The sequence below is a fragment of the Giraffa tippelskirchi genome, chromosome 3 (assembly GCF_054371585.1).
Source record: "Giraffa tippelskirchi isolate mGirTip1 chromosome 3, T2T-mGirTip1v1.2.pri, whole genome shotgun sequence".
Taxonomy (NCBI): Eukaryota; Metazoa; Chordata; class Mammalia; order Artiodactyla; family Giraffidae; genus Giraffa; species Giraffa tippelskirchi.
The window spans coordinates 27,763,968-28,233,718 of NC_137277.1; the positions used below are offsets into that span (position 1 = coordinate 27,763,968).

The 469,751-nt window shown below is 57.1% G+C and overlaps 13 protein-coding genes and 6 long non-coding RNA genes across 77 annotated transcripts; 10 read left to right on the forward strand and 9 right to left on the reverse strand.

The window, feature by feature from the left end:
- Positions 1-16,312: 16,312 nt before the first annotated feature.
- Positions 16,313-52,261, forward strand: LOC145543088 (uncharacterized). Of its 2 annotated transcripts, XM_081583484.1 has the most exons (6): positions 16,313-16,469; positions 44,721-47,509; positions 48,223-48,391; positions 49,485-49,559; positions 49,935-50,081; positions 50,194-52,261. In XM_081583484.1, exons 2-6 carry the CDS (start codon positions 47,400-47,402, stop codon positions 50,302-50,304), a joined length of 612 nt encoding a protein of 203 aa, XP_081439610.1. In that variant the 5' UTR covers positions 16,313-16,469; positions 44,721-47,399; the 3' UTR covers positions 50,305-52,261. The 2 variants fall into 2 exon arrangements, with proteins under 2 accessions (XP_081439610.1, XP_081439611.1); XM_081583485.1 differs by lacking the exons at positions 16,313-16,469; positions 44,721-47,509 and having other exon boundaries at positions 48,239-48,391; positions 49,938-50,081; positions 50,162-52,261.
- Positions 52,262-54,569: 2,308 nt separating this feature from the next.
- MED9 (mediator complex subunit 9) lies at positions 54,570-72,282 on the forward strand. Of its 2 annotated transcripts, XR_014080430.1 has the most exons (4): positions 54,570-54,819; positions 58,553-58,836; positions 65,809-65,990; positions 69,410-72,282. XR_014080430.1 is itself a non-coding variant. In XM_081583487.1 (2 exons), exons 1-2 carry the CDS (start codon positions 54,599-54,601, stop codon positions 58,767-58,769), a joined length of 438 nt encoding a protein of 145 aa, XP_081439613.1. In that variant the 5' UTR covers positions 54,570-54,598; the 3' UTR covers positions 58,770-59,635. The 2 variants fall into 2 exon arrangements, 1 of the variants encoding a protein (XP_081439613.1); XM_081583487.1 differs by lacking the exons at positions 65,809-65,990; positions 69,410-72,282 and having other exon boundaries at positions 58,553-59,635.
- Positions 61,437-63,179, reverse strand: RASD1 (ras related dexamethasone induced 1). 2 transcript variants are annotated; one of them, XM_081583473.1, is made up of 2 exons: positions 62,760-63,179; positions 61,437-62,458 (listed from the first exon to the last, which is right to left on the reverse strand). In XM_081583473.1, the coding sequence occupies exons 1-2, from the start codon at positions 63,043-63,045 to the stop codon at positions 61,722-61,724; spliced, it is 1,023 nt and encodes a 340-aa protein (XP_081439599.1). In that variant the 5' UTR covers positions 63,046-63,179; the 3' UTR covers positions 61,437-61,721. The 2 variants fall into 2 exon arrangements, with proteins under 2 accessions (XP_081439599.1, XP_081439600.1); XM_081583474.1 differs by having other exon boundaries at positions 61,437-62,532.
- On the reverse strand, positions 66,458-101,544 carry PEMT (phosphatidylethanolamine N-methyltransferase). Of its 8 annotated transcripts, none has more exons than XM_081583478.1 (9): positions 101,273-101,523; positions 91,553-91,660; positions 76,438-76,539; positions 75,345-75,465; positions 73,814-73,929; positions 71,034-71,179; positions 69,570-69,681; positions 67,008-67,082; positions 66,458-66,716 (listed from the first exon to the last, which is right to left on the reverse strand). In XM_081583478.1, exons 2-9 carry the CDS (start codon positions 91,555-91,557, stop codon positions 66,659-66,661), a joined length of 735 nt encoding a protein of 244 aa, XP_081439604.1. In that variant the 5' UTR covers positions 91,558-91,660; positions 101,273-101,523; the 3' UTR covers positions 66,458-66,658. The 8 variants fall into 8 exon arrangements, with proteins under 8 accessions (XP_081439604.1, XP_081439609.1, XP_081439603.1 ...); XM_081583483.1 differs by lacking the exon at positions 101,273-101,523 and adding an exon at positions 100,856-101,068 and having other exon boundaries at positions 91,553-91,656; XM_081583477.1 differs by lacking the exon at positions 101,273-101,523 and adding an exon at positions 100,856-101,068.
- Positions 101,545-122,677: 21,133 nt separating this feature from the next.
- On the reverse strand, positions 122,678-128,862 carry LOC145543090 (uncharacterized). Its single transcript, XR_014080431.1, has 6 exons — positions 128,668-128,862; positions 128,049-128,202; positions 127,602-127,967; positions 127,153-127,232; positions 126,214-126,263; positions 122,678-124,199 (listed from the first exon to the last, which is right to left on the reverse strand). It is a non-coding gene; the product is annotated as an uncharacterized LOC145543090 (long non-coding RNA).
- A 55-nt stretch (positions 128,863-128,917) lies between these two features.
- On the forward strand, positions 128,918-233,122 carry RAI1 (retinoic acid induced 1). Of its 2 annotated transcripts, none has more exons than XM_081583488.1 (6): positions 128,918-129,354; positions 163,692-163,825; positions 220,775-226,304; positions 230,129-230,222; positions 231,669-231,718; positions 232,019-233,122. In XM_081583488.1, the coding sequence occupies exons 3-6, from the start codon at positions 220,791-220,793 to the stop codon at positions 232,031-232,033; spliced, it is 5,673 nt and encodes a 1,890-aa protein (XP_081439614.1). In that variant the 5' UTR covers positions 128,918-129,354; positions 163,692-163,825; positions 220,775-220,790; the 3' UTR covers positions 232,034-233,122. The 2 variants fall into 2 exon arrangements, with proteins under 2 accessions (XP_081439614.1, XP_081439615.1); XM_081583489.1 differs by lacking the exon at positions 128,918-129,354 and adding an exon at positions 133,177-133,214.
- On the reverse strand, positions 206,834-210,606 carry LOC145543094 (uncharacterized). Its single transcript, XR_014080434.1, has 2 exons — positions 210,461-210,606; positions 206,834-209,073 (listed from the first exon to the last, which is right to left on the reverse strand). It is a non-coding gene; the product is annotated as an uncharacterized LOC145543094 (long non-coding RNA).
- LOC145543093 (uncharacterized) lies at positions 216,163-231,941 on the reverse strand. Its single transcript, XR_014080432.1, has 7 exons — positions 231,564-231,941; positions 230,726-230,847; positions 230,105-230,235; positions 229,161-229,735; positions 226,248-226,374; positions 216,970-217,192; positions 216,163-216,811 (listed from the first exon to the last, which is right to left on the reverse strand). It is a non-coding gene; the product is annotated as an uncharacterized LOC145543093 (long non-coding RNA).
- Positions 233,123-233,853: 731 nt separating the features above from the next.
- SREBF1 (sterol regulatory element binding transcription factor 1) lies at positions 233,854-249,945 on the reverse strand. Of its 13 annotated transcripts, XM_081583494.1 has the most exons (20): positions 249,741-249,945; positions 241,255-241,686; positions 240,707-240,894; positions 240,485-240,622; positions 240,186-240,404; positions 239,453-239,567; positions 239,045-239,279; positions 238,921-238,936; positions 238,632-238,833; positions 238,341-238,519; positions 237,837-238,098; positions 237,592-237,758; positions 237,286-237,454; positions 236,693-236,801; positions 236,319-236,428; positions 236,079-236,211; positions 235,764-235,929; positions 235,122-235,322; positions 234,913-235,021; positions 233,854-234,609 (listed from the first exon to the last, which is right to left on the reverse strand). In XM_081583494.1, the coding sequence occupies exons 1-20, from the start codon at positions 249,829-249,831 to the stop codon at positions 234,380-234,382; spliced, it is 3,471 nt and encodes a 1,156-aa protein (XP_081439620.1). In that variant the 5' UTR covers positions 249,832-249,945; the 3' UTR covers positions 233,854-234,379. The 13 variants fall into 13 exon arrangements, with proteins under 13 accessions (XP_081439620.1, XP_081439619.1, XP_081439622.1 ...); XM_081583493.1 differs by lacking the exon at positions 238,921-238,936 and having other exon boundaries at positions 239,059-239,279; positions 240,713-240,894; XM_081583496.1 differs by lacking the exon at positions 238,921-238,936 and having other exon boundaries at positions 239,059-239,279; positions 240,204-240,404.
- A 4,680-nt stretch (positions 249,946-254,625) lies between these two features.
- Positions 254,626-328,171, reverse strand: TOM1L2 (target of myb1 like 2 membrane trafficking protein). 18 transcript variants are annotated; one of them, XR_014080436.1, is made up of 16 exons: positions 328,040-328,171; positions 286,510-286,594; positions 282,412-282,490; positions 279,104-279,253; positions 277,242-277,376; positions 276,203-276,337; positions 275,352-275,468; positions 270,403-270,536; positions 268,534-268,582; positions 268,191-268,314; positions 267,471-267,588; positions 266,391-266,568; positions 264,338-264,403; positions 260,027-260,086; positions 258,502-258,538; positions 254,626-257,942 (listed from the first exon to the last, which is right to left on the reverse strand). XR_014080436.1 is itself a non-coding variant. In XM_081583504.1 (16 exons), exons 1-16 carry the CDS (start codon positions 328,089-328,091, stop codon positions 257,794-257,796), a joined length of 1,587 nt encoding a protein of 528 aa, XP_081439630.1. In that variant the 5' UTR covers positions 328,092-328,171; the 3' UTR covers positions 254,626-257,793. The 18 variants fall into 18 exon arrangements, 16 of the variants coding, with proteins under 16 accessions (XP_081439630.1, XP_081439632.1, XP_081439633.1 ...); XM_081583504.1 differs by having other exon boundaries at positions 264,338-264,427; positions 266,394-266,466; XM_081583506.1 differs by having other exon boundaries at positions 264,338-264,400; positions 266,391-266,466.
- On the forward strand, positions 257,775-264,853 carry LOC145543096 (uncharacterized). Its single transcript, XR_014080437.1, has 3 exons — positions 257,775-259,043; positions 261,438-261,642; positions 262,806-264,853. It is a non-coding gene; the product is annotated as an uncharacterized LOC145543096 (long non-coding RNA).
- Positions 314,324-324,458, forward strand: LOC145543097 (uncharacterized). Its single transcript, XR_014080438.1, has 2 exons — positions 314,324-322,592; positions 324,139-324,458. It is a non-coding gene; the product is annotated as an uncharacterized LOC145543097 (long non-coding RNA).
- A 501-nt stretch (positions 328,172-328,672) lies between the features above and the next one.
- On the forward strand, positions 328,673-347,825 carry DRC3 (dynein regulatory complex subunit 3). 11 transcript variants are annotated; one of them, XM_081583532.1, is made up of 14 exons: positions 328,673-328,906; positions 329,220-329,350; positions 331,954-332,111; positions 332,873-332,989; positions 334,273-334,439; positions 337,645-337,791; positions 339,229-339,348; positions 339,912-340,024; positions 340,672-340,846; positions 342,929-343,060; positions 345,169-345,239; positions 346,411-346,534; positions 347,391-347,522; positions 347,646-347,825. In XM_081583532.1, exons 3-14 carry the CDS (start codon positions 331,955-331,957, stop codon positions 347,757-347,759), a joined length of 1,569 nt encoding a protein of 522 aa, XP_081439658.1. In that variant the 5' UTR covers positions 328,673-328,906; positions 329,220-329,350; position 331,954; the 3' UTR covers positions 347,760-347,825. The 11 variants fall into 11 exon arrangements, 10 of the variants coding, with proteins under 10 accessions (XP_081439658.1, XP_081439655.1, XP_081439652.1 ...); XM_081583529.1 differs by having other exon boundaries at positions 329,220-329,346; positions 331,950-332,111; XM_081583526.1 differs by having other exon boundaries at positions 329,236-329,350; positions 331,950-332,111; positions 332,852-332,989.
- Positions 347,826-348,327: 502 nt separating this feature from the next.
- ATPAF2 (ATP synthase mitochondrial F1 complex assembly factor 2) lies at positions 348,328-362,824 on the reverse strand. Of its 5 annotated transcripts, XM_081583540.1 has the most exons (9): positions 361,544-362,824; positions 361,330-361,413; positions 354,357-354,401; positions 353,982-354,127; positions 353,169-353,266; positions 351,735-351,815; positions 349,944-350,056; positions 349,458-349,573; positions 348,328-348,746 (listed from the first exon to the last, which is right to left on the reverse strand). In XM_081583540.1, the coding sequence occupies exons 2-9, from the start codon at positions 361,340-361,342 to the stop codon at positions 348,609-348,611; spliced, it is 750 nt and encodes a 249-aa protein (XP_081439666.1). In that variant the 5' UTR covers positions 361,343-361,413; positions 361,544-362,824; the 3' UTR covers positions 348,328-348,608. The 5 variants fall into 5 exon arrangements, with proteins under 5 accessions (XP_081439666.1, XP_081439665.1, XP_081439664.1 ...); XM_081583539.1 differs by having other exon boundaries at positions 361,330-362,679; XM_081583538.1 differs by lacking the exons at positions 361,330-361,413; positions 361,544-362,824 and adding an exon at positions 360,094-360,476.
- Positions 359,465-373,784, forward strand: GID4 (GID complex subunit 4 homolog). 2 transcript variants are annotated; one of them, XM_081583534.1, is made up of 6 exons: positions 359,465-359,870; positions 364,323-364,382; positions 368,090-368,197; positions 368,273-368,374; positions 369,043-369,173; positions 371,062-373,784. In XM_081583534.1, the coding sequence occupies exons 1-6, from the start codon at positions 359,682-359,684 to the stop codon at positions 371,123-371,125; spliced, it is 654 nt and encodes a 217-aa protein (XP_081439660.1). In that variant the 5' UTR covers positions 359,465-359,681; the 3' UTR covers positions 371,126-373,784. The 2 variants fall into 2 exon arrangements, with proteins under 2 accessions (XP_081439660.1, XP_081439661.1); XM_081583535.1 differs by having other exon boundaries at positions 368,297-368,374.
- Positions 373,785-377,244: 3,460 nt separating this feature from the next.
- DRG2 (developmentally regulated GTP binding protein 2) lies at positions 377,245-386,066 on the forward strand. Of its 4 annotated transcripts, none has more exons than XM_081583541.1 (13): positions 377,245-377,406; positions 378,103-378,263; positions 379,825-379,914; positions 380,412-380,472; positions 380,748-380,838; positions 381,353-381,425; positions 381,539-381,629; positions 381,761-381,858; positions 382,110-382,186; positions 383,170-383,261; positions 383,841-383,899; positions 384,961-385,014; positions 385,317-386,066. In XM_081583541.1, exons 1-13 carry the CDS (start codon positions 377,343-377,345, stop codon positions 385,401-385,403), a joined length of 1,098 nt encoding a protein of 365 aa, XP_081439667.1. In that variant the 5' UTR covers positions 377,245-377,342; the 3' UTR covers positions 385,404-386,066. The 4 variants fall into 4 exon arrangements, with proteins under 4 accessions (XP_081439667.1, XP_081439670.1, XP_081439669.1 ...); XM_081583544.1 differs by having other exon boundaries at positions 384,961-384,998; XM_081583543.1 differs by having other exon boundaries at positions 383,173-383,261.
- Positions 386,067-392,101: 6,035 nt separating this feature from the next.
- On the forward strand, positions 392,102-438,797 carry MYO15A (myosin XVA). The gene is made up of 65 exons (XM_081583546.1): positions 392,102-395,656; positions 397,581-397,663; positions 398,203-398,266; positions 398,859-398,968; positions 399,278-399,352; positions 399,480-399,570; positions 401,734-401,739; positions 401,910-402,013; positions 402,100-402,163; positions 403,117-403,230; positions 403,735-403,896; positions 404,867-404,980; positions 405,517-405,575; positions 405,649-405,772; positions 406,682-406,777; positions 407,205-407,336; positions 407,847-407,972; positions 408,671-408,748; positions 409,226-409,374; positions 409,473-409,518; positions 409,686-409,810; positions 410,287-410,404; positions 410,704-410,879; positions 411,316-411,400; positions 412,231-412,284; positions 412,383-412,464; positions 412,540-412,670; positions 413,091-413,186; positions 414,308-414,543; positions 415,820-415,983; positions 416,221-416,293; positions 416,483-416,671; positions 416,840-416,985; positions 417,081-417,190; positions 417,375-417,495; positions 417,686-417,753; positions 417,840-417,917; positions 418,073-418,253; positions 418,338-418,470; positions 418,785-418,890; positions 418,992-419,064; positions 420,105-420,226; positions 420,340-420,399; positions 420,822-420,897; positions 421,178-421,293; positions 421,394-421,512; positions 422,847-422,988; positions 423,444-423,555; positions 423,644-423,718; positions 424,118-424,296; positions 424,829-424,944; positions 425,180-425,252; positions 425,530-425,602; positions 425,823-425,896; positions 426,110-426,192; positions 427,861-427,991; positions 428,989-429,083; positions 429,223-429,300; positions 429,611-429,707; positions 431,322-431,482; positions 432,463-432,596; positions 434,324-434,457; positions 434,742-434,875; positions 436,021-436,161; positions 438,225-438,797. The coding sequence occupies exons 1-65, from the start codon at positions 392,102-392,104 to the stop codon at positions 438,324-438,326; spliced, it is 10,524 nt and encodes a 3,507-aa protein (XP_081439672.1). The 3' UTR covers positions 438,327-438,797.
- Positions 431,781-436,932, reverse strand: LOC145543104 (uncharacterized). Its single transcript, XR_014080441.1, has 5 exons — positions 436,293-436,932; positions 435,770-435,950; positions 434,987-435,661; positions 433,213-433,324; positions 431,781-433,004 (listed from the first exon to the last, which is right to left on the reverse strand). It is a non-coding gene; the product is annotated as an uncharacterized LOC145543104 (long non-coding RNA).
- Positions 438,798-443,949: 5,152 nt separating the features above from the next.
- Positions 443,950-461,892, forward strand: ALKBH5 (alkB homolog 5, RNA demethylase). The gene is made up of 4 exons (XM_081583547.1): positions 443,950-445,094; positions 452,433-452,513; positions 459,110-459,265; positions 460,286-461,892. Exons 1-4 carry the CDS (start codon positions 444,325-444,327, stop codon positions 460,461-460,463), a joined length of 1,185 nt encoding a protein of 394 aa, XP_081439673.1. The 5' UTR covers positions 443,950-444,324; the 3' UTR covers positions 460,464-461,892.
- Positions 461,893-469,751: the final 7,859 nt, after the last annotated feature.

Here is a 469,751-nt window from a genome sequence, read left to right on the forward strand (position 1 = left end):
AAAGAAAGAGGGGGGTGGTGGAGGAGCGAAGAGAGGTGGGGGGGGGGGGTTGGAGAAAGAAAGACCTCCTGCCAGGCCTGTTGCCAGGAGCCGGCTAGGCAGCCAGAATCAGCCCTGCTCTTTTCACAGTTGCCTTTAAGCAAGAAGAGAGAGCCCTGTCCATAAAGGGGGACATGTGTTGCTGGGTGTGTAAGGCTAGCCTCTGCAGTTAGGGGAGCCCCCCAGCCCCACCCCCGCTGCTGCCTAGAGAGAGCCTCTCTCGCCCCCAGCCCTGCCCCCCGCTCCTGAGGGTTATGGATGAACGAGACTGGGCTACAGAGCAATGGAAAAGGATTCGGGAAGGCGGTGGCCCTGGCCACCAAAATGCTGCAACCACCTCTGGGGTGAAACTCACCAGCTGGGGCCCCAGAAAGTTATCAGAGCCGGCAGGGTTGGGATGGGGGAGGCTGGGGGGAATCTAACAAAGCAGGTCATAGTATTCTCTTGGCTCAGGGTGGGCCAAGCAGTGCCTGGAGGTGTCCAGGTGTCCAGGAAACCTCAACAGGGGACTTAGAAGGGTGGGGTGGGGGGCTGACAACTCTCCCACCCTTCACTTTGCCCCCCTGGTCCCTGTCCCATGGTGGGAACAGCTGTTCCAGAAGGATGAGATGGTTGGATGGCATCACCTACTCAGCAAACTCCGGGAGATAGTGGAGGACAGAGGAGACTGGCAGGCTACAGTTCATGGGGTTCCAAAGAGTTGGACATGACTTACCGACTGAACAAAAACAGCAGGCTGTGCTTTGGTACTTGGGGACAGTGTCTTTGCAGCCTGGTTAGTCAGTGACTGTCTCTATTTCAGTGAGGGGTCCACCACGGAGCCCTGGGGATAGATGCAGGGTGAGGACTTTTGGTAACACAAGGACTCCTGTGTCCCTGGCCCCGGCTGTCAATAGACGGATGTCAACCGTGCGGGTTGTGCACGGTGCACTCAGCGGAAGGGCTGTCAGTAAAGGAGACCAGGGCATCCACTGCCAGGTGTGCCTGGCAGCTGGGCTGGAACCCTGACCACTCCTATTGGACTTGACTGTGAGCTCCCTGGTATAAAGGCTCCTTCAACATTGTGTTCTTCTGATCCGCTGAAAACAGGCTGCCATATCTGTTGTTTCATGTAGCAGTCAGATTAGAGAAAGAGCAGTTTCTTTTGCTCCTCTGGCAGCCTTTAAGGTCTGAGTTCTAGTCCTGCGAGCATTTCCAACCTGCTTCAAAGCTTCAAAGTGTTAGTGCTGGAAAGATGCAGCCAGCCAGCTCACCCCAACTTCATCTGGGAAGTTCTGTTTGAACTTCAGGGGCACTGCTGGAGCTTCCCCTGGGCTCACACACCTGTTTCCTGCCCTGGGCAGTGGGCGACCTGCATCCCTACTGCCCCCACCCCGGGCTGGCCTTAGTTGCTCAGTTGTGTCCGACTCTTTGTGATCCCATGGACTGCAGCCGGCCAGGCTCCTCTGTCCATGGGATTCTTCAGGCAAGAATACTGGAGAGGGTTGCCATTCCCTTCTCCAGGGGATCTTGCCGATCCAGGGGTCGATCCCAGGTCTTCTGCGTTGCAGGCAGACTCTTTACTGACTGAGCTACCAGGGAAGCCTGGCCTGGGGAGTGAAAGAGGGAGTGAAATAGCTCAGCAGAGGCCATTTCTGGACAAAATGGAGAAGTCATCGCATCTTCTAAGAAATCTCTTACTCTGCATACATGTGTGCACTGAGATGTTTCCCATGCAAGCTGGTGTCCAGGAAAAGAGGACTCCTGGAGGAAGCAGGTGGGGGAGGCTGTCTGTCCAGGGCTCCTGTTGGGAAGGCTTGTTTTTCCTCCGACTTCTTTTGCATCTTGTTTCTGCTGAAGTATATGTTTTAACTAGTTCTGGCTTTTCTTTTCCTTTTTAAAAAATTTTTTTTGGTATGTGAGATCTTAGATCCCCAATCAGGGATCAAACTCCTGCCTTGCAAGTGAGGAATCCTAACCATTGGACCACCAGGGAAATCCCACTAGTTCTGTTCTTTCCTGGCCCTATCCATCTGAGGCCAGGCCCCACCCCAGGGGTCAAGACTTGCTTCCAGAAGGGCCAAATCCCCATGAGGTGATAACCAAAAGGGCAAACTTGCCAACTCTCAGGGAGGGGAATGAGGTGTGGGTGTGAGTAGGAGGTGAGGGTGTCAGGACAGTGGCTGGAGGGGTGGGTGGCTGCCTGAGGCCCTCTGGGGGTGGGCAGGCTGGCTGGGCAGGGAGGCAGCACGGCTCTGTCAGAGGTGGAGAGCTGGACTGTTAGGGAACTGAAAAGTTCTGCCAGGCCCTCAGAGGTCTTTTGGGGTTTTCTGTTTTGTTTTTAAATACTTATCTATTTATTTGGCTGTGCCAGGTCTTTCTGAGTTGGGGCACACTGGATCTGGGATCTTTAGCTGCAGCACATGAACTCTTAGTGATGGCATGTGGGATCTAGTTCCCTGACCAGGGATTGAACCCAGGGTCTCCTGCATTGGGAGCTTGGAGCCTTAGCTGCTGGACGACCAGGGAAGTCCCTTGTTTTCGGTTTTACAGTAGGAAGTGTTGAGGGTCTTTCATAAAAAAGCCCATCTCTCTGGCTTGTCGCTGACTTTCCATCCCAGGGAAGGCCATGGCTCAAAGAAGCAGACACAGCTGGTGGCTCAGCGTTGTTCTCAAGGCTGGGCACAGGTTTAGTCCTGCCTCCTGCCAACCCAGCCTGTCACACCCCTCCCTCATTCAGAGGCCCCAACTTTTAGCCTGGAAGGAAAGTCTCCCTCTCCCCTTTCACAACCAGGCATGCTGTTTTCCCCTTACAACTCCTGGCCAGCTCCTCCCATCCTCTCACACTCTCTTACTCTGTGACTCCCGCTTCTTTGACTTGTTGGGGGAGAGTCCCTGGAAGCCCACCCTGACCCCAGAAACATCTCCCCAAGTGGTCGCTGATGAACTCACATCAGCACTGAGACAGTACCAAAGCCCCTAGATTGGCCCCTCAGCCTCCTTGTTCTCAATGTGGGGCAGAACCATGAATTAATCTCTTGGGTGCACACTCACCTCCTCCAGGAAGCCTCCCTGACTTACAGCCCTCTTTGTGCCTTGTGGCTCCTCATCAATGTAGTGATTTCTGACCCTGAGTGGCCCTCAGCAGCCATAAAGATTTGTCCCCAAAGCTCGGGGCTGGTGGTCAGGTGGGTTGAAAGAGAGTGGGGGTGGGGGTCGGTGACTCTCTACTAACGCAATGGAAGAAGAAGTCCAGCTGGGTTGGAAGGAAGGGAGGAGGGTCTAGATTCCCTCGGTTCCCTTCATTCTCCACTGTCTGCACGCCCAGCCCCTTGACCATGAGGTTGAACCTTCACTGAAGCACAGTCCTTCCCTAGAATGGTCCTGGGAGAGACCGAAGCAGAGACAAGGCCCTTCTCTCTGGGACAAGACCCTCCCTGTGGGACTCCTTAGAGGCGAGGTCCCACTTCTGAGAGCCTCTAGGCCACAAACGTGTTGTGTGCAGGAACCCAGGACAGGGGCTTGTGAGGATGGTCAGGGTCACAGTGACACCTGCTGGGACTTCTAGGAACAGCAGCTGGGGAGTCTCAGACAATGAATGTTGGTGGGGGGTGGGGTGGTTTAGGGCAATTAGTAACATCTCACTGCAGGCCTGGAGAAGGCAATGGAGCCCCACTCCAGTACTCTTGCCTGGAAAATCCCATGGACGCAGGAGCCTGGTAGGCTACAGTCCATGGGGTCGCTAAGAGTCGGACACGACTGAGTGACTTCACTTTCACTTTTCCCTTTCATGCACTGGAGAAGGAAATGGCAACCCACTCCAGTATTCTTGCCTGGAGAATCCCAGGGACGGCGGAGCCTGGTGGGCTGCTGTCTTTGGGGTCGCACAGAGTCGGACACGACTGAAGTGACTCAGCAGCAGCAGCACTGCGGGCCTTGAAATTAGCGTCAGATTGTTAAACCCTCATCTCCTTTTCAGGAACGAAGCACAAGAAGACGCACAAGCAACGGGGCCATTGGAATTCCACCTAGGGCTCCTAGGGACATGAGCTGTATTTCTCGAAAGGGTGGTATTTTTTGAACTTCATTCACAGGGTCTGCTCTCTAGGGAAGAAACCAGAGGAAGTCTGAGATTGTTCTTTGCATTTCTCTGTGGGATGGAGTTTTAAGGGCAAAGCGAGACATGCCTTGTACATTTCTATGTTGTATCGCCTCCATAAGAGGAAGAAAAGTATGTAATACTGCCGATGTCAATAAGTAAAAACAGTCCAGGTGATCACTGTAATGTCAATTTCTGAAGAAACTGGGAGGAATAAATAATATAGTGAAATGAATTAGCACAGTGCCTGATACCTGATAAACACTCAATATGTTAGGGCGATTCCTTGATAAAAGGAAACCCACAGTGGAGGGTCATCAGCCTCCCTGGTGAGCCAGGCTGGAGGGGTGCAGAGGTGCCCAGGGCACAGGGCAATGTCTTGGTTGGAAGCCCTCCACTGACCTGCCTCCTAATGCACAGGGTTCAGTAACTTCCTCCAAATAAATGAAAAGCCAGATATGCAAATAAAGAAATCCAAGGGTGGACTTCCCTAGTGGCACAGTGGATGAGAATCTGCCTGCCAATGCAGAAGACATGGATTTGATCCTTGCTCTGGGAAGATCCCATATGCCTCAGAGCAACTAAGGCCGTGCACTGCAACTGCTGAGTCGGCAGACCCTAGAGCCAGCAAGTCACAACTACTGAGCCCGCGTGCTGCAACCACTGAAACCTATGTGCCCAGAGCCCACGCTCTGCAACAAGAGAAGCCACTGCAATAAGAAGCCCGTGCAACACAAATAGAGAGTAGCCCCATGCCCTGCAACTAGAGAAAGCCCTCCTGCAGCAATGAAGACCCAGTACAGCCAGAGGTAAATAAATAAAATAAATAATAAATAAATAAATAAAAAGAAATCCAGGGGTAAGGATTTCACTTTGCAAAATAACCCTTCACTTTCAGAAAGAACCCAGTCAAGGACTCTTGCAAGTATTTCACATATTGTCTGTTTTATCCTTACCCTCCTTAACTTGGATAATCAGACTCCACCGGCGATGACGGGGCTACAGAGAAAACCTACCCATGTAGCTAGGTGCTGATGTTCCTTCCTTGGGCAGAGTTTGGAGTATAAATTGGGATTTCCCAATGGGAAAATTGGGGGGATGGGACTGATGTTAGGGGCTCAGCAGGCCAGACCCTGGTCTTGGTGGGTTTCATTTGCTTTCCCATCTAATCCTTAATAAAGCCCCACATGAGAGCTGGCACTGCTCTCACTTCACAAGGACACAGCCCTAGTAAGTGTGGGAACTGGGATATGCATCCAGGCCCACCTCACTCTGAAGCTAGGGAGTGAGGGGTAACCCCAAAGGGCTGGGGCTGGGTACATGGAAAGGTGGTGGTGTCCCCACTGGGAATGGACGTGGAGGAAGATTTTGGTGGGGGGACAGACAGCTAATGGTCATCAAGACTCAGTTTACCACTCACAGGGTGGAGGATGCCTGGGTATACACCATTAGGACTGCCATGTACAGCTGCTCAGGTTATGCACTGCAAAAGGTTACTCTCTCCCCCCACCCCCCACCTAAGAGGGCCCCATCTGCATCACAGGCATATCTGCACATTTTCTGACAGTTAGAAGTGAAATGCCTAGAGAAGGAGATAGTTGTTTTTAAATCATTCAGAGGGGCTTCATGGTGGGTAGGCAGTGCCCTGCCAGCCTTTTCCACATGTATTTGCATCATCTTCCTTGAGACCTCCACCCAAGGCAGTGAGCAGGTATTGGGAGTGGAGGAGCATTTCCTGCCCCATCTCGTTTCTCCCAGCAGTCATCAGAGGGGCAACAGGGAGCAAAGCCTTCACAGTCCCCCTGTCCTCCTGTTTCCTCTCAGAGGTCCCTGGCTAAAGGTTCAGGCTTTTGCTCTCCTTGCTGGGGCAGGATGTCTAGCTGGGGGTGGGGGGAGGAGGAGGGGAGCTAAGGAGAAAGAGGAGAGAAAGAGTCTGGAGTCCCATGGGTGAGCTGAAGGAAAGATACAGAGCAGGGGCTGAGTTTTTTTTTTTCTCCACATCACAAATTCATTTTTAAAATAACATCAAAGGTCATTCAGGAAAGGGGAAAGTCCTTCTCTCAATGGCCTCAGTCAAGTTTGGGGAACCTGGAACGGTTTCCTGGAGCAGTATTTGCTGTAACAAGCAAATGAGTATATCAAGCTTCAGGCTGATGCAGTCCATAAAAATTTGGGCATGCACAACAGATCATGTCAGGAGGTCTGTGCAGTAGAGGGGATTATCCACCACAGAGAACAGCTCACAAGAGGTTGTTTCCTTTATAATGAATTTCAAATGAATTTTCATCAGTTTCTATTGTAGTTATTATTAATAATACCAGTGTTTATTGAATATTTATTCTATTAAACATGGAACTATGTTTGTGGCCATGCTTGTAGCAGATACCCTGTCCCTATGATCACAGCCATTTAGACTAGGTAGACCTGGTCTAATTAGACCAATTAGACCCGACCCTTGGGCAGTCAGTTCACAACTGGCCACAGCCTTTGACAGGTCCCAGAAGTGCCAGTGTGGGGTCCCCTTCTCCCCTTCAGACTCATGTTAGGATACACCGCAGATGCCACTGGGCCCCAGAGCTGAATGGCCGTGGCACCATGAGGGTGTCACGGCAGCCACGATGGGCCATGTGCAGGCTATACCTTCTGAGAGAAGCAGGAACCAGGAGTTAATAGAAGCAGAAAGACCTGTCTAGAAAGCGGGCAGGGGGAGGAAGCCAGCACAAGGAGGGGAATGCGAGAGGCAGACCCCAGCACCTGAGAGCATCAGCCTGGCGGTGTGATTTGATTAGCCCTCATTACGGAGCCTTTTCTGTCTTCCAACAGCATCCTCCTTTTCTGTGATCCTTCCATAGCCACTGTGAGGGTGGTGGGGAGGTTTAGGCTTCGAAGGTTCGCATCTGGGAAAGAGGGTGCCCAATGGAAGGGTGAGGTCAGAGAGACCAGCCTAAGGCTCCCTGGAAGTCTGAATAATCGAGCTCGCCAATTATTGAGCACCTACAATGTTCCAGGCACAGTTTACATGTTATCTCATTTAATCCTCACATCCTGCTGGAAGAATAGCTTTATCGCTGATTTTACAGTTGGGAAAATGAGAGCTCTGAGAGATTTTAAGTGACCTAACCAAGGTTACCGGCTCCAAAGGAGAGGTCCAATGTGGGCAGACATCCTGGCTGTCTAGGGCCACAGACACTGCTGGACTGCTTTGCAGTGGAAAGAAGGAAAAAAAACCCAATATTCATCACTCAGCGAGGTGAGCCCTACACCAGGCACCTCCGGGTGGGGAGCGGCTGGAGAATTCCAAAGGAAAGGAGCCTCATCTGTGGTTCCCATGGGCTGACAAAGCCATGTCTCCGAATTGAAAGTCATTTAAACTCGCGATCCTGGAGATAACACGGCTTTGGCGAAGAGAGATCTCTGGGGTTGCAGTCCGGGAGGGTTCCTGGAGGAGATGGACTTGTGGAAAGGGTAGGGACTAGAGAAGAGGAATAGGGGCTAACCAGGCGCAGTGCATTGAGGAAGGGGCCCTCTGGGCTCAGGAAGCTGGAGCAGGACGGGAGGGGAGATGGACGTGTCTGGGTATCAGGCGGGGCGTCTAATAAGAGACCCGCATCCTGCTGGCTCGCCGAGAGGCCTTGAGCAAGTCACTTCTACTCTGAGCTTTGCATTTGCTATGTGCAAAGTGAGGAGGTGGGGGCTCCCCTGGGCCCTCCCTGCTCTACTCTGGGGAGAAAAAACAGCCAGAGCTGAGCAGCCTCTTGCACCCGTAGCCTCCGCGACCGGCGGCACCGGTGACCAGCAGGGGACGCTCCTGCAGAAGGCTGGCCGCAGCGGCCGCCCTCTGCTCGGTCACCCTGGTCTTCCTTTTCTGTCCTTCCCAGACAGCCCGGGTCACTCCTCTTCCTGCACTGCCCTTTCCCACCCCACTTTCTGGGATGAGCTGGTGGAGGAGGTTCCTGGAATCCAGATTTGGGGGCAGGCCACTTCCCTTCTCTGTGCCTCCGTTTTCCGGGTTATGTGAGGGAGAGATGAGTTACTGGGTGGGAGAGGTTTCCAACCATAGTTAGGTGTCCAGGATGAGTCCTGCCATTTCACACCCGGTTATCTTTCCCAGGACAGGGGATGTGGCTTTTCCTGACCACCAGGGAGAGCCAGAGCCTCCTCGCTCGTCATCGGGGTTACAGTTTGCTTCAAACTTTTACTCAAAGTCCTTTTGTACAAAGGTAGAAATGACTTCTGGGTGCTGTGTGGCGCCTGGCACAATGAGTGATGCTTGACAGGTAGTTGTGGAATGATTGGGGTTTTGAAATCATCTAGACAGGAGCTGTGGGTCTTTCTGGTAGTCACGTACGGGTGTGAGAGTGGGACCATAAAGGAGGCTGAGTGCTGAAGAATTGATGCTTTTGAATTGTGATGCTGGAAAAGACTCTTGAGAGTCCCTTGGACAGCAAGGAGATCAAACCAGTCAATATAAAGGAAATCAACCCTGAATATTCATTGGAAAGACTGATGCTGAAGCTGAAGCTCCAATACTTTGGCCACCTGATGTGAAGAGCTGACTTATCGGAAAAGACCCTAATGCTGGGAAAGACTGATGGCAGGAGGAGAAGAGGGCAGAAGGAGAAGGGGATGAGATGGTTGGATGGCATCATCGACTCGATGGACATGGGTTTGAGCAAACTCCGGGAGATGGTGAAGAACAGGGAAGCCTGGTGTGCTGCCGTCCATGGGGTTGTAAAGAGTCAGACACGACTTAGTGACTAAACAACAGACAAGAGCTGTGAGACAGTGACAGGAGCTGCCTCTTCTGCCATATTCATCTTCACCCTCACATTTCTAACCACTGTTGTGTGAGGAAGACAGACAAGAAGTGGTATATTTCTTTTATGGATGAGGAAACCAAGGTCACAGAGGAAACCAAGGACAAGGTTAACTTAGGACCCAGGGATCTCTCCCTTCAACTACAGTTGTCCCATCCCTTTGCTGTCAGCAACCCCCTGTTGGAGACATGTGGTATTACATGCAGGTCCAAGTAGACACCAAGCCTGGTCAAGAGGAGAAATGCAGGCACAACCCGGGTGCGAAATCCAAGAGGGAGAGGTGGAGATAGACCATCACATCGGAACTGGAGGCTAAAAATGAGATTCCAGAGTCAATAACATAGAGCAGCAAGGTTCAGCAAGTCTCAAAAGCATTTCCTATTCTAAAGCACCCAACACCCTGTCAACCTACTTCCCACTCCAAAGGTGAGCTCAGTATAGCAGAGGGATGCTCCACGGGCTCATCTGTTAGAATTATACCAACAAACAGTGGTAACACTTGACTCCTTCTCAAACATTTATGTGGTAAATTAGGATGAATTGTGCCATTTGGGAATGTGAAGAAAGATGGATTGAAAAGAGTCACTCTGCAAAATCCAACTCAAATATCACTGCATCTCAGTATTGCCCCAGACATACCTTCCCTGGAACAGTGAATGGATTGTCCTCTCGTGTGAATCTTAGTTCCCCAACCAGTTATTGAACCCAGGCCCTCAGCAGTGACATCACAGAGTCTTAACCCCTGGAAAACTAAAGAATGCCCAGCACTTTCTTCTCTTTACTGCAGCTCAGTGATGAAACACATACCTGCTCCTTGGGTTCTAATCCCAAGTTTACTAGCTGAGTAGTTACTTACCCTCTCTGTGCCTTCGTTTCTTCATCTATAAAATGATATGAGGATGAAATGACTTAATATTCCTCTAGGACTTAGAACAATGCTTGGCATGTAGTAAGTACTCAATATCCAGTTTGTACTTATATGGAAAAGTCAAAATGGTATATGTATTCATGTACATGTCTTTCCCAACAAACTCTGTGCTTCTCAAGAACAGGACTTATCATCATCTCTTTCTCCCAGATGCTCAAAGTTTGTTAAATTGAATAGTATATAATCATGCTTTCTATGAAAAGGAAATTTTGTAGTAAAATTGAATTAGTCATTGTGTGTGTGTGTGTGTGTGTGTGTGTGTGTGTGTGTTTAGTTAAGCCTGAGCTTACTGTTTCCCAGAGGTAGACTAAGATTTGAGTCTCTCCCCAGTTTAAGGAAAGACATCTTTCTGGGCCACTGAACTACATACCGACTTTAGGAAAACATGCTATGGTCCAGCTATCTCCTAGTCAAGACTTTGTTAATGAGCACCTCCTACTTGTGCCTATAATTATGCAAATGTGACCAGGAGGAAGTGGGCACCATCTAGAACTAGGCAAGGGACTGCATTCTTCCAGGCACCAGCTGAATATTCTGCACTTCAAAATGGGGACCCTTTCCTCTTACCCTTGCCTTTCTGAAGCAAGAAGTTACTCAGATGGAAACATGCGAACAATACGCAAAGTGTGCCTCTGTTCAGAATCCAATCTTTAGAATGTTATTGATAGTCAATTCTAGATGATTTTTCCATTTCCTAAGGAAGTTATTCTTCTTGCCTTTCTCCTACTTTTCCTTCTTTATTTCCTTTCTGTTGAACTGGACTAGTAGCTGTGGCTTGTCCGGAACACCTTTCTGTTATAATACACCCAAAAGTAGAGTCTGTCATTATTGCTTTGCCAGTGGGGTGGCTCTAGAGGGGGGTACTTAATAGTCAAAGGCAGAAAGCATGCTGCTCAGTGCTACTTGCCCGGTCATCTCACTGTGTTTTAATGTTTTTAGAAGTGGGAACCCAGAGGGTGGGTGTGTATACTCATGGTGACCCCACTGCCCAGGCAGCCCACAGGCATATGTGTCACCTGACAATTCTGAGTTGATTTGTGTGGACAGTGGAGCAGGCTCTTTGAAACTAGGATTGTCTCTCCACATTGCCATTTCTCTACCTACCTCTGCATTCAGCCTCTCTTGGCTAAGCTCAAACACCTTTGGGCTGGAGAAGGGCCTGAGGCGGGCAAGGGATAAGGAAGGGATAAGGAAGAATCATATCACCTTCCGCACAGCACAGCCTTCACCCAGAGCATTGTTCAGGAGCAGAGAAGGCAAGAAAGGGAGGGAGGAGCAGAGACAAGATTTCGAACTGGAATTGCCGTGGATGGGTGTGCTCTGCCAGCTGTAGGGGGAGCTCCCCATAGAGGACTGGGGTCCTTCCTATAGAAAAATAGGTGGATGGATGACATAGGAAATGTCCAGGAATACATTCCTCATTCTCTCCCAAATATCTTTCCTGCCAAGGCTTAAAGTTTTACCATTAGAGATTTTTTGTGTCCTGTTGCCTCTCCCTTTGAAGAAAAATTTTTTTCATTATAAATGTTAAATTAGAAGATTCAAAGAAGATTTTTAACACAACCTCCAAAGCACTCCACTTTTTAAAATCATAATCATGACCTTTATTTTGGACTGAATGGTCCAAGGCACCCACTTTTTCTTTTTGGCTGTGCTGGGTCTTCACTGCTGCACAGGCTTTTCTCTAGTTGCCACCAGTAGGGGCTTACTGTCTAGTTGCAGCAGGCTTCTCAATGTGGTGGCTTCTCTTGTTGTGGAGCTGGGTTTTAGGGCACACAGGCTTCAGTAGTTGTGGCACGTGGGCTCAGTAGCTGAGGTTCCTGGACTCTAGAGCATAGCCTCAGTCGTCGTGCTGCAAACAGACTTGGTTGCTCCACGGCACGTGGGATCGTCCTGGACCAAGTATTGAACCCACATCTCCTGCACCGGCAGGCGAATTCTTTACCACTGAGCCACCAGAGACGCCTGCAAAGCACTCACTTTTTCATACATATTTTGATATGTTTCTCTCCCATCTTTTCTATTGTTTTCACGCATAGCTGTAAGTCCCCCCTGTGTGAGATTCTGTGACCCACTTTCCCCAGTTAGCTTCAGTCCTAGTTCGGTCTGATGCTCTGAAAAGGTCAAGTATATATCACCAAGTACCAGTGAATACCATGACGTTGAGGAAATTACTTACCTTTCTAAACTTCAGTGTCCTTCCTGTGGAGTGGGGACAGTGATGCCCAACGCGATAACTCACGGCACCCTGGAGCCAAATCAGAGAGAGAGGGAGAGTTAAGGCCAGTTCAGAAGAGTAGGGATAGGACGGATGGGAGTGGTCAGAACAGAACTATTTACAATGAGACCATAGCCAAGAAGGCTGGGTCACAGGGAGTGGGGGAGGCCCAGGCAGAGGGACAGGGAGCACTCCCACACCAGTCCTGTTGGGTCCTCCCTGGGACCAGCTCTCCTGAGCAGCCATGTCTCATGCCTCAAGCTTGGTCTGGGCACAGGTGCCTTCCCTTGGAGCCCGCTGGCATCACCCGCCCCACTTCCTGTTGGGTTGAGGCCATTTCCAGTGCAGCCCTGAGGGTGATCAGAGGGAGATGGCCAGCCTGGAATTCCTTATTTCCACTTGCTCACAGCCAGGTGGTGAACTCAGAGGATTGTGTGAGTGCTGGCCTCTGCCTGGGGCCCTGGGCTTGACTTGGGAGCCCTAGGGACCTGGGGCCAGACAAGGGTGAATGGCTCCTGGGGATTTGCTTCAGGCAGGGTGGCCTGGTCTGGGGGCAGGGTTGGGGGGAGGATGAAGAGATGTGAAGCTGGATTGGATACAGCCTTCGCAAGTTGTTTGGATCACTCGTTTGTGATCGCCACAGTGTGTGCGCATGTGCGCGTGCATGTGCAGGGGGGACCAGGAGAACTGCACCCTAAGCCGTGGCTGCCTTGGGCTGGTTCATAGAGACAGGTAGCTGCACGTGGATGTCTAAGAATGCTCCTCTTGCATCCCTGTGTGAACGTGCAGGTCCGGGAGCAGCTGTGGGTCTGCCTAGGAATTTAGACAGCCATGGGGGAGGTGTGGGGGGAGTCTATGTGTCACTGAATGCCTGGACTTGAGTTGTAGAGTGTCAAGGGGTGTGTGTGTGTGCGTGCGCATGCGCACACACGTGCGATGGGGCATGTGTCTGGGTATGGGAGGGGGTGTGTCTGTGAGCATGCATTGTGTCAAAATAACACAATCTAGTATTTCTATCTCTGCAGCCCCATAAAAAGGCCAACAGACCCGAGTTACAAGCTGGCAACAACACATATTACCTGAGCACCTACTATGTGCTGGGCCCTATTCCAGGCCCTGGAGATACAGAAAGAAATAAAACTCAGGGCCTCCGCCTGCTCCCCGTCTTGAGGAGCTCCCAGGGCAGAGGGTGAGGTGGGAGGAACAAATCATTATGGTCAAGGCTCTAAGTCCCGAGGGCTGCCCCTTGTGTCCTTCCTCAGGGGTCCCACAATATCCCAACTGTGGAGATGATCTGTTTTCACTGCCATCTCCTCCTCCAGACTAGAGCCCCGTAATACTCTGTAAGGATGAATTATGCCAAGGCCCCTGTGAGTTGGGGTGTCTGGGTTGCCCTCAGCCAGCTGTGACCAATCATGAGCCGCAACCAGTGCGACAGTCCCACTAGGCTGGGCTTAACTCTTGCTTCCACTACTTACAGCTGGGTCACATGCACCAGCTACTTAAGTTTCCTGAGCCTCAGTTAACTCATCTGTGCAATGGATATAATGATGGCTCACTAACCTCACAGGAGGCCTGAGACTTCAGTGAGACATGTGCTGGGCCCAAGGATGGCATCCCAAACACTGGCTGGTGGAGTAGAGGCTCAAGAACTTCCTTCTGAGTCTGGGATTAGCAGATGCAAACTATTACATACAGAATGGATAAACAAGGTCCTACTGTCTAGTACAGATGGGCTTCCCAGATGGCACTAGTGGTAAAGGACTCACCTGCCAATGAGACAGGAGACAGGAGACTCGGTTTTGATCCCTGAGTTGGGAAGATCCCTTGGAGAAGGAAATGGCAACCCACTCCCACTCCAATATTTTTGCCTGGAGAATCTCATAGACAGAGGAGCCTGGCAGTCTACAGTCCATAGGGCTGCAAAGAATCAGACACGACTGAAGTGACTTAGCATGCACGTATAGTACAGGGAACTATATTCAGTATCCTGTGATAAACCATCATGGAAAGAATATAAAAAAGAATGTACATGTATCTAGAACTGAATTACTTTGCTCTACAGTAGAAATTAATACAACATTGTAAATTAACTATACTTCAATAAAACGTCTTAAAAAAAGAGAGAACTTCCTTCTGGATATTTCCATGTGTATCTCAGCATCCAGTCACTGATGTCCTTGGTGAATCTTTAGTGTTTTCTCCAATTTCCCTGCCTTACAGCCTTAACCGTCAACAGGTAAACTTTCCTGAAACATTGAAAATGTGTCACTTTGGGAGAGTGTGCCTCACCCCGCCCTTGCTCCAGGCACACGCATGCTTGTTTGTGCTTGTGTATATATGGCGGGGGCCCACGGGCATAAGGACTGGAGGGGCAGCTGGGACAGCTCCCTCCTCATCTGCCTGAATTCAGGTGCCCACTGGGGTGGTTGGGGCCTGGTGGGGGTCCTTCTTCCTCTCTGACTCACACTGGTCCAGCTTGAGCTTCGTTGAGCCTGGTTCAAGGTCTTACCAGTGGTATGCTGGAGCCGGTTCCAACTGGTTTGCAGAACCACCTGAGCAAATCTCTTCCTAACTCCTTAGATCAAGGGTGATGCCACATCAGTAACTTGAAATCACCCACGGTGGCAATATTTGCAGCAGGGAATTGGCAAATGCTATTAGCCCGATTCCCACCCACCCGGCAAAGCAGCACACCCCTGTCTGCAGTTTTAACAACCCCTGATTTGAGTGCCAGCACCTGTTAGGCATTTGGCATCATTTTTTTTATTTTGCTTTTTTGGCCACGCCACGCTGCTTGCAGAATCTTAGTTCCCCCACCAGGGATTGAAGCTGCGCTCTTGGCAGTCAAAGTGGGAAATCCTAATCACTGGGCCTTCAGGGAATTCCCATGGCATCACTCTTATTTGCACAAAAATCCTGAGAGCTATTTATTATCGTCCCCATTTCATATCTGAGGTTTATAATTTCCATGATTTGAATTCAGGTCTCTGCCCACCACACTGGACTATATGCCTCAATACACAGAACCGTGAGATGTGATATCGCTGGCAGAGTTGTTAAAGATTGTTGGTTAACCGCTACCCTTATTGGACAGGAAAACTGAGCTCAGAGAGGCTCACTATAGCTGGGGCTTCCTCTGTTAACATGGCAGCTCCCATCTTCCCCCAGTCTCCCAGAGCCTTTGTGTCCACAAAGCCAAGGTCGCTGTCACCTGATGTTCTGCATACATGGTTGATTTTTTGGAAACTTTACATTCAGATCTTGACATTCAGTGTGAGTTATGTTTTGTTTTGCTCGATTTGACCCAGTATTCAATACTCTCAAAAACATATTAAACATTGATGGGGTGATTTGTTGTGTGTCTCCCTCCCAGCTGGGAGCCACCTATTGCCTTGGTCACTGCATTTTCACTGCAGGAATTGGGATTAGACTTAAAAAAAAAAAAAAAGAAAAGAATAAGCAAGGCAGAGCTATATGGCCCCAAACTGAACATATTCATTCTGTCTGACAGAAGTTCTGGGGTCTATGCACTTTGGAAAGTAAGTTCCTTCCCCACCCCGTCCCAGGCTCTGCCTGCCCCACTGACCAGAGAACCTGGATTTTTGTTCCATGAACATCAACTAATGCTCAGTGAGGCCTCCTCCCCGACAGTCTCTAGTTTAGAAACTGGGCTCCCTCACCCCGCTTCCACGCTGACCATGGGAACCCCCGTCCGAGGACACCCTTAGCATTTTTCCTGTGTCCACAGCCGGCCCTCCTTCAGTGTCACGGAGCTGGGCCAGAGGGACCCGCACCGACCCGACCCGGCTGGAGAGTGGATGAGACACGACTTCCCAGGCTCCAGGCGCCTCTCTCCTTTTACGCCCCGACCCCTTGTTCCTTGGGGGAGGGTATCCTGCGGGTACCTCCACCCCGCCCGGAGAGGCAAAAGCTCCCTGGTCCCCGCATCGTACCCCCATCCTTGCCTCTCCAATCCCCGGGGCCTTCAGCCGCCCAGTCCCCCGACCCGCACTACATCAGGTGAGCGCTCACCTGGGGAGGGTGGGCAGGGGGCCGAGAGGCGGGGTGGGGGCGGACCTGGAGAGGTGGCCCCACCCTCAGAGGGGCGGGGAAAGTCGGCAGGGCCAATGAGGCGGGGGGCTCGCCGCTCGGGGGTGGGTGCCTCCAGCGCCGCTCCCTCCCCCACTCCCCGCTCCGCCCCGCTTGGGTTTCAAGCCCCGCGGGCGGCTGGTGGCGGCGCTGCGAGCGCTGCGCGGCGCGAGGAGATGCGACTGGGCTCCGCGCCGCCGGCATCATGCGCCCCCCGCCCGCGCTGGCCCTGGCCGCGCTCTGCCTGCTGGCGCTGCCCGCCGCCGCCGCCGCCGCCGCCGCCGCCGCCTACTTCGGGTCAGTGCCCGCCGCGCCCCGGCCCGCCTGCCTCCCCCTCCTCCCGCTGCAGCAAAGCCAACTTTTCCCTTCCGCTGGCCCCAGCGAGATCTCGAACTCAGACCTTAGTACCCAACCCCATCTCGGGGTTGGGAGTTAGTGCCCAGAACTCCTCTGGCTTCCCGGATTGCGTCCGGATCGCACCTTCCAGCGTCCGAACTCTGGTCCCCTTCACCTCCGCTTTTCTCACCCAGTCCTGTCCGAGACCTCATCCCGCCCACTAAGCCTGGTCTCGGATCCCGGCTCAAGCTCCGGGACTCTGCAGGCGTCTCGGACCTGGTGCCTGTGCGCCCCGGCGCGCCCTGCCCCTGCCCGTCCAAGGAGTCCCTCCCACGCTCGGACGTCCTCTCCGATCCTCACTTGTGCCCTGTCCGTCCCCATCCTGGGCTCTGTCCAGCCACCAATCCTTGCCTGGGGCTCCCTTCACACCTTCTGCCTTAGACCTGCGGAGCTGAGACCCGGAGGGCTGGCTGGATGGGTGGAGTGGGTTGTTACCGAGGTCGGGGGAGGGGATCGCGCTGATCCAAAAGGGATGGAGGAACTTTCGTCGGACCGTGGGGAGAGGAGGAGGGAGCCGTCTGTGGGGGAAACCCAACCAAATCTCAGACCTGGCGTCGGGTGAATTCTCAGGAGAATGACGAAGAGAGTAAGGGGGAGATGGTGTACAGGATTGGAAAAGGAAGCTCCGAGTTGAGGGTGACTCTGGGAAGAGAAAGGGTGGGGCCGGGCAGTGTTTGGAGAGCAAGTTACAGGGTAACTGACCCTCCTTCTCTGAACCTGAATTGCAAGGATTTGGTATAGGAGTCGGGGTCGTGGGTGTGAAGGGACTTTCCTGACCTCCCCTCAAAGCCTGCTCTAAATATATACAGTGTGTTTCTTTAAATCATGGCACTTTTTGTGATCCTCACCCAAATCAAGGTGAGGCTTACAGTCTGACCCAAGCAAAGGCAAAAGCAAGCAAGCCAGCAAAACCTAAGAAACATAAACCACCAAGCAAGTGACCTGCCAGAGACTGCTCTTATGGACCTGGCAGGGAGGAGCAAATAAGGGTCAGAGAAGGTCTGAGAGGTCCCGCACAGGAATAGGGCTGTGGGCTAATTTCCAGGTCATGACCCCTGGTTAAAACATGCCTTGGCTGTGGGCAATAGCCTCTCTTGAAACATATAGGGGGTAGGGTGGGAGTGATGTCAGCCCAGACCCTACGGCTCTGGGCTCAGCTTGCTGGGAAGACCGCTTAGTCTCTGGCCTCAGTGTCCTCTTTTGTACAAAGAAGGGGCTGAACTTGGTGTGACTGAGCTCCTCTATCTGCTCTCTGTCAAGAGCAGCGTACATTCATGTTGTTTCCCAATGATTTCAGGCTTGGAAAGGCACTGTTGCTGCCTCAGCAGGCAGGATAAAATGGTCAGGCACAGTCTGTGGGTTCAATCCCCAATCCATCTACTTGCTAACTGTGTGAGTTTGGCTAAATCACTTAACCTCTCTGTACCTCAGTTTCTTATCTGTAAAATGAGGAGAATAGTGCTTATTTCATATGAGTATCATGTGAGTGGGGCTTCCCTGGGGGCTCAGTGGCAACCCACTCCAGTATTCTTGCTTGGTAAATCCACAGACAGAGGAGCCTGGCGGGTCATAGTCCATAGAGTCACAAAGCAGTCGGACACAACTTAGCGACTAAACAACAGTACATCGTGTGTTATACACATAAAGCACTTAGAACAAGGTCTTTGTGGTTGTTTAGACCCTGACCCAGGGTCTCCTGCGTTGCAGGCAGATTCCTTTGCCACCAGGGAAGCCTGAACAGGGTATAGCATATAGTAAATGCACAATTAATGCTACTAATTATTAAGGAGATGAGGTAGAGTGTCTTGATATTTCAATTCTGACAGGGGTTTCTGAGCTGGAATGGAGTGGAGTGGTGGGCAAATGATACCTGCAGCCTCTTGGATATAAGCTCATTTTCACAATCCTTTTGTTTGCTTGGGCTCAAGGGTTAAAGATGGGGCAAGGGCCGGGTGAGATGGGAGGAGAGGGGCTCTAGGAAGCTGAGACCACCCAGGCTGGTGTGGTTGGAAGGGAAAGGAGTTTGTGGCAGTGCCCAGGGTTAGAATTTGAGGGCTGTAAGCAACAGGGCAGTCTTGGAAATGAAAAGGGAAATCATAGATCGAGCATGAATTGGGGCTGAGATGGATCATATGAATGTGAGCCCCTCTTCCAAGTTGTGAGCGCCACTGGACACAGCTGGCAGAATGCACTCAAGCCACCATCACCCCAGTCTGGGGAGGAGGACACATTCTCAGAGATTAAGATAAAACTGGGGCTTCATGCTGTTATGTGTTTGGTCTGAGAGAACGGACAGGAATGAGCCTAAATTCTCCCTGAGGAAGCCCTGTTATGACTCAGTCAGGCCAGGTTTTCCATCCTACTATTTGAATTTGCTCTCTGGAAGGAATCTGTATCAGTCATTCACACTGTAGTAAGAATAAGAGGTGCTTCTCCCTTCTCTAGAAGGATGTCCCTTCTCTGCATTTGAAATCTCATTTCTGACTATAAGATCAAGTGTTTTGTCATCCTGATAAAATAAAATTCAAACATCAGGAGAACAGGTAAGGCCAATCTTCTTGGGGTTTTTTAAATCATAGAATCAGACTTAAGAGTTGGAAGTGACCCCAAAGTTTCTCTGGTCTAACTCCCTGCTTCAAGCAGGTCATGTATTATTCCTGTTTTTCAGATGAAGGGACCATCATCCCCAAGTCAGTGATCCAGCAACTGCTTCTGGTGTTTTTCCATGAGTCTAGCACCTAATTCTGGTGATGCTGATAGTATTAGTACCATTAGTATTACAGTTTACAAATAATCTTCTTATTCAGCCCCTCTGTCATCTGATCCTCAGACCCATTCTTGAGATATACAGGATGGATGTAAATAGTTTTCAAAAGGAAACAGAGGGTGAGAAAGTTTCAATGACTCACTCTGTGTCACACAGCAAGCTAGTGGGAGAGGCAGCATAGAAATCACATCCTGCTGCCAGTCTGGGCTCTTCGTCTGACAGAGAGCATTAGCTACCAGAGCTAATACCATGTGGTCATCCAGGAGAGCCACAGCTGCCAAGGAGCTGCGGAGGGTGAAGTGGCTAGAGGGTTGCCCCCCTCTCCTACTTGGTTAACTCTGTTAGACACTCTTGGCTGTTGTGGGTTGGGTGGGGCCCCAACATTCTCCTCTGTCCTCAACAGTGAGATAGGATGCTATGAACTCTGCTCAGGTATCAGGTAGGCTCCCATAGTTGGCATGATGACAGTGGGATGGGAGGTAGAAAGGTTCGTCCTAACTCGGACCACTCTCTGTGCTGTCCATGGTCAAGTCACTTGCCTCCAAGGTCTTTAGCATCTGGAGGGCCTAAGGTTCCCTAACCAGACAGCTCTGGCTTGGAAGTCTAGGATTGCTCAAGAGTTCATGTTTTGGCTCAGTTGGCTTGGGAATTCTGAAAATATTAACTTCTGCGGTGTTTTATAAATGAATACTCACTGTATTATGTGGTGAGCTGAGAATACGATAAGCCTTGTCATCCAATTCAGTCTTTAAGTCATGGATTTTGTGCCCAGAAATAGTTAACGTGGATGCAATTGTTAAAACTGTAGTTGACTCTGCTGGTGCTTTGTATATGTGTGGCCTCCGCACTGTTTGTGTTTCTTTCCTGTCTAAGGATAGTATAGATAGGTTTAGGAAAGCGCAATCTTAAGTAGTAGCTCAGATGGTAAAGAATCCACTTGCAGTGCAGGAGACCTGGGTTCGATTCCTGGCTCAGGAAGATCCCTTGGAGAAGGGAATGGCAACCCCCTCCAGTATTCTTGCCTGGAGAATCCTATGGACAGAGGATCCTGGGTGGCTATAGTCCACGGAGTGAAAAAGAGTCGAACATGACTGAGCAACTAACACTGATCACTGATCTTTGCCTCTTGCCAGCTGTGTGACCTCAGGTACATGTCTTCACCTTTCTGAGCTTTGGGTGATGATAATTCCCATCCTAAAGGCTTAAAGGTGTGAGGCTTGAGACAATGAATGAAAGGGCCTGACAGGGTGCCTGGCACGTACTAAGTGCTCAGTATGGGCTCACTCTTGGTGGCTCCTGGTATTCTCATTATCTTCTTGGGTTGTAGAGGTGTCATCATTGCGAAGAAGCAAGATACAACCTTAATTTTTTTTCTCAAAACCAACATCACACACAATGAAATGCATACATTCTAAGTGCTTGATTTGGGTTTTAATGAATGTATGCCTCCGTGTAAGCACCACCTCAATTACTATATGGAACTGCACCATCATCTCAAAGGACTCCTCGTGTTCGTTTGCAGTCAACACTCCCCCACCAGCCCCAGGTCACCACTTCCCTGCTTTCTGTCACTTGAGATAGTTTTGCCCATTGTAGAATTTCATATAAATGGAATCATAGGGTATATAGCCTTTTGAGTCTGAATTCTTTTGTGCAAAATAATGTTTTTGAGATTATCCACATGGTGGAATGTATCAGTAGCACTTTCCTTTTTTTCTTGCTGAGTAGTATCCTATTGTTTGGATGTACCACAATTTGTTTATTCATTCACCAGTTGATGGACATGTGGATTGTTTCCAGTTTGGGGCTCTTCCAAACAAACATTCACGTACATCCCTTTTAGTGGACAGATGTTTTTATTTCTCTTGGATATGTATCTAGGACTGGATTTCTGGATCATATGGTATATATATGTTTAACTTTATAAGAAATGGTTGAATAGTATTCCAAAGTGTTTGTACCACTTCACACAGTAATGTATGAGAGTTTTAGTTGCTCCATATTCTTTTCTGCTGTCAGTCTTAATTTTGGCCATTTTAGTGGGTATGCATTAGTGTCTCATTGAGATTTTAATTTGCATTTTTCCACTGATGAATACGGTGCTGAACATTTTTTTATGTGTACATTTGTCATTTGAATATCCTTTTCATTGAATTGTCTTCTTATTATTGAGTTGTAAGAGTTCTTTACATATTTTGGATTTAAGTCCTTTATCAGAAATTATTGGCAATATTTTATCCCTGTCTGTAGCTTGCCTCTTCGTTTTTCCTATTGTTACCTTGCAAAGAACAAAGTTTTTTTAAAAACTCTTTCTAGACAGAGGAATTTTATTTACTTATTTTTTGGCCACACCATGCAGCATGTGGGATCTTCCCTGACTAGTGGCTGAACCTGTGCCCCCTACATTGGGAGCACAGGGTTTTAACCACTGGACCACCAGGGAAATCCCAGAACAGAAGTTTTTAATTGCGATGAAGTACAATTTTTGAACTTTTTCTTGTATGGTTTGTGCTTTTTGTTTCTCTCATTCAAGAAATTTCTGTCCATTAGAGGTTGCAAAGATTTTGTCCTATGTTTTCTTCTAGAAACTTCACAGTTTTAGCACTTAACACTTAGGTCTATGATTTTTGGGGGGTTAACTTATATGGATAGTGTGAGGTAAGAATTGAAGTTTACTGTTTTCCGCGTAGATATCAACTCGTTACAGCACCATTTGTCAAAAAGGTGATCCTTTCTTTATCGTCATTTTTATTGCAAATCAATTGACCCAATATATGAGGGCTTATTTCTGGACTCTCTATTCTATTCGGTAACTTATGGACATGAACTTGAGGAAACTCCAGGAGATAGTGGAGGACAGGGAAGCCTGGCCTGCTCCAGTCCATAGGGTTGCAAAGAGTCAGACATGACTTTGCCACTGAACAACAACAACAAAGCTTATCTTTCGGCCAGTACCACAGTCTTGATTACTGTAGCTGTGTGGTAAGTCTTGAAACCAAGTACTATACATTCTGTCCTTCTTTTTCAAGATTGTTTTGGCCATTCTAGATCCTTTATGTTTCCACATAAATTCTGGTATCGACTTATTGATATCTGTAGGAAGGCCTGCTAGGATTTTGCTTGGGATTGCACTGAATCTATAAGTCAATTTGCCTTCTGACAATATTGAATCTATTGGTTTATAAACTGGTCATATCTCTCTTAGGGGGGCTTTTAAAATTTCTTTCAGCAATGTTTTGTAATTTTCAGTGTACAGGTCTTACAAACATTTAAGAAATGATTCCTAAGTTTTTTATGTATTTGGATTTTTTTGGAACAGTGCTAGGAATTGACTGGGTCCTGAGAAAAACAGGGCAGAGAGAAGAAAGGAAGACATTTTACTGCTTTAGGGTGGTAGACTGCAAGCCACACATCACTGATAAGAATCATTGAATTTGGGAAAGGAATTTAGACTAGAGACAAGCTCAACTCTAACCCTTGAGAAGCTGGGCTTTAGAGTTGAGGTCAAACCAGCCTCCTCCATGGATGGTGGTAAAGTTTCTGAGGCTGATGGAGAGAAACAGAGGAAAGGGGTGGGGAGGGACTCCTGGGCTGGAAACTCCTAAGGAAGAGAGGTCCCAGTGCCTATAGGCTTGTGTGCTCAGGTAGAAGTTGGGCTCAGGAGGAGGTGGGCCAGGTGCTGTAAGGGTTACCCTCACTTTGGTATCAGCCTAAGCAGGATGGGACACAGCCCAAGGCCCTGCTATAGTGTAAGGAGCACTAGACTTGGAGTCACACGGATAGAGTGCAAATCCTCCCGCCAACCACTTATTAACGGTGAGCCAGGGCAAGTCAGTTAGCTGCTCTGACCTCAGTTTTCCCATCTATAAAATGGCTAATCCTTACCTCATAGGGTTGTTATGAGGGTTTTGTGTATATAAAAGTGCTGAAATGCTATCCTCATATATGGAGTCCAAGAAATCTAGTGGTCTGTCTTAGAGAAGCCCACGTGGAGGAGCATCTTTTTGACATTTGTTGCTTCCTCTCTTCCTCTTTCATCCCAGTCATCGTATAATTTGAATCCTTCCTATGCTGTTTATGTGCATAATCTCATTTAACCAAATGACATTCCAGGAGGTAGGTGATGGTGGAATTCTCTTCCTTTAGAGGTGAATAGGGGGGAAAAGCTCAGACAGGCCAAGTGCCTTGCCCAAAGTCACAGAGCTACTGACTGGCAGCACCTAGACTTGAATTCTAGTCTGTTAGAATCCAGAGCTAACTTCTTCATCCCTCTCTCCTGCTGATGCCCAGCTGAGACCTGGGCAGCTCTGACCCTCTGAGTCCTCCACTCTGTAGCCTCTTTCACTTGGCATATGTCATGGTATCTTTGGCACCACATGTCTTCAACTCTAGGTATGTTACCTAATTTTTCATGTGCTCATGTCTCAGATTCATACATAGCACCCTTTAAGCAGAAGTCTTGGGACTCCGTTGTTGGTCAGCTCCCCCCACAATCCTTAGCATAGCCTCCTGGTCCATAGTAGGGGTCAGGGTAGGCAGTCTCCTTTCCTTTCTGCTGACCCTTCCTTGCCCCCTAAACCTCCCCCTCTGCCCTGTCTGTTGGCTATTTCTGCATGGCCCTCTCAGCACATGCTGCCTGGCCATGACCTGGCCTCTGTCTGGACCAGAACAGGAAGCAAAGCGGCGAGACCCCATCAGACTCTGGAAGTCAGCCACACCTGACCTTCCGTGGGAATCCTGGAGGCAGCAGAGATGAGCTGGGGTGGGGGCCAGACATTTCAGGCCCAGACTCTCTGACTGGGAGACTTTCAAGGAGCCAAGAGAAAATCAAACCACCATATTCAGTCAGTCCTGGAAATTCCAAAGAGTCTAGTTTAAGGGTAAGAGCAGAGAAGTTCCGCTTTCCCCATAGTGACCATCCCTTTGAGGGCAGATGTGTATTATATTATTTTTATATTAAAGATAATATGTATACCATGTATCACATAACATCCTTAGCAAGGTGGAGGGCAGCACCCAGTAATCAGACAGGATTATTTTTGCAGAAAAACATCTACGCATTGAGATAAAGACCATAAGTATTCTCACTTTGGTTTAGGTCAAGTCTTGCGGCCACATGAGTTCACCAGAACCATACCAAAAAAAACTGTAGTTGTCCGAGCTTTCTGGAGTCCTGAATCATGGGAGAAATTCCATGAACCTGCAGTAAACTTCCAGAACATCATCATGAGAGGAGGTGCACGTTGAGCTTTAATGAAAGACCTGGGCCAAGTTCTCACTGCATATCAAAAGAGGCTCTGGCTGACCAAGCACAGCTTGTCCCCAGAAACAGGTTCAGAGGGAAGTAGCCTGGTTCTCCCTGTCCTCATAGGGGCTGAGCTGGTCGGAGGAGTCGGGGTCTGACTGACTGAGGCCAGACTGCCCAGAGATCTGGTACTGGTGAGAGCGCACTCCAGATCCCAGTCTGATGGCAGGGGAGGGTGTAGCCAGAGGCCAGCTCCTTCAGAGCCCCGCCCTCCTGGAGCCACGCCCATCCGGAGCCACGCCCTTCCGGGGCCATGCCCTTTCAGAGCAGGGCTTGAGCTTGGGAAGATTTGGTGGTGGGATTGGGGGTCACTCGGTGACCCCTGCAGCCTGGGACTGAGACAGCAGGGAGGCCAGTGATTTGGGCCTGGAGGGCTGGGAAGAAGCTGAGGAAGAGCCTGGACCTGTACTTTCTGCTTGTCATTAACATCTGAGGGATGTATGCAGTCAGCAGGTGTTGGGCTGGGGAAGGTCCAGGGATGAGAAACCAGGACCTCTGCCAAGGGGGTTACAGGCTACTTGGAGAGACTTTCTCTACAGCCCTGAGGAAGAAGGAAAAAAAAGTGTGAACCATGCAGAACTAATGGTGCTATAATCCCAAAAAACTGGGAGAAGTCAGAGAAATTGGATGGTTAGAGTGGGATGGGGCTGGCAAGTAAGGGGACTTCTGGAAGAGGCAGACAAGCATCTTAGCCTAGAGCTGGATGAGGCCTCAGGATCACCTTTCCCATTCCCTGCATTTTTGAGTCAAGTGTTGAAACAGGCTGTGGTTATAAGAGTCCTGGGGATCCATGAGGGCTTTTTGGACTGGGAAAGGCAACCTAGGTAGTGGTTATATCATGAAGAAAGGCATGGAGGTTGGATTACTTTAGCCAAGGCAGGAGGACAAGGAAGAGCCTGGCCTGAGAGGAGGGGCCCTTTGCTACAGCCCTGGTTGGCTCTGCATCCAGGACAGTCCAAGGTGGGAACTTGCTCTGGTCCTGCTCTGGAAGACCCTGCTCTCTTCCCAAGGAAGCCCCTTATAACTCCATCCATCCCCCGGGGCTGTCCTGACCACTCTGGCCCTCACCAGGCCTATTCAGGGAGGGGTTTCTTGAAGAGGTGGAAGTTCCTGCCATCTTTAGAGGGGAGGGGTGTGGAGGGGCGTGGGCCATCCCTGGGTCCTCCCAGCAGACGAATGGAAGCTGCATGGCACCTGCAGCCTGGGACATCTCCTCCTGGAGCATCTGCAAACAATGGAATTGTCCTCATCACAGGTGGTCGCACGTGGGGCATTCACCAGGGGCCAAGCCCTCAGGGCCCACAGCCCCGCCTGAGCCTGCCTGTCCTCATTGAGGAGGGTGACCACCCAAGAGCCTGCCAAGCTGGTTAGTTGGTCAGCTTACCAGGGTTAAAAAAACTTGGCACAAGTCACCCAGCCCATGAGCCGAGTCCCATGGTTGGGGCAGAGCTGGTGGGGGTGTAACTTGCCCCATGATGATACAGCCTCAACGACTACTTGCTTTCCTCTGCCGTTGGCACACTGTGTCCTCCAAACTATTAATACTCCTCCGCTGGCTCAGGGCTGGGCCTGTGAACCCAAGAAGTTGGGAGAGTTTATCTTAAGCCTTCCAGCCCCTCTTTCCCTTCCCCTACCCTTCCTCACCCCAGGGTTCCCCTTTCTCTCTTCTCTTCATGATCCCAGACTCTCTCCTTTCAGCTTCCCTTGTCTAGCAAAGTGCATTCTCAGGCATTAGCCTTATTATATCAGATTCTCACACTTTAGTATGAATTGGCAGCCCACTTCTCTAAGCTTTATTTCTGACTCTTGGCTGAAAAGAAACTCAGTTTTAGACCAGGGTCCTTCTCTCCCTTTAACTGCCCAGGGGGCCCAAGGAGGAGACCTGACCAGGCTTCCATTCCTTCAATCCTAGCCATCTTGTGTTCCTATCACCCTGGGCATTTACTATGATGATGGCTGATTCTGTTTCCCTGAAATATTACATTAAAATGGAAAGCAGAAACCATCAGTCTTGATAGAAGCAATCAGGAGAACCGGGGTGCAGACCCAGGCCTGCCATTAACTCAGAGTCATCTGAGACAAAAAAAAAAACCCTTAGATGAACCTCCAGGGCACCAGAGAAGTCAAAACAGAGACCTGCCTACTTGGCAAACTTCTGGCCCTCCTGCCTGCCCTCAGAAGGTTCTGGGGTAGCTTCCAGGAGGCATTAGGACAAAACTTCTGGACTGGGTGATCCTGAAGGCTTTCCCCAGTCCTAGAATGTACTGATTCAAATGATGTACATTTGGACACGGCCAGGGAACTGGGGGAGATGTTTATCACCCCAGACTTGTGGGGGGTGGGGAGGCCACCCCTCCATAGCCACCATGCCACCTGATCTGTACAGTACATGCCAGGGACAAAGACCCCCTCCTCATTTCCAGCCCGAGCCTGAGTGGAGTGGGAGGGAGACAGGAGGAGGAAGCGGGAAGCATTTCCTCCACAGATGTTGCACCAGCCACGCTCTAAATACCCGAGATTGTTGAGATGCAAAACAAGCTGGTTGGGCGGGCTGCTTGCTGCCCACTTAGCTCCTGAGGACATAGTCCATGATGCCATCCTCCGCAGGCAGCCCCTGGAAAACAGCAAGTGGAGCGGTTCTTGGAGAGACAAAGCCCACAGCTGGGTCAGGCTCTTTTCTCTCTGAGCCAAGGGTGGGCTGGGGGACGAGGCTCTGGGGTGGGCTCCAGGGTGGGGCGGGGGGAGGTGTACTGATTCAGTCCTCGAGGTTCTGAGGCAGAGAGCTGGGGAGGGAAGGAAGGCTGGGACCCAGACAGGGATGTAGTGAGCAGTCTGGTGGCTTTTGGTTTTCTTTGGCCTGAAGCTGATGCTCAATATTGAAATTTAAATAAATGAGTGAGTGAAAGGAGTGGGGAGAAGGACTTGGAATAAAGGTGGGAAACAGTACCTGCCAAATTTGCCATTAAGGCTCCTCACTAAGGACATCTTCTTGGAGGAGGTATGAGGTGACAGTGAGTCTTGTCAAGGAGAGAGGAATGTGAAGAATGGAGGGAGGGAGGTGCTTCTCAGGAGCATAGACCTTGGGGCCCCTCAGATGATGGGAGGAGAGAGGAGCCAGGGGTGTTGAGGGTCCCCCCCCCAACACTGCTCTGAAAAAGGACTGCCTGGAGCTGTGTGCCCTCTTCCTGGGCCAGACACTGCCCTCACTAACTCTCCCCTTCTGGGAAGAGGTGGGGAGTGGAGAGCGCGGGTTAGGGTGGGGAGTGTGTGTGTGTGTGTGTGTGTGTGTGTGTGTTTAGCGGGGCAGGAGAGGTGGGCTGAGATATTTGAGATGAAAGCACAAAAGGCCCACTTACCATGCAAATGGCCCTGCATCGGAAACCTGTTATCAGGAGGATCTAATAGGGTTTTGCAGGGTCAAGGCCAATGCTCCAGGCAGGGCAAGGCTTTCCTGGTTCCCAGGTAACTGCCTGCAGTTGGCACGGGCCCGGGTACCAGGCACACCTCCTGGTCCCTCCAGCTAAGGGTCCAGACAGGTTGGCCTTACCCAGCGCCCTGGGAACCGCCAGTCTTGTCCTGTGCCACCTACCTGCTCACTCACCCACATCCTGGGGGTGGCCTCCTCTGGAACCATCAGACCCTCTCAAGCAGAAACAAGGATGGGGTTGGGGGTTGGAAGAACAGAGCCAGGCACCCCCAGTGATGGGAAATGCTCTCCCTCTGCGCTACCTTCTCCAGCGAGCTCCTGAGAGCTTCCACCTGCCCCTCCCCGCCCCAGGCCTCCCACTACAGGCAGGAGGAGCCTGGCTGAGGTCAGGTTTTTACCCTGATGGTGTTAGGAGATCTGATCCGGTCCCTGAGCAGCTACTGATGGTTCCCCCAGGAGCTGGGCTTGTTCAAAGCCTTCTCCTTCCCCTACCCCTTGGGGTCTGGAGAGAGTCTGCAGTGCTTCTGGGTCCAGCCAGGGTCCCTCACAAACTTGAGGTTGTGAGAGCGTGTCCCAGCACCCAGCACAGCACCTGGGACATAGCAAATGCTTAAGAATAACACTTATGGGACTTCCCTGGTGGTCAGTGGCTGAGACTTGGAGCTCCCAATGCAGGGGGTGCGGGTTTAATCCCTGGTCAGGGAACTAGATCCCGCATGCCACAACAAAGGTTGAAGATCCTGTGTGCTGCAACTAAGACCCAGAACAGCCAAACACATAATTTTTTTTTTTCAGAAAGAAGAAGAATGACACTTCTTGTAAGCTCCAATGACCTGGAGCTTTCTGTGTGCCAGGCACTGTTCTAAGAGCTTTACAGATGTTAATTCATTTAATCTTCATAATATGCTTAGTTGCTCAGTCCTATCTGACACTTTGTGACCCCATGGACTGTAGCCTGCCAGGCTCCTCTGTCCATGGGATTCTCCAAGCAAGAGTACTGGAGTGGGTAGCCATGCCCTCCTCCAGTGGCTCTTCCTGACACAGGTATGGAACCTGGATCTCCTGCATTGCAGGTGGATTCTTTACTGTCTGAGCCACCAGGGAAGCCCAGTCTTCACAACAACCATGTGAAAGGTCCTGTGATGTCTGCGTGTCACAGGTGAGGCACAGAGAGGTGAAGTGCCTTGGCCAGGGTGGCATAGCTAGTAAGAGGTGGAGGTGGGATTTGAGCCAAGGCAGTCTGGCTCTGGTCTGGCTGTCCTGCTAGACAAGGTGTATATGTTGTATAGAATGAGCTTGGGGCTGAGAGGACATCTCTGGGGTCACCAATGAGTGAGGGCAGACCTGGGACCAGACTCCCCAGGGCTAAACAGCCTTGTGGGTCCTTGGGTCCCCACAGTCTAGGAGATTGTGAGTGGTCATTCCAGGGAGAACTTCTAGTTCTGCTCATGGGTTTGGTGGTCCCTGGGGTCCTGTTGATGCTAGGCCGATGTTTCCCCAAAGCCTAGGAGAACCTGCTTTTGCTTCCTTCAAGGTCATCCCAGATGGAGCAGCTTTAAAAAACAAAAAACAATTATGTATTTATTTATTTGCCTGTGTCGGGTATTAGCTGCTGTGTGTGGGCTTCTCTTCAGTTGCAGCATGTGGACTCCAGAGCATGGGCTCAGTAGTTGTGGCATATGGACTTGGTCGCTCCACGGCATGTGGGATCCTAGTTCCCTGACCAGGGATTGAACCCGCATCCCCTGCATTGGAAGGTGGATTCTTAACCACTCACTGGACCCCCAGGGAAATGCCCTAGATGGAGCAATTTTAGCCAAAACTATGGATGGGGTAAGACTTGGACAAGGCAAAATGAGGCAGGGGTGGGAAAGGCCAGGTGATTGCAAGGGGGTTTGGGGAGGTGGGATGTGAGATGAAGTCCTGAGGGGCACCCTTGACTTTTTCCCACTTTGGAGGGAGACAAGGTAGCCTGGGAAGTGACTAGAGAGTCTCTGGGGTCAAAGCCAATGGCATCTCATTGTGTGTGAATGGAGACTTCTGGTCTTATCATCCTGAGCACCAAGGGCCATTGGCTAAGTGTGCAGAGGGCAGAGGGGTACAGGCTGGGGACAAAGAGGAGAGGAGAATGGAGCTGGTCACATGGGGTCGTTGCTTTCCTAATGGGACGTGAGAGGCTGAAAGTCAGCCTGAGGAGCCCAACAGGAAACAAGAATGGGGGAGACAGACCAGCTGGGCCAAAGCAGGTACAACCGATGAAGGTGGGGTTGTCCTCAGTGGCTCAGGGGCACTTGAGTCAGGCAGGGGCCTGAAGGCACTGTTGTTCCTCAGTCTGGAAGGGCAATTGGCAAGTTCACAGATTATCCGTCCTCTGCACTTCAGTTCTGAACACTGGTCACTTGCTTGGTTGATAGCATCTGACCTGACCAGGGGGCAGTGCCTTCATTACAACCCCAGGTTTTGTCTTGATGCTTACTTATCTCTGATTGTTCATCTGAACCTCACAGAGCTCAACTAACACGTGGGGGATGGAGATTTTTGCAGAAGAGCCTGGTGGGTGGGGTTCTCAGGCCTGGAGTGCCAGAAAGGATGGTTTTTAAAGGATGGTTTTAAAGGGGAACTGATCATGCCCACGGAGCCTGGAACAGACTGGAACCTGCAACACCTATAATTCTCCTGAGGTCCAAGAAGAAACCATCTCTAGCAGAACTGTCCCTGGTTCGGATAAACCCAGCTTCTCTGGTGTCCTCTGCTGGCCAACAGACAGACAGACCGACCAGCCCTGAAGATTACGTCTTGATTCCCCGAATTACCTTTCTCAACAATCATGAACTTCGAATGCTTTATGTCTCAGCACGTTTGAGAACCACAGTGGGAGCCATCACATATCAACCACCCGTTCTGTTCATCCAGGCAGTCAATGGTGGTTTAGGGAGCTCCCACTGAGTGCCAGGCACCAGCCAGGGTGCTGGGGTGTAGCAGGGAAGGAGATGAAGTCCCTGCCTCATGGGGCTGCCCCTCCAGTGGGAGAGAGAGACAGTAAACCAATAAATCACATGTCAGCTCTTGGTACCTATTTTGTCTCGCTTTATAGCAATGATCTTGTGTGTTGGACATGACCACCGCCATCTCATGGTCAAGGTAACAGAGGCTGTGAGGGGTGAAGGCTCCTAATGACAAGCAATGGTGTCAGGATTAGAACACAGAGTGCATGAACACCAAAGGATGAGTTCTTTTTTAAAAAACTTTTACTTTGTATTGAGGCATAGCCAATTAACAATGTTGTGATAGTTTCAGGTAAACAGCAAAAGGACTCAGACACACATATGTGTGCAAAGTATGACTTCTTGCCTCTGCACTGTTGCCTCCCCTTGGAAGGAGGGAGCACAGAGATGGATCGTCCCATTTTATGGACCCTGGGTCAGCCGAGGCCCAGAGGAAGGAGGTGACCCACCAAAGATTATACACCAAGTAGGACCAGGCCAGAGCCCAGGTGCCCTCCTGGAGATGACAAGTATTTCTAGTGCCCACAGCCTGTGGTCAGCCATGCAGGGTGGGGTGGGGGCAAGTTAAGGCAGAGCAGGAGCCTTCAGGGACTTGTGGTCCCATGGAAGACATGAGACACAAGGCCGTGCAATGGTTTCAGTCACTTACACGTAGGCCTCAAGTCCCTCCCTGGCCACTGCCTTCCCAGCATGCTTTGGGATGTGCAAATGTGTGTCTTCCACCAGCTGCTCCTGGAGGTCTGATGGGAGAGGAGGCCCCTTTCAGAACAAAGGGCAGCAGAGAAGGCTTGGCCCTGCCTGCTCTGGCTCTTCAGCCTTCTGGGATCCACACGGGGTCTCTGGGGAGGGAGGCAGAGCGAGGTCCACCCCCTGCCTGTCTTAACGTGTTCCCGCCCCTTGTGTTCTTGGGCTCAGAGCAGTGACAGGCGTGTCCGCACCCACAGCAGCAGGCTCCAGCCCACCGAAGGATTTCTCACCTGTTTCCTCACTTGAGCCTCATGAGGCAGGCGCTTTTCTTCCCTTTTTACAGAGAGGGAATCTGAGGCACAAAATGGTTAAGTGACTTACTGCAGACCCAGATCTTAGCCTCTAAACCCTGTCTTCTTTCTACCCTATACCGCCTTCAGCCTCTTCCCACTCATATCTGAGTCTTGCACTTCTCCAGCCCCCAAACCAGCTCCCAAACAGGCCCTTGGGCCCCTCCACCCTTAGCTGCTCAGGGCCACTACTTTCCCTGGAGATCAGGACTTGCCCAGTCAATCACCAGCTGGGTACTTCATCTGTGCCAGACCCCCTTTTAAAAGCATTTAGCCATATTTTCTCTCTCTCTAGTTAAATACATGTATAAATAAATATGTAAATACATGTATATTTATTTTGTTGATCCATATGTGAGAACACTGTAGACACCAAGGCATTTAAATACTTTATCACACGTTCTCCAAAAGAACGACAAGTCCATAATCACATCAGAGAGATTTAACATTGACACAATATTGTCTAATACACAGTCCCCATTCAAATTTCTCCAGTTGCCCCTCGAAATATCCTTCATAGCTTTTTTTTTCCTGATCCAAGATCCGCTCAAGAATTGGGCATTGAATTTTGTTGTCATGTCTCTCTAGCCCCCTCTCTTCTAGAATAATCTCCTTGCTTTCTTTGCTTTCACAATATTGATATCTTGAAGAGTTCAGTCTGGATGTCTTGAAGAATGTCTCTCAACTGAGATCTGTCTGATTGTTTCCTTATAACTAGATTCTGGTTAAACGTTTTGGCAAGAGCTCAGCTTGGTGGTGTGTGCCCTTCTCTGTGGGTGCTGTCAGGAGCCGCGGTTTGTCAGCATTACCAGTGATGCTCAATTTCATCACTTGGTTAAGGTGGTTTCCTCCAGCTCTCTCCCATATAAAGTTACCTTTTCCCTTTGTGGTTCATGACTCATCTGTGGGAGTTAATACTTGAAGATTCTGAGACGATCTTGTTTCCCAGCAACATTTTACCCAATAGTTTCAGCATCCATTGGTGATGATCCTTGCCCAAATCAATTGCAAGTGGATATTTGTTTAATTCCATCATCCCTTATGTATTTTTTAGTTGGCATTCTTCATAAAGTAGAGCTTCTCTGCTCTGCATGGTAAGAAGTGCTACCTCCATTTTACAGATGAGGAACTGAGGTTGGGGAGCTCAAAACATTCACTGCGTGAGTTGCAGAGCTGGCGTTCAAACTCAGGCCTTTGACATGCTCTGAGCGCATACCCATTGCCTTCTATAACCTTCTCCAGTCCTGGATTTCTTCTCTGATGACTTAGCTCTGAGCACACGGTGAGAAGCCATGCCTTCTCCCGGTGGAATTCCTGTAGCAAGTGGCGAAGATGTTTAGAGCAGTGCTGGTGGGGGGTCAGGGAGGGAGATTTCCTCTCCTGAAATCATGAGACAGCCTTGCTCCAGCTTCCCCAACCTGCTTCTCACCTTAGAGCCTCTGGAGTGCCTCAGCCTCCCTCTTTGCTGCCCCTGAGGGCCCCTCACCCCTGCCAACCCCATTCCATCCTTGCTGGGTCCCCAGAGCTGTGGAACATGACTGTGGTGGCCCCAAGCCCAGGAGGTGACCCCCTCAGATAGGCCCAAGGTCGATGACTCTGCCGCATGACTCCTAAAGACAGGTAGAATGATCCCCTAGGTCCGATTTCCATTGGGGAAATAGGGTCACTATCTGGCCAGCAAGCACATCATGCCTACACCTTGCTCTAGAAAGATCAGAGGGATGACCTATGATCGGAGTGCGGGCATTCTGGAGGGAGAGTGGCAGCGGGGTCCCCTGCCCACCCGGACCCTTCCCTTCATTTCCCGCTCTTTACTTACACACCTCGCACCTGGTCCATTCACGAACCACTTGCTCAGCAAACACTGACTGGCTGCCTACAGTGTACCAGACATGTGCTGAGGCGCTGCTGGGCCAAGACTCACTCCCAGCCTTCAGGGAGCTGCAGATAAGGAGACAGACAAGGAAAAAGATCCTTGGGGATTAAGCATTGTGAGACGTGCCTGATTGCACCGAAACTCTAGTGTCGTCTCCGCAGATCATCTCATTTAACTGATATGGCAACCCTAGGGGTGCATACAACAGTGATCTCATTTTATTTTTATTTATTGGATTGTGTTGGGTCTTAGTTGCGGCACGTGGAATGTTGGTTGCGTCATGCAGGATCTTTTGTTGCAGCCCACAGACTCTCTAGTTGTGTTGCATGGACTCAGCAATTGTGCTGTGCAGGCTTGGTTGCTTCAAGGCAGGTGGGGTCTTAGTTCTCTGACCAGGGATCAAACCTGAGTCCCCTGTATTGGAAGGCATATTCTTAACCACTGGACTACCAGGGAAGTCCCCATGAGCTCATTTTATAGAGGAGGAAACCAAAGCTCAGAGAGGCTCCCCATCATGCTCAAAGCCTTACAGTAAATAGCAGGGCTGGAAATGAAACAGCTTCATCATGTGTATTTTCCCAGAGTGTAGGGCATGACTTGTGCAAAGGCCTGGGCACCAGGGAGAAGGCGGCATTGGGGAATTGTCAGGATCCAGCATGCCTGGTGGCATCTTCCTCCCTCTCCCTTGGGCCTCCTGTCTTTCATGTTCCTCTCCTTCCCTCTCCCTCTCTCTCCTCCCTGCATACCTGCAGAGCAGAGGCTCACTGCCTCTTGGGTGTCTTAGCCCCTCTACTCCCATCCGTCGTCCTCAAGTCCCCAGGGGCTGTGGGGCCCACATTCCTCTCTGGCTCTCTCGGGCCCATTAGTGTGTTTACGCTGGAGCGGGTCCCAGGGGAGCTGAGCCTGGACTCTCCCGCCCCGCCCCCACCACAGAGGAGAGTGGACACTTTCGAGGCTGTAGCTGGTCACAGCCACGCAGGAGAACGGACCCAGGGTCCGAATTCCTGCCCCCCTGTCCGAACAAGTCCAGCGCGGCCACCGGTAGCCCCTGGGGTCCCCGCACCCCTTCCCGCACAGCCCCTCCTCTGGCTGACAGGCCCTAATCTCAGCTGTCTTCGTGCAGCCAAGGTGCACGAAGACCCTCCAAGCCCAGGGTCACCTGACGCCGACACATTTTAATTCAGAAGCTGATTTCTGCTTGTTGGCAACATGTCATTTCTGAAATTGCTTTCTCTGCACAGAGGCAGGAGATGTCAGAGCTGCGCAGGTGTTACAGCGGTGCCGCCCCCACCAAGCACCCAACCCCTCAAGTTCAGGAAGGATTAAGGGGCGGGGTGGGGGGGCACACATTAGATCCTCAAGCTATGCTTCTCATATTTCCCCAAGGGCTGTGGAGGGATGGGGGGGCCCGGGATGGGGGACGATGGGAACAGCCTCTGCTTTCCTCTCTGCCCAAAGACAGAGGCCCAGATGTGGGAGAATGAAGTTGATGTGACTGCTGAAACTGACTCTACATCAACAGTGGATCATTTTGAGCGTGTGGGCCTGAGAGGTGATGAATTCTTAGCTTTCCTTAGCTTTCGGCTCAACGCCCTGCAGAAAGGGACTAGCCCGGCTTGCTCTGCCTCTGGAATGACCACGACAATCTGCCCCCAGCACTCACTGGTAGCCATGTATACTCTCTGGCTTTCATCTGTAGAGGCAAAATAAACAAGTTTGGGGAAAACAAACAGGAATGTGCGGGGCAGGATGAGTGCTGACCCAACGCTTGATTCACTGCTCGGCAGGAGGCCACTTGGAACCAAAACCCTCGCCCAGCACTTTTCTTGCCCGGCCCTGAAATCACAAACAACCCCTTGGCCAGAGTCCTACCGGGCTACTGATGAGCACAGCCTGCTCTTCTGACACAGAAAACACGATTAGACATGCACAGGTGCCTGGAAAGTGCCCGGCCGGGTGCTGGACACTTGGCTCCCCAAGAATCCCAACTGAGCTTTCTCAGGACAACGAGGCTTGGGCGGTGAGGGTGATGGTGGCCAAGAGCAGGGAGAGAACACTGTGTTTTGGTGTCGAGCCCTTTGCCAGGGCCAGACCACCAGACAGCGAGAGAGAAGAAGAAAGTGCAAGGATGTTTCAGGACCAAAGAACTGAGTGAAACACGACAGTGTTGGTGCTGAATCACTCCAGAAGCTGGTGACTTTGGGAAAGTGACTAACCCTGGGGCTTGGGTCTGGTCACCTGTAACACTAGGCTAATAATAGAAACCGCCTCCCCTGGCTTGGTGACTGAATGAGATACTGGAGGTAAAGCATTTGGCCTGATGCCCGGTGTGGAGTTCAGGACTCATTCAACTCTCGTTGTCATTAAAAGAACAAGCTTTACGTGTTTTAGACCATCTGAGAAGCCGTTTTTAAATACTGGTTGGTAACGTCCGTGCAGAAGCTGGCTGTGAAAACAGGAAGCACTGACTCTGAGGGCAGCTGGAACTGGAGACCTATCCTGGGCGGGGCCAGCTTGCTGCAGAGCATTTGGCACAAACTGTAGTCCGTCCACCCCTTCTCATTTCTGTTAGCTTCTTCCCTTGGGTGGTGGAGGAAGGGCTGTTTTAGAGGCTGCAGAGAGGAACGTGGGAATCCTTGGTCCTTGTCAGGCTGTAATAAAGACATGAAATCTGCTGCATTTGCTCGTTTTTGCTGCAAACCCCATTATTTTCTAGTTGTGATGATGGAATATCACCTCACGTGAACTTAAGCAAAAGTAAACGTTGGAGATCCCCAGGTGGCAATGGTGGTAAAGAACCTGCCTGCCAGTGCAGGAGATGTAAAGAGATGTGGGTTTGAGCCCTGGGTTGGGAAGAGCCCTTGGGGGAGGAAATGGTAACCCGCTCCAGTGTTTCTTGCCTGGGAAATGCCATGGACAGAGGAACCTGGTGGGCTACAGTCCATAGGGTCACAGAGACGGACACAACTCAAGTGACTTAGCACAAACAAACAATCCTCTCAAAAAGGGATTTACTGCCCCACATCATAGGCAAGAACAAGAATGGACCGCAACAGCTTCAGGCACAGCTAGATCCAGGTGCTCAAGTCTCCATGTGCCCTGGCTCTCCAAGCCTCCTGGTCACAGCTTAACTCTCATTTCCTAATGAGTTTCCCTCACCCTCCTACACCCCTGCCATCACCGAGGAGCCCACATCGGCCTCGCAAAGAGCCACGAGAGGGCACATCCCCCATCCTGTGGCAGCACCTATGTTTCCTTCTCTTTCTGGATGGTCCAAACGTTCTCACCCACTATGAGCACTGCCAGGAAACTCTAAAGTGCTCCATCTTCCTTCTCTCTCATCGCTGACCCACAATCTTCAAAAGAAATGCCACACAATTTAGTACTTGCTCAGGGTTCTAGCCAGGACCCTGCAAGACAGAAACCTCAACTCACACAGGTCTCGTGCCCGCTGGCTCCAAGCTCCACCGTGTCCATAGGACTCCCTCCATCTCTGGTTACTTCCAGGAGCTTGGCTGTGAGCAGGGCAGCTCCCAGGCCTGGTGGGTGGTGGGCGGGGAGAGGAAACAGAGCTGCTAGGAGACTCATTTGAAAAGAGTAATAATAGTCCACTTCCATCCCCATACTCAAATCCATCTCTGTTTGCATACCTTCTCTGATGGGGAACTCACCACTTCCAGGAGTGACTCCCTCTATGGACTTGGTCTCCTGTTGGTGCCTGTCCCCCACTGGGCCAGTCCGGCCTCATACCAGGATAGCTAACCATCACCCCCGTCCTCTCCCCACTTCCCTCCTTCTGCCTGAAACTCACTGGAGGATGGGCTGGATGCACGGGACCATTGTCCAGGGAGCCACATAGCGCTGAGTTGATCTCAAAGGGACAGTCCTGCCATCTCATTTCCCTGCCCCAAATAGCTACTTCCTTGCTGGAGGAGGCAGGGTGCTGAGGAGCAGGAAAGGGCCAGGGTAAGCCATCCACAGATGCCTGGTTTCCGGGCCTTCCTGGAAGGTCACTATTGACATCAGCCAAGCAGCAGTCAGGCCCTTCCGGGGCCCATTGTAAACAGAGAGATGGGGAAGGTCAAGGCCGGGGTGGTGAACCACAAATAAGCATCCCGTCCACAGAGCGTGACCTTCTCCCAGAGGAATTCGCCTTGTTTGCAGATCATATCGGTGCCCGGCCCGCCCATCTCACGTCAGATTGAGGGGAGAGATGGCTGCACACAGTGGGGGTCAAGTTAAAGTGTGTCTGAGGCTCTTTTAATTGTTTCCCTCTCATGCTTGCATGAGCGACCTCGAGCTCAAAGACACACGGGGCACAGTTCTGAGGTGTCTCGTGGCCTGGTCAGTCCAGGGGGGGACACGTATGCGCTGGCTGTGGGGCTGCCACTTGCTGAATGAGGGGAGGGTGGTGTCGTCACTGAGCCCTGTTCAGCTCACCCTTCTCCCAGCTCCTCCTTGGCCCAGGGGGTGGACGGAAGCAGGAGCCTCCTTCCCGGGACCACAGCATCACTGACACCCATGCCGCCCGCCAGGAAGGACACATGTACTGGCCGCAGGCCGAGGTGCTCACCTCACACAGCGGAGGAAGCACGTGGTTTTCTGGAGCCACGTCAGATCTCCGGCCTCTTCCCATTCTCCTTGCTGTCCCCGTATCTGTCACCTTGCTGCACCCAGGCTGGCGGGAGGGAGGGGTACCCTGTGGGTCCCACAGGTGGGTGAGGGGGCAGCGGGCAGGCTGGGTCTGGCCTGAGTACAGGACTGTGGATTCGTCGGAGGGCAGGAGAAGGGGGACGAGTGGGAAGAGCACAGATTTTCCAGGGAAGTTGTGGGCTCCTCTGGAATTCCTGATGGTGGAACCAGAGCCTTGCTCCTGGGCCTGGGGTGGGGGCTTCTGGACCAGGTTCTCAGAACGAGACAGAGGCTGCCGGCAAGCACCGTCCTGGATGAGGGCTAGGTGGGTGGTAGGGGTGGGGGGACCTGGTGTTTCTCCTACTCACCAGAGGCCTGCTTCTCATTGTGGACCTTGGACCAGCAGAGGCCTGGGAGCTCCTTAGAAGTGCAGACAGGTCAAGCCTCACCCCAGGCCCACTAGTTGGAATCTGCATTTTACATAACTTTAAATAATTACTCCCCCACCCCCAACTGTTGCATTTTATCCGTGGAGAAGGAGAAGCAGAGATTGAGAGTCACAGCCCCTGCTCAGCCGAGGCCCTTTGGAGCTGATGTTTTTACCCAAATCTGGAATCCAGAGCTGGGTCAAAGCATGCCTTTGGGTTCAGAACCCTGAACCTGTGCGGGCTCCACATAGAAACACACTTTGAACAAACGCGGCAGCAGGTCCCCAAGGTGTGTCTCATCACCGAGCCTGGGATGGCGACTTTACTTGGAAACGAGGTTTTTGCAGATGACAAGGGATCTCGAGGTGTGATCCCATAGATTCCTTGGGTGGCTCCTAAATGCACTGATGTGTGCAAGTCAGAGACAGCAGAGGCACGGAGGCACACACCAGGCCGAGGGCAGCTGCCAGGGGCTCTCAGAGGGCACGCAGCCCCAGGACCATCTTGATTTCAGATGCAGAATAAATCTGGGTCCTTGGAAGCCCCCAGTTTGTAGTCATTTGTTGTGGCAGCTGCAGGAAGCTGTGGCCATGCAGGCGCCTTCCCAGACAGGGAAAGAAAAACAGTCAAGAGTGATCCAAGAAGAAACAGTAACCTGGCCGGTCCCCAGTTCCAGTGACCTCAGCTCTGTTCCTCCTAGTTTCCTTGTTTCCTTTCTTAAATTTTTTTTAATATTTATCTTTTATTTATTTATCCAGCTGTACCTGGTCTTAGCTGTGACACGTGGGATCTAGTTCCCTGACCAGGAATAGAATCCAGGTTCCCTGAACTGAGAGCACAGAGTCCCAGCCACTGGACCACCAGGGCAGTCCCCTCGTTGTTTCTTTTTAATGCTCCTGAAGCCAAAGTACAGTCCAGACTGCAGGCACTGGTCCTGCGTGGTCGACTGGTCACCAGACCGTCAGAACCAGCCAGGCGTTCAAATGTACCGTGTGGTTTGTTCCTTCCCATCTTGTTGGGAGATTCTTTACAGCAATCATGATGCAGTGGACTGAGTCAGATTTTAACTGCTTACATGCCCCTCAAAAGTGGACCTGTTAAACAAGGCCTTTGGCCGAGCCTGCTCAGCCTCGAGGACTGTATTTTGGTTGCTCTAAAGCCGGCGTGGCAGCCCTGAATTTGGACAGAAACTCTGCAGGCTCTGGGACTGTTAGAGCATTTCAACACTTCCCTCTAAAAAGTTTCCAGGATTCAAACACAAAGATTCAGGGCAGTAGTTTTCAACCTCAACTCACCTTGGAGACACTTGGGAAACTTAAAAAGTAACAGCGGCAGTGTTTGGGCCTCCCACCAGATCAGACTCTCTAGAGGAACCTGGGCAACCACCTGCCTTGTGGAGTAGAGCTACCTCGAGGGGCTCCACGGAAGTCTCCTGTGTCGACATCCTTTCCATGTGTATTTATTTTATGTACTTGTTTGGCTGCACCGTGTCTTAGTTGCAGCCTTCAGGATCAAGTTCCCCGACCAGGGGTTGAACCTGGATCCCTGCATTGTGAGCATAGTCTTAGCCACTGGACCATGAGAGACGTCCCTCAGTATCCTCTTTGGAAATGCCTTTCTGCTTAAATTAGCAGCTAATCAACTTTCTGTTGCCCACAGTAAGCACCTGGATCAATGCAGGGTATAGACCATGGTAACCCCCATTTCATAGAAGTAGGAACCTGAGGCTCAGAGAGGTGTGGCCCTTGCCCAAGGTCATACAGGTAAAGAGCTACAGAGCCTGCCCTCTTAGTCGTGGGGTCAGGGATACGCATTGTCCCCACTGGCCTCTTGGTAAAGCCTTTGGCAGTGAACAATCGCTCCCTTGATGATGCTGGAGCAGCTGGGGAGGGACGGGGTTCATGGTGTCAGCTGGTGCCCAGACCCCCTCACACAAGAGGTGGACTCTGCCGACCAGTGGAGAAGGGGCGACCTGACCTCAAAAGGACTCTTGGGTACAGGAGACTTTCCAAGTACAGGGGCGTGTGTCCAAAGTGCGCCTCTACCCTGCTCACTGTCGAGGAGCCCTAGGTCGGGGCCGGCTCCCCTTTGGCCATTGCAGGCAGTAGGACGACACATGTCAGCACTATTCACGTGGGTGGTCCCCACCCCCAGGTTGAGTTTTGGTTTTTGGTTTGGGGTTTTGGGGCTTTAGGGGCCTTTGGGGGTATGTTACATCCACATCTGTGTTTGTATCAGGCAGAAGGGGGGCCTGGAAGGTGGTGCTCACTGCCAAGCAACCTGAGCTGCCCCATAACTCATCAGAGCAGAGGCCACTTCCCCACAGGTAAGGAGTGGGCAGAGGTCACCCTAGGGATGGTCTCCAAGCCTCCCATCGCAGCCCTCTGCACTCGGTGTCTAAATTAGGCTCACTCCTCCAGAAATCAGGGGTAAGGGCCCCAGAGGCCCAGGAGAGGCACAGAGGTGAGAGGTCACAGGATGCTGCCCCTGGGGGTGCAATCTGGACCTCTCTTGTGTCCTTTCTGGGAGGCTGCATGGCATTGGTGCTTATATGGGCTGTAGTTATAGTACAGTCTCTGACCAGCAGCAGTGTATGAGGGTTTGTACAAATGAACATTTCTGAGTTCCTACTGAATCAGAAGTTCTGCCCGTGGGGCTCAGTGCTCTGTGCTTTAATGACCTCCGGGTAACTCTGCTGCACCTCAGGTCAGAAAGCCACTGGCTTGTGCAGCCCTGTGAAGTAGGTACTACAACGTATTCTGCTTTATTGCCGAGGTAAAGGAACCTCAGAAGGCTTGAGCCAGTTGCTCAAAATTACACAGTTATTAAGAGGGAATGAATTAGTTAAGATGACTAAATTAGTTCAGATTAACTTCAGCTGTGAATAACAGAAATAAAACCCCAAAGACTCACAGATAGTTTATCAAACTAGCTTATTTTTTTCTTCATGGTCCAAACCACATGCTGGAGCTCCAACCACAATCCAGGAAGCCAAAAGGAGGAAAGGGAGGAAGGTCATGCCCTTCGCCTTTACATATGACTTCAGCTTACATCCCATTGGCCACAAATTAGTCAGTTGCTTCACCAGCATAAGAGAGGCCCTGGGAAATGAAGTCTCTATTTCAAGTTACCACGCACACAGGGGAAGCCTGGGGTTCTACTGCTGTGGGAGAACATAGTTGTTGGGGACAACCCAAGGGTGCAGCTGGAAATCAAAGCTGATAGTTTCACCATCTGATGCTATTTCATTACACAATGCCTCTCTCCTCCCCTTTCGGAAATTATGCAAAGACCAAGACTTCTTGAGCATCTTCCTGCTGCTTGCTGTACCCCTTGCACCTAGAACAATGCATGGCTAGAAGCAGATTTTTCACTGAGTGTAGATATTTCCAGGGGGTCGCCATGGCGGGTCTTAATTGTGGCATGTGAGATCTATTTCCCTGACTAGGGATCAAACCTGGGTCCCTTGCAATGGGAGCGCAGAGTCTTAGCCACTAGACCACCAGGGAAGTTCCCTGAATGTAAATTTTTACGAAGATTAAATTAAAGATCATGTATCTAGAAGATCTGTCTGCCTAGAGGTTTAGAATGTGGCTACTTGTTTAGCACCGAGCGTCTTGGTCAAGCCCAGAGGCCCTGCCAAGTGATATCTCAGACCCGAGTTCTGGCTGTGACCCCTCCCTCGATGCAAGGACTTGCAGCATCAGGGTTCCTGACCCAGCCGTCAGTGCTATTGATCAGGCCCGGTGAACCCTCCAGCCACAGTCCGAGGCGGGGTGTGGGGACTGGATAGGTGGAGACCCGTTCACGCCTGAAACCCTGGGACAAAGGCTGTGGCGGGGGTGCATCCCTGTGGTGGGGGCAGTGTGTCAGCTGTACCCTTTCCCATTTGGGTTTCCTTTGCAGGCGCAGGTTCTGGGGACCCCGGCGACCCTCCTTCGGCCCACGGGGTGCCCCAAGTTCCCTGTGGGGTCGTTCCTGGTCCTGTGCTGCTAACTGGGTCAGGCTGGGGGACAGAGAGCCGTCTGCACAGCCGCCTTCCCCATCCCACTCACGCAGCCTCAGAAACCCAATTTCTCCTGAATCCCGACCCGGGGGCCAGACAGACGGGCCTCATTCAAACACAAGCTGGGAGCAGAGGGCAGGCAGTGCTGTGCTGTTCCATTGTGACTGCCCCAATTACAGAAAAACACTAATTTCATGGCGTTTTTCAAAGCAAAGCAAATCTTTAGAAGGAATTGTCCTCATTTTTTCTCCACAGACAGGAAGCCTACAAGGGCTGTTTTATTTATTAGTCATGTAGATTCAGGTCAATTCCCAAATCTCCTTTGTCCAGCTGCCTCCTCCCACGGCTGCAGAGGGAGAGACAAATGCGAGGTGTTTGTGGGGTGTCTGGGGGGTCCTCTGTGAGCAGAAAGTGACCCAGCACCAAAGGGTCACTGTGTGGCCTGTACCCACTCCCCCGAGAGCCACTGCTGCACAACCCAAGCCTGGTGGAAGCGGGGAGGGTGGGCTCCAGGAGCCGGAACCCCATCTTTGTTCACAGTGTCCTCCCCTCATCTACAGCAGTGTTGGGCACTTAGTGCAGATAGTTATATGCTGGGGAATTTGGGAGAAAGTGACTGCCTACCATATTGACTCACAAGTTCAGCATCACTGAAGTACCTGGAGCAGGTGTTGTGGAGGAACCCCTGGAGCCCCTAGAGGGCCAGGGACCTGCAGCAGGAGGTGCCAGAGCCCGGGAAGCTCACAGGCCAGCAGGAGGAGTGGCCAGTTTGCAGTAGCCTCACAGTGGCCCTGACACACAGGGTCCAGCTGGACAGGGGAGTGTCCAAGGGGTGAGGGTAGATGGGCTGCCTGGTGGCACAGCTCCGCCCAGCTTTCTACCTGTCAGGTCCACTCCTGGGCCTTTAGTGGAGGCCCCTCTCCTAGCAGGGCCTCTGCCTGGGCCTCAGGGTGGACTGGGCCTGCCTCCCTGGCCAACTCCGAGCTCTGCTGGGTGCAGCTCGGGCGGTGGCTTGACCGCCAGGATTGTGCCTTCATTTCAGGAGCCTTAAAATACTCCTGACATTTTCCCGGAGATTTTCTCTCTCTCACTCTCAACAATGTAATTCTCATCACAGCCCCGCATGAAACTGGCTCCCAGGTGTCACCTAGCTCAGGAAGCCTTGGGTATTTGTTTCAAGGAAGCTCTGAAGAGCAAATGGGAAAACCTGCCCAGTCAAAGCCAACAGGTGCATATTAAATCTATTTACATTGAGACCTTTTTTTCTGCAAACCTCCTTTATTAGAAAAAAAATTTGCATTTAGAGAAGGAAGAAAATGTCTCGCAGGACGGGTGACAACTGTACTTTGTCTACAATGTTCTGCTCATTCCTGGAAGGCAGACTCGAGCTCGGTCTGAGGAGGGTCCAAACAGGAATTGGGATGCTTTGGGGGGTTTTTAAAAACTCCCTCCAGAGATGTCACTGGTTGTCCAGTGAGACTCTGTGCTTCCAATGCAGGGGGCGTGGGTTCCATTCCTGGTCAGGGAACTAAGATTCCACATTGAGGCGTGGCCAAAAAATATAAATAAAATGAATAAAATGAGCAAATGGCTTAAAACTATTAAAAAGACACATACACACACACACAAACCTCTCTCCAAAAGCAGAAACCGACTCTCTCTCTCTCAGGGAACCACCCTGGGCCTGGCCCCGTCAGCAGGATGATCCCTGAGGAGCAGATAGAGAAGAAAAGGACTTTTTAAATGACAGCAGCAACAACCTCCCCATGAGTGTCCTCGCAAGGCTGGACGTCAGAAGCCAGAGCACATTCCAACGTGGCCAGAAATGGAGAAAGAAGACTGAGGGGCGGTAAGGGCCATCACGGGGTTGTGGCCGTAGCCTCTTGCCCTTGGCTCCGTCCTCAGGCAAGGTAACAAAACCACCCTAGCTTTGCAGAGTCCCCATGAGAACCAAGGGTAGAGCGCAGACCACGGCCATCACCCAAGGTTCCAGGAGACACCTTGCTGGTAAGGAGGGTGGATGCGGAAGGTCTGCCGTGTGACGGGAACCTGTGAAGTGCATGGCCCTGCAGCAGATGGGGTGGGGCCTTCTGGGAGTCAGCCTGCTAGGTCACCAGGTGTCCGGGGAGGTGGTGCTTTGTCCACAAAGATACAGACAAGGTCTGCTCTCTAGAGAAACACAGAGGCCCGTGGGTCACTGTTCTGTACATTCGTAGCCCAGAGCACAGGTGGCCAGGCCCAACCAGGACATCGCAGCTAAGTTTAACATCTGCAAGGCCACAAGCCATCCCAGAAAGCAGGTCTGGCTGTCACTGTGTGGCCTGAGTGAGCCACAAAATCTAACCTCAGACTGGAAGAGGGGAGCCCAGGGCCCTGCTGACATGTCCTGCTGCTGATACCTTGGGTTGATTCTCTGGATAATAAAAGATTTCACAGAAGACCCCCAGGAACAGGCCTTAGAGACCGATTAGAAATAGGCCCCCAGGTGTTAATAGCAGTCACCCTCCTTGCTGTAAAGTGAGTGCCTGGACAATAAGCTTTTGATTGCCAATTCAGAGACATCCATCTCGAATAAACATACTGCCAGCTGTGTGACACAGTTACCAGCTACACAAGCAGATGAAGAGCCAGGCCACCTCACTCATCAAGTTCTCCTGTTAGAAAGCCCTGGATGACCCAGATAACTGCCTGTTTGAGGGACCCCGTTTTTCCTTTCTGACACACCAACTCTTGTTCTTATGTTTTAAATTCATCAACAAAGAGTAAACCTACAAAATTCTAGGTACCCCACTCTGCACCCTAGTAAAGGTAGAACCCCAGATCTGTGCCCCCCCCTTCTTGCTGGGTGGCCCTGGGTGTGCCATGTACCTTCCAGGACTTGTCAGTAATAAACCTTGTTTTTACAAATTTCCCTGATGGTTATTGCTGAGGTGTGTCTTGTACTTAGTAGCAAGTAGCAAGACCGGGAGCCGCCAGGGCCTTCAGGTAGGGAGGGAATGCAGCATCAGGGTCTTTTCCAATAAGTCGGCTCTCACATCAGGTGGCCAAACTATTGGGGCTTCAGCTTTATCATCAGTTACTCAATGACTATTTGGGACTAATTTCCTTTACGATTGACTGGTTTGATTTCCTTGCAGTCCAAGAGTCTTCTCCAGCACCACAGTTTGAAAGCATCAATTCTTCGGCGCTCAGCCTTCTTTATGGTCCAACTCTCACATCTATGCATGACTACTGGAAAAACCATAGCTTTGACTATACAGACCTTTGTTGGCTGAGTAATATCAACTGCTTTTTAATACAGCAATGTATACAATGTAATATAATGTCTCTGCTTTTTAATATGCTGTTTAGGTTTGTCATAACTTTCCTTCTAAGGAGCTAGCCTCTCGTAATTTCATTGCTGCAGTCACCGTCTGCAGTGATTTTGGAGTCCAAGAAAATAGTCTCTCATGGTGTCTGCTTTTTCCCCTTCTATCTGCCATGAAGTGATGGAACCAGATGCCATGACCTTAGTTTTTTGAATGCTGAGTTTCTAGTTTTTTTCCCTAGGTTGTTTTCTGTTTGTTTGTTTTTTTTTTTTTTTAATAGTAGCTATCCTAGTGGGTGTTTTGATTTGATTTCTCTAATAATTATTGACGTTGAACATCTTTACATGGGCTTGTTGATCACTTGTTTATCATCGCTGTACAAATGTCTATTCAAGCCCTTTGCCCATTTTTTAATCAGGTTATTTTATTTTTTTGTTGAGTTTATTGCTGTGTCTCAGCACCTGGACACACGGGAACAGCTTGTCACTTCACACTGAACCATGTGCAAGCCAGCTCACTGCTCACACAAACTCTGTCTGCCTGCTGGACCACATTCTCACATTTCAAAACTTAGTTTTATCTGGTAACCCTGGTAACTGACCTCCTGATGGCCTATTCGGGAATCCCAATGTCCTGTTCTCTAATTCCCAAATGAAAACAAAACAAAACAACTCTGTCCTTGAGCGTAATTTCTAATCTTTTCTTGCTGATGTGGGTGTGTGTTTAGATGACAAACTCACCTGGTAGAGCTGAGTTACGTTTCTGTTTTGTGAAACAAACGAAGGTGTGACACGATGTCCTTCAAAGCCCTCCTAGGTCTCACTGAGCCCACAGAGGGAGGCTGTGTGTTGCTGCTTAAAAGCCGGAGCTTCACAGGGGTGCCCTTTGGGGTGAAGTCAGAGCAGGTATAGCTCTAGCCAGGCAGGGGACGGGGGGCCTGTGTCCCTCTCCAGTGACTTTTTAAGGCAACACTGTGTTGTCTCCTGGTTGTTGAGACCTTGATGAACCATATGTGGAGGGAAAATCATTAAAGCAAGGACATGTCTACTCATGACTCAGTTGAAACAGCCGTCGTCAGGCAGAGGCCACAGGCCAGACCAGCACAGAGCACACTTGCTGGGCACCTGCTCCCAGCTGTGGAGAGCCATAGGTGAGTGTACAGATACATGTCACTTTTAAGATCCAACGCCTAGGCCCTTCGACAGAAAGAGATGACAGGAAACTGATAAAAACCAATTTTCCTTTTAAAAATGTTTAAGAGACTGAAATTAGATTCCAAGATAACGTAAAAGAAAAATAGAAATCTCAGAGGAAGTGAAAATTGCTTCATTTCAATAAAAATGGTCCCCAGAGCTTCCCTGCCATCACTATGATTTCCCAAACTCTGCAAGGCTTCTCAGGGAGCCCAGTTCCTCATAGAATCTTGGCTATTATTGCCCCTTTTAAGGAATTTGTGTTTTTCTCTCCTTGGTTTAGTTTAGGGTTTTTTGGGTGTTTTTTTTGCATGTATCCTTTTATTGAAAACCAGGTTGTAGGTAAATATTAGCTTCTATGGGAAGCTATTCATGGCAAATTGTTGAGGGAAAAAACAGATTACAAAACAACATGATGTCAAATTTGCTTTTAAAATATATATATATATATATATATATATTTAAAATGTAGGCGAAGACAGACAACAGAATGTTAAGCATGGATATCTAAGTTTTGGAAGACAGCATTTTTCTTCTTTTGTGTGCTTTTTTGCACTTCCCCAAAATTCTTTCATCGAATATTTTTTGTTACCAGACTTTAAAATAGGGAATATTATTTTTAGAGTTAAAAAAAAAATCCTTAAAAGTCCTCTTTTTCCCACCTAATAAGCCTGGAAGTTTGCCTGTGCTGCTGTCAAATGAGGCCATCAGAGACCCAAGAAGAGACCCCAACTACTCACCCGTTCCCCCCACCACCGCCACCCAGGAGCAGTGATCACATCTCATTCACCAAAAGCACACCTGGCAGGTTCTGGGGGTGGTTGCTGCACAGGAGCTGGGTATGTGAAGGCCGGCCAGCCATGCCACCCCTCTCCCATCTTCCCACCAAGGCCACCTGAAGAGAGCTTGCCATTTCCGTCTCCCTGCCCCCTGAGCTGGCGGGGCCCATTGTTCAGACCAGGCACAGTGGCATCTGCCCTTGATATGTGGGGATGGAGGGTCAGCAAGTATTGCCTCTGGGGAAATCAATTATGGGCCAATGCCAGACGGCCCTGTGCCTTGGGTCATGCTCTGTTCCCCCCCACCCCAACACACACAAGACAAATCACTTCCTGAGTCACACCCAGTGCTCTCAGCCTCCCCTCGCCACTCTTGGCCAGGCTCCATCAGTGCTGACTAACCCCTCACCTCCCGCCCCCAGCACTGCATCACACGATGATGAAATTGTGAGCCTGGCTGCACATGACGCTGAAACCAGAGCTGAAATGCAGAAAGAGCAGGAAAGAAGATGCAGTGACGATTCTATTTGCTCTGATGCCCGCCTTGCTTTTCCTGCACCGCTGGCTAATTGGACACCACGTGTGGACAGCTTCCCAGATGTGTAGCCACAGACCAGGAAGAACAAACAGGAAATTGTCTTTTAAGCCCATTCCCTGGGCCCGAGGCCCAGACACTATGCCTCACCCTGGACGGGGTGGTCTCTCACTGCCCCCATGCCTGGGTGGGCAGGGATGGGTACCACTGAGATGCCCGTGTACTGGTGGTGGAATCTCTTGCCTGAGGGCACAGAGCTGGTGGCACCTGTCACATGTGGGGTTGGAGCCTTTTCTCCAGGCCTGTCCCCAGGGCACACTGTCCCCTACAGCCTGAGGTCACATGGGGAGGGGCTCCTGTCACTGCTTCAGGTTAACTCTGCACCTTGTTCCTTCCCCTCGATTCTCATTGCATGAAAACCCAGCTGTCACCCAGGAAACCCACTGGCATCCACTGGGGTCCACTTGGAGGGCAGTGCTAGCCCCTGGGGCCCTCCATCCAAGCCTGGTTTTTCTGTAACTTGGACGCTGAAGACTTTTCAAAAGTGGGCAGGGAGCTCCTAGGACCCCCAGTTAGGGGGAAGGTATTCCACGCTGTCTCCTCTCCTTGCATCCACAGCAGCCACTGGTCAGACTGACAAAAACCGCCTTCTTGTCAACTGTCACCGAGGCCACCGGAAAAATCACGACTCAGGTAAGCCAGCGATGCTCCCAGAGGTGTGACACCCACTCCCCCTTTGCTCTGGGCCCCTAAGCACTCTCCTTACTGCCAGCCCTGAGCTCTTCCAACAACAAGCACTTCCTGTGGGTTTCTACCCAGTGAAGATGCTGTGGAGGAAGCACATGTGGACCAGAAATGCCGTCGTCCCTGAATATCCCCTCCCAATTTTAATTTTGTCCTTGAGTCAGCATCGCAGGCTCCTCCCAGTTCCCCCACCGACAGACGACTCCTTCCACCTCCCTGGGCCCTGCTTCCTAGTCTACGAGATGAGGGTGCCACGGGGACAAGCTGGGACCCCCAGGCCTGTTCTCTACGACTGGGCCTGGGATCTCCTTCCTCCCTGTCCAGCAGGTCTTGGTACAGACCAGAGGCCAGGACACGGCATGTGGACTGGCAGGCGGGTCTTCTGATGACTCTTCGGATCACACCGTGTGGCTGAGCCAAAGACTGGCAGGACATGTTCAGCGCTCACAGGGCCACCTTTCCAGAGATGTGGTGAGCAGAGATGGACAGAGGCTGCTGGTCCATCTTGACACCACTTCCAGGGTTCAGCTTGGATCCTGTTGTCCTTACAGGCTGGGGACATTCTGAATGTCTGCTATTACAGGCACCTCCTCTCATCCCAAGAGGTCAGAAACCCAGCCACGGGACCAGGGTCACTGGACCAGCTCACAGGCAGCGTACCTGGTCATCTCCAGCAGCACCGCCAGCTACATAGTAATTTTTAGCTGTAGTTTTGCAACTGCAATTAGTAATCCAAAGTCAAAAGTCTTACAGTAAATCCAATAAGAGAAACAAAGTAACTATCAGAAAAGGGAGGAATTCAAGTGAGGAAAAGGGTTAACAGGACCAGCTCAGGCTGAGCCTGTTGATACAGAAAAGCTTGGCTCACATATTCTCTGAGTGAAAATGACTGAGTGAGGAGGTCAGCCAGTGTAAGGCATCAGGACGTAACGAACTATTTTAGACCAAACCGCTTCCTGGAAGGGATTGCCTCTCATTTTTATTACATCCAAAGTGGATGGAGGCCTGGCAAAAAAAAGAAGAAGAAGGAATAAAGACTTAAGGTTTTATGGAGAAAATTCTGAGTCTGAAAGAAACTTAGTCAAATTTGTGTGCTGAAATGAGTGCTTCTGAGGAATGAAACACTAAGATAAGCGAGTGGAGAAACTGGTCATCACGGAGGAGGTTAGAATAAGAAGAGGGTGCTTGAAAGGAATAAAAAGAAGAAGATGAAATAATATTTGGAGAGGAAAAAGGCCATCCTCAGGGTGGGTTGAGGTAAGGCCTGAGCAGTGAGTCGTGGCTGTGATTAGCTGATTCCAGGTATCCATAGCACTGTGCTGGCCTGAACTGTGATCAATGCCTTTTTTTTTTTTTTACTTGCAAAAATCAAAGTATCATGTAGCTTTTCCAACTCGCCTGAGGTTCCAGTTAATGAAAGAAAAGGATGAATCAGATGTTAGATAGAGCTTTGAAGAAAAAGCCTGATCATTCAATGACAAGATCAGTTTAACAATCCCCATGATGTTTGTCTGACAGAGGGATGACTATTTTTGGACTTGACGTAGCAGAGATATATCACGAGCCTATTTACAGCTATTTGTGGTGTACGTCCGCTGAGAGAATCAGAGAGCTCAGGGCTTTGATGTAGCCTGGTTCTCAAGTGTGTTCTTGTAGTAACAGTTTGTTTCAGGAATAATCATGAGGGGTTTTTGAGACATTTATTAGAACAGTAGCAGTAGTAGCTAAAGCTTCAGTGGTGGCTCCTACATGTCAGAGACCATTTGGAGTCCTCTCCACAGGGTAACTCCTGTAACCCATTCAGGAGTAACCTCTTGTGTAACCTCCCATTAGGAGCCATTATGATCCCATTTTTCAGATGAGGAATCTGAGGCACAGGAAGGCTTGTCCGAGGTTACACAGCCGGAAAGAGCACAGCCTGGGTTCCTCGGTACCCACTCCCACACTTGGCACTTGTTCACAGTTTTCCTTATAATCTATAAAAGAAATTTGACACCACACAGAAAGGTGCAGGGCCTGTTATACAACTTCACCTGCCCTGTGACCATGAGGGGCACCCTTCAGTTCTTTAAAAACATTTTGACATGTATATTTTGTATCTATGGATCATACACATTGTTATTTTTCATGTTGCAAACGTATGTATAAGTAGCAATATACTCTATTTGCTTTGTATGACTTGCTAGTTTTTTTCCTCTCAGGGTTAGGATTGAGATCTGTCCAGATAAATATGTCTCACCCAGGTCCATGGACACTGGCCACACCTGGCTCCTGGGCATTTGAAACGTGGCTATTCCAGCTGAGAAGTGCTATGCATGTAAAGTACGGAGTAGATTTCAAAGAGTGCTTAGTCTCTCAGTTGTGTCCAACTCTTTGTGACTCCATGGACTGTAGTCCACCAGGCTCCTCTGTCCATGGGATTTTTCAGGCAAGAATACTGGAGTGGGTTGCTATTGCCTTCTCCAGGGGATCTTTCCAACCCAGGGATAAAATCTGTGTCTCCTGCATTGGCAGGTGGATTCTTTACCCGCTGAGCCATCAAGGAAGCCCAGATTTCAAATACCTCTTTGATAATTTTTTAGTACTGATCACATGTGGAAATGATAATATTTTGGATACATGAGTTAAGTAAAATACATCACCAAAATCAATTTCACCTGTTTATTTTGATTCTTTGTGTGTGGCTACCAGAAAACTGAAAACGACACAAGTGGCTTGCCTTCTGTCTCTGTTGAGGGCGCTTATGCAGCTCACACCTCTTAAATGCCCTAAGTCTGGGAGAAAGTCTCAATAGTCAGAAGTGACCATTACTGCTCCCAGGGACTTTTCTAGGTGATGTGTGTGGAATAACCCATTCAGTCTTCCTGGGAGGTTATGCAGAGTCTGAAGCTACGAGCCTCAGATGGGCCGAGCAGGGCCTGGCCTGGCCACCAGCAGCCTACAGGGGCCTGAGAAGCAGGGAGAGCTGCCCAAGGACTCAGCGAGCTTTACTCTGGGCATCAATGCCACATGGTTGTTTCTGGGGATTTCTGCCTTTCTTTTTTTTTTTTTTTTACTTTCAACAGAGAAGTTCTGAGCAGACACACACTTGTGTTAATTTCAGCTTTAACGAAGCCAGCACAGGCAGTGTTTGCTTGACATCTGCCTGAAATGTTATGAGGTCAGCTCCACTCTTCGCTACTAATTATATTAACTATTTTTAGGGCAAACTGTCAAGGCACCTACTCCATTCCTGCTTCCTACAGTTTTCAATTCATTTTCTTTACCCATATCTATTTATATCTGAAGTGTTTTTATTTTAAAGAGATACCCTCATCATTCTACCAATGATAAAGTTGGGGCTGTTAATGAAGTTATAAACACGCCAGGGGGGAAAGATGACGTGCGATTTCTACAGGGAGATTATTGATGAACGTGGGATTCTTTTCCGATTTTGAATAAAAACCTCACATTAACATTTTGAACCACAAAGTCACAGGGCTGGTAGGGACCTGAGGTCTCCTCTGTGTTGATTAAGACCAGAGTCTTGCTGTCTGACAGCTGTGTGACCTGGGTCAGATTCTTCACCATCTATAAAACAGAGACGCTAACATCTACCTTCCAGAGTTTTTTGTGGATTACATGAGATGATTGTGCTCTGTCCCTGTACCTACTTTCAATTCACAGTAGTTGTGGTAATTACTATTATTATTATTACACCACCCTTATGTCCCCAGGCAATTCCAAGGGTGTACAGTCTCTTCAAGCCCGTCTGGTCCTGTCCCAGGAGGACCTTCTTCCTCCTTCTCCACCAGAACCCTGAACTTTCCCCCAGGGGGAGAGGCCCTCAGTCAGCAGCCCCCCACCTCCCCGTGCTCACCCGTGGGGTGCAGTTTTTATAAGAAAGCTGTGCTGAGGCTATTACCAAAGTGCCCTCTGGCACACCGTCCACCCTCCCCACTTCCTTCCACAGTCTCCTCCCCTGGGACTTGCCTCCACAGACTCCTCCAAGATGCCTCTGAAATACCAACACTGATGCTTCCTTGGCATCGGCCACCTTGCTCTTCAGTGTTGCTGCTCATCTTGCCACTGACTGTGGACTCCTCACCTCTCTAAAGCCTGGGGGGGGGGGGTGGGTGGGACTTCCCAGCCAAGCTAGGATGCCAGTCCCCATCACACAGCCCTCACACTGTGGCTCGGGAGGGCTTGTTTTGAGGAATATACCCATAAACCCACCAGGAATCCCCTACTTTGACCTAAGATCCCAGGGCTCATGCAAAGGACACCTTCAGAGGTCAGCCATGTGTCTGAAGTTGGAAAGTGGTTTGGGCTCTGCCATGACCCTGAACTAAATATTTTAGTGGTGAGCACACAGAGACCGGGGGCTTCAGGAGCTGGCCCACAGGTACGGAGAGTACCTGACATTTTCTGCCTCGGATACAGTATTTATTTCTGGCACTAATCACCTTCGGCCATCTCTGCTCGGAGGAAGTTAAGACAGCCTCCCCACCCTTCCCCCACAGTTAGCACAGCGTGTGTCACCCAGAAGATGCATATTAACTGTTCGGTTTATTTCTGGGTCCACAGGGTAGGCGCAAGGCCTCGTCCTTGGAGGCTTCTGCGCGGGTGGGAGCCGTGGGTCCTTCCCCTCGGATCCTCCACGTCCGCGGGCCCAGGGCCTGACACACGCAGGTGCGGGAGGTGCTGTCCACTCTTCCTGAGGCCTCATTTATCTTCCCGTACTGGTTGCTTTTGGACTCTCTTTGTAACGTGAATAGAAATAAGATGTTATTCCTGAAGTATACCTTCTATTTCTGACTATTGAAAAATTTAGCTGTGTCTGTGTGCCACCAAATCCAAGCCACCCAGGACCAGCCGCCTGTCGCCTAGTAACGACGGCCAGGCCCGGCCCCGCCTCCGCGGCGCACGGTGGTGACGCCATAATCCGCAACACTTCCGGCGCGCTGAGCCGCCTGCCCCGCTGATCCGCTGCTGCTGTCCCGGGCACCATGGCTTCTGTGGGGGTTGCTGCCGGCCGGCAGGCTGAGGACACGCTGCCGCCGCCCGCCGAGCCTCAGCTGCCGGAGATGAAGCCGCTGCCGCCGCCACAACCGCCGCCGTCTGTCTCTGCGCAGCAGCCGCAGCCCGCGCCGAAGCCTCCATCCCCTGCCGGCGTGAAGGCGGAGGAGAACTGCTCCTTCCTTCCCTTGGTTCACAGCATCATCAAATGGTAAGGGCCCGGGGGGATCAGCCCGCACGCCCCCCGCTGCCCGTCACGTGTCCGATCTCCGGGGCGCCCCGCGGTACCAAGGGGGAGACACACCCGTAGGGGAGCGGCCACGCCGAGACCACAGAGAGCAGTCCCAAGTGTTCAGCAGTCGATCCTGGGAGTTGCCAGGCCCCGTGCTGGCAGGCAGAGTTCTTAAAATGAAGCCAGTGTAGACAGCAAATGCACAGACGCTGCGGGCAGACCACTCGGGTGCAGCTTGGTGAGCCTGTTTTCCCACAGATCCGACAGATACGGGTCGTCTTCCATGTGTGGCACACTCCCAAGTGCTGTGGCGTGTACACGTGGAGGGGCCGACTTTTCATTCCCAACTTGCTCACCAGTTAGAAGGGGAAACTCATGAGCGGAATAACCCATAATGCAAAGAGATTATAGGGGTGATGATGGGAACTTTACAGGAGTAGGGCGTTGTCAGCACTCTGGTGCCCCATCATGGCGACACAGGGGTGATTGTCTTCTTTTGGCCAGTCTTCAGATCACCTGAGTTTTCAAACTGATCCTTAGAAGGAACACACACACACACACACACACACACTCACACACACACAGAGCCAAAATTTCCCCATCCCCACATTTGCCCAAATTACTTTTTACTGTTATTTATGTCCACATGATAGCAAAGTTTAAACCCCTGGGCTTAATTTTTTTATTCAGCCGTTAAAAAATCAAAGCAAAGTGGATTACAACAAAGTTGCTTTTACAGTAACATTCAAGTGAACATCAGCATGCTCTTGGATGTTTTGCTGAAATGGAATCAATACTCAAAACACAGAAGTATTGCTGATGGCCCAGCTGATTTAGAGTTGAACAGGATTAGATTCACTTGCCCTGGGATGACCTGATGCTTCCACTGCTTTTCAGACGACTGTGAAGACTTTGTTCTCACAGTAGTTACAGTAGACCTTGACTTCATCTGGCTTCACTTGGTGTGAACATAGTGTTTATCGGGCAAGGCAGACTGTTCTGTTCCCAGGAACCTGTAATCAGGTAGCACTTCTAGGCAGAGTGACCAAGCAAACAAACACAGAAGCAGACCTGGAGTCCCAGGTGTTATTCAGTATCAACCCAAATGTGCTTACTCAGGTTTTAGAAAAAATACAGAAAAATGAAAACACACAGTGTACACATTCTTAGAGTCTATTTTTGACCCTGATAGAGCAGTTGGGTTGGGCTGGCCTTAAAGATAGAGCTGTATCGTCCATGAGATACAGCATGGGCTTTGAAGTCAGATCTTCTTGAGTTCAGATCTGCATGTTGATACTTGCTTGTGTTGGAATCTTAGTTAAGTGCATAGCCTTTCTAGGCCTTGATTTTCTTATCTCTAATATATGAGTAATAATTGTTGTTGTTCGTTGTTCAGTCGTATCTGACTCTTTGTAACCCCATGGACTGCAGCACACCAGACTTCCCCGTCCTTCACTATCTCCCAGAGTCTACTCAATCTCATGTCCATTGAATAGGTGTTGCCATCCAAAAATGAACCGCAAATGATAGCTCTATAAGGTACCGGCTGAATGACCTCGGTCAGACAGCTTAAAGGCTTGTACTTTCCCAAGATTTGTTTTTAGGAAAGAGTCAGCCACAGAGTGTCTGGACTGGGGAACACTAGGCACATTGTGGGAGCTGGGGGATGGGAGCTGTACTGAGAATAGGAGCTTGAGAGCAAGTCCATAGACTGGTCATTGAAACCCAGCCCCGCCCTTCACCCATACCTTCCCTTTCCTGTCCCCAACTTTTCAACTGGCAGCCAAAGAAAATAGACTCTCTTGGGTGTCCGACCCCAGAGACACTGAACCTGGGAGTTGAGGAGTCATCTGAAGTTTTTGAGCTAGTGCTTGGGTTTTGTGACGGTAGATGGGACAGAGGGCTTTAGGAGGAGGAGGGGACTGGGGTTCACAGGAAGCTGAGGAGTAGGAGGAGGAGCGGGGATGAACCGAGGGTGGTGGCAGCCAGAGCCGCAGAACTGACTGAGGGGATGGTGGGTGCCCAGTACACACAGGTGCAGGTGTGGGATGGTCATCCCCATTCAGACCACAGGTGATCAGTTACAAACATCCACATACCCGTAACAGCCAGGTCATCTAGCCATCCAAGGTTCATTTCAGGTGAGAAAAGCAAGAATCAGAACCATATGTGTAGTGTGGTTACATTTTTGTCAAAACAAATTGAAAAGTGATTCAGTTACACATATGTGGACATTCTTTTTAAAAATATTCTTTTCCATTATGGTTTATCATAGGCTATTAAGTATAGTTCTCTGTGCTATATGGTAGGACCTTATTGTCTAGAAATTTTTTATTTTTTTTGTTTGTTTTTACCTTGTCCTTTCAGACTTATGTGTTGTGAATCAGTTTTCTTAAAACTATAATTTAATTTCAAAATTGCCTTGGGACTTAAATTCATAACAATGTGTTAGCACATATGTCATCCAAGTGGAATGATTTCAGAAGTCCAGATGGTGTCTGTCAAGAGTTGTAGATCACAGCTGAGACATGAAGGAAACAGAATATAAAACGCTTCCTTGAGGCTGGGGTGAGGTGCACCAGAGTTGGTGTGTGTGAATTGAGGGCCTCAGAAGACAACAGGAAATGTCTTTATTCGTTCCCCAGAATAAACTATTGACTCTCCAGGTCTTGCTTCCGAGTTCGAGTTATTGATAAATAGTGAGCAGGCCCCAGTGCAACTCATCTGTCAGGAATGAGCTCTAACTAGCGGATCACCAGGAAAGATGGCTATTCTGTCTGCGTAAGCAGAGAAATGATTAATAATAAACATGAATTAGCACCATCTGGGTTGAAATTGCCCAATAGAGATGAACGTTTATTGAAAGAAATAAATGATCCTTGACAGCTTTCCCCTCTTGTGCCTCAGTGGGTGACTTTTAAAACAGCCTGTGCATCGGCTTTTAGATTTTAGTCTCAACCGCCTGTTTTCAAAGGCTCATCCCGCCATTTCCTAACTTTTAAAAAATGTACAGGAGCAACTGATGGGCTGTTTCTTTGTTCTTAGGTGAAGGGTTTTGTTCTTGCTTGCTTTTAATTTTGCTGTGACAGAGAACATGGGTCTCCGGGCAGCCGACAATAGCTACAAGTGAAGATATGATCCCACCTTTAAAGTGAGCGGGACTAGAAGGCCAAGTTTACCCGAGTTGGTGGGAGAGGTGGGAGAGAGCGAGTAACTGCTGAAAGTTTTCCAGTAGCTGTGACTAATGTAAAATTTATCAATAGCTCTGTGGAAATCAGACTGCGTGTTAACAGGTTCAGGCATCAGAACATCAGCTAAAATTAGCTCTTGCTCATTGATCCTCTCTTGAATGGCCTGCAGTGTCTCACGTTAGAAGGAATGTGGTACTTCATTAGGTTTTACTTGCCGCTTGTTGCCTGATGTTGGTGATGGTTTTTCATTCATTCAGCAGATATGTAGGAACTTATCTGTGTTCACTCTTTCAGCAAATGTTACTTTGGTGCCCGCAGGCTGGGCTGGGGAGGCAGCCCTGGAAGAAGGCTCTGCTTCCCGTGTGCACCTGCTGCGGGGAAGGGGGTGGGGGTGCCTGCCCATCCCCCAGTGCACAGCTCAATGGGGGACACAGGCGACAGGCATTCTAATGCAGGGTTGGGGGGAATGAGGAGGGAGCTCTCAGGTTGCTCGTGCTTACGCCTGCCCTCTGCCCCCGCAGCATGGACAAGGACAGTCCTGACGTACACCAGGACCTGAACACCCTGAAGACCAAGTTCCAGGAGATGCGCAAGGTGGTCAGCACCATGCCTGGCATCCACCTGAGCCCCGAGCAGCAGCAGCAGCAGCTGCAGCACCTCCGAGAGCAGGTCCGGACCAAGAACGAACTGCTGCAGAAGTACAAGAGCCTGTGCATGTTTGAGATCCCCAAGGAGTGACGAGCCGACCCCAGGAGGAGTGCTGGGGCACCGGCTTCCTGTCTCCCAGCCCTGTGGAACGGCTCTGGTACTGCCTACTTAGCTGAACTTTACCCCTGACTGCAGAGCCAGTGCCCGAGCTGGTTCCCTGGGCATCCTCATGTACTGTCCCCCATCCAGATGCACAGTAACTGCCTGCTGAAGGAGGAAGGCTTCCTGAGGCTGGGAGGTAGGGCCTCCTCTTGCCTCTGGGGAGGGACACAGCAGGAAGGGAGGAGGCTTCCCTCTGTCCCTCCCTGCCCACCCCAGATGGTGGGTGTACCAGGAACCCGGTGTCCAATGAGCAGCAGTGTGTGTGGACAGTTAGGCCTGCACACGCATGGAGAAAGGCCTTGAGAGAAATGCATGGTTTCAGACACTGTGGGGTGGCCTTTTGCCCTGGAATAATTGTTTGTTTGAGGCATGGGTGTTACTGTTCATTGTGTATCAACCAGGAGCCCACCAGGTACCCCCATCCCAGGTTCTCTGCCACCCATGTCCTTGTTACTTGTAGCTCTTGCTCCTTTGTCCCCTGTCACCTTCAATCAGCTCGTTTAGCCATTTACTGCCCAAGAATGGCCAGACCACCTCAGACCATGTGGTCTCATCAGCTGTGGTCTGATGAGATGAACAGACGCCCTCTTCAGCTTTCCCAAGTCCTTTCCCTGGTTCACCGATGACTTCTGCTCTGGCCTTCTCACTGCGTGTACTCGGGGGTCACATGGAAAAGGACAGCTCTGGACCATGATTCTGATGGCCCCTTGGGGTGGGGGAAGCTGGCCCTGGCAATCATGCGGCCCAGGCCTGGTACATAGATGTTTATAAATACCCTTGTTTCTCCAGGCAAACATTGCATTTGTGTGACCAGCCTGAGTTGAAAGCCTCTGAAACATGTGGGGACAAGTGGCGAGTATCACTCAGATCTAGAGTGGGCTCATCCCTGTGCCAGCCGTGTCAGGGCTGACGGGCGCCTGCCAGTTGGCAGGAATGTAGACTAAGGGCGTTCCAAGCAGGGGTTCTGTCTGAATCTGCTGGCAGCCACCTGTCAGGTGTCCAGGGGAGGGGTGAGGTTTCAGCGGCCTCATCCAGAGGAGCAGGCTCTGAATTTAAGCGGGTGTCACCTGAGGCCAGCTCTGCCGCATAGCTGTTATAAGCTGCTAAGTCACTTCAGTCGTGTCCGACTCTGTGCGACCCCATAAATGGCAGCCCACCAGGCTCCCCTGTCCCTGGGATTCTCCAGGCAAGAACACTGGAGTGGGTTGCCATTTCCTTCTCCAATGCGTGAAAGTGAAAAGTGAAAGTGAAGTCTCTCAGTCGTGTCCGACCCTTAGCGACCCCATGGACCCCCTACCAGGCTCTCCATCCATGGGATTTTCCAGGCAAGAGTACTGGAGTGGGTTGCCATTGCCTTCTCCGTGGCTGAATCAGTTATTTTTTTGAAGTTTCAAGAGTACAGTACTGTTTGGGCCAATTTTAAGGCTCCAACCAAATAACCATGGAATGTGAAGCTCAGAAATACCAGGCAGCCGGGCCTTGCTGCAAAACTGCAGTGGACATGGGCTCCTCGTGGGTCTCCTCTGTGTTCCAGTGTTGTGACCTGTGACACTTTTCAAGAGTGTGATTGAAAGAACTTGTGCTCTGCTGTCAGGATGTCTTGGGTCTGTACTGAGACATTCACATTAGGACATCCCCGTGATAGTTGAGAGGAAAACCTCCCCTTTACTCGGAGGAGACTGAGCAACTGGGAGCATCTCCACTCCGTGCCCGGTCCCCAGCCCCAGGACATGGCCACACCAGATACACCAGCATGGGCATGGGGTGACCCTTCTGGGAGTTGCATCCGACCCCAGGGTACAGGTGGCCCGGAGGGTCGTCCTGCCTGTGGTCAGCCGCTGGGCCGTCCATCCCTCCTTGTGGTCGGGTCCTGACAGAGAACAGCCCACCAAAGCAGAGTTGGGACACCTGGACTCCTCACTTGGATTCCTGGGCTGTGGGTGCCATGCGGAGACATTGCCCATGGCCCTCAGAGCAGCCCCCAGCAGAAGCGTCTGCTCTCTGTGTTTCATAGGCTTTCCAGGTGTCCCTTGCCCCGGGCTTGTACAGTCTCATGTGGTGGAGGGAGCTGGGTCCCCAGGTGGGAGCAGGTGCCCTCAGCTGCAGACAGGGTGCTGGACCCCCCTGAGGAGGGAGGAGGGGCTAGAGGGGCCAGGGCCACAATCGTGACTAGGTCCAGGTGGCTCGGTGGCAGAGCTTGCAGCCGACTCAGGACAAGGGTCCTGCACAAAGGAGGGCTTGAGTGACCCCTCGAACCGTTGATGGTTCCAGGTTTGGTGATATTTCGTTGCCCTGGGCCTGTGCTGAGCATAGGACGTGCTGGTCAGTCCTGGAGGCCCTTGGTGGAGGGGGGAGCAGCCGAGTAGGTGGTGTATGACTGAACCCTGAAGTCCTTTATTTGTGTCCTGGCTTTCTCAGGAATGGCTCCCAAACAGAAGGGCTTCCAGCTGTTGGGAGCTTTTCTGGGGCCTTCTCTCCCGGGAGCTGTTTTCAAGCCAGGGTTAATTTCCAGCTCTGGGGAAAGCCAGTCCAGTTCCACAGAAGTAGAGACCTGCCCTCCCTCCTCCCCCATTTCTAAAGCCAGAGGAAGCATGGTTTTCCATTTTAAATTACTTTATTTTATAGTAAAAAAACCAGTAACAATAACTTTTAAAGACTCACACACAGCACAAACATCTAGGTAAGATCTTGTTCATGTCCAGGGTGACACCAGAACTCTATTATAAAGTGCAAGTTTTATGTTTTGCTTTGTGCAATTGCACACACATGTAAACAAGTCACTCCCTATGATCTGACCCCACCCTCGGTTTCAGGCCAGCTGTCATGGCAACCCCCAATCACACAGATAATGCCCCCGCCCCTCCTTCCGGCAGGACAAGCTCAACCTCCACCCCCGCCCCAATTTTTAGGGCTTTGCGAGAAACGGAGTGGTGGGCACCAATGGGCGTCGGAAGTGGAGGGAGTCGGGCCTTGGCCAGTTCTCATTCCTTCCCGAGCAGATGACGGTCCCTTCTCTATTCGCCGAGTCTCCCCGGTGCACGGGCTGGGGCGCCGGGAAGGCAGACGCCCGCGGTTCCAGGCACAAGGCCCCGACACTCGAACTACAGGGCCTCCTGAGGCTCTGCGGCCGCGCGGGGTGGGGGCTCCTAGCTGATGACGCAGCGCTCCTTGTCCTTGGCCTGGCCGCCGCCGCTGGCCTTCTCGCGAATGTACATGAGGTCGCTGTGCACGCTCGGCCTGCGCGCCCAGGGCGCCAGGATGCCCAAGGCGTCGTCTCGGTCGCCGCCTGCTCGCCGCAGCCTCTTGCCCTGCAGCGCCTTCTGGTGCAGCGCCTCGCAGTGCTGCGCCGACACGCGGCGGTGCAGGTCCGGGCTCATCTCGCGCGGCAGGTTGGCCATGGCGAAGAGCGCGTGGAACATCTGGTCCAGGCTGCTGTTCCTCTTGGCCGAGATCTCGAAGTAGGCGCAGCGCCGGGGGTCGGCGCCCACCAGCTGCTGAATCTCGCGCGGCTCGACCTGGCGGTGGAAGTCGCGGTCCTCCTTGTTGCCACAAATGACCAGGGGCACGTCCACGTCCTCCTTGGTCTTGTTCTTGAGGCACGACTTGGTGTCGAGAATCTGCCGCTTGAGCCTCCGGACCTCCTCGAAGGAGTCCCGGTTGTCCAGGCTGAACACCAGGATGAACACGTCTCCTGCGGGGGACAGAGCGGAAGAGGAGAGGGTGAGGGCGGCTACCAGGGAACAGCTGAGACAGGCTGACTTCGAGGGCTCCGGCCGCCACGAGGGGCGCGCTGACCTCTCCTGCGCCCATCGTGGCGCGCGGACCGCGCCTCCAGCCCGCGCGCCCCGGGACGAGGGGTCCCCGGCACCGCGGCGGCGCGCTCCCTCCCCACGCCCGCTGCCGTTCGCCCCGGCTCACCGGTGAGGATGGAGAGGCGCCGCATGGCGGGGAACGGGTGGTTGCCGGACGTGTCGAGGATGTCCAGCTGGTAGATCTCGCCACGGATGCAGTAGAACTTGCGGTGGAAGTCCTCGATGGTGGGCGTGTAGGCGTCCTCGAAGCGGCCCGTCAGGAAGCGCGACACGATGGCCGTCTTGCCCACCTTGGACGAGCCGAGGACCACCATGCGGTAGCAGTTCTTGGCCGGGATCCTCAGCTCTGAGTCGCTTGGGCACATCTTCTTGATCATCGCGGACAGTTTCATTGAGCAGAGGGACCGCGGGGGCCGGGCGCGGGGCCGTGAGACGAGCAGATGGTGGTTGGGGGCGCAGGGCAGAGCTCGGCTTGGCCGGCTCGGGCTTGGGCTCAGCGGGGCTCTGGATCCAGGACAAAAGCTCCGGCTCTGCGCGTCCAGCGCCGCCCTTATATGCAGCCCACGTGGCCGCCCCGCCCCGCCCCGCCTTGCGCGTCACGGTGCGCAAGCCCGCGGTCCCCACTGCGCCCTTCGTCCACCTCCAATGGCCGCTGCCCTCTCCCGCCGGCGGGACTTGGGAAGAGCAGCCCAGGGTCTGCCTCTAGCTGCGGGCGCGCGGACCCTGCGCTTCTGCGCTGCTTCAGCGGCCGCAAGGGCGTCGGGGACGCAGTCCTGGCTGTGCTTCCGACCCCATGCAAGGACCCCGCACCACCTCCCCACCCCCGACCCCTTCCCCACCGCAAGACTCACACGCGCACACTTTCTTTGGGACGCATTTTCTCCGGAGAAGAACAACACTGGGCAGCCTGACGGCAGGTGTGTGCCAGGTGCCAAGCACCGCGCCCAGGTCCCTGCGCATCTTCCCTCCAGCTCTGAGAACTGGGCCGGCCCACCCCACTGGCGTCCCGGGCGGCGGTGTCAGTGGGAGGTGGGCGCGAGGCGCTCCCGCCGCCAGAGGGCAGCCGAGGCCCCGCCGGCGGAGCCGGGATCCCGGAGCTCGGCGCTCGGGGCTGGAATCCGCGAAGCCGGAGCTTCCGGACCCCGCGCACCACCGCAGGCATCAGCTCCTTTCTTCCAACCAGAGAGGCGCTGGTTCCTAGCAGGAGTTTCAGCCAGAGGCTGCCCCTGCCGTCTTCCTGCTGGAGCCTGGAAGGACCAGAGGCTTGCCTTTCGGTAGTCAGGTCGATGTCCCCTCCCTCCCTCCCCCATAGCATCTTGCACCTTGGGAGTCCCATGGGCCAGAATTCCCATTTTCTAGTTGGGCGAGCTGGTCTGGAAGCCAGGATGAGCCTGAATGCTGCGTGGGCATCACAGCAGTCGTGACCTTCTCCGGACTTGGTATTCCTCTCCTGGAAGATGGAGCTTTGGCTCTGATTGGTTGGGAATTGCAAACAGTGTAGGGCCATGGTAATAACAACAATAGTAAATGACCCACGAGGCTGCAGAACAAACCAGGGGGCAGCAGGCTGATCAGTAACCAGGAGTGGGCTGCTGCTGAAAGGCCTGGGAAGAGGCTGCCAGAGCTGGCCAGCTCCAGCCTGGAACTGGTGGAAAGGCCATTGCTCCCCATGGCGACAGGCGAGACTGGGCTGTGCTCAGCTTCTGATTTGGGAGAGAGCCAGGGCTATCACCTGGTGCCACCCACCCATCCACACAGACCAAGCTCTGGGCAGTACTAGGGTGCCAGTCCTCACACAGGTTTGCACAGAGCCTCTGGACTCTCATGGGCTTCTCAGGCAGCCCTGTGTGACTGGGATTCCAGGAGAATCTCCTGCCCTTTGCAGGGGAGCCAGGAAAATGTTGGTTCCCATTTATCCCATGCCAGGCACAGTCCTTGGGCTTCCCTAAATAGCTCAGGTGGTAAAGAATCCGCCTGCAATGCAGGAGACCCCAGTTTGATTCCTGGGTCGGGAAGATCTGCTGGAGAAGGGTTAGGCTACCCAGTCCAGTATTCTGGCTGGGAGAATTCCATGGACTGTATAGTCATGGGTTCACAAAGAGTTGGACATGACTGAGGGAGTTTCATTTTCAGGCACAGTCCTTAAGTCCTTCCTCGTGGCAGCCTTGAGGGGTGGAAACTATTACTATCTCCATTTTACAGATGGAGAAACTGAGGCAGGGGAATGACTTGCTCAGAGCCCACAGCTGCAGGGTCCAGCTCTCCCTAGTGAGGCCAGTGGGCCAGGACCCAGCCCAGAGTCAGAGCCTTCCTCTCCCCCACCCCAGGTCAGATGTCAGGACTGGGATGACCTCACTCCCCTGGCCCCTTCCAGCTGGTGACGGTGGCAGGTACTGAGCCCGGCCTGGGTTCTCAACCTCAATCCCAGGCACCTGGGCATGACCCTGCCCACAGATGCCAGATTCTAGGACTTGTCCCTCAGGTCAGCTAAGTTCATTAGGCTCTGAGCCCACCTGCCGTTCTTTCCCCAGAGTGTGCCCCCTCCCTCCAGCCATTGCGTTAATTCTAGGTTGCCCAAGTTTATGATGATACCGATGGTCTTGCTTTCTAGGCCTGGGCACCTGCCTGATGATTTCTTTGCAATGCAGCAAATTTCTGGCTCAGAGTGGAATGGGAAACTTTTAAACCATTTGGTAAAATATCGGGGGTGGGCTGGAAGCAGACAGCTGGCCCCCAAAGCAGGAAGTGTCTACCATGGCCTGGTCTGCTAGTAAAGAGTGGTTTAGGAGGCTCCTGAAAGTTGTGTTGAGGTGTGCTGACTGCTGGCCTGCCGCCAGACTGCCCCCAGCAGCTCTTTGCACAGAGGGTCCTGTGTCACCCCAGCCCACAGCCACAGCCTGATGAAGAGGACACAGCTAACCAGAGCTGCTTTTCCCTCTGACCTTGCCTCTGCAGCCGAGGTCACAGCTGTCCAGCAGTTTCCTCCTCAGGTGTAGGCTGTTCCCATCACAGCAGACCCTCCTTGCCCCAGGCCTGACTCCCACAGCTGTGTGACCCAGGAGTCACGCAGTCCTGCTCTGACAGAGAGACAGCTCAGGCCACGGGGGCCAGGATGTCAGAGGTGCCCATAGAGAGTGAGCTTCCTGTCCTTGCAGGTATGCAAGCAGAGGCACTGGTAAGACCTGCCTCCATGCCTCCTTCAGCTCCTCGAATCCTGAGACCTCTGAATCCCAGAGACCAGAGGGCAGCCTTGAGGAGCTCCATGGCAGGGCCACCTGGCACTGCCCGCAGTGCCCAGGGGCCCAGGGTGAGCACGGCTACAGGGGCCACTTCACAGGTGAGGATGCTGAGGCTAGGGGCCCAGGTGCACAGGTGGAGCCCCCTGTCTCCCATCCCAAAGGGAGTAAAATAGGTTCTGTGCCCTTGGAGGGCCAGGGGCTGTGCAGGTGAGGCTGGGCCTGGACAAGGGCCCTGCCCTGTGCCCACAGCTCTGCGGTCAGGCCTGACCACAGGCCCGGTGGCCCCATGGCTGCTCCTTGTGGCCACGTGAGATCCATGGGTCATTAAGAGAAATGTCAGAGTAACCAGAGATGCCGGGGGAGGGGCTCAGTGCTTCCCTCCCAGGAAGCTGAGGCTGGGCTGTCCCCCGGAAGGGCAGAAGTGGGGCGAGGTGGGGGGCACAGGAGGCCCAAAGGCCTGGACAGTCCCCCCCACTGTCCAGCGTGGATGACGGCACCCCTCCCAGCTCAGGGACCCTCTCCCAGACCGCCCCTCCCTGACCTGGACAGATGGAGACCAAAGGGGGATGGGTCAGGCACCTTTTATTAGTCAGGACAAGGTGGGCGGCAGGGCAAGGGGTTCTGGGGCCACAAGGTGCCTGTCCAGAGCCCTCAAGCCATATTTCCAAGGTACTGGACCGTCCTCACCAAGCACCGCTCTCCCCCTCGAGGGGCCTGTGCTCAGGGCAGGCCTGAGGTGGGAACTCTCATGGAGTGGCCACGGCCGTCAGCTCCTCTTGCAGGCCTGGGAGGCTTTCTGCTGATAGATTTTGGCAGTGAAGGGCCTGCAGGGGTGAGAGAGGCTCGGTCAGCTGGTGTTGAGGTTGACACTGCCACCCATGCTCCCCACCCAGGGTGGACAGGGTGAGGGGTCCGTGTGTGACCAGAAAGAGCCAGCACTGCCAGCCCGGCTCCCAGGCCTGTCCTGTACCCGCTTAGTTGCCCATCTGCCGCTCTGACAGTGACCTGGCCATGGCCAGCCGCCAGGGTCATGGGGAGGCCCTGGAGGGAGAGGAAGGCCCGGTGCGGGTCCCATGGGCACACGGCGTCCCCAGCCCGCGACAGCGCCTACTCACTCCTCATACAGGATGGCGACCATGTAGATGAGTGCCACCACCGCGGTCAGCAGCAGGCCAGTGGGGCTGGCGTGCCTGCGGGGAAACACTGGGTCAGGGGCAGGCCCAGGGCCAGCCTTCTCTTGGACGAGGGTCCACCTCACCACTGCCCGTCCAGGCCTGGGCCTCAGGCCTCCAGCTGCTGCTGGAAACTCAGGACAGAGTGGGCTGACCGCAGGGAGAAACGAACGACTGGCCTCCCTGAATCACCCGAGCGGTCAGCGTGTTCTTTTCCGCAGAGGAGTTCGTGGGGCCTCTGCCCACCAGAAGCCATGTTCTCAGGCTGTTTTCTAGAAATGGGGCCAGGGCACCCAAAGCTAGGTGGAGTGTCCAGTGAGCCCCTTCATGGGCTCTCTGCTGGTGACCGCTTCTGGGGCTGGGCCCCCACATCCAGACAGTCGAAGAGATGAGGGGAGCTGGCTCGTGGAGCCCAGGAGTTGGAGGGGAGCATGAGGCCCAGGCTGGGGGGCTCAAGGCAGATGGGCACCCCCTGGAGACCCTCTGCCTGCCCACCCCCACTCCCCAGAACCTCACACTGTCTCTCTGGGGGCTTCAGGGACAGTGAAGGCCAAGTGTCCCCTATGACACCCCCACCTTCCATTCTGTGGACTTCATTCAAATCGACCTTGAGGGTGAGCTGGGCCACCTGGTCCTCGGCACTGCCACGTGGACATGCCAAGGGCACAGATGCTTTGGGGCTGAAACGAGATCTGCCCTCCTGAGGCCCTGCTCACGGCCCTGGTGCCGCTTCCTGTAGTGGGCAGAGCCTCGCCCCAGCCCCCGACCCGCTGGGGGACCTCAGGGCCAGGGTTCCGTGGCCACAGTATCCCTAAGGCGGCCGGTCCCTGCCTGGGGAGCTGGCCCCTTGTCAGCTGGGCACAGACCCTGGATGGGAGCCAAGCGCCCTTCTCTGTTCTGTGTGAACTTTCCCACCTTGAAAGCACTGTCACTGAACAACAATGTACAGGTTATCGTCCCACACTACAGATGAGGAAACTGAGGCCCACGGGGACCCACATGCCAGAGCCCAGATCCTGGGGCGGGTTGGGGGGTCCCAGGGACCCAGCTGTGCACCTTGCGGAGGGGGCATCTCACTCAGGCTGACGGGCTGGTGCCCTAGGAATCCCAGTGCCTCGGGCCTTCTGGGGCTCCCACACACCTGGTTGCTTGGGCCAATGGGAAGCCCTGTCTGTGGGGCCTCAAATCAGGGACAGATGGGCTGGGAAGGCCTGGGAGCAGCCCTGCTGGGTCAGCGTCTGGTAGCCCCGGGTAATGGAGTATGTCTAATGAGCTCTCAGATGAAGAGCTCCCTCCCCTGCACAGCTGAGGCCCCTCCTCATCACCACACGGCTGGTGCCCTCCTGAGGGGCCTGTGGGAGCCTGGGCCCCTAGGGTTCCTCATATGTTCTTGAGAGCCTTGGCCTAACAGCCCTGTAGAGGGTGCAACGTCTCACTCCTGGAGACAGAGAAGACCCACTCTGTGACTTTGCCCTGGGAGGCCCCGTCTAAGCACAGAGGAAGAATCTGTGTGTGTGTGTGTGTATTGTGGGAGGACAGGGAGGACTTCCTAGAGGAGGGAACACCTCAAGTTGGGTTTGGAAAAATTGACTGGGAGTGGAAGTGAGAGGGAACAATGGGTATGCTGGCAGGGAAGTTTGTAGGAGGACCTGTGTGGGGTTCGCCCTGCCAGTCTCAGGTGGGAGATACTATGGGGAGTGGGTAAGCCTGTGGGGGGAGCCTGCCTCCCTGGATCCCACTGCCCCAGTCCAGGAGAGAGGGGCCAGGCTGAAGGCAGGTGGATGGGGGGCTGCCTGGTCTGAAGTGGGGCACAGGTGGGGAGTCCCAGCAGACCTATAAGTGCCCCTCCAGCTCCTTGTCACTCAAAGCCCAGAACTTGGATCCCACGTACCCTACCTCCCAAAGGTGGGGCTGGTGGGGGAATGTCCACTATCAAGGTTTGTTCCTTTAATAGCCCTGTCATCCTTCTGGACTCTGGGGGCACCTGTGACCTTCCTGGCAAGTTGTTTTCTAGTGTTCAGTAAAAAGCAAGATTCTTTCTACAAAGAAAACCTTTCTATGGAAGAAGTCCTAATCCAGAAAATGGACAGACGGGAGATGCCCTGGGGGGCATGTGTGCCAGGTTCCTGGACTGTGGGTTGCTGGCCGGAGGGGCCCTGGTCTGTGGGGCACGGATCCTGCAGGCTGGCTGCGGGCAGGGGGCCTCCCTGCCTGGTTCCAGCACTGGGTTGGCAGCCTGTGGTCCCCAGACCAAGAACAGCTTTTATATTTGTAACTGTTTAAGAAAATCAAAAGAATATTTTGTGACTTGTGTAAATGACGTGAAATTCAAATTTTGCAACCAGGGCCACTCCGTCACCTGCTGCCCAGGAGCCTCCTGCTCTTTTAAGAGGAAGTCTGCCAACCTCGTTCTAGGATGTTCTCTGCTCCCACCAGTGAGGAACTCCCCAGGAAAGGAGCTCTGACCAGTGCCCTGGGCTCCATGGGGCATGAAAGCTGACTCACATGATGGCCCAGCCCAGGTAGATGGCCGTGCTGCCCCAGTACATGGGGTTGTCCAGGACGCTGAATGGGAACATGGTCACTCTGGCCTCCTTGAGGATCCCGAAGTAGTCGCCTGAAAACAGGGCGGGCAGGAAGGAGGGTCACAGTCTGGCTGCCCCGTCCAGAGGGAGGTGTGCAGGCACTGGCGGGGGGGGGTGGTCCCCAGGGGCTGCACCCCCACCTGCTCTTGCCTCTGTGCCTTTGCACGTGCTGTCCCCTCTGCTTGGGGACTTTCCCCGCTCTCCAGACACCTCTCCTCCTTAGCCATCTCCTCAGCTCATGGCGCCTCCTGTAGACCTTCCCTTCAACTGCCCCCCCCCACTGTCTAAAGCAGGCCTACCCCTACTCACTATCTCTGCTCTACCTCCCCCTCCTCCCTCAGCTGGGCCGCCCTGACCTGGGCCGCCAGCCTGGAGGTCAGCTCTCTCCCTGCAGCCAGCCCAGAGCTTCTCCCAGGGGAGAGTGTGGCGGTCTGAGAGGCAGGGGACACAGACCCGGTGTCCAGCGCGGTCCGGCCTGGCCCAGGCATGGTCCGCAGGGTGCAGTGATGCTCACCAGGGCCCCCTGGTCCCAGTGTCCCTCGCGCTCCAAGCACAGGTGGGCCCGGAGGAGTAGCAGTTGCGTCACCGCTCTCGGGACAGAGGGCTCACAGCTGGGGAGTCTTTCTTCCCGGTGGCACAGAAGTCCGCTTCAGGATGGCTCATGGAGGGGACTCAGCCACTCTGACCTACATCCCTGAGCCTGAGGGCCCCATGTTCCAGGCCGTTTCTCCTGGGGGCCCCGAGGCAGCTGGTATTCCAGGCCCATCCCCCTCCCTCCTCCAGACCCTGGCTGCCCCTTCCCCCACCCCTGCTGTGGGGCTGCTAACCCCTGGTCTCCTGACCTCGGCTGGACAGCACCACCCCTCCCTCCCCTGGCTCCCTCCTCCACCCCAGCCCTGTGAGGCCCACACCATGATCCCCACCTGCTCCTTGGCCCCCAGAGGACCTCCCCTGTGGGACCTTCCTCCTGGGAGGATGCCCCAGTCCCCTGCATGGCCCTCAGGGACTCGAGTAATGTGATCCCTGGCTGGCCTTCCATTCTGGCCCCACTGACCCCCGCATGTCAGTCGCCCTGCTCTCGCCCCCCAGAATCCCAGACTGGGAGTTGCTGTCTGTAGGACGTCCAGCCCTGCCAGCACTGGGCTCTCAGCCCCAAAGCTCCGGAGCCATGGGCAAGCAGAGGGGCCAGCGCCCCCACCTGTCGCCAGCCCCAGACCTGCACCAGCCCAGATCAGACCTCAACACAGCAACAGAAGCCCAGACCATCCTGGAGGCCAAGCAGCTGGCTGGGGCTTGAGAACCCAGCCCCCCATGCTGAGCAGGGCAGGATGAGGCCTGGAGTTGGGGGGAGCAGGGCCCCAGCCCCCCGCACTCAGAGTCTTACCTAGGAAGGTCCCGGTGAAGCCCAGCGCCAGGAAACTGGAAAGGACAAACACGCCACCCACTCCCAGGAGTGCCAGGCCCACGTGGTAGGCCGCGGGGTTGTCCAGGCTCTGCATCCGGGGCTGGCTCAGCATGGCCTGCATGAAGCTGTGGGCAGGGTGGGGAGGTCACCGCTGCGCAGAGGGGCCGCCCACCCTGCTCCCAGGCCCCCAGAGTAGCCTGTCCAGGGGTCTACAGGCGGGTGCCGAGGGTGAGTCAAGTGGCCTGCTGAAGGGCCGCCACAGAAGAAGTGACCGGAATTGGGGGCTGGCGCCTGCTTCCAGAGAAGCCAGAAATCCTGACTTGTCTGTAACACATAGTAGTTTTTAGAAACGGATTATGAATGACAACATTTTAGACTCTGCAGGACAGCAGGGTGTTCAGACTGAGGGTGACTGGCACTGCAGAGGGAAGGAGACTCAGGACTCATGCCTCCACCCAACTCTCCCTCCGTCATGAGGACGCCCACTCACCCTCCGTCCTCCCTTCCTCCCTCTCTCTCTTTCCTTCTTTTGGCCACACCCCACTGCTTGTGGGATCTTAGTTCCCTGACCAGGGATTGAACTTGGCACCCTTGGCAGTGAAAGCAGGAGTCCTAACCGCTGGACCACCCTGCCAAGCTCTTTCCAGCAGAGCAAGTTCCATCTCCATTTGTCTACTCCATTAGCCGGATGTCTCAAACTCTCCTGAGGTTGAGCTAAAGCCCGCCTCCCTACAACTCTCTCCTTGGACGATGGTCAGCTCTTGGAGAACAGAAGCTTCCCCCCCTGAGCACCTCCCTGGCACCGGCCCATGCCAGGCAGAAGGGGTCATAGTCTGTGCTCATCAACCAGGAAAAGCAGCCCCCTGCCCCTCCCCTCAAAGTGAAGGAAGGGGAACAGGGAGGCGGGAGAAGCATTTGTTTGAACAGCAAACAGGACACCACGGGCAGAGGCCTGCATGGTGACCTGTCAAACAGCAGCACATGTGTCAGGGCACACCTGGCCCCTGGTCACACTGCCCACACCCCCTGCTCTCCACCCACCTCCCCTGCTGCTGGGCTCAGGGTCACCCCACAGCTCCAGGCTGAGCTGCTGGGATTGGCTCAGAGCCGCACACCCCGTGTGGTGCCAGGTGGGCACGCCCATGCTCCACCCCTGCACCCTCCCTGGGCTCTAATAAACCTGCAGTTCTGAGAGCTGGCAGTTCAGGCCACAGCTCAGCCCCCCCCACCTCTCTACCTCTCCTGTATGTAGAGCAAGTGGGCTGGACACAGCCCTGTGAGCTGACTGAGACACCACTCCCAGGGAGAGGTCCTAAATGTCACAAAACTATACCTCAAGGTGGCTGAAATGGTCAATTTTAGTAACGTGTCTTTTACCACACACACCCACACCCACACACAGGCACAGAAAACCCACAGGCAGGAACCACATAAAGCGACAGGTGAAGGTGCTGGGGAGCAGGGGGTGGGGGGCAGGATTCCCACAAGCCCTGCCCCTGAACCCCACCCAGACCTATTAGCAGGGGGCAAACAGGAGGAGGACCATAGAGGGGAGAAGGGAAAACAGGCCTGCTTGGGGTGGAGGGGTCCTTTCTCTGCCCCCAAATTCCCTGGGTGGTTAGTTCATCCGGGAGGAAAGCCATAGCCAAAAGGTAGACATAGGCTAGGCTGACACGGGGAGAGGGACACAAAGGCCTAGACACTGGGAGAGGGGCTGGGCCTGGGGTCACTCCCCCGCCAGGCCTCTCAAGGGCCCAGGATGTGACACGTCCTGCCAGCGCCAGCCTTGTGGTAGGACGGGAGGGACAGCAGCTTGCCTATAGACCCACCTCTGCTGGCCAACGGAGGTTCGAGTCGGGGCCACATGGAAGACCCCGTCAGCCCTCCGGACAGACAGGCTCTCCATCACCTTGCCCTCCGCCCCTCCACTCCCCCATGCCTACCTGGCTGCCCACCTTGGTGCAGCCCACCTGCAGGGTAGGAGGGACCACCGGACTCCACCCCATAGGAACAGTGGTGGGGCTGGGCCTGGGGTCCTGGGTTTTTTTTCCCTTCATGGTGGACTCAGGAAGCCAAGAATACACAAGAACTAGAAATAGCACATTGTTGAAGGGAAACAGGCAGCAGGTCCTGTCTCCTGAGACGCGGATGTTTCAGGAGCTTTAAATGCCCCCTCGGTGACAGCCAGGGAGAAGGGGCCATGGGGGATGCTCTGTGCTCACTCATTCATTCATCACTCGTTCAGAAGGGCCAGAGTGCCTGCAAAGGCTCCTTAGGGAAGAATGCAGGAAAACAGCCAATGGAGCTGAAGGGTAGCACCTGCATTGGGCTGCCCACCAGGTGGGGCTGTTTGGGTCTACTCCCCGCCCCCCCAAGCTGAGTTTTCAGAGTAACTGGGGGAGGAAGGGGGTGTGCAGTAGCCAACCCCATTGTGGAGGGGTTCCACCGAGCTGGCCTGGCTGCCCTCCCTCCCCACTCAGGTCACTGCTCGCTGTGTGGGGCCACCTCTCCAGGTGGAGGCCAAGTGGGGGTTTCTCTGAGCTAGCAGAGCCGGTGGGGAAGGTGGGCTCAGAGCAGCCCCCGCCTAGTCCCTCCCCGCCCCGCCCCGCCCCGCCCCGCCCCTGTCCCTCGCGGTGGCTCCAGGCGCCTCTGCCTCCCACCTCCCGCCTCTTCCCAGGTGGGGGTGGGGGTGGGGCGGAGGAGGGGGCTCCCCCAGGGGCCTGGGGTGGGAGGTAGCGGGAGAGGGGAGGGGTCCTTACCATAGGGACCGCAGGACGTTCAGGAGCAGGATGGCCCCACCTAGGGTGTAGCAGGCCAGGCGAGGGGACCCGAAGGCCTTGCTCAGCTTTCGGGTCTTGTGCTCCCATCTCGCGACCTACGTGCAGAGAGAGCAGCTGAGACCCAAGGGGCCCTTGCGGGGGGGTCAGGGGGGGGTCACATGGCGGGGGTCATGCAGGGGCAGGGTACAGGGAGGGGTCTCGGCCCACCTCCGCGGCGGGGGACTACCTGTGCAAACAGAACACAAAGTCCTTCTGGAAGCAGGTGAACACTGAAGCAGGAGGAGGCCAGGAGACCCGCGGGCAGCCCTGAGCAGCTCGGCTCCCCACCCGGGGTCCGAAAACCACTCGGAATCACACACTCCATGGTCGTGGGGTCACAGACAGTGGAGGGGAGGGAGCCTAGGAGGAGCCCAGCACCACCCCCTCCCACTGGACACGCCCACTGTCCCAGACCCTTGGCCCTACACGCCCAGAGCTTTCACTTTTTAGCCACAAAAACCTTCTTTTATTTTTCCAAATTCACCAGGCCCAGACTCTCAACCTTCAGCAGCTAATGGTGGAGCAAAGTGGGAGGGGGCTCCCCAGGGCCCCTCCTGTCTCTACTGTCCCCAATCCCCTTGCCTGTCGCTTTGGCATGAAAACCAGCTGGCCAACTCACTCTCAGTCATGAGGGCATCTGGATGGTCGGTTTTCGGGACAGGAACCTGCCCATGGTTCCTTCTGGGGGCCTGGGGGACCATCCCCCTCCAGAGTAGCTGGACCAAGGCGGGGCCGACAAAAGGGTGAAGAGAGGTCCTCATAGGGTAAAGTGTCCTCGGCCAGGGGAAGCAGCCTGTGTTCACACATGGACCCCAGGCTCAAGCCACAAGGACGGATAGGACGTCCACGCTTCCAAGAACCCAAGGATGTCAAGATTCCAACAGTAAAAATCACACCAACATCAACTCAGCACCTGACAATTTTAAGTGTTTTCACCTGAGCTCACTTAACACTCAAAACCAGCCTGGGGTGGGTGGGGTGAGATCCATTTATATGTGGGGAAGCCAGGGCTCCTCAGGAGAGACCAGAAGGGCCACCCCAGCCGTAAGAGGAGAATCTGAGTGGCTCCTCAGCTCCTAGCCTAGCACCCTTTCTGTCTGAGGGGCTCAGCTGTTCTTCAAAAATGCTGTCTTTGGCACAAAACCTTGTTCCTGGTGTGGGATGTCAAGATGCAGATTTAAAGGCCATTGATTTTTTTTCCCTCCCTGTTGACGAGGTAATGCTTTCAAAATCAGCCACGGAGTCACGTCCTCACCCCTCCTGCTGGCCAGTGGGAGGAGCACAGACCCAGGCCACCACTTGTCCCTCACACTCGGGGACCACCAGGTGCAGTGGGAGCAGGCATGTTCCTTGCTCTGCTTCTCAGAGGCCCCCCCACCGCCACTGAAAGGGACTCTTGGACAGAGTGGGGTGCATCATCACAAAGAGGTAATCACCCAAACCCAGACACCCTACTAGACAAGTGACTCACTGTCCTCCCCGAGTAGATGACATGGAAGAAAGTGAGGGGCTCGGGAGTCATGTCCACCAAGTGCAATGCCCACTGAGTGCAACGTGCAGACTTCATTTGGATCCTGATGCATACACACCAACTGGAACAAGATAGTTTTGACATAATCGAGAAGAACTGAACACGGACTGAGTATTGAATGACATTTATTATTGCTGTCCTTTCTACTTCTAGCCAAGAAGGATGGCATTTACCCACTTGCCTGAAACACACACACACAAAACAGACAAATATACAAGGGCTTTCCAAACACTGGACATGAAGGAGTGAAGGATGCTGATTTAAGCCTCACCCCATCAATAATGACATTAAATGCTTATGGCCAAACATCTCAATTAAAAGGCAGAGATTGTCAGACTGGATAAAAAATGATCCAATTGCATGCTGGCTACATGAAATACACTTTACTTATAAAGATGCAAACCAGCTAACCACAACAGGCTGGCACGACAGTCACCCTACTAACACTGGTGGAAAGGAGGCTGAGTGGTTGTAGAAATTTTAGACAAAGTAGATTTCAGAGCAAACATTATTACCAAGATAGAGAAGATTGTTTCACAGTTAACCAAGAAGACATAACATCCTAAACATTCATGCACCTGATGCCAGAGCTTACAGTCCATGAAGTAAAACTGATAAATCTGCAAAACAGAAATAGTTATTTCAATATCCCTCTCTCAGTACTGATAGAACAGGTAAGGATAAAGATTTGAATACTATCAACCAACTCGGTCTACTGACGTTTATAAAAGACCTCACTCAACAACAACAGGAAAGAAACTCATTTCAAGTGCACACAGGACGTTTACTAAGATAGATCACATTCTGGGGAGTAAAACAAGTCATGGTCAGAGTTCCCCATCACACAACCTGTGTTTTCTGAGCACAATGGAGTTAATCAGAAATTAATAACAGAAAAAGCTCTCTGAAAAAATCCCCAAACATCTAGAAACTAAGTAACACACTTCCCAAAAATCCAACTCCTGGTGAAAGAAAAAATGGAAAAGGAAACAGGAAGGATTTTGAATTGAGTGAAAATGAAAGCACAACATACCAACATTTGTGGGATGCTGCAGCTTGGGAGGGTTTATGGCACTGAACACCCACAGGAGAGAGAAGGAAGGTCTCAGTCACTGGTCTCAGCTCCCACAAGAAACTAGAGAAAGGAGAGAAAACGAAACCCATGTAAGTAGGAGAAAGCGTGGAGTGGATATCGATGATAGAAAATAGAAAAACACTAGAGAAAAATCAATGAAACCAAGAGCTGGTTCTCTAAAACCTCTACTCAGACTGAGCAAGAAAAAAAAAGACACAGATTCTCAATATCAAGACTAGAGTCTACAGACATTAAAAGGGCAAAAAAGGATACACGAAAAACTTGACACCAGTGAACGTGATCAAAGCTTGTGCAGGAAAAGAGGTAGAGGGTTCGACTAGCACACACTATATCCCCATCCACATATTCTGACATAGAGTCAAAAATCTTCACAAAAGAAAGTTCCAGGTCCAGATGGCTTCACTGGTGAATCCTACCAAACATTTAAGGAAGAAATAATCCCAATTATGTACAAACTGTTCCCAAAAATTGAAAAGGAAGGAACACTTCCCAACTTACTCCATGAAGCCAGCATTACCTGATACCAAAACGTCACAAGAAAACTAAAGAAAAAGACCCTTCCTGTACAAAATGCAAAAATTCTAGACAAAACATTAACAAATCAGCCAATGGAATCGACAATATACTAAAAGGATAATACATCAGCACAACCAAGTGAGGTTTATACCAGGAGTGAAAAGTTGGTTTAACATTTGAAAACCAATCAATGTAATTCACCATATAAACAAACTACATAAGAAGAAAACAGTATGATCGCCTTAAGAGACACAAAAGAACATTTGACAAAAATCCAACATACCTTCCTGACAGAAAGTCAGCGCGGAAGGTGTAATAGGGAACACCTTTGTCCTAACGCAAGGCATCTGTGAAAACCCTGTCGCTGACATCACCCCAGATGCTCCCATAGACCAGGAAGAAGACCTCATGTCCAGTGAAACACGCACGACTCGCAAACACCTACACAAACTGATGAAATTGACAGACAGTGCAGGATGCGCACCCCGAAAACTGAAGCTTCGCTAAGAATTTGAGAAAAGACCTCAATAAACGGAGAGGGACTTCCCTGGTGGCCCAGCAGTGGTTAAGACTTCTCCTTTCAATGCAAGGGATGTGGGTTTGATCCCCAGTCAGGGAGCTAAGACCACACAAGCTTCGAGACCAAAAAAACAAAACATAAAACAGAAGCAATACTGTTACAAATTCAATAAAGACTTTATAAATGGTCCACATCAAAAAAAATCTTAAAAAAATAAAATAAACAGAGTGTCCGTGGGTCTGGAAGCTTAACATTAGTAAGAAGTCTATTCTCCTTGATCAGTCTATAGATTCAACTTGACCCCAATCAAAATCCTAACAGGCTTTTTGCTGCAAATTGACAGACTGGTTCTAAAATTCTCACAGAAATGCAAAGCGCTCAGAATAGCCAAAACAAATGAAAAAGAAGAACAGAGGGGGGCCAACTCGGCAGATTTTGAGCCATGTTATAAAGCGACCGGGATCAGGACTGTGGTGCTAGTGCAAAGGCAGACACATATTGACCATCAGAACAGAACAGGGAGTCCTGAAGTAGGACCACGTGTGTCAGGTTGACTGATCTGTGACCAAGTGCGAGGGCGATTAGTTCAGAGGACACAGGGTAATGGTGCTGGGTGTCACACGCAGAACCCGTAACTCAGACCACACACAAAAATGAACACCAGCGGGTTAGAAGGCTGAATATGAAACCTGAAACTACAAAACTTCTAGAGGAAAACGTACTAGAAAATCTGTAGACCCTGAGTTATGTAGCGATGTCTCAGACATACCTGACTTGCAGAGGAGGAGGTGTGATGAACAAACCTCAGGGTGCGGCCGGGGCTGCCATCACTCTACCCCACCCCAGGAGACAGCGAGCTGCCCTTCACCTCCCACTGCAGGGTCTGGGCTAGGGTGGCCTGGAGGCTCTCAACTGGCAAACTCCTCAGAGGACGGCTCAGCTGTGAGGCCCCACCAGCAGCCCACCCTGTCTGACCCACCCTCCCTGGGCCCACGACGGGGCCAGTGCTGGAGACACCCCAACTATGCCCACCTGGAGGCAGCTGGAAAGCCCCCCAGCACCCCCACAAGAAAGCTAGTCACACCCTCAGTAGGCCACGTGGCAGCTGCATGGCCTAAGAGCCCCAGGCCCAGCAGGGCCAGGCATCCCAACAACGTGGTCTTTGCTTAAGCGACCCAAGTGCCCGTTTTTAAGTTTTACATAATCAATACACTAAACAGACAGGGAGACTTCTTACTGAGAGAGGTCCTCAGGGATTCACCTAAATGTGCAGGTTTTCCTCCTGCACTTACAGTGTTTGAATGACCCAGCATTTTAGGATCTCTTTAAAATTTTAAATGAAACAAGGCCCACTGGTATGAAGCCACTGGGAAAACAGCCAAGGAGCGAGTGGCTCTTCAACTATTAACCAAACACAGCAAAACCCAGGCTTCCCTCTCTGATCAATATTTACATGGACTTCAGCCCCAGCAAGGAAATTTGGCTGTGTTGGTGACAGCTGGGTGGCTGTGTGGGTACGTGGGTTTGATAAGTGGCTGGGCCTCCCCCGGCATCGGCAGGCTGGGCGGGACACACCACCGACACCATCACTAACACCAACATCAGTGTCAGCCCAGCATGAGCACCTACGGCCAGGAGGCTTCTTTCTTTTTTTTTTTTCTGAGATAAGAGTAGTTTAGAAGAAGAGACTCTTTCAGGGCAGATTTAGAGGTAAAATAAAATTCATTGAGACAGAGGACACTTCCATCGTCCTGGAAAGTTCCCCTCAACCTCCCCTCGCCCCTGCCCACCAGCCTCTTGCTCCGGTTTCTGCCCCGTCCAGCCTTCTCCAGTGCCTGTCCATATGGAAGCGCGCCTTCTGCAGCCACCCTCCTTCAGCCACCAGGCCATCCCGGGTGCTGTGCGTGGATGGACCTCAGCTGGCTCCACACCCCCCGCCAGCGCCCTACAGCACACATGGCTGCGGGGCTGGGGGGAAGCCAGGCTTCAGTGCCCTGGGCGCCTGTGCCCGCCCACCCCCCCCCCCTGCTGTGCAACCCCCAGGAGGGTGGACAGGAGACCCTCAGGGGGCGCTTCCCACAGTCCACAGCCTGAGGCTCAGAGTAGGTGGGGGCAGGACTCCTGCCAACAGACAGGGAGGAGCTGAGGCCTGGGGCACGGAGATCCCCTCCCCAGATTGGAGAGCGACACAGAAAGGAAAGGGGTGAGGGGTCCAGGGCAGAGGTAGCCAGTGGGGCCACAAGCAGGGTGCAGGAGACTTCCGGGGAGGGTGTGGGGGAGCGGGGAGAAGGCCCCAGAGATCAACAGCTAAGCGTCCATGTTCCAGGTGAAACCTCAGTGTTCAGAGATAGGAGGGACAGAGCGGGGCTGTGGCCAGGGCTACAGAGAGGCCTGCTTGTGAGCCCCGTGCCCAGAGAGGATGGGCCAGGGCCCAGAGCCGCCTAGGAGAAGGTGCTGTGGGGCCAGCGAAGCCCCCCGGGGAATATCAGAACATCATCGCTGAGCCCGAGGGTGCAGCTAATCCTCTTAGCCCCCAGGGGCAAGCGCTGCACTGAGCAAAGTGCTTTGCCTAATTGTGCTTCTCACAATTAATCCAGGAGAGAGGCAGGTCTCCATGGACTGAGGTGACACAGCCTGAGGAGGCCTGGCTCGGAGGGAGGGAGGCGGCCAGCTCAGGCCACCAAGGGCGCTCACCCGGCCGGGGCCCTCATCCCGGCTCACGTCCAGGACGTACCTGGCCAGGCGTTGGGCTAGGAAGGGCCTGTCTCTTGGCCACCACTGGCCTCCCCGAGTGAGCTGGCCAAGGCAGGGCCTCGCATTTGGTGGGACTGTTTTTCCAGGAAGAAAGGCGGGAGCACGGCCTGAACCTTTCAGCCAGGATGACAGCCCCTCTGGCACCGGGTGTGAGCGGGACGAGGGCCTGGAGCCCTCCCGGCCTGAGGTTATCAGCGGCACAGGTTCCTGTCCGTCAGGAACGCAGCCCCCTCTGGGGGTCCTGATGCCAGGAGGGCTTGGGGACAGGGTGCTGCTCCTCCTGGCTGCCTCCCCTCTGAGGCTGGCCTCCCGCTGCCTCTAAGTGGGTTCCTCAAACCCAGCGTGGTCCCCAGAACAGCGGGGTGGCCACCGAGTCAGAGTCTGCACTTCCACCAGACTCCTGGGGTTGTGGAGAAGCGCTGTGCTGTTCCAGGACAGGTGGGGGCCCGGAAGTCGTTGGCCCCTGACTCAGCTCCTCCATTGCCAGCCCTGGGCCCCTTGGGGTACACTCACCACCCTGCTGAAACTCGACTCCTCGGGCCCTAGCTGGTGTGTGAGCTCTCTCCACCCATGGGATGACCCCTGAAGGTTGCTGTCCTAGAAGCAGTCATGGCATCGCACACCCCTGGGGCCGGCTGGGGTTGGAGAATGGCTGGAGGCAGACAGCAAAACCAAGCTCCTGCTTTCCTCAACCCCTGAGCTTGACCATGCACAGCACTCTCCAGGGGACCCTAGCAGCAGTCAGACACTTGCATCAACAAGCTCGAAGACAGAGTTCCCCCTTTGAGGGGTCCCAAGAGTGCCTTCCCGGGAGAAGTCAGCACCTCTCACAGAACACAACACCAGCTGGGAGCAGCACCTGCCGGGGACCATCTCAGTCCCTGCCACTGCCCACCAGAAAAGCGTCTCAGTCTACACGCAAGGGAGCAGAGGCACAGAGAGGTTAAGTGACCCACCCAAAGCCACACAGCTGGGAAGTGGGAAAGTCCACCCTTGAACACAGAGCCTGTTTCTAACCACTAAGTCCCTGGGCCTCCTGGCTATCCCTTCCCCAGGCATTCCCCACCCCTGATTTGCTGGCACTGAGCCCCACTTCCTGGGGGGCAGGTTGGGGGCCCAACGGCCTTCTCCCATTAGACCAGGAATTTGCCTGTGTGAAGCCAGGGAAGGGGGGGGTGGGGACGCATCCCACTGCTCTGCAGAAGCCTTCAGTGTTTCCATCACGGGAGCTAGAAATGCTGGTAGGACCGAGAACAGGTGCACTGGTGGTGGAGGTGACAACTCTGAGCTCCTTCCTGAGCCATCCTGGCCCCAGGGCCTCGGCCCCACTGGACATTTCCCAGTCATGAGGGCCACGGCACGCCAGCTTCCTGAGGGCAGCCCATCGCCAGGTCCCTGAACAGCCTCACCCTGCAGAGCTGGACTAGTCCTGGATACTTCGGGCAGGCCAGACAGAACCACCAAGACAGAGCCCAGCCACGTGGGTCAACCCCAGGCCCCTCAGCCCATGCAAGAGGCCGCAGGCCCTGTGTCCCTGACATCCATCTGCCCAGACACCACGGCTTCCTGCCCATTTCTGCCACCTGGAGGGGCTGCCCCCGCCCTTTGCATGCTGTCGGCCACAAGGGAGGCTCTCCTCCGGCGGCCTCTCTGCCTCGTCCTGTGACCTGGGCCCCGCCCTCACCACATGCAGACTCCCCACCGCAGGGTCTGGACGGCCTCTCCTGTCCCCCTGTCTCCGGGGTGAGCTGTGACTCAGCTACTCGTTCCAGAACACAGAACAAGCCCTGCTTTTGCTTCCAAACTTTGCTCATGATGTTCCCTCTCCTGATAATGAGGCCGTGCTGAGGCAGGAGACGTCCTCAGCTTTGGAGACGTGGGGACAGCAACCGTGCAAGGTGTCCTGGGACCCGGGTGACGCGGGCTGCTCTCTGTTCCGAGGATGTAAATTTTGCCAATTAAAAGCAATGTTCTTTCTGCCTCCCGTCCTCAGGAGTCTCTGCCCTGTCCCCTCCATCCTCGGGCCCACATGGTGCACCTTGCTCCCTACTGTGGCATCTTCTGAACCCCGGAGTCTTTCCAGAGGCACCCCCACCCCCGCAAGCAGCCTGGGAGCCACAAGGAGCTGCTTCGGCCTCCCTGAGCCTCCTGGGCATCCTGTGTGTGGACACAGGCTGAATCCCCAACCCGCTAAAAGCCCACATCCGTGGCTGCCTCTACGTGTGCGGGCGCCCAGTCGGAGCCATGAGGGGGATGGAGAGCAGTGACGGTGTTGGCGAGAGTGTGTCACTCAGCCCGGTCATGGCAGGAGCCTGCAGGGCCCGTGCTGCTCAGCAGCCTGGAACCCACCAACTCACTGAGCACTCGTTCAAATAAGCTGGGGCCCTGGCAGGTGCAGCGGGACTTTCTCAGCAGAAGAAAGTGAGGCTGTGTGCACATGGCCAGGCTGGGGACGGTGGGTGTGACAGACTGTCATACACAGTCCCACTGGCCACCAGCCTCTGGCCGAGGACCAGCACAAAGATGCTGGGAACCAAGTGAGCCCAGGGAGGGGGACCCCACTGTTCACCCTGGGTGGGGTGGGAATCAATACCACCTTGGTCACCTCTGGGGTTCAGCTGGTAACAAGGGAAGAGGGGCTGCCATCCCAGGGGAGGGCTGTAGCCCATGGCTTATGACCCGAGGCCTCCACCAAGTCCCAGAGCTCCTGAAAACTGCTGGGCTCCTGTACTGACAGGCGTACCCGGGCTCTCTCAGCTGCTGCAGTGCTGAGCTGGGGTCGTGCCCTCTGCCACATGCCTAGCCGGCCACTGGGTGCTGTGTTCTTTCTTCTCCTTTTAAAGGACAGAAACGAGGTGGCCGGCGGCTGGGCCTCTGCACAAGTCTACGTGATCTTCAGGGCTGAGCCTGGTGGCCCCCTGAGACTGGGGGAGCCCACGGTTCCTCAAGGGCCAGAGCTGAGCACCCCTCCTGTTGCAGGTGCTGACAGCGGGGCCCGGCCTCCTTGGGGCAGAGACTCGGGACAGTTAATCCAGCACCCACGGGCACCAGAGGGAAGTGTTTACAGAGCAGCCCAGGCCGGGCCAGGCTCCCCTCACTGCAGCCCAGGCTCCCAGCAGCTGCTGGGCATTGAGGAGACCAGGGCAGCATGGTCTCTGCCCTCGAGGCCTCCAGTGTGGGCCAGGCACGCCAAGGATGTGATCACCAGAGAACAGGTGCTGGGAGGAAGGATAATTTGGCATGGGGGGCATAGGGAGGCCTCCCTGGCAGATGACCCTCACTGGAGGCCTAAGGGCTGAAAAGGAGGCCCACACAGTGCAGAGAAAAGGGTCCTGCAGCAGGAGCAGGTAGCCTGCCACGCTCCGGGGCACTGTCCTGCCCAGACCAGCGAGCCCTATCCAGCTGGCCAGGCCGCGTGCCGGCATCAGTGCAGGGTGGACAGAGTGGGCCGGGGTTCCGCTCTACACCTCGGACATGGTATTTGGCAGGTAAGGTATCTTTATCAGGGAGACCCAGAGGTGCTAGCAGGGACAGGCAGTCTCAGCAACAAGGGACATCACACATCCAGAGGAGACAGCAGAGCTGAGGAGCCAGAGACAGAGGGAAATTCCTACCCCAGATCCAGCAGGTCAGAAGGGCAAACACAGGGGCCAAGCCAGGGAACCCATGACGGCCAGGCCCATCGGCACCACCCCACCAGCACCACCCCACCTCACAGGGACTGCGGCTGATCAGGACCTACCATCCACAGACCAGACTCAGGAGCTGCCTGTATCCAGTGGGGAGCAGGTACAAGCCTGGGAGCTTAGGCGGGAGGGGGACCCATGGTGGAAGATTCAAGAGGCATTGAGAAGGACGAGGAGTCATCATGCTCGTGGCCCACAGACCCCATGGTCAGTGGCCAAAGGTGTGGACACAGGCATCGAAGACGGGCAGAAGGCCCATCAGGCAGTGGACGTAGAGGTGGCACTGGCTACACACATGCCCAATCTATGACGTGTCCAGAGGTCTCCCTGACCCGGCACTGGGTCCAGCTCTGCAGTGACCGCAGCCTAGCCTTTTACTTTGGACCTGAGTAAGTTTCTGTTAAAGTGGCAGAGACAGAATGGGGGTCCCCGTGTCCGGCTACTGCCCCCCTCCCCACGAGGCTGTCACCCCCCAGACCTGCTGCCCACTTGTTACAACTGCAGCTGAGAAAATCCACCCCTTCCTTGGGCAGAAGCTGTGCTTTCCCACTGGGCCTGAGCGCTGCAAGGCGGTACGTCCTGGTCATGGCCACGGACCACCTGGGCCTGAGTCCTTCCAGAGGCTGTGGAGACGCAGCAGCGGCTCCCCCCGCCCACCCCACCCCCAGCAGAGAGGCACAGAGAGGCTTCATCCTGATGGAAACCCAATCCCCTTCACAGAGCCGTGCGACTGGGGACAGTCTCTCCTCGCTGGGTACAGCCTGGGTCAAAGTACCGTGTTCTGGGCTAATCTTCCCCCTCCAGCAGGGCAGGAACATGCCTGGGACCTTGGCGAGAGGCAGTGATCACGGCTCTGTGTCCCCGAGGATGCACAAGACAGAATACAGAACAGTGCGGTCCCGCCCGCAGCGCGCTATCTCCAGGAAGAGCCTGCATGGCCTCCCGAGGGGCTCAGGGACTCCTGTGGCACCTGGGGGTCAAGGATCATGCACGAGCCACCTGGCTGGTCGGGCTCCATTCGGCCTCGGGACACAGGGCCTGGACCCCCGGCCACCTCCCCCATCAGAGCCTCACTGCCCCGGGACCTGGAGCTGCCAGGTCCCGAAGTGGATCCTGGACGTAGGCAGATAAGCAGGACGAGCACATTTGCTCTAGAGCTGTTTATGGGCCAAGTCTGAGGCCAGGCGCTTGTCCACCGGCAGAGCCCAGTGAGCTGAGGACAGCACATCCCCACGAGGGGCTGAGAGAGCTAAGAGGCCTCTGGAGGCCAAAGTCCCCACGGAGGGGTCATGGGAACAGGGCCCAACACTTAGGAAACCCCAACACAGGCCGGTTCCCACAACTGCTCTGAGGTCAGCGTTCCCCAGTTTTCTGAAGGAGAGGATGAAGGGCCTACTGGGCCTGCCATGGGAGCAGGAGGCATGTCAGTGCACCTGAGCCTCGACGCAGAGCACGCCCAGGGTTGGGGGCAGGGGACAGACAGCCATTCTCACCATCCACCATCTGCAGACCGTGGGCCGTGGGCCATGCACATGAGTGGCCAACATTTAAACTTTCAACATATTAAATTCAGAGAGACCAAAAAAAGAGACCCTCCTCCCCCCGGGGGAGGGGCAGACAGCAGAGACCCCAGGGGAGTTGGAGCCGACAGATCCTACATCTTCAAAGCCAAGGAGATGGGGGGTCGTGTGCTTTTTCAGGGTGAGCCCGGCCCCCACCAGGGAACAATGACTATTGCTTCCAGTGGACATGGCTGCACTTCACACACGATTCTAAGGAGCCCCAGACAGCAGGTGAGGCAGGCCAGGAGGGAACAGCAGGTGAGAGGCAGGCCAGGAGGGAGATGCGGGCAGCAGACATGTCAGTAGGTGAGGGGTCAGAACCACTGGATGAGCACCGGGCCTGCCTCCCAGCCTGGCCCCCCCTACCTCCGCTGTGCCCCAGCCTCTTGAGCCCTTGGGCTCCCAAGGAGAGCAGGGCCGGGGCGACCTAAGTGTTTCCCTGACCAGTTCAGGCAAGTATTGCCCGAAGCAGGTTCCTCCCAGAGGTGCTGGACAAACCTGCCTCGTCCACCCAGTGACTTGCCCTCCAGCAATGGAGGCCATGGCCCACCCGCTGGCCAGTCCCTCTCTGTGTCTCCACTGAGCTCCGCCTGGGAGCGGCCCCGAAAGAGCAGCTCTGTTCCTGTCCACTCCCCCGCCTCTGAGGCCACCGGTGGTGCCTCCCCCACCCCAGGGAACGTGCTGGCTTCACAGCTAACAAGGGGTGAGGCCGGGTTGTCCTTGTTCCCTCTCTAATTCTCCTGCTGTTCTGACATGCACACCCAAGGTCTAAAATTAGGCCATTGGATCTCACACCTGACTTTCCGAGCTCCTGGGGAAGGGGGGTCAGCGCTGACCCAGGAAGGTGTCAAATCTGCATCAGGAACAATGTCTTCTGGACACGCTGCTCCGTCCACCGGGTGGTGGGCCGCCTGCCTGTATGCCACGGCCCTCGGGGTCCCAGCCCCCCAGTCACCATTTGCACAATTTCAAACATGAGGGCGCCTGGCAGGAAGGAGGATAAAAAGGCTGTGAGGTCCCCGCCGTGTCCTCGGACTGAGCGCTGAGACCCCCTGCAGGCCATGCTCAGACCTGGGACAGAGAACCAGGGTCAGGGCTCCAACTGCCCCCAGATGGGAAGACCTAGCCAGTGCGCTCTGCCCGAAACCTGGCCGCCAGGCTGCCGTCGGGGCTCAGCTATGGGAGGGCTGAGCCTGCGCTGGAACGCCCTCCCACTGCTATCGGGGTTCGTTTTGGAGGAACCCGGAGGTGCTCCCAGCAGGGCCCTGCCCCTGCCTGTTGCATCCATGGGGCCACCTCAGGGAGGTCACGGTCCTGCCAGCTGAGCAACCTGGTGCTTTTGACCACATCTCCCCTCTCCCCTGCCTGCTTCTCAGGAAGCAGCTCCTGCAGCAGCTCTGGCTGTCAGTAGAAGGAGACAGCTTCAGGCGGCCAAGACCCTTCACCTCTGCCACCAGCAAACCTGTGAGACCTGGCCGCTCCCTTGGCAGCAGCCTCACAGTCAGGGCTGACCCTTTCACGCTTCCTGCCCCTCCTCCAAGCCACCTGCTACAGGCTCCAGAGACACCGATGTGGCATCCAAGTGTGGCTGACAATGGAGCAAGCTAAGCCGCAAGTGGAGCCCTGTCACTGCAGGATGGCACCATTGCCCAGGCAGCCCGGCCACAAAGAGTGACCAGGAGAGGCCACTGGAGAGTGCCAGGTGGCCGGAGAGGAGGAGGGGTGGTAGCTGCCAGCCAGCTGCAAGCGAGCTTCTAGTCCAACCTTGAGACGCTGATGACTGTGCCTGTTTTACAGATGAGAAAACCAAAATTTGTCTCAGAGAAGCCAAAATTCCCACCCAGGTCCAGGTCAGGAGGCCTCAGCAACAGGACAGGCCAGTGTGCTTAGAGGCCCATGCCCCTCCCCAGGCTGGAGAGATAAGCCGGGAGGACTTAGGGGGCAGGGGCACAGCTGCACTTGGCTTCTGGGGCCAAGCAGCCAAGGATGGGCCCAAGGTCACCAGAGCCTTCCTCCCCCTGGCACCCCTCCCAGGTGGCTGCTTCTCAAGGCCACCCCACAGAAAGCCCACACACTGTCGGGGGGGGTGCACACCAGCCCGGCAGGCATACCCTAGGCTGCAGGGGGCAGGGCCACAAGGCTGGACCCCCAGCAGGTACCAGGAGGGCCTCTCCTGCCAGCAGGGCCCCTGGTCCTGCCCCAGCTGGGTCAGCCAGCCTGCCACTTAGGGCTGTGTCTGCACTGGGCAGGCCCTCCTGGAGGGGGGCCAGGGAAGAAGGGGGGCCCTGGGGAGGAGGAGGCCAGGGAAGAGGGGGTAACGCACAGGAGCAGGAGCCCCGGCTACCAGGCTTGGCTCTGCTCTCACAGCTCTGTGACCTGGGCAGGTCAAGTGACCTCTCTGGTCCTTAGCTGCCACTTCTGAAAAAACGTGGGGTGGACCCGCCCATCCCCCCCAGGAGTCTGCACATCAAATCCATTTGGGGAGGTGGTGACAACAATGCTTAGTCCCAGGATGCCCATCAGTGAGTATACCTGCCCCCAGCACCCCCAGTCTCAGGGCTGTCCTGCCCCCCTCGCTGCGGTGCAGCCCCCTGGTCCCCCACCCAAGGCTGGTGGGGACATTGAGAGCAGCTGGCTGACCCCCACCCGCCACCTCGCCCAGGACCTGCAGGCCAAGGCTGGACTCTACAGAGCTGAGAGCAGAGGGACTGGGCAGGGGAACTCTGTCTGCACCCCTTCCTCCCATGCTCCCCAACGCTAAGCAGTGCTTATGCCTGACACCCTGAGAGAGGACAGGGAAAGCTGAGGGCGGGCAGATTCACTTCCATCCCCGCTGGGCACAAAGGTGGGTCTGCCCTGAGGGGGATGGGTCCCAGAGGCAGTGAGGACAGGCCCAGCCCCGGGGTGACCCCCCCAGCTCATCATCTCCCAAGGCAGCCCTGCTCCCTGCAGACTGGTCGTGGGCACAGGGACTGCCCTCCAAGACTGGTCAGAGCCTCAGACAACAAGCATGGGATTTGGACAAGTTTAGTCTAGTGACCTTTGCAGCCCCACTCCCCACCTTCCCCTGGTTCCCCAGACTCATCAGGTGGCCTGGTTCTCCATCACGCTCTGCCCAGGACTCTGGGTCCGGCCCCTCCTCTCTCATGACTTCTGTCCCCTGGAGCCCACACTCCAAGGCTGACACCTCTTTGGAGAAACTACAGGGATCTCAGGTCCAGAAACACTGTGTGCCCAGAGGCCTTCCCTGAGGTGCCCTGGGCATCTAGTCCCAGGATCTTCGGGCTAGTCCTTGACCACCTCCCACCCTGGCCCCCTTGAAGCTCAGGGAGCCAGGGCAGGGCCAGGAGGCAGGATCAGAGGAAACGAGGCAGGAATGGGCTCTCACGGCTGCTCCTCCTGGCCAAGTGTGGCCCAGGCTTCCAGACCCTTCACACCCATTCCCCTCCCCCTGCCGCCTGGCAGCCACCCCTGGAGGTGAGCTGGACAAAGGCCACCCCTTGCCCCCAAACCCCCCAGACTCAGATGAGACAGCTGAGGCCCAGGCCAGAGCAAGCGGGCAGTAAATAGAGACAAACCCCACGCTTTGGACATTTTCCCTGAATCTCAGACGGCCTCAAAGGAGGACCAGGGAATGGGGCAAAGCTGACGACACAGCCAGGCTGGCACTGTGAGGTCAGCGGGAGGACCTACTACTCGCCCCCAATGGAGAAACTGCCTGGCCTCTGGCCCCCCAGGCCACTCAGGGCTAACCCACAATAACTTACTGGGCCAGGCCCTGCCCTCAGCTCCCCAGAGCCCTTGGTCTAAGGGAGGGAGTGAAACACAGACTCACAAGGATCAGGGCCCATAGACGTCTGCTGGGGCCAAGGCTCGAGGAGGGCTGGTGGGAGAGAGGAGGCCCTTCTCGGAGGGAGCAGACCCTGCAAAGGCAGGGGGTGTAGGTGGCACGCGAGGAGACCCGGGGGTTGTGTGTCATCAAACTGCCCCTCCGTGCAGCAGGGACCCCAGAGATAACCCACCAGCTCCCCACACCTGTCCTACCAAATCAACACAAGCTCGGATGCAAATGCCACCCCACTGCCCGCCACGACCTCCAGTGGTGAAGCACCCTAGGGGAGGCGGTTCGTCTACCCCCACACCCCGGCAGGACTGAGAGGAAACTCAGGCTGTACCCCCGGAGCGTCAGGACCCAGGAGGAGAAGCAGCCCAATCAGGTGGGGTCTCGCTGGGACTCCCTCCTCTCTCCCTCGCCTGCCACACGGTCTGGGCACCTGGCGAGCTACCTGGTACCATACGTACCAGTCACCATGTATGCTTAACCGCCGCCCTGCTCAGACCCTAGACTCTAAAGTTACCCGGCCGCTGCCTGCTGCCCCGCATGGCTCTCCCTTCAGGGCTCAGGCTATGGGGCAGGAAGGGCTGCTTGCATCTGAGGACACATGTCCATGTCCTAAGAAGCACACGCACACACATGCCATGGCACATCCAGGCCAGAGGAGAGAGCGTGGGTCCTGGTGACACTGGGCTGACTGTCCCCACTAGGAGCCGAGGCCAGAAACCCCACAGCTCTGCAAAAATCCAGCTTGGCGTGGAGCCCAGTGGGTGCACAGCCGTGCCCTCGGAGTCAGACACTGAGCCAGACAGGAGCAAGGGTGTCAGACAGCCTGTCCATGCCCAGCCCAGCTCCCCATGCTCACATGTGCACACGCATGGACAGCCACGTGTGTACCTCTCACACACATCTCGCCACTGCCTGAGCACACAACCAGGGTGCAGGCCAGCACTCAGGGTCCTCTCTCGGGACTGCCAGCCTGTCCACCTCCCCACCCACCCCTGCCTGGCTCCTCCCGAAGCTCAGTCCAGCCAAGGAGCCCTGACCCTGCTGGCCACCTGCCTCCAGGACAACTCCAGACGCCAGCTTCTGTGTAACTGCTCACTGGTTTCAGGCTTTTGGCCCCTAGAGCTGGGGGAGAGTGTCCCTGCTGTTCTGGACTACCCAGCCTGTGGTCACGTGTCACAGAAACTAGAGGGGCATGTGGAAAAGGGCACAAGTCCTTCCCCTCAAGGAGACCAGTCTGTCAGGATGGAGGGATGATACGTTGACCAGGGCGTGTCCCTCCCCTCAAGGAGACCATTCTGTTTGTCGGGAGGGATGGCACATTGACCCTGGCCTCTTTGTGATGAGCAGCCCCGCCCCCACCCTGCTCCCACTAGATGAAGAGAAGACCTAACTCGTCAACCAAATGCAAATATGTCCTGTTCTGCCCCGGGGACCGAGCGGCCACCTGAGATGAAGAAAGCCTGGAACAGCGTGTGCCGACGCCCTGAAGGTGAGCATAAGGCGTCCACAGCTCTGCCAGCCAGTGCCTCAGGGGGTGGCCTCTCCCCCGCCCCCAAGATGATGCTGCAGACAGCAGACTAGAGGCCCCAAAAGCTTCCCCTCATCCTGCCGGGGAGGGGCGTCTCCCAGAAGGGCTGGCAGAGGGGTGGCCCAGAGCCCACTGCCTTCCGTCCACCTCTCACCCCACCCCCGCGAGGCCCTGCACCCACAGATGACCTGGCGTGGGTCTGCCACCCAGTTCACTTGCTGTGGGTTCCTTCCTGCTCCCCAGTGCCCTTCAGCCCAGGGGCTACAGACCACTCTGAGGGAAGCTTCATTTGGGAAAAGTGACCATGGCTATGGAGTACATCTGGTGCTGCGGTGGGAGATTCACAAAAAGATGGCTTTGTTGTGCACGTAGCAGGAGGGGAGCAAACCCCAGCCAAGACCTTCCAACTCACTCACCGGAAGAGCGTGGCCCCACAGGGCACACAGGGCAGCCCTGGGCTGTCTGCTAAAGCCAAGATGTGGCAGGACCCCAAGGGGAGGGGTGTCCTCCCCAGGTGCCGACCTTGGCGGGGAAGCAAGAGGATGCTCCCATGCTGACCAGAGGCAGATGGGGAGGGAAGAGCCGCTAGTCTATCCATCCGTCCACTTGTCCGTCCATGCAGCCCGCCCTGGGTGCACTTACCACATTCCAGAAGAGCGGATTGAAGACAATGGCAAGGACGGCAGCCACAAAGTGGGGTTCCGAGAGGTCCACGTAGCCGAGCAGCTGGGTCATAATGCAGGGGTCTGCCTGAAGGGACAGAGTGGCGTCAGTGGGAGACCAGCCTGCCCCACCCGGCCCTGCCTGGCCAACATGGGAGAGAAGACAAGCCCAGAGCTCAGAAACAAAGTTACCCTCCGGGAACAGGCCAGTAGGCTCGGGTGCGTCCAAGTCTGGCAAAAGTTACTACAGTGTAATCTCATAAATCTGAAGATAAAAAGCAAAACCCAGCCAGCCGTGTTGTGCCTGTTGGAGGGCGGTTGGGCCACAGCGGAAGCCAGGGAGGAAATCGGCGACTCTGAAGGTGAGTGTCCAGCACCTGGTGGGGCAGCGACCCCACTGGGGTAACCAGGACCCTGCAGAGGTGTTTAGAGCAACCCAAGGGGCCCACACCCATGTGAGGATGCTCAGCATCTGACAACCAGATGAAAAGAGCAGCAGTGGCTTTTCCCACCTGCTGGACTGCGCTCCTGAGTGTTGGTGGGGGGTCCCCAACTCCAGGCACCGGCCCTGGGAACATACACGTGTGCACGGCTGCTCCTACTGGCACACATGGAACATATGTGCATCACAGGAGCTTGGGAAAACCAGATGCACCATTCCCAAAGCAACTAGAGAATTTAAACAGACCAGATCTGTGCCAACTTGCCTTGTTTTCAAATACATGTCAAATGGACAAGGAAGCTGCAGCGCCACAGAGCCCTTGTACATTTTCAGATCTACCACCACACAGCTGAGTACCCCTCCTGTGCCTGGGCCGGTCTCCCCCACCTCCTCCCTGTCCACCCTCTGGCCACTCACTCTTTGTGGCCCCCACCCACTCCATGCTGGTAGCCCTCTGCAGTTGTGACAACCAAAAACGGCTCCAGACACGGCCCAGACAACCCTGGGGACAGAACTGAAACCCGCCCCCACCCCACCCCCTGACTCTGGGGACAAGGAGGAGACAGCCAGATGCTTCCAGCACTGAGTTCTTTCTTTAAAAAGGCTGAGACACCACTGACATTCTGAGTGCTGAGTCACTGCATCATTCTGTTTTTTCTTTTTAGAGATCCATGGTACCTCTCCACGTGCAGTTCTGTTCAGTTCAGTCGCTCAGTTGTGTCCGACTCTTTGTGACCCCAAGCACACCAGGCTTCACTGTCCATCACCAACTCCTGGAGCTTACTCAAACTCATGTCCATCACGTCAGTGATACCATCCAACCATCTCATCCTCTGTCGTCCCCTTCTCCTCCCGTCTTCAATCTTTCCCAGCATCAGGGTCTTTTCCAATGAGTCGGTTCTTCACATCAAGTGGCCAAAGTATTGGAGTTTCAGCTTCAGCATCAGTCCTTGCAATGAATATTCAGGACTGATTTCCTTTAGGACGGACTGGTTGGATCTCCTTGCAGTCCAAGGGATTCTCAAGAGTCTTCTCCAACAGCACAGTTCAAAAGCATCAATTCTTTGGCGCTCAGCTTTCTTTATACTTGAACTCTCTATGACTGCATCATTCTGCATCAGTAGTACATGACTACTGGAAAAACAATAGCCTCAACTAGACAGAGCTTGTTGGCAAAGTAATGTCTCTGCTTTTTAATATGCTGTCTAGGTTGGTCATAGCTTTTCTTCCAGGGAGCAAGTGTCTTTTAATACCATGGCTGCAGTCACCATCTGCAGTGATTTTGGAACCCAAGAAAATAAAGTCTGTCACTGTTTCCATTGTTTCACCATCTATTTTCCATGAAGTGATGGGACCGGATGCCATGATCTTAGTTTTTTGAATGTTGAGTTTCAAGCCAACTTTTTCCCTCTCCTCTTTCACTCTCATAAAGAGGCTCTTTAGTTCACATACAATTCACAATAAAAATAAGCCTCAACTGGGAAGAAAGTCAGGACCATGGGGGCTCTGGTCTTTCCCATAATATCCCCTGCAATGGTGTTTGCACTTCATTTCTCTCGGAGACACAGTTCATTCTTTCAGAAAGAGTTTATCTGAGGCCACCCAGCCCTGCAGACACTCCACAGGTGACCACTTCCAGCACGGCCCAGGCCAAGGCCACGGAGGCACAGGTGCAGGATAGACAGAGGGCAGCCAAGACCCCTCAGCAACCATGGGGACCAAGGCTGGACACAGGGCCCCGCCTAGATGGACCACAGCAGGGCACCCTGTACGCTGCCACCTTTTCAACTAGCTCCCCCTGAACTAGGTGGCACCTGCCAAGGTGTGGAAGCCCCCAGGAAGGACAGGCTTCAGCCTGAGGGAGACCCCACCAGCCCCAAAGCCTTGAGGAATGGCTGAACCAGAGGACGTTTCTTAAGCACCTCTCGCTGTGAGGCTCCGTCCACTGAGAGGCTGTATGTGTGTGTGTGGGGGGGTGGTGGATGGACCAGAGTCCTGCTTGGGTCCTGCTCAGCCATCGATGGAACGGGCTGAGGTCCACACCAGCCCCCTCCGTGAAAGCAGACCCTTGCAGCCAGGGGGCCTTGCTGGCCGCTGTGCTCCTCCTCCTCACCCTGCCTCATTGCCAGCTCCCTCCTCTCACAGCAAGTCCACTCTGGTGGTGCCCCCATCACCCCCCTGCTCAAAACTCTGCCAAGTGTCCCAGTGCCCCCAGGAAGGGGCTGGCTCCCAAGCCTCACTTCCCACCACACCAGCACCCATGCCTCCCCATCCAGCCCAACATCCCTGATGGATTCCCCTCCACCAGTCTTACCTGCCATTCTTCCTGCCACCCCCACCCACAAACAGCATGTTCTGAACCCTTTCAAACGCCTTCTAAAATACCCTCTGTCCCTCAAACTCCTATTCATCCCGCAAGACCCAGTGAGAGCATGTCCGGTACCCTCGCCCATGGCCCCTTCCTGTATCTTCAGTATGTACCCCATCACAAGTATTTGGCCATCTGTCCCTGTTTGGTCATTGTTCCTCTGGATGAGGGGCCATTTCCTCCCCATATCTGTATCATCTGCCTGGCACAGAGCGTTTGTTGGGTGAATGGTGGCCCTTGTTTCATCATCAGTAAACACAGGGTAGTAAGGGAACATCTTGGCCGCCTGTGCTCCAGGGACTTCAAACCCTCCCTCTGACTTCAGAGCGAGACAGGAAGCAGCCCAGGTAGCGTGAGCGGGCCCTGCAGGGAGCGGCCCTGAGCCTGCAGACCCCTCTGCTTCTGAGGCCAGAGATTCGCCAGCTGCCCAGACGCTGTGCTTCCTAAGTATGTATTTTTCTGGTGACTTTTAAGCTGAGAAATCAAGCAATGTTCTCAAGCCTTGACCAGGGGTGCGGGTGCAGTCCTCAGTTTCTTAGAAACCCAGGGGTGGAACACACTCAAGGCTGGTCAGTCTCCTGTCCCCAGGGGGCGGAGCTGGGGGCGGGGCACAGCCACGTGCAATGAAGAGCCCAGGGACGTACTGGGAGTCTGAGCTCTGACCTGTGCCAAATTCGATCGCATTTATCAACTCTGTGAACCACACTTCCCGCTAATGGCCCCCAGCCCCGGCCTGCCCTCTGAATCACCACGTCCAGCTTAGGGCCAGCACACAAAACGTGCTTCTCAACATGTTTATGACAGCGACAACTCCCACGGGAGCTTCTGTGGCATTTCTGCAGACAAGGGTGTCATGTCAGCAGATGCCATTTTAAGGAGTTCCTCTGAACCGGAAGAATCCGGAGCCTCCAGCTTGGAGACTGTGTCCATGGGGAGACCAACGCCCCCAACTGCCAGGGCCTGCAGGTGGCGGTGGACTGTTCCTGCTCAGCAGAGGGGAGTCAAAAACCCTTCCCTGCAGCCATGCCACCAACCCTGGGACTCAACATGTCCACCTTGACATCCATCACATTTTATCGGGAAGTGCACAGAGGTTGCCAGCGGGTCAGATCCCAGGCCCTGCCGCTCACACAGCCTTGGCCCCCATTACTTTTTACTACCAGCCAGCAGACACCTTTACAAGGATGGGAAACCCCACAGTCCCATAGAAGCCCTGTGTCCTCAGGCTGTGCCTCCTGCCCACAAGTGACCCTGGGCTGGCAGGGCCAGAAGGAGAGAGGGCAAAGGGTCAAGCGTGAGGCCTGCCCACGTGGGGAGCAGGTGCAGATGGTGGCCAGGGGCTCGAGGTCACCCAGGCTCTGCCCGGTGAGCAGGAGGGAGCCGGCACGCGGTCCAGTGGCTGCCTGGAGGGCGAAGAGGGGTCTTTTGGGGTGATGGAGCCTGGGTGGTCAGGGGTACATGAGAACTCTCCATCTGGGCAGACATCACTACATGAATTACACCTCAGGAAAGAAAGTCAGCAGGGGAATTGGGAACGGGCCCCCTTTCCCCAAAGGGCCCAGGGAGAGATGCGGTCCTCCTGCCAGGCTTCAGGTATTTACCTTCAGCAGACACGGAGCACCCCCAGGAGGCACCACACTGGGGGGACTCTGCCAGCTAAGTCCCTACAGCAAGACCAACATGCATCTACTGACGAGTAAGTGCTCACGCCTCACCTCAGGCAGTCACTCAGCAGCACCAGCCCTGTTTGTCATGCCTGCTCGGAGACAAGCAAGCCAGGGGCTCGCAGAGGCCAGGTCAACCAGCCCTTCCAGATTCCAGATTCCAGGTTCAGGCACTGGGGCAAAGATAAGTCCTGAACATTCCCTAGGGGGCCAGGCAAGTGAGCAGAATAAAGACACTGGCTGAGGCCACCAGAAGCCGATATCCAGCCGGGTCCCCCACATACCCCCATTAGGGCCATGGCCCCTACCCAGGTCCCAGGGCCCTCATCACCTGGGAAGCATCTGGTCACCTTGAAGGGGGATTTGCATTGCCCAGAGAGGGGTGTGCAGAGCAGAGAAGAATGACGAACATGCTAGGTGGCAGCAGAGGGCCCCTCCTGGCTTCAGGCTCTGAGGCCGACAGATCCCTTTCGGGCTGCTATCATTCCCAAGACCCAAGGTGGCCCTCCCTCCAAAACCCTGTCAGACAGGAGCAGAGCAGGCGGGTCCCTGAGGCTGCCCCCAGAACCCTGCACCCTCCCCAGGCCACCTCAGCTATGGGGAAGGTCCCCCCACCTTATTAAAGCAGCGGAAGTCCTGGCCCTCTGCTCCTGGTAACTCTAATGATGCACCCCCTGTGGCTCCAAGGTCACGGGCTACAGGGTCCTGGCGCTGGAACGGAGAGGAGGTGCTCCGCCTACTGCACCCTGGCAGCGCTCCGTGAGGGGCTCAGAGGCTGGACCATACTGCTTGCCATGCGAGGGGTACGCAGACGTGGCGGGTCAAGAGCACCCGGGTCACATTGTGACATCCAAACAAACAGCAGGGGCCCAGGAGTCAAAGTCACATCGACCGCAAGTGGGACCCACGTACCGCTCGGCACAGAGGGCAGGGGACAGGCTAGGGGCAGTGTGTCGGCCTCTAGCAGGACCCTCCATCTCAGGGCCTCCCAGCAACTCAGGAGACATTTACTAGGAAACCAGTGCTGTGAGCCCCACAGCAGCACAGACACACGAAGGAGGGCCACGAAGTTCTGTACTAAGGCAGCCATGACCTCGATTGGGGTACCAGGCATAGAAGGTCTCCAAGCAGCAGACAATCCGGGCTGGGGGCTCCCTCCCACCCTCCAGAAGGACCACAGGGGGCCTCTGTGACCACCTCCCCTGGTGGATAAGAGGGGAAAACAGGTGCAACCTGTCTTTTCTAATGAGTCAGTTCTTCGCATCAGGTGGCCAAAGTATTGGAGCTTCAGCTTCAGCATCAGTCCTTCCAATGAACACCCAGGACTGATCTCCTTTAGGATGGACTGGCTGGATCTCCTTGAAGTCCAAGGGACTCTCAAGAGTCTTCTCCAACACCACAGTTCAAAAGCATCAATTCTTTGGCACTCAGCTTTCTTTATGGTCCAACTCTCACATCCATACATGACTACTGGAAAAACCAAAGCTTTGACTAGACGGACCTTTGTCGGCAAAGTGATGAATTCTACCACACATTTAAGGAACAAAGAACCACAATTCCGCACAGTCTCTCCCAGAACACTTCCCAGCTCCCACTAAGAGGCCTGCATTCCTTTAATGCTATAACCGGACAAAGACACTACAAGAAAACTAGAAACCATACTCCTCATGAACACAGCCCTCCAAAACCCTGAACAAAATGATGGAAACTCAAAGCCAGCAATGTACATAAGGAGAACAGATCAGGACCAAGTTGGGGGTCACCTCAGGAATGTGGGGCTGGTGAGACAACCAACATCCGCACAGACAGACAGAGGAGGAAAAGCTATACGGCCATCTCAACAGAGGCAGGAGAAACCAACGCTCTGTACATTGACATGACTTGCCAAAGGTCTGGACTCTTACCCCAAAACACTGAAGACAAAAATTACGTCCCTGAGAACTTCACAGAATAAGTTGTCCAAAGAAATGGCCTGATGTTTATTCTGACCAATGTGATAATGCCAGGAGAGTTTGAAAAACAATTCTTGTGTAGTAGGCAAACATCTCACCCTGGAAGGCAGCTCCAACATGCCCTGCACCCCCTGGGATTTGCCTCCCAAATGGTCACAGCGGAGTCACATATGGGGACTGTGCAGCCTAAGGGGCCCAGCCCCCAAGCATGGCCTGGACGCAGCCTGAACCTTGCCTTCTGAAGACCACCCACCCTCATTGTGGTCACCCGAACTTCACAGCTGCCAGAGCTCTCATCTTACAGAGCAGGTAACTGAAGGGCCCCTTTGGACACCTACACCACCCACGCTCACAAGGGACAAGGGCTGGGGAACCATTTGGAAATGGGCATGAGCAGAGTCCCCGACTGTACCCTGGCAGCCCAGGCTCCCCAAGAGGCTGGCACCGTGAGGCCCCATCAGAGGCCTTCTGTCCAGCTCCATCGCCCACCAGCCAGCGGGCTTCATGCGGCTGCTGAGCCAAGGAGGAGCTAAGCCAAGTTCAGGGTAGAGAAGGCCTTGGCCAATGAGGCTGCAGCAGGGATGGGGTGGGGGGTACTTTCTAAGCTAAAAACAAAGCCCTGATTCTGAACCCACTGGAGCAGGCCCAGGAGCTACTGGTCAAGGGCACTGTGCCCACCCACGTCAGCAGGCGTGTGGCTGCTGGGGTCGTGCGGTGGTGCATAACGGAATGACATTTTTTATGTATTGGGTCAAATATATTATTAAAAGTAACTTCACCGATTTCTTCTTACTTGTTAAACTGTGGCTACTAGAGGAGTTTGGATTTTCACCATGACTGTGTTACCCCCACCACCACCTCCGCCCCGGACATCGGACGGGGCTGGGTCAGCTCGCTGCCAGCATGCAGCTCAGATGGGTTGGATGCAGAGAAACCATCCCGGGGACAATATCTCTCCAACCAGAGATTCTGACAGAGGAGGGAGGAGGGCTGCCAAGCAGCACAAATAGACAATGTGGAATGTTGTTGGCAACAGGCAGCTTAGCTGTACCAACAAGGGCAGCGGTGAAAACGGAATGTTAGCCAGTGAGGGTCACCCTGACCCATGTTCCGAAAGCTCCCAGGTCGATCCCACGGCACAGCCCCAGAGGGAAGGGATAAATAGCAGAAGAGACCTGCCTGCACACACCCAGGAAGTCTCCTCCTCCCCCCGCTGCCAGGCCTTGTTCAGACCTTAACCTTGCAGGGGCTCCACTGCCCAAAGCCCTGAAGGTCTCCCCATCTCTAGTCAACAGTTCCCATCCTTCCACCCGGAGTTCTCATCCATGAAGCAGCCACCCCAGGCTGGGCAATCCCAAGGGTCCCCTCTGGCATTCCAAGTGCCTTTCTCGTCTAAGATCTGTTAGGATAGAAAGCACGGCACACCATGGACCTCATGGGTCTCGAGACCTCTAATGCCATCAGCAATCTAGGATTCAAAGGATGCCGTCAGATACATTTGTCCTCCCAGAGCAGCTGGTGACATTCACCTGGATCTGGGCGCCTGTTACACCAGAGAGCTCGCTCTGAACCGCCCAAGTCAGGCAGAGTGACCCAGTACTTCATGGAAAGTTCTCTGAAATAATAAGTCTTCCTCCCCTCCTCTGCTTTCCTCCTATCCCCTTGGGCTGTCTGGCACTTCCTGGGGACAGACGTGAGGCTTCTCTTTGTTCCAGAACAAATCCACCTCCTCACGGCTTTGGTTCTGCCAGCCCTCCACCAGAGCACCTGACCCCCTGGCTTATCTCTCAGGGCTCAGATCAGAGGTCAGCTCCTCAGGTAGGGGACCAGCTATCTCGGGATCGCAGTCCCCCTCCCCACCAGCCAGTCTCTAAAACATTGACCAGTTTTATCTCTGGGAGAGAATTTTAGGTTTCCAGGCTCACTAGAGTGAAAAGTCAGTGAGAACTAACAAAGAATGTCACCTGCCGTTCCAGTAAGCAACAAAAGTTGCCCCCATCAGGCCATAGGCCACTGTTGCCAACCCAGGTGCGCCCTGAGGGGGTTTAGGAGGGAGAAAAAACAGGAGATTGGCCCCAGACAGGATGAGATCTAAGGAATAATTTCAAGGAGCCCAGACTCTTGCATCTTCCCAGATCCAGAAATGCACTAAAATCATGAAAGAGATGTCTGTTTCTTGTGTGTGTGTGTGAGATTAGCAGTAATCTTTTGATGTTCCATGACATGTTTTGGGGTTTTGTTTTTCCAGCAAAAGCTTCTATATATCCTGGTTCCTCCCTAACCTCTCTGGAACAGTCTCTCAGAGCTACTGAGAGGCTCTTTCCCGGGCTCCAGTCCGCAGGAAGACCCTCAACTGAACATAACTCGCAACCCTCAGGTTGTGCGTTTTTCTTCGATGGATACCTGCTCTCGATCAGGACCAGCGGTACCAACGAATGGACCACAAAAGGTGGCCTCGAGCAGAGATCTATTTGGGGCTCCACCAGGAGTGGCAGACTCCGGAAACGTGTATGTCTTGTCTCAGAGGCAGCTCCGAGGGAGGGGGCCGAGGGCCGAGGGCCGGAGGGTCTCCAGCACCGGGTCCGCCCAGTCCATCCCGGTCTGTCCCGCGCGGGGCTCCGCAGGCCGCGAACTCCCCGCCAGTCTACCGGGGAGGAGGCCAGTCCTCCGGCCTCGGCTCAGGGCGCCGCCCTCCCGGAGCCTCGAAATCCCCGTGGTGCACAGGTGTAAGCGCCCACGCGCGGTGCCCTCTACACCGTCCGGGCGCCCCGCCCCCGTTGCCTGGTAACGGTGGTCCCGCCCCCCGGCGTGGGAAGAGGCCCCGCCCGCGACACCCTTCCCGCCCCGCGCCTGGTACCTTCCTGAAGTCGAGGTTGCCGAGGCCTCCGCAGCAGTCCGGCGCAGCCACCGAGCTGCGCACGGGCCCCGCCCGGCTCGGATCCGTTAGCCGCGGGCTGCCTTGCAGGGATCGCGCTCGGGCCTCGAGGAAGCCCCCAACACCCAGAACCGGCCCCATCGGGCCCGAGAAGCGCCGCCGGCCGGGGTCCTTTCGCCGTGACCCTGCTTCCCCAGCCTTCTGGGAAATGTAGTCCCCGTCCCCGCGCAGCGCCGAGCTCCCAGCCTCGCGTTAGCCTCTCGCGGAGCCGAGAACTACAAGTCCCAGAGCCGTGCGCGGCGGCGCTGGCCAGTCCCGAGGCTGCCACGCAGCCGCGGGGCCCTTGCTTGCCGGCCCCCCGCCCCCGGCCCCCGGCCCCAACTCGGCCAGCCAACTGACCTGGCGTTCCTGTTCTTGGCCGTCGTCTGGCTGGAGGCCGCCAGCGGAGGGTCGTAGGTTTAACTAGCGTATTGCCTAGCCCCTGAGGACCTGGACTTTGGCCGACTCAGCCCCTAGTCCCTCCTGGGGGCCGACTGTGGCGCGGAGGGGGAGTGTTGAGGGGTGGGCACGCCCCTCACCTCCCGCTTCCAGTCGGCGACCCTCCTCCACTGGCCCTTGAGCACTCACCGAGGCTGCCCTCACTGTCCCCTGGGGTATGAGAGCCGAGCAGCAATAAATGGTTGCAAGCTGGGATGGCAAAACGGGGCGGGGGGGGGTGCTGAGGGGGCACTGCCCTGGAATGCTCAGGGAAGGACCCGGAGGGAGGCCTGAGCGCTGGAGAAGGTGCCAGACATGCAGATTTCTTCGGGAACAGGAAGGGGCTCACCTGTGCAGGTGTTAGGAGACAGGAAGGGTCCTTCAGAAATCCCGGAAAGGCTGGAGTAGTGGGGGCAGGGGGACAGTGGGAGGGAACAGGCTTTGAAAAGTAGGTGGGTTACTGGCTGGTTGGGTCCCAAGAGAGCCCTCTTTGTAGCTAGTTGCCACATACCTGGGAGCCTGGCAAGCCATCTGATTCCAGCACACGCCTCTCTCCCTTGCTCCCCCTCCACCCTGCACCTGCCAGCCCAGGGCATTTGTGAGCTGCCACCATGTGCCCAATCGCGTGCAACCTCCACAACACCCCTGAGATGGGGCAGAGGCAGGCCCACCGTGATACAGGAAGGACGCTGGCATTGGTGCACACACCAGCTCCGTGGTAGTGGGCAGCTGTCAGTTCCTCAGAAGCACAAGTGAGGTACCTGTTTGTAAAACTCACAGCACAGGACCTGACTCCTGGAAAGTGCTTGAGACCCACTGGCCACCACTGGGCTGGGTGCACAAGTAGGTGCTGAAGGGCTGGTTTGCCCACTGACCACCTCATGCAGGGTGTCCAGGCGGGGCCTGCCAGAACCAGAGCCCATTCTGTGGAGCTCACCAAGGGGGAGGGCCCCCAGGGAGCACTCCCTACCCACCACAGTCCATTTCACCTGAGCTCCAGTTTTCTCTCCACCTGGCCAATCCTTCCCCCTGCCCCCACCTCGTTCTTTTATTAAGCCAGGAAAATTAGTTTTTGTGTGCTTGGTTTATGTGGGAACATAGACAATGTCAGAGGTCACACCACAGCTGATGCAACTAGCGGAATCCACTCCTCCACCCCAACCCACCCTGGCCACTTTCCCTCCTAGAAAGGAACACACCAAAACTCAGAAACTGGACTCAGCTTCCAGTGTGGTCGATGGATTGGAACTGTTCAGGTCAAGAACCTCCTGCTGAAGATATCTGGGGCCAGAAGTCCAGCCTGGCCCTTTGAAACACCCCAGTCTGAGCTTGCAGGGAAGCCACCCAGGCCAACTTCTCTCATGGGCTGTGCCTCCTCCCGCATCCCTGGCAAACAGAGAAGTCACTTCTGAGGCAGTGTGCTTCTCTGTTGGACAAAATGTTTGTTCCAGATTCCGACCCCAAGTCCCTGTTTCTGGAGCTTTAACAAATAGCTCCTTTCTCCGCCCCCCCACCGCCCACCCCCCACCCCACCCCACCCCGGGGTTATCTGTCTTTACCCCTAGATAGCTCTCCACATATCTGGAGCTGTTTATCGTGAGCAGCTACCGTCACAGGCTCCAGGGCAAACGTCTCCAGGTGACCTCTCTGGCCGGGAGTTTGACCTTTGCTGGGAGATGATCAAAGCTAAAGGCCATTTCTTCCAACTGTCCCCTCCCCCAGGGGCCCTGCATCTGAGCACCTGGCTCCTTTTATTACTAAAGCTAACATTTGCTTAACGGGTGGCCTTGGGTAAAGCCTAAACCATTCCCTGCTCTTAAGTCTCCTTTCTGTTCATGGAATCAGTCTGATTGAGAGCAAGAGAAGGGGAAGACAGAGGATGAGATGGTAGAATGGCATCACCAACTTAATGGATGTTCTGCTTAACCGCTCAGTCGTGTCTGACTTTTTGTGACCCCATTGGACTGCAGCCCACCAGGCTCCTCTGTCCATGGGGATTCTCCAGGCAAGAATACTGGAGTGGGTTGCCATGTCCTCCTCCAGGGGATCTTCCCAACCCAGGGACTGAACTCAGGTCTCCCGCATTGCATGTGGATTCTTTACTGTCTGAGCCACCAGGGAAGCCCAATGGACATTAGTTTGAGCAACCTCCAAGAGATAGTGGAGGACAGGAAAGCCTAGTGCGCTGCAGTCCATGGGGTTGCAAAGAGTTGGACTTAGTTTACTTATTTACTTGGTTTACTTATTTATTCTGTGTAGTGTCAGTCCCCCCTACCCCAACCCAGGAGAAGATGAGCTTCCGGAGGGCAGGGTTTTTGTCTGTTCCTACACAGCTCTCCCTGGCACCTGGTTCGTTCCTAGTTCCATGCACAAAGCAGGCACTCAGTAAACAATGAGTGAATGAGTCATTCAGCCACTTCCAAGCCTGGGGCGTCCTTGAAAACAATCTCCCTGGGCCTCACAGACCGCATATGTGGAATGGGGAGGGTGAAGGATCCTGTCTGTGTTCAGTTCAGTTCAGTCGCTCAGTCGTGTCCAACTCCTTGCGACCTCATGAATTGCAGCACGCCAGGCCTCCCTGTCCACCACCAACTCCCCGAGTCTACCCAAACCCATGTCCATCGAGTCGGTGATGCCATCCAACCATCTCATCCTCTGTCGTCCCCTTCTCCTCCCGCCCCCAATCCTACCCAGCATTAGGATCTTTTCCAATGAGTCAACCCTTGGCATGAGGTGGCCAAAGTATTGGAGTTTCAGCTTCAACATCAGACCTTCCAATGAACACCCAGGATTGATCTCTTTTAGGATGGATTGATTGGATCTCCTTGCAGTCCAAGGGACTCTCAAGAGTCTCCTCCAACACCACAGTTCAAAAGCATCAATTCTTCAGCGCTCAGCTTTCTTCACCGTCCAGCTCTCACATCCATACATGACCACTGACTGATCGACCTTCTCTGACTCTCAGAAGAAGAGGAAATCTAACTGTAAAGACCAGAGCTAAGAAGTCTGAGCTCTTGCAAAGCTGCAGGCCCAGAGCCCAGTACCGTTTTCTCTGAGCTGAAGAATAGGAGGGAGGGGAAGAGAGAGGGAGGGGAAGTGGACTCACGTGGGAGGTGCCATAATCACACAGCTGAGTGGCGGGCTTGGAACCTGCCAGCCTAGAACAGATGACACAGGAAGCCCGGTCTGGGACCCCCTGCTAGAGCCAGCACTGGTTTGGATACTCAGTGCTCAAACCCATCTTGTTTCTGCTCTCTTCTTGGTTCCTTTTCACACATGCCACTGCCCCCATCATGGGCCAGTTAAAGCTGTGTCTTCTCCGAGAAGCCTTACTGCTCCTGTAAGAATGAGGGCAGAGCGTGATCCTCGCTCCGAGGTCCCGTGTGGCTCGGGCACAGCCACTTTGCAGCCCTTCTCGCTCCCTGTGCTCCATGCACACGCGTCCTCCTCTTCTTGGAGAGCAAGGGCATGTCCTGCACCTGCTACACGCTCAGCACCAGTCAGCTCTCATCAAAGACACAAGTGAATGATGATGGTCAAAGCTGCATTTCAGTCCAGGGAAGTTATCCCTCAAAAATGGAGGCAAAGAAAAGGTGTTTTCAGACAAAAGAAGGAAAAGGATCCCAGCTGGGAGCCTGGGGATGCAGGAAGGAGTGAAGAGCACAAGAAAGTAAATCTGATATTAGATGTTTGTAACAATAATATCTTGTGGGGGTTAAAATATTTACCTTGGTAACTGAGCATAAAGGTCAGGGAAAGCTCCATAGGATTTGGTCCCCACAGAGCCTCCTCCCATCAGCAGAAGAACATGCGATCTTATCAAGGTCACTCAGAGCATTTCCCCAAATCGACCAAGCACTGGAACATAAAGCAAATCTCACCAGAATTGGAAGGACTGTGATCACACGGTTTATTCTCCCAAACAGTGGGATTAAGCCAGAAAACAGGAAGACAACTATCAGCTTCCCTGATAGCTCAGTGGGTAAAGAATCCACCTGCAGTGCTGGAGACCTGGGTTTGATCCCTGGGTTGGGAAGATCCCCTGGAGAATGGAACAGCTACCCACTCCAGTATTCTGGCCTGGAGAATTCCATGGACTATACAGTCCATGGGGTCACAAAGAGTTGGACCCTTTGTGAAAGTGACTTTCACTTTCACATCCCAACATTTGGAAACTAACCAAAACATTTTACTTAAATCCCAATGATGAGTTCCAGTTACTTCTACCTAGGCCAGGTGTCCAGGGACCAACAAGAACTTTACCTGGAGTGATTCGGGGGGGGGAGGGGGCAGCAAGGAGACTCTACGAAAAGCTGCTTTTTCTGTTTAACTCCAGGTTCCAGGAGCGAGGAGAGGGGCTGGGGAAGAGCACTGGGTGCTCTGAGGGCTGCGGGATTCCAAGGGGCTGATCAGGTACGGGAACCCACAGTCCTGGCCCAGAGCTCAGGACGACTGGCACGCCAGCAGGTCTTCAGGCTGAAGACCCTGCCACCCGCCCCGAGGGCACATGCATAGGAAGGAGGCAGAGCAGGGGCTAGAAGCCCTGGTCAGAGCCAAGGCTCGGCAGGGCCTGTGCGCAGGGTTGGCTCCAAGTGTGGGATCTGGCTTAGGGCCGTCTCCTTAGCAGGGACCCCAGGAGCTAAGAGGATGCAGTCAGTCGAGCCACATCCACAGGCCTGTGCCTGGCTCTCTCGCCAGCATGGACTCTTAGTATTCCAAACACACTTACGTTAATTTAGTAGTTGAATAATTATAGCTTATTTAACTTGTTTTTTCCCCCATTATTTGTGATGCTGGCCATTTTCCCTTGGGCTTTTCTTTTGATCAGAATAGTGTTTAATTTGCAGTATTTAGCAGTGCATCTCCTGGGCCTTCTTTCCAAAAGACCCATGAGCTTCAATCTCAGCAAATACTTGAACTTTTTAATTAAATGAATTGGGCCTTTGTAATTTTTGAGTGATTAAAGTTTGTTTTTACCTTGCAAATTTTCCAACCCACAAAAAATTTGCAAAAATTATGAAATAAGCACCTCCATATCCTTCACTTGGATTAACCCCTTATCATTCCCTGGCATTTTTTTTTTTTTTTGGCCGTGCTGCTCAGCATGTGAATCTCGACCAGGGATCACACCTGTGTCCCCTGCAGTGGAAGCATGGCATCTTAACCTCTGGACCACCAGGGAAGTCCCTTCATAAAGTTATTTTTATATGAACTATCTGAGCGTATGTAGCAGACTCTTCACCCCTAAACCCTTCCCTGAATATCTCCTAAGAACAAAGACATTCTGCTAGGAAACCTTGATACAATGATGTCAGAATCAGGAGGTTTATGGTTGATCCAGAGCACGGCTAACACCGAGGCCCTGTCAGCATTCCACCCACTGTCCTGCTATGTAGACCGGCCCTCAAGTGGGTTTTGTCTGGTGGTGTTGGGGCCAGAGTGCCTTCTCAGTGCTGTGGCCTCCGAGCCTGCGTCCAGCTGCCGTTCCCGTTGCTCGAGCTTGACCTCTGGGCACGGGCATTGCCTCCGCAGAGATGTGAGGGTTCAGAGCACTGCTGTCGGGTCAGGCCGGGAGCTGACCCGACAGCAGCACTCTCCTGCCCCATGGGGACCAGGCACATGAGGGGTCCCTCCCGGCTCTGCACTCACCTGATGACTGATCCCAGGAGGATGCCCTGGTTTCCCCAGGCCCCCAGGTCCTCATGAGCTTGTCATGAGAGTCAAAGGCAGCAGCCCTTTACTTTCTCCAGGCAGATGACTTCTGCTGAACCATAGGAAGCTCAGGAAGAAGACAGGGTGAGCTGGGGCACTGGGGAGGCACCTCCAGCCTTGATGACCCTGAGTGGACGGGCAGTATCCCGGCACCCGGAGGCCTTCAGGTGGCACTGTGGGGCACAGAGCCACAGGAGTGCACCCTGCTCATGGCCACTTCATGTTCCGTTCTGCTTTTTTAAACAGACTTTATTTTTCAGAGTCCTTTGAGGTTTGGAGAAGATTTGAGCAGAAGGTACAGACAGTTCCCATATACTTAAAAAATGGTTTTGTACTGATATAAAAGCAGTCATTTCAACCATGTTAAAGTGTGCATGTGACTCTGAACTTCCAAACGTGCTTTCGATCCCTGGTCGGGAAATAGGATCCCACAAGCCATGTGGCACGGCCAAAAAATTCTAAAAATGAATAAAATAAAATAACACTACTTCCAGATGCAAACTATTAACAGTATGTATAGGATGGATAAACAACAAGGTCCTACTATATAGCACAGGAACTATATTTGATATCCTGTGACAAACCATAATGGAATAGAAATATATATAAAAAAACCAAAGTGTACAGTTAAGTGGCTCTAGCACCTTCATGGTGTCGTGTGACCGTCATCACCTCTCTTTCCAGAACATCCCTGGCATCCTTGTGGAAGCGGGAAGCCATTGGCAGTCACTCCCCGTCCTGCTTCCACTCCTGCAACCTCTGATCTATATTCTGTCCCCAGGGGTTTGCCTGTCCTGGAAGTTTCATACGAACAGCACCAGGCAACAGGTGACCTTTTATGTCTGGCTTCTTCCACTGAGCACAATGTTTGTGAGGTTCACACACATGGTGGCAGGTGTCTGTACTCCAGTCCTTTTCACAGCTGAATGACAGACATCCCACCGTGCGGCTGGACACACATTTCTGATCACCTGCTGATGGATACCAGGGCCACTTCTACCTTCTGGGGAATGTGAGCAGGGCTGCTGTGGACATTCAGGCACAGGCGTTTCTCTAATAGACACTTTTTATTTCCCCTGGATGTTCTCCAGCAAGGAAATTGCTGAGTCACGTGGCAACTCTGCATTTAGCTCTTTGAGGGACTTTCAGACCATTTTCTGCAGCAGCTGAACCACTTCACGTTCCCACCCGCAGCACTCAAGGGTTCCAGTTTCTCCACGTCTTCCATGCCGACTCCCTGGTTTTGTGATGACTGCCATTCTCACAGAGGTGAGGCAGTGCCTCAGTGTGGTTTTGGTTTGTGTTTCCCTGATGTCTGAAGCTCTGAGCATCTTTTCCTGCCCTACTGGCCGTCTGTACATTTCCTCTGCAGACACGTCTGTTCAGCTCCTTTGCCCATTTTTAACTGAGTTATTTGCCTTCCTATTATTGAGTTCCAAGGTAAGGGGTAATCACACATTGGAGTCTTTAAAACGGAAGGCGGGACATCTCAGCTTCCATCGCCGGACACGAGCCCCTGCTGTGCAGGCTGCCCCCTCCCACATATCCAGGGAGGACAGAGCACGGCTTCCCCTGGGAGGTTCAGTTCAGTTCAGTTCAGTTCAGTTGCTCAGTTGTGTCCAATTCTTTGCGACCCCATGGACTGCAGCACACCAGGCTTCCCTGTCCATCACCAACTCTTGGAGCTTGCTCAAACTCATGTCCATCGAGTCGGTGATGCTATCCAACCATCTCATCCTCTGTCGTCCCCTTCTCCTCCTGCCTGCAAACTTTCCCAGCATCAGAGTCTTTTCCAATGAGTCAGTTCTTCACATCAGGTGGCCAAAGCATTGGAGTTTCAGCTCCAGCATCAGTCCTTCCCCTGGGAGGTTGCTTCCAGGAAAACCCAAGGTCTTCCACCCGATCTGGGGATCTGGAAAGTGTTTCCCAGCCAAGAGCTGCCCTTCCTCTAAGCATCAGTGCCGCTGCCGCTTCCTATGAACACAGAAATAGCTACAGTGGCTTCTTAAAATAGAACTACATACATGCTTTTTTCTGCCAGTCACTACACATGACTGACTCCTGATTTTCCATTTCTCATTAGATTTCTCTTCCAGACTCCTTCCACCTGCTGAGCTCCTCACCTGGGGTGGAGTGGTATTTTCCGGCACCTCGCCCCCAGCCCTCTCTGCTCCCTGGTCCCCTACCCAGCGACCCTGTTTCTTCCTCTCCCCTCACACACCACCACAAGGAATCAGTCCTCACCTCCTGTAACTGTTCCTCTGGGGCTCAGGTCTCATCACCTCCCACCTGCACAATGGAGGCAGCTGGCCTCCAAGCCTCCCTCCCCCATTTCCAAAGCATCCTCTGCTCACAGCAGGTGGCCCTTGTTCAGAGCCCTGCAGTGGCTCCCGACTGCTCAGACAGAAACCCAGGCCTCATAGGGCAGCACAGGAGACCCGCCATGAGTGGGCTCCTTCATTCACTGGTTCATTCACTCGTTTATTCAGTTTTCTGAGCACCTACTGTATGCGAGGGCCTGGGACACAGTGGACAAAGGACCAGGCTTTGAGGGTAAGCGGGCTTCACAGAGTGGACCTGGGGGAGACAGCGGAGACAGAGAGGAGGAGACCAGACCCAGGGAGCAGGGGGCTTCCTGGAGGGGTGGCTCCCTAGTACCCATGCTGGCTCCACCCACACCAAATCACCTCCAGCTCCCAGAATGCACCTGCTGTCCCTGCAAAACCATGGAAGTCCCCCCTCCCCCTCAAACTCCCCAGCCTTCAGACCTAGCTGAAGTCTCCCCCAGGAGCTGAGCCCTTGGCCCTACCTTTGAGACACCTCCAGCCCTTCGGAGACCCCATCATAATGCTGATCTCATCCAGTTACAATGTTATCTATGACTTTCTGGGAAATGAACTGCCATCCTGGTGTTCCTTCTCCTGCTGTAGGCGCAGGGAGAGTACCCCAGCCCTGAGCCCCCCCACCAGGGAAGAGGAGGCAGCTGCCTTCTCTCTCTTCAGTTCCACCCTCTGCAAGTCCAGGCTTCTCAGTCAGGGGACACTGGGCACCGTCTGGAGACATCCGTGGTTGCCACAGCTGGGAGGTGCCGTGGACACCAGTGAGGCTGGGACGCGGCTCAGCCTCGTACAATGCGGGGTCCGGACCCAGAGCCAGGAGGTCGAGGAAGCATCCAATGCGGGCAGATGTCCAGGTGTGCGTAGGACGAGGGCAGTCCTGGGTCCCGTGGGCGCTCGCTGGGAGACACAGGTGTGTCCAAGGCCCAGGGGCACAGGGGCGGGGGTACGTGATCGCCTCCCAGCAGAGGAGCAAGAGGAGGTGGTACCCCGCTTGCCTCCTGTCTGGCCCACGCAGCCCCACCCAGGGTGACCCTGTGCGGCTTCCCGCTCTCCACTCCCGTCCACGCAGGGAGCCCTTGAGACACTGGTGTAAACCAGGCTCAGACCCAGACCTGGATGTTCACTGGATCTGCACAGGCCTCACATGTGCAGGGCCAGGTCCCTGGGCTTTTTCAGCTGAAGCTTTAGGGCCCTGCTTTGACCCTGAGAACCCCACCCCCATCACACTCTTGGGCAGGTCTTCCAACCCTGGCACGTGAGCATGAAGGTAGAGTTAAATCTGATTTCCAAAAGAAAAGAGATTTCCAGCACCCTGAGATCTTGGAACAGTTCAGATCAGTTACACAACTTGTTGCCTCTTTTGGTGGCCCATGAAGCCCTGAAGGGTGGGTCTGGGTGGGTCTGAATCACCCCACCTCACCAAAGTCCAGGAGAGGCCTCAGCACAGGGCCATTCCAGGAGCTGTTTGTGGACCTCTGAGCACGGATGGGCCTCACAGCTGCCCACTTGGCCTTCATGTCTGTATCAGTTAGGAGGAACACGTTTAAGTGCAAAACACCAAATTCCAACCAACAGAGGCAAACAAATGGATAGGAAGTTCTTTTATCCCCATAACACCACTAGAAACAGGCAGTTGCTAACATAGGAACCCTGACTCCACCATCCCTAATATAATTGACCTCTCAGCCTTATGCTTTGACCTCATAGTCACAAGATGGCTGCCATAACTCTAGTCATCACACTTGGGTTCCAGGCAAGCCAAGAGTAAAGGAAAGGTTAAGGGCTTCAGTAGCTGCACCTTTTTTCATCAAGTAAGCAAACACTATCCCAGAAATGTCTCCAGCATACTGTCACTTTAGGACTGATGGGCCAGAACTGGGTCACATGACCACCATGAAAAACTGGGAAATTTGATGACAAAATGATCACGACTGGCTTAGAGCATTGTATCAAAAACTAATCAAGGTTTTGTGAGCACAAAAGGAATAGGTGTTAGGAATGAGACCAACGGTGTCTGCCTCAATTTCCAGTCCTATAGCTGGGGCTACTACTAAAAAGTCTGCTTCTCCCTCATGCCTGGTCCTTCCAGGCCTGAGGCTCTGTGGGGATAGTCAGGGGAGAGTCCATGGCTCCTTTGCCTACCCTCCCCTGTCCGCCTGCAGCTCCATCCTGTGCATCTTCCCAGGAAGCCTTCAGTGTATCCTTGACACCTGTCCAGGAGGCCTCTCCCAGCAGAGATCATCTGGTCACTCGGCAAAGCTGCACTGTATCTCCAGGAGAAGGAAGGATGGTCCGTGAGTCGCTGCCCAGCAAAGGCTGGGTCAGTAGATTCTGCAGAATAAACACAGCATTCCCAGTTACTCCATCTGAGCAGCTGTCACATCTCCCCATAAATAACTGTGGGGCTAACATGTAGAATCCAGAATTCTAAAGAAACGGACCTAAAAATAGCCAGAGGCAGGAAGGCATGCTCCCAGACAGACCACATTTAGACAAATATGGGAAGCAGAGAGAGGGGTTGGGGACGAGGCCAGGGTAACGACAGCAGCCGGGGGCAGGCCACCTACTGTGTGCCAGGTGCTGACCTAGGCTCATCCAGGCACCAGGGCCTCACTGGGCCCTCCAGCCAGCTCGGGAAGCTCTGTCATCTCCCTGATCCACAGACAGGACACCAGGGCTGTCGGGGTGAAGACATGAGCTCTGTGGTCCCCCAGCTTGTCGTTCCCTGGCTGTATGTGAGCCCTGTGCCTCAGTATCCTCATCTACACAATGGGATGATAGCACTACCTACCTCCCAGGCTCACTGGGAAAACTATGTATTAATATCAACACATGTAAAGTGCTCAGAACAGGGTTGGCAGGAAGTGAGCCCTCGAGCTGTGTGACCGGAGCCAATCCCCCTAAATCTTGGTTTTCCGAGGATTTCCCTCCTTGTGTGATTGTTGAGATAGTGGTCCAGGTGACATGTGAGCACAACACCCAGTGGCTGGTTTATGAACCTGACCAGCGACCACCCATCATGCTGTTATCACCCACTCCACAGCTGACCCCTCCAAACCACCCTGATGATAAGCTCCAGCTCTGGGCTGACCTCACAGAAACAAAAGAAGTGTTTAAACACACCTCTATGGCTGGGAGGAGAAGGACACGCACAATGATCACTGGGAGGTGGGCCGTCCACTTCCAGGTCCTTTCAGTGGGATGTGTATTGACTCCTAGGTAAGCATATCTGCTCACTCACACCTGGGGGTGGCCCAGGTGGGAATCTGGGGGCCAGGTTTGCAGCAGGCAGAGGGGCAGCCCTGGTTATCTCACAGGCAGGAGGTGCCGAGAGGATCACGCCCTAGGGTCCTTGCACTACCACCATTGGCCCCCTTGGCTGTGACCAGAGACTGCCCCAGCAGGTGAGCCCTCGGGCCGTGTCCACTTCTGTCCCCAGATCAACACCAGGTGCTCGTCCTGCAGCTACTGCAGCCTCACCCCTCCATCCCCCTACCCCCCCACCGGGCCACGTTGCAATTGCTCTGGCCCACATGGGGCTCAGGGTGGGTCTCCTCGGAAGCAGACTTCAAGGTGAGGGCTCCAGAGCAGTGACTTCTGTGGGAGGTGGCCCCTGCCCCCAGAAGCACTGGAGGCAAGCTGAGGCGGGTGGGATATGCTGGACAGGCGCTCAGCATCGGAGCCTGAGTCCCAGGCGGCGCCAAAGCTCAGCGTCCAGGCGGGCGGGCCCAGTTCCCGACTCTGCAGCCTCCTGGCGGCTCACCCTGGGCTGGTTGCCGAGCCTCCTCCGCTAGAAGGTGAGCTCGGCCTGGGAGAGCAGACGTGAAGGCTGCAGGTGGAACCCGGGCGTCAACAGAGCTTTGGAAAGTGAGGGAGGGAGTCATCGCCAGGGGAGCAGCGCCACCTGGTGGACAGAGGCACTGGCCGCCGGGTGGCGGTGGCGGGTTGAGGGGACGGTTCCCGGTGCCCTCGCCTCGCCCTGATCACCAACACTGTTTGGTTGGTTCCTCTTTACCTTCTTCCTGACGGGGCTTCCTGGGGTTCTGCCCCTCGCGGACACCACCCAAGGTCCCAGTCTGGGTAGGCCCTTCAAGCTCCGGGTGCCTCTGACCGATGGGCCCCATGCAGCCCCCTCCCCACCTCAGTGCTGACGACCAGCAGGCGTGTCACTGACGGGATACGGAGGCAGACACGTGTCTTCTTTCCCTGGCCAGCCGGGTGATGCCCGGGGTCCTTCCCGCTTTCCCTCCCGGAGGCCCGGTATGGAGAATCAGTCACAGGCAGGTCAGCAAACCTGTAAGTGGCCAGCAAGTAGATACGGCATCTCCGGGACTGCTGGGCCCGTGTCGTAGTCCTTAACCCTCAATCTTGGCTTGGTTCCGTTCCCCTTCAGGAATTCCCAGGCCCGGGAAGCCAGGATGCCGGAAGAAGTCTTCAGTGTCCCCTCAGTCCTGTCATGCAGGCCGGTGGCCCCCGTTCCCCGGGGTCACTGACTGACTGTGACCGGCAGTGATGGTGACCACAGCCTTCCAAGCGTCTCTGTATCCCTTCTTCCCCTTCTGAGGACCCCAGTCATTGAATTCACGCCTAAATCCACGGTGATTTCACCTTGAGATCCTTACCTAATTACAGCTGCAAAGACCCTGTTTCCACAGGAGGTCACATCTGGGCGACCAGGGGGACATGAATTTGGGGGAGTGGGCACTGCTCAACCTCCACAGCCAGGACCGTCCCCCAAACCCCCACCTCTTCCCAGTTTCCCTCTCTCTCCAGAGCCGACCCTCAGCCTGCCCTTCCTCTTGGCTCCCTCTTACTTTTGCCCCCTGCCCACTCAGGCTTTTCTTCCCTCTCACCAGTCACCCCCAGCCTCATTCTCTGCCTCTTCTGTTGGCAGAGGTACCCTCCTCCCTATCCCCACAGTGGACCAGAGTCAAGGGGCCCTTGGCACCATTCCCACCTCCTTCTCTGCCTCCCAAGACAGAGGCAGGAAGCTGAGACCCTGCTCCTGATCCCGTGCAGCTAGGTTCCAGATTAGAAATTGCCCCGACCATACAATGCGCTGACCCCCGAGACCAGGAAGGATAGTGAGGGAGGGGCTCCTTCCTGCCTTAGGGTGGGGTTGTTTGCTGCTGCTGCTACTGCCACCCGGTCTCCAGGGTCCAGCCTTGTGAGTGTTGGGGGCTGCTGTAGTGGCAAGAGGGTCCCTGGTTCCCCACTGTCTGGGACATAGCAGAGCTAGACGGTCCATTCTGGAGCCTGACTCTGTAGGCCAGGTGACAATTTGACAATTCAGTTCTAATTGCTGTGTTAGTTAGGACAGGTGAGGCTGTGCTCTGATAGCAGGCAGCCCCGAGATCTCAGTGACTTTTAGGCCTTAAAAGAACAAAGATTGAGCAATGACTTTTTTTTTTTTTGCTGCACTGTGAGGCACGTAGGATCTTCGTTTCCCGACCAGGGATCGAACCCTCACCTCTTGCAATGAAAGCATGGAATCTTAACCACTGGACTGCTGGGAAAGTCCTGAGCAATGACTTTTTAAATACATCACCAAGTCACGGTCCATCAGAGAAAGAATCGATGAGTTGGGCCTCATTGAAATTTAAAACCTCTGCTCTGTGAAAGGCACTGTCAAGAGGATGAGACAGGCAGAAAGGAGGAAAAGGAGATGACTTCTCACTCAGGCTGCATGTCTGACCCGAGGGGCTGGGAGACACCATTCATCAGAGTCACCCCGGGGCCCAGGCTGATGAGGCTCTGTCCTGGTGAGGATGGGCAGCTCTGGGCAGAGGGAGAGAAGAAAACTGCAATCCTGCTCTTGAAGCTGCTTCCTGGAGGTGGCATACTCACTTCTGGTCACGTTTCATTGGCCAGAGCCAGTCTCCTGCCACCCTGACATCAAAGCAAGCGGGGCATCCATACCACTTTGCCTGGTGCTGGGAGTGAGCTGGAGCCCCTGTTATGGCCACACGCCACAGTCTGCAAGTCCACATGGAACACTGCCTCATGCACACTCATGCACTCACACACACACAGACAATACACACACAACTCCTCGGCACGCCCAACTTGCTTGATTGGTTGATCAGCTGATCCTCAGGTGTTGAGAGCAAGGACCCTCCGTTTGAGGAGGGAATCATTCCCTAAGCAGTTGATCAAACATTTACTGAGAAATGGCTCTGCTTGTGAAGCCAGATTGAGGACTCGGCGGCCAAGCTTGTGTCTCTGGACCTCCCTGTGGCTCTAGCAGATGGTAGGAAGTGGTCAGCATCAGCCTTTGTGACCAGATCCGTACAGTGTAATGACATACAGTTAAATTCACCAGTTTTTAGTCTATGTGTCTATGTTATGTGCTGTGCTTAGTTGCTAAGTTGTGTCTGACTCTGCAACCCCATGGACTGTAGCCCACCAGGCTCCTCTGACCATGGGGATTCCCCAACCAAGAATACTGGAGTGGGTTGCCATGCCCTCCTCTGGGGGATCTTCCCAACCCAGGGATCGAACCTGGGTCTCCTGCATTACAGATCGGCCTTCCCCCACACCCAGGCCCTGTCCCTTTCTCTGTCCCTGCCACCTCCATGCTCCCAGAACATCATGTAAACAGAATCACACAGTCTCCAGCCTCGAGATCTGGCTCCTTCCACCCGGCATAGTGCATTCCAGGCTCACGGACATCTCTGTCTACACCGCAGTTCATTCCTTTTTATTGCTGAATAATATTTCATTGTATGGATGTGTCATGTTTGGCATATCCATTCACCAGTTGACGAACATTTGGGTTGTTTTCAGTTTGGGGCAATTATGAGTAAAACTGCCACGAGCATATGTGCGGACATATGTTTTCATTTCTCTCGGGTAAACACCTAGGAGTGGAAAGGCTGGATCGTATGGGGAGTGTATATTTAACTGTATAAGGAGCTGCCAGACTGTTCTCCAGAGTGACTGCACATTTCACGTTCCCGCAGCCACGTGCGAGCGCCCCCGCCATCCGAGCCCTGGATCCTCACCGGAACTTGGTGTTACCCGTTTTCCCTCGTGGCCGTGCTGGCAGCTGTGGTAGGCCTGGTTCCCACTGAACCTCTTCTTTGAGAAGCCATCTACTCAGACCTTTGCTTGTCTCTGCTGGGTTATTTGTCTTCTCACCGAGTTGGGAGGGTTCTGACTTCGTCTAGGAGAACAGAGCGTGCACAGGGGTCAGAGCAGAGTCACTCTGGGCAGGAGGGGAGGAGAGCTGTCTGCCACCAACACCTTTTGTCACTCACCTCTTGCCCATACCCCCTTACCGGTTCATCTTCCACACCAGTCCCCAGGCTCACTGGGGCTTTCCAACGTGAAGAGCTGCCCAGGCTTCTTTAGCCTTGACTAAACCCCTTCTCCTGGCCTGGCATCCAAGCCCTGGCCTGCCCAGTCCTGTGGACAGCTCTGGCCGCTCTCCCCGCTCCCATCACCACCTGTGACCTAACAGCCCCTCGGGCTGCAGCCCGTGATGCTCCAGCACAGCAGGCCTGCCTCAGGGCCTTTGCACTTGTTGTTCCCTCTGCTTGCCTGTTCCTCCTTCCTCGGGCCACTGCTGGCAGCCCTGCCCCCACCACCCCCATCATGCTGGGCCCTCATTAGTTGACTTGGTCTGTCCACCTCTCGTTGGACTGGAGATGCCCAGGAGAGGACCTGGGATCGCTGAGTCCCCAGGGCCTGATGCAGAGTCAGCCCTCAATACACATGTGCTGAATGAATATGTGAAATAGCAGGTGAGATTGCCTTTCACAACGTGCTATGTCCAGAGAGGAAACTGTGGCTCAGAAGGGGAGGGGTGACCATGACGGCCGCGTTCAGACACCTGGGCTGCCACCTGTCCATACCGTCTCTGGCCAGGGACCTAGAGACACACAATGCACACCTGCTGCCCACATGTCACAACGGGTACATACTCACAGCCTCATGCAGACATTCCATTCACACACCCATACACATGAGCACACAAACCACGCATGTCCGCCTCCCAAGCACAGGCCCGGGTGACTGACAGCCCAGGACTACACGGGCTTCCATCACCATGACGACGGACAGCGCCAGCTTGGGTGTGAACAGCAGCGAGGAAAGACTTGAGCAGTGCATGTCAGGGTTGTGGCAATGGTCCCAGGCTCCCCACAGACCCCTGGTGCCAGCCCTTCCTGGGAACAATGCGGCCTCTCAGACATGTGGAAACTGTACTTGTTCATCCACTTCCAGGGCAAGACACCCATCCCCCAGGGTCTGTGCCAGGTGCAGCGTGGACCCAGCACTTCACACGTGTGCTCTCCATGACTCACTGTCCTCCAGATGAGCACTGCCAGGGAGTCCATGCCACAGGTGATGAGTTGAGGCTCAGAGAAGGACAGTCTGTTGCTCAGGGTCACACAGCAGCTAGCCAGCAGAGCTGAAAGCTGGACCACTACCCTGGGCTTCATCTCAGCCAGCACGGATTCTCCAGCAGTAAGCAGCCTGGCCACACTTTGCAAGGTAGTGAGACCCCCATTATGAGTGGTGTTCAAACAGAAGTTGTCAGATCTGCTATGGAAAAGGATCAGCACTGGGGACAAGGGGTTGGATGAGACGGCCTCACATTAGTCTTTGAGTTGCGAGATGACAAAATTATTTGGTGAGCATAACTGGCAAGAAACCAGCTTCAGGAATAGCTGGATCCATCTCTCCAACTTCAAGGAGCTTTCTGGGTTTCCCTCTCTGTTGTTTACTTTATTCTCAGACCAGCTTTCCCTGATCTGGGTGGTCCTTAGAGCTCAAGATTTATATCATACAAACTTAGCAGTCCCAAGAGCAAACTCAGTAAACATTTGTCAAGTGAATGCTAAAGCACGGACAGGGTAGGGGGTTGAGTCCCAGAGAGTCCCAGCCTGGCCTCTGGGAGAGAAGCCCAGGCACCCATGGCCACTTGGACATGGCACAAGGCCTGTTCTCTGCGCGGGAATAACAGCGACTCTGAAATGTCAGGTGGTGGACTGGTGTTGACTGTGCCCCAAGCTCTGTCCTGAGCACTTCACATATATAAACCTATGGAAATCTCACAGCAGCCTTGGGAGGCTGTCATAGTCTCCATCACCTGGAAGGGAAACTGAGCCACCAAGAAGTGAGGTGCCGAGCCTGAGGCAAGGCTGGAGCCTCAGGGCCCCTCAGCCGGGCCACCCTGGGGATACTTCAGATGGAGCCTTGGGGAGCTGAAGGTCCCAGTGGCTGGGAGCTGTGTGTGGTCTCAACTTTCCCATTTGTAGAATGGGCAGGTCACTCCATTCACTAGTGTGGCTCCTGTGTTGTGCTGGACTGCAGTAGCCTAAACCTGAGCTGTGGCTGTTGTGACCAGGAACCACAGAAAACATTTTTTATCTCCTCTAATTAGTGGCTGCTGACACTGCTCTGAGCAGCAGCTTCCAGGGCTCCAGACGTCAGACTCACATTCTCCTCCTAGTTCTGTCTGCACTTTATCCACCCCTCCCCTACTCTCCCAGGCAGGCTGATGGGCATTTCCTTCCCCAGGCAGTTTTACTGGTGTCTCTGCTGGCCAGGAAGAGGTGGTCACCTGTGCTGGCCCGCAGGCCCGCCAGGCAAGGTAGCCGCAATCAGAGTGGCCTCGACACCTTCTCCTCCCTGGAGGGGACACCTGCTGAGATCCAGTTTCCTGCCAGGCAGCTGGAGGCAGGCTCAGCACAAGACTGAAGTCAGTTTAAGGACAGGAAGGAAGCAGGCTGTTTCTGGCACACCTGGGTTTCCCTCAAGGTCTGTACCAGGTGCACACACCTGCTCTGCACGGGAGTGCTACACACCTGTGCCCCACACCCCAGCATGCGCACACACACGCACACACGTGGATGGACTTGGCCCTGCACGGGGGGCTTCCCCCTCCTCCAGAGCCCCCAGCAGGCATCAGGGTGTCAAGGTCCTGTGGCCTCTGGTCCAAGGCCAGGGGGCAGCCAGCCGCCTCCTCCAGGATGACCTCGGTGGAGCGCAAAAAGCCGCAGACACAGGTGGACAGTCCCGGAGACGGCACAGGTGGACAGCTCCATGGTCCATCACATGACGAGGCCCTGGCCCCTCCCCTTCCACCACAACCGAAGAAGGGAGGCAGGCCACCCAGGTGTGGGGGCTCCGTTGGGCGAGAGGGGAGACTGGGGCCCAGCAGGTGGCTCCCCACCCAGTCCACCCTGCTGGCTTGGTCACCTCCCTACCCAAGCATCCAGGCTGTGCCTCCGCCCTGCACACTCCCAGCAGCCAGGCCTCCAGTCTTCACCGGAAGAGCTTATCACCGATGACTTTCCAGACAGAAATCGATAGAAAACGTTTTATCTCCTTCCCCGGGGCAGGCCGGCCTGAGAGCAGAGCCGGCTCCAGTTACTATGGTGACCCTCCTGGCCCCTGGCCTCACTTCCCACTCCCTTCCCCCCTCCCTGCCCCCTCTTCCGCTTCCTCCCCTGATGCCCCCAGTCCCCCTGTCCCCTTCCCACAGAGCTGGCCCTGCTGCCTGGTGGCTGCACAGAGCCTGGTGGCTGCAGCATTGCCATTCTGTGGGCTTGAGAGGGAGTGGCCCTCGGGTCCTTGGGTCCAGCCACCCTTGACCTTGGGGCCCTCTGCTTCCACACCAAAGTGCAGCTCTTGAGGCCAGCCTGGCCCCATCCCTGTGCCAGGCACTGGCCTCCGTGTCTGTGACACTTCTCTGATCACCAATCTGTTTCCCCTCTGCACAATCAGACGGGGGAAAGTGTGTCCCTACAGGGTACTGTGGGCACCCTGGAGCCTGGTCATGTAAGGCAGGGAGCACAGGCGTGGTCAAGAAACACCAACCACGGCAGACAGGCCTCAATCTGCACACCCATAGAATGGGTACACGAGAGATCATGGTTGTGAGGTCTAAGTGGGAGATGGGGGAAACCATCGGGCCCTCTGCCCGACATGTTCTAAACAGTGCATCCTCTGGAAGGACCATCGTCCAGGCCCTGCTGACCACCAGGTGTGGGGCAGGAGGAGGTGGGAGGGATATAAGTGTGCCCCACCCCCTGAGAGGGCTCCCCAGTCACCGCCTCCGTGTGGCCCACCCTGGACAGTGATGCCCCACCGGGTCCATGTAACTGGTGACCCCCCTCCACCCACAGGGCCACATGGGTTTTCTTCCTACCTGCAGGCCAGGGGCTTACTTCCTCCTTCCTCCTGGACTACCCAGACCCGTGCTGTCAGCCAGGCCACAAACCTTCAGGACAGGAGGCGATATATACAGACCAGAGACTGGAGCCAGACCGGGCAGGTGGTGGGGGGCGGTGTCTCAGCTCCGCCGCCCAGGGGCTCTCCTGTGGCCTCTGGATAATGGCCCCAAAGATATCCACACTCCAGCCCCAAACCTGTGCGTGTGATGGCAGAGGGCAGAAGAGACCCTCCAGGTGTGACCAAGGGAAGGTCCTCAGATGCGGGAGGGTCCTGCCTTAGCTGGGTGGGCCTTGAATGTCGTCACAAGTGTCCTTTCAGAAAGAAGCTGGGGAGAACCGATACAGGGAGGAGGAGGGACAATGATGGAGGCAGGGAGGTGGGGGTGGGGGCACGAGCCAAGGGAGGCAGGCGGTCCCAGAACCTGATGAGAGACACAGCCATCCCTTGCAGCTGCAGGAGCTGGCAACCTGACGTCAGCCTGGCGATGCTGAGCTGGACTGCTGACCTCCAGGCCCGCGGGAGCCAATCTACGAAGTCCTAGGGCAGCAGGTCAGTGGCCATGGGTCATGCCAGCCACAGGAGAGGCACACAGCCGCCTGGGGCCCCTGCATTTACCTGAACCAACACACTCCTCCACCCTCCCTGCGCTCCTGGGAGGCTTACATGAGCTGGTAGGTGCAAAGAGCTTAAAAAACAAGAAGTATTGTTTTTAAAAGGATTGTGCAAAAAATGGTCTGCCCAGCCCTAAGAAGGACAGCAGTCCTGCCCTCAAGTAACTCATCACCTGGAGCCAGAGAGACTCGCAAAGGGTAGTGATCACCAGGAAGGTCACAGGACAACTGAGGGGGCCGGCAGGGGTCTGGGAGGGCTTCCTGGAGGAGCCCACTCTTGATCTGAGCCTGGAAGGGTGTGGAGGGAGCAGCCAGACAGGACAAAGAGGGAAGGGCATCTCTGGCAGTGGTAACAGCACAGGGGACGCTCGGAAAATAGGGAGATGAGGCCATGGAGGGACCTATAAGGCATCTAGGAGGAACGAGTAGGGAAGGATGTGAACAGGTCAGCCCTGGGGGGTGGGGGGCCTTGCAAGCCAGGGACGGACACAAGGAACAAGGCCACTGTGAGGAGGGTGGACGGGGTGTTGAAACAGGACACAAGTTACAGAGGCTGTGAGCCTGGGGTGAGCAGTGGGTGGAACTGACAGGATTTCATGACCACCTGGACAAGGCAGGTGAGCAGGAAGGGGTCGGGGGAGCTTGGGGCAACTTGCCCGGATGACCGTCATTACCTCTAATGCCAGAGCCAAGCCCACACCATACACACACTCAGGGATGTGCCAAGGGGTGGGGGTGGGGGGATCATCTCTGTCTCAGTCCTTACAGCCCTGACACTGTGATTGTCCACACCATGCAGTGGGGTGGGGAGGGGAGACGGAGCCCAGACACGGAGCAGGGGTGCGAGGGGGCCAGGGCCTGGGGGGTGGAATAGCTTTTATGTAAACTAGATAAAAAAGGGTTTGGGGACTGTTTTTGTAATAGTTTTTTATTGCCAGAAAGAAAGGAGGAAGGGAGAGAGGGAGGGAGGAAGAAAGAAAGAAGGACTCCCTGGTGGTCCAGTGGTTAAGAGTCCACCTTCCAGCAATGAGAAATGGGTTCGATCCCTGGTCGAGGAACGAAGATCCCTCATGCCCGAGCACTGCAACTACTGAGTCTATGCACTCTAGAGCCCAGGCTCTGCAATGAGAGACACCCACATACCACAACTAGAGAAGCCAGCATGCCTCAGTGAAGACCCAGTGCAGCCAAAATTAAATAAATAAATAAAACCATCTTTAAAAAAAGAAGGAAGGGAGGGAGGGAGAGAAGGGGGAAGAAGGAAGGAAGAAAGGAAAATACCTGTTCTATTAGCAGCTAAGCACGAAGACCCTGATGCTGGGAAAGACTGAAGGGAAATGGAGAACAGGACAGCAGACGACGAGATGGTCGGATGGCATCACCAATTCAATGGACATGAATCTGAGCAAACTCTGGGAGATGGTGAAGGACAGGGAAGCCTGGTGTGCTGCAGTCATGGGATTGCAAAGAGTTGGATAAGATTTAGCGAGTGAACAACAACAGGCACTTTTATTTTCACCACTGTTAATAAACAAAAAATCTGCAGAGCCTGAAAGTAGGACGATTCTGACTCTCTGTTTAGGAAAGACCTGTGGGCTCATCACCCTTAGGACGGCGCACGCAGTGAGAGCTTCCAGCTGGAGGCGGCTCCGTGACCAGCTCAGCTTCACTGGTGAGGTTTTATTTCTCGAGCTGACAATGGCGGATGCTGCGGTGATCACTGAACACTTCTTGGTCCTTCTTGACAATCCTAAACATTTTTACAGTTTAGCACGGGAGTCACTGATGCTCCGCAGCTGTTCACTAAAGTGGGTCTGAGGTCCCAGGCCGTACTCATCCGATGACAGGACCCCAGTCCTTGCAGTCAGCCTGAGTCCCTTTCACCACATGCTCCTTGTCTGCACAGCCCTGAGGAGGGGGGCTCCCTCCCTCCTGAGCCAGTGCACAGTCCTCTTGGAACAGTTCTCATTGTGGGAAGGTCCTACCTTGTGAAGAGTCCTTCCACCCACTGGAAATCAGTGTGCATATGAGTACAGACAGCCAGGGAAGCCCTTCAGGTCTTTGAGGACGTCAGGCCCCTGCCTTCCTCACCCCAATTTTTTTTTCTCCAGGCAAACCAGCCTCAGTTCTCTCAGAGACAAGTGACAGAAGAGAAACTTAGGCTGGTTTATGCAGACAGGTAAACTATATTGGCTTCAGGTGTATCACAAGCTTCAGGCATAGCTGGATCCAGGTGCCCAGCTGGTGTCTCTGTGTGTGTTTCAACACTGCTTTCCTACATGTTGGCTTTATCCTCAGGCCCATAACCAGCCAGCTTCACAACCCCTGGAGATTCCACCGAGGCTTGATGCTCCCTGAAAAACTGCCAGCAGGCTTGGATTATGTGGCCATCCCTGAACCAGCCACTGTGGCCAGGAGAACAGAGCACTCTGATTGGTTAAACCCTCATCACAGGAGCATCAGTGCATCCTAGAGGTAGTGTCAGCACCGGCTGAACCACATGGGCATAAAGGAATGCTCCCCCCAGGAAATCAAGGTGTTATTACTACCAAGAGACAAGGTGTGTGAGTTAAGACCAAGGTTCTGTCACAGAGATCCACAGTGGCTGAGCCAAGGTGGAACTTTATCTTCCCTGATGTTCCTTAGATGCGATCAGTCTTGGGCTGATACAACTCATTCTGACAGCGGGCCCCAGCAGCTGAGTATTATCTGCGGTGGGTGTAAAAGCTGTGAAAACATGACCACGTTTGCTGCTGCTGTCCTGGCCACTTATAAACTCAGTTCCCACTCAAACATCCGCCCTGCTCAGCAGGTCTCCTCGCCTCTGCCCTCAGGATCTTTTCTGTCCAAGTTACATTTGCAAGCTGATGACAAAGGAAGTCTTCACATCTCGCTGAAGCTGTAGAATGTCCTGAACTTGCTGGGAGTCGATGCTGGAGAACTCAGGGATCCCGCAGACAGTTGCTGACAAGCCGAGGCTCTTTCTGGCTCCACCAGCCCCGTCTGAAGAATGAGAACACCCAGCATGAAGGACAACACGGTGCTCCAGAGAGTGAGTTGAATGTCACAGAACTCAGCACGAGGTGCATGGGGCACTTTGAGTAGTTAGTGCTCGAAGGGCTGAGGAAAGACCACTGGGCATTTCTGTGGGAAAACCATTCCTCCTCCAATGAACTTTTCCGCATTCTGAGAATTAGTACATTAATCTAAGAATTAGCAAATTAACCTAAATTTTGTTTGCTGGAAGATAAAATGTAGGTATTTTCATAGCTTCAACTTCATTTTTTTCAAAATAAAATCCCAACTGAACGGTTTTCTCCTGTTGCTAAGAAATGCTCATTCCCAGTGGCAGAGGGTTTGCGGTCAAAGTGGTTTTTTTCTTGGGCTCATGAGGCCCGCAGCACGGGTCCAGGCTCTGGGTGCCCTGAGGGTGGGGCCCACATTGGGTCATTCCGGGAGAGGAGTCTGGAGTGGGCGTGGCTCCATGCCTGTGCATTGAGTGGGTGAGTGAAAGGGCGGGTGATGGGGCCCAGGGAGTCCTGGGCACTGGCAGAGCCTCCCAACCCTGCAGAGCCGAGCAGGGCTGTCACCTCCTCCTCACTTCTCTGCTGGAGGTGGGAGGCCCAAGGGTCTCTCCTGCCCTGCTCGCCATCAAAGCCCCCAGGCAGAGGGGTGCCTCACCCCCTCCAGCCTTCCTCGTGGGGGTGGTGGAGCCTCATGGGCCTGACTCACCGGGTGGGGAGGAGCCCCAGAGCGAAGTCTCCCAAGGCCACGCCCCTTGAAGAAATGAGGGGCTCAGGGAGGCTGTGCTGTGGGTGCGGGGCAGCGCTGGGCCAGTCCCGTCTCCCTTCCACCTTGCTCCTCGGTGACTGAGGGTTTCCTGCCCTCTCCAGGCCTCTGTTTCCTCCTCGACTTCACAGACCCCAGTGCACAGGGCCTGGCACGCAGATGCCGGCTCTGTCCTCACCGAGGGCGCCCCGCCCCCGCACAGGTGGAGACAATGCCAGTGTAGGCACGCTGCAGCCCTGGAGCTCGTCCTCCCTGGGGAGGTGGCTGGCTGTGCACCGAGCTCAGGCGGGGCCCTCGGACACACCTGCAGCCGCTTCGCTCTGCATGCCCCGTGCCAGGTGCTGCCCCTCCCTGTGCTCCTCTCCTGAACCGTGGATGACCCCACCGGCGGAGGTGGAAGTGGAGGCAGGCCACTGACAGGCCAGTCCCTCGCGGTCTGGGCCTCTGTCTGGAGGTGGATCCCCCTTCCCTGTCTCCTAGCCCTTGGGGACCTCTCTCCCCTGAGACAGGAGTCACTGTCTACTTCTGACCAAGGAGAAAACCCAGGGGAAATTAGAGTCCAAGGCCACAGCTGCAGAACTGAGTCTTAAGACCCCTGGGGAGAGGGGAGGGTTTCTCAAATCCAGTGCCTTGGGAGACAGTTTGTGATTTAAATGTAGGTGTGGGTGGTGGTTAGACTCCTTAAAGTTATTTCAACTCCGAATCTTTAGACACTGCTCTACATTCCAATTAAAACAAGCCGGCAGCCTGGATCCCACCTCAGAGCTGCAAGTTCAACACCTTAGTACTAACACTGTCTTTACTGTGTGTCTGTGTTGGGTCCACTCCAGTCTTACCTCCCACCCGCAACCCGTGAAGGATGATGAGCAGCTTTTCAGCAGAAATCTCCCCGGGGGCTGGCTCTGCTGACTGACCCGTAATGGTGCCCACAGCAGACTAAGCCCTCCCCTGCTCAGAAGCCTCCCCTCTCTAAATTAGGCTGCCTAGCCTTCTGAAGAGACCTAAGGAACACTCTCCAGATCTCAGCTGACAGGTCACCTCCTCCAGGAAGCCATCCCTGAATTCCTCAATTAGGCCTTCCCTGAATTCCTCAGTTCATGACACTTCGTACTTGGGCTCCAGAGCACATGTTTCACAGGTGGCTATTACTTGGCAACCCAGAACCTAACCTAGTGTCTGACCCACAGTGGGCACTCAATTAACATCCACGGGAGAGGTGAACACTCACCTGCTATTGACCTTGGATGAGGGATTTACCTCTCTGAGCAATTCTTTGACCTGTAAAATGAGTTGTAATGAGGAAGCATTGAGAGGATGCATGAAGTGTGAGGCTGAGCATCAGCTCACAAAGATATCTGGGTCCCAATACCTGGAACCTGTGTGGCAAAAAGGGGGTGGGGTGGAGGGTCCTTATGCGTGTATGCTAAGCCACTGCACTTGTGTCTGACTCTTTGCGATCCCAGGGGCTGTAGACTGCCAGGCTCCTCTGTCCATGGGATTCTCCAGGCAAGAATACTGGAGTGGCTTGCCATGTCCTCCTCCAGGGAATCTTCCTGACCCAGGGATTGAACCCGCATCTTCTGTGTCTCCTGCATTGCGGGCAGATTCTTTACCCACTGAGCCACCAGGGAAGCCCTGGAGGGTCCTTGTAGATGTGATTAAATTAAGGATGCGATTAAATCCAGGATGGAAGAGTCTCCTGGATTTTCCAGAGGGCCCACTGGAATCTCAAGGTTGAGTAAAAGGAGACAAGAAGGTCAGGGGAGGAAGCAGGAGACGTAGCAACAGGAGCAATGACTTCCGTGTGTTCTGGCTCCTGGAGGGCAGGCGCCGAGGGGCCAGGACAAGCAGGTGGCCTCCAGAAGCCAGAAGAGGCAAGGGAGAATAGCATTGAAACATGTATATTATCATATGTGAAACAGATCGCCAGTCCAGGTTTGATGCATGAGACTGGGTACTCAGGGCTGGTGCACTAGGATGACCCTGAGGGACGAGATGGGAAGGGAGGTGGGAGGGGGGTTCAGGATGGGGAACACATGTACACCCATGGCTGATTCATGTCAGTGTATGGCAAAAACCACTACAATATTGTAAAGTAATTAGCCTCCAATTAAAATTAGTAAATTAATTGAAAAAAAAAAAAAAGAAGAGGCAAGGGATGTTCCACCTGGAGCCTCCAGGGTGAATCCCTTCTGACACCTTGCCTTCAGCCCGCTGATGCTGATTCTGGACATCTGCCCTCCAGAGCTGTAAAGAATAAATCAGGGTTGTCTTAAGCCACTATATGTGTGGTCATTTGTCACAGCAGCCCAAGGAAACAGCCACAGAAGGCACCTGGCGCACGACAGGTGCTCTCAGAATGGCAGCAGTTAGTGCCCGGACTGCGCCATCCCCTCCTCCCACCGGGACACCCCTCTTCTCACCTTCCTCCGAGGTCCCTACTACCAGGCCCTCCCTGGGTTCTCCCTGGGCAGGTGAGGGCAGGGAAGGCAGGGGCTAGGAGCCCCTGGATATACGGAAGCCCTGTCCCCATGCCCCCCCCCAGCTTGTGACAGAAAGCACTTCTAACAGAATTCACAGCCTCAAGGCTCCAGGCTTGATGCTCCACACACCTACCTCCTTTAGTCCTCAGGAACCCCAGGAAGTAGGCGCTACTGTTGCCCGCATTTTACAGATGAGGAAACTGACACTCAGCAAGTTAACTTGTTTTTCCAAACCCTCCCAGCTGGGCGCAGAGCAACCAGACTTAGAAATCGGGTCTGTCTCCCCCAGAACCCGTGCTGAAAACCGGGGTGTCCATCGTCTGATCCTGATTCTGTCCGGCTCCTACCCTCATCCTGGGCGGTGGGTGGCTGAGCTAGTGGGAAGGGCTCTGGATGCAGGTCTTGCCTGTAACTTAGCTTGAGACCCTGGACAGATGAACTCACTGCTCTGTGCCTCAGCTTCCTGTAAACAAAAGGGGTGGGTCTGCCCCCCGGGGGGCTGCCAGGATCAGATGACAGGACATGCAGACAGGGGGACAGTCCACAGCATAAGGGCACCCTCCCCACCATGCATTCTTACCTACAGGTGAGGAGGCTGAGTCCCTGGGAGCCTGAGGCCTTGATGGCCCTCCTTCACCCACAGGACCAACAGACCCCAGAGGCTGGATGGGGGCCGCAGACCTTCTGCCTGACCTATGGTGAGTGGAGGCCTGGGGTGGGAACTGCCAGGGGGTCTGTAGGGTCACAATAGGTTCACTCACCCATTCATTCAACATCCCTCTGCCCTGGCTCTGCCAATGGCACAGGATTGCATCCGAATTCCCCACTAGGCTCAGGTAGCCCTGAACACCCTGGTCTTCCCCAAGGCTCTGCCTTCTGCTGCCCACTGCCTGTCCTCCTCCCCCACCCCACCCCCCGTCCCTCCTGCCTCAGGGCCTTTGCACTTGCTCCTGAGGCTCCGCATGGCGGGCTCCTTCCACTCACAGCCAGCTAAGCAGCCCCTGCCTCCCGCTTCACCAAGTAGCCCTCACTGCTCCCGGGAACGGTCTTTCTCACATGTGCTCTGTCTCTGCCCACCAGGCCGCCAGCCCCAGGACGGCAGGGACCATTTGTCTCTGCTGACTCTGAGCCCACCGAGGTGCCAGTGAGTGAAGAGAGCTCTGTGCGACGGCCTCCTAGCTTAGAGGTCAGAACCTTACCCAGACGGGGAAGAGGAGGTCACAGGGAGGACCGTAGTGGGTGAAGGCGGGGGCCTGGCCCCGGGACCCGGCTGGAGCTCGGAGCACCCGAGCGCCGGTGCCAGTGCTCGTCCTCCGCCCGAGGTTCCGGTCCCGGCCCCCGCGTCCTTGAGGGCCCCTGGGGTCCCCCCGGCCAAACCCCCGCCCCAGGCCCGCAGAGGGCGCGGGCCGCCAGGGGGCGCTGTCGGGGCGCACGGCCCACCTGGCGCCCGGGCGGCTAGCGAGCGCGGCCAGGCGGCCGGGAACTTTTCTCCTCGCGCTCTCGCCGCCTTCTCCCCCCGCGCGCCGCCCGCCGCCCGCTCTTCCTGCGCGGAGGGGACCGCATTTCCCCGCGGCCCTGCGACGCCAGCAGGTCCGGAGGTGCGCGGCCAGGGCCTGGTCCCTGCGCCTCGGGCGCCGCCCCCGCCCGCGGCTGCGCTCGGAAGGCGAGGCGCGGAGCGAGGCGCGGCCGGGCGAGAGCGCGCCGAGCAGGCCGCCCAGTCCGCCGCCCGAGCGCTGGCGCGAGGAGGGGGCGCCGCGGCCCACCCTCCTTCCTGCCTGGCCGCGGGCCGGCTGGGCCGCTGCGCCCCGACCCCTATGGCCGCCCGGGCCTCCGGGCCGCGAAGTCGCAGCGCCAGACCCCGGGCCCCCGAGTGAGCGCGCGCCGAGGTGAGCACCGAGCGCCGGGGCGAGGGCGCGGGGGCCGCGGGGAAGTCGCTTTGTGTGCCGGGGGCGCGAGGTCACCGGATGGCAGTCTGGGGAGCTGCGGCGGGGTGGGGGCGCCCCGCGCCGCGGGACAAGGGCCGGTGCCGGTGCGAGGCGGGGGCGCGAGGACCGAGGGTCGCGCGTGCGAGGGCTGTGCGCGTGCTTGTCGCCGGGGGTCCCCCGAGCGCGGGGTGGGGACCGGGGCATTCGCGCCGCGCCGGGGCCGGAGGCGAGCTTTGTGAGTGCGTCCGGGTGGGGGGCGGGGAGCCGACTTCTCCGGGGGACTCTGGGCCTATCGGGGCCCTGGCGTGGGAGCCGGGGCAGCGAGGGCCGTGATGGGGAGGGCCGGCGCGTGAGGCTCTCGGCGGAGCCCCCATCCGTGCCCCGACACAGGCAGGGGCGCTCAGGCCTGTGCGCAGGCCGCGCGACCGAGCAGGAAGCGGCCCGGGAGGCCGGGGAGCTCTGTCGCGGCCAGGCCCGGGGCGCAGGGGCCTTTCGGGGTGACGTCACGGTGGGGGCTCCGGCCACGCGAGTCTCTGGACGGACGGCGGCGCACCACCGGTCAGGTCCATGGGCCGGCGCCTGGGAGACAGGAGACCCGGAGGAGGACGCGAGGGCCGGGCACAAGGCGGCGTCGCCAAGCGCGGCGGGGGCGAGGGGGTGGCAGGACGCGGGGATGACTTTGGAGTCTTGGTTGCTGGGGGCCGCCCAGGAGGGGCGGAGGGGAAGCGAAATACCAGGCAGGCCCGGGGCCGTGGCGGCCCCAGCTTCCAGGGGCGCCCGTTTTCCCAGCGAGCGATTTCCCCTCCTGGGCTCTCGGTCGTCCTCAAATCCACGCCCGGGGCCGGAGCGCGGCCCGAGTCGTGCCCTGGTCCGGGCAGCCCCCGACGGGGGCGGCGCTGGGGCTCTGGCCCTGAATGGAGACGCTACCCAGAGTAACAATGCGCTTCTGGGGGGCTGGGGGAGGGGAAGCAGCACGCCTGAATGGCGACCCGGGCCTGGGCTTCCCAGGGTTTCCGTAGGCTCTGATCCCGGACCCACGCGGGACCCGCACGGTTCCCTCCGCCCGCTCCCCCGGCCTCTCATTTGTCTTCCAACGCAGTGGAGTGTGGAGGATTCAAGGGCATTACATCTGGTTGCAATCCAGTTTCATGCCGCTGCTGGGCTGTTAAGACCTCGAGCTGACGTCAAAGCAGGGGAATTACTTCTTTTTATTTTATCTTTTTTTAGTTGTCTGCTGCCCTGGGAAGGGAGGCGGGGTGAGTTAGGCGAGCTCTGATGTGGAGGCGCCAGCGCCCTGGGAGCCTCGGGCTGGGGGCTCTGCTTCTCTGCCCACACCAGATCCTCCATGCAGACCGACTCTGCCTGCGGTCAGGCCCACCCTGGGTGGGAGCAGCCCTCGCTGCAGACTCAGTGGAGGCCCCTCCCGACTGACCACACGGCTGCGTTTCCAGAGGCTTCCCTGGGACGTGGCCTCGCATCTGGAAACTGGAAAGGAATATTTAGTTTCCCACCCCGCCCCCTCACAGGAGCATCCAGGAGGGAGTCCTTAGGAGCAGTGGCCTTTTGGGTGACCCGGAGGGAGTGGACACAGACATTGTGGTTTGGGAGAGCCCCTCACAGAAGCCTTGGTTCCAGGATTGTGTGTCTGTGGGTGATCCAGAGTGGGCTGAGTGTGACCTTTCCAACAGCCAGGCGCCCCAGCAGCTTCCTAAACACAGGGAGGTCACCCACTCTGCCACTTTGGACCAGGAGGCCTGTGCGGCAGGGCCCGCGCTGATTCCTCAGGCTCTTGGGTCTGGACTGCAGGTTCCAAGCCCTCACCTGTGACCTACAGTAAGAAACACATTTCAGGTCCCAGCTTCATTCACGCCCACCATGTGTAACTGAAACGAAAGTTGAGTGAAATAGCTCTTTCCTCTGTTCCGTGCCCTGGTCTGATATTTTCTGTTCTAGTCTATTTGATTTTTTTAAATTGCGTTCTGTGACCCCTGAATTGATGTCACGATCCGCTAATGGGTCATGCCCAGAGTTTGAAAAAACAGGCCTAGAAAATGAGTCTGCTTTCTAGTCATTCAACAAATGTGAATTGAGGCCCTGACAGTGTCTCTCTTTTTGAATTACTCAGGTGACACATGGATTTGTTCTCATTGTGAAAAATGCAAATAACCCAGAGGTATATAGGGTAGAAGTGCCCCCAGTAACCCCAGTTAACACTTTGAATGTGGTTTGCTGTTCACTTGTGCATACACATCTCACACACACAAACACAGAGCTTCCTCTTACCCCAATCTGGACCACGCCTTGTGCTCTTCTTCTCAGCTCCCCTTTCCCTTCCTGGGGTCATGCCGGGGTCATGGGGGGGTGCTCCAGGGCAAGGTGTTGGGTGATTCCTGGCTTCACCACGTATTGAATGGGTTATTTATTTCTGTACCTCAGTGTCCCCATCTGTACAATGGAGCTAATAACAGTACCGGCCTCACTGGATTATGGTGAAGCTTTGATGAGTCCACGCAACCCCATGAATCTGAGAACAGTGTTTGTCCCGATAAATGCCAGCTGGCCCTGACACCGTTATTGTCACCACTGCCTTTCCGTGGCCATCCATGTTTGTACCTCATGCTTTAATAGTCACATGTGGCTGTGCGTGGATGTCTCCCCCGCCCCCAACATGTGGTTCAGCAGGCAGGACCAGGTAGAGCCCTGCAGGTTGGCCAGTGTTCCCATGGGAGAGGCACCTGGGCTCGCGGGCCCACCAGGTATTTCCCAGGGCCCACTATCCCGAAGTCCTGTGCTTAATACACCTGCCTGCAAGGTCACAGCCCAGGGGTGATACCCAAAAGGACAAGTGGGAGCTCGTGCCAGGTCTTGGCGAGAAGCAGGGCCTCCCGTGGAAGAGCTGGCAGGTGTTCTGGGGACGATGAGGGAAGGAGCGTCTTTGGCGGGACTTGTTCCTGCGAGGAGGGGCAGATGGGGACCACATGAGTCAGTTTCAGGATGGGGGACGGGTAGCCTGAGCATGAAGTCCAGAGGTGAGCGTGTCTTCACTTGGCCAGAGGTGGGGGGCTTTGTGGAGGTGAAGCTTCCTGGCCAAGGGGACTTGGAGCTCAGGTAGGTGGGGAGAGGGGCGATCCTGGCAGCAGGAGCACACCAGTGGTTCTTTGACAGCTGCAGCAGGCGGAGCCTGTGTCCTGTGGCCAAGAGGGAGGCCTTGGTTCAGAAAGGCCATGGCAGGAGAGGCTAGCTTTTGCCCGGCCTCTTCATGGGCTTCCCTGCCTCCATCCTGCTCCCTCCCATGTGGGCCCCACTACAGGGTGACCTTTCTCCACCATAGCAGTGTCTCCCTGGGGTTCCTGTTGCCTCTGAATAAAGGTCTGCTCAGGAGCCCTTCCCTGGTGGGGCCTCTCCCGTCCTTCGCCTGCTCTGCTCCAACTCAAGCCCCTTCCCCTCCTGCTGCAGCAGATCCCCGCTCCCCGGAATCAGCCCTGACATTGCTGCCTCTGTGCTGCGTTGGCCCCAGCTGTTCCTTCCACCTGGGCTGCCCTGTACCTTTCTCCCTGCCTCCCGGGACCAAAACAGACGTCCTGTCTCCTGCTCTGACCTCCGCGGCAGAACTGAGTCATCCCCCTTTGTCTACAGCTAAAGCATAGCGTTCATCACGGAATTAGCGGTAATTCTGTTGGTGTCTGTCTTCCCCAGGAGGCTGGGGCATCGAGGCCCAGGGCTTGGCCACCTCCTCTCTGCGGCCCCATCAGCTCCATGGGCAAGGCAGGGGAGCACAGAGCACTCAGAAGCCTTCCCAGCAGGAAGGGGTGGGCGAGAAGGTGAGCTGGGGGGGGCGCAGTGTTGTTTTGGGGGGTCCCATTGGGATCTTGGGGATTCTCAGGGTGCTGGTCAGAGGATTCTGTTTGTCAGACCATAGAGGAGACAAGTGAGGGGCCCCACTGCTCCCCAGGAAGGGGGACGGGGCGGGTGGGAAGAACTGGCTCGTCCTGTTTCCCTGGGGACTGAGGCAGAGCGTGCCCTGTGCCTGGGTGGGTCACCGGGATCCGAGACTGGAATGTGACACCAGGGTGGGTGCCAGCGGCCGGCCGGAGGCGAAGACGGGCTCGGCTGCCAGAGGAGAGCTTTTGCTCTGCTGGTTCTCGAATCCGTGTGAAGAGTGTGTGTGTGATGGGGGGGCGGGGGGGTGGGGGGAGGAAAGAGCAACGTGGGAAAGGGCACTTGGTCAGGAGGGACAGGAGGACGGGCCAGGAGCACCAGGGCTCCCGTGGGACCAGCCGATCATCACTCACCCAGCAGACACCCCCTCCCCGCCAAGTCCCCCCCTCTTGGCCCTGGGCTTGCAGGGCTCAGAGCTGAGAGGCTCCAGGCCGGTGAATAGCAGTCATCCAGTTTCCACATGGTGACTGGGCTCAGGAAGGGGGCCCAGGGAGCAGGGAGGGGGGCAGATGCAGTGGGGCATGGCAGGGGTGGGGGGAGGCAGGGGTTCAGTGGGGGCTGGGGCCGGGATGGGCCCCAGACAGGGGTCCCACGTGAGTTGTACAGACTCTGACACACTTGGTTCCCTCCCTGGAGACCATGCCTCGGTTTGGTCTGCAGCACGGCTGAGCAGTGGCACGGCCCTGGGTTTGGAGTCAGGACAGGGTTTGAGTTCCAGCTGCTGCTATAGGAAAGTCACCCCCAACCCCCAGCACATTTCCCTTCCTGTCCAAACTCTGCATGCAGCGTGTTCTGTCGTCTGGAAAGCCCGGGGTCAAGTCCAGGCGTGGCCGTCCTGCCCACCTTCACATGGGCGCAGTCCCCGGCCCTGGGAGCCTGCTATGCGGAGACTCAAGTCGGTATTCCTCCCACCGAAGGACTTTGTGGGAAGAAGTCGCGGTGACTGCTCCAGTCCTGCTGTGATGTGGGCCGAAACTGAGAGTTTGGTGCCTTTTCCTTCCCCAGGCAGGTGGAGGTGGATGGATCGCGTGGGTCTTGGTCACCTGGTGGGGCAGGTGAGAATTAGTTTTCCGGCCAGAGTTTCTGCTTGCAAAGGGGCTTTGCCCTGCTGCTGTGGGGGGACTCAGGTGGCAGCATAACCACAGACTCATTCATTTCTTCGTGCATTTGTTCCTAAATCACATAGTGAGTACCTCACTCAGACCAGAGTGCGGGGAACACAACTATCAACACAAGACACCTCTAATACAGCAGCGCGGATAAGTACCCGCCTTTCGGAGTTCAGCATCCCGGGTTCGCATCGTGGCTCTGCTGCTTACTGTTTCTTTGCTCATCGGTGAAATGGGGTGGGGGTGGGGTGGGGGGAATGTCAGCACTCACCTCATAGGGTTGTTGGGAGAATTAGTGAGTAATGCAGGTAAAATTCTTCAGACAGAGCCTGTTTTAATGCATAGAAATACACAGAAGGTGCTAGAAGACGGTTTGTTTTTATTCTTGCTCCAAAGAATCTTGGCACCCGCTCCCTGCTGAGGGGGGGCAGGCCAGCCAGGGCTTTCCTGAGAGGCCTGACACCCAGGAAGCGGGTGGTGGCCCCCCGAGCTCCCGTCCTCAAGCCCCTACCCCGGCAAGCCACAGCCTCCGGGGTTGAACCTTCCAAGGAGCCCTGGGGACGAGTGTCTCCTGCAGGAGTCCAGTGGGTGAGGCCTGTCCGCCTGGGAAGGTGTAACCCTGCCTGGCACCACGCGGGCTTCAGACTTTAAAAAGTAACTTCAGTATCAAGGATTGAAGCTGAGGGACTTCCCTGGTGGCCCAGTGGTGAAGAGCCACCTTGCCATGCAGGGAACTCAGGTTGGATCCCTGGTCGGGGAATGGAACTCCCACACGCTTTGGAGTAACTAAGCCGCCTGCCCCAATGAAAGATCCCACGTGACACAAGGGAGACCCCCCACGAGCTGCAGACTCAACGCAGGCAAGTCAATTAACTTTAAAAAGAGAACTGAAGCTGAATGAATTTTCCGATTGACACCCTCAATTGCCGGAGGCCACCAGACCACCTCTGGGTGTTCTTAGGCAGGTTCCTCCAGCTCTCTGAGCCTCTCTTTCCTCATTTATCAGGTAACAGAAATGACAGTACCAACTTCATAGTTTGTTTTCTAAGAGGACTGAATGAGAGGAGGCTTGCAAAGCATTTGGCTGCGGTTGGCACATAGCAAAATGCTTAATAAATGTTGCCTATTAGTGATAATAGTTCTCAGAATATGTCAATTAAAAACCACCCGAGGACCTTATCTGGTGGTCCAGTGGCTGGGGCTCTGAGCTTCCGATGCAGGGGGCCTGGGTTCGATCCCTGGTTGGGGAGCTAGATCCCACATGCCACAAATGAAGATCCCGTACGCTGTCATGAAGAGTGGAGATACCACGTGCTGCAGCCAAGACCCAGCACAGCCAAATAAATAAATAAATATTAAAAAAAAAAAAACCACTTGAAAGAATTCTTCTTGGGGGCCACAGCTCCTTAGAGATGTGAAGTTGTAAGCCTCTCACTAGCATGGGACATAGAATTGTTACAATGAGGCAGAGACTCTGAGGCCCAGACATGCTTAGCTGCTGAAGCACAAACAGGAGCCCAGGGCAGGGTGCCGAAGTGGGAACAGGGTTGGCTTTTACTCAGGTGCTCTTTGATGCTTTGAGAGTTATTCCTGCAGCAAATGGTAACCGTGGATCAGCACTGATACACAGCTGAGGTCAAGTGGGCCTGTCTTCTGGAAGCTTCTGATATGGGAAATGAAATTTGCATGTGATGATGCTAAGAGGTTGGAGAAGGACATGGCAACTCACTCCAGTATTCCTGCCTGGAGAATCCCATAGACAGAGGAGCTGGCGGACTACAGTCCGTGGAATCGCAAAGACTGAAGTGACTTAGCATGCATGCGTGCATAATAAGAGGTAAAATAAAAATCACCTGTTCTGTTGAGGGGGCAGGGAGAGTTGTGTATTTGCTAATTTGAGGGGCAGAGGTTGGGGCGCAGGCCTTGGAGCAGTGGTTCTCAACTGGGAGTGATTTCGTCCTTCTGGGGGCCTGGGGCCCTGTCTGTAGATGTTTTTGGTTGTCTCCACTGGGGGGGGGGGTGCTGGCATCTAGTGGGTTGAGGCCCGGGACACTGCTTAACATCCTGGGATGCACAGGACACCCCCCCACAAGTTAGCTGGCCCCAAATGTCAGCATTGCTGAGGGGCTTGGGCAGCCTTGTCCTGGAGCCACATGACGACATGGCTGTGCCCCTGCCCTTGTGAAGCCCTCAGTCTGGTAGGTGAGCAGACCTCAAAGACTTGACTGTGTGGATGTGGGTTCGTTCACCTGTGACCCTGCTGCAGCTGAGAAGGCGCCCCTTGCAGGGGAGGTCTTGGGGGAGGGCATCCAGGTGGAGGTAGAGGTGGAGGGTGCAGCCCCAGAAAAAGCTCAGAAACAGAAAGGCAGAGGTGTGTGGTGGAAGGGGCAGATGCCTGGTGTGTCTGGGGCGACAGCAGGCAATGACCCACCCTCAAGGCCAAGGACCTCTCTGCTTTGCCTGGTTTGAGGCAACTGCATCTCCCAGCATGCTGTGTACTGGGGTAGGGGGGTGCCCTGCGGAGGCCTGGTGGGGTGGTGGGAAGGAACTGCTGCCCTCTGGAGAGGTCCCAGCTCTGCCCCTTCCCTCATTTGCATCTGTCTGATAGGTGGGAAAGAGAACTAGGAAAAAAAAGAAGAGGAAGAACATATTTTCATTTCAAACACAGGGATGAGGGAGGTGGGAAGGAATCTGGTTTAGGACACCTCTGAGAGGAGCACAGAAAATCCCCACCGTGGCCTGAAATAGCTCGAAAAACAGACGTTTGGCCAAATCACACTTAATTGAGTGGCTCTCTTTTCTCGAGTCCAGCAGGATGTGTACGGTGCTGGCTTTGTTCTCTTGGGGTAACAGGGACCCCCAGGGCCACTGCCCTGGCTATTTAAACAGAGGCCCTGGTCTCCCAGGCAGGACAGGAGCCCGGGGAGCTCAGCCTGAGCATTGCAGAGAGCCAGATATGGTGACTGGGGAGATGCCCGGCAGTGGGGCCAGGTGGGTGAAAGCAGAGGTGGGAGAGACCTGGTTCCTCTAATAAGTGGATGCCTGGCTCTTTGGCTCCTGAGAGGGATCATGGAGAAAAGCCATCATTTAATGAGTGCCTGCTATTGTGCTCAGCACTGGGTAGTCCTCTCTAAGCCTTATTAACCAACCCGTATAGATCAAGGAAACGAAAGCTCAGAGAGGTTAAGTGACGTGCATGAGGTCACACAGCGACCAAGTGCAGACCTAAGATTGGAAACCACAATCTATTGGGCTCCAAAGCCAGGCCCTGCCTGCTCCTCGTTCATCTCCTGGTGGTCACTTATCCGTTCAGGAAATAATCTCTGTGAAATAATACTGTGACCTGGTGGGATTTTTTTTTAGGGCTCGAAGTCAGAAGTGGGCTTGAATTCTGACTAGAGCAGTTTCAGTCTGTAACTTTCTCAATCAGAGCCTGCTTTCATCTGTCAAGTGGGCACAACCACACCTTTGTCCTGGAGTTGCTTTTAAGGGTTAAACTGCATGGAAGGGGACAGGAAGGGGAAGAGAGAGGCCCAGGGAGGTTAGGACCTGCCCTGGGCCACCCAGCATGACAGGGTGCAGTGAAAGAACCCTGGGTAGAAGGAACCAGGCGAGATTGTGGTATCTCTGTGCAGTATCAGTGTTGGGTTTCATTATTTGAATGAGGAGAGAGGGCAGCCCTCACTCTGCAGGTAGAGAAGGTGGTGTGGAATGCGGGTGTTTATTTTTCTGTGTCAGTGAAAGCCCTGTTTCAGCTCAGGCTGATAGGGTGTCCCAAGACACTGCAGAGAGTGCCTGCCATGCAGACAGATCTGCCCAGGTGCTTGCCTAGCGTGGGCACTGAGAGGGTACCTCCCAAGCCAGGCTCCCAGTGCAGCCTGTAAGCCTTCATCCTAGAGCCTGGGTACCCTCAGAAAGAGCAAGGGTGGGTGATGGCCTTGAACTTGGGGTGTCCCTCCGCCTCCTTGAATTTGGCCGTCCTGGCCCCATTCATCTCCTTATCTTCTGGCAGCCCCCTTGAGTTGCTGGGAGGGAAGTCAGGGGCAGCCTTCCTGATTCACAAAACAAGCCTTGCTCACAAAAGAAGGGAGGTTGGCAGAACTGCTCTGGCTCCCCTCGCCCGTCCCAGCCCCTGGCTGCAGGCATCTCTCCTGCTTTGCCTAGGAGGCACCCAAAATTCTGAGAGACAGTGAGGGGGCTGCAAAGCCATCAGACCGCTCTGGCTGGGTATCTCCAGCACCAAGAACGTGGATTCTAGGGAGGATGACCGGCCCCTCCTTCCTTTCAGGAGTCTGGGAAGGAGTTCTGAAGAGGAAGCCAGGCCGGCAGGTAGCAGAGAAAGACATCGGATCCAGGGGGAGCAGCAGAGAAAGCAAACAAACAGGGCTTTGTGTGGTTGCAGATTGGCGGCTCAGAAGGGAAGCCGGCTGGTGGGAGGGGAAGGAGGAGTGGGGAGGAGGCGACTGCAGGCCAGGCCAGTGCTCTGAGCAGAGAGAGGCGGCTGGACCAGCCCAGGCTGGGCGGCCAGGGAGCAGGGAGTGCCACTGTGTGTGGACAGGCTTCTGGAGTCAGCCTGGCTGTGTCCCAGCCCTGCCACTTCACTCCTTAACAGATCTGGGCTTGTTTGCCCACCTACTGGGGCAGAGTCACTCACACAGGTCTGGGGAGATAGTCATCCGGCCCGACAGGCCTGGCCTGTCGTGTGAACCCCCACCTTACAGGGATACAGGCCAAGAAGGGATCAGGGTCTGCCTGGGGGGCTGCCAGCTTGGCTGGGTCTCCTGAGAGGGCACTGAGGGGGCCTGGAGGGCAGCCGAGCAAAGACGTTCGCACTGCTCAGTAGCAGATGCCTGGCATATGGGTGGACAGAGGCTGGCATCTCGGGTCCTAGGCCCTGGCGCCCAGCATCCCCTGCACTGGTGGAGGGGCCATCTCGGGGGCAAATCCTGGATCCTAACAGGGCAGCCCGGGCTGGCTCTCCGGTCCAGGCGCGCGCAGCCCCGCCTCGGGGAGGGCTTGGTAGGAGCCGTCAGGCCAGACACTGAGGCAGCTGCATTACTGCCTCGGGGGCCATTTCCTCTCCTCCTCGACCTCGGGAGGGCAAACGTCCGCGCTTCCTGGCTTCCCCTCGCTCCCAGCGGCGCCCTCAAAGCGGCCACGCTGGGGCCTCGGCACATCGGGCCGGACGAGCCCAGCCAGGGCCGCGACCGCAACTCCGGAGGCCAGGGTGCGGGGAGAGGCGGGGTGGCCGCTGCGTCGCCATGGCAGCGCCCATCCCGGCGTGCCCCGCGCGGTCGAGGGGTGGGGATTCCAGGCCCCGCCCCTCGCCTCGCCAGACCGCGACTTCCGGGAACTGGGTCTGTGGGCGGGGCTCAGGTCCCGTCCCTCACGGCCCCTGGCTTCCGGGAACCGGGGCGCGGGGCGGGGCTTCCGGACGGGCTGGCGTCCCCTGGGTTCTCCTCCCGGCCCGGGTCGGTTGCTTTGCGTCCCGCACTACCCTACGGGCCTGGCCCTGGCTCCGCCCTTCCCTCGCCAGCCGCCTCCCTTGGTTGATTCCCTTTCGGGCCTCGCGCCCCCGGTGTCCCGCCGGTCTCTCCCGGGCCTCCCACCCTCGTCTCTTCCCGGGCACGTGGCTGACCTCTGCTCGCCCGCACCTGGCCTGGGCAGGCCGCTGAATGTGGTGCAGCCTTGGGCTTTGGAAGAGGTGTCCTGGGCGAGGGCAGCTGTCCTTGGCCTTTCGAGGGCTTGCACTGGGAGGATGAGCCTGGGCTTCAGCGGCCGCGGGAGGGACATCATGTGGAAAAGAACTTATCAGGCCTGAGCACTTTTTTTTTTAAAATAAAATCAGGTTATAAAGGGCTTCCCTGGTGGCTCAGACTGTTAAGAATTTGCCTGCAACGAGGGAGACCCGGATTCGATCCCTGGGTTGGGAAGATCCCCTGGAGAAGGAAATAGCAACCCATTCCAATATTTTTGCCTGGAGAATTCCATGGACAGAAAAGCCTAGCAGGCTACAGTCCATGAGGTCACAAAGAGTCGGACAGGAATGAGCAACTAACACTTTCACCAGGTTATAAACATGTTGATTTTAGAAAAACCTAAAAATGCCAGATGACAAGAAAAAACCTCTTATAATTCCACCCCCAGAACATAATCATTGTCAGCATTTTTTCTCTAGACATATGGTAAACAACATGATAGATGTAATAAATATAAAATATGGAGTCATGCTGTGTATTTGATTTTGTAAGGCCCTTGTGTTTTAATAGTTTTCTCCCCCACTACAGAAAGAGGACGGGCTGATTATAGACTTCTGGAAAATAAGGCAAATGTCAAGGAAAGCAGTTCACCCAAACTCCCAGGCCCCAAAGGCAGCCTCATTGACTCTTCTCTGCCCTGTTCTGGGGTCTTTTGTTAAAGGGTGCCGCCTTCTTCCTCTGTGAGCCATCTGATGTCCTGCTTCTCTCCCTTCCTATGTGGAACCTGCTCCTTTTCCCTGAGTCTGTGAATCTGGAGAGAACTGGAACCGGATCTCAGGAGCTTCAGAGAGGAGTTGGACTGGGTGGCTGCTTCCTGACTTGGTTGGACCTCTCCCCATCTGCCAACCCCAGGAACCCTTCCCCTGGCTCCTCAATCGGCAGTCTGGGCAGGGGCCACCGAGCCCAGCCAGTGCCACCCAGCCTGTGCAGAGCTGTTGGAAGACTTGTGGCCCCTGAGGAGACCAGGCTCCAGCAGCAAGGCCGCACCAAGGTCCCAGACTTCAGTCACATCAGGGTCCCCCTTGCCCAGCCACGTGCAGACTTAGCCCGTGGTTGGCCCTGTGTCCCCCTTCTGCTCCCACTCTATGTCCTAGGAGCAGGCTTCTGCTGCCCTGGGCTGCTTGGCCTCCCCTTAGGGGCCTGTGGGCCTGGCACCAGGCACAGCCTCCCTCAGCTCAGCTACCTCTTGAGCTCCAAGTTGCCCTGGCCCTACCCATCCCTGCTGCCAGGCCTTCTCTCTCCATTCTTAAGCAGTTCAGTTCTGACACATCCCAGCCCTGCATGAAACAGACCTTGGAAAATCAGAGCTGCCGAGGATGGATCGGCATTTAAAAGACATCGAAGGCTTGAGGGGAAGGCAGAAGAGGGGAGAGAGCGCAGGACCCTGTCCCTGGGCAGCAGCTGGATTTAGTGGATGGAAAATCACAGTACGCACGCTTCCCTGGGAAGAGCATCCCAGGAAGAGGGGGGCAGGTGGGGTACCAGGCCGCACGCCCCACTGGCCACCACCCGCAGTCACCGCCACGTGCTCCCTAAGTGGAAAGATGTGTGAGGGCTGTTGGGAGCCTGCAGCCGGCAGCCTTGTAAATTGTGTTCTCTTAGCAGGTTTATTCATTTATGAAATATTGAAGCCCCATTTCACTTTACCTGTAGCAGGGAGGCAGCCAGGTTGGGGCTGAGATTGATGCTCTGAACATGACTTATTTATCTGGAGCCGCTCTTCTGGGCTGGGCGCTGCCTGCCATGTGGAATGTAACCAAGCGCCAAGATGAGTGTGTCTGTGTGTGTTCCTGGGCTTGGGGGGCTGTGTGTCTGTCCATCTTTGAGGGGTTTCTGTACTGGAGGTTGATGGTTCTCGCATGCTTGCTGTGTCCAGGCGTGTATATGAGCCTGTGTTTATAAGATTGCTAAGAGTGTGCCTGTGTGTACAGTGTGGTGTCTGTGTGTGTCGGGGGGAGGGGTTGGGGAATGAGTTGAGGGGGTGTGGGTTTTGTGAGCAGATTTTGGGTGCTCATATCTGTGGTTGTGTCCGCAACGTGGGATTAGAGTTGGGGACAGATGCTCCTCTGTGTGTGTGTCTGCATTTGTGGGTGGGGCCCCACGTGTGCCGAGTGTGTGTCTGTTGTGTGTGAGCCCATTTCTGTGCGCACGTGGCGTGGTGCAGGACTTTTGTGTCAAAGGCAGTCAGTGGCACCGTCTGGGTTGTGGGCTGTCTGCTGCCCCAGCCCTGGCCTGGGAGGAATTGATGCCTGATGCACTTGTGTTCTATGACCCTTGTGTGGCAGGTCTTCAGGCTCCTGGAAAGACTGGCATTGTGGACTGAAGAGACACTGGCAGCCCCTGGCGCTCGTCCAGCAGAACTGAGCCTTCCTTGCCTTGTGACTCAGAGACCAGAAGGAACTCTGGGATCAGGGTGGTCCGGGCCCACATCTCATGGATGGGGACAGCCAAGGCCCAAGAGCACACAGCCTGTGATGACCTCGGCAGCCTGATGCTGGGCAGGGCTCTGGCTGCAGTGCTCTGCTCAGGGCACCCCCGACACCCCTGTCGCCTCATCTTCCTCTTCCGTGCCTGGGGGTGGGTTCCCAAACATCCTCCCGGCAAGTTGAGTCCTGCCCAGAGGTAGGCAGCAAGGTCAGCCAGGGATGTTGGGGGCACTCGGCTTGGGGCCCGAGTCCCAGCAGGGAGTCCCAGCTCTGGGGGCAGCATGGCGCCAGGGCGTCACCTCTGTCCTTTAGCGGCTACAGCCCCTCACCCAGATGCAGCCCAGATGTGGCCCGTGGCATTTGGTTTTTCTCAGCCCATGACAGCCCTCGGCTCCCCCCACCTCGGCAGCTAATGCGTCTGTCACTACTTTCCTAATGAGGATGCCCAGGGCTCCCCTGGGAGCCATACCTTTGCAGGCCAGCTGGCAGCTGTGGGGGTGGGCCGGCCTCGGGGTCAGGCTGGGGAGGGGGGTGAGCCCCTCTTGTTTGCAGCCCCCAGCCACGGGGGCCTCGAGGTCTGTCCAGGTCCGGCCAGGCCCTGAGCCTGCTGTGTGGAGGTGGGAGGTCCTGGGGGGCTTGGGGAGGCAGGAGCCCACCCCAGCACACATTTTTTTCCTTTGGCTCTGCGACTGTTTGTAATCACAGACCTTATTTGGCCTACAGATGTTTGCAGGCCTACTGTGTGTGCTACCAGAATCCTCTGAGATCTGGGTGTTTCTGCACCATACCCTCATGGCACTGCCAAAAGCAGCAAAGACAGTAATCATATCAGCTGTTTGCGTCATTATGTGACCTGTACAGGAATGGGAATGAGCGTTCATCAGCAGCCGAGACAGACCTGGAGCAGTCTTGCAGAGTTCCTCAAACTGACCGAGGGCAGGGGTCCTGTGTGAGGGGGGCTGCTTGCCTCACCTGAAAGGCTCAGCCAGGACTTGAGGGGTCAGGAGACTCACACTCGTGCTGTGCGCCCCAGGCCACTGCCCACCTCTGGGCTCCATCACCTCTGGAACTCAGATGGCAGGTCTCTCCTCTCCCAGTGCTCTTTGCCCTCCCCACCAGGGCCCTCAGGATATCTCAGCAGCAGCCTTGACTTTGGAATGCCAGAGGCACTGCCCCATGGGGCCCGGGAGGCCCACCTCTCCTTTCTTTGCTCTCACAGAGGCCACTGGGCGGGGGGAGGTGGAGCGGGTGGGGGGAACAGCAGGAGACTGGGAAGAGGTGAAACCGGAGCATCAGGTCCCTCCCCGGCGGAGGGAGGTGTCTGTTCACTCTTCCCCTGCCTGCGACTGTGTCCTGGACACCTCTAATTGCCAGGCTCCCTGCTGTGCATTAGACCAGGTGCCACACTGCATGTCATCCTGGCCCCCAGGCCCACTTTGAAGGCTCACCAGTGTTTAGGGGGGAAAAAAGCAAATGAGTTGCCAGGGAGCAATCCTGGGAGATTTCACCCCAATTCCAGTTTACAGCTCACCTGGACCATTGCCATCTGCCTCCCTCAAGGCCACACCTGATGGTGTGGCCCACAGCCCAAGGCCCAGGCCTCCTCCTGGCCACAGTCTGCACACCTCCCCGGTGGCCCAGCCGTCTCACCCATGGTGGTGTGGCTTCCTGCTTGTGAGCCCAGCCTCAGGAGCCAGAGCACCTGGTGAATCAAGTCCCTGTCCAGGCCTCAGTTTTCTCCTCTGTTAAATGGGGGTCACAGGGGACTTCCCTGGTATCCAGTGGCTATAACTCCGTGCTCTCAGTGCAGGGGGCCCAGGTTCAATCCCCAGTCAGGGAACTAGATCCCACATGTTACAACTGAAGATCCTGTGTGCCTCAACTAAGACCTGGCACAGCCAAATAAATAAATAAATATATATGTATATTTTAAATGGGGACCACAACAGGAAGTACCCACAAGCTCCTAGAGTCACAGGAGGAATTAAGTGAGAGAATTTTTAAGTGCTTAGAACTGGCTTAAGTGTCGGCTGCTGCTCTTGTGTTGAATCAATAAGCTGCCTGTCGGCTGAGGCCTGGGTTCGTCTCCACTGCCCGGGACCCTGTGTGTCACACGCACCTCCAGGCCCATTTACCTAGCTGTTTCTTTGAGAGAGAGACACTTGTTGGACCTTGTCTCTCGCCATCCAGAGACCTAGTCTCAGGACCTGGACTGAAGCCCTTGTGAATGGGGCTCCTTTGGGTGGAGTCCCCCGCTCTGGGCTGACCTGACTTGGGTCCCGACAGCCCCGGGGGCCCACGGCCCTCAGAGCGTCCTCTTGTTTGTCTGCTAATGAGCTGCGTGGATGCTTCATGGCCTTGAGCACGGGTTTAATTGCACTTACCAACTGCCAACCCTTTGGCCTTCATTACCCGGAAAGGGCATCAGGTGGGGGGAGGCTGGATGGACTGAGGTAGGGCTGGCCTGGAGGTTAGAATAATTGGTTTGCTGCCCGGCCATCTCCGGCTTGATGTTCAAGGCCCTGCTGCCCATGATCCAGCCTCACCCTCTCACACCCGCAGTGACAATGTGCCAGACTCTTGGGGTCAGGCTCTACATCCCCTCTCCAAGGCCGACCACCTCCTTCTTGGCCTCACCTTCCTTGTCTTTCAGAGGCCAGTCTGCAGCCTGAACAGAGGCTCTCTCCGTCGTCCCTGAGATCCAGCCCTGCCCCTCTGAGCCTCTGTGTCCTGGGCAGTGCAGTCTGGTCCCTATGCTAGGGGTAGGGCAGCCCAGGCTGCCTGGTCTGACTGCCCTGCCCCCACACGCCCCCCAGTAGGCACAAGGGTGGGTTGCTGTGGGGCTGCCCTGTACCCTCTGCCCGGGCTGGGGTCCCTGAGGTCGTAGGGAGCGATGAGGACCTTTGGGAGCATTGAGGCTTAAGGTGCTCCCTGTGGGACCAGCTCTGCTCCTCCTCATCCCCCTGTGAGCCGCTGGCGGGACCTCAGGCCAGGGCAGCCCATGGCCCCTTCTCTCGCTGAGTTTCTCCCTCCCACCCTGTCCTCTCTCTTGGGGAAGGGGAGAAGGGAAGGGGGCACAGGAGGACTGGTCAGTGGTTTCCTCAAGATGCCCTTCTTCACCCTGCCCTTTCCCCTTCCCCTGGCACCCCAGCCCCCTTCCCTCTGGCCTGCACCCCCTTGTCATCCTGAGCAGCTCCTGCTCCGTGCCACCTCGGAAGCAGACTCCGACTTGGGCCCTGTCAGATTCCTTGGGGCTCTGCCTGCTGAGGACCGCTGCTGGATCCCTGCGCTCCAGTGAGAGAAGGAACAATTCGGAGGAAGCAGGGAGCGTCTCTGAGCCCAGCCTGGGAAGGTCAGGAGAGGGCATGAGCTCCTCAGAGTGGCTGGCACTGCCTTCCAGGCAGCGGGGAGTTGGAGCAAAGGCCTGGGAGGTGGAGAGGAGGGACAACTGCATGAACTCACAGACGGATGGAAGTGGGGGCAGAGGTCCATTGGCCAGCCCACACTCTGCAGTGGCTCCTTGCCTCCTGGAGGCTGGATTCGTCCCTCTGAACTCTGACCCGAGAGTGAAAAAGCTGGTTTAAAACTCAGCATTCAAAACACTAAGATCACGGCATCCGGTCCCATCACTTCATGGCAAATAGATGGGGAAACAATGGAAACAGTGACAGACTTTATTTTCTTGGGCTTCAAAATGACTGCAGATGGTGACTGCAGCCATGAAATTAAAAAGATGCTTGCTCCTTGGAAGAAAAGCTATGACCAACCTAGAGAGCTTATTAAAAAGCAGAGACATTACTTTGCTGACAAAGGTCTGTCTAGTCAAAGTTATGGTTTTTCAGTAGTCATGTATGGATGTGAGAGTTGGACCATAAAGAAAGCTAAGCACTGAAAAATTGATGCTTTTGAACTGTGGTGTTGGAGAAGACTCATGAGAATTCCTTGGACTGCGAGGAGATCCAACCAGTCCATCCTAAAGGAAATCAGTCCTGAATATTCATTGGAAGGACTGATGCTGAAGCTGAAGTTCCAAAACTTTGGCCACATGATGCGAAAAATGGACTCATTGGGAAAGACCCTGATGCTGAGAAAGATTGAAGGCGGGAGGAGAAAGGGATGACAGAGGATGAGATGGTTGAATAGCATCACTGACTTGATGGACATGAGTTTGAGCAGGCTCTGGGAGTTAGTGAGGGACGGGAAGTCCTGGTGTGCTATAGTTCATGGGGTCGCAAAGAGTCGGACATGACTGAGCGACTGAACTGAAGTGAATGGAACCCTGACCGTCTCATCTCAGGACACAGCCTGGCCTCAGCCTGCTCTCCAGCAGCACAGCCCTCAGTGTGTACTGTGGGCGGCCATGTGCGGGCAGGTGGGGGTAAGGGGTCAGCAGTGACCTCGTGGGGCTCAGTGGCAATTGGGCCTGCTGGGCGGGCCTCTGCTGGTTGCCTGGGGTCCTGGCATGCCTGGCCTGCAGCCCACCCTCTCCAGCCCAGACGTCCTTGCAGACAGGATGGAGGTGAGCGGGCAGACTGCCCAGGGTGTCAGGTGGTAGCCCAGCTGGAAGGACAGTCCCCTTCAGTTAATGAGGTGGCGGGAAGCTGGGGGGTGGTCTCCAGGCTCTGCTCTGGCCCGTCTGGGGGAGTGAGGCTCACGTGGTTCAGCACCTGCTGTGTGCCAGGCTCTGTGGGAAGCCCTTAGCGCCACCCACAAGGGGGACCCTGCCCTGTCTCATGGTGCAGATGGAGGCGCCGAGGCTTGCGGGGTGATGCAGCGGCTGGAGTCTCTCACCTGGGGGTGGGTTGTTCCCCTTCAAGCCTGTGTATGTTCCCACGGGCCTGGGGAGGGGGCCGTGCAGTTTGCAGTTCTCTCTCTAGGTGGATGCACGTAGCAGATGCTGCACGGATGCTGAGGCCCAGGACAGGGGGCGAGTATAAGCTTCCCAGGCAGTGAAAGGTTCTGCCTCCCACCTCTCCCCCGCCCCCACCCCAGCAACTGAGGGTTGGGGGTGGTTAGTGGGTCAGGGTACTCGGAAACTCCAGTCTTGAGGAGGACAGCCGTCCTTGCCCTCGCCCTCGGAGGCTGGGCTGAGGAGCACTGCTTGCGGGGCAGTGGGGGGAGGCAAGTCTTTCTGCTCCTGGGCATGGAAACTTTGGGAGAGAGCAGGTGACAGGAGGGCATTCTCCTGGCAGCCACAGTGAGAGTCTGCAACCATAAGCTTCCTGGGTGGGGCCCTAAAGCCCGGGAAGAGGATGAATTGTGAGCTGGGGCTCAGGTTGGTGGGGGGAGGGGGCAAAACCAGTAAGAGCCCAGAGTTGGTGTCAAGTGTCATTCACACCCCATTTATAGATGAGGAGACAGAGGCTCGGGGTGGGGGTGGGGTCTGGCTCCAGGTGGATCTGCTCTCAACCCCACCGCCCCCTTTTCTCCTGTTAGTCACTACTCTACACAGACCTCCCTGCAGTGTGGCTTCTCTGAAGGCCCCCCAACCTTGTTTTCAGAAGTCCTGGGAGGTGGCATCACCCTCCATCCCTTTCTGGCCTCCCCGATGGGACTGTCTCTGGGAACAGGTGCCAGCCGCTCAACCCAGCTCCTCAGAGCATGGCCCAGGTGATCAGGGCCACAGGCTCGCTGGCCTGCGACTGGGGACACTCCCTCAGTGGACCTGCCGGCAGGAAGGTGGAGTGTATGTCACCACCATCACTTCTGGGGGTCCCTGGCTGACGCTGTGGGTGCTGAGGCATTGGGACAGTCAGGTTGTGGTGGACAGGGACTTGTGGCCTCGTCTTGGCCATGTGGAGCCCCACAGAGTGACCTTGGCCTGCCCGCCCCTCCCTCACGGGCTCTTTTCCTTGTGAGATTTGGGGCCCGCGTCAGGGGTGTCTGTGGCTGGGATGTGGCAGGGTGAGGAGGCTCTCTGTGCTGGGGACGGTCATCGAATCAGGGCAGTCCTTGCCCCTGACCGGCCTCGACAGACAAAGCTGAGGCCTGTGACTGGTGGAGGGGCCTCAGTGGGGTTTGTGAGGGCCCAGAATCACGGAAGTGAGTTCTGACCTCAGGGTCTGCATGTCCAAGCCATGTGATCTCAGAGGGTCACTTCACTCTCCGGGCTTCCGTCATCTCGCCTCATCTGGAAAAGGGGCTGTTCACCGCGCCCGCTTCAGAATAGCACTATGAGCATCAAGGGAACTTGCGCTTCAGGCCTCGGCCCAGCATCCAGGGCACAGGAAGTCCTCTGCTGTTCGTGTTGATGGTGGTGTCATCAGAGGTGTCATTCCAGCTTTGGCCTTAAATCCTGGTTTCCCATCCTCCAGAGTCCACAGTAGGATGAGCTTGCGGCTGGACGTCTTGTAGTTGGGTTGGGGGGTCACGTGACCGGTTCTGACTCGTCCGTCCTTCTGTGCCCGGGTGTATCACTGCCAGGGCCACCTACCAGGCCTCTTTCTTGGTCCAGAGGTGACGCCTTGGGGAGCAGGAGCCTCCCTGCCACCCTGCCGGACTTGTGGTGTGAACGAGAAATAAACCTTTGTTGTTTTGGGCCCTTGAGGTCTGGGGGCTTTGTTACAGCAGCATAGCCTAGCCTCCTGGACTGCTGCACTGTGAGCGTTGTCACTATCGTGTTCAGGTCTGATCCCCGCCAGGTCCCTGCAGGAGACCATGAGCCGTGGAGGAGACCTGGCAGAGAGAAGAATGTTGTCGCTGACCTGTTCCTGGAGTCTGTCCACTCACAGCCTCATCTGTTCACCTTCTCACTAGTCATTTCAGTCATCCATTCATTCAGCAGTGTCCCTTGAGCACCTGTCCACTGGCTCAAGGGAGCCCACAGGACGCTGGGGAGCTGGAGATTGTTGTGTGGAGCGACAGTGAGGGGTGGGCGGAGCAGGGACCCTGAAAGGGTGGTGGGCACCAGACTCTCAGAGTCGGGCAGCGGGTTCTGCTCCAGCAAAGGCTGAGAGGTGGCAAGAGACCTGGGCAGTTGGGTGTGGCCAGCAGGGCTGGGGCCAGGTCACGGCCAGGCTGGAGGAGACTTTGGCCTTTGGCTGAAGGACGAGACTGAATCATGGGTGAAACAGAAGACCAGCTCTTGGAGAGGGAGACCAGGTAGGAGGCTGGGTGGAGGACCCAGGTGGGCAGGGGCCAGACGGGGTCTGAAGAAGAAAGGCAGGCAGAGCCAGGGGGGTGGCCAGTGGGTCCTGGGGACGCAGAGGATGGGTGGGACACCCTGCACAGGGACAGGGAAGGTTGGGGGACCAGTGTGGTCAGTGCCTGAGCAACATCCAAGGGTGACATCCAGGATGCAGGTTCGTCAGTGGACTGAAGGGAAAGGGCGACCACCCTTCCTGACCATTGGTTTGGGGATGGGCCTGGGCTGGGAAGGCAGCACATGTCTTCCCTGGGCCGTCTCAAGAGAAAACTGATTGGTCCTCCCGCAGGGGGAGGGGAGTGTTACAAAGATTTCTCCTTTGGAGCGGAGGCTTTCCTCTCCCAGAGAGCAGGTGTTCTACCTGTTCCCATGTGTTTCCTGGGGCTTCCTTTGTGGCTCAGATAGAAAGAATCCACCTGCAATGCGGGAGACCTGGGTTTGATCCCTGGGTTGGGAAGATCCCCTGGAGGAGGGAAAGGCAAACCACTCCAGTATTCTTGCCTAGAGAATCCCCATGGACAGAGGAGCCTGGCGGGCCACAGTCCGTGGGGTGGCAAAGAGTCGGACATGACTGAGCGGCTGAGCACAGCAGAGCACATGTGTTTCCTGAGCCCTGCCCTGTGCCAGGTGCCACTCTGGGTGCACGCTGGGAAACAGAGTGGGGGGTCCTGCCCTGCTGGAAAGTCTGTTCTAGAGGGAGATGGTACCACAGAGGATGTCAGAAGGTGATAGATGTAGTGAGGAAAAAAACAGTGCAGGGAAGGGGCTCAGGACTGGAGAGATGTTTGCAGTTTTAAATTCAGGCATCAAGAAAGGTCTCACTGAAAAGGTCACTCGAGGGAGGTCGGTGGGCCTGGGGAGATGTCTAGGGGAATGGCCAAGCAAAGGCCCTGAGGCAGGAACGTATTTCATATGTTGCACAAACAAAGGGGCCAGTGTGACTGGGGTGGAGTGTGAGGGCGGGGGGCCTGGACTTGGGAACGGCCTCCAGGCCCTGGCTGGACTTTGGCTTTCACCCCAAGAGCTGCCCTGGGCCGATTTAGGAGCTCACAGGCTCTCTGGGAACTGGAGGGGTCAGCAGAGCCCAGAGAGCAAGAGAAGGTTTCTGAAGCCCTCAGGCCCTGCAGCCACCCCATCCCCCAGCAGGGACCCTGCCCTCCCAGGCCTCACCCCCCCCACCTTGCCCACCTCCAGCTTCCCTGCACTCTCCTCTCTTCTCCCTTTGACCCCAGGGCCGCTCAGCCTGTGGGTCTGCATCCTCTCCAAATGTGCCTGAGGCAGCAGGGGTGGGGCCGGCCCCTCCGGGAGGAGACCCCTTGATGAATATGAGGACTCATAGCCCAGATCGCAGGGCTGGGCTCCCGCGTCCTCCTGCCTGCCTCTCTGGCCGCTCTCCCTCCCCAGTGAGGCTGCAGATCAGGCGGAACCGAGATCTCAGCGCTCCTGGGTGGGTCTGTGGAGGAGGGGGTGGTCATGGTCTCCCACGTCCTGCACACCTGCTGTGACGTTCCCAGCAGATCATTGTTGTCACGCTTGAGACTCAGAGAGGTTCTGTGTCCCCGTGTCCCTGTCTTTCAGGGGTGGCTGTCTCTACCACACTCTCTTCTAAGGACCAGGGATTCCAGACATGGTGAGGGACACAGGGCTATGGCCCAGAGCCTGGAAACCGGGCCCCTGCCCCGGGCCGGGTGCCAGCTCACTCACCCGAGCCTGTGCTGTCTCAAATCCTTTGGCCCTGGCAGAAGCGCCCACAGTGTCCCAACCTTGCAACTGCGGGGGGTGGGGGTGGGCCCTGGGCCCCTGCCCCCAGCTCCAGGCACAGGGGGAGCACTCCGGGCTGGGTTGGGCTGGGCTGCCCCTTTTATAGGAGGGGAGATAGGTCCAGGGAGAAGGGGCTTGCAGCAGGGGTAGGGCTGCAACCTGGAGTCTCTCTCCCCTGTGCTCCGGCAGCAGCCTGGGGACTTCACAGTGCCTGCCCCTGGCCTCCACCTGAGGATGGTCCCGTCTCAGTCTTGGGGGAGCAGAGCTGGGAGCACCCCCCCCGCCCCTCTCAGTGCCTCTGCTTCAGCCTCTCCCACTCCCTCAGAAATGCCCCTTCTCCACCCCCAGCCACCGTGACCCCCACTTCCTCCTCCAGCCAGCCTCTTGGCCTCCGGCTCTGGTTACCTCTGTTCCACCGCACCTGTAAGCTGACCCTCTGCCTCATGGCTGCTCCTCGTCCCAGCCTGGAGCAGCGGCCGAGCACCATGGCTGCCCCCTAGTCTCCATCCTGTGCAGCCCTGGGTGTGCACCGTCCTCCATGCCCTTGCAGACCCTGACCTCCCCACTCTGGACCAGGCTGTGGCCTCCAGGCCTGACTGAGGACCAGCTGGACTTTGGGAAGGCAGGTCCCTGCTCTGGCTCCTTGAACCCTGGTACCAGGTCCAGAGTGGCATGTCCGTGAGCTGCTCAGACACACAGCCTGCAGCTTTGCTCTGAGTCTCAGGGGCCCCCGGGTACCAGCCCTGGGCCTGGGGCATGTGTGTGGCTGCAGCTCCTGGAGAGGGGATCTGCTTATCCTGGAGCCAGAGGGTGGGAGCCCCAAGAGGCAGTTCCAAGACTTGGTGTTTCAGGAGAAAGCCCTCCAGCCTGCACTCCCCTGGACACCAGCTGCCCCCTGCCACTGGTCAAGCTCATGAGTACTCACATCCCTCCCACACCCTGCAAGGCCTTGTGTACAGACATGCAGCTGGCCTTAGTCACACAACCATGCGCACACTCGCTGGGCTCTGTGGCCCCTAGAGCCCATACAGACAAACAGACAAGGGCGTCGGGCTACTGCACGTGCTCCAGTCAGGCCTGGTGGTCGCAGTGAAAATGGCTCAAGCCAGCTGGTCACTGAGAAGCAGCCCTTGGCTTCTGCGGGTGCTTCTCTGCCCACAAACATGTGTGCACACATACGTACAGCCAGAGGCTTGCTCCTTGCCGCTGCTGTGGGGATTCTTCCTCCTGGCTTTGGCCGTGTCTCGTTACCCCCTCCCCAGAGCTGGGCTGTGCCGGGAGACCCCCTCACGCCTGGCCCATGGGGAAGACCTGCCCAGCAGCCTTGGTGCAGGAGATGGGCTTTTTGCTGGAGGCCCCGCTGGCCCCATGTCTGGCGCGACAGGCCTAGGCCCTGTGACTGGCATGGGCTGCTCCGCCCTCACCTTGGCACTGCCCAGCAGCACCTGTGCCTACCGAGGACTTGCCCCCCCCTCACCTCGGAGGTGGGAGGCAGACAAGGAAGTGGGGAGAGGCTGCTTCAGGGAGCTAGGCACACCTCCCCCACATACCGCCTCCTTTGAGACAGCCCCCTAGGAAGCCTGTGCATTTTGAGATGGGGACCCTCAGGGCCATTTTCTCCAACTGCCCAGAGAAGGCAAGTGTCTTGCCGAAGGTCACACAGCAAGTCCATGGCACAGCTGACCAGACTTACATCAGAGCTCTGGGGGCCCCACGTGTGCATGGCAGGGGTGTGGAGGGGCAGCAGGCAGGAGGGAAGAGGTGGGGCTGGATTCCCTACGAGCCTCCCCTCCCCTCCCCTCCCCTTCCCCCTTTTCCCCTCCCCTCCCCTCCCCTCCCCTCCCCTCCCCTCCCCTCCCCTCCGCTGCTCTCCCTTCTCTCCCTCACACGGTTTGTTTGGAGAATGACTCACAGGAATGCAGCAAAATCCTGATGGATGAGGAGGCAGGGCTGCAGTACCGGAAACCTCTCCAGGATGGGGAGGCGAAACCTCTCCAGGATGGGGAGGCGGACTGAGCTGGGGGGCCAGGGAGGCTGGCAGTCAGGGGGGCCCTGTGTGCAGGTGGGGAGACCAAGGCCCTGGGGGAGCTCTAGGCACTGCCCACCGTGGAGCCTGCTGTCATGCGTGTGAACATGCACATGCGCACACACTGGCACATACATGAGCAGGCACACGCACACACTGGCACATATACACCGGCACATGCACGCGCGCACACACATACAAGCACACACACACAGGCACACACACACACACACAGGCACACGCATGCATGCACACACACGTGTGGGCCCAACTGTAGCAGCACCTCTGAGCTCCAGCCCTCCCACCTCTTCTCTAGATCTGACCCCCCCACCCCCCGGGCTCCAACCCCGCTGTGCCTCCCACCGGCACACAGTAGGTGGTTGACAAGTGTGGGTGCTGAGCGTGACCCCAACCGGACCCTTCTCGCCCACACGTCATAGCAGAACCCTCGGGGCAGGAAGCCTGCCTCCTAACGAGCCCTACTGTGATGGGCGTGGCCGAGGCCAGGTGGACAGGGTGCCCCCAGCTCTGTCAGAAGAGGGTGTGGGGGGACCCCTTAGCAGGGCTGCAAGAGCAGGCACACGGCACAGCAGCCACCAACGTGGTGGGGGCTCGGGGGGCCTGGGAAGGGACCAGGCTCCACGTCCGGAGGCCCCACGGCCCGAGCAACCAGATCCAAGGTGTCAGGAGAACCCCCGGCACGATTAGGAGGGGCACTGCGTGGTTTGTACTGAGCGTGCCCACCAACAGAGACATTGCCAGTTCACCCAACTGCCCTGTGGGCGTGTGGGCTTAGCATGTGCCTGTTTTACAGGAAACAACCCAAATATTCACTGACCTCTGACTCCGTGCTAGGTGCGAGCTGCCATTTTAGTTGAGAAGGTGGGACAGAAGGAATGTCGGGCAATATGTCCTGGTCAAGGAGAGGAGGCAGAGGCAGAGCTATGGGGAGAGGTGGGGAAAGCGGAGACCGGGAGACGCAGGTTCTAGGTGGGACCTTGTCGACAGAGGCCAGTGTGGCTAAGGCAGAGGAAGCCGGATCGCACAGGACTGGGAGCCACTGATGGTTCTGAGGGAGGGTGGGATGGGATCTGACTTGAGTCTCAGCCGATGGCTTGGCTGATGAAGGGCTGGAGGGGGCGGGGTGGGCACTGGGAGGCCGGGAAGAGGAGACGCCCTGGCCCCTAAAGATGGAGAGCAGATGAGTGGCTGTCAGGGGCTGTGGTGCTGGGGAGAAAGGGGTGACTGCTGGGTGGGGGGCTGCTTTCCTTCTGATGAAAATGTTCTGGAAATGGTGGTGATGGTTGCAAGACTGTGTGCAGACACCAAAAACTCCTTTGACAGGGTGAATTTTACAGTATGTGGATTCTACCTCAAGTTTTAAAACTTTAGAACCCATCAGGAATTCTAAGCAAAACTGACTTAGTGGTAATTGTCCCAGGACGAGGGGAACCCTGGATTTTTTTCCTTTCTACTTTCATATACCTTACAACTTCTAAAATTAAAACTAGGAATTTCCCTCTGAAAACTAAGTGCTCGGTGATGGGGGTAGGCTGCCGGGTGCCTTTCTCTGGCCCATTGGGCGCCGTCTGTAGTTCTGCGGGCTTTCACACAGCTGCTCTGGGCTTCTGGAATTCCATGCCTGCTCACGTGGCCTTGGTCGAGTCACAGGACTGGAGATGCCCGCGGCCCTCCCCTAGCCTGTGTGGTGTCCCCGCCTGGAGACCCCCTTCTGCTCGCACGCCGTCAGCCGCAGGCAGCTCCCCACCTCCCGAGGCGGCCCGTTCCGTTCCTGGGCAGCTCTGCCTGTGAACAGACTCTTCCTTATATGGAGGGGACGCTGTCCTCCTGTTGCTTCTCCTCCCCCTCAGCTCCCTCTCTGAGCCCCTGTTTCTGGGTCTGTGACGTGGGGGCCCCCAGCCCCTCCCTGCCCCTACTGTGCTGCCGGGGGCCGTGCGGTTCTGGGGTGAAGCGGGGCTGAGGGGCGTCTGCCCCAGCAGGTAGCTGAGTAGGGTGTGCAAATGCAGCATTTGACCATCGCTGTGAAAGTGGACTTTGATCCTCATCCCAGAAACTGAAAACTCAGCTCTCTCCATTGACCAGAAGGGGTAACCATCCCCAGAGATCAAGCAGGCAGATCCCCCGGCGATTTCCACACGCTCATTTCCATTAGCTGGCACAGCCGGGCCCTGCTACTCTCCCTTTCGAGAGGTGAAAACACTGAGGCTAAGAAATGTGAGGGGAAGCAGCCGATGGTCTCTTGCCACATGTCCTGGGGGTGTGTGGGACCATGTGGGAGGCTGAGCAGCACTTGGCCTCCACTGTGGCTGCTTCGATTCTCTGGGCTCCATCAGCCCGTGGGAGGGGCCGGTCCTTACATCTGCTGCAGCTACTGCCTGGTCCCGCCACGGGGTTGGGGACGATTGTCCGGGTCACAGACTGTGAGCTTTGTGCTCAGTTGAGGGAGAAAAGTATTAGCCTGCTGTCCAGCCAGTGTCCTGCCCCCCCATTCCACCACTGCCACCTACGAGCAGGAGCATCACCCCTCTTTCTCAGCTGTGGAAACCGGGCTCAGAGAGGGTGTGGGGCTGCCCAGGGACACACAGCCAGCATGCGGCAGAGCTGGACTTGCTCCCGGGGGCCGGCAGGGGCGGTGCTATTCCTGGTTCAGGGTATGTGGAAGGGTGCGACCTCAGCCCCCAGTAAGGATGTGCCACCCCCGGCCTGGTCCAGGTGGGCACGGACAGGAGGGCTCAAGAGGGAGAGCAGAGGCCCCAGGAGCCCTGAGCTGAGCTAGGAAGGGGCTGCAGGGGTCACATGAGCCACCAGAGGTAGAGACACCTGTGCACGTGGGGTCGGGGACGGGTGAGTCAGGCGGGTGTGGGAGTGTGTGCGCGTGTTGCCTGCACAGAGAGGAGGCTCTGCGTGTCCTTGCTCTGTGCCCCTTGCACGTGTGTACATGCTTTGTGTGCGTCTGATGAGGGGAGTGTGTGTGTATGCAGGTCTCAATGGCCAGGATCTACTGTGTGATGTGGGCAGTTTCTCTCCTAGAAGTGGGGGGTCTAAGGGAGATTGTGATGCTCGCCTTCTTGCTGGGCTCCCACCCCAGCAGGTAGAGGAAGCCGCTGGGGCCCAAGGAGGGGCCATGAGAAAGTGGGGGCTGTCTGGGGAACCCCCAGGCCTGGGCAAGAGTGCTGTGTGGCCCAGTGAGAGGGGCGGGGGTCAGGGACAGTCTGTGTACACACGTCTGTGTGCTGGTACCCGTGTGTGTTTTTGCATGTCTGTTGGACTGTGTTGGGGCTGTGCCCCAGGCCTGGTTACGTGTGTCCAGCCTGCACTCACTGGCCTGGGCAGGTTTGGGGCCTTAGTAGGGGGCCACTCGAGTTGATGGTGCTTCTTAACTGGGGGGTGAGTGGCCCTGAAGTGGGCCTTTGCCCTTCTTCCCACATAGTCCCTGGAGGAATGTGTCCACAGGATGGTCACTGTGGTTTGCCTCTGCCAGTATCAGGGTTCAGGCTGGGGTGGGGTGAGAGGTCAGTCTGTGGCTTGAGACTGTGGCTGGAGTCAGAAGTCCATCCATGGTCGGTCTGTGGCTGGGGTTGGGTGGGGGTGCTGGCACTGTGATGGGGGTCAGGGATCAGTCTTTCTGGGGCCAGGACTCCGTTTGCACTGGTGCAGAGGACTGGAGAGGCCTCGGCCACACCGCTGCCCCTGCCTCTCGCTGGGCCCCGCTGGGCACCAGGCAGGCATGAGGCTGCAAGGAGCTGCTCCCAGGACCAAGTCGGGACCCCAGCCAGGCCAGAAGCACTGGGGGCAGGTGACCATGGTCATGGTCAGGAGCCAAGAGTGCCGTCTCTAGAGAATACAGAGCGGGAGGGGCTGGAGACCCCTGCTCACCCTCTCCTCCAGCCTCCCTTCTCCCCATCCATGCTTCCCAAATGTCTGTCTGTATTCCCTCTTTCCTATTCATTCTCCCACTGAGCCCTGTCTGCAACCACCAGCCACTGCCCTCAGAAGGCAGGGCCATGTGGTCTCCAAGCTCAGCCAGATGGTCCAGCATCTTAGGTGCTCTGGACGCTGAGAGAGGATGGTGGGGGAGGGGTGCTTCAGGTGTGCTGGCCGGGACCCCCCAGCAGAGGGAGGCTGGGGGTCTACCAGTAGGGGTGTGTGTGTGAGAGAGAGGCCGGGGGCCTCCCGGTCGGGTCCTATGCCCAGGGAACAGGGTCTGCAGCAGGTGGGTCTGCCCTGTCTGAGTCAGAAGCTATACAACCTCATCTGGTGGGCTCTAGTCTAGGAAGGAAGGATGGCCAAACAGATGGCAGAGAAAGCCCCAGCCAGCAGCGATCAAAGGTTGTACAGAACAAAGTGAAAGTGAAAGTCACTCAGTCCTGTCTGACTCTTTGTGACCCCATGGGCTATACAGTCCTGGAATTCTCCAGGCCAGAATACTAGAGTGGGTAGCCTTTCCCTTCTCTAGGGGATCTTCTTAACCCAGGATCGAACCCAGGTCTCCTGCATTGCAGATGGATTTTTTATCAGCTGAGCCACAGGGGAAACCCAAGAATACTGGAGTGGGTAGCCTATCCCTTCTCCAGTGGATCTTCCCGACCCAGGAATCGAACCAGGGTCATCCTGCATTGCAGGCAGATTCTTTTACCAGCTGAGCTATGAGGAAAGCCCTTATAGATAAAGGCGGGGGAGAAAGAACTGGTCTTTGGCCTGACGTTCAGCAAACAAGGTGAGCAGACCCCAGCCCAGCCAGCCCCCAGGGCTGTGGGCCTGCCCACAGATGCATGAAAGGGGGAAACTGAGGCTCAGCGTGGATGCCACTTGGCAGATCAGGCAGGCTTCCAGCACACCCACTAAAAGTGAGGCTGGCTAAGCTGACAGATGGGCAGGAGGGTCACTGACAGTCACAGGGGTAGGAGAATGGTCCGCCCACGGGAGAGCCCACTCCTCGTGCCCACCTGGCTGCCCACAATAGCTAATGCTGTCAGCCCTTCCTCCAAAATAAACCCAGAACTGGATGCCCTGTCGGCTCTCTGAGCCCCGACCCTGGCCAGGCCTCACCCTGTGAGGCGCCACCCCTGTGAGGCCTGCTCCAGAGATACTTCATCTGTTGCCTCATGAGACCCGGGGGCCTCACAGATATGCACAAGGGCCTGTGGGTGGCTCCTGTCACTTCTGTGTCCCCGCCTCCTCCCACGTGCCCCTTGGCTCCTGCACTCCAACCTTGGCGGTTCCATGAGGGTTCTCGCCCTGCCTCAGCCTCTGGGCCTCCGCCTGTGCTATCCCCTCCATCTGGGCAGCTCTGCCCCCAGGTAGCTGCCTGCCTCCTGCCTTCATCTTTCAGGTCTGTTCTCACCTGTTTCAAGTGCCAGTTCCTGGCCATCGATTGGAAAACAGCTCCCCCACCCCCATATTTCCAGCCCCATGCTCATGCTTAGTCGCTTGGTTGTGTCTGACTCTCTTCAACCCCCTGGACTGTGCCCACCAGACTCCTCTGTCCATGGGATTCTCCAGGCAGGAATACTGGAGTGGGTTGCCACGTCTTCCTCCAGGGGATCTTCCCGACTCAGAGATCAAACCTGAATCTCTTATGTCTCCTGCACTGGCAGGCAGGTTCTTTACCACTGTGCAACCTGGGAAGCTCTCCTTTATTTATTTGTCACAGCACACCTCATCTAAGTGTCATGGACGACACTGTGTCCCAACAAGGAAGAAGGGGAGCTCTGTCTTGCTCCTTGCTCTGACTCCTCACATGTAGAACGGTTACTGGAACATAGGAGGTGCTCCGTAAATACTGCCCAAGTGGTTGGGTGCTGGGGGCCAGTCAGCCGTGTGGCCCTCAGAGACCCGACTCTGAAATGGGGAGGGTGGCTGAGCTGAGGACAAGATGGAAACTTGAAATTGCTGGCACACCTCTGACCCAAGGCCTGCACACCTGCAGACCAGGCGTCCGGTGCTGCGTCCTTTCCTCGGCGAGCCATAGCCCTCCAAGCCCAGTAGGCCTGGGGGTCACCGCACCAGGGCTGAGCTTGAACGAGACATGTGGGTCTTGGTAGCATCACTGGGCCTGATGGCTGGAGTCTGTGTCCTTCTCTGCCTCTCGTGCCCACAAGGGTGGGCCCTGGCTCACTCCTTCCCTGGTGGCCTGTCAGTGAGCCCAGCATCTGGCAGTCCCCCTGACTGCATGGTCTGCCTGGGCCACCCCTCCTCGGCCCCTATTTATTACTTCACTCTGAACAGAACCTGGACACAGGGTCTGCAGGAAGGTGGCTCTTCAGACAGTGCTGGGCAAGCAAACAGGCACCATCCTGGCCCAGGCTCTCTGGATGTGACCACGTCCCCCCCAGGAAACAGCCTGCCCCCACTGAGACTGTGAATGTTCACCCTGGCCCATGGGACTCTCCTGCCAGCCAAGTGTGGGGTTCCCTCTCCCTGCCAACCCTGGAGCAGGACTCACATGGCAGGGCATGGACTCAGACCCCTGGCTGGAGCAGGGAGCCAACCAGCCAGGCAGCTTCCCCTCAGCATGAATGAACAGAAGACCTGCCGTGTGGTGGGCCCGGCCGCCACCATCCTGCGAATCCCACTGGGAGGGGCTGATGGAACAAGCAAGGGGTCCAGGGCTGTGCACACCTCAGTCTGAATCTTGGTTCTGTTGCTTCATTCATTGCTTTGCTAAGGGCATCCTGAGTGCCTGCTCTGGGCCTGGCACTGAGCCAGGGTCTGGAAATTTACAGTCAGGTGGGGATCAGTTGTCCTGCTGTGTGTTCTTGACAAGCCCTCTGATGGCTCTGAGGCTGGCTTCAATCAGAGACGAGCAGAGCCCTGCTGTGACAGCACTGGTGGAAGGGCCTTGGCCAGGTGGGGGCGTCTCTGGCCTCTGCCTGGGAAAGGGCTCCGTTCTCCTTTGGGATAAGCAGCAGCTCCACCATCTCCTTTCTCCCAACCCCTTGGACACGTGCTTGGAATCCAGAATCCACGAAGGGCCCTCGAGTGACCTTGGATGAGTCATACCACCTGTCCTTGCCCCACTGTTCTTCATCCCCTCCCATTGTTCTCCAGAGGGGCCCTGGGTTCAGAGAAGAGGAAGCGCCGTCTGGATCAGGCTTGCTCTTCAGTCACCAGATACTTATTGAATGTGTGCCAGGCACCCTCCCAGGGACGGAGGAGGCGCCAGTGAGCAGACAAACAAAAGCGCCTACAAAATACGTACATTACATGTGGTACATTAGAAGGTGGGGAAGAGCATTCCAGGCACAGGGATCAGCAAGTGCAAAGGCCCCGAGGTGAGAATGAGACAGTGGTGTAGGGCGCAGAGGAGTGAGTGTGTGTGGAGCCTGTGCTTGTCCCTAGGGCAAGGGGGCATCCACCACCACCCTTTCTCCCACCTGCCGCCTGGCCTGTGGGGGGCTGCCTGGAGGAGATGGCTGACTCAGGATGTGACAGAGACAGGGTGAGGGTCAGGCGGCACTGAGGCTGTGTCGGGGGTCCCAGGAAGAACTGGGACTTTTTGTTTAATGGTGCACGCAGTGGGTCTAGGACTGAGTAACCCTGGTTCCCAGGCCAGATAATAGAAGACAGAGATTAAGCATCTGCATATTAGAGGTGGGTGGCGCTAGAGCCCGGAGAGGAGGGGGTGCTCAGGGCCAGCTGGGGATCTGGCACCTGCAGGTTTTGCTGCATCCTCACCAGGTAAGCCTGGAGTCAGCAGAGGGTCCGTCTCTGGGGGTGGTCTGCCCTTGGCACCAGGCAGCCACCCTCGGGACTGGGCAGGCTGGAAGCTGTTCCTGGCCAGTGCATCCCACGCTTGACTGCCAGATGCTGATTCCCAGGCAGAAGGCGGGGCTCTGGCCACTTGGATGAGGTCTGGGCTAGAGACCAGGAATTTGTTTTCTTCCTCCTCAGTTGACAACCTACCAATGGCAGGTTTGGGGTGACTGTTCCAGCCACCGGGGTCCTAACGACCCCTGGGCGACTAGGACCTGCAAGGCCTTCTGCCCAGGACCTGGAGGCACAGCAGTCCTTCATAAAACCCCTTCTGGATGCACCCCGGTCACCCCCACCCCCACTTCACCGCCCCTTCTCCCCACCGGCCGGCCCACAGGGGCCGGGCTGAGGAGGCGCTCCAGCAGTGGTGTGATATTGTGTTGGCCCCTGCCCTCCAGGGAGTCACCAGGTCTCTGCGAAGGCCCGGCAGGGCGGGGAGAAGCCCTTATGTACAAAGCCCTTAGTTGAGGGGCGGTTAGTAGATGGGGACAGGGGTCTGGCCATCACTGAAGAGCAAAGACCGAGTGACAGAGGTCGTGGGGTGCGCTCCTCCCTCCTGCCAGACAGGGGCCTGGGGGGACGCGAGGTGGGGGCCGAGAAGAGTGGCACAGCGGGCAGGGAAAGAGGAGAGAGCCAGCGCTGACGCGTCAGTGTGATCCCTGGCGCGATAATCGGGTGGACGGACGACAGGCCAGACACGTGTTTGGGTAGAAGGTGGGTGGATGGAGAGAGGACGGATGAATGAATGAATGGCTGCGTGGGCGGTGAGCAGCCCGGCGAGGGGCGGGCCGCTAGGCGCTCAATCACAGCCCCGGGGCGCGGCGCCCGCCGGCTACGCGCAACCCCCGCTCGCCCCGCACCTTGGCCCCGCCCGGGGCGCGTAATTCCGCGTCCCTGGGGCTCTGGGGCCAGGAGGGCCCGCCCCTCGGCCGCGGGAGAACCGGAGGTACGGTCCCGCCTCGAGGCCCCAGCCCCGCTCTTCTTTGTCTCGGCCAGGTCCTCCACCGTCTCCGGACCAACACCCGCCTCAGCGGGCAGTCCTCGCCACGCGCTTCTGGGCTGCTCGCGGATCTCCAAGCCTCGGTCCCCGCTGCCCCCAGCCCTTAGGCGTCTCCCCGGCCCGGTCGAGTCCTCCAAACCCGGTGCCTCTAGGACCGCGGGTCCGGCCAGTGCCAGGATCTCTAAACTGCGTCTCTGGAGCGGGCGGCGGAGGGGGGGCGGGATGCGGGTCCCCGGGTCTTCGCCTTCTCTCCTCCGCCACCACTCGCCGCGCTGTGCTGGGACCCCTGAACGGCCTGTTCGTGCCTTGCGGCGGTGCGGTCCCCGACGCCATGCGGACCCCCCCTCTCCAGCCAGGCCTCGGCCCTGTACGCAGAACACTCCCCCCTAGCCCCACGCAAGACCGCGTGCGGGCGCACCCCAACCCCTCGCTGGTCCCCCGCCCCTACAACCGCAGCTCCACGCAAACAAGCCCCCACGGAGACACGACATCCCTCAAGACACACTCGGGCCCACGCAGACACAATCCCATACGCGCACAACCTCACGCAGACACGGCCCACACAGGCGCAGTCCCGCAGCCCTTGATAAACAATCGCACACAAACAACCCCACGCAGGCACCGCATCACTCCGTCCCCCCCAAGACCCAGAAGCACATTCACAAGCTCGGAGCAGGCCCCCACGCCCCATGACATTCACACGGAGAGCAGACCAGAAATACACAGCCACACTGATACACACACGGACCCGAGCGCGCAGCCAGGAGCTCACCCACGGGCTCGTAAGTCACTGGGAAAATATTAAAGCGTCCCCTCCCTCCCCTTCCACCTCTGACGCGCGCGCGCGCGCACGAAGACACTTACCACCCCCTCAACCCCCGCCCGCCTCGGGTCCCTAAGCGCCTCGGAGCTTCCTAGCCAGTGACCCCGAGCCCCGCGGTGAGAGCCGCCGGAGCGTCTCCCCGGCGCCCCCTCCTCCCGCTCCCTTCACCAGCTCTTAGTTCTCCCCCGCCCCCTCCCTCCTGCCCCCTCAGCCTCCACCCCTCCCCCGCGTCTGGGGCGCGGGCTGCGCGCAGCCAAGCCCCTCATCGCGCGCCCCTCCCCGCGCGCGCCCCGCGCCCGCATCGCGCTCGCCGAGTGGATGCGGCCATGGGGCGGTCTCTACCTCCTGTCCCCCGGTGGCCCGTGAATAATGGCTACTGAGGGCGCTCGCAGGGGCTGCTGAGAAGGAAACACGGGGCGCGAGAGGCGCGGCGCGCGCGGGAGCGCGAGGGAGAAAAAAGCGAGCCCCCGGCCGCCGCGAGCGGCGGGCGGAGAGAAAGGAATCGTGCGAGCGCTCACATTTTTTTCTCCCAAAGATCTCATCCGGCCGCCGCGTTCTGGAAGAGACGAGGGGACAGCGCGCGCGAGCAGAGGAGGAGAGGCGGCGCGGGGAAGGGAGGCGGCGAGACGCGCAGCGCCCGCGCCCGGGAGACCCAGGAGGAGCCCGCAGGTATTGTTGGCGGCGGAGCTTTGTGTCTTGGTGGGTGGGGGGACGATCCGGGCGCGAGGGCTCCCGAGGCTGCCGACCGGGGTCTCCGCCCGCCCCCGGCACCCCTCCTGCCGCGCCGCGGTCTTGGCTGGAGTTGCAGACCTGCCTGTTTGGGGTTTTCCACACCCGTTGAGGGAATCGGTCTCAGAAGGAATTTCTTTTTTTTTTTGGCCGCAGTTTGGTTGTGGCGGGGATTTCCCCCTCCCCTTCTCTTCACCACACACTGGTGAGAGGTCTTGGCGACCGTGGCACCGGCCGACGGCTGAGGGCTGAGATGGCGGGGCTGGTGGCCGCGGACCGGAGGGGAGGGACGCGGGGAGGAAGGAGTTTTGCTCAAGTTCGCAGTCTGCGCCCTGGAGCTGGTCAGGCGGGGAGGGTCGGCTGCGCGCCCCGTCCTGCTCCGGGCCACCGGTGGGAAACTTCCCTAGAGCGCAGCCTCCCCGGGGACTCGGCGCCCCCGACGCCTCGGGCGCTCACTCCGGCCGCCTGGGCCCCGCCTCGCCGCCCGCGAGCACCGAGGTCGCGCTCTCCCCGCCCCCGCCTTCCTCCTCCCCCGGCGGCTTCCGGATCTGGACCGGGCAGGAGGAGCGGCTCCGAACACTTCCCCCGGAGACCCCTCCCCACTGGCCGCGATAGTCCCCTGCCCTGGCACCCCAGCCTCGCGCGCGCCCCAGTGGCCAGGCTGACAATGAAACCTCGCGCCTGTGCGGTTGTGGGGAGAGGTCGGAGCTTGGTCTCTCGGGGGGCTACTAACCCCAGGAAACCGGAGGGGGGAATTCCTTGGGGGTGGGGCTTGTTTGGGTTAGAGACCTTGACATCGGGTGGGTCGGGCGGGGTGGAGTGCGCGGTGGCGGCCCGAGGCTCGGGTTCAGGGAACAGGGTCGTGGGTTCCAGCCTCTCTTGGGCTTGGTGATTGGCTGGTGAGTGCAGGCACGTCGAGCCCCCCTCCCCCCATCAGCCACTTCCCACCCCCCCCACCCCCTTCCCGTACAATGCAGGCTTCAGAGGTGATCCTGAGGGTGGTGTGTGTGTGTGTGTGTGTGTGTGTGTCTGTGTGTGTGTGTCTGTGTGTGTGTGTGTTTGTGTGTGTGTGTGTGTCTGTGTGTGTGTGTGTGTCTGTGTGTGTGTGTGTGTGTGTGTGTGTGTGTGTGACGGGGTGTTTGTCTCCTGCGGTCCACAGCAGGCGCTGCTCCTTGACCCGGAGATCCGACCCTCGCCCCTCCCCTAGGGGCTGGGGCGGGGAGAAGGGGGTGGGACCTTCTCCTTTCCCGCCTGGGCACTGCGAAGCGAGTGCTGCCCCAGAGAATTTCTGGGGACCACAGGCCTGGGGGGCTCAATGCAGAGTGGGGCCGCGGGGTCACAGAGCGCTCCATCCCTCTGCGCCTTGCGGGGAGGGGCGGGGTGGAAAGGGCCATGGCTAGTTGGAGTGGGAGTGGAGGCAGAGAGCCCGTGGAAATCTGCCTTGATTACGTTCCAGGAAGCGGGCCCCCCTTTTCTTCCTGGGGTAGGGAGCAGGCCTAGGGATGGGACTGCCAGCCCTGGCAGGTGAAGGAAATCCTTCTACTCAAAGAGGGGCTCCTGGCGGGGGTGGGGTGGGGAGCGGCGCCGGGAGGCTGTTCTGTGGCTCCATCCTGGCGTGGAGAGAGTTAATCCTCCCTGGACCCTGTCAGCCCCCACTCAGGAGGCTGCAGTGGGGACCTTTTGAGCTCACAGCATGTTCCAGCCCTGTATTCCCACCAGGTGGAGGGGTGCCTTCTCAGGACCCCCCTCTGAGCCCAGAGGAGGTGCTGCAGTGGGAGAGCCTGGGAAAGCTGGTGCAGCTGGAGCCTATGGCCTCATGGGGGGACTCTCCCCACTCTGCAGCCCCACTGTGAAGGTGGGTTTCTGACTGGAAGGCTAGACCCTGAGGTCCTCACAGCTGAGGGCCGGCCTGGGAGGCCGCAGGGAGGCAGGACTGATTTCTGCTCACCAGAGCCCCTGTAGGGTTCAGGCCCGTGGGTGCATTCCTGAGGGGGGAGGTCCTCTTCCTCCTCCACTGGTTCCCTTTCCTGCAGGTGAGAGCCGGACCTGGCCACAGTGGACACTGGGCTTTGGCTGGACAGACACAGGGATGAATGAACCAGTAATGAATGAATGAATAAATGAATGGAAAGGGAAAGTTTCTCAATTGGAGGTGTTCAGTCATTTTTTTTAAGTGATTTTTTCAATATATATGTTTTAAAATATGATTAATGGGAAAATCTGAAAAATAGGGAAAAATAAAAAAGGTTATGGACAGTCTCGGTGGGCTGTGACAGTGTTAGTATTTTGATGTCGTTTTCTGCAGTCTTTTCGGCTTGGTGGCTGGGTTGTTTTTTAGCGACTTGTCGGCACTCTCTCTGTTCAGACGTATATCCTGCTCTCTTCGTTGGCGCTCATGGGAGCCTTTTCCTGTTTTGTAACCAACTCTTCATAAACACCGCGGTTCATGTCTTCAGGCTTTTCCAATCGGGTGGATGCGCCACCATTTACTTAATATTCCCCTTTTGTTCCATGTTCTGGTTGCCCCTGATGAACAAGGTAGTGGATTTCTTCGTGTGGAGAGCTTTTTTTTTTTTGATATTTAAGACGATTTTCTCAAAATGACGCTGCTCATGCCTGCAGTGGGAGAAACAGGCTCCTCATTTTTCCCCTGGTAAGTGGGACACTGTTACACTTCCTCCCCACGATCCAGAACCTTCTTTCAGAACTGAAAGAGCCTCAGCAGTGAATCACCTGTCTGAACCCCCTCCTTTGAGGAGGAGGAGGAACGGGAGCCCAGAGAAGGAAGTGAATTCCAAGGTCACATAGCAGCTAAGAACAGGCTGCTGATTCGCCCTTTGGTTTCCAAATTCAGGAAAAGGGGTTCCTGTAGGCTGGCCTTGCCCATTTCACAGACGGGGTCACTGAGACCCCAGGAGAGGAGGAGCACCCACTCGCCTCTGATGTTGACATCTGGAGTACCAGGCAGGCTCCTTAGCCCTTGTGTCTCACACATTGGTTGTGGCCACGATGTCCATGGTGCCTGGGGCCACCCAAGGTGCCAGCCTCTGATTGGCCAGCAGTGGATTCCCTGATGCCCCCCACCACGGCTCCCCCTTCCTCTCATTTTCCAGGAGGAAAAGCTGAGGATCCAAAGCAGATGCAGAGAAAGTGGGACTGCAGATATCAGAGGACCCCCTTGGTCATGCCCCTGCCCTGGCCTTCAGTCCTAGTAGTTCTGGGTCTTTTCTGGGGCTGGCTGGGGCGGGTGTTGGCACAGACCCTGCAGTGGGAAAGAGGGGAAAGACCAGTGACATCTCAGCCACTCCCTCTGACTCAGCCTGACCCCAGGAAGTCCCTGGGGAGGAAGGGAAAGGGAAGAAAGAGGAGAGGAAAGGAAGGCTGGGAGCAGAGATGCTTGGAGAGAAAGAAAAGAATTAGAATGGTGGGGGAGAAAATGGGGAAGGAAGGGATCTGGTTAAAGCGAAAGGAGACAGGAGGCCCCCGCCCCCCAGGCCCATTGGGCACCCATGGGAGCAACTGGGGGCAGGGCTCCCAGTGGGGGAGCTAGGGCTGCTCAGAGCTGCGTGGCTTGGGTCAAGGTGGGGTGGAACAGCTCTTTAAGGGGTTCAGGAGGATCCAGACCAGGTGGGTGGCAGGGAGGTGGCAGCTCCTCTGGTCACGGGTTCCGGTGGGGCAGGTGGTGGGGCACCCCAGTTCAGAGGCCAGGGCCAGGGGTGCGCATGAGGTGAGGCGATTGTGGCTCTGACTTCCCATCGCCAGGACAAGGGCCTTGTGTCCCCGCTGGAAGCAGCCCTTCCTTGAATGTGGGTATTTGGGTCTTTCTGTGGTGTCTCGACTTGGACGCCTTCCCGTGTGCCTGCGTGTGCATATGTCTGTGTGTCTGATCCTGTTTGTGTATTCTTGGGGGTCGGCATGCCTGCCAGCCTGGGTGTGTACGCCTGTGTATTCTGTGTGCCTCGGGCCCTGTTTTTATATTCTCCGGCACATATGCATGCACGCATACCTGTGTGTGTGTGAATCTGCGTGTGTCCCTGTGTGTACGTGTCTGTGGGTCTCTGATCCCGTGTGCATTTCCGGGGGACAGCGTGCCCTCAAGCTTGGGCACGTGTGTGTCTATCTGTGTGCAGGCACACACTGCTCCTCCTAATGGCCCCAAGAGGGATGCAGGCACCAGGCTTCTATGCTGCTTTCAAGGTTGCAGCTGGGTGGGTGAAGTGGGGGGCAGCCTTCGACTGGGAGGGGTGTGGGGGGAGGCAAAGAAATTCTTAAAAGACCGTCTTCCCTCTGGTCTCCAAGGAGATCAGCCTGTGAAATGATCCGCACGTTAATTAAAAACGATTATATCCTGATTGAGCCATTCCTGCTCACATCCCCCAGCCGAGGAGAGGCCGGGGCTATGGCCAGAGAGGCAGGACGCAGCAGGGTCCCTGGGTCCCTGGGTCCCTGGGTCCCACTGCGGCAGGGCTGGCTCGGGACCTGGCCCCTGGAGGGGAGCGGCCCTGGGGGGCAGGTGGTGAGGCACTGGGGGTATGTGCCCACAGCCGATTTGAGGTTTGAATTTTGAAGACACCCATCCCCTGGTGTGTCCTCTGAGGTCCGTGGAGCTCCTGCCAAGAGGTTGCAGTTAAAGAGCCGTCTTCCCGTGAGTGTGGACATTTGGGCATTTTTGTGCTGTGTGGTTTGTGCTGCGTGTGTGCACACCTATTTGTGCCTCTGTGTGTGTCTGGGTGTCGGGATGGCACCACCAGCCCTGTGGATCCCTACTCCTCTGTGCCGGGCGCTGGGCCTGTTTGCCCAGATCCTGCGAGTCAGCATTTGCGGTTCCGGGTTTTTAGAGAAGTGGCATGCTTGAGGTCACGGAGCCAGAGGTTGGGGACCAAGTCCTCTGATCCCAAGACCCAGAACCCCTTCTAGCTCCCAGCTGCTCCCAGACTCCCATGATGAGGGGTGTTCCCCCTGCATGACCCCTGGGAAGCTGGGGTGCCCAAGGGTAGGCCTTGTCATCCTCACAGCACTCCTGACATTGTTCAGTCTAAGGTCCGAGCTGCATGGGGTGCAGGGCTGTGGTGTCCAGGCATGTGGCATGCAGATGACTGGCCAGCTGGAGGGGGCTGTAGTCCCCTCCCTCCCACGGCCATCCACTCTGGCTGATGACCAGGGCAGACCAGCTACAGGTGCCCCGTGGGACTGCTGGCCACCAGGTACCCACACTTCTGGGTCCATGCTGCTGAGACCTTTCTGGAAAGGTCTGGATCGGGTCCCACTGCCTGGCCTGGTTGTCTGGCCCCCAGTAAGCCCTTCAGTCATGGAACAAGTAGTCATAGGAAGAAGAAGGCAGGAGACCCCTCAGCCTGCACCCCAGAATCAGGTGCAGAGGGAGGCACTTGGGTAAACCAGGACGCTTGGTGTTTGTGTCCAGAAGGTGGCCTGCCACCCTGCCCCTTCCACTCCACGCAGTGGGCACCAGCCTGTGTGCCCAGGAGCCGTGAGCACACGAGCCAGGGCCTCTCATGCTTCCTCGAGCCTCAGTTTCCCCTTTGTGCAGTGGGAGCATAGCTCTTTCCTGACCAGACTGTCAGAAAGGTAAGAAAAACCAGGTCATGACCCATCCCACAGAAGGGAGTGGACCGGAGAGGACTTGGCTGCATCCAGACGCACAGAGAGGCGTGTCTGTCCATCCAAGGCACCGGTGTGTCACCTCGGCAGGGGCCCTGGGTCTGGTGGCCTCTGGGAGGGAGAGGCCCTGTTACTCCGTCAGGGTTTCTGGGAGGCCGACTGGGGTTGAGGTGGCTATCGTCTTATTAGTGCCTTCGGGGGACTCAGATGTTCGCTGGACTCAGCCGAAGCTCCATTACCAAAGGCAGAGAGTCTGGAAAAGGGGAAGCCATTCCTGCTGGGTCAGGTCCCACAGTCTGAGGGAAGCTTGACTGAGGGAGGGTTCTGGGGCCAGAAACGGTGTCATGAGGAGTTAGAGGCACGGATGGGACCAGAAAGGTTCACTGTTTTTTCTCAAGGGTAGTGCTCAGGGAGACAGAGAGAGGCAGATGTTGGCTCCTCCCAGGAAAAGCCCTTCGTACCGAAGCTGGAGGAGACCCTGCCTGCCTAGGTGTCCCTGCGGGGTGCCGTCCCCCAAGCACCTATACCCATGTGGTATCAGCCTTCTCGCCTCTTCCAGGGCCAGAGGTGCGTCTTGTCTCCTCCGTCACTCGCGCCGAGGCCCTGCTTACCTGCAGGCGTGTCACCCCGGGGGAATGACCAAGGATGGGCTTGGGTCTGCACAGCTCCAGGGTCTCCACCCTCCAGGCCCCATGGGGCCTGTGCGCAGAGCTACTGAGGGCGGGGACCACAGCTCAGCTCTGCCATGTGGCCTTTGGGGATGCAGCCCAGGAGCTGTTCCCCACCTTCTTAGGAACTGGAACTCAGATATTCACATGATGTCTGGTTTGGGTGTGCTGTCACCTAGTCTGGCAACTCACCTGTGGCCAGATTCAGAGCGCAGGCCCCGTTTGCAGCCTCCAGGTTTCACTGCTGTCACCCAGGGGTCACTGTCACTGCCCCCTGTTCAGCCTTGGACCTCAGTCTGCAGGCCCCCGAGAATGGTGCCAGCCTCATGCACGTGCGCCCTGCTCCCACGTAGAGTGAGGGTTTGCAAATGGAGGGCACACCCGGGGCCTCTGGGACCGGACCAAGCGCCCACCTGCCCTGTTCTCCTGCACACACAGCTGGGGTCCCAGCTGCTCCCACAGCGGGGCTGGGCGGGCATCTGATGGGTGCTGGGGTCACGGGTCGGGCTCATTTCCTTCCTCGGGCCCTGCCCCCAAGGAGTCAGGATGGTCTCCAGGAGGAAGAAGCACACCTTTCACCCGGCCTGGAGGCGGGAGAGGGCCTAGAGTGGAGGGCTCTGGACTCGAGACCTGGGAGCAGGAGAGCTGGAGGTCGGGGTGGAGGCTGAAAGGAGTCTGGGCCCAGCGGGGGGTCCCGCTGGAGCAGAGTGAGGACCAGAGTGACCTGCCAGGGCCTGAGTGTGCTTCCTGAGAACGCCGCCTCCCCAGTCCTTGCTGGTGGCACGTGGACTGGAGGGAACTTCCTCCTCCTGCGGCCTCCTGCCCCCAGAGCTGGGAGCTGCTGTGCAGACCTGGGGGGCCGTTCCCCAGGGAGGCGGGGGCCTGCAACTGAGCCCTTGCCCTAGCCAGAGGGATTACAGAGTCTCGGCTGAGGGAGGTGGTGGGCCTCCGGGACCAGTAATTAAAGCCCAGCAGATGATAATTCCCTAAAAGAAAGCTCAGCAGGAAGAGGGAGGAGGGGCCCAGAGGGCAGGAGGAGGCAGGGTGGTTAGGGCAGTGGGAGTGGACAGAGGACTGGTACCTGGAATCCTGTTTAGAGCATCCTCTCTGTGAGCCCTCCCTCTGCTGGGCCCCAGCACTTAGCTGTTTCCTGTCTTCAAACTCCCTGTGAAGGAAGATTTCCTGTTGTCTGCATCTTACAGAGGAAGAAACCAAGGCCCAGAGAAGGCCCCTGTGGGACAGGGTCCTCCGGGCCAGTAAGAGTCTTGGCAGGGATGACCAGGATGACGTCCAGGCCGGGCAGATCTTCCCACCCCTCCCTCTGTCTGGGGAGGGGCAGAGGTCCTGGCATTACGGCTCATAGTGTGGTGGCTGGAGGGCATCAGCCACCTGGCATCACCTGCCATGCGACTCGGCAGGATCGCCCCTCTGTGGAGGTCTACATACCTGTCTGGGGCTGTGATTGTCCTGGGGTTTCCTGTAGCCTGGACAGTGGGGGTGGCCAACAGGGCAGACCCTGTGGTGAGGGGGCTGTGACCTCTGGGACTTCCTCTCCCCCCACTCATCCTGCAGGTCCCTCTGAGCCTCTCATGCTACAGGGGGGCTTGACTGTCACCCCATCTGACAGAAGAGTATCCCGAGCCATCTCCTAGAAGTGAAAAGCTTTCTGCTGTCCTGCCCTCCCCATCCCTCACTTCATACCCCGCCACACACTCATCTGAGCAGACTGCCCGCCCCAGAGGGGCCAGAAACTCAGGCTGAAGACCACAGACCAGACCAGAGCTTTTCCCTGGTGACACCTTCAGGTGCGCACTATGTGGCTTGCACAGAGCTTAAAAAATAATACCGGGCTTCACATAAAAATCCCACTTTCCGCTCCTCTTACAATTGGAAATCATAGAGCTGCAGACAGAGTTGAGACAGGGCTGCCCACCCCTTGGGCCTCTGCAGACCCCTCCCAATCTAGTTAACCTCCACCCACCCCCACCCCACCAGGTTTGCCCCTCACCCCATTTACATTTGGGGCTTCCCTGGTGGCTCAGTTGGTAGAGTCTGCCATGCAGGAGACCTGGGTTCCATCCCTGGGTTGGGAAGATTCCTGGAGAAGGAAATGGCAACCCACTCCAGTATTCTTGTCTGCAGAATCCCATGGACCGAGGAGCCTGGTGGGCTACAGTCCACAGGGGGTCACAAAAGAGTCGTATACGACTGAGCGACTAACACACAAACACACACACACACCACTGAACACCTGGGCTCCCATCCCGGCACCTCATCTTTCGCTTATCTTGGATAGATTACATCTTCAAGCTCCTCTGTAAAATGTCCAGTGAAAGTGTCTCCAGAAATTCTCCAGGTGAAAGTAAGTACAATAAAAGGAAGGGAGTGCCAGGTGGGGGCTGCCAGAGAAGAGCGGAGGTGGGAGGGGGCCTGAGGAGCATCACTGAGCTCTCCCTGCCCTCACATGCCTGCTGGGCAGCACCTGGACACCGCCCTGCCAGGCTCTGCTGGCTCCACATGTGACCGTGACCCTCGGTGTAGCCTCGAATCTGCCCCCGCCCCGCCCCAGGGCCTCTCTGATGGAGGGAGGAGGGCTGCAGAGAGGTGGGGGCGCTCCGACAGCACCCTATTCTTGACTCCCAGTCCAGCACCCGTTCTCATCTCAGATACTGTAATGTTGGCCGCTTGTTCATGTGCATTTAAAAAGAACACTCGTAGTTAATATGCGGGAAGGATTTTGATGTTCTTGCACATAACCTTTTGCTGAAGTGACAACGTGTGGTGAAAGAGTCCCGGGAGAGTTGGTGTAATTTGGGCTGTGAGGGGCAGAGAATACCAATACAGAGGCCTCTCCAGAAAGCCCAGAACCAGGAGCCCCGGGGACCCCCACCTGTCGTCCCACCCGAGGCCTTGTCCCCTACTCTCCATCCTGGCCCCAGGGACCACAGTTCTTTCAGATTCATTCATATTTGGGCTTGGCTGTTGGGCTTTTCCCTCTCATGTCTCTGGTCTCTGAGTGGGATGAATTCCGGGCGGGGGGGGGGGTCCTCCGTGGAGAGAGAGGGACGGAGCTCAGTGGGGAACAGATGGGGAAGCCCTGTTCTGAGCAGGAGCTGGCCAGTGGGGGTGGCAGACAACCAGGCCCTCGCTGCGGGAAATCGAAGGGCACGCTGAAGGTCTGTTGTGTCTGCCCTTGGCCCCAAAGGATCAGAACAGGGGGCTTGGGAGGTTCCAGTTAATTGAGGCTGAGTCTAAATCGGAAGGCTTAGTAAATGGTAATTATCCTCCCTTGGGAGCGGCCCGGAGCTCACTGATGCTACCGGCAGTGGAGATGGGTCGGACCCCTTCCCCTCCCGCCCACCTAGAGGCTCTGAGAACTGCCGTCCAAGGTCTCAGGGACAGACCTGGTATGGATGGGCCACCTCCTTCCTCCCTGGGGCGGGCTCAGGGCCTGGAGGTGTCTGGCGTGCCCACCTTCCACCCAGCTGTCTCTAGTACCCTCCCATTGGCTGGGGATGGGTGTCTCCACATGGAGCCTCAGCGGGACACAGACTCTGGGATTCCGGCGAGCAGCACCCGGCCATGTGGACAGAGGTGACTGCGAGGACTTTCATTCGCACCCCGAGAGGAACTTTCTGTCATTTAAAGTGGCCCAGAAGCATCCAGGGCTGCTCCATAGCGTCTGTGAACAGATGCAGAGTGTGCCTTCCTCTCTCGTGCGGTCCTTCCTGAGCTCAGAGGCCTGGGCTGTGGGCTTTTCTGGGTGACCACACACAGCAGTTAACTGAGGCCACCCTGTCTGGTTGGAGGACCCGGCCATGGCCTCCTGCCCCTCGGGGTCCCCAGACCTGCCCAGAGAGGCAGGGAGTGTGGGTGAGGGTGGGAGGGTGTCCGTGTGCCCAGCAGGGTGGGGCTGAGACGATGTGATGCTGCGTGGGTGTGTGGCTCCTAGGGCTGGGAGGGGGGCGGCTGTGAGTGTGGGCACCTGGGCCAGTGGACACATCTGTGCCGAGAGGAGGGGTATGCCAAGGCCCTGCCCACCCTTCCTGGTCCAGACCTTCCCACCCAGGCCCCTCACTGCTCCTGCCTCCAGGTCAGACCAGGGAGGCTCCCAGTGTCCCCAAACACTGACCAGCCATTCTCTCCTCTCCCAGGGACCTCTACACCTGCCAGCCCGGCTCTTACTTTATCCTTATTCCCAGGACGAGAGCAGGTCCTGTGGGTGGCCAGGAGGTCCCAGGGGACCATGGGGACAAGGAGGGGGAAGGAGGAGGCCACTTGATCACTGCTGAACTCCCCCTCTCCCCCAACCAGGAGAGCCTGAAGGAAGTGGTTCCTGGGTTTTCATAGCATCTGGGCCAGATGGGGAGGCCTCTGTGGATGCACCGTGAGCGTTTGCAGACGCAGATGGAGCATGTCCAGAGATGGGGTGTTTTTAGAAATGAGACATGGCGTGTCTGGGCCAGGCTGAGGGTGTTTCTAGAGATGACATGAAGTTTTCTGGAGGAGGGGCATGCAGCTGGAAGGTGAGACGGGGCCACTTGGGGAATAGAAGGCATTTTCTAGGGTGAGGATGAGGCCTTTCTGGATTCCAGACATTGTCAGGGCTGAAACATTTCTGGAAAGGGACTGTTTCTAGAGACAGACTGTAGTACTTCTGGAAGCGGGGTGTTTTGAGGGTGATGCTGGAGTATTTCTGGACGTAAACTAGGGCACTTCTGGATCTGAGGTATTTTGGGAGCTGAAGTGGAACGTCTCTGGAGAAGGGATGTGATATTTCTGGAAACGGAGTGTGTCTGGAGCTGAGAGGAGCCTTGATGGAGAGCACTGCCATTTCTGGAGACAGAACATTCTGGATCAGACAGAGGATTTCTGGAGAGGACGTGGGCCACCCTCAAAGTGGGGGCTGGGGCGCTTCTGGAGGCGGAGTTCCTGGAGGTGACGGTGGCTCAGTTAGGGCGGCTGTGGATGCCTCTTGAGGAGTGGGTGGGGTAGCCTCGGAGCCCAGAGGGCCTGGCCTGTGACCCTGGTGTTGTGGGATGGGCTCCTGCCCAGGCCCACCCTTCCTCGAGCCTCCGGCCCTGCTTGTGGGGCCCAAGCCCTGTCCTGTGGGCCCTGGCAGTGTCCAGGCTCACTGTAGGCACAGGCTGCAGCTGAATGGTTAATCTCACTTTACTCAGCTTCCTGGGAGCCACCTGGGCTCGATCCCCAGCCCTCCGCCAGGGCCCCCCCCTACTTTTGAGCAGTCCTGAGGTTGGCCTTGTTTCAGCAGAGGGGTCACGGGGTACGAGGCCTAAAGGGGGGCAGGCCAAGTCCCTGCTGGGCCCAGGGTGACCTCGGGGTCCCAGCCACCTCCCCCCTACTCCAGGGGCCTGGATTTTGAGGACTGTCACCACTTGAGCTGGCCCGGAGCTCTGGAGTAATTATTTCTCTTCCTTAATTGAAATTTCAGCCTCAGTGATCCCGCCTTGGGAGCCCAGGGTGGGAAAGGGAAAGGAGCCCCTGCCCAGAAAGAGGGAGCCAGTGCTGGCCTGGGGGCCACCCCACGCCTCAGATGCCAGACATGGTCATGGGTGGAGAAGCTGCAGTTTAGGGAGACGGGGTTTCAGGTGGTTGTGGGAAATTGCAGTTAAGAGGCTGAGCCTTCACCCTGACAGTCTGAGGGAGAGCTGCAGGGGGCCTGACCCATGCAGGTGTGGGTCTGAGGTGGCCTGTGTTGGGGCCCTGATCCAGGGTAGCAGGAGGGGCTAGGCTACTGGGAGAACCATCTGCTAGGGCCTGGGGGTGGGCCAGGGGTCTGGCTCATGCTGAGGCAAGGAAGGCAGGGGACCAGGTAGTGCCTGCTTCAGGGCTTGGTGAGGTGCTGGCTGCATGGGGTGGGCTGTAGCTGGGGGAGGGGCGCCAGGGAGCCTGTTTTCCCAGCTGTGGTCAGCTGGGCGGACACACACACACACACACATACACTCACTCACTCACTCTCTCGCTGTCTCCACCTGGGTGGTCCCTGCCTCCTCATGGGGCCTGTGGGCCTGTCTGCTGGAGGGGACAGCCGGTCCCAGGGCCAGCAGGAAATGGGGAGAAGGGCGGGCTCCCAGGGGGAGAGGGGGAGAGGGCCTTCTGAGGTTCCAGGACGCAGGCGGGCCTGGCCCGGTTCTTGTGGGCCCTGGGGGTCTCAGTTTTCCCCATCTGGGAAGTGGGGTTTGTGGGCATTCTTGGGTGGGGTTGCCCTCCTCGTTGCTGGTGTTAACGTGCTGGGTCAGTGCTGGGGGTGTTTTCCTGGCACCCATTAATGCTTGGGCAAGGGCTCCCCCACCCCCAACCCCCAGACAGGCTATGACAAGGGACAATGGGGCCACTTGGAGTGAGGACGGAGGAAAGACTATTAGGATGAGAACCACGCTCAGCAAGGTTGCCTGAGCCCTGGCTCTAGAAGGACACAGCCGCCTTCGGTGTGAGACACCTGGGCTGGGCTGCCCTCCAAGGGTAGGGGCCAGAGATGGATGGGAAGGGACATGCCAGCCCTGGGAGCTGGGGAAGTGAAGAGGGGGGTGCTTTCTGAGGGGGAAGAGGGTGCAGGCAGGGGCTGGGGCTGTGGCTGTGGAGCCAGGGCTGTGGCCCCTCCACCTGCTGCCCTGTCTCAGCCCCGGACTATCCTGCTCCAGCGCCCTCCCCCTAACCCCCAACTGCCCCCACTGGCCTCCCCTTGCTTGGGGATTTTGAGGCTTTACGCCACCACCCGCCCTGAGCGGAGTCCTGTCCTCCCTAGGGTGGGGGGCCTGGAGCCCCAGAGGCTGCCTGGGGTGAGTTCCTGGTGCCTGCGCCGCCGGCCAGTCAGCTTCTGAGCTGACCCCCTCACCTTGGGCCAGACAGGGCAGCCCCTCCCCCAGGCACAGAGAGCTCAGTCACCTCACCACCAAGGGGGCGGGGGCCCACCTGATGCTGCAGCTCCCCAGGGATTCAGATGCCAGGTGAACCCCTTCCAGGTGGATGGCCAGGGGCCCAGGCGTCAGTGCTCCAGAGGGCATGGGGACTGCTCACCACCGGGGCTCGGACTTGATGTCCACCAGAGACTTGGAAGACCCTCCGGGGCCTCCACCCGGTGGGGGGCACATGCACTCATGGGACGCCGACCTTTGGCACCTGGGCCAGGGCCCCTGCCCACCCCTCGCTGTTCCATGGCCTCCTTTTGGGAGGACCCTGGCCAGAGGTCCCAGCTCCTTCTCTACCCAGAGAAGCTCTGGGTCCCCAGCTCAGGGACCTCCCCTCTTCTTCTGAAACCTCCCAGAGGCTGTGAATCCTGCGCAGTTGCCTCTGGGGAGCTGGTGTCACTGCCCCCCATGGAAAAGTGGCCCCTCCACTGTCAGCCCGGGAGATGGCCGGGGGCTGGGGGTGGAGAGACCTGACACAGTGCCGGGGCTTCCTACAGGTGAGGCCAGCAAGTTGGGCAGAGAGCGAAAGAATTTGCCCCAGGCCACGGGGCCCCCCACCGTGGTCCCCAGGCAGGGATGCGACTGGACTGCAGACACCGGTGCCCTTGTGGTGGTACCTCCCGGGCCCAGACGTCCCAGGAGAGAGGTCGAGGCAGCGCAGGCCTGTGGGCCACATTCTGTGTGTGTCTCTGACCCCTAGGCTGTGGCCCGTCCGCAGGCCAGGGACCGGCCCCTGTCTTGGCTTCCCCAGAACAAAGCGAGATGAGCCACAGTGGAGGCTGCATCTGAGCAGGTGGAAGGGGCTCCATCTGCCTTTTGTTACCCGAGGAAGGAGGGCCCCTTGGATGTGCCCTTGAACAGGGAGCGGAGGAGTGGGGAGGGCTGGGGCCGTGGGGAGGGGGCCAGGGCAGACACACCTGAGACAGACGCCGCCCCTGCCCTCACCCCCATTAGCACATTGAGAGCGTGGTCACCATCTTAGCATTCAGCACACATGCACGCTCACACACATGCCCCTGTGCGCACACACACACACATGCTCACACATGCCCCCCGTGTGTGTGCGCGCGAGCGCACACACACACACCCCTTCAAGCACATCACTCCCAGCTTCCTACACCCTCCCCTGAGGTTCCCTGTAAACCAGGAAGGTAGCCTCTGACCAGCAGAGAAAAAGAAAGAAAAGAGGAAAGGGGCTTCGGAGGAGAACGCGGTCCTGGAGTTCCCTTAGTTCCAGCTCCAGTGACTCGTGGGGCGGGCTGGGCCACCTTCCTGCTCAAGAGGACCCTCCCCCCGGCCCCTCCATCACCCCATTAACAAGATGGGGCCCTTGTTCCTGAGTTCTGCCGCAGAAAGGGAAGAATCAAGGACTCTTCAATAAGAGAGAGCTCCCTGGGTGGCTCTGAATAGTTGCTTTTTGTGTGGCGGCGAGGGACTGTCCTCTGCTCGGTGCGCTCTGCCCTGGCTGCCTCCTCCTGTCGGCAGCTGCCACTCCTGGGTCTCCAGGTGGCCGAGCTGGTTCCTCGGGAGCCCGGTCCTTCATTGTTCCTCCCTTTCCCTCCAGATACCCTCTAGCCTAGCCAAGGCCACGGGTGCCTCTGTATCTCAGGAAGGCAAGAGAAACACCGAGGTGATTGTCAGAAGGCTGAGACCTGGGGAGCGAGGCTCCTGCCTTGTGCCAGAGGCTCCCCGCGTCTGGGTGCTGGGCCGGCCACCTCTGCCAAGCCCAGGGCCAGGCTCGGTGCCCATGGAAGGGGCTGGACTGGAGGGAGGGCTGGCCCCGGTGGGGTGACAGTGGGAAAGGAGGCAGACAAGCAAATCCGTTTCATCAGACGCTGCATATCTTAGGAAAGCACATTTCAGCTCTTTTGGCTTTTGGCAAGCTGGTCCCAGCCTTTAATTTTCTAATAAAAAGGAATTACGTTTGCTGAAAAGACAGTAACCAGCTCATGCCAGTGTCTCTCCCAGAGATGGTAGTTCTATCTTGGGTGCCTGCTGGGCCTGTCGGATTGGGGGTAGATGGTGGGCTTTTGTGGCCACAGGGGTCGCTGGGGAACATTGTAGGGGCAGGCAGGACCCGTGCATCCCAGGCTGCAGCACCAACCCTACCCAGAGGCACAGAGACCCACGGCAGTTGTTTAGTCGACCAGGCATGTGCAACTCTTCGCAACCCTATGGACTGCAGCATGCCAGTCCTCTCTGTCCCTCACCAAGTCCCAAAGTTTGCCCAAGCTCATGTCCGTTGCATCGGTGATGCCATCCAGCCATCTCATCCTCTGACGCCCTCTTCTCCTTCTGCCCTCAGTCTTTCCCACGGCAGACAGGAATAAATAACTTGTGAATGAACCCTCACTACTGAGGTCTGGGCTGCTGGGTCAGACCTTTGCCCGGTGAGTCACTGCACGTGTACACATGCACTCCCCAGAGTCTGAGGTCACCTATCTGGAAGGACTTGCCAGCCCCGCACCCCCCCAAGCCCCTGGCACCGATTCATTGGAAGCTTTGCCAAAAATCATATCCTTTAAAAAAAAAAAAATAACAGCATGCATTCATTGTTTGGAAAAAAAAAAAAAGACAAAATAGAAGTGTGTGAACTTGGAAATTTATGTTCCCACAGCTCAAGGCCCAAGCTCCCCAGGGGGATGGGGGTCCACCCTCCTGTCACTAGAAATTCTGTTTCTCAGTCCTCACTGGGGTTTCACTCCATGCAACCCTGAGGACCCCTCCACTGTCCCCTGCCCACCACGTGGATGACTTTTCTGCTGTTAAAAATACCTTCATTCCTGTCCCAGTTTTATTATTTAAAAAACCTTTTTTGGATTCTTTATTTATTGGCTGCGCAGCGTAGCTTGCGGGATCTCAGTTCCCCACCCAGGGACTGAACCCAGGCCACTGCATTGAAAGAGCCGAGTACTAACCACTGGACCACCTGGGAGGTCCTCAAGTCCCGGTTTTAAAGGAGCCCAGGTAGGGAGCTGCTGCTGCTGCTGCTAAGTCGCCTCAGTCGTGTCCGACTCTGTGCGACCCCATAGACGGCAGCCCACCAGGCTCCACCGTCCCTGGGATTCTCCAGGCAAGAATACTGGAGTGGGTTGCCGTTTCCTTCACGTGATAAATGTAGGCTTTGTGATTCGGAAGGACTCTGTACTCAGTTCCGTGCCCTAGACATTTCCTGTGCCCTTCTGTGTGCCAGGCCCCCGGCCCGGGACCCCATGGTTCCAGAGGGGTGAGGAGGCCCCTGAGCAACATCCAGGGGCCCAGTGTCCCTGCCCCTAGTGTGGAGGTGGCCCCGCTGCCCGCATCCGCTCCAGGCACCAGGCTGCTGCGCTTCAGCCGGCCGCCTTGGGAGCAGCCTCGGGCTCATCTGGTCAGGCCCTTGGGCCAAGAGGCACGGGAACCCCAGCACACCATCCCTGTCCTCGGCCTGCCTGAACCACAGTCCCCAGAGCGGCCTTCAGGTGCTGCTGCCAGCCAGGGCCCCATCTGCTCAGCAGCACCCTGGCGGGGCACTGGGGCCCATGGGCTTGGGGGGTGGAGGGGAGATGCAAGTGGGAATGGCAGTGGGACCAGTCACCTGTGCCCCCTGCACAGCCCTGGCACACGGTGCCTAAGAAGCAGCTCACTCATGTCGTGATGGCGCGGGTGGTCCCACGTGCTGCCAGGACCCACCCCTGCCCCTCACTGCCACCAACTTGACCAGGGGAGACCCAGGCCTGTCAGGGTCACAGGGGGTTGGGACCCGCCTGCCTACACCTGGCCTCTGAGCCAAGCTGCCCCATTCACCTAAGATGGCCTGAGGGCAGGGTGCAGTGTGGTTTTCATTCACGATTTTTTTCAATTTTCAAAGGAATGGTAGCTCTAACTAGAAAAAGAAAAAGCAATAGAGGTGCATCAGATAATAGGTAAGGTCTGCCCCAGGTTTCCCCAGAAGTCGTTCCTTTCAGTTTAACGTGGCCCTTTGGATTCTTTTTTTTTGGTGGATTTGCACACACACACACACACACACCCCTTCACTGAGCACCTACTGTTTGTGGAACCCTGAGATCTAGGGTTGACATTGGCCTGGGCCCTGCCTTTATGGGGTGCCCTTGTCCTGCTGGGAGTAACGGGGGATAAGGGTCTCAAGGAAGGGTCTGCTGGGAGACTGGGCGGCAGGAGGAGCATCAGGAAGGGCCTACCGGTCTTCAGGAGGGGAGGAGGAACACCTGACCTGGGAGCCAGTTTGGGACTCTAAACCTGGGTGTCAGCCCCTTTGCACAGACCGGGGGGAACTTGGCAGCAGGGCATGGGGAGGGCAGGGGGCTGGCCTGGCCTTCATCCTGGGTGGGATGCCCTCTGTCAACACCCATCACCTGGTTGGCAGACCAGTGGGTGAGGACGGAGTGCCAGGTGCCTCGCTGGTGCCACAGCCCCCACCCGCCACCCTTTGCTGCTCCCCAGACAGACAGACCTTGGCACAAAGTTGGGGCGGGGGGACGCGCCTCCACAACACAGCCCATCTGGGAGCCAATGTTATTTTCCGATTCAAGGAAACATCTGTTCCTGCCTCTCCGTTCAGAGCAGGCAGGCAGCAGACCCAGGGCCCAGAGCCCCGCCCACCTGCACTGGGCAGGGAGTGGGGATGGAGGCCAAGCCAGGAGCCCCGTTCTCTGTCAGACTCCCACCTGCCACTGCCACCTCCAGGGACTCTGGGCCAGGTGCAACCGAGTCCCCCCCTCCGCCCCCACCAAGATGCCTGAGGCTGTCACTGCCTCCCCCCACCAGGTACAGGGGCTCCTGGGGCAAACACGCAGCTGCCCCTGGAGTTGCACGTGTGTTTATTGAGGGACCCCCTCTGCTATTTCTCACACACAGGAGCCGTGTTTTTGAAAGATATGGCTGCCAAACAAGCTGCATTTATTACATAATGATTAATTCATTGCCCCCATTTCTTATTAATCAAAGACATCCATAACTGCCTCCTGGGTTTTGGGTGGGGCGAGATGGCCATTGGGGCCCTGAGCTGACAGCCTTCTGGCCCAGAGCAGGGCCCTGCTGGATTTGTGTCAGCCTGGCTGTGTTTGGGGTAAATGCACAGCATCCTTGAGGTTTCTAGAAGAAATGGAGACAGCTCGCAGACTCCCACCAGTTGCCTCCCTCGGCTCCTGGGGCCACCTAGGATATTTTATCGCCACCTCTCCAGCCAGCCCTGAGCTTGGGTTGGCTGCTTGGCACTTGGCCACCGCTGACCGGCAGCTTAGTGGAGGGTGAGGGGGTAGAGTGGACTGGCCCCCCTCCGTGGAAGCCGCCATTAATGCAGCTTAGCGGGATGAGTGAGGGCCTGGGCCGAGGTCAGGACTGCTCTGGGCAGGGGACTGCCTGGCAGGCTGGTCCGAGCATGGAGGCTGAGAATCCTGGGGTCCTGGGGTCCTGGGGCACTTGAGAGGCCTGTCCTCTCACCTTCCAGGGTAAGACAGAGGAGGCTGCTGTTGGGCCTGTGCCATACAACGCTTCTTTCAACTTCTTTGTCTGACACTGACTGAGGGGCCTGGCACCCGCTGGGGAAGAGACAGCCTACTGGGGCTGGGGCAGAAGCCAGAGAAGTCATTGCCATCCCGTGGGGTGTCAGGCCAGGGGATGCCCAAGGAGTGAGGGATCAGCAAAAAGGCTTAGGCCAATCCAGGAGGTGTGGGCAGGGAAGGCTTCCTGGAAGAGGTGCTGCTGCAAGAAGTTGGTTGTTTTTTTGCAAGGGGTGGGAAATTTTTAAAATAATAATTGCGTTGGCCAAGAAGTTTATTCGGGGTTGCCCAGGGAAACCAAATGAACTTTCTGGCCAACCCAGTACTTGGTGCGGTTTGCTGTCAGGTGCTTTTCACATCGGAGAAGGCAATGGCAGCCCACTCCAGTACTCTTGCCTGGAAAATCCCATGGACGGAGGAGCCTAGTAGGCTGCAGTCTATGGGGTCGCTAGGGGTCGGACACGACTGAGCGGCTTCACTTTCACTTTTCACTTTCATGCATTGGAGAAGGAAATGGCAGCCCACTCCAGTATTCTTGCCTGGAGAATCCCAGGGATGGGGGAGCCCGGTGGGCTGCCGTCTATGGGGTCGCACAGAGTCGGACACGACTGAAGCGACTTAGCAGCAGCAGCAGCTTTTCACATACGTTGTCGTGTTTAATTTTCACCAACACCAACAACCCTGTGAGGTAAGAAATAGTGTCCACATGTTCTCAGTGAGTAAGCCATGGCTTGGAGGGGAAGTTGCTCAGCCAGCTTGCTCAGCCAGGTTTTGAACTCCGAGTGGCTCTTAGAAAGATGATAGGAAAGGTGGAAAGGGATGGGAGGTGAGCCTGGCATGCCTGGCAGAAGAAACAGTGAGTGCAGAAGCATGGCAAGGGAGCAGCTGTGGCACAGAGGCAGGCTGGGGTCCTGGGAGCCTGGGTGCTGGCAGCAGAGAGCTGGGGAGCCCAGGCAGGTATGTGAGGGTGGGAGGCTCTGGTTGGACCTCCCCGCCTGCCTGGCAGCAAGCATACCTCCCAGACATGCCGTGTCCTTCTTGCCTATGATCTCAGGAGACAGCAACCAGGCTGGCGTGGGGCAGCGAGGACGTGCCTGAGACATCAGCCCCCTGGGACCTCCCAGACCTCCCCCTAGACTCTCTGCTGCCCATCCCCTGTCCACAAGGAGGCTGAATGGCGGCCAGCATCTGCCCATCAGCAGAGTTCCCGCTCTCAGCACCAGTTCCCCTAGCTGCCTCCAGGGATGGTCTCACCCGCCTCCCTAGAGAGCCAGCACTTCCGCTACTGCCTGATAGCTCTAGTGGCTGGAGACACTCCTTGACGTTTAGCCCGCGTGGCAGGAGCCTTAATAGCAGCAGCCGGGCCCCCTTGACCAGCCCCGCCTACCTCCTGAGCCCATGTCCCTGCACTGTGCAGCCGCAGGCATCCTCCTGCTCTGGGTGATGTCGGGATGAAAGGGCATCCGGGGACATTGCAAGTGGCCTTCTCTCCCCCGAGATTCAGAGATTCCCTCTAAGACCATGTTATTAGCACCATGTCCATTTTAGAGATGAGAAAACTAGGGCTCAGAATCCGGAGGTGATGGGAGTCAAACCACTTTGGCCGCTTCTTTCCCCACCTGGGTTCCTGGAAGTGGATCATGTTCCTCAGGCGGAAGGGCTCCCACCCCTGCAGGCTCTCCCTTTCGCTCCCCTCTCCTTGAGACCCCATCTCAGGGAAGTCTTCCTGCCCCCAGCTCCCTGCCCTAAGCACTTGCTGAGGACAGCCTTTGTTGACTAGGGAGCTCCACAACAGTGTCCCCAAAGACCCTCGTGCTATTTATTGAAGAGGAAATGGGTAAGTGGATCCCCAAGCTAGTTAGCGTAAGGCTGGTTGTAGCAACATACAAGCCCAAACATTTCCAGGAGTCCAAGAGTTTCTGGTCAGCAGGTGGTGACGTGGCCCCGCCTTTCCCTGTGGCCTGGGCTTGGTCCCCCACCTGGACAGGGCACCTCTCCAGTGCTCACACGCCATTGGCTGGAACTCAGTCCTGTGCCCATCCCTCATTGCAGGAGAAGCCAGGAGATGCAGTCCAGCTATGGCTCCAGGGAGAAGACACAGGGTTTGTTGACTTCCATCAGTGTGGTTTTCACAGTGTTACTATCAACCGTGTTAACACACCAGGAGCCTGAAGCTCTCATGACCTGTTAGGGCCAGAGCCGGCTCGAGGGCCCGTATTGTCAAGTGCTGCCCTGCCCTGCTTTGTCCTAAAGGCCACCTGTCCAAAGGGTCCGGCTGACGCTCTCACCCCGAGTCTTGACACACCAGACACATGGCCATTTAAGGAGGCAGCCATGTGCAGCCTGGGCTGTAGGTGCTGGCTTCCCCTTTTCTTCATCTTGTGAGGGTTTGTTCTCGCCTGGGGCGGGGGGGCAGGGGACATTTTAGCTGTGTGTGTTTGGACGGCTTCTGTTTGTTCCTGAGTCACCAGCTCTGGGCCCGTGGGGGGCTCCTGTGCGTGGAGGCTAGGGCAGAACCCACCCTTCCACACCGGGGAAGGTGCACATGTGCTACTAACCATCGGCCATCAACTTCAAGGTCTGTCTTCCCCGCCCGTTATGACTTCAAGTGCTTTCTGCTAGCCTTTCTGCCGCTTGGCAGCCACCCCCTGCCTGCCAGCCATGCAGAGAAAGGACAGAGGACCCACGGGAACTCTGAGGGAGGGTGTCGGTCAGGGTCCAAGAGGGTCTGTATGGGGGGTAGCTCCTGGGCTTCCTGGAGGAGGTGACATTTGGTCAGGCCTTGAGGGCTAAGGCTGGAGTCCGTCAGATTGATAGCTGGGAAGGGCATTTCAGGCAGAGGGAACAGCTTATGCAGAGGCTGACAGAACCCCAGAGCCAGGTCTGCTGCCCAGACCAGTGACCCAGGTCTTTTCAACCTGAGCTGAGGGAGTGTCTCCTGGTCCTGGAGGGAAGAGAAACAGAAGGACAGCAGGAAAGGAAGGAGGGGAAGGAGTGGGCACTGGCTGACGGAGCACCTATGCGGGCCTGTGCTGGCACCTCTTGGCTGGCCCCTCTCCTCCCTGTTCTCAGCTACACACGCGGGGCCTCCTTGCTCTCTGGCCGGCTGGTGACGCTTAGGGCCTTCGGGCCGGCTGCCCCTCTCTCCACCGCCACAGGGCCGATTGCTCCCCCGAGCCTTCCCTCAAGTGTTACCCCGTGTAGGACTGCGGGCCCTGACAGTCCCCATTCTAATTACTCCTATCTGTTTTCCCCAAAGCGGCGCTTAGTCACCTGGTCTTGTAATTTACTTATGTCTTTGCTCATTGGCTGCCTCCCTTCCGCACTCTCTTCCGATTTTAAGTCTGGCCTGTTCAGTGGCGATCTCTAGCCTCTGAACATAGTAGGCGCTCAATAAATGTTGACTTAATGAGCGAATTCAGCCCTGGGCAAAACGTGACGCTGTGACTCAGTCACAACCGCAGAGGGCTGAGCGGGCCGCGGGCGGGACTCCTACCGGCCCCGGGCTCGCGGGCGCGTCCCCGGCTGCGCGCGGGGTGGCGCGAGGGCGCCGGTAGTCATGGTTACAGCGCCCGGGCCTGTGTGGGTTTCTGGCCTTTTGTGTTCGCACAGGCCCCGCCCCCATCTGGTCGCCACCCCTGATTGGCCGGCATGATGCGGAGGGGCGGGAGTATCCCGGGCCCGGAAGTGGGCGGGGCGCTCTGCCCCTCTGGCGCGCGCGCGGCTGGGATGGGCGTGGCTTCCGGAAAGGCTGCAGGGGGTTGTGGGGGCGGGGGCCGTGTTGATAGAAGTAGTGAGCGTGGGCCGAGATCCGAACAAAGGCAGCCTCGGCCCGGCTCCGACTCTGGTCGTTTTTTCTCGTCCTGGGGGTCTGGCAGTGAGAGGGCCGACTCCTTATCCTGGTATGTGCACTTGATGGTCCGCACGCCGACCCGGCCCCCTTCCTGCCACAGGGCCTTTGCACGTGCGCTGTCTGTTCCAGGATTCTAAGTCCTTTTTCCTGGCCACCCCTCACCCCTCCTGGGCAAGCTTTCCACACAGATCACGTGTCTGCTCTGCTTAGGCCATGTCTCTCGTGCGGTTGTACCTTTAATTGTGCGTCTCCCTCCCATACCCAGCTGCCATCCAGGCAGGGCCTACCAGTGACCTGGCACACAGTAGGTGCTCAATTTATACTTATGAATGAATCCATTCATCTGGCTGCCCCCAGGGCTTCCTTGGCAGGCCAAGTGCTGGACGCTGGGACTCAAGAAGAGAGACAGATGCCCCTTGACTCCCAGACACAGAAGGGTTTATGTCCAAGGCCAGACTGCAGGGTGAGTGTCTGGCCGGACCCTGGGCTGGAGAGGCCTGGTTTGGTGTGTATCCGCTGTCAATGGTCCCCTGTTCTGGCCACATGGGGAGCCGTAGGGCAGCCCTGCCTCAAGAGGTAAGCGTGGTACAGAAATGGGCTGGTGAGGGCTACTCAGAGGACACCTTGGGGACAGAGACCCTGGGAGGCCTAGAGTCCATTCACTTTGCCTGCAGTTGGGGTGAGAGAACTCCATAGCCCCTGCCCCCGGCACTCCCACTGCTCTACACACTGCCATGAACACACTGCTCTGCACACACTGCTCTGCACACATTGCTGTACACAGATCCACCTTTTGGGGTTTGGATGTGTCGACATTGTTCCCCACCAACACCAAAAGAAAAAGTACCATGCCCTGCAAAGCCAGTAGTAGTGGAATATTAAATCCGAGCTTCTGGAGCATTGGTTTGATCCAAACCTCGGAGTTTATACCACAACGGATTCCTGGGCTCAGGCCACCCCTAAACCACAGATCTTAAGGGAAGCAACCGAGAATCTGCCCCTTTTCAAGCCTGTGTGGTTTTGATACTCAGAATCTTAAGTCCAGTGTTTGAAAAACAGAATGTCAAATGTTTGTGTCCCCAGGCTCTACTGAGACCCCTGTGTGACACTCCATCCCAGACCCTGGGCCCAGTCCAGGTCTTGACTACAGGGCCTCTGTATGCTATAGGACTTGGAAAAAACTCTTGTTCTCCTTAGAAAAATGTGCTTGTGCGTGCACAGACACACACAGTTTGCATTTGATTTCAGGCAGTTCTCACACCTGGGCTGAGTGGTCTGAAAGGCTGGGGAGACCTGTTTGGGAAAAGGTCTCCAGGCTGCACTCACCTGAACGTAGGGCCAAAGTGTACAGTTGTATAGTTTGTATACTGCACAAAAGTGCCTGGCAGAAATCCAGCCTCCATTCCAATGGACAAGCTGTGCAGCCTGGCCCCTAGAGTGTCTTCTCTTCTCTTGTGTGTACATAGCATATGGCCTGCCCCCAACTCCTATCCTTGCCCTCCTGCCTCTCATGATAACTCAGGTTAGGAGCACCAACCAAGTGACAGAAATTATGCTTGTTATCGCTGATTAGCTGGCCTTTGTAAATTCCATCACTAAAGGCATGACAAATGACCTGGCAGCCCTCACATGCTGACGCTTGGTTCCTGGTACTCCCAGAGTCCTGGGCTTGTGCTGTGTAGTGGTTGGGGCTGCCCACAGGCCTCACTTGGGGTAGGAAGATGGTCCATGAAGTTGACCTCTCAGAGAGTCGGGGAGAAGATGAGTAAATATTTCTTCAGTTAACACGAGTGATTCATTGGGTCCATTTTATGGGTCAGGAAAACTGAGGCTCAGGGAGCTAATCGTTTGAAGTGGAGAAGCCCCACTTCTCTGGGGAGACTTGATGAACAGAAGCTTTGCAGTAAGACAGGGAGGAGGTCAAGGACAGGGAGAGGAAGTAGACAAAGCCACACCCCACAGCACCTCACATCATGCAGCTGACCAGTCTAAGTGACGCCACCTCCTGGAAGCCTCCCCGATCTTTGGGCTGGCTAGAGGCCTCTGGGCTCACACAGCCTGGGCTTTTCCATCACAGTGCTGTCACCCTGGTTTGGTGGCCTGTTTATGCAGCATGTCCCCACAGCCTGGCAGCACCCAGTTCTGGGCCATCAGCCCTAGACACGGGGCCGGGCACACCGTGTGAATGATTATGAATGATCAGTGGCCAGTTAAGTGGGCTCTCGGCTCCTCACAGCTTTGCTCCTAGCCCACCACAGGCCCTAACCTGAAGTGGGGTCAGAGAGGCTGGGAGGCCTGGGTGTTGGCAGCTGGTGCAGAGAGGAGGGTTGTAGGCTTGGAGTAGACCAGGGGAGTGAGCACTTGAGCCCACTCAAGGGTGAGCTGGAATTTCCTGTTTGCCAAGGCCCAGCCTGTAGGCCACCCTTGCTGCCCTGCCCTCCAGCTCAGCCTGGCCGGAGGGCAGCCGGCAAAGCCCAGCAGTGAATCTCCAGAGAACAGAGGCTGCTGGACACTGAAGCAGAGGTTCCCATGCAGGGATCTCTCTCTACTGAAGATCCTCGGGCCCTCAGAGGAGCGATGCCCTTCCCAGCCACAGGCTGGACAGAGCCCCCCCCAGGCCCCTGGACCTGCCTCTTGGTGTCTGGTCCCTGCACCCTCAGGTGTGGCTGAGCCACTGTGGCCCCTGAAGCCCCGCAGACCTGCTCCCCACACTCTTGTGTAGATAATACTTAGTGGGTCTCCTGGGGCCCCCAGGTGGGGACCAGGTCAGACTCCCACGTGTCCCCAGCTTGTCCCCGACAGGGCCTGCTCATAGTGGGGCCTTAGGGAGTATCTGGTGACTGACAGCTGAGTGAAGGAGGGGCTGCTGCTCCTGGGTCCTGCGGGGCTGACCTGGAAGAACACCTCCCCATCTCACTGCAGCAGAACTTCCTCCCACTGGGCAGACCCCCCAGAGACCTCCTTGTTGCTATAAGTGCCCTTCTTGATGCAAGTGCCTGGCAAGACAGGCAGGGGCTCTGCAGGACCCAGGGGAGCAGCCCTCTATCTAGGGTACTGGGGGTATTCAAGCCCTGCAGCTGGGTCTGTGTGTCCCGGCCCTGGGGGTGCCCGGCTCCAGCCTGGTGGAGACCCAGTTGGTAGTGAAGCAGGTGAGCAGCGGGCCGGGTGGGGGTCCTCCCAAGGCCACGGTCTTCTTGCCTGCTCACGGAGTGATGTGCCCACCGGGTGAAGATGGTCTTCTGGTGGTGACTTTTGTGTCATCGCTTTTAGCAGGGTGCTTGCAGCCCCAAAAGGTGTTGGTGGCAGGGCGGTGCTGGGGGTCCTCCACACTTCACCTGATCTTCGAACTGGGAAAGGGGGGCCAGAGTGGGCGGGGTTCTCCCATGTTCTTGGAGCAAGGGTCTGCCAGGACTTTGAGCCTGAGGAGGGAGGCAGGAGGACCCTCGTTTGAAAGTGGGAGATGATGTCACTTTGGGGGACAGCTGTCGAAGTGAGGGGTCACAGTCTGGGTGTGGGGGTGTCTGGCCCAGGGCCTCATTTCTTTGGCCCAAAGACTGGGGTCTTGAGAATCCAGAGAGGATGAGACCTGTCTGAAGACCTCCTGGCTTGGACAGAGAGGCCGTGGAGGGTTGGATGAGGCCGGGCTAGGAGGTTGGGGAAGCACCCTCCTGAAGACCAGCACTGAGTCGCCTCAGTGGGGGGCAGCCTGGCCCAGGGGAGGCCTCTCCTGCTCCTCCTCCAGCCCCTCGGGTGGGGCGGTGGACCCAGCCAGCAGCCCTGCTTCCTGCCCGCAAGGCCCACTCCCCTCGGAAGACTGTCCGCTGCTGGCAGGAGAAGGGAAGTTGGGGCTTGGATTTGCCTCTGTGGAGCTGGTAACCGACAGCCCCTGCCACCGGCACCATCAGCACAGCTTCCGGAGCCTACTCAAGACACACCTGCTCGCGCTAAAAGGAGAAGCAGAAATCCATCAAAACAACCCAGGGCGCAGGAGGGGCCCTGACCTCGGCTCCCCTCTCAAAGTCGGGGCTGCAGGCATCTGCAGGCCCCTGACGTCCCCACCGCTGGGCCTTGGTTTCCTTGTCTGGCCAGGGTGGCCGGGATACACTCCCAGCTTGCGCCTCTGGGCCTCCTCCCTTGCCCCCACCCTCATCCCTCCCTTTCCAGAGACATTATAAATCAAACGGCTTAGAACGTAAGGCATCAAAAATTCTGAAACCTTCATCTATTATTAACGCTGACAGTAAATCCCCCCTCCGAGCGTTTTACATAGCAACTGTTACCAAGACTCGCTGGTGGGGCTGCGGCTCCAGCCCGCCGCATCCCACGGCTCTGGGCGGGATAGCAGCTGAGGCTGGACCGGCCAGGCCGCTGCCTGGGCTCCCGCCTGCCCTCCCCAGGAGTGGGGGGGACATTCTGGCAGGGGATGGCTTCCTGCTGAAAACAGGGGGAGGGGTCCAAGCTGCTCCTGGTGAGTCTGCTAGAGGCTCCCAGTGAAGCTCAGCTCCTGCCCAGGCAGAAAGGAGGGGCCCAGGGCCCCTAGGAGGCGGTGCCCATGTTCAGGGCTGGGGTCTGGGGCCTTTGCTCCCTGCTGCCCTGGTAGAGGAGCCCAGGAGACACAGGATGGGAAAAGGCTTCGTAAACTGTTAAGGGCTGTGCAGATGTTGTTTACCGACCCACCCACCTGTCAGCTAGACATTCCTGAGTGCCTGTTTGTCTGCAGGTAGTATCTGGGCACCAGGGATTTAAAACAAAGACAAAAGGCCTGGGCCCTGTCGCGTCCAGTTTGGAAGGAGACAGACGTGCCAGCCTCTAATTGCATTGAGTGCAATGATCAATGTGTGTACAAGATGGACTCAGGAGGGGCGGGGACAGGAGGCCTCTTCCCAGGGTTTTGATCAGAAGGATGAGCAGGGGCCAGTCTGCCTGCTCTGGACAGAGGGACTGGCATGTGCAAAGGCCTAGGGGCATGAGGCAGCCCGGGTGGCAGGTGTGCTCTAGGTCGACCCGTTTTGGTAGAGGAGGGGACCTGAAGGAGGGAACAGGTGTCAGAAAGTGCAAGACTGTGGGTACAGAGCTGAGGGAGGTGATTTGGGGACACTGAGGGGCTGTGGAAGGTTTTAAACTGGGGAGGAACAGAGTTGGATTTGGTTTACGAGGAGCCACAGACGTCATCTCTGGTCACAGTGTTTCGGGGCCCCAGGCAGGGGGATGGCATCACCCTGGAGAGGCGAGACCGCCTGCGCGGGTGGGAGGCAGGGGAGGCAGCCACTCTCTGCAAGCTGTCATTATGCACTTGCTGTATGCCCAACCCCATGTCACGCCTGTGATCCCTGCCCTGGGGACTTTGCCATACAATGGGGGCCTGACCAGCACAGACCCCACAGGAACAGCATGGACAGGTTAAGAGGCCTCAGCTCCTGGGGCCACCGAGGGCCCAGGAGGGGGTCTGGAGAAGCGAGCGGATCACAGGGCCCACGCGCGAGGAGTGGTGTCCCTGGTTGTCTGCCGCTGGAAAGCGGGACAGAAACCAGGACAGACCTGGGCCTGGCCAAGTGGGAGCATCAGTGGGCAGACTGTCCCCCGCTGGTGACTAATAATATACGTTCATTGTGGGAAACTCAGCAAATAGGCAGCGACCCTGAGAAGACGAGGCCTCCCCCCAGGATCTCACCACCCATGGACACCCCGGCTGCATCGTGGGGGGTATTGTTACTCCGGAGCCAGGCACAGTCACATGTTTTTTAAAAGCAAGTGACGTCCTTCCCTCCTGTACCCTTGGGTGACTAGCTGTACCCTTGGGTGTTCCTGCTGAGCCTGCTGGGAACAGCTCCTGTCTCCCCACGTGTCCGGGGGTTTGTCGAGGGCACAGCTCCCCAGAGGGGCCCGACCAGACTAGAATGTCCAGCTATTCTCTGGGGGCCAGAGGCCAGGGCTGTCCTGCTGTAGCATCAAGTGGCCAACACAGAGGTTGATGCCCTGTAGGTGCTCACTCTTCTAGCTGTGGGGAGTGAGCCATCTGTCCCCAAAAGTAAGTGAGCAGAGGTTGAGTGGAGCCCACAGGGATGCCATGAACTGGATCTGGCATTAAGTGGAGGTTTGGGGTGAGATCTGTGCTTTAAGGGTGTGCAGTGGCCAAGGTAGAGGGAGCAGGGTGTTCAGAGAGGGCTTCCTGTAGGAGGTGAGCCATGGGATATTACAGAAGGGCAGACATGCATAACGGCCTCTCCTGTGTGGACAGGGCTGGGGACTCAGTCAGGGTTCTGGCCTCACGGGGCTGCCAGGCTTGGGAGAGACAGACAAGTGCCTGGGACGTGTGGTATGTGTACAGTGCTATGATGGTGGAGAGGTGGACTGCAAGGGCCCAGTGATTCAGGGCAGGCTCAGCATCCGAGCCAAAGGCACCCAGACTGTAACCAAAAGTTTCACTCAGTCTCGTGTCCCTTGGTCCAGGGGCTCCCAGATGCTGACAGCTGATGGCAGCTTAGTTGGTGCCTTGGCCCCACGTTCACTGCTTTGCAGAGTAGCCCTGAGCACAGGGCCCACACCCAGAATCCCACCCCAAGGTGGTCCCCCAGCCCTCAGCCAGCAGCCACCCATGGAGCTTCTTGGAGCAGAGGTGGGAACCGCCTGGGGATGTCCCCCAACCTGGCTGAGCCTGGGTTGCCTCAGCTGTCCATGGTGACACAGCCCACTGGGTCCACCCTGCATGGCCCAGGCTGCCTGAGCCAGGCTGGGACAGGCTTCTGAGGGGCCCCTACCTCCCTGTCAAAGAATTTGGGGATGGACTGAGGGAGGAGCCATCTGGCAACAAGGTGGGGCCTTAGAGAGCAACATAGGGCAGTTTGGGAGGGACGCCTGGCAGACAGCCCCTCTCTGCAGCCTTCCAGAGCCTCCTGGAATGGCCAGCTTCAGGGCTCACAGCTCCTCATGACTGAAGAGCATGTGTTTGGAAGTCAAACAGACCTGGGTTCACGTCCCAGCTCCTCTGCTTCCTGGCTGTGTGACCTTGGGCTAGTTTTTTGTCCTATCTGTCCTCAGCATCCTCACCTCTACTTTGAGGATAATAACAGCACTGGTGTTGACTTGGGGCTGGAAGAGTTAATCCACGTGTGAACGCCTGGCATACAGCAAGCGGATGAAAGTGGCTGCTGTCACCCTGGTGCCCAGGGGACCCATTACAGAGTCCTCGCTGGTCTCTTAGAGGCTCGTGTTCATCCTTCAGCTCCGGCCTCTGGAATCACAAGGCCCTGGTCCACTCACCAGCTCACATTACTCGCTTTCTCGGAGCACCTACTATGGGCAGGGTGCTGGGGCACTCTGGGAGGCAAACGGTTGTCAATCCTGGTGGGCAGACTGCTGGCACGGTGGACAATGGGTCCAGGGAGGGAAGTCACACAGGAGTGGAGAGGAGGTGACCCTGAGCATTTGTTAAGATGATTGAGCCCATTGAGTGCAAAGTGGGGGTTGGGGATGAGAGCTGGTGGGTGCAGGTAGTGCCCTGTGGTTTAGTGCTGCTGGTGAGGTTTGGGAGTTGAGAAGGTGGGCAGGGGGCACCCCTGAAATCAGGCTGGAGAGGCGAGCCAGGAGGGGTCTGAGGATGGGGCAGGGCTGGGAGTGAGGGAGTGGGCTCGGAAGGAAGGCAAGCAGGGGGAGGGTAGGGAGTGCTATCGGCAGCCAGGAGCCTGTGGGCTGTGAGGGTGGCCAAGAAGCTGGAAGCAGCTGGAACCTGGTCTTTCAGCATGACAGGCGGGACCCTATGCTCACACCTCACCATCCATGGGGACTCACCATTCACGAGGGACTCACTATCCACGGGGGCTCACCATCCATGGGGGGCTCACATCCACAGGACTCATCATCCACAGGGGACTCACCATCTACGGAGGCTCACCATCCACGAGACTCATCATCCATGGGGGGCCCACATCCACAGGACTCACCATCCACAGGGGATTCACCATCCATGGGGGCTCACCACCCACAGGACTCACCATCCATGGGGGGCTCACATCCACAGGACTCATCATCCACAGGGGACTCACCATCTATGGAGGCTCACCATCCACGAGACTCACCATCCATGGGGGGCTCACATCCACGGGACTCACCATCCATAGGGGCTCACCACCCACAGGACTCACCATCCATGGGGGGCTTACATCCACAGGACTCACCATCCATGGGGGGCTCACATCCACAGGACTCATCACCCATGGGGGACTCACCATCCACGAGACTCACCATCCACGGGGACTCACCATTCATGGGGGGTTCACCATCCACGGAGAATTCACCATCCGCAAGACTCACCATCCACGGGGACTCACCATTCACGGGGGATTCACCATCCACGGAGAACTCACCATTCACGGGGGGCTCACCATCCACGGAGAACTCACCATCTACGGGGACTCACCATCCATAGGGCCGACAGAAGGGAGTCAACAAGTACAGGAGGGAGGTAATTGCTGAGAGTAGTGAGGGCCATGGGGACAGGGGCTCCTATGGCTATTGGGCAATCACAGAGGGCCTCCAGGAGCAGGTGGCTTTGGGCAATGAGAAGATTCAGGGGACTGGTGATCCAGACAGAGCGCACAGTGTGTGCAAAGGCCCAGAGATGCCTGCTGCCCCCTCATCGCCCTGCCAGCCTGTGCAGGGAGGGCAGGGTGGGAAATCACACAGGAGAGCAGTGCCCCCATGTGGGCTGTGCAGGCCCAGCTCAGGGACTCAGTCTGAACAGAGGGGGTGGGTCTGCCTGCTGGCAGTGAGGGGACCCGCCCACCAGGCAGGAGAGCAAGCCCTCAGCTGTTGCTTCCCTGTGTGACCTTGAGCACGTCGCCCACCTTCTCTGAGCTCCCGAGTTCTGTGCGGTGCTCAGAGGCAAGGAGAGCCCCTTCTGCTGTGGCTACTGCCATCACCTTTGTGCCCACTGACCCTGCTCTGGGTGGCAGACTTGGAGGGGCAAGTGGGACGACTTAATGGAACCAAGAGCCCCCTGGACAGGAGGTCCACAGGGCCTGTTCTTTTGGCAGCGGGTTCGCTCTTTGACGCACCCAGAGTCCTGCCCACGCTGCCCCGCCTTGGTCCTTCTGTCACCATGACTGGAGACTCAGTTGAGGCCCAGGGTGGACCCCAGTGGTGGCCGCTCTGAAACCCCGCTGCTTCGGGTGGGTCCCCAGCCACTACTGGGTGTTTGCAGCTGAGATGAAGTCATTTCTCTCTTGGCCTCAAACAGAGTCTTCTCTGGAAAAGAGGTTCTTTCCCTAGAACTGTAACCTGCATCAGCCAAAATAAGCTACTTGGTGGTGCTGTCTCCCCTGAGTGCCCCCAGATCCTTCTTGCACCCTAACTTTCCCAATAAGAGGCCCTTGAGGTCGTAGCCATCCTTAGACACCAGAGGAAGGAGGGTGGATTTAAGAGCATGCCCACTGGCTCTGCAGGTCTGGGAGGGGTCCCAGAGCTCGGCTGAGGCGTCCACAGCCTCCCGGGCCACCCCTGGCTTTGCAGTCGAGACCAAGCCTGTGTGCCTTTACCCCCTGCTGGGGGAGACAATGGGTGCCTGACCGCATGCCTCCCCATGACAGAGCCCCTGAGAGGAGCAGGAGAGGGTGATACGGGCTGGGGCTGTGGTGTCCAGAGGGAGCAGCTGGCTCTGCCCGAGTGCCAGGGCTGCAGGTGTCAGTCCTCTCAGGCAGGGCAGGCCAGGGAGATGGGTGCTGGGTGGAGGCACGAAGGCCTAGGACAGGAAGGACCTGGCTGCGTCTGAACTGCTGAGATCACAGTGTGCCTGGAGGAGAGGCCCTGTGGGGTTCATGGCCAGAGCGTTTCTGTTTCTTGGAGCCAAAGAACTTGTCAGGGACCAGACCACAGAGGGACTGGGAAGCCTGGTGTATGAGTGAGGGCCAGAGGGCTCCCGCATAGTGAGCATCCCCAAAGGTCAGCCCCTGGAGACAGGGTTCCACTCCCTGGAGCTGTGTGTTGCAATTGGATGGCAGAGGGATGGCTCTCTGTGGTCACTAAGGGGCCTACCAACCACAGAAGCCTTGTGAGGGCTGCACTGCCCAGAGGGAGGGAGACACTTGGGCTCACGGAGCTTCTTATAGTGACATGTCACTTTCAGTCCAATTCCCCTGACTAAGGCGGGCCTGTGGCCACCCTGCCTCCTTGGTGGGGTGGAGACATGCAGGCTACTGCTGACCGAGGAGAGCAGGGAGTATTTGGAGGTGAGCTGACCTTGATGCCCGGGCTGAGGAGGGTCCCATACTTCAAGTAAAGCGAGGCACCTCTGGAGGCCTTGCGTAGAGGCTGAGGTCTCATTGGTTTTATTTTTAACTGTTTATTGATCCCATGCAGAAAAGGGCATGTATCCTGAGTGGCCAGCTAATGAATTGCTACAGACTGGACACACCAGTGTCTAACCAGCACACACATCAGGAGGGGGCATTGCCAGCCCCATGTCCCCCCAGGCCTGGCCTACCTGGGATCCAAGTGTCAGCTTGTGAACTTTGTCCGTGTGGTCTTATGGGTCCAGTTGTCTGACACGCCCAGGCTGCATGCAGCCGACGTGGTTATTTTCTCCTGCGTAGTGTTCAGGCCGGAGAAGGCAATGGCACCCCACTCCAGTACTCTTGCCTGGAAAATCCTATGGACGGAGGAGCCTGGTGGGCTGCCGTCTATGGGGTCGCACAGAGTCGGACACGACTGAAGCGACTTAGCAGCAGCAGCAGCAGCAGTGTTCAGGCACGCTGTGTGGCACCCCAGGAAAGTCCGGGCAGTTTACAGCCTATGACTAAGCCTGCCAGGAACGTCCGGGAACACTGGGAACACGGGGTCTGGGGGCGGTGCATGGCACTCGTGTTGCTGTGTTTCTGGAGGTGGGATTGCCCTGATCTCGGGGTTAAGAAGGTGCCCCCTGGATTCAGGAGGAGAGGAGACCAAGGGAGTGACCCAGACCAGGAGAGGGAGGGCCGGAGGGTGGGTTGGGCCCTCGGCCTGCTTGGCCTCAGAATGGAGAGATGTCCCCAGTGTAGTCTCTTCTTCTGTGGGATTGGAAGGTGAAGATCACACGTGGTCAGGAGGTCACACGTGGTCAGTGCCCCCCAGAGTCCCAAGAAGCAAGGCCTGGACATGAGTTGCACGTTCAGCACCCCCACCACCCATGGTGATCCACAGGCCTTCCAGTGACAGTGTGCGCTCGAGGGTGGCAGGGAGGTCGTGCATCTTAGTGCCTGGAACTCTCCTGCGCCAGTGCACATGTGGGGAGCACCCGAGCCTGTCTGACACTCGGGGAGACTGCGGCCGGCCAGGAGGTCAGTGTCCCATGCACTACCTGACCCTGGGTGCGTGGGACAAAGGTCTGGGGTCATGGCTCACAGGGTCACCTCTCCAGATGGCATTTCTTAAAGCGGCCGAGAGAGGGTGATTCTTTGCCCAAATTGAAGCCAGGAGCACAGATGGTTAGGCCCTGGCCTGTCTGGGACCCTCACCTGGAGCCACCCCAGCCGTGAGAGCAGACACTGCAGCGGGGGCTGCGTAGTGAGCCGGGGGTGGTGGTGGGGAGCAGGGTCTGGCTCCCAGGCTGGGTCTGCAGCGTGGGGAGGTGACTCGCTCGGTGGGGCCACTGTGTTCTGCCAGCCCCCAACCTGCCCCCCCATCCAGCTGTCCGAGGCCAGAGCAAGGCTTCACTGAGAATCCTCGGACCCCTGGGCCCGAGCCCTTCAGGGTCGGTTGGTTTCAGTCTTTGTTTTAACAGACACAGTGTGCCTGTTCCTTTGAATGGCCTCCCCTGGCCCCATGTCCGGGTGACCTCAGCACAGGGTGCTCCCTGAAACCTGCACTCTCAGGGAAGCGCGCCAGGCGTCGGGGGGGCATCTGGGGAGGCTGGGGCCACGGCCAGTCATGAGAAGAAGCGTCTTTGTCGCAGACGCATGTGGGGCTCTCTATGAAACCGTCTCAGTGCCGCACAGGAAGAAGAAAAATGGGGCTTTGATGTGGGCTGCCTCTCGCTGGCCGCCGCAATGTCACTCAGGCGCGTCTGTGGCGGCTTTTATTAAGGAGCTGTCAGCTCTTCTCTGCCCAAGGCCCAGGGGCTCTCAGGGCAGGAGGCTGCCCAGAGCTGTCTGCAGGAGGCCTGGCATCCACATGGGTGGGCGGGGCCCCAGCCCAGCCCCGCCTCCTAGGGGCAGGCAGGGCCCAGGTGGATCCCTGGGCACCGCTCTGGGCCAGGTGGGGTGGCAGGGGTGACCTGCTTTGGTGCGGTCCTGATCCCGCTGTGCAGCCACCGCGTGGCAGGGAACTGGGCACGGCCCCTGCTCCAGGCTGGGGGTCAGGTGCAGAGGAGGGGCTTCAGAGGACTGGAGGCAGCATCCAGCACCAGACAATGAGGCCAGAAAGGGTGGCCAGGGCTAGAGGGGAGCCTGGTCTTGTGCGTATTGGGGTGGCGAGGATCCACTGGGCTGTGAGCAGGAGGGCAGGGTACTGCGTGTTCGGGGGGGCCTCACGAATGTGGGGGGCACCCTCAGGGGAAGGTTGGGACCAGTGAGGCCTGGAGTAGGGGTCCAGCCAGACAGTAGTCCGGTGGATACCAGCCCTGCTTCCTGACCAGCCAAGGGGATGCCAAGACCTGCTGTGAGCACCCTCCTCAGGGCCCATGGCTTCCTGAGCACTCGGGTGTCCCCAGAGAACCAGGCGGGGTCGTCCCAGGGGCAGCCTGGGCCCCCCAAGCTTTCATGAGCCCTCTAAACCCTCAGTGATGAAGGGAAGGAGGCCCAGACACCAGGGGCCTGAAAGCTTTGGGCCTTAGGAAGCAAGTAATCCCCATTCTGTATCCACAGCATCTCCATTAACAGGACTCGGTTCCACAAATCTCCGTTCCTGGTTCATTCCAAAAACTGTGAGCTGTTGATCGTTTCAAAAATCTCAGCTTGCTGGAGAAAATACAGAAAATAACCAAGAGCGTAGATAGGAGAACAAACATCACCGCCCGGCCCTCCGGTGCGGCATCTTTGTGTGTCGCCCCTCGCTTTCGCGTCCCGCCCGGTTCCTTACGCACCAGGCCACGAGTGTCTGCCTGAGTCTTTGGAAACAGGGCTGCTGAGGCTGGGATCTGGGGTCGTGCCGTGCTGTGTGACCTTGCAGGAGCTGGACACCCTCTTGGAGCCTTCGCTTGCGCATCTCTGCATGTAGGGAGAGGTTATGGTGGTTTCTTGGGCTCCACTCACAGCTGACATGGGGGGTCTTAGTGGTTCATCGGCACAGGTTCACTTGGGAGCCTCCTCAGAGCAGGGTTCATCGTGCCTCTGGAGAGGGGTCCTGGGCAGATCACACCTCCCTGAACCCCCGTGAGCCGTGGAGTCTGGTGGTCTGTTGACTTAACATGTTCATTGCTCTCAGCACAAAGCAAGTGCACAGTCGATAGGAGCCATCCTTACTGGCGTGACCAGCGGGTCAGACCCTGGTCTTCCTGCTGTGGGAGAGGCGGCTGGCCAGCTCACCGCCTCAGGCTGGCTCTGGCTTTGTGGGCTTGTGTTCAGAACACCCTGAGCTTGGTCTTGTGTGGCTCTGTTGCTTTTTGAGCTGGAACCGGATTTTTCATCTTGCACCGGGCCCCTCAAATTATGAAGCTTGCCCTGCTTTTAACAATAGGATTGCAGGGAGCGGAGCATAGGATGGCCTAGGCCAGCACCCCGCGCTGTGCTCCAGGGCTGTGTGTGAGGGAGAGGCAGGCCAGGGGCTGCCCGCATTTCCGTGGAACCTGCCAAGGGCAGGAAGTCTTGGTGGGAGGTGGGACGTGGGAGGTGGGTGGGGTGGGGGGACCTGCCGAGCTGTGGCCAGACACCCCAGGGGATGCAGGACAACAAGGTCAGAATCGACTGAAACCGAGCCGAGCACCTGTGAAGAGGTGGACAGGCTGCAACGCCGGCACCCACGCCCCGGGGGTGCGAGTCCCCCGCTTCGGGATGCAGGCTGAAACGTCCCGTAGCACCCACACGGGGAGGGGCGGTGCCTCAGCCACTCGCGGGTGCAGGGAAGGGGCAGGTTGGGCAGGAGGCCTCTGGTTGCAAAGGCAATTCAGCTGAAAGGAAAGTGGAAGTTAGAGGGCTGAGGAGGAGTGGCTCTACCTCAGGAGGCAGGCAGGGCCCTGGAGGGCCACCCTTTCCTCTCCGTCACTCCTGGAGGGCAGGAGAAGGGGGTCTGGGAGTCTCTGCTTTCCAGCATCCCGAGTTGGCCTCTTTGAGGAGACCTGGCCTTGTGTGGGCCCTGGGGCACTGCCCCCACAGTGGTGGGGAAGCAGGCTCTTGAGTGGCACCTGCCTGCCCCGGGCACTCGGGAGGCAGGCGTCCAAGCTGGAGCAACCAGGGACTCCATGACCCACAGGGGCCACATGAGGGCATTGTGGGCACCCACAGGCAAGGAAAGGGCTGCTTCCTGCGGAGGAAGTCCTTCCGCCTTGGGTTTGGCCTGTGGAAGTGGGGGTGGATGCCCTGGGAGGGGTGAGCAGGCCTGGCTAGGGGTAGCGCCTGCTGATCTCAGTGCAGGAGGCCAGGGCAGTGGGAGCAACACACTGAGGATGGGGACTAAGTAATGGGGAGCCAGTGAAAGTTGTAGAGCAAGGGAGTGCCTTGGGCCAAGCTTGTGAGAGGCCATGTGGTGGGGAGGCTGGGAACTGGGAATCCAGTCTGACCCGTGGCCAGACCTGGGCTGTGGTTGTGGGGACAGGAGGAGGGCCCTGAGGACTTTGAGGAGCCTCCTCAGAGATGGACCACGGGAAGACGGGGGCAGAGGACGAGGTGTGTATGGAGGGGTCCTCGGGGTGCCATGGGTGCACTGAATCTGGGGATCTGGAGCTGCAGAGGGGTGTGGGGCAGGGGGCTTTGCCCTCAGGAGCAGCCAAGGCTGGGGGAGGAACAGAGCCCACCCAGGAAAAGAAGCCAGAGTCTGAGGGAGAGTGGGCCTCACCAGGCTCCTTGGCACCCTGGTGTCCTGTGTCCCTGGGGACGGGCGGGACGAGCCCTGTGATGAGAAGCCACGGGACTGGAGTGGGGGTGTCCTGAGTGAGCACTCGGCCCCCCGTCCACCTGCTGGGGGAGGGCAGCCCTTCTCCCACAGGGTGGTGGGGCAGCCAGGCCTCAAGGACAAAGGCAGGCGGGGGCAGGGTAAGGAGCTTGTGGTTGGGAGCTTAATGGCCCCGAAAAAAAAAAAACATAAAACTGGAGAATTATGGGGAGACATAAACAGAGCTGTCAGGCATTAGCTGCAGGGCGACGGCTCAGCCCGGGAAGAGATGCTGGCGGCTGAGCTGGGTTCTTGCGTATGCACGGAAAGACAGAAGTTATCAAAGGAGAGAGATTAGGGAGATGCTGCCTGCACACTCAGCTCCCTGGCCCAGCTTTTCTCACGCTCTGGCTAAGGCCCCGGCCACACGCTGACCCTGGGGGCTGGGCCGGGGCGGCGGTTGGGGGGGCAGGCAGGCGCGCGGGACTCAGGCCCAAGGACAGAGGCGGGCGCCGGCCCCACAATTTATGGTGCTTGCACACCCTGCCATCTTCATTCTCACTATCGCTGCTGATGTCATTAGCCAGGCACTAATGGGCTTAAATTTCACCTTAAACCGTCCCCGTGTCCCTGTGGATGACAAGCATCCTGCTCTCCCCAGCTCTGCAGAGCTGCTGGGGGGGCTCAGCAGGCATTCAGCCCTCCTCCTCACCTGCCCTCTGGGTCCCCAGCAAGAGGTCCCCAGGGACCCTGGGCACACTTATGGGTCAGGGGGACGCTGGGAGCCCCAAGCGCAGGGGCAGGGCCCAGGAAAGGGGGCTTCTCGATGAGCTCTGGAGGCCCTGGGATGACCCACACAGCGAGGTGCAGCTGGGGTCCAGCACCCCTCCTCTGGCTCCTCCATTTCTGGGCCCAGGTGTCATGATGGGGATGGTTGCAGGGGGTCCCTGGGACCCTGGAAATTGCCCACCATGTTCTTTTTCTTGACTGAACCTGGTCTTAGTTGTGGCATGTGGGATCTTCCTGGATGAGGGATAGAACCCGTGTCCCCTGCATTGGCAGGCGAATTCTTAACCACTGGACCACGAAGGAAGTCCCTGCCTGCCATGTTCTTTAAAGCCTTGAGAAAGTCTTATTTTGCTCAGGCTAAAAAAAAGGTAGCAGTGGCATTGCTTGGGGTTGGAATTCCACCCATTGCCTATCTGTTCACCCACCCATCCATCCATTCACTCACTCAGTCATTCCACAAACACAAGGCCCATGACCCCTGGCTTGCTCATGTCCATCAAAGGCCTAATTAGCTTTCCTTTTGCACTTGTGAGAGGGAACACACTGTGATCTTTAAATACAGGGTGTTTGAAAGACAAAACCTTCCTCACACTGGCTCTGCAGGTGGAGGGAACTGCTGGGAGCTCTGGGGCTGTGGGGGAGTTGTGTGGACCTGTGGGCCTGTCCAGTTCACTAGGATCAAGTTTGCCTGAGGAGCCAGCTGGGGCTTATCCACCATCAAAACCGGCCTGCAGGGGCCTCTGTTGGAGCCAGTCCTTTCCCATGGGAATCTCAGGCCCTTCCACGTCTCCAGGGGCCTGTCCTCGCTGTGCTGGAAGCTTCATCCATCCATACCGAGATAGCAATGCCAAGGAGGTCTTGACCAGAGGGAGACCACCACCTCCTCGGTGTCACACGGTCCCTGCAGTGGGACAGGGAGGGGGACGAGGCTGTGCAGGCCTGTGGGCATGAGGAAGGAGGCCAGAGATGGGGGGCAGGGGGAGCGGTTCCGAGCCCCCGTGCTGTGTGGACCCCTGCCCTTGCTGGGCCTCAGACGTGCAATCTGTCACACCAGGGTGTTGACCCTGCAGCCACTGGGGGTGAGCTGGTGGATGCGCTGGAGGCGGTGTTGCCTGGTGGGTTGGGAGCGTGGGCTCTGGGGAACCCTGAAGCTGTCCCTGCTTCTCCCCATCAGTGTTTGGAACCTGCTGCTGAGTCGGTGCTCCTGCCTGACACTTTCAGACCCTCACCACGGCCCCCAAGGCCTCCTGCCACGTGGACCCAGGGAGACCTCCGGGAAGCCTCCTCTGAGCCTGAGTTCCCACTCAGGTGTGATTAGGACCCTTCTGCCCCACCCGCCCTCCCGGACTGGCCAAAGCTGCCTGGGGAAGTGTGCAGCCTGGCCATCCTTGGCCCAACCCACAGCCTTGAACTATAATAAAATCAGGCCTCACAGCACTTTGCTATCATGGTGCTTCTGGTCCTCACAAGCTGGGCAACTCTGGACAAGTGTCCTAACCTCTCTGAGCCTCTGTCACCTCATTGGTAAGAGGAGTTAAAATATGTAGACTGCTTCTTAGAGCAGGGCTTTGCACACGTAAGCATCGTGTGAGAAGCAGCTACGAGGGTGACGATGACAAAGCACTTTTCTGTCCGTGTTCTCATTGGCTCTTGCTCAACCCCGTGAGGTGGGCCCAGTCTCCTGGGTGAGGACATGGAGGCCCAGAGAGGTGGGGGGGTGCTCACCCGAGGTCACACGGCGAGTCAGTAGCAGCCCTTGGGTACTCGATGCTCTTTCCAAAGACACAGGAGGCTCTGGTCTGGAAAAGAGCAGCCCAGATCCAGGCGGACAGTGGGGCCTTTCTGAGTCCTCTTTCCACGGCCCTGGGCCTGCAGAGGCCTCCAGCCAGCCAGCCAAGTCTCTTTCACCCAGTGTGCCAGCTTGAGAACTCAGACAGCCAGGCCCCACTCTGGCCACTGCCTGTCGAGACAGCATGGCCGCCCACCCAGGCAGGCACCAGCTGCTCCTGAGGCCAGAGCCGGGTTCCTGTCACCCTAGACAGCTCCCAGCTTCCTGGCCCCCCTCCTCAGCCAGCACTAGGACTGATCAAGGATTTTCCTGAACTTGCCCTGTTATAAAAAATTATACAAATGTTTTCCTCTTAGAAATAACAACTTGCTTATTGGGCCCTGCTCTGCCAGGCACTGTCCCTAGACACACTGCCCTCCAGGGACTTACTCCCATGCCTGCTCATGACTGAGGTACCGAGGCCCAGACCCAAGGCTTGCGGGCGGCCCAGCTGGGACTCAGCCCAGCATTCCCAGACGGTCAGCCGCACCCTCACAGCCCCTGGGAGCCAGAGACGCCTCTGTCCTTAAGTTATCACGAGTGTTGCCTTTGTTTTGACGATTGGAGGGGAGCAGAGTGCTCGTAGAAACGAAGTGAGAAGTTCAGTGTCCCATAGACGGGGAGCTGTCCCTGTGAGCCCCAGGCCCCATTTATCAAGGGCCCTGGCTGTGGCAGCTGCCCCCAAGGCAGTGCACCCAGAAGCGAGGTCATGGCCTCTGTGGGGGTTCAGGCCTCAGTTTTCTCATCTGTAAGATGATGCATGATCACCGTGCTGCCTGTTGCAGGACTCAGCAAGGCTGCCTCCTCTTGGCAGCTGGGCTTGTCCCTCCTGCTAATGGCCACGGCCTGCTGTAGCCTGGCAACTGGAAAACCGCCGGGCCAGACGGGAGCCTGGCACTGGGCGCACTCTCCAGCCATCTTCAGAGCCAGCCTGGAGGGTAGGTTATTTATCCACAGCGTAAGCTTAAAATCTTAAGTGGGTATCATAGGCTCATGATAAAAAGAGAAAAATCGAGTATCCCTCCTCTTTTATATGCTGCCTCTCTGCGCAAACTGTGAGCAAAACTATGGTTTGCTCACCAACCTAAAGGCTGCACCCCATCCACACATGAAGCCCGTATCCACTGTACAGACCTCCGCACATGTGTGTCCCTCAGCCCCTCACGGGGACACATATAGGATCTCCGGGCTTTGGCTTCTGCACACAACACTGCGGTTCATGTGGTACAGACCACTCTGGGCCTGGCTGGGCCAGGTCAGAGGCACAGCTGGTTCCTATTTACCAAAGACCTCTCTCAGCTACTGCACCGGCTTACCCCCACCTCTGTAACTCGACCGGGGCCCGCTGCCGGCCAGGGAGAGACAGGCACCACATCCACACCAGCACTGGAGGGGCCAAAACGAGTGGTTTCCCCAGAGGAATCCTTGGTGGTCAGGCACGCCTAGGGGCTGGGCCGGGCCGGGGAGAACCCAGGTCCGGCCCCGGCCCCTCCTCTGGGGTGTGGCCTCGGGCGTCAGGTCTCCCGGCTCAGCGCTGTCATCTGTGAAACAAGGGTGGTCATGGGACCCACCCGCGGGACTGGCATGAAGATTAAGTTTGTTGTGAAAGTGCTTACTAGGGCAGCGCTGGGCACGTGAGGTGGTGAGGATGGTCTGGGTGAGCCCTGTACCCACCCCAGGTCTGCAGCTCCTGGGGTCCGTGCTGGGGTCTGGATCTGTTGCCCCTTGGAAGGGGTCAGGGAAGGGGAGAGGGTTTGGAACCATCAACAGAAAGGGGGGATGAGTTTAACCCAGGTTCCCACTGTCCTGACAGGGACACTGAGGCCCAGGAGGCCTGGACTTGAAGTGACCGTGGGTTCAGTAGCATGAGCTGCCCTTCAGTGCCGCCAGGAAGCAGGGCTGGATGCAGAGTCTGGGGGGCGGGGGGCAGAGCTGCAGGACCCCGGCTCTGAGACAGATGGCTCGGGAGCACGGAGCCACAGGCTAGCGCCAGGTCCTGGGCAGCCCTCCTTGGACAGGACAGGACTCGGAGCCTCTCGCCAAGCCCAGCCTCCTCCAGGGGCTGAGAGCTTGCTGTCTTCTGCAGCCCCCAGGCCAGCAGGCAGCCTCACCTGGGAGCTCGTTAAGAGTCACAGAAACCCAGACTCTGCCCTCCACCTAGCTCACACACAACAGCAGCGCTCCAGCCGGGAGGATGGCTCATCTGCCGTGGGGATCGGGACACGTCTGAGCACAGACCTTAACCCTGGGTCCCAGCCCCTGGCCCTGGCCCGTTCCTGAGAACCTGCTCTGTCCCACCTTTAGCTCCCTGGGAGGCAGAGGCAGTGCAAGGTCTGGCTCTCACCCCGTGGGCAGCGCTGGAAGCCTCCACCAGTCTCACAGACCCGTGTCGGGGTATGAGCAGGCTTCAGCTGGGGAGCGTGAGGCTCAGAGAGGTGAAGTGAGCTGCCCAAGGTCACCCAGCATGGTGTGCAGAGCTGTGTGGCATCAGAGCCCAGGTCTTTACAGATGGGGACCGAGTTGGGCCAGGTGACAACTCCCAGTGATCCAGAGCCACCAGCGAGCCCCCACAACTGGCGGGTGTGACTGATATCTCTGGAGCCCCCATCTGGGGAGAAGACTGCCCTCTCCCTGTGGTCAGCGCAGAGCTGGCCAGCAAAGATTCTCCCGCAACTTTCCAGAACAGGCTCCCTGGGGTCGGGCTGAGTTCACTGCGAACAGCTGAGAGAGGCGCTTCCCCCAGACGCCTAGTGACCGGAAGCTGGGGCGGGCCAGGAGATCTGGTTTATTGGAGTGGAGGCCCGAGAGGGCTGGGCCTGAGGAGAGAGAAACACGCCTTCAGCTACAAGTTCAGAGAATGGGCAGAAAGTATCCTGTCTATCCTGGGAGAGAAACAGAGTGCTGTTCAGAACGGCTGGACGCTGGACTCAGACAGCTGCCCTACCCTCGGTTATGCCCCCCAGCACCTCCACGTCTCATGGCTGCGTGGAGCAGAGGAAAGTCAGCCAGGACAAAGCAGCAGCTGAAAACCAAAGGCAAATATTTTCCGTCCTGAGGAGAGCGGTCCCAGGCTGCCTCCGGATTTGAGCTGGTGGTTTGCTTTCCCCAAAAGCCAGTGCTTCTGGTCACCAGGCGACGTGTTTAGGGGGGTTGCTCAGGATCCACCTGGTTTTGGGGAGAGTCAGGAGTGGGGAGCAGAGGGGGCAGCAGGGCATCCATCCAAGCCTTGCCTGGAAATGGAAGCTCCCTTCCCAGCAGAGGGGCAGCAGGGGAGCCCAGAGCACAGGGTGGCCCCAGCTGTTCATCTGGCAGAGTACCCCCAGTCCAGAATCCAGCCTTGAGATGGAGATTCCCTCTCATATCAAAATAGGAGCTGCCTGTTGTTTCAGTGACGCAAAGCTGCCAGGCCCTATGTGAAGTTGTGGTTTTCGTAACACAGCCACACACATGTGAAGAGCTTGTGACATTCATATCTGGGCTGCACATGAGGTTCCTCCTGGGACCCTCAGTAAGACCCCCATCCCCGGGGTGGCTGGGTCTGAAGGGGTTGGGAGGGGCTTGGGGGGAGGAGGAGATGAGGGGGTAGTTGGTGGACAGTGTGATTTCTCTCCAGCTCTTTACCACACCAGGCCCCTGCCCTTTTTTTCTCCCAAGAAAAAGTTTTCTGAAATTTCCAAAGGAGCGAACCAGGGCCTCCCTGTCATCCTTGGCCCCAGAATGGGAGGAGGACTCTTATAAGCTGGGGTGGGAGGAGCTAGGAGCCCTCTCCCCACCCCCTTCCCCCACTCCAGGGCTCAGTTTCCCCATCTGTGAAATGAGAGGTTACATCACCTTCCAGATGGCAGCTTGAGGGTCAGCGGTATGATCTGCCAAGGCCCTAGGAGGGGACGGACACGCTGTCCCGCTGTTATACCTGCTTTAGTGGTCTGAGGGTTACCGAGAATTTTCAAGACCTGGGGTAGGCCCCAGGCTCTGTATCCAGGCTGGTTGAGGGGAGAAGCCCCGTGACAACCCCCCTTTGCCCTGCCAGGCTGTGTGTGTGCCCAGGGGATCCCTGCTCTGTCCTCAAACCTCCTCCTGTCCAGGCCAGGCTGGGCCTCCCAGATGGCCCAAGGGTGTCAGCAGACCAGCTGTTCTCACATCTGTATTCCACCCTGGCTCCAACTGGCCAGGCTTCTTACTTCTGCAGTAATTTTGGCCACAGGCTGCTACCCTGGGGTGGGAGCTGCGCCTGCTTGCTCCCCACCACCCTCACCCCCATTCCGCTAGTCCTGGGAGAGAAATCTGGCCCCAGTTCCCAAATATGCCCTGTTCTTTGCTGCTACTGGGCCAGCACTCCCCGCGGGAAGGCCCTTTCCCTCTTCCCAGCAAGCCAGACCTCCAGTCTATCCCCCACCCCTGATGGCTCTGCAGCGGTTTTCTCTCGCCGCCCCCCCTCCCTTCAGGAGGGAGGTGGTCAGGGGGTCGATGCCTGAGCAGTCTGGAAAATGTCAAGTGACTGATCCAGTCGAAGCCCCCAGGGATTTCTGGGTCCGGCCCTATCCTCAGCCGCCCCCTCCTTTGGGGCGAAGGACAGGCTGGGGTTTGGGTGGGTGGCCTTTTGGAGAGCAGGGTAATGGGAGTGGACGTGAACTTCCTGTGCCTCAGGCCTCTGAGGAAGGGGGGCGGGGGTCTGGGCTGCTGGGCCTGCTGGAGAAGGGGCCAGGAGGAGGGGGCAGGCTGGGGGAGGGGCGCCCCCCCCGCCCCCGCGCCCCAGGCCCGGCCTGGCGGTCCGCCTTGAAGTCGCCGGTGTGCAAGGCCGCGGCTGTGTAAATGGTGTGTGTGTGTTTGGAGCGGCTTAGGGAGGAGGCTGGAGATGGGGGAGGCAGCGCCCCACTTGGCGCCGCCGCTGCCGGAGGGTCCGCGTGTTAGAAGCTCCAGCTTCGTCGATGATTGAAGAAGGGTGGGCGTTGAGGAGAGAAGGACGAAATCCAGAGGGGGTCTCGGCGCCCTGACTTGGCCGCCCCGCGTCTGCAAAGGGAGAGCTGAGCGAGCGCGGAGGGAGGCGAGGGGACGAGCGCGCCGGGCTCCCCGCCCCCAGCCCAGCCGGTTCCAATATTTCGCAGAAAGGCACGCGGCTCCTAATCGGTCCTTTCCAGGCTGAGATTTAGCCGCGCGATGCCCGTGCAGGGGCGGGGGCCGCGGGCCGGGGGAGGCGCTCGGAGTCCGGAGCCGCTGAGCGAGGTGAGGAGCCTGCGTCCTCGGCTGCTGGGGGGGGGGGGGCGGACGGGCGCGCAAACCCGAGAGGCTGGGAAGGAAAGGGGGGCAGGTTAAAAATAACCCTCTCCGGCTGGGAAGCTCGCGCGCGCTCTCGCCTCGTTCGGTGCCAGAGGACTCCAGGGGAGGTGGCGTTGGGGAGGGCAGAGCGGGATTCCCCCTCCTCGGCTGGCGGGGTGCGCGCCGCGGCTGCACGTGGGCTGGGCCGTGCACCCCGGCCCCCGCGCCCGGGCAGGGCGCCCCCTCCCCGGGACCGGGCGCAGCTGGCGGCAGAGGGAAGCTTCGCTCCATTATTCATTATTTACGAGCGTTAATAGGTTTGAGGCGATGGCGAGGGCACGGTGGGGACCGAGGCACTCGGGCCCAGGATGCGGGGGGAGGGCCGTGCCGCCGCGAGGAGGGGGTCTCTGCGTAGGCCCGGGTGTTGGGGGCGCTCCTCTCTGCCCGCATCGAGGCGGCGCGGAGCGCCGAGAGGGGATTGCGGGCGTTTGACTGCGTCCTCGCCCTTCCCGGGGCGCTGGGAGGGGGTGCGGGCTGTACGCCCCGCCCTGCGCGCCCCTCGCGGCGGCCGCCGCCGCCGCGTTCCCGACGCAGCCCGGGCCTCATTTATCATCATCTTTGGTCAAGTGGAGTGTGCAAGGAACAGCTGCTTCACTCGGCTGACTTCCGAGGGCGGCTACAGCGGGAATCAGGGAGATGAATGATGGGGGCCGGGGGGGCGAAGCCCCCGGGGTCCCAGCGCGGGCCCGAGGGAGGCGCGCGGCGTCTCCGCGGCCTCCTCCTCGTGGCGAGAAAAGCGCCCTTTCCTCGCTCCCGGCGCCTGCGATCGCGGGACTGCGGCCGGGGGCGCCCCGGGAGGGGCCCGCGCGCGGCGTCTCCGCGGCCTCCTCCTCGTGGCGAGAAAAGCGCCCTTTCCTCGCTCCCGGCGCCTGCGATCGCGGGACTGCGGCCGGGGGCGCCCCAGGAGGGGCCCGCGCGCGGCTGGCGGAGCCCGAGGTCGCCGCGACCTTGCTGGGGTCAGCGGGTTGGGCGGCGGAGACGGCGGCGCGGCGTCTTTGGCGGCGCTTTCCGGATTGGCGCAGAGGCCGGGAAATCGGGCGGGGGCGGGCGGGGGGAATACAAATAGAAGGTGAAATTTTACCTGCCCCTGAGGGAGTCCTGCGGATTTTCTCCGGCAGCGGCAGGCGCTCTGCCTTTGTCTTACACGCCTGAAACATCTGTTGCGGGGGGGTGGGGGCGCGAGGCCGCAAGCGCCCCCGCACGCCCCCCATCCTCGCCCCATCCCCCGCTCGGCCTGCGCCGCGTTAACCCTGCCGGCGCTGGGGCGTTCGCCCGCCGCCCCCAGGAGTGCGTGGGAGCCGGGGGCGGGGGCGGAAGGGTTAACGGCCTAGTCGCAGACCCTAATTGTCAGACCCGGGCCCCGCTTCGTTTCAATTACCCTAAGTAGAGACTGAATGCGCAATTAACGAAGTCAGCTTGCCAACTGGAAAGCCGGGCCGCGTTCACGTTGAGAATACTCCACCAGCTGACTTGGACTAAGCAATTTCCTCCTCTCGCTCCCTTTCTCTCTCTCTCTCTCTCCCCCCACCCCCTCCCTCTTTTTCTCTCTCCTTAATAATAAAATTATACCAAGCAGTTTGCGGTGTGGCAGGCGGCCAGAAAAGCGTTTCTTTAAACGCCGCCGTCTCACAATTAGGCAGCAAGAGGATTTGACACGCCGCGGCGGCCTGACAGGCGGCTTCCTCCCTTGGGGCTGAGGGAGGGAGGGGCGCCACTTCCCGGCTCCCCCAGGTGGAACCGCTCCGGGAGGGGCTGTCAGGATGCCGCGGAGAGGGGGTGTCAGGCAAGGAAGGGAGGAGAGGTTCCTGCCCAGGCCAGGGAAAAGAGGGGGCGTTTTCGGACCCCTGGGATACTGAGTGTCCAAAAGAAGAGTCTGGACCCCCACTTCTGGCCTCCAGCTCCGAGTTGGTTCACAGATCTGTAGAGGGCTGTCAGCCCTGCGGGACCTCCTGGACAAGTCACAGCCCCTGTCTGGGCTTCCACTAACCCTCTGCAAAACGAGGAGGTGGCTTGACCTCGAAGGCTTCTGGTGGCTCACTGCTCACAGCGGCTGGCCTTGCTGGCGGGGCAGTGGAGGGGAACGCTGGTACCCCGGTCAGAAATAAGTCGGGAGACCCCACTCCAGCTTTGGCTGTAGACCAGTGGGCCCCACAGAGTGGGGAGAGTGGCCCTTCCCTGGGAGCAGTGAGCAGGCAGCAGCTACAAATGGCGGGTGACTGTGCAGGACTTCAGGGGGGCAGGGGAGGTGGTACCAGGTGGACAGTGGGCATCTGACTCCCCATCTGGGAGGGGTGGTAACTGGGACGACCCACCTGCTCAGTCGTACCTCCCATCGGCGGGGCCCCTCCTTCCAGCTGGCCCTGACCACCTCCTTTCCCCACCCCCAGAGCCCCTCGTGGGTGTCACACCCTCACAGTCATCTGTCTGATTGCCTTAGGAGGGCAGAAGCCACTGCTTTTTCTTCTGGATCCTCAGCACCCAGCTCTGCCCCTGTGCAGCCCGTAAGAGAGGGGCTTGATGAGCAAGTGGGTGCGGGCACTGAGGGCTGTGACCCAGGGGCTGTGGAGGGCAGAGCAGAAGCTCTGTCATCCCTTCCTGGTTGGCTGCTGCACACATCCTGGCCTCCAGGCCTGTCGTCCTCTGTTAGGGCTGTGGTGAGGGTTAGGTAACGTACTCTTGCCCCTCTGTCCAGGCAGCATTTAATAGGCATATACTGGGACTTCCTGATAGTCCAGTGGCTAAGACTCTGCACTCAATGCAGAGGGCCCTGGTTCAATCCCTGGTCAGGGAGCTAGATCCTGCATGCCACAACTAAAGATGCTGCCTGTTGCAACAAAGACCCAGCACAGGGAAATAAAATATTTTTTTAAAAAGGCACCTACTTGGAGCAGTTTCTAGGCTTAGAGCCTAGGACGCAACAGATAAAGCCCTTGCCCTCCTTAGGCTACTTTTCAGCATGGCAGACACAGGTGAAGTGGCTCATTAGACCATTAATTATGTAATCACCACTGTGATGATGCCACCAGGGAGCCCTGCAGGGACCCAGCAGCGTTGTGGGGCGGGGGGAGACAGCAGGGCCTCCCTCATCGGTGCTAGGGTGGGGCTCCGAGGAGGGTTACGAGCACCTCTGTGGTCTTGGGCCTCCTACCACCCGCCTTTGCAGCCCCCAGAGCTCTGGTCCCACGGGGCCCCCGCCGCTCAGTGCTGCCCTCCACCCGGCCCCCAGTGCTCCACTCCACAGTTTAAGTGGATCGTGCTGGTCTCAGGGCTTCTCCCAGAGTCCAGGGAGTGTTCTGGGGGCTCCTGTTCCCACCTCTTCACATCAGGCACCCCCCAGGTGCCCAGCATTGCTCGGGCCAAGTGCTGCCTTTGTCTGACACCAGGGAGCTTGTGAGCAAATACAGCCTGAAGACTGGTTCTCTTGGATCTCTGGGGTGTTAAACTTTTTTACTGGGTTGATAACATTTTATTAAATTTTATGTAAGTCTAGTTGATTTATAATGTGTTGATTTCTGTTTTACAGTAAAGTGATTCAGTTATATCTATTTTTCAGATTCTTTTTCATTCTGGTTTTCACAAGATATTGAATACAGTTCCCTGTGCTCTACAGGAGGACCTTTGTTTATCCACCCTATATGTGATAGTTTGTATCAGCTAATCCCAAACTCCCCATCCATTCCACCCTTACCTTTTGGCAACCACAAGTCTGTTCTCTGTGAATCTCTGTTCTATAGATATGTTCATTTTTGTCATATTTTAGATTCCACATATAAGTAATATCACGTGGTATTTATCTTTCTCTTATCTTTACATGATAAGTAATATCTTGTGGTACTTACTTCACTTAGAATGATAATCTTGAGGTCCATCCATATTGCTGCAGATGGCATTAATTAATTCTTTTTTATGACTGAATAGTATTCAGTCATATATATGTACCACACCATCTTTGTATATATGTACCACACCATCTTTATCCATTCATCTGCCGATGGACATCTAGGTTGTTTCCATGTCTTGACTGTTGTGAATATGCTGCTATGATCATAGATAGGGGTGCACGTATCTTTTTAAATTAGAGTTTCCATCTTTTCCAGATATATACCCAGGAGTGGGATTGCTGGATCGTATGGTAATTCTGTTTTTAGTTTCTTAAGCAGCCTCCATACTATTCTCCACAGTGGCTGCACCAATTTACATTCCCACCGACAGTGTAGGAGGGTTCCCTTTTCTCCACATCCTCTCCAGCATTTGTTATTTGTAGACTTCTTAAATGACAGCCATTCTGACGAGTATGAGGTAGTATTATACCTCATTGTCGTTTTGATTTGCATTTTTCTAATAATTAGCAATGATGAGTCTCTTTCCATGTGCCTGTTGGCCATCTGTAGGTCTTCTTTGGAGAAATGTCTGTAGCTTTTCTGCCCAGATAACATTTTTTTAAAATGAGAGATTCTTCTTTCTATGAAACACTCAGAGGCTCTGGCACCTTGGGTCCTGCATCCCACAGGCAGCAGTCAGCTGGAACAGCTTCCCTCCCTCCTCACCTGCACCCTTCACAGGTGTGCTTTCTGCCAGCCCCGGGGGAGATCTCTGTCAAATGAGTGAGGAGGTACGGCCACGAGCCCCTCATCCCCACCCAAGTGTGCTCTGCACCTGTACTCAGCCTTGGTCTGGATAGTTTCATACGGTGACATTTTATGTATTTATTTTTAAACAATTAGACACTGGATTTTGTTTTATTAACTGGCAGCATCTGAGATCTTAGTTCCCCTACCAGATATCAACCCTGTGCCCCCTGCAGTGGAATGGTGGAGTCTTAACCACTGGACCAGCAGGAAAGTCCCATGTGACATTTTAAACAATATACATTCAACAATTATTGTTCAGTTGGGTCCGACTCTTTGTAGCCCCGTGGACTGTAGCCCACCAGGCTCCTCTGCCCATGGGATTCTCCAGGCAAGGATACTGGAGTGGGTTGTCATTTCCTTCTTCAGGGGATCTTCCCGACCCAGGGATGGAACCCACATCTCTTGTGTCTCCTGCATTGGCAGGTGGGTTCTTCAGCACTAATGCCATCTGCGAAGCCCTTACATGGGATATGGGTGCGAACAAAACAGGCAAAATCCCTGCTCTCATGGAACTTCCTTTCTAAAGAGGAGAGGCAGTAATGGAGCCAGCCGGTCGTGTGGCTAGTTACCTTAGAGAAGTAGGGGTGGTGTAGGGGGGATGGAGTGTGAGTTTCAAACACAGTGGTGAGGGTCAGCCACGTGAGGTCACATGAGCAAAGGCTTGCAGCCTGGGAGCCAGAGGAGCCATGGAGATCCCTGAACATGGTCTTCCCAGCAGAGGAAAGGCTGTGCAAAGGCCCTGAGGCCTGGGGAGATGCTGGACTGACTGCCAGTTTGGCCCTTTGGTACTTGCTCTTCCTCAGGAGGTCACGGAGGGTGGGGCACACAGGGTGAGAGGACAAGACTGGGGTGAGAGATGAAGCTCTCTCCTTGCCTTCTCTGGCTCCCCTGAAAGTCAGCGGACAGACGGATCCTCTGGCATCCGTAGCGCGCAGCCACCTGCAAGACCAGCAGGGCACGGGGAAGCTGGGGAGCCCCTGATGCCAGCCTCTGGACCAGCTCCTTGTACTTGAGTGTGTGGGTGATTGACCCCGGCCCTCTTAGCTGTCTGCATCCCAGCACCACTCCCTGTTTTCTTTTCCTCATTTTGACAGAGTTGGGAAAGGGGGTTGCTTTTTGTTGAGTGGTGGATAAAAGGATGCAAAAGCAGCTGCTGTCTACAGCAGACCGTGGAGCTTCCCCTCGACAACTGCCTCCTCCCCCCAGAGGGCTCCAGGAAGCCAGCAGCACGGGCGGCAGAGAACCCTTCCTGCTGCACCACACCTCACGGCGGGGAGGGGGCTGGCTGCCTGGCCATCTACCTCTCACCCCTGGACCATGGGCCCCTCCAGCCCAGCTGACCCAGGTCTCTGGACTTACTGGCCCTCACATCCCAGAAGCTGCACCGGGGGTGGGGGCAGCAGGCATAGCTTTAGAAGTCAGGGAATGGAGCTGAGAGCTTAGCTTTGCTGCCTGTGGGCTGTGCTGTGGGAATTCAGCAGGTTACTCCTGAAAGTGGGGTCGTGGCTCCCTTCTTGGGCAGGGTGCCTTAGGGAACTAACAGAGCAGCAGGCCCACAGGCAGTGCCCAGGATAGTGGAGTGCTCGGACGGGGCACCACATCCTCCTGGTGGGTGGACCCCAAGCGGAGGCTCTGGTCTGGTGGCTTAGTAGTTCTTGGCTGCTCTACCGGGGGGTCCTTGGAGGAGGCAGCTTGGTGGGCTTCAGGAAGCACTTTCCAAACATCTGCAGAGTCCGGAAGTCCCGCCCCTGATTCCAACATCCTCCAAAGAGCCCCCTCCCCTGGGACCTCAGCCTCAGCAAAGGGGCCTGGCTGTCTGCCTGCCTCTCTCAGGCCTGTAGAGTGGTGTGTCGGACCTGAGGGGTTCTCCCTTGGGTGCTGGCAAGCGAGGAGGGCCGCACAGCGTTTATGGGGGTGTTGCCAACACACAGGGGGTGGGGGGCTGCCTTGTTCTCTGTGATTCCTTTTGCTCCTGGATGGGCCCCTCTGCCCCAAGCAGACCTCTCCCAGCGACTGACCCAAGGGACCTCCCTGTCCCAGAGGCCTGGGGGCACTGGGCTGTATTGTCTTGGGGCCTCCTTGGAAACTCATCCCCCCCCCATTCAAGCCAAGCCCTTGGGACTCAAAATAGACCCCACAGAATAGCCATAAGTTTGACTAGCGACCGATGGTTTTAATCAAGGTGTCCTGTTCCCAGTGTTCATCACCTACAACTCGGAGGCCCAAGGTAGTTCACCCGGCTCTGATCCTCTTGGGACACCCCTACCCCCAGCCTCCTGGTTCCCAGGTCTTGAGGGGGTTGGGTTTTAAAGCTTTTCCCCTGCAGCTGCAACTCAGAAAACCAGGTCACAAAACCACCCTGGGTTAGCAGGTGGGATGCGCCTGCAGCCCCAGAGCCAGCTGGGGTACAGAAGCTCCCTTCTCGCCCCCTCCCTCCCTCCCCAGCCCCAGCGGAGCTGCAGTAAGCTCCTGCCCACGCTGTCAGGCCTATCTCCGTGACCTGAAGCCTGACCCTGGGGGCTGAAGAGGCGGTGGACCCAGTGAGTTCTCTCTGAGGCTGCTCAGGGCACAACAGGCAGCCAGGAGTGGACTCCCTACGGTGGGGTGGGCCCGAGCCGGCTTCTGGGGCCTCAGAGGTTGCAGAGGGGATGTGGGAACCCCCTTTCCTCATCGTGCTCCAGGGGGCCTTCCTCTAAAGTGGGAATTCTCAGTGAGGGCCATCCACGCTGCTGCAGCGTCCATCTGGAAGAACTTCTGTGAGTGGCTCACAGGCAGGTCCTGGCTTTTGAGTCTCCCATTCTCTGTAACAGGGCAGGAGGGTCAAAGCAGTGAGTATGCAGAAGCGGGGAGCAGGCCCCATGGCCAAGGCCACCCCTGCCCCCCGGGCCCCACAGTGCCTGCAGGGGGACCACAGAGACTTCTGCTCTTTGCCAGAAAGAAGGGCTGAGCCCTGGCTCACCTGCTACCAAACACCTTTGGAGGCTGCTGGTCTTGTGCCTGGGGTGGGCTCTGGGGCTCATTGCATTCCCTTGCAGGGCGGGGAGACCCGTCACTGAGGTAGAGAAGCCCTGGGGCATGGGGTGGGCAGGCCAGCTTGCAGGAGTCACCATCGGAGGTGATCTGGAGCTCAGGACTGACTTTCTCCCTCCCTCCTTTTCCCCTCTTCTTTGCTTCCTGTTGGGCTAGAATTTCAGAGATGTGCCTTGACCTACTGTCTGGGAGAAGGGGGAGGGGAAGCAGGGATGGGGAGGCTGGGCTGGACCAGGAGTTGTCCCTCCCTGAAGGAGTGTTGGTAGGCACTCCCCTGACCCCCAGCCAGTGCCCTCCTGCCCCCTCCTTCCCTCCCAGGTTCAGAGGTCACCATCTACCTCCTGATGCTGCCCACCGCAGCTCTCTGCCTGCCTCTTTTCCTCCTATCCTTTGCTGGTGCTCTTGAAAAGTAATCATAATCACAATAATTAATAACAACAGAGCCCGTGGCGGCCCAAAGCGGCTCTTAAAGAGGCCGAGCCCCACTTTCTCCCAGTGGTGCTGGCGGGACGGGGCCTGGCGGCAGTCTTTGTTCCCGCACTGGTTAGAGGGGGGGGCCGCCCCCGCCAGGCTGGGGGCGGTTCTGGGGGGCGGTGCTGGGGTGAGCATTCTGCTGCCTTCTCCATCAGGCGCGGGGCTTCTCGTATTTTAATTGAACTGTCTTTTCTTTGAGATAGATGCTCTCACTGCGTCCAGCTGCTCCTGTGTATCGGAAAACCTGCTGTAACACAGCTCGGCAACATTAAAAGATGCGGCAGCTGGACTGATTAAACAGGGAGGGGGCGCTGGTCAGAGCACGCTCTCTTTTTAAATAATGTTTCTGGTAATGCATTTTGGGGGAATGTGAAAAAAGTATATTAAAAAAAGCTGTAGAAATGTTAATGATATCCACAGGACACTCAGCGGGAAATGAGCGCGATCTGGGACTAATAAAAGCCGGGATGTAATTTGTGCAGATAGACGAGGCAAAGCCTCCCGAGCCAGCCTGGGTGTGTGAGTTCCGGGCTCATAACGTGGCCGGGGAGGGTGGGGCAGGACCCAGGGGCCCAGCTGACCCTGCCTGCCCGCGGGGGCACCCTCAGCAGAGGCGCCTCCACCTGCCTCTGGCAGCCTGGGCAGCGGGAGCCGCCTACCAGTGCTGCCCGAGGGTGGCGGGGGCGCCCGCCTGGGAGCCCGGTGTGGGGGCCCTGGGGCTGCCCACCTGCAGAAGCTGCCCGTTAGAACCAGCACTGCCTCCAGCTTTGGGTCACAGCAGGCACTCCTGTCATGTTTGATCCAAGCTGCGAGATGGGCTGAAGTGGGTCAGAGGGGGGGCCTCCACATCAGGGTGCCTGTGATGAGCCAGGGAGAGGCCCTGGAGTGGGCTGTGGGGCCCTGCGGTGGGCTTCGTTCGGGCCCTGGGGCTGAACCAGCCAACCGCCAAGGGCAGGGAGGGGCCTGGGCTGGGCTGATGGGGCTCTTTGGGGCCATCCGGCTGCCCTGGGCTGGACCTGCTCAACTCGGGCCCTTCCCAGGTCAGCTGCCCCCCTGACCCTCACAACTACATGAGGAGGTAGGAGCTGGGTGAAGAAGGGGTGACCGAGACCCCCGGGAGGAATGCCTCTTCCCTTTCACATCTGCGTGTCTGCCCCGCTTCTCTGTGCCCCCTTATTTTCCATGCCTCACACAGCCCTGGAGGCTCGGAGCACACGCCAGGCCACCCCTTCCTTTTGGGTTTGGAACGGGCCCTGAAAAGTCCCCTGTGCCCTCCTGGGCCCTGCAGGTGAGCGAGGTGTGGGTAGACTCAGCGGCCGGGACGCAGGTTGCCACCAGCCCTCGCTGTGTCTCCCCCTGAGCCAGGGGTGTCCTTACCCCTTCCTCCTTCCTCAAAGGGTCTTGGGGGAGGGGAGGGGGGCCACTAGCCTGGACGCTACAGCCAGCCTGTTATGTGACCCCATGGTTCTGCCCTGGAGGGCCCCCCCAGCCCCACTCTGGGGTCATTTCCTGACCCAGGATCTTGCTTTGGGGCAGGCTGGACCCCTTGTGTGCCCGGCCCCAAAAATCATAAACAGATGGGCTCTCGGCCTGGCCCTGACTCGGTGCAGGCGGGCGGGGCTGACCAGAAGGCCCGGGTGCCTCAGGCAGAGGGACTGCAGCTCTGCCCCATCGCTGCCTTGTCAGGGCTGTGCAGCCTGTTTACGCGCCTGTGACACCAACACAGGAGGCAGGGCCACTGCCTGCACTCCTGGGAGGGACAGGTTATACCCACAGTGGCTCGGCGGCCCCTCATCAGTGTCTGCCAGAAGGAACAGACAGCTTCCAGAGGGCATAGCAGTGATGGAGAAGGGGAGTGTTGTGTGTGTGTGTGCGTGTGCGCGTGTAATAGGCAAGGGGAGTGTGTGTGTGCAGTGATGAAAGTGTATATGTGTGCGTGCAATGATGGAGAAGGTGTGTGTGTGTGATGACAAGGGGAGTATGTGTGTGCAGTGATGAAGGTGTGTCTGTGTGCAGTGATGAAGAAGGTGTGTGTGTGTGTGTAAGGATAGACAAGGGGAGTATGTGTGTGCAGTGATGGAGAATGTGTGTGTGTGTATATAATAATAGACAAGGGGAGAGTGTGTGCAGTGATGGAGAAGGGGTGTGTAGTGATGAAGGTGTGTCTGTGTGCAGTGATGAAGAATGTGTGTGCAGTGATGGAGAAGGTGTGTGTGTGTGTGTAATGATAGACAAGGGGAGTGTGTGTGCAGTGATGGAGGTGTGTGTGTGTAATGATAGACAAGGGGACTGTGTGGGTGCAGTGATGGAGAAGTGATATGTGTGTGTGTGTAATGATAGACAAGGGGAGTGTGTGTGGGCAGTGATGGAGAAGGGGTGTGTGTGTAATGATACACAATGGGAGTGTGTGTAGGCAGTGATGGAGAAGGTGTGTGTGTGTAATGACAGACAAGGGTAGTGTGTGTGTGTGTGAGATAATAGACAAGGGGAGTGTGTGCAGTGATGGAGAAGGAGTGTGTGTGTGTGTGTGTAATGATAGACAAGGGAAGTGTTTATATGCAGTGATGGAGAAGGGGAGTGTGTGTATGTGTGTGTATAATGATAGACAAGGGGAGTGTGTGTGTGATGAAGGTGTGTGTGTGTAATAGACAAGGGAAGTGTGTGTGTATGCAGTGATGGAGAAGCTGTGTGTGTGTGTGCAGTCATGGAGAAGGGGTGTGTGTGCCAGTGATGGAGGTGTGTGTTAGTGATGGAGAAGGGTATGTGTGTGTGTGTGCATGCGTGTGCTTATGTGCATAGACTCCAGGCCTCAGTGAGTGGTTTCTGGGGCAGGGCAAGCCATCCCCCGTCCACACACACACATACACACATGCACGAGCTGGGTCACTCCTGAACACTGCTGCGCTGGGGCTAGATTACCGGATCCAGCAGCCCCAGGGGACAGGGGAGCGGGAATGGCTAAATGATTCTGAGCTGGCGGGGAGGGGGAGGGGGAACTGGTGGCAGGAGGCGGGGCAGCTCCCCAGTGACCTGGCGCTGGGCAGCCGGGCTGCACCTCCCTGTCCCCGTCAGAGCGGGAATTACAGAGCAGGCGGCCCTGACACAGAAGTTGTCAATATGTGCACAGCTGGTGGGGCGGCTGCAGGAGGGGGCAGGGCGGGAGGGGGCTGGCTTTCCAAGGGAACGAAATGGCCTGTCTGAACCCCTCCCGCTCTGCCCTCCTCTCCCCGCCCTCCCTCTCGCCCTTTCTCTTTTCACAGATAACCAACCCAAGTCATGCAGTCTTTTCGAGAAAGGTGTGGTTTCCATGGCAAACAGCAGACCTACCAGCAGACCTCACAGGAGACGTCGCGTCTGGAGAACTACAGGCAGCCAAGCCAGGCCGGGCTGAGCTGCGACCGGCAGCGTCTGCTGACCAAGGACTACTATGGCCCGCAGCCCTTCCCCGGCTACGAGGGCGGCGCGGGCACGCCCGCCACAGCGCGCGCCGGCAAAGGCCTGTCCTCACCGCAGGCCCCTCCGGGGAGGCCGGCCTTCGCGGGCTACACCGTCCAGGACGGCAGTCCCTACCCAGGCCGCTACTCGGGCGAGGAGGGCCTGCAGGCCTGGGGGGGCCCCCAGCCACCCCCTCCTCAGGCGCAGCCCCTGCCAGGCGGGGTGGGCAAATATGACGAGAACCTGATGAAAAAGACGGTGGTGCCCCCCAGCCGGCAGTACCCAGAGCAGGGTGCCCAGCTGCCCTTCCGGACTCATGCCCTCCACGTCCAGCAGCAGCTGCCGCAGCCCCCGCCATCCCTGGCATACCCCAAGCTCCAGAGGCAGAAACCCCAGAGTGACCTTGCCTCCCCCTTGCCCTTCCCCCAGGGCAGCCACTTCCCCCAGCAGTCCCAGTCCTTCCCCGCCTCTTCTACCTACTCCTCCAGCAGCCAGGCCGGCGGGCAGGGGGCCCACTCCTACAAGAGCTGCACAGCCCCCTCCGCCCAGCCCCATGACAGGCCGCTGACCGCCAACGCCAGCCTGGCCCCCGGCCAGCGGGTCCCAAACCTTCACGCCTACCAGTCCAGCCGCCTCAGCTATGACCCACAGAAGCAGCAGCAGCAGCAGCAGCAGGCCCTCCAGAGCCGTCACCATGCCCAGGAAAGCCTGCACTACCAAAACCTCGCCAAGTACCAACACTACGGGCAGCAAGGCCCAGGCTACTGTCAGCCGGATGCGACCGTCAGGACCCCAGAGCAGTACTACCAGACCTTCAGCCCTGGCTCCGGCCACTCGCCCGCCCGCTCCGTGGGCCGCTCACCCTCCTACAGCTCCACCCCGTCGCCACTGATGCCCAACCTGGAGAACTTTCCCTACAACCAGCAGCCACTCGGCCCTGGCGCCTTCCCTGCTGGCCTCACCGACCACAGCCACTTCATGCCCCTGCTCAACCCCTCCCCGACGGATGCTGCCGGCTCTGTGGACACCCAGGCCGCCAACTGCAAGGCCCTGCAGAAGGACAAGCTTCCTGAGAGCCTGCTGTCGGACCTCAGCCTGCATAGCCTCACAGCCCTGACCTCCCAGGTGGAGAACATCTCCAACACCGTGCAGCAGCTGCTGCTGTCCAAGGCCGCTGGGCCTCAGAAGAAGGGCCTCAAGAGCCTGGTGGCCCGGACCCCGGAGCAGCACAAAAGCCAGCACTGCAGCCCCGAGGGCAGCGGCTACTCGGCCGAGCCGGTGGGCACACCACTATCGGAGCCGCTGAGCAGCACACCGCAGTCCACGCACGCTGAGCCGCCCGAGGCCGACTACCTGAGTGGCTCTGAGGACCCGCTGGAGCGCAGCTTCCTCTACTGCAGCCAGGCCCGCGGCAGCCCCGCCAGGGTCCACGGCGGCTCCAAGGCCAAGCCCGAGTCCGTGTCCACCTGCTCCGTGACCTCACCAGATGACATGTCCACCAAGTCCGACGACTCCTTCCAGAGCCTGCACAGCAGCCTGCCCCTTGACAGCTTCTCCAAGCTTGTGGCCAGCGAGCGGGACTGCCCGCGGCTGCTGCTTAGTGCCCTGGCACAGGAGGACTTGGCCTCCGAGATCCTGGGGCTGCAGGAGGCCATCAGCGAGAAGGCTGACAAGGCCTGGGCCGAGGCGCCAGGCCTGGCCAAAGACGCCGGCAAGCCGCCCTTCTCTCTGGAGAACCACAGCGCCTGCCTGGACCCTGTGGCCAAGGGTGCATGGCCACGGCCAGGGGAGCCAGAGGCCCTGCCCGAGGCCCTGCAGCTGGACAAGGGCAGCAGCACCAAGGACTTCAGTCCAGGGCTATTTGAAGATCCCTCTGTGGGCTTCGCCACCCCTGACCCCAAGAAGACAGCCGGTCCCCTCTCCTTCGGCGCCAAGCCCACCCTGGGGGCCGCGGCCTCAGACCCTACCGTAGCTTTTGACTGCTTCCCAGACACAACCTCTGCCGGCTCGGCGGATGGTGCCCACCCCTTTGCCTGGCCCGAGGAGAACCTGGGGGATGCCTGTCCTCGGTGGGGGCTGCACCCCAGCGAGCTGACCAAGGGTCTGGAGCAGGGTGGAAAGGTTACTGACAGTGCCGGCCAGGAGGACACCCGAGAGGCTTCGGCCTGCCTGGGCTTCCAGGAGGAGGCACCCCCTGGGGAGAAGGCTGCGGTGCCCCGGGACTCCCAGCAGGAGGCGGCGGGCGGGGTGAAGGAGGAGGCAGGTGGGCTGCTGCAGTGCCCCGAGGTGGGCAAGGCTGACCGCTGGCTGGAGGACAGCCGGCACTGCTGCTCGGCTGCCGACTTCGGGGACCTCCCATTGCTGCCGGCGCCGGGCCGGAAGGAGGACCTGGAGGCCGAGGAATACTCGTCCCTGTGCGAGCTCCTGGGCAGCCCCGAGCAGAGGCCGGGCCTGCAGGATGCGCTGTCGCCCAAGGCCCCGCTGCTGTGTGGCAAGGAGGAGGTGGAGGAGGTGCTGGACCCCAAGGCCGGCTGGGGCTCCCCGTGCCCCCTCTCCGGGGACTCAGTCATCTTACTGGGCCCCACCGTGGGCGCCGAGTCCAAGGTCCAGAGCTGGTTTGAGTCCTCCCTGTCCCATATGAAGCCAGAAGAAGAGGGGCCTGAGGGGGTGCTGGCCCCAGGGGATTCCACCGCCGTGACCCCGGAGGCCTCCCTGGCACAGAAGCCGAACAAGCCTGCTGTGCCCGAGGCCCCCATCGCCAAGAAAGAGCCCGTGCCTCGCGGCAAAAGCTTGCGGAGCCGGCGGGTGCACCGGGGGCTGCCTGAGGCCGAGGACTCCCCGTGCAGGGCACCGGCGCTGCCCAAAGACCTGTTGCTCCCAGAATCGTGCACAGGCCCCCCCCAGGGACAGATGGAGGGGGCGGGGGCCCCGGGCCGGGGGATCTCAGAAGGACTTCCCAGGATGTGTACCCGCTCCTTCACGGCCTTGAGTGAGCCCCGCACACCTGGACCCCCAGGCCTGCCCACCACCCCTGCCCCCCCAGACAAGCTGGGGGGCAAGCAGCGAGCCGCCTTCAAGTCAGGCAAGCGGGTGGGGAAGCCCTCCCCAAAGGCCGCATCCAGCCCCAGCAACCCGGCCGCCCTGCCCGTGGCCTCTGACAGTAGCCCCATGGGCTCCAAGACCAAGGAGACGGACTCGCTGGATGCACCAGGCAAAGACCAGCGGTCCATGATCCTCCGGTCCCGCAGCAGGGCCCAGGAGGCCTTCCACTCCAAGCGCAGGCGGCCCTCGGAGAGCCGACTGCCAAACTGCCGCACCACCAAGAAGCTCCTTGCCAACAACCACCTGCCTGCCACATTCAAGGTCACTGGCAGTCCCCAGAAGGAGGGGAGGGCGGGCCAACGGGCGAGGGTCCCCAAGCCTGGTGCCAGCGGCAAGCTCTCAGATCGACCCCTCCACGCCCTCAAAAGGAAGTCAGCCTTCATGGCTCCCATCCCCACCAAGAAGCGCAACCTGGTCTTACGCAGTGGCGGCCTCGGGGGAGACGTGAAGGAGGAGGGGGCCGAGGGCTCCCCCACCCTCTTCAAGAGGATGACGTCTCCCAAGAAGGCGAAACCCACCAAGGGCAATGGCGAGCCCACGGCGAAGCCACCACCCCTGGAGACGCCTGACACTGGCCTGAAGCTGGCCTCACGGGCGTCCTTCCAGGGGGCCATGAAGACCAAGGTGCTGCCACCCCGGAAAGGCCGGGGCTTGAAGCTAGAGGCCATTGTGCAGAAGATCACCTCACCCAGCCTGAAGAAGTTCGCGTGCAGAGCACCAGGGGCCCCTCCCGGGAATCCTGTGAGCCCATCCCTCCCTGAGAAGGAACGTGGACTTAAGAGCGCTGGGGGCAGCCTTCTGGGGGCAGAGGAAGGTCTCTTAAATGTGAGCCCTGGGCAGAAGTTCCCGGCAGCTCTGGGGGCCGAGCCATTGTGCAGAAATCCGACCAATAGATCCTTAAAAGGCAAACTCGTGAACAGTAAGAAACTGTCCTTGACCGATGGTTTCAAAACAGAGGCCTTCACGTCCCCAGAGGCCCTGCTGCCCGGGGGCACTTCCCTGGCGCCTAAGAAGAGAAGCCGGAAAGGCAGAGCTGGGGCCCTTGGACTCCCCAAAGGCTCCCTGGAGAAAAGACCACACCTCGGCCCAGCTCTGCTGCTGACTCCTAGAGACAGGGCAAATGGCACGCAGGGGGGCAGCGAGGACAGCTCTGGCGTAGGAGGCAAGAAGCCAAAGACGGAGGAGCTGGGCCTGGCCGCCCAGCCCCCAGAGGGCCGGCCCTGCCAGCCCCAGACAAGGGCACAGAAGCAGCCGGGCCATGCCAACTACAGCAGCTATTCCAAGCGGAAGCGCCTCACACGGGGCCGGGCCAAGAGCACCACCTCCTCACCCTGTAAGGGGCGTGCTAAGCGGCGGCGGCAGCAGCAGGTGCTGCCCCTGGATCCCGCTGAGCCTGAAATCCGCCTCAAGTACATTTCCTCCTGCAAGCGGCTGCGGGCAGACAGCCGCACCCCCGCCTTCTCACCCTTCGTGCGAGTAGAGAAACGGGGTGCGTTCACCACCGTGTGCACTGTTGTCAACTCCCCTGGAGAGGAGCCCCAGCCCCAGAGGAAGCCGCCTTCCTCCTCCTCCTCTTCATCCTGCTCCTTCTCCTTGGACGCAGCTGGGGCCTCCCTAGCCACGCTCCCTGGAGGCTCCGTCCCACAGCCTCGGCCCTCCCTGCCCCTCTCCTCCACCATGCACCTGGGGCCCGTGGTTTCCAAGGCCCTGAGTACCTCTTGCCTTGTTTGCTGCCTCTGCCAAAACCCGGCCAACTTCAAGGACCTCGGGGACCTCTGTGGGCCCTATTACCCTGAACACTGCCTCCCCAAAAAGAAGCCAAAACTCAAGGAGAAGGTGCGGCTGGAAGGCACCTGTGAGGAGGCCTCGCTGCCTCTTGAGAGGACACTCAAAGGCCTCGAGTGCCCAGCTGTTGCGTCTGCTGCTGCCACCACCACCACCGGGAAGCCCCCCAGGCCTGATGGCCCAGCTGATCCGGCCAAGCAGGGCTCTCTGCGCACCAGTGCCCGGGGCCTGTCCCGGCGGCTGCAGAGTTGCTACTGCTGTGATGGTCGAGGGGATGGCAGTGAGGAGGCAGCCCCAGCCGACAAGAGCCGCAAGCACGAGTGCAGCAAGGAGCCGCCGGCTGAGCCTGGCGGGGACACCCAGGAGCACTGGGTGCATGAGGCCTGCGCCGTGTGGACAGGCGGGGTCTACCTGGTGGCCGGGAAGCTCTTTGGGCTGCAAGAGGCCATGAAGGTGGCCCTGGACATGGTAAGAGGCCAGTCCCGCCAGGTGGGGTCCTCAGGTTCTGTAGGCAGTCAGTCAGGCCTTCTTTCCAGAGCTGCAGTGTGGGCCAAACAGACCAAGTCACAAATGAGTCCAGGGGGCTTAGCCAGAGAGTGGAGGCATCCCCGGGCCAAGGCAGGACACACTTGCCCACCCTGTCCTAGACCTCCCTGCTGCCTGCTCAGCCCATACCCACCACACACTCAACTGACCCCTTCCAGCTGCAGCCCCCGTGCCCTCCTGACACCCGTCTCCAGTAATCAGCTGAGACGCTGAGTCCCCAGATGACAAGGGGCCTCAGAACTGCCTGCCTGTTATGATCCGAGGTGGATCAGGGCCTTGGAGAAAGAGCCCCTCCAACAACAGGTGGCTGGATGGTCCGTCCTTGTCGGTAGGGTGGTTCAGGAGTCTTTCTTGCAAGGCCCTGAGACATCCCAGAGGAACTGCAGTCACTGTGTGCTTCTAGGCACGTAGCCTAACCTCTCTGTGCCTCCGTTTGCTCATCTCTAAAGTGGGCATAACAGTCCCATCAAGCTGTGTGCTTCTAGGCACGTAGCCTAACCTCTCTGTGCCTCCGTTTCCTCATCTCTAAAGTGGGCATAACAGTCCCATCAAGCTGTCACAGCTGTGCCTGGTCTACCCACGAGCCCATGACTTATCTGCTGGGACCGTGACAGTGGCAGCTTTCCGACGACACTAGCATGTCACGTCCCAGCAGTGACTGTCACTCTGGTTACTGCAGCTCTCTCGCTCCACGAGCTCCCTGCTGTGGACCATGCCCCTGTCCCCTCGCCACACTGCTGTCCAGTGTCTCCTGGGCAGGCACCCAGCATGCCGCCCTCCAGCTCACTGCCCTGCACCCTCCCTGCCTGCCCACCTGCTCCCTCTTGGTCCCCGCTCCCCCAGCCCCGACGAGCAGCCCTGTGCTGGCCGTCACCAGAGAGACGACTTTGCTGTCCACATCTCCCTGTTTCCTGATCCTCTGCTACCAGGATGTGGTCCGGGACCTCTCCGTGCCGGGGCAACCCTCCACCAGCCTCCACCCTGATGGAGGAAGGCCCTCCCGGCCTGACAGCCCGGGGTCCCTGCGCTTCCCTGCTCAGTTCTCCTTTCTTCCCCTCCTGTGTTTTTGCTTCTCTCTCATCACTGTCTCGTTCCCAGCTTCCTTGAAATAGGTTCAGGTGTTCCCCTCCATTGAACGATAATGCCCACACTCAGATCCCCTCCAGAAAGTGCCAGGTGGCCTACCCCCGAGGTGCACATCCTCGCAGCCCCGACCCGGCTGTGCTGCTTCTGCACCTTGTCTGAGCTTGGGTGGGGGCTGACCCCAGTCCTTCCTCAGTTGCCTGTTCCGGGCGCTTTGGTCTGACCTCACCAATGTCACCAGCCTCCCGCTGGACTGAGGCAGACGCGGGGGGTCTGAGTGGCCTTGTGCTTTCCTGGTGTCACATGGCTGTTAAGTACTGGTGCACCTGGCCTGGTGGTCCCATCTCTGCCCGCTGTGCCATCCTCCATAACGGGTCCCACGGCCTCCCACCCTGGGAGCAGCCCTGGAAGGTTGGAACTGGCGGGGAGGGATGTTCACTGGTCATTGGCAACAGTGCCCGCTCCAGTCACTCAAGGATCAGAAGAGCTTCCCTGCTAGAGAGGTGGTCCTGGGCTGGGCTGGGCTGGGCTGGGCTGGGCTGGCTGGGACTAGCAGCCAGGCAAGCCTCCAGGGGCTCATGGGAGCAGCACCCCACCCGGAGGACACCCTGGGAAGACAGGCGGTGTCTGGCGCTCCCCAGGTCGTGGTTCGTCCCCCTCCCCTCTGACAGCCCAGGCCTCCGAGGGCCACCTGCCCCCCTGAAACCCTTTCTGCCTCGGAGCTTGGTGGCTGAAGGTGGTCTTGGAGTCGTGTGGACCCCAGTCCCAGCTCTACAGGGAGCCAGTTCCATGACCCCAGCAATTCACTGTCCACTGTGAGTCTCGGTGCCGAGCCCATCAGCAGGGTGTGGCCATGTGGATGGCCAGATATCCCCCGCACCCACACAGTAGAGGCCCTTGCTCCCACCTTCGCATCCATCAGCTCTCTGCTGGATCCGAACTCCTGTGCAGGTCTCCAGGGGCACGCCTTTCTGTGTCCCCTGCTGCAGCCCCCACACCACCTGTCAGCCCTGAGCCACACCATGCCCACCGCCTGGGAGTCTGCCTCTCCCTGGAACTGCTGGGGCCCTTGGCTGCCCCCAGGGGGACAGGTCAGAATGCGTGTGCTGGTTTCAGGAGGGCCTGAGGTCTTGCTCTGCTTCCACATCTAGAGGCCTGTCTCCAGGGTTTGAGGGGCCTCTGTGCAGACGGGGTGTGAGAAGCCATCAGCCAGAGGAGCCCACTGTCACTCTTCAGCCATCAGAACATCCAAGGGCCACCGTGGGTGGAACACTTGGGCCGGGTCTGGGGTCCTGTTCCTGCCTCATCAGCCCTTTGTGACCCAAGAAATGGGGGGCCTGGAGACTTGGCCCTGATCAGAAAGACACCACCATCCAGAAGCAGCATATGAACACTCGTGTTCCCCCAGCTTCCCACCCTGGCGCTCCCCACCCCAGCTGGGCACCAGAGGGAGCATTCCCAGGCATGAATTAGGCCCAGGAACGGTGGAGACCATCCCTGGCTTCTCCCTCCTGGGGGGAGTGGGTTCCCCCCAGTCCTGGGAAGGAGCCCACCTGCCCCCGCCCCAGCAGCACGGCACCAAGATGGCCAGCCTGTGCCCCAGCTCCATTGCTGGGCTCAAAGCCCTGTCCAGCTCCTCCTGAGCTATGTGCCCTCAGGCAACTCACTGGGCTTCTCTGAGCTCTCATCACTCACCTGGGTAAAATGAACGATGATGCCAGCGCCATCAGGTCGTTACAAGGAGGCAGCCTCCACATGGACCTGGTGCATCAAACTGCAGTTGCTGGTTTCTGTGGCTCAGCCTCCTGGTGTGGGCCTGCTCCTTTCTCTGCTCCTCTCCCCCATCTCAGGCCTTTGCTGCAGTGGGGGCCCGGGGTCTGAGGGATCTGGGATCTGTCCTTCCCCAGGTCTCGAGTTTAGCTTTTGCTCTTCCAAGGGCCTTCTTGGCATCTCCATCCTCTCCCAGTTGGTCGCTCTGCAGGCAGCTCTCAAGCTCAGCAGACCCATGTCTGAGACCCAGAGTGGCCCGGCTGCCCTGCTGGCTGGCCTGGGGTTCACGTGCACCCCGCATCCGGGCACCAGCTGTGTTACCCCCTCCCAAGTCCTGGCAGGGGGTGGTGAATAGCCCCTCAGGGTGGGGCCTCTGACTTGGTTCAGTGCTGCTTCTGCCACCAGAAAGGGCGAGAAACAATGTTCACCACCTTTCCTGGAGTGGGCGGGAGCCCCAACTTCACTGTAGAGTAGGCCCATGAAAGCAGCCTACCTGGAGGCTGTGAGGAGGAGTTGGCGGGTGAGGGCACGGCTGGGTGGTGACTGGCCTCGTGAGTTCCTGTCACCCGCTAGGCCCCCAGAGTCACTCCTACAGTCTTTGAGACCATCCCGTAAGGCAGGAGCTGTCCCCACTGTACACACCAGGTGGGAAGAGCCGTGGTGCTCGGCTGACGTCACACAGTACATGGTGGCCAAGCCGTCACTCGCCCACACGCAGAGACCCCTATGGTTATGCACGAGGTCTCCCACCCAGAGAGCTCCCCATCCAAGGTGCTGATGACCATCCTGAGCCCCCCCACAGCTGCCTTTCGAGGGCCTGTTCAGAGAAAGGGGTGGGGGCCTCCCGGGCCCCTCAGCTGCAGACTCACCTGTCTTCCCTCTCTCCTCGCCAGACTTGTTCCAGCTGCCAAGAAGCGGGGGCCACCATAGGGTGCTGCCACAAAGGATGCCTCCACACCTACCATTACCCGTGTGCCAGCGACGCGGGTAAGAGTCAGCCCTAGTGGACAGGAGGTCGGGGGATGCGGGCACAGCTGCTTGAACCAGCCCCACTCAACCCCCACCCCCCAGGTTCCCTCTTCTGCCCCAGCAGTTTTTTGTCTTCTGGTGTCTCTCAGCCAGGCCCTCTGCTGGGCAATGCTGGCGAGACACGTCAGTCCCCAGCCACCTGCTGGAGAAGCATAGACTACAAGGTTGAAAGCTGTATGTGAGCTGCTGTCACCAAGGGGTGCCTAGAGCTGGGGAGGATCTCAGGCCTCAAAGAGCAGGGCTACCGGGCTGGTCCTTTGAAGTCTGAATAGGAGTTCACTGGGTTGGGGAAAAAAGGGGAGAGATACAGTTCAGTGACAAAAACTGAGTGGGATGGAAGGAGAGGAGATTCAAAACAAGCTGTGGAAGGGGGAAGCAGGGCCATGCCAGGGTCCCTGCATCTTCCCTGTTCTCTCTGTTCACTCACTCGTCTGTTCTGTGGGAATTTATCGAGTACCTACCATTGCCAGGCACGCAGAGCACAGACTGCCTGGGCCAGAGAGCCTGGAGCCCTTGATCCTGGTGGCATCCTTCATGCGTGGCCTGGGTGCGTCCCTCCACGTCTCTGCAGTCGGGCCCCCATCTGTGAAGCAGAGGGAAGAGTCATTTCTTTCTGCAGCTCTCTAGGGCGGGCACCGAGGTCATGCACACGACCCAGAGAGGGCAGCACTGGTTCAGTTTGGGGAGGACCCAGGACCTCTGTCCCCCGCCCCCTGCTGCCCTGGAAGGGAGTGAGGGTATGACAACCCTGCCACACAATGACAGAGCAGAAGCCTCCCCTGCTAGGACCCTCCCCGCTCCCACCACCCTGGGAGCCCCAGAGGCTTTGGCACAGGAAGCAGGGGCTGCTGCACCGGGAGGATGGCGAAGAAGGAGGTGGCCAATGTCCCCAGGCAGGGAGCAGGCCTGAGGCAGGGCAGGCTGTGCCGCTGCTATATTAGCTGCATTACTAAGTCTCACGAAGGCGCATAGGGGTTGGAAGGCACATAGGGGTTGGCGGGCAGAGCCCACCCAGGTGGCTGTGGTCAGCTAGCAGCTCAGCTGAGGCTACTGGACCCAGACGAGGTCTGGAGCCTTCCCAGCTCTGCTCCCGCCCAGTCTGCCTTCAGCAGGGCCACCCCCAGTGCCGGCCAGGGCGGGGCAGAAGGGATGTGCTGTTGGACTGGCTTGGCTGTTTGCAGGGGGACAGGCTGAAGAGTTAGGGGAGGCCTCCCTATGACGAGAGGGGGTTCCAGGGGGAGGGGAGAGTAAAGGACAGGCAAGCCAGCAGGGCTGGAGGGCAGGCAGAGCTTGGCTTACTCTTTGAAAAAAACCCACAACCGGGGGCGTCCGGGGCGGTGGGTGCCCCACTCCCGGCCACACACGACGCTGGTTCTGACCACACGAACTTCTGTTTGCTCATAGGTTGTATATTCATTGAAGAGAACTTTTCTTTGAAATGCCCCAAACATAAGGTGAGTGACCGTAAGCCCCCCTTGGAGGGGGCCCAGGCTGGAGAGCATACCCCGCCGCGGGCCCATCGGCTCCAGGCAGACCTGGCGGTGGCGGGTGCGCACGAGAGGGCCCCGGGCCACTTAAACTCCCGCGTGCGCCGGGGGCGGGCCCAGCCCGGGGGCGGGGCGCGGAGGCCAGCCTCCAGGCCGAGCCGCCCGCGGGGCTTCGTTCTCACCGCGGGTCCGGGGCAGGTCCGGAGGGGTTGACCCCTCGCCACGTGCACCGCCATAGGCAGCGCACCTCGTGTCTCTTTCCCGCAGAGGCTGCCGTTGTAATCCACTCCCGGCCAGAGGAGCCGCCGGAGCCAGCCCGCCCCCCGCCCCGAGGAGAGGAGCCTCCGCCGAGGAAAGGAGCCGCAGGCGTAGCCCCCGGGCCTTTGGGCCTTTGCGTGCTGCTTCCGGCGCGGGTACTGAGCGGATCCCTGATCCGTAACCCGAACCCGAATCTTGGATCTGGCCGCCTTGGGCGGAAGCTAGTGGTCCCCAGTTGGGTAGAAAACACGCTCCGGATCCGTCTGCTCCTGGCACCGAATGGCACAGGGCCTTCTCGCCCCCATCCCCCGGCCAGGCTTGGAGAGGGATTAGCCCGCGGAGCGGGCTTGGGACACCCAGACTCTGGCGGGGCTGGGAGGCCTGTAGCCTGGGGACACACTTCTCCCCTCAAAGTTCCAGGATGACGTGGTACACATTCCACGTGGGTTGGTCGTGGCCCGCAGCTGGACACCCTGGGGGTGGGGTTAGGGGATTGGCGAGTCCTTACCCGCACAGGAGGGGCTGGAGGCTGTGTACCCTAACTGCCCAGCCTCGGCCAAAACCTGCGTGAAGGTCTGGAGGGCCAAGCATCTGAGGCCTGTGCTCCAGGGATGCGACCTTCCTGGGCGTGGGCAGACTTGCCCCCGCTGGCTTCTGCTCGTCCCCCTTCCAGCCCACCCTATCCCTGGAGCCCAGCCTGGGAGCGCAGAAGGAGTCTCGATCCCCAGCAGACGCGTGACCAACCCTCCGCACGACCACTGTCTCCAGGGGCCGCAGCGCCACTCGCACGGGAGCGGAGACAGCGCTAGATCCATGTACACACCTGTGTGCCCCTCTATATATATGTCACATAGAATGTATATATGTTGGGAACATGCTCGCTTCTCCGTGTGTCGCCACTGTGCGTCGTGCGCCCCTTAGCACAGGGCCATTGCTGGGAAGGTGGCTCCAGTGCTGCCCCCTTCCCCATGCAGCCACCACCGCCCCGGGCCAGTGCCCACCAGTTCGTCCGCCTGTCTGTCCGTGTCCTCAGCTCTGTCCACGCTTCGATAGGCCTGACGCAGCCCCAGCCTGGGGCCGCCCTAGCAACTTCCTGTACATATGACTGTAAAATGGTGAACGTGTGTATTATATCCAGCCTCGTTATATAGTGTATATATATGTATACATATACATATATATAATATATATGAAGACTGTAAATGTTAAGACGACTAGTGTTCTTATTAGTATATTGCTTCACACTGAAGATTGTGTGTATCGAGCTGTTTCTAAAAGATGTTTATTTTCCTTAAGAGTTAAAAAAAAAAAAAACAGTCATTGCATTCAGAAAAAAAAAGTCAATAAAGATACAACGATTGTTTTGGAATTCTGCAGCCTGTGGATTCTGACCAGATTCTGCTGGGAGAGGGTCCAGGCTTTAGGGGAGGGCTCCGGGACAGGAATGAGCAGTCAGGGAGAGAAGCCCCTGCTGCCCTGCCACAGCTGCGTGGCCTCAGATGAGGGGACAGGGGTCAGGCAGGTGACACACCCAGACACATAGGGAGACCCAGGTTGAAGTTCCTCCCGTCACCACAGATCCCCAAGGACATGTCCTTCTGGGACCTGAAGGGGGCAGAAGCTGGGAGGGGAAGCAAGAAGGAAAAGCTGAGACCACAAGGGCCCTAAGGGTTAGGAGATGAGAGAGAGAGTGCCAGGGCCCAGGTCAGCTGCAGGGAATAAAGCCAGGCCTCCCAAACACAGAAGGGCAGGTGGGAACGGGAAGCCTTTGCCTGGGTGCTGGGGGACAGAAGGCCCAAAGAATCCCCTCTGGTTAGCCTCTCCCCAAAGGAGCAAAACCCAGATTATAAATAATTTCATTCTTTATTCTCTGTACAAAACTTCGCAACCTATGAAAATAAAGTCTGCAAAAGGCAAAGTAACGCTTGAGCCTTGGAGGCCAGGAGGCTGGTGCACTCCGATCTACACTATGCACAGCTCTCCCCAGATGGGAGGGAGGCGCCGGGGATAGGGTCCCTGGGCTCGGTGAAATGCACCCCTCTCCTCTCTGGAGGAAGGGGGAAAGCTGCAGACTGGGGGCCAGTAACACCCAGGAGCGGGTGTCACTGGGAGCACGTGACATCCGGCGGCGGCGGCAGGCCCCGGCAGTCCCCCAGCCGGCCACCAGGGGCCAGCACTATCCCAGCCACCGCGCGCCGAGCGCGGGAGCGGGCTGGGGAGGCCCGCAGGTCAGGAGCAGACGTCTCCGAGGGTCTCCAGCCCCCCAGGGGCCGTGCAGTCCGTGGACTGGGCGTGAGCCCAGGATCTTCGGCGCTGCCCTCGGCCGCTGAGACGGAGACCGGGCTCTGGGGCAGGCCCACCGGCAGCAGTCTAGCTGGAGGTCACAGTGGTCCCGCCGCCCAGGCGCATGAGCATCTGCTGACAGTCGTGCAGCAGCCGGCGGTCACCGAGCTTCTCGAGCGTGCGCGCCGCCTCAGCCAGCATGCCCACGCGCTGCCCAGGCGCCGACAGGAAGCCGGGCGGCAGGTAGCAGGAGGCCAGCAGTAAAGCCTCGGCCTGCTCCCGCCTCGTGGGCCGCGACTCCAGCTCCGCCGCAGCGCCTGCGCACGTGCACAGGAGCGCATCAGGGGCAGGCCACACCGGGGGTGGGGCTCGGACCCCGGCCCCGCCCCTGCCGCCCGCTCCTGCGTGCGCCCCCACGCCTTTGATCTTGGGCTGCCGTGCAGCTGGTCCCTTCCGCGCCTGCCCCTCGCTCCACAAAGGCCATTGTCCCCCGAGCCTCAGATTAGGGCTCCCATCGGGGGCCACCTCGAAGTCCCGAGGCTCCTGTGTGTCTCACGGTCTCCTTCTGCAGCCTTCACCTGGCCTGTGACCCTTCCCACCTGGCCAGCCGGCCTTCTCACCTCCTTTGCAGGGGCCAACCCTCCTCCTCAGGCTGCGATCCAGGAGCTGGTGTGTCCGCGCCGGGCTGGCCCCTGCCATCAGTCGGGCAGTGGCTTCATGTAGGAACACCTGGGCAGGAGGGGCCAGGAGAGGTTCAGGTCAGGACCCCACTCCCTTCAGACACCTCATGTCTCTCCCCATCGCAAGTCAGGGCCCTGTGGGCACTCACCCTCCACATGGTAGGCCGGACATTCTGTGCCAGACGCCTCAGGCCACTCAGGTCCCTCTGGAAACCACGAAGCTCAAGGGCAGAGGCCTGGGCCCCGCCTCCAGGGCCCTGCGAGGCCTGGGTGGGTGCTGGCAGCTTCTGCCGTTGCCAGAGGCTGGTGCGCGCCACAAGGAGCAGGTCACACAGGAGCAGCTGCATGGCCTGGGGATGGTGGGTAAGGCAGGGCAGGGGTCAGGTCCTCTGGCTGTGGGAGAGAAGGCTGGGGGCCCGCGGTGCCAGGGGCCGGCTCCGGGCTGCACTGCCGAGGCACTGCACCTGCCTCACACATGCAATGCAACAGCAATGCACCGCGGGGCCGCCCGCTCTCCAGGCCCCCATGCCCCCACCGGCCTGTGGGGCAGCCTCCAAGGAGGGCCCTGCCACATGTTCACCCCACCCTCCTCCTGGGGGACGACACTGAGGCCAGAGGGAGCAGTCATTCTTCCCTGGACCCAAGCCTTAGCCAGAGGCGAGGCCGGCTGGGTCCCCAGTCTGGTGCTGTTGGGCTGACCCTGCAGTCTTCTGCAGCCCAAGGGGGACCATCCAGGGAGTGGAAAGGCCAAGGCCCCTGAGATGGGCCAGGCCCCCGGCCCCAGCCCTTACCTTGTCAATGGAGCTGTCGGCTGGTGTGGTGGCTAGGCTGTCCTGCAGGTACCCACTGGCCTTCTCACACATTGCCAGGCTGGCTGGGCCAGACTCAGCCTTCCCGCGGCCTAGGATGGCCCGGGCAGCCTTGAAGGAGTGCAGAGCTGCCCTGGGCAGGGGTTTCCTGTTGGGGCCAAGGCAGAGGTGTCATGGTCGGACCTCCCTCTGCCCTGGTTCTAGCTTCATGGGAAGAGCATGGCGGGACCCCAAGGACACAGAACAAAGCTGGGGGCAGGGTTGGGGGTGGGGCACGAGCATGTAGCCTGTGCTCACTCAGACTCCTGCAGGGCACGGGGCAGGTGCTCCACCAGCGGGTACAGCCTCTCGGCTGCCTCCTCATCCCGCCGAAACCAGTGTGTCACCACGGCTGTCAGAGAGGCCCACCACTTGGCCACCGGGTCTGTGCCTGCAGAAGGGGCACAGGTGGTAGAAACTCAGCCACGTTGCACCCAAGGCTGAGCTGCTTGGCGCTGGGGCTGAGGGCATCACAGGTGGGGAGGCCAGGGGGCTCACCAGGGGTGGCAGCCATGCTGGAGCTGATGGAGAAGCTGCAGGCAGGAGCCCCGGCCACGTCCGAACAGCTGTTCAGCAGCTGCAGGTACCCCAAGGCATCTGAGAACTCCCTGTGGCAGGAGAGGACAGGCGGTCAGGATGGCTGGCAGGGGTCCTCACCTCCGCACACAGCACAGCCTGGCCTCCTGGCTCCTCCAAGAGCCTCCGTCCCTTCCTGCCGGGCTGGTGGGAAACTGAGGCCCAGAGAGGAACCGAAATGCACCTAAGGCCACAGTGGCCCGGCTCTGGCCACCCACAGGGTCCCTGGACACAGCCTCTCCCAGACTCCACCAGGCAGGGGGCTCTGGCCTGCTGAGGTGCATGGAGACACTCACTTGTCCCCCTCGGCTGATCCAGGGCTGGGGCTGGGCTGGGCCACGCAATTCAGTGCTCGCTCCAAGAGATGTTCGCGGAACAGCTGAGTCACCTGGGCCAGGGGATCCACTGTGGAGAAGAGTGGGAGAGTGGAGGGGCGAGAATGGCCCCACCCCTCCTGTGCACATGCACCTCCCTGCACTAGGGATCTTTTCTGGGCATGGGTGGGCCTGGCTCTGAGACAAGTGAAAGCTTGTGGATAAACACTCCACCCACCCGTGGACAGGATAACCCACCTGGGATGCACGCCCTTTCCCGACCTCCTCTGCATGATGTCTGGAGCACCTCCCGAATCAGCCCCCTGCCCCCCGTCTTCCTGTTTGCCTCTGAAGAGCCCCAGCTGAGATAGAGCCAGGCTGGCCTCCCCATCTGCACATCCCCATGGCCACATCAGATGGCGGGGCAGCAGGCCAGGGTGGGCAGGGACAGCAGAGAGGCAGGGGACAAGAGACTGACTAGGGATAGGCATGAGGAAAGAGAACGGGGGACGGAAGAGGCGGTCAGCTGTGGGGAAAGGGGTGGGCACAGGGACGGGCCCAGGGTGAGAAGGCACCTGGGTTCCCAGCCACGCTGTACAAGCTGTCCCTCGGGGCACTGCGCAGGGCCCAGTTGCCATCCACGAAGAAACGGTGGCCCACAGGGTGGCAGAGCCACTGCATGGCAAGGGGCACTGAGCCGCTCTGTGCCAGGCAGGCCTGGCGGGCACTGCTCAGGAAGAAGCGCTGTTGAGGAGGGAACGGGCCGTCACACTGAACCCTGGCCGAGACCCCAGCAGGCCCGCAGCCGCCCCCATAACCACGTGCCTTTCTGTGCAGCCCTCACCCACCCACAGAGCCCTCACTGGCCACCACCTACTCACTGTCAGAAAATGCAAGGCCCGGGGCAGACTGGCCTTGACCCTGAGCGCGGCAGCCACGTAAATCTCAGCCAGCGTGGCCACGGACACGGCGTCTCCCGCGCACTCAGCCAGGTTCAGGGCACTCAGCGCCAGATTGGCAGCAGCAAGGTGCCCACCTGAGTACTTCCCTGGAAGATAAGAGGGCGTGAGGCCAAGGCTGGTGTGGAGGCAGCAGAACCCTGGGGGCCCAGCCCTCACCCGCATACCCATGGTGTGCAGCTGGTGCAGCTTGTGGTAGACGAGGGCCGCGTCGCGGGCACTGGTGCGAGTGTCTGCCTGTAGGGCCCTGTCCCTCCGTAGGCCCCCTGCCCAGCTGGCCAGCCAGCGGCCCACCCAGAGACGCTGTAGCAGGTGGCGGATGAGGCTCCAGAGCAAGCTGCAGGCCAGGTCCAGGTGGGAGGTGGGCAGAGGCCGGCCCAAGGCCCGCAGGGCCAGCCACAGCTGCTGGGCAGCCTGGGCAAAGTCCCCCTGGGGGTGAGGGGTTTTCAGGTGAGAAACATGGGGCTGCGCTACTCCTCCACCTTGGGCCCCCCGCGAGGACCACACCATCCCCAGCAGCATAGGCTGGGCCCCCAGGGGTCTGCAGGAGTTGGAGGAGTAGACAGGAGTGAGGAGAACAGGGGAGGTCCACAGTATGCCTAGCACCTTCCCAGGCACTGCTCAGAGTCCCGGCCCTGCCTGCTTCCATCCCCCAGGGTCCGGCCGCTTACCCGGGCCAAGTCCAGATCGGCCTGCTTGCGATGCCTCCAGAAGTGCACAGCGGGGTGCGAGTGAGGCCGGGTGACTGGTTCTCCGTAGACAAAGAGAAGCGCCAAGGAGAAGAGCACCAGCAGCCCATTCATCAGCCAGACCAGTGGGGGCAGCAGCCACGGGGCCCAGCCAGGGCCATCTGGGGGCAGAGAGAGGCTGGGGACACAGAGGCTGGGCACCCAGGAAATCCAGAGCCCCAAGCCCACAGGACGGGATCCACGTCCGCAAGAGCCCCCCTCCTACCACCTTACCTCTGCCCTCGGCACCCAGCACGGTGCGCCCGGGATGGTGGTTGATGCTGGTGGTGTCAGAGGGGCCAGCAGGACCCCGGCTGCCCAGCAGGGAGGCCAAGGGGTTGCAGGAGAGACAGAGGAAGACGAGCGCGCACAGGGCCAGGCGAGAGCGATCCAGCATGCCCTGGCTGTGGGGGGCGGGCAGAGGCTCTGGTTTCACCTGGGGGGGCGGGCAGGGCAGTGAGAATGGGGCGGTGTGACCCAGAGAGCATGGCTGCAGGAAGCAGGGGTCAGCACTGCCCCCTACCTTATTGTGGGAACCCCTCAGCCTTGCCTTTAGTCTGTCTATAAAAGGGGAGGTGGGATATGTGAGGAGCATGACCCAGTCCTGGGGCTTGGAGGAAGCTGCTAGGTGACAAGAAGGGAACAACACTGCAGGCCCCACCTGGCCATCCTCAAAGACCGGGCTGTCAGGCTCCGAGTCACTGCCACTTCCACCGCTGCTACTGCCCCTGCTGCCAAGGGACAAGGGGCTGCTCTGGGAGGGCGAGCCGGCATCTGAGGGGGGCGGGCTCAGGGTGTCCACCACCTCTGGCTTCATGCCCTCCATGGGCACATCTGTGCCACCTCCACTGCCGCAGGCCAACACCAGGTCCTTCAGCGATTCTGTGGCCCAGAGAGGAGCAGGTTGGAGTGACAGCTCCATAGCCCACCTCACCCCAAATTGGAGCTCAGGACCTGGGGGAGCTGTGGGCCAGGGAAAGCCAAAGAAAGGGTGAAGGGCCCTTGCAGGGCAAGAACTTCAAGCGAGGCCAGGCGTGTAGGAGACCAGCACTCACTGCTTTTGTGGACAGCAGTGCGTAGACTCAGGTTCTCCTGCTTGAGCTTCTGGTTGCTGTGCTGAAGGAAGCGGATGTAGTCGATGGCCTTGCGCAAGACGGCAGATTTATTCAACTGCAGGGGTGGGAGGGAGATGGCACAAGTGGTCAGGCCAGAGAGCTGGGCACTGAAGCGAGGGGGCAGGGCTGCTTCACAACACAACCGCCTCAGGACATTTGCGTCTGTCTGCTGTTACTACTCCCTGGAACGTTCCTCCCCTAGCACCTGCCGCCCAGGTAAGTAAGATACAGATAAGAGCACCTTGCTGACTGCTGTCAACATCATTCCACCTTTATGCCTCACCCCCTCACCTCCTCCAGGTTTCTGTTCACACATCGCATCACCTTTGTGAGGTCTTCCCTGACCACCCAATTCAGGTTTGCAACTTCCCCCATCCTTCTTCTCTTTAGCACAGCACTCATGCCACCTGGCACACCCCAACCCAGATCTGTTGGCGCCCCCACACCCTGCTAGAACGTCAGCTACTCAACAGCAGGATCTCTGTCTGTCCTCTGCTGAATCCCCAGCAACTGGAAGAGCCTGTGCCACCCGGGGCTTCCCTGAAGCTCAGCTGAACAGAGCTGCCAGGCCCAAGGACGCTGGGGCCCCAGGACTGTCTGCCCAGCTCCATCCTCCTCTTCCTCCCAGGTGCCTCCTTCCCCAGAGCTGCCCTGTTAGGGCCTCAGCCCACACCTTGGCCTCAGTGCCCACCACCAGGTCCTTGAGCTCAATGATCTTGTCGTTGATGGAAGAGCGGTAGCGTTTCTCGATGGCGTTGTGGGCTGTACGCTTCTCACCGCGGCTCTGCGCCGAGCCTGGAGCCTTGCCACCGGCAAGTCGGTTGATGGGCAGCTTGTCAGTGTCCACTACCAGCGGCACCGTGGCCAGGATGGCTCCGCCACTCACCAGGGTCTGTAGGGCCAGGCACAGTTAGCAGGTGGACATGCATGTGAGCAAACCCCACCCCTCCCCACCCCACCCAAGCCCCCCACCTGCAAGGGCGCTGCCTGCACAGCAGTGCCAGGGCCCAGGGAGCGGATGCCCGCCGCTTTCAAGGGGGTTCCCACATCTGTTTTCACGGTCGTCAGGAGCAACGAGTCTGCCTTGATGAAGTGGGGCTGCAGTAGGACCTAAGGACAGGAGGGGCCTCAGCCGTGGGCTATGGGTCTGGGCCCAGGGCCACCACCTCCCTGATGCCAGCCAGACCGCCTCACCGGGACCTGCTGTATCTGGGAGGTCACAGCAGTTGCTCCAGGGGCCGCCGTTGGGGTGGCTGTGGCTGTCAACAGCTGATGGGGGGCCACGCTCTGAACCTGGCTATGCAAGGAGACGGGCGGGACCCCTGGCAGGGAAGCCAGTGGCAGGCCAGGCAGAGACTGTGAGCTGCTCCCCGGAGGGGTGCCTACAGAGATGAAGGCTGGGGCTGAGGACACGGGCTGTCGCAACCCACTTCCAACCCGTCCCCCAGGTCCTCATCACCATGTGACCCAGGATGAGTCACTACCCCTATGGCCATGGGTTCCTATCTGGATGGCTCTGCCCAGGGCTCTGATGCAAGTATGCCAGCCTCCCACTCAAGAACCACTCTGTGGAAGGGCAGCTGGTGTGGACCCCAGGCAATGCAGGCAGTGCTTCGTCCACAGGAGCCCAAGAACTGCTGGTGAGCAGGCACCTCCAGCCACAGAGCGGGGGTCTGACTGCTAAAGCCTGCAAACTCCTCTACCAAGAGCACCTGACCCCAACCTCCACACGCCCTCCTTACCTGTAGAGAAGCCTCCTGGAGGGCTGGGGTAGCCCACAACGGGGGCAGAGCTGAACTGCGGTGGGGTGGTGGCCACAATGCTCTGTGGCAGGAGAGCCCCGGGCAGGGGCTGGGGGGCAGTCGGCTGGAGGACAGTCAGGGGTGCTGGCTCCTCCTTGACCCCAGGCCCCGGGGAGAAGGCAGACACAGATGGGTACATCTTCAGGGGGGTGGGTGCAGGCTGGGGAGGGGACAAGGGTGGTGGTGTTGCCTTGGTCGCCCCCAGGAAGCCTTCAAGTGAGGAGTTCATTGTGGAAGGAGGTGGGGACAGGCTGCCTGGGGAGCTGGCATCTGGACTGGCGGGGTCTGTGGTCCCTGCTCCACCCCCAGCGTAGGGCAGGTCGAACAGGCCTGGGAAGTCGCTGTCTTGGTTGTTGATGAGCTGAAGCATGTCTGCAGGGAAGAGGAAAAGCTGTGAGCAGCCGTGGAGCAGCTGTCATGTGTCTTCACGCCCCTCACCCACACAGTGTACACGTGGGAGCAACACCACAGAAACAAAAAGCCACCCCCAAGAGCCCACGCTCACAGACACTTGGGACATCTGGAGCTTTGCCCAGTGCATCAAACAGCCTTGTGACACTGGACAATCCCAGTGGCCCCCGAAGCAGAGGCCCACGGCGCTCAACTCAGAGCTGCCTTCACCAACCCATTTCTCCGTGCAATAGATCAAGACTTGGGGCAGAGTCAACTGCTGGCCATATGTGTGCCAACCAGTGTGTCCCTGAATGTTCTGGGCACAAGCTCAGGCCCTGTTTGCAGCCAAGCAGCCTTGGGACTGGCCATTCAGGCTTCAGGCTTCCCTCAATGAAAGCCAACGCCGTCTGTCCTGACTCTCCTCCTCATACAGACTGGACACACGGCCCGCGGCGGCCCAACCTGGCCGCAAGCCCTCTCCCCCAGCTGGCAACCAGCAGCCTGGCTGGGTCAGTCCAGGGCCCTCTAACCCACTGAGGGAGTCATCCACTGGGTCAAAGTGCTCTGCAGGACCTGTGAGCAAACCCTGGGAGCCCCAGGTGTCCCCCAGACCCCCAGCCTGGGCTTCTGGTGAAAGTGTCCTCTCACTGGGCCTTAGTCTCCACATCTGTACAGGACAGACGAAACACTTCGTAACAGGACAGCTGCACGGAGGGGGGCCTCAAGGTCACCTGAGTCCCTCCTACTGACAGGTGCCAGGCAGGAAAGTGACTGCAGGGGACGACCCAGGCTGTCAGGAGAGCACAGTGGAGGATGTGGTGGGGGTGGGGGGTGCCAGGCTCAGCCCTCCTGTCCTCAAACACAAACACTTGGCAGGCCCTTCAGGTCTGCACAGGTCATAGTGCACAGAGTGCTTCCTCCCGCAGGACCCCCTACCCCAGGCTTCACCAACCCCTTTGATAGTTGGGGAAACTGAGGCCGAGAGGAAACTGGCTGAACCTAGGGCTCCCATTGTCTGTCAAGCCCAAGGTGCCCCCCAAAAGGGAGCCCCAGGAGACAGAAGGAAAAGCGGTCCTCTTCCCTGCGGAGCAGATGTGGGAAAGCCACCCCCTTACTCCAGACATGGGGTGGGGTGCCTACTCCTCTTAGAGCAGGGAGCGTGTACACCTCCCCTCAGAGCACAGAGGATGGAACCTCGCTGAGGAGATGAAAGCTCTATAATAAAGGGGTGGCGTCCTCCAAAAAATACCTTCGAACGTGCAGTCCATGGTTCCGCGGCCCGGGCCCGTCGCCCCTCGGGGCGTCCAGGCAGCTGGCCTGCCGTTCTCCGAAAACAGACTTCACCTGCCGGGCCGGCGCACTTTAAAGCCGCCGAGCGACAGAGCTATCCACCGGCCCCGCCCCCGCCTCCGGCCCCGCCCCGCCCCGCTGGCCAGCCCCGCCCCGCGTATCCGCGGGCCGGGCATGGGGTGAGCGCGCGCGCCCAATCAGCGGCCGCGCCACCGCCTCCTGGGGCCCCGCCCCACCCCCACGGCGCGCGGCTCGGGTTGCGCCCTGTGGTGCCGCATGGGGGCCGGGGTTACTAGCGGACGCAGGCCCTTAACCCACTAGGCGCCGACGTCTGCAGGGGTTACTGGCGGTCAAGTCAGAGAAAAGCAGTGGAACGAGGGGCTGGCCAGGGGTGTCCCAACTCCGCAGCTAAGTCTCTGGCTCTCTGATACCCTGAGCCCGTCTCGACCACGCTCAGCCTCAGTTCGCTCTTGGAAAATGGGACGAGCACGATTCCGACGGGGACAAGTAAAGGTGTTACTGGCAGCAGTGCTTAAGTGAGGCCAAGGGCTGCCTGGCAGTGGGTGTGGGGACCTCCCTTTCCTGGGCCGCCCCAGCATGGGCCACACCCCACCGCACGGACCCCTGGCAACAGTCACTTACCAGGGAAACCGAAGAAGGGAACCCATACCCCGAAGTGATCACCAGTAACACGTGAGCCCGAGCTGAAGCCCCACACAGACATCCCTTTGCAGAGGGGCCTGGATCTGGGACGGGGTCAGTGACACCCCCACCCCCAGCAGTCTCGGGGTGAACCTGACTCACTTATTCACTGCAGGGTCCGGGGAGGCCAACAGGCACCCCAGTCCCTCAGACAGAAGGTAAGGAAGTCCTGGGGTGACAGGCTCTGGGGGTCTCTGGAGGGGTGCTCAGGCCCTCTCCCCTTCTGCGTAAGGTTCGAGTTCTACACAGATGAACAGAGCCTGGCCAGCAGCTCAGGTTGCCAGCTCCAGCTTTTGTGGCTAAGTGGACCCCCCAGGCTCAGGCCAGCCTCCAACTGCAGCCAAGCCCACCCACAACCCTTTCTTGGTGTCTGCAGCCTCATAGGGTGTTGAGGGCAGAGACCCCCTGGCCCTGATGGTTCTCACTCTCCAGGAGGCTCCTCTCCCTCACATATCCACCCTTCTTTGTCCGGGTCCTTCCATGGCCTTGCAGCAGGTGCCAAGGGCAACTGAATTCTCCACATCCCTCCCTCCTCAGCTGGTGGGTGCTTACACCCTCCCTCACCCCCCCAAATCAAGACATTGGTGTTGGCAAGGCTCCTACCTCACCTGAGTACCTTGAGACTGGGAGACACTGAGGCCTGAATTCCAGGGCTGATCCACACCTGAGCCTCTGCAGGGCCAGGGCCATCCAGCGTCAAGCCTACCTGCTCCTGACCTTCCCTCTGCCCGTCTCATGCTCTCTCGCCCCCTTTGTTTCCCATTTCTCATGTCTTGGCTCTGTCCCATCCAGACCAAGGACGTAGAAGGGAGAGGCCCATGGTCGATAGGGTCAGGAACAGCTGCCAAGAGGAGGGCTGGCCTCGGGGACGCGATCTAACGAAGACGCAGTGAAAAGCAGGTGTCTGGTGGTGTGTCGAGGGGCCACCACCCCCTGAACTCATGGTCTGACTGGGCCCCTCTCTCTCTCCTAAAGCCAGATCTGGGTGCCAAAACTTCCCTTCACCCTTCACTTGCTGTGCAGTCCCAGGCAAGTCACTCTCCTTCTCTGAGCCTTCACCTCTGGCCTTGGAGCAGGGGATTCTAGGAGGCAAGAGAAGCCCCCCCAGGGTGCACAGTTTAAGAAAGTTCCCTCCAGTCTAGTGGGGCTGAAAGGCTGGCCAGGGCTCCCACAGTGGGGCCCCTCCGCCGGTGAAGTAAGCACTCGCATGACCTAAGACTTGAGGCCCGGGTGGCTCCTGCACTGACTCTATGGGGAGAGGGGAGGTATGGGCTCAGCCTCAGGGGGCTCACTTGCCCCTCCCCAAGCCTGGCTTGTTTTTTCCTCTCCTGCCCTGATTCTATCAGCACCTAACAGGAAACCTGAAACCCTCTCCCCACTCCCTGGCTCTACCTTCAAACCTCCTCTGAAGGCAGATGTGGGCCTTTTATTCTCGGGCCTGTTTATCCTGTGAGGCCATGACAAATCCTTGGGGGACCCCCATAACGCCCCCCCACAGGAGCCCAGCTCTGACTATCACAGGAGCCTATGACCCATCCAGCTGACACAAGGCCTTGCACCCCAAACTCTTCTTGCATGCCTCCTGGGACAGGGAGCTCACCACCTCTCCCATATGGCCTGGCCCATGAAGCTCAGATCTGTTTCTCTCACAATATCTACTGCCTTCTCCTAAATGTCAGGCCAGTGCCAGGTGCTGGGGGTGTAGGAACAGAATGTGAAGACCTCCCAGTGGAGCTTCTGTTCCAGTGAGGGAGGCCAACCATCTACTCATCTGTGGAGGAAGGGGGTGCAGGTGATGAGCATTGTGAAGAAACAAAGGGAGTCAGGGCAGGCCTCTCTGTGGAAGGGGCATCTGAGTAGAGGCCTGAATGAAAGGAGGCAGTGGGCCAGGAGGAAGGAAGGATTTCACGGGCAGGAGGAGCAGCAAGTGCAAAGGCCCTGAGGTGGGAGCAAGCTTGGTGCTCTGTCAAGACAAAGAAGAGGCTGGTGTGACTGCAGAAGAGGGGGTCAAGAGGGAAGGGGGTCAAGGAGACAGCCCAAAGCTGGAATTCCAACCCACGTTTGTCTGTCACCTGAGCTAAGAACACCAGTTCTCAGGGAATGGGCAGGAAAGGGATTTGTGAGCAGGTCACAAAGTCTGTGGCAGACAGCACAAAGCAACAGCGCTGCTCCACTTCTGGCCACGTGAGGGAGGGCACAGGGCAGCCGTAGGGAGCGGGCTTGCACCCTGCCAGCCAGCCCTGCTGCTCCCACCAGCATCTTCTGGAACCTCCCGAGAAGCACAGTTGGCAGGTTCGCATGTCCTCAGCCGATCATATGTGCAGCAGGGGCACAGGCTGCCTTTGTGTGTGGGGGGCTGCCCGGGGACATGGCAGGTGCCCACTCTTCCTGGAATGGGATGGCCCCGGGGCCAGAGCCCCAGGGAAACCTGAATATGAGCCTTCTAGCCAGATGAGGCCACTAAGGCTCAGAGGGAGGCCACGTGCCCCAGGTCCTCCGACTGCCAAGTGAAGAACCTCAGACCTACACCCAGGCCTGCCAACCCCCCGAACCCACAGCCCCCAGCCCCGCCTGCCAGGGGCAGGAGTGAGCCCTGAGGCCAGCCTGGCTCTGTCCCAACTTGTTGCCACCACTCATCCCAGGTCAGGATGTGCATGCAGAGGGCTATGCGGAGGGGAGGCAGTGTGAAGCTCCAAGGCTCAGCCCTGGCACTGCCCCCTCTGAAGTGTGTGTATTGGCACACTGCTTCTGAGCTGCCAGGCTGCTCTCTGGAACAATAAACCTCCTTACACTCTCCCTTGCAATATGTCACATTTAATCAGAGCATGACCAGCACTGGGTTTTATCGTTTTTACCTACTTTGGGGTGCTTTCCTTAGTCCTCACAACTGTGTGACTGGAACCTTGAAGGTGCTTTAATTTGCATCTCTGAGGCTGCCCTGAGGTGGTTGTGCAGCAAACCATCAACTATGGTCAGAGACCCAGAAACACCTGCTGGGCTTGGGCCTTCCTCTGCTAGCTAGAGATGGATTTACTGCAACATGTTCTTGGCCTGGGAGGCAATCCCCACTGGGCCTGGCCTTCCTGCTGCTCCCCACACCTCAGCTGGGCAGCTGGGGGCAGTGGACATGTCCACCCCCAGTCTGTATATCAGTGAGGGGATGATCGTGGCATTTCTGAGGCTCTCCTCTCCCCTATCACGGGTGCAGGTGTGCACGCCCAGTAGGTCCCAGGGTCAAAGGGCACATCCACGGGGCCTGTGGCTGGCAAGACACAGGACAGGGGCACTTGCTCTGACCAGGAGTCATTGCCACCTGGCCTGCCCCTATCAGCTGGGCGAAGTCCAGACCCCAGGCCTCTGCCCAGTGGTGACCCCACCTGGGGCTGGGCAGGTCACCTAGGAAGTTTGCATCCAGTGAGGTGACCACCGGGCAGAAGGTAGCATCCAATTGCCAGCCCGCCCACCTCCCTGGACTGCCCCCAGCACTTTTCTCCCCATCCCCCTCAGAGGTGCGAGGGCTGGAACTCACAGGGGCTCATGGGCAGCCACCTATGACCTCACCCCAGCTTTCCAGGGCAGCTGCTGCAGCCTGGAGAGAGCGCATGGCCACACCAGGAGGGCCTCTGCTTCCTGCCACCCGGGTCAGATGGGCCAGGCACCCAAGGCAGGAGAGGGATGGAGAGGGGCCATGTCCAAGGGGAGAGGCCTCTCCCAGGCTCTGCCCTCAGGACCTCTGGACGTGGGCCACCATGTAGGGGTAGAGTGTGCCCAGGGCATGGGGAGGGCCTGGAGGGAGGGACAGGACTCATCACGGGAGGGTAGGCCTGGCCCACCTGACAGGTCTCAAACACCACGCTGAGACAAGGGACTGCATCTTGGGGCTCTGGGGAGCCATGGTGGTTAGGGAGCTGAGCAGGTATGTACTGTGGCCAGAGCAGGGCTGTAAGCCATCTTGAGCTTGTTTTCTAAGGCGGGCCCATGTTTGGCAGCACCAGGGAGAAAACTGGGCATGAGAGACTGTGGGGAGAGGCCTGGGTTGGGGGGCAGGTTGGCTTCCATGTGCCTCTTTCAGTAGGCTGGCCTGGAGCCCAGGAAGCCAAGTCCCTGTGGTTGATTTAGGGACTGGGCCGAAGGCAGACACCTGAAGTTCGAAGACAGAGTGAACTGGGGAGCCCAGGCAGACGTGACTTCCAGCTATGCACCGGAGGCCCAGGCCACCCCTCGACCAGGCCCACCCCACCAGCAGCCTCCTCCAATCGCCTCTTCATCACTGAGCAGCATAGTGCAGTGAATGAACCAGCAGGAGGTGAGGCCCTCCAAGGCATCAACACAACCCCAGCACTCATGCAGGGTGGCTCCCACATACCCTCTCTCATGGCCACAAAGGACCCCAAAACAAGAACAGGAAAAGGAGGCTGGGAGCAGGCGGATCCACCCAGAGTCGTCGTGCGCTGCAGCCAGGGCCCAGCCTGCAGCACAGGACCTGGGGCTCCTGGTGAGGGTGCCAGTCACATGACAGAGTATGGCCGAGGCACATGCCCAGGGTGGGTGGGGCTCAGGGCCATGGGCGGAATCCCTGATGCCAGTCCTCCGTCTCATGAGTCAAAGGCTCTGCGCTAGGATGGGGAGGTGGCCGTGTGACCTATGACCCCGTTTCGATCCACTCCCAGGCCCCCAGCAAACCTCCATATAGAGCAGCATCCTGAGTCCCCTGCTCTACGGTGTCACACACACACACACTCACAATAGAAGACCAGCATTTAAGAGCGTGGGCTCTGGAGCTCCCACCCTGGGTTTGAATTCTGGCTCTACCATGCTCTGCTGTGACCTAGACAACTCACTTAACATCCCACTGCCTCTGGGATCCAGTTCGGCTCTCACCTCCAAGTCAACGCTGCCTGGCCCTCCTCTCAACTCCCCTCCGGGGGACCTGGCAACTCTTGGGCCCTACCAGCTGGGTTCTCAGCAAGCCATCCAGAGTGGTTGGCTCAGATGTGTCCATTTTGCTAACCCTAGGGCGGCCATAGGCTCCATGGATGAGTCCATCCAGGCTGTGGGAGGTTTGGGTCCTGTGCTCAGGGCTTGTTTTCCCCATCAACCAAATGCAAGGTAGCCAATGTGGCTGAAACTGCATAGGAACCTCGGAGGCAACTTGCGGAGGCTGGAATGTACTCTGTGCACCGTGGGCAACAGCCTCCTGACTGGCCTGGCTGCAGCTTCGCCCCCAACACCCTCTTTGTAGAACAACCAGAGCAGTGTTTCCAGGTGTGTAAGAGCCCGCGCTGCTGCTCCCACCTTTCCCTGCCAAGTCCTTTTCCACCCACCTGCCCAGTCTCACCTGTGCCCCTCCAACTCCTCGCCGTGCCCTCTGCGGGGAAGACATTCTTCTCAGGGCTGAGCTCAGGTCCCACCCCACCGCCCTACCCGAAGCATTCGCCCTGCCCCAGCTCCACCACAAGGTGTAAATATCTGTTTATGGGTTTCCTTAGAGTGGGTTTGTGCTTCCAAGAAAAGGGGGAGCCCAGGTCTGTGAACCCCTGGTGCCTAGGACCGGGCCTGGTATTCAGCAGACGCTCGATAAACGTGTGCCGAACCGATACCGGGAGCCAGCTAGGAGAACCGGGCCCTGGTCTTTCAGGGTCCGCGGGACCGCGGCGCGCGTGCACAGGAGCGCGGGCGCCAAGCTGAACTCTCGGGCCGGAGGGAACGACCGAGAGTAACCTCCCGCTGACGTCAAGCCCGGGGCGGGGCGGGGCCTCGGCGATGCCGGCTCCCCGGTTCTCGCCAACGCCGCCTCGCGACTGAGGACTCGCTGGCCGCGGGGTGCGGGCCGGGGCGCCCAGAGGCGCACGTGCTCAGCGCCGAGCTTCCTACAGGACCCGGCGGGCACGGGCGGCTCCGCGGGGACAGGACCGCGAGGCCCGCAGGGCTCGGCGAAGAGACGCGGGGCGCCCCGCACAGAGGCGCGGGCCGCGCCCCGACCCGCTCCGCGCCCCCCGCCCGGCGCCGCCCGCGCGCGGAGCCCAGTGGCCCTGACGCACCTTCTATGTCGGTCAGCAGCGCCGCGTCCAGCTCGCACGGCTCGGCCAGCGCCAGCTCCAAGGCCGCTTCGCTGAAGGGTGACTCATCCATGGCGCAGTCGCCTCCTCCCGGAGGTCCGCCGGGCCCGCCGCAGCCGCTCCGCGCGTTCGCGTCCCGCCCCGAACTCGGTAGTGCCCGGCGCCCGCGAAAAGTTCCTCGGAAACTGGGTTCCCGGCGGCGGTTCTGCGGGGCAGGCGGGGCTGGGCGGAGCCTTGCAGGAGCCCCGCCCCCGGGTGGACGGTCCCGCCCAACCTGAGGAACTCCAGGCGGCTTCAGTCTGGCCTGCGCACCCGCCCCCTGGCCGTTCCATCCCCGCGCAGACTGCTGCGGGGCTCCGGCAGGCCCCGGCCTCTCCCGCCCTGAGCAAGGGGGCTGAGTGGAAGCCCCGGGTTGGGTCCGTCCCAGATGTCTCTGAACTTGGGGCCGGAAGTGACCCGACAAACCTCATTCCGAGATTTGGGTCTTTAGAAGACAAACTAGTCCAAGACCTACTGTGTGCCCTCTGGCCAGTTACCTCACCACACTGTACCTCAGTTTCCTCAGCTGTAACGGGGCTTGATGGTGTCTCGCATAGGCTGACCGGGACATTAGTGACGGTGGCCGGCTGGGCCTGTGAGATGAGCCTGCCCCTCCTTCTTTAGATCTTCTGAAGAGCCTGAAAGAGGCTAGAATTTCCCACTCTAACTTACTCTGGTTTCCTCCCAGATCCAGCTGTGAGACTGACAGAAGGGCTGGGGGTTAGTGGGCCCAGTTCGGCTGCTGAAGGTGGGCTGGCCTCTGCACCCAGAGTTCAGGAGCTCACCAGCACAACCTCACACAGCCACCCGGAGCTGTACGAGGACTTGGCCCTGTCCCCAGAGCAGCTGGGATGAAGTAGGGACAGTCTGTGCTTTGGGCCTGGGCCCCCTTGCCCTGGATCAGGACAGGCCCGGGCAGGTCAGAGGAGACAGCTAGGCTGGGGAGAGGGCTGGACCAGGACCCTGGGTCCTGTGGATTAGGGGCAGAGCTAGGTGCCAAGGGAGGGTCCTAATGAAGTGGACTGAGATACTAACATGCAGGTGCTGGAAGCGTGGAAGCAGTGAGCAGAGGTACCCTTGGTAGGGGGCAGCCAAGGAGCCTTATCAGAGGTCTGGACCCCCACCTCCACCTCCCACTCCTCAGTGAATCCAGCCATCCTGAGTACTGCTTTGCTCAGATTCCAGATATAGCCTGTCTGACCACACCCTCTGACAGAGTGACATTTGTGGTGCACTTTGGAAGGGGGGGTGTTGCCCAGGCCAAGAGAGGCCTTGGAGGCCCAAGTCCCTGGGGCTCAGCCTGAACACGTAGGGCTCTTTGTTCCCCTCCCGGAAGTGGCTGCGGTGGAAAATTACCCAGAACAGGGATGGCCAGGCCCCGGGGGAACCTCCAAACCACATCTGTTTCCCAAGTGGCCCTGCTCAGGGACCCTTGGGGCTTGGCCCTCCAGATGAACTTCTGTGGGGGAACAGCCCCCTGCATCCTGATGCCCAGGCCCCACCCCCCCCAAGTAGGAGCCAAGCACCCAGAAGGCCTTGGGAATCTGGGGAGTTCCCTGAAATTTCCAATAGCCCTTCCCAGGGAGGGGAGGGGGTGCTGTGTGAAGCCTGAAGACCAGTTTCTTAGAGTCAGGAAACAGGTCTGGGTTTTCACCTGTTTGCTGTGTACTTGGAACGTCTTACTTCACCTTTCTGGTGTCTGTGAGAACACTCCTTCCTGCTGTAACCCTGCAGAGTCTGTTGGAGTCAAGGTCAAGACAGACGTGCCTGCTTGTCTTGTAGCCGCCTATTACCGCATATGTAAAGAGCAAGCTCAGTCAATATGCACGCATAACTGCAGCAGTTCAGGAGAGAGGGTGATGAAGCAGGGCCCATGGAGACCTGCAGCCAGCTGAAGTGAAGGCTGGCTGAAGCCCCCTGTAGGGCCCAGTCGTGGGAGCGGGGAGGACTCTGCCACCAAAGAGGAATCTGCCACCAAAGAGGTCACTGCTTCACTGGGCAGCCTGAGACCAGCCGGGCAAGGCAGGCGTCCAGGGGAGGGTGGGGAAAGCCGGCTGGGGCTGCGGCTCTTCGGGGAACACGGTCCTCTGAGCGCTCCTCCCCTGGCCCTCTCAGGGGCTCTGCTGCCGTGCCGCACCCGCACTGGGCGCCGGAGCTGCGCGCGTCCGCTTTAACCCTTTTCTTCCCGGAGGACGACATCCCATTTCACAGGTGAGCAGAGCGAGGCGGCGGGGACGCGCGCTGGGAGCCGCGGGGGCGCCGGCCGGACGAGACCCGCCCCGGCCCGAGGCGCAGCCAATGGGCGCGGGGCCCTGGGTGGGGTGACGCGGCGTCAACGCCCGGCTCCCGGCGGCTGTGTCACGTGCGCCGCCCGACCGACCCGGCGCCCCGCCCGCGCCGCCCCGCCCAGAGCCGGCGTTCGGCCGGGTCCCACCTGAGAGGCCGGACTCGTCTCTGCTCCTTGCTGCTGTGGGCGTCTGAGAGGTGCAGGGGGATCTTCTGTGGGTTCAGAGCCGTTGGGGCAGGTGTCCAGCGCAGGCAGGACCGAGCCATGTCCTTGGTGCCGGAACTCAGGGGCAGGTGGCGGGGCAAGCTCGAGAGCTGCCAGGGCTGCCGGCACTGGGCATTGCCTCACAGGCTACGCAGACCCCTCCCCACTGCTGCAGCCTCCCTGCCCCTGGCCTGCCCGTTCGTGCTTCATTCTGCAGTAGCTGAGCTGGGACCTCCCCAGCTTGTGGCCGAGGCAGCAGAGAGCCTGCAGGGAGCACTGGGTTCCTCCCAGCTTCCCATCTGATCATAATGGAACCAGGTGGCCATTGACATGTCTGGTTCTGGTCTTGGATGACCCTGTGTTCTCATGCCAGTTTGGCTTATGCTGTGTACTGGACAAGTCATTTGAAGCCCTTTCTGAGCCGCTCTGGGGATACACCAGCCAGGGAACAGCCTCAGGAACTCAGTGAGGGCTGGGGCTTACAGACTTACAGGAAAAGTGAGGCAGCAACTGACACTACATCCAAGTACATGCGGGTTCTGATTCTGAGTTCATTGTCAAGTGTACATTTCACTGAAGGCTGCATTCCTGGCTTTTCTTGAAAAATGGGAGTTGAGCAACAGCGGGCTACAGCAGCCTGTGAGCTTCCCTGGTCCCCTCTGTCCCTGGAATCCACCCAGGCAGGGCCCTGGAGGCATGGGTTAACTGCGTTTGACCCCATTTCTCACATCACGGGACACCCTGCCTGCAGCTCCGGGCAGGGTTGGGGAGGGACTGGCCCATCCCATGGACTCCGTGGTGCTGAGGGCCTGGAGCCCCTGCACAGACCCTCCGAAGGCCACCCAGCAAGAGCTGGCAGAGGTTCCACTACAGCAAACTTCTGGGTGAGTCCTGCATGTTCAAGGCCTATTGTCTGTCCATGCCCACCTCTTCAGGGCCCCAGAGACCTTTTCCTTGGAAGAGAGGGGGGCTATAGAAGGACTTCTCCTCAGATGCCTCAGTGGGGGACTGGTGGGCAGTGGGCCATGAGCAGACCCACAGGGCTCCCCACACTGCCCCCTCTTCTGGCTGCTCCCCAAGACCTCCCTGCCCTGCAGGCCCTGGAAGAGGGCTCCAGGGCTTCCTGGCTGCAAAGTGTCCTTAATTCTGAGAACTGGACTGGAGCTGCCCCTCCCCTCCTGGCCAATCTGGCACCCCACAGGCTCGCCATGGGATCCTGGCACATCCACGGTGATATCTCAGGGTCACCCCACTTTGCACCCCACTCAGGGACACACGACAATAACCTCAGATACACAGATGACACCACCCTTAGGCAGAAAGCGAAGAAGAACTAAAGAGCCTCTTGATGAAAGTGAAAGAGGAGAGTGAAAATGTTGGCTTAAAACTCAACATTCGGAAAACTAAGATCATCGCATCTAGTACCATCACTTTATGGCAAATAGATGGGGAAACAATGGCAACAGTGACAGACTTTATTTTGGGGGGCTCCAAAATCACTGCAGATGGTGACTGCAGCCATGAAATTAAAAGACGCTTGCTCCTTGGAAGAAAAGCTATGACCCACCTAGACAGCATATTAAAAAGCAGACATTACTTTGTCAACAAAGGTCTGTCTAGTCAAAGGTATGGTTTTTCCAGTAGTCATGTATGGATGTGAGAGTTGGACTATAAAGAAAGCTGAGTGCCGAAGAACTGATGCTTTTGAACTGTGGTGTTGAAGACTCTTGAGAGTCAGTTGGACTGCAAGGAGATCAAACCAGTCCATCCTAAAGGAAATCAGTCCTGAATATTCATTGGTAGGACTGATGCTGAAGCTGAAGCTCCAATACTTTGGCCACCTGATGCAAAGAACTGACTCATTGGAAAAGACCCTGACGCTGGGAAAGATTGAAGGCGGGAGGAGAAGAGGATGACAGAGGATGAGATGGTTGGATGGCATCACTGACTTGATGGACATGAGTTTGAGTAAGCTCCGGGAGTTGGTGATGGACAGGGAGGCCTGGCGTTCTGCAGTCCATGGGGTCACAAAGAGTCGGACATGACTGAGTGACTGAACTGAACTGAACAGGGACACAGAGCAGGCCTCTTTCGGGGCCCACAGCACCTTTCACAGGGGGACACGCCTTCCGTCCACAGAGCCTGGGGCCCCCACACTCTGGAGGCTGCTCCCAGACTCCCCTGGCATGGGGCCTTGGTCTCATTCTGACTGCCACCCCCAAGCAGAGGGAGCGGGGTGAGCTTCCCTGGCAGCACGGAGGCCCACACTGCCTCTGCTTAGACAAAGCCAGAGGTCAGCTCTGGCAGGCCGGGTGGAACAGAGATCGCACAGCAGCAGTCTGTTTGTTTGTTTATTGTGGAGTATTTTACATGCAAGATCCCAAACTAGACAGACGTATCTAGGAGAGTTCGTGGGTAGACGGATGCTCTGGTGTCATTGACCCACCCTCCAGTCCTGCTCTGCCGGCAGAGACAGACAGTGACAGACCACCAGGCTGGGGGACGCCGACAACAAACCTGAGAACCCTCACAAATCAAGTGCAAACTCGAGGGAATAAATATTCACCCCCTTTCCTCCAGGAGCACCTGAAGAGATGCCATGAGCCTTCTGAGTTGACAGCCGTTCTCAGGGAGCCCCAGGGACAGGAAGGGCTGAAGTTGGGCATGGGAGAGGTGGGGGCCTTGGGGCATCTTCTGGGTGGTGAAGCTGGCTATGCCCATGTCGGGGACAGGGGAGGGGGCCCAGGCCTGGGGGCTGCCAGTACAAAAGGCTCAACTGTCCTCCATGGGGTTTCTTCCTCACTGGCCCACAGGCCCCTGAACCCTCCGGAAGGCTGGGTTGGACTGAGTTAGAAGCGTGCAGAGGCCAAGTGGGCTGTGGTGGCAGGAAGGAACAGGAGAAGCTGGAGTCTGGGCACCTGCTGCCCCGGATCCTCACCTGCCCCACCTCCCCAGGCTCCCTTCTCTGGACCTTGGGAAGGAGGGGAAGGGCAGGACGCCAAGGCAGGATCCAGGGCAGACAGCACGGTTGATCACTCTGAGGGGCTGACAGACAGACAGGAGGACGGACAGCAGACGGCCACCTTGCCCTCTGGCCTGGCCAGTGAAGAGCCATTGCAGCTCTGAGGCCCTTGTCCTTATGCACACAGATAAGCCAATCGGTCACATTCCCCCGGGCGTCCCGGGCAGGGGCTGCTCTGGGGCAGGCTGGCCAAAAGCCCACCAGTGCCCAGTCACACGAACTCAGTGCTATTTGCTGCTGCCCACTGGTCAGAGAGGCAGTAGGAAGGGGTTAGTTTTCACATCTCAGCACACAACACAGAAAAGGTTAAACACATCCCCAAGAAAATATTTTGACAAAATAAATATTTTAACCTATAATCAGGTATAATTAGTGCTTATAAGGAATCCCAGCAATAATTTAGTGTAATTACATACTGGATCTGCGGTCTCTAACACTGGCGGAGGCTGGTGGCTCGGAGGGTCTCACTCTGCTGGGCAGAAGGCTCTGGCCAGGGTTCCCTCCCGGGAGAGCGGCCCGAGGGCCAAGCCTCCCAGACAGAAGGGAACCAGTGAGATGGGCCCGGGCACCTGGGGCCTCAGGACAGGAAGGGCGAGCAGCACCTGTCGCGGGCACCTGCTTCCTGGGCGTGGTGGGGGCAGGTGGGGCAGGCTGCTGCAACCTGATGGGCGAGCGGAGGAGCAGCTCCAGCCAGGACGGCTGATGAGGCCGCCACCACTCACCACCCTAGTGGCTTGGCCTCTCTAGACCGGGCCTGGCTGAGCAGCTGGAGCTGGGGGACGGCTTTGTGGGGTCTCCCCGGGGCAGGCACCTGCCCCTGCCACACCGTCCACCCGGGGACCCCTGGGAGGCCGGCTCCTCCCTCAGCAGATGCTGGGCCCGGCTGCTGTGACTCCCAAAGGACTGACTGACCACCGGAGGCCCACTGTCCTCCCTGGGCTGGCAGGGCAGGCTCCACCCCACAGAGACACACCCCCAGGCTACACTAGAGGCCTGGGGATACCAGCTGGAGTGGCCAGGCACAAGCAGGCCACCTGCCCTGCAGCTCATCAGCTGGCTTCGGATGGTTCAGCATCCAAGGCTAACTGAGGGTGGGACCAGGCAGGGGGGAGGGGCAGTGTGGGGGCCCGGCTGGGCAGGGTGCAGCAGGCTGACCCAGCTACACAGAGGGGCGTCCTCCGAGGTGCTGGGGTGTGAGGTGCCAGCAGGACCCCAGGCCTCCCCTGTGGAGGGAGCTGCGGGGGGCCAGGCCAGGTGTGGGTCCCCCAACGGCGCCTCGGTGTCCACCACGCCTGCTGGTGCCCCTCACAGCCCCCAACCCCGCCCTGAGTGCTCCCAGGAGACCCCAGCTTTGCTCTGATGCTGGGGAGCACCTGCTAGAGCTCTGAGCAGGCTAGGATTCCTGGGCTGGCGAGGAGCTGCAGGCGTACCCCGTGTGATCTTCTGGGCACAGGGCAGCTCAGGTTAGACCAAGCTGGGGCTGAGTGAGGACCCAGGACGGAGTGGGGCTCGCCAGCCACCCCCGCTGCCAAGGTCGGCTGCGAGGTCAGGCTTCAGGATAGTCTGTGGGGGAGGCTGAGGCCCCACCCAGGAGGAGCACAGGGGCCTTGGAGCTGCACTGGCCGCTGGGTCACTGGGATCTCACTCAGGGTCAAAACCGCTTGCTGCTGTGGGCCCTGGAGGTGGAGGCAGAGGCTACCCTGGGCCGGGCTGAACGAAGCACATTCCGAAAGGCGCCTAGCTCTCCCGGGCCGGCCAGAGCCAGCCCTCACCGTTCAGGCCCCTCCACAGACGGGGCGGCATGCAGAGTGGTGCATGGGGGCAGCGAGGCTACCACGTTACCTCTGCAGGCTCTGCCCACACCGGAGCCACGGGCCTGCGGCAGACCCCTTGGTCCCAGCTCGGCAGTGGGCCTGGGCTAGCAGCGGAGAGTGAAGAGGGTCAAGCAGGTGGTAGATGAGAGATGCCACCCCTGGGCACCACAGAGCCTACTGCAGTGCCGATGCTCGTCAGGGAGCGGCAGTGGGGAGCGAGACCAAGCCCACGGCTGCAGACCTGCCCTTTCTGGGACCAAGGGGGACACAGGAGGGCAGGAGAGGCCTGCTGAGCTGGGCATGGGGCTGGGGTCTGAGCCCCTTCTCTGTGGGCAAGTGACCAGAGGAACTGCTCGGGAACAGCCCCAAAGGGCTGGCCCTGCCTGGGGCTGGGCCAGCCACCAGCTCATCCTAGAGAAACAGGCAGAGGGAGCAGGAGGGCAGAGGCTGAGGGGCTGCAGTTGCAGCAACACTGTCCCACCTCCCAAAGAGAAGGTGGCTAAAGCTGGGCCCAGCGAGTGGGAGGCCTGGGAGCAAACACAGTGGTGTTTCCATGGAGACAGCAGCGCCGGACCAAGTGGGGGCGGGGGATGGGAGGAGTAGCCAGAACCTGCTGTGGACCGGGGGCGAGAGGGGACCTGCCATGGAGGGGCCCAACCATAGGACAGCTCACAGGGCAAAGAGGGCATCCTCTGACCGCTCCGGCTTCTTCCGGCCTGAGGGATTCGAGGGTGGGGCCAGAGCGTCCGCTGGGGGAGAGGGGAGGTTGGGAACCATTTCAGCAGCTTTGGCCCTTTCTTCAAGGAACTTATCGAACTCTGCAACACAGAACAAGGCCCGGCAGGGATGGGTAGGGGCTCAGCTGCCATGCCCAATCCCACAGGCGAGGGTCCCTTTCCTCCTCTGACACCACCAGGGCAGGCGTGAAGCCCGGCCACAAACCAGGGGGCATGAGGGAAGCGGGCAGCTATGACTCCTGCCCCACGACTGACTTGGTGCTTTTCCATCGTCCAGATCTGCATTGGTGGCAAGACAGGGAGAGCTGGAGGGGCAACTTCCTCCTTGACCTTGGCAGGGACCCCCACCCCAGCAGGGCTCAGGGCCTACAGAGGGCCCCAGACTGGCATCCCCTGTGCTGACTGCATGGCATGTGTCTTGTCTTGGCTGCAATGACCATTCGGGAGTGAGGGGCAGACCAGTCAGGAGTGCCAGTCTGGGGTCCTATGGACCTGGGATGGCCGATTGTGCCTACTGGCACCTCCCACATCAGCACGTGACCTGGATGGACAGAGCCCAGGAGCGGGGAGGCGCCAGGGGGCAAGGAGGCTCTCAGAGCCTGGGAAGGGCACAGCCACAGTGGATCGGAGGCAAGCCTACCTTCGCTCGTGACGCCCTCCTCCAAGTCATCGCCCTTCTGTGGGAGAGCAGAGAGAGGGCATTAGTGCTGTCCCGTGGCCACTCCCGCCTGCGGCCCACCCCCAGAGCAACACCCCGTAATACTTCCTACTTCCCATCCTGAGTTCTGCAAGAGCAGAATACTGCTCTCATCTTATTGGAGAAACAGAAACTTTGTTTTAAAAAGTAAAAACAAAAAGCTGAGGAGGCTCTAGATCCTCCAGAAAGGTCAGAAAGAAAAAACTGAACTGTGCAGGTCCTTCCCTGCTGAAACTCGGAGCAGGACCGCAGAAGAGCAGGGAGAGGCCGGGCTCTGGGCACCCCTCCACTCCGCGGACCCTCGCGGGCAGCGCATGGCGCTGGGTGTTCAAGGCCACACTAGCAGCTGGAACCGCTTGAGGCCTGGAGACATGGGGGCCTGACCCCAAGGCGCCCCTGCAGGGGGTCGGCTGGGCCCCGGCCTCCTAGGAGCGGCACCAGTCTCTTTCCGTGCCCCGATTCGGACACTGAGGACGCTCTGGAAGGTCAGTTCTGTTTGGGGGATGTAGGGGCCACTGGGCCCTGCACAGAGAGTGACGGGTGGTGGACATGGCCCCGGCCTCTTTCCTGCCTCCGTCCCTGATCTGTCCTCGAGTGCGGGTCCCCCCTTGTGATGTGGGGGGCCAGGTGTGCCCGCCTGCTCTGTGACAGCAGCTATTTCTCTCCAGGCATTCTCTTGGGAAGAACCTAATGGGCACCTCTTCCTCCCCTGGCACGGGCCCCAGGCAGCGGCTTGCAGGGCAGTGAGTGTCTCTGGAAAGCCTGCCTTTGGGGCTGGGTGGGTGGTGTGCTGGCCTGGAGTGGCAGGAGGTCCTCCTGAGGTCTGCCGTCCTAGTGGGGGGCCTGACGGGAGGTGACAAGAAACAGGAAATGAGGTGTCCCCAGGTCAGGGTGACGGTCCCGTCAGCCATGACATGGGCAAGCACCCTTTTCCAGGGTGCATTTCTTCAACAGCCCCACCAACAGCCCCCCAGGGGGTGACAGTGCTTGGCGGGGGGCCGGCATGGGGCCGGGGCGGGGGGACCGGCCAGCGCAGTCTCCCCTCTCAGAACCTGCTGCCATGGGGAGACGCATGACGTCCTAACCTCCATGCCTGGCTCTGGGGATAAAGACAGTGGCCTCTGGGGCCAGTAAAGCCAAGATGCCAGGCTACGCTGGGGAAGGGTGATGACAGTGATGGAAAAATAAACACCCACTCACAACTGTGAAAATTTCACAATTAAAAGAAAAAAAAGAAAAAAATGAAAACCAAAAAAAATGAAAAAACACACAAAAACCAAAAGAACCCAAGAGCACACACCTGGAATCGCAGAGTGACTGGGAAAAGTCAGGGTGCGTCCTGGAGGCGCCTGCCCAGCCTCCCTCCTCCACTCCCCAGGGAGCAGCCCCTCGGGCCCCCAGGCCAGCCCCAAGGGGCCCCGGACTGGGCCTCGCCTCTCCCCACCAAGACAGAAACGTGGAGTCTCACCAGGTCGGTCCTGAGCCACACCTCAATGTCGTCCATGACCGAGGGCTGCACCACGGGAATCTGCGGAGGCGGCAGGCAGTGGCCAGGCAGCCCCCAGCCAGGCAGGGAGACAGAACAGCGGACACGTCAGTGCAGGCAGCCCAAGGCAACCAAAGGGGCACAGAGCAGGACACGCTGGGCAGGCGGGCAGCAGCCGAGGGAGGCGGCGGGGAGGGAAGCAGCAGCTCTAAGAAGCGGGGCGGCGGCCGGGCGGGCGCGGGGAGGAGGCGCAGTACGCGTTCTTCAGTGGATAACTTTTTGACTAGTGTGTCCGCCCTTGGTCCCAGGGCCCCAGCAGCACGGGGAGGCTGCGCGGCCATGGCCCAGGGCGGCGCAGGGCGCGGGGTTGGCAGGGGTCCGGGCTCTGCTCACTGAAAGGATCCTGAAATGCATCCTGGGGCATTTCCGGGTGGGGAGGGCACCCAGGCCTAGGGCTGGCCTGGCCCACAGCAGCCCAGCAAATTCCTCCACCAGCAGACAGAGGCAAAAGCAAGCACTCTGATGACCAGAGGGGCCATGGGCTGAGGTCATGTGTGTGTCTCTTTAGTGGGAAAACCGCGAAGCAGCCTGAATGCAGCAGCCTCCTCTCGCCCCATCCTCCCCTCTCAGCTTTCAGCACTGCCTGTGCCACCCCTCCTCTGCCCCCGTCAAAGGGAAAAGGGCACCTGAGAGCAGGGGAGGGGGCAGGGGAGCCAGGGAGGGGGCCGGGATCCTGAGAAAAGGAGGGCGCCCAACCATCGCCTGGGCCTTGTCCACACCGGGGCTGCCTGTGCCAAGGGCCCGAAAAATCTATCTGGCTGAAAATAGTGAAGCTGCTGTCAGATGTCATAAGATAGTAATGTGATAAGAAGTAAGAGTAACCTTTAACCCCCCCGAAGTCACGCTAATGAAATACTGGCTCCCTGCCTAGAGAAATGGGTGGACGGCCCTTGATTGAAGTGACCTGTGTCCTCACCTAGGTTGGCCCACAAAGTACCTCTTGGGATTCACTCGCAAGCCCACTGTTTCTAGAAAACTCTCCAGCACTGTGTCTGCAGCTGGGTTCACCCCAGGGCCACACACTCAGGCCAGCAGACCCCATATCAGGCTTCCACAGGCGTTTCAGAGAGGTGCAGCCCAACCTCCACCAGATTGTTTGTATTTATTTGACCTACTGGGTCCTTACAAATGCTGGAATGAAAAACCACCCTGAAAATGACCATGGGGCTGAGGGACACGTGGTCCTTGCTCTGCAGGGTGGGCCGCCATGGGCACTGGCAGCACCTGAGGCCCCTTCCCTCCTGAGTGAGTGGGAGCAGCGGGCACCTGGGGCATGAGCTGCCCAGGTTCACACTTGCCTGCAGGGTTTCCACCCGACACGTTCTCATGACAGGAGATGCCAGTTTTCGTTACTGTGATTCTTCTAAGCCGGGATGCCGGCCTCGGGGAGGGCGCCTGCTACCTGCCAAGTTCCCAGAACCCGGCACGGAGAGTCAGCATGTCTCCAGGGAGAAACCAGCAACTCCAGCTGCCGGAGCAGGGGGTCCCTGACGCCCACCAGCCTCAGCCTGCCCAGGACGAGCAGAGAGACTCCTCAGGTAGCACAGCTTGAAAAAAGCCGCTAAAGGGGTCATGGGCTTTAAGCCTTCATTACTGTTCAGAATTGATCCCCTGGGGTCAGGGATCATGCCCCCATTTTCCCCTCTGGACCGATCTTGAGAGCCAGCACGCTCAGAAGATAAACACTGACCTGTGAGAAGCTCCTCAACCCTCGAGCTGGTGGAGGCAGAGCTCCCCTCCCCTGGGTGGACTTGCCCCTCTCCAAGAGCTCCCTGCCTGTGGGCCCCAGCCTCATCTGTGAAATGGGGCGACGGCTTCCACCACTCACCACCCTGGAGCCCTTCACTTCTGGGCTGCTCGTTCTGTTTCTAACTCAGAAACCCAGGGCTCGGAGCCCTGGGCCTGACCCCTGATTGAGAGGTGTGGAGTAGGTCGAGTGTGGATGACAGGACAGCTCATAAGACCTTGGGATGGGCCGCGCTGCCTGGCTGGATGCAGTGCCTGGGCTCACGAGCCACCCGCCACGTGGTCGATGTGGGAGCACTGAGCCAGGGCAAAGTTTCTGTGACAACCAGGCGCATCAGACACGCTGGACACTCAGCTGCCCTGTGAACAGCCCTGGCTGCAGGCACATCCCCAGGCCCAAGGAATCTCAGTGTTCTCACCCTGAGCGACCTGGCCTCTGACGTGGTCTGCGGGGAGCACCTCCTGGGCAAGGGGGCTGCGGAGCGTGAGGTGGGGGAAAGAGATGGAAAGGAGAGAGAAACAAAGGCACCTCTCATGTGGGGATCCCGATGAGGACCTGCATCCGGACTCCCTCACCCAGGATAGCTAGATGGGCTGTCCTCAGCCCTGATCTGCACTGGCTGCAGGCGGGCGGCTAGCTCGCCGGCCGGCTCACTTACCGGCCCAGGAGGGAGGGGGCTGCCACCAGCTCAGCCATTGCCAGGTACCCTCAGCTGTGTCTGGGGGCTGCGGATCTGCACAGGGAGCCCTGCCCCCGCCCCAAACCTGGAGCAGACTCTCTGCTGACCTACCGCAGTTTCTTCTGTGCTTCCCTGGCTCCCCCCCGCCTCACCGTGTGCCCTCTGACCGAAGCCCGGAGAGGCAGGAGGACCCTGAAGCCAGATGGGGCACCTACACTGCTCCCCTACCCTGGCAAGCTGCACCAGAAGATTCTCAGGGCCTCTCCTCCCCACAGGGAAACCTGCGCTGTTTCCAATGAGGCTGGAGCCAGCGGTGGACTCAAGGGTGATATCCAGGGGCTGTGGACCCTCCTGACAGCCCGCCCTCCACCTCCTCACCACTGTCAACAAGCCCTTGGTCTCACTCAATAGTACAAAAAGTTTCCAAGCAAAGAATTTGTACTCTGGCAGTTTGGAAAGACTTGGGTTTCTACACTATGGGAAATAAGGCAAAGCAATTAATATACACTGTTTTTTAAAAAAAGAACAAACACACTGCAATCAGGCAGGTGAGATGCGGGGTTAGTTGTTAGCTGGGCTTATTTCTGAAGTCGGAGCCTGGAGCTCTAGGTGGGGCCGGGCAGGAGCGGCGCCACCACCGGCTGCCAAGCCACACCGTGCGTTGTGGGCAGTATCCTTTTTTGCAGGATTAACAGGTCAAAGGACACACGATGGATCCTCCCAATTTGGACAATGGAGGGAACATGCTCTAAGGAGTCCTGCTGTAAGGCCACTCACACGTGTGGGGTGGAGCCCCAGCCTGCACCAAAGAAGCAGACAAGGGCCTGGCTAGCATGTGTCTCTAAGGTTGGCCCTGGGCCTGGGGCAGCAAGCAGGGCTGTGGAGGAGTGGGCGATGACCCCGAGTGTGGCTGGGCCCAGTTACCGGCTCCGAACTGGATAGGCAGACACCCTGGCCAGGGCTGTGGTGGCCCTGCCATACCTGGCTCTGCCAGGAGACCTTGTGCCACTCACAGGCCCAGGCATGCTGGCCCAGCCTGAACAGCCATCCACTGGCCCATCCTGGCCCGGGTCCCAGGAGTCAGTCCTGCTTCCTCCTGGAGTGTCCAGCATCTCCCACTCTGGCCCCATGACACACAGACCTCTGGTTTCCGCGGCAGAGGCAGGTAACCAGGTGGTGGCTCCGAGAGAGGTGACCTGGTCTCTGCCCGGGAGGCAGGCTAGAGCGGGCGACCCCTCTGTGCAGACTCGGGTCACTTGATCACGAGGCAGGAGGGACCCTCCCAGGCTTTGGCCTCGGACACCCTACTTCCCAGGACTGACTGCCTGTGTGATCCCAGTGCCCCCGCCCCGGACTCCTCTCATTCTGTTCCTGTTGTCTGTGTTTCTTCAGGGGTCGCAGACCCTTCTGGGGGACATGGTGAGCACAGACCCCACGGGCCGAGGATGGCCACGTTCACTGCTGGGGGCTTCCCGCCTGTCCTCTAGCGACATTCCGGCCCCCCGGCCCCAGGCAGAGGCCACAGGACTTGTGCTCATCCTGCAAAGTGAATACTGCCCAGAGCTCCAGGGACAGTGAAGGGGGAAGGGCCCTCCTCTCACTCCTGCAAACGCCCGAGCTCAGCAGAAAACCAGAGCTGTGTTTCTGGGGCTGGAAGTCTGTGGCTTAAGGAGACAGACAGGAGGGGGAGACTGGGCACCCACCGGGGTGGGGGGTGGCCCTGGACTGTCCGACTCACAGGGGCTCAGCAGGCGACAGAGGGAAGTGCTGGGGGGACAGGGGGTCAGCGCGGTTGCTGACCGCTCACCATTCCTTGGGCTATGAGCCAGCTGTCTATGGGCTCCAGGGCGGAGTCCCCACCTTTACCTCTCTTCTGGGTCGAGAACAGAAACGTCCCAGAAAGGAAAGTCACAGCGAGACCCGTGGTAAAGAAGGCAAGAGCCGGTGTCATGGAAACAGAGAAGCTAAGTCACCGAGGAGCTGGACCCAGCACCCCACCCCCTCCCAAATACCCCTCGACTCCTGCATAAAAGAAGGAGTTAAGTACGGGGGATCCCAACAGGGCAGGGAACGCTCAAGCCCTGTCCCCACCCTGGGAAACCTCTTGAGGCCCTCGGGGATGCCCTCCCGCCTGGGACTCTTGGGGTCACCGACAGGTGACGTCACAGAAGCAGCTGTGGTATAATCATTTCTATTTCTTCTCATTTCTGCTTTTTTCCTCTTTTCCCCTTTCAGTTACCTGTGTGTTCCTTTTGCAATTCTTAATGTGAATGCTGAATTTGTGGACATTACCTTCTTACATAGTAAAAGTATTTAAAGTTAAGACTCCTGATTTGGATGTACTGTGGAGGTGCGGTTATGTAATTTTCCCCCTTTTATTGTGTTCTTAATTTCACCCTTGGCCCAGTTTTCATTTCCAGGTCAGCACTATTTAGGATATGAACAACAAAACCTGAAGTACAGGCCTGAAGACGCATGTAAGTGTGTGTGTGCACGGACACACCCATGGACACAGACATACAGACACACAGAGACAGGGATACGCACACACAGACACACAAACTCACAGACACACAGATATGGACATGCACAGACAGCCATATGCCCCCCACAGGAGCACACACACACACACTGCCCACAGGAACCCTGCTCCCTCATCCCCCACTGAGCAGGACACATGGGGAGCAGCCTGTCTCCCGCAGGTGGAGATGCTGACAAGAGGGAGGCGGCCAGGCCAGGCACCCGCCACCCAGGGTGAAGGGTGAGAAGCTGACCACGTTCCTGAGCTTGAGCCTCGGGCACTGGCATTGGGGCACACCTGGGCCAGGTGAGGCAGGCTTGAAGGCAGAGAGGGAAGCTGACCAGGCTAGCTTGGCTGGGGGGGCCAGGGGAGGGGCCTCACCGGCCCCCTGGTGTCCTGAGTTAGGGGGAGGGGTCCTCTGCAACAGGAGCCACTGGACCATGACCACCAGAGCCCGGAGCAGAGCCGGCCTCAGGGGTCTGAGGGGGCGGGGCGCTGAGAGCCACAGCTGAGCTGGCTCTCTGGTGCCCCCTAGTGGCTGGTGAGGAGAGATGCACGACTCTAACCAAGCTGCCTAAACCAGAAGGGACCAGGGGAGCAGCTTTCCTGCAGACAGCAGGCCACAGCACTGCCGCCTGCTCGGGCCACCTGGACAGGGGCTGCAGGAGGCCATGGGCTGATGCTGAGGAAGGGCTGCCCCTTGCTAGCCCAGGACAGGCGTGGGTAGCTGTTCTGGGGCTACGGTCTGCCCCACATGCATTTGTTCACTCACAGCCACACGTTTCTCAGTTAGGCAGAAAGAGCCATCGCGGCATCTGGGGCCCCAACAACCCAACCTCCACTCTCAGTGCTGCCCCTCCCCCTGCAGCCCAGCTCCCCAGCCAGCCCAGAACATCAACCCCCTTCTGATGGAACAGGCGGGTGGGCCTGCGGGACTCCCTTCTGTGAAGGTCTCACCTGTCGGGGTGCTGCCCAGCCCAGGGCACTGCAACCTCTGGGGACAGACCTTTCCTGACCACAGGAGCCCAGAGAGCCCAAAGCCACCTCAGGGGGCACAGCGGAGCTCCCAGACAGACCTCTTGAGGTGCAGCCCTGCCCATTGCCGATTCTTGGGCTGGCCTCGCAGTCTCCCCTTCTCGGGGCCTGTGTCCTCCTGGAAAAGCTGATACTGGGGTCTCCCACAAGGTGGGGGGACTCAGCAAGCTGACGTGGCTCACCCAGGTCTGCCCCTCAGGTCTGCCCCCACTACCATCAGCTCTCCCTAACTCTCTAGCCACCTTCACCAACCACCCCCACCCCGGCCTTCCCTCCAGGCAGAAAAACAGGTTTCCAGACCTACCACTTCGGAGCTCTGTTTCCGACCATCAGCTGCAGAAGCAGGTACTCCAACGGCCTGGGGGTCCTCAAAGGTGGGCCTGGGGAGAAAGGACCACAAATGGGGTAATCATGGGGATGGATGGGGGTGGACTGGTCATCCCCTCTGGCCTCCAACGGCCTGGGGGTCCTCAAAGGTGGGCCTGGGGAGAAAGGACCACAAATGGGGTAATCATGGGGATGGATGGGGGTGGACTGGTCATCCCCTCTGGCCACAGTACATTCCTCACGAGTGCTTGGCAGCCTCGGCATTTAGGCCAGGGTCTGAAGGCAACTGAAGCCAGGAGGTCCAGCTGCTCACTCCTGCACCTCAGTGCCCCCCTTTCAACAATATGAGGCGTCTCCAAGTAACAATATGAGGCATCTCTAAGGCTCAAGGACAGGGTCCTGCGAGGTAGCAGCCATACGAAGCAGAGCAGTGGCCTTGGAGGCATCTGACAAGTGAGGGGGTCTCCTGTTCTAGGGTCAGGGTCTATCACTCATTGTGGGGCTGTCTCTTCTACTTCCTGACTTCTTGTGCTGAAGGGGGGCCTTGGGCCCTGCTCAACCTGCTGAGCCCTGAGCACAGACCCAGAGATCTGGATGCATCAAGATGCTGGGCCCTGGGAGGTGGGTCGAGGTTGAACAGAAGGCTCCCAGCAGCAGATACAGGGGGCTGTGTGTTTTGGAATCACCTCCCACAATTCCACCTGGCTCATCGTGGCCAGAGTCGCTGTCAGGGAGGCCACTGCACACACCCCTGGGGCGAGGAACCAACTTGCTGCCTGCCCGCCATACCTTCTTGCCCCCCTCGCACCCGCCCCCTCACAGGCGGTTCCTGCAACCACAGTGCCGAGCAGGGGGAGCAGCAGAGCCCCGACTTGGACAGACTGACATGGCCGGGATGCATGCCTCATGCAGCATCGGTGTCTCCAGCCAGGCCGCAGCAGCCAGAGTGTGAAGTCCTGGTCTAGGCGAATTAAAGGCCCCACTATGCTGGCCATGGGGCCAGGCTAGGGTCAGCCCCCCTAGTGTCCCCAGAGCCACCAGAAGGGCCCCCACGTACGGGTTGCGCTGCTCAGCCGAGGCACTCCCTCTGGTCTGGGCGAACACGTCGAAGCTATCCCGGGGCTGGCAGTGCTGCAGCGAGCTCAGGGTGCCGCTGACACTCTCCGTACCCAGGTCTGCACACAGAACACAGCACAGGTGACCACAGATGTGGGCCTGATCTCAGGAAGGGCCCCCCCCTCCACAGTGGGCTGCCCCTAGTGGGTGGAAGTCCTGGGAGGAAGAAGGGTAGAGAACAGCCTCAGCCCCCCAAGCAGCTCCCAGACGAGGGCAAGCAGTGAACAGGTGGGCCCTGCAGGGAGCGCCGGGAGCCAGTCACAGTGGCCATGGACCAGGGTCCCTTATGTGACAAATATTACATAGGTGCCTACATGCCACCAGTCAGCCGCCGACCCTTCCAGGCCTGGATGGCCTCAGCAGCCTTCGGGGCTGCAGGTCCAGCACCTGAGGAGCTGACACCGGTTTGCCACCCTGGCCTGGCTGACGCTGAGAAGGAGATCACTTGGGCCACACAGGACATCCACGTGCGACACAGCAGCCACCTGTCCTCAGGACCAAACAGCCTCTAGCCTCCAGCCACCACCCCCTCACTCCAGGTTTCCAACAGGTTCAAACTTTAAGCTTAGGGAGAAGCCTTGAGCTGAAGCTGGCACAGCAGGACCTGCCCCATGGACCGCCCCCCAAGGCCAGGAGGTAGGGGGAGGCCAGGGACACTCACCCAAGCCGGCGAGCTGGGAGGAGAGAGAAGATGGGGGTGCTGTGCTCCCCACAGTCGGGCTCACCACGGCTGGAGACCCCGGGCCCAGGTCTATGAGGTTGTCCTCTGTCACTTCGCTCAGCACCTGCCAGGCAGGAGACGTGCTGGGCCAGAGGGGAAAGCCCGCGAGGTCCCGGGGTTTCCCTGCGCCCACCCAACAGGGATGTGCCCCCAGCCTCCCCCTCAGAGCTTGCTCTCCCATCACCCTAATATTTCAACCACAGTTAAGAAAACCAGAGGTAAGGTCAAATCCAGGCCAGTCTCCTGGCCCCCAGGCAGGCGAGAACTCCGAAGGAACACTCACCCCATTAGTGGCATTTTGAGCGGATCGGCCTGACCTGTATCGTTCGAACCTAAAGGGGAAGGGAAAGCGGAGTAAGGAGGGTGCGGGGAGCTGGAGCCATGGTGCTTGCGGGCCCGGAGGCCAGTAGAGACCCAGGCTCATTTGGGGGCCAGAGAGCAGACACCCCGTACACACACAACTTTGCCGTGCTTGCCTCTGCATGGGGCGACTGGGGTGGGGGTCAGCCTCCCCACGGGCACTGCAGGAGAGGGAGGAGAGGCTGGCTGGCACGTCCAGGAGGCATCAAAGCACACCCTGGGCTCCTCTGCCTCAACTCTCACTCACTGAGCTCCTGCGGCCCCCCAGACCACAGGCGCCTCTGGGCCCTGCAGGGGCACTGGGTCAGCCACCTTCCCTGGGGGCATCTCATATCCAGGCAAGAACTGCCACCCTCCCTGTCGGGGAATGAGGAGCCGAGGTGCTAGAGGAAAGGGTGGGGCCCACGGGCTGGCATCAGAGGAGGAAGGCGGGCTCAGGCCCCAGCAGCTGTGTGGGGGTCAGTCACCAGAGAGAGGACCTAGCCTGGCCAAGGACAGACTCTCCTCTCCTGCACTCAAGGCATTCTGTCCCAGGCAGGGACCAGTATGGCAGCCCAGACACTGTAGTCTAAGACCTCTTACAGCTGGGGCTTTGCTGGGGTTCCTGCCCCTCAGTGGTCCCCGCCACGTGCTGCAGTCATGCCTGGTGAGCAGGGATCCCGAGGACAAGCTGGGATGTGGTTTGTACTCAGTCTACACGGACAGGAATTCTAACCCGCCTGCAGTTAGTGTGCTGGAGCACCCCCCCCATGCCCTCACTGACAGTCAGTCCTGTCAGAGGCTCTCTGGCCGGAAGGTCTGCCAGCCCCAGGCTCTGCCTGTGTATCACCGTTACCCTATTCCTGAGATGGGTTTACCAGGTTAGAAGCTCAGACTGTCAAGACTGGAGACACAGGAGATGCAGGGCAGGGCCCAGAGCTCTGGGGCCAGGAGTTGAGCTCCCCCCGACCTGGCTCTACTCCTGTGCCCCCTGGCACTCGGGGCCCTGGATGGCCCTACATTCCTACTGTGGTTGGCCCGTCACCCAATCGGCAGACACAGGGCCACCCACTGCTGCCACCAACAGTCGAAGAAGAAACGGCCCAGAGTTGTGGCACCCACAGCAAAACCAGCCTGAGGCCCAGATGCCCATTGGTCACGTGGACGTTCTGTGACTCCAGGTCATCAGGCCAGGGTCTGCAGCCCGGAGGCCACTTCATCCTGTGGGCAAAACGCTGGCCTGGCCAAGGTGCTTCCTAGGGCAGCCCCCTCCAGAGCCAGGGTGGGAACCCGTTCACTGCCACCTGCCTGCTTAACACTGCCTGGATCCCACACTTCTTCCCGAGGGAAGGCTCTGGGAAGGAAGAGAATATGCAGGTTTGCTACCTTGAACCCCAAACTGACTTGTCTGCAGGAGGAGAGAGAGAGAGAGAGTGTCCGTGGCAGCAGCGGCCGTCGGCACTCACACCCCTCGCCTCAGAGCCTCCAGACATTGACGTTGCAAAGGAGAGGACAGTCTCTCTTTTTAAATATGGGAAAGAGGAAATCTTCCCTGGTAGAGATTCCCCCCCTTAATTTTTTGCAGATTCAGGGTCTCCTCCAAGGAGCAGGTGCAGGAGCCAGGGGTTCCCGGCCGTTCTCCCTCCTGGGCGGCGGACACGGTACCAGCCTGAGGCTCACAGAGGGCAGCGCCTGCCTCCACGCCCCCGGCCCCGCCCCGCCCCGCCCCGGGCCCCGCCCCCGCCCCGGGCCCCGCCCCTGCCACAGACCTCCCCCACCCCGCCCCGGGCCCCGCCCCCGCCCACCCCACCACCTCTCGTAGCGCAGGAAGACGTTGTTGAGGTCGTCGTTGACATGCAGCAGCTCCTCCGTGACCTCCTCGTTGCACACGCGGGAGATGAGCTCCACCACGCGCTGCTGCATGGCACGGCAGGTCCGGTGCAGCTCCTGCGGACACACGGCCCGGCTACCGCGGGCTCGCTTCGGAGCGGCGCGTGCCGACTCTAGAAGCCACCCCAGGGCCCGTGCTCTAGAAGCCACCACACGGCCGGCCGTGTGCGCGAGGCCCGGCGGAGCCCCCCTCCTCCGCTCCCCCAGTTGAAGAACAGGCGTCCTAGGGTGCGCTCTGCTGTGTGCAGAGAACAACTTCGCACAGACCGCTTACTTCGCACAGACCGCTTGTAAAACCTGAGAACACGATTCCCTGCAGTTGCTTCCTCTCTTCAACAGAACGTGCCAGACGCCACCCCATCACTTGGGACAGGCTGCCCCATCCTCTGTATCCCCAAGCATCTCAACGCTTTCCGGGCACCCGCCAAGACTACTTGTGCGCTGTGAACACATCCCGACTCAGCGCCTCCAGCACGCCCCCAGCCTCCCCACCCCCCACTGCTAGTTAGCAAAGCCGGGTTCCCACCCACCCCAGTGGAGGCGCCACCAGCTCAAGGAGAACAAGCCCCTCCGCAGACCGCAGGCGGCAGCTCCAGCACCGGGCACACCTGCCCGAAGAAGGGACAGCACCCGCCTGGAGAAGGCGGGACTGCAGTCAGTCTCCCCCGGAGCCCAACCCCTGCGGCGTGTCAGGGCTACAGCAAGCAGTCCTGACCCTCAGCTGTCCGGGGCAGAAAGGGGGTGGGAGAAGAGGTGAAGCTCTGCCCAGAGCCCTCCCACGCCCAAGGAGCTGCCCCCGCCCCCAACCCAGGGTTCTGGCCCCTGCCACGACAGCCAGGGTGCCTCATCTGCTTTCACCTGTTTGATATGCTAGGGGTCTCTGTAGAGTTTTACTCCTGGAGGAAGGGTTCCCTTACCCTACAGAGCATTTAGGAAGCACTAGATGATTTCTGAAGGAGGAGACGCAAAGCTGGGCACTAGTGCCTGGCTCCTGTGGCCTTCAGCTGAAGCGAGGGCGAGACAGCCCCCAACCCACCGGCACGGCCTTGGGTGCGCCACACCTGGGCCAGCACCCAGGGGCCCCTCATGGAGCTTCACCTACACATGGACCCAGATCAGGGGCCTTCTGGAGTCTCTGCAGAGAGAAAGTTTTACCTTCTCCTTGCTTCAAACTTTTATTATCTTAAAAAATTATAAAGGACAAAAAAAATAAAAGAGAGAGAGAGATTGTATAAGTGAGAAAGACAAGAGCTTAAAGATTTGTGCCACCACGGACACCTGCCGGCCCCCTCGGGGCCTCCAAGCAATCATCCACAGCCAGACACAGAGGCTCCAGGCAGACCTTCCTGCCTCCCTCCAGCTCCATGCCACCCAGACAGGCACCTTCCGGTCCTGAGCTGAGACAAGGCAACCAGAACCTGCCACCAGCCCCAGCTGAGACAGGAACATCCTCACCACGGACAGTCTCGGTCTGGCCTCCTGGGTCTGGTTCTCAACAGCGGGGTGAGAAGCTGGTCACCGCTCTTAGTGCAAACGCCCTCCATCCATCAGAGCACCTGGCAAAATATCCTTTTCCTGTCTAATTAATCCCCACACCTTCATCTTTTCTTCAAGGGACACTCTCATCCCCACCTTGCAGAACGATCTTTTAATCATCTTTCTGGGTTTCCAGGAGCAGGGAATGGGCTCCTGCAGATCTGTGCTCTGCAGCTGCAGAGGAGACGGAGGGAGAGAAAGTCTTTGTTGACGACAAGAGGGGAATAATGAAGCTGAACACATAGTCAACTAAATTTCTCTGGAGAAAACGGTCCTGGCCATCTCAGTTTCTATTGAAGCGAGACGCAAGTAGCAAGAGGGTATAAACCATCTGCTATTTGAAGAGACAACGTGGAGCAGGGCTTCTTCCAGGAGCCTTCCAGGAGCTGGGGGACAGCTGTGAAGGAATGCCTGTTTTGGGCACCACTGGATCAATTAAATGTTATCGCTAACTGCAGACAAAGCTGCAGAGGCTGGTCTGGGGGCAGCGGGGGTGTGGCCGTTGGCACCGGAATCCCAAGGATTCCAAAGTCTAGACTCCCGTGTGCAACCAAAGGCTGAGCTCCAGCAGACAGAGGCAGAGCCTCAGGTTTCAGGCCCAGACCTGGAGCCCACCCGCAGCTGGGAGACATGGCTGGAGAGCTCTCAAGGGAGATGGAGGTTCCCCAGCACTGCCTCCTGCTGAGAAACACCAGCGAGGGAGGGCGGCCGACCACAGCACTGAAGGACCTGCCACACAGGAGATGAATTTGTGTTGCTCAGCTGGTGGGGCCACAGGCAGGGGCTGGACATGGACAGACAAGCATGCACAGCCCCAGTGGCTCTGACAAGTTGCGCCTGGCCCTATGCTGGTGACTCTTCAGCTGCTTCCCAGTCCTTTGCCAGGGCAGCAATTACTGCAGGCTCCGAGTCACCAGCTCCTGGAAGGGGACCTGGGCACCCCTCAGCTGCGGCTCTTCTGCTCTGTCGAGCTGCTTCCCAAAGTCTATCCGAATCCTGTGTTTGGAGGAGGAGGTACTTCCCAGGCCTGTCATTGAGGATGTTCAGGAACAAGTGTGCTAGGTAAGCTGCCGTCAGGCGACAGCATGGGGCAGGGCTGGACCAGCTGCCCGCAGGTCTCTCCAGCCCAGAGAGAGGCCTCTGTGCTACCCAGGGCCCTGGCCTCACCATCCCAGGGGGACTCGGCCTCGCCTCGCCTGCCTTGCTCCAGTCCCTGCCGCTCCACAGATCCTTCGTGAAATGCAGGAAGCCTTTGGTCACCCTTCCAGATGCTGGTCGCGGCCATGGTGTGCCTCACCGACACCTCCTGCTTCCCTCTTCCCATGTCCTCCACCTCCTACCCAGCAATTTACACTCAAATCCGCAGCAGCTTCTGCTGGCGTGAACATTTGGGTTGATGACAAGCGCATTTATTCCCATCGTGAGCTCTGGATAGCTCTGCCCTGAGCAGTCTGGCTGTCCTCCAGCCTGACCCTTTGCCAGCAGACTGTGGCACTTTCCCACGTGGAGCCTTGCTGTCCAGTGCAGCCCTGACCCCCGGGAGACCCCACCTGTCTGGCTCCTGGCTGCGGGGGAGGAGAGAAGGGGGGCGTTGGGGACAGCTTGAGAGGCACAGCTAGCAGCCAGCAGACCCTGTCTGCTCATAGCGCTGCCGGCTTGTGAGTCTCTCATGCCAAGAGGACAGCCTCCCACTGGCACCCAGGGCCATCCTTACTGTTTGGTTCATAAGACAGCAGCGAGCCGGCAGGCTTGGAATCAGAGCAGAACAGAGGGGAAGGAAACGTCATGGGAAGCAACCTATTTTTGAAAACTGTGAGCTGATGCCAAGAGATCAGGTTCTGTGTGTCTTGGCTGACGGGCTTGTTTGAACACACACACATACATGCACACACACGCAGAGTACATGCTGTCTGGTCGGCCCTGGCTCTCTTGTTTGAACACACACACACACACATACACGCAGAGTGCATGCTGTCTGGTCAGCCCTGGCTGTCTTGTTTGAACACACACATACACACACACACACACACACACACACACACACGCAGAGTGCATGCTGTCTGCTCAGCCCTAGCTGTCTTGTTTGAACACACACACATACACGCAGCGTGCATGCTCTCTGCTTGGGGTTGGCTTTGTTCTACTATGCCCGCTGCCAGGACCTCTGTTCTGCCCACTGCACACAGGTCAGCAGGAACTTGGTGCTGACACAGCACAACACTGCCTAAGGAGGCCCTCTCAGTTCCTGTGCCTCGGGTAACACCTGGAAGATCCCCTCAGGCCGCGGGTGGAGGCCGCCGCCTGGCTGGCACGTGGGCGAGCTGGGAGGCCCTCCACTCTGTGTCCAGAGCAGCCGGTGGGCCCGGGCCCAGAGAGATGGGCTGCCCATGGTTGAGTGCCTCCAGGGCAGGGACCACAGCCCAAACACCTCTAGGTTGGCTTCTCCACCCCCTCCTCAGGGGCTGGAAGGGGCACGACCAGCACCACTCAGGCCCAGACCACTGGTGTGGGCTGTGCACCCTCCTGAAAGATAGCAGCAGCGTGCCCATGGCAGGTGCGGTGTGGCCCTCAGACACCAAGACCGGCTGCCCTGAGTGGAAGGTGTGGGAGGTGCTCCCGCGGGCCACGCCGTCAGCTCTGCCCTGTGGCCCAGGCATCTGCTCCTGTGGGAGACCCTCCCTCACACCACGTTCTCCCCACCTCCAGAGGGGCTGCCCCTGAGGGCTGAGCCGCTGCCACTTCCCAGATGCCAGAGCCTCTGAGATAGTGTGGGCAGGGCTGGGTCCCAGCTCTGGGCTCTGTGGACATGGGGCAGGAGCCCTGTGGGCCAGCCATACTCCTAGACCCCTTTCTGCCAGGCTCCTGGACCTGCAGGTAGCCAGTGGGCAAGGACATGAGCCACCCTGGCCCAAGAACCTCAGTGTCACCCCAGATGTCTCACAAGGAGCCCCTAGGAACAGGAAGAGTTGACAGTTCCCGCATGTTTGTGACAACATTGGGTGAACAAAACAAAATGTAAAATTATACACGTACTATCATCTCATATGGAATAAACACAGAAAAAATGTCTGAAAGAAAATTCACCAAAACCAACAGTGCTTATATGTGGATGCTGGGATTAAAGGAAATCATTTTCTCCTTTGTACTTCCTTTCTTTTTTGATGGGTATATAGTCTACAACTGGCATTTTGTAACCAGGAAAACACGTTTTTAAGAAGAATAAAGAAGAAAGCACCAGGGACTGGGGGCCAACACGGGCCTCCTCAACTCGGTCCCTCTCGAGGATGGGCCCAAACCCTGAGCTGCCTCCTGTGACCCCGGTCCGAATGCCCTCACCTGCAGCAGCTCCAGATCGGATGAGTCCTCCTGCCCAGGGACCATCTCAGTTAGCATCTCGGACATGACTTTTGTGTTTCCTCGAACAACATCCAGTTCACTCCGCAGCCTGGCAATCTGTGGGGCCGGGGGACGGTGGGGGATCAGGGAGTGGTCAGCGAGCTGGACGTGGCCTCACTCTTCTGCCTGCGTGGGGGTGCTGGCAGCTGGGGCCCCCGGGGGCAGTGCCTGGACGGGGCAAGGGGGCCGAGCAGGGCCTGCAGGGAACACGAGCCTCTCAGGCCCGTTTCTGCTCCTTCACATGCTAGTGAACGTGGCGCCCAAGGTCCCTGCAGGGCTGGGGGCCTTGTCTAGGAACCTCACAGATGCAGACTCTGGCCTGAGAATCAAGGTCTAACCACAGCAGCCAGCATGAGCCACGCCTTCCCCACCAGCCCCCACCCGGGGAGGGAGCAGATCCAACGCCAGCCCCCCAGCACAGACAGCCCATCAGGGGACGGTCTCGGTGGCCGTCCACCTGCAAACGTGTCCACCTTCCCTTTTCCCAGGGCAGGGAGGCCAGGTGCCAGCCATGGTGGGGTCCCTCCCACCTCTGCCTCCACAGCGGGTGGCCTTCTCACTGGGTAGATCTGAGGCTCTGTGGGCCACGCATGGTCATGACCGTTCACAGCTCAGCTCCTGCCAGATTCCTGCCCACCCTGCCCCAGCCCTGTGCTTCCACTTCCATCCCCTCTACCCCCTCCTACTTCCCCAACCCTGCCTCCAGCTCCATCCAGGGAGGCCTGGTCTGTCTCCTGGGAGGGGACCGCAGACAGCTGGCAGGTTGCCCATGGCCCCAAGTGTGCGAGTACCTGCTCAGAATTGGCAGTGATGGGGCCCGCAGTGCTCAGAGCCGGGGCCTGTGGGGCCGAGTAGGAGCCGCTGTTCGTCCTCGGCTGCGACTGGGACTTGGGCGTGGTCGCGGCAGGGTCCACCTCCGGGACGCTCTGGCAGGGCAACCACAAAGCCTTCCGTCATCCCAGGCCACCTATGCGGCCGGCCTGGCACCGACCCCCAACACTGCCCCCACCCCGGGATTGCACGTCGGCCTGACCCCCTCGCCCCACACCTCTCCTTCCCCCACTAACCTCACAGGCACCCCATGCAACCCAGAGAGGCAGACCCCGCAGCCTGAGGGCTCTGGCTCCCCTCCCTCTGTCAGGACCACCACGAGGTCTGAGCAGAGGGCCCACTGCTATGGAGGAGCCCCTCAGGAGCCGTTATATGGTACCAGAAGTTGACTTTTTGGCCTTTGCAAGTAGACTAATATAAATAGTAATCATGCAATTTACTGACTGTCCTCTGTAATCATATGAACAATACCGTTCTGTTATTACTTGAAAAATAAAACACGTCTGTTTACCCCACAAAGCACAGCCAAGGGCATGGAGGATCCACACGAGAAACGCTGGAAAGTCCAGGTCCCCGTGCTTCCCTCCGAGCCCCTGATGGCCTCTTAACCTGAGTTGAAAAGCCTGAAAGCTGTTCGTTGCCCCGTGACCAGCGAGGCCATCAGCCCCTCGGCATCAGCAATGTGGAAGTGGAGCCGGAGAGGCTTGGGCCCCCAGGGAGATGCGGTCCCCACACCAGATGCCCTGCTTGGAGAGCAGGCACCTGACCCTCCCAGGGTGGAGCAGCCACCTCCTGACAGCATCCTCACTGGTCCCTGGGGTCACAGCCCCCATGATGGGGTGAAAACTGGGGGACACTGCTGCCACTGAGCCCCCACAGCCAGCTGTCTCCCTCTGGCACAGCTTTATTGTCAACAAGAGATGCCCTGGAGCCCTAAGGAAGCTGCTGACAAGCTGAACAACCCAGAGAATATCTGCAATGGGCTCCTGGGAGGCTCACCCGCTGCGGCGTGTGGATGGGGGACAGCGCGTCCAGGTCGGCCATGGGGAACTCCACACCCTTCCTCTTCAGCTCCTCATAGGCGTGCACAACCCCCGTGAGGTCAGGGCTGCTCCGGAAGGCATCGGCCCATGCCTGGAGGGGAGAACGGACCTGTTAGTGGTGCCGGACACTTAGGGCCACAGCCCAGCCATGCTGCTCCTCCTGCCAGCATTGCCAGGCTAAGTGCAGATGGAAACAAAGCACAAAACTAAGTCCAACATGGGGCGCCTCCTAGAGCAGAGACAAGAAACCATCCCACCCCCCCCAGGGCCTGGGACTGAGCCCAGGTGATGCACCTGACCACGACCAGCTGCAAGCTGTGTGGGACAGGAGTGTGGCCTCCTCACTCTGCACGGGGCGGTCCAGGCTGACCTCAGGCTTCCCCAGTAGGTCAGGGAGCCCAGAGCCCATGCTGTTTAAATGGCCACCCGTCTGACAGGCAGGTGCCTGCACCCAGGGCAGGAAAGCAGGAGCTTCCCACAGCATCGGGGGACATGTGCCCTCATGGGAGAGTCCACAGGGAGGCTCATCCACCAGGTTCTGTTAGATCAGACACAACCCGGAGGGGGAAGGACACACACTTCAATAGACTGCCACTCATCACTGGTTCATGAACTGTTAAATTTTTTTTTTGATTCTGTTCTTCAGAAGTTACAGAATATATCAAAAAAAGAAGTACCTCCAGAGGGCACCCCCCAAAAAGGCCCAAAACAGGAGGCAGAGCTGCTCCGTTGCCAACTGTGTCACTGGCACAGGGCACAGCTGCCTCCCTGACTCCAGAAAGGTTCCAGCCGACCCGAGGTCAGAGACCCATCCCTCACCAGCTGACCACAGAAGCCACGAGATCAGTTTCCAAAGAGACTCACTCACTTTGGCTGTTGTGTCTCATGGACCACAGACCCTGCCAAGAGCCCGGCCTCTGGGGTCTGCTTGTCCCGTCTGCACCTGCAGAGACTTCATGCCCACGTCAGGACGGCCCACAGTGGCCACATTGCTGTGTGGCCTGGACACTGGCGGGCGGCAGGGCCGCAGAGGCAGCACCGGCAGGAAAGCAGGAGCGCCCGGAGCCCTCGCCTCCACCAGCTGCCCCGGTTGCACCACCTGATTCAAACCCAGCTCAGTCCTGCGACTCCACCTTCAAAACGGGCCAGCTCTTGGTCTCAGACCTAAACTTTAGGGTCTCAGAACGTCCCACAGCCTCAAGGGAGGTCGGGGAGAAACAGGGGTGTGGCGGCTACTTCCGGCACGGCCTCCGCCGTTACTTCTGCAGGAGGGCGACAGCTCCAGGAGCTCCCCCCACAGAAGTGACATTGAAGACCTCAACCGTCCCTTCCTCGACTCCTCGGGGCACCTGCCCAACAGCCATCAACAGGCCCCTGAGGGCACTGGAGGGCAATGTGTGCCCAGCTGCTGGGTCAGGTCCTCTCTCCACAGAGCCTGGCCGGGCCCGGGGAGGCTGGGCTGCTCTCTGGGGAGACACGGGCCTTAGGAGATGGCCACAAGCCAGCGGGACTGGGAGGGAAGGCTGAGGACCCCGTTCATTCTCCGTCTTTCCACCTGCTCTCCTCTATGCAGGGTGGCTGTGAGCCCAGGACAAAGTTGTTCAGCGGGGACTGAGTCTGGAGGGGGTCAGACTTCCCAAACAAGCCACCAGGGCCACCTGCAAGTGCCCGCACCTAAGGCTCAGTCCAGGGCTGAGCAGGTCACCCAACCAGCAGGGGCTTTTCAGAACGTGGTGGGAGTCTCAGACTTGCAGTAGGGAGGCAGGGACCAGGCGCCCTTACAGAGGAGGTGGGAGAGGCCCAGGGCCACCAACCCACCTGGATGAGAGCGAGCACCTTGTCCTGCACAATGGTGGGGGGGCTGTTCTTGGGGGAGATGACCTTGACCAGGACGCTGTCAATGAAGTCCCGGTTGGCCACGAGCACATGGAAGCGGTGGCCGCAGTTCTTCACACACGTCTCCAGCACCTGACGTAGGCAGGAAGAGAGGTCACCACCGAAGCTGAGGGGCAGCAGATACCCACCTCCTGCCTGGACTGTCCTGCCAACTGGTTCCTCCAGAGTCAAACCCGAGTCACAGGTGACCCCTTGCTGGCCGGGGTCCCCGGGCTGCACAGCAGTCAGAAGGCACCAGCTCTTGCACAAGGAGGATGCTGGGGTTTCAGTGCGATCAATGACTGAGCGTCCCCAGAAACGAGCCTCTGAGTGGACACTGATGGCTAGTGGACATGGGCCCTCATGGGAGGAGGCCACCGGGATGGCCTGCAGCCTCCTCTGAGCCCCCATCTCTGCCCGCCCTGAGGCATGGGCCACCCTCCTCCAAGATCGGCAAGCTCCTCAGGTGACAGGCAACCTCTGCCAGGGTCTTGTTCCCTCATCTGGTCCTTAGAGTGCCCTGGACAGAGGCAGCGGGGCCCCAGAGCCTAGCAGAGCAGGAGCTGCAGAAGGAAGGGGCCCTGGCTGGCATGGCCCACTGCAGGCTGCTCTGCCAAAGAAGTGAAACCCTCCCCATGGCCTGAGGGCCCAAAACACGTGGGAAGTTTCCAGAATGCAGCCAAGGCCCACGAGCAGGCAAAAAAAAAAAAAAAAACTCAGCAAAATAAAATCTGACAGGGTGTTAATATCCAAAAGTATATAAGGAACTCATGCCACTCAACAGCAAAAAAACAAACCGTCCTATTTAAAAATGGGCAAAGGACTTAAGTATTTCTCCAAAGAAGCATACAGATGACCAACAGGCACCTGAAAAGAAGCTCCACATCACTGCTCATTAGGAAAACGCAACTCAGAACCACAATGATGAAGAAGAAAATGACAACCCGCTCCAGTGTTCCTGCCTGGGACATCCCATGGACAGAGAAGCCTGAAGGGCCACAGTCCATGGGGTTGCAAAGAGTCGGACACGACTTAGTGACTGAACAACAACAAACACAATCAGACAGATGGTGATTTGGGGAAATACCTCTTCATGAAAAGGTGGCATAAAATGGAGAGTGGAGTGACTGAGCAAGATGGAATGTAGAGTTTTGTAAGAAACTTGTGTATAGAATATTAGCTGCAAATATTCAAATAATAAAGTCCGTGGCTAAAGCGGAAAAAAACCACAATGAGCTATCACCTCACACCTTACCTGTTGCCTATCTAATTAAAAAAATATATTTATTTATTTGACTGCACCGGGTCTTAGTTGTGGCACGAGGGATCTAGTTCCCTGAACAGGGATCGAACCCAGGGCCCCCTGCATTGGGAGTGTGGAGTCTTAGCCACTGGACCACCAGCGAAGTCTCTATCTAATTTTTCAAGTTGTGAGTTTATTAAGTGGTTCTTAACATTGCATTTTTTTGTTGTTTGTTTTATTTGAAAAGAGTTTAAGAAAAATCTAAATTCTATTAAATCATCTGAGGAACGTTGAGGACAAAAGAGGTACATGTTGGTGAGGGTGTGGAGACAAGGGAACCCTTGTGCACTGCTTGTGGGAATGTAAACTGGTGCCACCACTACAGAGAGCAGAAAGGAGGTTCCTAGGAAACTAAAAATAGAGCTACCATGTGTTCAGCAATCCCGCTCCTGGGTGGACATCCAAATGAAATGCTATCAGGTTACCAGAGAGACACACGCACCCCGACGCTCACAGCTGCCTCGTTCACAACAGCCAAGACATGGAGACAACCTAAGTGTCCACTGATGGGTGAATGCATGCAGAAAATCAAATGGGACACGGACACACACACACACACACACACACAGAGGAATATTTATTCAGCCATAAAAAGAAGAGAATCCTGCCCTTTGCAACAACAGGGATGATTCTCAAGGGTATTAGGCTAAGTGAAATAAATCAGACACAAATAATGTACGATATGACTTATATGTGGAATCTAAAAACTCCAAACTCAGAGCAGAAAGTTAGGACAGTGGACACCAGGGGCTGGGGGTGGAGGAGACGGGGTGAGGCTGGTGAAGGGTATGTCTCAGTAGTGAGGTGGGTGAGTTCTTGGGTCCAGAGAACGTGGTGACTATAACCTATAGTACTGCGGTGCACACTCAGAAGCTATTTATGTATTTATTTTGGCTGCTCTGGGTCTCCGTTGCTGTGCACAGGCTCTCTAGTTGCAGGGAGCAGGCTTCTCTCGCTGTGGAGCACAGGCTCTTGGTGCTTGAGCTTCAGCAGTTGCGGCTCATAGGCTCAGGAGTGGTGGTGCACGGGCTTAGCTGCCCTGTGGCATGTGGGATCTTCCAGGACCAGGGACAGGACCCGTGTTCCCTGCATTGGCATGCAGGTTTTTAGCCACATTTGAAAAAATGTTAGGTTTCAAGATAGAAATAACACTGGAAGCCATCCCTTTTAATTTTCTGACATCTTGTGTGCATGCTAAGTTGCTTCAGTGGTATCTGACTCATTGCAACCCTATGGACTATAGCCTACCAGGTTCCTCTATGCATGGGATTCTCCAAGCAGGAATACTGGAGTGGGTTGCCATTTCCTTCTCCAGGGGATCTTCCCAATCCAGGAATCGAACTTGTGTCTCTTATGTCTCCTGCATTGGCAGTGGGGTTCTTTACCACTAGCGCCACCTGGGAAGCCCCCTGACATCTCAAAGACAGGCAAAAATCTGTTCTGTTCTTTCCTGAAAGGAGTCGCTTGCTGATTTTCCCAAGACCCTCTGCAGCAATGTTTAGTTTTTACCCCTTAATCCAGTCGGCACCTCACTACCTGTGAGGTCTGGGAAAACCTTGGGCCTCTCTGAGCCTGTTTCCTCATCCGTAAAAGCAGATGAGGAAACCTACTTGGGAAGGTTTCTGGAAGCAAGTGTATAACATCTGGGCAGGTGCTCAGGGGAGCCAGCACTCTCACAGGGAGGGAGCTGACCCCAGAGGAGCAGCTGGACCTCAGTGTCCCAGGGCAGACTGGTGAACAACAGGGACCTATGCCCAGGCCTGGGGCTTCTCTGTTTGGGGCTTCTACTGGACAGTGCTGTCCACGCCTCGTCCCTGCTAGCACGTCATCAGACTCGGGCTCATGCATCTCAGAGGACAAGACACTGGGGCAGCAGCAGGAGGCACTGCTGTCTGGGCTGAGGCTCCTGGCCACGCTCCCACCGTGGGAAAGGGGTAGGGGCACTCACAGTCAGCGCCAGCATCACCTCCCGGTAGTTCCGGTTCCCGTTGAGCCGCTTCTTCAGCGCCCGAATGGCATCCTTCGGCCTGGAGAAGAGACAAGTGCAGACCCTGCCAATTCTGCCTGGGCACCGCCCTGCAGAGTCAGGGCCATGGTGTCAACAGCGTGTACATGACCTTATTTGCCACTGCCCGTTTATAAATGAGAAAGACTGCAGACAAATGAAATGCCCATCAATGTCAATCAGGTTAAATTAAACCATGCTTCTCTATACAATGGAGTACCATGCAGCTGCACTGAAGAACACAGAAGCTCCTCACACCGGTCCAAAGATATGGACCGGCGTTGTTTGCAGAGCTGTGCAGAAGGGATGCTACCACGTGAGCTTGGAAGGACAAGGAGCACGCGGCACACAGGTCCGATGTCCACAGGGAGGGGACCCTGGAGGGATCTGCCTCTGGGAAGGGCATGGGGCTGAGGAGCAGGGACTGTTCCTGGGGTCACACACAGGCTCCGGCCCCCTCGAATTCTGCATCACATGCAAGTGTGGTTCTCCCAGAAGAATGACCAGCCGGCTGGCATGTGGGCTCAAAAAGGGAACCTGGCCAAGTCCCTGCACAGGCCTGGATGTCCAGCCTCTGGCTCTGGGGAGCGCCTTTCTCCCTGAGAAAACTGAAGTAAGTCTGCTCAAAAGTCCAGGAGTTGTGGGTTTGAGGCTCCAGATCTGACCAGGCTTCCTAGGGCAGAACTGCAGGGCCTCCAGCTGACACGGCTGTGACACACACTGACCGTCCAGGACACACTCTTCCTGACACCTCGGACATGGCCAGGAGGTAGGTCCCCAGCCTGCCCAGGAGGGCATCTACTGGGCACAGCCCTGTGTCTAACACATTGTGTAATTTATTCTCAGCCAGGATTCAACAAAGCCGTGGTGCCAGGAGTGACCTGGGCGTGAAATCCCCACCCCCAGCACCACATCACCTTCTCTCAAGGAGCCCCTGCCCTCTGCCGTCGGAACTGGGCTTCCACCCACAGGTCAGCATAATCTAGGTCTAAACTGGGGCCCTCCTATTCTGATAGTTCAGAAATATTTGTTACCTACTTGCCAAACAAAAATGTCCTTTGGAAAAAAAAAAAAAAAAATGTCCTTTGAAGGTGTGTGAGAAAGCTGGGGGAGGGGAGGGAGCAGCTCTGCCAATTAGCCCAGTTAGAAAGCAGAGGCTTCCAGAAGGAACAACAGACGCCAGCCTGCAGTCAGGCTGCCCACAGGAGTCCTCTGCTCCTGCGGAAGGGCCCTGCCGGAGGTGTGTGTGTGTTCTGTGTGTGCTCGTGTGTGCAGTGTCTGTATGTGTGCAGTGTGTGCGCACAGCGTGTGTGCCCTGTGTGTGTGTGCTATGTGTGCCCTGTGTGTATGTGTGCCCTGTGTGTGCAGCGTATGTGTATGTGTGTAGTGTGCGCACAGTGTGTGTGCCCTGTGTGTGCTTTTGTGTGTGTGTGCGCCCTGTGTGTGTGCTCTTGTACGTGTGCATTGTGTATGCATGTGTGCTCTTGTGTGTGTGTGCTGTGTGTGTCCTGTGTGTGCTGTGTGTGCTCTTGTGTGTGGGGGCTGTGTGTGCAGTGTGTGCCCTGTGTGTGCTCGTATGTGCTGTGTGTGCTCGTGTGTGTGCTGTGTGTGCTCATGTGTGTGCTGTGTGTGCAGTGTGTGTGCTGTGTGTGCTTGTGTGTGTGCTCTTGTGTGTGCCCCATGTGTGCTCATATGTATGTGCTCTGTGTGCTGTGTGTGTGCTCATGTGTGTGCAGTGTGTATGTGTGCAGTGTGCGTCCTGTGTGTGTGCTCTTGTGTATGTGTGTGCTCTTGTGTGTGTGTGTCCTGTATGTGCTGTGTGTGTGTTCTTGTGTGTCTGTGTATTGTGTGTGTGTGCTGTGTCTGTGTGTGGCTGCAGCAACACTGCCCTGGGGAGAGGCCCTGCTGGAGGTGTGTGCAGTGTGGCAGCAGTTCCTACAAGGGGTGCTGATTTCTGCAAAAAGGGACTTGACAAATTCTTGCTTTTGAGGACTTTGTGGACCTGAGCTGGTGGAGCTCCACTGCCTCCGGCCAGGAGCATGATTGATTTCTCCTGTCTCAAAGGCTCCATCAAGTAGGGTCTCATCCCCTCCCCTTGAATTTCCACAGAGCAATAAACGGGCAGAGCCACCCAGGGCTGCACTCACTTGTGGCTCAGGGAGCACAGCACCCAGGCTCCCTATGGGGGATGCATGGAGAGCAATCAGAGATGCTGTAGCTCCCAACTTAGAGGGAAAGTGCTGCCTGAGAGGGAGCACAAAGGCAAGTATTATTTACCCTTCTCCCAGGAAGAAGCCTGGAGATAGGATCCAAGTCCTGTCAGGGGCCCCACACAGCTCCCTGCAGCAGCAGATCAGCCATGAGCCAGGAGCAGGGGAGTGGGGACCCAGAGGCTGAGAGCAGGAAGGGGATACCACACCCAGCAGCTTCTGGGGGAGAGATCGGGGCCGCAGGAGCTGGCCTCCCCAGAGTCTCCATGGACCCCACACTCCTCCAGTCATCCTGAAGCCACCTGGTCCTTCAGTACCAGGACTGCCGCTTCTGAGCTGTTTCCTCCCTGTCCCCAGGAGGGCGAGGCTGCACCCCCTTCATACCCTGGACGCCCCCACTCCCTTCCTGTCGTCCCTCCTAGCTGTTCCCGTGCTCCACTGCAGTTATTGGGCTCCTCCAGCATAGAGGCTGGGCACAAGGACTCTGAGCTGGGGAAGGTCCGAGATGGTCATGAAAACGACCGTGATCCTTACCAGAGCCACCGTGAGACTCTCCTGGGAGCGTTCATCAAACCCAGATGCCTGCACCTGACTAGTAGTCCAGGGATGCCTGGGAAACAGGATCTAAGACATCCGGGTTGGGGGGTATTATTCTGCCAGGCACTGCTGCTTAGTGACCAAGGGCCCAGGGCACCAGGGGTGGCCACACAAGGCCCCAGGCTGGAGGTTACCTTAGGCCAGGCGTCAGGGCAAGCCCAGCAAGGGGCCTGTGGAAGAGTGCATCAAACCTGTGCCCACCAGGACCCCAACCTGCCAGGTGAGCTTTGAATAAATGAAGGAAGCATACCCAGAGTTTTTGGGCTGGAGGCGGTCAGCAGGGCTTGTGTCCTGCATCTGCGCTTCCGAACTGTGCTGACCTTGGACGAGGGCCAATCAGGGCAAGCTTCAGCTTCCTCAACAGTCAAAGGGGCTGGCCCTGTCACACAGGCTGGAGGAATCAGGGCTGGACACAGGGTGGGGGCCCAGGGCAGGGGCAGCTCCTCGCCCCCATTGCCTCCCAGCCTCCTTGGCGACTGTGCACAAGTGGTCACTGCCCTCTCCTCCCCAGCTCAGCTCTGCAGTTGAGTCACCAGCTGACCAGGGTGTCTTGTTCACGGTTTGCCTCCCTGCTCTGGAATGTCAGCCCTGAGCGAGGGAGTCTGTTTATCCCCTGGGGCTGAGTATGAGGCAGTCACTCAGGAAATATTTGTTGAGTGAAATCAGGAGGTTGGTCCCCAGCCTCCACATGGCAAGGCCAGTAAGGACGGAGCTCAGGGCAAGGCCAGAGCTGCCCAGGTCTGGAGGTGGTTTATGAGGGTGCTACCTCCGTAAATTCCATTTTTATGGTGCAGATGGAGGGTCAAATACCAACTAATTTGGAAGAAGTGCATGCAGAATGCAGCTGTGATGCAGAAGATGATGTAAACACAGCAGCAGACCAGACCTGGTGTTGCAGGGGCCTGGGACTCGCAGGTCTTCCCTGCTCCACTGCCCACTACACACCCTGAGGGCTCTCTCCTTCATGGGGCTCCATCCAGTCCAGCAAAACAGGACAGAGACAGCCCAGGGCTGCAGAGGGTGAGAGGAGGGGATGATTGGCTGCAGGGGACTCAGTAACCAGGCAACTTCATTTTCACTTGTGATTAAAAGCAGGTTATTAAAGAGGGGGTCACAGCTCTGACTCCAGCAGCACCTTTGGGGGCGCCAGCGGGAGGGCGGAGCATCTGAGCATTGCTTGGTCAGACACCACAGTCGACAGGCTGCCTGCCCAGGGGGCAGAGGGGACACGTACCCTTCCTCCGTTTCATTGATGATGTCGCAGATCTCCATGTTCAATGTCCAGTCCTCGCTCTGCAGGGAGCCATCTGTTGCTTTTTCTGCAAATTCAGAAAGAAAACTGCTTTACATTTCTCCTGGAATAAGGGGCCTGGCAGGAAAGAGTGGGGACCGGATGCACCCCACTGCCCCCACAAGCAGATGGGCTGAGCCAACAGCAGCTCTAGTGCTGTTCCTGAGAGAACACCTGGGACAGGGGGTCAAGGAGTGACCCCCAATACTATCCTTCAGTCACTAAACTCCCAGGAGTTGGAACTCTTAGAAGCAGGGGGAGGGCTTCATGATGTTGGTGTGTGGGTGCTAAGTCGCTTCAGTAACCTCCGACTCTCTGCGACCCCATGGACTATAGCCTGCCAGGCTCCTCTGTCCGTGGGATTCTCCAGGCAAGAATACTGGAGTGGGTTGCCATGCCCTCTTCCAGGGGATCTTCCCGACCCAGGGATCAAACCCTCATCTCTTACATCACCTGAATTGGCAGGTGGCTTCTTCACCACCTGGGAAGCCCTCATAATATTGTATGTGGCAATAATTTCATTCATGGATATGAGACCAAAAGCACGGGCAACAGAAGAAAAAACAGATAAACTGGACTGCATAAAAATGTAAACATTTCTGTGCATTAAAGGACACAATCAACAGAATAAAAACAGAGTAACCTATGTTCAGAATGTTGGAAAATATTTGCAAAGCTGATAAGGAGTTAATATTTTTTAGGATAAACAAAGAACTCTTAAAACTCAAACACAACAAAAAACCCAATTTAAAAATGGCCAAAGGCATCCAGTCCCATCACTTCATGACAATTAGAAGGGGGAAAAGTGGAAGCAGTGACAGATTTTATTTTCTTAGGCTCCAAAACCACTGGGAATGGTGACTGCAGCCATGAAATTAAAAGACGCTTGCTCCTTGCAAGGAAAGCTATGACAAACCTAAACAATGTTTTAAAAAGCAGAGACATCACTTTGCTGACAAAGGTCTGTATAGTAAAAGCCATGGTTTTCCTGCTAGTCATGTATGAATGTGAGAGTTGGACCATAAAGAAGGCTGACGGTCAAAGAAGTGATGCTTTTGAACTGTGGTTGGAGAAGACTCTTGAGAGTCCCTTGGACAGCAAGGAGATCAAACCAGTCAATCCTAAAGGAAATCAGTCCTGAACATTCACTGGAAGGACTGATGCTGAAGCTGAAGCTCCAGTACTTTGGCCACCTGATGCAAAGAGCCGACTCATTGGAAAAGACTCTGATGCTGGGAAAGACTGAAGGCAAAAGGAGAAGAGGGCAGCAGACAATGAGATGGTTGGATGGCATCACCAACTCAATGGACATTAATTTGAGCACACTCTAGGAGATAGTGAAGGACAGAGAAGCCTGGTGGGCTGCAGTTCATGGAGTTGCCAAGAATCGGACACAACTTAGTGACCGAACAACAGCAAAAGGACCTGAACAGACATTTCTCAAAAAAAAAAAAAAAACCTAAAAAAAAAAAAAAAAACCTATACACAGGGACTTCCCTGGTGTTCCAGAGGTTAAGAATCTGCCTTGCAATTTAAAGGATGCAGGTTGAATCCTGGTCCAGGAACTAAGCCCACATGCCACGACAAAAGATTCTGAGTGTCACGACTAAGCCCCACCACAGCCAAGTTAATTAATTAATTTTTAAAAAGATATACAATTGGCCAACATGTCCCTGAAAAAAAATGCTAAATATCACTAATCATTCAGTTCAGTTCAGTCGCTCAGTCGTGTCCGACTCTCTGCGACCCCATGAATTGCAGCACGCCAGGCCTCTCTGTCCATCACCAACTCCCGGAGTCTACCCAAACCCATGTTCATCGAGTCGGTGATGCCATCCAACCATCTCATCCTCTGTCGTCCCCTTCTCCTCCCGCCCCCAATCCTACCCAGCATTAGGGTCTTTTCCAATGAGTCAACTCTTCGCATGAGGTGGCCAAAGTATTGGAGCTTCAGCTTCAACATCAGACCTTCCAACGAACACTCAGGATTGATCTCTTTTAGGATGGATTGATTGGATCTCCTTGCAGTCCAAGGGACTCTCAAGAGTCTTCTCCAACACCACAGTTCAAAAGCATCAATTCTGCGGCGCTCAGCTTTCTTCACCGTCCAACTCTCACATCCATACTTGACCACTGGAAAAACCATAGCCTTGACTAGACAGACTTTTGTTGGCAAAGTAATGTCTCTGCCTTTAAACATGCTATCTAGGTTGGCCATAACCTTCCTTCCAAGGAGTAAGCGTCTTTTAATTTCATGGCTGCAGTCACCATCAGCAGTGATTCTGGAGCCCAAAAAAGTAAAGTCTGACACTGTTTCCACTGTTTCCCCATCTATTTCCCATGGAGTGATGGGACCAGATGCCATGATCTTAGTTTTCTGAACGTTGAGCTTTAAGCCAACTTTTTCACTCTCCTCCTTCACCTTCATCAAGAGGCTCTTTAGTTCTTCTTCACTTTCTGCCATAAGGGTGGTGTCATCCGCATATCTGAGGTTATTGATATTTCTCCCGGCAATCTTGATTCCAGCTTGTGTTTCTTCCAGCCCAGCGTTTCTCATGATGTACTCTGCATATAAGTTAAATAAGCAGGGTGACAATATACAGCCTTGACGTACTCCTTTTCCTATTTGGAACCAGTCTGTTGTTCCATGTCCAGTTCTAACTGTTGCTTCCTGACCTGCATACAGGTTTCTCAAGAGACAGGTCAGATGGTCTGGTATTCCCATCTCTTTCAGAATTTTCCACAGTTTATTGTGATCCACACAGTCAAAGGCTTTGGCATAGTCAATAAAGCAGAAATAGATGTTTTTCTGGAATTCTCTTGCTTTTTCGATGATCCAGCAGATATTGGCAATTTGATCTCTGGTTCCTCTGCCTTTTCTAAAACCAGTTTGAACATCTGGAAGTTCACGGTTCACGTATTGCTGAAGCCTGGCTTGGAGAATTTTGAGCATTACTTTACTAGCATGTGAGATGAGTGCAATTGTGCGGTAGTTTGAGCATTCTTTGGCATTGCCTTTCTTTGGGATTGGAATGAAAACTGACCTTTTCCAGTCCTGTGGCCACTGCTGAGTTTTCCAAATTTGCTGGCATATCGAGTGCAGCACTTTCACAGCATCACCTTTGAGGATTTGAAATAGCTCAACTGGAATTCCATCACCTCCACTAGCTTTGTTCGTAGTGATGCTTTCTAAGGCCCACTTGACTTCACATTCCAGGATGTCTGGTCTAGGTGAGTGATCACACCATCTTGATTATCTGGGTCGTGAAGATCTTTTTTGTACAGTTCTTCTGTGTATTCTTGCCACCTCTTCTTAATATCTTCTGCTTCTGTTAGGTCCATACCATTTCTGTCCTTTATCGAGCCTATCTTTGCATGAAATGTTCCTTTGGTATCTCTAATTTTCTTGAAGAGGTCTCTAGTCTTTCCCAATCTGTTGTTTTCCTCTATTTGTTTGCACTGATCGCTGAGGAAGGCTTTCTTATCTCTCCTGGCTATTCTTTGGAACTCTGCATTCAGATGAGAATATCTTTCCTTTTCTCTAGGGAAATGCAAATCAAACCCACAGTGAGATATCACTTCACACTCTCTAGGATGACTGCTATCAAAAAAAAAGAGAAATGGAACATAAGCAGTGCTGGTGAGAATGTGGAGAGACTGGAACCCTCGTGCACTATTGGTGTGGATGGAAAATGACAAGCTGTCCCTGTGGGAAATGTGGCAGGTTCTCAGAAAACTGAAAACAGAACTACCGTATGATCCAGCAATTCCACTTCAGGTCCACACCCAGTAGAGCTGAGAGCAGGACCTCAAAGAGATATTTCCACACTTGTGTTCACAACAGCATTATTCCTAACAGCCAGGGAGCAACCCAGGTATCCAGACACAGACGACAGATGAACAGAATGTGCAGATTCACACAGAGGAATATTACTCAGTCTTAAAAAGGAAGGAAATTCTGACACGTGCTCCAAGATGAGTGGACCTCCAGGGCATTATGCTGAGTGAAATAAGCCAGACACAAAAAGACAAATACTGCATGATTCCCCTTATGGGAGGTTCCTAAAGCAATCAAATTCATAGACAGAAAGTAGAATGGTGGGTGCTAGGGGCAGGGGGAGGGAGTGGGGAGTTACTACTGAACTGAGAACAGAGCTGATGATAAAGATCCAGAGAGTGGGTGCACGACCACATGAATGTGTTTAATACTTAAGAGTGGTAGAATGGCACATTTTATTATATCTATTTTAACACATTTTTTAAAATCCTAAGGCAGGCATATTCTCTCCCACATTTAGAGGAAGGGACGCTGGCCAGAATCACACAGCTGAATAGGCACTGACATCTGGTCTTGGGTCTGTCTAACGCCTGGACACTTGCTGATGTGGCCCCAGCTGTCAGCACCGTGAGTTTGGACCCGATGCTGCCCTGTCCAAACTGTTTAGTTATCCAGAGAGACAGTCAGCAGCCTCTTTAACTAACAAAAGCTTCATACAACGTGCACGTCCACTGACAGCATGAACCCCACAACCTCTGTACACACTGGAAGTGGCTGGTTCCACTGGACGCAGCTGCAGGGAAGGCACGCTCGTTTTGCACATGCAGCCCAGAGCTCACGCTCCATCGACAGCGGTCCTTCCCAGTGGTTACCACACTCCAGGAACCTGGCCGCGGCTCCGGACATCAGTGCGCTAGCCCGCGGTCTGCGTGGACGACCCTCACTGCTTCAGTCTTTACCAAAACGCAAGTATCCTCAACCTCTTCACCCTCTTTACTCGTCACCCTTGACACCCAAAGACTCTCCACCCCACAAAAGGAGCAAGCCTGCCCCAGGGGTGAGAGTGGCTGGATGAGCCCCAGTATGCGGGGCGCTGGGTGGGGGCTGGGGGCCCTTCACTAGGGCTCATGGTGTCACTTGGCTGAAGCAGAGGCAGCATTTGATGAATCCCCCTCCTCTGGGGGGCCTTCCCTGGTGGCTCAGCAGTAAAGAATCCACCTGCAATGCAGGAGACACAGGAGATGTGGGTTCCAACCCTGAGTTGGAAAGATCCCCTGCAGGAAGGAAATGGCAACCCATCCCAGTATTTTTGCCTGGGAAATCCCGCAGACAGAGGAGCCTGGTGGGCTACAGTCTGTGGGGTCACAGAGAGTCTGACACGACTGAGCGCCTGAGCACGCACGCAGGCACCTCCTTGGGGGAGGAAAGCACGGAGGGAGGGAGGAAGGGAGGAGGAGCCAGGGGCCTGTGCAGAGAGGCAGAGTTCAGGATGGAGGAGAGGCCACACCACCCAGCCACAGGCAGCACCACTGGGCCCTCAGGGAACATCAGCATGGGGGTGGGGCTGGGGCAGGCACCCAGGCGAACGGCCAAAGCACTATCCAGTCTGGAGCCGGGAAGACTGGACACAGAGGCTGTGTGAGGCCAGGGCAGCGCGAGGCAGCATCTGGAGGGGTCCGCAATGAGACCCTTGCCCCCTGCTCACTCTGCCACTCGGATCTCTGAAGGGCCCATCCCCAGAGGAAGGGACCCCCCTACTTGGGGTCACACACAGCAAGGCCTCTGCAGCCTCCTAGTAAAGCCGCTCGCCTGCAACCCTTCGGAGCCAGTGAGGGGACAGGCCAGCTGGCCAAAGGGCCGCCATCCGCCTGTGGTCTATCTCATCTCAGCATGGGTCACACACAGACTCAGGAAGAGAGAACAGGGGACACCGGCAGGGCCAGGGGACACTGTCTTGGAGGCCTGACAGAGGAAACTTCCATCAGTGAACCTCCCCATCCCTCCTCCCCACCACCGGGAAGGGGGTCAGAGGCGTGAGAACCTCTCCTCGGGGTCAGCACCCTCTATTCAATCACTGGGCTCTGAGTTTCCAGCAAAAGATAGAGGCTCCTTTTGATTATAAAGAACAGACCCCAGAAGAATGCCTCTTTATTTTCATTTTGCTGGAAATGCCACAGACATACAACTGTGGGTATTTGGCTTGGCTGAGACAGAAGAAGGAGGGAAGGCTGACAAAGGAGCTCAAATCGCTTCTCAGTTTCCTTTCTTCATAAAAGAATTCCCGCCATGGGACCAAGCTGGATCTGATTGCCCTCCAACTGTGGCCACTCCCATGGGCTCCCTCCGCAGGCCAGAAGATGCCAAGTTCAGGCTCATTTCTGTTACCACGTAAATTGTCAAAACCGAAGATAAATAAATCCTGGTGCAACGGCAGAAACACAATGCTCCAGAGGTCACGGGGCAAGTCATTCCCGCCAGCCAGCCCTCCGGATGGAGACAGATCAAAGCGCCAGTGACCCGGGCAGCAAAGGGCTGACCTTCCAGAGGTCTCCAGTGATATGCTAACGGCCAGGGGCAAGGCAGAGCTGGACAGGGCTGTGCAGGGCTGGGTGGAGCAGGGGCAGACACAGCGCCCATTAAACCTTCAGAGCCTGTCATCCTGATGCTGTTGCCATGGCGTTTTCTCCATTCAGAAAAGGCTGCCCCCTGCCTGGTGTGGGCTGGGGGCCAGGGTGCCTTGAGTGTCAACCCTGGGACTTCCTTGGCTTCCACTGCACGGGGCGCAGGTTCCATCCCTGGTCGGGGTGTCCAGACCCTGATGGCAAAGTTCTTTTCCAGCAGCAGCCCACCCCCCACCACAATGTCCCTCCCACATGCTCTGAAGTTCAGGGCAGTGATGCTAGGAGGACACTCCAGTCCAGGGGCTTGGTTTCTTGGCTGCTGATTTCTACACTTTGATGTGAAATACAGCGACTGACGACTGACGTCAGAAGCAGCCAGCACCAGAAGGCTAAAGAGGGCTGGGTTAGCATTTTTGCATTCAGCAGCAGCCTCTTGGTGAGCCTGGAGGGAAAACAGCCTGAATCTTCCGCCTCCTCCACAGTCAAGAGGGTGGGAAGGAGCCCAGAGGGGCTGGGCTGCTTCCTGTCGGGGGTGGAGAGGAGAAAAGAGGTCTGCAAGGGCAGGACTCATCTGACAACATGCCCCATCAACTTGAGATCAGCCTTCTGGGCTCTGGATGGGTTCAGGCCAGTGAGGCAGGTGGGGTGGACCAGCCAGGTGGAAAGGAACTCAGTCCCAACACCGTACTCACAGCCGTGGACGCCTCTGCTCTGGGTCCCTGACCTGGTGGATGTTAATGGCAGCTGCTCCCCTTTCACTAGAGACTCCCCCTGTTTCATGGGGTGTTCTTTTCTACAACAGGGGGCCCATTCCTCCCTCACCCTCTTAAAAGGCAGATGAAGGGCCAGAAGAAGGTGCACAAAGTATAACCTGACCAGCCCACAGACTCCAGAGGCAGCTTCCTCTGTAACTTTGAGGCAAAATAAAACACCGTGGTCCCCAGACCATGTATACAGATTGGCAGCCTGGGAACCCAATCCCCAGGAGCCCTGGTGCCATGAGGCCAGGAGGAAGTGAGAGAGACTTCCTTGACAACACACACACACACACACACACACACACTGTGACAGACCACAGCAGGCCCCTGCAAGCAGGGCACACAGGACCAGACAAGCCAGGAGGAACCAGCCAGAGCTGATGTAAAGTTCTTAGGGGCTGGGGAAGCCCCTGTCCCCCTCCCTGCAGCTAGAGAGGGCAAGGGCGGGGGCCTGATGGAGAACGTGCTCCAGACCTTGGCTGCAGGTGAGGCAGCCCTGCCTGGTCCCACCCTGAGCCTTCCCATCAGAGCCTTGGGGCAGAAGGCAGACGCAGACATGCTCCCGGGGGTGGGGATCGGGGCAGTCCGTAGACAGGGCCATCCAGCTGATGACTGCCGAGGGTCGGGCACCACCAGGCAGCGGCAGGCAGGCAGACCTTGTCCCTGCCCTGCCATCCGTGGACTGGGCTCAGTCCTGCTCTGCTACGTCACCCCTGGGCTCTGGACCTGGCCTTCTCTGCCTCTTCCTCTGAGTGCTGTTTCCATCAAATGAGGTAGCAGGTCTGGTGATCTCTGACCCCTTCAGTCCCCCACTCTGTCTGACAGCACACTGGCCTACGGACACTTTTTCTTCTTTTCTTGGTGATTTTTTTTTTTTTTTTTTTTACTGTGGTAAAATATATGTGGGCTTCTCTAATAACTCAGTTGGTAAAGAATCCGCCTGCAACACAGGAGACCCTGCTTCGATTCCTGGGTCAGAAAGATCCGCTGGAGAAGGAACAGACTACCCACTCCAGTATTCTTGGGCTTCCCTTGTGGCTCAGCTGGTAAAGAATCTGCCTGCAATGCCAGAGACCTGGGTTCGATTCCTGGGTTGGGAAGATCCCCTGGAGAAGGAAAAGGCTACCCACTCCAGTATTCTGGCCTGGAGAATTCCATGGACTGTATAGTCCATGGGGTCGCAACGAGTTGGACATGACTGAGCGACTTTCACTTTCACAATATACGTAACATAAAATTTACCACCATACCTGCTTCTCGGTGCACAGCTCAGGGCCATTAAGTGCAAGCACATGTAACCCTCCCCACCACCATCTCCAGAAAGGACGCATCTTCCCAAACTGAAGCTCAGTCCCCTGAGACCCTCACTCCTCACCCCTCCCCCAGCTGCTGGCACCCACCCTTCTACCTTCTGTCTCTGAACTTGACTCCTCTAGGAACCTCACAGAAGTGGGTATTAATCCTTTATCAGATACATGCTTTGCAAGAATCTTCTCCCACTCTGCACTGCTAAATCCAGTGTCATGAAGCTTTCTCTCTGTTTTCTCCTAAAACATTTATAGTTTTATTACTAGCTCATGTTTAGCTATTAACTGATTCATCATTGAGTTTTCTAGATGGTATAAGGTAAGGTTCCAACTCCAATCTTGTGCGTGTGGACACCCAGTTTTCCCAGCTCCATCTGTTGGGGAGACTGTCTTTCTCCCACTGGCTGGTCTTGGCACGTGTGTCAGACATCAGCTGACCGTCCATGGGAAGATTTGCCTCCGGGCTCCCTGTTTCATCCCGCGGTCTCCGTCTCTCCCTGTGCCAAGGCCACGCTGCTCTGATGATGGTGAGTTCTGAAATCAGGAAGTGTTAGTCCTTCTACGCTACCCCTCTTTCTTTTAGTATGTTTATTTTTATTTATTTTTTAAAGAAATATTTATTTGGCTGTACATGGATCTTCAGTCTTTCAGCTGCGGCATGAGGGATCTAGTCTCCTGACCAGAAATGGAACGCAGGCCCCCAGCATTGGGACTTGGAGTCTTAGCCACCAGACCACCAGAGAAGTCCCAACTTTGTCCTTTGTCAAGGTTGCTTTGGCTATTTGGAGTCCCTTGAGATGCCGTATGAATTTTAGGATGGAGTTTTCTATTTCTGCAAAAAAAAAAAAAGCTGGTGGGATTTTGAATGAGATTGCATTGAATCTGCAGATCACTTTGGGTTAGTACTGTCAGCTTCAAAGTATGAAATCTTCAGTCCATGAATATGGGATGTCCTTCCATTCATTTATCTTCTCTCATTTCTTTTGGGCTTCCCAGGTGGCTTAGTCAGCCTGCCAGTGCAGGAGATACAAGAAATGCAGGTTCAATCCCTGGTTCGGGAAGATCTCCTGGAGGAGGACACGGCAACCCACTCTGGTATTCTTGCCTGGAAAACCCCGTGGACAGAGGAGCCTGGTGGGTTATAGTCTGTGAAACCAGGAAGAGTCAAACACGACTGAGTGACTGAGCAACAACAAAAACATTTCTCTCAGCAATGTTTTGCAGTTTTCAGTGTATAAGTCTTTTACCTCCTGGTTAATTCCTAGGGATTTTATTCGTTTGGATGTCATCATAAATAAAACTGCTTTCTTAATTTCCTTTTCGGATTGTTCGCTGTGTAGAGAAACAGCTGAGTGTTGACTCATATCCTGCAGCTTTGCTGAATCTATTTATTCATTCTAACAGGTTTTTTTTCTTTTTTCATGAAACCTTCAGGGTTTCCTACATACAAAGTCACATCATCTGTGAATAGAGATGGTTTTACTTCTTTCGTTCCCACTTGAATGCCCTTCATTTTCTTTTCTCCTGTAACTACTCTGGTTAGGACTCCCAAGACTATGTTGAACAGAAGTGGTGAAGTCAGTGTCCTGGGCCTGACGTATGGCTTTACCAAACCTGACTATCACTGAGAGGAAACACAGGGACGAGAAGACCTAGTGGAGCCGAGCTCTCACCTCAGGGAAAGGTAGATCATCTGCCCGAGTGTGAGCGCTGGAACCCCAGCAGGGGCTTGAGGACTCTGCCCGCCAAGGGGTCTCATATCTGCGTATAGCTCTGAGGAGGTCACTGGGACTTCTCTGGACTGGAAAGCCGTGCCCCGCAAGCCTGTCCATGCCTAGCGCCACCCCACGGCCTCCCCGTGCCTCCTGCCATAGGATCCCAAGAGGCGCTTCTCACGGGTGGTCCACGTGAGAGCCAAGTTCTGAAGGCCATCCCGAAGCTGTTCTGGGAGCTTCTTCTGATCTGACGGCTGTCTAAACTTGTGGGTGAGCAAAGGGCCTGTGCTACTGAGCAGTGGTGACCGCACATCCTCTGGGGCCCTAGGCGGCCTGGGGAGATCGGAGCCAGGCTCCAGCTCTCCCCAGCGTCTCCCTCTGGGCTCAGAAGCCGGAGAATCGGGCGTCATAGTGGAGTCTGAGCAGGGAGTTGAAACCCAGGCTTTGGCAGGTTCAAACTTCAGCCAATTACTGTGTGACCCCAGGAATGTGACCTCTTCAAGGCTTTCTGTTGTCTGTAAGATGTGATAATCACAGCAGTCTTCTCACAGGGCTGCTGGGAGGTGAACTCAACACGAAACAGGAAGCCCTGCGGAGCCCCCGACACAGGTACACAGAGGATGGAACCCCCATCCCCCCACCCCCACCCCCGCCTCCCCAGGGTGTCCCTTGCTTTCCCGTGTCACCACTGCCACCTACAGGTAAACAGCAGTCCACGAGCCATCCTGGTCACTCGATGCCCTGGGAACCTGCAAACACCCAGCTTTATGATTTGGGGCTTCTGCACCACAAGGGTCTCCCTCAGAGGGAAGCCCCACAATGGCCTGGCCCACATGCAGGGCAGAGGCACCGCTTCCTCGGGGATCCAAACACTGAAGCTCCCAGGTCTCAGAGCCCAGCTATAAGGTTCCCCACGAGTCACTCACGGTGGATGTCATGTTTCCCAACTCTGGACGTGGGCCCTGGGGCAGGGGGCCCAGAGCACTGCCTGCGCCCCACTAGCCACACCGCTGACCCCAAATCCCCCAGCTGCTGAAGTCACTCCTCCCAAACGGGGGTTTAGAGAGCACACCGTGGCCTCTTCACAGACACCGTCTTATGCGCCACCCCCCTCCGAGGCAGCCCTTGTTGGAGCGGAGAAAAGGGAAGCCGAGGGGTGAACAGCCCAACTGCACACAGCCGGCAGGGAGCACCAACCAAGGTCATCCTGGAGCACGAGGCCTTGGACCCTGACACTCCGGGCAAGGCTGGGCCTTGAGCATACCTGGGCCCCCAGCCCCAGACACAGCCGCACACCCACCCCCCCCAATCTCACAGGTGAGCTCAGAAGAGCTGGCTGAGAAGCGTGCAGAGAGTAGGGTGAGGGGTCAAGTGCAGTCAGGTGCTCCCCTTGTTGTTGTTTGTTTTTAAATTAATAAACTGTCAATACTGGAATAATTTCAGATTTACTGAGAAGCTACCAAGATAGTACAAGGATCACCAAGGGCTTGTCTCCCATTTTCTGCTCACGTTAACATCCTTCAGGGCCACCGTTCATGTGTCAAAACTGAGACACTAACAGCAGCTCAGGACTACTCACTCCTATTCAGAGTTTTCCAGTTTTTCCACTAAGATGCCCACTTCTGTCCAGGATCCAGTCCAGACCAGCACGCTGCATTTAGGTTTCTCCTCACTTTAAATGTCTACTTTCTTTAAAGACTGGCACATTCATAAAATCCTGAGCTCAGTCTCCCACCCGGAGAGCTCAGTTCCGAAGGGCAGCGCCCTGCCAGCCGATCCCACACCCCATCCCGGCTGAATGAGGACACCACGTCCTCCCAGACCCCGACAAAGGAGCCCTTCAGGCCAGCCCAGCAGCAGAGAACAGAGGCTGGTCATCCATGCAGGCCTGGGCTGCTGGTCCAAGTTCTTTCTAACTGGAATTCCCCTGAAAGGCTCAGGGTGGTGGCGGGGGGAGCAGTCTATAGCTTTAAATACATGTTCTCTAGAGGCAGAGCCTGGAAAATCCCATGGAGAGAGGAGCCTGGCAGGCTACAGTCTATGGGGTCACAGAGAGTCGTACATGACTGAGTGACTTCACTTTCTTTTCTAGAGGCAGAGCCACTGGGGTCTGGATGGGGAATTTCCCCAGGTCTTGTAAACAAAGGTGTGGAGAGGAGCTGGGGGAGACACGGACCTAGGGCTGGGGGACAGCAGGGGACCCAGGAAGAAGGCTGGGCGGGGGAGGGAGTCTCCGGCCATTATCCACTGGGCCAGTTGACAGGAAAAGGTCTCTTAGGGGGCCAGGGCTCAGATTAGGGCTGTGGGAAACGGCGCGGGTGTGCAGCCCAGTTGCACCTTGAGGGCAGGGGCAGGGGAAAGGGCTGGGCATCGAGGGCTTCCAGTTCAACCCCAACCTGACTGTGAGGCGTCCTCCTATGGCTCACTGACAACAACCAACACACACACACACTCACGGGAGAGATCATCCAGAGGGTCTATCTTCTTAAATGTTTGAATTTTCCCAACATTAATAATAAGTAAAACTTCAGTAAGAAAGGCACAGACTGCTCCTCCCTGTGGCCCAGCCAGACAAGCCCTGAGGAAATGCTGAGCGGGAGGGGAGCTGATTCGGCAAAGGTGCCTAACTGAGGAAACCTCTGCTGTTCCCACAGACGAGAGGACGGCCACTTGACAAGGTCCATCCATCTACAAGGTGCAAATGTACATGCCTTTTAAAAATGATAAATGCCTCGGCCTCGCCACCAAGTGGAAATCAGTGCAGGAATGCTAAGTGAACATCCAGAGTCAAAGTGCCCCGTGCAGACTGATCTCCGCCAGGCAGAAATGCGTGCTCGTGGGCAAAAACACATAGCCGGTCCACTCTGTGCTGAATGACCCTGCTTCCCTCCCTCTCTGGTCCCCCCACAGCCCCGGGGCCGTGTGGGGGCCCCTTTCAGAGCCCAGGGACTCCGTGGCACAGATGTCCCCCAAGCAAAACAATCTAAACGGCCACAGTCCAGTCCAAGGTTCAGTCTAGTTTGTTCTGTGGAGCCATTCCCACCTGCAGGGACCATTTGGGAAAGGCGTCCAGCTCAGGAGGAGTGCAGACAAAACCAAACCACCCTGGGCCAGGTGAAGCCGCGCTGTGCCCCTGCCAGCCAGCCCTGGGTTTCCGTGCCCAGTTCCCAACGCTCGCGCCCCAGGCACAGCCACCTGAGGCCAGGCTGGGGGACAAACACTGCCCTCCATGCGACGTCCCAGTGCTGACTCTGTGTCCCTCAAGGCCTGGGTGGCCCCCTCTGAGCAGCAGGCTTTGGGGGACATGCTTTGATACAGATATTCAAGAGAGAAGAGAGTAAGAAAGAAACCCAGAGAAGGCCATTTTTCAGGGCAGTGGTTCTCAGCTCTTTCTGGATGGAATGTTAAAAGAAGAGTAATTCCCTGTGAGCATCTGGGAAGATCTTTCCAGAAAAGTGTGCAAGTACTTAACTCAGCACACACTCTGGACGGGCTCCCCAAGAGCCCCACCCAGGTCGGAGAACACCCTGACTGGGACCATCTCGAGCGCCTCTGCTGCCCTGTTCATAAGAACACCTGCAAAGCGGAACGTGAATGTCCAGGGCAGCCAGGCGGCCACAGCGCTTCCAGGAGGGCCCCTCCAGGCAGGCGGGCAGACTCTCCACTGGTGGGTCTCAGCCACTGGACCAGGCGCAGCGGGTCTGTGGGACTGGGGTGCTGATGCTCACTGTGCCGTCGTCTCCCCGGGGGCTTCCTTAAGTGCCCCGGCAGCCGGGAGCTGCCCCCACACAGCCTTAGTCTGTTCTCCTGGGAAGAGCTGGTTCCAGGGTTCCAGGGAACGAGTGAGTCACCAATGACTGTGACGACGCCTCCCCCATCCCCCCACATACTCGGAGACTCCAGGATTCCTAGAGACCTGCTCATCCATTTCCTGGTACAGGACTCGTGGTCCCGGGAGCCTGTGGCTCACAGTCCATCAGCACCAGAAGGCCCAACCATCGCTGCCCTATCCTCCTGGCCCTTTGCAGCCACTCCTTGCGACTGTGCAAGGAAGTCAGTCCAAGTTTCTTCTCACCAAGTGTTGGAACACACGTAAAGGCCTGCTTCCAAAAGGAACTTATGGTCATTTTTGTAATAATTTATACTCAAGGTAAATGAAATGAAGACTGGTAACCATGTGGAATAAAAGAGGAAATGAGTTATGACAACTCCTGGCACCCCAGGTAAAGGGTACAGACAAGGAGCCTTGGTCCTCACTGTCTGACTGAGGGCAGAGTAAGCCACACGCCACCAGGAGGGCGGCCGTCTTTTCCTGATGTTGAGGGACTTGGAGGTGAACGTACCACCATCACTCCCATATTAAGGAATAATGAGCAGGGTCATATGAAACGTCTTGAAGACAGCATCATATAAAACGCAAAACGTTCTCCCTCCGCCTTCCTGGCGCCCATGCCCTCCCCAACTCACCCCCACCACCTCCCCAGCCTCCCCAGGCCCCCCGGGGACGGCATGGCTCCCCTCACCCGGGCTCCTCCAGGTTCCCAGAACCACTGTGACCTTCCCCAGCTCACCCGCACTCACTCTAGATCCTGCCTCTTCAAAGATCTCCCCGACTCCCAGTACAGAGGCCTCCCCCAGCACATCGCTGCGCCCCCACCGCCGCCCAGCACCAGCACCACAGAGGAGGCAGGTCACATGGCCTCGCGACGCCTGTGGTCAGGCCTAACTGAGTCCCAGTCTAACTCTGGTGGTTATCAGCTGTGTGACCTTGAGCAAGTAACTAGATTTCTCTGAGCCTCAGTGTCTACATCTACGGATTGGGAACAGTAACATCCATACCTTTCGAAGCTTCTGTGAGAACTAAGGCTGACCCAGAGCCGCATGCAGAAGTAGGGCAGGCATGGCTGTGACCATGGTTGGTCTGTGCTCCAGTTACTCAGTCGTGTCTGACTCTTTGTGACCTTGTGGACTGTAGCCCACCAGGCTCCTCTGTTCATGGGATTCTCCAGGCAAGAATACTGGAGTGGGATGCCGTGCCTTCCTCCAGGGGATCGTCCCAACCCAGGGATCGAACCCAGGTCTCCTGCATTGCAGGCATATTCTTTACCACTGCCCACCTGGGAAGCCCAATACTGTGGAGAGCCCCAGTGAAGGTGGTCCCTGAGGGCACCTAGAGGAGCATCTCCAGGATGCCCTGCACTGGGGAGCTCAGGAACACGGTTGTCTGAAAGTCTGACCATGTGGAATCAGAGACCCAACACATGGTGGACTCATGCTGGGCCCAGGTCTGGAACACGGAGCTCCTGACCCCAGGCCACGCTTGGTCCATGGGACACTGTCAGAACAGCCCCTACCCCAGGGGATCAAGGGCACTGACCTCCTGCTTCTCAAGGCAAAGACCCTCGTCCCCGTGAAAAGATCACTCTCATCACACAGGTCTCAATCCTCACGCAGATCACGCTATTACAACCTGGGGCGACCACCTCACCCGGAGAGCCCCTCTAGGGGAATGAGAGTGCACTTAATTGTTACGAATGTACACTGCTGACCAGAGCCTCGGTGAACTGCAGATACAATCTATCAGCTCTCGATGGCTAATTTGGTAGAACATGAATCTTGCGAGTTCTAATAATTCACAGGAGACTCCTGGAGCACTTACACGCTATATGTCTTCCACACTCATAAAACAACCATAATTACCTTTCACGGGTGAGATGGTCTAGTAATTCTTAAGTGATTTAACCTGAGAAAGTCTACAGAAAAAACTAATTTCAAAGAATTTTTGTCTCAAAAGAGGAAGATGAGACCAAGAACTGACGAGTCTGTTTTTTAACCTACTTGGCTTCATCCCCTGGGGACATGTGCATTGCAAGGACTCAGCCCAGGACAGCCGTGCAAAATTGTGTCCAAAATAGGTCTGAATTTTCTGTTTGGGAAGCTCCCTTCAGAAGTCCCATGACTGTGAGGGGAAGCCAGGACTCCCAGGGGCAGGCAGGCAGGGGCAGGGCGTGGGCACTCTTTGGAACCAGACAGTCCTGGATGCAAGTCCCACTTAAACACACTGGGGAAATAACCTAAACGGGAGAATAATTTGAAAAAGAACAGATATGTGTATATGACTGAATCACTTTGCTGTACACTTGAAAGTAACATAACGTTGTTAATCAACTATGTGTGCTTAGTCGCTTAGTCGCTCAGTCGTGTCTGACGCTTTGTGACCCTGTGGACTGTAGCTTGCCAGGCTCCTTTGTTCATGGAACCCTCTAGGCATAAAAAGTGGGAAAACAAACAAACAAACAAACAAACAAACAGGAGGGACTATCCCTGATGGTCCAGTGGCTAAGACTCCATGCTTGCAATGCAGGGGGTCTGGGTTCAATCCCTGGCTGGGGAACTCAATCCACATGTTGCAACGAAGATCCTATGTGCCACAACTAAGACCTGGTGCAGTCAAACTAAAAGAAAACACTGGTGAAACCGATTGATGTCGTTTCCAGGGCTCAGGAGAGCTCCAGGACCATAGTCCTTTATGTCTCAGTGCAGAGAATTCAGCAAGAGCAAAGTGGTAGATAAGAAGGGATTTATTAGGGGACTTCCCTGGTGGTCCAGTGGCTAAGACTCCATGCTCTCAGTGCAGGAGGCTGGAGTTCGATCTCTGGTCAGGGAACTAGATTCCACGTGCTGCAACTAAGAAGCTGCATGCCACAACAAAGACCTGTTGTAACCAAGGATATAAATAAAAAAAATTTTTTTAAGTAATCTATTAGAACAGGACACTTGTAAGGTTTACTAGCAGGCAGGCGAGAAAAGGCCAAACCCTGAGAACTTAGTGAGCTACAATTTTCTAATCAAAGGCAAAGTGGGGAAGGGAGAAGAACCTCTTTGTCTCTCTCCAGGAGACATCACGTTTCCATCATCAGTTCCTCCCCTAGTCAGGACAAGGAAGCTTACTTGTTGGTCAGGCCAGGACTGTCATAACGCTTTGGAAAAGTATTGTCAGGTCGCAGTACAAAATGAGGGTCTTTCATTTTGAAAAGTCACCTTCCTGTAAATGATTGCTTTTTGTGTGCACAGAGCCTGTTTTGGGGGTCATTAACTTGATGACACCATGGGGCAGGTGTCAGAAATGACTCCTGGCATTTCTCGCCTGCCCTTATTCTCTACTACTGTTTTATCGTTTTGGGGGCGTTGTGCAAAGAACATGTCTTAGGGGCCAGAGAACATGTTTTGGGGGTTACTAACTCACGGAGCTCACTGGGCAGGACACGGGCCTCATGCCACCATTCTTTTGTTGTTTGGGGGCATGTCTCCTGTTTCTGTTGTACTGTTTTGTTGCTAAGCAAACCTGCTTTCTTGAGTTATCATTAACTTACAAGGGTCTCCCATATTTTTCTATTTACAATCCCCTAGGGGGACTAACTACTTAATCACCTATTTTGTCCCTTCATTCTGTCCCTACCACTGGGATGTTTTTTAACCTCCTTCCTCAGTGTTCTCCTATATAAAATGGGGACAATATTAATGAATATGGAAATGATTTACTGTACATCAGATCATTTGGGGAGTTTTAAAAATACAGATTTGTGAGTCCCATCCCTAAAGATTCTGTTTCAGTGAGTCTGATGTGGGCCTGGAAATCTGTGGGGATTTAAATTATTTTTCATTTTTAATTACACAATATGTAAATACATTTCCCCCTTGTAAAATATTAAAACATTACCTTATCAGTTATGATTGCATTCAGCTGCAAGCAATTAAAAAACTTAACAGTTGCTTAAGCAGATGGGGGTTACTTTTCTCACAGAATAAGAACCTGGAAGCAGGCAGTGCAGACGGGAGCAGCCCCATCAGGCCCCCAGGCATGATGGGATCCGTTTGTCTTCCTGCTCCGCCAGCGCTGACCGGTGGCTTCCGTCCCTGGACCCATGAGGCGGCCACCGCCCAAGCAGACAGAGTCCTTGAAACAGGCAGGAAGAAAGCACAAGGGCCAAAGGGCTTTGCCATTTACTGCTGAAGAGGGCTGTTCCTCTCAGAGGCCAGAACTGTGCCCTATGCCATGCAAAGCCATAAGGGAAACCAGGTAAGAGAATGTTCCAGCTGGGCCCAGAGCCCCGCCCCAGTCAGGGGGAAATGAGGAGTGTCCAGCACAGCCACTGTGAGGGTTGCATCCTCTGACCCTCCTCCCCAGGCCTCGTCCATCCCGGCCTCATGGGCGTTTTTTTACCAAGTCCCCTGGGGTCTGAGCATGGCCGCCGTGCTCACGAAGCTCTCGCCAGTTCAGAGCTGGGTGGCCAAGCGCCCCAGGGGCCTGGGGACGTGTCCTCTCACCTCTCCCCTCACCTGCAGGTTAGCCAGGAAGCCTGCTCTCCCCCACTGCAGCCACATCTCAGGTTCAGTAATCTGAAACATCTGAAGAATGTGACGGGGGGCTCCAAACCTGGCTGAAGCCATGAGGCCCTGACTGAGATGACAGAGTGTCCCCTGAGGGGACCGAGGCCTGGGGAGGCCTGCCTGCACTCCTGGACCCACGTGGCTGCTGGGTAAGTGGTGATCATGCCCAGTGGGAGAAGGTCAAGGTAAAAATTGTACACACAGTTTTATGTTAAACACTGTGCTCCCATGGACGGAGAAAGGCCTGGAGCGCCAGCCCAGGTTGTAACCAGGCAGACACCACAGGGTGAGAGCAGCCATGTCCAAGACTGCTTTGATATTAAAAAAAAAAAAATTATTGGTTTTTGGCTGTGCTGGGTCTTTGTTGCTGTGAGGGATCTTCTCTGGTTGTGGTGATCCAGGGCTACTCCCTAGCTGCAGTGCAGAGGCTTCTCTTATTGTGGAGCACAGGCTCTAGGGAGCACAGGCCCAGGCGCTCTGCAGCTTGTGGGATCTTCCCGGGTCAGGGACTGAACCTGTGTCTCCTGCACTGGCAGGCGTATTCTTTACCACTGAGCCACCAGGGAAGGCCCCGCTTTGTTTCTCAGGGAAGAATTTTTCTATAAAAATGTGTACTTCCCTTGTAACCAGGTTTAGGTCATCAGGAATCATCAGGAATCTGGAACAGTTTGGGGAGGGCTCTGGTGGGTCAGGCTTGCCAGGTGGTTCAGTGGTAAAGAATCCATCTGCCAATGCAGCAGACGCAAGAGACTGGGCTTCGGTCCCTGGGTCAGGAGGATCCCCTGAAGTAGGAAATGGCAACCCACTCCAGTATTCTTGCCTGGGAAATCCCACAGACAGAGGAGCCTGGTGGGCTACAGTCCATGGAGCTGTAAAGAGTCTGATATGACTGAGCAGCTAAGCACTGGTGGGTCAGCTCTCCCAGTTCTGTTCTTCATGTAAAATTAAATGTCAAAGAGGGGGGACTCTAGCCTCAGCAAAGGCACAACCAAGACAGGGCCCAGCCATGATGGTGGCCTTGCAATACCCTGACACTGTTCAGATTTCACAGGGAAAGGGCTCAAGGCCCCTGCGGTTCCAATCCAGAAGCTGCAAAGACAGTGCGGGTCATTACTCAGCCACCACACTGCCTGCACCCCGACTCAGCAACCCAGCTGCACACAGCTAGCCAGCTCCCTCTGGGTGAGGGTGGGCAATGCAGGGGACCCTGTGCAAAGAGGCAGCCAGCTAGGAGGTAGCATTTTCCAAGAAGGGTGCATTCTTGACCAGCAGCCCCCATTTTCTCAGGAGGCTTCCAGGGCATCAGAAAAGCCTGCAATAAACCCCTTCATAGACAAGGCAGGCAGACCATGAGCAGGGCTGAAAAGAAACCTTGTCCCCAAGGCCTGGTCTCACTCAGCTTCTCTGCTCCAGCCAGTGCCCATGGCCTGCAGGCAAGACCAGCCTGGACAGGCTTCTCCTCAACAAAGCTGACTCGGCCACTGGGGACCCCTGACCCAGCTGAGTCTACTGCATCCTGAACCTCTTCATCAAATGTGACGGCAGAGAAGCGACCTCCATGGCCACTCATTCTGCTGTCTCGGTCAGCAGACCCTGAGTGTGCCCTGGTTATAGGGCAGCTCGAGAGGCCTGGGCCCCACCTCCCTCGCCGGGTCTCCCAGGGCTCCTATGCAAAGCTGAGCCACGAGTCTGGCCTCGCCACCCGCAATGTCTGCAGTGACAGGGCTCTGGGACCCACCAGGTCAAGTCACAAATAAAGAAACACAGTTGGAAAATCAACATAAAAATATCCAACCTCAGCAGGAATTAAAGAAATGTGAATTTAAGTGAAAGGCACTATCTCCTGCCAACTTAGCCAAGTCTGTGAGGAACTCTCTCTCGTATAAAGGGCTTAACTGGCTCCGTCCTGTCCACCCTCCGCCCAGCAGCCAGGTGACCCAGCACACAGGCTCCTCAGTCACTGCCCCGCTTGGAGCTCCTCCCTGGTTTCTCTGTCCATTTCAGCCAAGTCTAGGCTCTGTCCCCAGACCTTAGTTGCTCCCCTCACCCCTGCCCCGTCCCCTCCCATTCCCCCACCCACCTCCTCTGGCCTCAGCTCCCCCAGGTCCATACCCACCGGCAGCTCTGGTCTCCCCCACCCCACCATATATCTCCACCCTCGGTCACGATCAGAGTGTGCCTTCTGAGCCCTCTCCCAGGAAGCCTTCCCAGCCCCATGCACACCTGAACCCATGCCAGGTCCCCAAAATGCTGAGAAAAGAAAAGGCAGCGAAGCTTCCAGGGAGAGAGACCCTTAGAAAGGAGCTACCTGTCTCACAGGGTGATTTTGGGGAACAGGGGTTCACTATCACAACCTGAAATGCAGACAAAGACTGAAGCTCTCCCAGGGTTTGCTGCTGCATTAATTGCAACAGCCAGGAAAAAAATAAAGGCAACAACCTGAATGCCCAGCACTGCTGCTGCTGCTGCTAAGTCGCTTCAGTCGTGTCCGACTCTGTGCGACCCCATAGACGGCAGCCCACCAAGCTCCGCCATCCCTGGGATTCTCCAGGCAAGAATACTGGAGTGGGTTGCCATTTCCTTCTCCAGTGCATGAAAAGGAAAAGTGAAAGTGAAGTCGCTCAGTCGTGTCCGACTCTCAGCGACCCCATGGACTGTAGCCTACCAGGCTCCTCCGTCCATGGGATTTTCCAGGCAAGAGTACTGGAGTGGGGTGCCATTGCCTTCTCCAATGCCCAGCACTAAGGTACAGTAAATCACAATACAGCCACATGATGGAACATGGCGTCATCATTTAATACCTGGCCAGGGGAGGTCTCCTGTGCCCCCGTCTACACGCCCGGGGCAACGCTCCAACCTGCAGGACAGCGGGGATCAGCTCTGGCCTCTGAGCCCAAGAGTAGGTGGCACAATGCAGCTCCCAGGGTGGGGTGACAGTGATGCCGTGAAGGACCCTGACAGGCAGACTTCCTCTGAAGAACTTGTCTTCCCCCATAATCGAGGCTCTTGCAGCTGGTCTGACTTCTCCCAGGCTGCAGAGTGAGGCCAACCTCTCCTCCCACATGCTGCTCGCGGTGGGCTCTCAGAGCTGAGAGGAGCTGGAGCCCTCACCCGGGGCCACCCGGCCGGCCACCACAGTGCTCTTCCTGTCTGCCGCCTAGCGCCCTCCCATGCAGGGGGCTGAAGGAAAACACACAAGGGCCGAGCCCAGGCCAGGGCCTCCAAGTCAAAGCGACCATGTCACTCTTCTCCCGGGGAGACCAGTCAGTGAGCAAGGACGTCAAGGAGAGGCCGGAGGGACATAAGACTGGCACCAAGTCTTATGAAGCCTTCTGTGTGCCCTGCCCTGGGACAGGCCCTTGAGGGAATAGAACCCAGTTTGGAAACCATTCACAACCTGTAAAGAAGCAGGGGATCCAGGACCTGATCAGTAGTGGTCATGAATGTCACAGGATGACAGCAGAGGCCCCTGCCTCCTTGGGAAATTCAACCTGAACTTGGTCAGATGGAGGTTTACAGGAAACACAGGAACATGTGGCCACATTAGACGACACCACGAGATGCAATCAGCACAATCCAGGCCGTGGGAAACTCAATAGGGCCAGTGACCTGGTTTCTTCGACATACCAACTGCAGTGAAGTAAACAGGGAGGAGGAGCCTACAGACTAAGAGACAGAAGAGACACATCACCCACCTGCAATGCGGAGCTTATCAGGGCCTGTTGAAACAGACTTTAACACAACGTGTGACACGACATCAGAAGACAACTAGAAACATGACTGCCCTGGTGGCTCAGATGGTAAAGAGTCTGCAGGAGACCTGGGTTCAATCCCTGGGTCGGGAAGATCCCCCGGAGGAGGGCATGGCAACCCACCCCAGTATTCTTGCCTGGAGAATCCCCATGGACAGGGGAGCCTGGTGGGCTACAGTCCACAGGCTTGCAAAGAGTCAGACACAACTGAGCGACTAAGCACAGCACAGAAACGTTAATGCCGACTGAATAAGCAATACTGGGGAATTACTGTTAATTCCTGAAGTACAATGGTATTATGGTTGTTTTTAAAAGAGTTCATTTTCTTTCAGAGACACACATTGAAATATATGGCTGAAATAATATGATTTGGGGGATTTACTTCAAAATAATATAGTCCAGGAGAGTGAGGAGATTGGCATGTTGACAAAACAGGCCATGAGTTGATCACTGCTGAAGTTACACAAAGGGTTGAATGGAGTTTCATTATAGTATTCTCTTTTTAAAAATGTTTAAAATTCTCCGTAACTCATTTTAAAAAGTAAACCCAGGTTTGAAGAAAAGATTGACATATTGAATGTTATCAGAGAAAAGTCAAAGTAAAAACTAGAGGGCAGGGGGAATTCTCTAGCAGTCCAGTGCTTAGGACTCTGGGCCTCCACTGCAGGGGGCACAGGTTCAATCCCTGGTTGGGGAACTTAAGATTTTGCAAGCTGTGCAGTGTGGCCAAAAAAACAAAAACAAAGAAAACAACTAGAGGGCAGAGATGGTAAATGTAACGGACGTTTCGGTGTGAGAGATACTCAGACTCAATAAACATCCACTGAGTGCCTGCCTTGTGCCTGCCTCTGCAGTGTGCACCTCACTAACCAGCCGCCTGATCCCGGCCCCTCAGCCTCCTCACCTGTGAAGCGGGACATTAAGGACTCCGCCTCACCTGCAGGTTACTAAGACGAGATGGAGATGTGCTTACAGGTATTGAGCACTTAAGAGTAGCACGTGGCGTGCAGCAAAGGCTCTCAAGACCAGCTGTACCCAACTTCACAAGACAAACGCTCATGGCCTCATTTGGAGCTCAGGCTCCAGAAGCAGCCCCCAGCTCGCGAGGGCAGGGGACCAGGGCTGCTAGGAGCATACGGAATGGTCATCTGGGAAGAAGCTAGCTCTGACCCTGGATGGAGACCGGGACTGAGACGAGGCTGGAAGAAGCTGGGAAGAAAAACACCGGAGGCCTCAGAAATGCCACTCTGATGACTTTCAGGGCAAATTCTTCTCCTAATTAAAGACTGGCCTCCACAGCTGTCACTGGGGCGACCTTGCTAATTCAAATAAACAACCACGGGGTTTCAGAGGAACAATTTTAACCCCACTTTCCCATAATAAGCATTCTGGATTTCAGCCCAAAGCTTTAGCTGGTTACGTGTGGGGGTCATTCTAACAAATTGTTTTTCTGGCTGGGTCCCAAGAGAGCCAGGCTGTCATTCCAGCAATGAGGTAACTGGTTTTGCTTTCCTATCCAAAGCGGGGGCTTCTCCACAGGGCTTGTGAGTCTTACCTGTAAAGTCTATCCCGCTGGGGCTCTCCACCTTCCCCTAAAATCTGTTCTGGGGCTTGGTTTGGGGAAACTACACTGGTGAAGGTGGCTATCTAGATGTGACACACCAGGACACCACCCCCCCCAGAGAACACTTCTCCAGGGAAAAGCCATCCTTGCCTATCCCCCTGGGGTGGCTGAGCACCCGGGGGGGAGCCCCAACCCCTGGCAATCCTGCTTCTCAGTGATGGAGGTCCAGAGGCCTTGGTGGACGTGCAGGAAGAGGACTGGACGTGGCCTAAATGTGCCGTTCAAGTCCTTGCCTTGCCCTCCAAGGGCCACAGACAACTGGCTTGTCTGCTCAGCTTCCTCGTTTGGTAATGGAGAACCTCTCTGAACAGGTGCACAGAGCCAGACAGGAAGCCCAGACCTTCCAGAAGAGGGTTCCGGGTCAGTGGGTCCCCTGCCCGCAGCACTCCTTGCCTGATCTGGGGTGTTTGTGTGTCCAGACCAAGGCACCGGGGAGCAATGGGACTGGATGAGCCTGGGTCTGATGTCCAGTTCGGCAACATCAACCTCACACATTCTGTTCCCAGCAACTTTACAGTTGGAACATCTGCCCCTCACTATCCTGACTGGAAAACAAGCCTCCACAGGTGACCAGTGACCCTCCTGAGCCTCAGAGCTTGCCTCTTCCCACTAGGACTGAGCAGAGTAGGGCTGCTGCGCCCGTGTTTGACCTGCCCACCCAGTTTCTCTCCACTGCAAGGCTGAGACCGTGGGAGGAATGGGAAGGAGGTGGGGGATGCAGACAGGGGTCTGCGGAGACCCCACACGTGGCCATCAGCTTCCAGAAATCAGCACTGGCTGGAATGCCAGACAGAGGCAGGACCAGTGAACTTAGTCGCTGACCCACAACCAGCTCCTTCTCTTCTCGAGGCCGCAAAGCTCGGGTCAATGATTAGCCATCATGAAGGTGGGGGCTGGTGGGTAGTTACACCTGGGCTCAGACCCCTGGCTCTGTAATTCATTTGCCCCAGGAGCTCAGGCATGCTACCTAACCTTGGTTTTAAACCTCTGTCATTTCATTTGTAAAATGGGGATAGTAGCTAATACTCTGCAAGATGTATTACTGAAAGGATGTTCATGATAAAATCTACCGAGTGCTGAGTGACATGTATGGACACACCCGGTCTCATCTAAATCTTAAAACCGGCCTATAAGGGAGCTCTGCCCCCGTTTCTATTTTTGCTATTATTTAAAAAAAATATTTATTTGGCTGTGCTGGGTCCTAGTTTTGGCCCATGTGGGATCTAGTTCCCTGACCAGGGATGGAACCTAGACCCCCTGCTTTGAGAGCTCAGAGTCATAACCATTAGACCACCAGAGAAGTCCCTGCCCCTGGTTTTATTTTTTTCTTAGATAGGAAGAGATTTTATTGATTTCAAGTCAGATTCGGTGGGGTCTGATCATTCAGTGATCTTCCTTCCTCTTTTTAAAGTTGAGGGCCCCAAGTCCCAGCCTAAGCCGCTGCCTCAAGGACAGTGCTGAGTGTCCAGCCCATAGGGCCCTGGGCTCACCTGCCCCAGGCCGTGTGGTCAGAGCCACCTCGGTGCCGGGTGTGTGGTAGGTAGCAGAGGAGAGGGAGCTGTGAGGTTCTCAAAAAGGCCTCTCCAAGAGCCCTGCTCACAGCAGCCCTGGGCATAGAGCTTCCTCCCCGACCAGACTGGCGAGATGGCTGGGGCTCATGGGGCCCAACGGGAAGCCCTGACCTTCAGAGACGCGCACATCACCGTTACGTGAGGCCTGGAACCAGCTTCCAGACCCTGAGGTGGGAAGCGTCCAGGAGACAGAGTGGAACTGGCCAGCTGTTGAGAACTGTTGAAGCCCAGTCATGGAGCATAGAAGCTCATTACACTGGTTTCCCTGTTTATGTTTCAAATTCTCCACTGCTGCTGCTGCTACGTCAGGAAAAACTAAAAACACAGCCTTCTCTCCTGGAGAATGTGTAAGGTGGAGGAGGGTCTCAAAGTGCGTCCCCTGGGATCTGCTGGATGATGGCTCTGAAGACCGGTCCCTCTCCTGCTCCGCACAGGGCCCAGCCTCCAGGGGACCCACATGAAGTCTGGAGCAAGGTGGTCTCCACTGAGGGCCCTGTGGTGCCAGGTACTCCAGCTTGCTGTGGGGGCGGGGAAAGGGTGAGCCCCTGCCCCGGGGTCCCAGGAGGTGTCAGAAGGGGAGCAGACTGGGTGGGGTGCAGAGGCTCTGGGCAGCAGGGAGGATGGAGGAACAGGGTGGGGTGGTGAGAGCTGGAGCAGGGTGGAGGCCCGCCTCGGCCCCTCAGGATGGGATGCTGCTGCCCCTCTCTGGCAGGCCCCCCACATGCTCCTCCCCTAAGAGATGCCCGACCGCATGAGCACCACCCCCACACACACACATTTAAGACTGCCCCAGCTTCCCCCACCTTTTAATAAATTTTATTGGATTTACAATGTTATGTTGGTTTCAGAAGTACTACAAAATGAATGAGTTATACATACACATATACCTGCTCTTTTTTAGCTTCTTTTCCCATATAGGTCACTACAGAGCATTGAGTAGAGTTCCCTGTGCTGTCCAGTAGGTCCTTGGCAGTTACCTAGTTTGTATATGGTAGTGTGTTTATGTCAATTCAAATCTCCCAGTTTATCCATCTCCCACCTTATCCCTGCTAACCATAAGTTTGCTTTCTACATCTGTGACTCTGCTTCTGTTTTGTAAATAAGTTCATTTGCCAAGTGTTCCCCTTGACTCCAGACAAGGTTCAAGCCAGGGTGACTGTCCTTGCTGCCCTCTGCTCCAGGTCCCCCCAAGACACCCAGAACTGTGTCCTCTCCCAGCCTGCCTCCTCCCTGTAAACCTATGAGGGGTCCAGCTCCGAGCACCTCCTCACTGGGCCCCACACAGCCTGCACTGCTCTTGTTTCTGGCCGGGGCAGGGAGAGGCCCCCATCAGTACAACGAGCAATGGAGACCACATGACCATCATGACCTTTAGTGACTTTTAAGAATGCGGCTCCTGGGGAGGCGGTGGGGGTGGGGGTGGGGGATGAGTCTTGGTGCCCGGCTGCTGGGAGGGGCTGCCTGGCGAGCAGAAAGGTGAGGACGGCGCGACATGGAGCAGAAGGCTCCCTGACCTCGGCTGAGGCTGCCGGGCTGTGGTGCCCTTCATGCGTCCGTAAAACCTGAGGCCGCAGCAGGCATGCGCAGCGCCTCAACTGCTGTAATGGTTTCCTTCCAAGGGTTCCAACAAATGGAAAATGATAGCGACAGCTTGCTGCTCCCATTAGCTCCGTGCCTGCAAACCTAAAGAATATTTATGATCCGTGGGATCAGAGATTTGGTGTCTTAGCAGCAAAGAAAGGTCACGAAATGAACTGACACAGGCCATCTGCTCTGAGTGGGTTCAGAGACGCCCAATGCACAGCACCTGCTTCTCCCACACCAGGCACCAAAGGATGCTCTTTATTTAACTTAGAATAAAGCCGACGACCCCCACGAGAGGCAAACACTGAACAAAAACAAGCCAGTGCAAGGGCAGGGCAAGGCCCCTCAGGACGTGGCACTGGTGCCCCTGCCCCCAGCCCCTGTACCAGATGCTGGGTGACAAGGCTTAACGGAGGAGAACAAATGCTCTCGGAGATGTCCCTGTGGTTGTGAGGGAGAGGCACTTCCCTGCTCCTGCATTTTTCATGTGCCTGCTGCCCCTGCGTCCCAGTGCCCGCTTCTGACATTACAGCAGATGCCATGGCTGCCGCAGTCATCCTTCATCCTCAGGGGCCAATGGGAACGTACGCTTCCCCGTCCATCAGGGCTGCGGACGCCAGAACAGCTCATCTGACCTTTGCAAATACCAAAGGGTGGGTTTAAGGCAGAAAAAGGTAACGCACGAGTCTTTGGCTTTCCTTTCGAAGATGATTTTATGTCATTAGCCAAGAAACGGGGCCTATAGCAGGAACACGGTTAAAAATTGGGTAGAAAGAGTCAAATGGGAAGTGAGGTGGCCGCCGACATGTCGGCACACACACGTTTCTTGATGAATTATTTAACATATATTAAAAATATATATGACTCAGAAATCTCTGGGCCTGGGATTGAAAACATTGTCAAGCTGGGAATGAACAGCTCTCTCAAAGGACATACACACACGCATGCACACACACACACACACACACACACACAGAAACACGCGGATTCTGATGCCCAGCACCAGCTGGACTGCATCAGACAACAACAAGCTAATCCTGCTGCAAACCACAGATCTGTGTGGAGGTGGGACAAGGAGACAACCCACGTCACAGTGGGGCAAGTTCATTATCAAGCTGCAGCACATACACACCCAGTTTCCTCTCTATTTTAAGCCTGCAAATCTTAGTCAATGTTGATATTTTAGGAGCAAAAGTGACCCCTTAATATTCCAGGGAGATTTTCTTTGCCTGGCTCTGACTCAGCACCACACAAAACTAGATTCCAAGTAATCTGCATGATTCTGGGTTTTTCCACTTGAAAAAAAAAAAAATTATAGAGAACCCTGAGGACAGAGGAGAGAAGGAAAGCCACTCACATTAGCATGCCACCACCCCAGTTCAATGTTTTTATAATGGTTTTACAGAGACAGAACTCAGGTGCCATAAAGTTCACTCTTTGGAATTATACAGTTCAGAGGACTTCAGTACATTCCCAGACCACTGCAGCCACCACCACCAAACTCCAGGATACTTCCGCCACCCCAAAAGGACCCCTGGCCCCTGGCCCCCACACCCACTCACCTGCCCTCTCTGCAGGTCTGTGGTCTATCCTGGACATGCATGGAAGTGGAATCACACCACACGTGGCCTTTGCTGTCTGGCTTGTTTGTCACAGCATCATGTTTTCACCTAACTCAAGTTTTTAAAATATTTTAAAAATTTTATTTTTATTATTTATTTGGCCACCCTGGGTCTTAGTTGTGACATGCAGTATCTTTGATCCTTGTTGTGGCATGCGAACTCCTGGTGTAGCCTGTGGAATCTAGTTCCCCAACCAGGGATTGAACCTGGGCCCCCTGCAGTGGGAGTGCAGAGTCTTGGCCACTGGACCCAGCAGGAAAGTCCCCACCTAACTCAGTTTTCATTAGGGTTTTGCTAGTCTCCCTTCCCATCTGAATTCCTACATATTTAAAGTGTAATCCTCTGCTAACTTGGTAAAGTTGAGTAACAACATGTTACTGACCCTCAGTTGGGACGAGCAGTCCAGAAGCTAAAGGCTTCGGTCTGGTCCTCCAAGTGTGAGCCTATCACATTGGTTTAATTGTAACAGAGGGAACCTGGGGGTTAGGAAGACACTGCACAGCCTGCCAGCCACAGGGCAACCAGCACCACACGCAGTTTGCCCAAGAACAGAACCCAGAACCCCGAGCTGAACAGGAGGGCAAGCCACCATGGAACACTGTGAAAATGTCAGGGGTAAACTGTATGCCCCTAAATTCATACACTGAGTCTGGCTGCACCTGGAGGGGGCTCTTTGCAGAAGCGAAGAAGGTACAAGGAGGCCCTGAGGGAGTAGGCCCTGATGCAACCTGCCCGGTGTCCTCCTAAGAGGAAGTTGGACACACAGGGAGACATCAGGGACACTGCACACAGACGAGATCAGGAGAGGGCACAGCGAGAAGATGGCCGTCTGCATGTCAAGAGGAGGCCTCAAGAGAAACCAACCCTGCTGACACCTTGACCTTGGACATTCAGCCTCCAGTTTCTCCACATCCTTGCCTGCACTTGTTTTGCCCTGGGGTTTTGTCAGTAGCCATCCTCGAGGGTGTGAGGAGGCTGCACACTTTTGGGTGTGTCACTGAGCACCACAGAGATTCAGGGCAGGACGCGCACAGGGATGAAGGCGGAGCTCCAGGAAGGGTCCCGGGTAAGTGTGTGCATTTCTCGGTGGCTCCTGTTTGCTGAGCGATGATGCCGCATGGTTGGTGCTGTCACAAAATTGCTTTCTGGGAGGGAGGGTGGCCACCGGGCCTTAGGGATTTAGGGGCAGTAATGAAACACAGGGACTTAGGGTGGCTTGCGGCTGAGTGACAGAGCAGAAACCACAGCCCTCAGCTGGGCAGGTGGGCAGCAGCATTCTGGGCCTTCATGAGCAGATATCCTCCGGGGTTGGAGGGCTCTCGAGAGGCACCAGGAACCTGGCTGTGAGGATAGGTAGGAGCTGGCCAGAAAGAGAGAAAGGAGTTGGCAGAAGGAGCCTTTCAGCTTGAACTTCATCAAATGCCCACATGAGGAACCATCCTGAGGGGTCTTCAGTTTCACACCTTCAGAAGCTTAGGGAGAGGGCGTGAATGGTACCCGTCTCAGAGCCCCCGAGGATGGGACAGGGCAGGTCAAAGGGGGGGCAGGCTCTGGGGTCTGGCCTCCACGACACCCTGGCAGCCCCACCTTGGTGGTCAGGGAATGCCTCTGAGGGAGCAGCAGGGTCCTCCTGGTGCCTCGTGTGTGGGGTGGAGGGTCTCCCCGCAGCAGAGCCACATCCACAGCCTTGCTCATGAGACAAGAGGTCTGTATAAAGTGAAATAATATGTGTGCATCCTTGTTTAAAAATCAGACAACACGGACAGGACACAAGTCCCCTTGTGTAAAGTGCGAGGTCCCCTGCCCCGTGGCCCCATCAGCTGCTGAGTGTGGGTCTTGCTCTGTGAAGCTCATGGTGTAATGGGATCCGACCCCAGGTCTCACTTTACACCCACGTGTGAACCTGGCTGTGTGCCTGCCCCTGGGGGGCATGCACCGTCCTCCTTGGGGAGATGGGGTTCTGTTCTCAGAAAACTGCTGTGGTCGCATGTGCGTCCACCTGACATTTCTGTGGATCAGCTCCCTAGAAGGCAAGCCTGGGTCAGGTCGTAGAGCATCTGAAACTCCGTCAGTGATGTCGGTTCCCCTCCAGAAAGGTGTAGTACTGGACACCCTCTCTGGCCACGCTCCCATGAGCCAGCCCCTCAGGACCAGGATGGAGGGCTGGGTGTGGGTGAACAGAATAGTCCGTCCCTCAGGCTCCCAGTGGAGTCTGGACGAAGAGCCCCTTCCCTCAGCTCAGAGGCCCCCTCCACACTCAGATCTGTGCCAGGATGGACACGTGAAGACAGTTCCCGGGGAGTGACTGGGGCACCTGAGTGGCTTTGTGAGAAGTGCACACACCACCCGGGACCCTGGTGCTCCGCCTTCCTCCAGACACATGTTCTGCATTGAGTTCTGGACAGCATTGAGTCTCTGGGGGCTCAATCACACCGCAGAAGTGTGCACCCTCCTCACACCGTTGAGGATGGCTCCCATCAGAACACCAGGACATAACAAGTGCAGGCGAGGATGAGAGACTGGAGCCCCTTGTGCACGGCTGGTGGGGGTGGAAAATGGTACAGCCACTATGGAAACGGTATGGAGGCTCCTAGGAAAAAAAACAGAAACAGAACTACCACATGGGCATGTTACACAGCAAGTCTACTGCCGGGTACGTACTCCAAAGAACTGAAAGCAGGGTCTTGAAGAGAAATCTGCACACCACGTTCACAGCGGCAGAAGGTGCGGGCAACCCATGTTCAAAAACAGATGGATGGATGCACAACACGGCCTACACATTCAATGGAGCATTGTGTGTATTCAGTTGCTCCGTTGTGTCTCATTCTTTACGACTCCATGGACTGTGCCCTGCCAGGCTCCTCTGTCCATGGGATTCTCCAGGCAAGAACACTGGAATGGGTAGCCATTCCCAGTCACAAAGAGACATACTGTTTGATTCCATGTATATGAGGTCCCTGGAGTCGTCACATTCATAGAGACAAAAAGTGGAAGGGTGAGTATCAGGGGCTTGGGGGGAGGGGATAATAAGAGTTACTGTTTAATGGGGACAGAGTTTCAGTTTTGCAAGAAGAAGGGTTCTGGATGTGGATGTTCTTAATGCCACTGAGATGTTCACTGAAAAACGATGAAGATGGTGAGTTTTGTGTCATGTAATTTTTGCCCTATTTTTAAAATATTTATTTATTTTTATTTATTTGGCTGTGATGGGTCTTAGTTGTGGCACACGGGATCTTCGCTCTTCATTGCGGCGTGTGGGATCTAGCTCCCTGACCAGGGATAGAACCTGAACTTCTGCATTGAGCATACAGAGTCTTAGTCACTGGACCACCAGGGGAAGTCCCAGCACAACTTTCTTTTTTTTAAGTTTGCAGAGCATTGTTCAGTGCCCATGAAAGTGAATCATGGAGGCTAAAAGTCTGAAGAAAACTAAAAGCTCCTTTGATTCAGGCCTTAAGCTTCAGATGTAGAAATGAACTTGTTTGACTTGCCCTTGTTACAGGAGTAAACGGGCTGGAGGTGACCCTTCTAGAGTCACATGGCAAATCAGTGCAGGACTCCGGCCAGCCCTGGACTGCCTGCATCCTGCCTGGGGGCAGCCCCTCTGTTCTGGACGGGAACCAGAAAAAGCAGGTAAAACAGAAGAGCAAAGGGGAGTTTATGAACTAACTTTTTCAACCAAACCTGAAACTAACCAGTCCCATGTGATTAGACTAAACATGATTAACTAAACATGATTCAAACAAAGCAAAAGTTATCTTCTTTTTTTTTTTTTTGGCCACATCGATCAGAATGCAGAATCTTAGCTTCCCATCCAGGGATTAAACCCGGACACCCTGTAGTGGAGCAAGTGAGGAGCCTTAACCACTGGACCACCAGGAAAGGCCCAGAAAGTTCATCTTCATGAGTCAGAGTCCTTGACGACGTGATGGATGATGAACTCCCAACCTCCCTCACCCCCCTGTGGACACAAACACCCAGGTGACTGGCAGGGCCCAAGGTCAGGAGAAGCCACCGGGCCCTTCCCCAGTGGCACCAGGCCTCACCAGTCAAGGGCTCTCCTGGGACACAACGAGACACATGCATTTGACCTTTGGCTCAGTTCCCAGCCCATGGCTCCTGACACCCTCAGACCCTCCAGAGCCTAGAGTACCCAGTGGTGCCCAGCCCGGGGTAGCTGCATGATGGAGCTGGATGCCAGAGAGACTGCCAGCAAAGGAAGGTGTTTCCTGCATCTTGTGAGCCATGCTGGCAAATCCTCAAACCTGGGTAGGGGCTCACAGGAACCCCCATCCACAGCCAGTTGGTCAGAAGTGCTGGCATCAAGCCGGAGTGGTCGGTGAGGCTGAGCCCTTACCTAAGGGCCTGTGACAACCACGGGCAGGCAGGTCAGAGTACATTGAACTGGACTGGATTGAGGATGCCAGCTGGTGTCAGAATTGACTGCTGTCGGGAAAACCCCACACGTCTGGAGTCAGAAGTGTTGTCTGTGTAAGAACAGCACAGACCCGCCTCTTTGGGCCTCCGTGTCCTCCCTTGTAAGGGCGAGGTGTTTGGGCGAAAGGTCACGAAGGCCCTTCCAGCGAGTTCAGTGACCCTCGAAACTGCTGGCTAAAGGGTTTCCAGAGTTAGCAGGGAGGAAACTCCCTCTCTGGAGGCTGACACCAGGCTCGTCCCTCCCCAGGCTGCATCTCCTGCCTCGAGCTGGAGTTCACGCGTGTCTCTCTTGGGAGCAGCAGAGACCTCCATGGCGTTGACCCCAGGCCCAGGTATGTCCCAGCTCCCAGAGGCGTGGGGCCCAATCCCCTGAGATGAGGAACCAGCCTCCCTCCTTACTCTCCACTCTAAACCAAAACCCCAGACAGAATTCTGAATGTGCCTCCCAGAAGACAAGGCCTGTGCTTCATTCCCAATTAAAGCAGCAGCTGGTGAGCCTGGAAAGAAAGCTGACCACACGGAGAACTCGTGTGTGTCCGCCCCTCTTCCTCCTCCCGACACTGCGGATCCAAAGCACATCTGAGGAGAATGGAACCCCAGGAAGACCTGGGTGTGCAGTGAGAAAGCACTGCTTCTCACCAAACTCCCCAGAAACTGGGAGGACGAGGATGTGTTGCCCCAAGTCACCCTGGAAACGGGTGACTAGCAAGTGACACTCAGGTAGGTCGGAACTTGAGACGATCAGTTTCACACTTTGAGCTGCAAGCACATTCACTCGACTCCACAGACAACCCCGGTTGAGGGGTGGGGACTCATATACTGGGTGCAAGTCCCTGCTCTGCCACTGGCCATCACAGGCCCCTGGGAGAGACCTGCCTGCTGAGCCTTGGCCTCCTCTTCCACCACACACTGTGAGCAACAGTGCTGCCTTGAGGGGCTGCTGCCTGTGGGGCTCTCAGCCAGCACCTGATGAGGAGTCAGGCTGACCAGCCCCACCAGTATCACCCTGCCTGTCCTCAGGGCACATGCCAGACCCTCTGAGAACAAGGGCAAGAAACCAAAGGCACAGGCAGCCACAGAGAAACAGACATACCATGCTTCACCAAGAGACCTGAACAGCTGAGTAAAAAGGCAAATCTAGTATCTAATAAGGGACTACTATCCAAAATATGGAGAGAACTCCTAAAACTCCCCAACGAAAGAAGTAACCTGCTTTTAAAAATGTGCAAAGGTTCCGAATAGACATTTCTCCGGAGATTTACAAACGGACAATCACCACATGAAAAGGTGCTTAATATCAACTGAAAACTATGGTGAGGGACTTCCGTGGTGGTCCAGTGGCTTAGACTCCGTGCTCCTACTGCAAGGGGCCCGATGTGATCCCTGGCTACAGGGGAGATCCTGCACGCCACCCAGCATAGTGAAAAAAATAAATAAAAACAAAAAACTGCAGTGAAATACCACTTCACACCCATTTGGATGGCTACTATAAAAAAATAAATGACAACTGTTGGCGAGAAAGTGGGGAAACTAGAACCCTACACATAGCTAGCAGGAAAGTAGAATGGTACAGTCACAGTGAAGGGGCACAGGACACAGCCATCCCACTTCCGGGTTTGTATCCAAAACAACTGAAAGCAGGGACACAAACACGGAATACCTGCTCACCCATATTCGCAGCAGCACTATTCACATCGGCCCAAAAGTGGAAGCAACCCGAGTGCCCACTGATGGACAAGTGAACACACAAAATGAGGTCTATACACACAACGGAGGAGTATTTGGTCTTAAAAAGGAAGGAGATTCTGACACAGGCTCCTCCAACATGAGTGAATCTTGAAAACACTGCGGAGTGAACAAGCCAGTCACAAGAGGACACTTCAGAATCCTTCACAGGAGGTGCCTGGAGTGGTCAGGTTCAGAGAAAGTAGAAGGGTGGGGGCCAGGGCCTGGGGAGGAGCAGCGAGTTAGGGGTGGGGGACAGAGTTCAGTCTGGGAAGACAAGAAAGTTCTGAGGACGATGGTGGGGACGGCCGCACAACAATGTGGGTATACTTAATGCCACTGAACGTTGTAAAATGGTCAGAACGGTAAATGTGTGCTATGCCTGTTTTTCTACAATTTTTAAGAAGTAAATAAATAGGAACAAATAAAAAACGAGTGCCGTCATGGAGCATGAGTCTGAATGATGCCTGGCAAGAATGGTAATGTGATGACATATTTCACTAAGAAGAAGTGGCAGGGCAGCCTGCTTGTCACACACATCCCTTCCCTGGATCCGGTCAGTGGATCCACACGTGGGCAGTCGCACACAGAGCTGAGACAGGACTGACTCTGACCCCAAACACAAGGTGCCCGTGTCAGAAGAGAACAAGCAGGCATAGGGCACCCAGGAGGCTCTGGAACACACAATGGGTCAGCGAAGGCCCCTTCTTGTCTACAGGGACCTGGCCAGGCTCATGGGCCACAGAGCTGCAGCACCGAGCTCTGGAGCTCTGCCCTGGGCGTGGCCCTCAGCTCCTCTAGGCCTCCAGATGCTCAACATGACACCACTGACTAACTGGAGTTTCCCCGAGAAAAAGTGTTACATGAGATACTGTGTGGATGGCACTTCGCAGGGTGCCCTACTTTCCCGGGCAGGGCCAGAAAATGATGGCCATTATTTTTAGCTTTGATAGATGCTGAAAACAAGCCTGAGAGAGAGGAACCTTTGGAGTGAGTAATGTACAGAGCAGACTCTACTGCATGCTGTGAAGATCATGGGGAAACAGAAGGTATCCATCCTGCCCTGAGGAAGATAAGGCCATAAACAGGACGGGACTCGCGGCAAACAACAGGAAACAGCACGGCAGGAGGAAGCGGCAGCGTGCAAACTGTGCTGGGCACCCACTCACATTCCCTCCGCTGATCTTCAGGAACCCTGGAAGGCGAGGCCAAGTGCATGAGCCAGACAACACACGCGGGCGTTCAGAGGAGACATGGCACCACAGACAGGTTGGTCTCGGAAGGCTGCTTGGAGGAGGTGGTGAGTTCTGACAGCCAGAGACTTGATGTTTAAATGGAGGAGATCAGAGACTCAGGGGGGTTCGGGGGAGCACTGAAATAGGCACCAAGGCCAAGGCTGGTTTTTAACAGGCCTCTCCTCAGGCTACAACGAGCAGGGTCAGCATGCTATTTTCTGTCCTTGCAGACTAGTAGGTTAACCTGAAAATTCTGAGTGACGTATCTCCTAGGTCAAGAGCAACAATGCTTAACCGATGCCCCTCTGGGCATTTATACCCACTCCCTTACCTGACACCCACTCGCCCAAAAAGCAGGCATATTATACAGAAATGACTTCCCTGGTGGCTCAGATGGTAAAGAGTTCACCTGCAATGTGGGAGACCTGGGTTCGATCCCTGGGTTGGGAAGATCCCCTGGAGGAGGAAATGGCAACCCACTCCAGTATTCTTGCCTGGAGAATCCCATGGATAGAGAAGCCTGGCGGGCTACAGTCCATGGGGTTGCAAAGAGTCGGACACAACTGAGTGACTGAGCACAGCACAGCATGTCATACAGAAATAGGCTAAGAGCACTCACACAACGCTGCCTCTCCAAGGCCTGAGAAAACAGAAGATGAAGCACACAGCCCTCTACTTACTCCACTCACTCTGTGAGATGAGGAGAATCTCAAAGGGTTTGTAAGAAAGCACATTATGGTGATTTTTCCCCCTTTCCATAAGTGTATGTTTTCAAGTTTTCTGCAGATGTCTGCACTGTGTCTTTAAAGCACATTTCCATGGGAACCGCTCATAGCCCCATCACATCCTCTAAGCAGGGCAGGCCCCCAGCCAAGTCCTGGGAGCCTCTCAGCTCGGGTCTGAGTGTCCGAGCTTGGAAAGCAGGGGGACATGAGCAGGCTGGTTACCCTACAACCATCCCAGCAGTTAAGGACGGGTGCTCTCAGAACCCCAGACTCCCTCCTGTGCCCTGCCCACCCGCCTGAGCGGGTGCCCTCTTGTCTCTCTGGGGGCTCCCTGGAAGGGCCCAACCCCAGACCTCGGGGAGCTGGCACTGTGTGCGCTGACTCCCCCGTCAGACCCCACTCTGCACAGTGGAGGCTTTCACAGTAAGACAGAGGTGGCCTTTCGGCAGCTGCCAAGGGGACCCTCCCTGCCTCTGTAATGACAGCCGTGCCACTCCCCTCCCTAGAAATCAGCCATGGCTACTCAGTGCCGTCAACAGAAGGGTCCAAACCATGTGGCCGACACTGGAAGCCTCGTCAATCAGGCCTGACACCTGTCTGCCTGGCCTCTCCCTGCTCTCCCGGCTGGTCTTACCCCCACCCCTCCACAACCAGCCTTTGCTCAGCGTGCCCTCCAAGCCTCCTTCTCCTCTCCGATAGGAGACAAATCCCACCCCCTGAGCGCCAGGTTCCTCCAGCCCCAGGATGCCCCTCCTCATCACCACCATCCTCCAGGACGGCAGCTGCAGAGTCAGGTCCCGTCTGCAAAGCAGAGAGAGTAGCACGCTCACAGCGGTGTTGTAAGAACTAAAGCAGCACAAGATACACAGCGCACCTACTGTGGTCTCTGGCACACAGTAAGCCAACACTCATCCTAAAACAGCAAAACCGTTAACCATTATTACTGCTGCTGGAGATGATCCCTCCTGTCCTCTATTTCCTTACTTCGTTTATATCTCCAATCTGCTGCCAACATTTGCCATCTTAACTGATTTAGGTCCCTGTCTCAGCTCCCTTACTAGGCTGAACATCCTAGCAAGTGTTTAGCGTGGTGCATACAGAGAGGTGACAGAACCACCAAATGCATGAATGATTCTAAATAATCAACCTTATAGTCTGTCCACAAGAAAACTCACATTTACTGTTTGAAGAAATATTAAGAAGCGATTAAAGGAGCAGAACGTTTCATCAAAAGCAACAGTTCTCAAAGTGTGGTCTCTGGACCCAGTGTCAGCATCCTCAGACCTTGACAGCCCATCCCAACCAACCCCGCCACCAGCTTCAACCAGCTCTCCGGGGATTCTGACAACCCTGACTCATGGGGTCTGCAGAGCAAGAAGCAACATGGAAGCACAGAATGAAGCCCAGATCAGGATTGGTTTCTCCACCAGACTCTGGCCCTGACCTGGCAGAAGTCTCTTAACCTCCAGGAGCTCCAGTTTTTTAGAAGCGATACAGGGATGATCATCACACTCAGGATTCAGGGAGATCCCATGTGCAGTTCACACCAAGTAGGTGCTTAAAAACTGTAAGTTCCTTCCCATTCTGGTCTTGTTTATCTCACAGGGTTGAGAAGACTAAATAAAACCCCCTCGCCGCCCCCTTGCACTGGGTAACTAACTCCTCTCGTAACAAACACCTCGGCTAGTCAAGCTCACAGCCATCTCGGGAGATGGGGAGGCTCCCGCAGCAGTCAAGACCCCACATCACCCAGGCCCCGGACACTGACCCTGCAGCGAGTGGGAGGGAGCTGGTCCTCCAACACTTGGGTCGGGATTAACTAACTCCTCACTGATCTCACCTAAATGAATCCAAACTTTACTTCTGGAAAAGGATGATCTGAAAACGTTTTCCAGCCAACACAGGAGAGCTGTGGACCTGCCGAGCGCCCTGGACTTGGCTTGGGGCTCCCAGACACAACAATCGTTAACACAGGACCCTCTGAAACCCGATTCAGAAGAGAGCATCAGGCGGCACAAGGAAGCACGCAGTCTTCCTGGGCACTTCTCGGCCGCTTACACCATAGCGCCTCCGGGCTCAGAGCCGTGGCCTCTACTCAGGAGCCACCTCCTAGGACAACGGGCAGCATGGAGACCAAGAAGCCCCAGAAACCATGTCAGACATCAGCTGGGGCATGGCTGCCAGCTCTCCGTATGTCTGACCCAACAGTGCCCGGGAAGCATAAGGTAGGCCAGGCCCGAGGCAGGGCCAATCCACCAACCCCCAGGCGGTGAGCCCAAGGCTCTGCAGCTCAGGACACCTGGGCGGGTGCCTGCTACAGAAGGCCCCGTAGAGCAGCTTTCTAACATCTCTATCCCGGGGCCTGGCAACCAGCACCCTCTCAACATGCCTGCTGAATTAGATGGATGGGGTGAGTTAGGTACAAGCCCCAGCAGCTGTTGAGGGAGGAAAACGAGGTCCAGAGAGACTGAGAGTTGAGGTCAGTAAAGAATGTGACCTCGATGTCACCCACCTAGGACAGGGCTCCATCCTGGGCCCAAACCCAACGTGCCCCCGTCCCCCGCAGCCACCTCTGCTCCACTCGGACAGGGGACCACAGAGGGGGCCACACCGCCACCCGCCTCCTCCACCTGTCCCCGGCACAGGGGCCTCTTCTCTGTGAGTGTGGTTCCTCCCACTTCCTCTCCAACGGCCCAGGCCCAGCACCTCTCCATGTGCCGGCCTCCTGACAGCTCTCCCGTCCCCACAAGGCGACTCAGCACTGGCTACTGTGGCCTTCCATTGGTCACCACTGTCCCCCAAGTCTCTGTTCCCTCTGGTGACCCCATCAACCCTTTGAGCACTGAGATAGCTCTGTAGGCCGTCCTTCTGCCCCACTAAGCCTCAGTTTCCTCATCCTGAAGTGAGAAGGATAATAAAACTCACCATGCAGAACAGCTTCAGGAGAAAGTCATGGTGGTCAAATTGCTTCATGTGAGGTAAATCTGCTGTTCCTACTAGCCAGCTTTGTTGCTGGGGTTTCACTCCTGCGTCTCCCTCCCTTCTACCAACTCCTGGCACATATACCTCTCAAGAACACTAACAGCACTAAATGTCATGAGGGTCACTTGTACACTTTGTCCCAACAGCACAGAACACACATTGGAACGTATTCTGGCCTCTAATCACGCATCTGAACTGAGCTGCGAAATTCCCAAGGCCTCACCTGCTGGCTCACTGGCTGGCGACGAAGGGGCCCCATTCTCTTCACAGTCAAGTGTCCTAAGGGACAGTGGACTTGGGGCCTGGTCACAGATGGGCCTGCGGTCCCCCATCTCCTCTCCAAAGTGGAAATGAGTCAATCTCCCCGTCCCCCACCAGAGCAAACTAAAAAGCTCAGGAGGGCTGCACCGTTTTCCGGGGCCCCACAGCTGAAAGGGGCAAAGCGACATTCACCCCAGGTCCTCCTGAGAGAAGCATCATGCTCTTTTCATTGCTACCCACCCGTACATCCCTTATGTTTGTACATTTTAAAATCTCCTTTAACTTAATACCCCTCATCAGCTACCTTGGTGTTTCAAAGGTAGTAACAGAGCCTCCTATTATAAAAGAGACAGAAAAGGAAAAAAAAATCCCCCCAAGTTTACTGGCTCCCTCCCACAACTGCCTGGAATTCAATACCAGAAATGAGTTTCTGGAATACGGATGCTGTGAAAGAGCACCTGAGGAAGAAGAAAGGGGGGTGGGAACCTCCAGAAAGGCGGGAAAAGACCCTCCAGGGCCCAGTGTCCATCACCCCTTATCAGAGACCATATACCAGAGAGCAAAGGAAGGCTCCCAGGTGCCAGTCAGCCAATGGGAGAGGCTTCAATAATTTTACAGGCCCACTAAAGGCTGAAAAGTAAGCTGGAAATTTACAAAGCAGGAAATAGGCAAATCACTCCAGCCTAATCCAGCCAGGCCCATAAGGACACCAAAGGTCCCTGCTCATAGAAGGCGTTTTACCAGTCCTTCCACCAACCAGGAGGAACCCAGTTTTAAAAGAAACCAATCCACATTCTTGACGGATCACGCCTGGCGTAAGCTCCCGCCTTGGGTGAAAAGGCACGTTGCTTGTCAGTCAGGAAATTCCACGGGGCGGGCCTCTGGTGGTCCTTCACCTCCACCTCGGGCTTCCTCACCGGGATGCTGGTCATCCCGGTGCCCAGAGCCCCCAGAGGGTTTGCATTGCCGAGTACCCCCTCTCTACCTGCCCCCAGAAGGCCGGCGTCGCCAGACTTGAGGACGCTAGGAAGCGACAGCCACCAGGCAGACAGTGGCCCCAGGCACATGAGGACCGCCTCTGACAGACGGAACTTCAGATCTGACAGGGCAGCGACTCTCACAAGGTCACGGGGAGAGTCGGCGGCAAGGATCCCCGGCCCAGGCTCTGGTCGTCAGCCGGCACGGCCGCACCCGCACCCGCCAGCCTTCCCAGGGGCGCGCCGGCCTCCCGCTCCCCGCCGCCGAGAGCGGCTCGGCCCGGCGGGCCCGGGGCAGGGAGCCAGCTGGGACCGCGGCGGCCGGGCTGGGGCGCGGGGCTGGGCCCCGCCGCGCAGGAAAGCGCGGAGCACCGCCCAGGCCTCGGGACGCCGCGGTGGGGGCCTTACCGAGGCACTGCCCCACCGGCGTGCTGAACGGGTTCCCCAGGAGGAACTCCATCTTGGGCGGACAGCTCGGCAGCGGACCGCGCGCGTCAGCCGCCGGGTCTCCGCGTCCCCTGCCGCGCTCCCGGCCTGACTGACACTTGCCCCCGCCCCACCCTCTGGAACGCCGGTGCCCGCCGCTGGCCCCGCCCCACATGTCCCTATTGAGCGAAAACTGTCTTGCCCTCTTCCGATTGGTAACCACACCACCCTCCGTGAAGTCGCGCCCACCCCGCGGCGTCCGATTGGGCGGGGTGGCTAGTTAAGTCACAGGAATTTCCGTCACCTCCCCTGGCCCGCCTCCCGACGAGAGTCTGTGTATTTTGATTCACTTCTGTATTGGTCAATCGAGTGAATCCTTACTGTTACTGGACAAGAATTAAATCATTCACTCAAAAAGCGGGCAGGGGAGGGCGGGGCTAGTAAGTTCCCCGCCCAAAGAGAGTGTTGATTGGACAAGCATTTGTTTTCTGTAAGGCTGGTTGGTGCTGGGTGACATTCCCCCGCCCAGAAATATGATCACGTGGCCGTCAACTTTCACCCAGGATGTCTACTCCCTGACTTCCCCCTAGCAACGGAGTGCGGCGTTTGGTCCTCCTAGCAACCCAGCTCCGCTACCAGGAGCAGGTGGAGGACTGTGCCGGAGACGCTGAGAGCCCGGAGACGAGAGGCTGCTGAAGGATTTGACCTTTTCACGGAGGAGCCTGCTGCCCCCACTCCGGTCAGGGCCTTCAGGCCTCCTGGGGAGAGAAGCTCGGGAAGCGTTTCCTATGGGCGCAGGCCCCAACGAGACCTTTAAGGTCCCATCCCCGGCCTCCGGGACAGAGAGAGGTACCCGGCTCACTGATCCCTCTTCAGGAGGACATCACTGACCGTCTGCCCAACCTCTCAACTGTCGCTACCTTGTTCCTCTTTCTTAGAGCTAGCCTTCCTCTTAGTGAAGGGTTTTGGCTTGGAACGTGGATGCCCCGTCAGCAGCTCCCTTTCCGGGCCTCAGTTTCCCCGTCTGGACAGTCAGGGCAATAGGGCTCCCTTCTCTGCTGGCTCCCAGACCAGACCTGTAATTTGATCATGAACGTTACTCCAGAGCGTGGTGAGCACTCAGAAGAGGGTGGGTTTTCTCTTATCAATTCACAGCCAATAGGGGCTCCATTTTCCAGGTCCAGTTGATCCCAAGTCCTTGTTTCACTGGACGGTTCAGGATCTGGTTCTCTGTGAGGAGGTGTAAGGCTCTTGGCTGTTCTCCCCGCCCACAACACCACTACTGTCAGGCAAGTCAACAGCAGCCCCTGCTGGGTGGGGAAGTACTGATAAACCCCCCGGGGGAGGACTGTCCTGGTTTTGGGCCAAACCTGGAACAGTTATGAGAAACAGTGTGAAGTATGACAATGACCCACAGCATGGGGGTGCAGTTGAGTCTGATTAAGAGCCTGAGCTCTGCATGCCTGACCTCCTGCTTCTGCATGCACGGGATGTGTCTGTCAGCAGGGTGTCACTTGACCTCCTTAACCAGCTTCCGTTTTCTTACCTGAAAACTGCAGAATCAGTCCCTTACATAAACTACGTTCCTAGAGATCTCTCAAACCCACTTCTTACCTGCATCCATCACCTCTTGACTCTTGACATTCTCAGTGCAACAAGCCAGAATGAGCTTCTTCAAATTAAACTCTGATCACATCACTGTCCTCATCATGCCTCGGAGCTTCCTAGGGATCCTGGGATGATCACAACACCCCTGGAGGCCTCGCCACTTTGGGCATCCTGGTGGGACCTGCCTCCTCCTCTCCCAGCTCAGGACCCTCTCCCCACAGACCCCTCCTCCTTCTCTTCTGCACATTCTCCAAGTCTCAGCCCAGGTCTCCACAAGTATGTTGTCACAGTTCCCTACACCCACAGACTTGTCACCATTTATAACTAAAGGTTTGTATGATCGTCTGAGTTGGGTCTGAAACAGAGGTAAGGAGGTCTATGAATCACAATACTCCTAAACCCACTAACCAAGTCTTATCCACACATGGAGTGGCTATCCGTTGTCCATTTGTGGACTAAATAAATGATCTTAAACAAATGTTGGAGGGAGGAGTTACCCGTCTTTTACAGATGGGAGCTTGAAGGCTTGGAAGGCAAAGTCGGTTACCCAAGGGTGCTAAACCAGCTCTTGTGTGTGTAACAAACACACCTGTTCCACACCGCGTGATGACTGTTGGGCCTGACTGGAAGCAGACTCGACCTGGCTCAGGGACCAGGCCCTGGTGCAGCAGGAGTGATGAGAAGTCAGCCAAAGTTTTGAAATCAGAGTATGAATCATTTCCCAAAGCACAGCACTTGTCTGTAAAGGAAAAAAAGAGAAAAAAAGCACAAACACTTTCAAGGAGCATCTGCCAAATACAGCACATTAAAATTTCCCCAGAGACAAGCTGGTGTCAAGTTATGGGAAATTTTAGAAAAATTGTCTCCAAAGAATGCGGAGATAGAGAGAGATGGAGGACTAGAAACGTCTTTGAGGGGTTGAGTCAATCAGTTAAAGGAGATGAAAGAGTGTGGAGGGACCGGGAAGAGGGGAGACTCAGAGGAGAAGGGGATGCAGGAAGAAGGAGGCTAGGGAGAGGCAGCCAGGCAGGGGGTCTCTGAGACCAGGTGCAGGATTGCCAGGCCTGCCCCGCTATGCCCAACACCAGGAGTCTCCCCAGCAGCGCTCACTGAAATAAAAAGCCAAGTGTGGGGCTGCGTCATCAGGGACCAACAGGGCAGGGACGCCTGGCGTGGGCACGCAAGGGCCAAGGTGGGAGGTGAAGCCAGCAGGCAGGTGAGAACAGGGTGGAGAGTAGAGGGAAGACTGAGCATCCAGAGTGTTCTGAGGCAGAATCAGAACATGTGCCTGTAGCATGTGCCTTCCCACGGGGTCCAGCCCTTCTGGGTGTGCTAGGACAGCTGGTAACGATGGACTGCAGTTAGGCTGCCCAGGACCGTGGCTCTGTCCAACCAAGAACAGCAGAGCGGGTTCGTCTGTGACCCATCCCACTATGCCTCAGCCAAATCCCTTTGGACCAGTAGCAACAGATACCTCCTGGGTTAGTATAGGGAAATGAGGATTTAACTTGTGAAGTCAGGGGCCTGGGGTCAGGGCAGGAAGGGCTGGGAAGCCAGCGAGGGGAAGGCAGCCTCTGTCTGTCCTTTTGTCTTTTTTCCTGGATCAAGTTCCCATCTTGCTTCTCTCTGTCCATCTTCTGCAGGCCCTGTTACTCTCTTACTCACCATGTCCCTGACCAGCCCTTAGCCCCCAGTGCCTTCCCAACTCAAGTAGCCAGCGCAGACAGGTGCTTTGTCCTGTGGCCACAGTTCACATCTCTCTGGGGAGGGTCACAAACGGCCAGCTTGAGTCTGTGTGCACCAGTGGCTACACCCTGGGCACCTGTGGTTGGAGGTGCTTACAGACATGGTCACCTTCAGGGGGTGAGGCTCTCAGGGAAGGGAGGCCGGGCCTGGCAGGCCTGGCTGGGGCCACCAAGGACTGTGATCAGTGGTTGGTGCTGAGAAACCTGACAAGGGTGGGTACAGAAAGCCAGAGGCCTGAGATGGCAACGGCTTTGCAGGCAGCTGAGCTCCAGAGGCTAAAGGGACCAGTATGGATATCGGGGCCGGGTAGGGGTCATAGCCTGGTTGTGGAGCCAAGGGGTACACCATTGTTGGTGGGCACCAGGCCGGCAGGGGTCTGGGGAGGCCCAGGTGCAGTAGCCAAGGGTGGGAAGGGCCTGCCTTCAGAGTGTCATGGCTGCCGCGCTACCCAACAATGCAGTGAAAGGATATTGGCCAAGCCCTGCCCTCAAAGGGAGGCAGGAGAGGCGGCCTCAGCAAGGGTATTGGTGTTTTCCAGGAAGGATGAACCGGCTGTATGACTTGGAGCCCAGAGTGATGGATGATGAGATGCTCAAGTTGGCCGTGGGGGAGCAGGGCCCACAGGAAGAGGCCGGGCAGCTGGCCAAGCAGGAGGGCATTCTCTTCAAGGACGTCCTGTCCCTGCAGTTGGACTTCCAGAGTGCGTGTCCCAGGTGGGGCCAGGCAGGGTGGGCGCGGGCAGCCCCCAGTTCCACGCACGGTCCACATTCTATGGTCCTTGGTCGCATTTGGGCCATCTGGGTTGAAAGGCACAAGACCAGCATGCGTGGTTTTTAGACTTGATACCGAGTGAGGGTGGCACTCTTGGTGGCTGTGACAGAGGATCTGCCTGCCTCAGGGGCAGTCGGCCGCATAACAGGGAGCTGGTCTTCAGAGTACTCAGCATCAGAGGCGTGAGGAGCCCGCCTCTGTGTGGGCAGTTCTTTCCCTCATAGTATATGGACATTCGGGGCCCATTTCTCTGCCCCTTGTGGTCCCCCATCTTTGGGCACACACACAGCGTGCAATTCCAGGTAGAGACATGCAGGGTCCTTGTGGCCAGAGCACCCCCCAAACTGCTCAGCTGGCCGTCCATGTAGCCTTGACTCCCTTTGTCACCCGGGGGGCCCTGCTGTGCCCTCTGACTGAGCCCAGGCATTTCGAGGGGGAGCCATGTGAGTCCCTGCCCTGGAGGGCCTGCCCACCTCCACCTTGCAGTGTGGCCCCTGGTGACCCTGGCACCAGCACTAACAGGGACTCTGAGTTCTGCGGAGCTGGGCCCACACCTCCAGGGTCCCTGGCACCCCAGGGAAGGCAACGAGGTTTCTGGGGCCCCTCCCATGGTCAGCATCCATCATCCAGCCCCCATGACACTGGTACTAAACCCTGACCCCAACCTAGGCGCACCCGCCATTGTTTCAGACATCCTCCGCATCGACAACCTCTGGCAGTTTGAGAGCCTGCAGAAGCTGCAGCTAGACAACAACATCATTGAGAAGATCGAGGGCCTGGAGAACCTCACGCACCTGGTCTGGCTGGGTAAGGCCCTGCACGGCCCTGCTTCCCTGCTGGCCTGGCGCTGGCCTCCTCCAGCAGGTGCTCCATCTGCTGGAAGCAGGAAAGCCTCTGTCCAGCGATGGTCACCCAGGGATGCAGCCACAGCCGGGAGGAGCTGGGCCCTGGGATGCAGGGGTGTGGGGTGAAGCAAGGGTGTCTGATGGTTCAGTGCACCCACAGCCCCCCCTGAAACCATAGCCGCTCCCTACCTGCACCTACAGCCCCCTGCCTGCACCCATGGCCCCCTTCCTGCAACGATGGTCCCCAACTGTACCCTTGGCCTCCCTGTACCCACGGCCCCCCCATTGCACCCATGGCCCCCACCTGTACCCACAGCCCGCCCCCCGCCCAACATGCATAGACCCTGCTGGTGGCCAGTCAGCTGTCCCAGTGCTGAGAGTAAGCTGGAGCCAGCTAGTCCTGCTGCCCACATCTTGTCCCAACTCTACACTCAGGGATGCCCTGTTGGTAGCCTGACACTGGCAGTAGGAGTATTTACACCACAGCAATCTGCAGGTGCTACAAATCCAAGCTGCTTCCCCACCCCTTTGTTAAACATCTACCAGCTCATCTGCAAAGAACAGAGCCTAGCAGGAAAGGAAGTGGGGGAACCCAGTCAGACCCCGCTCTGCCAAGCTGCTAACGAATTCTGGATACGTGAGCTCAGCTCCCGCACCTCATTTTCCTTATGTGTTGTTGACCTTGGGGACCTGGCACCCTTGAATCTCAGCTCCCTCATCCCTAAGACATGGCGATGACACCTCTGCTGTGAGGGTGAAACAAGGAAAGGCACGGGGCGGTCCTGGCATAGGGAAAGTATCCCAGGACAGTGTCCCCTGAGGGGCCGGGGAGGCTAAACGACTTCCGGAGCCCCTTAAACGTGAGGGCTTTAGCTGAAAGCTCATGAAAAGGTCCCACTTTGGGCCTTGGGGCCATCCATGTTCCAGGACAGTGTTGCAGCCCTGACCCCCTCAAACCCCAACCCTGCGGTGGAAAAAAGCAGTTTGATTCCCAAATATGAGAAACCTGGAGTAGAGGGGGTCCTCAGGTCAGCTGGGGTTGGGCCTAGAGTGTGGGGTGGCCCAGCTTCAAAGGTGTCCCCCTCCCCAAGATGCGCTGACCCCACCCGCAGTGAGTTTCTGTCCCAGATCGCAGGCCGCAGAGATGGGAGCCTTTGTCCGCCTCTGGGACTGGGAAGGAGACAGTAGAGCCGAGGTGGGGGGTCAGCTCCAGGACAGTCCCCCTAAGCCAGGCCTGACTTCCAGACCTGTCTTTCAACAACATCGAGGCCATCGAGGGGCTGGACACACTGGTCAACCTGGAGGACCTGAGCCTGTTCAACAACCGCATCAGCAAGATCGACTCACTGGATGCGCTGGTCAAGCTGCAGGTGTTGTCACTGGGCAACAATCATATTGGCAATATGATGAATGTGAGTGTGGGCACCAGCAGGGGTGGGGCAGACTGTGGGGGGAGCTCCCACCGCCCCCCACCCCATCCTAGAAAAGCTGGAAATCCAGATTCAAGGACATTCAGATACCAGCTTAGCCTGTGGGGCGTCTGGCCTGTGCCCAGTGGGGACAGAGACCAACAGCAGCCCCAGGTCGCTGGCAGGGCCGGGAGAGGGTACAGGGCAGTGCCCCAGGCGGAGCAGCTAGAGCAACAGGTCAGGGAGCCCGAGGGGAGGGCCCTGTGCCTGTGTGCCCTGGGCAGGCCTGCCTCTCTGAAGGAACCCCTCCTCTGGCTCCATGTGGGTGAGTGAAGCAGGAGGAACCTTGCCTGCAGAACAGAGGATCCCCCACCCACTGTGGGCTGGCAGTAGGGCTGGGGCAAGGCCCTAGGTGCCACGGGGTGACCTGAGGAAGTGCTGTGCCACTGGGCAGGCATCCGGAGGTGAACACCTGAGGCTGGAGCCCAAGGCACCACCCCCAGTCCTGTCCCCCATGGCTGAGCACGCCCCAGCACAAATTCTCTCTGGCTGCACTGGGGCGGGGGGCGGCTCAGAGACCCAGGCAGAGAGCAGGATGAGATGGACACAGCAGCCCCGTCCGTCCATCACAGCTGCTGAGGCCGGGGCAGGGACCGTGTGGAGGGGAGCTGATCGCCTCTCGACTTGGCCTCCTCAGCGTCTCCCAGGGCTGACGCTCCTTGTGGCTGTGGTCCTGCAGTCCAGGCCGCAGGCTTCCTCGTCCACACCTAGGAGGGCAGAGTGCAGGAGAGGCCTCCCCACGGTGCCCCTCAGTGTGCTGGGCTCACACCCACCTTGACCCCGACCAGAGGAGTGGTCCTGGGAGGCTGTTCTGGGAGGTTCACCCTGCACTCTCCTGGGAGGCTGTGAACCCAACCCGCTTCCTTCCAGGATTTAAGACCAGACTGCTCAGCTGTCCTCTGCCTTGTGGGCCCGGGCTGAGGAAAGTATGAGTGGAGAGCCCTGGGCCAGGGACTCAGCATCCAGGGCTCAGTGCCTGTCTGTTCTTGAGGAAGGACAGCAGTCCCTCCCACAGGCCGTCATGAGGGTCAAGTCTGTTCATGTAGGGCAGCTGTGGCAGGAGAGGGCACAGAGGGGCTATGGAGGAAATGGTGCTTATTCAGGAATTTTCAGTTAAAGGTAAACCCCAAATAGCCCTAAATCGTGCTTGTGGGAAACTTTCTGAGTGTTTAGAGCTGCTGCTGCCTGGGTAGGTCCAGCACCTGGGAGCCTGTATGTGAGTGGACTGCCTCTGACTTGTCATCCTCAGACACTGGCCCTGACCCTGAGCAGGTCCAGGCCTGGGCAGGGAGGGGACACCGACTCAGGCCGTGCCCCACCCTGCTGTGGACGCCCCCCTCCCTCCCTGGCCTGGGCTGTTCTCTTGTCCCCATTTCCCCAGGGGGTGCTGGGTGCCAGGCACGCACCCCCGACCCCATGAAGACAGGAGAAGCACGTGCAGCTGGTCCCCAGAGAGACAGGCAGGGGGCGCTGGCTTCACAGCCAACAAGCCCAGAGCATCTCTGGTTTCAGTCCTTACCTGCTCTGAGTTTCTGACATTTGATTATAGACTTTCCTGTTATGTATTTATTAGGCTTGTTTTCATTTTGTTCATTGCATTAAAACCAAATGGCTGACTCAGCAGAACTCAGGGCACGCATAGCAAAGCCCCTCGCTCCTGACCTCAGCCCCTGTGTCCCTCAGCCCCTGTGTCCCCTGCCAGAGGCCACAACTGCTCCTAAATCGCACATGTGTCTTTCCGGGCATCTTACTGTCTAAACGTTTCACACGATTGTCACTCCTGTCCAGCTACTCTCCAGAGCCTGCCTTGGGTCGTCCCCACCCCCCCAAGTCATCGGTGCCCTCTACACACCACAGGCCATTCCATTGCCTAGATTCTGCAGGACGGAGTTCTCCAGCCCCCATGGGTGGATGCTGAGGTGTTCTCCAACCTCACGCTGTCACACACAGGCTGTCAGGGATGTCTTTGATCGGGGCTGACTGTGCACCTGGATGAGCCCCTGTGGGAGATGAATTCCTCCAGGTGGAGTTGCTGGGTCCGAGGACATTTTCTCATTGTGATGGGTCTTGCTGCGTGCCCATCTACAGAAGTGGAACCACTTACAGACCCAGCAGTGATGACGAGAAGTCCTGTCCCTCTAACACCCACAGCACACTTTGCTCCCAGACCTTTCTTGTTTTGATGACCCCAAAGATGAAAACTGGAATCCCACTGGGAGAGCTCTTAAAATGAAATCAGGTGCTGACTCCCCGCCCCACCCCACATACCCTGAAAACTCCCAACATCTCCCATTTCCCTAGGACAGCTTTCAAACTCCTGACTGCCGCCCACCAGGTCTCAGGTGAATCAGCGCTGGCCTTGTTCTCAGTCTTATCTCAGACCTCCCGGCCCCTCCCTGCTTCCTGGCACCGGCCACGCTGTTTCCCATGGCGCGGCCTTCGCTTGTGCTGGTTTTGCTCCTGGGAGTACACTCACCACTGCTCTTCCTGCTGCTTCCTCAGAGTTCAGAGGCTCAAATCCTAACAGAACCCCACCCCTGTCATTGTCCCTAAGGCTCCCTCCCTACCTCCCCCGCTCGAGTTCTTCGAGCACTTATGACCAACAGCAATGACTCTGACTTTCAAAAAACATTTATTTTTGGCTGTTCTGGGTCTTTACTGCTTTCCTCAGGCTGCCTCCAGTTGAGACAGAGGGGGGCCCGCTCTCCATATGCGGCGTGCTGGCTTCTTCTTGTCCTGGCTTATCTTGTTGCAGAGCACGAGCTCTAGGCGCGTGGGCCCAGTGGCTGTGGTGCACGGGGGCTCAGCTGCTCAGTGGGATCTTCCGGGGCCAGGGATGGAACCTGTGTCCCCTGCATTGGCAGGCGGATTCTTATCTGTGATGCCACTAGGGAAGGCGGAGGGTGGTGGGACAGTGGGTGCTTGAGGAACAGGTGCTGGCCCTCTCCTTGGCGCTCCTTGAAGCATTGGGTCCTCTCAACACCTGCGCGTGACACCCCTGTGGCCCCTTCACAGACGAGGAGACTGGGCTCCCAGTGAGCGTGGGACCCCGTCCACTGGCCCTGGCAAAGACCACAGCTCCTCCTCCTTGTGGCTTCCTGGCATGGGCAGAGAGCAGAGAAAAGACACAGGCCCGCTCTCCCCTTAGATCATCTACTTGCGGCGGTTCAAGGCCCTGCGCACGCTCAGCCTGTCCGGGAACCCGGTGGCCGAGGATGAGGACTACAAGATGTTCATCTGTGCCTACCTCCCCGACCTCGTGTACCTGGACTTCCGGCGCCTCGACGACCACATGGTAGCATCTCCCTTGGACATCGGCTCCGCGGGTCAGCGTCCAGGCCCCGGGCATCTGGAGAGGGCCACGTCCATGGGAGGAGAGGAAAGTGGCCCCTCCTGGAGGCTCCTGACCCTAACGGCCCCCATCACTGTGGTGCACACTCTCGGTCGGGCCCTGTCCTGGGCCTCCTCCTGCCTCCTCGCTGCCGTCCTGCTCTGTCTGCTTCTCCGTGAACAAGTCTGGGAGACTAAGTGCGAGTCAGCCCTCAGTGGGCTCAGCAGCTCGGTGCAGAGTCAGAATTCTGACTTGAATTCTGACAGGCGACCCCAGGAGTGACACTGACAGGTCATGGTAGCACCCCAAAGTGCCAACCTCACTGACTCCAGAGAGATCCCCCCAGGACCCCACAGCCGAGGTGGCCAGTGGAGAGCTGGGCCCAGCTGGTCTGCAGCAGAGCCAGGGTCTCGGGCCTGCGCGAGCCTCAACTCGGGAGGAAGGCCCCCCCATCCCCTGCCTGGCCTGGCCACCACCATCTCTGTCCCATACCCCTGCTGGGAGCTTCTTACCCTTTGCCCTGTGACTAGTTTGTGGGTGCTTTGCCCCTGGGGAGAAAGACCCCTGCCCGACAGGGAAGGCCTCTGGCAGCAGGATGGGATGAAAGCAGGGTGTGAGGAAGTGGGTGACTTCCCCCCCCATCAGAAGCTGCTGCCTTTCCTGGGAGGAAGGAGCCTGTGTCTGGTGGGGGGAAGGCCCTCAGGTGACGTGGGGGCACCGGGAGAGCTGGCTGGTCCCCGGGTCTCCATGCTGACCCTGCCAGCCTGGCTGCTGTGCTGCCCCCTCCAAGTGTGGAGCCCTCCGCTCTCAGGAAACTTCCTGGGGGATCCATAGAGACCAGTGGGGATTCACAAAGATCCAGGGGGTCCACAGAGGTCGAGGGGGTCCACAGAGACTGGGGGTCCACAGATACCAGGGGGTCAGAGAGTTGCCCCTCCTTCCCCAACCGTGCCCTTCTCTTGTCCAGGAACAGGACAGGATGTGGAATTTTGAAGTTCAAGACTCTCAAGTCTTATTTTTTGCATTTAGGCAATACTTTGAAGGGCAGCAGGGGCTCAAATGCTGAGAATGAGCCGAGAGCGTTGTGCCCAAGCCTGTGGCTCGGACCCCTCACTGCAGCTCTCCCCTTGTGCACCCCTAAAAGAGGGCCAGAGCCAAGCCAGGGAGGTTGTGGGAGCCCGCGGGTCTGTGAGGGGCCTCCACCCCAGGGACGGCCCACATCCTTGTTCAGCCCGGCCTTGTGGCTCCCACACTGATTTACCCGAGGCTCAGAATACTTGGGAAGGGCAGGGGAGGGAAGACAAGCCGCTCCTGTCCAGGCCCCGCCCATGCAGGGAAGGCCAGTGGTCCGAGGGACCCCTGGTCCCCGGGTAACGATGCCTCATCCCGCTCCTCCGACAGAAAGAGCTGGCGGAGATGAAGCACCAGTACAGCATCGACGAGCTGAAGCACCGGGAGAACCTGATGCAGGCGCGGCTGGAAGATGAGCAGGCCCGGCGGGAGGAACTGGAGGAGCACAAGGTGCACGGCTGCTCGCTGGGGACCCTCAGCCCCGCCCTTCCCTACCCTGCCCGTCCTCCCCACCCCGCCGCACCTCTCCCCGTCCCACCTCACCCCCACCCCGTCCCCTCCGCCCCGTCCCGCCAGTCTCGGGCCGGTTCCTGAAGGTCGGCAGGGCCCAGGCCCCAAAAACCTGTCATTTGATTGAAGACAGCTGGTACCCAGTGTCTCTGGGTGGCTGGAGCCTCAGTCAGGACAGTCACGCTGACCTGGTGCCCCTGTCCCCGACTCTATGCCACGGCCCCCAGGCCCCACTCTAGCCTGAGGGCCAGGGAATCTGTGCCAAGCCATTTCTCGGAGCAGTCCCTGGTCCTTAGGCCCCCGGGAATCTTCATTTTCCCAGGGTCCCCCCGCTCAGCAGGACCGAGCTGAGGGCACCCTTCAGTTTTTTGCCTCTGTAGCTCTGGCCTCACCCAGCCCTTCGCCTGCCCATCCCTGCCTGCCTTCCCAAGGGCCAGGCACCCACGGCCCCGGTGCCCAGCATAGGGTCCTGCCCAGTGAGCCCGCTGTGTCTCTGACCACAGGCGGCCTTCGTGGAGCAGATGAACGGCACCTTCCTGTTCGACAGCATGTACGCTGAGGACGTGGAGGGCAGCAAGCTGTCCCATCTGCCCGGCGTGGGCGAGCTCCTGGAGACATATCCTTCCGGGTCAGGGCCACCCCACAGGGCCTGGGCATGGGAGTCCAGGGGGAGTCCCCTTCTCCTCTGGGCCCCAGGGCGGTGCGCCCAGGGCAGCGAGGACCAGGTCAGAACACACGGGGTGTCTGGTCAGCAGGGCCCAGGCTGCTGGGGATGTGGCCTAGCTGTTCACGGGTTCCTGCTGTGTGATTTGCACCCAGAGTTTACAACTGTGTCACCACCCACGGGGTGGGTGCTGTCCCAGACCTCGGCTTGCAGTTGGGGAGGCCGAGCTTGCAGAGGGAGACATGTTGCATGGTTAGGGGCTGCAGGCTGGGCCTGATCCCTTCCCCCAGAGGATGTGATTGATGGGCACTTGTCACCATAGCCACCCACCGAGGACCCTTCCTGAATTCTCAGGCTGAGGGTGGAGACACCCAATCACCACCTTATACTCCATCCCAAGTGTGGCTCTGCCTCTAGGCCCACGTGCCACCCCGACCTGGCAGTGCCCCCAGGCAGACCCCCGCCCCCCAGGCAGACCCCAGTCCCCCAGGCAGCTCACCCCCCAGGCAGTCCACCCCCAGGCAGCCCACCCCCCAAGCAGTCCAACCCAGGCAGTCCACCCTCCAGGGCAGCTGTAGGCTTCCTTAATGGCCGTTCACCTACAAGGACAAGTTTGTCATCATCTGTCTGAACATCTTCGAGTACGGCCTGAAGCAGCAGGAGAAGCGGAAGGCAGAGCTAGACACCTTCATGGAGTGTGTGCAGGAGGCCATCCAGGAAAACCAGGAGCAGGGCAAGCTCAAGATTGCCAAGTTCGAGGAGAAGCACTTGCTGGTGGGTCCCGTCCCCCTCCCCACCTCCCGCTGCAGGTGCCCACCTGCCAGAGGCCCAGCCCCTCCCCTCTGACGACCCAAGCCCCTTGGTCATTGTCTCTGTTCACCAGTTCACCAGCTCAGGCTTCTACCTGCCCCACCCACTGCGGCTCCTCCACTGCCCCAGGCTCACGGTGAGGTCTCCACAACCTTATGCCTCTGTGGTGTCATTACCCCGGTGGTCACAGCAAAGAGGATGACCACTGCGCGTTAGTGCCAGCCTGGGAAGTCACCCCCAGCCAGGCCTCTTCCTCTCCTAGGGGTCAGTGCTGCTCCGGGCAACTCTCCTGGGGCTGCAGCAGGGTGGGTAGCAGACTGGGCAGAGGGGCTGCACCACAAGCAGGGCCGTGTTTACCTGGCAGAGCGGTTTCAGTTAACATTGCTTTTGTAGATGGGATTACTGACCTGCTCCAAAGCTATGGACTTTCCTTTTCTCCGAAAATCGCTGGCACAGCAAGCCCTTGAGTGCCACAGCATCCAGGCTAAAGGAGTGAGAAGCTGGTTGAGGACTTAGTTTAAAGCAGAGGAAACACCCACCCCCCCACCCCCGGTGACATGGGTCAGGCTGACAGGGCTCCCAGCGTTCCCACTAACGAGAGCCGCTTTCAGCCAGAGCTTCAGACCTCAGGGCAGGAGCTCGTTTGTTCACACATGTGTTGCGTTTGGCCTGCAGAGGGTTTTAAACTGTTTTGAATATCCTTCTGACATTAAAAATGGGAGGATTTCACAGAACTGTGGTTGCCAACGTCCCTAGTGGCGGCTGCCCCTGGGCCAGCCGAGTCTCCCAGTCCCCGTACCTATCACGTTGGGTCCCTGTAGCCACTGGGCTTGGGATGTCCAAAAGTCCTCCAGCCGGTGCTCCTGGAGCCCCGGGAGGACTGGTTGACCTAGCTCCCAGGTCTGGGGCATGTCTCCAGGGCGGGCTGATGCCCCCACCATGGCGATGCTCAAACGTCGCCTCAGACCAGGCAGCTGACCTGAACCTTCTCTTCCAGGGCTCTTATAATATGCCCTCACCCATTTGGTTTTTGATCTCTTTATCTCTGTCTCTTTTTTTTTGTTTAAAGATTACTTTGTAGCAACTCTTTATAGATTGAGAAATTAGCCCCTTGTCAGTGAAATGAGTTGCAAATATTTTCCTGTTTGTCTTGCCATTATGTCTATGGCGCTTCTGACATTCGGAATTTTTAAAAAATTAATGTAGTAGAAATTATCAATCTTTTTTTGCAGTCACACCTAGAAAGGATTTCTCCACTCTGAGATTATTTATTAAAGGCCCCCCCCCATTTCTTTCTTGAGGTACTTTTATGGCTTTATTTTTCACATGTTAATCTTCGCTCTGTCGGGATTTGCTTTCATGTCAGGCTTGAGCTAGGGAAGAAACCTGACCTTCCTCCAGATGGGGCGGCCATGACCACAAGCACCCTTCACCCCCAGTCTCGCTGGGTCTCTCCACTGACGTTGCAACCAGCAGCCAAACCCCCAGGCCCCTCATTAGTGAACGGCCGGTACTGGATGCAGCTCCAACTACCCATGCTGTCCAGCCCACTAGCACCTCTCTTCACAGACAGACCTGCGTCTGCTTACCACTGGCAGCTACGTGCTCACGGGGCACTGTGGGGGTCCAACCTTGTGTTGTAACCCTTTTCACTGCCCCTCTGGTCATGGACCCCTTCCTGATCAGAGCCCCGCTGAGCCAAAACCTCAGAGATGCCACCCCATCCCCAGCTTTGTGATGCTCAGGCTCTCTGCCCCTGCACCCAAGGAGATGGGAGTCACTCGAGGTCACACAGTGACCCAGCCTGGTCCTGATTCAGGTCCAGGTGACTCTGAAGTCATTGTCACCGCCACCCCCAATAACTCCCCGGCTGGTGGAGCCTCTGCTCTGACCACCTCTGTCCTGCATGGAGGGGGCGGAGCTGACACTTGAATGTGGGCCGACCCCAGAATCCAGGTTCCGACCCACAAAACCAAACCACCGCCTGTCATTTCAGGAATTACACTTCATTGCAGATTTCTATCTAAAGCACGGTTTTGCTTGCAGAGTTTAAACGCCATCCGAGACGAGTGTGAACTGAGTAACATCGAAACAAAGATAGTGGAGTACAGCGAGAACATCACGGAGCTGTTCAACGTGCTCATGATGCTGGAGATGCAGCTGGTGGAGCAGCTGGAGGTGAGGCGGGCCTGGGTGCAGCTCCAGTGCAGGAACCAGAGGAGGGGCCGGCATGGCTGTGAGTGTGAGCCACAGCTGCAGTGAAGGAACCCGCCGCAGAACCCGCCGAGGCCACACCTCCTGGGGGCCAGAACCCTCTAGTGAGAATCGGCGGCCCACACGGGAGCTTTCTGTGCCTCCAGTACTTTCCAGTCACTGAGATGCCCAGTGGTCCTTGTGCAGCACAAGAGTTGAGCTCGTCTCTCTGGATCGCTCGACCCAGGAAGAACCTGGAGCCCTGGCAGGGAGAGTCTTTGCTTAGACCCACGGAGGTGTCAAAAAACAAAGTGGACCCCCACTTTCCACCCACCCCACCCCTGATCTGGAGATCTGGGATGCAGCCAAGGCTGCCGGCACTGCCACTTGTAGTTACTGTATCTCAGGGCAGAGCAGGGAGCCTAACTAAGCGCTGCTGCCTGATCTGGGGCAGCCAGACTGACCTGTGCATTTAGCAGGCAGCCAGCGGCAAAGGCTGGGCCCTGAGCAGTGATAAACGGAACGGGCTGGGCAGAGACAGTGACCCACCAGACTGGGAGAGGGTCCCGCCGTGTCTCAGAAAAGAGCTCGCTTCCCATGGGGGCTCTGACACTGCTGAAAACAGCCTGCCGGAATCAGGGCTCAGGCAGTAACTCCCAACCTTCCCAAGCAGGGAGACCCCCTTTCTATCACCCCCTAGTCCTCCAGAACTTGTGCTTGTCTTACTAATGGCCAAAAAGCTATCAAGTAGAGCCCTGCTTTTCAGTGCTGTTGTTGTTCAGTCGCTAAGTTGTGTCCAAGTCTTTTCAACCCCATAGACTGCAGCCCGCCAGGCTCCTCTGTCCTCCACTATCTCCTGGAGCTTGCTCAAACTCATGTGCACTGAGTCAGTGATGCCATCCAACCATCTCATCCTCTTCTTGCCCCCTTCTGCCCCTGACCTCAATCTTTCCCAGCAACAAGGTCTTTTCCAATGAGTCGGCTCTTCACATCAGGTGGCCAAAGCTTCAGCTTCAGCATCAGTCCTTCCTATGAGTATTCAGGGTTGGTTTCTTTTAGGTCCTCATCAATGATTCTATTTTCATTTATTACAAGAGTGTTAACACACATTTGAAAGATGTATACTTAGCTCGGCTTCTGCAGTCCTCAGACTCAACCTGCACTCCCTGTGCTCTCAGCCCACCCTGTGGCCCCTGGAGTCTAGGGCAGGTCAGGGGCATGACCACCCTGAGACTCAGGGGCAGCAGCCCTCCCCATGGCACCTGGGTGAGGCCGGGTGCCTTGACAAGCACTGGATGCAGCTGTGTGGGGCCACCCTCACAGGGGAAGGTAGGAGCCTTGAAAGCAAGAGGCCTGGGGAGCAGCCAGCACTCCCAAGGGTATCCTCTCTGCCAGGCATCTCCCAAAGCATTTTGTGTGAAGAAACCCATTCCTGCTTCACCACAACCTATGTGGAAGAAATCCATTTTACAGAAGAGGAAGCTGAGGCCCAGGGACGTTAATGACTTTCCCTGAGTTGCAGACGGTGGTGGAGCTGGCAGGCAGCCTAGCTCCTAGCAACTCCTTCATTTTGTTTCTGTGGAGGTGATAGAGGCAGGGGCTTCCCTGGTGGCTCAGACAGTAAAGAATTTGCCTACAATGCAGGAAACTTGGGTTTGATCCCTAGGTGGGGAAGATTCCCCTGGAGAAGGAAATGACAACCCATTCTAGTATTCCTGCCTAGAGAATTTCACGGACAGGGGGGCCTGATGGGCTACAGTCCATGGAGCCAGATGCCACTGGGAAGCCCCAGGGAGGCGGAGAGCTCTGTATGTGCATACTTGTGGGGGGTGGGGGAGGCTAGCAGAGAGACAGCACAGGCTAAGGCCTGGAGAAGGCATCCACTGAAGCCCTGAGGCTGAGGGGTGAGCAAGAGAACAGGCTAGAGGGTGACAGCTGAGGGAAGGTGGTCACCACCCACTGAGAGGCCAGGCGGTTGGTCTTTACCCTCAAGGTCTTGGGTTACCATCCGGTAAGCGGTAAGCAGCACTGTGGCTCTGGCGTGAAGTCAGTGGAGTTCACGTCTAACCACACGTGTTCTTTATCATTTCCAGGAGACTATAAACATGTTTGAAAGGAACATCATTGACCTGGTGGGACTCTTTGTGGAGAACGTCCAGAGCCTATATCCTTTCCTTGAGGACCCTCCGGGGAGGCACTGTGGGCCAGGGGCTCCTGCCTGCAACATGGTCCCCGCCACCAGACCCACAGGGAAGCGCCCACATTCTAAACCAAAGACACCGAGGGTAGAGCTTCTGCACTGCTACGAAAGATGAAAATAAGTGGGGTCTCTTCCAGGTGGCCCCCTGTGGGTTCCCATGCCTGCCCCCTCCCACTGCCACCAGAGCCCTAGACACACTGGCAGAGTAAAAATCCGGAGCTTTATAATCAGACTTCACATTTTACCAGAACTGCCTATGCCCCGTTTGACTTACAGGAAGATCTGTGTCTCCACCAAGGTGAGATTAAACAGGACTCTGTTTAGTGGGCATCTCCAACTTTGAAACTGGGGTTGTAAAACCTCCCATTCTCACCAAGGAAGGAAGCCCACCTTCAAGAGGCAGAGGTTTGCCAGCCCTCTGGGACGTTTAAGGAGTGTTTCCTGACCCCCAGCACAAAGGCACCTTGTTAGAGCAGAAGTCCAGATAGCGGGTTGCTCCACAGGCTGCTGCCTGCAGCACGAGTCCCGGCCTTTTGTTCTCTCACGAGTGACCTCACCTGGAGACCACACCCCAGAATCCTCCCCCCGTACCAGCCCATGCTGCAGGTGCTGGGCCCAGGGGTAAGCAACCTCTATGCTGATGCCACTGATAAGTCACCTGTAAGCAGATCAATGTCAGGTTAGGGGCTGACATGTGGGGCATGCCCGGCCTTTTGTCACCTGAACTCAGGGCCCTGTAGTTCACCCCGTCCTCCTGGGCCCAGTCCTGCTGTCAGAGAGATGGCAGCAGCCGAGAGGAGGCCGGGACCCTCCCTGAGGGAGAGTCCACTAAGTGAGGACCGGAAGGTGGGCCAGAGGGACCCGCTGGAGAGGTGGGGAGGATGTTTCCGGCTCAGGAGGCAGCAGAGGATGGGGAGAAGTGGTTCTGAGAGGAGGCCTTCAGGATACAACAGAGAGTGAGAGCTGCGAGCTGCGGGGACAAAGGGCTGGCGGGGGAGGGGACCAGAAGAGACCCCAGAGGGTGTGGAGGGAGCTGGAGGACTCGGAGGGCCCGTAAGGGGTGGACAAGCTGGGCCAGCGCAGGGGAGGGTGCCCCAGCCTGTTTGGCCTGGCCTTGGCTTAACTCTGGCTGCACGATGGCACAGTGCCGGGACCTGGAGAACCACCACCACGAGAAGCTCCTGGAGATCGCCATCAACATCCTGGAGAAGATAGTCAAGGGTGAGATGGACGAGGACCTGCCGGACGACGTGCGCTCGGTGATTGCGGGGGGCGGGGCCGGAGTCCAGTGGGCGGAGCCTGAGCCCGGTGGGCGGGGCTCGTGGCGGGCGGTGACGTCGTGGGGCCCACCCCCGGAAAGCTTGAAACCCTCTGGGAAAGTTAATTTCGCACCTGCAGAAGGGGAAATAGGCAGGTGACAGGCTAACAAGTAAAGCACGCAGAGCAGCCCCACTAAAGAGGAGCTCCTGACCACTAAGTGGTTTCAACTGACAGGTTGGTTGAAACTTTCTGGGTTTGGGACAGGCTGCTTTCCCAAAGTGGGGGTTCTGGCACTTTCTAAGACACAGTGACTACAAGGGAGGTTAAGGTCTGAGATCCCCTCTATCTACTCGAGAAGCACTGCGGGGGTCTGTCTGCCTGCTCCGGGGGGCCTCCAGCCAGGCCTGGGGTGGGGGTGGGGGCACCAACCCACAGTGTCATCCACAGTGGGGACCCGGGTGGGAATATGAAGGCAGGAGCTCAGGCCGACTGGGTTGACATGAGAGGGGCAGAGACCTATTGGTGTATGGGGTCTTCTGTCCTTAGAGCAGCCCCGAGGCCCCCGGCTGGCCTCACACTTCCCACCTGATGGCAGGTTTCAGGCAAGTTGGACTTGAGAACCTTGGTGAAGTCACAGGGCTGGTCCTGTCTTCTTCAGGGGAAGGGCATGCTCCCCATGGGGACTGCCCTGCTGTCCAGGGGCCCTGGCCCCGTCACTGGCACTGCTGGGCCAACAGCAAGGAAGTGGGGACACAGAGCGGGCACTGCCTCTGCCCCCAGGGACCTCAGCCCCTCTCCCCACCGGCTCTGCACTCAGGGTGGATCCAGGCCCCTCACCCACTCTTTCCTTCCCAGCTCTTCGTTGATAAAGACACGATAGTTAATGCAGTTGGGGCCTCGCATGACATCCACCTCCTGAAGATCGACAATCGCGAGGATGAGCTGGTGACCAGGGTCAACTCCTGGTGCACACACCTGCTAGACAAGGTGAGCAGATGTGTGGCGAGGGCAGGTGGCAGGACCTCACCCTGGAGGCCAGGGGTGGAGTCACATGTGGGTGGAGGTGGGGCAGACTCAGGCAGACAGGCTCAAGATCCGTCTGGCCCTCAGATGCACAAGGATGAGATCATGAGGAACCGCAAGCGTGTGAAGGAGATCAACCAGTACATCGACCACGTGCAGAGCGAGCTGGACAGCCTGGAGTGTGGGGACCTCCTGGACTAGGGCTGTCCCCACCCCCCCACAACCTTCACAGGTAGAGAAATAAAACACTTCTGTCAGCTTTCTCCATCCTCTGTGTCTGCATCTGAGCAGCTGGTGACTGCTTAGAGTGGCTCCTAGGCTCTTGGCTGCCCCTTCTTGTCCAGGCCAGGCCCTTCCCCAGGGGCCCAGTCGGCTTTCCAAGGTGGAGGCTGTGAAGACCCAAGGACCCTCCGGAGCTTAGAGCATAGTTGGTGTTACCCATGAGGTGGGGAGGTAACAAGCACCTCCTCCAAGCACACTCAGGGTGTGGGGACGGTGCTGGGGAGGCAGCGCCCGGAGGGGAGAGGGGTAAGGCCGGGTGGCTCTGGAGCCTTTGTGCCCGAATCTCGAGGACTCCTCCCGCTCCCTCACCTGGGCCCAGGCACCCAAGACTCCTCTGCGTCAGGGCCCTACTGTGGCTCCTTGAACAGGATGTGTGTGCGTCAGGTGACCTTGCCCAGGCTTTTAACCCAGAAACAACAAAGATTGTTTTCTATTTTCAAAAGTAAATCACTTTGCAAAAACAGTAGGAACAAAAAGAAACAGACAGTTTCACTTTAAAAGTTTGATTAAAAACCAGGAGAAAAAAAAGGTTGAGGGTCACCGAGACCTCCCAGACAAGAAAGTCCTGCTGGGCAATAAGTGTCCTGCAGGTCAGCAGGGTGGCCTCCGGGACCCAGACATGACAGTAGGAACAAGACGAGTGGCAGCTCCTCTCACTTCCAGGCAGAGAAATGTTCGGTATAACCAGTCACTGGTACCTGCACCCTGGCTCAGCCCAAACTGGCCTCCACTGGCCACAGCATCTCCATCTCAGGCCGAGGGCTGGCATCACCCCTGCAGCAGCTTGTGCTTGATGGCCATGCTCTCGGAGCAGAGGTGCACGAAGAGGGTGCCGGCGGCTGTGCGCGCCCGCAGCTCCTGCAGCTCGTAGTCATGGGCCCACTCGATGTTGCCCCACTTCTGGATCTGAGAAGAGGACAGGACAGGCTGCAGAGCCACGACCCCCCCACGGCTGAGGGGAGGAGGCGTGCAAGGGAGCGGCAGGTGAGAACGGAGGCCTGGACTGCCCACCCTGACACTCGGGATCTGCCTGCATTCCGGGTGTCCAGAACATCTGAAGAGCGTTTTATACTCAGAGAACTGTTTGTGTTGGGGAGAAAGTGAGGTTCAAGGAAGGACGGCCCCGCTTGGGTCCTGCAGCCAAGGACAGAGCCCAAACCAGAAGCCAGGTTTCCTGCTCCTGCTGCCTGCCCCAACCCCCACCCCCACCCAGCCGGCTCTGACACCAGAGTCGCCAGCTCTCTCGTGACACAAACCAGCTTCTCCCCCTGGCATTTTTCCAAGCAGATAACTAGACCAACTTGGGAAAAACTGTTACAAAAGGCTTTTCATCATGTTAGGAGTTGATTTGTAATAGCAATTAACCTTCTGAGGCTGGAGCAGTAACAAGGGGACTGCAGAGAACATGGTGATTCTGAGTTAAAAAAATGCCAACAGTAGAGCAGCCAAGCCTTGTTCATTGAGCCACTCCACTAGACATGGACTCGCAGCAGCCTCGGTGACCAGTGTGCCTGTCTGCGTGTACAGGCCTAGCCTCCGTGAGCACACAGGTGGCCCCAGGGCATCTGGGGGACCACCCTGAACCCCCACAGCAGTGGGGCTTCAGCTCCGCCTCACCTGGTACTCCTCCTCCAGGCGCGACAACAGCACAGCTTGCTCCACTGTCAGGCGCAGGTCCGTCAGGCCCAAGGTCAGCAACAGGGACTTGAGCTGGGTCACCACAAACTCAATCCCTACAGGGACACAGCCAGGTTGGCCCCGGGGTCCTGCTGTGTGCAGGGAGCCGCCAGGTGGGGTGCCAGCCCCTCTACATTCTCAGGAGCCTCTGCTCTCCTCAGGGGTCCCTCCTCTGCCCCTGCCTGGGTAGGCACCAGACCCAGCTCTACCCATCAGAGCGAGCACTCCACCCCCATGACTAGAGCTGGGCCAGGGGGACTGGAATAGAGGCTCCTTAAGAGGAGACAGCCACATCCACCTGGGAGGGGTGAGCCTGCCAGTCCGTGAACCAGGTGACAGCGTCTCCCCCACCAACCCAGTGCTCCGGTGATGCTGGGCTCTGCACGCCATGCCCACCCTCCACGGCCCACAGGAAGCACCACGCACCCTGCAGGGCCCACATGTTGTAAGAGGCCAGGTGGCTGACCAGCACCTCCCGAGTCCGGGCGGGGATGCTGGGCCCCATGATGCTGGTGGAAGATCCGATCTCCACACCGTATCTGGAAGGAAGAGGCCTCACGTGAGTCTGTCTGGCTGCACAGCCCAGCTTCCACCCAGAAGCAAAGCCCCAGCCTGCCCAGCACACACAGGCCCCACTGGGGGTCCTGGGAGCCACTGCCGTCAGGCCTCCTGACCTATAACGTTATGTCCCTTAGAAGCAGAGGACAGAGCAGGTATGCATGAAGCTAAGGTTGGCAAGTCAGGAATCAGGGGCCACAGGCAGCTCGTGAAACTCGAACTGATTCGCATGAAGGTCCATAAGAGCTGTGGGCTGCCTGCTTTTCAGAAGGAAGTCTTCACATGTGAACCACAAAAGGCTTCTTTCAAATATTGTTTTCCTTACAATGGTATTTGTATATATCCTGTGGTTTAGTCACTAAATCGTGTCTGATTCTTGCAACCCCATGGACTGTACCCTGACAGATTTCTCTGTCCATGTCCATGGGATGCTCCAGGCAAGAATGCTGTTTCTCCTCCAGGGGATCTTCCCCACCCAGGGATCAAACTTGCGTCTCTTGCATTGTAGGCAGATCCTTTACTGACTAAGCCACAATCCTGTTATCAATCACTTTTTCACACATTCATTAATAAGCCTCCATCACACACACAAGGCACTGTCCCAGAGAGCATGAGCTGGCTTCAAAAACAAAACATTTCCAAGAACAATCACAGCTATGTAAAATGCAGGAAAAACGTAATGAAATGAAAGCAATTTTTGTAATTTCCTTTCATATATCACTGATCTTTCTCATTGGTTGAGAAACATTGTTTCTGAAGTTTCTAACAGTACAACTGAAACACAGGAAGGGGCCACATTTTCCTGTAATCTATTAATATTATGGGTAAGAAATCTTAACTGCCACCAAAAGCGGACAACTCATACCACAGCAAAGACCTGCAGGCACTGAGCTCACGTCTCGTGTCACTGAACTCCCCAATGGCATCGCATCCTCATAGTTCTCTCATGGCGTCCAGTTGTCAGGTTTTACCTGATCCTTCAGTGCACTGGCTCCGCCTCTTACTACAAAACCAGAGGATGCCGCCCTATGGTGGGTGCTCAGGAAATGTGTACAGATGAAAAATGCTGTGTTCAAACTACTCCAAGTGCGCAAGCTTACAGAACACCAAGGTTGGGTAACCCAGGCTAGGAGCCCTTCCCAACAACCCTGGGATGAAATAAACCTGACCTAACCCTGCTCACATCACTGGTCTGTCCACTCTGCACAAGTGTCCTCCTGGGAAGGAAACCACTGAGCATCACCAGTCCCTGGACTGTCCCTCCACAAGTCCCTGCCCAGACTGTCCTCCATGTGTGTCCAGGTCACACAGCTGCTCTGTGACTCAGCCGCAGAGCAACTGTGACAACGAGCAAGATGGGAGCGGCCAGTGTGGGCACAACCGTGTGCCCAGCAGCGTGCAGCACTCTGTGTACTCCTCACAACACCCAGGGAGGCAGGGGTCACGAGCCCCACGCACAGAAAGGGAAGCTCAGAGGAATCAGGTCACCAGCCCAAAGTCACACAGCCAATGGGGCAGAAGCACTTAGCTGCATCTACCCTCAAGGGGGCCTGTCCTGTCCGAGTCCCCTGGTACCCTGAACTTAGAACGTTGACCAGCTCAGGGCCCTAGCTGTCCAGCGTGGCCCAGACCCCAGCTGCCAGGTGCAGGGCATCTCACCTCCTCTCGGCCCAGCTGATGACTGGGTCCCATTCATTCCTCTGCAGCTCCACCAGCGTCTCTGGTTCTTCCACTCTGTAGCTAATTCAGTGCCAAAGTGCCTCCATTAATAAAAAAGTACAATTCTCTCATCCAGTGACAGATACAAAAACATGAAAGGCAACAGCAGAAAACCTCTCCACCACCATCCCTCCGCCCCTGCTCTCCCCCTAAATTAGCAGGGCTCTTAAAAGGGCAGCCCAGGGCTCATCCAGGACCTGCTGGAAACCCACACCCTCACAGGGTGTAGACCAGGAGCCTGCAGCTTCATAAGCCCTCCAGGGATTCCTTGGACTCTTGACTTTGAGACCCACTGTCCCAAACGTCCCCGGTTATTGACCAGTCAGGCCCCAGAGCGCTGCACAGTGCTGCTCGTAACACTACACTGTCCTCAGACTCACACCCCTGGTCCTAGGATTCTGCGCCAGCTCATCACTGCATCCCGCCGTCCCCTCCTCTCCCAAGAGGCGGCAAGACTCAGCCACCTGTGCACCCCTTGTGAGCCTGCCTCCCTTCAATTACAGATGTGGCCGCTGGTGGCCCTGTCTGACGCCACCTGAGGCCAGACCACTGTTCCAACCAAGAGACAGGGCTGGGGTCAGATGAGTTCAAGGGTGCTGGGGACAGGAACCCGATGAGGGGGCTCAGGCAGGCCAAGGCTGGTGTGAGCACAAGTGGAAGAGAGGCAATGGGGGTGCAGGGGGATGGAGGGGGTGCTGCCCAGTGGGGAGGAGTGGCCCCAGGGCAGAGGGAGGCTCCCATGGCTCTGTTCTCTGAGCCGGGATGCTCTCAAGAAGACCCTCTCCCTGAGCTGGACTGGAAGGGCACCCTTCCTGTAACCAAACTGTCCCCAAGACAGACAGCACAGACATTCCAACAGCAGCACCACGGCCTCTGCAGGGGCCCGCCCTGCCCCTCGCCCCAGAGCAGACCTCAAGTGCCACCTGGGCGGTAACCCAGAGCATCTGGGGGGCTCAATTGTTCCTTCCACATCCAGTCAACACCCTAAGAACCTGGGTGCGAAAACGCAGCCAAGGAGGAGACCAGCTGCTGGATGCCAAGGAGAGACCATCTGCATCCCAGCTGACAAGCAATGACCATGCTTGTGAGAACATGCTAGTGGTCAGAAGGGACCCCCTGGGTCATGGAGCCTGCGACAGCCACAGAGGCTAACAGCCCCCTGCATCCTGGGTTCGGGGACAACTGCTGGGCTACGAGAGAGGAGGCCTGGTCCTGACACTGGTGCAGCTGGCATGTTCTCTCTCCCGAGGCCTGCAGAGCAGTCCAGCGCTGAGGAGTCAAAGGGCCCACTGCCTCCTCCATGGAAACCACTCTGAGCAAACAGCCTGAGGGACTTGCTGGGGCCCTGGGGAAGGCCACCCACACATCCATTACCAGATGGTGTCGGTGTCCAAGAACTTCACGGCCGCCCGGATGAGCTGGTCCTTGTCCCTCTGGGTGGGGTTGTCCAGAGACGTGTTGCACAGTGTGGTCTGGATCAAAGGCACAGAGACAAAACCCGTCAGCATCCTGAGGGCCCTGCCCAGGCCCTGGGAGGAATGAACTCCCCCAAGGTCTCAGGCTTTGTACCACCAGGCCCTGCAGTATTTACCAGGAGGTGCTACCACTGTGACAGCAGTGACATTTAAGAGCCATGGACACCAAGGCCCAGGGAGACCAGAGTCAGGAGACGTGAATGCACTGCTGGATCCGGGCGAGTTGCTCACCACCCGGCTCCCCGAGCCTCAGACGGCGGGGGACAGAGCTGCCAGGCCAGGACAGCTTCTCCGGATCCTCCCTGTCGACTGCAGGCTGCAGAGCCACTCTAAGGCTCCATCTGCAGCCGTCACCCCTGCTTCCCCACAGTCCAGGAGAGGCTGGCTCACAGGCCTGAGGCTGAGGAGCCTGCCTGGGGCCTGGGTCGATGTGCCAGGAAACATGGACTCTCCACACATCATCTCTTCCTGACCCAGACCACCACAGAGCACAAAAGCCAACCAAACAAAGCGTGGCTGCTGCAGTGGAAAAGTGGCCAGGGAAGGACTTGTGTCCCAGGACCCTGGAGGAACCAGGCCCTGGGCTGGGGGTGGGGTGGACTGTCTGCCGGGGGCCTCCCAGAGCCTTACTGGAATCAGGACAGGACCCCTACTTCTGCCCAGGGCCCCAGAAAGCCTGTGGTGGCCACAGGGGTGGGCTGTGACCTGTTACCAGGTGCATGGTGTACATCTTGATGGTGTCCTGCTGGGAGTCCCACTCGGTGGCCACAGCAATGGCCAGGGCCTCGCTGGGGACGGTGAAGAGCTTGCCTTGGGGTGTCCTCAGCTTCCTGTGGTCCAGGTTGATCTCGAAGCCACCTTGAAAAAGCAAATGGAAACCTCTCAGGTTGATGGGCAGAGTGGAGTGATCACCCCTATATTTAGCTACTTAACAAGTCCCTTCGTGGGGAGCGGCTTATAGAAACACACCCAACAAGAGCACTGGGACAAGCTCACTAAGGAGCTGGCTGGAAGTGAAAAGTGTCCCTCACCTCCCATTCACAGAAATAAACAAAAACAAGAGGCAGTGAAAATTCCAGACACTCACCTTCACCCTGTGAGATGTTGACATTCTGATAGAACCTCTTCCTTTCTGTAGGAAAGATTTTTCAAAAAGGGCAATTAAAGGAGGAGTGGAGGTGCTCATGACCTCACTGCTGACACTGACTGACCCCCAGACTTCCATGGCAGCACCTGGTCTCCTCACTCCACATGGTCAATAGCTACTGGGTAAAGCAGGGGAGGAGGAGCTGCAGCCCCACCAGCTCCCAAGGACAGTGGCCGTGTCACGAAGCTGCAGCTTGCCTGACCCCAAGACTTCTCCAACACCCCTCCACTCCACCGCACAACACACTAGAATCTACAGATGGTGTGACCACCAACACAATGAAGTATTATGATGACAAAATTTACCCCTTTGTCTGAAATCACAATAGTAATTCTCTCATACCTTTGACCCAAAATAGGAAGTTCCCACTGCCCACTGCTTTATGTGCCAGCTTGGTCTCACTCAGACAGCAGGCAAGACCGAGTCCAGAGGCCCACATATCTGTTGGGAGACCTGGGTCGAGGCGTCCAGACTATGTCCAGCATGTTTTCCAGTGCCTGGCGGGGCAGCAAGTCCAAGGCCAGATCCGGCAGGAAGCGGAGGGCTGGGGTGGAGGGGTCTGAAGACTCTGACTCACCTCTGGGGGAGAGGCCCACCCACCAGTAGGAAGTGCCAGCAGAGCATTCTACACATGCCAACAGCTGGAGATGGGTCGAGAGACCTGGGGGGGGGGGGGGGTTGAGGGGCAGCAGGGGGTGGGGGTGGGGGTTGGAGGCAGGGACAGACAACAGAGCCTGAACCTCACAAAGCTGCCAGGATAGTGGGGTCTCCCTTGAGGGAGTCTTTGTCTTCTGCCCACCTCCTCTGCCCTGGCCAGGCCACTTCTGCACCTGATCAGAGATGCCAGCCAGTGGGCTCAGGGCTCTGCTGGGGGGAGGAACAAACTTGCTGAGGACCAGCCCCCTCCCAGGGCAGGCCTCAAAAGCCACCCTGTTCGTGAAGTGCGCCCTGTCTCATGGGAAGACGGACACTAATCCAGCCTAACAACAAAGCAACTGTGGACGCCAGAGGACCAGACAAGCTGCAAATACGCACCGGGAAGGCTCGTCTCGCCTGGGCTAGAGGAAGACCTCTTCACAGCCAGATGGCACCCAAGATCCGCAGGAGCGTGGGCAGGCCCACCTGCACTGGTGGCTTTCCGGGCGTGGGGGGTGGGGAGTTTCCAGGAGAAGGAACAGCTCACAGGAAGGTGCTGGGCCTCAGAGAGTACATTTCGGAGCTAGGAAGGTGGTGGGCAGGGCAAGCCTGCAGTCATGGGGCAGAGGATGGCTGGAGAGGCCCAGATCTGGGGAGGAGCCTGGAAGGTCACCGCAAGGAGGGCTGATGGAGTAGGGAGTCACATTGGGGTTCACACAGGTGCTGAGAATAGGATCCGGAAAACTCAATTGGTAGAATCCACACTCCCCAATTTCAAAAGATGGAGGTTTTCTGCCTGGACCCTCCCAGGTCCTGGGTCTCATGAGACAAGTCATGAGACCAGGAGCCCGTGAAGCACCCACATGTTCAGTGATGAGACGGTGAGCTGACAGCAATGGAAACCCCATCCTTGGAGATGGGAGAGACAGGCTAGTCACACTGTGACTAGCGCGGTGCTAGTCACACCATCCTCCTTATTTTGAGCACAAATCACTCCCTTTACAGAATATCTGTTTCTATGACAAAACCACATTTGGTGCCTTTTAAATGGCAATTTTAAGGACTATGTAGATACAAAGAAATGCGAATGCAGAGAAGCACTGAATTTTAAAAGCCAGGCAACAGAAAACTGGCTGTATAGACAGAGAACATTAACAAGCTGATCCTGTGAAGAGAGTGTAAGTGGAAATGGATGTCCACGGGGCCCCTTTTTCCTGCGAGGTTGCTCCAATCCATATAAAGAAACAGGCGATTTTCTGTGTCACCTCCTCCGACACTCCTCGTCCTGTCCCAGGCTCCCTGGGCCAGCCACTCCTCGTCCTGTCCCAGGCTCCCTGGGCCAGCGAGTGCTTTTTCCATCAGCCTCAATTTCCGGGCAGGCCTTTGCTCGGGACAGAACCGCAACCCCCACAATGCACGCGCCTCCTCCGAGCGGTGTGACAGCCGTCTCTTTCTAAACAGCGCCACCTGGCGGGCCTTACGCCTCACAGCTAGATTTTGACTGCCCTCAATCCTGGGGCAGCTCTGGGCGAACTGCGGGGGGTAAGTATATAAACAACCCTCTCAACTCAATAATAAACAGACAAGTAACCCAATTTAGAAATGGTCAAAGCATCTGAATGGACACTTCTCCAAAGAAAATGCACAAGAGTCCAAAATGCACCTAAAAAGATGTTCTTCAACATCATTCACCCTCAGGGAAATTCAAATCACAGTCCTTCACACCAGCTAGGAAGGCTATAGTCAGACCGACAGAGATTGGAAAGGGGGCAGAGAAACTGGGATCCTCACACACTGCTGGGGAAATGTAAAATGGCGTGACCACCTTGGAAAGTGGGGTGGCCAATCCTCAGAAAGTTAGTTACCTACTGGTCTACTCTTGTGTGCGTGGTAAGTTGCTTTAGTTGTGTCTGACTCTTTGTGACCCTATGGACTGCAGTCCACCAGGCTCTTCTGTCCATGGGATTCTCTAGCCAAGAATACTGGAGTGGGTTGCCATTCCCTTCTCCAGGGGATCTTCCTGACCCATGGATCAAAGCCAGGTCTCCCGCCTTGCAGGCGAATTCTGAGCCACTGAGCCACTGGGGATGCCCTGTCTGTTGTTAGGTACCTCCTATGAGAAATGAAAACACATTCTCACACAAAAACCTGTATTCAAATGTTTACAAAGACATTCAGAACAGTCAAATGATGGAAACTACCCAAATATTCATCAATGAATGATTGGGTAAATAAGACATGGTGTGTCCCCAAAACTGAATATTACCAGTTATGAAAAAGAATGAAATACTGACACGTGCCTACCCTAGGATGAACCTTGAAAATACACTAAATGGAGAAAAACCAGTCAAAAAAGACCACATTCCATTTATATGAAATGTCCAAAATAGGGAAATCTATAGATACAGAGAGTGAAGTAGTGGTTGCCTAGGGCTGGAGGGATGGGGGGGGCGGTACTCAGAGTGTGGCAGCTAAAAGGTACAGGGATCCTTTGGGGTCATAAGAAGGTTCTAGAACTGATGGCTGCAGAACTCTGAGTATACTGTGTTTAGTCGGTCAGTATGTCCGACTCTGCAAACCCATGGACTGTAACCCGCTAGGTTCCTCTGTCCACGGGGATTCTCCAGGCAAGAATACTGGGGTGGGTAGCCACGCCTTCGGAGATCTTCCCAACCCAGGGACTGAATCCAGGTCTCCCGCAACGCAGGTGGATTCTTTACCATCTGAGCCACCAGGGGCCATTAAACTGTACACTCTAAGTGAGTGAATTCTAAGTCCATCATCTCAGTAAAGCTGTTTAAAAATTCTTCAGGGCAAATGTATCTACCACAGCAATTACTATAAACAGGCTAGATGACTAAACACTTTTCCCCCAAACCGCTCTAGCATCCACAGCATGGTTGGCAAATTTTTCTGTAAAAAGCCAAAGTGTTTTAAGCTTTGCAGGCCATCCGGTGTCTGGCACAACCAGCCAACTCTGCACCATAGTGAAAACAGCCTTAGGTGTGTGTCAGTGAATGGGCGGGGCTGGGCTCCAGGAAAACTATTTACAAAAACAGGTGGCAGGCTGGCCTCCCTATCTACAGCATCTCCCTCAACCCAGCACAAGCAGCCTCTGAAGACAAGGCAGACACTGAGAAGCTAAACCACTTGTGCAGATGACAGACAACTTGTAAGCAGAGACCCTCAGCTTAGACTTCACCGGTGTACTCCTCAGCTGGACAGGCAGGCTCTCTGAAGACCTTTTTCCTCTAAGCAGCTGATGGCTGGGACAGTTGGTAGGGGGCTGGAGGCCACACGAGCGTCCTCGGAACAGCTCCAACACCGCAGTGACCTTCTCCTTACCCCCGCCTTCAGCACAGTACTAACTGGCTGTCTTCACTCAAAGTCAGTCCCACTCTTATCCCAAAATCTCTCCCAAGGAGTAACGAAAGATCCGCTACAGAAAGCCTCATTCGGGTCGGAAGTGCAGGAAGAAGGCATGGGATGTCAACTCCTTTGAAGAGGTGGCAGGTGTTCTGGGAGGGCAGTAGGAATCAGGGCCAGGACAGCTGCGGAGCAAGCGGCCGGGATGGAAGACTTAAAGCTCGAGCTTCAGGCCCCTTCAGTGCCGGTCGCGGGGACACAGAAAGCAGCCTAGCAGACTGGCCTTTGCCCCGCAAACCTCTCAGTCTGCTTTGCGCCCCTGGCGGAATCCCGACCCAGAAATCGAATTTCCCCGCCTGAAGACAAGGATAACCTCTGCTTCCCCAGTGAAAGAGAGAAAAATCACACCTGCCCAAAGGAAACGACGCGCGTGTGCCCTGGAGCGGTCCCTGCCCTCGCGGGGAACTTCCCTCTCGACGTGTGACCCTGCAAGGCTGACCCCTCAGCCTGCTCCGCCCTGGCCTTCCTCACCTGCCGGGGGCACGTAGGCCCGGATGGGGGTAGGGGGCTTTGGCCCCAGCCCCTCGGAGGCGGTGAGGCCACTTCGGGGCCGGTTCAGGAGGCGACACCCCCCGTCCCGCAGCCGAAGGCAGTTCCTCCACATCGCGCGGGGGCCTCAGAGAACGATCGCTCGAGAACAGAGCGCGAGGAACACAGAGCGGAGGGACCACACGCCGCGTGCTCGGACTCCACAAACCTTCTCACCGGTCACCGGCGCCCTCACCCTCTCTGGGCGCCGCCATGTTGCGCACGCCACTCGCAGCGCGCTGTCGCCGCGCGCCTCAGCGCACGCCACAGCCAATCAGCATCACAAATGCCCCGGCCCCGCCCCCGCGCCGCGCCTAGGGAAAAAGACTACAAGTCCCAGAGGGCCTCGGCGCCCGCCACATGCTGTCCCCGCTCGCCAATGGGCGGAAGCGTCGAGCCAGCCTGCTCCCGCCCCCCAGCGCGCTCGAGCCAATCGGAAGGGGCGTGTGTGCGAGCGCAGGCGGGGAGGGGGTCCGCACAGGACCCGGAGGCCCTGCTCGCAGGTCCCGGGGTCCCGGTGGTGGCCGGAGCGCTCAGTCCGCTTGCGGCCGGCGGGTGGACCCCTCCCGCCCTACGCGCGCGCCGGCCTCCCCTCCGTCTGCCTTCCTCGGCTTCCGCGCGGCGGCGGCGGCGGTTCCTCCCCTTCCCCCAGCCCTGGCTCCGGGGGACCCCGCGATGCCGGTCCGCACCGAGTGTCCCCCGCCGGCCGGTGCCTCGGCCGCCTCCGCCGCCTCGCTCATCCCGCCGCCGCCTATCAACACGCAGCAGCCCGGCGTGGCCACCAGCCTGCTCTACAGCGGCTCCAAGTTCCGCGGCCACCAGAAGAGCAAGGGGAACTCGTACGACGTGGAGGTAGTGCTGCAGGTGAGCCGGCGGCCCGGTCTCTCGAGACGTCCACGGACCGGGCCGCGCCGCCGCCCCCTCGGGCCCGCAGCCACGGACGGGCCTGCTGCCCGGGGCTGCCGGGGGCCCTCCGGCGCACCCCAACCCTGCGGGCCTGAGCCGGGGACCAGCCGCCTCAGTTTCGGCCCTGCCTCCCCGTGGCCTGGTGCCCCAGCAACAGTCCTTCTTCCAGTCCCTCTCGGACGTCGTCCGGGAAACTCTCCAGGGATTCCCTCTGACTCTGGACGCTCCCAGGCCCGAGACGTGCCTGCTGCCTCCCACGTTTTCCTCGGTCCCATGAAGCCGAGGCCCTGGGGCCCGCCTCCTCCTCTTGGGGTTTCCTCCTCGGCAGAGCTTCATCTGCCCCCTCCCTCCATCAGCCTCGGGACCCCCATCCCACCCCGACTCCTGCCCCATTCCCTAGCCTGGGCCCTCACATCCTAGGTGGGCTCCTCACAGTCTGTTAGAAGCTGGTCTCCTAGCCCTCCAACCCATAGTCTCTTCCTGGCCCAGACTCCTGACACTCCCTACTCCCCACCCTCTAGCCACTTCCAGTTCACTGCTGTTCTCTCCATGTCTGTCCAGACCTCCCCATCCCCCTGTTCTCCTCCTTCCTGGCTCTAGGGGACCCTCTTACTGTATTTTTAACTTTGATCCACAGGTCAGGGCTTCCTCCTTAGTCTCTGATACTTGTGTTGGGAAATGTAACTCACCCACTTTTATTTCTCATATGGTGTTTCCTCTCCATGTCCTCCCACTTCCCCCCATTTGACCTGGATTTCTGAGAACCTGCTGCCAGCTCCTAATGGCTTTGGAACTTTAGCTTTACCTGTCCCGGCCCCTTCCTGCACTTCACTCCTCTCATGCAGATGGGAGCACACTTGACATTTCCTCCTGGCCCAAGGAGATCGGCAGTGGTTAATCCTCTTTCTTCTCTGCCTTCCTGGAAAACCGTTCCTCCTGTCTAGCTGCCCAGGCCTGCAGCAGGACCCACTTCCTCTTCCCTTCGCCCCTTCGTCTTCAGTCTGATACCTCACCTCCTAAGCTGTGCCCAAAAGCCCCTTCAAACACTGTCCCCTCAAAGGTCTTCCAGAAGCTTCGATGTTTTGTGTGAGGACAGAATGTAGGATGTAGATGTAGAACGTAGGTCCTGTGAGAGGACAGAATTTTTCTCCTGCCCTTTGCTCTTTACTAATTTTAAATCTCAAACAGCCTCTCTTCTCAGCCTCTCTTCTCCCACCTTAAAGACAACGGGGATATGTTTTGTCTCCACCAACTGCCGATCATTCATCTGCCTCTTTTTATCTTACTGCTTTGTGAGAGTAAATCGTTTACTTTTGATCAAGAGAACTCCATCTCTGTTAATTGTGTCTCTGGTCTGCAAACTGAAATTTCTAATATGAGCTATGATATTTATCGTAATTGAAAAGATGGGCATTACCTGGTGGTCTCATGGTTAGGATTTGGCGCTTTCACTACTGTGGCCCAGGTCCAGTCCTTACTCAGGGAACTGAGATCCTGCGAGCTGTGAGACAAGGCCAGGAAAAGAAAAGGGTCGTGGCTGAGTTATTTCAGCTCTCACCATTAGACGACCACTGTGGCAATCTCCCTTCTCTTCTGCTCCAAATGTGAGAATTGAGTAGGAAGATACAGACTCTTTTACATTTTGCAGCTCATCATAAAATTCTAGAAGTGAGATGCTTGCTGTGAGTCGTGTTTGAAATGATCTTGAGTTGGGCCCCTTGTTGAGTTTGATGGTGTCTAATGGGGTTGCAGACCAGTAGCGGGGCAGCCTGGTGTCACAGACAAGTCTTGGTTCCTGCGGCAGCTCCCTCCCTGTCCTCAGTGTGTTGTTTCTGAATTCTTGCTGGTGTCAATTCCCTTGTGAATTGGTGGGAGTAGGGATTGAGTTGGTGCACGACTGGCAGGTCCCAGGGTGGCCAGAGCAACCTGGCCGGTGGCTGGAGGCCACTTGGAATTGGCCACCTGCTGGCGGGGGCGGCAGTCACACCCAGGAACGCTGCCCTGCACCTGGATGGGTGAGTGTCTTACTGTCGTGGAGGCAGTCTGGCCTGTGAATTGCCCCATCAGCTGGTTTTTCAGTCACAACTGGGTTCTTGGGCTCTGTCGTCTTAGAAACTTCTGACTTTTGTAACTCCATCCCTTTCCTGCTTTCTTTCTATTTTTCATAGGAGCTTTATTGAGGTATGATTCACCTGTCACACAAGTCACACATGTAAGGTATACAATTCAGTAGTTTTTGTTGTGGTCCCAAAACTGTGTGACTGGCACTGCAGTCTAATTTTAGGACATCTTCATTATCCCCAGAAAGAATCCTTAGCTGCCACACCTCTCCAACACTTTTGTTGTTATTCAGTTGCTAAGTCATATTCGACTCTCTGTGACCTCGTGGACTGCAGCACGCCAGGCTCCTCTGTCCTTCACTATCTCCCGGAGTTTGCTCAAACTCATGTCCATTGAGTCAGTGATATTATCTAACCATCTCATCCTCTGCCGCCCCTTTCTTCTTCTGCCCTCAATCTTTCGCAGCATCAGGGTCTTTTCCAACGAGTCGGCTGTTGGCATCAGGTGGCCAAAGTATCGGAGCTTCAGCTTCAGCATCAGTCCTTCCAATGAATAGTCAGGGTTGATTTCCTTTAGGATTGACTGATTTGATCTCCATGCAGTCCAAGGACTCCAGCCCTAGGCAACCCCTAATTTTTCCTCCCCTAAGATTTGCTTATTGTGGACTTTTCACGTAAAGTGAATCATACAGTAACTTTTTGTGTCTAGCTTGTCCCACTGAGCACAGTATTTTGAGGTTCATCCACATCACAGCAGGTGCCAGTGCTCCCTCCCTTTGTATTGTTGTGTCATAGTCCCCTAGTGGCTCTGCAGCATTCTGTTCCTCTGTTGATGCATTGATGGGTGTTTGTGGGTGTTTCCACTCTGCGGCTGTCATGAACACGCCACTGTGCGCATTCACGCACAAGTTGTTATGTGGACATTGTCTGCATTTCTCCTGGGTGTCTCCCTACCAGTGGAATACTGGGTTGTATGGTGACTGTTTGTTTAACATTTGAGGAGCTGCCAGGCTGATTTCCAAAGTGGCTGCACCATTTTCCATCTCCACCAGCAGTGTCAGAGGCTCCAGTTTCTCCACATCCCTGTCAAACTTGTCACGGTCCCTCTTTTTGACTGTAGTCATCCCAGTGAGGGTGAGGTGGCATCTCTTGTGGTTCTGATTGAACTTCTCTGATGACTAACGATGGGCCTCTCTTCATGTGCTTCTGGAGTGCTTTCTTTTCCCCTAAAATTCCAATTTAAAGAGTTCCTCAAATCTTTGTAAGGTTCTGACCCGGTGTTTTTTTTTTTTTTTTTAATGTTTTTTTTTAAATGTTACTGTGACTACTCTCTTTCTCCTCTGCCATCCAAGAAGCCAAGAGTGAAGTGAGGGCCAGGTCATTCTAGGAGGAATATTAGGAAGAGCAGCTGCTGGATACAGCTGTGCTTCGAGCACCTTCTTGCTGAGCCTTCGCCTTGTTCTCTCACTGAGATGCTGGCTGGTTGCTGGGTCGACACTCTCTGGGTTCAAAAAGATCACTTTGGGCAGAGAGGGAGAGACACATGGTTGGATGGAGGCCAAACTGAAATTCTGATTCTCAAGCATGTGATAATCCATGCAAAATGTTAGCCAATTTAATTGAGTTTTTAATCTTATTAGCGAGTATCCTTGTCACCTGATACCCTTTCCGGCAGCTGTGAAACCCAAACTGTATCTATATTGAATTTGGTGAGAATCGCACCCTTGAAACAAGGCTTTGGGTTCAAGCTGTGGGTCCTTGAACATAGCTCCCTTGCTGACCCCTGTAAGTTCAGGTGAGGACGTTTGCAGGGCTGCGGTGGTTTTCAGGTGTGGACCTTTGTCCACTGCACTGGACGATGGGACCGTTCCAGCTTTGTGAAGCCGTGTGCTTTGGTGCTGACCCCGTCGGGCTGGTGTTTGGCTCATGGTGCATTGGAAGTTATCCGGTCCTCAGATCTGAGGAATGCAACAAATGTTCCTAGTTTTTTTCTTTTTTTAATATGTATCTATTTATGTGGCTACACCTGGTCTTACTTGCTGGCATGCAGATCTTTAGTTGCAGCATGTGGGATCTAGTTCCCCTACCAGGGATTGAACTTGGGCCCCCTGCATGGGGAGCGTGGAGCCTTGGTCACTGGACCACCAGGGGAGTCCCCCTAGTTTCTTAACACGAGGCCTCACTCAGCATTAAACACTCAGCTTGCTGCAGGACCGAGGAGACCCAGCTGTACCAGCCTCCAGGCTCCCTCACTCCCCGGCCTCCAAGGGGCCTCTGCGTGCTGGACATGCTTCTGCTGTCCCCGGTGGACCCTGCGTTTATAACAAGGTTGTGTGTCCTGTCTTTTCAGCACGTGGACACGGGGAACTCCTACCTTTGTGGGTATCTGAAGATCAAAGGCCTTACTGAGGTAAGTGCTCTTCCCGCAGGTGGGGGCCTGGTGGAGACAGCACGTTGGGACCCTGGGTGTGAAGGGCCAGCGAGCTCAACTCTGCAGGCCTGACTCAGGAGCCCCATATCTTGAGGGCCGTTATTGTAAGGGAGTAGGAGCAGGCAGTGTGGATGTGTGCATTCACAGACATTAAAGTTTATAAACAGGTCACCGTGTGACCAACACTACTGATTTTACTTTAATCCTTTTGGAGGAAAACAAAAATATAATCAGAGCATCACTGCCACCATCGTGGTCAGTTTCAGTTTCTGGAATGAGCAGCACCCTTCCGAGACCATGGTCCTGGAGGTTCCTCCGGCAGAAGGACCTGCTCCCTCCCTCAAGGCCAGCTTTTCAACCTTCAGAACTCAGGAATGTCACAGGCAAGAGAGAGCACCCTCTTTGTTCCCACTGGCGAGCAGGAGGAGGGCCTGGCCACGCTGCTCAGAGTAGTGAGGGGCTGGCGGACGCCCTCACCGCCTCCTGCCGCACAACCTTCACCTGTTGGTATCAGCTGGCTTACCTGTGAGGTAAGGGCTCTGGGTGCCCGCTTCAGGTCCCAAAGGGACGCGGCGTCAGTGAGCAGGCAGCTCTGGGAGCTGCTGACCCCCAGGCTGGGCCCCCTGCAGTCGGGAAGCACTGGTTTCCGTCTCCTTGTCCCCCTGGTTCTCCCGCTTTCCTGTCAGATGTCTGAGAGTCTCCTGAGAATTCGGTTTTTGAGACAGACCTCTGGAAGCATATCATGTCAAGTCAGGGCAGCAAGTGACAGCATGAGGAAGGACTCTCACCTGGATCTGTGCTGTAGAAGACCCAGCAACAGAACATGCTCAACTTGCAGGCGGCCATACGTGTGTGTTGAGTGCAGAACAAAAATGTTGAACTTCATAAGGAAACCAGCAGAGTCTGTAGTGTGGAATGGGGACCTGATTTCAAATGGTCACAGCGAGCTGCACACAGATGTTGGGCAGGACTAAAAACCCACCGACGGAAAGGCTGCGGATGGCCCCGTGGGGGCAGGTGGCCTGAATGCAGGGTAGTGCCCCAAGCCACCCAACAGCCTCGTTCCCAAGGCGGGGGCGGGTCGCTGCCAGCTCTTCCCACCCGGAGCCACCTTCGTCAGAGGGGGCTATGCTTCCTGAGGGTCTGTCGTCCTGCCCGAGTCTTCCAAGTCTTTGAATTCACCTTTTTTAAAACTCTTTTTAACTGAAATATAGTTCTGATAGCACAGAATTCACCCATTTAAGATGTACAACCTGAGACTTCCCTGGCAGTCCAGTGGTTAGGACACCACGCTTCCACTGCTGGGGCTTGGGTTCTGTCCCTGATCAGGGAATTGAGATCCCACGTGCCGCACGGTGTGGCAAAAAAAAACAAACAGCTATTTCTGTTTGCTTTTCCATTTACAGTTGTGGAAATAGCAGATATCTGACTTATTTTAACGTGACTAATCAGCCATGATCTTCCTCATGTGTACAGAAATAGGGAAAACTAACTATATAATTGGAGATGACTGGCCTCCTACCTGCCTTGAGTCACAAACACACAGTTTGGGAAGTTTGTTTGCCTTGTGGAAACTGAATCCCAGAATTGTGAAGAATGGGTGTCAAGTGATACTCTCTTTGCAGTCCCAGCCAGCCACCTGTAGGGAGAGGGGTGTCTTTGGGGAGACCAATGTAGGTGGCTGGGAGCCCAGCCAGGGGGTGTCAGGCTCACCACACACTCCGCAGACAGTGCTGGGCACTCCTGAGGCTGTGCTGGGTTTACTTGGAACACAGGTGGTCACGCCACCAGACCCACAGACTGACTTACTGGTCAATCAAACATTGATCTTCCAGAAGGTGGGTCTTCACGGAAAGCTGGACTCACCTCCAGGCAGGTGAGCCTGGAGCCAGTGAGGGGAGAGGGGCCCAGCACAGTGGGCCCACGCCTGGGGATGCTAGCCATGCCTGCCCTCCCTTTGTGACCCCCCTCCTCCTGGCTGTAGTCAGAGCTTGAATGTCCTTGCTTGCCCTGCGAGGGGTTTTATCTTTTGGGTTCTTTCTGTTCCTTCCTTCTTTCATTCATTAGATATTTATTTTATTTAATTCTCAGAGTTTGTGGGTACCTAGTGGTCACCCTGGTAGACTGCCTGGAACATTTTAGAGAGAGGTCGGTGCAGAATCACTTTTAGGAAAACTCGTGACTTGAACATAAGCTTGTTCTTTGTTATTACATAGTAGGACCACTTGATCATTCATCCTTCTCTCTCTTTGTGGACATCTTGATAAAATACGAAGATTCAAAACTCAGGAAGTCAGTATACTGTATAGCCATTAATTTAACGTCTCAAGTCAGCTGCCAGCTTACAAAGCATTTTTTCCCTTAGCAGGCCTTTCTAAAATGGATTGCTATAATTTGTTTTATACCTTTAAAAATCAGGTTTCCACTTAGGCAGTTTTGTCCTCTTTAATTTTTCTGCTCTGTCTGTGTCAGTGTGTGTTTGAGGAACACAGCACCAGCGTTGGGGTGAATGTTTCAGCTTTAGGGGGATGGCAGATCTGTAATGTTTCAAGTTCACTGCTACAAGGGCAGGCTACCTCGGCGTGTGCAGTAAAGTGGTCGTGGCCTTCCTGGAAGCCCCAGGCCAGCGAGGCCGCAGTACCTGTTGGGGGCGCCGAGCCACCTGGCAGGCAAGCCGGGAGAAGTGGCAAAGCCTTGGGAATGGATTTAATCTGGTAGATGTTTAATGCTGAGCGAGAGGGGCTGATGTGGGGTGTGAGGAAGAGAGCAGGTCCTCCGTGGTCTCAGGACATCAGGATGGTGACCTATGCTCTGCCGGGTGGGGGCGTCACTGCATCCCCAGGAATGACCCAGGCTGGCGGGCAGCACTGAGGGGCTGCCTGGTGACACTGAGGGTTTGCCTGGTGGGTGGGTTTTTACAAATGCAGAGAAATGGTAAACTTTTTACAGTGGTTACTTGTTCTTCCATTAACTTGTTCCGAATCTTTTGTGCCTTTGTATGAGCAGAGGGACAAACAGCAGGGTTATTGGGAATATTAGTATTTCAGGCACCCAGTCAGGATGACCACTCGTTTGCTTTTCTGGTGGTTATGGTTTCCCGGGGCAGACATGGTCATCAGTGTTTCCCGTCATGTAAGTTGTCTTAGCTCACATGATAGAATTACATGAGTGCCTCACACATCAGGGTATCCTACAGCCCCTTCCTTGCCCCTCGAACCTGAAGAGCTGGCGCACCAAGGACAAACTGAGCCAGTCTGAGAAGCGATGACTAGGCTGAGGCATGAAGACGGGGCTGTGATTTCGTAGTCTCTCTGGGTGTTTTCCGTGGAAAGTAAAACCTATCAAGTTACCATCTGCTCTGTATGCTAGAATATTCAGAAGTAACTTGTCCAAGTTCTTTTCTGAGCCATCAACACATCACAAGCGCGCCAAAGAAGGGTTCTCTGCTTCTGGCAAAGTCCCCAGAATCCAGGAGACACCCCACCCCCACCGCAGACCCCTCAAGTCAGGCTCCCTCCTCAGCCGTGGGTGTTGCTGCACCTGGCTCTGGTCTGGGTGGTCGCCCATCAGTGTGGTCTTCTTTTCAATGTTCTAGGGAGAAATTAAAACAAGGTTGGTTGGTTTGTTCCATTGTGAAAAGTTAGAACTGTTGGACATCTTGTTTGATATTTGCATTTTTGCCACAGGAGTACCCGACCCTCACGACCTTCTTTGAAGGAGAGATAATCAGCAGGAAGCACCCTTTCTTAACCCGCAAGTGGGACGCTGATGAGGACGTGGACCGGAAGCACTGGGTGAGTGTCGCGGCCCCGCCCCCGAGCCCGCGGCCCCACCCAGCCCTCATCCTATGCTCTGCTTTTGGCTTTCAGGGCAAGTTTCTGGCTTTTTATCAGTACGCAAAATCGTTTAACTCAGACGACTTTGATTACGAAGAGCTGAAGAGTGGGGACTATGTCTTCATGAGGTGGAAGGTAAGGGGGCCCGGTCTCACCCTCTCTGCTCTGTGACCCCTCCCCCTGCTCTGTGACCCCCTCTCTCTGGCTTCACCTTCCACTCTTCAGGCTGGGTCATCCCAAGGGTCCCCTGGACTTGGGAGACCCCTCTTCTCAGTGCCTAAGTGAAGTGACCTCCCCGGCCACCCTCCCACCCAGGCTGCGGGCCATCACAGTGCCCCTGGTCCCTCCAGCTCAGGGAATGGGGGTGGGTTTCCCTTCTAGCTCCTGAGGAGTCTGTCGGGTGGGCTCCCTCTGGTACTTCCTTCGCTAGAGCCATGCGTACCAAGCTCAGGAGGCGAGTTTGTGAACCTCCACCCACCTCCAACCCCAGGCCCCCAGCCTGTGGGAAAAAGCTGTTTTATTGTGAAATCTCGCCAGTGTTTGTACAGACGAAGCCTGTAGCATCCTTCTTCCCAGGCTCTGTGCTGAGAACTGGGGCCAGGGCTTGGCCCATACCTGAGTCCCACCCCATAGCCTACTCCTGGCTCTGACCCTAGCAACCTTGAGATGTGGGGGCCGTGCTTGGTCTAGAACACACAGGTGGCACACGGTTCACGGTCGCCCAGTGAGCCCGAGAGCCAGCTGCAAGGGGCAGGGAGGTCTGGGGACTGGAGCGGCGACACTGACCCTCTGTGCGCATGCAGGAGCAGTTCCTAGTTCCAGACCACACGATCAAGGACATCAGCGGTGCTTCCTTTGCCGGCTTCTACTACATTTGCTTCCAGAAGTCAGCGGCCTCCATAGAGGGCTACTACTACCACAGGAGCTCAGAGTGGTAAGGACTGAGAGCTTGGCCACACTTCCCAAAGTGCTCACACGGGGCTCGTTCGCCTCCCCAGAGCGGTGTAAATGGGTGCAAAGGTGGTAAATGGGTACAGGGATTCACTGCTGAATGCTTTCAAGAAGCCCTATTTTCAGCTACGTTTATCTCAGGCTTGTGGATCCTGTCTTCATTCCTCCCAGACTCAGTAGTTAGAGTGTGAGATCCCATGTGAACTCTGCTGTCAGCGGCCTTTCTGATTTTGTGCTCACCTTCCTGCTGGAAGTCGGCTGGTAACCAGGGCCGTGGGCCTTATGGGCCTGCCTTCTGCCAAGGTGATGGCCACATGCTCCCGGGTGTGGCCTTTGCCGCTGTTGTGGGGCCTCTCATGGCTTTTTGAGCTTCTGTAGGTGCTCCGTCCACCTGAAGGGTGGCCGTGTCCTCAAACACCTGATTTCTTCTGCATGTTGAAGCTCTATTTCCTGTCAACTCTCGCATACTTCAAAGGTTCATGAAGGACGCTGCCCAGGGCCGACCAGCTGTGGCCAAGGGCCCAGGGGCTCCGTGCTACCCTGGCTTCTCTGAGAACAGACATTGTTGGGGTTTCAACACCTGTTCAGTTTTCAAAGGAGTATTTTAAAATCAGCTTTATTGAGAAGCAGCTCACGTGCCTACAAGCCCCTCATTGAAAGTGTAGAGTCCAGGGGGCCTTCGTGTCAGCACAGTTTTGTCAGTCGATTTCAGAATGTTTCCATTGGCAGAGAGGAAACCCTGTGCCCCTAGGAGCCATCACCCAGCTCCCCGCCCCTACCAGCTGCAGGCACCACTAATCTGCTCTGAGTATAGGTTTGCCTGTTCTGAGCGCTTCACGAATGTGGGCTTATGCACCGTTTGCCCTCTGGGTCTAGTCATTGTGTTTTGAAGACCCCATATTGCGTGTTGAGTGCATGTCAGTCCTTCGTCTTTATTACTGAGCGATTTCCTGTCATGTGGATGGGCCATGTTATCTTCATCTGTTCATCGGTGGATGGACCTGTGGCTCATCCCCACCTTCTGGCTGCTGTGGACGTGGATGTGCCCAAGCCTGTCTGCGTCCTGCTTTCAGTTCCTCGGGGCATGCAGCTGGGGCAGGTTGTCAGGTCATGGGTGAGTCTGCGGTCACTTAGTAGGGAACTGTTTCCCACGGCAGCTGCAGCTTCGCATTCCTGCCAGGGATGCACACGGTTCTGCTTCTCCTGCGTCCCCACATGCCCCCAGCACTCAGATGTCTTTGTGATGCCAGCCCCCCGGGTGGGGAGGGCTCTGTTCTGACAGCTGACATGACGTCCTTCCTTGAGGTGTTTGGGGGAGAGATGAGCCACTTTTCCTGTGTTGCACCTTGTCTGTGGACAAGTGAGGGAGCCGACACCCACACCATCCATGCTGGGTGTCCCCAAGAGGAGGCTGTCCCCGCCTGTTACTCCGTACCCTGTTTGGCTCCTGACAGTACCCGTCACAGGGTCATACTCCCTGGAGAGCCCCTGATGCTCTGGAGTCTCACAGCCATGTCCGGGGAGGAAGAAGATGGAGTCGCTGAAGTTGAGGGGGCTGTGATATCATCATTCCAAGCCCTCCAGATTCCAGGCAGATCAGGGCATGCCTGGGTCCCCTGGGAGCTCTGAGGGTGACACGACTTCAGAGAGAAGCAGGGCGGAGGGGCGGGCAGAGGGCCTGGTCTGCATCCTCCCCCAGAGGACCAGCCTCTCCTTGCCTAAGATAGGCTGTCGCTGGTTCAGTTCCCCTGAGGAAGCTGAGATGAGCTTGTGTTTCATCTGGGCATGGGGTTTGCCGGCACCCACAGGGTGAGTTCCACACCCTGCGTGGTTTTCAGGATGCTCTAATGCCTCCGCCTCTCCTTCTGCAGGTATCAGTCGCTAAATCTCACTCATGTTCCAGAACACAGTGCCCCCATCTACGAATTCCGGTGACAGCGGCTCGGAACAGTAACCAAACAAACTGAACTTGGCAAAAAAGAACTTTGCCAGGAAAACCGTGTACCTGCCAGAACCGGGAGAACGTGTGTTCCTGTTTCTTCATGAGCAGACTCGCATCGAAAGCATGAATGTCAGCCCGCAGCATCCGAGGAGCGGCCAGCCCGCAGGGCAGGTGGAGGGCGACCTCAGCTCCTCCTCCCTCCCTGTGAGGTTTGGTCATGAGCTGTTTCTAGGCTGCCGTCAATGCACTTTTCCTTCCTGCACAGCTAACTTCTGTATCCCTGAGATGCACAGCCCTTGCTCCACCCCTGCCTCGAGCTACATAGGTCAGCCCCAGCCCCGCTGGGCCTCGGTGCTCAGTGGTTCCCACCCAGGCCCCCCACCCCCGGCTGCTTAGTCTGGTAAGTCAAGAGAAGGCAGAGCCCAGCTCCCACGTGCCCCTGGAGTTCCATGCGGGGCGCAAGCCAAGTGCTCAGCGAGGGTGATCAAGCCAAGCTAGCCTGTGGCCAGTGGGTCCCCTGGGCCTGCCGTTGGGACCACAGGGTTTGAGGCTTCCGGGTCCCTGGCAGGAACAGACTCCAGTCCTGCTCACTCAGCACGTTTGCTCCAAACTTTTGAACTTGAGGGCAATACTAAACTTTAAGAAAAAGAAAAGTTTTTTTATTACAAAATTATTTTTATGGTTCCTTTAGCAAGGACCCTATGGCAAATGCACAATTATTCAGAATTACATTTTATCGTTTTCACATTGAAAACAGCAAATGTTGACTTAGTAATTTTTATATCTATATGTAAATGTATATTTAATCAGCCAGCAGTTTGAAACTGGTCACCTGGTGAGACGTTCTGCAGCATTGCATCCATTCTAGTGCTAAACGTGAGGACCATTCTAGGGGCCAGTTTAGCACTTGTTCCTCCTCCTTTCGCTACTCAGAACAACAGCGCTTCCTGGCGACCTCTCCCATCAGGCAGAAGGGGCCGCTGCAGTCCTAGACCCGCAGCTCAGCAGTGCCGGGGCACAGGAGGGGCCGAGCTTGAACACGCTCAAGTAACCTGAGGCTCACGTGCCAAAGTGTGTGTGTGTGTGCACAAGTGTGCGCGGCTGTTTTGTTTTCATTTAAACATTTAGAGAGCTTCATGTGGCATCCGCTATAGCCCCCATATGCAGCAAGGCCTGGGGGGGTTGGCGACTTTTGGTGATTTATAGACTCACTTGGAACCCAGGAGGGAAAGCTTTAACCGAGAGGTAGTGTTGTCATAACCCACAGGAGCAGAACCGGTGCGAGGGACAGGTCCAGGGCTGAGGGAGAAGGCACAAAGCCCTCCAGTCTAGGTGAGCGGTGGGGCGGGTCTCTTAGTCTCAGAATCCTTTATCGAAGTACGTGCTGTATGTTGCTGAGATTGCATGTCAGGAGAAGCCTTAAGGAGAAGTGTGGGGAAGATGGCTGCAGCAGAAGGATGGCTCACGTCTGTCTCCAGAGATAAGTCAGAAACATCCTCTTGATTTTAGAGCCGGCTGGCAGCACGGGGGCTGGGTGGTGCGGGCTCCCTCTCCCTGACCCCAAGCTCTCAGCGAGTAACCAGCGCCTGCATTTTGCCAGCTCCTTGAAGGGTTCAGGTACCCCTGAGGGGTACCACTGGAGCTGGTCGGGGCCTATGTTTGTGGCCGTAAGTGGGCAGCCGGTGGGCTGGACAGGGTGTCGGCATGTCGCTGCTGCTCGATGGCCTGGGTGGGCTGGGCTCTGCTGTGGGCTGAATTCCTTGCTGAGCCAGGGGTCAAATGCAGTGCTGTTTGGGGATGAAGATGTGGTACGTTTGCCAGCTCTTTGGGACACAACCTGTGATGAAGGTTGGTTCTCATAAAATCTCGACTGTCAGGGGTGCAGAAGCAGGGGTTTCCGTATCCCCCGAGGAACCCCCAGACCCTCCGCCCTGACTTAGTTCCCAGGGGAGCTTGGACTGTCACCCCCAGCTGTGGTCACTCTTTCCCGAGCCTCTTCGGTAATCCACCCACCTCTGATTCTACGTGCAATGCTTCTGGTGGACACTCTCGTTCATCACTGAGAAACCAGTGCGGGTGCAGGCTCCCCGCCGCCTCCCCTCCCCACTCAGGACCCAGCTCCTGCTCCTCTGCTCCGCTCCGCACGCCCAGCCCGCCCCTGCCCGGAGCCACCCCTCCCATCCATCGCCCTCTCCAGCTCCACGTGTCTCACCTGTGGACAGACGGACTGAGCGGCGCCTCCCGTGCAGTGCTGCTTCCGTGGGTGACGTGCACAGCAGACTCCAGGGGGCAGAGGGGCTTTTCAATGTCTTTTGCTTTCAGAAACAGGGAATTTATATTCTAAGGCCTTGAAATGATTTTGTTTTTCCTCATAAAATAGTCAGATAAGCTAATTTTTAAAAAAGAAATGCCATTGAGTATGTGCATTGTGGTTTAAAATTACTAACAAGTTCTGGAAAAGAAATGTAATATTTGATTTTGAATCTTACATGTTTTTAAAAATTAGATTTGAATGGGCAAAAGGATGAGTATTTTGTTTCTTTGGGGAGGATATGTGGAAAAGGTGTGAGGGTTTGGGATGGGAGAAGTATTTTGCAGAGCTATCAATGTCCAAATAATTTTTAAAAAGTAATAAAGGTATTTAAGCTTCGAGTCTGCCCTATTTCTAAATCAAGACAGTTCTGGTGGATTTTCCACCTTCCAGTTCAGGAAAGTGCAGGTTCCATCTCTGGTCAGGAACCAGATGCCTCGGGGCAACTAAGCCTGGGTGCCACAACCACTGAGCCACAACAAGAAGCCTGGGTGCTGAAGCTAAGACTCAACACAGCCAAAAATAAAATTTTAAAAATAAAAATGGTCCACGTCAAAAAATTCTTTAAAAATTGACCATTTTAGCCAATTTGAAGTGTACAGTTCAGTGATGTTAAGCACATTCATAGTGTACAAGCTTCACCACCATCATCTCTTGAACCTTCCCTGCTTCCCAGAGTAGAGCTCAGTCCCCTTTAAACACCAGCTCCTCACCCCCAGCCACTGACAGCCACCACTCTACTTTCTGTCTCTATGGATCTGACCACTCCAGGGACTTTGTGTAAGTGGAATCACCAGTATTTGCCCTTTTGTGACTGGCCTGTTTCACTTAACGTGTCTGAGAACTTCCTTTTTAAGGCTGAAGAACAGACCCCTGTATAGACCACTTTCGTTTATCTGCTCATCTGTCAGTGAACACTTGCGTTATACTCCCACTTCGGGGGCGTTGCAAATAATGAACATGGGTGTACAAATTCCTCTTCAAGTCTCTGCTTTCACTTTTGGATATATACTCAGAAGTGGAATTGCTAGATCAGATGGTAGGTCTATTTTTAATTTTTGAGGAACCTCCATACTGTTTTCCACAGTTGGCTGCACCATTTTACATTCCTACCAACAGTGCTGGAGAAGGAAATGGCAGCCCGCTCTGGTATTCCTGCTGGAGAATCCCATGCACAGAAGAGCCTAGTGGGCTACAATCCATGGGGTCGCAAAGAGTCAGACATGACTGAGCGACTAACACACACCAACAGTGCATGAGAGTTCCAATTTCTCCACGTTCTCACTAGCACTTGTTACATGTACATACATTACACATACATACATCACACACATCCTAATGGATGTGCGGTGTTATCTCACTGGTTTTGACATGGATTTCCCTAATGGCTAGTGGTGTGGAGCACCTTTTAACATGTTGTTGGCCATATTAATATGTCTTTTTTGGAGAAATGTCTATTCAAGTCTTTTCTACGTTTTAAAAATCAGGTTGTTGTGTTGCTGTTGGTCAGTGACTTCTTTATATATTCCGGATATTAACCTCTTATCAGGTACCCGGCTGGCAGATATTTTCCCCCAACTCCTTGGGTTTACTTTTCACTCTGTTGATATGGTATCCTTTGATGCACAAGTTGAATATTCTCAGAGATCCAGCAGCAGCCTCTCTAGAAGTTTGTCAACTCTCAAAGGTAACTCAGGCGAGGGACTTCCCTAGTGGTTCAGTGGTTGAGAACTCACCGCAGTGCAGAGAATGCAGGTTTGATCCCTGGTTGGGGAGCTAAGATCCCACATGCTGCACAGCAACTAAGTCCAAGAGGCACAACTAGAGAGTCCGTGTGCTGCAACAAAGGATCCCACATGACTCAGCTGAGACCCAACATAGCCAAATAAATACTAAAAAAAAAAAAAAGATTCCTCGGGTGATGTGAACACATGAGGTTCCTAGTTGGCTTCCCAGGCTTGGATCTGGAGGACCCAGACCTTCCAAGCAGGAAAGGCTGGTTTGATCTTCAGGTTATCTCTCTTGATCCTGGGAGTGGCCTGATTCCACATTATTTATGAAGAAAGAGACTCTTCAGAGATTGCGAGTGAAGCAGACACAACAGCAGAGGTCCCAGGGTTCTTGGAAGGTGAGTCACGTTTCAGGACATTTCTGTGTCCCTGAGTGTAAACTGATAGCACACCTCTGTGGGCACAAGTGTGGTGGCAGTAAGAGCTGGGAGCTGCATCTGGGGTCAGAGACCCCCTCTCCATGGGCCAGGGCTCCACACCTGCTTGTACCTCCCAGTTCCCAAAGGCTCTCCCCTCCCATCCCCTGTGAACCTCACGGAGCCAAACGTGTAGGTGTTCTCCCCGCAGTCTACCTGTTACCCTGCAGTCACTGGACTTCACATATCAGCCCCGCTGTTAACAGCTTGAGCTGCTGGGTCAGGCACTTTGCAGGGCTTGTATCGTGGCTTTGTCAGCAGTGGAGGAGAAGAGCAAGCTGGTCTTATAACACCCCTCTTCAGCCCAGAGCCTGGGCATAACAGCGTTGGCAAACATAGGCTGAATCTGGGGAAGATGCAACACCATGGAAGAGACTCAACTGACAGTGGCTCTGGCATTCAAGGAGGACTTAACAGCAAGCAAATTATTATTTCACTTTTACAACAACCATGTTATCCGTGTTTTCAGCGTGTAGAAGAGGTTAAGAAATTTAACAAAGCCCACAGTTATGAACCTTGAATTTGAACACAGCATGATTTCCAATATCCTGCTCCCCACTCCCAACCTTGTACTAAAAACACACAGAAGGGAATTTCCTGGTGGTTCGGTGGTTAAGACTCTGCACTTCCATTGCATAGAGCCCAGGTTCAATCCCTGGCTGGAGAACTAAGATCCTGCATGCCTGGAGGCCTGGCACACACACAAAAAATAAGCATCCTCAGAGAGCTGTGTCTCTGTCTCCCTCCTTTGTCCCTGTGCAGACTCCCGGAAGAAAGGCCATGTAAGGACAGGGCAAGAAGGCAGCGGTCTGTAAGGCAGGAACAGGGCCCTCACCAGAACCCAGCCATGTTGGCACTCCGACCTTGGACTTCCAGCCATGGGGTCGCAAAGAGCCAGACACAACTGAACGACTGAACAACAACTGTAATATCTAATATTCTATCCAAAGTCAAAATTTCCCCAATTGTCCTCAGAATGTCTTCTCATAACTCCTTTTAAAAATTTCAACCAGAATCCAGGCAAGGTTCACACATTATATTTAACATCTTTTAATCTGGTACAATCCTTACCCCATCCCATCCACCTATATCACTGACAATTTTGAAGGCAGACCACTTGTCCTATAAAACGTACCACTTTCTAGTTTGTCTGATGTTTCCTCAAGTCTAAACTCAGATACAGCATTTTCAGGTAAGGATTGCACTTAGGAGATGCTGTCTCCACTGCATCCTATGAGGAGGCATCTGATTGGCAGGTAGGAAGGCGAAGTTGGGGACACACGTTTAACCTCGACGCAAAAGAAGCCACTAGGCTTTCAGCTCGGCGCCTTTTCTTTACACCAGCAAAGCCGGCTGAGCTGGGGACCCGCAATGCGGAGTCCGTCATCGGACGGTCCCTCCCTACCTCCCACGTCCTATTCCTGCCCACTTCCGCCTGTCCCCGCCCCGCCGGCCGGGCCCCGCCCCGGTCCGGCCCATCACACTTCCCCAGCTCCCGCCAACTCAGCGGGCGGAACCAATATCGCTCCCCTTGACGTCTCCCGCCCGGACTCTGAATCCCCGAGCGCCAGGCGCACGGGGACGCCGTTCTCCGTGGGCTTCCGGCGCACGCTGGTCGGCCGCAGCCGACTGTGCCGGAGTTCGGGAGTCAGCTGCCGTCTCTCCGGCCGGTGCACCCGGTTCAGCTGTCGCCATGGGGATCCTGGAGAAGATCTCCGAGATCGAGAAGGAGATCGCCCGCACGCAGAAGAATAAGGGTGAGGGCCGGCCCTTCGGGGCCTCTTCGGTCGGGGCTGCGGGTGGCAGGCGGGAGCCGTCGGGGCCGGGCGGGATCAGGGCCGGACCACCGGGCCGAGTGGAGAACCTCAGCTCTCGGAGCAGCGTCCGACCTGGATAGGCAGGGTCGGGATTCGAACCTGGGTCTCCTGGCGGCTGGGCCTGGGGAGTGGGCGCTCCGCCGTTTAGTGGGGGGGCGTCCAGGAGGAGACCCAACAGGTACAGCCTTGCCAGCAGCCTGGAGCCGCTAGGTGGAGGCGATCGGGACTTGAGTCTGGGTTTGGGCCCGGTCTCCAAGCTTGGGAAGTCACGTAGTTCTTGGCTCTGCTGCATTTACACCTTGTAGGGCAGCTGGCTTCCTCGGCCGCTGCCTGATGAGTACTGAAGGACTCCATCGTCCCAGCCACAGCAGAAAACGCCCCCAGAATGCCCCCAGGAATGGTACCGCCCCGACTGAGAACCGCTGACAGTGGGTCTCCAGGTCTCAGTAAGGAGCTTTTGTCCTAAGTGAAGTGAAAAGCCAAGGGCATTTTAATCTGAGCGGTGGTTTTCTTTTTCTCTGATCTTGACAACCATTGCTGCCTGGCTCTGAGGCCCTCTGGCCAGCATTCAGAGCATATGGGTCCCTCCCAGCCCGCCCTGGACACGTACCTCCTGTCTTGTGCTGTGTCTTCCAGCCACCGAGTACCACCTTGGTCTGCTGAAGGCCAAACTTGCCAAGTATCGGGCCCAGCTCCTGGAGCCATCCAAATCGTCCTCATCCAAAGGAGAGGGCTTTGATGTCATGAAGTCGGGCGATGCCCGTGTGGCACTGATTGGATTTCCCTCTGTGGGTAAGGTCAGTGATGGGCAGCGTGGGCCTCAGGAGGAAGGCGGCTTGTCTCCACTCCCACCCGGGTGCACCTCCTCCCTCCCTCTGAGTCAACTCCACAGACGGAGGAGAGCCAGCCTCTCTGGTGTTAGGCCGAACCCCTTTGTCAGCCCCGCAGGGATGTTGTCATCTCCCAGTCAGAGAGGCTCTGCTGGCCTAGGCCTCGGCCTCGTTTACTGAGTGTGCACCACATGCCAGGCACGCTCTGCCCCTGCTCCCTCGGAGCTCCCGAGTTGGGAGGTGGGGGGGCAGGAGAGCGGGAAGGGCAGGTTCAAGAGCCGGGGCAGCTGCTCTGTGAGCAGGTGTTTGAGCCCTGAGGAGTGGACCTTGAGGCGGAAGGAACAGTAAGCTCACAGGCCCAGGTGGGGCCCGGGGCGCAGCAGCAGTGGCAGGAGGGGGAGGGTGGGTGGCAATGAGGCCCTGAACTGGCCGAGTGCGACCTCAGTGCCCAGCTGCCCCCAGGCAGGCGGCCAGTGAACACAGCCAGGCTCCGACTCCTTGAACATTGCTGGGGACTCATTCATCTTACCCTTTTCCCTCAATCTTACTTTCCAATCTGCAAGGCATTCTCTCCCGGATGAGAAGCCCAGGCTGGAAAGAGCCACTCTAGTGACCAGGGGCTATGCTCTTGGGGTCTGGGCCCTATTGGGAATCAGGGCTCTGAGCACAGGAGGGCCCAGAGCGCCCACTGCAGGGTTCAGGGATGTCCCCCAGGTTGGCCTCTGGCAACCGTGACTCTCAGGGCTGCCTGTCTGCCCACACCTGTCTGCACCACCAGGTTTTTATCTTTCCTGAAGTTTCTAAGAGGTGCCTGTGTGGAGAGTGTGTGACTGTGATTCTTTCACAAACCCCATTCTGGGGGCCTGAGGGTATGTGAGTGAGCTGTGCTCAGCTTCCTGCTGACTAGGATGGGGTTGCCAGGCCAGGCTGCCCTCTTGGCAATGCCCACTGCTTTGCTGGCCTCTGGGCCATAGCGTCCATCACTGGGGTCACCGTGCTCCCTGTTTTATTACCTCCTTCATAAGGTTGGGATCAGGAGGGGGTCCAGGGTCCTCCAGCAGAGATGGGACTGAAGGCCCGGTCTCTCAGTCCACACAGTGGACTGGCCGCAGGGTCCATCCAGACCCTTTCCCGCTCACCCTCCCCCACAGTCAGCTGTCTCAGGCTGGAGGATCCCTATCTCCTTGCCCTCACTGGAGTAGCAGCTTTTTGGCATGGGGCTGTCACCCAGTTCAAGTCTGCCAGGCCCAGGAGGGTCTGGAAGTTCCGTGGAGCTGGGGACAGGCCCTGATACAGAGCGGGAAGCCTCTTAGGAACCAGGTCCCTGTGTCCCTCACTCCAGACAGGCTTGAGGCCTTGGGCACAAAAGGGCCCTCTGATGTCCAACCCCCACTGGGGAGGGCCCGAGGTGACTTTTCCAGCTACTGTCATCACACCCCAGCCAGGGTGATGGGGGTGGTCCCCCAGTGTGTGGGCTTCTCCAGGAGGCAGGGCACGAATCCCACTGCAATGGCCTCCTCTCTCCTAGTCCACCTTCTTAAGTCTGATGACCTCCACCGCCAGCGAGGCTGCATCCTATGAATTCACAACGCTGACCTGCATCCCTGGGGTCATTGAAGTAAGTTGGGGTTTGCTGGGTCCCGGGAGGGAGGGTGAGCTTGTGTGTGGGAAGGGGTAGGGGACGCTCTTGGCTGAGCTGCCCTGGCCTCAAGCATGGACACCTCTGGGGACTGGGGCTGCCGGGATCCCAGAGATGCCTGGCCCATCCTGCAGTCCAGGCTGGTTCCAAGGGTCTGCCAGTGTGAAGCCCTCCCTGGTTCCCTGAGGCTGGCCAGCCAGGTCCTGTTCTCTGTGAAGCTTTGGAGCTCTGGGCAGCCGGGGTCCTGTGGCCTTGGACCTGCCACCTGCCCCGTGAGGTGGTTTCTTTGAAGCGCTGTCACCACCAGCAGTGACTGCTGTGGGCCCCTCCCAGGAGGCCTTTCCACTCTCAGGACATAGTCTGCGCTGGGCTGACTGGGGTGGGACGAGGCTCAGACCTGGCCCTGGGGCCAAGCCAGGTTCAGCTGGGCCCTTCCCAGCCCGCCGGCTCCACCTCACTCCTCTCCTGCTTCCTAGTACAAAGGCGCCAACATCCAGCTCCTGGACCTCCCTGGAATCATCGAAGGCGCGGCACAAGGTGGGGGCAGGAGTTGAGCAGTGGGGGTGGGGTTGGAGGCTCAGGCCTTGGTGGGGGCACAGTGGGGAGCGCTACTCCTCCCCAGGTGCTGATGTCGGCTTCCTCCTAAAACTCACATTTCTATGAGTAGGACAGGGTTTAAGAGACATGCCTGCTCCAGGGTGACAGGTGGCAGAGTCCACGTGGGTCTGTAAGGGGAGGAGTCTGGGTGCCCTGGGCTGGGGGTCCCACAGCCCTGCGCTTGTCACTGTAACCAGTCCCCTCCTCCTGACCAGGGAAAGGCCGTGGCCGGCAGGTGATCGCTGTGGCCCGCACGGCTGACGTCGTCATCATGATGCTGGACGCCACCAAGGGCGAGGTTCAGAGGTCTGCGGTGGGGCAGGGCAGGCTGGCACGCCCAGGGAAGCCCTGGGGTGGGTGGCGGGACACTGGCTGCGGCCCTTGTGTCCCTGAACTCCTGGTGGGTGGGCCAGGGACACTTGGCCCTGTTACACATGAGAGCAGGGGCAAGGTGGTCCACAGCTGCACCCAGTGTGGGTGGCCTCCTCAAGAGGCTTGTGTGTGGAGGCTGGGGCTGTGCTGTGCCGGCCTGGGTGCACCGAATGCTGCTGAGAACCCACCAGGAGCCCAGTCCCAAGCAGCAGAGCCTTGCTCACACCCTGACCTGCAGCTGAGGGCACACCAGCCTGTCTCCCCTCGGGCTGGCCAGAGTGTCCGGGGCTCTTCCTCGTTATCTCTGGTGGCTGGAAGCGATGTTCGGGAGCTGGTGGTGTGGAGGGGAGGGCTGGTCTTTGTCCAGGTATGGGATGGGGGGCTGACTGTGATGTGGAGGCAGTGCAGCCTGCCTGGGACCCCTGTGAAGGCCGTGGGGCTCCACCAGGTCTCTGCTGGAGAAGGAGCTGGAGTCGGTGGGCATCCGCCTCAACAAGCACAAGCCCAACATCTACTTCAAGGTGAGGCCCATCACCTGTCACCTGGGTGCAAACTAGGGGCTAGGCTGCCAGCACGTGGGGTAGGGCAGGGCTGCAGCTGCCGCTCAGTCAGTGGTGCCTCCTCTCTCCTCCAGCCCAAGAAAGGAGGTGGCATCTCCTTCAACTCCACCGTCACGCTAACCCAGTGCTCAGAGAAGCTGGTGCAGTTGATCCTGCATGAGTACAGCATCCTCACCAGAAGGGCAGGGGGAGGGGGCGGGGTGGGTGATGCAGACCGCCTGTTTGGGGCCCTCCTTGTGGGGGTAGGGGACAAGGGGCTGCTGGCGCACAGGTCATCCTTAACCTGAGCCCCTCAGAGATCTTCAATGCTGAGGTGCTCTTCCGAGAAGACTGCTCCCCAGATGAGTTCATAGACGTGATTGTGGGCAACCGCGTGTACATGCCGTGCTTGTATGTAAGTGGTGCCAGGCGCTGTGGGAGGAGGAGCCCCTGCCCCGGCTGACCTGGCAAGAGCCTCACCCCGGGGGCTGCTGAGTCATGCAGGCACATCCAGCTTGACCCCGGAGTGCAGCCTGGTCTCTGGGGGCTGGACTTTTAGGCCCCTTCCACTGCGCCCCCACCCCAACCCCGAGGCAGCACGTGGAGGCCAGTCCCACACAGCATTGCTCCTCCCCTCCCCAGCACCCTCTGCCTTTCCAACCCTAGGTCTATAACAAGATTGACCAGATCTCGATGGAGGAAGTGGACCGCCTGGCCCGGAAACCCGACAGCGTGGTCATCAGGTGAGGCTGAGCAGAGCCAATCTGTCTGGCCTCTGCGCAGCCCAAGGCAGAAGACCATCTTGGGGCTGCTTGTGACCTGGGCCAGGCCCCACACTGACCGGGCTGGGACAGGGGGTGATGTGGAGTGAGCTCTGGTTTAGGAAACAGAAGGACTTCGTCCACCGAGGTCCAGGGTGAAAGTGGTCAGGGCTTCGTGGGTTAGCAGTTAACCAGGGAGCCCCAGGCTGTAGCCCGCTGCTGCTGAGGCCCTGGGAGATGTGGCTTCTGTCATCTCCACCAGAAGGGAAAGGTCCCAACATCCTCAGGTGGGGCTTCTCTAAGGGGTGAGTCCCAGGGGCCACCTGCGCCCTGGCCTACCATGGCTGCAGGGGCCTTGTGGGGGCAGCCTGGCCTTGTGCCCCGCCCCTCGCTGCCTACTGGCTCCACCACGTGCTCTGTAGCACCACAGTGAGGCTTGGCTCCTGAGGAGTTAAGACCTCGGGGACCAGGAAGGTGGAGGTCTGGGCCCATGAGAGGACTGCTTCCTGGGTGTCCCTAGCATCCACAGAGAACAGCAGGCACGGGGGTCACTCTTCAGGACACCTGCTCCCCTCCTGCTGCCACACCCAGGCCGCCGGCCACCCTGATGTGCTCACTCTCACCTTGGGGGAGGGCGGGACTCCGCTCAGGACGGTGCAGCCGCAGAGGACCAAGCCAGGGCCCACCCAGCCACCGAAACCCCTGCTGGGCTGCTGGGGGGGGGAGGGCTCTGTGGGGTCATCCTCTGCCCCCAGCTGCCACGGCCATCACAGGTGCCCTGGGCCCTCCAAGAGCGCCAGAGAGATGGCCGGGCTCTGCGGGCAGGAGGGTGATGGTGGTGGGAGGCATGGTGGCTAAAGAGCTGTCGGGCCCACCAGTGTGCTGCCCTCAGGCACCATCAGGGCCATACTGGCCTGGTACCAGGAGCCCCAGGGCTGCTCTGACCAGCTCCTCCTCCCTCCCAGCAGCTGCGGCATGAAGCTGAACCTGGACTACCTGCTGGAGATGCTGTGGGAGTACCTGGCCCTGACCTGCATCTACACCAAGAAGAGAGGCCGTGAGTCCGGCGCAGCCGCCCTCCTCCTTTTGCTGACCCTGGCCTAGCAGGCTCCATGTGAGAGCCTCTCCTGTTTCCAAGCCAGCACCACCCTCTACTCGGCCCTATTGGCACAATAAGCCGGATTCCAGGGGGCGCTGAGGGGGAGACTGCCCAGCAGTGGCTTCCCCAGCGGTAACAGGCCCCACGTCCAAGCTTTAGGGAACCGGTAGCACAGGAGCCTCCCCCAAGTCCTGCCCCTGAGCGCACGCCTCCCAGCTGAGTCTGGGCAGTTAGCATCGGCAGAGGAAGATGAGCTGCCTGGCTGGAGCTGGTCCAATCCAGGTTCTCCTGCGGGTCCCCTTGGCTAGGGCTCTCACGCTGACAGTCTTGCAGGGGTCTGCACCTGGACGGGGGTGTGTTTTGATTTTCTGTGTCAAGGCTGTAGAGCCTGCCTGATCAGGACTTTTAGCGAGGGTGTGCCAGAGAGTAGGGGGGCAGTCGGTGGAGAGTGGAAGGGCTCTTGTTCCCTGTAAAGGGGAGCCTTGTGGCATCGCACCCTGACTCTGCTGACTCCCACCCACCCCCCGACCTGTGCAGAGAGGCCAGACTTCACGGATGCCATCATTCTTCGGAAAGGGGCCTCTGTGGAGCACGTGGTGAGTGAGACCTGTCCAGGCCAGGGGTGGGGAGCCCCTCCCGTCCTCTCGGGATCCTGTCTGACGTCCTCCGGGCCCTCAGCTGACCCTCAGCCACGTGCAGTCAGGCACTGGACGTGCATCCCACCACCCGGCTGTAGTCAGGGGCGTGAAGCAGCATCCACGGGTTGGGCACGGGCTCGCTGCTTGGCGCAGGGATGCCTGGGAAGCAGTAGTCATCACCATCCTGTCACACCGGAGCTGCCAGGTCCTTGGGGTCCTCCAGATGTTCAGTTAGGAAAGCTGCCACCCTGGGCATTTCCAGGTGGTTCATTCCAAGTTGTGTACCCCGAATGCTAGCCCTTCCACGTGCCCCTTATCCCAGGGGGCTGAGTGCTTCCTGTACGCCCTCACCAGGGAAAGTCCGTGCTGAACAAAGGAGCCCCACTGCCTGCCAGAATTGGGTCCTTTGGGGTTGGCAGACTCCAGTCCCCCAATCCCGGAGCTAAACAGTCCCACATGGGGGGGACTGCAGTGACCAGGGGGTGGAGCCGCAGCCTGTTGACCCAGGTGCCCTTGGGAGCCGGCCCTCCCTGTTGCTGCATCTCCCATGGGCACAAACCCCAGCCCTCTCAGGCCCTTGGCCACCAGCTCCAGAGGTTGTGGGGCTTCAGCCATGCCGGGAAGGAAAGCGGAGAAGCTGGGAGCAGAAGGGTGTTCCAGGCAGTGGGTGGCAGGTGCAGAGGCCCAGAGGCAGGAGTGACTGTGGGGTGTGGGCCATGTGCTGCCAGCTGGCACGAAGGGCGCAGGGGCAAGGCTTGCTGCAGAAGGGCCTGGGTCTCGGCCCAGGGAGGCCTGCCCCGCAGGGCCTCGCTTCCTGGGACGCTTGCCCATCTGAGGGAGCAGCTGTCAGGGCTGCCGCCCTGGCACAGGGGGCAGAGGCCCCATCTGCTAGGACCCAGGTCCTTCTGTGGCTGTGGCCCCACAGCCCTCAGGTGCCCTGGAGGTGGGAAGTGGGAACACCCGAGTGGCTGTGAGCTGAGGCTTCATGAGGCTCACTGTCCCACTCTCCCTTCCCCCAGTGCCACCGCATCCACCGGTCACTTGCCAGCCAGTTCAAGTACGCACTTGTGTGGGTGAGTTTCGGGCAGGGCGGCCCCGGAGTCAGGCAGGCGCCCCCATCCTCCCACCTGGGGACCAGGGTGTTCGTCAGTCCTGCTGTCCAGATGTACAGCACACATGATGACCCAGACTGGACATGGGCCTCCTGCTTAGGGATCCAGGGCGGTCTGACTCCTGGGAGTCCTGCTGTCGAAGCTGCAGGGTTTGCTGGGACCCCCACTTTAGACCCCAGCACCGCCCCGCCCTCCCCCTGGGCAGCTTCGTCAGCCTCGGCCGGGTGCTTCAGAGGCTGACGAGCACCCCCCTCAACCCCCAGGGCACCAGCACCAAGTACAGCCCGCAGCGGGTGGGCCTAACACACACCATGGAGCACGAGGATGTCATCCAGATTGTCAAGAAGTAGCGCCCCCCACCCCCACCTGTGGAATTCACTGGAGCCCAAACCAGCAAAATACACACACACCCTGGGAAGGGGGCTCATGTCTGCTGTTTCCACATTTCTTCAGTGGGCAGATGACAAGGAGCTCGCTGGGCGGAGGATGAGGTTGGGTGTACTGGGCCGGGGTGTTTCGTGTGAGACAGGCCCTGGAGGGGTCCTGAATGTGGGTCCCTGGGTCTGTGCCCACCCCACTCCTTCTGGCACAGAGGGAGGTGGTTGTCCACCACCCCCCGCTGGGGCCCGTGCAGAAGCTGGCTCAGTGCTGGGCGGGGACCCAGGCCCACCTGTGTCCTGGGGGCCTCTCAGCTCCTGCCAGCTTCTCTGGTTCTCAGGGAGGGGGCCGCCCCAGACAAACACCCATCCCTACCCCAAACCCGCCCAGGACTGCCCTGTGATGAAAACCAGAGATCTGGGGCTTTAAAGGCACAGTTCACGCCCTCCATGGCCTGACCAGTCCAGAAGGGTCACCTCTTCTCAGGGCAGCCCCTGCCCAGCACAAAGCCCAGGACCCAGCCTGGTTCATACTCCTAAGGTGGGGAGTTCGGAGTCCGGACTCTGTTTTCTCTCTGAACCCCATTCCCTCCCCAAATCTTGGCTCTCCTTCCTGAAATAAAAAGGTAACCATGACTCCTGTTTACTAAGGACAATGTGTTAAGTTTGCAGAACTCAGTTGCCAGCTCGAGTCAGGGGCAGCAGTGAGCGGGTGGAGCCTGGGCTTGGGGGAGTGGGGTAGAGGGGGAGTGGGGGCTTCTGCAGGGCTCTGCCCCAGGAGGGTGGCCAACACCCCTGGGAGGCTCTGCAGTGAGAGCGGGTTGGCTCCTGCTGCTTCTGCAAGCAGAGTGGAGGGGCCCCTCCCAGGGATGAGGGGGATGGTAACAGTCTTAGGGGGACAGCCCAGTGTTGGCTGGCAGGTAGGGGCAGAGCCCCAGGGGGTCTGGGGAGGGGCTGGGCCATGGAGCAGGCCCACAGCTCTGCTCTTCCTGCTGTTCTTGGCTCCTCTGTCAGCTGCTCAGTCTCCTTTCCGGAGACAAAACAGGAATAATGGACATTATTAAATATGCATGGGGCCCAGGCGGGCAGCGGGGTGGGCTGGGCTTCTTTCCCAGGACAGCTTTTCTACCGGCGGCCGCACTCCTGGGGCCTGGCCACAGGACCCTCATCAGGCGGCATGCGGGCAGGGAGCAAGCCACAGGACCCAGGTAAGGTGACTTGGCCTGGGCCCTTGGGGTCTGCCCCCAGCTCCCTGGGTGCAGTGGTCGGGGTGGGGGTGGGGGGCAGTGGCTGAGCTAGGGCCTTGCCCTGACCCACTGTGAGGTCCATCTTGGCCTTGCTTTCTTCATCTGTGAGACGTGCGTGATGCTCAAGGCCCAGTGTGGTTCTCTTGGTGACGGTGGGCTGCCCACCTCAGCCCCCTCCCCTGCCACAAGGTCCCAAGGGAGGGATTCTGCCTGGGTGATGGTTGCCTCACATGTGGGTAAGGGCCCTGGGCTCACAGAGGTCACCTCCAGGCCTGTCTGTTCCCCAGTTGGGCTGGGGAAGGATGGGGATGAGGCCAGAGGTCCGAGTGTCCCTGGCCAGTGTCTGGTCAGGAGGCATGACTGGGGCTGTGTTCAGTGGCCCCCCCATGTCCCTCCCCATGGGTGGGCTTGTTTCCAGGGCAGTCTGGGTGTCCATGTTGGGTCCTGGGCCTTCTGGATCTGTGGTCAGCAGAGTTATGCTGTCTAGTCTGTGCGAGGCTAGGTCAGTATGACCTGGGCCCTCACAGAGCCTTGTGCTGGGGAGGTGTCCCTGGGGCTGGAGGAGCCCCAACACCCACCTAATCCTCCCTGACTCTCCACCTGGACCCATGGTCACCCCACACCTTCTGCTTCCCAGACTAGACTTGTCGTCTCTCCACACCTCCCATTTCGCCTCGGTTCCCAGGCCAGCCCACACGGCCATCTCCAGGGCTGCCCACTTGACCTGAGTGTGTCCCCTACCAGAGCCAAACCAGGCCCAGTCACTGTCCCTGTGCCCCATCTCCACACAGTGGCCCAGAGGCTTTTGTCCAGGACAACTGTGCAAGGAGCAGCTGCTGAGAGCACGACACTGCAGCCAGGGGTCCAAAGCTCAGAGACCAAACCTCCCTGAGACCCATTACAGACCTGCGTCTATGTGGGGGAGGTGTGAGATCTGGGGCCCAGCACAAAGTACGGCTCAGCACACTTGGTCACTTTCAGAACATGCTTGCAGCACCCCGACAGCTCAGAGCCCAGCTGTGTTCCCCACTGCTGGAGAGCTCACAGTCCCACCCCAGACCCCAGGCCTCACTGGGCTCCTCCGCCTGCCATGCTGGCTACTTCTCACTTGCACTCTCACCTCACTCCATCCCTCCTGCCACCTGGTCTTTGCACGTGCTATTCCATTTGCCCGAAAACTGTTCCCTCTTCCATCTCAACTGCTCCCTCATCTCACAGATCTTGGTTCAGAGTTAGCAACTCAGGGGGCCCTCTAGGTTCCCCCGGCAGCATCCACCACCACCCCGCCCCCCGCCCCGCGTCATAGCCTGGCCTTCGCAGCTCTTCCCACGGCCGCAACCCCCCCTGATTGGTGTGGCTTTCTGCTTAATGTCTGTATACCCCTGACGTTGGGAGCTGTGGGAGGGTGTAGGCCGTGCCTGGTTCTGCTCCACTTTGTAGCCCCTAGCCCCACATGGTGCCTGGCAGGTGGCAGGTGACACGTGAATGAACGATACTTGTTCCCTGACAGCTGCTCTGTGACTGCGGCCGAGGCTGGGACCCCGAGAGGGAGGGGGTCCCTCAATAGCTAGAAAGGGGACCCCCTTTAGAGGCTACAGGTTGCCACCCCGCCCCCAGCTCCACATGAAATTTAAGGAAACTGAGGTTGGGAAAGGGGCCCAGGGATCCCTCCTGGAGCCACACCTCTGCCTGCCTGCGCTGGGTGTCCTTGGCAGCTTGGTGTTTGGGAGGCCGGCACTGGACTGCGGCCGTTGACTTGCCGGGCAGCAGGAAACCTCAGGTAGGCATCCTTGGGCTCCAAAGTCTACTGTCCAAATGAAGAGACTGACGTTCAGAGAGGCCAGCCCAGCAATAGCAGAGCCCATGTTCTCAGAGAGGGACCCCAGGGGTTCTGGGGGCAGCTCAGAGCTCTGGGTTGGTCCCATTCCCATCTTGGGTCTGACACAGCGAGTCATGTGGCCTCTTCCCTGGGCCCCTCGACTGTATGTAAGCATGGGCACTAGGGCGCTGTCCGCTCCCAGAGCTGAGGGGATCCTCTGTGTGATGAACACAGCCAGGCAGCCTACCATTAGTACCACAAATACAGTTGCTCCAGGCCATGGCTCCTGTCTACTCTGGGGAGGTGGCCTGGGTGACGCTGACGCAGGGTCTCCCCACATCTCCCTCTGGTCTCTGCCACCGGCTCAGTCCCCAGCAGTGCAGCCCCACGCTCATTGCTGAGGCCTCTCCCCCGCACACCCCCACTCCAGTGCCATCTTGCCAAGCTGTGACCTCGGCACCACCCAGGTGCCACTGACTGACGGCTGCTGTCAGCTCCGATCCGTGCAATTCCTGCCAGCTCCCTGGACAGTGGATGGCCCAGACCTCCATGTGCAGGGCTGACGTCCAGTCTCTCCCTGCTCTGCCCATAGCCTTCCTCATCTGCTGGCCGCCTCCACTCTCCCGCCCGGTTCAGTGAGGAACCCTGTCAGGTACTCTCGGCTCCACCTGCAAACACACTGGCACCCCCCACTCTGTCCTCGGCACCGCCGCAGCCTTGCCCGCCTGGACCACTGTGGTGGCTCCCACAGCAGCCTCTGCAGTGGCCGGAGGGACTCTGTGAAGACCACAGAGGTCCGATACCACCCCTTCTCTGCCACAGCTCTGGCCAGGTGCTCACCCGTGACCTCCGGACCCACCCCCACCTCTGCCCCTCACTGTGCTCTGTCACCCTGACCCCGCTGCTCCTCCAACACGTCAGGACCACCGGGCTCCCCCCAGGCCTCCCTCCCTCCCCTCGTGCAGCTCTTGGCCTGGGTATCATTTCGGAGGTACCTCGCCCAAGCCCCTTTTGGTGCTGCCTCCTTGCGTTATTTCAACACCAACACTCACACCATCCGACTGCCTGTGTCTTTCACTCACCTTATTTGTTGGCAGTCCCCCTGCCCAGGATGTCAGCTCCACGAGGGCAGGTTTCTGTTTTCTTAGCTGTGTCCCCAGTGCTTAAACGGCACCTGGTGCAGGACAGGCTTCCAGCAAACACTTCTCAACCAGTGAATGAACAAACAAGTCAGTGTTCGCTGTCCCGAGGGACTGGAGCCAGGCTGAGGGGTCCAGGGGGGCCCGAGCAGGGACAGGGACTGGGCAACTCCCACTGGCACTGCGCCCTCGGCCCCAGAACTGGAGGCCGGCTGAGCCCCTGCTTCCACCCAGTGTCTGGAGCTCCCCCCCCCCCCCCGATAGCCCGAGCACCCAGGAGCCCTGAGGCAAGGGTGATCTAGCAAGAGGGGTGACTCTGGACCACCAGACCTGGGTTGGAGCCCAGTTCTGCCGTCCCTAGGTGGTTGACCTTGAACAAGTCACTTCACCTGTTTCCTCATCTGGAGAGGGGAGTGGATGGTCCCCACCCACAGCCTGTTGTGAGACCCTCATGGGAAAACAGTGGCCAGGGTCTCAGTTGGAAACCACCTCTGGGAGAAGCAGTAGGGGGTGGGGTGTTGGCCTCTCTGGGTTCAGAGTGAACCCCTGTTCCATGTCCCCTCCAGTGGGCAGCAGCCACAGCCCAAAATAAGGTGGGGGGAGACAGCACCAGAGGAGGTGATGGGGATGGATGCCCCCTTGAGATCCCACCCTGTGGGGGCCCAGGTCCTGCGTGCCCCCCAGGAAGCTGCCTGGCTGCTCTGGTTCCCACTCCCTGGGGGCACCAGCAGCCCCTGGCCCAGCCCTCCACACCATCCCCTGAACTGCTGGGCACCAAAGGGCTCTTGGTGAGTCTTGGGGGAGGAAAAGCAGAGGCAGAGAAGGAAGCAAGGGGGCAGAGGGATGAGAGGAGGGGAAGAAGGGGGCGCATCTGCTCACATGCCCACCTCTTGGCTCCTCTCCTCTGTCTGAGAAAGGCCTCTCTGTCCCCATTTCATAGCTGAGCAACCTGAGGCTCCGAAGGGTCAGAAAGTGGTAGGCCCAGGGCCACAGCGCCTCTGCTCCAGGGTCTTCTAAGGAAAACCTTAAAATGATCACAGAGTTGGCTGTGGGGCCCGAGGACTAAACGGAAGTCCAATGAGTGGAGAGCCTGACGTGAGCTGGAGACCTGTCCTCAGCTCCCCAGGCCCTAATGTCCTGATCCTTGATTCCTGGGCAGAGGTGGGGGAGAGGAAAGACAGTACCCAGGCCTTGGGTCCCAGAGGTGTGGCCCCTAAGTTCTCCCCCGGCCCCTTTCACCTAACAAGCTTCAGCCCCTGCCTCTCATAGTGTGGGTTTTTTAAGTGGACTGGTCACCGGCCAGACAGTGGCCACATGGCTCTGGGTCAAGCGGCCACCCTGGAGGAATCAGCTGTACCTGGAGAGGGCAGGGACCACAGGGCTGTCTCAGCAGCAGCAGAAACCAGGAGGAGTGTCAGGGCCAGGAAGGGGCCTGGGACACAGGCCACACGCATGGTGCCCCCGGTCAGGGATGCTGCCCAGCAGCTCTGTCACATCTTGTTTCCTCCATGTGAAGGAGACAGGGTGGGGTCATCATTCATTCCAGAGGAGGAAACAGGCCCAGAGAAGACAGAGGGCTCTCCCGAGACCACACAGCCAATTCGTGGCAGAGCTGGGGCCAGAGCCAGGCCCCACCCCCCTCTGCTTTTGCTCCTCTGCACCCCTTGCCCCTCTGCACCCCTTGCCCCTCTGCACCCCTTGCCCCTCTGCACCCCTTGCCCTGGCCAGGCATGTGGCCCCACCAAGCCCTGCTGGAACTGAGATGCCCCCTTCTTGCCCTGCCTTCTGAGCCAGCAGCCTGGTTCTCCCCAATAAATTATTCACACTACTGAGAGCTGGTCAGCTCTGGTTACACTGACAGCAGTCCTGAGCACCTGCCTTGCCCACCCTCCCCCTCCCTTGCCCAGGACCTGGAGGGTCCCTATTTCCCCTCCAGAGTGACTTGCTGGCCTTTAAACGTCTGGCTTTGGCTCAGGAGATGGGGCTCCATTTGTGGCCCAGAACAGACTTGCTGTGTGGTTTAGGGCAGGAGGCTCCCCTCTCTGGGGGCCAGTTGACCCAAGCACTCACTTCTGTGGGCAGGCCAGCAGAGGCTTGGGGAGGGCTCAACTGGGGTCAGCACGGTTGTCCCCGTGGAGACTGTAAGGCCAAGTAGTCACCCCAACATGGGCCTGCTAGGCCTCCCCCGCTTCCAGTAAACAACACCCAGGTGCTTTCCACCAGCCTTGGGGGTGAAATTCTAGGCGGAGCCTGGAGGAGATGAATTATGGATGTGCCCCCTTGAAATCCTGGTCCCGGCCAGAAGGAGCCTGGCTGAACCTTCCCAGGCCACAGGGCCAGTCCCAACTGCTCTGAGTCAAAGGAGGTTGCATGTCCAGCCGCAGGCAGGACACTCGGTAGGTCTCCGGGTCTTCAAGGTCCTGAGCTTGTGGCACCAGACAATCTGGGAGGGAGCAGGTGACCACCATGGCGAAGGAGGACGAGGATGAGAAGAAAGCCAAGAAAGGGAAGAAGGGGAAGAAGGCGCCGGAGCCGGAGAAGCCCAAGCGGAGCCTGAAGGGGACGTCGCGGCTGTTCATGGGATTCCGAGACCGCACACCCAAGATCTCCAAGAAGGGCCAGTTCCGGAGCGCGTCAGCCTTCTTCTGGGGCCTCCACACAGGCCCCCAGAAGACCAAACGCAAGAAGAAGGCGCGCACCGTGCTCAAATCCACGTCGAAGCTCATGACGCAGATGCGCGTGGGCAAGAAGAAGCGCGCCATGAAGGGCAAGAAGCCGTCTTTCATGGTGATCCGCTTCCCCGGACGGCGGGGGTACGGCCGCCTGCGCCCGCGGGCCCAGTCGCTCAGCAAGGCATCCACGGCCATCAACTGGCTCACTAAGAAGTTCCTCATCAAGAAGGCCGAGGAGTCGGGCAGCACGCAGGCCACGCTGGACACCTGGCTGGACCGCTCCGGCTCCCGCGTGGGCTCGCGCAAGCTGCCCTTCCCGTCGGGCGCTGAGATCTTGCGGCCCGGGGCCCGCCTGCGCCGGTTCCCGCGCGCCCACAGCATCTATGCGTCGGGAGAGCCCGTGGGCTTCCTGCCCTTTGAGGACGAGGCCCCGTTCCGGCACTCGGGCTCCCGCAGGTCGCTGTACGGGCTTGAGGGCTTCCAGGACCTGGGCGAATACTACGACTACCACCGCGAGGGCGATGACTACTACGACCAGCAGTCACTGTACCGGTACGAGGAGCAGGAGTCCCTCCAGGGCGCTTACGGCCCCCACGGCCCAGCCTGGCCGCCCTACGACTACGCGCACCGGTACGTGCCCGAGGACCCCTACGACTACTACGGCCCCAACTACTACGGCGGCTCCTTCTACCCTGACTACACTTTCAGCTACGGTTACGACGATTACGAGCCCCCCTACGCGCCCCCGTCGGCATTCGCGTCTCCCTACGGCTACTACGATGCCTACGCGGGCGAGGTGGACCCGCACAGCTACCACCCGGAGACTTACGCCCCGCCCGAGGCGCTCTACCCGCCGTACCCGCCCTACGACCTGGCCTACGAACTCCCGTATGCTGCGCCCAACCTGGATCCCTACGGGGTGCCCCACCTGGAACCCTACGCGCAGCCTTACGGTGTCCCCTTCGCGGAAGGCACCTACGGTGGGGCCCAGGCAGTCTACCCCCCCGAAGGGCCCTATCTTCCGCCCCAGCAGTCGGCCTTCGCGTACCCGTGGGTGCCTCCGCCCATTCTGTCACCCCAAAACCCATACGCCCACCCGATGGATGACATAGCGGAGCTGGAGGAGCCCGAGGAGGCGGGCAGCGAACAGCCGGGCACCTCCTTCCGCCTGCCCAGCGCCGCCTTCTTCGAGCAGCAGGGCATGGACAAGCCTGCCAGGTCCAAGCTGTCCCTCATCCGCAGGTTCCGCCTCTTTCCGCGGCCCCAAGTGAAGCTGTTCGGGAAGGAGAAGTTGGAGGTGCCCCTGCCGCCCTCCCTGGACATCCCTCTACCCCTGGGGGATGCAGATGAAGATGAAGAAGAGGACGAAATACCGCCACTACCCCCGGTGCCCTACGGCCACCCGTTCTGGGGCTTCCTCACGTCGCGCCAGCGCCACCTCCAGCGCGCCCTCTCGGCCTTCGGCGGTCCTCGGGGCCTGGGCTTCAGTCCAGACTTCAGCCGCCCCGCACCACGCCCAGCCACCTCGCTGGCGCGGTTCCTCAAAAATACCCTGTCGGAAAAAGGGCCCATCCCGCGGCTCAGGGGCACCCAGAAGGCCCGGGCGCGAGGCCCGGCGGTCAGGGAGGCGGCTTACAAGCGCTTCGGCTACAAGCTGGCGGGCATGGACTCCGAGCGGCCCAGCACGCCCATCGTGCTGCGTAGGGCGCAAGCACGCGCGCGCAACAACAACAACTCCCACCGCCCTCCGACCCCACCGCGCACCCCATGTCTGGGCCCCAGCCCCGCCCCTGGCCCAGCGCCCACCCCAACCCTCGCCCCGCCCCTCGGCCTGGCCCCAGGCCTGGCGCCAGGGCTGCCCCCACCCATCTCGCCCTACAGCTCCTTCCGCCTGCATCCGCCACCCTGGGCCGCCCCGGCTCACGTGCCGCTCGCACCCCAGGCCAGCTGGTGGGCCTTGGCAGAGCCCCCACCTCTGATCCCCGAGGGGCTCCCCGACCCACTGGCCTTCCCCGGACCGCGGCAGTCCTTCAGGGGCTCGCGCCGCCGGGGGGCTGCTTTCGGCTTCCCTGGACCCTCGCCCCGACCCTCACTGAGGAGCCGGCCCGGCTTGGGCTACTGCTCGCCCCTGGGGCCCCTGTCCCCCCAGACCTCAATCCGCTCTGTCCCCTTCCGGCCACCCTTCTCGCCACCACCCCGCCGTCTCCGCTCGCTGCGGGAGCCCCCGTCCCCATCCCGAGCCTCACCACGCACTGGAGCACTCCGCTCACCTTTGCTGGGCCCCCCGCGGCCGCCCTCACCGCCCCCTCTGCTGGGTCCCCGCCCCCGGCACCGCTCGCTCAACCTGCCCTCGCACCTCCCGCGCACGTGGCGCCGCCTCAGTGAGCCGCCCACCAGGGCCGTAAAGCCCCGGCCCCGCCAGTCTTTCCTGCTGCCACAGGGGCCTGGGTCTTGGCAGGCAGCTGCTGCTGCCCCTGAGCGCCCAGAAAGCCAGGGCGAGCCCGAGGACTCGGAGACACCCTGGACGGTGCCCCCGCTGGCCCCGAGCTGGGATGTGGACATGCCTGCCACCCAGCGCCCACCCTCGCCCTGGCCTGGAGGCCCTGGCAGCCTCCGTGGCTTCTCCAGGCCACCCCCTGTGCCCTGGAGCTCCTTCCTCCAGCATGGGGGCCCTGTGCCCTCCCCTGCTCTCCAGGCTGAAGACCCAGCCTCTGACTCAACCTTCGTTTTCCTGGGGAGACACCAGGACCCAGGACCTGGACAGCTGACCGAATCAGCCAGCCCCAGCCCCAAGAAGCCTGAAGAAGAGCCCTGCCCAGGGGACGCCCAGACACCAACAGAGCCTGAGCCCCCAGCCCCAACACGCTCCAGGGATGCCCCCTCAGATTGGAAAGCACCGAGGCTCAGTCTCTCCAACCCGCTGGCTGCTTCTGACCAGATGAGAGCCACATGGCCACCATGGCGCAGGTGGGGGACGCTGCCCAGTGCCCCAGCCCCCTTGGCGCCCACTGGGGCCCCAGGACCCCTGCCCAAGGCAGGTGAACCACTCCAGGCAAGTCCTGGGCGTTTTGCAGTGGTCATGCCTCGTATACAGAAGCTGAGCTCCTTCCAGCGAGCTGGTCCTGCCCCTCTGCAGCCACCTGTCCAGCTGACCCAGGAGCCAGAGCCCATCCCCAGGCCAAGAGCTTGGAGTCTGCTCTGGTCCCGCCTCTGGCTGCCTGTGAAAGCCCACCAACCCCAGCTGCAAGTACCCACCCGCCCCCTGTCCTGTCGCCTGGGCCCTGGAGCTGCTGGCCTGCCCCACGGGGGCCCCTCGGAAGAGGTTGGCACCAAAGGCTGGTGGAGCAAGGTATGGGGGCACAGGTCAGAGGGAGGGCTTGGGGTTCCTTCCTGGGAAACAGGGCAGGAGACATTCTCAGGACCTTGGAGAGCGGCTGCTTGCTTGGGCCTTGGTCTTCCCATTTGGAGCTTGGGGAGAACAGCCTCTTGGAGCTTCTAGAGGATTGAATGAGGGGCTGGATGCCTGGCACAGGCAAGGAGAGGACAGAGACGTCAGAAATTCCTTGCAGGTCACGTGGAAGAAGGGATCTTGTCCATTTTGGGCTTCAAGCAGCCCTGTCTTCTTCCTACCTGGATGGCATATCCATCCCCAGCTCCCTGCAGAGATCTTGGCTGAGCACAAAACTACAGACCCTGCCTACCACCCTGTCCCACTCCCATTCACATACATGCTGTTCCTCTTGCCAAACTGGGGTCTTTGCTCTCTTGGGGGCTCCTGCTTAAGGGCAGTCTCCTGGGCTGCAGGACACTGGACTGTCTGAATGTGAGGGCTTAGGACTCAGGCTTTCAGCCTCTTTACTGCATGGGGCAGGCAGGTACCAAGACCCAGGGGACACGCAGTGTTTCATGCTGAGCCAGGAGTCTGTCTGGGCCCCTGTAGGGCGTGGGGCAGGCAGTCTGTCTGAGGGGTGCCAAGTCCGTGCTTGGCTGCCACGCTTGAGGCGGAACTCGAGCTCTGTGCTGGCAGCCTTCAGTGGAGGGGGGTGGTCACTGGAGCCTCCCCCGGGAATGCCTGGGGTGGGCGGGGCATGCAGGGGCCGTGTGTGTTTCTCAGCCTCCGCAGACGGGGCCTGGTAGAGTGGGTGGCCAGTGGCCCAGCCATGGCGACTGGGGCAGCCTGGCTGCTGGGGGGGCCCTGGCCCCGGCGGCGGGTGCCCCGTGCCGTGTGGGCCGCAGCATTGCGGGAGCGGGGCATGAGGCGCCCAGGGGTGAGGGGCAAGGATGCCTGGGCCCTCCTCACCCTGGAATATGTGAGTGGCTGGCACACATGGGCGGGTGGGTGGGCGGGAGGCCAGGGCCTCTGGGGTGATACCTGCTGTGCCCTACTTAGCACGAGGGCCACCTCCTGATGTCCCCTTTCCTCGCCTCTCAGGGGTGGAGGGGTGCGGGCTGGATTCAAGAGGCAGGAAAGGCAGGTGCCCAGGTGTGCTCTCAATTATGCGGGTCACGTGCAGTCCTGGGACAAGTGCTCGGGCACAGCATAGCCAAACATGGAGAGCACATGAGTGCATGTGCCATGGCCCAGGCAGACGTGGCATCCTCAGGTCCAGTGTGCACACTAGATGTGCAGAGAGGAGACCCTGCCACCCAGAGGGAGCATTGGGACTTTAGTTTTGAGACCCCCAGATACAGGGACATAGGACACAGGAGAAACTGTCAAATGGATGTTGAGAGTGTATGCTGCACGTGTGTGCCCCCATCCATGGACCACAGGCCAACGTGCATGTCCACAGGCACCTTGCAAGACTGCGGGGGCTAGGGGAGAGCCTGAACGTCAGGCAGTACTGAGCCTGGATCTGTGTGTGTGGATCTGAGTTTGCTCAGCGCTGGACACGGGGTGCGGTGTCAAATGGGAAAGTCCTGGTCCTTCGAGGGGCCCCAAGCAGAGACATGGATATTTATCTAGTCATTACATAAGCTGACTTGGGCATCACCCTGGAGAAGCAGGTCAGCCCCAGGAGCATGTGAGGCGGGAGGCCTTGCGCCTACAGGCATGTGCTCACCTCCTGGACAGGACCCTTGGGAACACGTGAGAGCACCAAAGTTGGACGTGGGTCCCTGGACTAAGGGTTGCATTCTGAGGCGGGGGTCCTGCAGGACCCATCCAACCTGGCCTCAGGGTTCCCTCTCCTGAGACGCGAGTGGGTGCTGGTCGTGTCCAGGCCATGGGGGCCGGGGGAGTACGCATGGCTGACTGCTGATGTCTCCTCCAGATGCACTCCATCCGCAACCTGCCATCCACGCAGCTCCGAGAGCAGCAGCAGGAGGACGGCGTGGAGGACATGACGCAGCTCGAGTGAGTGCTCACCATGGTCACTATGCTCCCAGCCAGAGCACCGCCTCTTGCCCAGGCACCCCTCACCTCCTGGAACATTTCCTCCTCTGCAAAGCAAGGGTCAGGCAGTATCAAAAAAGCCCGATAATTTGGAGGGGCTGTGTCCAGACCCCAGCCCTGGCCTTTACCAGCTGGGCCCAGGCAGTTACTCAGCCTCTCTGCCGTGGTTTCTCACCCGCAGGATGTGGGGAGGCTGTTGTGGGGTGCTGGCACAGTGGAGGTGCCCCAGATATGAGGGCTGTGCTGGTCAATATCATTATCCAACCATGGGGACAGCCCTTATGTCTGCTACCTGAGAGCATCCCCACCTTGGAGACGTGGAGACAGTGATTGTCATGCCCATTGGACAGATGGAAAATCTGAGGCACAGAGAGGTTAAGTAACTTGCCCAAGGCATCATGGTTGGTGTCAGACATGGGACTTGAACTCTAATCTCTCTGACAAAGGCCCTGCCCCGAGGGGAAGGTGGACCCTGACTGCCCCTCTCTATGCCTTCGCAGAGACCTCCAGGAGACCACCGTGCTGGCCAATCTCAAAACCAGATTTGAACGGAACCTCATCTATGTAAGGCCTGGGGCTGGCCCCTCCCTGGGCTGGGATCTGAGGGCCGTGGCTCCCCTGCCTCCTGGAGCTGCAGTGGACAGCATGGATTTCTCCTGCCCACCCCAGACTGGAGTTTCTACTATTCAGGCATAGCATGCAACAGCTGGGAGCACTAGCATCTAAAGTCCTAGAATACAGAGTCTGAAAATAGTGGGTGCCAGGAGCAGAGACCTGGAGACAGGGAACCCAGAAGTGTGTGACCCCCCCACCAGAAGTCCAATGGATTAAAGCTTCCAGAGACCCAGGTCCCAGGAGAGGCAGTCAGGGGGCGGCCCCAACTGTGAATGAATGAAGCAGGCAGCAGCCGTCATGGCCATCCTTTCAGCATCGTGGCTGTGGGGCTTTGCTCGCTCCAGCCTTCTCTGGCCTCAGCCTAGTCAGTGCCCGACACTCCACAACCAGAGCAGATGACCCATCAGACTGTCAGGGGCCCAAGGTGTAGGCACCAGGCCCAGCCAGCCAGGCATCTGTTCTCACGAAACAGGGATCCCGACTCCAGGAGTGGGGGAGGGAGGGATGTGGACGAGCGCTGAGGCCGCTGTCTGTCCAGCAGACGTACATCGGTAGCATCCTGGTGTCAGTAAACCCGTACCAGATGTTTGGAATTTATGGGCCGGAGCAAGTGCAGCAGTACAGCGGGCGGGCCCTGGCCGAGAACCCCCCGTGAGTGTCTCTGGGGCTGGGAGAGGGGATAGCCCGGGGTCTCCTGGGGCCCTGTCTGAGCTGGGGGTCGGGGCAGGTGGTGCTGGGCAGCCCATCAGCCTCTCCCCAAGCCTGGCCATAGCCCCCTCTGGGCTGCAGGCCACTGTGGCTCAGATCTGGACAGGGAGCCTTGCAGGAACATTCCCCTAGGGGTGGGTGTGGAGCAGGACTAGCCACTCAGCTGGGCAGAGGTGCCCCCTGCCCGCCCACTGGGAGGTTTGGGAGCACAGGGCAAGGCCTGCCCAGGAACCCTGTGACCTGTCTCTCCAGCCACCTCTTCGCAATTGCAAATCTCGCCTTCGCCAAAATGCTCGATGCCAAACAGAACCAATGCATAATTATCAGGTGAGCAGGGGTGGGGCTGGGGACCGGCCTCCTACCTGTGTCCTTCTGTGTCACGATGGGGTCAGGGGAGCCTGGGGAAGGGGGCCGTGAGCAGGTGGCAGCTCACTCTGCCCCTTTGCCTGGGCAGCGGAGAGAGCGGCTCAGGAAAAACTGAGGCCACGAAGCTGATTCTGCGCTACCTGGCGGCCATGAGTCAGAAGCAGGGCGTCACACGGCAGGTGTGTCCATCTCTCAGCTGCGTGGTCTGTCCATCTCCCCCAGCCCAGTGCCCAGGGATGCACGGGGAGGGCTTGTAGGACTGGGAGCTCTTTCTGCCTGCCCTCCCTGGGAGTTCCTTCCTGCTCATGTCCCCCTGCATGAGCTCTACGTTCCAGCTTCCTGGAGCGGCCCAAATAGAGGCTGCGTGGGCCGGGAGCACCATCCACACCTGCCACCTGGCCTCAGCTTCATGGTCGTGAAGGAAGCAGGACTGGCCTGAATATGGGGGTTGCAGGCAGGAGGTTCTGGGACACTGAGAAGGCCTGGCCAGGGTCTGAAGGATGGGAGGTCTGCTCAAAGTTGGGTTCCCAGAACTGAGAATGTTAGAACCTCGGTAAAGGCTTCCCAAGGACCTACTGTGTGCCCTGCCCAGGCTAGGCTCTGGGAGCAGGCCACAGCACCTGTTAAGCCTGCTCCTGCAGTCGGGCCGTCTGGGTCCGTTCCGGGCATGGCTGGGGCTATGGTCTTAAACAACGTCTCTTGTCTTGCCCACTCCTGCCATGCTTGACTGTCATCCTCATCTGTCTCCCATTGGCCAGCATGATGGTGCTGCAGCACCGTGGCCCAGGGGCCAGCACGTCTCGGGGCTCCTTCTGTTGGACTGGTTTCGGCCATGAGTCCTTATGGAACCCAGTTGTGCTTTGATCAACCAATATCTGGGCCACAGGCTTCATGTCTGGGCTGAGATGTGACAAGGGTCCCTGGGGTGAGGTCTTAGGAGGGCGCTAAATGCTGCCCAGCCCAAACACAGCACCACCGCACCTGCAGACCAGGCTGGACGGCCCCAGGGCCCTGATGGTCCCGCCCTGGGCTGTGTGCCTGCCTCATGCCAGGCACCAGGGGGGGAACTCACCCCAGATGCCCTCAAGGGGCACCCAGACTAAGGGATAGTACAGGCCAAAGCCCAGGTGGACCCTGACTCCTGGAGCACTCCCAGGCTCGCCCCCAGGCCTCTCTGGGCCTCAGTCCACTCCTCTGTGCAGTGGGCAATATTTCTGGGACCAAGCTAGCTAGACTGTGAGTGCAGGAAACTGGCCCAGTCTACCAGGGTAACAGGTGTCACTTCTGTGTACCCCGGGCCCTCTTGCTTCACCTGAGAGTTCATCCCAAGGAAACAGTGCAGCCAGAGAAAACACTGCCTACACCACCAAGCTCGGGCTATGGGCCCTCGCTCTTCCGACCCTGGAGTACTGGGCAAGTGGCCACACCTCTCCCAGCCTCAGCTCCCTGATCTGTAAATGGCTGATACTGGCATCTACCTCGTAGGATCATTAACAATGCTGTAATTGGGACGAAGGGTCTGGCATGCAGTAGGTGCTTGCTAAGTGGGCACTGTAATTTGCTATGACCTGGTGGCTCTGCCCTTTAACCTCTATTTCATCCATTCAGCAGATTCTTTTTTTTTTTGGCTGCGATGCATGGCACATGGGAATCTTAGTTCCCCAACCAGGAGTTGAACCCGTGCCCCTTTCAGTGAAAGCATAGAGTCCTAACCACTGGACCTCCATGGAAGCCCCTTTGCAGATGTTTGTTGAAGGCCTCCTAAGTGCCAGGTCTTGTGTGGATGCTGGGCACCAGGCATGTGCAGACAGATTTCTGCCTGTGGGGCTGACGTTCCAGCAGGAGACAGGGGCTGAGCAAAGGGCTGAGGGCTGCAGGGGAACAGAACTCTAACACCCAGAGGTCAGCGTGGGCACAGTCAGGGGGACTGCAGTGTTGGGCAGATCCAGGGAAGGGACAGGAGACGAAGCGGGGCTGTGCCAGGCCTTCCAGCCCAAGGGGTGGGAGCTGTGGGGGGTGGGGGCAGGACCTCACTCAGGTTGCAGAGGACCTCAGGTGGGAGCTAAGCAGGGCAGAAAGGAGGCCCTTCCAGGACGCCAGGGCACAAGGACATCCTCAGAGCCCCCAGCCTGGGACCACATCTTGGTCCCTGAGCCCAGACACCTGGGTCTCCGAGGCTCAGGAGTCTGCTCTCACCTGGTGACTCTCCTGCCCGCCAAGGGCTTGGAGGGCTTGTCCAGTCCCTCTGTGATTCGCATCCTGGGGGGAGCCGGTCAGTCCTGTAGGTGACACACTTCTGTTCTTGTCCCTCTCCTCCTCTTTGGTCCTGGTGGCTCCTGAAGATAAAGGTACTGGGTGTGTGTGCACACACATGTGTGGTGCAGTGGGGCAGCAGGAGGCGGGGCGGGGGGCCTGGGTGGCCTCAGGGGTCTGCAGGGAACCCACCACCCTCACAAAGGGGATCCTGGGCTGGCTCTGCATACTCCCCACAATGCCCACGTCGTCCTCTGGCGCTCAGATCCTGGAGGCCACGCCCCTCCTGGAGTCCTTTGGTAATGCCAAAACCGTCAGGAACGACAACTCCAGCCGCTTCGGGAAGTTTGTGGAGATCTTTCTGGAAAGGTGAGTGGGCTGGTGAAGGAACCTGCAGGGTCTGTGTGCACTGTGCCAGGCACAAACCCGACCCCTGACTGTGCCCACCCACCCAGGGGCGTGATCTCTGGTGCCATAACCTCCCAGTACCTGCTCGAGAAATCCAGGATCGTGTTTCAGGTGGGCTGGCTCTCCAGGCCTTGTGTGTCCAGATGGGGGGTCAAGCAGACCCTCGGAGCCTGGCACCTGGCTGAGCAGTGTGTGTGTGTGTCTGTGTGTGTGTGAGCCTGTGGCCCATCTTCTTGTGTGTGTGTGTATGTACGAACGTAGGTGTCTGTGTGTGTATATGTGTGTATGTATGTGCATGTATGTGAATCTCTGTGTATGTATATGTGTATGCATTTTTGCATGCGTATATATGTGTGCGTGTATGCGTGTGTATGTGTGTGTGTATCTGTGTATATGTGTATGTGTGTGTGTATCTTTGTATCTGTGTATGTATGTGTGTGTATCTGTATGTATGTGTGTGTGTGTGTGTATATATGAGCCTGTGGCCCATCTCTTTGTCATGGAAGCACACCAGGCACCGTCCTGCTGTAGGGCCTTTGCTCAACTGTTCTTTGTAACTGGAGCACTCGCCCCTAGACACCTGCCAGGCCAAGCCCCTCACCTCCTCCGAGTCTTCCCCAGAACGCCACCTGCTGGAGGAAGATCCCCCAGTAAAAATGCAGCCCCTCCACCCACCAGACCTGCCCACCCACTGCTGCAGCATTTCCTTGCAGAGCACTTCTCCCCATTCACGTTGGTCTGCCAGGAGTCTGTCTCCCCACCAGCAGGTGGGCTCCGCAAGTCTCCTGGGGCTCCTTCCACCTTGTGCTTATTTCTCCAAAGTTAAATCCTGCTCAGAGCTCCTTCCCACCAGCACGCCAGGTCCCCCTACCCCTGCCAGTGCCAGGCTGGGGTCACTCAACACAGAGGCGCCAGTCTCACCTGAGGCCCGTGTGTGTGTGTGTGTGTGTGTGTGTGTGTGTGTGTGTGTGTGTGTATTTGTGGGCACACCTGGGCTTGTATGTGTGTCTGGGGGTCACCCGGGTGGGTGGCTCCCCTCTGTGCACCCACCCACCACTCCGTAGGCCAGAAACGAGAGGAACTACCACATCTTCTATGAGCTCCTGGCTGGGCTGCCTGCCCAGCTCCGGCAGGCCTTCAGCCTTCAGGAGGCCGAGACCTACTACTACCTGAACCAGGTGAGTGGCAGCAGGTGTCTGAGGGCCCCTGGCCAGGTGCCCCAGCCCCATCATGCTGTGTGGGCCCAGAGCGCCATGTCCTGATGGACACTGAAGGTGTTGGGGTTTGGGGGAGTGAGTTCCTTTGCAGTGTCTCATTGTGGCAAGGGGGACAGGTGTCACTGGGGTCCAAAACCAAGGTGGGGGCGGCCTATGTGATTGTTTCTCTGGAGCCTGGAACAGAACTCAGCGGCCTGGAGTGACCACACTTCCCTCCAGAGCCTCACTTTCCTGTCTGTAAAATGAGGACAGATTAGTTCTGCATTGCAGGGCATGTGAGGGTTAGGTGAAGGGAATGTACTCAGAGCCTTCGGCACGGGGCCTGGCATGCAGGGCTGCTCAGAGCCCCTCGCCCTCGGGAGTGGATTGAGAGCTGAGAGCCCAGGCCAGGCTGCAGGCCAGGGCAGAGCAGGGACCCTGAGGGCCCTACCCAGGGTCCTAGACCCCCACTCTGACCCTTCCCAGGGTGGGAACTGTGAGATCTCAGGGAAGAGCGACGCGGACGACTTCCGCCGGCTGCTGGCCGCCATGGAGGTACTGGGCTTCAGCGCGGAGGACCAGGACAGCATCTTCCGCATCCTGGCCTCCATCCTGCACCTGGGCAACGTCTACTTTGAGAAGGACGAGGTGAGGGCACCGGGCCACAGGACAGCTTCCTCGAGACATGGGCGTCCCCCCGAGGCTGAGAGCTGCCAGCTCACAGCTGGAAGTGCTTGGCCCACAATTTGGGGTTGTTCCTCTTTTTCTCATTGGTATATGCGAGCTCTTTATATGTGTTAAGGAAATCTGTAGGAATTGCAGATATATTTTCTGATTTATCATTTACGTTTTGACTTTATTTACAGGTTTTTTGGTGTTTTGGATTTTTTTTTTACTACAGAGATTTTAAGGATTATTTTCAGAAACTTCATTTATCAAGTTTTTTCTTATACAAATTTTAGACTTTTCATCATTTTTAGAGACTAATCTCTCTCAAATTATAAAAGCCTTTTCCTGTTTTTTCAGGATCTCTTAGGGTTTCTGTTTGATTTTTTACAAATATTTAAATCTCTGGTTCATCAGAAACTTACCCTAGTAAGGTACAAGATAGGGATCCCAGGTTGTTTTTCTTTTTTAAATGGTCACTCAGTCTCGCAACTTGAGAAATACATATTTATCAAATGCTCAATTCCTGTATCCTTTTGTGTCCGATTCCACACTTTTTATTGTGCTTCATTGATTTGTTTATGAACTATGTGTCTGACCCCACAGTGTTTTAATTATTCTAACTGTATGTTTTACTGTCTCACAGAGTCCCTGGAATTCCTACTTGAGAATTTTCCCGGCTGTTCTCACTTGTTTCCATGTTTGTATGTTGTTGTTCAGTCGCTTGTATCTGACTCTTTGCTACCCCATGGACTGAAGCATGCCAGGCTCCTCTGTCGTCTACTATCTCCTGGAGTTTGTACAAACTCATATCCATTGAGTCGGTGATGCCATCCAACCATCTCATCCTCTGTCATCCCCTTCTCCTGCCTTCACTCTTTCCTTTTTTTTGTATGAATTTTATATAAAGAGCTCATCTAGCTCAGCAGGCACTCCTGTGGGTGTTTTGCAGACGGACGCGCAGGAGGTGGCCTCAGTGGTGAGCGCCCGGGAGATCCAGGCCGTGGCCGAGCTGCTGCAGGTTTCCCCCGAGGGCCTGCAGAAGGCCATCACCTTCAAAGTGACTGTGAGTCCCTGGTGGCTGGGGCTGCTTCGTGCCCCATGCTATATGGGCCCCCTGCCCCTCTCCCCCTCTTCCACTCCTGTCCATCTCTGAGTTGGGCCCAGAGTTGGGTACCTCTGACCCCAAAGGCGTTACAGCCTCCAGGCCTTTGCATAGCTGTTCCCGTTTTCATACCCACTCAACCTTCCAGACCCAACACAGACATTGCCCGCTCCAGGGAGCCACCCCTGACTCCTGGCTGGGCCTGTCCCTCCCATAGCCCCTGCCCTTCCTCCGTTCCCGAGGCTGACATCACTGTTGTGTCTGCTTATACAAGCTCCTGTCTCCCTGATGGTGGAGGCAGCCCCCACCCCACCAGCAAGCCAGGCAGCAGAGGGATGAGGGTATGCGTCCTGCCCCCTGGTTGACTTTGTGCCTGAGACCAGTCACACCAGCTCCATGATCCCCGCCCCACGCCCCACCCCCCAGTTCTCTGGGGACTTCCTGGAGATGGTGGCCTGTGCACTGTCACTCAGAGCCCACCTCCCCCCGCACCCCAGGAGACCATGAGAGAGAAGATCTTCACCCCCCTGACGGTGGAGAGTGCCGTGGATGCCAGGTAAGGCCGCAGCCCCATCTGAGGCCCCCTGCCTCCTCACTATACCTGCCCCCTCAACACCTCTCTGCTCCAGGGATGCCATCGCCAAGGTCCTGTACGCATTGCTGTTCAGCTGGCTCATCGCCAGGGTCAACGCGCTGGTGTCCCCACAGAAGGACGTGCTGTCCATTGCTGTCCTGGACATCTATGGCTTCGAGGTGGGGCTCCGAGGGGGAGGCTCTAGAGCCATCAACTGTTTAGGGCCCTCCCCCCATTATTATCTCCCTCCATTCATCCACAAGCATTTCCTGGGGCTTCCGGGTGCCAGGCTCTGTGGGTGACACCAGGGACCCCACAAAGGACCAGACCTGGGCGCTATCCTTTGGGTGCTTCCAGGAGGGACTGGGTGGGATTCCAGCAAACAGAAGCAGACAAACACATGTGGTCAGAGCCATAACAGAGGCAGCCTTGTGCTGGGGGAGCCTGGAGAAGATCCCTAGCTGGGCAGGCATCAGGGAAGTCTTCCTCGAGATGTCCTGAGCTGATTCCTTAAGAGCCAGACAAGGCATTTGAGGTGGAGAGAATAGTCATGCAAAGGCTCAGGGGTATGGGGAGCTGGAAGTCATTTTGGGGGTCAGAGTGGGGGACGTGGAGAAAGACAGGCAAGATCAGAACAGCAGAAGGGGCCACTGAGGTTCCCATGGCTCCTGTTATGTGCCAGCTGCTGTTTTGAGCCCTTGGCTTGTTACTCACTTAATCGTGACAGTCGCCTGGGAAGTGGGCACTGTCATCCCCATTTTACAGATGGGGAAGCTGAGGCACTTGGGGTAGAAAGTGGCAGACCCAGGACCGGAACCCAGGTAGAAGGTTCCAGGGCCTGGGCCTCAGCCACTACCTGGGCCACCTCCCATGGTTCCCAAACCACTGGGCTCTCACCTGTGCCCAGAGGGAGCCCCCGAGGGGTCTGAGCAGAGGGTCTGTGCGCAGGGCTCCAGCTTGCTGAAGTTGTGGTTGTGGAAGTCGAGGATAAGCCTGTATGGGGAAGGGAGGTGGGCAGGCCCTGGGTGGGGACAGATGGGCTGCTGGCCACGGAAGTGCAGGGCCCAGCCTCTCTGCCCATCTGGCAGGACCTAAGCTTTAACAGCTTCGAGCAGCTGTGTATAAACTATGCGAACGAGAGCCTCCAGTACCTCTTCAACAAGATCGTCTTCCAGGAGGAGCAGGTGAGAAGCCTCTCTGTCCGCCCTCCGTCCTGTCCTGCCAGCTGCTGGGCCTCCTCGGAGGCAGACAGGCTGCGCTGGGTCTTTAAGGACAAACGAGAGGTCACCCGTAGGCCCAGTGGAGGGCGACGCGCTCTGAGCTAGGGACCAGCATGTGCATAGGCCCTGCTCTGGAGGGGCAGGTGCGAGGGTGCTGAGCCCAGAGAAGAGCCCTCCTGTGGTCCTCCTCACCCTTGCAGGGCTGTCCAGACCGGGGATGAGCAGGGCCCAGAGGTGGCTCGTGTTGTGCTGCCCTGCTGGGAGTGAGCTCCCTGTGCTGGGAGGGGTGCAGGCGGAGGTGCCCCGGCTGAGCCCCTCTGGGTGGTGTCCACCTGGGGGACAGGGTGGGAGGCACTGGGAGGGGCTGGAGGCCGAGGCCTGCTGCCCACAGGAGGAGTACATGCGCGAACAGATCGACTGGCGGGAGGTCACCTTCGCCAACAACCAGCCCTGCATCAACCTCCTTTCGCTGAAGCCCTACGGCATCCTGCGCATCCTTGATGACCAGTGCTGCTTCCCCCAGGTGTGCACTGAGTACGCTGCTTGGAGCACGCGGCACTCTGAGCCTGCTTCCCCACTGGGCCTGAGTCCTGCACTCCACTCTGCTCTGGGCTTGGGTCGGGGGGTCAGGACACCCAACCTGCCTTTCAAACCTGGGGTGATTGAGGCTGGATGGGGGCTCTGGAGGAGGGGCTTCGCCAGCCCGTGAAGTCACAGAAGGCTTCCTGGAGGAGGTGACCTTGGGGTTGGGCCTCAGATTCTGATTGGAAAACACGAGAGTGGTATGGGTGCTCCGGTCAGTGGGACTAGAGAGAGCAGAGACAGGTGGGCTGGAGGGAAGGCAGCTGGGAGCCCACCCTTCCGCAGGGTCCATTCAGGCTGCCCATACTGAGCAGCGGGCAGCCAGGGGAGCAGGGACTTGCTCCTCCTTCCTGTGGCTTGCGGGGGACCAGTCAGGGCTGGAGAATTTGCCACCAGGCCAGCTACTGGATGTCTGGGCCCTGCCCACCCGCTGACCCCTGCCTGCCCCCAGGCCACAGACCACACATTTCTGCAGAAGTGCCATTATCACCACGGCGCCAACCCACTCTACTCCAAGCCCAAGATGCCGCTGCCTGAGTTCACCATCAAGCACTACGCGGGCAAAGTCACCTACCAGGTGAGATCCCAAATGGCCCACATGGCCTTCAGTCCCAGTCCCCACGCCAGAGACACCCAGACCTGTTGCAGTCTGGCCCTGCTAATCCTCAGCTATGTGATCTCAGCCAAGTCCCTCTACCTCTCTGAGTCTCAGCTTTCTCATCGGAAGTGTGGGAACGATAGTGCCCATCTCCTGGGGTGAGTGAAGAAGTCCAGAGCTCGACGGGGATGGTGAAGAGGTCCTGCCCATCAGTAGTGATCGCTGTTACTGCTGTCATCTCGGCTCTTTCCTGCCCTGAGGTGTCTCAGACCAGGATTCTAAGCCTCTGTCCCCACTGGGCCTCATTTTCCTCATCTCTAGAATGGGCATAGGACAGAGTCCTTACTGAGGATGGGCCACAACGTGGACTGGGCATGTGGCTACTGCCCCCTCTCCCCCCTCCCCAGGGAGTTGAGAGGACAGTGGGACAGGAAAGGGGGAACCATAGCAGGTGGAGGGGCCCATCCCTCTCAGGACAGACAGGGAGACTGAGGCCTACGGGGGCAGGGCCAGGGTCACCTGGGGCCGTGAGCCCCTGACCCACTATAAGGAGAAGGGAAGAGGAGGGGAGCAGGCAGCGCACACACCCTGGGATGGGTTAGCCTTCCTCCCTGTCTCCCAGGCTGGTGGAGTAGGGTGGGGTCCACACGGAACTGCCCCGCCCCCCCCCCCCCCAGGTGCACAAGTTCCTGGACAAGAACCATGACCAGGTGCGCCAGGACGTGCTGGACCTGTTTGTGCGGAGCCGGACTCGGGTGAATGAGCCTCGCTGCCCCAGCCCCCCGGAACACCCAGCCCACTGTCAGACCCCTCTCCCAGCTCAGTCCTGCCTCTGGTTCACCCAAGCCTACTCCTCCCTGGGCAGTTCTCCTACCCCCACCTCCTCTTGGCCTCCACGTCCCCCCTAGGTCGTTGCCAGAGTTCATGGACAGGTGTGTCACAGGCCCCCTTGGGGCCAGGCATGGAGACAGTGCCCCATGTTCCCCCACAGGCAGGCCACTTGGAAGGTACTGAGCACCCTAATTAGAGAAGAATGCCAGCCGGGAGGGCATGGCCTTCAGTCAGGGCAGGGGTCGAGCGGTCACTTTCTGATCTCCGAGTCCAGAAACCAATGCCTTTTGTTCTTCCCCTTTCTCTTCCCCTCTGTCCATTTCCCTCCTTGTTTCTGCCTCTGGGCCCTTCCCCCTTCTGTCTCCTGGCTCCTGGCACCTTGACCCTGACTGCTGGCCCAGGTGGTAGCACACCTCTTCTCCAGCCACGCCCCTCAGGCTACCCCTCAGCACCTGGGCAAGAGCAGCTCTGTCTCCCGGCTCTACAAGGCGCACACGGTGGCCGCCAAGTTCCAGCAGTCACTTCTGGACCTGGTGGAAAAGATGGAGAGGTGGGTGTGGCAGGGTGTGGGCACCCACCCTGTGACCCTGGGGGCAAGCACCCTCCTTCCCCAGGGCCTCACACTGCCCTCCTCTCGACTCTGCCCAGATGTAACCCCTTGTTCGTCCGGTGCCTGAAGCCCAACCACAAGAAGGTATGTGATGGCGGGGGCCCCTGGGGAAGCCAAGTCGGCTCCCCATGCCGTATGACCTTGGGCAAGTGGCTTTGCCTCTCTGGACCTCCCATCTGCCCAGCCCACTGTGGAGACCATTGCACATGTTTGGGCCAATATGCAGGCTTCCTCTCTGGGCCCTCCCCCAGGAGCCAGGCCTCTTTGAGTGTGATGTGGTGACGGCCCAGTTACGCTATTCAGGGCTGCTGGAGACTGTGCGGATTCGGAAGGATGGCTTTCCAGTGCGGCTGCCCTTCCAGGTGTTCATCGACAGGTACCTTGGTCTGGTGCTTCCTGAGCTCTGCAGACCCCTACCCAGCCCCCCATGGCCTCCGGAATTCACAACCCAGGCAGAATAGGGCTGGCCATGCATAATTGCTCAGGTTGTGCACTACACAAGACCACCACATACTAGCTGTTACATGGCAGATATATTTACTACTTTGCATTTTTTATAGTTTCATTACGTATATGTTGATTCCAAAGAGTGATTTTAATCATTATTACTAATATGACAAGTTTCCAGCAGATGGCGTTAAAGCATTTTCTTCTACTGAAACCATTTATTATCGTTTAATGGTCTTTTCAAGTAGCCTTGGGACAGAAAGCCCTTTTCTGGTTAGAAGAGACTATGAATAAAGGCTCTGCTGGGACCCAGGCCTCCTGGAGACAGGGGTTGGGTGGTGACCCTGAGATCTAGCTGGCAGCCGGATAGGTCCAATAGCCCCACGCTGGGTTTGGGGCCTGCAGGTACCGCTGTCTAGTGGCCCTCCAGCACAACCTGCCAGCCAGTGGGGACATGTGTGTGTCGGTGCTGAGCCGCCTATGCACGGTCACACCAAACATGTACTGTGTTGGTGTCAGCAAGGTGAGTCCTACCCACGCTCAGCCCCTGGGTGCCCTGTGGCTGGAGACTGTGGGCTCAGAAGCGCCCAGGCCAGAGGCCATCCGGCCGAGCTGGGGCATGGATGCTGATCCCACCTCTAGACTCTGCCTGGCCTCTCTCACTGTCTGATTCACCGTCCTGCCTTACCCACCTCTCCAGACTTGGCCCATCCTCTGCCTGATCCGGGGCTGGCCTGTCCTCTGTCTCCAGGGACTCCTGGGGAGGGTGGGCCCAGGCAGTGCCCGGGGTTCTCAGCCTCAGCACTTGCCTGCTGCCCCCAGCTCTTCCTGAAGGAGCACTTGCATCAGCTGCTGGAGGGCATGCGGGACCACGTCCTGAGCCTGGCGGCCCTCACACTACAGCGCTGCCTCCGCGGCTTCTTTGTCCAGCGTCGTTTCCGCTCCCTACGCCGCAAGATCATCCTGCTGCAGAGCCGGGCCCGTGGCTACCTGGCCAGGTGCAGGCCCAGAGTGGGCAGGGCTCCCTGGGCTTCTGTGGCCAGGCCCCAGGAAGGCCAGGCCTGAACTTGGGTAGTGAGTTCCCCATTACCAGAGGCATGCAAGCTGAGAGTAGGAGCCTCTGTGGGAAGGGTGATCAGATTCTGTGTGTCTTTCCCTCCCACCCCTGGTCCTTATGACTGGTGGGTAGGAATCCAGCCAACCAAGAGGGGCCCCACCCTGCATCTGCCATACTCTGGGATGGCCAACAGGCCCTGCCACTCCATTTGCTGTGTGACCTTGGCCAAGTCGCTGCCCCTCTCTGAGTTTGTTTCCCTTTTTGCATTGGGTCCCAGAGTGAAGTGTGGGCACTGACACCCCAGCAAGGTGTCACCCATGACCCCGGCCCCCTGGCCCTCCTACTCAAAACCCCTTCTCCTCTTCTCCCCGCCCCAGGCAGCGGTATCAGCAGATGAGGAGGCGTCTGGTGAAGTTCCAGGCCCTGGTGCACACGTACACGAGCCACCGGCGTTACCTCAAGGTGCTGCAGGCTGGGCTCTTGTCCCTCCCCGCAGAACCAGGCCTGCCCCGTTGGGCTCCATGGGGCAGCAGGGACGGGGAGGAGGCATTTGGCCTGGACAGGCTTAGGTTCGGTCCCCGCTTGTCCCTCTCTAGCCCTGCTCTCCTCACGCACCCCTTGGGATGTACAGGGGTTGAATGAGAGGCTGCGGGGAGGGTGTGGCCCGGCCCAGGGCTCACAGCAGGGCCCAGTAACCGGGCACAATTAGAATTTGGTGACCCGAGCAGCACTCGCTCTGGTTTTGCCCTTGTCTTGGTGCCGGTCTCGGCCTGTTGTCACATTTCCACAGCCAGACAGACAAACGTAGCCCCGAGGAGCTGTGTGCCTTTGCTGGAGTTTTGTGGGGCACCAGGGAGGTGCTTCTCTGGTAGCCCCAGGACGGTAGAGAATCCACCTGCAATGTGGGAGACCCGGGTTCGATCCCTGAGTCGGGAAGATCCCCTGAAGAAGGAATTGGCAACCACTCCAGTATTCTTGCCTGGGGAATCCCTGGAGAGAGGAACCTGGCAGGCTACAGTCCATGGGGTGTCGCAAAGGGTTGGACACGACTGAGGGACTAACACTTTCCAGGGAGGGGCCCCAGAACACACCTCTCTGCTACTCTCTGACATCCTGTGCATCTCTCCTTCCCCAAAGCGTCACTGCTCTGCCCTCTGCCTGAGTCTCTTGCTCTCTTCCTCCTACACCCATTTCTCTGGCTGCGCCACTGCTTCCCCCGTCTGTGAGGTAGGCCTGGGGCCACCGTCCCCTCTGCCCGCCGCTGCCCGCCTTGACCGTCTGCTCTCCTGCAGCTGAGGGCAGAGCGGAGGCTCCGGGTGGAGGAGGCGTGGCTGCGGGAGCAGGAGGTGGGTGTGGGGGTCTGGGCGGCTGCGGGGGACAGGAAGGGAGGCCGACAGGTGGGGGTGTGGCAGGCCTGTCCTCTCACCCTGTGCTGACCCCCCAGGAGCTGAGCAAGCGGCAGGTGGTGGCCGTGGGGCACCTGGAGGTCCCAGTGGAGCTGGCTGGGCTCTTGCGAGCTGTGGCGGGTATGTCAGCGCTGGGCGGTGTTGGGGGGCGGGCTGGCCTGGGGGCCAGGCCCCTCAGGCCTCCTCTGTCCACAGGCCTCAGGACAGCCCAGGGCCCCCGGGTGGCCCTTGTGCGGACTCCCCGGCTTCGGGCCGAGCCCCGGGTCACGCTGCCCCTAGACATCAACAACTACCCAATGGCCAAGTTTGTCCGGTGCCACTTCAAGGTAAGAGCTGGAAGAGACCCAGTGACAGCTGGCATTATCCTCAGATACGGCTGACTCCTGGCCACGCCCTTTGAGAGCAGGCCTGAGCCCTCCAGTTGCTGGGTCATGAGGAGTCTGGGGGCTCCATGGGCCTGGATGGTGGTGGGGGGCCCTCAGGGGCTCGGGCAGTGACTGTTTGGAAACATTTCAGAAATCTGACAAGCAGTGAGTGTACCCACAGCATATCACCCCCGCTGCTCATCTCTTGCCCTCTGGGGGTGTCTCGGGGAGCTCTGCCCTGATGCACTGCATCTCCGTCTGCACGCTGGGGACCAGAGCCCAGGCCCCTCAGGCTTGTGTGCCCCGACCCGGCCTAGAGCAGCGGGTCCGGAGGTGCCCATGCCTCCCGGCTCTGTGCCCAGGCACCTGCTCTGTGCCCAGGAGCCTGCCTTTGGGATGCTGAACGTGCCTCTGAGGACGCCCCTCACGCGGCTGCCAGCGGAGCACCACGTGGAGGCCGTGGGCATCTTCAAGCTGGTACGAGTCTGCACAGACCACCTTCTAAATCACAGCCCCGGCCCTGAAGCGAGACAGGAGACCCCCATGCTGCTCCCCTGGACCCTCCACCAGCCCAGGCCCTGAGCCCTTGGAGGAGGGACTTCTAGGAGACAGTGTCTGTCCTCCTCTCTGGGGTGGGGTCTGGGGATGGGGGCCTGTCTTCTCACAGTCATCTCGGCAACATGGCTGCCTCCCAGTCTCTCTGGAGCTTCCAGAGTAGAGCCTCGTCTGAAAGGGGAGACGGAGCAGACCTAATGAATGACCCACTCCTGTGGACAGAGGCGGGGATGGGGGTCGGGGAGCCCAGACGAGGCCCCTCATGCAGCCCTGGGCAGAGTTAAGGAAGGCTTCCTGGAGGAGGGGGCATTTGAGCTGGAGAGGAAGGTGGCAGCAGAGTCTCCCAGCCAGGGCAAGTGGAGGGGTAGAGAGGAGAGAAGTTGCCATGGTCAGAACAGAGACTCAGGAGAGTAAGGCCAGAGGGGCAGGAGGCCTTAATCAACAAGCCCAGAGCTGAGGTTGGGCTCCCAGGAGCCCAAGGGAGCCACAGACAGTGCTTCCATGGGAGGATGTGGCTGGGTATGGATGCTGGAAAGTGCCCTCTGGGGCCTGGATAGAGCCAGAGGTGAGGGACCTGCTGGAGGCCAGGGTGAGGGGAGGGGCTGGAGCTGTACAAGGTTTGTGAGCAGGAAAATCTTGACTTTCCCCAAGCTGTGGTCACTTGGCCCAGGGTAAGCCAGGCTGGCTTCCCAGGTGGAGCTAGTGGTAAAGAACTCACCTACCAATGCAAGAGACATAAGAGATGTGGGTTCGATCTCTGGGTTGGGAAGATCCCCTACAGGAGGGCATGGCAACCCACTCAAGTATTTTTGTTTGGAGAATCCCATGGACAGAGGAGCCTGGTGGGCTATAGCCCATAGGGTCACAAAGAGTCGGACACGACTGAAGTGACTTAGCACGCATGAGCCTGTTACAATTTTACTGTGGGGAACTTTTATATGGGCAGGGGGACTTGGGAAGCATATGTGAGGGATGCATATGAGGGGGTGGGTACTGGTGGGAACAGCCCTCCGAGAGGCCCAGGAGAATCTGCTTGTGGCCAGATCCTACGTTTCATGGGCGACCCCCAGCTGCACGGTGCCCGGGACCACGTCTTCGGGAGCTACATCGTGCAGAAGGGGCTGGCGGTGCCCGAGCTGCGGGACGAGATCCTGGCACAACTGGCCAACCAGGTGTGGCGCAACCCCAACACCCACAATGCTGAGCGGGGCTGGCTCCTGCTGGCCGCCTGCCTCAGTGGCTTCGCACCGTCCCCGCGCCTGGACAAGTACCTGCTCAAGTGAGTGGAGCTGGGGAGCCAGGGCCCGGGGCAGATTCCAGGCCAGGCCGGAGGGAGGCTCTGTGCCTGGAAGCTCAGGCTCAGAGGCTGGCCCAGGGCTTCACATCGGAGAGCAGGAGTTAGACAGGACTGGATACAGGGCTTCCAGAACTCAGATGTGGCCGGACTAGGGTGTGGGGAATCTGGAAGAGAGGTTCTGATCTCTCACGTGGTGGGCAGTGGGTTGCAGCAGGGTCGTTAGGCGTGTAGACTCCCAACAGTCTGTGTTCAAATCCCAGCTCAGCCACATATGAGCTGTGTGACCTTGGGCAAGTTAAATAGCCTCTCTGAGCCTGTTTCCTCACCTATAAAATGAGGATGGTAAGAGTACCTTCATGAGGCTGTGCGAGGATTAATCATGGAAACGTGTGAAATGACGAGAGGACAGGCTGGTGGTAAGCGCTGTGTAAGCGTGGCCGTCGTCAGCATCCTGATCCTGTTAAGGTGATGGTGATGTCCCCTTCCTTGGTGACAAGGTTGATTTGCACGGGGAAGAGCTCAAGCAGGCCCTTGGTGTGAAACCTAGTTCTGACTTTCCTGCTGTGTGATCTGGGGCGACTCACTGCCTCTCTCTGAGCCTCTTTCCTGACCTGGGAATTGGAGATGGTAACAGGACCCACCGGTGGCTGTGAGCTGCAGAGCGTGCAGAGCCCTCCCGAGCTCAGTGCAGTAGGGGCAGCTCCCTGGGACTCTGCTGGGGGCAGGGCCACTACCTGCCCGCTGGGCTTCCCATGGGCATGGCTCTAGCTTCCCTGTGGTAGCCACAGGCCACCAGCAGCAGGGAGGGGCGGGGAGCTGGGCACGAGGAGTGCCCGCCCCTGGCAGGGAGCAGGTTGGTTGACCCTGGGTCAGCTGGAACCCTCACAGCCATCTGTGAACTTGGTGGGAGGCTCAGAGAGGACTGATGACCACCCAGGTGGCCTGGTAAAATGGAGGAAGTCCCTGGAGGGCAGATCTTTGCTCACACCTCCTGCAGGCCCCATCCTGGCAATGACATTTTGCTCTGTTGAGCTTAGTTGGGCCTGCCCGGAACCTTTTTGGTGTCCTTGGACTCCCGTTGGCTTGAGGTACCCCTGGCTGGCCTGGATGCTTTCAGCTTAGCCTGGGAGCTCCAAGCTGCCCTAATCATTGGCAGCCCAATCTCGGAGCTCTGGGCTGGCCTGGGCATCCCTGACCTGTCTCAGGGTTTCCCCCACTTCTGGCTAGCCTCATCCTTGCTCCAATTTCTACCCACCAGGTTTGTGTCTGATCACGGGCGGGGTGGCTTCCAGGCCGTGTGTCAACATCGCCTCATGCAGGCCATGGTCTCTGGGGCTGCCCGCACCTTCCCTCCCACTCAACTTGAGTGGACAGCCACCCAGGAGAAGGCCAGCATGGCACTGGATGTGGGTTGCTTCAACGGTGAGCTATCTTCCCCTGCCTCCCATGGAGGGGCAGCAGAGCCCGGGGTTAGGAGAAGTTGGGTGGCCCTGCTGCAAGCAGCCTGGAGAGAGGTCAGTGTGGGGGAGGGGTGGGACCTGGACCGGGGCTGGGAGCAGGGCCGTGAGGATGTGCAATCAGGGCCCAGGACAAGGGCGGGGAGGCGGCAGGACCGGCAGTAGATGCTTGGGGCTGAGCCCCGCACCTGCTGCTGCCCAGGTGACCAGTTCTCCTGCCCGGTGCACTCCTGGAGTACAGGGGAGGAGGTAGCCGGAGACATTCTGAGGCACAGGTTGGCTCCTGGGATGCCCCACCCAGCACACCCTTGCACACCAGGGAAGGAGGAGGTGGGGGTGGGAAGCCAGGTCCCCCAGTCCCAGAGTGTCCACTCCAGTCATGTGTCTGGCTCCATCCAGGGTCTCCCCAGGTGGTACCTCTTGGTGCTGTCCCTCATTCCCATCCCTCCACGTGCTATCACCAGGGGGCTGGTCGACGGCTGGCGAGGCTGGACGGTGGCCATGAAAAACGGGGTCCAGTGGGCAGAGCTGGCTGGCCATGACTACGTGCTGGACCTGGTGTCAGACCTCGAGCTGCTCAGGGAGTTTCCTCGACGGAAAGCCTACTTCCTCGTGGGTGCGGAGGGGCCCTCAGCCTGCAGGGGAGGCCTCAGGTAGAGGTGGTCTCTCCCAGTCCGAGGCCCCCCTCCTGCATGCTGGTGGCTGTGAGCTGAACTTGAACTTCAAGGTCTTCAGGGAGGGGGCCTACCTTCAAAGGGAGAACTCCGGGGCACAGAGTAGGGTCCGCTGGGGGCTCAGCTGCTGTGTTCCCCATCCCCCAGGGTGTTCGGGAACAGCTGGGACTCAGACGATGACGCACCCACCAGGCCCCAGCCCCAGGGGCTTGTGCCTGTTGTGGCCGATTCCGATGGGTACTGCAGCCACAATGAGAACGGTACAAATGGGGAGACTGAGCCTCAGAGAGGGACCCTCCAAGATCCACCAGCAGTGGCTGCTGTCTCTGGGTGGGAGGGAGCCTGGGGGCAGGAGGGGTGATCAGCAGGAGGAAAGAACTTGACTTTCCTCCAACCCCACCAGACTCAGACAGCCTTGGAGAGCCCGCTGTGCCCCACAAGGGGCTGGACTGCTACCTGGACAGCCTTTTCGACCCTGTGCTGTCCTACGGGGATGTGGTAGGGACACAGCGGGCCTTTGCAGGCCACAGCAGGGCGCGTGCACAGGAGCCTCTTGCAGCCGGGCTCTAGGGTGGCCAGAGGGGGGCCCCTGGGAGGAGGTGGTGGCAGTGTCAGGTGCCCGTTGCCTTGGAGTCTGGGGAGCATGGCATTGGGGCCGTCACTTGAGCCATCTGCCCCCCAGGACCTGGAGAAGCCAACAGCCATTGCCTACCGCATGAAAGGGGGAGGCCAGCCTGGTGGAGATGGCAGCAGCAGCACTGAAGGCCCCCCCAGGAGACCCCCAGAGCCAAAGCCAAAGCCAAGTCAGTGCTTACTCCAGGTCGGGTTCAGGGTTGGGCTGGGCGGGGCCCTGCGGTGCTCAGGGCAGCTTCAGCCCTAGAACAGAGGCAGCCTCAGGCTTGGGGGGTGAGCTGGCGGGGCGGGCAGGGTAGGGAATTCCCACCTTCACCTCCCTCATCTCTGGATCTGTGCCCCCTGACCCGGTCACCCCAGTTCCAGGCCTGGATGCCTCCACGTTGGCCCTGCAGCAAGCCTTCATCCACAAGCAGGCTGTGCTGCTGGTGAGTGCCAAGGGACAGGGGTGTCCTGCCAGGGGGCCCTGTGGGGCCCAAGCCTGGGCCTACCCGTTCACCCCCACTCTCTACAGGCCCGGGAGATGACCCTGAAGGCCATGGCACTCCAGCAGCAGCCCCTGAATCCCACCCCAAGGCCCTTGCCCCCAGAGGTAAGCCTGGCCCCCCATGAGTGCTGTGTTGCCCCAGGGCATTGCTGCACTTCTCTGAGCCAGGAACCCCCTCCGCCTCTCCTGGGCCAACGTGGAGTTCCTGAGAGCAGACTGATGTGACCCAGGAAATCCTCCTCACACCCTGCTCTCAACAGAAACCCTTAGCGCCAGAGGCCCAGCCGAAGTTTGTAGGCACCGGACCCCCGGCCAAGCCCGTGCTCCTGCGCTCTGCTCCGAAGCCTATGGCCCCCGCCCCTCTGGCCAAGGCCCCGAGGCCCCCCACCAAGCCTGTGGCTGCCCCTATTCTGCCTCAGGGCTGGGCTTCTCCAGAAAGCAGTGAGTGTCCTGTTGCAGCAGGGGCTTCCCAAGATGGGACAGGAGAGTGGACTCACCTGGCCCCTATACCATGCCTTGCCACAGCCTCACCCTGCCTGGAGCTGGTCCGGTCCTCGACCCTCAACTCGGAGCACTTCCCACAACCCACGCAGCAGATCAAGGACATTGTCAGGCAGCACCAGCAGCTGCCCCGGGGGGGCCGGCCTGAGGCTCTCAGGTCAGCCCACCCACCCAGCCCTCTGGCCCTCTTGCGTGGCTGCCCCCCCCCCCCCCCCCGTGTGCCCGTCTGCTGGGCTCACAGCACCCTGCCCAGCAGCCTTTAGGGAGTGTCTATTCACCCAGGTGGTCCAGATGAGACCCCCCCACCCCCAGCAGAGGGAGGCGAGGACCGCTCTCTAGGGGTGCTGTGTGACCCCCATGCCCGTCTCTGGTCCTCTCGGGGTTATCGTGTACAGTGATGGGGGGAGAGGAGAAAGTTCCTGGGTGGGACTGTGTGGCTGTGAAGAGGAGGCTCAGCGTCCTGCTCCCCAGAAAGGACGGCGGGAGGGTGTTCATAAAACGGCCCGATCCCCATGAGGAGGCCCTGACGATCCTGAGGGGGCAGATGAGCCCCCCGGCGGCAGCACGCAGCACCCAGGTGAGGGGCTGGGGCTGGTGGGGCCCAGGCGGAAGAGAAGACAAAGGAGGGCCTCTGAGGGAGCCTCTGTGTACTGTGGTGGGCCATCTTTGTGGGGACAGGTCCCCAGAGAGGCCGTGGCCTTGGTGAAGCCAGTGACCAGCACACAGCAGCCATCCATGGGGCCCGCTCCAGGTGAGGGCCAGGGGGGAGGGAGGGGCTGGAGGACAGGTGTCCGAGTGCACGAGTTAGTCGGTGTGAGCACAGGTGAGTCTTGGTCTGCATGACGGTGGTGTGTGTGTCCATGTCCCTGGGCCTCTGTGAACATACTATGTGGATGTCTATGCAATTGTATCAGCATTTGCATGGCACTGATTTCAGGCCAGGTCCACTCTAAATCCTCACTCAGACTCTCCAACACAGTACTGTCTGTGCCCATAGACGTCACAGGTGAGAAGACAGACACAGAGGTTAAGTGACTCACTCAAGATCACACAACTCTTAAGTGTCAGACCAGGAACAGAATCCCAGGCCTCCTGACATCACAGCTGGAGTCCTAACCTCTGCATCTCCTGCCTTATGGCAGCCACAGTGATCGTAACAGATCAGTCAGTTCCCATCACACCTGCCAACGACATTCTAGTGGCCCCTGGGATGAACCCCAGGCTCCTCACTGTGGCCCACCCCCAGCCTGACCTCTTCCTGCTCCCCGCCCTGGGGCTCTCTGCTCCTCACTGTTCCTGGGCTGCCCACAATTCAGTCCTGCCACAGGGCCTTCATTCTTGCTGTTCCCCCTGCTGAGAATGCTCTTTGCAGAAGATCCTTGCCTGCCTGGCCTATTCTCATCATGAAGTCTCAAACCTCACCTCCTCAGGGAGGTCTGTCCTACCGCCAAGACCGCAGGCCCCTCACAGACCAGCCTCCAGATTTTCACAGGTCGCCCATTTGATTTCTGCCCCAGCTCCCAGGACCGAGAGCTGTGTCCTTTCTGAGCTGTCTGTTCCGCTCATCTTGCCAGGGCCTCCATCTGGGCAGCGCCTGGTGTCTACTGCTCTGGGCACCCCCGGCCCCCACCCCCACCACATTAGGACTGCAAGGCTGGGTCTCTGTATGCGGGAGGAAGGCAGGGCTGAGCGAGTGTGCCCACATGCCCACGTGATCAGGTGTGTCTACCCACAGAGCGGGAGGAAGCCTCTCTGCCCCAACCTCGCCCTTCCTAGGCCTTGCCTCCCCAGCGCTGCCCTCGCGGTCACTGGAGCCTCCTGCGGATCCCGTACAGACGCGGCTGCACCGCCTCCTGAACCCCGACTTCTATGGCTACCGGGACGCCCCCTGGCAGATCTTCCTGCGCAAAGAGGTGCTGGGGCCCTACCAAGGCTGGAGGGGGTGCAAGGCCTGACAGGGGCAGGGGAGTGGGTCACAACCCAGGTGGTGAGGAGCACAGGGCCTCATGGCAGCCCCATGCCGCAGGTGTTCTACCCCAAGGATGATCACAGCCACCCCGTGCAGCTGGACCTCCTGTTCCGCCAGGTGAGGGCCTGTCCCGCCTTCCGGCATTGAGTGGCAGCAGGGGAGCAGGCGTGTGGATCAGCCGTTTGCCAAGCCTCCTGCTTGGGTTTGGGGTCCTCATCCGCAGTGAGGACAGGGAGCTGGTCTGCTGCACCCCCTGCCATGGACGGGATTGGGGAGCCCACAACCCATATAAGCAGACTCACGGCTGGTCTGAGCTCATGGGGCCCAAGGTCCACCCCAAGATCCCCTGTGTGGATCAGGAGACTAGGGCCTGGGGAGAGTGGAGATAAGAAGGGTAAGGGTCCTCAGAAGTGGGGTCTGATTTACACGGTGCCCTCACTGCGTGGAAAGCCCCCCGTCCCCAGTCATCCTGACACAGTCCAGCCTGGGCTCCAGGTTCAGGGAGTCCCGCAGCCACCCGCCTCACGCCCCTCCCACAGGTCCTTCACGACACACTCTCCGAGGCCTGCCTGCGCATCTCCGCAGAGGAGCGGCTCCAGATGAAAGCCCTGTTTGGTACTGCAGGGGGTGGGGAGGGAGGGGCAGCCTGCTGGAGCCCCCGCCACCCTCTCTGCTCTGCTTCTGGCATCTCCCTGGGGTCCGGCTGCAGGTCTGAGTTGGACTATACTGGCCTGGCTGCGGTCCCCACTGTCCTGTCTGTGGATATCAGTTTCCCAGTATGGACGCTGGGAACGCAATGGTCTGACACCTCCTTGCTGAGGGTCAACCTCCCCTCTGTGCACTGCGGGTCAGCAGGGGAGGGGGCCCCGGTCCTGACCCGACCCGTGTCCCTTAGCCCAGAACCAGCTGGACACACAGCGGCCCCTGGTGACAGAGAGCGTGAAGCGGGCTGTGGTCAGCACTGCCCGAGACAGCTGGGAGGTCTATTTCTCCCGCCTCTATCCTGCCACGGTAGGAGCCCCCTGCTCATCCCCCTGCCTACCCTCTGCCCACCCAGGGGCTCCGGGGATGAGCCTGGAAGACCCTCATATGCCCCTTGTCCCCTCTCCAGGGCAGCGTGGGCACCGGGGTGCAGATGCTGGCTGTGTCCCACACGGGCATCAAGCTCCTGCGTGTGGTCAAGGGCAGCCATGAGGCGAGTGGGCAGCTGCGGGTCCTGCGCACCTACAGGTGAGCGGCAGGCGGGGGGAGGGTTGACGCGGGGCGTAGGCGGGGTGCGGCGCGGGCTGGCCCACACCGACTCACTCAATGGCCGGCAGCTGAGTACAGTCAGCTCTCTGTGTTCACAGGCTTCACGTCTGCAGATTCAACCAATGGTGGATGGGAAATACTCAGAAAGAAAAATTCCAGGAAGTTCCAAAAAGCAAAACAAATTTTTCACTCACTGGCAACTATTCCCATAACACCTATCTTGGTTTTATAACTATCTATACAGCATTTACATTGAATTCCCTGATAGCTCAGTTGGTAAAGAACCCGCCTGCAACGCAGGAGACCCTGGTTTGATTTCTGGGTTGGGGAGATCCCCTGGAGAAGGGATAGGCTACCCACTCCAGTATTCTTGGGCTTCCCTTGTGGCTCAGCTGGTAAAGAATCCACCTGCAGCGTGGAAGACCTGGGTTTGATCCCTGAGTTGGGAAGATCCCCTGGAGAAGGGAAAGGCTACCCACTCCAATATTCTTCCCTGGAGAATTCCATGGACTGTATAGTCTGACTCGCCTCATGGGGTCACAAAGAGTCGGACACGACTGAGCAACTTTCACTTCAAGTGTTAAGAGTAATCTAGAGGTGATATAAAGTAAACGGGATGTGCATAGGTTATATGCAAATACAAGGTCATCTTATGGGAGGAACTTGAGCACCCATGGATTTGATTGCCCTCAAAGGGCCCTGGAGCCAGTTCCCCGCAGATACCGAGGGATGACGGTACCTACCATGTGCCCGGCTCTATGCCAAACCATTTAATCAAGGAAACAGGCTCAGAGAGAGATGTTGCTTGTCTCGGGTCACACAGCCAGGCAGTGGTAAGCTGGGAGCCAGTACCCCATCCCCAGCTTGGACACCCCCGAAGTCCCGCCCCAGAGCCTACTGAGGGCAGGGCTACCATATGTGAATAGCCAAGTGCGGATGCTTGAGTGTGAAACCTTTCTACATCCTCCGACCCCTCCCTCCCAGCAGCCCACAGTCCTTTATGCCACAGCACAGGGAGTCTCAGGCATTGGTGAGGTGCAGGCTCCTTCCTTCCAGAGACTGAGTGTTTGCTTAGTGAAGGAGACAGATTTGTGGGCAAAATCTGGGGGGTTGGATCAAGAATCAGAAAAATAAATAAAAGACAAAGCGTGGGTATGCTGGGAGGTTGTAGGTTCACAGAGTGATGGGTAGGGCGGTGGAGCCGCAGGCAGGAGGGGAGGGGAGGCAGGCAGGGGCCAGAGGTGCAGACGGTGGTGGGGGGTGCGTACCTCTGGCCGTGGTGTCCTGCCTCATGCCACCTCCCCCTCCTCCAGCTTTGCAGACATCCTCTTTGTGACCATCCCCTCCCAGAACATGCTGGAGTTCAACTTGGCCAGTGAGAAGGTCATTCTCTTCTCAGCCCGAGCTCACCAGGTCAAGACCCTGGTGGACGACTTCATCCTGGAGCTGAAGAAGGTCAGGGCCCTCCTGCAGATGCCCGAAGCAGCTGAGGGCCCGAATGTACCAGCCACGCCCGCCTGGGAGGGGTGGATGCACCTGTGTGTCTGCGACTATGTCTGCAGGCTCTTGCTCAAGCTGTGCCTTCCATCCTGGGGCCTGTGCCCCTGCTGCCAGCCTCTCCAGGGTCCTTCACTTAGGCCTCTGGGCTCCGCAGCAGCCTCATTCCTCCCCTCCCGCAGGGGCTGCACTGCCCATCACTGACCACCCTGTGACCACATCCAGCCCCATGCTTCCTCCAGACCAGGTGGTCCCCAGGCCCGGCACCTGACCTCAGCGCCAAGGCTGTGGGAGGGGTGGGAGTGGGTCAGGCCTGTGTTCTCACAGCCTGTGTGCGGGGCAGGGGAGTGGGCCTTGGCCTCTGGGAGGAGGGCATGGGCCCACAGCCCTCACTCGGCCCCTGACTGACACAGGATTCGGACTACGTGGTCGCTGTGAGGAACTTCCTGCCTGAGGACCCCGCACTGCTGGCCTTCCACAAGGGCGACATCATCCACCTGCAGCCCCTGGAGCCACCTCGACTGGGTCAGCACCAGGGAGGGATGGGGTGTGAGCACGGGGGCGGCGGGGCGGGGGCCTCCCTGGAGGGTGCTGACATGAGCCTGGCCTGCAGGCTACAGTGCAGGCTGTGTGGTCGGCAAGAAGGTGGTGTACCTGGAGGAGCTGCGGCGCCAGGGCCCTGACTTCGGTGGGTACCTCGGGACCCCTGTTCAGCTGCCCGAGCTGCCAGACCTGGAAACCCCAAACAGAGCAGATGCGTGATGTGGGTCCTGAGGTCCCCAAGGGTCTCGCCGGGCTGTAGCTGCTAAGATGGCCATGCAGCCCAGCCCCTGTCCACACATCGGGCTGACGGGTCTCCGTGGACATTAGTGCCTCTCTGTCGTGGCCTGAAGGTCCACAGGTGCTGTGTTCTCCTCTGCAGACCCCCACTCCAGCCCGCTGCTGAGGGGCTGCCTCCCCTTCCCTGAGTCAGTGTCCTTCTGTCCTCCTCCATAACTGGCCCCATGGCATGCCTCCCTCACTGGCTCTGTACCCCCCTGTTCCCCAGATGAGACCTTCTCACTGCTCAGACCCTTTCCGCCCCTAGGCTGGCGGTTTGGGACCATCCACGGGCGCGTGGGCCACTTCCCTTCTGACCTAGTGCAGCCCGCGGCTGCCCCTGACTTCCTACAGCTGCCTGCTGAGCCAAGCCGGGGCCATGCTGCCGCTGTGGCCGCCGCCGTGGCCTCCACCGCCGCTGCACGGGAGGTGGGCCGCAGGAGAGAGGTGAGAACACGGGGCTGGTCAGAGGAGCGGACCCAGCAGTGGGGTTGGTCTGACCGTGGAGGTGGAGGGGAGTGGGGTCAGCCAAGGGCAGGCCATCCTGGGACCAGGCAGCCTGGTAGGGCCAACCAGACATGTGACCTGAGGGATGTGAGCCGCCAGATGTGACCAGAGGTGGCTGGAGGTGTGGCCAGTCAGGTGGGGTGGGTGGGGTCAGCGGAAGGGTAAGTGACCAGGCCAATGGGGCAAGACCCAGCCTGGGGCGGCCAGATAGTGAATCCACCTTCGATGGGGCAGGGCCTGGTGAGTGGGCCAGGTTGGGTCCTGTGGTGGCACGGAGCTCTCTAGGGTGGAGGGAGATAAAGGGGTGAGGGATAAAGTGAGCCGGACCAGGCCATCGGGGAGGCAGTGGGGCCACATGGGGCAAGGGGTGGCCCACGGAGTGGGGGCAGGTGGAGAGGGTCTGTGCACAGTCAGCTTGGGCTGACGTTGGGTGGGCTCTGATCAGCGGGAGTAGCAGACAGCCCTCTTGCAGGGCCCTCCAGTCAGAGCTGGCTCCATGGACCGTGGGGAGGATGGCCTGGCTCTTCCACCATACACAATGCTCAAGTTTGCCCAGAAGTACTTCCGAGACCCTCAGAGGAGACCCCAGTGAGTGGTGGCCCGCCCTGAGGAGGGTCCTTCTGGGGCGGGGCTTTTCACAGCCGCCCAAGCGGGAGGCCTCAGGTCTGGGAGGGAATGAGAAACCCAGGGAGGGAGGCTTGTCTGCAGCCTCTGCCTCAGGAGCCTTGCTGCCAGGAGGGCTGACACTGGGTCTGGCACACTTTGTGTGGGAGAGGCTGTCTTGGAGGCAAGACTGATCAGTAGCGTCCACTTCCCCTTGCAGGGATGGCCTCAGGCTGAAATCCAAGGAGGGTCGGGAGTCCAGAACCTTGGAGGACATGCTTTGCTTTACGAAGGTGCCCGGCCCCAGGCCCCTCTGAAATGGCCATACAAGAGTGCATCCTAGGCCCATGGGCCAAACAGCCTTGTCTGCAGTGGGACCCCTACCACTGGGTACCCCAAAGGCCTGGGTTCCTCTGAAAAGAAGTGTCTCATCTTCCCAAGGGTCCACTCCGCTGCCTTCTGTGGTGTGGACTCTTCTGCTAAGATAGGACCCTCCCCCTCTCCTTTCCTCCCCTCCCCCTCCCCCCTCTCCTCTTTCCTCCCACCATGACCCAATTGCTCTCCCCACAGACCCCGCTCCAGGACTCCCTCATTGAGCTCAGCGATAGCAGCCTCAACAAGATGGCCACAGACATGTTTCTAGGTGTGGGGGTGGGACAGCAGCCAGGGCCCCGGGCCAGGAGGGACCCTGCACTGTGACCACGGGTGACCACCACCCCTTCCCTCAGATGTGGGAGGAGAGGAGGAGCCCCCTTCCCCTTACCTGCCCTGGCCATAGCCTCTGGGGGAGGGGTCCAACCCGGGGTTCCTGGTGGGCAGGCAGCTGGGAGGCTGGTGGCTGAGTGGGACAGTGTTTCCTCCAGCTGTGATGCGGTTCATGGGGGATGCCCCGCTGAAGGGCCAGAGTGAACTGGACGTGCTGTGCACCCTCCTGAAGGTCAGTCCAAGCCCTGCAGGAGCTCCCTTGCCTGCCCTGTGGCTCGGGTTCCCCATCTGTCAGCCAGGGCTGCAGCCTTTGGGGTGGGAACCGTGTGGCCCAACAAGGATTACATCCTGCTGGTGGGAAGGGTTCTGGGGAAGGGACACCAGGCCTGTCTTCAGGAGCTCACTGTGTTCCTGGGGGCATGTGACCTGGCCTGCCCTCCCACAGCTGTGCAGGGACCATGAGGTCATGCGGGACGAGTGTTACTGCCAGGTCGTGAAGCAGATCACAGACAACACCAGCACCAAGCAGTGAGTGTCCTCCTCTCCCCACCATTTCCTGCTCCGGAGGGGCCAGGTCAGCCTCCCATCTCCCAGCCTGTGCCCTCCCGACTCTCTCCCCGCCTTGTCCTCTTCCTCATGCCAGAGACAGAGCACAAACGTTTGAAATTGCTTGGTTTGGGACAAGCCCTTTCTGGTCTCTGAGCTTCAGTCTCCTCATCTATCAGATGCACTGATAACGAGTGAGTCCAGGTTCTTGGTTGCAAGTGACAGAAATCCAGTTCAGTCGGGTTTAAGCAAAAGAGGGTTCAGGTAACTGAAAATCTAACAGAGGACTTCAGGCATAGCTGGATCCAGGCATCATCAGGAAGCAGTCTTTCTCTGAACCCCGGACCTGCTTTTCTTTGTGTCGATATTACTCCCAAGCAACAATATCTCATAGACTGGCAAGATGATAGTTCTGGGGGGACATTCCCCAGCTCAGCAATCCCAGGCAAAGCAAGACTGATTCAGTATTTGCAGCAAAAATTCCCAAATCCAGCCTTACTGGCTTGTCTTGGTCCCACGGGCATCCCTGAGCCAACCAGTGGCTGGAGGATACAGAGCTCTGACTGGCTAGACCTGGCTCACGTGCCTGTCCCCAAACCAATCACCATAGCCAGAGGGTGGATGAGCTGTAATTGGCCAAGCCTGGCTCCCATTTTTTATTGTTGTTCAGTTGTCAAGTCATGTCTGACTCTTTGCAACCCCGTGGACTGCAGCACGCCAGGCTTTCCTGTCCTTCACCATCTTCTGGGGTTTGCCCAAGTTCATGTCCATTGACATGAACCAGCCATTTTAGCCAGGGGCTTCAGGGTTCTAACTTGCCAGTCCTGGCTCTCATGGGTATGTGTGTGTGTGCTAAGTCACGTCAGTCGTGTCTGACTCTTTGTGACCCCATGGACTGTAGCCCACCAGGCTCCTCTGTCCATGGGATTTTCCAGGCAAGAATACTGGAGTGGGTTGCCATGCCCTCCTTCAGGGGATCCTCCTGACCCAGGGATTGCGACTCATGTCTACTGCGCTGGCAGGCGGGTTCTTTACCACTAGCGCCACCTGGGGAAGTCCCCTGGCTCTCATACCCACCTCCAAACCACAGGGACCTGGGGAGGGGTGGGTGGCTTCCTAAAGGAGGCCCAAGTGCTGCCCCTGGACACCAGAGGTTCCCACAAGTGAAACCCTAGAGCCAGGGCAGCACAAAGGTGAGCATCCATGTCTCGCACATGACTAGCACACGGCAGGGCCCAAAGCCTGTGCTGCTCTTGTTAGCACTGGGCCACCCTCCTGTCCACCTGCTTGCATCCCCCAGGAATTTCAGAATCACTCAGCGCGTTCTCCTGCCCCTCTCACCCAGCCTTACTTGCCACCAGCTCTGCACAGGGTCCCCTGGCCCCCCTTCAGGGACCATCACCCAGAGAGATGCCCCCCACCCCCCGCCTAAGGAAGACTTGTTCTCTGTGCACATTGGGCATGTCAGAGGCTTCACCCCCTCTCTTCCCTCCCACCTGGAATTCCCAACAGAACGCAACTTTGGTGTGACTCTGCTCTCACTGGGCAGGGGCAGGGGGCGTCCTCAGGAGATGAGCCTGGCGGGCGGGGAGACTTCTGGCATGGCTGCAGAGCAGTGGCCACTGCGATGGAGCCCATGTGTGCTTGCAGGGACAGCTGCCAGCGAGGCTGGAGGCTGCTATACATCGTGGCCGCCTACCACAGCTGCTCTGAGGTCCTCCAGCCGCACCTCACCTGCTTCCTCCAAGACGTGAGCCGGACCCCGGGCCTGCCCTTCCAGGGTGAGGGGCAAGTGAGCGGGGACCCAGGGCCAGGGGCTTGTCTGCACCATATGAGGACTGGCTGGGCAGCCAGCAGGAGGGCCTAGCCCTTCTTCCCCGGGCAGTGCTTATTAATATCAATCCTATCCCCAAATGATGGTGGAGGTCCCACAGGGGCTGATGCCATGGGTTGTCTGATATGATGGGGAGGATGGCATAGCAGGGATGGCTTCCCAGAGGAAGTGTTGCTCTGGGTAGTGAGCACAGAGGAGGGATTTCTAGGTGAGCTGAGTAGCATGCATAAAGACCAGAGATGATGTGTGGCATGTGGGAGAGGAGGAGGAGGCGGCATGGCCCTTTCTCTGGTCTTTGGGAATCAACAAGGGTCTTGAGGGGGCGCCAAGGCTGGTGGCAGGGCCTTGGCCTTTTCCCCGTGGAGTTTAGAGGAAAGGGGCTGCTCCTCAGCCTCACCCCCAGCCTAGCTTCCAGAGGAGCCCCTGGGTCCCCCTAGGAGAGAGGTCAGGGCCCCTGTGGTTACCATGGCAGCCATGGAGGAGATATGAGACCTCACTCTGCCTCTGAAGCCTCCTCTCTGAGTCAATCAACAAACATCTCTGCATCAGTTCCAAAGAAGGCAATTGAATGTGCCCCCGAACTCTTGACTCGGCCCCTCCCCAGAGTGGGGCGAGGGCACTGCTTAACCAGAGAGAGAAATGGAGAAGCAGATGGTGGGGTCTCTTGCATGGGGACTCTGGGCACAGCTACCAGGGACGAGCCCCCAGCACCAGCTGTCTCCGTGGGGCTCATGGATAACCGAGGCGTGTGGGCCTCCAATGGGATGCGGGTTGGAATCCGGCATTTGTACGCAGGCTCTTAACCTTGGGTCAGTCACTGCCCTCTGAATGGTCTCTGCGGCCACTGGAGGGAGAGCAGCACCCCCCACAGGGGGCTTGGGGCTGGGGCCAGAGGAGCTCTTCCGCCGGGTCTGCCCTGGCCCCCCTGGCCCCTGTCTCTGCAGGGATTGCCAAGGCCTGTGAGCAGAACCTGAAGAAGACGCTGCGCTTCGGCGGCCGCCTGGAGCTCCCGGGGAGCATGGAGCTGCGGGCCATGTTGGTGAGCATAGGCAGGGCTCGGGGAGGGCGATGGCCTACCCAGAGACCCCCGGCCCGGCCTGGGCACGCCCACGGAGGGGACCAAGGCTGGGTGAAACCCTGGTGAGATGCCAGCCTCTCCTCTCCACACCCTCCCCTAGGCCGGCCGCAGTTCCAAGAGGCAGCTGTTTCTTCTCCCCGGGGGCCTGGAGCGCCATCTTAAGATCAAGACATGCACTGTGAGTGAGGGGGTTGTCTGGGGGTGGGACCCCAAGGGTGCTGAGCCACCCCCCACCTCCCCCATGAGGCAGGACTTAGCTCTCCGTTGCAGCCCAAGCCCGAGCCTAGGGGAGGTGGGTGGCCTTCAGCTCAGAGTCAGGCTGCAAATGAGAGATGGGCTGACTCGGGACCCACAACTCTGGAAGCTGTGTCCTTCCCTGTGCGGGGCTGACCCAGGGCCCGGGGAGCCTCGCCTCTGCAGGGGGGCCAGGGCGGGCTCAGGGCAGAGGTCACCTGGCTGGCCCAGCCTCTCACTTCCCTCATCCACAGGTGGCCCTGGACGTGGTGGAAGAGCTTTGCACTGAGATGGCTCTGACCCGCCCCGAGGCCTTTGACGAGTACGTCATCTTTGTTGTCACCAACCGAGGTGAGCGAGGTGAGCAGCCAGAGGATGAGGCAGGCTGGGCCCACACACCCCCATCCCGACTGTGAGATCAGGCCCAATTAGATGCCGCTTCCTCCAGGAAGCCCCTGCCCGGGTGGAGGAGCCTCCGCACCGAGCACCCCCAGCCTTGCGTCTGCCCCCCGCCACCCCACTTCGATCTGTGTGAGCTCATCTGGTCTGTCAGGCCGTGAGATGGCAGAAGACAGGGCTCCTTCATGCCTCCATCTTCCCCCTGGGGTGCTCAGTGGGCTCTGCCCTCTGGGAGGGCAGGACAACAGGATGTGGCTCCTGTAACCCACACGTGCAAGTACTTTTTCCTGCCCCTCTGTCCTCATAGCAGCTGAGACAGCCTGACCCTCGGCCTCACCTGGCCCTTCTCCATAAGGCCAAACCCTTTCCCCCTGCAGCCCACCTGCTCTAGGCCATGGCTGAGCTACTGCCACCGGCCGGTCAGTCCCACCCAACTCCAGCTGGCTCTCGGGCTGCTGCCTCAGCTCTGAACCACATGTCCTCAGCCCTGCCTGAATCCAGCACAACACTGGGGGGCAGAGAAGGCAGTAACAAAATAATCTTAGTAAGGGAGTTCACGGAGCAGAGGCGACAGCTGAAAGCACTTAATCCTATCCACTAACTCACCAGGACCCCATGAAATGACATGTGCTGTCCTTCCCATTTACAGATGGGAAAACCAAGGCCCAGGGAGCCTGTGTTAGTCTCTTGTTGCTGCCATAACAAATCACTCGGTGACTTCAAACAGCACATGTGTATGATCTTATGGTTATGAAAGTCGGAATGTCCCCAGGGCCAAGTCCTTCTGAGGCTCTAGGAGTCTGTTTCTCACCTTTTCCAGCTTCTAGAGGCACCCAAGTCCCTTGGCTCACGGCCCCTTCCTCCATCTTCAAAGCCCGCAGCGTAGCCTCTTCCAGTCTCTTTCTGTGACCCTCCTGCCTCCTTCTCATAGGCCCCTTGAGACTATGCTGGGTCCAGTTGGGTCCCTGTGATTATCTCCCCTCTCAAGACCCTTAATCACACTACACGTCTCCTCTCCATGAAGGTGTGCGTTCATGGCAGGTGGGGATTAGGACGGGAGCATTTTGAGGTCAGGCTGTTTCTCAGCCTGCCACGGAGCGCAAGGGACTTGCCCAAGGTCAGAGCCGGGACTTTATTATCATGCCACACCCCTCTTTTCAGTGAAATTTTTCGAAGGTGTGGGACAGGGAGCAGAAATGTCACTTCAGGAAATAAAAACTTAAGACCGAGACCCACCCAGTGCCAGACCCCCATCCTCCCCTCACCCCTGGGAGCCCAGCAGGGGTCTCCCCACAGGAGTCCTACAGAAAGTTGCCCACAGGACCTCAGGCCTCTCATGCTTCTCTGGGTACAGCATCCTCTGGAGAGGGGAGAGAGGCTGGGTGTTCTCTGAGCAGCACCTGGGTGGGGCACCTCCCTAGGCCCAGGAGAGCTGAGCTTTGAGTCGGCGTTATTCCCACCTGGGGGCACAACTTCCACAAATCAGGACCCCCCGTCCTGTTCACCAAGGATGCCGTGCCCCAGAGCGGGCAGGGGGCTCGCCACATCTGTCCCCGCTCCTTGCAGGCCAGCATGTGTATCCTCTCAGCCGACGTGCCTACATCCTGGACGTGGCCTCGGAGATGGCGCAAGTGGATGGCGGCTACGTACTGTGGTTCCGGCGTGTGCTCTGGGACCAGCCGCTCAAGTTCGACAATGAGCTCTATGTGACCATGCACTACAACCAGGTCCGTGTGTGTGGCCGCTCTGAGGCTCCGGAACCTCTGGGCTCCCCCAGGGTTGGCATCCGAGGCCTTCGTGATTCCAGCCCAGAGGCCTCTGGTCCCTATGTGGGCACGTCAGTGTCACACTCACTTCCTAATTCGCAGACCTCTGTCACCCGGGCCTGCTCTTCCTGTGTCACTGCTGGTCCGGGCCCCTCCAGCCAGGCTGCCCAGACAACACGTTTTCAGGCCGTTCTGACCTCTTTCCTCCTGCTCACCTCCAGCGCTGAGCGCCTCGCCTGTCCTGTGCTCAGTAGCATTGTTTTTTGTTTTTTAATATTTATTTATTTGACTATGTCAGGTCTTAGTTTCAGCCTGCAGGCTTAGTTCTCACAAGGCATGTGGGATCTTAACTCCCCGACCAGGGATCGAACCCGTGTCCCCTGACTTGGAAGGCAGATTCTTAAACACTAGACCAGCAGGGAGGTCCCCCGCTCTGAGGCTTTGCCCGGCCTTTTCACGTTGGGGCACTGTCACTCCCCTTTTGGACTAGGTCATCTCAGTCAGGGCGGTGGTCCTGACAAAGTCGGGGTTTCCCTCGTGTGTGGATCCTCGCAGACATGCTGGGTAGAGACAGCATGTTTCTCAGAAGCTGGGGCCCAAAGCTGCAGCCATTCTGTGTCCAAGGCCCGTCACTGGGCTCTTGTGCCTGTGGGCCTGCCAGCAGCACCCCTGGGACTTGTGGAAACACAACCCCTGGGTCCTGCACTCTGCAGAGCAGGGGCCAGCACTTCCTCAGTTCCTGTGGCTTCCAAGCCACGGCCCTCCCCGCTCACTGTCCAGGTGCTTCTGTCACTGCTCCCCAAAGCCCAGGAAAGTTACTGCCCTCCTCCCCAGAAGCGAGACCCTGGCACAGCTCAGCATCTGTATCCAGACCTCCCCAGTTGTGTGCCCGGCGCCTGACCTCCTGCAGCCCCTCACCTACATTCTTCTTGCCCCTGCAGGTGCTGCCCGACTACCTGAAGGGCCTTTTCAGCAGCGTGCCGGCCAGACGGCCCAGCGAGCAGCAGCTCCAGCAGGTGTCCAAGCTGGCTGCGCTGCAGCACCGGGCCAAGGACCACTTCTACCTGCCCAGCGTGTGAGCGCCTGCCTGCCCCTGCCCCACCCCAGAGCTGCTCACCCCACCTCAGCCCAGCCCATCCAGCTAGGACCCTGCCTCCCGGCAGGACAGGTCACTTCCAACTAGTATTAATAGTTCAGAGCAAACATGCTTTCAAGACACACACACTATGGCCCAGGAAGTACATACGGCCCCACAGAGAGCATTGGCCACAGGAATGTCCACTCTGATGGTATCGACAATCTCCAACAGCAGATTAATTCAGCAATTAATTCCTTAAATTGTGGGGTATCAGGTGGCCTTTAAACTGATGTTCTTGAAGCGATGGGACCTCAGTCGTCCCCACACTCTCCATTTTTTTCCTCTTGAAACTCAGGCCCCAAAGAGCTTCTGGGTCTGTGTGTTGTATATATCGATGTATTTACACTATTCAAAATGAAAACAGAAACAACTTAAAATACCGATCTATTAATTAAAAACAAGGACAGTACGTATTAATGTTAAGATAAATGTGGACATGTGATGATTATAATACAAATAGTGTAAACTAACCTTACGTGTTAATATAAATAAGTCATGAAAACACAAGTGTATTTTCCCAAGAACTCCAGTGAGAGGAGCTGCCCTGGTTTACCCTTTGCAAATCTCTGTACCATCTGGCGTAATAGCCAACAGCTGGATGCCTGTCCCTGCCTCTCGGTCAGTCTATTGTGACCGCACAGGTCACACGGCCTCTGCACCTGCACCTGTGAGAGAACGAGGGGGAAGCAGATGACCACCCAGGTGGTTACAGAAGTGGCTTTGCCCTCCCAGACCCTCGGCCACACTTCGAGAGCCCCTGCTGTGAACAATAGTAAGGAAGGCAGTGTGTGGACAGGGTATGTCCCGCTGTAAGGGTGCAACACTTACACCCTTCTGATGCTATGATGTAAGGGAAAGTGGAGGAAGCACATACAGGTGTCACCCAGGCCCGGATGGAGACAGTCGTGGCACCCTTACTCTTTGAGTGGCATCTGCATGCATCACCTCGGCAGATGCCCCAAACTGCTCTTTAATGTCCCCTCTTGCAGATGAGGAAACTGAGCCCCAGAGAGGGGATATGGCTTCCCCAGGGTGGGGCGGCCAGGATTCAGACCTGGGGAGGCTGGGTCCGGAGGCCAGGCTCTTACCCAGCAGTACAGAAAAGGAAAGATGTAGCCTGGAGAGTCTTTTAGGGGTTCCCCTGACGTACTTCCCTTCCCCAGTGTGCAGCCCAGACTGGTACTTGTTGGTATTTTTCAGATGTCCTGAGGCCAGGGCTGCCTTGGGGCAGCCAGCATGTGGTCAGGGGAGGCCTGGACAGGTGGGAGTTGAGGGTCCTGGGGGCCACCTGGAGCCCACTGCTCTGCTCTGCTGACCACTGCTGGGGGTTGCTTTGCTGCCCTGAAGTTTCCCCCACCCTGTGCTTCCTTCTCACCCCTCTGGACTGGGCTACTCCGCAGGGGGCGGGGGCTACAAAGGACAACCCATATGGGGTCACTGTATGACCTTGGATGAGCTGGTGAATTCCTCAGAGCCTGTGTTCCCTTGTCAGCAAACAAGGAGCCCAGTGGTGTTGGCCAGCAGTTACTGAGCACATGCTGTGTGCCCAGCCCCGCTTGTTCCACCTCCTGTCCCCACCCTGTTGTCCGCATTCCCCCAGAGTTCAGCCATCAGGAGGTTTGGTGGAACCCCTGATGGTCAGCCGGCTTTTCCCTGCCCGCCAGGCGGGAGGCCCAGGGGTACATCCCGGCCCAGCTGTACCGCACTGAGGCCAGCTCGACGTGGCTCCGCCTACTTGGCCAGCACCGGCAGCAGATGCAGGCACTCAGCCCCCACCAGGCCCGTGCTCAGTTTCTGGGTGAGAAGGAGTTGGGCTGGGGAGGGAGTCGTGGGGGCCTGGCTGAGGAGGGTGGTGAAGAGGCCTTTTCCTTTGTACAAAAGCATCTTTGGTGTCAGGTTTCTAAAGGCCTTCCAAGGCGCCACCTAGGCTGGGGGGCCCAGCGGGGATGGAGGAAGGTCCTGGGAGGGCGGCAGCACTGGCAGGAGGAGCACCGGGCTGGGCGCTCCTGTGCTGGATGGGCTGTGGGGGGAGGGGTGGGCTAATGCACTGATGATCCCTTGTCGCCTGACCGCCACCCCCAGGCCTCCTCAGCGCCTCGCCCATGTTCGGCTCCTCCTTCTTCCTGGTCCAGAGCTGCAGCACTGCGGCTGTGCCAGCCCCCTGCATCCTCGCTGTCAACCAGAACGGCCTCAACTTCCTCAGCACTGAGACCCACGTGAGTGGCTCAGCCCGGCCCCGCCCCTCCCCTCCCCTCCCCCAGGGATGTCCAGCTCCACTGCCCACACCTGCAGGACCTTGGGCGAGGCTCCGCCCCCTTCTTCCTCACCTGGGATGATGACGCAGGCTGTTGTCCAGGTGAAACAGGTGAAGCACGCCGACCCACAAAGCCTGTATAGCTCTCCCGGAGCCTTAGCCAAGAAACCGTTTCGGTGGGTCTGGAGGCCAGATAGCCAAGATGAAGGTGCCAGCAGGGTCGGCTTCCTCTGAGGCCTCCCTCCTTGCTTGTAGATGGCCATCCTGGCCGAACCCTCATACGGCCCTTTCTCTGGGGTCCGCGAGTCCCAAGGTCCTCTTCTCACAAGGACTTGTGGGATGGGAGCCCACCCTAGTCTGAATCCCCTCTTCAAAAACCTGGCTCCAGATTCTGAGGGGGTGGATTGGGATCTGGGGACACAATGCAGTCCAGAACAAAAGGGACCTGCTACCTCCATTCTTAGTTCTTCCTGGGGGAGTGGACCTTGACATGAGGGCTCCAGGGCAAGTGGCTTGTGTGGAAACAGTGGAGCGAGGAAGGGAGACCAGGAGGAGGTCACAGCTGGGGGGACACAGCTGGGGTGGGGCCTGTGAGCATTCAGGTTCCCACTGTGGGCATGGGGACTCAGTCCAGCAGGGAGCACCGGCCTCAGAGGATGCCATGTTCTGTGGGCGGGAAAGCTGGGGTGTCTGTCCGCTGTGTCCATCTGTCACGAGGGGGCGCTGGCTCTCATCGCTCTGGCTTCTCCTGGGGCAGGAGGGGAAGCTCTGCGTTAGCTCCTGGGGCCAGAAAGAACTCTCCCGGCCAGAGGGGTGGGTGTGAGGAGGAAGAAAGGTCAGGGCACACGGGCATTACCTGGAGCTTGAGCATTTAAAGCGGTGGCTGGCATGCTGCACATGCGTGCATCATTGTTGAAGTAATGTCACAGGTGAGAAGCTGAGGTCCAGAGAGGTAAAGCTGCTTGCTCCGGGTCACACAGCCAGTCACTGGGAGATGAGTATTTGAACCGGGGTGTCATGCCCCCTGCGGATCTGTCCTTTAGGGCAGGGGTACCGGTAGGTGAGACTCTCCTACCCCCAAGCCCGTCTGCTCCCCATCCCCCCCAGGAGCTGATGGTGAAGTTCCCCCTGAAGGAAATCCAGTCAACGCGGACCCAGCGGCCCACAGCCGGCTCCAGCTGCCCCTACGTGGAGGTCGCGCTCGGGGATGTCACTGCCCAGCACACTGTGCAGCTGCAACTGGAGCAGGTGTGCCCCCCATGGGGTTGCCCAGCCCCCACCTCCCGAATTCTGCACACTAGGCTCTCCTCAGCCTGGCCAAGTTCTGGGGAGTGTCTAGCCCAGTGCAGGGGACAGAGCTAAGCCCACACTAGACAGACCTGCGAGTCTCGAGGTGGTCTTGGAGAGGCATCTTTATGGTGGGATCCTAGAAACGAGGGCCCAGGTTGTTTGCAGAAGAATGAGGTATTCGATGGGAAACTGGGGAGGTCCTAAAGTGTCCCTGAATATAAAGCTAAGAACCTGGGGCCTCCTCCCGAGAGCACTTGGGAGCCATAGAAGGTTGTTGGGAGGGCAGGGACATGGGCAGTTCACCTGGGCTAAGGCTTGGAGGCTGGACTGTGGGGCCTGGGCTTGATGGAGGGAGAGTGGGGTTTCCCTGTCCTGGGCCTTCTCCATTTGCAGCACCCATGGGTGCTTCTCAAAAGCCAAGTCCTCTAGGTCAGCCAGGTCCACGTCTCACAGCCCCTGGGGTGGGGCCAGACCAGAGTTCTCACCTGCTCGAGAGGGGGCTGAGGTCCAGAGAAGGGGCTAAATGGGGCTGGGCCCACCTGTCTGTCCTTGCCAGCCCACTGCACCCCTCAAGATGTGGGCCCGCCCAGAACCCCACCCCCCCACCCCAAGCCAGGGTCTGCATTAGTAGGGCTGCTTTCCAGGGCACAAGACGGGGCTCCCACCATCCTAGCCCTGCTCCTGAGGGTCAAGGCCAGAGCACGGCCCCTTGCCACCCCCCCCACCCCCACCATGCTCCTTGGGGAGGCTGGGACTGGGGATCAGTGTGCCTCCCACTGCCCCCCAGTCTTGTTCCCGCTGAGGTCACCCTGATCCTGGCCTTACCTGGGCTCAGCCTGTTTCCTGGATTCCCCCAGAGACCCCACCTCTTTGGACCTGCCCGTCTGTTGCTTCTTGGGCCCCTTTCTGGAGCCCCCTCCCCTGGACGACCTCTAACTGGTGCAAGGCCAGGCCCTCCCCCCCAGCACCCCTCTGCCCTGAGGCTTCCACAGCCGCTCTGCAAGACAGCCTCCTATTTCTCTCTCCCTCAGTGTCGCCCTTGGAGGCCAGCAGGCCTCTGCCCTCACCTCCAACCCTCGCAGGCCCTTGGGCCCCAACCCAGCAGTCCTTCTTGCCCTTGCCCCCTCCTCTTTTTACCTCTGTGACCTCAGCTCCACCACCTCCCTTGCCCCCTCCCTGCCCCAGAACACCCTCCCGTTGCACTTGCTGTCCCCTTTGCCTGGGACATGCTCCCCCTGCATCACAGGGCTTCTTCCCTCCCTTTATTCCAGCTTCAGCACAAACATCACCTCCTTCTAGAAGCCTCCCCTGACCCTCCTCCTGATAATTCACTCTCTCTGCCTCAGTAGGTCTCATATGGCTCGGAAGTCACTTCGTTATTGGTTCCTAGGTTGTCTCATCTCCCCATTAGAACATGAGCCCCAAGAGGGCAGGGCTGTGTCCACATGGTGTCTGTAGCACAGTGCCTGGTGTGTAGTGGATGCTTAGGAAGTGGCTGGATGGAGGAGGAGGAGGAAGAGGCAGCCTTTCTGGCTTCTCCACTTGGTTGCAGCACCCCCTTTCCCCTGCCCACAGGAGCACTGAGGCTGGGGCCCAGTTCATTCTAGGCCATGGGTACTAGGTGGTAACTGTGGCAGCTCACTTATTGACAGGGCTAATAGTTTTTAAATGTGAAGGATTTACATGTCATGAAGTCTCATGTCATCCTCACCCCGGGCCTGTGAGGCAGGCCCTGGGAAACTGAGACCCCAGGGACAAGGCCGCTGAGGGTAACGGAGGGGCAGTAACGGGCCCAGGTTACATGCGGCAGAGCTGGTGAATGCGTGGGTCTCCACCTGGCTCACCCCTTCCTGCCTGCAGCCCAGAATTCCTTTCCAGCTGCCAGAGCTTCTCCTGGGGCCCTGAGGAGGTGGGGATGAGGGTGGAGCCCCAGTTCCAGGAGAGTCTGGCCTTCACTTCTCTCCAGCCTCGTCTCTCACCACAGGAGAGCTGGGCAGTGTTGACTCATGTCTCTCCTGCAGGGCCTGGAGCTGTGTCGAGTGGTGGCCGTGCATGTGGAGAACCTGCTCAGTGCCCGCGAGAAGCGGCTCACACTGCCCCCCAGTGAGATCACACTACTCTGACCCAGCTCCCAGGCTCCCTCTGGCAGGAGGCTGGCTGTGTGGTCCCAGGGGAGCTACTGGGCCAGACCTTAGGGGAGACCAAGTAGCAGTAGGTGGAGAAGCCCAAGCCCCCAGGAACTTGAGAAGACCAACTGAGAGTTGGGATGGAGTTACAGCATGAAAACCTGGGGTCAGATAGCAGGAGGAACTTCCAGGGACTGACCAATGGCCCCTCCTGCCACCTACCCCTGTGGCCCTGCCCTGACCCCTGCTGTGGCATGGTAGCCCCACACCAGAAGCCTAGGCAAACTGAATCTGCTTTCGTTTCTCCTGGGGTCTGATGTTCAAGTCTGCTCCATCTCCCTGTCCTAGCCCCTCATTTGTCTCCACCCCCCCCAACCCAGGTGCCCTCTGTACTGCTGCTGAGCTTGGATTCATGGCTCTTGGTCATTTCAGTGCAAATAAAAGGTTCATCTGGCAGCCTTTTCTCCATATAGTTGTTGTTCAGTGGCTCAATCGTGTTCGACTCTTTGCAACCCCATGGACTGCAGCATGCCAGGCTTCCCTGTCCATCACCAACTCCCGGAGCTTGCTCAGACTCATGTCCATCGAGTTGGTGATACCATCCAACCATCTCATCCTCTGTCGTCCCCTTCTCCTCCCGCCTTCAATCTTTCCCACCGTCAGGGTCTTTTCTAGTGAGTTAGTTCTTCGCATCAGGTGGACAAAGAGTTTCAGCTTCAGCGTCAGTCCTTCCAGTGAATATTCAGGACTGATTTCCTTTACGATTGACTGGTTGGATCTCCTTGCAGTCCAAGGGACTCTCAAGAGTCTTCTCCAACACCACAGTTCAAAAGCATCAATTCTTCAGTGCTCAGCCTTCCTTCTAGTCCAACTCTCACATCTGTAGATGACTACTGGAAAAACCATACCTTTGATTAGATGGACCTTTGTTGGCAAAGTAATATCTCTGCTTTTTAATATGCTGTCTAGGTTGGGCTTCCCTTGTGGCTCAGCTGGTAAAGAATCCGCCTACAACACGGGAGACCTGGGTTCGATCCCTGGGTTGAGAAGATCCCCTGGAGAAGGGAAAGGCTACCCACTCCAGTATTCTGGCCTGGAGAATTCCATGGACTATACAGTTCATGTGGTCACAAAGAGTCAGACACGACTGAGCAACTTTCACTTCACTTCACTTTCTAGGTTGGTCATAGCTTTTCTTCCAAGGAGCAAGCATCTTTTAATTTCATGGCTGCAATCACCATTTGCAGTGATGTTGGAGCCCCCCCAAAATAAAGTCTGTCACTGTTTCCATTGTTTCCCTATCTATTTGGCATGAAGTGATGGGACCAGATACCATGATCTTAGTTTTCTGAATGTTGAGTTTTAAGCCAACTTTTTCACTTTCCTCTTTCACTTTTATCAAGAGGATCTTTAGTTCTTCTTCCCTTTCTGCCATAAGGTTGGTGTCATCTGCGTATCTGAGGTTATTGATATTTCTCCTGGCAATCTTGATTCCAGTTTGTGCTTCATCCAGCCCAGCATTTTCACATGATGTACTCTGCATATAAGTTAAATAAGCAGGGTGACAATATACAACCTTGACGTACCCCCTTCCCAATTTGGAACCAGTCTATTTTTCCATGTCTAGTTCTGTTGCTTCTTGACCTGCATACACATTTCTCAGGAGGCAGGTAAGGTGGTCCGGTATTCCCATCTCTTGAAGAATTTTCCCGTTTGTTGTGATCCACACAGTCAGAGTCTTTGGCGTAGTCAATAAAGCAGAAGTAGATGTTTTTCTGGAACTCTCTTGCTTTTTCGATGATTCAACAGATGTTGGCAATTTGATCTCTAGTTCCTCTGCCTTTTCTAAATCCAGCTTGAATGTCTGGAAGTTCTCGGTTCATGTACTGTTGAAGCATAGCTTGGAGAATTTTGACATTACTTTGCTAGCGTGTGAGATGAGTGTTTCCCCATCTATTTGCCATGAAGTGATGCGACTGATGCCATGATCTTAGTTTTCTGAATGTTGAGTTTTAAGCCAGCTTTTTCACTCTCCTCTTTCACTTTCATCAAGAGGCTCTTTGGTTCCTCTTTGCTTTCTGCCATAAGGGTGGTGTCATCTGCATATTGAGGTTATTGATATTTCTCTCGGCAATCTTGATTCCAGCTTGTGCTTCATCCAGCCCCAGCATTTCGCATGATGTACTCTGCACATAAGTTAAATAAACAGGGTGACAATATACAGCCTTGACATACTCCTTTCCCAATATGGAACTGGTTTGTTGTTCCATGTCCAGTTCTAACTGTTGCTTCTTGACCTGCATACAGATTTCTCAGGAGGCGGGTAAGGTGTTCTGGTATTGCCATCTCTTGAAGAATTTTCTACAGTTTGTTGTGATCCACACAGTCAAAGGGTTTAGCGTAGTCAATGAAGCAAATGTTTTTCTGGAATTCTCTGTATTCTTTTCTGAAATACAGTTGTTGAGTGACTGGAAAATGAGCCTGAGGGAGGTGGCAGGAGTCGGAAGCGCAGTAATGCTCCTGAACAGAGCTGTCAGCAGAGACATCCATCCTTACCTCTCCCTGCAGGCCCCTGTCTCCCAACCTTCCCCCACTTTGGGTAGTCCCAACCCCAAGTCCTTGTCACAGGATGGGCCACACAAGACTTGAGAGTGGTAGAGAGAGAGGGATGTCCCACATGCCAGTGGCTGAGGAGGCAGAAGTCTGGGAAAAGGCTTCCCAGAGAATGGGATGTTGGGGTTGGGTTTTGAAGGATAAGTAGAGTTTGCTAGGAATAGATGGAGGAGAGGAAAATGAACATTCTAAACAGAGAAAACAGTGTTTATTCCTTATTGTATCCTTCAAAGCCTAGGACAATGCCTAACATAGAGTAGGTGCTTACAAAATATTTGTCACGTGAATGAAAGAATAATTGAATGGATGGTGATGGAGAGTGCTAGTGCTTTGGGGAACTTGGGGAGTGGAGCACTAGGCTTGGGAGAGGAAGACTGGAGGGGTGTGTGGGGTCATAATCGGCAAGAGCCATAGTGTCAGAGGAAGGATTTATTTATTCATTCAGTACCTATTAAGCACCGTGTACTGGGCAAATGCCAGGCACTGGGAGTTGCTCACTGTCGCTCATAGTGGCTATGCCCAGGTGAGAGGCCTCTTGGGTTGCAGAATGCAAGCAGGCCATGTGAATGAGGCCCCAGCTGAAGCACATGGAACAGGGAGGAGCCTCCAGGCCCAACCCTGGGCACACTGCAGATTCATGTGCTGGGTGGTGACAGGTCTGAGTTTTGAGAGGTTTGTCACACAGAATCAGATAACCAGAACACCGGAGCTCTGGAATTTCAGGATCTGGGCCTTAAGGGTGAGGCTCCTGTTTTTACAGCTCTTCTGGTACTTTGGTGGCGCCAGCAGCAGGTTGAGCCCTTGTCAGAGCTAATGACCCCAAGAGGCAGAGTGGGAAAACTCAGGGGTGGCAGGAGAGTCAGACCCCTCCATGTCTCCCAGATCCAAGAAGACAGGAACTCCAGGTGGTCATGGGGAGAGCAAGAACTGAAGGAACCCAGCCACGGGTGCCCGGCCTGGTGTGGGGTGAGAACAGGAGACATGTCTGGGAGGCGTGGGAGCCTGATACACTCTCGTCCTGTCTTCATGGGGTAACTGAGACCCCAGAGGTGAAAGGGGCCACTAATTGGCCTGGCCTAGAGGCAAACACAGGCAGTCTTGTTCCAGAGCTTCTTGCTTCCCACTGAGGCTCAGATGAAAGAGGGGAGGGCCCTGGCTGCAGAGCATGGGAAAGCCACCCAGAGGGGGTGTCTGGGAGCCTTGTAAGAGAAGGTGACTCCCACGTTTGCCCAGTGAGTGGAGCACTGGGAGGCTCTGGCAGGACTTTCTGACGACTGAGGTAGTGAACTCCCTGCCACCAGCTGTGTGAGCAGAGTCCGATGCCCCCTCTTGGAGGATGGTTGAGAGGTGGGTGCTGGGCTTCTGAATGGCCTGAGCCCTTGCAGCCACACTGCCAGCATGCAGATAAAGGGGCCCTACCCAAGCCTTCACCTAGAATGGCCCAGACAGGACTGGAGCCTGAGCCTAGCTCCTTGGCCCTGGCCTTGCCCACCTTCTCACCACATGCAGCTGCCTTCCTGCCACTACTACAAGTGATGCCCACCAGTTTCGGTCAGAAAAGGGCGGGAGCCATCCCCTACAGGCTCCGTGCCTGTCCCGTCTCCCTTACACCTGCTGCTGCTCGCAAGGAGGTTAGGGCCAGAGTCCCAGGTGTCCAGGCCTTCCCATCCCACTGGACCTGCTGGCCTGGTCTTGCCAAGTTACCCCACGACAGGCCCCACTTCCCAGTAGAGGCTGTTAGGCCCTCAGTTTAGGACGTGGAAATAGGCCCAAAATGGAGGCCAGTGGTCCTCTCTGCTTAACGGACAGGATATGGGACTGCATCTCATCCTCGCACCCACCGCACGTGCGGGCACTGATGTCATTTCCGCCTCCAGAGCTTGTAGGGGTCCTAAGCCGGAGGTAAAGGTCCAAAACCACACCTGCCGGGTCGCAGGGTCTGGAGCTCAGGCCCTGACCAGCCGGGGACGGTGGGTGGAGAAGGCGCAGGGACAATGGGGCGGGCGCACAACGGTCAGAAAGGAGAGACTACGAAACCCAAGATGCATTTCATTCCAGAGAAAATTTGGGGAGGTTGCTAGAGGGATGAACCGAGGCGCGGGTGGGAGGGACTGGGCCTAGGAGCGTGATCACACGAGCAGGCCTGCGAGTCAGGCGGTGCCTGGAGAGTCTGAACAAAGGGCTAGGCGCCCTGTAGAGCGGCGACTCCCGGGTCCGAGGTCCGCGCTCCAGTCCCGGCTCCCCGCCATCTCCGGGGCACCCTGCCCAAGAGGGCCGCGCACGCGCCGCCGCCTGGACGTGACTCGGGCAACGTCCACGCTGGGAGGCGGCGGGGGGGAGGGGTGGCATCTGCGGCGGCAGCCGTCAGACAGGGCGCTCGGCCGGGGCTCTGGACCTAGCAATCTGAGTGTTCCCTTGCGCGCAAAGGAGTTCACTTCGGTTGTGTCTCCACTCAGGCACTCGTTTAGCCACCCGGTTATCCTTCAGGGGTCCTTGCATCCCGCCCGCGGCTAATTACGGGGACGGACGCAGTAGCCAAGGCGACCGTCGGATGGACAGGCACGCGCACCAACCGGCTTCCGGAAGCTGCCGTCTAGTCCCGCCCAGCCCGTGGTGGGTGGCCCAATGACAGAATCGGAAGCGCCAAAGGGGCGGTGCCCGGGCAGCCTTGCTTGTGGCGGTTCCCCGGTGATTGCGCGCTGGGGGCTGAGGCGATTTGGGGCGTTCGGGCGATGCTGTGACGCAGCGTGGCGACAGCGTTGGCGGCGTGAGCGCATTCCGGTGGAGGGAGCCCTTCGACCGCGTGGGTGGCGCGGCGAGGAGGCAGGCTGCTGTTTGGGGCGCTCGCGGACCCCTTCAGTGGGTGGGGGAGGGGCGGCGGACGGCGAGCGGCCTTCGTCTGCGCGTGCGCCTACTTCTCCGCTGACCCCGGCCGCACGCACGCGCATGCTCCGTGCGCGCGGAGCCGCGGTGGCCGGCTGTACTGCGCGTGCGTTCGGAGCAGCCCGCTGAGGAGCGGCGCTGGCGGACGTCGGGCGGGCGGCCGTGACGTCGTGAGGAGCGCTTTAAAGTGCGGGCCGGGCCGGGCGTCTGAGGGTCCGGCCGGGAGTCGGGCCGAGCCTCCGCGGCCGCCCTGCGCGGCATGAGGCTCTGCCGGAGCTCTTGCACCCCCGGACGCGGAGGAAGAGGGAGCCCCGTCGCCCCCGCCGCCGCATGACCCGCAGCCCCTGAGGCCGCCCCTCGACGCCCCAGCCGGGCCGCGCGGCCTCGCTAGCGGGCCTGGCGCTAAGGGCCCCTGCGGCCAGGGGCCCGGGCGCGTCCCCGAGAGCCATGCCCGGCCGCCCCGCCCGCAGCGGAGGGCCCTAGAACAGCGGCGCGGGCCATGGCGGCCGCCAGCGGCTACACGGACCTGCGGGAGAAGCTCAAGTCCATGACGTCCCGGGACAACTACAAGGCGGGCAGCCGGGAGGCCGCGGCCGCCGCCGCCGCCGCCGTGGCTGCTGCCGCCGCCGCCGCCGCCGCGGCCGAGCCCTACGCGGCGCCCGGGGCCAAGCGCAAGTACCCGGAGGACTCGGACCCCGAGCGCAGCGACTTCGAGGAGCAGCAGCTGCAGAAAGAGGAGGAGGCACGCAAGGTGAAGAGCGGCATCCGTCAGATGCGCCTGTTCAGCCAGGACGAGTGCGCCAAGATCGAGGCCCGCATCGATGAGGTGGTGTCCCGCGCCGAGAAGGGCCTGTACAACGAGCACACGGTGGACCGGGCCCCGCTGCGCAACAAGTACTTCTTCGGCGAGGGCTACACGTACGGCGCGCAGCTGCAGAAGCGCGGGCCCGGCCAAGAACGCCTCTACCCGCCTGGCGACGTGGACGAGATCCCCGAGTGGGTGCACCAGCTGGTCATCCAGAAGCTGGTGGAGCATCGCGTCATCCCCGAGGGCTTCGTCAACAGCGCCGTCATCAACGACTACCAGCCCGGCGGCTGCATCGTGTCCCACGTGGACCCCATCCACATCTTCGAGCGCCCCATCGTGTCCGTGTCCTTCTTCAGCGACTCCGCGCTCTGCTTCGGCTGCAAGTTCCAGTTCAAGCCTATCCGGGTGTCGGAGCCCGTGCTTTCTCTGCCGGTGCGCAGGGGGAGCGTGACTGTGCTCAGGTAACCGCCTGGGAGGAGGGGGCGGCCACGGGAGCCTGCGCTTTCCGTCTCTGACCCCGGCTTTTGTGTGCGGGGCGGGGGTGGGGGCGGGGAAACGGGGTCTGCGTATAAAACGCGGGCGGTAAGAGCAGCGGAGCTAGAAAACTATCCCCAGGTCACCTTTGTTGAAATCGAGGACTTGACCCGAGAACTAGTCTAAACGCATTTTTCCAGAAGGCTAATTTTAAGAGTCTTTTAACGTTCCTGATTTGAACAAGTCACTTTTCCATTTGGGGTCTCCAGCTCCAAGTGTGTGTGTTTTTAAGAAAATTAGTTGGAATTACTATCTAACAGTCATCCCAAGTCTGCCGTTTCTGGTCTCTCTATCAGAGAACGTGTTCGTGGATTCCTTAACAGAGGAGATCCTCACACAGGAAGGCCCCAGGAGGATTTAACTGATGGCGCTCTCCATTCCCAGAAGGGGGAGTGGCTGCCCTGGAGCTGAACACCTCAGTGGTTGGGCCAGGAGAACAGACTTAAAACGCAGCCCCTCTTGGCTGCAGGAGAGCCCACTGCTGCTTTGTAAGATGTGGTGCCTGTAATCAGGACCAGATGAAACAGTAAAGTTTGTCTTTTTACCTGGTGTTGGGCTGTGTAGTTGTGTCAGCACAACTTGGGCTCTTGGCCTGTTTTCAGTCCAGGATCCTGCTGAGAATTACCTCAGTTCCCCAGTCCTCGGGAGGAGATTGCCTGCTGGAACACCTTTGCTGTTTCTATGAAGCAGAAAATGTATTTGAAAGCTGCCTCTTTCCAGTACTGAAACAAGCACATCTAGCGATATATTTAAGTAATCCCCAAAACCTCTTAGGAGATCTAGATTGCAGCTATTCAGAGCGGCTTGGTTGGCCACCAGATTCTAGTACAGGATCAGGACACACTGGTTTTGTTGTGAGCCGCTTTACCTCTGAAGTTCAGTCAGTGCCATAGGCCATGGTCATGGGTAGAAACAGGGTCGCTGGAGTCCTCTTAACATCATGAGGCAGGTCGTCTGTGTGCATTGAGAGGAGCAGCAGAGGCTGCTTCCCATTCTAGGAATGGCAACAGAGCCAGGTGATGCCAAGGTCTCCCCAGTGACAAAGTTGGGAAAGTTAGTAGCGGCAGAAGCAGTGCTTTGGCTCCATTGTGCATCAAAAGATAGAGGGCCACTTACCTCTCAGGTGCCCACTTGTCACCTGGACCCCGAGCTTCTCAGATCTGTGTGGTGCTTCCAGATTGAAGTCTTAATGGAGCCCTGTAGGATGGGATTTCCAGGGCACTCTCCCAGGTGGCCTGGTGTGTGAGGCAGTTTGGTGTCTGACTTCACTGAAGGGCTCTCTGTCCTAAAAGGGTTTTACTCAAGGGCCATTTGGTCTCTTAATGGGATACTAGTGTTCCACATAATCACAGAAGCTCTGGGTTGTTAGCTCAAGGTCTCACAGTTGTCTGATGTGTAAAGGGTAGGGGCACAAGAGGCAGTTTGTGACTTTGAGAGTCCCCCTTCCTCCCACACACAGACTCCCTGTATTGAACAGAAGTTTCAGGTTCTTAAAGTGCAGGTCTGTTAGTGATCAGCAGCAGGATTGCATCACCAGGAAAATTTTCTTCATCTTTTCCTTAGAAGAGTATACAGTCCTGAGGCTTTCCCAGTCCCTTCCTCCTGGGTTCTGACTTGGCTGAGGAGTCAGCGTGGGAGGCTCAGCCCAGTCCTGAAAAGTGCTGCCCCAGGGCTTTGAACCCAGTTGTCCTCTCATTTGCTTTGGCATCTTGTGGGCGTTCTCCGAGCCGGCTTTTACGCCTGTAAGTGGGGTTGATGCCAACTTCCAAGGCCTGTTAGAACTAAATCTGGTGATTTAGTGTCTCCTAGAGGGCACAGCACCAGGTGGGCCCTTACCCGGGTGCTTTCATACACAGGACGACAAGCGTTCCCCTGCTTCTTGTGGGAGAGCCTTAAACAGGGTTCTTCCCCTCATGGAGCTCTTGGTCCAGGGGAGGCCACAGACGGTTAGTGACAGCCCAGGAAGGTAACTGCAGAAATCCACTCTGGAGGGGGAAAGCTTTCAGGAGGAAGTAAGCGGCAGCTTGAAGAGTGACTTGGAGGTGACTGGAAGTAAGCCAAGCAGAGAAGGTGTGGGCGGAGGGAGCGCTTGGGAAGTGGCTGTAGGTGAGGGGCTATGGCTCAAGACTGACTAGGGGCAGATGGCGTTCATTATAGTTCTCAGAGCCAACCTGGACCTGAGGGTGGGGGCTCTGGTGCAGCTGCCTTGATGAAGCTCTAGGTCAGAGCTTCTCGGTAGCAATGCTGTTGGCATCTGGGCTGGTTCATTCCCTGTTGGTGGAGGCTGTCCTGTGTGGTGTGGAATGTTTATCAGGATCCCTGCCTTCTGTGTCTCCTGCGGGTAGAATGTTCCCCAGTGGAGAGCCACTATTCTTGGGCTCTGGACACCCCCACTAATTTAAGTTCTCCAGCACCTGCTTGCTTAGCTTTCTCAGCTTGCTTGCTGTGCAGGTGGGTGAACACCTGCCTGTTGGTGGTGCCTCTTCAAGTCCTGCCTGGGATCTTCCCCAGGTTGGTGGGAGGGGAGCTTACATGCACTTCCCAGTGTTTATCCCAGCCCAGAGCTGTGAGCTGCCCATAGGAAGGGGCTGGTGAAGACAGTGGTTCTCTACAGATGGGGAGGGTTCTAGTCACTCTCATCTGACTCAGACTTGTGTTGTTCATGGCAGTGGGGGGGTGTACCCGTCCAAGGCAACGTGGCAGGAGTACAGTTTTGTATTTAACAGTTGTCGGCATGGATTTCAGTGTGTGGCAAACAGTGATTCAGCAGTGTTCAAACGTGGGCATTTAGAGCAAGGCCTCACAGACCCTTCTGGAAGTGCTTTTGTAACCTTTCCATGTTGGGCTTCAAAAGGTCCTCTCTTAATGTGGTTCTCTAGGGAAATAAATATCTTTTATCTCTTCTTTATGTATCAGTTCATCCCATATTCCTTCTCCTGTTCTCTGTACAGTAAATGACAGATTAAAACAGATTTCAGTTGGATTAACTGGAATAATTACAAAGCTAATTGCTTACTTGGCGCTATTTTTAATCACTGCTTCTTGGGTTGTGGTTGTGGTGGCCACATGCCCAAAGACCCAGGCCTGTCTAAGGTGGCAGGGTCGCCCAGCCACAAGACATGCTGTGGTGAGCACAGCCTGTGACCTCCAGATAACAGTTGATGTTGGGTGGAGTGGGCACCCTGTCAGTTCTGGGCAGAGGACTGATTTTGTTCAGCTGGTTGAAAGCAAAATTTAGCTTTCTGGCTTAAAATAGTTGGGAATGTAGGGCAGATAGGTCTGGGCCACATCTCTTGTGTGGAGTCTTCTGATTCCATGAGAGGGGGAGGGACCTCAGGAGGAAGTTAGGGCTGTTTATTCTCAGGAGGAGTTCTGGGCCAGGGGTGTTGGCTGGCTTTGGTTCTCCAGGCCTGACTAGAAGGCAGAGGGCAGCAAAGGGAAGGAAGCAGGCGGGCTGGTGACAGTCTCGGTCATGAAGCTCAGCAGAAGCTCTAGAGAGCTGTTTTCAGCTGGGCAGTTGGTGTGTGGCTGTTGCTGGGATCTGATGCTAGCTACTCAGAGGCAGGGGTTCACCTTTGCGGATTTCTCTGGGAGTGGTGGGAACACCTGTATCCTTCACTGAGGTCAGTGAGGTCCCCCAGACAGACTGGACCTTGTCACTGGGAAACACAGATGGGCTTTTCTTCCTATCCCTCCCCACCACGCTCCCACCCAAAGAGCAAAAACCAGTGTAGTGGTGTGACACTGAAACCAAGAGTTTGATTAGAGTTCCAGTGCCACCACTTTAGCTGTTTGCCTTTGGGCAGATTACTTAATCTCTCTGGCCCTTAGTTTGCCTCCGCATTGTAGGGCTATTGACATCCTAGAGCTGTTATGGAAGATTGACTTTCTTTCACACTACTGAAGCTTGAGGTTTTGGTGGAGCTTCTGGAGATGAACTGCTTCTGTGCTCAGCTGTGTTCTATTTATACCTTGATGTGTACAGAATTGGGAATTGGAGTGGGTTGACTGCCTTCGTTCTGGGTTCAGAAAGCCCCAGGACTGCTTCATTGTACTGGCTATGTGTCTTCTAGGGGGTTCAGGTGTGGTTATAACTTACGCCTGAGTTCACAGTTCTGCTCCTGTGCCCAGGAGGCTGGCCTGCTGCCCCTCCCCTCCCCCCACCCCAAGCCTCAGGGAGGTCTTGTAGGCCTCTCACAGGTGAGGCAGGTTCATGAGGGCTGCCAAAGCAGCTAGCCCCCGTTGAAGGGAGGCTATCTTCAGGCAGTCCCTCCATCTCTGGTTCTGTCTGCTCTGGGCAAAACATGTAGTAGACAGGGAATGGCAGCCACCTTGGAACTGTGCCTTAATAATTCCGTGTGCAAGGCTGTCCCCTTGAGGAGAGGCTTGCGGTCCTGCACAGTCCCTTATAAAGACTCTTTCAGACTCCTCCTTTGACTTGCACCTAATACTCTGAGGAAGGACTTACCGCAATCTCTGTCTTCAAAGCAGTGGAAACGAGCTCAACACAGATGTCATTTAGCATCTGCTGCATGCAGAGATGTGGAAAGCCTTTGCAGAGCTTTGTCTTGTAGGGAAGACAATTGCCACAAGGCCGAACAGCAGTAGTCAAGAGACTTGGGTGGGCGGTTTGGGGAAACCCAGCCTAGAGAGTTGAGCAGAGCTTCCCAAGGGAGGAGAGACTCTTGAAGAATCACTCTAAGGTGCAGTGTGGTGGGTGGCAGCCAGGCTCTGGCCCTGTGTGCTGGTGGTGCACTGGTCACTGCTTCGTAGAGAGGGCTGTGAGGGGCCCTGTCCAGGTGCATGCCATCCCGAGGTGCTTCCTCCTCTCCCTTCCCCATGAAAACAAAAGAGCAGGAGGCGCCAACACTTTTCTTCATGCCAAGGGTAGGACTGGACCCAGGGCATATTAAATTTCAAGTTGGCGAGTGGGATTTTCAAACAGTTTCTCCTGTAGCAAATAGGTTCCTTGGCAGTAAGTAACCTTCTGTGGTCTCTGCTGAACCATTTCTGCTGAAATTCAGACTGAAGAGCTTCCATTGATCAGGACTTTGAGCCTTCCACTTCCAGTAGAGCCTGATACTGAGGAGGGGTCAGTAGGTTGTGTCACAGCTGCAAGAAGTTCGGGAAACGTAGTGCTAGTGAGCTGTTGAGGTGGAGTCTGTGCAGTCCCGCCTCTGTCCTAGTTCTGAGGTTGGGCTGGGTGGCAGGAACCTGGCCTGGCTTGCTCTTCTTTCTGAAGCCTTTGGGAGGTGGGGACAGGTAAAATTTGATTAGCATCTGGGCTTGTAGCTTCTGTGTTATGGGATGCAATTCCTTGTTGAAGATGGGAAGTCATGGCCCTTGGGAGCTCCTGTAGCCAAGTCAGACAGGTTAGTAACACTAACCTGTTAGCACAAGGAAGGTTGCCTGCAGCCAGTACTGCAGATCTTGGCCGTAGAGATGTGCCTTGGATTGCTTTTGGGAAAGTCCTGGATGTACATGGGACTGTCTAACAGCCCATACCTGTGCTTCCCCAAAGTGGAGTGACAAGAGAGCATAGGATGAGGTCTAGAGCTCCCAGCTCTGGAAGGGGGCCCAGGAGGCCTCTGCTGCAGGCAGAGCCTGGATCTAGGTGGTCCAGGGTACCTGGCTTGTGTCAGCTGCTTGGTAAATGCGGGGCACCAGGCACCGCATATTGTCTAACTGAATTCTCACAGTTGTCCTGCAGGTGGGCCTTCCACTACTCCTCTCCAGGGTGCCACCAGGAAGACCTAGAACATAATTCTGCTGCACGAGAGGAGGCACTGACCTCTTTTTAAAATTTTATCATGAGTCACCACTAAGGAGTCATAAGTCACAGAATACAACCACACCAGCACCTGAGAACCTACTGCTGTCCCTGCACATTGAGGCACTGAGGGTTCAACCCAGCATGCAATTCGGCTGAGGTGACAGAGCTCAGGTTCTTCCCAGGTCTCTTCAGCTACGCCATCCTGTGTCATTTCTCTCTGGGCCTCCAGATATTAATAGGTGTTATTTGAGAGAACGTTCTTTGGTCAGAGCTCAGTTAAACGAAGTCAGCAGATTCTTTTGCGGTAGTAATTCTCAGATCCTTTAACGTACCAATGCTTTTTTAAACTCATCAGTGTTTTCAGATTGATTTGACTGTGGATATTTGTCTGTAGTTTCTCGTGGGACTGTTATTTACAGAGAAAATTGAAAAACTGGCTGAGGAGCAGCTCAGAGGGGAAATTTCCTAACATAAGGGTCCTTTCCTCCACCTTCCACATGGCTTCAAATCAGATTTTCATATCAGGCGTGGTTCTTTCTTGGACTTCATTTGGTCTTGCATCCAGTTCTTGCCCGAGTTGGGGCAGCCTGGCCATTTTGAGAAGTCCTTCAGAGCCCTGCTGTGTTTCTGACAGCTGAGAAGGAGCTGACTGGTGCTGAAAACAGGATTGGTGGGGGGGCAGGCCAGGGGACCCTGAGCAGGAAGAGGAGGAGGCCTGTGGCTGATTGTCTTTCTGGCTGTGGTGCTCCCTGTGCTCAGTTGGGTAACTCAGGGTGGGGGGGTGCCTTTTGGCCGCCAGGTCCCCAGTGAGGGCATGTGCTCAGGGAGCCGAGTTTGCTTCCAGAGTTCCAAGTTGGAGAGACATTAGCTGTGAAGAGGACAGCCATCTACCCACTCACTGGTCTGAGCAGTTTTAAAAATCATGTAGTTTGCTGAAAATAAATAGATACTTGAGTGTGATGGGAATTCTTAAAACATTCCAAACACAGCTGTCATCAAGATTTTGGATCCCCTAAAAAGAAGGCCATGGAAAGCTTTTTTTCCAAGTAGACAGATTCTTTTTTTGCCATAGTTCTCTCTAGTGACTCAGTGCTGTCAGCGTCTGCTTTGGTCTCCTCTGCCAGCCCAGGGGTGGGGTGGGGGGAGGGGCTGCAGTTCTCCCCATGGTCTGGCCTGAGTCACTCTGCCTGCCTCCAAAGCCACTCAGGGTGTGCCCTCTTGGGGGCCCTTTGAAAGGGCTTCTTGCTTGTGCAAGGAGATTTCCTTCTGGGCTTCTGCTTCAAGACCCACCTTTACCTCATCCCAGGTTTTCCCTTAGTGATTTCTGGGCAGAAATATCATGAGACTTAACACATTATTTCCTTCCGTGTAGATCCTTGGACCTCTTAAGTAAGGGGGTGGAGGGTGGCCATAAGACCAGGACCTTATTTCTGTCCCCTCACCCCTGGGATCTTTGGTTGTCCATCCATACTCACGTGCTGTTTCTTTTCAGTGGATATGCTGCTGATGAAATCACCCACTGCATCCGGCCTCAGGACATCAAGGAGCGCAGAGCGGTCATCATCCTCAGGAAGTGAGTTCCCTGGTGTCTGGCTCCCTCTGTCAGTAGCCCTCAGAGTGAGGGCTGAACAAAAGCACACACTCCCAGGGTTTGTGACCTGGGTCTTGAGACAGGGTTTGGGGAGTATTCCTCCAGACCCTGCCTTCCCCCATCTCTTCCTTTCCCTTCCTCCCCGGTTCCGATCTGTTGCATGTGCGTCTCACTGAATATTTTTAGGTGTGCCTCAGCAGCTTGCTGTAAAGTTGCCTGGGTTTTCACTTCTGTGAGGAGCAGGGAGTGAGGAGAGGGAACAAAGGTAAGTGGCTGGCCACATGTTCAGCAGGCGCGTGCCTTATGGCTCTCCCTCCTCTTTGGCTGGGGGTCAGGGAAGCAATGACCAACATGACCAATCCTGGCATCTCTAGTACTTATGTGTGTGTGTGTGTGCTCAAGTGGTGCTTGGACTGAGCCGTGCAGACACTGGGTCAAGACAATCCTCCCTGGATGGAGGCTGGCGTCTTGAGAGGCTGGCTGATTGCTCAGGTTGTGTGGAAATAAATGAGCAGGGCGGGGCCAGTGCCTAGACCCAGACTGGAACAGAATGTCCTATAACTTGCCTTATTTTTTTTAAATTTACCTTATTTTTTAGAACAGATTTAGATTTACAGAGCCATGCAGACAGCAGAGCGCACTCTGTCCCCTCCTCGTAACGTCTCACGTCAGTGTGGCACGTTCATCACAGTCAGGAAACCAGTAATGACCTGGACGATTAACTCAAGTCTGTCCTTTATTCACATGTCCCGGTTCCTCCTCACATCCTCTTCTGTCCCAGAAGGACATTTGGTGGTCATGTCACTTCTGTGTCACGCCTGCTGTGATACCTTTTCAGACTTGTCTTACTTGTAATAACACTGACCAGCCAGGTATATGGCAGAAGGCCCTCAGCTGGGGAGTATGCAGTGTTGCCTCATGGTCACACTGGTTGTGGGTTTGGCAAGGAGGCCGCAGAGGGGCAGCGCCCTTCTCGTCACATCATGTCTGGGGCACAGGGCCTTCCATTGTCCACGCTGACCTCAAGCGCCTGGCTAAGGTGGTGTCGTCGGGTTTCTGCCTCTACAGTCACTGCTGCCCCCGTCCACGCTGTCCTCTCAGCAAGGACGTCCCTATAGGTGACTCACACGTGAGGGGTGGGGGGTGAGTGCCACCTCCTTGAAGGCCACTTGGGATCTTCTGCAGGAGATTGTTCTGTCCCCCTTGTTCTTCGTTCTCTCATTTCCTGATGGCAGCATGGACACGTGGTACCTATTCTATGCTCACCTTGTTTCTGCTTTGGTCACTGGGAGCTCTTTCTTTTTTAAAGTATGTCCTCACTTTCTGGCCTACCGTCTTTCTGACCTCAGTTTATAACTTCACCATCTTGGCCCTTTGGGTCCAGAACTCCAGAGTATTGTGATGGTGACGTCTTTTTGGCATGGCCCTGCCACTTTGCCAAATCAGAACGTTGAGTCTATCATCTGTAGAATGGAGCTGTGGACAGTCCCGTGGTGCAGGCAGAGCATTGAGCACCAAGGGGAGCACCAGACAGCGGTCAGCTTGGCAGCCTCTCTCCTCTGGCCTAAGGATATTCCCAGAATCCATCGGAAGAAGGTTTTTCATCTGTCTTTATGCTTGCGCTTCCTGTGGTTCCCAGCATATTCCAGAATCCATGACCTGAAAGTGAGGCAGCTGAGTGTCTCTCCTCTCTGGCCTTCCTCCCCAGTGATTTCTTGTCAGATGTGCCTGGCACCTCCAAGAGCAGCCGGAGATAGGTTTGGCCTGGGATCCGGGGGTGGGGGGAAGTGGAACCAACACGATGCCTCCCATTGTCCCTCCCAGCTCCTCATGATAAGCCTGTCCAGGGAGATAGATCTTCACTGGAGGTGCATGTGAAAGTGGCCAGAGTCTGAGTCATCCTTCCTCGCGTGGTGGCTCCCGTACCTAGCTGCCTGAGCTGTGTGCTCCTTGGTGGACTAGGAGTCTGCACTCTTTGGCTAACTGAGTCCTTGCCAGTGTTCTGACCTTGGAGAATGGCTGTTGTGGGTAACTGGGGCTCTTTGACCTTCTAACCTGAGTGGGCCCAGGAGCCAGCCAGGGACTTGGCTGGAGGACAGAAGCACAGACTTTGGAAAAGGGGCCAAAGTGGGTGGGTGGATGTGCAGGGCTGCTGAGGTGTGCAGTGCCCAGCTGTAAGCAGCCAATCTGGGGAGCAGAGAAGAGGCAGGGCCGCACTGTCACCTGCTGAGTGAGAGTCAGGTCCTCTCTCGGTATCTTCCCTGTTGTCTGCTCCTCGCTGCCATTAAAGGACCCGCAGCTCCAAGGATGGCCTGTGAGCTGATGTCCCAGGCTCTTGGAGCAGCGGCCTCTGTTGGGAATACTTTCCCTTCGAACACGTTCACCTTCTGATCCACAGCCACCCCACTAGCCACTCAGATGACCCACATCTACACACTGAAAGTTGGTTAATCTAGCTGTCCTTCAAAGGTCAGCCATTTTGACACTGGGAAAGCAAAGGAGGCTGTGAGAGCCATGTTCATCTGGGCCCTGGCACTGAGGTGGTCCAGAGGAGGACAGTTCTGGCCAGTGAGGAGCAGTACCAGGTGGAAAAGGACAAGCTGGTGACCTGATGGAGAGGGGAGCATCCTGGCTTAGGCACTACCAGGGGTCACAGATGTGGCCTTGGTGGGTGTCCTTGAGTGAGGCCCCTCGAGTGGGCTCTGGGCACTGAGCCACACCCTGTTCCCTGTAGATAGGTGGGGGAGCCAGCCCTGCCTTCTCTTGGGTTTGGATAAAGATCACACAGGCTGCTGAGAGTGGGCCTGAGGGCGCTGTCACCACTTCAGGCTGGTCAGCACTGGAGTAGTCTTTCTAAAGGCCTCATGGAGGAGATGGGCAGGCGGTGGCCAGGTGCTTTCTGGTTCAGCAAAACACGGCTCCTTTGCAGGTGGGTGATGCTGAGTCTTCACATAGGACATGGTGTCATAGTTTCTTGCCTGGAGGCTGGGAGTGACCTTAGGAGAGCCTCCCTGAGTGCGTTCCTCAGGCTGCAGCTTAGTGTTGTAATGTGTTGGGGTCACAACCAGTAAATGGCTGTGTGCGGCCTTGGACTCTGGTTTCCTGGTGCTGGCTCTTGTGGCCGGCAGTGGGTTTGCACAGTGGAGCACCCTGAGCCCCACCCTGGGGTGGGTGCTGTGAGTTGAGAGCTTGGAGGCTCACATACAGAAGGACTTTCTTGCCTCTGCTGTATCAGTAGAGAACTGGCAGCTGAGGGTATTTTAAGTGGCAAGGGGGCTACTCTTTGGGATGTGGGGTGAGGTTGCGGCTGCAGGTTGGTCAGCCCTTCAGGGCCTCCAGCCTCCTGGCACGTTGCTGTTTCCTAGCCTGCCCAGTGCAGCTTTCCCAGCTGATGGGCTGGGTCGTGGTGAGGCTGCTGTGCTCAAGTCAGGTGCAGTGGGAGGAGGGAGAGCCCAGGTGCGGGGAGGCCTGCGTCTTGAGCGAGGGGGCCAGGAAGCCCTTACCAGGGCTTCAACTGGGGGATCCTTGCGCGCCCATCATCTGGGCCTGTGGTGTGGCTGGGCTCTGTGGAGCACTGCCTCCTAGGGCTCTGGCTTAGGCTCGTGTGGTATGGCGTGGTGGTAGCCAGGCTGCACGACTGGAGGAAGCTGCCCTCAGGGCCTGGATGTTCTGTAGGCCTGGGTCTGGGGGGCAGTCTGCTGGAAGCCCAGGACCATGTATGTGCTTGGGCTGCCTCTCTCTTTGGGGAACTGCTCAGGTATCCTTCTGGCCCCCTGACCACAGCAAGCTGGTGCACCTGTCTGAGGACCGCTGGTGGTCCTGCTAGGGGAGGGACAGGGCGTGGACTAAGTCTGATGCTTAGAGTGGCCAAGGCACTCGAAGATGAGGCGCACTCAGACGCGCCTGCCTCGCCACGCCAGTCTCCTTGCCCCCTTGGAAAGGCCAGGCTTTGTGGCACAGGGGCGCTTGGTGGGGGTGGGGCCAGAAGTCACAGATGGTTGGCAGTGGGCCCTGAAGAGCAGACTGCTTCCCTGTTTCTGAGAAGCGGTGGTCCGCCTCCAGGAACCGCTCTCAGCTCTGCTGCAGTGAGGAGAGCCCACCTGGGCCTCAGGGGCACCCGTAGCAGCTGTGGACTGAGTCCACTAACTGGGTCTCTGATTTTCGTTCTTCCCCAATCTGAGGGCAGTGCCTGGGACAGTCAGCCCTCTCCCTTCCTCTCAGGTCATGTGTTAACATGTTCCATTAATGTTTGACCATACTCTGTTGGTTCTGGCTTCCCCCGTACCTACACCCAATCTATGCTTTATCCTGGGAACTCTCCTGACATACCTGGGGTGCCTTGCTGTGACCCCTGGACGTTGACTCAGCTCTATAAGGAGGGTCTTTGTTTCTGCTACCACTGGAGGAGGCCCAGACCTCACTGCTAGAACTGGGCTTTCTGTCTCCAAGCTTATGGCTCTGTCCACTGAACCCTGGCCTGTGCCCTGGCGTTGGCTGCCCTTTAAGGGAGTGGGCTCTGAATGTGCACTGCTGGTGGGTTCTGGACTGGGGGTTTGGCTCTAGCCTGGCTTCCTGCAGCTTGGTGGCTGTTTTGGAAGTAGAACTCCTACATCGGTTGTGAGATGTACTTGTCATAGCCCCTAGGGAGTGTCAGGAGCCCTTCAGGGCCCCGAGCTCATAGATCCCCAGAGTGGGTGGGGAGACTGGCTCCTGGTAGAGCCACCTCTGATTGCCCCCTCCCTGTGGGCTGATGTGATGGTGGTGGAGTGTGAGTGTGGGAAGCTGCCCTTTCCTCTTCTCCTTCTCTCAGGCAGCTAGAGAGAAAGAGAGCTGGCCCGTGGCCCTGATTGGTATCCACTCACTGTGGGCCCACAGTGAGGGCCCCCCACTGTTCCGGCTGGCCGCGATAGTCACAGCAGCTCAGGAAGGGTGGGGCCCACAGGCTCAGTGAGTGCCAGCCCTGCCTGCGTGGCGGGGTGTGCCTTCTAGCTCCAGAGGTGTGGGCTAGACTCTTCTCTGGCTGTCCGCACTCACCTGATGAAACTACCCGGTGGTCCTAGGCCCTCAATCCTGCCCACACAGCTTTCCTGCCAGGGTGTGTGCCCCCAGCAACAGGGCTGCAGTGTGGGGGCGCATATCTTAGTGTTAGCAGTGATTCTGGTTCCCACCCTCGGGTTGGGGGTGCCCAGCACCACTTCTTCCCAGTGCCCCTGGACTTGAAGGAGGCAGCTTGTCTTGGGTCTCTGGACCATGGGAACTGAGAGAAGCCTTTGCTCAGAAGGGTAGGGATGTGACTAGCTTGACTCTGAGGGCAGCCTCAGGGCTGTATCTTCCTCTTGCTACCAGGTCCTGTCGCCGGGGTCCCCAGAGGGGAGGCTGAGACTGGTGGGCCAGTCAGTGCAGCCAGGCCCCTCTGGCTTCTCCATCTAAGAGGCCAAAGCAAAGGGACAGGGACACTGGTCCTGCCTGCCTTTCCACCAGTTTGGGTCTGATGACATCAGAATACTTGTTCCCTGCTGCAAAGGCGTCCCCTGCTGACCTCCAGAGAGTTACCCCAGCCCAGGTTTGGAGCCCTGTGGCTCCTGCTTGCCAGGCCTGGAATCTCACCTAGACTAGCGAGCTCTCAGGACTTCAGGACACATGACCTCCCTCCTCACTGACCCAGTTTTCTTATCTATTGTGAGGACTGGATGCAGTTGTTCCCAAGAACCCAAGGCACCTTTCGCATTCCCCTCTGCTCTCTTCCCTCTGTTCTCGGGAGGCGGTCCTTTGAGCCACAGCACCTTCTTCAGGACCCAGTTGTCCTTTGTGCCCAGCAGCCCATGGCAAAGGTGCCTTCAGGGCCTCCTGCCATCTGCGCCCCCAGCTTCTCTTGCTTGCTGACTTGCTGGCAGTCTCTGAACATGCAAAAGACCTCGGGCTTCTTGGAGGCTTCCCACATCAGCTTCCTCCTGGCCTGACATCATAAAGGACTCGGATCGCTGCCCCCCACCCACTTTCTCCATCCTTTCTTCCTGTGTCCTTGACTAGGCACTGTGTTCCAGTGCTGTGGTGAGGGGGGGCTGCTTTGCCTTCATAAGCCCTCTGGCCTTGGCTTGGTCAGTGTCCAGGAACCAGCAAAGGCTACCAGGTGGCTGTGGTGGGACCAGAGCCAAGCGTGAATGTGGAGCTGGGCCTGGGCCTCCTTGGGCTCTGCCTCTGTTCCCCTCTAGCTCTTCCACACGCTGGACATGGGGACCTTCCTGTCGGGTCTCCAGGCAGGGGTGGGCATGCCTGGGAGTGTGGGGCCCACCAGTGGGGCCCTCAGTCCTCTGGCAGGTACAGCACACATCCCTGGAGGGTCTCTAGGCCTCGAGGGGAAGGTGGGGCTGCCCTGTCCAGCTGAGAGAGCCCTGGGGTCCTTCCCCTGGGGCAGCAGGGTCTTTGCACGTCAGCCGGACCGGTCCCTAGTTGACCCATGAGGAGACCGGAGCACAGAACAGAGAGTGTTGGCCTCACCTAGCCTGGCCAGGTTGGTCTGATGGGGCCATGCCCTCCCCAGAGGCCTGTGGGTGACCCCACGTGCGTTTCCTTTGCAGGACGAGATTAGATGCGCCCCGATTGGAAACCAAGTCCCTGAGCAGCTCCGTGCTGCCACCCAGCTATGCCTCAGATCGTCTGTCGGGAAACAACAGGGACCCCGCTCTGAAACCCAAGCGGTCCCACCGCAAGGCAGACCCTGATGCTGCCCACAGGTACTCAGCTGTGGTCCCGCAATGCAGGCCAGCAGAGCGGTGCCACCGCCTGACTGCAGAGTGAGATGGGTGGGCGGTCTGGGGTAGGTGGTTTGGAGCCTGCCATCGCCCACTTTTTCAGAGCCTTCTGTCTGCTTTGCTGCAGTTGGTGGCATTCCCAGCTAAGCCCTGACTACCTTCCTGTGGGGATGCTGCAGGCCTCCCCATGCTCAGGATATGCTGAGGTGCTCCTGTGGGTTCTGTGGGAGTTCGAGGGGAAGTGAGGGACTTGGAAGTTTGCAGAGCAGGGTTTCCTCCCAGTAGGGTTCTGAGGAAGCTATTTAAGCCGAGACTAGAGGGTAGGATCGGAGAAGGCAATGGCACCCCACTCCAGTACTCTTGCCTGGAAAATCCCATGGGTGGAAGCCTGGTAGGCTGCAGACCCATGGGGTCGCTAGGAGTCGGACACGACTGAGCGACTTCACTTTCACTTTTCCCTTTCATGCACTGGAGAAGGAAATAGCAACCCACTCCAGTATTCTTGCCTGGAGAATCCCAGGGACGGCGGAGCCTGGTGGGCTGCCGTCTATGGGGTCGCACAGAGTCAGACACGACTGAAGCGACTTAGCAGCAGCAGAGGGTGGGATGGTATGTGGGAAGGGCATTATGGTCAGAAGGTGCCATGTAGACTGAAATCCCAAGACAGGAAGAGCTTGGTAGTTCCTCGGGTAGTGGGGCTGGTGAGCAGAGAGGGAGAGTGGGCGTCGAGGACTGAGAAGCCAGGGATGCAGCAGGACCGGGCAGGGTCCCAAGGCTGTGATAGGAAGGCCACCTTGTGTCCGGCAGCCTTGGCAGTGTCCTGGGGTACAGACCCAGAGCCCAGCAGACCCCACAGGGTGATGGGGAATGTCTCAGAAACTGGGTTTGGGGGCATTGGCACCTCGTGGGGCCAGGGCGCGGGGCGGTGCTTCTGCAGTGCCGCCCCCACAGAGAACCGGCAGTGGGGTGGCTGGGTAACGCCTCCCCCCCACTTCCCCACAGGCCTCGGATTCTGGAGATGGACAAGGAGGAGAATCGGCGGTCTGTGCTGCTGCCCGCACACCGGCGGGGGGGTCGCTTCAGCTCCGAGAACTACCGGCGCAAGTCCTACGAGCCTGGGGAGGACTGCTCGGAGGCAGCGGGCAGCCCCGCCCGCAAGGTGAAGATGCGGCGGCACTAAGGCCAGCGCCTCCGGACTCGCGTGATCCTCACTAGCTGCCCCTCCTTTTGTTCTGTTTTGAGGGTTCCCCCCCTTTTTTTTCTATTTTTTTCCCCTTGGTTTGTTGCCTGTTAAGGCTGAAGAACGGGATTGGCCAGGACCTGGTTCTCTTGTTCTGGGTTTACTCCTGGATGGAAAGGCTGTTGGCATCTCTAGGCACAGAAGCGCACACTGGAGGGGCCAGTAGAGGCGTGGAGGGCTGTGTCAGGCTGGGTTATTTAAAAGCAGCGAAATGTTTTGGTTAAGAAAATTCTTGTTTTGCTTTAAATGTAAATCTTCTCAGTGTTGTAAATGAAGTTCAGTCTCCTCCCTCTCCTCCCACCTATGTCTGCACTGGGGTGAGGTCCTGCTGGCTTTGCAGGGGGCCTGCTGCCCTCCCACCACTCACCTGCTCTCCAGGCCCAGCAGCTCACGTGGATACCCCTCCTGCAGCTGTTGGGGGGATGATGAGCAGAAGCCTGGATGGTGTCAGCCCCTGCTGCCCTAGAGCTGTTACTGGCTGAGACCTTGGGCTTCCTGCACGCCCTCTGGCCTGCTCTGCCCACGGGTCCCTGGCTGCCAAGGAACCGGCTGCAGTGGTCCTGACCTCTTACTGGGAGCCCGCCTCTTTGCTGGTCGCTCCTTTCAAGCATATGCGTGCGATTGTGCGGAATAGTTATAGACTTGCCATGTTGGGCAGTTTTAGAAGTTGTTTCTAGCTGGAGGGACTGGTGTCCTTCCAGGTCTAGTGTTTGGGGTATGGAAAATTGTTGTGGTGTGTGGTAGGGTTTTGTTTTCTTTTGTTCTGAGTTCTCATTTTTTTCCTTTGGCCTCCTAGCTTTTTCCTTTTCTTTTCTCGTCCATTGACCAGCGTGGGCCTTGTCATCCCCGTAGGAAGGGCCCTCCTGCAGCATGTGTCCAGGGCCAGAGATTGGGCCTGCAGATGGGGCAGGAGCCTCCTCCACCTCGGCATCAGACCTGGGGAAGGGGCTTTTAAAAAATAATAACAAAAGGGGAAAAAAGTGAAGTTTTTGGCAGTTTCCACCCACTCATCCTTGAGGGCTGCAAGGTTTTGCTGATCGTGGTTCCTTAGGAATGTCTCCTTGCCAGCAGGCCTAAGACCCAGGCCCACTGAGAGCGGAGCCCCTCCCAATCCCCAGGCTGCCCCATCCAGGGGCTGGTCCAAGAGGAGGCTGCAGAGAGCTGGGCAGCCACCATCAAGAAGCCCCTTTTGGGGCCAGAACTCCTTTGCCAGTGTGGATTCCTCAAGTTGGGACTTCGTAACTAAAGCAGTTGCAGTTTTATTTTTTTTTACAGCTTTTTTCCCAAAAATGATTTGTAGTTGTGTGTGCAGCACTTTGCCCTGATATGTGTGCTCTACAATAAAAACCAAATCTAATATATTTTGAAACAGTTGTCTGATGCTGTTGTAAGAGAGGATTTGCCTTTCTTCCTTAATTCCTTTGTTTTGCCCTGGAGAGGGTGGGGGGGGGCAGGGTCCATTGCCCACCAGGGCTCTAGAGGAGGTGAACAGTTGCTGACCCAGGGCTGAGGACTGGCTCGCCCACTGCCTTTCTCGAACTGCAGTGAGGATGGACTTTGTAACCGATGTGTCCAGATGCCTGGTGTGGGCACCATGGACCCATAGGAGCCAGGGTCCTGCTCTGCCGAGTTGCAGATGCCTGTCTTTTGGAGTGATCAGAGAGGCTGCGGGCCAGTGGAGGAGGAGTAGCATGAGCAAAGGCAGAGAGAGCCTGGCCTTTGTAGCAAATGCGCTAGTAGTTTTGTTCATTGAACAAACTGTCGAGTTGCTGCTGTGTGCTGGCCAAGCCCTCACTGTGACCCCGTGGTGAGCACAGCCCTTCGAGCCCCTGCTTTCAGGATGAGCGTGTAGAGCTGAGGATGCAGATGCTGGGGCCCAGGCATCTAGTACCTCCAGATCCTGGACCTCGTTTCCAGGTTCTGGTCAGGCTTTGGTCTAGTCTCCCTCACTCACTCCCAGTGCCCAGAGTCACTCTGCTTGGCTGAATTCTTGCTGTGAAAACCTGGCAAGCCACTTAGTTCCTCATTTAACAGGGAGAGGAGAGTCTATAGGGAGCAAGTGAGTGACCAGGGCTCAGGCTTGCAGATTGGTGACAGGATGTGAAGTGAAGGTGGGGTGAGCAGAGATTCCCTGTGGTCTGTGGCCCATTGAGCTTGCAGGAGTAGCCACTGGGCTGGGCAGATGGGCCCTGGCCGCCCCTGAGAGGAGCTCAGGAGCTGAGAGGAAGGTCATCCAGACCACATGGCAGGGGCGGCTCCCCGACTTGGCCGGGGCCTGACTCTGGGGTCAGAGGATGGGCGCTTGTGTGGAGGACTGCGAGGGACTCCCCACTGCCACTGTGACAAAGCCAGACCTGGGTCCTTCCCAGTCCCTGAGAAGTGAGGCCCTTTGCCTTTCAGGACTGAGGGATGAGGCCGGAGGACGGGGCATCTAGCCCTTGGAGGTCCTGCTGTGTCTCTGGCTCTGGTTTCTGTCCCTGTACAGTGGTTCCATGGCATGCCATCTCTGAGACTGTGCCCAGACAGGTGTGGGGGCCTATATCCCATTCCCTGAATCGGACTGTCCCCAGCCCTCTGCTGGCGCACCAGTGTCTGGGCCATTTGCCGAGTCCCATCTCTGCCCCTGCCCAACCCTGCGTACAGTAGGTGCTCTAACAACATCTGACTCCAGCCCCTCTCATCTGGGCAGCCCATCGCATTCCCACAATCCTGTTGTGTGGTGGGGGAAACTGAGGCCTGAAGTCGCATCCATTCATTCAGAAAACATCTGCGTGTCTGACTGCTGAGGGTATGAGACCATCTGGTGTGTGTCACATACACGTGAGGTTTCTGTAGGTTGTGCCAATAGGTGCGTAGCACCTACATTACCAATAATAGAGCATACAGCTCTCATAAGCTCTGTTTAGCCAGTTGTTTTTCACAGGATGCTTGTATTTGTTGTTGCAGAATTCTTGTATCTGGAGCTCACCTGTGGTAATTCAGCCACGATATGGTGAATGGAGTTGTACCCCATCTGCCTGCATTGCTTTCCTGTGGCTGCAGGAACACATGGCCACAAACCTGGTGGCTTAAAACAACAGACATTGATTTCCTCACAGTTTGGAGGTCAGAAACCCAAAATCACTACCCCTAGGCTGGAATCTGCCCATTCAGATGCAGCTGTCTCCAACAACGCCTCATGGCTGTCGACATTGCTTGACTTGTGGGCACACAACTCCCGTCTCTGCCTCTGTGGCCATGTGGCCACCTCTTCTTCTGTGTTCCACACCTCTTCTGCCTCTGCCTCTCCCTCATTAGAGCCCATCTGAATAACCAAAAATAATCTCCCCATGTAAAGAGCTATAATCACATCTGCAAGGTTAAAAGAAATGTAAAACAATTTACATTCTGGGGATTAAGGTCTGATAACCTATGGGGGCCATTGTTCAGCCTGCTACACCTCTCTTCCCAATAAGTGTGTCACTAAATTTGATACATGACCTATGACTTCTCATCATTGAACAAACTTACTTGGGTTGAAATGTTTCAGTCTCAACACTACTTTCAATTTAATCTACATCATCAATACCTTCATCGAAGTCTTACGTTTAAACTTGTGCTGTCTAACATGGCAGCTGCTTGGCAGCCTGGCTGAACTGTGGCTGGTTTGAACTGAGAGGAACTTGAAATGTCAAATATACACCAGAATCTGAAGAATTGGTGCAAAAAAAGGATGTAAAAAACATCATTAGTACTTTCTACTGATTACATTGAAATGATAGTATTTTGGACCCACCTGGGTTAAATAAAATATGCTATTTAATTTTAACCTGTTAACTGTTTTAAGTCTGGCTGCTAGGGAATTTAAAATTACATATGTGGCTTGCATTGTGTTTCTATTGGATGGCACTGGTCTAGAAAATGAAAACCAGCCCGACTGGTGGTGGCCCATTTCTGTGGTGTGAAAGTGAAAGTCGCTCAGCCATGTCCACGGAATCCTCCAGGCCAGAATACTGGAGTGGCTAGCCTATCCCTTCTCCAGGGGATCTTCCTGACCCAGGAATCAAACCCAGGTCACTTACATTGCTGCTGCTGCTGCTGCTAAGTCACTTCAGTCGTGTCCAACTCGGTGCGACCCCATAGATGGCAGACCACCAGGCTCCCCCTTCCCTGGGATTCTCCAAGCAAGAACACTGGAGTGGGTTGCCATTTCCTTCTCCAGTGCATACAGGTGAAAAGTGAAAGTGAAGTCGCTCAGTCGTGTCCGACTCTTCGCGACCCCATGGACTGCAGCCCACCAGGCTCCTCCATCCATGGGATTTTCCAGGCGTCAAACCAGTTGAGCCACCAGGGGGACTCAATAACACTGGAGTGGGTAGCCTATCCCTTCTCCAGGGGATCTTCCCAACCCAGGAATCGAACCGGGGTCTCCTGCATGGCAAGGGGAGTCTACCAGCTGAGCCACCAGAACTCCCTTCTGCCGGACTTCAGCTGTCAACGGGGTGGCTGTGAGGATTACTACAGTGTTCCCATCACACAGATGCAGTTAGTGAAGGAAGGGCAGCAGATGAGGAAAATTAAGAAAGGAAGTGCTTAGTTATGAACTTGACCTTTGTTTTTAACTTTTAAGTAACAGCTGTGTTTGACAACTGACTCACAAAAATTCCTAAAATGTAACAACTGGCTGTTGGGAGCAGCTTCCCATGGAGGGTTTTGAGCAGAGGAGCACTTGGGCAGATCTAGGGTCCCGTGGGCTGCAGGGCGGAGTGGTAAGTAGCAGGCGCAGACTAAGATTTCAGAGGCTGGGGCTCTCCAACAGGGTGCTCCCTGGTGCACTTCCCCTGGTGCCCACAGAGTGGCAGCAGAGCCCCAGTGTTGGTGCTTCAAGTGGGCGGGGTGGGGGGGTCAGCCCTCCCTTGGTGTAGAAGGGGAGCTGAGGCCCCACGGGAAGGAGAGGGCTCCCTGCTGCTGCTGCCTGGGTCAGCCAAGGCCCCAGGGGGTGAGTATACAGGGTGGCCCAAGGGCTTGTGGATCAGGGCTACCCCAGCTCCATGGACCTCCAGAGAGTTCTGTGTGGCCCAGTGCTGCCACTCCAGGCTGGGACCCAGAACCTAACTCTCTAACTCCCACCCTCTCTGGACTCATTGTGAGTGAGGCCCTTTATGATCCTTCTCATTTAATTCTCATCTCAAACCTCTGATATACCTCACTTGGGGCCCAGGCTCAAATCCTGACATTGCCATGTACTAGCTGTGTGACTCGGAGAAGGCAATGGCACCCTACTCCAGTACTCTTGCCTGGGAAACCCCATGGACAGAGGAGCCTGGTAGGCTACAGCCCATGGGGTCGCGAAGAGTCAGACACGACTGAGCGACTTCACTTTCACTTTTCACTTTCATGCACTGGAGAAGGAAATGGCAACCCACTCCAATATTCTTGCCTGGAGAATCCCAGGGACGAAGGAGCCTGGTGGGCTGCCGTCTATGGGGTCGCACAGAGTCGGACATGACTGAAGCGACTTAGCAGCAGCAGCAGCAGCAGCAGCTGTGTGACTCTGGGCAGATTACTTAACCTCTCTGATCTTGGTTTCCTCCTATGTAAAACAGGCATAGGATGACAGGAATGACTGGTGCCTGGCATCAAGTGTTCAGTGTTAATAAATGGTAGCAATTAACATTCTCCCCCATCTTGCAGATGAGTAAGCTGAGGCCCAGAAAGATGAAGTGGCAGAGTAGGATTAGAACTTGTAGCCACAGAGACAAAGCACAGAACTCCACCTTCCAACAGGTCTGTGACAGTCCCCTGGAACCACAAACCTGACACTCCTACAGGGAGAGGGCAGGTACACCCAATCCCCCAGGTCCTATGACCCAGCTGAGCCGACAAAAGCACAGTGCAGACCTGGCTCAGGGTCAGTGTCAGGGCTGGAGAGGGAGCCCTGGGCTGGAGGTCCAAAGACCCTTGTGTAGTCCCCTATATGACCTTGGAGGAGTCACTCTCTGGGCCTCAGGTTCTCCCCTGTAAAAGGAGGACAGGCTGAGTCTGCCCCCACCTCCCCTGCCAGGCTTTCCTTTCCTGGGGCCCTGCACACTGCTCACCCTCTGTGGGCTGACAGACCCAGAGCCACTGCTCCTGCCCTATCCGGGCTCAAACCCACCATGAAGGATGAGGGCTACCCCAGCTTGGGCTCCCAGCACTCTCAGTCAGCCCCTCAACCCTGCTAGAACCCTCATCATCTTCTACCTCCGGCCCCGCCCGCCCACCCCACCCCCAGCCCAGATTCCACTCCTGGAATCCTGGGGCCTGCCAGGCCCCTGGGGGAGCCGCCAGGAAGAAGCTGCTTGTGTGGTTTGGGCAGTGGAGGAGGGTCGCGGCCTCAGCTGGGATCTGGGCCAGCTCCTGGAAGGCGGGCCCGCCTCCCTCAGCCAGGCTCTCCAGACCTTCCTCCCATCCTGGGCTGCCCCTGTTCGGCCTCCCTGGGGGGCTTTCTCACCACCCCTTCTCCCTGCCTTCTCTCAGCAGGTAGCCTTGGACCTTAGCTTCTATTTTCTGTCTGTAAAGAGGGTTGTCCTTGTGCCTACCTCCAGTGTCACCGCAAAGATCCGAGCAGATAAAGCACAAATGCAGAATCTATTGGGGTGCCTGCCTCTGAGGACACCCTGGATGCATGCCAGCCTGGCTCTGGGACACCCCTACTCTCCCCACATCCATCAACCACCTATGACCTTTGACTCCTAGTGTGGGTTATTATTTGCATTTTATATTTTTAATGCAACATTTCAACCACACTGAAAAATACTTAAGAGAAGCCACATTACTACCCACATGTGTTAACAATTTGTCACACTTGCTTTCTGACTTTTTAAGATTAATTCATATATTATTTTTTAAATATGTTGAGTATCTGCTGTGTGCCAGGCACTGTTCTAGGCACTGGGGACATAGCTGTGAACAACAGCATTCAAAACCAAGCCCTCAGGGAGCTCATTCTTAAACTGGGAGACAAATAATACATACAGACAGTGGGTAAGAAGAGGCAGACAGAGAGGAACAGGCTGGGGAGGCATTGGAAATCTAGAGGCCCTGGTGGCGTGAGGCGGGGAGTGGGTTCCTTGAATAAGTGTCAAGTCAGGACTAAAAGGAGGAGAAAAGTAAAGTGAAAGTCTCTCAGTCATGTCCAACTCTTTGCAGCCCCATGGACTGTAGTCTGCCGGGTTTCTCTGTTCATGGAATTCTCCAGGGAAGAATACTGGAGTGAGTTGCCATTCCCTTCTCCTGGGGATCTTCCCAACCTAGGACTAGAACCCAAGTGTCTTACACTGTAGGCAGATTCTTTACCATTTGGGCCACTAGGGAAGACTAAAAGGAGGGGAAGGATTTGGCAAAGCATCTCAGGCAAGGAAACAGCAAGTGCAGGGCTCCTGAGGAAGAAGCCCGCCTGGTACCTGTGAAGACTGGAGAGGCGGCCAGTTCTGAGCTGGCTCACCAGGGACAGATCCTGCCCAGCCTTGGGTTCCACTCCTGCTTAAATCATCTCATTGAGTCCTTACTGCGTTTTACAGATGGGGAAACTGATGGCCAGGTAAGATGGCTTACCAGAAGGTACCCAGCTAGCAAGAGGATGTCTTGGGATCTGAAGCCAGACCTGGGTCCCACCTCAGAGCTGGGCGGGGCCCTGGGGTGGCCGAGGAGGAGGAGGAGGAGGAGGAGGAGGGTATAGGGAGAGGCCACCCCACCCAGGAAATGCCGAGGAGTCCCAGCCCCTCCCTGGCCCGAGGCTGACCTGAGGCTGGGAGGCTGCAGGACGGACCAGCTTTCCCTTCCGGTGCTGACTCAGGCGCCCTCCTGCCCCCCCACCTCCAGGACAGGTACAGGGGTCACCCGAGGTCAAGAAGACCCTGTGTGCATGGCCTTGCCTGGTCTCCCCAGAGTCTGCTTCCTCCTCTGAGCAGGCTTGGCCCTGCTGCCCCGGGGCAACCGTGGTGATCACAGGCCAGGCCCAGGCTCTTGGGGTAGGGGAGCCACAGGCAGTTCTTGGTGCCCCAGACCTGCCCTGTGCCTCTCCTAAACCTGCTCCAAGTCTCAGTTTACCCATTTAACCCCTTTCAACCTGATCAGATGGGGCCAAGCTGGGGCCTCAGAGTCACCTGGTAAAGGGCTGTTTTAAAGTCCAGACTCGGTCCCCACTCCACAGGCATTCACGCAGGTGTCGGGGAGCTCTGGCACGCTGGGAACCCCTGCTTGCCTGGGGCCCTCCTCTCTCTCCCTCCTGCCTTCTCTACTGTTGAACTGCTCCTCTCCAGGATACCTACCCCAGGTCAGATGCCTCTTCTGGGCTCCCAGTACCCGCAGGCATCTCCAATATAGCACAGCAAACTCTGGGTTGCTGTGGTCTCCACTCAGTCCTGTGTCCCTCTAGACTGTGTGGAGGGGGAGGCATGGCTGCCCTTTCAAAGATAGAAATGGAGACTGAGAAAGGGCAAGGACCAGGGTGACAGAGGGGCGGAGTTCAAACAGCAATTACCAAGAACTCTAATGACAGCTGACTCCCACATGACACTTCCTGTCTGCCTGGTACAGTCTGGTCTCAGGGCTTTACAAATACTAATTCACCTCTTGTTCATAATGACCCTCTAAGGCAGGTAGAGGCTGAGCACCGCAGAATTGATGCTTTTGAACTGTGGTGTTGGAGAAGACTTGAGAGTCCCTTGGACTGCAAGGAGATCAAACCAGTCAATCCTAAAGGAAATCAACTCTGAATATTCATTGGAAGGACTGACGCTGAAGCTCCAATCCTTTGGCCACCTGATGTGAAGAGCCGTCTCATTAGAAAAGACCCTGATGCTGGGAAAGATTGAAGGCAGGAGGAGAAGAGGACGACAGAGTATGAGATGGTTGGATGACATCACCAACTCAATGGACATGAGTTTGAGCAAGCTCCAGGAGATGGCGAAGGACAGGGCACCTTGGCATGCTGCAGTCCATGGGGTCACAAAGAGTCGGACATGACTGAGCCACTGAACAACAAAAACAAAGGCAGGTACTAGGATTACCCACGTTTTTTACAAATGAGGAAACCTGAGACAGAGCTTAAATGTCTTGCTCCAGGTCGCACAGCTTCTAAAGGCGACTAAGGATGTGAATTAACACCTTCCTAACACTTCCCTGTGTGAGGCCTTCACTTTGCAGAAGAGGCCACTTAGGGCTCAGGCAGCCAAAATCAGCCACAGGTGGGAGGGCAGGCACCAG

What these genes read in the sequence shown, in the direction of transcription:
- LOC145543088 (XM_081583484.1), top strand. Translation starts at nt 47,400, where the DNA reads ATGTCTACTCATGACTCAGTTGAAACAGCCGTCGTCAGGCAGAGGCCA. An exon ending in CCAGCTGTGGAGAGCCATAG is followed by an intron (nt 47,510 to 48,222) that starts GTGAGTGTACAG and finishes CCACCTAATAAG; the next exon opens with CCTGGAAGTTTGCCTGTGCT. An exon ending in CCGGAAAAATCACGACTCAG is followed by an intron (nt 49,560 to 49,934) that starts GTAAGCCAGCGA and finishes CTCCCTGTCCAG; the next exon opens with CAGGTCTTGGTACAGACCAG.
- MED9 (XM_081583487.1), top strand. Translation starts at nt 54,599, where the DNA reads ATGGCTTCTGTGGGGGTTGCTGCCGGCCGGCAGGCTGAGGACACGCTG. An exon ending in GTTCACAGCATCATCAAATG is followed by an intron (nt 54,820 to 58,552) that starts GTAAGGGCCCGG and finishes CTGCCCCCGCAG; the next exon opens with CATGGACAAGGACAGTCCTG.
- RASD1 (XM_081583473.1), bottom strand. Translation starts at nt 63,045, where the DNA reads ATGAAACTGTCCGCGATGATCAAGAAGATGTGCCCAAGCGACTCAGAG. An exon ending in GCGCCTCTCCATCCTCACCG is followed by an intron (nt 62,459 to 62,759) that starts GTGAGCCGGGGC and finishes CTCAAGCGGCAG; the next exon opens with ATTCTCGACACCAAGTCGTG.
- PEMT (XM_081583475.1), bottom strand. Translation starts at nt 101,014, where the DNA reads ATGGGGCCGGTTCTGGGTGTTGGGGGCTTCCTCGAGGCCCGAGCGCGA. An exon ending in GCAACCTCGACTTCAGGAAG is followed by an intron (nt 91,661 to 100,855) that starts GTACCAGGCGCG and finishes CTGTCCCTTCAG; the next exon opens with GCAGACCCCTGCATTATGAC. An exon ending in TACCTGGGCTGGGCCATCAT is followed by an intron (nt 67,083 to 69,569) that starts GTGAGTCAGCTT and finishes GTTTCCCCGCAG; the next exon opens with GCACGCCAGCCCCACTGGCC.
- RAI1 (XM_081583488.1), top strand. Translation starts at nt 220,791, where the DNA reads ATGCAGTCTTTTCGAGAAAGGTGTGGTTTCCATGGCAAACAGCAGACC. An exon ending in TGAAGGTGGCCCTGGACATG is followed by an intron (nt 226,305 to 230,128) that starts GTAAGAGGCCAG and finishes TCTCCTCGCCAG; the next exon opens with ACTTGTTCCAGCTGCCAAGA. An exon ending in CCCGTGTGCCAGCGACGCGG is followed by an intron (nt 230,223 to 231,668) that starts GTAAGAGTCAGC and finishes GTTTGCTCATAG; the next exon opens with GTTGTATATTCATTGAAGAG.
- SREBF1 (XM_081583490.1), bottom strand. Translation starts at nt 249,831, where the DNA reads ATGGATGAGTCACCCTTCAGCGAAGCGGCCTTGGAGCTGGCGCTGGCC. An exon ending in CCCAGATACAGCAGGTCCCG is followed by an intron (nt 240,623 to 240,706) that starts GTGAGGCGGTCT and finishes TCCTGTCCTTAG; the next exon opens with GTCCTACTGCAGCCCCACTT. An exon ending in CCGATCTGGACTTGGCCCGG is followed by an intron (nt 238,099 to 238,340) that starts GTAAGCGGCCGG and finishes CCTCACCCCCAG; the next exon opens with GGGGACTTTGCCCAGGCTGC.
- TOM1L2 (XM_081583504.1), bottom strand. Translation starts at nt 328,091, where the DNA reads ATGGAGTTCCTCCTGGGGAACCCGTTCAGCACGCCGGTGGGGCAGTGC. An exon ending in CCGATCTGGAGCTGCTGCAG is followed by an intron (nt 270,537 to 275,351) that starts GTGAGGGCATTC and finishes GTGTGTCCGCAG; the next exon opens with GAGCTGCACCGGACCTGCCG. An exon ending in TCGGCTGAGCAGCGCAACCC is followed by an intron (nt 266,467 to 267,470) that starts GTACGTGGGGGC and finishes CTTTCTCCCCAG; the next exon opens with GCCCACCTTTGAGGACCCCC.
- DRC3 (XM_081583523.1), top strand. Translation starts at nt 328,846, where the DNA reads ATGGGCGCAGGCCCCAACGAGACCTTTAAGGTCCCATCCCCGGCCTCC. An exon ending in CACGCACCTGGTCTGGCTGG is followed by an intron (nt 332,990 to 334,272) that starts GTAAGGCCCTGC and finishes CCTGACTTCCAG; the next exon opens with ACCTGTCTTTCAACAACATC. An exon ending in GTGGAGAACGTCCAGAGCCT is followed by an intron (nt 345,240 to 346,410) that starts ATATCCTTTCCT and finishes CTCTGGCTGCAC; the next exon opens with GATGGCACAGTGCCGGGACC.
- ATPAF2 (XM_081583536.1), bottom strand. Translation starts at nt 359,082, where the DNA reads ATGTGGAGGAACTGCCTTCGGCTGCGGGACGGGGGGTGTCGCCTCCTG. An exon ending in GGCCTACGTGCCCCCGGCAG is followed by an intron (nt 354,402 to 358,949) that starts GTGAGGAAGGCC and finishes TCTTTCCTACAG; the next exon opens with AAAGGAAGAGGTTCTATCAG. An exon ending in GCCTGGAGGAGGAGTACCAG is followed by an intron (nt 348,747 to 349,457) that starts GTGAGGCGGAGC and finishes TCCTCTTCTCAG; the next exon opens with ATCCAGAAGTGGGGCAACAT.
- GID4 (XM_081583534.1), top strand. Translation starts at nt 359,682, where the DNA reads ATGCCGGTCCGCACCGAGTGTCCCCCGCCGGCCGGTGCCTCGGCCGCC. An exon ending in ACGTGGACCGGAAGCACTGG is followed by an intron (nt 368,198 to 368,272) that starts GTGAGTGTCGCG and finishes TTTGGCTTTCAG; the next exon opens with GGCAAGTTTCTGGCTTTTTA. An exon ending in TACCACAGGAGCTCAGAGTG is followed by an intron (nt 369,174 to 371,061) that starts GTAAGGACTGAG and finishes CTCCTTCTGCAG; the next exon opens with GTATCAGTCGCTAAATCTCA.
- DRG2 (XM_081583541.1), top strand. Translation starts at nt 377,343, where the DNA reads ATGGGGATCCTGGAGAAGATCTCCGAGATCGAGAAGGAGATCGCCCGC. An exon ending in ACCAAGGGCGAGGTTCAGAG is followed by an intron (nt 380,839 to 381,352) that starts GTCTGCGGTGGG and finishes GGGCTCCACCAG; the next exon opens with GTCTCTGCTGGAGAAGGAGC. An exon ending in GTTGATCCTGCATGAGTACA is followed by an intron (nt 381,630 to 381,760) that starts GCATCCTCACCA and finishes TGAGCCCCTCAG; the next exon opens with AGATCTTCAATGCTGAGGTG.
- MYO15A (XM_081583546.1), top strand. Translation starts at nt 392,102, where the DNA reads ATGGCGAAGGAGGACGAGGATGAGAAGAAAGCCAAGAAAGGGAAGAAG. An exon ending in TGGACATCTATGGCTTCGAG is followed by an intron (nt 405,773 to 406,681) that starts GTGGGGCTCCGA and finishes CCCATCTGGCAG; the next exon opens with GACCTAAGCTTTAACAGCTT. An exon ending in TGCTGTGCACCCTCCTGAAG is followed by an intron (nt 425,897 to 426,109) that starts GTCAGTCCAAGC and finishes GCCCTCCCACAG; the next exon opens with CTGTGCAGGGACCATGAGGT.
- ALKBH5 (XM_081583547.1), top strand. Translation starts at nt 444,325, where the DNA reads ATGGCGGCCGCCAGCGGCTACACGGACCTGCGGGAGAAGCTCAAGTCC. An exon ending in GGGAGCGTGACTGTGCTCAG is followed by an intron (nt 445,095 to 452,432) that starts GTAACCGCCTGG and finishes GTTTCTTTTCAG; the next exon opens with TGGATATGCTGCTGATGAAA. An exon ending in GACCCTGATGCTGCCCACAG is followed by an intron (nt 459,266 to 460,285) that starts GTACTCAGCTGT and finishes ACTTCCCCACAG; the next exon opens with GCCTCGGATTCTGGAGATGG.